The following is a 552,969-nucleotide window of genomic DNA, read 5'->3' on the forward strand; positions in this document are numbered from 1 at the left end:
TGCCCTCTGGGCTCTGTCTAAACTTTCCTTCTTTTTCCTTAACTAGCCCTGCAGGGGCTATTCTCTGAGCAAGTAAAACAAGCAGTTTGGTTTCACAAGACAGTCACTGGAGAGATGCATGGTAAATTTACCACAGTAAAGAAAAGTCCAGTATTTGGCAGTTGTTACTGGCTGTATTCTACCCAGAAGAGGACCCACTTGTCCCAGTGAACCTCCAGGTGAATATCCATATTGTATTTAATTTGTAATCCTTTCAGAACAGGGTCAGTAACCATATTTGTATCCTTGTAGGTTGAAAGGTAAGTTTGTGGATTCTTAATTATAGTTCTTCTGTGATGAAGGGAAGTACAAGAGATTGTTTGAACTGCACTTTCTTCAAGGTTATTGCCTTTAGTTCATTACTGATCTCTTTGTTCTCTCTTCCAGGTTACAACATCACCCTCTACCTGTGGCATATACTGCAGTGCAGCCAGTTCCCCATTGCAGCCTATTGGCCTAATAGCCACATTTAAACTAAACAAAACACAACTAATATTAAAGAAACTTCACGGGGTGTGAGCTGGGGGTATAAGGATAGGGCAGAAAGGAGCAGTTAGTAGGACAGAGTGCCAGCTAGAAAGGACTGGACTTAGAATAGAGGAGTGGGCGAGGCCCTGACTGTAGTAGCAGACCAGCGGAGCCGGACATGGAAACTAGGATAGAAAGATGGTCACAGACTGAGAGCAACGATGTTGACACAACCCAGGGGTGAAGGACCCAGCAACCGAAGCAGGATAGAAAGTGATCACTGACTGAGGGCGACGATGTCGACACAACACAGGAGCAGAGGACCCAGCAACCAAAAACACATACGAGAGTTATGACTCGGGAAGCCGCCCCTCGGGAGGAAGTTGGTCCCGGTAGACTGGGACATGAAAGGAGATAGAGAGAGAGGTACCAAGCATCTAAGACTTTTGTAAAGGGGCGCTCATTAGACCCCCAATTGGTTGAGACTTCATGCTGCCTGGGACCTGAAATAAGGACAAGGCATAGAGGTTAATATGGGACTCGAGCACTGAGTAGCCACGTCCCGAAAGTAAGGCAGAGTATAGAACAGAGTCTCGAGTGAGGTAAGAGCCTCAAGTGAGGTAAGTACAGAGTGTGGCCGGGTGTCCGCTCTGACTTATATGGTGAGAACCTCCCTGAAGGTAAGGGATGCCTAGCCCTGAGGTCAGAATAGACCCCCGGCTCATTGCGAAATCTCCCACACTGCGAGACGAACAAAAGACAGCACATGCCAGCACATAACATAAACAAAAGACCAGGAGGACAAAATGGGACAGAGGGATAGTTAGTAATTTAGTAGGATGTGACTATGTGTATATGCTGCTCAGTGGAGAGGAAAAAACCCCTCGAGGCTGATTAGAGGAAAACCTCTGGTGGAGCTGGCACAGGAAGCCCCCACTCCGGGCATACTAACAATTTTAAAACAAGCAGCAGCTATATCAGAGGAGGATGAATGAATGTAAGAATCCATCACAGAGGAGGACCAGCTCCCCACCTTCGTGATCAGGCTATGATTGATGTTGGCCCTCACGGAGGAGGTGGCTACGCCTACACGGAATGATGGGAGGGGGTGGAGTCGAGAAGGGAGGCCTACTCTGGAGGCGAGAGTGGAGTCGAGGAGGGAGGCCTACTCTGGAGGCGAGGGTGGAGTCGTGGAGGGAGGCCTACTCTGGAGGCGAGGGTGGAGTCGAGGAGGAGGCCTACTCTGGAGGCGAGGGTAGAGTTGAGGAGGGAGGCCTACTCTGGAGGCGAGGGTGGAGTTGAGGAGGGAGGCCTACTCTGGAGGCGAGGGTGGAGAGGTGAGTTGAGAACCATTGATGAGTGATGATAGGAGCGAGAGGAATCAATAGATTGCTAAGGAAGTCAAGTGCCCCGTATTTTTATTGTGGAAATGCTACCATGATCTACGTATTGGAGGAAAGCTGGAGCACTGGAAGCTTTCGAGAAGTCCAGGTGCAGATTTAAACAGTAAACTAAAGCAACTTTTGCATGGTGTAGTAGTGAGCAGATCTGAAGAGGGAGTGGAGATCTGCTGTAGTGAGAAGCAATTAACAGTAGAGGGCGGGATCAGCTGACAATGCAGAGGTCTGAGGAAGTAAACGATGGAGTGCCTGAGAGAGGCCTGCTATAGAGAGCAGACATCTGCGGAAGTGGTGATCTGGAATAGTGAACGGAGGACGGCCATTGGTAGATTGTGGTGATCTGCTGCAGAGAATAGGGATTTGCTGAATACGATGGATGTTGGTCTTTGAGTGTTAAGGCAGATTTAGATGGGGCCAGAGATGGGGATGTTTTGGGGCAGAGATGAAGAATGCAGAGATCTGAGGCCACAGCAGAATCTGAGAGAATGAAGAATGCATTGCTCTGATGCTTCTGCAAAACCTATTGATTTGGTCGGTAGCAGTTGATGAGTGTACTGTCTATTGGGGGTAGGAGGACATTGACTGGAACATTGATAATTGTAGGACATGGCGGCTCATGTTGATGAAATGATGACTTTGAAAGTTGAATAAGGTGCCTTGATGAAGCTGGTCAGATTGGAGGAGAAGAGCCAGATGAGGAAACACGAATCTGGGAACAGGAAAAAGTCGCAAGAATGGATGCCTGATGCAGGGAAGCTGGAAGTTACTGTGATGGTAAATTCTGAGCATCTCAAAAAGCAGCTGAGTGCGTTGCTTCATGACCAGGTCCTCGAAGAGGGGAAGACTTGAAATTGAAGAATGTCAGTGGATATAGGTAGACAAAAGGTTGAGGCAGGAGGGGAACTCCTGAGAATCCCTTAGAGTGACAACGAACTGCAGGAATGGATAGAAAATTTGGAGTGTGCGAGCTTTGCAGCGATAGCAAACTGGTTTAAAGAATGTATATAGAACTTGTGGTGTTATATTGCCATCTAATGGTTATGTTATGATTGGAATTAAACCATGGCTTGACTGAAGCAGGGTAGGGATGGGTCAGTATACTGTTTTTCGTTTTACCTCAGTTTAGGTACATTACGGTATTAATACCGTTTCTTTTCTTAAAAACCGCAATTATCATAATTCCTTTATACACCAGCTAATGCATTTTTTCAACTGCAAACACGCTTCTTCTAAATCAAGTGATGGTGCTTGCAGCCTTACAAAGTGTCTGAGGAAGATCTTTTTGTGAACTGATACTGTATTTTGATAATGGTTTTGAAAGAAACTGCCAACGACACAGAATACTTGTTTCAGTTGCTGCGTTCTGTTACCCAGAGCTTGCTGCGCTGGCTGCTCTTGGCTGCTGTCTTTCTGACCTCACACACAGCTTTTAGAGAAACGCCTTCTTCAAACCTTGCAGCTCAGCACACATTTTTAACAAACTGCATATTTGTCTGGATTATCAACAGTCAGTTTAATGTACTAGATAAGCATTAACTTTATACATCACTGTAACAGGGAGAGATCTGTGCAGACTCTGCTGGCGTGTTCACGGGCTGCAGAAAGAAGGCGGCAGTCGCCCAACAGCCGCCTGTGAGTCATGGCAATGACACGGGGAGGTGGGAAAGGGTGTGTGTGGACTTTCCCCCTCTCTGAATGGCTGGGAGGCGGGTCTTGGGTGATTGTTGGTCCTATAAAATAACGCTCTGTTGTTTCCTCAGGTCTGCCCACTTAGACGCACCAAGAGTGCGGAAGCTTTGATTCAGGACCGGGAATCAGCCGGGAGAAAATAAATTCACAGAGAGAAAGAGAGAGAGCGGGGAACCCTTGGGCAGACCCCGGCGTATTGTAAAAGAGCAGGCTAGATTGCCGATAGAGTAGGACGGTGGTCCGGGTCGTGCGGGTAGCGGCAACCGGGATAACACTGCCGAGTGCAGCACCTTTTATTTGTAGTTTATTACTGTTTTATTTTCCCTTGTTCTTTTCGCCTTCTGTTTTCATTATTATTTCTTTGAGCACCTGCATTTGCTGTTCGTGTACCAGCTGTGGTATTTCCGTGGTGCTGTCTATCATCGTTGATAGGCAGCCCACGGTCAACAGTGCCCTCTGCCGGAGAGAAATAAGAACTGGTCAAAAATAAAACTGGGCACCTGTGTGGTGTTTCCAAATACACCTGTCTGTCTCCTGGTCAGTGAATTACCCACACCCCTTCCACAATCACTTATCACAAATTTAGTATGTTATGTTTTGTTTTTAATAATTGATTTATTTATTTAATATAGCATTGACAAGGCTGTTCATGGCTTCATTGTAGAATGATAAAATGTCATTCACCTCCCCTAACAAGGTGGCAGCAGTAGTTTTAGTGGTTATTTGCATTATGATTAGCAGGTCACTCTTCATCTTTGCATCGTCCCTTTGATTCACAGCCGCAGCCAGCCTCCCGCAGTAACATTTCAAAGCTGCGCAGGGCAATGCAGAATCTGCATAGATTTCTGTGGGTGTTGAGTGACGTCAACAACATATCTCCGTGATTCAGTGCAGCACTGTGCAGAACTGCGGAAATCTGTGCTACAAGAACACGACCAATGTCTCAAACAAAACTAGCACAGACCCGCGACTGCAGCAGAACAGCCTACTTATGATCATGATTGTTGAAACTAATTGTAACGGTATTACAATTTTCTTAGGGAAGTGAAGAAAAAAAAAAATATATATATATATATATATATATATATATATATATATATATATATATATATATATATATATATATATATATATATATGTTTTATTTATTTTTTTTATTTTTTACAAACTCCACATGTGTAATAATTATTGAAAGCTTACTTGTGCATTGTCGTAAATGTAAATCCAAAAACACATTTTGGTATTAAAATACTTTTTTTTTTGCTGTACATATTTTATTTATTTGGTTGAAAAAAATTAGACTCATCTCTGCTCTTAAATAATAACCTGTATGGGTACATGTTTGTGTTTTAAGCAAAAGACCGATTATTTCCCAATTCTATTTGCCATCAGCTAAACAAAGCATTGATTTATTTAATCTTATACATTAAAATGTTTTAACAAACTACAGCACCACATCATTTTGAGCAAATGGATCTTAATACTGTTGCAGTATAACACTGCGAGTGTACAACTAGAGTTTATTTATTTTTTATTCTGATTGTCTTTATAAAAAAGAAACACAACAAGTTATTTGGCATATTAAAATAGTAAATACCAAATGTTTAAGTCATTCCATGAAAGGAAGTGTGATTTGTTGGTTTTATTTACTGTGAATTACAGTAATTGAAGTGGCGTTAGTCTTTCTTCATTTGAGCCTTTGTTTTATAACTTGCATGATGCACTGTAAACCATGATATTAAGGTTACCACTGTATTTTTTTAATGGTTATCATACCAAGTAAATTTCATATCGCCCATCCTTAAAGCAGGGTACAATATATTTGGTTATTGTGATTAAAATATCATGATTCGCAAATTGAACTCGCCCTCAAGGGTTGTGAAAGTGCAGCAACAGGAAGCCAGAAGATTGCAGTACTGAGGCAGGGAGCTCACAGTGCCTGAGGAAGCTGCCTGGTCACCATGGCAACTTACCACTCCCCACAGTCACTCAATGAGGGGGCTGCCATGGAAACCATGGTCTGAGAGGCGCTGTTGGAAAAGTTGCAGTACAGCAGTGTTGTTGGAGCATGTTGTGACCAGTCGAAATCAGGAGCCACCAGAGGCTGAAATGGAGCTTGTAATGGGCTGGATAGGTGTTGAATGTAGCTGATGGAACAGTAAATTGTGCTGGCTCTGGGAGCGGGGGAGGGGTGCTTGATTGCAAGCAAGGAGTAAAGAAAGATTCAGCTGACAAAGAGAGCAATGGCAAGTGTCACAAAGACTGCTGCAGTGGGTGACGTCAGACCAGAAACCAGGAATCAGGAAATCAACAACAGAGAGGTGTGGTTTGATGCAGCTGAGCAATTGTTCTCGCTCAGTATTTATTAACCAAACAGACAGAAAATAGAAGGTTGTAAGACAAACAAAACACAGGACACTCGTACCCAAAACAACAACAAAAAAAAAACGGACTACTCAGACAAAACAAGGTGAGCTTGTATTTGAACTATTATACTAACTGTTACCTCCGTCTCCAATCCCGTTCTCCACTCACCGAACACACAACCACGAGTGAGTGAAAACATGCAGCTGTACCAAGACTCGATTGCTAATCAATCATTCAACTGGAGTCTCAGTACAACTGCACGTGAATTAATAAAGTGCAATTCTCTGTGCTCACATATTATTACATTTTACCTGACCGTGAAGTGCTGTGCAATCCTCGCCTAATACAAATATACATTTTAAACAACTCGTGTTCCACAGACCCATTTATATCCCGTGTACCAATGACTATACAACAACATACAAACACAAAATACACACAGGGGCAGGGCAAACATTGCCACACAAGGCAATCGCTGACGACAGGAATGTCGATGTCTTGTCGAAGGAGCTTTGAAAGTTTTAGTGGAGGGCCAGTCTATCCGATAAGGATGCAGACAAGTTGAGTAACGAAGCTGAGCTTTGGACTGCGCTGTTGCTGGGCTGGAGACTGGATGGAGCAGGAAAGGATTGGAGATCCTGGGGTCGAATAGAGAAGATAAATGATGAGAAGAATCACTGGAGCAGATAGGAAAATATTGATAATATCTTGTGAGTGCTGCGCAGGGAATTGACCTGCAGTGAAAGGCAACAAAGTTTAGATAAGTGGTGAGGCATGAAATGACAGCATCTGAGTGTTTGTTACAAAACTAAACACTAGGCAGTGAAAGTGCAAGTGATCAGAGCTTAAATAGAAAATAGGTACTAACTGACAGGAAATTAGACGCACCCAGCTCCATGCCCCTGAACTACGCTGCTAACATTTAAAACTACCAGTGTTGTTTTCTTCTTTCCTTTTTAAACTAACTCCACTGTCCTTTGGGGGCACTTTTAAAACTGAACTCAGCAGCACCCTATTTTCTATCAGCCTTTATTTTTCTACACGCTTTCTTTTTATATTAAACAGTCTTTGTTTTAGATAAGCACCTGGTTGTATCCCACAGAGGGCTGTCGTCAGGGGAGACAACCCGGGCCCAAACTTTATTTATTGTTTAAAATGTACTGCCAAAACACATTTCCTTATGTACTGGAAATATTTTCTTACTCTACACAAATAATTTTTGCATTCAAATCATACCATAAGCTTTACATGTTGTCAGCCTTGACCTATGTACACCAGAAGCAGTTTTATTAAACAAGTATGTTTCCGCAAATTTAAAGCAAAATTCCCTGTATTAATTATTATATATGATACAAGTGTATTGATTTGGTTATCAAACAAACATAAAAATCAGTGTTTTTCAGCGTTATTACGCAGCAAACGGATTCTCAGTATGGATTATGCTCATGCTCAGCGCATAAAAGTTACGTGTGATTGTAGGCTGATGATTTTTAAAAAAAAGCAAAAGAGAGAAAGGAGAGAGAAAAGCGAATCCGAGCTGAGAAGCAGGAATCCTATCATAAAGTTGACCTATTGAATGCAATCTACAAAATTAAACTGCAAACTTTTTGGGAAAATATATATCGCCATTAGGCTCTTGCACACTGTGACTTGTTAAAGAACTTTCGATCATCAAAAATGTTCTCAAATATAAAGGTAGGAGTATTATTATTATTATTATTATTATTATTATTATTATTATTATTATTATTATTATTATTATTCCAACATTAGATTTTTTTTTTTTGTTAACAAATTCACTAACTATTTTTAATGACATCGAAGTTTGTGTATTCTGTTAGAATAATTAGATATTGGCAGTGTAAAAACAACTAAACACATTTTTATAGCAGTTTGCAATGGCATTTAACGTTTATTATCCAATGCATTGGTGTTCGAGGAAAAAACACTCAATAAGCCTAAGAAAATAATTTAAGAAAGGAAATAATTGAAATATGCATATATTTAACCTTGGATGTTGCATGGTAATGATATTTCTTTCAAAATGTTAAAATTAGTAAATGTTTTATTTTTCAAAGTAAAGCAGCACAACACATTACAATAAACTAGTTGGACATTATGAAAACACATGGTATGTTAAACAGTTGAGCAGCAAGTTGTATTTTTAAACTGTTTTAACTGATAAACATCAAAGAACACTTCAACTGGTCTCGACTTGCTATGAGCAAGCGGCTAAGCAACTGTCTGTAACTCTGCGTGTATCTGCCTAAGAAAAATGTGAGCTGTTTTTGCTTTTTTGACATTGGCTATAATGATTAATGTGTACATCTAAATAGTTTAGAAATTAACTATTCAAATAGTTTGACTGTATTTGAATCAAGATGAGTATGTCTTTGTTAATGGGTGACAAGTGAGGTTTTGTTAAAATACAAAGAAAATACATTATAAAATTCGAAGGTTGTTTACAAGGTAAATTCTGTGAATGTACGCCAGCTGAATTGAGAGGGGGGCCCCTTCTCATAGGACTTTTCCCTGACCCCAAAATTCCTCGCTGAGGCCCTGGGCCCACACAATAACTCTCAGAAACACAACGGTATTTTATAACATTCTGTAACTCTGGGTTACTCTCCAGAGTGGATGCAAATTGCTTTTAAAGCAACGTGTTTTTGTTTCTACTTGCCAGCTTGGTGCATTTTTGTCATTTAAAAACAGTCCATTCACCTATTGAGCTCAGCATACCCCACAGTTAACTGTAAAACAGCGCTTCACTCTATACTTTCATTTACACACTATAAAACACTTTTCTCAGCAGTTTCATTAGAAAAGGTTTTACTCCCAGTTTCATTGCTTGAACCTTAGTATCTTCCTGAGATGGTCTGTAGTGTCTTTTACATACGTTGTCCATTCGTTGTCTGTACCAAGAAAATTCCATGCTGTTCCTTTTGTTTATAGCGTCCCAATTCACGTTGTCCTTTTTTTGTTTGGTCTCTAGACTTTATAGTTGGCAATATTAATCCTTTAGTTTTCTTTTTGAATTTATGCACTAAATGCCTATTTATACACCTTGCACCTATGTTTGCACGCTTTGCCCTTACACCCACACCTGTCCACTGTGAGGATCCTTCTTATACACAGGTTTGCCTGCTCCCAGGTCACGTGACTTCCTACCGCGCTCAGGATTCTGGGAACTAGAGTTTTGTAGTTATACCAGTCTGTCTGTAGAAACAAGGATTTTCTCTTTTGTTTTCCCATAGGAGGGCAAAATACCAGTACCACTTTCTCATCATATTAAAAACTGACCATTCTTTACACATCCTTTCCCTCAGCTCAAACCTATTAGGTCGAGCGACCTTCCTACCCCAACAATGTACCCTTGATTTCCATTTTTTTAACCACTTCTATGTTCTGTTGTGAATTTGTACTGCTGTCGGGCCAAGAACCACCTGGTCACTTTTGTGTTCTTTTCCTTATTCTCCTTCATCCATTTTAATTGAGAATGATCTGTGACCAGTGTGAACTCTTGGCCCAGCAGATAGTATTTTAGTGTTTCTACCACCCACTTCATGGCTAAACACTCTTTTTCTACAACAGCATATCTATATTCTAGGCAATAATGTAAGGATAAGGTACATCACTGGCTGTTCTTTGCAGTTGAATATTTGGGAGACGACTGCCCCCACGCCACTTCTGAGGCATCTGTCTGCACAATAAAATGCTTAGAGAAATCTGGTACTCTCAACAGGATCTACACAGGATCTCTAATGTCTTTAAAAATTGCTTATTAGCCAGCTCTGACCACCTCTCTCTGTTTCCTTGTCAGGCCAGTTAGAGGTGCTGCGATCGCTGAGAATTCGGGCACAAATAGGACATAGTATACTGCTAACTCGAGGATTGTCCTGATCTGTTACTTGTAGAGGGGACTTCAGAGCCTCAATTTTATTTAGTTGGGGTTTTATCATTCCCCCTCCTACTATATAGCCCAGATATTTGGCCTCCGTCAGGCCGATGTAACGCTTCTCTGGGTTCGCTTTGAGTCCCACCTCTCGGAGAGCCAGGTAATACCTGACTGACCATGGGTAAATGCTCCTCCCACCCCTCAGAGAAGATCAGACCGTCATCAATATAAGCCAATGCATACTCACTGTGGGGTCTTAACACTATCCATGAGCCTTTGGAATGATTCAGGAGCTCCGTGCAGTCCAAAGGGCATCACTTTAAATTGGAAGAGAAAAATGTTGTTTTCTCTTTAGAGCTCAGAGGAAGGGGGATTTGCCAATGTTCCTTTGTGAGGTCTAGAGTGGTTAGGAACTTAGCCTTCCCTAGCCGCTTGATCAACTCGTCTACCTGAGGCATTGGGTATGAGACAAATTTGGAGACCAGATTCAGCTGACGAAAATCATTGCAGAACCTCCAGCTCTCATTTAGTTCAGCTCCCGTAATTTTTAACATTGTTTCCAGCTCGTGGATAATGTCTACCTTCTTTGCCTCTAGTAGACGATATGGTCGTACTTTCACTTGGACACCTGGTGGAGTTACAGTGTCATGCTGGATCCTATTAGTGCCACCTGGAAGAGAATACATCCTGATTATTAGCCATTAACTGTTTGACCTCATCTCTTTACCGTTTATCCAATTCTGGGCCTATATATACTGGTTTACCCCCCCTCCCCCTGATTTTTTGTTTCTCCACCTGTGTACAGGCTACATTAGTCTCTGGTGGAGGGTCATGGTCTAACCAAGGTTTCAGTATGTTTATGTGGTCCATTGTGTTTCCTTATGTGTGTACGGTTGGACTCTATAGTTTATTGAGTTGGAACTAAAACCATGACCCGATCACCTAGGTTAAACAAGTGGGTTCTAGCTGTTTTATTATAGTGGAATGTCTGCCGAGCATGCACATTTTCCAGGTGTTCCCTCACTGTGGAGTGACCCTTTCAATCCTGTCCTGTATCTGCATTATTTATTCAATCACATTTCTACCTCGGGAAGGCTGGCTCTCCCAAGTCTCCTTGGCGATATCCAGAATTCCTCACGGCTGGTCCATATAGGAGTTCAAAGGGTGAGAACCCCATGGAAGCCTGTCGGACTTCACACACTGCAAACATTAAATAGGGTACAAGATCCCAATCCTTCCCATCCTTCCCTATTACTTCCTTGAGCATGGCTTTGAGCATCTTATTAAACCATTCCACTAGACCAATGATCTATGGGTGATAAATCGATGTTCTAATGGGTCTAATGTGAAGGGTGATGCACAGGTCAGGCATTAATTTATTAACAAACAGTGTTCCCTTGTCCATAAGTATTTATTTTGGGATCCCTACCCTAGAGAAGACCTGGACTAATTCTTTGACTATCGTTGTTGAGGCTATATTTTGAAGTGGTATCACTTTGGGATAACACATAGCATAATCTAAAATAACCAACATATTCATGTCCACATGCTGATCTGGAAAGGGGTCCTACTGGATCTATGGCAATATGTTCAAAAGGAACATCAATAATGGGCATCGGTTTTAGTGGGACTTGTAAATGGGGCAGAGGGATGTCACTTTGGCAAGTGGGACAGGATCTGCAAAACTGGTCTACTGCTTTTCAAATCCCTATCCAATAGAACCTTTGTAATATGCGGTCCAAGATTATATAGTCAAGAAATAGTTGACTGTGAGCTAATTTTAAAACCTGGTTACTAAATGGAGACGGCACTAGTAACTGTTCTGTGGGGTTTCCATTAATCACAGTTCCTCGATACACAAATAATTTTTTAAAAAAATGTTCCTGGGGGTTAACCACTACACCTTCTATAGGTACACCCTTGATCGACACCACTCTCGATTGCACACGTGTCAATGACATATCCTGCTCTCAGGCAAATTTTCATTCATAGGAAGAAAGCTGTCATGCCACATCTCACCTATACATTCGAAATCTAAGTCAGTAGAACTGCCCCCAGTCTCATTTAATAGCTCTCTTTCAGTACACTGAACATTAACCCCCTTCTGTGCCCATTTCCCTGGATCCCCCACTAAAACTACTTCTAAGGGTGACCCCCTTTCTCTGTCTAGACCTCTATGTCGACACGTTTTCTTTGGCTTCCTGGATTGGTTCGTCAGGTAAATCTTGATTAGCAAAGGGGAGTAACATGACCAAGCTCTCTGGTGGCCTCAATTGGGCTGTTTCTTTGGAAATGGGTTTATCCAATTTCCCTCTAATTTGGACCAAGTCTGAAACCTGGGAAAATCCCCCCACCCTCATCTACCACACAAGTGGTAGGGTAGTATTGTATGTCTCCATTAATGCAGATAATCTATGTCCTTAGACTGTAATCATAAGAACATAAGAAAGTTTACAAATGAGAGGAGGCCATTCGGCCCATCTTGCTCATTTGGTTGTTAGTAGCTTATTGATCCCAGAATCTCATCAACCAGCTTCTTGAAGGATCCCAAGGCGTCAGCTTCAATAACATTACTGGGGAGTTGATTCCAGACCCTCACGATTCTCTGTGCAAAAAAAGTGCCTCCTATTTTCTGTTCTGAATGCCCCTTTGTCTAATCTCCATTTGTGACCCCAGGTTCTTGTTTCTTTTTTCAGGTCGAAAAAGTCCCTTGGGTCGACATTGTCAATACCTTTTAGAATTTTGAATGTTCGAATTAGGTCGCTGCATAGTTTTCTTTGTTGAAGACTGAATAGCTTCAATCCTTTTAGCCTGTCTGCATATGACATGCCTTTTAAACCCGGAATAATTCTGGTCGCTCTTCTTTGCATTCTTTCTAGAGCAGCAATATCCTTTTTGTAGCAAGGTGACCAGAACTGAACACAATATTCAAGATGAGGTCTTACTAGTGCATTGTACAGTTTTAACATTACTTCCCTTGATTTAAATTCAACACTTTTCACAATGTATCCGAGCATCTTGTTGGCCTTTTTTATAGCTTCCCCACATTGTCTAGATGAAGACATTTCTGAGTCAACAAAAACTCCTAGGTCTTTTTCATAGATTCCTTCTCCAATTTCAGTATCTCCCATATGATATTTATAATGCACATTTTTATTTCCTGCGTGCAGTACCTTACACTTTTCTCTATTAAATGTCATTTGTTATGTGTCTGCCCAGTTCTGAATCTTGTCTAGATCATTTTGAATGACCTTTTCTGATGCAACAGTGTTTGCCACTCCTCCTATTTTTGTGTCGTCTGCGAATTTAACAAGTTTGCTTACTATACCAGAATCTAAATCATTAATGTAGATTAGGAATAGCAAAGGACCTAATACTGATCCCTATCGTACTCCACTGGTTACCACACTCCATTCTGAGGTTTCTCCTCTAATCAGTACTTTCTGTTTTCTACATGTTAACCACTCCCTAATCCATGTACATGTGTTTCCTTGAATCCCTACTGCGTTCAGTTAATCTTTTATACGGGACTTTGTCAAATCTTTCTGGAAATCATATGCTTTGCAATTATCCATTACACTATGTAACACAATTTTTGTTCCTGGGTAGTAAGTGTTATTTCCTAATTGCTTATGCCTCAAAAGTATAGAAAATGGCTATTATTCCCCACAGACTTTGCTTTTGTGACCAGGACAGTGATATTTCAAAATATCACTATTTCCAATGGGAAAATGGGCAAATGTGTGTCTTTTCATTCACATAAAGTCAGAAAAACAACATATGAATCCAAATTAACATGTATTTATACTAAAGTAATACAAAGATGACTACAAAAGATTTAGAAGTGAGTAGTTTTTCGAGATTTACAATTATACTGTATTTACCCAGGAACAAAAAAAAAAACTTGTTTTTGTTACACAGTGTTATCGATGTTGCATCCTCAAAAAAATCAAGCAGGTTAGTTAGACATGATCTCCCTTTCCTAAAACCATGTTGGCCATCTCCCAGGATACTGTTACCATATAGGTAATTTTCCATTTTGGATCTTATTATAGTTTCCATAAGTTTGCATATAATAGAAGTCAGGCTTACTGGTCAGTAGTTACCTGGTTCAGTTTTGTTTCCCTTTTTGTGGATCGGTATTACGTTTGCAAATTTCCAGTCTGTCGGTACAACCCCTGTGTCAAGAGACTGTTGCATGATCTTGGTTAGCGGTTTGTAAATAACTTCTTTCATTTTTTTGAGTACTATTGGGATGATCTCATCCGGCCCAGGGGATTTGTTTATTTTAAGAGCTCCTAGTCACTTTAATACTTCTGCCTCGGTTATGCTAAAGTTATTTAAAACTGGATAGGAACAGGTTGGCATGTGGGGCATGTTGTCCGTATCCTCCTTTGTAAAAACTTGTGAAATGTAATCATTTATAATATATTTGCTATTTTTTTTTCTTCATCTATGATTCTGCCATTTGTATCTCTTAGACATTTAACATCCTCTTTGAATGTTCTCTTGCTGTTGTAATATTGGAAAAACATTTTGGAATTGGTTTTAGCCCCCTTAGCAATGTTCATTTCTATTTCTGTCTTGGCCTTTCTAACTTCCTTTTTGACTTGTGTTTGCAGTTCTGTGTACTGTTTCTGTGTAATTTGTGGTCCCTTTTAAACGATCTGTAAAGTGCCTTTTTTCGCTGAATATTTTATTATAAATGATCTATTAAATGATTTTGGCAATTTAGTTTTACATTTAGATTTGTCTACTTTAGGGATGTAATTGTTTTGCACCTCTAGAACTACATTTTTGAAGAACAGCTTTTTCTGTGGATATTTGCTCTATTTTACTCCAATCTACTTCTGTTAGTCTCTGTTTCATACCTTCATAGTTTGCTTTTCTAAAATTGTAAACTTTAGCTTTAGTCATTACTTTTGCAGTTTTAAAAAGCACTTCAAATGAGACCATGTTGTGGTCTGAGTTTGCTAGTGGTTTTCTGACCTCTGTTTTAGTTATTCTGTCTTCGCTATTTGAAAAGACTAAATCAAGATATGCCTCCCCTGTAGTCGGTGCCTTGACAGATTGCGTTAGGAAGCAGTCATTTGTGAGTTCCACCATTTCAATTTCGTCAGTTTGTTGATATTGCTATATTCTGCCGTTATCAAATTTTCAGATAACTGCCCTCCGACACCCCTGCTACCACTATGTTGCCACAATAAAAATCCATCCCCATGTCACACTGAGGTTCAGAGTGATCAGAGCAATTTTTTTCTATATGCCCCAATTTTACACAATAACATTTATACTGGGAGGGGTCTATAGGGTCTCCCCTGTTTCTTGGGCTACCCTGTCCCCTGTCTACTCATTGTCCCTTTACGGGTCCCTCCCACTTTCAAGTATCAGTTTTCTAATTGTTCCTGTTGGGGTCCTAGGTTTCCAGTGGCTGGAGTTGTCCTTATCAGTTCCGCTCTGTGGAGCCCGAGCCAACTCTTTTGCTGTTAGTTGACACTTGACTAATGAAACAACGTCCTCCAACGTGGATGGGTCATTCTGGCCAACCCACTTCCTTAAAGGCCCAGGCGTGGCCCTCATATAGCAATCCATTACTTTGAGTCTATTGTCCATTATTCACTTCTGGTCCTAACCAGCGTTGGGCGAGGTGGATGAGGTCGAACATTTGGGAGCGCGGGGCTAATGACAACTTAAAGGTCGAGGCATGATATTTACAGGCTCGAACAGCCGTAGTCACTCCAGCCCGGGCCAGTATCTCTGTCTTGAACTAGATAAGTTCTCCACGTCCCTTACCGGCAGGTCATGGTAGGACTTCTGTGCATCCCCTATCAGGAAGGAGGCAAGTATCCCTGCCCACCTATCTCTCAAGTCCACTCTTCACAGCTTGCAGTCCTCTCAAAAGTTAGCCTTTTATTCAGGACCTGTGTGGACCGGATAGTGCTTTGGGTAGAGGTTCTCACGTCTCCTGGTTCCAGGCTCCTCATAATGGCCAGTATTTCCTCTCTTGCTTCTAAAAGTAAGGCCTTGTGCTAACAGTTGATCTCTTGTTGCGCCCGTGCGAGCTCCTGCTTTTCTGCAGTAGCTGATACCAGCTCCCAAACCAGAGCATCATTGTCTGCATTATTTACCTGGTTGTGTTAATTCTCTCTCTGTGCTGAAAAAGTTGGGTACTGTAGCTTTAGATTCTTAAGTATAGTTCCTTTGTGTAAAAGAGATTGATTGAACGGCACTTTCTTCAAACTTATTGTCGTTAGTTCATTACTGATCTCTTTGTTCTCTCTTCCAGGTTACAACATCACCCTCTACCTGTGGCATATACTGCAGTGCAGCCAATTCCCCAGTGCAGCCTATTGGCCTAATAGCCATGTTCAAACTAAACAAAACACAACTATTAATAAAGAAAATTAAAACCACCAGCATTGTTTTCTTCTTTCCTTTTTGTTTTTTATTATTTGGCTGAGGTGTCCCCTTTTTAAAAAAAACTCCACAGTCCATTGCAGGTACTTTTAAAACTGAGCTCAGCAGCTGCCAATTTTTCTATTAGTCTTTATTTATCTGCGTACTTTCTTTTATATTAAACAGTCTTTGTTTTAGATAAGCACCTGGTTGTAGGCCCTCACAATAACTCTCAGAAACACAGCAATATTTTATAACATTCTGTAACTCTGGGTTACTCTCCAGAGTGGATGCAAATTGCTTTTAATTAAGTTTTTGTTTCTACTTGCTAGCCTGGTGCGCTTTTGTCATTCAAAAACAGTCCATTCACCTATTGGGCTCTGCATACCCCACAGTTAACTGTAAAACAGCTCTTCACTTTCATTTACACACTATAAAACACTTTTCTCAGCAGTTTTATTAGAAAAGGTTTTACTCCCAGTTTCATTGCTTGAACCTTAGTATCTTCCTGAGATGGTCTGTAGTGTCTTTTACATACGTTGTCCATTTGTTGTCTGTACCAAGAAAATTCCATGCCATTTCTTTTGTTTACAGCGCCCCGTTTCACGTTGTCCTTATTTTGTTTGCTTTGTTGGGTCTCCAGACTTTATAGTTGGTAATATTAATCCTTTATTCTTTTATTTCAATTTATGCACTAAACGCCCATTTATATACACTTTGCAGCCTACGTTTGCACACTTTGCCCTTACACCCACACCTGTACACTTTGAGGATCGTTCTTATCCTCTGGTTCTCCTGCTCCCAGGTCACCTGACTTCCTACTGCGCTCAGGATTCTGGGAACTGGAATTTTGAAATTTTACCAGTCTGTCTCTAGAGACAAGGATTTTCTCTTGTTTTACCATATGAGGGAAAGTACCAGTATCTCCACGTTCCTGTTGCTTTCTCCTCATATTAAAAAACTGACTATCCTTTACAATATATATATATATATATATATATATATATATATATATATATATATATATATAGAGAGAGAGAGAGAGAGAGAGAGAGAGAGAGAGAGAGAGAGAGAGAGAGAGAGATTGGAAATCCTGGCAAGTGCTTGGTTAAAACCTCATCACAGGAGGAAATATAGATTGAACTATTGCCCTAACATCCTTACACCACCGGTACTACAAAAGAAATATTCTCCAAAAACTAAAATGGTAATTAAAATGCCACTGTCACTGTTTTCTGAGTTTCTGAAATTCAAACAAATTCAACTTGACCATGTAGACAAATATGACGGGCAGGCAGTCCATATTTACTATATATATGTATAACCTAGGTGGTGCTGGATCGATGATTTCACAGTCGTCAATTAGCACCTACTCTCAAACAGATGTGCTTATCCTAATTACTGCCCAGGTAAAGAGAAGATTGAAAAAAGAAGTGCCCAGGCACTGTTTCAAGCAAATATGGTATGTAGCAATGCAAGCTTTCGACATTTAGCTACTCCCCCTTGATTGGTGCTGCCAGATTGCCGTTTTTCCAGTAAAATTTGGCTTGTTTTGAAAGCATCTAATGGGTAAATGTTGTCTGGTGGTTTGGTTATTTTTTGGCTATTTTTATCCTATGTGTTCTTTTTTTCTTTGAGGTCATCACCAGTGCATATCTTCAACCACCACGATTCCCTGCTGTATATCAAGTCCTACCCCTGTCTGTTTTTCTGGAGCTCTGCATTCCATAAAATTACCCTCAGTTATTTTGTGTTCGTCACTGTAACAGGGCGAACAGCAATGTACGGTTATGTATTTAGAACGGAGTTTCCCCCTCCGCTCCTGTGCAGTTTATTTTGTGTTTTGTATTATGATTTATTTATTTGTTTATATATATATGATAGCGTAGCTGCGTGTTTTGATTTATTTATGTATTTGTATATATGATGGCGAAGCGCCGTGTGTTTTTGTTATTTTGGAAATTTGTGTATTTTTAAATGATGGCGTAGCCACGTTTGTTTTTATTTAGATGTGTTCTGGCAGAGGCGAGGGAGTAACTCTCTGCCAGGAATGATTAAAAACCTTGTGCAGAAGGTGGCCATCTCCCGAATTAATTAAGTGATTAATTTGTTACTAAATCGGGAGATGGTCATCTGTATATAAACCTGCAGCTCTCTGCACTCGTGGTGGGAGTTCGGAAGTGGAGAACGGGAGAGAGAGAGAGAGAGAGAGAGAGAGAGAGAGAGAGAGAGAGAGAGAGAGAGAGAGAGAGAGAGAGAGAGAGAGATCATAGATAATAGGATCAGTGAAGGCGATTGCCCAGCCTGACCTGGGTTTGGTGTTTATTTTGTGTTTGTGATTTGTTTTGTTCAATTATTTATTTTGTGTTTTCTGTTTGTTTAAATATTTTATTTTTGTTATTTTAAATAAACGACGCCACAAGCATCTTTTGCCTACAGTACTGCCTTTGGTCTTTCTGTTCCTGCATCTGGCCTGACATCATCACTTGTCATATTGTCACACGTGGTGTCATTGCGGGAACAACCACAGTCTCCGACTCTGGCCAGAGAGCAGGTACGGCCGAACGTCCACAGCCCAGGTACCAACCAGCAGAGGGAGAATGCTTGCTGGTTCCGCCTCCAGCGCCGTGGGAGGACTGTTTGCCGCTCCCACCTCCACCAGCAGAGGGTGAATACCTGCTGGGTCCGCCTCCATCGCTGTGGGAGGACTGCATGCTGCTCCCACCTCTACCAGCAGAGGGAGAATACCTGATGGTTCCACCTCCATCGCCGTGGGAGGAATAGTCGCTCCCACCTCCTCCACCAGCAGAGGGCGCATGCCTGCTGTTTCCCCACTGCAGCCAGAAGGGGAGGAGCCCCTGCCACCTTTGCCGCCAGAAGGGGAGGAGCCCCTGCCGCCTTTGCTGCCAGAAGGGGAGGAGCCCCTGCCGCCTTCACCATCCGGAGAAGAGGAGCAGGAGTTACCTCTGACCACCACCACTAGAGGGAGAGAAGTAGGAGCTACCACCCCCTGCAACCATAAAAGGGCCAGGACAGAATGCTGGCAGTCATCAACAGCTCCTCCAGGTTGCTGAGAGGAGCACAGGGGAAAGGGAGAGAAGTAGGAGCTACCACCCCCTGCAACCATAAAAGGGCCAGGACAGAATGCTGGCAGTCATCAACAGCTCCTCCAGGTTGCTGAGAGGAGCACAGGGGAAAACTGTAGTGGCTGCGAAGAGAGCCAACCCCACCACCCCCGCTAATCCTGGCTTCCCCCCTGCAGTTGCCTCCTGAGGGTCCGCTGCCGTTATCGCCTGGGGATGCCAGTTCGCCATCACCCAAAGACGCCTGCCTCGCACTGCCCAAGGATACCTGCCTCGCACCGCCCAAAGACGCCTGCCTCGCACCGCCCAAGGATGCCTGCCTCGCACCGCCCAAGGATGCCTGCCTCGCACCGCCCAAGGATGCCTGCCTCGCACCGCCCAAGGATGCCTGCCTCGCACCGCCCAAGGACGCCTGCCTCGCACCGCCCAAGGACGCCTGCCTCGCACCGCCCAAGGACGCCTGCCTCGCACCGCCCAAGGACGCCTGCCTCGCACGGCCCAAGGATGCCTGCCTCGCACCGCCCAAGGATGCCTGCCTCGCACCGCCCAAGGATGCCTGCCTCGCACCGCCCAAGGATGCCTGCCTCGCACCGCCCAAGGATGCCTGCCTCGCACCGCCCAAGGATGCCTGCCTCGCACCGCCCAAGGACGCCTGCCTCGCACCGCCCAAGGACGCCTGCCTCGCACCGCCCAAGGACGCCTGCCTCGCACCGCCCAAGGACGCCTGCCTCGCACCGCCCAAGGATGCCTGCCTCGCACCGCCCAAGGATGCCTGCCTCGCACCGCCCAAGGATGCCTGCCTCGCACGGCCCAAGGATGCCTGCCTCGCACTGCCCAAGGATGCCTGCCTCGCACTGCCCAAGGATACCCGCCTCGCACTGCCCAAGGATACCCGCCTCGCACTGCCCAAGGATGCCTGCCTCGCATGGTCCAAAGATGCCTGCCTCTCACGGTCCAAAGATGCCTGCCTCGCACCGCCCAAGGATGGCTGCCTCGCACCGCCCAAAGATGCCTGCCTCACACTGCCCAGGGATGCCTGCTTGGCCTGGGGCCGCTGCCTGTCTTGCTACACCAGGGGTTGCTGCCTGGCTTACTTCGCTGGGGTTGCTGCTAGTCCTGCAGGACTGCAGGAAGCACCTGGGCCTGCATCTTAGAAAAGGGGGCTGATGGCTACAAAGAAGGGCCGAGAGTTTATTATGTGTTTGTGATTTGTTTTGTTCAATTATTTATTTTGTGCTCTGTGAGCAAGTGTTTTCTGTTTGTTTAAATATTTTAGTTATTTTTGTTACTTTAAATAAACAATGCCGCAAGCGTCTGTTGCCTGCAGTACTGTCTTTGGTTGGACTTTCTGTTCCTGCATCTGGCCTGACGTCATCACTCGTCATCCTGTCACAGTCACCAATTTAAGAACTGTATCAGTACAATTACGATTGTTTTAAAATGTATTTTTAAAGACTAACAGCCAACAGTTCTAGACAACTTAATTTTACACTACATTCTGAATATCTTTTTTTACGCTGGAAGTACCGAATTTGATCTCATCAGATAAAAACCAAAAAAAAAAACATAAAAAACAAGCAAAGTAGATATATAAATAAATAGTTTATAACATTACTTAATGTTGTTTTTTGGATTTTAAATAAATGTGTAGCACTTATTTATGCTTTTGTAATATATATATATATATATATATATATATATATATATATATATATATATATATATATATATATATATATAATCTTAAAAGCAAGGTCAGTCATTTATTCCAAATCCCAGGTCACTGTACTGACCAATATATAAAGCAGCTTTAAATCCGTGTTTATGGCCACAGTCATGGGATGCACTTTTGCGGTCGTCTTCGTCAGCATTTGTAATAGAAGTCTCTAATATTCTCTTCACAAGGATGACTGACTGAAATCAGACAATTGTGCAGGAGATGTGTGTGACTTGACACGACTCTACAAACATTTAAAATAGAGACTCTGATTCAGAGTGTACCATCAAAACTGCTATGTAGGGAATAGGAAACTGATTATTTTGTTCCTAGTGCCTATTCAATGGAAAGCCTAATTTGTTTTCCCCATATAAAATAGATTGCTTCAGTGGTGCCCAGGCACTGAAATTAGACTGGTCAGGCACCATATAAGCATTTTCATAATAAATCAGTAAAGATTCTTAAATTAATTCTTAAGTCAAGGTTCTGCCTACAGAAAGAAAATACTGGTACAGAGTTCTGGCTAAACCACTACTGGTAGCGTAATTATATAGCAGTATGGGTATCTGATCATCAACTGATGTATCTCTACTATCCATCTGTTTATACAGTATACAGTGGCTTGCGAAAGTATTGACCCCCCTTGGCATTTTTCCTATTTTGTTGCCTTACAACCTGGAATTAAAATGGAATTTTTGGGGGTTTGTATCATTTGATTTACACAAGATGCCTACCACTTTGAAGATGCAAAATATTTTTTATTTTGAAACAAACAAGAAATAAAACAAAAAAACAGAAAACTTGAGCGTGCATAAGTATTCACCCCCACAAATACTTTGTAGAGCCACCTTTTGCAGCAATTACAGCTGCAAGTCTCTTGGGGTATGTATCTATAAGCTTGGCATAAGTATCTATCTAGCCACTGGGATTTTTGCCCATTCTTCAGGGCAAAACTGCTCCAGCTCCTTCAAGTTGGATGGGTTCCGCTGGTGTACAGCAATCTGTAAGTCATACCACAGATTCGCAATTGGATTGAGGTCTGGGCTTTGACTAGGCCATTCCAAGACATTTAAATGTTTCCCCTTAAACCACTCGAGTGTTGCTTTAGCAGTATTCTTAGGGTCATTGTCCTGCTGGAAGGTGAACCTCTGTCCCAGTCACAAATCTCTGGAAGACTGAAACAGGTTTCCCTCAAGAATTTCCCTGTATTCAGCGCCATCCATCATTCATTCAATTCTGACCAGTTTCCCAGTCCCTGCCGATGAAAAACATCCCCACAGCATGATGCTGCCACCACCATGCTGGGGATGGTGTTCTCGGGGTGATGAGAGGTGTTGGGTTTGCGCCAGACATAGCGTTTTCCTTGATGGCCAAAAAGCTCAATTTTAGTCTCATCTGACCAGAGTACCTTCTTCCATATGTTTGGGGAGTCTCCCACATGCCTTTTGGCGAACACCAAACGTGTTTGCTTATTTTTTTCTTTAAGCAATGGCTTTTTTCTGGCCACTCTTCCATAAAGCCCAGCTCTGTGGAGTGTACAGCTTAAAGTGGTCCTATGGACAGATACTCCAGTCTCCGCTATGGAGCTTTGCAGCTCCTTCAGGGTTATCTTTGGTCTCTTTGTTGCCTCTCTGATTAATGTCCTCCTTGCCTGGTCCGTGAGTTTTGGTGGGCGGCCCTCTCTTGCCAGGTTTGTTGTGGTGCCATATTCTTTCTGTTTTTTAATAATGGCTTTAATGGTGCTCCGTGGGATGTTCAAAGTACTGGATATTTTTTTATAACCCAACCCTGATCTGTACTTCTCCACAACTTTGTCCCTGACCTGTTTGGAGAGCTCCTTGGTCTTCATGGTGCCGCTTGCTTGGTGGTGCCCCTTGCTTAGTGGTGTTGCAGACTCTGGGGCCTTTCAGAACAGGTGTATATATACTGAGATCATGTGACAGATCATGTGACACTTAGATTGCATACAGGTGGACTGTATTTAACTAATTATGTGACTTCTGAAGGTAACTGGTTGCACCAGATCTTATTTAGAGGCTTAATAGCAAAGGGGGTGAATACATATGCACGCACCACTTTTCCATTATTTATTTTTTAGAATTTTTTGAAACAAGTTATTTTTTTCATTTCACTTCACCAATTTGGACTATTTTGTGTATGTCCATTACATGAAATCCAAACAAAAATCCATTTTAATGCCAGGTTGTAAGGCAACAAAATAGGAAAAATGCCAAGGGGGGGTCAATACTTTCGCAATCCACTGTATCTACCTATTGATCTATTGAGTTCCTTTGCGCTATGTGATATTATCACACTAATGTGTGAATCCCAGCAGAAAAACTGCATTTTCAGGGTTGAGTCTGACAAATGTATCCTCGTTATTTGATATTGACTTTGCAAGAGATGATAACGCAGTCATTGTCACTGGACTGGAAGTCCCAGCTGGCTTCAACACAGTGAAGCGTAAGGAACAACAATACATTTTTCATTGACTTAATAAATGCAGTAAAGTTTGATTTGCTGAAAAGGCTTTCTGAACTGACAAGTTATCAGCCATGTCGGAAGACCACAGGAGGCTTTGCCAACTACCGTTTCTAATCATTGACTACCATTAGCATTTAGTGAATACAGGTTTGACAAGAAAAACCTTTACTTGCTTTCCATTCCCTGCTGCTCAAACACACACACACACACACACACACACACACACACACACACACACACACACACACACACACACACACACACACACACACCCCCTAGCTGGATTTTCCTTAGGTTTTAACCATTGCTTATCTGTCAAAGGCATTGTCCCAGGCCCACTTTATTGACCAGTATCTCTTTCAAAGCGTTCTCTTTTATTTAGTAACTTAATACTGCATGTGTAGGGTGTCTTTATTATGTGTTATTATTATGAGAAGTAATGCAGTTTGGGTGAAAGGGCCTGTGACAGGGAGCCCTGTCGCTGTTTCATGGAGTGTGTGTGTGTGTGTCTTTGGGAAAGCAGCTGCGATGCGTTGCTAGGTGACCAGTTGAGCAGCGGGCTTGCCCTGCGCTGTGCTGATCTGCTCCTCTGGACTGGCTGGGGATGCATGCCAGTGGATGCTGCACAGAGTTAAAAAAACATCTGCGCCACAGCCTGGGGCTACTGCACGGCCATTGAAACAAAGACTGTTGCTGAGGGAAAGTGCGTTTGTTGACATCAAGGAGGGGAGCGTCCGCTTTGCAAGAACTACCACGGAACCCTTCAACTGCAAAACGGTGCCTGTGAAGGCTCTGCTCATTCAGGACTGGCACAATGACCTGGAGTCGCTGGGAGGCCAGGACTTTGGGAGCGACAGTAATATGTCAGTTTAGGGGACTTAAATCCCAAAACAAGCGTAGAGAGGGTTACCGTAGGGTCCTGGAGCGGGATGTTTCTTTTAGTGAAACTAGCGCTCGCCATTTGTGTGGTAAACTTTTATATTTAGCTTTGTTTTGTTTTGTTTTCTTTATTAAATGTGACTCTGGGTCTACCATTGCTGGTACCCTAGTGTCAGCACTTGTGGTGTTAATTAAATCTGTGTGGCATGTCAACACCCAATGCTCTGTGTCTGCCTCAGTATTATTCAGTGACAACCCACACATGTAAAACATTACCCTGTTACAAGGTCATTAAGCAAAGATGAACGCAAATTGTCCAAAATTATTTGTTATATTAAGAGACTCCCTACACATCACATATTATTTTTTATAAACCACAAAAAGCTAAGATTGTATTCAAAAACTACTGTTAAACACAACAAAATGTTTTTTTTTTTTTTTTTTTTTTTTAACTTAAGAACTTTACTGTACTGTATGTTCTCCTCTCCGGATTACATTTATACACAAGATAAAAAAAAAATCCTTAACAGCGATTGGGGAAATGGGGACTTCTCAATTGTTTATTAAGGGTCACTTTTAACTTGTATGTTTGATGTGTAAAGCAGTTGAGTGTATATGCGTACACTTGTGTATGTTCAAAGGCATTGTGTAGCCCACAGAGAGCAAGTTTCTTTTCTGGGAGAGAGTGTGCAGCAGCGAGGGATACAGTAATCTGTATTAGCTTCTGTTTTGGCAGATTAATATTAAAAGCATTAGTTTTGATGGAAAAACAAACATGTCAGTAACAATCATCCCCAGCGACAGCTGTAAATTCAGCTATATATCTACATATATAAACTCCTTTCAGAAATATGGTTAGATGCCTTCATATATACCTAGATTGTGATATTCTAAATTGTCTGTTGCTAAAGTATATTCAAGTTAATTCAATATGCACTTTTATTTCTAGAAACATATAACATATGGCTGAGAGACAAACTGACAAAAAGGGTGCTTCCATATACCTCCAGATTACACTATGTAACACAATTTTTGTTCCTGGGTAGTAAGTGTTATTTCCTAATTGCTTATGCCTCAAAAGTATAGAAAATGGCTATTATTCCCCACAAACTTTGCTTTTGTGACCAGGACAGTGATATTTCAAAATATCACTATTTCCAATGAGAAAACGGGCAAATGTGTGTCTTTTCGTTCACATAAAGTCAGAAAAAAACAACATATGAATCCAAATTAACATGTATTTATACTAAAGTAATACAAAGATGACTACAAAAGATTTAGAAGTGAGTAGTTTTTCGAGATTCACGATTATACTGTATTTATACTGTATTTAGTATAAATACATGTTAATTTGGATTCATATGTTGTTTTTTCTGACTTTATGTGAATGAAAAGACACACATTTGCCCGTTTTCCCATTCCCAAAAGACATTCTCCATACACCACCCACATCATGATACTTTAGTTTTATAACAATTAGACAAGTGGTTCTATAGTCTAGATGCAGTATAAGTAAAAATGTAAGGGAAACATATAGACCGTCAGACAGACAGTCAGCCTCACCAAGGTTTATGAAAATAGGACAAGTGGTTCTCTAGATATATTCAAAACTGTAACGCGTGATACAAACGTACTTACAGACTTCAGGGTGTGCTCAGATATTATTGGGCCCGATCTTTGAAAGGTCTGCGCACCGCGCAGAGGGCTATACGTGTCTCCAATGGTCATTGTGCCGAAATTGATATTGATATTGATATGATGGACAGCGGTAGTGTGTTTATATAAACAGTTATATGTGTTCTTCACAGCTCCACAGGCATATCGGCATCCAACGTGTATATATATTATATGGGCATCGACAGTATATATATATATATATATATATATATATATATATATATATATATATATATATATATATATAAAGGGACCTATGAACTGGCGTATGAGAGGGAGGCGGTCTGGGCCACAGAGTGGCGGGAACCCGCGGGACAGGGTCCACCACAAGTCCAGACAGCGCAGCTTGAGATCCAGGGATTTTTTTTGCTGATCACGAAATATGCACTCCCGTTAGTCTATGAATGAGCCGCTGTAGTTCCTCCATTTAAATACGTTCGATCAAGCTCTGATCCGAATGTGATTCTGCTCTGAAGCAAGATCGAGTTGGGCTCCGTTTGACTCAAGTGCTAATTGGGACTAAGGGTGATTCCCATAGTGGTCCCTTCGCCTCCAAAGTATAAACTTTCAGCTTCCGTCCAGGAGGTCTCCATCGGGGACGTTATTGGAGAGACCAGTGATACCCACAGGTCGTCAGGGTCGGGGTATCCAGGGGAAGAGGAAGGGGAGTGTCCCTTCGTACGCAGGTCGTCATGGGACGTCACTGTAGGGACTGAAATACCCGACTATAATGTCGTCAGGGGGTACCCCAGGGGGGAGGTAGGCGTCCGGGGCGTACAACCATCTCCTTCAGCCTCACTGCAGGGATTCCAGCAGGCCCCTGCAGTGAAATATGCACTCCCCCATTGGTCTATGAGAGCCGCTGTAGTTCCTCCATTTAAATACGTTCAGATTCAAAACTCTGATCCATTTCCGATTCATGCTCTGAAGCAAGATCGAGTTGGGCTCTATCCAGACCACTGGTGCGAGTTGGTTAATTGTATGCCGATCATTTTAGAATTCTCCGTTAGATTTGGAGGTTCCCATTTCTTTGAATACTACAAAGTCTTTTCTGTCAAAGCCGCTGCCCATCTCCAACAATAGAATGAGGCTTTTAGTATGCTCGGCATGCGGTTCAACTGCTCACCCCACTGACCTCCACCCCATCCCCTCATGTCCCTCCCTCGCAATCCTCCTCATCTTTTCATCCCCTCCAGATCAAAAGACGGTCAGGGCTGCAATAGAGCATACTGTGGAGGATGCCAGATTTGTAATAACTTCAACAAAGGAACCTGTACTATTCTGCCAGTAACTTCTTTGATTTCCACTCACCATAACTCCACCACACCCAGCATCAATAGTTTTAATCCCTCTCGAAGATTTCTCCCTGCTATATGCAAAAATCGACCACACCATATTCTTAATTAAAATTACTGGGAAAGCCAGCCGTGGGTTTAAAGCCAATTATATGAAATACATTTTTTAATCATGCCCATTGAGCCTGCTCTCAGGCACCTCTTTGGAGTACAGTAGCTTTTCAAATTTTATTTTTCTGTTTGCCTGACGTTCGGCTGCAAAAGCAGCCCATAAATATTGAATACCCTGTCAGAAGCTCTGTGCTGGATCCTCTGGATTTTCCCCACATTTCCCCTGCCCAGAACATAATGATCATCAAATCATTATTTTCAAATCTCGACATCCCCCTAGCATCAGAAAAGACCTTGGGTCCTATCACTTGCATCAAGTTTCTAAGCTTCACCCTGGATTCCCAATCTTTTTCAGCCTCGGGGAGCAATCATATTGTTTCTATTTCCACTTTTCTGTCCGGTCGCCTTCTTAGCAAACACAATCTTCTGTCTCTCCTAGGCCATTTAAACTATGCAATGAGGATAATTCCTCAAGAAAGAGCTGTCTCCTCCCTTCTCTTGAACCCGTCTGTTGATTCCCGCAACAATGTTATACTCATGGATTCTTTTGCCGCAAGGAGTTCTGCCTGTGGGAACTCCTACTAAAAGTCTGGAACGGCATTACTTTTATGTCAGGTGTCTCCTGCGGCACGAAGACATTCAACTGTTCACAGCATTCCTATCCCTGATCACTCCTCGTCATTGTATGAAATGTATCCAGTTGCTGTAGTCGCATTCCTTTTGGCGGTCTTCCTGGGCCCAAAAAATCAATTAGCCAACTCAGCTTCCTCCCTTTTCAAACCTGATATTCATGTGAGCCAGCCGCTGCATTCCCTAATTCTGTGGGCTCAAGAAATAACTCTTCTCAGCATCACTCCCTGCTCACTGCAAATATACTAGTCATCTTGGAATTGCATTCTGTTCCCTTCATTTTCAATGACCCTTATCTTTTGTCAGCAAGCAGAACAGCTTTTGCTGTTGTGGCAAAGTGCCCGCCCCTGTGTGTATTTTGTGTTGTGTGTTAATGTTGGTGTATAGTCATTGGCACATGGGATAAAAACTGATCTGTGTAACACAAGTGTTTAAAATGTATATTTGTATTTAGGCACGAGGATTGCTCAGCACTTCACGTGCAAGTAAAATGTAATAATATGTGAGCATGGGGAATTGCACTTTATTAATTCACGTGCAGTTGTATCGCGATTCCAGTTGAATGATTGATTAGCAATCGAGTCTTGGTACAGCCTCGTAAAAGCTACGTGTTTTCACCCACTCTGCGTTGTGTGTTCGGTGAGTGGAGAACGGGTGTGGAGAGGAGAGAATTAAGAATGAGAAAACGAAACAAAGTAATATATATATAACTGTTGTTTTCACTCACCTTATTTGTCTTTTAGTCCACTGTTTGTTTAAGTGTTTTTTTACAACCTTTTTATTTACTGTTCTGTTCACTCACCAAACTCCACCTCTGTCTGTCGTTTATTTCCTGGTTCCTGTTTCTGGTCTGATGTCCCCCACTCCGGCCATCTTTGTGATAACTGTCTATCACTCTTGCTGAGGATACAGGTTCTGTGTGGACTACAGGAAACTGAAAGCCAAGACCATCTTTGACGCATACCCCATGCCCCTCATTCATGACATCCTGGAGTCCCTGAGTGGTGCCGTAGTATTCAGCTCCCTTGATATACGATCAGGTTACTGGCAGGTGGCGATGGACGCAGGAAGTAGAGGGAAGATGGTAGTTTAATGTAATGTCATTTGGGTTAAAAAATGCCACAGTCACTTTTCAAGGGCTGATGGAAGGGGTGTTAGACCTTTGAGGGAAGATCTGTTTCGTCTACATCGTTGTCTATTCGTCAAACCCAGTACAGCGTCTTCAAGATCTTGAAGCTGTCTTCCACAAACTTCATCTGGCCAGTCTGACTCTCAATCTCAAAAAATGCCACTTCTTCAAACACACTCTCCATTTCCTTCGTCATGTGGTTTCAGGTGAGGGTATAGCTGATGATCCCCACAAGCTCCAAGCCATCCAGGAATACCCCATACCTACCAACTTGAAGGAGGTTCAACGGTTTCTAGGTTTGGCTGGGTGGTACCACAAGTACCTCCCCAGGTTTGCGGATATGACTGCACCCCTAAACAACTTGAAAAAGAAGGCTGTCCCCTGGAAATGGACAGGAGAGGGCCAGAAAATTTTCAAACTCCTACAAGAAGCTTTGATCAGTCCTCCTTGCTCATCCAGACATCAACAAGACGTTCCGAGTCTTTCCTGATGCCAGAGATGTAGGACTAGGAGCAGTTCTGACCCAGCGAGAAGGCGAGGATGAGAAAGTAATAGCCTATGCCTGAAAATTACTGAATTCTGCCGAAAAGAACTACTCCACATCCTGTTGTGTGGGCAGTAAAGAAATGGCGGCATTATCTGGAGGGGGTGGAGTTTGAGGTAGTTACAGATCACGTTGCACTCTCCTGGGCATTCAATAACCCCAAAACCTCTTCCAGACTGACCCTCTGGACTCTTCGCCTACAACAATTCACTTTTACCGTTATTTATAGGAAAGGTAGTCTTAACCTGGCACCTGATGCACTCTCCCGAGCTCCTCTTGTGCCTCAACTCCCTCTGCAGCAGTATGTGCCAGGAATGCCTCTGCGAGTAGCTTGGATCTTCCTACCACCATGGACCAGATTGCGGCCGCTCAGTCCAAAGACCCAACTCTCTCTGATATCATCCGTGACATTGGTTCAAAGACCTACAGTAATAATCGCATCACCTTCATCCAACAGCAAGGACTGTTGTATCGCCGGGTGCCCATCCCTAAACAAGGATTCCAATACCAGCTGGTTATTCCAGAACAGCTGACGGATTCCTTCCTCCTAAATGACAACCCTTTAGGAGGTCATCTGGGCAGGATGAAGACCTTGTTGAGCCTATTGGAGGTTGCATGGTGGCCATCCATTCGTAAAGATATATGGCGCCACATAAAGGAGTGTCAAGGGGAACCCCACAACATATTCTTTCAGACCGTGGACCTCAGTTCATGAGCTAGCTACTTGCAGAGGTGTGCAAAACCTGGGGAGTCGTACAAAAACTCACCACCAGCTACCATTCACAGACCAACATGACGGAACGGGTGAACCGCACCTTAAAAACCATGGTGGCATCTTTTGTAGGAAAAAACCATCAGCTGTGGGATCAGTGGCTACCTGAGTTCCGTTTTGCCCTCAACACCGCCACACATGAAACCACTGGCTTCTCTCCTGCAGTATTAGCACTCGGAAGAACCATCAGAGGCCCATTGGATCGATTAATCGCTGTTACTCCTGCTCCATCCACTGATCCCTACCAACTGCTGGGGGGAGGGGGAGGGGGAGGCGAATATGTAGCAATTCACATGTTCCATAAAGTGGGTGTATGTTTCACCTGCCTGTCCCTTTTATTTGGGTCAATAGCCTGGCCAAGTTAAAACTAAATTTTCCATAGTTCCTTGCTATCACCCTCTGTTCATCCTCTCCCCTCATTGACTCATTAATATATTCACTCCTCCTTGGAAAACAGCACCTGTATTAAAGCTGGCTGGCTAGGCCTGGAGAGGACTCCCTTTTCTCTTGAGGAATCCATTATATAAACAGCATATTACTTAACTACAGTGTAACTTTAACTTTATTTAGTCTTTTCAAATAACGAAGACAGAATAACTAAAACAGAGGTCAGAGAACCACTGGCAAACTCAGACCACAACATGGTCTCATTTGAAGTGTTTTTTAAATACCCAAAAGTAATGACTAAAGCTAAGGTTTACAATTTTAGAAAAGCATACTATGAAGGTATGAAACAGAGACTTACAGAAGTAGATTGGAGTAAAATAGAGGAAAACACCCACAGAAGAAGGATGGTTGTTCTTCAAAAATGTAGTACTAGAGGCGCAAAACAATTATATCCCTAAAGTAGACAAATCTAAATGTAAAACTAAATTGCCAAAATGGTTAAATAGATCAATTAAAAAAAATATTCAGCGAAAAAAGGCACTTTACAGAGCATTAAAAAAGGACCAAAAAGAAAGTACGCAGAAAGAGTATACAGAACTGCAAATGCAAGTCAAAAAGGAAGTTAGAAAGGGAAATAGAGAGAAATAGAAATGAACATTGTTAAGGGAGCTAAAACCAATTCCAAAATGTTTTTCCAATATTACAACAGCAAGCGAACATTCAAAGAGGAGATTAAATGTTTAAGAGATACAAATGGCAAAATCGTAGATGAAGAAAAAAAATAGCAAATATATTAAATGATTACTTTTCACAAGTTTTTACAAAGGAAGATACTGACAACATGCCCCACATGTCATCCAGTTCCTATCCAGTTTTAAATAACTTTAGCATAACCGAGGCAGAAGTGTTAAAGGGACTAGGAGCTCTTAAAATAAACAAATCCCCTGGGCCGGATGAGATCCTCCTAGTAGTACTCAAAGAAATGAAAGAAGTAATTTACAAACCGCTAACCAAGATCATGCAGCAGTCTGTTGACACAGGGGTGGTACCGACAGACTGGAAAATTGCAAACGTAATACCGATCCACAAAAAGGGAAACAAAACTGAACCAGGTAACTACAGACCAGTAAGCCTGACTTCTATTATATGCAAACTTATGGAAACTATAATAAGATCCAAAATGGAAAATTACCTATATGGTAACAAGGTCCTGGGAGACAGTCAACATGGTTTTAGGAAAGGGAGATCGTGTCTAACTAACCTGCTTGATTTTTTTGAGAATGCAACATCGATAATGGATAATTGCAAAGCATATGACATGGTTTATTTAGATTTCCAGAAAGCTTTTGACAAAGTCCCGCACAAAAGATTAATTCTCAAACTGAACGCAGTTGGGATTCAAGGAAACACATGTACATGGATTAGGGAGTGGTTAACATGTAGAAAACAGAAAGTACTGATTAGAGGAAAAACCTCAGAATGGAGTGTGGTAACCAGCGGTGTACCACAGGGATCAGTATTAGGTCCTCTGCTATTCCTAATCTACATTAATGATTTAGATTCTGGTATAGTAAGCAAACTTGTTAAATTTGCAGACGACACAAAAGTAGGAGGAGTGGCAAACACTGTTGCAGCAGCAAAGGTCATTCAAAATGATCTAGACAAGATTCAGAACTGGGCAGACACATGGCAAATGACATTTAATAGAGAAAAGTGTAAGATACTGCATGCAGGAAATAAAAATGTGCATTATAAATATCATATGGGAGATACTGAAATTGGAGAAGGAATCTATGAAAAAGACCTAGGAGTTTTTGTTGACTCGGAAATGTCTTCATCTAGACAATGTGGGGAAGCTATAAAAAAGGCTAACAAGATGCTCGGATACATTGTGAAAAGTGTTGAATTTAAATCAAGGGAAGTAATGTTAAAACTGTACAATGCACTAGTAAGACCTCATCTTGAATATTGTGTGCAGTTCTGGTCACCTCGCTATAAAAAAGATATTGCTGCTCTAGAAAGAGTGCAAGGAAGAGCGACCAGAATTATTCCGGGCTTAAAAGGCATGTCATATGCAGACAGGCTAAAAGAATTGAATCTGTTCAATCTTGAACAAAGAAGACTACGTGGCGACCTAATTCAAGCATTCAAAATTCTAAAAGGTATTGACAGTGTCGACCCAAGGGACTTTTTCAGCCTGAAAAAAGAAACAAGGACCAGTGGTCACAAATGGAGTTTAGACAAAGGGGCATTCAGAACAGAAAATAGGAGGCACTTTTTTACACAGAGAATCGTGAGGGTCTGGAATCAACTCCCCAGTAATGTTGTTGAAGCTGACACCCTGGGATCCTTCAGAAGCTGCTTGATGAGATTTTGGGATCAATAAGCTACTAACAACCAAACGAGCAAGATGGGCCGAATGGCCTCCTCTCGTTTGTTAGCTTTCTTATGTTCTTATGTTCTTATGTAATACATGTGCATCCATTTACTCTTTTGTTAAAATCTTGTACTTTGTCTAAACTTTTGTTTTTTATTTACACTGTTGTTTAAGTTTAGTTGCTGTTCAAGGTCTGTTTAGGGTTTGTTTTTTTGTTAGTGTGTTCAGTCTCCATTTTGTTTGTGATCCGCCTGATTTTTTCCAAACGGCTGTTCACCCTTCAACCCGGTACTATTTTGTCTTTTTTGCCTGTCGGTATGTTGTTTTTGCGTTGGTGTGGTGTTTGTGTGTGTGGAGGTTTATTGGAGGCCCACCGGACACTGCATTCATTTCGCTTTTGGTTGAATGTTTGTTTAATTCACTTTACTTTCTTGCTTACCTGTACCTTCCACTTAATTAACTGTTCTCTACAATAAGTTTTTGTCCTTATATTTCATTTATTACATTATAGTTCACAACACAGTACAACTGCTTCTCAGTTGGACAGAGTAATCGTTACAGCGTCACCAAATTGAATCATTCCATTTACACATTAGCTAATTAAGATTATTAGCACTATAAACACCCTCTTCACTTACCTCTCAGTTGCGTTTCAATTCCATTGTGACCCACCACCTCCCCATCTCCACCTTTCTTAAAAACAATTTCTATATTTTATCAATGGGGGTCTCTGCCTTGTCCATTCGGCCAGGCAGCGAGCCCTCAAACCATGTTAGCGTATGAAATGAAAGCGTATACAACATTCTCTGTAAAATTGCATACTCCGCATTCTCCACCATAAATAGTTCTACTAAAAATGTCATGATTGGCGTTTGTCCCGAACTACTGAAAAAAAAAAAATAATAATATATATATATATATATATATATATATATATATATATATATATATATATATATATATATAAATACGAGGGTATATTAAAATAACATTAATGTGTTTGTACAAATTCCATTATTAAAAAATATAGATATGTACAATAGGCTTAAACAATAGAGTAGTATAATTAAATGAATACCTAGTATGCTTTTTTTCTTTTCTATCCTACATGCAATACAATACAAAACAACCCATGCTGATGTGTTGTAGGCTTCACATTGTTGAGGACTCGTAGATAATAAAATATCATTTTAAATTTAAACTAAATTATTTAAGCATATTTTCTTTTTATCTGAGTCTATTTATAATTAGCTCAAAATAAATCTTAGTCACATTAACACATTACGGCTATACAGGACTTTAAATATCTGCAATTTAAAATCTGGATTTTCATGAGATACAGCTTCCGCTGCCTATGTGCTCTGCTTTGCGGTAGCATTCAGCTTGCGGGATTTTGGGGTAATTTTTGGCTGTGCAAAATCCTTGTCACACCTTTGTGAATAGCTCATGAATGTATGCCAGCATTTGTGTTTAACATGCTGCTTTCCATACGTTAACATCATAGTTTAGGAGCCATTGTGAAGACTTTTATCTCGTAAGAATTGTTCTTCATGCATGGACAGGCTCTTCTGTTTATATTAAAAAAAAAAAAATTTGATATAATAAAAGAAAACACTTACATTTTGCACCTGCTAAATCCCTGTTTTCCACACGGAAATGGGACTAGTAAAGAGGACGGGGACAGAACTCCACACGGTAATCATATTTTGCGTACGGTAAATTCTTTGTAAATGAGACCCACTATTTTTGACTAAAGGTTTTCGTTAAATGTCCTGGTGTAGCTTCTAGAAAGTGCATGTGATGTGATACTGTGGCTCATTCCACACCCATCTGATAGCTGTATGCTATGGTTGTGAAGGAGTCGTCAGTAACAAGGTAATTGTGAGAAATCAAAATAATCAAAATAAAAAACACATCAGAATGCATCGAAATGACTGTGTTTGGTAGTCCTATCTGTACTTCTAATTTTGTTACCAGTATAGTGGCTGATCAAGCATGTGATCTAAAGGACACAGTTCGTGTGGGAGAAGTTAGACAACAAAGCAGTGGAAGGGCTGAAGAGCATAGACAGAGGCACTTTACCAGGGAAACTGAAACTCTGGTGCTTTCAGTTTGTTCTACTGCCAAGACTGCTGTGACCACTGACTGTGTATAAGGTTTCCTTGACAACAGTTGAGAAGCTGGAAGCTTTAATCAGTTCGTATGTCAGGAAATGGTTGGGAGTTCCACGCTGCCTCAGCAGTGTGGGACTTTATGGTAAAGGAATACTGCAGCTACCAATCTGTGCTCTAACCGAGGAGTTTAAGTGCGCCAAGGTCCGACTGGAAATGACATTAGTAGATTCACGTGACAAATGCATAAAGGAGGCAGCATCTGTGTTGAAAACTGGAAGAAAATGGACGGCAAATAAAGCTGTAGAAGATGCTAATGCTGCCCTTTGAATCGGAGATAATATGGGGCAAGTTCAGCATGGAAAAGGAGGTTTTGGTCTCAGTTTAGCTCCTCCTACATGGCACAAGGCAACCCCGGCTCAACGGAGGAAGCTGGTAGTCAATGAGGTGCTAAAGCAGGAGGAGAGGATCAGGTGTGTAAATGAATAAATAAACAGAATGGGCTTCATTTATAATCATTTACAAAGTCTAAGTTCTGCACAAATCACACAGATCCTGGGCTTCTCAAAATATGCAGTGCACTTACCACAAACTGCCTTTGCGTATTTGGCAAAATGAAAGCTTCTAATTCCACAAGGGCATTGTCCAGGGATCCTCTTGTAGTTGTTGGTGGGCAGCATAGTATGTGATGAAGCGTATGCATGTCAATCAATAGGCAAAAAGCACTCACGTGCTTTCATCAATGTAGCGTTTTGCATATGCCGTGGGCCCTGGAACTTCCTTCAAAATAATATGTTCACCCCTTCTACCTGCAGCAACACCAGGATTTATAGTGTTCCAAACAGTGGCATCATTACCAGTGTCTTGAGTGCAGGGTGGTCCCGGTGCTACCGATGGAGAAGGCTGATTGATGGAATATTAGGACGTTCATTGAAACAAATGAAATGTCATGTCAGAAGACCTCTCACTTGAGAAATGAGGACTGATATCATCAAACTTCTGATAAATACAAGTAATACCACAACATGTAATTGTTATAATATGTTTTATATGTATCGGTCAATTTGACCGCTCCTGGTCGGAATAGGTAAGACAGTATTTTATCTTGATAATTTTTTTAAGCTACGCAATTCTTTCTTTGTCAGGGTAATTAGTGCATATATTTAGGAAAAGTCAGGAAAACACAGCTCCGTATCTTAACCACACGCACCACAATTTAAATTTCAATTCCAAAATGCCCACCTTGGTCGTTACATACACCTCAGAGAAAAATAATTGCCTGGCCGCTACCCAATTTGGACTACGCTATCCTTACAAAGTGTGAAAACATGTGAACAAACTTTCTTATGAAACATACAACTGGTATTCTGTGTATTAAATATTTACTGAATGATTAATACTGTGATATTGCTGATTCGTTATGAATGAACAACATAGAAAATGTGTATCTGATTTTTGAAATGTTAATTTTTCAGAAATTTATAGTTACAAAATAACTGATGCTGAAAGTTAAATGATTAGAACCGAATTCATGAATATTGAAAATGCTAATATAACAAAAATGAAATCAACCAAAAATTAATATAGTCCTAGAATACAAATGATGCACTCACATTTTTGTTCATTCTTATTATTTGTTCATTTTGAATATTTTTAGAGGGAATAGTAACCCCATCAATGTGCAGTTCAATGAACCTTCAACCTCCACGCACTGCCCCTGGCTTCCTAATATGGAATGAACAGCACCTACTGTATGCAAACTTTCTCACAGAGTGATTTTGACAGGCAAGTAGGGTATGGGGTGTGGGGTGAGTGACTGAGTGAGTGAGTGAGTTGTAATATGTGTATTGTTTTGTAACTTTCTAGGAAAGCTAATGTTTAGCCTGCAAGTGTTTTGTTCTTTTGTTTGAACCTTTTATTTTGGCCCACGTGCTGTGTTTATTTTGTTCCTGTTTTTGTGTTTGTTTTGTTAAATAAACTGCAGCTTTCTGTCTCTGGGTCTCTTTCCTGCCACTAACAGCTTGGGCTGTGGCTTTACCCTGTCACAGGGATCTACAACATTCAACAAGCAGATGGGGTTTTGGTGGTACTGACCACATACACTGAGTCAGTAGCTATGAAGTCTAAACAGGATTGCACTGGAGCCTGTTACTTGTGGACTTGTGGTGTTATTACTGTCTCCCCCACACTTACACAAATATAAATTAAATAAAAAAACTATAAGATTAATTTATTTTTTATTTTTTATAAAAGGCAAACTTTCCCCCCTATTTACAGTATACTTCCACAGCTTCTCAGAGTAGCTCTGACAGGAGGGGTGTCGACAGACAATGCCTGTTAGAAGCCTCACCAATCCCCCTTGTAGCTGATAATTAATAAATGAAATACCCTGGGACTCCACTAGCGCTTCCCTCAGATGACATATCTGTCGTGAGCTCGGCAAAGCATTAAATGGCTATTTTCTGACAGAATGACTTCACTGCCTCCAAGCTTTCTTGACTTTGTATGTGTGTGTGGTAAAGAGAGGGAGAGCGTATGTGTGTGTTCGTTTTTTCCTCAGTTGACAGCTCTAGTTCATTCCTGCCCGTTTTAATTGGGCCCCGGATGAATTTGCTCGACAGGGCCATTTATCATGTGGCAGCAGTAGAGGACAAACCCAGGGGGGAGGGAGATCCAGGGAGGGGGAGGTGGGTTGTTGTCAGCTCTTAGGGTTGCCTTTTTCATGGGCTGGTGGTGGTTACTGTGCCTATTGGGGTGTGTGTGTGTGTGAGGGGGGTCACATATTTGGGCATTAGTGCAGCTATTACTTTAACAAGCTTAGTTTATCCTTGTCACTACCACTTCAGTTTCCGAACGTAATCATTTGAAACGTAGATTACGGCAAGAGACAAATGGGACAGAGCAAGAGCGCACAATCAAGTGACAAGAGATGGCTTGTTAAAGCACTTTTGCTTTCCCTCTACTTCTCTGTCTGCCACTGATTAGCTTACTATACAATTACTTACACAGTAAGCTGTTTGTCACCTGTGTGAAAGACTCCCCCTCCTGCTCCTCTTTTCTAAAAGTGGTTGGCAGAGGTGCGCTGACCCACAGTAGATAATAAAATCATTATTTTAGCACCAGCCAGCATCCACAGTCACACCTGACAACCTTCGCAGCAGGCTGCTGCTGGTGTCCCAAGTGTTTGTGGGTAGGTTGGTGGGTTTCAGCCCTGTCTCCTTTGCTGCAGCATTGCGTAGATTTTTGTAGATATGTAAATGTCTTACTTGGCTATCCTCCTTTAAGCCTTTCTGTTCACATACAACAGACATAATTAACATCATGTAACTTGTAACTTTTTGTTGAACACCACCGACAACAGGCTGATAGCTGAGCTCAACATCTTTTTTGAGAGATCAGTTGGTGGGTAAGTTAATAACATGCAATAATAGAATTGAAATGTTTTCATTTTGCATATACAGTAGGTTACATCATTATAGAGGGAAATAATAGGGAGTAAGAGAGGTTAAGCAGACAGCGACAGAACAAGACTATATCTTTAATAAGAGGGACTTAATAAGAGGGACTGGGGCCGACTGAGGCAAGGTTGGACATTTTGAGGTGCAGCTCCAAGAAAACAACCATAAGTTTAACCAGAAACTACTGAACAAATGACTACATAAACTGGAATAATGTATTACATCTTATAACTTTGTGATAGAATCTACACTGTGCCTTGTAAATCCAACACATTTCTATGAAATATTTTAATATAGCACCTTTCATAGAGGACCACTCTCACAAAACTAGGGTGTGTGAACTATAACAATGTCTCAGCCAAAAGGCTGAGCTTGGATTTGAAACAGGGACTTCCTGGTTAAAAGTTGGTTTCTTTAACCACTGGACCACACAACCTCCTCTGACCCAAGGTCATACCTAAGTTTATCCAAATCAGATCATCGGGTCTACTGCTTTGAGAAAGGTGAACACTACATTGGCTTATTTCTCATGGCTTTCGTGAACCATTTCCATCCCAATAGAACCAAGTTGGCACCAAAACAAACCTTTGGAATTGTGCAACAGTTTTTTTTTTTTATATATTGAATCATCTGTTCTTGATGATTGATTTAGTATTTCATGACTTTGGAGGGCAAAGGTTTACCTGTGACCACCATAACTTTTGTTTGTGACATAGATATTGTGAAGGACAGATGGACAGAAAGCATAATTTCAGGTACTGTGCCTCACTTTGTGTTGCTACTGATCATACAAAATGCTGATATACAGGAACCTACTGCACCGAAGCAAACTGATTTACTAGAAATATGTTGGTGCATAAGATAGGATAATAATCCTGTGATTCCACGTAGTTGATGGTTTGAAATGATCCAGTCTGTGTCCAGGTCTTTAATATGGTTTTCATTCTATAAAACTCAAACACTGTAAGAGTGTTTGGGTTAACCTGTGCTTTTTGCCTGTGTCTCACATTTCAGTCAGGTTTGCAGTGACAGCAGGCTCGCTAGGGAGTAAATATCTCTGACCATGTACACTTTCCCTAATAAATCAAGCAGTGTTGGAAGTGATGCTGATCAACAATAGGCACCAGAGGGACTTCACAGAGGACATCACAATGCCGAGTATAACCCAATAAGGGACGCTGTGATAACACTGATAAAAAATAAAGTAAACTATTACAGATAAAAAGAACTTCCACGCTGTCATTTTTTTTCTTCAGATTTACTAGTTTTACACCAAATATTTACAACAAATGGCTCATGATTTTCTTTTAGTCTGCTTCTCTAGATGTAGACTTATATACCACTGTGACTATGCCGTGATGCACATAGAAGTCGCTAGCGAGCGCAGTGAAATGCCACTTAAGGAACGACTCATAAACTGAAAGTGGCAAAATGGTGTTATCATTCATGCTAGTATATTTTCTATACTGACATTGTCTCTCCTAAAAACCTACTGAACATAAAGACTACAGTGCTCACACTCAAACAAATTGAATGTTGACATTTAGATTTCACAAGTTCAAACCATTTGACAAATTGAATTGGTCCAATCGCTCAGCTTCACCAAACTCCACCTTTATTTCCTGGTTCCTGGTTTCTGGTCTGACGTCACCCACTGCAGCCATCTTTGTGACACGTGGTGTCAGATAGGGATACCAGCGCCTCGCAGACCAGAGCAGGGACTGGAGTTTTTTTTTTGAAAAAAAAAAAAAAAAAAAGGATGGCTGGGTTTTTTTTTTGTGTGTGTGGGGAAAAAAAAAAAATAAAAAATAATAATAAGGAAATGGAGAGAAGAAGCAGAAGAGGAAAGCGGCAGCAACGACTGCAGGAGGAGGACACAGAGGAGTTCTGCCTGAAGGCTGGGAATCCAGGGCGATAAAACCAGCCGTCGCCGGTGTGCCCCTTCTGTGAACAGGGGCATTGCTTTTCAAGCTGCCCCTTCTGAAGCTATGAAGAGGAGGAACTAGAGCCCAGGGGGGAGGAGACAGAGCCTTTCCCGTCCTCTGAGGAGATGCTGGACTGGGTATCGGACCTGGAGTGGAGCGAGGAGGACCACACCACTGGTTGTTGACCTGCTGTGGGCCAGAGATGGGGAACGTTCGGAACTCTGGGAACAACATTTCTACCCAATGCCCTTCGTGAACCCAACAGCCGTGGTGATCAACTACCTGCATCCTCATTGGGCTGAAGGGAGACTACTTGCAGCTCCCATCTCCACCAGCAGAGGAAGAATGCCTGCTGGTTTTGCCTCCAGAGGGAGAGGAGCCATCTCCAGCGCCAGAAGGAGAGGAGCCATTGCTGCCATCTCCAGCACCAGAGGGAGTGATCCCACTGCTGTCTCCAGAGCAGGAGGGCCGCACCAGGCCCCTGCAAGTGAGGGAGAGCTGCACCAGTCCCCTGCAAGCGAGGGAGAGCTGCACCAGTCCCCTGAAACAAGGATCGACTACACACCGCTCCCACCTCCGTCGCCAGGAGACTACACCCCGCTTCCACCTCTGTTGCCAGGAGACAACACCCTACTCCCACCACCTTTGCCAGGAGACCATATGCCTCCACCACCTCCACTGGCAGGAGCAGAGCAGCAGGAGCTGCCTCTGTCTCCGCCACCTCCCCCGCTAGGAGCAGAGCAGCAGGAGCGGAATCTGCCTCCATCACCTCCACCGCCAGGAGCAGAGCAGTGGCTGAGAAGAGGGCCAAAACCCACACCCCAGCTTGTCCTGACTCCCTTCACGTCTTCGACCAAGGATGCCTGCCGCGCTTTGCCTGGGGTTGCCTGCCGCTCCGCATCGCCTGGGGTTGCCTGCCGCTCCGCATCGCCTGGGGTTGCCTGCCGCTCCGCATAGCCTGGGGTTGCCAGCCGCTCCGCATTGCCTGGGGTTACCAGCTGCTCCGCATTGCCAGGGGCTGCCTCTGTCTCCACATTGCCTATGGAGCCACCGGTGGCAGGATACGAAGGAGAAGCAGAGCTCCCGCTGCCGCCTTTATGGCCAGGGGCTCCCCTCCCGAGTTCTTCTTCCGAGGGTCCGCTGCTGGCTTCACCTGGGGCTGCCGGCTTTGCTTCGTCTGGGGTCACCGGAACTGCTTCGCCAGGGGTTGCCGTCAGCTCTGCATGGCCGCAGGGGTCAGTGTGGCTGGAGCCCCACCAAAAGGAGCTGTCGGCTATAAAGAAAGGGGGAGAGGTCAGGAGACCACCTTCCTCAGCAGTTTTTCCGCTGCCTGGGGTGCAATGGGACAGAGCAGCTTTTCTACTGCAGGAGTGGACCACCATGCTGTCAGCCGTGCCAATATTGGCAGAGGAGCTGACAGCATTTTCAGCCTCCCTTCCATACCCAAGACTTAAGGCACTTAGCAGAAATTAATTATTATTACACTTCACGCAGAGTGCCTTTACCAGATGCACCACTCGGGAGCCCCCCACAGGTACGATTTTATCAGAAAGGAAAAACAAACACAATAACGTAACTAACCAGGTAAAGAAAACTTTAATTCTATTTAGTAGCTTGTCAATCAATTAAAATGTTGCAAATTTCCTGCAGTGTTTACAAGAAACACGTTACTTTACCTTTATTGTATTCTCTGTTGTTCATATCGCAGTATTCATGATAGCTTAGATTTTTTTTTTCACACAAAACACTACACTATGGACCACAGGGGACACAGCAAAAGTATTTTAAAGTATAACACTGAAAGTAACTGTTCTTTTAGGGGGAACACGTTATGCATATTTTTTCATCTTAACACACTTAAAAATCCATATTACTGTGATAGAAGTGCTTTTATTAAGAAAGGTCAAGAGTTATGCAATTAATGCCACTCAGAAATGTAGGAATATTATGAGACCAATTTGAATGGGTAACTGATAATAACTACTGTATGCTTTATTAAAGCTGCCTGGAGGAAAGCTGAGCTGTCCATTGCTAAACGATACAAGATGCCATTTTAAAGATGTGTTTTCATTGTTTTGCATATATGTCTATATATAAGTATATATATATATATATATATCCTATTATATATATATTATATATATATATATTGTATAAGAGATTTTCCTTTTAATATGACCTATATAGTAAATACAGGTTAAATACAATACACATTTAAAAATCAGTAAGCTTTAGTTTAAAGATTTGCAGAGGCGTGCGTGATGGATTGGCACCCAGCCTACTGAAATTAATGTAAAGGCATGGGCTGGGCACGAACCACAAACTATATGGTTCAAAGACAACATCCTACCATTCAACTAAGTGCTCTAGTCAATAGGTAAGTTTGTGTTTTATGCTGATGTCAGTATTATTAACTCATCACCTGCTAGGAGGAAATCCATTATACATGTCAGAAGTAAATAAAATCAAGAATAATACATTTATTATTGAGCAACAGAGGCAACATTGTGGATTGTGGAATGTTGTAAAACACAGACCCGAACAGAAATCCTGAATGAGAGTGGCAATCTTTTCCTGCTGCATGTTGTTCCATAATTCAAGGATGGCAGGAAAACTGCTTAGTCTCAATTTCAGAATCCTCGACTCTTTGTGCAGCATCATCCATAAACATGGTGTTCTCCAGTGGCAGGTGTTCTACAAAGTCCTGTACAAACACCTGAACTTATCAGGCTGCATATCACACCCCATCTTTCGGTGTCTATTCACTTTTGATATGTATCTGAATTATAGATAATTATACATGGCAAAACTTTCTTACTCGCCTTGGAAAAAGGCATCTGCCAAATAAATAATAATAATAATAATAATAATAATAATAATAATAATAATACTCTATGGTTTTAATAGCAAAGATCCAGCCTATTGCTGGCTGATATCAGACCATTTTTCCTGTCCTGGGACTGTGTAATTCCTGGTATTTTAATTATTTATTTACATTTTTATAGCGTCTTTAGCCAAGGCGCTTTACAAGTTTAAACAAAACGGTACAATCAAGAAAAATGGTGAAAAAGAAAGTAAGTTTATTGGGCTAGGGTGGGGAGACAGATTAGTTGCTTAAATGAAAGCAGAGGGCCAGAGGTTAGGTCAGGGTCTGGGAAGCAGGGTCATAACAGAAGGTCAGGGGCCAGAAGTAGCAGTAGGATCGGCTCTGGAAAAGAGATGCGTTTTGAGGGAGGAGCGGAAACTACGTAGTGTGGGTGACTGTTTTATGACAAGTGGGAGTCTATTCCAATGAAGGGGAGCAAGAAGGGAAAAAAGAATGGAAACAGGATCGGGCACAGGGCAAGGACGAGACAGAGGGGACAATAGTGATTGGGAGCGTAAGGGACGTGAGGGAACATAGTAGATGATCAGTACAGCTAAATAAGGTGGGGCAAGACCATGGAGAGAGTTGTGCAAAAGGGTAAGGAATTTGAACAGGCAATGGTAATAGACAGGGAGCCAGTGTAGCTGGAGGAGGAGAGGGGAGGTATGGAAGGAGTGGGGGAGGTTGAATATGATACGGGCAGAGGCGTTTTGAATTTGTTGTAATGGTGTAAAAGCATAAGAGGGGAGGACAAGGAGGAGGGAGTTACAGTAGTCGATGTGGGTAGAAATGAGAGAGTGGACCCGGAGTTTAGTAGCAGAAAAGGAAATGTAGGGGAATATTTTGCGGATGTTGAATAGGTGGAAATAGCAGGTGCATATTATAGCCGAGATATGAACAGAAAGGGAGCTGGTGGAGTCGAAGATGACGCTGAGGTTACAAGCAGAGAGGGATGGACTGAGGGACACGGGAGGGAATGAGATGGTAGGGCAGGGTGGGGGTAAAAAGGGTCAGGGGAAGAAAAGGATTTCAGTTTTTGATGGGTTGAGAAGGAGGTATCAGCGCACTATCCAAGATTGGATAGCAACCAAACAATCTGATATACGGGCAGCAAGGTCGGGGGTAAAGGAAGGGAACGGAAAGAAAATCTAAGTTTTGTTAGGAAAGAAATGATGGGGGAAGTTAAATGAAAAAAAATAAGAGCTTCAAGAGGTGAGGTGTACAGCGAGAATAGTAAGGGTCCCAAAATTCTTTGTTTTTGAGAAATTTCCAAAAATTCGAAATTTCCACTGGGGTATTGAAACTTTTGACGACAACTGCATGGACTTTTTCACAGTTTGTTGTGTTATAACCTTAAATCTTGATGCATTTAAATTGGATTTTTTCCCCCTTTAATTTACATGACCTACTCAACACTTTCAATGTGTGAAAAAATAAAGGGGGGGGGGGGGGGGGGGGCAATGATGACAAATCAATTAAAAATAAAAACATGAAAAGTCTTCATTAGATAAGTTTTCACCTCCTTTGCTATGACACTCCTAAATAAGCTCAGGTGCAACCAACTGCCTTCCGAATTCACACAATAAGTTACATGGAATCCATATGTGTGCAATAAAAGTGGTTTACATGATTTCAGATTAAATACGCATTCAAAGCAAAGATGCTACCATGAAGAGCAAGGAGCTTTCAAAACAACTCCAGGATAAAGTTGTGGAAAGGCACAGATCAGGGGAGGGGTATAATAATATTTCAAAGGCATTGAATATCCCCTGGAGCACAGTCAAGTCGATCATTAAGAAGTGGAAGGTATACGGCACCACCCAGAATCTGCTTAGAGCAGGCCGTCCTCCCAAACTGAGCAGCCGGGTAAGAAGGGCATTGGTCAGAAAGAAGCCAATGACAACTCTAAAAGATGTATAGCGTTCCATGGGAGAAACTGTCCATATGTCAACAATAGCTAAGGTACTCCACAAATCTGGCCGGTATGGAAGAGTGGCAAGAAGGAAGCCATTTGTGAAAAAAGCCCATTTAAAATCCCACGGAATTTGCAAAAAGGCAAGTGGGAGACTCTGAAAAGATGTGGCAAAACATTCTGTGAAACAAAAGTTGAACTATTTGGCCTAAATGCAAAGCATTAATGTCTGGCGCAAATCCAACACAAGCACATCACCCAGGTAACACCATCCCTACTGTGAAGCATGGTGGTGGCAGCAGCATGCTATGGGGATGCTTTTCATCGGCAGGGACTGGGAAGCTTGTCAGGGTAGAGGGCAAAATGGATGGTGTTAAATACAGGCAAAAAAACATTCACGTTTAGACTTACCTTCAGAGATGGACAAGAACCAAGCAGGTACTGGGGTCGTTAGTGACCTGGAGTTCGCTTGTGACCTAACAAGATTTTGGAATTTCACTTACAGGATCTTCCCGGGTCAGTTTCAGAGACCACTTGAATCCGATATAATATATATATATATATGCACAGCTCTGGAAAAAATTAAGAGACCACTGCAAAATTATCAGTATCTCTGGTTTTACTATTTATAGGTATGTGTTTGGGTAAAATGAACATTTTTGTTTTATTCTATAAATTACTGACAACATTTCTCCCAAATTCCAAATAAAAATATTGTCATTTAGAGCATTTATTTGCAGAAAATGACAGCTGGTCAAAATAACAAAAAAGATGCAGTGTTGTCAGACCTCGAATAATGCAAAGAAAATAAGTTCATATTCATTTTTAAACAACACAATACTAATGTTTTAACTTAGGAAGAGTTCAGAAATCAATATTTGATGGAATAACCCTGATTTTCAAGCACAGCTTTCATGCGTCTTGGCATGCTCTCCACCAGTCTTTCACATTGATGTTGGGTGACTTTATGCCACTCCTGGCGCATAAATTCAAGCAGCTTCCATCTTCCTCTTGATCACATTCCAGAGGTTTTCAATGGGGTTCAGGTCTGGAGATTGGGCTTGCCATGACAGGGTCTTGATCTGGTGGTCCTCCATCCACACCTTGATTGACCTGGCTGTGTGGCATGGAGCATTGTCCTGCTGGAAAAACCAATCCTCAGAGTTGGGGAACATTGTCAGAGCAGAAGGAAGCAAATTTTCTTCTAGGACAATCTTGTACTTGGCTTGATTCATGCCAAAGCTGCCCGATTCCAGCCTTGCTGAAGCACCCCCAGATCATCACCGATCCTCCACCACATTTCACAATGGGTGCGAGACACTGTGGCTTGTAGGCCTCTCCAGGTCTCCGTCTAACCATTAGACGACCAGGTGTTGGGCAAAGCTGAAAATTTGACTCATCCGGGGGTGCTTCAGCAAGGCTGGAATCGGGCAGATTTGTCTTTGTGAAGGACGCATGAATCAAGCCAAGTACAAGGTTGTCCTGGAAGAAAACTTGCTTCCTTCTGCTCTAACAATGTTCCCCAACTCTGAGGATTGGTTTTTCCAGCAGGACAATGCTCCATGCCACACAGTCAGGTCAATCAAACAAAGCCGAGCTACTTTAATTTTTGTGCCAGGAGTGGCATAAAGTCACCCAGCATCAATGTGAAAGACTGGTGGTGAGTGTGCCAAGACGCATGAAAGCTGTGCTTGAAAATCAGAGTTATTCCATCAAATATTGATTTCTGAACTCTTCCTAAGTTAAAACATTAGTATTGTGTTGTTTAAAAATGAATATGAATTTATTTTCTTTGCATTATTCGAGGTCTGACAACACTGCATCTTTTTTGTTATTTTGACCAGTTGTCATTTTCTGCAAATAAATGCTCTAAATGACAATATTTTTATTTGGAATTTGGGAGAAATGTTGTCAGTAGTTTATAGAATAAAACAAAAATGTTCATTTTACCCAAACACATACCTATAAATAGTTAAACCGGAGAAACTGATAATTTTGCAGTGGTCTCTTAATTTTTTCCAGAGCTGTATATACAGTACCATGAAAAAGTATTTGCCCCCTGTCTGATTTTCTCCATTTTTGCACATTTTTCACATTGAATTTGGTCAGATCTTATTGTGTGTTGTAGTGGTATAGATAGGGAGTCTGAGAGAAAAAAATGACACCAGAGTTTGGTTCTTCTTTCATTTGTTTGGTGTGCAAGGTAATCAAACATGCAATCTTCAGGTGTGAAAAAGTTATTGCCCGCCCTAGTTAACTCAGCCCAATGAAAGGGATAATTAGGGTCAGCTGTTTTTTAACAATCAGACCTGATTTGGTCCAGCCCTGCCCAATATAAATCTGACTAACTTTGGCCCTTACCATCAGAGTGAAGTTGTCAGCACACAGGTTCTAGAGGTACATTATGCCATGATCAAAAGAAATTCCTGAAGACCTCCGGAAAAAAGTTGTTGATGCCTATCAGTCTGGAAAGGGTTACAAAGCCATTTCTAAGGCTCTGGGGCTCCACCAAACCACAATCAGAGCCATATTGTTCAAATGGAGAAAGTTTGGAACAGTATTGAATCTTCCCAGGAGTGTCCGACCTACCAAAATCTCTCCAAGCACAAGGTGTAAAATCATTCAGGAAGTCACAAAGAACCCTAGGACAACATCAAGGGATCTGCAGGCTTCCCTCGCCTTGACTAAGGTCGGTGTTCATGACTTCACCATCTGAAAGACACTGGGCAAAAATGGGATTCATGGCAGAGTAGCAAGACGGAAACCTTTGCTCACTAAGAAGAACATGAGTGCTCGTCTCAAGTTAGCCAAAAAGCATCTGGATGATCCTCAAGAGTTCTGGAACAATGTTCTATGGATAGATGAGTCAAAAGTGGAACTTTTTGGCCAACATGGGCCCTGTTATGTCTGCCGAAAACCAAACACTGCATTCCACAGTAAGAAACTCATACCAATGGTCAAGCATGGTGGTGGTAGTGTCATGATTTGGGGATGTTTTGCTGCATCAGGACCTGGACAACTTGCCATCATTGAAGGAACCATGAATTCTGCTCTGTATCAGAGAATTCTATAGGAGAATGTCAGGCCATCCGTCCGTGAGCTGAAGCTGAAGCACAGCTGGGTCATGCAGCAAGACAATGATCCAAAACACACAAGCAAGTCTACATCAGAATGGTTGAAGAACAAGGAATTTAAAGTTTTGGAATGGCCTTGTCTAAGTCCAGACCAAAACCCCATTGAAATGTTGTGGCAGGACCTAAAATGAGCGGTTTATGCTCGAAAAATTATTTCTGCTAAAGTTGGTGTAACCAGTTATTGAGTTAAGGGGGCGAGTACTTTTTCACATGGGGGCATTGGGTGTTGCATAACTCTTTAATAAATAAATGAAATAAGTATCAAAATTTTGTGTTATTTGTTCACTCAGGTTCCCTTTTATGTAATATTACATTTTGGTTGAAGATCTGATAACATTCAGTGTCAAAAATATGCAAAAAATGCAGAAATTATATATATATTATATATATATTATATATATATATAATTATATAGATATATATATATATTATAAGTTATATATATATATAACTGATGCACAAAAGAACCACAACACTTAGGTCTAATGAATTTACTCAAATAATTTAAACATCGATATCAAACAAAACCACAGAAAATGTGAACAAAAATATACATAAAAGAAACATGATAAGTTTTTAGTATGAAACGTGACACACTGTCAAAATGAAAACATTACTCCCTCCCTAAGCATTAACACAATCCTGACAGCGTTGACTCATAGACCTGATCAGCCTCTGGATAGACTGTCAATCCCATATCTAATTGTAATTGGGCAGTCCTGTTATTTTTACACCAGATTCAGCCTTCGACTCCTTTGATTGGAGATGGTGTTTACACAATACAAAACTGGTGACTCTTAAAAAATGAATGCTTTTAACTGTGCATTTGAAGATATGTATGGAAAGGATGAAATGGTTATTGTAGCCTTTGGAAAAGAAGGTACAACGAAATGAATTTGTTTTAGTCCTGTGTGAATCATGCTTTAACAGCTGTTGTAAACCTGAGACCTGTAAGTATTAGTACTCGACAAGTTTGCAATGAAAAACAAAAGGATGTAAACACCAGGTAAGATACTGTAGGGTATTATTTTTGTTAGTTAACGTGTATGTTTAATAACTGCATAGTAGTGTTTCTAAATATGATTGTGAGGTGAAACATCACAGTTCTTAATAGGGTGATTTTTAGTACATTACATGTTTGGGGTGTTAATTTTTACTTACAGAAAACAGTTTTATAAATTATTACTAGGCTCTTGGTTTTGATTTAATATTTAATTGATACAATTACATCACCCATCTCATTTAAGTTTGTTTTATTACTGATGCTATCGCAATGTTGGAATGTATTTTCTATTGTTTTGGCCAAGTTAAAGTATTTGCACTGATCAGATTGTATTAATGTTATTAGTGTAGAATTAATATAGCAAAAATGATTCGTTGGAACTCTGCCTTGTACTGTGCAGCTAATGCTACTGCAGCTTTAACTATGCACTATGACATGGCTGCTGACTTGTGGGGAGTGTGGTGGTGTCTTGAGGAGGGGGAGAGATTGTTACTGTGGGCTACTTTGAGCAAGTTTCATTGAACTCTGTATGCTGTAATTAAAAGTAACAAAGAAATAAAGAATACTATAAAGCCTTAAATATTTGCAATCTAAATATTTGGTGAATCACACCATAAAACCTATTTTGCTTCCGAAATGTTGCAATATATCAATACACTCACAATACAATATATGTATTGTTAATGGAAATTGATATTTGTGCCAAAAATGTTTGCTTGACTGTACCCTTTGCTATTTATTATCTGTTCAATACACATCGCTGTGTAGAGCCAGGTACTTATTATTTAAGATCTGCGAGCCAGCAACCCAGCCAAACAAAGGAGCTGTTTTATTGAACTTTCACTGTCTTGTGTGTGTTATTCCAGAGCAACTGCACTGTCTACACCTGTGCACTGCAATCTACCTGTTTATAGTGGGGAAAGCATTATTAATATTATTTTCATTCAGCCGTTTGATACCAACTGCAGTGGACTAAAATTTGTAGGCTTGTCGACCATCAAAACAAAAAAGTTCTACCTATTCCATATACTTTCAACTGCTACAAAAAAACTGCATACCTTTTGGGGTTGAGTCTTGATTACGCATTGCATCTTCATCAGTGTCAATGCAACCTGATATGCTGCCAGCGTCAGCTTCACCTTCTTCATTGCATTTGCCAACTGCTCTTCAGTAGATGGTGAAGTAGGACCCAAGAGCTGTTGTGTCTGTTGTGTCTGTTGTTCGTTTTGAGTTTCCTTTGCATTCTCGAGAAATCCCCCGATCACATTAACTTGATTTGCGCAGGGTCTGTGCCCCCATACTGCACAGTTCAAAGTGCCCCATCTGTTTAGCAGCTGACACTCCAGAACTGTGGTCTTTTAGTTTATGATATGTTAATTTTAGGGCCTTCAGTTTCGATATGACCTGTTTTTGGTACGGTTGTATCCATGCTCACGCATCAGAAATTACAGCACTGGCCTTACGAGTAATAGCAAAATGACTTGTTTATTACTTGTACTCGGCCATAATCGCTACAGAAAAGTGTTTCTGCAAGTTTCTTGGCACAGGCCTACTATTTATTATTTGACTGTTATTTGGGTATTTTAGGTATTTATTGTGATAGAAAGGTACTCGTGTACAAAAAAGGAGATATTGTTTTTTTTTTTTAATAATATGCTAATATCTTGTTATTGGATCATCAACCTCAAAAATGCACAAACATACATTTGCCCAAAATTTTATCTCTGATAAAAAAAAAAAAAAAAAAATGCATGGCTGTTTAAACAACACACACAGCTCATTCATTGAGAAAAAAACAATGCATGCAAATCATGGAACATATGTTTGCCATTTTAAATATGTCTTTAAAAGCTAATGCAAAACAGACAATAGTTTGTGTATTCAAACTTGCAAAGTACATTTAAAGCAGAGCTATTAGTTATTTTACAGGCACGTAGCCTTAGTGTTGGCTGCGTGTATACGCCACCAAAGAATGAATGAGATACCCTGGCATAAATATAAATGTTTTGAATCTGCACAGAATAAGGATTTTAGAAATGTGTAATATAACATCTGCCTTCAAAGGTTTGTTACCCATAATCCTTCTGCAATCTGATGTCACTGCATTTATTAATTAATCTATCCCCCCTCCCTGCTATACAATGAGTTTTTAGTGTTTTGTGTTATAGTAAATATTCTTTAACAAAATCACACCCATATTTGTAATCATGTTTACCTGCTTCATATTTTGTAAAAAGGAAATTCTGCCACATTCCTCTCAAACATGGCAAGACATAGTAACATTTAGATTTTTATTAGTCAGGCAAGAGCTAAAGTTATTCTTCACCTATTTCATCAAAGAAAAACCTATTTCACATTCCTGATAGCCAGCACAGGTCTCCCCTATCACAGTTACCCATCATTCTTTTGGAGTCCTGGTACAGCATGTGTCATGGTGGTTTGTTCTGTCGATAATTGAGTCCTTCCAGTATTTACAGTGTGGTAAAACAGAGTTCTGGCAGAAGGGATAGTGTGGACAGTAGGACCATGTGTCCCTCCAAATGCCCTTGCAGGAGCATACAGTACACGGCACCTTTTTTGTGGCTTTGCTTTTCTCCCGGACTGTGGCAATGTTAGGATAAAATGCTAGTCACGCTTGCCACTGTTTCTGATCAGTCTCTGGTATTTCTTGCATTTCACCTAATTCACTGTACCTACAAATTGTATGCAATAAATATGTGTGTGCTGGATATCGTACCAGTCAAATCCTTTTTAATAGTTTGGTATATTGTGGAGGTGGAGCTGGATTTTGTCCATACATTTCGTGTTGGATTTTGCCTGTGTTTTATTTTTGTGTACTAGTTTTATGACGTCAAAAAATGAAAAGAGCACCACATGCTAGTAGTATAAGTTCATTTATCAGCAACCCAAGCAATCTAAAACAATCTGAGACGAAAGATGATTCCAACAGATTGTACAACAGAAAAACATCAGACCTACTAAAAAAAGTCGGCATTAAACCTGAACCAAGTCTATTCAAGGTGTTACATGAGCCCCTCAGTGGGTAGCATGTAGTATAATCCCATTTAGAAGCACCCCAAAACTTCAAAAGCAGTCCCTAGGAAAAAAGCTTTTCAAACATTGAATTGATATAGACCTTTTACGAAGCGTAATCTAAAAGCAGTCAACAGTAAAAAAAAAAATAATAATTATTATAATAACACTAAAACAGTAACTTTAAAAAAGCTAAATAATAATTACATATTGTAGATGGCATTTAAAAACAATACATAATCTGTAGCTCTGTCTGAATGTGGTAATATCATCCAACCCCCCCCCCCACTTTTTCCACACCACTTTAAACACTGTCTATATATATATATGGTAGCCAAGATTTAGGAGGGGAAAAACCAGATCCCACATAATTTTGTCACAGATCTGCAAGCTTGGGGGGCAGCCAGGCATCTCAATCTGAGAGTCCTTCTCTGTGTACACTCTGAAACGAGTGTACCCAGTGGAGCTCTCACATAGTTTGTACATTGAAATCCCATAACAGGCACACTTCATGGGAATGTGTATATATCCCTTCAGTGTATGCTTCAGATGGTCTAGAAATGATCATATTTTGAAGAGCCTGTCAAGCTGAGGATGTTCCCTCAGGCGAGCCACAGCATTGTCATTGTGGTGTAAAAATCATAACAATAACTGGAATCTGTCCCGACTCATCGTGGAGGCAGCATAGCCTGGGTCGGTAAACCAAAATAAATACATTTTTGTTTATCCCCTATAACCCATTAGAAGAGGTGCACCCCAGAACTTCTTCGTTTCAATAACATTTGTGGGGACTCACTTGCGCACCCTAGAATGTGACCCCAGGTTGTTTCCATGCTGTGCCAGATATTGTTGGGCATACAAATTGGTTGGGCAAATTATTGGGAGTTTTTGACTCCCAGTTGGGAGAGTTATCTGGCACAAAATCACTCTCTGAGTCAGACTCCATTAGGTCAGCAATAGCCTCTACCCTGAGCTGCACCCCTGCCATTTTCTCCCCAAAATAACATTATAAATAAAGAAATGCAATAATACAATGTGATTCATTACAATTATAATGCATGTTGTGAGGGGGAGGAGATCATTCAATAAAAAACAAATTAATCAGAAATAAAAGATCAATATATTTTTTATATTTTTTGGGGGAAGAGGAAAGAGAACTTAAATGAGTCAACTTTTTTTCAGATCAGATATATGGGGAGAACTGACAGAAATAAATGTAGATAAGATAGTGTCTCTGTAAGTCGCCTTAATAAAGGTGTCTGCTAAATGAACAAATAATAATAAATTGTAGTATAATATATAACATAAAGTTTTTTTTAATGGATCAGAAGAAAAATCAACAATTGCAATCAAATCAATCTGTTTTTAATTACAGATGTAGGGGGAAAAAGATATCATGAAAGGTTATCAGGGGGATGGGGATAGGAACAAATTAAACCAGTAAGTATTTATCAAAATATTTTTTTTTTCTTTAGATGTATAACAGGAACAATCAGATGAAATATATAATTATGAAGTTTGGCAATTTTACAAAGTAAATAGTTATTTTGTCAATTTTAATTATTTAATTTTTAATTTTTAGAAATTAGGGAAGGTAGACAAACTAAATGAGATCTAATATAAAATTATAAAGTAAAAAAAAAAGATACAGTAGAGGGATTACAAAAATAAGACAATCGAAAACATATATTTCATGGTAGTAAATCCATCTGTGAAGAATGTTCAAACACTAGATAAAACTGTTGTTTCCCTCCTAAAACAACTCAACCAGACACAACAATGTTTCAAGTACAGTAACTGTAATACATACCTAATGTTTATTTTAAGATTTTAACTTCCTCCTCACACACGTGATAAGTTACAATGGTGTTGATATGACAGCCTCAGAAGTAGGAAATATCTTCCTGTACTGTCACATCAACAAAGCAAAATACAGAAAATAATCAGATGTCAGGCTATAAATTAGGCTGAACAACTGCGTCAAATCGAAGGTATTTTATCACTGTAACACAATGAATTTGGACTGCCAACCCCTTATTATCTGTAAGAGCTTCTTGATGAGCGATCCCGAGTGAAATAACGGTAATCCAGCGTTCATTAAAATTTTCCATGGCATTGCACCTCAAATGCTGCTTTACATATGCAGTTTATTTACAACCAAATAAAATTTATTATCCAAAATTATTTTCATGTACCAAAATGTAACTTAGAAATGCTGAAATGCATCTTTACAGCACAGGAGTAAACAGCCAGGCCAGGCCAGTCAGGACACAGCGGACCACTCAGCACAGGCTAGTCATGCCAGGCCACTCAGCACAGACCTATCAGGACACTGCAGGGTACTCAACACAGACCTATCAGGACACTGCAGGCCACTCAGCACAGACCTATCAGGACACTTCAGGCCGCTCGATAGACCTATCAGGACACTGCAGGGCACTCAGCACAGACCTATCAGGACACTGCAGGGCACTCAGCACAGACCTATCAGGACACTGCAGGACGCTCGATAGACCTATCCAGACACTGCAGGTCACTCAGCACAGACCTATCAGGACACTGCGGCCACACGGCGCTTCCGGGACACAAGAGGTTCAGTGGCATGGTACTTGGGACTAAAACTTGCCTATGGGCCTGTGAGAGAGGAGTGTCCTGGACTGGCAGTCAGGTGCATACATGAGCTTATAAGGGGTTTGGATACCTTACCTATTCCCACGCTGTCAGACAACGTCTTATTGATAGAAGTCAACTATGAAGAAATCGGGTGACGCTCTGTCATTTGCCGAGGGGTGGGACTATACGGGGTGAATGGCTAAATAAAAAGGCACTGTTTTGTATCCTCTATGGCTCATATAGGAAGTATAGTAGAGCGTGACTTCATGGTGGAATCCTGACTCTTGGAAGCAAAACTGGAAACTCTGGAGCAGTGAGTCGGGGAGACAGTGTGGCAACTCCAGCGTGAGACAGATCTGGTGGTGCAAGCAAGCCACTCACTGGTTATTTACTTGTCACCACCTTAGATAGTTAGCATAACGGGACTGAGCCGTTCCACAGTGTATAGGAGAGGATATTGAGCAGTGCCTGATTCTGAGGGCTTCCACCACTAGAGGGAGCAACGAGCAGCGGTTAAAAACCAGCACACTTTATTTTGTAGTTTTTCCTTAAAGTGTTTTGTTTTCATTTTTCTTTTCGACCTTTGCTTATTTATTTTTTTTTGGTTTGCACACCTGTTTGTGTGATTTGTGAAGACAGGACACAATACCATTGCTAGTAAAGTGTCCCGAACAATCACAGAAGCACCTGCTAACTGAGTGTGGAATAATAAATGTGGGCCCCTGTGCAGGCTTTTCATATTTGAACTTTCTGTCTGCATTGTGTTTTCCCACACCCTTCCACAGGGCCACATTCACATTCTGACTAGGCATTTATTTACATTCACAAAGCAGGCTACACCAGTTTAAAGACTGTGTTAAAATCTTCCTTGTAATTTTTTCACCCTTGTCAATAGATGAGTGCTTTTTGATTTACAACACACTGAAACCTGATTAAAAGGTATCATTAAACAATTTCAAGTATTAAAGCTTTTTTTTTCTTGTGCAAATGTGTTATCACCCTCTAGTTTGTTGCAATAACGTAACAGAAGAAATCAGTGAGGTAACGCCAACTTGAGACTAGTGACAGTGGTATTAATTACAGTTCTCTTTCAATTCAAAGACAACCACCACTACATTAGGTATGGGATAGTCCTGCCCTTTGGGTAGGTATTGCTGAGCATTTTATACCAGAGCTGTCAAAAAGCCCCCTCCTGGGATGACGCACTCGGTACCCGCCTACCGAGGGAATAAAACCGTCACTCACAGAAAGATCATCCTGTTTTTCCCTCTCAAGATGGTATGGTAAGACCTCTGTGTTGAGCTGAGCGTGTTGATAGAAAAGAGTTTCTCAAGTTGATTCGAGTGGGTTGTATCTCCCTTGCATTCATGCTGAAAGCTGGCTTACCGTTTTCCTGGAATCAGTGACTTAAAAAAAAACAGAGTCCTTTTTTGCTTTTCTGCCTTTCAGCGGCCTCCCCGCTTGCTGTCAAGTGACCCATTCCAGCCGCGCTCTCCTTTCCTTTTCAAGGCCGTGCTAGGCCTTGCCGCATCCCCGCAGTCGAGTAGACCCTTCCGGTCTCGCAGGTTCGACAACCTCGGTGAGTCGGGCCTTGTAAACAAACGATGTACTCTCTCTCCCTTTACTATCTTTCTACCATGTTTTACTGTCTGCTTAAACCCACCGCGGCTTAGGCCCTGCTTCCCCCCCCTGGTACATCCTTCGCGTTGACCAGGTGCGTGTTGATCACGCACTTAAGTTAGGCATATTGCGTAGCGGCCTCCCCAGTGCTGTGGTACCGCACCGCACGCATAGCCCGTGATATATTTATCTCAGTGCACAGGTGCTCAGTGTAAGCAGCACACGGTGTCCAGCACCTCAGCGAAAGTGCCTGTGTCTGTTTTCCAGACACAGGTGCTGGCTCCTCACCCTCAAAGGTTCCCAGCTTTCCCAGACTTCATGGAGGAAGTATGCTCCTCCTGGGATCGCCCAGCTTCAAGTTCTAGCATATTAAAACAGGCCACACCACTCACCTCCTTGGAAGGCATGGATAAGCTCGGCCTGGTGGGGTTCCCCCCAGTATACTGCACCATCACTGGCCCTAATTAAGGTCTTGCCAATGGGTGGTCTTGCTAGAGACACAGTGTGCCTGAACCCTCAATGCAGGGTGACGGAGAAGCATTTAAAGTGAGCTTACGCAGCAGAAGCACAGGCAACTCGCTTAACTAATACAGCGAGTGTGCTGACCGTGTATTTGGATGGTGTACTGTGCAAGGCCCCGCTCCCCGAGCCTGTGGCCACGAAGCTGGGTCTCCTGTCCAGTACACTGCTGCAGATCTACGGTCTCCAAGGGCAAGCCCTTGGCTGGAGCCTAGCTAGCTTAATTTTGGCTCGTAGACAGCTGTGGCTGACACAAGCCAGAGTCCCTGATGCGGTTAAGAAAGCACTGCCCATATCCCCAGGACATACTTTTGGACCTTCCTCGTGCCTCTGCATGGAGTGGGTTGACCTCTGGTGAGCTCCCCAGACTCAAACTGTCACCAGAACAGTGCCAGTCCCCACAGCTCCTCTGGGTGATCTAAGACATTGCCTACAGGGCACATCAGCAGGTAACCAAGCCCAACCGGCAGGCAGAGGGAATGCAGGTCGTGGTCAGCTCACATACCAGCGTCAGAGGAGTTGTTTTCAGGGCCAGCGCCTTAAACACTCAACCCCAAACTGCCCAGCCCCAGCCTCAGCAGCCCGAGCAGGGCCCCTGAAGTCTAGCAGCCTCAGACTCCCTTTTCGGCACAACAGCTGCAGTACTGGCGCGCTTGCACCTCAGACTCCTGGGTGCTCGCCACCGTGCAAAATGGCTCTGCAGTTCAGTTTCACTTGGGACCTCCTCCCTTTCAAGGTGTCACAAGTACTTTTGTGACAGACCCTCAACAAGCCTTGGTACTTCAGAAAGAAATGGCTGCCTTGCTGTGCAAGTGAGCCATTCGTCTAGTAGACCCCATCTCCCACATCCTCCAGTCCGTCCAGCCGGGTGACTGGTTCACCACCGTGGACTTGCGGGACACATATCTTCATGTTCCCATTTGTCCAGAGCACAGAAAGTATCTGCGCTTTTCCTTTCAAGGAAGCGTGTCCAAGTTTGCTGTGCTGTCATTCGGCCTGTCCCTAGCTCCCCGCTATGCTGGCTTCCCTGCTACTGCAGAGGATCAGAGCAATAAAATCGATGACTGGTTGATCTGTTCCCAGTCACGAGAGGGAGCACTAGCTTACATGGCAGTTGTGACAGAGTAATTGATCATGCTGGGCCTCACCGTAAACGATACAAAGAGTCAGCTTACACCAGTGCAGTGCATCACGTACCTGGGGCTCTGGCTGGACTCCACTACGATGCGGGCATACCTGTCCGACGATAGAGATATCCAGGGTTGCCTCTCCCTGTTTCAACAGGGATCACAGGTCATCCTCAGATTGTGCCTGATTGGGTCTGATGGCTGCGGCTGTCTTGGCCATTCAGCTGGGTCTGCTTTGCATTCACCTCAATGCCAAATGCGTCAGACACCGTCGACTGCCGCATGCTCAGCAGCCCTATGCTGGTGGAGGGTTCCCTCTCACCTGCACAAAGGTGTGCAAATGGGAGTAGTACTGAACCACAAAGTAGTGACAATAGATGCTTCCAACCTGGTCAGACCGCTGGACATACTTGCACATAAAAATGCTAGAGTTGCAAGCGGTATTCCTTGCTGCAGTATTCCTGGTCGGACCTGCTGTCCCTACGCACATTACTCCTCCCTACTCTCCAGGTGCGGCCTGCATCCGTCAGAGTGGCGACTCCAGGTTGATCTCTTTGTTTTGGCAGAGATGACACATTGCCCCCTGTGGTACTCCCTCCACCGCTTAGGTGGTCCACTCAGCACAGACCCCCTAGCGCACGAATGCCCCATGTTTTTGTACGATTTCCCGCATATACCGCTGCTCCCGGCTTTTCTTGAAAAAGTCCGGTTAGAGAAAGCGTCAGTTCTCTTAGTGGCTCCCAAGTGGCCCAGGACAATACGGTTTTGGACCCTGTGCCATCTGTTGCTCGGCCAACCTTGGGAGATTCCATTTCGTTTGGCTCTCCTCAGTCAGACGAAAGGCTCTCTTTGGCACCCGGAACTGGGCAGGTTCCAGCTATGGGTTTGGCCCCTGAAAGGGACTGCTGGCTAGCCCTAGGGCTATCGGACATGGTTGTGGCTAGGGCGGACTCACTAGGTCTTTGAATACCTATAAGTGGAAGTATTTTCAAGCTTGGTGTTGGCTGGGAACCATGACCCCATCACTTGCCCTATGAACTGCTTGATGCTGGAAGGTCACCTTCCACCTTGAAGGTGTATTTAGCGGCTATCTCTGCTTGCCATGCCCTTGTAGATTCTATGTCTCCAGGTGCGTATTTTTTTGCTACCCATTTCCTTAACCCTTTGCAGTCCTGTGTCGGACCAGGTTCGACATTTCAACATTCCAACTGTACTAGTGGCTCTCACGAAGGCCCTGTTTGAGCCCTTACTCTCCATAGAGCTGAAGTACCTGTCTATGAAGACAACCTTCCTCGTGGCTAAGCGTATCAGTGAGCTGCAGATGCTGCATGCATATTTGGGAGAATGGCAGCAGGGTGTCGCGGGAGCAGTTTCCTCCCCAAGGTGATTACAGCCTTCCATATTAACCAGTCTGTGGAACTGGAGTCTTTTCATCCACCTCTGTTTGCTTCAACGGAGGATGAGAGATTATATTTCCTTTGCCTAGTGCAAGCATTGAGATGCTACGTGAATAGGACAAGAGCTCTGCGTCAATCTGATCAGCTCTTCGTCTGTCACGGGACACAGACCCTAGGACAGCCCCTCTCTAAGCAGTGTCTGTCACACTGGATTGTGGACACAGTCTCGACTGCATATAATGGTGCTGGCTTGCCCCCACCTAGTAGGGTAGCTGCACACTCCACTAGAGGGTTGTCTACATCTTGGGCCATCTTCAGAGGTGTATCGATGTCTGACATTTGTACTGCGGCTAGCTGGGCTACGCTGCATACTTTCTTCAGGTTCTACCGTATTAATGTGGTAGACCCTGCTTTGCCTTCTATAGGCACAAGGGTCCTTGAGGGTGTAAGTTCACAGCACTAACCTCTGGGTTAGACAGTGCTTGTGCGTCCCTCATATGCTGCCGTTCCTTCTCTCTTACAATGGCTTTGGTATACATTATCCCAGACCTAATGTAGTGATGGTTGTCTTCGAATTGAAAGGGAACGTTAGGTTACCTACCATAACCCTGGTTCACTGAAAGAGAAGATGACCACCACCCGTGAGTTCGCTTCGGTCGCCCTCATAGGTTCGATGGAAAAAGAGGAGGATCTTTCGATGAGTGACAGTTTTATTTCCTCAGTAGGCGGGACCGAGTGCATCATCCCAGGAAGGAGCCTTTCGGCAGCTGTGGTATAGAGAGCTCAGCAATACCTACCCGAAGGGCAGAAATATCCCATACCTAATGTAGTGGTGATCGTCTTCTTTTTCAGGGAACCAGGGTTATGGTAAGTAACCTAACGTTATAATTAATATACATTTCAAGGCAAAACAACACCTTTGAGAATTGCTTGTAAAAATAAAATACACTAAAATGCTTTGGCAAATGTGTCTTCAATTGATTCATCTGCTAACATGAAAGATAAAACCCAACTAGCACTTAAGCAAGAATCATACCCTTGTGGACAAAATGCATCACACAAAAATGGTAACTTCTAACAATAGCAGATTACAGGACTTTGGCCCTTGAATGCATAAATATCCACATGTAATGGCAACTCAGTTATGGTGAGTGTGTTATACCTGAGAATGACTTTTGCTGTCAGTTTACTTGACACCAGCAAAGTTTATCTTTTAAATATGTGAGAGCACTGGTTTATTGTGCTTACAGATTTTCTAAACAAAACAGTCTGTGCAATTCATTTCAAGTTTGTTTACACAAACATTTTACCCCTTGCTGTCATAACCGTTATGGTAATTGAGTGCTTTAAAGATCACACTAAGACACTGTAATTCATTAAAAATAGACATATTTTTGTGAAGAGATTAAGTTCAATTAGCAGACTCTTTTTTGTTAATTTTCCAGACAATCATACGTAAAGGCCACATTCTATCTGAATATGATGATGTCAACAGTGGTGTGGTTCCACATCACTTAACTTGCTGGGTTCCATTAAGAATGACAACACCTCTGTCAAGCTTCACACCCATGCAGTAAATCTAAAAGCCATTTAATAGACTAATGGTCCTTAAATCTGAAACTGTTCCGCATGTCAGGGTTCTTTAAAGTGGTAGAATATTATAACATGCTGAGTATTGCTTGGTGTGGAAGGGTGGTGGGTAATTCACTGACACGGGGGACAGAACAGGTGTCCAGTTTTATTCTGAAGTAGTGATTTCTTTTTACTCGCAGAGGGCACTGACTTGTCAACGATGATAGACAGCACCATGGGAATACCAAGGCTGGTAAACAAATTGAATGCGGGCGCACTCGCAGGTGCTCAAAATAATAATGAAAACAGAAGGCAAAAGGAAAAAGGAAAATTAAACAGTAATAAAACTACAAATAAAAGGTGCTGAACTTCGCAGAAATATCCCATACAGCACCATGGGAATACCAAGGCTGGTAAACAAATTGAATGCGGGCGCACTCTCAGGTGCTCAAAATAATAATGAAAATAGAAGGCAAAAGGAAAAAGGAAAATAAAACAGTAATAAAACTACAAATAAAAGGTGCTGAACTTGGCAGCGTTATCCTGGTCATCGCTACCCGCACGATCCTGATCATCAGCTTACACTAGCGGCTCCCTCAGCCTGCTATAAACAATATTTCAGGGGTCTGCCCAAGGGTTCCCAGCTGTCACTATCTTTCTTTTGTTTTTTCAATTTCTTTCTCTGGTTTCTTTTCTCCCAGCTGGTTCTCAGTCCTGGACCAGCGCTTCTGCACACTCAGCGCGTCTAAAAGGGCAGACCTGAGGAAACAGTAGAGCGTTATCTTATAGGGCTAACAATCTCCCCAAGACCCTCCTCCCAGACATTCAGAGAGAGAGAAAGTCCACACACACCCCCTCTCCTACCTCCCCGTGTTACTGCCATGACTCACAGGCGGTTATTGGACGACTGCTGCCCTCTTCCTGCAGCGCTATGAACACAAAAGCCGAGTCAGCACAGATCTCCCCCTGCCACCACCAGTTCATTTGAAAATCCTACACCCCCATGCCTTCCCGAGAGAAAAAGTCTGCATTTTGATGCCGCTATCCTTCTCAGTGGACTACTCTGAAGGCAGAGGGCTGCAGGGTCAAGTACCACCGTATGATTCTGGTGTTGCTATTTTTCATCCGGTGAAGCCATGATAAGGGGGCATGATCTGTAACCAGGGTGAAGTGTCGTCCCAGGAGGTAGTACCGGAGTGACTCGACTGCCCATTTTACCGTGAGACACTCCTTCTCGATGGTGCTATAATTTTTCTCGCGGGGATGGAGCTTCCTGCTGATGTACAGGACTGGGTGCTCGCTTCACCGAACCTCCTGAGAAAACACTGCCCCGAGACCTGTCTCTGACGCATCCGTCTGCAGGGTGAACCTCTTACCGAGATCGGGACTGCATAGCACTGGCTTGCTACACAGCCTTTGCTTCAGAGCGAGAAAGGCCTTCTGGCACAACTCCGTCCACTGAACCATGTTTGGGGCAGCCTTCAGGGTGAGGTCTGCCAAGGGAGCAGTGAGCGTAGCAAAGCTCAGGATGAACTTCCTATAATAGCCTGCTAGTCCCAAGAAAGAGCGCACCTGGGTTTTAGTTGTAGGAACTGGCCAGTCAGCCAAGGCTTTCACCTTAGCAACCAAAGTTCTGATCTGGCCCCCCCTTACTCGATACCCCAAATACTCCAACTCACTCTTCCCAATGGCACACTTCTTTGGGTTAGTAGTGAGTCCCGCCTCCTGCAAGGACTGCAGCACCGACGCCACCTTACATAGATGACTCGGACAATCCTCACTGTGGATAATCATGTCATCTATGTAAGCAGAGGCGTACTGCTGATGGGTTCGCAAGATATGATCCATCATCCACTGGAAAGTGGCTGGTGCTCCTTGCAACCCAAAGGGCATGGTCCTAAATTGGTATAACCTGAAGGGAGTCGAAAACGCTGTCCTCTCTCTAGATTCTGGGGTCAGGGGTATCTGCCAGTACCCCTTCGTTGAATCCAGTGTCGTCATAAAATGAGCTGTGCCTAGTTGCTCCAGCAACTCATCTACCCGGGGCATCGGATAAGCCCCAAACTTTGATTTCTCATTGATTCGCCAGAAGTCAATGCAAAATCGAGTTGACCCATCTGGCTTATCGACTAAAACCACCGGACTGTTCCAATCACTTTGGGACTCTTCTATTTCCCCCAGTCTAAGCATTTCATGAATTTCTGTTTTTATAACCTGTCTTTTACGTTCAGGTATACGATACGGCCTCTGGTGAATTGGCGACCCGGCTCAATATTACTAATGGGAGAGAACACATCAGGAAATTCCCCCACCAGACCGCAAGCCTGAAATTTCTGCGTTGGTGTTAGATTCTCTGCAATCTGTACGGACCCTTTTCTTGCCAATACAGGAAGATCAGGTCCCAGGTCTGGGACGTCATCTGCGTGCACCACTAGCAACGCCTCTAGTTGAAACCAAGGCTTTAAGAGGTTGATATGGTGGTAAATGTGTTTCTCTCTCCATTGCTCCGGCTAGCAGATCTCATAGTCCGCCTTCCCAACCTGGCCTGTAACCTCAAAGGGTCCTTGTCACTTAGCCAAGAGTTTCGACTCGGAACTGGGTAATAATAGAAGTACCTTATCCCTGGGCTGAAATGTGTGCAACCGGCCTCCTCGGTTGTACTGTGTCTCCTGTCTGTGCTTTGCCTGCTGCAAATTGTCATGCGTCCATTTCCCAACAGACTCAAGACATTTGCACAGATCCAAAACATACCAGACGGTATTGGTCGAATTGTCCTGCTGCTCCTCCCACATCTCTCTGACCAGATCGAGCACGCCCCGGGGTCTCCACCCATACAACAGCTAGAATGGTGAAAACCCCGTGGAAGCCTGGGGTACCTCTCTGATTGCAAAGATTAGGGGAGGAATCAGCTGGTCCCAGTAATGCACATCACTATGAATAAATCTGCGCAACATGCTCTTAAGGGTCTTATTATAGCGTTCCACCAGACCATCGGTCTGAGGATGAAACACTGAGGTCCTAATGGTCTTAATTCCCAAAAGCTTACATGTTCCGTGGATTAGCTGGGACATAAAATTGGTGCCTTGATTGGTGAATATCTCCTTAGGGATCCCCACCTGGGAGAAAACCTTCACAAGCTTGTTGGCAACAGACTTAGCGGACATAGATCAGAGGGGAATAGCCTCTGGATAATGCGTAGCATAATCCAAAATGACCAGTAGGTGGGTGTATCCTGCCGCACTCCTTTCCAGTGGCCCAACTATGTCCATCCCAGTATGCTCAAACTGAGCTTCCATTAGGGGCAAAGGCACCAGTGGGGCCCGTGGGACGGCTCTAGGGCTGGCCTTCTGAAATTCCCCACAACGCTCACAAAACTGCTTGACTTCACCATCCAGCTCCAGCCAGAAGAACCATGACACAAGCCTTGCTTTAGTTTTATCCCTTCCCAAATGACCAGACAGGGGAATAGCATAAGCAAGCTGCAACAAATCCTCCTTAAAGGGCTGAGGAATGAACAACTGATGACGCACTTCCCCTGTCTGTGGTAATTTATCAACACGGTACAGACGGTCTCAATTAATTTCGAAGTGTGGGTATGTGGCGGTGCGTCTGGGTTTGACCACCCGACCATTAAGCACAGCTGCTTGGTCAAAGAGCCTGCCCAGCACGCCGTCACGCCCTTGCGTCACGCCCTTGTTCGAAGTCATGGGAACGAGCTAAGAAATCAGCTCCCATGGCTTCCAGCTCGGGGTCAGGTCGGTCCCGAGCAGAGGCAGCTGACCCAGACCCCTGCGCTGGCTCCACGGCCTCCCCCCCAGACTCTTTACCAACTGCCCACACCTGAAACTTCACAGACCCCTCCATTGCCAGCCATCATTCTTAGCGATCCGACGCTCCCGTTTAGTTTTACTTGGTTTAAATTTATGACAAAACTATTCTGGATCACGAAAGGGGAAAATCTCTTCAATTGCTTCCTCTTTCTTAGCAAATAGGGAGGACAGGGCTTTCAGGGCAGCCAACCAATCTTTAAAATGCACACAGTCCCGTCCCAGAACTACCGGTACTGGCATTTGAGGACATAATCCTACCTGTAATCATACTCACATTGATCTTGGGATAGGAGCGTACATCCCCATGAATACATTTAATATGCACCCGTCCCAATATATGTTTGTGACCCGGTGAGATTAGGCTCTCCTGTACTAGGGACTGACCACACCCTGAATCCAGGAAACCCTGGGTTTTTGTACCATCCACTGTCACAGGAGAACAAAACCTGTGTGCTGAAGTGACTGAGGAAATTGAACGTGCTTATCTGGTCGGCCAAGGTCACACTGCATCACGGCAATCCCGGGTGAGGTGGTCCACCTCCCTGTACGTCCAACACCTTGGTGGACTGGTTTCTCGCCCTGAGGCTTCGGCAAGAGGTGGAAAAACTGGAGCCATAAAAGGGGCTCGCCGATAAGGTGGCCACGCGAGACCCTGGTCCGACACCGCAGCAGCCCGTGGGTAGCCCCACCCTGCCCCGGTTACCGGGCCGGGAGCTCCCGTCAACACCCCTCGACCAAATCTCTGACTACCCCTTCCCCCCCCAGTCCCTTTGCCCTCTCCGGGGCCAGTTGAGGGGACGATCCGGTAGCCACACTCCTTCCAGGCAGTCTCGCGGGCGTTGGCTCCGCTGCCTGGTACTGTTCCGCCAACTCGACCGCCCGGTCCAGAGTATCAGATGCCTGCTACTGGACCCACAGCCGAAGTCCCGGAGTTAGACTCTCCAAGAACCGCTCCACCAAGATCAACTCCACCAACCTGGCTTTGGTGATCGCATCCAGGTTCAGCCAGCCCATTGCATAATCCTGGCTCGGGGGTGCTTCCCCGCTACTCACTGCTCCTCACAGGACAGGACAGTGATATTTTGAAATATCACTATTTCCAATGAGAAAACGGGAGCTTTTTTGTCTTTTCGTTCACAAAGATTTAGAAGTGACTAGTTTTGAGATTTACGATTATACTGTAAATTTACAGTATAATCGTAAATCTTGAAAAACTACTCACTTCTAAATCTTTTGTAGTCATTTTTGTATTACTTTAGTATAAATACATGTTCATTTGGAGTCATATGTTGTTTTTTTCTGACTTTGTGTGAACGAAAAGAAACTAAAGCTCCAATTTTCTCATTGGAAATAGTGATATTTCAAAATATCACTGTCCTGGTCACAAAAACAAAGTTTGTGGGGAATACTAGCCATTTTCTATACTTTTGAGGCATAAGCAATTAGGAAATAACACTTACTACCCAGGAACCAAAAAAAAAAAAAATTGTTACACGGTGTAATGAAAACAGAAGGTGAAAGGAAAAAGGAAAATAAAACAGTAATAAAACTACAAATAAAAGGTGCTGAACTTAGCAGCGTTATCCCGGTCGTCGCTACCCGCATGATCCGGATCACCAACACTAGCGGCTCCCTCAGCCTGCTATAAACAATATTTTGGGGGTCTGCCCAAGGGTTCCAGCTGTCACTATCTTTTGTTTTTTCCATTTCTTTCTTTACTCCCGGCTGTTTCTCGGTCCTGGACCAGCGCTTCTGCACACTCAGCGCATCTAAAAGGGCAGACCTGAGGAAACAGCAGAGCATTATCTTATAGGGCTGACAATCTCCCCAAGACCCTCCTCCCAGCCACACACCCCCTTTCATACCTCCCTGTGTCGCTGCCATGACTCACAGGCAGTTATTGGACAACTGCTGCCCTCTTCCTGCAGCACTGTGAACACGCCAGCAGAGTCAGCACAGATCTTCTCCTGCTACACTTGGCTACAGCTTTTAATCCCCCATTCATTGGTGGTAACCAGCTTTGACTGCTGAAGGTTAAAGCTTGGTGAGGAACCATTTTACATTGACTCTAAGCTTGAATTTTGAATGCAGAGCCATTCCCTTTGAGAACTGGGGGATTGATCTCAATAATTTTAAATAGTGTATTAATAAATTTGAGTCTGCATCTGGCATCGTATCACTGCCTATCTCATAGATACAGGGCTGGTTTAATTCAAGCAGTTGACTGATTAGCATCAAGAAAGAGGGTATTGAAAAGTGAAGATAATTTTACCAACCAACTAGTTTCGCATTTTTTAAAAAGATTTTCTTCCCAATTTAGAATGTGAAATGTCAATTCACCACTGTAATTCCCCGCAATATCTGAGGACAAGGTCAGTGGGCCAATTGCCTCTTTACACTCAATTGTTCGAGGCCGATGTCGGTGAGCTCACACAGTGCCTGTCAAGCAGGGTCCGCTGTAGTGCAATGAAGAGAAACAACCTCTGACAATTTTGTCTCCCTAACCAGAGCCAACGCAATGCTCCATTTGATATCCTCAGAGAAGACCACCAAACCAGGACGAGAACATGCACTCCCCTGCCTGTATGACTCGCCCTGCACATCACACAGTCATGCCTTTACCATGTCAGACACTCAGTCTCCACCATCTGCTATATTTAAGTAAACGTGCACCACCAAACATATTTAACTTGCGTTGTCGATTTGAACCCAAGCATCCAGAGGTGAAAGTTACAAAAAGCTTTTGAAATCATATTTGTTTCTTACATTTGTCTAATTATAAACATTTGTGGTAATATTATGACCTATCGTTCTTATTCCATTCTTGAGGATTGGCCATTCCTCAGTAGTTGAATATACACCTGTCTCTTTTTTTACCTTTACTAATTGCTTCTCAATGCAAGCATATAGTATACATATTGCATACTTATTATATCAGAAACATAGATCATTATAATGGTGAAGAGTATTAAGAGTGAGAGGGCTATTTTTCAACTAACAGTGCCTTGTTTTTCATCATTACAGTTTAATAGATTCATTTCCTATCATTATAGCTTCATAGCCCTATTGGGCACCATTTTCACCAGTGGCTCCCTTCAGTTTAAGTAACGTCTCTAAACAAGTTAATTGATTACACACACACACACACACACACACACACACACACACACACACACACACACACACACATATATATATATATATATATATATATATATATATATATATATATATATATATATATATATACTATTATATATATATATATATGTATTTATATATTCTATAGACCCAGGACACAGCAGTGAGCAGAGAGAGCGTTAATTCCTCACTGCTTATAAAAAAATAAAATAAAACATTTGCAAATGCACATTTGTTAATGGTTTAATTGGTTTATTGCTAATTATCCCCTGCACCTGGCTATCATTGTAAATTAGAGCCAGGCACAGGGTATTTAAAGAAAGCAGCCAGTTCAGGGCTGCTGGTGTGTGCAAGCTTAGAAAAGAAAGTAGTGTAAAAACCTTTGGAAGTGTGAAACTGTGTGTGTGAGTGTGTTTGTTTGTTTGTGTCAGGTAAACGGCTTAGCCATCCTGCGAGATAGTTTAGGTTCCTGTTTATGTTTTTAGTTAGTGCTTGAAAAAAAGCTAGGTGTTTTTATTTCCTTTTTGTGTGTTTATTAAAAATAGCATGTAAGCGATTCAAAACATCAAGTTTCTGTGTCCTGGGTCTATTTGTAAAGGGGCAATGAACCTGTGTGAGTGCAAGCTTGGTCACATACGGGGGCAGCGGTAAACAGCACGACTGACCCGAGTGCTAATCTGGTGTATATGATGAAAGGTAACACTATGTAACACAATTTTTGTTCCTGGGTAGTAAGTGTTATTTCCTAATTGCTTATGCCTCAAAAGAATATAAAATGGCTTTTATTCCCCACAAACTTTGCTTTTGTGACCAGGACAGTGATATTTTGAAATTTACCTATTTCCAATGAGAAAACGGGCGAATTTGTGTCTTTTCGTTCACTAAAGTCAGGAAAAAACGACATATGAATCCACATGAACATGTATTTATACTAAAGTAATACAAAAATGACTACAAAAGATTTAGAAGTGAGTAGTTTTTTGAGATTTACGATTATACTGTGTGACAGGCTGACAAGTGGATTGAGGCTCAGAGACAGATTAAAGGCAAAAATAAAGTTATTTTATTAAATAAAATAATCAAATAAATAGGCACAAGGGCCAACAAAAAGAGGTTCTACCAGAAATAATCAAGATGAACTTACAAAACAGTCAGGTTCCAGGTCTTCCTTTAATTTTAAATAAAAACTCTCCAACATAAGCAAACTCCAAACAAAAGAACACACCCCAAACAGAAAACACACACTCACTATTCACTCACTCTACTCTATTGCCAGCCAGGGCCTCTCCCCTGGCTTTTATCCCCTGTGGCTGGAGCCCAATGAATCAATAATTATTCAATTAGGGCTCCAGCCACATTCTCACATGTTTTTCTGGCAGGGAGAAATTTAACCCCCTCCCTGCCAGTTCCAAGCATGTTCATATAGACGGGGAGTTCCCCATCACATACTGTAAATCACTTTCACGAATCAGCCCCCAAATGTAGTCTCCCATCATGTTCTCGTTATACTGTCCTTGGTAGCGGCGTTCAAAGTCCAGTATATACTGGTGGAAGCGCTCGCCTTGCTCCTCCGAGTACGCTCCCATGTTTTCCTTGAATTTATCAAGATGAGCATCAAGGATATAGACTTTGAGGGACATCCTACAGCCCATTGTGCCGTAGTTCTTCACCAGAGTGTCAACCAGCTCCACATAGTTTTTGGCCTTGTGATTGCCCAGGAAACCCCGAACCACTGCGACAAAGCTGTTCCAAGCCGCTTTCTCCTTACTAGTGAGCTTCTTGGGGAATTCATTGCACTCCAGGATCTTCTTTATCTGTGGTCCGACGAAGAGACCGGCTTTGACCTTTGCCTCAGACAGCTTAGGGAAGAAGTCTTGAATGTACTTGAAGGCTGCCGACTCCTTATCTAGAGCTCTGACAAATTGTTTCATAAGGCCCAATTTGATGTGCAGTGGTGGCATCAGCACCTTCCGGGGGTCCACCAGTGGCTCCCACTTGACGTTGTTCCTCCCCACAGAGAACTCGGTCTGCTGTGGCCAGTCCCGCCTGTGGTAATGCGCCTTGGTGTCCCTGCTGTCCCAAAGGCAAAGATAGCAGGGAAACTTGGTAAAACCGCCTTGGAGACCCATCAGGAATGCCACCATTTTGAAGTCTCCTATGACCTCCCAGCCGTACTCATCATACTTCAAAGCGTCCAGCAAGGTCTTGATGCTGTTGTAATCCTCTTTGAGGTGCACCGAGTGAGCCAGGGGAAGAGACGGGTACTTGATACCATTATGGAGCAGCACGGCTTTGAGGCTCCTGGATGAGCTGTCAATGAAGAGGCACCACTCATTCTGGTTACAGGCGATTCCGATTCCCTCGAACAGACTGGTCACATTGTGGCAGAAGCAGAGCCCATCTTGACGGGTGAAGAAGCTGGAAAAAGGTTGGTGACGCTTCCTCTGATCTGTGACTTGCACACTTTCATCCAACAAGTTCCACTGCTTGAGCCTAGACGTCAAAAGCTCGGCATTGGACTTGGTGAGACCAGGATCTCTAATCAAGTCGTTGAGGTCTTTTTGGTTGGGGTAGTATGGGTTTCTCTCCTCAGCTCCACCTCTGAAATTGTCATCTGGATCTACAACATCTTCCTCGCTCTCTGATTTGCTGCTCTCTTCTAAAGATGGCTGCTCTCTCTCCGGAGGAGTGGGTACGGGGAGCTCATGGCAGTGTGGCACCGGGGCGATGGATGAAGGAAGGTCCAGATACGTGATAGCAGGTGCATTCTTGCCAGTCTGACGTTTGGAAGGGTCCACCATACAGAAGTAGCAGTTGCTTGAGTGGTCAGTGGGTTCCCGCCAAATTCTTGGGATAGCGAACTTCATGGCTCTCTTTTCCCCTCTGTACCATCCTACAAAAATACATTTATTTCACCCATGACTAATGTGTAAGAGGTTCTCGCAACATTTTTCATACATGATATATTTTTTCAATAACATTGAAAATTGTAAAACATTTTAAAATTAAAAACTTTTACAATTTTAAAAATTAACACATTTTATAACATAAAATTCCGAGCAACAATTGTCCATTTTACCTTCCAGAGTTTTTTTGCTGTGCTCACAGGTGAAATGAGGTACCCAGGGTTTGTCTTGATCCACGACAGGCATGCCGAAATATGCCATGTAGGCCTCACACATCTTAGCAGATTCTTCCACAGAGTACTTTTTGGCTCTTGTCTTGATAAATTGGCCGCAGACATAGCAAAATGTGTCTGCCGGATGCTTGCAGCCTCTTGATGCCATCTCAGAAAAATGCAGATATGTAACCACTTAGGCAGCTGGAACTAAACTGAACTGGTGGGCTTAAGGCCCCTGTATTTATACTACTATTTATATTACTGGAAAGTTTTGGAAAGTTCTAGAAAGTTCTAGAAGTTACTCCAAGTTTACTCAGCACTGAATCTATCTGGAATGTTCTGGAAAATAGGTAAATTTCAAAATATCACTGTCCTGGTCACAAAAGCAAAGTTTGTGGGGAATAATAGCCATTTTCTATACTTTTGAGGCATAAGCAATTAGGAAATAACACTTACTACCCAGGAACCAAAAAAAAATTAAAAATTCTTACACGGTGTAATTAGTGCAGGGCCTGGGCAGTTTTACACCCAGACAAAGCAGAACTGGTAACGAGGGTCTAAGTCACCAAAGCAGCTAAACAAAGGTTAGAATGTGGAGAGTGTATTAGCCTGGAGCAACAACCTTTTAATTAATGACAGGAAAGCAACGTTTCACGATCAGAAGCATATAGCTGAAGTAAAGAAGCATTCAGTCATGAAATGTGGCTTATGACAAAATCCCTTCAGTACAAGAGGGCGGGAGACTTAACAGGAAACATGCTGGTAAGCCATGATTGTGAAATCTACCTTGCTATTAACAGAACAGACTCCATATACTGTACATACACAACAATACTGTATGAGTTTGGAGTTTGGGGAGTTGAGGGGTTATGGAAGGGTAGGGGGGATGATCAGCTGTTTCTAAGCAAATATATACTGTATCTGCTTTGTATTTGTTTTGTATCTATCCATGGGACAGGATCAAGGTCTGTGTGAAGGAAGAAACTCTGGAACTGATAATTGGAGAGAAGTGCTTTGTGATTTAGAGATCAATAGGGGGCTTCCCTTGGCTCATGGAGGTGAGACTGAACCAATCGACCTCAGAGGCTGGGAAGCAACCAATACTTCACCCAAGGGAAACTTAGAGGTGAGAAAATGGGTAGAGAGTTAGTTAGAGTTGGCTGGGTGTCCCCCTCGTCTTATGTAGAATCTTCCTGGCAGAGGATGAGGCCAGCTAAGGTTGGTTTTATTACCATTGTATCCATTTTCTGAATAATTCCAAAGCACTACTTGAACACCATGTCCACCTGTATGTCACACTCACATCTTTGCATATATCTAGAGAACCGCTTATGCATTAGTCATGAAGCTTGGTATTATAATTTTTCAGCATACGTTATTGCGATTAGAATTCTGGGGATATAAGGGGGTGTGTGCCTATTCATTCATCCATCCAGCTGTTATCACACTTAATTTTTTGCATTTTTCAGACTTGCTTAACAAATTGTAATTAAACATTTAATTTTTAATTCCTGTTCTTTGTCATCCTGTACATACTGTTGAGATATATATGTTATCATGGTGTGACAGAAAGAGAATGAATTCAAGTCAACAATCTCCCTCCCGACCTGTGAGGGCACTGTATAACAGGAACAGTGTGTCCTGGACTGGATGGTTTGGCAGTTCATTCCAGGGTCAGTCAGAAGCTGGCCATCCAAGAAGGGGGCGGAGTCACAATACCAGATGTCATCATCTTAATGCAGTAAGCGATGTCAATCATTGATTGGAGGAGATGTGATTGCACTCACTACCGAAGGGGGCGGGACTGAAGGTATGTCAGGGGATGTGGCCAAGCAATCTGTTCCTTATGTTATGGTGACGCAAAGACCTACGAGGAAAAACCTTGCGTACTAACTGGGAGTGTTTTGTTTGTTTCGTCCTGTCTAGTAATTGTTGTGTTTGTCATTGCTAGACGACTAAAGTATCCGAGAGTTGGAGTGAGAAGCCGGTTTCAACCCGGACTGCACTTCTTCACTATAATTCACCACCTGCACTTGGCGCACTTGTTCTGCATTTCTGACTGTGCTGTGTATGTATGTGTTTGTATCAAGTCTTATTATTTTGGGACTGAACCCCTGTTTGAATAATGGTGCAATAGCAAAATAAAGAGCTGTTTTCATTGTGAGCTGTTTTGTGTCTATCCTTCCTGAGCACCTCATCACCAGTACACCTGCGCACTTTAAGCCACCTTGCCACACATGGTTATCAGTGGTTTATTCTTCAGCCTGCAGTGGATGTTTGTTACTGACAAACTTGTTATATGGAACATATAACCACTTAACTCTCTAGAACTACCTATAATATTAAATGTCAGTAATTTATATATTGTAATAAATATTTAAGTATTTTGCAGTACTGTTTTATATTTACCCCTATCACCATTTAACTACTGTACAGATTAGTAAACCATGCTTTATGCCTTGCTATGTGAGTGTGTTTAATTAGGGAGGTTAGCTGAACTGGGCACAGTCCCAAACTCTGCTCAGTAGAGCCAAGTCTCAAGCTGAGCCAATCTTGTAAAGCATGTGTACTGTGTGTTATTAGCGTGTATCCAATTATTGGTTTATAAAATTCCTCTGGGCCTGAGCCAACAATTACAGATACTGTAAATGATATTGCATTAATGTGCATTATAGTAAATTCCTTTGAGTAAACCAATACACACATACATACAACGCACAGTATTTATATTCAAAATCACTGTAGGTCAATAATCATTTGTGCTGTGTCACAAGCAGAATGCATGCGATGACACTCTTATAACCATAAGAGGTAATACAACTGCACATATAAACACTATAGAGACACAGTGACAGATGTGTATTTACATAAACAAGCTAATAAAATAAATACGTTATTTATAGTTTTAAGTACATAATATTGAATTGTTAATGTTACACTGATTATATCTAGTGAATGTCTGTGCCAATATGTGTTAAATATTATTAAGCTGCTTTGAATTTTTCATTGTGAAATTATGTTTTTTGGTACAATTTCCCAGGAATATGACTGATTTTCAGTTTACATAGTCTATGTTGAATATACAGTGCCTTGCAAAAGTATTCAGACCCCTGACCAATTGTCTCATATTACTGAATTATAAATGGTAGATTGAAATTTTGTTCTGTTCGATATTTTTTTTAAAAAAAACACTGAAACTCAAAATCAATTATTGTAAGGTGACATTGGTTTTATGTTGGGAAATATTTTTAAGAAAAATAAAAAACTGAAATATCTTGCTTGCATAAATATTTAACCCCCACACATTAATATTTGGTAGAGCCATCTTTCGCTGCAATAACAGCTTTAAGTCTTTTGGAGTAAGTATGTACCAGCTTTGCACACAGTGTTGGAGTGATTTTGGCCCATTCTTCTTGGCAAATTTGTTCCAGGTTTGTTCAGATTGGTTGGACGACACTTGTGGACCGCTGTTTTCAAATCGTGCCACAGATTCTCAATGGGATTGAGATCAGGACTTTGACTGGGCCACTGTAGGACATTCACCTTTTTGTTCTTGAGCCACTCCAATGTTGCTTTGGCCTTGAGCTTGGGATCATCGTCCTGCTGAAAGGTAAATTTCCTCTCAAGCTTCAGTTTTTTAGCGGACTGAAACAGATTCTCTTGTAGTATTTTCCTGTATTTTGCTCCATCCATTCTTCCTTCAATTGTAAAAAGATGCCCAGTCCCTGCTGATGAAAAGCATCCCCACAGCATGGTGCTGCCACCACCATACTTCACTGTAGGGATGGTGTGTCTTGAGGCATGGGCAGTGTTAGGTTTGCGCCACACATAGCGCTTTGAGTTTTGGCCAAAAAGCTCTATCTTGGTCTCATCTGACCACAAAACCTTTTCCCACATCGCATCTGGGTCACTGTCATGCTTTCTGGTAAACTCCAGACATGCTTTCAGATGGTACTTTTTGAGTAACGGCTTCTTTCTTGCCACCCTCCCATACAGGCCAGTGTTATAAAGAGCTCTTGATATGGTTGACTGGTGCACCATTACTCCACTCCCAGCCACTGAACTCTGCAACTCCTTCAAAGTGATTGTTGGCCTCTCTGTGGCTTCTCTCACAAGTCTCCTTGTTTAAGAGCTGAGTTTTGAGGGACGGCCTTTTCTTGGCAGTGCCTGGGTGGTGTGATGCAGCTTCCACTTCCTGATTATTGATCTAACTGTGCTCACTGGGATATCCAAACACTTAGATATTATTTTGTATCCTTTCCCTAATCTATGCATTTGTATTACTTTATCTCTAACTTCTGTAGAATGCTCTTTGGTCTTCATTTTTTTTTTCAGATTCACAGCCTTACCAATGATCCTTCAACAGTGGGGTTTTTATCCAGAAAATGTGACAGCAACTTTAATGGTTCACAGGTAGAGGCCAGTGGTAAGGTAATTGTGTCTTTGTTAGGTCAATTTCTTTCATCGGTGCACACTGGGAGCTTCCACAGCACAGGGGTTGAATACTTGTGCAAGCAAGAGTTCAGTTTTTTCTTTTTCTTAAAAATATTTCCCAACATAAAACCAGTGTCACCTTACAATAATTGATTCTGAGTTTCAGTGTTTTAAAAAAAAATAAATCAAACAGAATGAAATTTCGATGTACTAGTTGTAATTCGGTAATATGAGAGAATTAGTCAGGGTTCTGAATTTCTGCATTAGAACAATGCAGTTTGTATACATTTCAAACTGGATCGAATATGCAATACATGTTATTTTTTGTTGTGATGTATTTGCAAGATGTCATGCAGAACTAAACTAATAAAAATAATAAACTGCAGTAGTCCAGTTTGCTATGTGTGTGTGTGGGGGGGGGGTCTATATTTACGGTATATTTCAAACAACATGTTTTTAGTCAAAAAAACTAAAAAAAACTGTACTTGCAGAATAATAACAAATAAAGGTAAATGTACACACAAGTGAAAACTTGCATTTATCTTAAATAAACTCTTCGAGATGTTTTAGAAAAGATGCATTGCACAAGAAAAAACACCTCACCATTTTGTTTTTTGTTTATTGCAGTTCTCATAACAAAACGTTGATCACTGTGCTTAACATTTACCTTGCAAGTTGGCCCAGTGTTTGAAGTGTGAAGCACACTTGAATCTGTATTCTGATTCTAATGCACTTGCTAAATCTGAAGTGCCACTGTCCCACACGTCACTTGCTATTTTAGAAAATTTTGCACTAATTCTGGCAATGTGGTAAATCGATGTAAGGCAAAACGCGTTATGATTATTATTTCTAATATTTATCGTCTATGTCATTTATGGCAGACACTGACATGGATTTTTGTCTTCAAATTCATGTGCAGCAGTGGTCATTAGAATATTCAGACAGTTTCTCCGCCGCACTAAAGAAAATAATTATTATTTCATAATAATGATAATTACTCCACACTGCTGTTTTCACATCTCACTGCTAAAGTCTTCTCTCGTTGATCAACGAATGAGCACTGACACAAAGCAAAATGGGTGGAGATTTGTGACACATTCCAAAGTGAAATCTGACCATTGTGCAAGTTCTGCCAATCAACATGCAGTGATTATACTAATGTTAATGGCGGCCAATACAGCTAATAGAAACAGAAGCAGTGTGAGAAACCTACTGACTGTGTGAGTGGATGGAATGCATCCACGTTGGATGAAAAGCAGATTTAATAAATCCAACAGAACAGAACTGGTAGAAGGTAAAGGTTTCATTGTTCATCCATCAACAGTCCAAAGTACCTTTGACCTTGTGCATATTTTAGTCTTTCTCCCCTTTCTTAACAGGGGCATTCTTAATGCAACACATCTTTTAAGTCCTGATATTGCGATATTGTTGATTTGATGGACAACAACACCTGTGCCTTCTGCCAGTTCTGTTGTCAATTCAACGCTTGTCTTCTTTCTATTCCTTAAGGATATTATCTTCCAGTATTGCTCATCCTTGTTAGACAGCTTTTTGAGTCTTCCAGTCCTGGGTTTGTCAATTACAGATTAAGTTTCTCTGTATTTTTTTATTATGCTTTGGATACCACACCTTGAAAATCGAGTAATGCAAGCTATTTCACTCAATGTTTTTAATCCTGTATGCAAGTCAAGGTTGTTATAATAGTAGAAAACACTAGTGGAGGCTTTGAGTAAATTGTAGATGCTCATAATGCATCAGAGTAGAAAAATGCAACATGTCTATATATATATATATATATATATATATATATATATATATATATATATATATATATATACACACACACACACACACACACACACACACACACACACACACACACACACACACAATGCCTATAGAAAGACTTCACCCCCTTTCAAAATTTGTACCTTTTGTTGCCTTATAGCCTGGCATTAAAATGCATTAAAACAGTTTCTTTTAATTTATTTACACATCCTGCCCCACAACTTCCAATTGAAAAAAATATTATAGAAATTTGTAGAAAATTAATTAAAAATAAAAACTGAAATAGCTTGGTTGGATAAGTGTCCACCCCATTTGTAATACCAATCCTAAATTAGCACATGTGTAACCAATCTCCTTCAAAATCACACACCAAGATAAGTGGCCTCCAAATGTGTTAAATTGTAGTGATTCACGTGATTTTAGGTTAAATTCAGCAGTTCCTGTAGGTTCCCCCTGCTGGGTAGTGCAGAGCACCAAGATGCTTTCAAAAGAACTCCAGGACAAAGTTGTTGAAAGACACAGATCAGGGGATGGGTATAAAAAAAACATCAAAGGCCTTGAATATCCCTTGGAGCACAGTCAAGTGGAAGATGTATGGCACCACCAAGACCCTGCCTAGATCAGGCCGTCCCTCCAAACTCGATGACTGAGCAAGAAGGAGACTGATCAGAGAGGCCAATAGCAACTTTGCAAGAGCTACAGGCTTTTATGTCCAAGACTGGACAAAGTGTGCATGTGACAACAATATCCCAAGCACTCCACTAATCTGGCCTGTATGGTAGGGTGGCAAGAAGGAAGCCATTACTCGAGAAAGCACACCTTGAATCCTGTTTGAAGTATGTGGCAAAAAGTTTTGTGGTCTGACAACACAGTGCATCAACCAAAGAACACAATCCGTACATGGTGGTAGCAGCATCATGTTATAGGGATGTTTCTCATCGGCAGGGATTGGGGCACTTGTCAGGATAGAAGAGAAAATGAATGGAGCAAAGTACAGAGAAGTCCTTGAGGAAAACTTGCTGCCCTCTGCAAGAAAGCTGAAACTGGGACGGAAGTTCACCTTTCAGCATTACAACGACCCAAAGCACACAGCCAAAGCTACACTGGAGTGACTAAGGAACAAAGAGATAAATGTCCTTGAGTTGTCCCAGACCCCCAACCTAAGTCCAATTGAAAATTTGTGGCATGACTTGAAGAATGGTCAAATTAATTTAGAACAATTTGTAGATTTTATTTTTCACTTTGACATTATGGACTTTTTTGTGTTGATCAGTGGCAGAAACATGGCATTAAATCCATTTTTATTCCATGTTGAAACACAATAAAATGTGGAAAAGTCCAAGGGGGGTGAATACTTTTGAAAGCCACTGTGTGTGTGTGTGTATGTGTGTGTGTATATATATATATATATATATATATATATATATATATATATATATATATATATATATAAACAAATAGCAAAATAACAAAATGTTAGCACAGTACTGTGAATATACATGTTTGCAGATTCAGAACATCAAGATGGGAATGCTTTAAGATCTCTATATCAAGACCCCCTGAATGTAATTAATTACACTTTATAAAATAAAGGTGTTTGTAAAATATCTGACAAGAAGGATTGAAGTGTAGTTAATATAGTATGATTAACCAGTGATTTTCCTGCACAGGCAGGCAAGCAGCGTGCTCCACTTGGTGTTTCCTATACCAGGTGTGATGATGATCTTAGAACACTGCAAGAGCAGCACTCTGCTTCACTCGGAGTCAAGGGAAAACACTGCTTACGTTCCAAAGTGAATTACTTTGGAATGTTTATTATAGACATACAAGACTGAAATTAGAAAAAAAAGATTGAATTGTGGTGTCTATATACATAAATCACTGATTTGAACCCAAAAGGCCTTGTCCAGGTATGTATTTATAATTCTAAACTGGGCATGTTTAAAGATCATAACAGGACTAAAATGTTTTTCCAAGTTTTGAAGGTTTTGTGTCAAATCTGAAAGTATTTTAAAAAGTAATAATAAAATGTATAGGTTAAAAATGGGTAGCAGACTACACAAAGACACAGAATCTGTGAACTTAAAAAAAATGACTTTTATTTTAGGAACCAATAAAATTATGGCAAATATTTACAAATAATTATTTTCACATTAAGGGTACATAAATTGATAGTTCACAAATAAACAGTCACTCAGATGAACAGACACACATATATTGAACATCTATGTTCCATCTTATTGCATATGTCTCCAGCTAACCTAAAGAACGTTGCAATCACCCATTTAAACCCCCCCCACCCACCCCCAAAAAATCACAAATTCCAGTGTTGACAATTAAAAATTGCAAAAATGAGAACATAAAAATAGTTTGACATCTTTGGCAAATCGGCACTGCTGTAAATACATTCAAATATTATGACCACAAAAAAGCAACACACAGCACTAAGAAATACCATCAAGAGTAAAGAGGGTTTTTTTTTTTTTTTTTACTACTAGAAAATTGAATAAAAAACATACACATTTTAAAGAAGCAATTCTTGTGTGGAGACCTATTTTGGTTGACTCCATCCTTCAAAGGCAATTTGTTTTTGAGTTTTTTAGTTTTTTATAATTTTTTTTTTTTTTTTTTTTTACAAGTTCAGCTTTTACACAGGCATCACATACTTTGGTGGATGCTATAGATATGTATTTCTTTGATGTCAACAAGTTCATCACTACAAATCGGCTTGTGTCATCATAGCATATTTACTAAAACCTTGTTGGATAAAAATACACTTTTGATGCCTCTTTTAAGAAAAAGCCATGGAAATAGCAATCCTAGGATGTACAAAGGCCACTAAAGGTGAAAAACCATGATGTAATTTGAAGGCTACCCCAGCAGTCTAAACCCTTTTAAGACAATCCCATTAGTAAGGGGTTCAAATTGTGAAAGCTTAAATTCAACCTAATTTTCTCTCACTGCTCAATTAATTATATTATTAAAGTTAAATGGCACATTTAAAAAAACACAGTATTATTAGTCAAAATACACCTGCCCATCATTAGTCCCATTTCTTAGTTTTCTTTGTGAAAAAAAGAAATACCAGCTCAAATTTGCAGACTATGGTAACCATGGAAACACTGAATAAAATCCCTGGTATTCCTACAGTAGGCGTTACAATGGACAGTCTTATAAGGGTTAGACTATATAAGCCCAATCAGAGCCTATTCCAATTCCTCTTTGACCAGGGGACCACTGCCATTTTTTTCTCCATGATATACAGCCTTTTTTCACAAGCTGTCTCACCAAGTTACACCTAGCACAAAATAGGAATACCTATTTATATACTATAGAACCAGGTCTTGGATGGACACTGAATTTAGTGGCCCTCTTACTCAAGAATGACCCTTATATAAGAAATGGCAAGGCAACCCCCCTAAACTACAGACACATCCTTATTTCAGCAGTTACAGCTCTCGTACTTGTGCTTATGAGAAGGTAAATATGCCTGCTGTGGTTTTCACTGTATTAAATATGTAACACTAACCAACACAAAATATATACGCTTCATTCATTTATTTTTTCCAGTTAGAGTAAAACAAGTTTCTTGAATGACATGAATAAGATAACATCCTTGCAGTAGCAACCAAGTCTAATACAGAGAATGTCACAAGAGTTTGCGCCACATAACGATGTGCTTGAAGTCATCTGCCTAACCTGTATAATGAAACACTATCATAGCACAGCTAATACAAACACTCACATATGCAAACTATGAATGAATGTGCTTTGTAAAATTGGCTGCATGATTGTAATTCCCTGCAGCTCCCACATATGCCAGTGAAGTATTTTCAGACACTTAAGCTGAGTTTTGAAATAAGGAACCGATTTTGGTTCTTGTAATAAATTAATTTTACTCGACAACCTGATGTCTGCATGATTATTTGTAGGTTGCTCATGTAATTGTCTTAACAACCTTTAAAAAAGAACAGAAGCTGGTACAGAAGTTACAACCGGTCTTACAAAGTTATAATATTTCCGGTTGATTTCCAGAATAGGTTTATAAACATTTTTGTCCTGGTTGCAAATACTTCATTTTCTTTTGATGGGATGAATTTAAGTGCTTTAAGTTTTTTTTTTAATCATTATTATTTTACAGATACAGTACATGTTTGACTGTAAAAAGCTGCTTTGTGCCTATAAATGTCCATCAGCCCTCACGGAAATCTTATTTATCTGGCCGTACCTTCATTTTTTATACTGGTGCCCAGGTAAATACACAGGTAAAATCATTCTGAAAAGCAAGGACTAATTTTGATTCAAAATTACATCAAAAACAAGCCAGTCACCAACATTTCTATATATATCTCTTGACAACCATTTTACTATATGCGTAAGTAATTTTGTTCTTGTTTATTTACCTTAATACATATATTCTCAAATAACAATATTTAGCTTTAATAGAAATACAATTTAGGAAACCATAAACGTGTGAATGGCATACAGATATATACGTATGTGCAGTATATCATCTGTATATGTGTGTTTGTATGTAAGTAAATATGAAGGTTAGGATCGTAAAATGATTTGTATTGACATAAGGATTATGAAAGCTAAGGCAGTAGTTTTATTTATTTTGTGCAGTTATTTTGTATGCACATATTTTGTACTTATGTCCATTAAATTATTCCAGCAGGCCTACCAAAAAACACCACCTGTAAAACTAAATACTACAAACTGTTACATTGTAATGTTTGATTTTGAAACTTTCTTGGCTAACCCTAACTCATGTGAAGCAGAACTAGTAACAATGGGGAAACACAAAGTTTCCTTTTATAGATGAAGCTTAAAAATGACAAAGAATTAAATATTACACATATACACCTGTCTGACACATATACACCTGTCTGAATTCTAAGCTTTCAGAATAGAGAGAGGTATAAAGGTTAGATTTCCACATGCTTTTAAAGAGGTTCTAGCTAATGGAGTTATGTCATACATATTCTATTTGCTATGTAGGTCCCATGTGTGCAGTTTTCAAAGAAACCCATAAAAAACATGTATTTTCATATATCTATCAAAACATCTAGTTCTGTATTAGGTTGAAGAAAGCTCTCGTTTACATGCCGAACTTTCAGGTAGTCTGTTAGTGTTTCACACTTCAGCTATTTCTTCAGGGTCAAAGCATGTCAGTCATTAGTGGAAGCAGCTAGTTTGTTAATGACAGGTAAGAAGGCATGAAAGGATGCATATAATTTCACTCTCCAGGTGAAATGATGACGCAGTATGCCATAAAAGTAAGGCAAAGCAAACAGAGATTTCTTCTACCAGATTTCATTTTTAAAAAGAAATACTAAACATCTGTTTCTTTCAAAATGCCACGTGTGTGATCTAATGGAAGAAAAAAATTTGACAAAAAAAACTATAACCCTTTTAAAGAGCCACTTGGTAGGGATGTGAAATATTTGAGTTACTGTCCTTATAGTTTACCAGGGTCATTTTGCATTGGAATTTTGTAGTCCCATGGTTATACCATGCATTTATAGTTTTTTGCTTGCCACGCTTATTACGCCTTACTACCTCTCTGGCTTTTACAATGCTTCTCAGTGCTTTACAGTGGTATCACTGTGCTATATTACACTTTGCTTTGCTTTTACTATGGTAAAATTTTATAAGGGCTATTACATTCTTGTTGTTTAGGTAACAGCCTCACCAGCAAATTATGACAAATGCTTAAATTATGACAAATTGTTGGTTGATTTTTCAAATGTGATTTCTAAAAAACTTAAATACCAAATAATGAAATACCTGAATTTAAGGTCTTCTGTAAGACTTCTTACAGAAGATAAAGCACTCTCTATCCCCCTTAATATATATTTAATAAGAGCCTGTTTTTGGCTGCCCTCAGGTTGAAATGGGAACAGCCTGAGACGTATTACTCAGACATAAACCAGGAATATGCTGGTTAAATAAAGCAACAACAGATCCAGCAAATGTATAGCTGCTACAATTAACTGCCTCCTCAAATATAAAATATGAATACAATTTAATTAATTTCTTAGTCTAATGGATTGAAAATTGTATTTAGTTTTCATCTAATATAAATAATAACATACAGAACTATAAGTGGTTTAAATACAATTGCTGTCTCAGTGTACGCTTTATTGTCATTAACTTCAGAAGCTGTTTGGTCATTAACTCGTTGTTTGCTGTTACTATAAAGCGAAAGCAACAATTCTTATTCTGTAATTAACAGTTTTCATTAGGTTTCAGTTTAATCCCAGTCAACTCAAAATTAATTGTACCTGTAGGGACGGTAACAAATCTGTACCTTTGGGATCTCCAAAATTCTGTGTGCAAAGAATTCTGGCCAAGACGGTTGACAATCACTTTTAACAATCAGATGGCTTGTGTTATTTAGATTTATATATGTACTTCACTTTGTAAAGACCTGTTTTGTATGACTCTTTTCTCTACGAGAACAAATCCATTACAGGTACATACAAATCCTACTATTAAATTATTATATTTTAAATATAAAAATAAGGGATTAGAGGGATTATATAAATTATACAGTCTGGTCCCTATCTCTATCATTCTTGTGTAAATAAAATTTAGAGTGCACAAATTACACAACTAAGGTTACATTACATCAAGAACAATTGAAGGAAATGAGTTAAAATGGCCTACAGCAGTTTGACAAAAAAATAGAAACTCCAGATGTATCATATCAATAGGATGAATCCTGCCAGGATTGCACTGATTTGATGCGACATGTATGCAAGATGGTTAACTTGATCTGATGGGGCATGTGACCATTCCTCAATGATTATTCCCACAAAACTATTTCAGAGAAGTTGGGTGTGAAAATTTGCAGTGCATCTTTTCTACAGTCATCTGATAGCGGGTGCTTCTGTTTTTTTCCCATCCCCAGTAACTTACAGCTACCTCACTTTGAGGACAAGAATGAAGTTATGTCTGGAACATAAAATACAGAAGAAATAAGATTGGACCCACACTCTCCTGTCTGGTGTGCTCCTAAATACACACAGGGATGTTTCATTTTTGTTTTGTTAGACTCTGTTTATACCAGAAGAGTTTCTACTGGGTTCCTCGAATATTCTTAAAACCATGCCTATCCTTTTGTTTGAAGTGTTTAATTGCCCAAAAAGATAAGCTGCAGTATTTTTTTTCTTCGACAGGGACATTAGACATTATTATAGTAAAGTTTGTGTGGCAAGGCCAGGCAGACAATTTAAATATTTATATCCCCATACATGTACTAACCCCCCCCCCCAAAAAAAAAACACCCCACCTCCCTCTGTCTCCCACCCTATCGACTGCAGACAGATATGGGCAGTGCTGGTGTTGTCCTTTGTGCTTCGGGGTTAGTGCCGGTCGTAAGCAGTAGCTGTAGCTGCAGGGCCGGCCCCTCTGGCTGCAGCACTGTAGTAATAGGGGGAACCTGCAAGGAAGCAGAAGCAGAAGATCAAACACCCAATGACAACTATTCAAAATACATACAGGAGACTAAATTACGAGACAAAGGCGGTGGGGGATCCAGAGGTACAGTCCTAAACCTTTTGCAGAATAAAGGTATAATAAAAGTATCAGTAATCTGTCGCGTATCCGACTGTGGTGGGACCAGAGTACGGGTGGACATGTAAAAAGCTGTATAAATGAATCCTGCTTTAAATATTATTATACTCAGCTGAAACAACTACTATATTCACACAATTACTGTTTTGAGATTCAGCTTTTATTAGGGAGCTCCCCTAAATCCCTTGTTTAAAAAGATACAGGGTATTAATGCTTGTGCCCAGGTAGCCATCAGCCACGTCGGTGCGTGCATTCGCTGCTGAGTGACAGGCAGGAGATCGAGACGGAGGTTGCAGTTGATACACCCCACAGACGAAAAGGATTTATTTACATATCCACACACTGAACAGCTCAAGTGACATTACCGGCAATGGCAGTGCACTGAGTACATCCAACTCTGGTGGGATCTACAATCTCTGAACTAATCTTCTCAGTTCAATCATAAACTAAATCCGGTTACTCGTCCAGCTTTCGGAGGTCCTGACTTGCCTACTCATTCTTCAGTTGGTTCTCTCTCAAATTACAACTTCTTTAGCCCAGTTGGCTTTGCAGCAGCCTTGAGGTGAATGAATGGAAGCTTTTTATACCTGACGCCCGCAGAACACACCTATCTGCTGATTAGATTCCACACCTGGTAATCACACACAGCGGGCAGGCTCACCCAGGAGCGTCAGGTACTTCATTAATTAATTACAATTAATATATTTGCATTGTTATATTTACACTATTTATATATATATATATAGATTTACACAAAAACCTCTCCATGCACAGGGCAACAGCCCTGCCAAGGTGCTATATACGCTACATTATTGTCAGGTAATTTACACCGTAGCAAAATGCATTGGTTTATGACAAAAACTAAAACTTTCAATTGTTAGCACAACTCGCTTTTGCATTCCTGTAGCCTATTTTTTCCACAGCAATATGCAACAATCTAAAACATGCTGTTAAAAATCGGAGCAGTACATCAACAGCTGCCATCTTTCAAGATACCAAGATGCCTTGCAGGATATTGTAAACATCTGGTTCACAGACCATATAAATGAACTGTGTGCAACTGCAAACTGCATTGTGAACACAAACAAACTCGGCCCTGAAAAAAAAGGAAAAAGTACAAAAAAAATAACTTTAGCTCACATCAAAATTAACTTTGCTCGCAGATAAGTGTGAACAGCAAGCAAACTGATACACTGTTTAAAACAAAACGAACCAGACTGAGTTATTTTGAAACAGACCCAGCGTGAACACAGCCTTAGCATGGCTATTAATAAAAATGCTATTTTTCATAAGTCAGTGCAACTGAACTGTTAATACTGATGCTAGCATGCCTGTTTTGACATTGACAGTGAGAGTAACTAGCAATGCAGCAACTATCTAGTGGGGGTCAGATTTAGCCAATTTTACTAGTGGGGATCAACAAATATTTATTCATTTAAAAAATTATTAAAAATCAAGTAAAGACAAGAGAGAACAATCAGAAATACATACAGTGTCATAACTCAGACAAAATAAACAAAGTGATTTGCACAATGGTGACATTCACTCAGTCATGCATACTTTGTTTGTTTAAGTAAAACATTATAATGCCGAAAAATAAAAATAAATCATCACACACACATTCTATATTATATGCCTAATATCTGCGCTCAAATTTTAATTCCCAGTTATGAGGTTTTTATCCAAAAAATTAATGTTTAAGCTACATTTCCTCCCCAGGTTTCTAGCATAATGCTAAGGAACAAGCTACAGATAATATCAATTGGATTATAATGCTTTATTTGAATTGATCACATGCAGCAAACATAAAACTGTTTAACTACTGCGCACATACACACTTTGAAACCAGCATAACGTTCTGCAATAAGTATTCATACATAATGTTTTCTAAAAAAGTGTTATGAATGCTATATTGTGTTACTGATAATTACTACAATGGTGTTTTATTTTTGGAATTAGTTCAGTACGGCATAAGACCACCTAATTCATGTCAATATTTAGATTTTACACCAACTATAGGCCAAAATCAGGATATGTACTCCTCCATGCCCAATTCTACTCCAAGCATAAAGCCTTCTCTCCCTGCCAGTTGGGCATTATTCCCTCATGTGCCACAGATCAGGAGCTGGCCTCTGTCATTAACAAGCTTGCTTTCCAATCATTTAATCTTCGAGCTATTTGCTGACATGTTCTTTCCACACTAAATAACAGTAGTAGAGAAACAGAAAGAGGTCCAATAATGACTCAAATTTACTGACCCATAAAGGTCACATGGAGCTCTGTATTGGACTCTAAGCTATCTGTCTATCTATCAACATCTCCTACATGTTTATCCAAACATTTCCAAGTACAGGTGCTGAACCAAACATTAGTAGTACATGTTGCATTGTTATTGCTCTCTAGTCATTTAAAACCTTACTAGAGGTTAATCAGTGGTTTTTACATAATTAACAATTCTATAGTGTATTTATGTTGAAATGCCTATATACCTTAAATAATACATGTATAGAAAACCTAATGTACTGTATATAAATATGCATAAAAAATATAAATATGCAAAAAAGTCAAACTAATATACCAATCTTTATAACCAGTTTGGACATATTCAACAACCTTAAAATTACAATGCCATTGAGAAACAATGTAGGTTCACTGTGACAGAGATTGAATGACTCTTGGTGTTAGATCTCCCACCCGACCTGTGAGGGCACTGTGTAAAGGGAACAGAGTATACCCTGGACTGGATGGCCCGACAGTTCATTCCCAGGGTTAGGCGGAAGTCGGCCATCTAGAAAGACCTGCACACTGTTAACCACTTTGCCACAGTCACATACACTTTTTTTTTTTTTTTTTAATATATATTCTACGTTGATTAGTTGTTAAACATCTGCAACAACTAATAAAAGTTTGGAAACAAACATTTATTTTTTAAATTTTTTAATTTTTGTATGGGGTAAATGTTTCATTGCAGCAATAAATGTAACACATTGGGTAGTATTCCATTTAAGATTTTACCAACGTAATTTTGAAAGGATATCTGGTAAAGTAAAAACAAATCTCAGCCTGTACCGATGCCTGCAACTCTGTTTTGGCCTATGGCCCTGCATGCTACACTTCCTTACGTCTACTGCCACTGATTTTTTTTTTCTCACCAAAAGATAAGTTTGCCCTTAAAAATATTACCAGGAAATTAAAGACAAAAACACACACACACTATTTGTCTCATAAGTGCAGTGATGTAATCACTCGCATAACAAACTCGGGTTCTGTCAGGCCAAATTAAACGATCGCACTGTATAAAAATTAATTCATCTTGATCATTGCCTTAAGTTAAAATGTGATGAGCTGAAATGATGAAAGGCTTATTACAACCTAGCTGCCTACAACTGACTCGTTTTTCTTCATTAGTCGACGTAACCTACAGAGAGGGCTTCTTCTCTTTAATAACTCAAAAACATCTACATTTCAGTCTCTAGTTGCTAACACATGTGCTCTCTGTGGCAGGACTGGGGAATGATGGTTTTACTATTCATGGAAGTGTATAGGATTGCAGCTTCAAGGTTTAATTTTTTCTCAATAGGGCTAGGTGGTGAAGCAGCCGAGTTCACCAGCCTTCATGCCTTTCATCTCTTGAGGTCTTGGTTAAAATTTGGTTCAGGCCACAAGTAAAATTATTTTGGGTGTCCAGGCCTGATTAGCAAGTCATCAAAACGGCTGTATTTTTTTCACAGTAAAACATGGCTTATTTCATAGTATTTCACTGTCTAAAAATAGGTATTTCAAGGTTAAACATAATATTTATCAAAACAGAAAAAACAGAGTTGTCACTTTCAAAACTCATCACAGTTATTATACAACAAATGTTCCTAAATATTTAAATGCTTACCTGAAAAACAGTAAATGATAAATTGTAGAATATTTAGTTTTGTATGCCCACCTTTTAAAGACATTCTATTTTCACCATCAGTGAATTATCAAGACAAAATAAAAACAAAAACAAATGTAAAAAATAAACACAGACGCCTGAAATGTCCCTTTCTTGTACTGGACAGAGCAATCTTTAAGAGAGATATTTCCAATCTTTGATGAGGCTGGTGTCTTTTTCGTTGAAGACATTTTAAAGACATTGTGCAGTGTGTTCAATCATTTACTGGAAGCAAACTAAACCGGCTGCCAGGTTCCTAAATGCAGTGTAACAGGTAGTGCATCAATAAGGCAAACGTTATCAGTATTTATATTTACAAGACAATGGGTACATTTAATGGAAATCATGAACTCTGTAATAACAGAGAAAAAATAAACCCTTAATCATCAGGTCCAAATTGAGGTCAATTCACAGTGCTTAGTGGAATCTTTACTGACAGTAACCTCTGTCACTGTCCTCCCCTTTCATGAGCATTTACATCAAAGTGTATTTAAATGTTTTAGATCCCCAACCTAGCTTAGTGTCTAGCACTATACTGTTTAGCAATGACGCATGCGCTAATCATAGAACTTAAAGGCAAGGTTCTCTGTGTTCATCGAAAATTACAGGACGTCATTTGTATTTTTTTGATAAACAAAAACAAGTTTTGCATTGCAGACAGTAATTTTTGTTTAAATATGTTGTCATCTTATTTATCAAAGTGTATTGCAGACAGTATATTTTTAGAAAATGTATATATAAATAAATTTTATGTTCAGGAAATTGCTCGCTGTATTTTATTTTTTTTAACATAAATACATATTTTAAAAATATTACTTTGTCGGTATAATTTATGTATATGCATAGTTAAAATCACTACTTGCCAAATGTGCATTTCCTTTAAAAAAAAAATCATTCATGGACATGTCATATACAGTGGGGTAAGCAAATAAGTGTTTAATAAGTGTTGATGTAAGCTCACTTTAACAGTTACATTATTTTCACGGTAAATTGCTCAGTGACTGAACCTTTTTAATAAATTGAGTGGGAAAGTGGGTACAAACACTTCTTTATGTAGAGAATAATGTTTCTGATGTTGTAATCAAATCTATGTGGGATATCTAAACCTGTTAATATAGAAAATGTACACGTTTTTAGTGGAAGACTGTGTTTTAAGGTGTATATATAATTTTAAAAAAGAGTAAAACAATTTAATACTAGACATATTGGAAACATCACAATAACAGTCTGTTCTGAATAAAAGTACACAGACAGAAATTCCATGGCTTAACCTTGCCTTTAAGCTCTAAGATTCGTGCATGCGCAGAAAGGCTCAAAAAGGCAAACGCTAACTTATTTCACGGCTAACTTATTTTACGGCTCACTTATTTCCTGTGACACAGTGGCTGTAAACCTGTACTGGGTTTTTATAAATATGGTGGGCCACCAGCAAGAATCCAGTGTGTTCCAATTTCTAATCACTAGCTAAGGAACAACGACATGTTCACCAGCATGTTAAACAGTAAAATGGAATGCTTACCAAATATTTAAATGCAGCATTTGGTTGCCCTGCTTTATTTGAGATCAGGCTATAAATAATGTGGTGCTGAGAGTTTTTTTTCTTGAAGCACTACATGAGTGTCACAATACAATTTAACAATTAACTTGAGAGGCTAGGCATTTTGGCCTTCAATATTCTGGTTTCAGTGGCAAACAAAGAGATGTGTTCTGTATCGTAATCATCCTAATATTGTTTTAATGAAATGCTGGCTAATGTTTAGAATGTCATTTTCTTCACCTTGTTATACCTCCTCTGATCTTTATGGAACTGAAGATTTCATTTCTGAAATCTTTTTTTCACAGTTATATTGAGCTTCCATGAGGTATGTGCTGCAGAAATAATGTTTCCTGTACTACTAAGTGTAAGAACCTCCCTCTGCTGGAACCAAAACTTCAACTCCACAGAACTAATGACTTCTTTTAATGATTTACGAATGGATTGTCATGGATATTCCACTAGCAGGGCCTTTACCTTCATCAAGCTAAGGCAGCACATTTGCACATTACTGTAGATAAGCAACACAGGGGTCAAACATTAGCGACAGACTGAGGCCAGTAATTTTCACAACGGGCTACTTCAACATACCTTGTATCTGGCCCGACTGGCCAGGAAAAAATCGTGATGTGCATCCAATTTCTGTACCAAGTCGCGCACCATAGTCTTGCTGGAACACTGAGGGAGTAAAGAACACTAGTGGATAACCACGTTGTCTCTGAAGATGTTTTTGAGTAAACACAATTGAAGTCAATACCAGTAGGTTACAGCAAATGTGCCATTTATATACTGTGAGACACAGCTTGAAATGTTTGCCAGTGAAATACACTACTGGTTTATGGGCACTGTTTTGGGCTAGAGGAAGAACATATTTATAATAGAGAGAGGCTGGTATGGTTGCTGAACAAGAAACTGTTCAGCACAGAGCAGAGGAGGTTCTTTGGTCGAAAGCATTACCCTGAAAGCACTGTTTTGTGGACATTTAAACTGAAGAGGGTGAAAAACTCTCTCACAACAATCAGTGCCAGTGGATACTAAAAGAAAAAAAATGGGTTTCAAACACTAATCTGTATGCTTCATAAAGTTCCCTACCATATGAAACAAACCAAAAGATCTGATCCACTGGAATTATAATGCACCTGTAAGACTATAGGCTACAACCTACTATTGTTTGTATCAGTAGTTTTTCATAAGAGGGAGAACCATCAATCCTTTGGGACAGTCTATGAGCAAGCCTAGGCAAAGTGGAATTTCTCTTATGAGGCTAGTGTAAACATGTTCATTAGAGGTACGTTGGGGTGTCCACCAATAACAAAGTAAAAATTGAGTTTGTCAGATGTTTTCCATTGCAAATTCACTGTTTCAGTATGGAATAAATTAATGGTGAAACATGCTGGCAGCTATTAAATATGACAAATATCCATGAGTCTCTAACAGTAATATATGATGATTAAGAAGAACCCATACAAATAATACAAAATGTTCATGTTTATTATGCTAATTCAGAGGGTATAAATTATAAAGTGTTACTTGTTATCATATACTTTGGCTAAAACTGCTGGTAATATTTCTCAGAGAAACAAACATGTACCTACACTGTCCAACACCTACAGTAAAAATAAGAATAAACAAATAAATAAACAAACAAACATTGACAGAAAAATATGGCTACAATAGTGGCTACCTGGTAGGTACATTTTTGGTAAATTTTGTCTGGTCAAGTGCCCTGAACAGCTGATTGACCAACAATAGTGTCTTCTGCTGTTTCTGTTTTCATACAGGGAAATCCTGCCAGTAAGATGATAAAACATGGGTAGCCTGATTCTCAACAGGACAAGCTTTCCTATCTTGGTTTTAGTCCAATGGGAAATCCTCTCTCTCTCCCTCACTCACTCACTCACAATCACAGATGATGCACATGAACACACTACAGTGATGCTGCAAGCAAATAGTAAGATTTTACATGAAGACAATCAATCTTAAAGAACAATGAGGTGGGTTACACTTACCCAGCAAGCCTGGATTCGGAAATCTCCAGGATTCATTGTATGCAGAATACTGGGGATGTGAATATGGGCTTCCGGAAAAATCACTCCCTAAAATGAGATTAAAGAGGGGAGAAAAGTTATTTCACCAATCACAGTGGAAATAAACTTAGAAATTAATTTGACAAATCTTACTTTGAATGCAGAACAATTATCTAGGTTTCTCAAACTTGTTAAAAAAACATAATTTGTGAAAGTAATATTTTATAGAAACGGAATTCTTACAAAATGTTCCCCTCATTAGTGGATTCATGGGCAATAAATGTTTGTGATACTGTGATAAAATGACTCTCCAATTAAACCAGCAACCAGGAAACCATTCAAGAAAAGCAGTGGACAACCGGTACAGTTCTCCATATCAAACTGTTGATTTTTAATAATTTCATTTTACTACTGAATTCTATAGTAAAATATATCTTTACATCCTTTTCTTTACAAAAATTGCAGCAGTAAGATGTTATACTGTTAATGGTACCCTAGCTGTGGAATAAATCATTAAGTAAAACAAATTCTTGTTTTTATTTCACAGTTATGATGTTACAGAAAACACCACCTTCAGAACTTCCAGTGTGGGCTAATAAGGTCTTCTTATACACAAAAACTGTCTTAAAATTGTATGGGTCACAACATCAAGCTTTTATGTAAAAAGTCACTATTTTTTTCACCCTGTTCTGGTCTCCGTCCCTCCCTGTCATTCCCTCCCCTCTTTCCTCCCTCTCTCATGGGAATGGTTCAAAGGCTGACAGGCTCAACATTCCAGTTCTTTTTGCTCTGCCTGAGTGCTCTGGGTGTCAGCTTCCTGCAGCACAAACCATTCGGAAGGGCTGAGAGCAAACACTGAGGCTGAATCAGTTGAGTGACAGAACAGTGTAGTGCCCTCCCCGTCCACGGACCCCCGGAAGGTACATCAGCCATAGTGAACACAGGAGAAGAAAACTGTGCCACAAGGCAAAGGGTGGGGGAGCGGCAGCCAGGGGAGCGTGGGGGTGTGTGTGGAAACAAACAAAAGAAAACTACTTTAGAAGATCAATGGGAAGCAATCCTTAAGCTCCTCAAAGATAACTCTACAACCCATGCAGTTTGATGTGAGATAAGTGCTGACCACTGTCACTTGGTGACTGTAGTCTCTTATAATAATGGGTGCCCAATAGAATGGATTATACACCACAAGACTTTAAATTGTCAGTGCTTGTAAATAATAATGTCTTAAAAAAAGTGCTTATCGCTGGTGAAACTGGAATATTTTGGTAACCATATGGAAGTGAAGTTCAAATTCCAAATACTGTAGATAATTTCAAGCTAAGTGAACCAACATTGTGATACAGTATTTGATATTGATATACATTTTTGAACTTGCAGACATTAAAGCCTAATTGAGACACGGTCTTGGCATGGTAAATCATGTGTGTTTTTGGTAGATACAAAGAAGCAGTAGCTAAACACAGATTGCAGCCGATAAGTTACTATTAATTACTATTTTGACTGCAAGCTAGGCGACTACCATTATTCAACTAGATAAATAACCAATGAATGTAATCAAATGTAATTGTGTATTGACTATAATCATCTGTAAGAAAAATCTTTCAATCAATAAACCATGTAATTCGAAGAACTATAAAAGTAGATTTGTCTGATTCATTATAAATTAATAAATAATACAATTACCACAACCCAACACTGACGCTAATACCATATCTTGATGGAATTAATTTAAAAATCCCATTCCAATACAAAGTACAAATACACATAATGCATTCCACTAGTATTTTAGGGTAGGAGTTGAGAAACATTTCTAAACAGAGTACAGTCTAACCTAAAGTATAAAGACCACTCAAGGGACAATCTAAAGGTGGATGTACTGACTTCTGAATTAGTACTTTAAAATCCATTTCATGAACGTGCAGTTAAACTTAATTTCTAATAAATCCCCATCATTTTGAATGTCTCTAATGGTACAACAGCATCAAGCAGCCATCTCCTCCATGTTAGACTCGGTCCTTCTATATAATACCACTCCATGCTAACCCTAACCCTTCTCCATGCTTTATTTTCAGGAAACAGAACATTATTTTCCAGTTAGAATTCAGCTGAAAATATGACATCCTGCTTTAGCGAAACAGATGTACAGGAGAATAAGTTTACTCTGCAAGGGTACTGTGAGTCTTGAATGGGACCAACTCAGACAAGAGGACTGCTCTATAGTTCTATGTCTATTTCAAAGGTATTAGAGTGTGTGAAAAGCGCTAATACAGGGAGGAGAATAATTGTCCACTTTGCTATAATTTGGAGGGGTACAGTTTTTGTTTGTATTATTTGTTCCTATTTTTTTCCTCATGTCATGAAAAATATATATGATCAAACGTGATTGAAACTAGACTTGATTGAGTGTACTGGAAGACAAGCAACATCAAAAATAAAAGTTTGGAGAGAATGAGCTGGTAGAATGAACACATTACATGAAATAAACAACAGCCAAACTTTCCAAAATGATATAAGGAATACAGGATTACAATATATTGTTTATTTTTTTTAATGTGGATAGGATTATGTAGATTGTGTGACAGTGTATCATTCATGGAAAGATAGCACAAACTGAATAGTCTCTATTTTGAACTCACCACCATTACAACACCAGATACACACCCGGCATGTGCAAACCACTCACATTTTTTTGGATCAAATGTTTATTGGGGAAAAAAACAAAAACATATCATTTTAAATACGATACAATAATTCTCCTACAATCAAAGATGTAATGGAGCCGATCTCCAGGCCTGCAGAGTCCTCTCCCCAGCGCCATGGACCCGAGCAGTAGAAAGTTCCATATAAATTATACCAAGAAAGGCGAGGGTCCATTGACGGGAGGGGAGGGAATGTGGAGGCTGTCAACAAAGAGTTATTATTATTTTAGCTGCTGTGAGACCAGCCAACCAGCTCAGTTTCTGCTGCAATGATAGACGAAGGGATGAGTCATCATTCAGTAATAATATCTTAGCAGAGCAAGGGATATTCTTCTCAAGAACAGTGGACAGAGCCAAGCAGACCTGATCCCAAAACACAGCCACAACAGGACACTCCCAGACCATATGCAAAAAGAACCCACAGGTAACTAGTGGACAGTATGCACATGCAGGGGTAGGGACATGTTTCATTTGGTAGCGTCTGCGAGGAGTTAAATAAGTTCTATGAAGATAATTAAAATGAATCAGCTGATGGTTTGGATTTTTGGAAGCAGAGCTTAGATTATCCCAAATAGTTTCCCAGCAGATTCCTTCATTTTCAATAGACAGATCCCTATTCTAGATAGTGTTAACCACCAAAGGTTTATATGATGACTTAAGGAAATGAACATAAAGTGAGGAAACCAGCCCTTTAGTTTCCCCCCCTGTGTCTAACATGTCATGTAGTACAAGTGAAGGCAAATCTGCCCCCCAGAACCCCATAGGCACGCTAAACCACTCACATTGTGATGATTGTAAACACAATAAAAAGGGAAAGGTAAAAAAAAAAAAAAAATCCATTTGAATCTACTTATGATTAAAAAAATTATAGTTGCAAACTAAACAAGATGAAGAGTAGTTATTTATCAGCCAATAAATATGGTTCTTGTAAGTTAAAATCTATTGTCATCAGATAATTTTCTTAAATTATCTAAAAAATATAAGTATGTTGAAATAAAGCATTCTAATTGATTCTGCTGTACATAAAAACACGATTTTGATTTCAACAAACCTTCAGATTTTAACAGAATAATGCTAGCTTCAAGAATATTCCAGCTGTTTGTTCATAAACAAACCCAATACAGCGTTACACAGGTCAGAACTGCAAGAGTTAAGTCCCCAAGCATTGCTCTATTAAAACTGCCACAACAGGGTCACAACTCAGTATGTGTGGCTGACATCATTCCAGCCAGTTAAGATGCAACACCACAGCACAGTGCCAAAAGGAGGCAAGCTCGCAGGTAATTATAACCTTCAACAGTTGGCAGGTATGCAGAAATCCAAAGACGTTTAGTATTCTTTTACTTGTCACCTTGAAAGGAGACATTGCTACAGACTGTTGCACTCCTTCAACAAGGTCACACATAGCAAGGGACTTCCATGCTTTTGCATCATATATAGTATACTATGAGAGTGCAAGAGTCACGCATCAACGTCAAGTATGGTTGGAGAATCTTACAGTTTTACATCAAGGTCAGTTTTAGCATATGTGTGACACAAATCAAACAGAATCATTCAAACTCTTTTAATATCTAAGGTATATATTACTGTGGGTTTCTAAATATTTTTTAAAATAGGAAAAAATATGTTCAAATACGTTTTTCCACTATAAGCTAACTCAGTGTTGTATACTCTGTTATATGCTCTCAGTATATTAACAATACATAATTTATTATTGCATCATACATGCAAAATACCTACATACAGTATTTACACATACATTTAATCTGATTTCAATGTTTTAAAATTAAGTTATTATTTTTTCACATTTACAATAAAAAAAGCATTTAATTACAATAAACTTGATGTTTCATTTCAGCACTGGACTCACCATAAAGCTTTTTACCATTTTATTAGACCCAGAAAATCTGTGCACAATTTATTCTTGAATGAACATATTTGTCCCAATTGTATCCTCTGTTTGAGTTAGCGACAGGAAGCAAACCACAGTTCGCAGGATATCAGCACCCTGTCATAGACGTGAGGAGGACTTGCGTGGATACAACTAGTGATGAACCTAACGATCCTTGCGAACCCAGTCAGATGAACCAGCATAAGAGAGAAAAGAACCTCAACGGCACAAGCCTGGAGTTAAATGGCCAAGAGCTTGTGAGAAAACTGCGTGGGACACAGTAAACACTGATCTCTGTTTTACTTTGGAAAGGTTAAATGGAACAGTTGAAAAGAAGCTGGATAAATTTGGGGACATCATCTACGCATACTGTTTGGAATTGAAAAAGGAAGGAAAAAGTACAGACTATTCCTGGAAAGCCTAGACGGCAACAGGAGATTGAACACTTAGTTAGAGAAAGGAGGCAGTTGAGGAAGAAATGGAAAAAAGCAGAATAAAGTCAGAAGGAGGGACTCGATCTGTTACAAAGGGTCATAAAAGATAAGCTTGCAACATTGCACAGAGCTGAGCGCCTACGGAAACACTACAAAAAGAAAGAGCGTGCAAGAACTAACTTTTATAAAGATCCATTCAAATTTGTAAAGAAGATATTCCCCAGCGAGAAAAATGGCACACTAAAATCATCTAAGTTTGTGCTGGAGAGATATTTGGAGTAAACACATACAGATTCAAAAAGGCAGGAGCCTGTGTCAATTCCTTCAGATATCCCACCTATCAATCCACCCGAATATCAAATGGAGGACTGTGCACCTAAGTGGAAAGAAGTAGAGCAAGCTGTAAAAAAAGCAAGGGCGTCAACATCTCCAGGGCCTAATGGAGTTTCATACAAGAGTACAAGAGTGCTTCTGGAGTTTTACGAATCCTGTGGAAATTGATGAAAGTGGCATGGGAAAAACAGGTTGTACCAACAGCAGGATTCTACAAGCATCGGTCAGTTTCGTCCTATTTTCCTATTAAACGTGGAAGGCAAGATTTTCTTCAGCATTATTGCTCAGAAATTGTCAACATACCTATTAAAGAACTGTTTCATTGACACTTCAGCACAAAAAACAGGCATTCCAGGTTTCCCAGGATGCTTAGAACACATCAGCGTAATCTGGCAACAAATTCAATCAGCAAAAAAGGAGAGCAAATGCATATGGTTCAGTGCCACATGAACTTCTTTGGGCTGCATTTGACTTTTTCAGCGTACCGATGACAATAACAAATTTAGTGAAAGCCTACGTTGGATATTTACAATTTAGTTTTTCAACTTCGGAATTCAGCACTACATGGCAATGTCTAGAAGCTAGAATAATGGTAGGATGTACCATTACTCCACTGGCTTTTACCATGGCAAAGGAAGTAATTATTAGGGCATCAAAATGGGTAGTGGGAGGAGAGCGCTTGGCTTCTGGAATATGACTACCACCAATTCGAGCATACATGGATGACATGACAACAATGACTACAACAGTAGCCTGCACTAATCGGTTATTGGGCAAATTAACCAATAACATTGAATGGACACTAATGCAATTCAAGCCCACTAAACCAAGGAGCATCCCTTTAATTAAAGGTAAAGTAGTAGATAAAAGGTTCTACATTAATGGTGAGGCAATACCAACAGTGTCCGAGAAGCCAGTGAAAAGTCTAGGGAGATGGTGTGACGGGGATCTAAAAGACACTGTTCGTGTGGGAGAAGTTAGACAACAAGCAGTGAAAGGGTGGAAGAGCATAGACAGCAGCGCTTTACCAAGCAAACTGACACTCTGGTGCTTTAAGTTTGGTCTACTGCCAAGACTGCTGTGGCCACTGACTGTGTATGAGGTTTCCTTAACAACAGTTGAGAAGCTGGAAGCTTTCAAAAGTTCATACGTCAGGAAATGGTTGGGAGTTCCACGCTGCCTCAGCAGAGTGGTAAAGGAATACTGCAGCTACCAATCTCTGCTCTCACAGAGGAGTTTAAGTGCGCCAAAGTCCGACTGGAAATAACATTAGTAGATTCACGTGACAAATGTGTAAAGGAGGCAGCACCTGTGTTGAAAACTGGAAGAAAATGGATGGCAAAGAAAGCTGTGGAAGATGCTAAGGCTGCCCTTCGAATCAGAGATATTTTGGTGCAAGTTCAGCATGGAAAATGAGGTTTTGGACTCAGTTCAGCTCCTCCTACATGGCACAAGGCAATCCTGGATCAACAGAGAAAGCTGGTAGTCAATGAGGTGCAAAAGCAGGAGGAGAGGATCAGGTGTGTAAAGGCCATTTCCCAGGCCAAGCAGGTAGAATGGATGAGATGGGAGAGTGTGGAACAATGCAAGATCGGCTTACAAGACCTATGGACAATGGAACACAGCAGGATCAGTTTCCTCATCAGATCAACATATGATGTTCTCCCATCACCACAGAACCTAAACCTCTGGGTGGGTTAGGATCCCTCATGTCCTTTGTGTTCATTAGCTGCAACATTAAGGCACATTTTGACAGGATGTAAGGATGGTGCAAGGATGGTTTATTTGGTGCCATGACCAGGTGCTGAGATGTTTGGCCTTAGCATTGGAAAACAAGCGTAACCTGACCAATAAGTTGCCACCAGTTCCATCAAAGCATTACACACAAAAGACAATACTCCTCCATCGAGGAGAACAACCACCAAGAAAATGTGTTAAAATCCAGCCTCGCTCAGGACATCTGGAAGCTGCTATAGACTGGAAAATGCTGGCAGATGTTGGTCAACGGCTTATTTTTCCACCAGAGATTACCACCACTAACCTTCGACCAGACAATGTCTTGTGGTCTGGATCAGCACGCCTGTTCATCTAGTAGAGTTAACAGTGCCAGTATATTCGGTATGCTCAACTAGCTGCTGAACCAGAATAGCAAGGATGGAGAGTCCGAGTTTACCCAGTGGAGGTGGGTTGTCGAGGATTTGTGGCACACTCTACAACACGGTTTCTCAGAGACGTCGGGTTCAGTGGCCATGAGTTGCGTCGCACAGCGAAGAACTTATCTGAAGCAGCAGGAAGGAGCAGTAACTGACTGTGGTTGAGACGGGAAGATTCTGGATGGGGATCTCAAGCACAATGGAAAGAAAGCAACGCTGATGTACAGGTAAATAAGCTGGGCTGAACTGAGTAAGGAATGGAGGGGGGTGATGCTGGGACGCCAGAATCACTGTTGAGCCCCTTGAGGTGTCGTGGGCTAGTCAAAGAAACACAGAGGATGGAAGGTGCCCACTTGAAGACCTCAGAGATGTATCCTACTTAGCTCAAACCAGACGGTTGTCATGCTGCCAGCATCACAGCCGTTGTGTGTGCTGATGCGCTGGGAAGGCAAAATGAGCTGATCCTTGGAGCCAGCATTACACTTCAGCAATCAACACCAGACAGAAGGATATCTAGATCATCAGATGGAAAACAATGCAAATGGATACAGATGCAGATGGATCACATTAGTTTACTGCAAAGCTACATCTTAGTTGGTGCTTATCTTGGCGAGAGCCGAGTTCAAATCAGCATGAAGTTCAATATCTACTCTCATGTAATGGAAATCGTGGCCTCCATCTGTGTTCAATTGTAGTGATTAACATGATTTCAGGATAAATTCAGCAGTTCCTGTAGGTTCCCAATGCTGGGTAGTGCATTTCAAAGCAAAGACTCAACCATGAGCACCAAGGCGCTTTCAAAAGAACTCCGGGACAAAGTTGTTGAAAGGCACAGATCAGGGGGTGGGTATAAAAAATATCAAAGGCCTTGAATATCCCTTGGAGCACAGTCAAGACGATTATTAAGAAGTGAAAGGTGTATGGCACCACCAAGACCCTGCCTAGATCAGGCTGTCCCTACAAACTGAATGACCGAGCAGGCTACAGAGGCCAATGGCAACTTTGTAAGTGCTACAGGCTTTTATGGCCAAGACTAGTCAAAGTGTGCATGTGACAACAATATCACAAGCACTCCACAAATCTGGTCTGTATGGTAGTGGCAAGAAGGAAGCCATTACTGAAGAAAGCCCACCCTGAATCCCGTTTGAAGTATGCAAAAAGAAAAAAAAAACACTCTGTAGCCATGTGGCAAAATGTTTTGTAGTCTGACGAAACTAAAATTAAACTTTTTGCCCTAAATGCAAAATATTATGTTTGGTGCAAACCCAACACAGCGCATCACCCAAAGAACATCTTCCCTACTGTGAAGCATGGTGGTGGCAGCATCTTCTTATGGGGATGAAACTGAGGCACTGACACAACAAAATGTGAGAAAGTTCAAGGGGGTGTACACTTTCTATAGGCACTAATATATATATATATATATATATATATATATATATATATATATATATATATATATATATATATCAGCTGAAAATCAGAAACCTTAGTTTGTATTAAACAATCATAACCCAGAGTAGATCTCTACTAGTAATTGTGTCCTAAATATTCCATGAATGACTGATGAGTTATAGGTATGGTTGGTGATGTCATCCTGAGAAGTGATTGTACTATACTCGACCTTCATGCCCTGTTATGAAATTTTAATGCCATACTTAACACCATGCAATGTAAATGTTAACAGAAAAAATAACTGTAACCAATGCTTCTATTGTTTATGTGGGATTCTTGTTCATAACCACTTTAAAATTTACAAAGTAATCAGTGTAAGAATGACTTGTCCACGTTTTTCCGTGACTGTCAGTTTTCCCTCCTTTTGTTTATGTTCTGACTTACTTGTGTTTTATAGGTATCTGATCCCCATCCTGACTTCTATCTGGTAACTTTCCCTTGGCAACCAGGTGGAGAAACATACATAGTTGGGACACGTTCACAAAGTGTATAACAGCTTTTTTAAACTGTAGCTTTTTAAACTATTGAAGTTTTAAACATGTATCTAATCCATCAAAACAAAACAAAATTATTCAAATATAAAGATGGGCTTAACATCTTGTTGTCATCTACACATAGAAAATATCTACAGGGGTATGTATTTACATTATTTTTCTATGAGCACACCTGGACTTTTATACATTCCTACAGTGTTTTATCAATTCTTATTTCTGTAAAATATTTATTTTACTGTAAATACACAGGGGGAAGTATTCCTAAAGAATGTTTACCAGACGTTTAACTTTAGACCTGGCTAAGAATTACACACTTGCAAATTGGAGTAAGCACATCTGCCTAAAAGAGCTTTCAACCAAAACCTCAACCAGTATTAATCAACCAACTAAAACACCCTTTTAGTTTAGCGAAATAAATACATTAAGACTTAAACAGCTCTTACCCTTGTTTAACAAATGCTATTGCATTATGGTTAGCCGTATGTAAAATTTAGAACAGTCAAACACGTGTATAGATACACATGCTTTATGAATTGTTATTTTACACACTAATGGATATACTGTCTAGGCAATGCATCCCAGAACCAGATAAAATTTACCTTAACATATACTAGCTCGCCACATTAGAAGCAGGTAAATGATAATGTCAATATCCCAGTTCTTTAAATGTTGAATAAATTAATCATGTGAGAAAATTTGACAGTTCTAATTTCAATTTGGTGGACAAGCTTCTTAATTAGGTCTTTTTTCTTTATCAAACTGCTGGAAACCTTTCAAAAGCCAATTCAAATAATGCCATCAATAATATTATATATATATATATAATTTTTGATGATATATAATACAGTAATAACATTGGTTTAATGCACATTATGCTTTTGAAAAATGCTAAATTAAATCTATATTAACTTAACAACTACTATTTGTTTTTGTTATTTTCATACACATAATTGTATTATACTGCTGTTAAAACTGTATACAATGTAGTGTCAATTTACTAAATACTTGAATATAAAAAAAGTTAAATGAGAAAAGATATTTGCAATACTTCTAATGCAAGGGCATGTTTGGACGACAAAATTGAATAGTGGATTTTTTTTTTTTTTTCAATTACCATGTATCAAATTAAAAGGCACTACTAGTTAAAACATGAATACAGTATATTTAAAGATATTCTGTAAATGTGTTAGCATGCAAGTCAGCATCAAAGACATCAAACAAACTAAAAGCAATCATCAGGGTGTGTATTAACTGAATCATTGCAATTGGATACTTTGGGGGTGATGTACTAAAATGTTGCGCCTGTTGCAATAGTCGCAAACAAGTTGGGCGTTTAGGGTGAAATGTACTAAACATGCCCAATGCTGTTAGCGACATTTTAGGGAATGCTTTGCAGCTGCAGTTTTTCTTTGCGGTTCAACCTTAAATGAATATGCAATTCTAGCCGTTTCTGCATAAATTCGTAAAAACGGGATGGAGATACAAATTAGGATTCTCAAATATTATAACGAGATGTACTGAAGCTGCCGACAATTGCGACACTTACAATGGTATCAATTTGTTACGAACTGTTCGGAAATGTTTCTGGCATTTCCCAGTCTGCTTTTTCTCATGCTTTGCCAGGTGTGCTCAGTACATTTTTGAGGTGAACACCCAAGTACCTAATTTTCACTAAAGTCAGGGTGTACTTATAAGCCTTGAAAACTAATTTCTATGACATTTCTATTTTCCCCAACATGTTGGGAACACATGTGCCACTAACCCCCTCCAGCTCACTCTGTGCATCTACTGTGTGTTAATTATCTATGCTACTAAGTAGGCCAAGTAAAAAATAATAATCCAAAAATAAACAAACAAAAAAAAACTACAATCACTTAGTTTCAATTTCAATTTAATTTCAATTTAATCTTTTATTCACATTGTACACCAATGTGTAAAATCTAGCTGCATGACTTATGTACAATAAGTGTACTATACAAATGTGTATTTTTACATAATGTAATGTGTAGCCTACCAAAAACACATTAGTGTTATTTCAGCGCAATGATTTACTTTTATGCATTATGCACTATAAATGTATATGTGTGAGATTTCATTGTATTATTTTTAAACCTGACACCTCCTTATGTCGGACAATCATGTCTGGTTTAGCGAGGGGCAACTGTATGATTATGAAAAGCTTTCTGGGGGTAAACGTGGGGGCCCCCACTGTAGAATCTGATATATATATATATATATATATATATATATATATATATATATATATATATATATATATATATATATATATATATACACACACACACACACACAGTACTGTGCAAAAGTTTTATGCAGGTGTGAAAAAATGCTGTAAAGTAAGAATGCTTTCAAAAATAGACATGTTAATAGATTATATTTATCAATTAACTAAATGCAAAGTGAGTGAACAGAATAAAAATCTAAATCAAATCCATATTTGGTGTGAGCACCCTTTGCCTTCAAAACAGCATCAATTCTTCTAGGTACACTTGCACAAAGTCAGGGATTTTGTAGGCATATAGTCAGGTGTATGATTAAACAATTATACCAAACAGGTGCTAATGATCATCAATTCAATATGTAGATTGAAACACAATCATTAACTGAAAGAGAAACAGCTGTGTAGGAGGAATAAAACTGGGTGAGAACAGCCAAACTCAGCTAACAAGGTGAGGTTGCTGAAGACAGTTTACTGTCAAAAGCCATACACTATGGCAAGACTGAGCACAGCAACAAGACACAAGGTAGTTCTACTGCATCAGCAAGGTCTCTTCCAGACAGAAATTTCAAGGCAGACAGTGGTTTCCAGATGTGCTGTCCAAGCTCTTTTGAAGAAGCACAAAGAAACGGGCAACGTTGAGGACCGTAGACGCAGTGGTCGGCCAAGGAAACTTACTGCCTAGAAGACTTGATGCTGTTTTGAAGGCAAAGGGTAGTCACACCAAATATTGATTTGATGTAGCTTTTTCTTCTGGTCACTCAGTTTGCATTTTATTAATTGATAAATATAAACTATTAAGGTCTATTTTTGAAAGCATTCTTACTTTACAGCATTTTTTCACACCTACCTAAAACTTTTGCACAGTACTGTGTGTGTGTGTATATATATATATATATATATATATATATATATATATATATATATATATCATATAGGTCAAATGAAGACGGAACAGAATGCATTGTACAGATGACGTTTACATTTAACAATGTTATTTTTATTCTTGCACTCTTGCACGTATAGATGTTAACCACAACTCAACTCCCGCTATTTATTTAAACAATGTCACAGGACTCTCAAAGTGTATAACGCTAGAGATCTCGCTAAGAAGATATTTAAATTAGTATATTACATTAAAATATTTAACATATTTTCTCTTAGTACATAAGACAAAATGTATACTTTGTGAAATGTCCCAACAAAAATGCAAATTGCGGTATGTTTGTGCTGCGACTGGCCCACCTTAGTACATCTACCCCTTTGTGTTTAAACCTCTAATTGGGGGTTTAATGCGGTTGTAGATGCCTTCTTTTGGATGATTTTATATTTTGTAGTGAATGCATTTTGTAGTGAAGTTTGAGATTAAGTGAAAAAATGTTCTTAAAAGTTTTCTTGTTGACAGTGGATTTTGATTCTCATATTTCAGGCTTTTCAGAATGATGATAGTGGTCTTGACACTATAACACACTGGTACTGTAGATAGTGCTGTAATGATATAAATATGAATTGTGGTGCCATTGTACCACTGGCTCATACCACTGTAATTGCTGTTGTTGAAACTGGCCTGAATTTTCCACTTCTCTTATTAAAGGGGAAGTCTCATTTGGGCTTTTTAATATCAATTATAAGTGTACAACATATTCTCCCTTTATCTGAGTTAAACATGCCAAGGGAAATGCAATATGAAAACAAATCAATGGCTTGTTTACAATGACTCCTGCCACCCAGAATTGAATGTTCTTTTTCATCATACAGCAGTTTTCTAGATTTTGGAAATGCACGTTCCAACTGTAGAATGCCTGGAGGGGGTAGGCCACCAGATCGGTGCAATTAACATCGCTGCATGGGTCAAAATACATCACGTTTAAGGGACAAATTGAAGAATCATTATCTTGCTGATACTTCCTTATCTTAATCCCGTTGCAAATATAGCGTTAAAAATGCATATTGCACTACTACATCAAAACTAATAACGCAAGGGCCAAACCAGGGGCAGAGCACAGAGCTTCATCAGTGATTCCCCACGATTGCCAAAAGTACATTTTCAGCATACATCTCTGAATAATGATCAAAGCAAGTTAATCTATTTATACTGTACATTCTTATACCACTACATATAAATAGTAAATTTTTTATGAAGTTCATGTTACAGTGTACGGATTCTGATAATCACAAGGTTGAGTAACAAAAAAGCGCATATTAACTAACGTAGTTTAAAAAAATAAACTTAATTTAATTCGTAGTAGTCGTAGCATGTTGGCACAACTTTAGCACCACACATTAAGGAATCCTTTACATTATAATTAAAATTGGAGCATTTCTGTAATGCCTAAAATCTAAAACACTCATGGTAAACACCCTTTTTAATGCAATGCGTGTTTCATTTTTTTGTGTTCTTATGATCCGTGCAAAATTTAATATTACCATAAAATGACACCCAGTGGTGCTGCACTTAGCTGTCTGTTATAAACCCTGGTCAAAATAGAAAAGGACAGGGTCATTCGATTTTTTTTTCAGGAATAATAGCACGACAATCATAGTGTACTACCTCTATGTTCATTGTAAATGTAACCAATGTAATGATACAGTAAAAAGAAACTTTATTTTTCAAGTTTCATCATACTTGTATAAGTTCTTTAGATATATGTAAAAATGTAGGTGTGACATATAGGTAATTGGTCTTATGTTTTAAACTTTAGATTCTCTTTATTCTTCAAAGTAAGAGGCATTCTTTGACAAGCCTTTTAAGCAGAAACCTCTTATCCTTCTCATTGTTAATGGAAAACAACCCTGTTCAATTCACAACAGACACCACTACGCATGTTCCACCATCTCCAAACTGTGCTGAAGCCAGTTCCCTTACAGGATTGTACTAACAATCATAATAAACTGGTCACAAACACATGTTAGTTGACATTGTCTGGCCTCTCAGAAGTAATGATGCTATGTAATTTGAAAATTTAGTACCTAAATATGAAATCTTGGTAGAAACTACCCAGAATCAACCCCATAACGGACCATGAGCTGTTTGAACTTGTTTGGTGAAATAGTGGGTGAGGGGTGAAAGAAAATACCATTCCCGACAGTTGAGTTAAAGTTGAGTTGAGGTGCACTGAAGGAGAAGCCCCCCTCAGAGGCTGTGTACATGCTGAAACTGCTCATTTATTTGACTGAGACACGACAGACTGTCACTCATGCAGTGGCCCTGTGCTGCCTGTGCTTGCTGGAGCTTCCTGGGGGCGTGTTTGCTGGCTGCCGCTCCTGTCACCCATCTCAAATGAAACAGGCTGCTAGTTGTAGGGCTGACAGCTCCACTGCCGAATTAGGAGCATTTGCATACTAATTTCTTTGCTTGTGCTTAATTCACTAGCAGACTCATCTTGAAGTGGTCTCTGCATGTGGAGATCAATGCTTGACTGCTCTAGCTGCGTTAATGAGCAAATTATGGTAATTTTGTTATTACAAATGCATGGAAATTTCCAAGGAGCACAGTAAACCAATCTGCTAAACATGGAGCTGTTTAATATGGCTGTTTGTATGTGTGTTTCTTGCCTTATTTAGCAATGTATTTTAATGTTTAATTGACTTGTACTGCTTCTAGCCTTATTTACCCACTGCACATTAACTACCAATGCTTTGAACAATCTTTTATTATTTGGTCATTACTTTGCATTGCAGCAATATGCATCAATTTGATGGATTCTTGAAACGCAAGTCTAACCACAGGGTTTCAAATAGAGTTTTTGTGACATTTTCACATTACTAAATATCAGAAAATGGATCTGAGATTTCCTTTAACCAGATTGGTCAATATTAGATCCTTAATCGCTGGTAAAGGACCTTGAATGTTATTGATCAAACTACGTTTAATTACTGTTCAAAATCAGTCCTTTTTTCTGCTTGATGAAATAAAATCTCTGTTCTAATACATTTTTGCAATGAAAGGAAGGGTATATCAGGCATGTAATATTATTTTCATTAATGCATTACAAAAGAAACAACATAGTTAGGCTAAATTGGTTTATTGAAACAAAAAATATAGTGCATACAGACCAGAAGTAGTGGATGAATGTTAATAGATATTAATATAGCAATCTCCCGTGTCGTGAAGCGTGGTTTACGTATTCTCCTGGGCGAGTGACCTACTACTTGTTGTTCTGAGTTGCAGTTTTTTCTTGCTCTGTGCTACTGCCGTGCAACATTACCGCCACTTCTCCATTCTAAATGGAGCCATGTGATGACGCAACGCAGTCTCACCACTAGAACGACCAAGGTGGTCATTTCACCGTTTTTGGAATTTAAATTTAAATTGCGATGCATGTGTTTAAGATACAGAGCTGTGCTTTCCTCACTTTTCCATAATATATGTACTAATTACCCTGACAAATATAAAATTAGTCGGATAAAATACTGTCTTACCTATAAAACATATTATAACAATTACATGTTGCGGTATTATTTGTATTTATCAGGTGGGACTCACAGCCATGTATTGTAGTTTGTTTATATCAGTCTGTATTCCTCAAATGAGCAGTCTGTTGACATTTCTATTGTTTCAGTGAGCCTCTGATAGCCCATCAATCAGCCTGGACAGCTCACAGCGCCAAGCTGTCTGTCTGCACTCTGGTTACTATACAAGTCGCTCGTTTCTCTAAGAAATTAATTGTTACCCCAATACACATTGAAAATGGATCACTGAAGACACAGCACAGCAAAGCAGTGTTTGGAATTACTGCAAATTTTACCAAACAACGATTCTGATGCAGCAGAGGTAGACAATGATGAATCTGTCTCTGAGCAGATAGGGTTTGCTTAGATTAATCTTACAGCAGCAGTGATACCAAGATGCTCCCTGGTCAATGCCCTGGAGGATTTAGCTGCTTTCATTGCACTAGTATATGCCTGTGGAGCATTTGGTGCAAAGCCTGGGTTACTGTTGATAGCTGTGCCAAATATGCAAAGGCAGTCTGTGGTAAGTGCACTGCATATTTTAAAGAGCACAGGTTCTGTGTGATTTGTGCAGCACTTAGACTTTGTAAACGATTGTAAATGAAGCCCATTCTGTTCAAATGTTTATTTATTCATGTCATTTAGATTCTATTATGTCTGTATACAGTGGTGTAGTGGTAAATAAAAAAGTGGGTAAACGCCCATGTTTGGTGGAGTTGAACACACTGTTATTGTCCCTCAGTGAACCAAAGCCCCCCCCCCCCCCCCATACAGTTATTTCCACTCTCAGGTGCTGCTCACATGAAATATTACAGACCCGATGGTGCACTTTACGGGAACAGTTCTGTGAGGATGAAGGTTACTATCACCGCCATGCAGGTCCTGCGTGCCTAACAACGAATATTAAGAACATAAGAACATAAGAAAGTTTACAAACGAGAGGAGGCCATTCGGCCCATCTTGCTCGTTTGGTTGTTAGTAGCTTATTGATCCCAAAATCTCATCAAGCAGCTTCTTGAAGGATCCCAGGGTGTCAGCTTCAACAACATTACTGGGGAGTTGATTCCAGACCCTCACAATTCTCTGTGTAAAAAAGTGACTCCTATTTTCTGTTCTGAATGCCCCTTTTTCTAAACTCCATTTGTGACCCCTGGTCCTTGTTTCTTTTTTCAGGCTGAAAAAGTCCCTTGCGTCGACACTGTCAATACCTTTTAGAATTTTGAATGCTTGAATTAGGTCGCCACGTAGTCTTCTTTGTTCAAGACTGAACAGATTCAATTCTTTTAGCCTGTCTGCATATGACATGCCTTTTAAGCCCGGAATAATTCTGGTCGCTCTTCTTTGCACTCTTTCTAGAGCAGCAATATCTTTTTTATAGCGAGGTGACCAGAACTGCACACAATATTCAAGATGAGGTCTTACAAGTGCATTGTACAGTTTTAACATTACTTCCCTTGATTTAAATTCAACACTTTTCACAATGTATCCGAGTATCTTGTTAGCCTTTTTTATAGCTTCCCCACATTGCCTAGATGAAGACATTTCTGAGTCAACAAAAACTCCTAGGTCTTTAACAGAACATAAACAACCAATCACAGAACACACACACACAGAACATGCTGTCCAGTGGCCTCGCCCCCCTGCTCATGCCACAGTTCTGACTGAGTTCTCAGCTGTCAGTCTCACATGCAGGAACACCCAGAGTCAATTGTATATGGAGCGGGGGAGTGGAGTGGGGTAGTTGCTGGACCTAACATTTCCGCACCGTTCCTTTACAGCACTGAAGAACTGAGTACGGCTTTGTTTTTCTTAAATATATGTTCTGCCATGGAGTTTGCACAAAAGGTGACAAATACAGATGCAGTCACTTTACAATATTTTCCATCATGCCTGTGCATGGTAACCACTCATTTTCCAGTTTTAAACAACAATTAGGCACTTTTATGTTTTGCTGACTTGAGAATTGCATTTTTTTTTAAAAAAAAAAAAGGTTTTATTTTTCTTTTATATTCAATGTGATTGACATGGCATGTTATAATCCATTGTGATATATATTCTCCTTATTGTGGAGTTGCATTTGTGCCATATAAAAATGTGCGAAACGTCATCCGTCTGTGTGTGTGTCCATCTGTCTGCGATTATTGTTCTTTACAGTTCTACGGTTATGCACCATACAGCGCTGTAAACACTGTTTATATTTTCTGCACTCTTACAGATAGATCATACACTAGTACAGGGTGGTCCCTCAGCCCCGTCAACTCACTCATATGTGTTCATGGGTTGCTTTGAGGTCCCTATGAGATATTTGGATACAAACAAGCCCTGTATAAAGCTAATTTGATACAAATAATATGCGGTTTGAAATGTATGCATGTTTTCAGTACCAAACAATAATAGTGACAAAGCATATTCAAATTGAGCACTTCTCTGAGCACTTAATGTCAGCTTTTTTCTTTGCTGGTCATAGCTGTGGATTTTTTAATTTTTTTTTTTTTTTTTTTTTTTTTTAACTTGAGTCAAGGTATGCGATTATAATAAAAGACAATAAAATAATATTCCTTTCTGAATGTACATTATATCTTCTCATCTGCAATCGGCAACACGATAGGGGAACACAGCTAGTCTATTTGCTTATTATTATATATTTTTTAATACCATGCAAGTGGAGCCTGCCTATTTTGTCTTGAGCAGGGGGAGGGAGCAGACTGGGAATCACAAGGAGTGGAGCGGAGCAAAAGAAAGAGTGGAGCAGAACGGAGGATATTATTATGAGCAGTGAGCGGAATTGTCACGCTTCGCTCCGCTCACATTCTCTGAACACAACACAGACGCTCATCATTAAAATACATTGTCTTTAACCCACGATTTACACATCACAGGAGGGTAGAAGTCAGTAAATGCTGTATCCCTTATATGAGAAGTGGGTAATCGATATACAGTGCCTATAGAAAGTCTACACCCCCTTTCAAAAGTTTCACCCTTTGTTGCCTTATAGCCTGGAATTAAAATGCATTAAAATATATCTATATATTTTTTTATTTATCTACACATCATACCCCACAACTTCCAAGTGAAATTTTTTTTAGAAAATTAGTTAAAAATAGAAACTGAAATAGCTTGGTTGGATAAGTGTCCACCCCCCTTGTAATAGCAATCCTAAATTAGCTCAGGTCTAACCAATTGCCTTCAAAATCACACACCAAGTTAAGTGGCCTCCACCTGTGTTAAGCTGTAGTGATTCACATGATTTCAGGATAAATTTAGCAGTTCCTGTAGGTTCCCTCTGCTGGGTAGTACATTTCAAAGAAAAGACTCTTTCAAAAGAACTCCGGGACAAAGTTGTTGAAAGGCACAGATCAGGGGATGGGTATAAAAAAATATCAAAAGCTTTGATTATTCCTTGGAGCATGGTCAAGACGATTATTAAGAAGTGGAAGGTGTATGGCACCACCAAGACACTGCCTAGATCAGGCTGTCCCTCGGAGACCGATCAGAGAGGCTACCAAGAGGCCAATGGCAACTTTGCAAGAGCTGCATTATCAGCAATTACAGTAAAGTTTATTTCAGAGAGAAATACAGCTATGGCCAAAGGTTTTGCATCACTTAGAATCACAGACGCGATTGACTTTAACCACTGCATTTGCGACAGCACTCATTTCATCAGAACAGAGACCTAAGTCTGCTTCCTCGCGGTCCTATAGGTTCAATAAACTTTGAACAAACTTTATGAACACATGTCACAAAGACGGCTGTATGACGGATGACGTCAGACCAGAAACAGGAACCACCACAGAACGTAGGTTTTGCAATGGTGAAGGCGCTGATGCGCAGTTTAATAATCAAACAGACAGAAAAAAAAAGGTTAAACAAAAAAACAGCACACGGCACTTGAGGCCAAAATAAACAGACAGACAAACAAAACGGATTAACACTACACGAAACAGACACTAACAAACAGACGATGAACAGACAAACACTGCGAGTTTAAATCAATTATTTATTTGACTTTTTACTTTCTCCTCACCACACCCATTCTCCACTCACCGAACACACAACCCTGAGTGAGTGAAAACATGCTGCTTTTATGCAGATGTACCGAGACTTGATTGCTAATCAATCATTCAGTTGGAGTCTCTGTACAACTGTACATGAATTAATAAAGTGCAATTCCCCTTGCTCGCATATTATTACATTTTACCTGCACAAGAAGTGCTGTGCAATCCTCGTGCCTAAATACAAATATATATTTTAAACTACTTGTGTTACACAGACCCATTTATATCCTGTATACCAGTGGCTAGACACCAACATTAACACACTACACGTAACATACAACACAAATAAATAGCCCAGGGGCGGGGCACTTTGCCACAACACACTATGAATGTTACTGAACAAACAGCACAATCAGCATTAACACATAGACTACCAGTAATTTTTAATTACTAAAATGTAATTTATTTTGCCAATACATTTTAGGACCTAATGGTAACTTAAATACTGAAACAGATACATGAACCTGCTCTCAAAGTCTAAATAAAAAAATACAAAGTGGAAATCTGCATGATCGATATCACTCATAAGAATTAGTTGAATGATAATTTTGATTTACTGCACTACTTTGAGCTGCTAAACAAAAATGAAATATTTATGCAGTTACTTTATAATACCGTTAAAAAATGAATTCAAGATCATCATATTCTTTTACTTTCATTTTTATTTTATTTTTTTATTTCTGATTTGTCCTGCGTAACCCCCTATGACCCTTAGAAGTACCATATCCATCACTTACACTGTACAGGGTTATTTTGGGCAGTCGTTTATATCGGACAAATACCGTTTGCCATTCCCATTGATTTCTCAGTATATTTTGGGCAAAATCAGCTGTTTGGATCTTGTTATGTGCCTTTCACATAGATTTAAACAAGAAAAGCACTGCTTATACTGTAGTACTAGCTCTTACTAATCCACAGTCAGCTGTTTTCACCTCATTACCTTGACATCCACACAGATTTCACACAAAAGGCAGCATTTTATTGTAGTAAAAGTAACAGATCAATCAATCAGCTGTTTGCACTTTGTTACTGAGTGATTACCCCTGTACTGTAGCTTGGCTATTTAATCCCTGTACGCATGTCGGGTTTACAGTTTGAAAAAACAACACTGACTGCAACAACAAGCATGACTAAAAAGAGAAAAGGACCCCACGTTGTTTTAGAGGAGTTCACCACCTGCCTGTGGTTTACCGTGCAAACAGAACCGCCTGGATGAATGGGGAATGTTTTTCTGAATGGATATGTATGTGCTGCGCTTTTAACTCTGGGCGTGCATTGGAGCAGCACCCGAATATAGAGCCGAATTGTGATTTTTTTGGAAAACATTGACAAAGTTTGCTGTCCATATAAAAAAAGACAGTTCTTCGCTGGAAATAATTTGCAGTATTGTAGCCTGTCTGTTCTGTACGTGTCTGCTCTGGCATTACTTTTTTGCACTTACTTTTAATTACATTCATTTTATTCAGGTTATAATAAAGATTTTTAACCGCATACATGCTGTGGCAGACCTGCCTATGCCTTTAAGCCTAAAGGGTTCATTGCTACGTTGGTCGTCATCTGTTGGAAAACAGAGAAGACCGCTGAATTCAAACCAAAAGGCAAGAACAAACTGAAAAACTTACCTGTCTGGAGACAACCTTTGCAAATAAGTGATGCTGTTAATTGTTTTGTTTCATCAGGTCGATGTTGATATTTTGTTTAGTTAGGAACTCTGGAGCTAGCTTGTTTGCATTTGGTGATTTTAAGAATTATTGGTTTTCATATTATTATTTGAAGTAAATTAAAATGAAAAGAAACAAGGTGCTATGATGACCTGTGTTTAACTAACTATTAACAAAGTGAGTTATCATTTGTGGCTCCGATTACCACCCACTTTTGATAAGCTGTGATATACCTATTTAGTTTTTTTGTTTTTTTCTGTGTATGTGTGGACAGTGCTGGCGTGGCTATTTCCCAGTCTGGGATTAGGATACTGTTCTGTAGGAACCGCCCGACCGTCACAACGCATGTTTGTTTTGATTACTGTACTGCTGATTGGGGGACATTTTGAATGTCAGGTTATTGTGTGGGAGTTTACATCGTCCATCTCTTACTGCGGGTGAATTAGGTCAACACAAACACGCCTGTTCTAAGCAGTGGCGACTGATGACACAGCTTGGTCTAGGATACTGGGATACTGGAGCCTGAAGACCACCGAACCTCAGATGGAATTCTATGCAAACCGCATTACTCATGGAAAGGAAAATGTTTGTATTCATTAGCAACAAAAACTAGTCCTGCACAAAATCATTAAAAAAAAACAAAACTGAAAAATGTTATTTATTTATTTTATGTATCTATTTTCTAATAGCAATAGAACCCTCCAGGGCTTGAAATACATTTTTGTGTGCTGGGAGAATTTACCCCCTATGATGCTGCCAATTGGGGGGATTACAAATTCTGCAGGGGGAATGGCAAAAAGAAAGGCACTTTTGCTAGAAACGTAAAAAACTTGATTTAAAAAAACTATATATATATATATATATATATATATATATATATATATATATATATATATATATATATTCACACTGGTGTTGCTTTAAAATAAGCTGCTTTCAGCAGACCTAACAGCTGTTCATCACTGTGAGACAGAGCACTCTCCATTGCTTTTGCCATTGCCTGACGTGAAATTTTTTTTAACTGTTTACACACAGCCCTATTTCCGCCTGTTTTTCCCTGTTTTCATTTATGTATGTTTAACTACTGGATAGTTTGTACTGCATGCATGTAACACAACATTTCCTTTCATCGATGTAAGCTGCAACAGGTTCATGCATACTATATGTAGTACAAATGAGAATATACATATAAAAAAAAACATGCTTGGTCACTGTATATATATTGTAATCATAGAGGGCTAAAAAATATATAAATAAATAAATACAAAACAATGCACCACTGAACCTCAATCTGAAAAGAACATGGGCGGGGGGTGGGGGGCGCTTCTAAGCTTTCCAACAATACCATCCCTTTCAGTCTTGCTGCTTCAATGATGGAGCGATAGACTCAAAAGCAAACCTAAGCTTTGAACTCTGTCACGAGAGGGTTAACTTAAGGCAGTCGTAGTTCCGGCTACCGCATATACACACTGAATATGTCTTTGGAAAGCCCAGAGTCTGTACTTTTAAACAAGCCATCAGAATCAGGTAAGTGGCTTTTACGGTGCCTGAGTAATATGTGCGTAACTTTCGTGCACTGGCGTCCCAAAATGAATGGGTCTGAGTTTTAAGAGTTAAAGCGAAAGTTACCGCTTACAAAACACCTAGATAGTCTTAATAGCGTGTTTTTTTTTTTTTTTTTTTTTTTTTTAACTGTTTACTTATACTGAAGTGTACTGAGTGTCTATAATGCTTAAAGATAGCCGCCGAGAATTGTTGTAGCGTTCCAGGCATTCTAAATTGGGTGAAAAATACAGTAGCGTGTCTTAAAATCTCTGCGGGATTTTCCCGCACTGAAAGTTGAAGATACTGTATGTGGGAGCAGCTTGGAAAATACGCGTAAATACGCGTGAGATTCCAGTGATGAAGGTAAAGCCCTCTTCTTCAGATTCTATTCCTTGAATATAAGGATTAGTTCATTAATATTGTGTAGTTCTTCAATGTCTGTGGAGTGTATTTTTCAATCATCATTATTAGTAACATTACCAGTGGCTTCTTTTCCAGAAACAAAATGGTGCATAACATGTTTGAAAATCAGACCCCCTTGCTTTTATTCATGTTTTAATCAGCTGACAAAAAATTTGCATTTATCTAGTTTTCTGCAATCTGTCACCCCCTAAATAAACTTCCAATGCTGTCATCATAACACACTTCCTTCTTTTACTGTGTCTTCTTTATAATGTGTTTAAAACAGTAGCAAAACAAATAACACCAATATTAATGATTATGATAAACAAAAAAGTTAAATAGTATCCAATTAGGGGAATCAATTCTTAATGAAAACAACCACTATAAACTTCTTCTTGACTTCTTTCTAAATTGGAATAATAATAATAATAATAATAATAATAATAATAATAATAATAATAATAATAATAATAATATTTACATATTTTATTTACATTGTTAAATTATTTCATTACAGTACATATTTTGGGCAATAATTCTACCTCTGTTCAGCCCAGCTGCTTGATATTAAAATATGATGCTATGTATTATAAATTTCAGCAAGGAAATAATTCAGAATTCACATGATGGGCACTTGACAGCGTCCTGTTGTCTCATGTCTACACTTGACACATCAGTGAATGGGAGGCCTCAGTGTAGCAATGATGTATAATTTAAAAATCAATACATGAATATCAAATGCTTTCAGAAGCTCATCAGCCCCACTGGAGCAAAATCAATATTTAAATTGCCTGTTTGATAACATATAATAAAATAAATGTAATGTCCAGTTATTTATACCTACAACATGTACTGTATGTGAAATAAGCTATTCAAATTAAATCTAAAGTAGCCATGTAAAAACACAGGTAAAGGAGCGACAACCAATGCCTTTAAATCAAATTTCTTATTAGCACCAGCAACATTATCACAGTTTTTTCAGAATATGTAGATTTGCTAATGCAGTGTGATACAATAAAAGCTACTTCTTACTGGTACCAAATAACTGATGTAAGTCTCATGTCCTGTTTGCAGACAGACAACAAACAGGCTTAAGCCTCCAGGAAGCAACAGAAACCTATTTAAGTCCTGTTTTTAAGTAGAAAACATATAGTTTTGTTATTCTTAAAATATATAACCCAACAACTAATATTGCAGAACCTCGTCCTTGCCTTTGACAAGATGTCTCATTTTACAGCCCTCTTAATGTGAAACACTAATATAATGTTAAAAATATAAGATGTATAATTAATAAGTCTGTTCTTTTTTTTTCAAAAGACTTTTTCTGTTCATGTGAGGTGTGGTTTGATCTCGGTTGTAGTCTCTTGTAGTGGTGCAAGAATCTGGCTGTTAAACGAAGGAGCCTTTAAAATATAGAGGAGGAAAAGGTGTCATAAAACATACAGTAAGCATAACTTTTAAAAAATACATTTCAGAAATCATGTTTCTTGCCATTAGTTATACTTGTTATTGTCGGCTTTGTTTCTGAAACTTGTGACAAAGGGTTTTGATTTCTACTATGAAATATGTTTTATCACTGTACCAGAGTCTTTTCTCTTAGACACAAATATATCAATACATTGTTGAAGGATATTATAACATTCACTGTTGAGTAGCTATTATAAAATCAGTGATATTTTCTTAATCAATTACCAAAATACATTTCTTTAAAAAGTGAAAAAAAAATGTAGCAGTGGTACTAGAAAACATTAGTAATGGAACACGTGTAAAATAATATAATACAGGTGGGTTCCAAATATTAAGAAATAACTCAAAGTGATCGCCACCATCTTAGAAAGTAATACTATCTCAATGCATTGGCCATATTAGGCAATTGGTCAATTTCATGGGCACCAACACTATTAGGGTTTGTATAAGGTAGTTTTAGATGGGACAGGACCTTCCTCCCCCTTAAAACCTACTTGCCACTATGTGGGCAAAGACCAAGTTCGAGCTCTTACTCTATATCAGCAGGAAAGCAATAAAATTACATTATATATATATATATATATATATATAGTGCCTTGCAAAAGTATTCAGACCCCTGACCAATTCTCTCGTATTACCGAATTATAAATGGTACATTGAAATTTCATTCTGTTTGATATTTTATTTTTAAACACTGAAACTCAGAATCAATAATTGTAAGGTGACATTCGTTTTATGTTGGGAAATATTTTTATGAAAAATAAACAAATGAAATATCTTGCTTGCATAAGTATTCAACCCCCACACATTAATATTTGGTAGACCCAACTTTCGCTGCTGTAACAGCTTTAAGTCTTTTGGGGTAAGTATGTACCAGCTTTGCACACAGTGTCGGAGTGATTTTGGACCATTCTTCTTGGCAGATTTGTTCCAGGTTGTTCAGGTTGGTTGGACTACGCTTGTGGACTGCAATTTTCAAATAGTGCCACAGATTCTCAATGGGATTGAGATCAGGACTTTGACTGGGCCACTGTAGGACATTCACCTTTTTGTTCTTAAGAATATAAAAACATAAGAACATAAGTTTACAAACAAGAGGAGGCCATTCAGCCCATCTTGCTCGTTTGGTTGTTAGTAGCTTATTGATCCCAGAATCTCATCAAGCAGCTTCTTGAAGGATTCCAGGGCGTCAGCTTCAACAACATTACTGGGAAGTTGATTCCAGACCCTCACAATTCTCTGTGTAAAAAAGTAAAAACTATTTTCTGTTCTGAATGCCCCTTTGTCTAATCTCCATTTGTGACCCCTGGTCCTTGTTTCTTTTTTCAGGCTGAAAAAGTCCCTTGGGTTGACACTGTCAATACCTTTTAGAATTTTGAATGCTTGAATTAGGTCGCCACGTAGTCTTCTTTGTTCAAGACTGAACAGATTCAATTATTTTAGCCTGTCTGCATATGACATGCCTTTTAAGCCCGGAATAATTCTGGTCGCTCTTCTTTAAACTCTTTCTAGAGCAGCAATATCATTTTTATAGCGAGGTGACCAGAACTGCACACAATATTCAAGATGAGGTCTTACTAGTGCATTGTACATTTTTAACATTACTTCCCTTGATTTAAATTCAACACTTTTCACAATGTATCCGAGCATCTTGTTAGTATTTTTTATAGCTTCCCCACATTGTCTAGATGAAGACATTTCTGGGTCAACAAAAACTCCTAGGTCTTTTTCATAGATTCCTTCTCCAATTTCAGTATCTCCCATATATTTATAATGTACATTTTTATTTCTTGCATGCAGTACCTTACACTTTTCTCTATTAAATGTCATTTGCCATGTGTCTGCCCAGTTCTGAATCTTGTCTAAATCATTTTGAATGACCTTTGCTGCTACAACAGTGTTTGCCACTCCTCCTACTTTTGTGTCGTCTGCGGTACCCTGTGGTACACCACTGGTTACCACACTTCATTCTGGGTTTTTCCTCTAATCAGTACTTTCTGTTTTCTACATGTTAACCACTCCCTAATCCATGTACATGTGTTTCCTTGAATCCCTACTGCGTTCAGTTTGAGAATTAATCTTTTGTGCGGGACTTTGTCAAAAGCTTTCTGGAAATCTAAATAAACCATGTCATATGCTTTGCAATTATCCATTATAAATGTTGCATCCTCAAAAAAATCAAGCAAGTTAGTTAGACACGATCTCCCTTTCCTAAAACCATGTTGACTGTCTCCCAGCAACCTGTTACCACATAGGTAATTTTCCATTTTGGATCTTAATATAGTTTCCATAAGTTTGCATATAATAGAAGTCAGGCTTACTAGTCTGTAGTTACCTGGTTCAGTTTTGTTTCCCTTTTTGTGGATCGGTATTACGTTTGCAATTTTCCAGTCTGTCGGTACCACCCCCGTGTCAAGAGACTGCTGCATGATCTTGGTTAGCGGTTTGTAAATTACTTCTTTCATTTCTTTGAGTACTACTGGGAGGATCTCATCAGGCCCAGGGGATTTGTTTAAGAGCTCCTAGTCCCTTTAACACTTCTGCCTCAGTTATGCTGAAGTTATTTAAAACTGGATTGAGCCACTCCAATTTTGTCCAAATGGTACACTGAAATTTCATTCTGTTTGATATTTTATTTTTAAATAAATAATACTTGGGAAATATTTTTAAGAAAAATAAAAAACGGAACTATCTTGCTTGCATAAGTATTCAACTCCTGTGCTGTGGAAGCTCCCAGTTTGCACCGATGAAAGAATGCCCTAATGAGGACACAATTACTTTACCATTGGCCTCCACCTGTGAACCATTAAAGTTGCTGTCACATTTTCTGGATAAAAACCCCACTGTTGAAGGATCATTGGTAAGGCTGTGAATCTGAAGGAAAATGAAGACCAAAGAGCATTCTACAGAAGTTAGAGATAAAGTAATACAAATGCATAGATTAGGGAAAGGGTACAAAATAATATCCAAGTGTTTGGATATCCCAGTGAGCACAGTTGGATCAATAATCAGGAAGTGGAAGCTGCACACCACCCAGGCACTGCCAAGAAAAGGCCGTCCCTCAAAACTCAGCGCTCAAACAAGAATGAGACTTGTGAGAGAAGCCACAGATAGGCCAACAATCACTTTGAAGGAGCTACGGAGTTCTGCATAACACTAGCATGTATGGGAGGGTGGCAAGAAAGAAGCCATTACTCATAAAGTACCATCTGAAAGCACGTCTGGAGTTTGCCAGAAAGCATGAGAGTGACCCAGATGCGATGTGGGAAAAGGTTTTGTGGCCAAAACTCAAAGCGCTATGTGTGGCGCAAACCTAACACTGCCCATGCCTCAAGACACGCCATCCCTACAGTGAAGTATGGTGGTGGCAGCATCATGCTGTGGGGATGCCCAGTCAAAGTCCTGATCTCAATCCCATTGAGAATCTGTGGCACTATCTGAAAAGTCCACAAGCGTCGTCCACCCAACCTGAACAACCTGGAACAAATCTGCCAAGAAGAATGGGCCAAAATCACTCCGACACTGTGTGCAAAGCTGGTACATACTTACCCCAAAAGACTTAAAGCTGTTACAGCAGCGAAAGTTGGGTCTACCAAATATTAATGTGTGGGGGTTGAATACTTATGCAAGCAAGATATTTCATTTGTTTATTTTTCATAAAAATATTTCCCAACATAAAACGAATGTCACCTTACAATTATTGATTCTGAGTTTCAGTGTTTAAAAATAAAATCAAACAGAACAAACCATTTGTAAATTTCAATGTACCATTTAGATAATTCACACATATAATATGAGAGATTATCGATAACAAAAATTATATATATATACTCAGAATATTATATTATATAACGGTTTTAGGAGATCAAAAAAAAAGTATCGATAACAAACACTTTACAAAACAGAGTACAAACAGCTGCTTGCAAGTAGAATATTTTAATTAAATACGTTACATATTAAGTTGCTATTTACACCATGACTGGAAGTAGCCTACAGTGTCCACCACTTGAATTAACCCAAAGAGCCTGAACAGACCACAGATATTTTTCATGAACTGAGCTAAACGCTCAGCTTATATTGACCGTATATTTTCTAATTATATCTAGTAAATCAACTGATATTATAGTTCTACTGAATTAATTGTACTTATTATGACTGTAAACAAAACTCTTGCAAAAGTCTTGCAAAAAAACTGATAGTTTTGTGAAACGACTTGTCCGTATTTCGAAGGTCTTGTTAACATTTGATACTACAAGTCTTTAGTTGACGATCGTATCAGAGTGAAGGGACTGACACATAGTCTCACACCCGTCGACTATCTATTATTATGATAACTTGAGGACAGATAGATAAAGGTTCTTTATAACAAAAATTGATACTAAAATGAAAATAAAATATAAAGACCAGCAATGAGATCGACTTCAAACTTATGAATTATGTTCCGACAAAGCTCTATTTAATATACGTTTGTAACGTTATATTTATGTTTTTTTATCTCATAACATTTATAAATTTATGAACATATGACATATGTGGTGTCCCGCACAGACCAGCACAACGCAATGTTCCCGAACCAAACCCACAATGCGTTTCGACTTACGAAAGTATAACGTTGATCTTTTTGTTTGTGAGAACATCTAAAGCATATAGAGCCTGTTTTTTTGCAAAAAAATTAAAAAAAAACAAAAAAAAAAAAAATTGTATATGCTTTATTGCCTGATTTCAGCCATATGGTGATCTACAACACCTGTTGGTCGGTGGAATTTTATACCTCCAAGATCATTTTTAATTAATGAGTCATAAGAAATTAGTTGAAACAGTATTCACTACTAATGACATTTGAAAAACACTTTGGACAAGAGCAGTAAAACACATTATTAACCAACCAGGCACAAGGTATTAGGAGACTACACCCAGCCAAGAACATGCTAGACCTGAGGGAAGGGCACAATTAAAAGACGGCTAAAAACGTAGCGACTGTAAATTTATATGTAGACACACACACACTGCTTTTAGCTAAAATGATCGAGAAAAACAAGTAATACGGCACAATTGAGTAGTAATAAAAAAAACTACACTCAGGCTCTCCGTTGCGAGTTCACTTTATTGTTTTAGTTTAATTTGTCGCTAATTTTCAGTATGTTCTTTTATTGTCAGCACAAACATGTACCTCAATGCAGCAGTATTTGCAGCACTATGCATCCTCCTACCCACTTCTGCTATTTTTGCTTTTTGTATATATTTTGAAACATTAGTTTTCTTTTGAATATTCATAAACGGATTTATTTTTTCTCCCCAATTCCTTACCCACTAAACATATTATATTTTCGTGTAAGTAGTCCAGTTTAGTTTTTGATCAAGTTAGTAATAAGCCCAACAATCACCACAATAATCAGACTTTGATTGCCAACATAATCACGTGAAGTGAGGGAGAACCAAGTTTGAACGTTATTTGATAGTGTAGGGCTGCTTTCTACAATGTCGGAGTCAAAATAAAACAGTATTTTAATCAAAATATTGTGCATTTCCTAGAAATACTACCTGGAAAATATTGAATAAAAGACAAAAATCGTGTATAAAATCAGTAAAAACAGACGTCAACAAAATCCTGTAATTTTTCAGTAAAATCGCAAGAAACCGGAAGCGTGGCACACTACCCACAAATCGCAACGTTGGGTACAATTTCAAGCTATTAAGTTTATTTTACAGAAACAAAGTAACATTTTTAAATAACTAACAACATTGTATTTTTTTTTAAGATAACAGGCAATGACCTAACAGGATTTTACGTTTTTGTCTATAAAATGCTAATTTAATCTGCCTGGACAGCGTTCCCTCTAATGCTACAACACGCGCATTTTTCAACTGGCAACAACCTTCGCAAATTAGCATAATAAATACCAAACAAAATCGAGACTCTAGCCTCTCGAAGTAAACCTATTATTTTGAGAGCCTTCTTACAAAGCATTAACATGTGCATATTTGTGTCTGTCTTGCAGCTGATCCTCTGATTTCCCTCAGCAAAAATGCACGTCACATTACTGCTGAGCTCGCTCGGGCACCAGCGAATCTAGTGGTACAGGGTGGGTGAAGCAGGCGTCTGGCGATTCTGCCTCTATAGCGGGTGCTGCTCATGAACTCTACAGTTAACTCGTTGTATATTCGAATACTAAAATCAGTGAAGCACAGTCTTCATGCATTATTCAGAAGTATAACTACTCCGGTAAACATAAATAAAAACCATAATACTCACAGTTTAACGGTTTTTGTTTTATTTACCTTTTAAAAACCAACCACTTCAGAAATCACCTCAAGCGTTTTGAAACTGGTAAAAATGTAATCACCACATTAGTCGAAAATACACCTTTAAGTGTATACTAATTGAAGCCATACCATGCCCTTTCTTTGCGAGTTTATTCATCATGCTTATTCACTCCATGTCTCTGATGAAACTAAACATGGCGGCTTCACCAATGAAGAAAAAAGCAACGCTTCAGTAAAACAGCTAAAAGAAATCTGATTGTCTATATGAGGATGGTGCAATAGTATTCTTAAAGTTTTGCTGTAATTCTCGCGATAATGTACGAGTTAATACCATTAAATATCCTAATGCCAGTCGTAAACACGCAGAGGATAAGCAAGCAAATAAGACGGTAATAATGGGAATGCACTGCATTCTATGCTGAAAAACTAAGACATATGGTACTAAAACCTAAGATACTGCACTCAAGGCAGACCTTTCCCCAAGTACAATAAATTAATTGTGTATTTCATTGTTTAGTTTATTTCTTTCCATGCTACCTGCCTTTAATAAAGCTCTAATTAGCCATTTTAAACCCCAACAATACCTGTAATTGAACTGATAATTTGCTTAATTAGACCCCTTTTTACTTGTTTTCAGCTCTTGAACATTTGCAGTTCAAGTTAGCTATAACATTTTATAAGTAACTGAAATATGGAACTGTTCAAAAGCTGAAAACAAGTAACAAGGTCTAATTCATCAGTTCAATTAAGGGTCTAGTTAAGTAAGTGGGAGTCTGTTTGGAATGAAAATCAGCAGACACGGGTTCCCCAGTACAGGGGTCGAGAAGCCCTGGTGCAGAAGATGTAGTCACAACAGGACAAGCTGTTGGTTTCATAAAGACATTCTGTCTGGGGACACGCCTCTTTTTAAAGCTTTCAAATATCACTGCAGAACTAGGAATGAAAAAATTGAGAGGATTAATTATGCGTTTACATTAAAAGGGGAGCTATTTAAATTACAATCGGGTAATGCACAGCAGTCAACCTGTTTTAGAACAAGGAGTCAGTCAACACGCCTTCATCAGTGATTCATATTTTATCCTGGTTATTATTATAATGCCAGTAAAACGCTAAACTTAATTGTGTGACGTACTGTCCATAGGATTACTCTCACATGACATTGCTGGACTGTTACTGAACTGTTTCAGATGTTTTATTGTTATTGTAAACGAGAGCAATAAGCTAAACAGGTCTTTTCAAAACCCCTTTATTTGTAGACTGAACTACTGTGTTAGTGGAAGACTGTAAATATGATTCTCACAACTGTGCTGGACATTTGGTTTTCTGAACTGTTGTAATATAATTATTAGGTTTTCCTGCTTACTTTAATGCCACCAATGAGCCAAGTGATGTCTGTAAACATTATGACAGGTTTGAAGTGTCTTCAGGTGCTTTACTTGCTATTACATCAACAAGAGTCTGATTGAAAAAGAAAAAAAAAGAATTGTGGTAATATTTATTAAATGTACTTATTTTAACTAGCAACATTATGTTTATGTTCAAATGCCATACTTACTAATATGTTGATAAAAATTGGGAACAAATGGAATTGGCCATTTTAAAAAAACAGAATTTGGTATTCCCAAGAATGGAACAATTAGTAGCCCTAAAGATGGTTACAATTGAAGGCAGTGCAGATGCCAGTGTTTTATGCAGTAGTATAACACAATTTTATGCAGGCCACCAGTTAAGCACGCAGTCTATATCTACGATAACAACTGAGAGGGCTGCATAGGATCAGAGGATGGTTCAAAATCAGAGGCAGAGCCACAATAAATGTCTTGTTTAAATTTAAAGTAAATTGTAAAATTGTTGTGATGCTTGTGTTGGAATATTGTTTTAAAATTGTATAATGCAACAAAAATATATTAAAAGGGTTAATGTGTGGTGGAAGGTTTCTCACCGCTAATTTATCCAGTCAGTGAAAACGACAAGTTTCTCAGTATCTAAAAAGCTTAGAGAGAACACTGGTCATGGAGAATGTGGGCTCCGGTTTTGTTATAATGTTAACCCAGGTTTCACCCACGCTAAACATGAATACATAATAGATAATTAGTACTTTCTTAAAATTGTGACTACAGAAAAAAAAAAAACAGGGGCAAATAACATTACCTTGATCAAAGTAACGGCTTCCTTGTTTTATCAGTATGAATAATAGGCAAAATACAATCCTGAGGTGCATTCATGTATCTATCTGTTTTCTTTTTATAATAGATTATCACTATAATTTACACACACACACATATATATATATATATATATATATATATATATATATATATATATATATATATATATATATATATAGTATCATTTTTTTTTTTTTTTTTTTTTAAACTTTGGTTGATATCCCTTATTCTGTTATTACTTCCAAGTTAATTTCTTCAAAATTGTACAGCATTTAAAAATGCAGTGAAAAGTCTGGATGCGAGCTGACACAAAGGCTGCGGAGCGGCACTTGAAGGGGGGGGGGGGGGGGGGGCATATATTTTCTCCATATAGTAGCCTACTATCTCCATGTTTAAGGTAGTATGGCTGGATTACATTATTAGATGGTAAATTCTGGTTTAAGTTTATTTTTACAATTCCTGCTTTGAAATAGTATGTTATGTTGCTTTATGTTGAATTTATTATATTTGTATTTAACCAAAAATATAGTAAATTACACTTTAAATAACTTACCTAGTGAAACGTTAATATAATAGAACGACAAGTATTTTAAATGGGAAATTTAAATAATATTGTATAGAGGTTACTCACTACAATACTTAACATGGTTATTTGGAACACAATAGAATGAAAGTGAAAACACTTTCCAAAGAAACGCTGTCTGTTTGTAATTCTCTGTGCAAATTTCGATGCAGTTGAGGTTGTATCTGTCAGGCGAGGGGTTCCTTATAGCAGTACCCACACATCAAGTCATTAAATCTGTTCTGTGTCATTTCTGATCATAAATATTTTTTTATGTGACAAAGAGATATAAAGCACCTTTCCGCAGTTCTGTGGTCTCCGGCATTGTGCAATACAAGCGGAGCAGTTTGTGAACTTCTTGAAGTAATCTTCTAGCCACTGGCACTACAGTCATTGCATTAGAGATGGATTCGATGCTTGTCACCTTTTTAAATTTGTTTTCCCCTTGCTTCTTTTAAAATGTCAGGCATCATAAGCAGCGGTGTGCACAAGCAGTCAAAATCAAAGTCATTAGAAAAGGTTTCCATAGTTATTGTTGAAAATGTTATGGTTTCTCAATTAATTCAGTTTCCCAGCGTGAGATTTGCTTTAAAATGTATCTTGAGTGGTGTGGTAGGAGGGGGTTTCTGAAGGGGGCTGAACGAAGACGTCCCAGCCAGGGACTGTATATTTTTTTGTGTTTTTTTTTTTTTTCATTTCATTGGCCCGGGTGCCACCCACCCCCAGCTCCACAGTAACTGATTCATATAATAATGAATAAACCAGTTAGTATAACACGCTGCAGGAATCTTTTAAATGTAGCGGTACCATGCTGGAATTAGCTTTCTTTTTCAAAACAGCTCGGTTGTGGTTGTAACCTTCTAATTTATAAGGTCACACAATACAGGATTCAACGATAATGTGGCACATGTTAATTTTTTATTTTTAATCTCTGTCTTTATAGGTCTGTATGATTTATTAGTTAACAAAATCTCTGTCAACAACTGAAGACACAGATAAGAGGATCATTTCGTACCATTTAATTTGCACCGAAGAAACATAACCTGGTTAACTGCACTGATGGCATACCAAATACTTAGATGACAGATATGGTTATTCAGAATTTAAAACTTACATTTTGACAAGGAATTGCAGAACAAAAAAAAGACTTTCTGATTTAAATATAGGTTGACTATGTGGTAGTTTGGAATATTCAGTCTATTTAAAACGAGATGTATTGTTTAAATTATTTTTCAAAAATAAATATAGAGTTAGACAGATATTCATTCAGAACCCGACTAGGAATAAGACATAATCAATTGTGTTCATTGAGATTAAACAACACTCTAGACTCTGTGTCTATTTCTACCACCGTGTAAATCTAACACACAATTAAATTAATTTATTTTATAAAAATAATTACTTACAGTGTAAATTCGAATCAATTTTGAATGACCTACTTTGGAGGCATTCAGTAAAACCTCACTAGGTGCAATTTAGATCATAGTTCCCTATTGATGTAACAGCAGTACAATCCGTGACTCCGTGTTTTTTGCTAAAGTAATATATGACGATATATATATTATTATATATATATAGTGTATATATATATAATTTGAACTATATATTCGAATACTTGATTTTGTTGTTCAACAAGACTCTAGATCAGTAGGCAAACAAACACCCACAGAACTACTATTTTCTCAGAAGACACTTAAATATATGTGAAAAAGTATTTGTAAAGCCTTTCATACTGAAAATAATTTACTTACAGTGTATCTTTAGATCCATTAGTTTTAGAAAAAAATAAACAATGTAAAGGTCATTACAAATAGAATGATCTACCCTTAGAGGTATTCAATTTAAAGGATTTTGAGATGAGATGTGTCTGAATTAATTTAAGTATTAGACTGTCTACTATTAATGCGATTATATCCTCAAGATGTGATTTACGCTTTATGACAAGTGTTTTAACACATAAGGAAAAAAAACATGTTGACTCTAGATTCACGCACGAGTCTTTCTTCCACTATCGTTGAAATATAGGCTACAGAATCCCACAGTCAAAAAACTCGGTTTTGTACTGTGGCTGCTGCAGTTCCCTGAAATTGATGATTTTTTTTGTTTCTCTTAGAAATGTGATAGAAGAAAATGTACAAGACAGCTGCGTTTTCAGCCAGCGCTTACAATTGACAATTTAGATTCTATTGTAGCGCCTTCTAATTGGTTTATAAGGAGGCAATGATAGTTCTGACATGATATCTGTCCAACTATTTTCACTTCAAAAGCTTTCAGGTACAGGTAGTTTGTCAGGCAGTAAACTCAGAATACAGCATCTAATGAAATGTCATGTAGACAATGGAAAACATATATAGCATTGTAAAGCATTGGTAAGGGAAGCTACAGTATGTTTGCTCCTTCATTTATGTAGTAAATTCATTTGAAAAAACTTCAATAACTGTAGTTAAAGTCAGGATTGTAAACTTAACTCGCAATTCTAACAGAAACGTTTTTGTCACTCTCCCTTGGTGATCCCATTTAGAACTGTATGATTATACCGCCAAATGTTTCTAGAAACCGGCAGGAAGATGTACTAGTAATTGAAACATTTTAAATAGATGCAGCCATATTAAAATAAACATCTTCACTTTCATGTTCTCACTGGTTTCTTGCTTGGAGGTGTAAGCCAAGAAAATACAAATCTTTCCTGATGCACTGTCCCCCTTCCATCAGCTTGTACCTTACATTCTGATCATTACAAATAGACAGACTAAGAATTAATTAATTTGTTAAGGGTCACTGCATGTTTTTCATTAAAAACAAATTACCGGTGTTCATAGAGGACAGCTGGGTTTCTGAGTCCTGTTAATGACTATATTTTTCTGCATCTTTATCCTGGACAATCTCCGCTTTCACTGTCCCCCTGTTCCTCTTTCCAAAGCCCCCTGTCCTTGCCCTCTACCCACCCCCCTCTCTCATGGGAGGACAGTCAAACTGACAGACAAGTGGAAGGAGGAAGTGCCAGAGACAAGCTGGCCCACTGGGAGCCCTGAAGAAATGAAAAGCGGGTAAGAGGACTATTGTCAGAGCATTACTAATACAGAAGTGGCAACAGTTATTTTAATGAATGACCAGTGGTTAAACATTACCTTATTTGAATTAAATTACAGCTAAGCCACTAAGCTGTTTGAGCCTGACTCACTGGGTGTTTTTTCTTTCTTACATTAAAGAATCTTGAAACACAACTGTTATGACCTGAAAGGTTTGGTTAAGTTTATTACCACTTTACGGTTTATTGTGTTAGCTGTGTGCTAATTACAGAGAGGAGGTTTTTATTTGAAAGGGATGGGGTTATCGACAACATTCTGAAACTAAGTTTTTCTCTGTTCAGACCACATAAACATGAATAGAATAAATGTGGTGTTACCTATTAAATTCCTTCAATATTTTACTACGGTATATCATGATAACAGCATGTTTCCCATTCATACTTATTACTCTGGACTATGGAGTCTACTCCAGCCCCTTTCTGTGCATTCCCTACAATATGAGCCTTGCCTTCCTTTGCCTTTGCTTGTCTGCAAATGTTATATGTATATATGTATATATATATATATATATATATATATATATATATATATATATATATATATATATATATATATTATTTTGAATGCTTGTTCGAGGTTGATGCCCTCAGCTTTGAGACAAGTGCAGTGTTTTCTACTTTTTTAAATGTAGCGGCAGGGTTTGAAAACTCACCAGACACCATTCCTGTCAGCGCTGGAGTGGAATAGCTTCCCTGTCCAGCAGGGGGGACGTGGGGAGGGTATCCTGGGAGGGTTGTGCTTGCTAAATCACGACCTGAAGAATAAACCGACAAATCACCAATGTGAGCATTCACAAACTGATAGACTTGTTTATACATCTCCCAAACGCCTCTGCAAGCACCAGCCATTTTGTCTAAACTTCTTTCTGAAAAGAAAAAACATTTGTTAGTACTCTCAACACATATTTGCTTTCACAGTGCTTCATAAATAACCAAAGCCCCACTGGCAAAATAACATATTACTGTATAAAAGTTTAAGTAACTGTAGCTGACCTGTTTGGCACTTCCATTAGCTACACTGAGCTCAGTAGTGCAGTTTTAAAAAGTACACATTATAGAACACATGTATTTAATTTTAGAATATGATATCAGATTAAAGGAAGCTTGCACTTTCTATGCCTTCTTCTCGGGTTATCTGTTTGTACTCCCTGAGTCACTTTACCTCAAAAGTGCCTTCTGGGTTAAAGCAAGTCTGTTAATATGGGAAGCAGCTGGTTGGTTAATGGCAGGAACAACAACAAAGAGATGAAAGAAGTCATTTACAAACCACTACCCAAGGTCATGCAACGGTCTCTTGACACAGGGGTTGTACCGACAGATTAGAGAATTGCAAACGTAATACCGATCCACAAAAAGGGAAACAAAACCGAACCAGGTAACTACAGACCAATAAGCTTGACGTCTATTATAGGTGAACTTATGGAAACTACAATAAGATCCAAAATGGAAAATTACCTATATTGTAACAGTATCCTGGGAGACAGTCAGCATGGTTTTAGGAAAGGGAGATCATGTCTGACTAACCTGCTTGATTTTTTTGAGGATGCAACATTCACAAAGGATAATTGCAAAGCATATGACATGGTTTGCTTAGATTTCCAGAAAGCTTTTGACAAAGTCCCACATAAAAGATAAATTCTCAAATTGAACACAGTAGGGATTCAAGGAAATGCATGCACCTGGATTCCAGAACATCTTACTACTAAACAGCATATCAGAGCTCTTCCAATCTGGCTTCAGGCCTAATCACAGCACTGATACGGCTTTAGTTTGTGTCTTAAATGGCCTCTTGTTAAATTGTGACTTATGTGCACCCTCTTTGTGTCTTATCTGGTCGGGACAATCACAGTAAGTTAAATTTGGTCAATTTCCACTAGTTCACTTGGATGCCAATTCTGGTGTCCACCAGGGCTCAGGTTTTGGGCCCACTGCTCTATAACATCTACATGTTGCCCCTGGGTGAGCTCATCCGTAGACACAGTGTTCAGTGTCATTCATATGTAGACACAGTGTTCAGTGTCATTCATATGTAGACTCAGTGTTCAGTGTCATTCATATGTAGACAGTGTTCAGTGTCATTCATATGTAGACACAGTGTTCAGTGTCATTCATATGTAGACACAATATTTTAGTGTTATTCATATGTAGACAGTGTTCAGTGTCATTCATATGCAGATGACATACAGCTAGATCTCAAATGGAATACTAACATTTCTTATGATATATTACTTTACCAATGTGTTGCAGACACTGAATCTTGTATGTCTACTAATTTTTAGAAGCTAAATGCCAGTAAAACTGAACTTCTGCTTACTGACTATAAAACGTAATTGAAATCTCTCACTTTTTTCAGTTTAGTTATGCTAACTATCTAATGCAGCCTTCAGCTTCTATAAAGAGACTTAGGGAATACTTAAATGCCACAGTGTCTTTTGAGGCATATATTTCTTCTGTTGTCAAATCCTCTTTTTTTCCCCCCATTTATGGAAGATTACCAAAGTTCAAAGTTTTCTCTCACTGATGCTGAGATTTTGATCCATGCATTTGTAACCTCTAGGCTTGATTATTGTAACTCCCTATTTGCAGGCCTTCCGTCCAAAGCAAATTGATAGATTATAAATAGTTCAGAATGCAGCTGCCAGAATCTTGACTGGTATGAAAAAGTACCATCAATTACACCAGTTCTGGTTAAACTTCACTGACTTCCCATCAAGTATCGAAGCTCTTTTAAACTACTTCTCTTGACTTAAAGCTCACCCAATGGTACTGGGCCTGCTTACCTCACTGAATTACTTTGTCCTTATCAGCTGGTTCGTATCCTTAAATCCTCCCAGGCAGGCAGGCTGGTTGTTCCTGATGTGAAACGGGTTGGTCTCATGGTCGTTCCTTTAGCCACCTGGCTCCAGTGCTATGAAATGACCTCCCCGCCGACATCAGGAACTGCCAGTCAGTTGATCGGTTTAAAAAAAGGTCTTAAGACTTATTTGTTCAGTCTCGCATTTGGTTAAGGCCCTTGAGAAGAGCGTCTCTAGCTGTCCTGTACTACCTCTTTGCTTTTATAACCAAATTAGTTTTATGTCCTGATTTCATGATTGGTTTGTTTATTTCTCTCTTAGATATTGTATATATATTTTAATAGTGTAAAGCACCTTGATGTGTAGGCACCATAATAAGGCACTATATAAATCAAATTTGTTGTTATATCGGCAGGAGGAGACCCAGAGGCGGAAAGCTGCAGTTTAAATTTCTGTTTGCACTCTTTTTAACAAAAAAACACACACAAAACAGGAACAAAGCACTGTAACAAAATAAAGGTTTAAACAAAACACATGCTTACAGAAAACAGTATGGTTTAGGTTGGGCATTTGCTTTCACTGACTATTCTCCAAAACTCACCCAACAAACCAAGCTTCTGGCTGGGGCTTGATTAACCATCAATCATTCAATCAAGGCCCCAGCCACATTCCCCATGTGGATTCTGGCAGGGGTGAAATTAACCCCATCCCTGCCAAACTTCACAAATCCACCCTATTTACACCTGCAGGGCTTCTGCCCTGCCACAGAAGGTATGGTCCTGGAGGGCTGGTGTCCCTCTCCTGGTTTTTGTTACAACTGTACCCTAAATTACTTAATTGGACCAATTAAGTGCTTATTAGAAGTGTACAGTTAGAACAAAACCCAGGATGGACACTAGCCCTTCAGGACCAGGGTTGGACCCCTGGTCTAGCCAAGTCTTAGTGATCTGTCATGGATTTTATAGGGGTCCACATGGTAGTCAGTTAGTCTAATCTAAAAGTCTAACGGCACTTCCTGCAGCAGGGTTCCTAGCAATTTGCTGGGACACTGGCAGTATTAGGGAGTAAAGCATTACTGGAATCTGACTACATTTTTCATTTGTAACTATAATGGTTCCTATTTCAGACAGGTAACTAAATATGGTAACCTATTACATTTTATGTGAATAATAAGTTACTTTTAGTAACATTTAATTTAAAAAAAAAAGACTGTGGCTAATGCATAACAAGGCATTTCAACAGTGCAACTCAAACCTTTTACATGTCACATAAATGTGCTTGTCATTTATTCTCTGCTAGAAAATGTCAACAGAAGAGGGAACAAGGGGGTTCAATAGCTGGATCTTAAAAGAACATTTCAAACTGCAGCCTATAATAAGTTAATGTAATTAGCTCAAGTAACATCTTACTTTTTTAAAAGTGACTTCCCCAACACTGGACACGGGTTGAGCTGTGGATCACTCTAGAGAAGTGAACACCACTGATAACTTCCAGCAGGCCCTTGTTTTCCTTGAGGTCCCCAATCCATGTTCTAACCAGGTTCAGCCTTTCTTAGCTTCTGAACACTGATGAGATGGTAATTAATCTATTCTAAGCCTTTGCAAAGAGGCTGTTTAAACCTCTGTAAAGTATGTTTCCAAAAATGTTTGAGAGAGCATGCAACTTAGAACCAAGTAGTCATTATTTAAACATCAAAATAACACAAAGAATAATAAGCATTAGCTTATATTTGTATCATTGTGTCATTATAAATAATACATTATCATATGTCTAATAGTGTTGGACTAAGGACTTGTTGGAGAAAAGCACTGTTGTAACAATGGACAAGAGCCCAATTAGTTAGCTTAATCTTCACATTTCACTGCTGGTTGGCTCGTTTACATTCTCTCAGTGTACACATAAAAGCAATTACAAAAAGACTTGGGCAAGGGTTTATTTGATTAAACGCTTTCCGGTAACAATTCATTACTTGTGGCAAATTGCTTCAATGGATGTTTTCATTTTGTTGGTGACCCCACAAACAAATATTACCACTGATTTAGAATAAATAGATTTTCAAAATAGTATTCATTTTAGCCAAACAAAATACTAACTGAAACACTGAGGTGTGGCACTAGAGGTATTTTGCCGCCTGTATCGCTGGCATTGCTCTCATATGGCAGTGGACAGATTAGCACGGGACGGTACCGATCAAATCGAAACCAGAGCGTTTTTTTTCTGACTGCCGCGTGGTACTGTCAGTGTATTAACCAATCACAGCCAAGTGCTGACAACACGTGCTTGCCAGGAAAAATCATGAATTAAAATGTTGTCTACGGAGGTGTCCAAGCACCCTAAAGTGTTTGTTCCCTACTATATTTCATACAAGGCCAGGCAGGTCAGTATTTTATACATCACTCCTGATAAGAATCCTTCTCGTAGCTAATTTGATACTGTCAACACGTTTTTCCTTTTTTATTTCTGTAGTTCACTATTTTTACTAAATAACTGGCTGTAAAAGGACATATTTTCTAACACTAGTAGTAGGCTACTTGCTGCCAGCAGCATATTGTCTTGCTAAGCTGATGGCTCATTTCAGACACCTGCATATAGATGACAGAAAAACTACTTTGAAAAACAAACCAGTGTTTTTATTTAGTAGACTACATGGGGGGCATCACAGCTATGGCCAAAAGTTTTGCATCACACCCTACAGAATTAGTAACGTTGCGTTGACATATTGAAATTACAAATGGCATTGTAGTTTTCCAAAAATTGAAAAATGTGACATTTTGAAATCTAACATGAAATACTGCACTACTATTGTAGACTTCTGAGATACCATTTTGTAGTTTCGTAGACTGCATGATGTTAAATAAAACATCAAAATTATGCTTTTTTGTTTGTTGTTTTAAATTGTCTGCAGACTAATATTCTACTAGGTGATGCAAAACGTGGCCATATATGTAAATTACACTCAAGTACATAGCCTATGGTGTGGTACTGACAACTACTGTACTGCATTGTGCATACCGCTCCTGTGTGTCCTGGTGCAGACTAGCGGTACCACACCGTGAAAATGCCCAGCGGTGCTGTGCCACGCCTGTCTGTCTCGAGCTTAAAGTCTCACATGAGCGGCATGGCACCGCTAGGGGGAGCGGCAAAATGCCGCACATATCGCTCACCTATTATTTCAATTAGAGTAAACACACATTTACAAAAAATTACGTTGCGGAAAAGTGTCGCAGTGGCAGAATTTTAGAATGGCAAAATATCACTCGGCGAGCGATATTTTGCTGCTCAAACATTTTTTATCGCCGCTTCACAACCGTTGATGTATGTCCAACAAGCAAAGTAGTATTGCCCCACGCCACTTGTGTGTCTCCTAGGCTTAAGGCAGCCAAGAAATAGAATTTGTGAACTCAAAATATTTTGAATAAAAGTTTCTTTCTAATGTATATATGGATAATAATATAGTATAGGCTTATGTTAGATACAAGTTGATTTCCACCCAATCCAAGGTCAGAGCTACCAGAGAGGCCACTCGTGGGAAAACCATTCAGCCTGCTCTATACCGATTTTCAAATTAAAAAAGATGGAATGTTCATCTGTACATTGAAGGGAGCTGCTGAGATGCAATTGAAGCTACTAAAGGATATACATTGAACACTAGAACACAAGACCCCAGCAGGTATTATTTACAATTAAAACATGATACCAAGACCAAGGTGTTGTGAACTGAACACATTCAAACGCTAACATTACTGCACGCCTCAGGCACATAGCAGGGGAAGTAGTATAACACCTACCTAGACATATGCTAAAAAATGTTATCCAATTCATTATTTTTTAAAAAGGAGGATAGTGCATTCTTGAGCTGTGACACTGCTTGGCTTATTGCTAACATCAAAGCCCAGTGTATTAACATCAGCTGTCTCTTCCCTACCTAATTAGAGCTGGATAAAACAGTGGTAACACAAGCCTCACTGTAATGATTTAGTTAGTGAGATTACTCTTCTTGACAATGAGGTCCACCAGTAGTGACCTCGCTCGAGTGCCAAAGGCAGCTTCTTGTTGGAGGCATATTTCTTCCAGAAGTGGGTGACGCTACAGGTGTTCATATGAAATCAATAACCAGGAGGGTAGCAGCTGGGGTCAGATGTTACACACCCAGAATTACATGTGGATAAGGAAGCTTGTATAGCTTATACGAAAAGACATAGGACTACTATTATTAATATTAGCATTATTTTTATAAATATAGTTTAATTCATACAAAATGCATAATTCCTTACAAATTAAGTTGCAAGGGAATCCCCCCCAAGCAAACTGGTTTCACTGTGTAAAAGTTATAAAAACAATTCCAACAGGAACTAAAATGTATCTGCTGCTGTAAAGACAATCTCCTCTTATAACCCTCTAAACCTAATCAACATTTGTTACCAAGCTGCTAAAGGCCAATCCAGGGTCTTGTTAATGTATGCATTAAAAATTGCTTCTAAAACCCCCACCATTATTCTACCAACTAATGTAGTGTTAAAGTCACAGAAATGACTCCTGCTTTTTCTCTTCCTCCTCCTCCTTTGCTCTCTCTATCAACTCATCACTATATTCTCACTTAATAGCTCTTCATTAGCTCCCCTTCATCCTATCCTTCCCCTCTCTCTTTCTCTCTCACTGCCCCCCCCCCCCCCCCCCCCCCCCCCCTCCTCCTCCCCCCCCCCCCCTGCCTGCCTGCCTGCCTGCCTGCCTGCCTGCCTATCAGCATTGTCAGGATTTATAACTGTATTAAACTACATGACAATCTGTCATTATAAATCATTTTCTTTTCTTTACATATCACAGACAATAAAAGCTTTGGCAGTGAAAGCCATTCATCATCATAAACACTGAAGACTCCAGCCATCAATTTCACTCACTTTCTTAATTTAGTGGAGAGACAAGCTTTTTAAGCAAAAACAACCAGGGAAAAAGAACAGAGTTGTGAAGAGAGGAATAATTAGATCTGAGGTCACAGAAAGGTTTCCTTGTTGAGGTTGAGTGCTCAATCAAGAGACAGAAAACACCCAACATAACAAAAACATTTTTGGCCTGGTGGTATAGTGGCATGAGTTGAACAGATCATTATGTAGCTAGGGGGTTTATGGGGCCAAAGCTAACTTGCAAAACAACCCATAACCTTGGCTGACCAATGCAATTTCATTTATGAGCAATATGCCCTTTGATTTGACAGCACAGGAATTAAAGTCCAGCAGAGCACAGAGTACTCGGACCACACTCATCCTTCCACAGAGGTATGCTTCCAGTATTCAGTTCTAACCCCACACATATCCTGGCCAGTCCACTAGCCCTTAGTGTACTGCATTTCAAAAAGCACTATTGTACATGTGTACACTGTCCATCCAATGTCCAAATGTTAATCAAATGATGGCCCTATAACACTTTCTGTTTGAACACTCAATGCACCCTCTAGTCATTGTTCAATCAACTCTTTAACAACTTTGACATTTCTACAAATCGGAAGATTTTTTTTTAACTATTTCTTTAAAAAAAAAATGCTAGGTTACAGGCAGCGCAACTAGGCTACTTTTCACAAGTTGCACAATATTATTTTCTTTTTATATATGTTTTTGTTTTACATTTGATGGTACACGAAGGCATTAGCAGTGACTGGTTCATAATCTGAAGTGGGTCATAAAGCAGGTCAAATGAAATGTTATTGCTAAACGATAGATGGGCTGTTCATAGCCAGTCTGGCACAAATCCCAGAAGAAGAAAGGTCTGCCCTCAGTTCCACGGAGGGATTTGAGCAGTTTTTCAGCTTTCTACCATTCTTTACAGTCTGTCATCAAGGTCACGACTCAAACAAACCGAGATTTAAAAAAAAAAAAAAACACGGCTTTAGCCTGAAAACATTATAGCAAGTAAAAAAATAAATCAATAAAGAAGTTATTTTTATTTGTGATATTTTTAAGAACATCTTGTTTTAGTGAATATATCCATTGGCTGATGGTAAACTAGCAAGTTAAAGAAACCTCACTTTTTCTTGTCTCAAGTTAAATTGTTCTCTTAAACTGCTTGTTAATGCAGAAGGTGCATCTCTCCATGGAGACAGATGTCACAAGTGTGTCACACTTTCACATCTTGCATATATCTAGAGTACCCCTTTACCAATTGTGATGAAACTGCTGGATGTCACATTTATATTTTTGCATATATCTTTAGAGAAAATAAAATAAAACATGTTAGTTATCAAACGAGATGCCATACAAAATAATATTTTGAATCTGCCTATTTGCATGAGGGAGTTCCATTATTACTGAAGTGCACACTCAGCAGCATGAGGGAGTTCCATTATTACTGAAGTGCACAATCAGCAGCATGAGGGTTCCATTATTACTGAAGTGCACACCCAGCAGCATCATTATCACTATTATACTTTCCTGATTAGAAAACATTAAATGGAAAAAGGGATTAAGATAACATATGATGATATCATACTTTTTTTATTACACTTCAGAGGAAAGTAGTAAATAGAAATGTTTTGCACAACTTCATTTTTAAAACTCGCTACCAGAACTATTTTGATATGTTATGGATAACAAACAAGTAACAGATGTAAAACTAAATTGTCAAAATGGTTACACAGAGTACACAGAACTGCAAACGCAAGTCAAAAAAGAAGTTAGAAAGGCCAAGAGAGAAATAGAAATGAACATTGCTAAGGAGGCTAAAACCAATTCCAAAATGTGTTTCCAATATTACAACAGCAAGAGAACATTCAAAGAGGAGGTTAAATGTCTAAGAGATACAAATGGCAAAATCGTAGATGAAGAAAAAAAAAATAGCAAATATATTAAATTATTATTTTTCACAAGTTTTTACAAAGGAGGATACGGACAACATGCCCCTCATGTCATCCAGTTCCTATCCAGTTTTAAATAACTTTAGCATAACCGAGGCAGAAGTGTTAAAGGGACTAGGAGTTCTTAAAATAAACAAATCCCCTGGGCCAGATGAGATCCTCCCAATAGTATTCAAAGAAATTAAAGAAGTTATTTACAAACCACTAACCAAGATCATGCAACAGTCTCTTGACACAGGGGTGGTACCGATAGACTGGAAAATTGCAAACGTAATACCGTTCCACAAAAAGGGAAACAAAACTGAACCAAGTAACTACAGACCAGTAAGCCTGACTTCTATTATATGCAAACTTATGGAAACTATAATAAGATCCAAAATGGAAAATTACCTATATGGTAACAGTATCCTGGGAGATGGTCAACATGGTTTTAGGAAAGGGAGATCGTGTCTAATTAACCTGCTTGATTTTTTTGAGGATGCAACATCGATAATGGATAATTGCAAAGCATATGACATGGTTTATTTAGATTTCCAGAAAGCTTTTGACAAAGTCCTGCATAAAAGATTAATCTCAAACTGAACGCAGTAGGGATTCAAGGAAACACATGTACATGGATTAGGGAGTGGTTAACATGTAGAAAACAGAAAGTACTGATTAGAGGAGAAACCTCAGAATGGAGTGTGGTAACCACAGGGATCAGTATTAGGTCCTCTGCTATTCATAATCTACATTAATGATTTAGATTCTGGTATAGTAAGCAAACTTGCTAAATTCACAGACGACACAAAAATAGGAGGAGTGGCAAACACTGTTGTAGCAGCAAAGGTCATTCAAAATAATCTAGACAAGATTCAGAACTGGGCAGACACATGGCAAATGACATTTAATAGAGAAAAGTGTAAGGTACTGCACGCAGGAAATAAAAATATACATTATAAATATCATATGGGAGATACTGAAATTGAAGACGGAATCTATGAAAAAGACCTAGGAGTTTTTGTTGACCCAGAAATCTCTTCATCTAGACAATGTGGGGAAGCTATAAAAAAAGGCTAACAAGATGTTCGGATACATTGTGAAAAGTGTTGAATTTAAATCAAGGGAAGTAATGTTAAAACTGTAAAATGCATTTAGACCTAATCTTGAATATTGTGTGCAGTTCTGGTCACCTCGCTATAAAAAAGATATTGCTGCTCTAGAAAGAGTGCAAAGAAGAGCGGCCAGAATTATTACAGGTTTAAAAGGCATATCATATGCAGACAGGCTAAAAGAACTGAATCTGTTCAGTCTTGAACCAAGAAGACTACGAAGCAACCTAATTCAAACACTCCAAATTCTAAAAGGTATTGACAATGTCGACCCAAGGGACTTTTTTAACCTGAAAATAGAAACAAGGACCAGGGGTCACAAATGGAGATTAGACAAAGGGACATTCAGAACAGAAAATAGGAGGCACTTTTACACAGAGAATCGTGAGGGTCTGGAATCAACTCCCCAGTAATGTTGTTGAAGCCGACACCCTGGGATCCTTCAAGAAGCTGTTGGACGAGATTCTGGGATCAATAAGCTACTAACAACCAAACGAGCAAGATGGGCCGAATGGCCTCCTCTCGTTTGTAAACTTTCTTATGTTCTTATGTTCTTATCAAAATAACTCAGTATTGTGCATGTCACACATCTCCAGATACCACAGTTCTACCACTTTTAATAAGGAGGACTCATTTTTAGGAGCTGGCATAAGACTTGCTGTATCTTACCTTGGTTTGCTATGAATTTGCTATGAAAGTCTTTAATAAGGTTTTCTACCTGCTAGTGAAAGTATTTTCTATGCAGGTAAATGGTTAACTTGAATTATTATTATTATTTTTTTTTTAAACAAAAAAAAAAAAAACCAGGAAAGACCTTTTTGAAATTATTGATTCCAGATTTGTATTTTTTGGAAGCTGAAACTTCTCACAACCACTAGAGTGTGCTATTGAGCTGACATAGTCCCTAGACATCTGCCATTGAAAGATCGAGGCAGGCCCTTTGCACAGAAGTGTCTGCTGTGGGTTTTCTTATTCACAGAATGTTGGTGAGGCTGTCCCTTTACATTATTTGGTGTGAATTTCTCACCAGTACTTAAATCTGAATTTCTTCTGGTCAAATAAGAAAGAATGCGTGTTACACAGTTTATACATTGAAGTGTCAGTATACATTATGTGCTACGTTGTGAGTTTAAATGTGAAAGTCCAAGTATTATTTTGTTGTTGATCCTTTTGTTTCCCAGACATATATTTCACATTCACCAAGTGGGGAAGCACCTGTTTCCTGCCACAACAATCTAGGTTTCCCTTATGTGTAGAGTAATAGGATTCAGGTGGGGTCCCATTACCTTTAAGACTCAGGTGGGATCCCATGAGCTGTAGCACAGGAAGTCAATTTACAGTGTTCTGTATAGAAAAATTTGGCTTTGTAAAACAAGAATGCTATTATGCTAATTAACAGGTAAGAGTCTATCGCTCTTTTAAAATAAAGTCTAACCTGTTCCTCTTGTTTTAGCGCACACAATTCAATGAGAAATACAGCTGCTAAAGCCCCAGTCAGCCAGCACCCCATTGTGAAGGAAGTATTTCACTAACCCCCTTAAATGACAAGCTCAGCTGCTCTCTTGCTTAGCAGCCTTTAACATAACTTGTCAGACGAGGTGTGGATTTGCTCGAATTCCATTGGTCTCGCAATGATTTTCTCATTAGGACAGAATTCATGGATTTGTCAGAGATTTCAAGTGTAGGAGTTAATTAGCTGCTTGTTTTAAACAAGGGTTCTTCTGACAATCGGAACAGAAAATTGCAGGAGAATTTTATTAGCCTTTTTATTATGTACATGAAACTGATATGTTGCCTCATTCATACAGGAGATAAAAATATCTACAAGCAGTGAAATTAAATATCTGGAAATGGTTCAGTAACCTGCCATCTGTTTTAAAAGTGCACGCAAAAGAGTGGAAGCTTTAGTGCTGTTGGTTATTGAGTTAACACTAATTAGCTTTGATGTTTCACAGATCTCACTGCGGGTGTCAAGACTGTATTCTTTTTAAAAGGTATGTACTGTCTTTATAAAACCTGAGTACGGTACACCATGCCAAAAGCAAAGCAGGAGTGGTAAAGCTAACTTAAAGCATGGTAAAGTGCTGTGCAAGTCTGGAGCTTGATACAGCATAGTAAAAACAAATTCAAATCATGCTACAGGACAGTGCATTTATAGTGTAAGTATGGCCAGACATGGTAAATTTCCTATGGTAAATATGGAAAACCAAATGCAATTTTGCTAAAATTGTGCTTTATTTTGACTTCAATTGTTTTACAGATAATATGCCATATAAATTATTCTCTGTTTATCAACTATGCAGGATGCAATGAGATTGTAATTCACACACCTTGCACAACTTTCAGGCAAACCAGTAACAGAAGACATTGATAAAAAGTACAAGAATCAAATTGTGAATCCATGTTGGGTTGTCACACTTAGGAGATATTAAGGTAATGGCACAGGTCCAAATTAGGGCACCTGATATAGCACCAGCACCATTAAATACTGGCGCCAGTAGAAGTTTATATATATATATATATATATATATAATATATATATATATATATATATATATATATATATATATATATATATATATATATATATATATAGATATAGATATAGATATATATATATATAGATATAGATATAGATATAGATATAGATATATATATAGCAACCATAGATGGTGGTAGTTTCTCATTAGGTCTGGACTTCTCACATGACCCACCCACACTCCTCCACTTGCACATTGATTTTCTTGTTGAAAGCTAATGCTTATTTTATAATTCTGAATTATAGTTTATCTGATACAGTGTTTGAAATTGAAATAACCAATTTGTTCAAAAATGTTATAATTTATTAATAAGTCAGATATATGGCTACAACAACTTGGATAAAATGTTTTTTGGGGGATTTGTTTTATCCATCTTTGTTGAATTCAGGAACAGAATAACCGAGCCAATAACAAATCTTGCAGTGATACCCTATGGTGGGCACTACTACTGCGCCCATTGTAACACATGTGCACAGGAAATCAGAAAACATGTTCACAGTGTCACAGGAAGCAGTTGTGGCTTTAATAATTTTACATTCTATTTACAGTCTGCAGTGGGGTGTAATATTTCCTGGCAAGTGGACAGGGCATTTGACAAACGTAACACTACTTAGGTATTCAGGAACATTTCTTTTTTACATTTCCTTTAGCATTTTAATTTATTTTTTAAAATTTCCATTACTAAGCTACATTGTTATAGATAGAGAGAGTAAGTGGGTCTGAAGGAGTTGACAGGTCACATTGTCAAATTATTTGAATAGAATGAAGAAGCTCAAAGTTCAGAGCCAAGCAGATTTAGAGAAAAATGATAGCTCAGCATTGGAGCATCAGATCCACGAACCACTTAGTATGATTGAAGCAAACACCTTCAAATTGGAAGGGGAAGATACAAATATAAATTCAAATGATAAACCTTTCAGTGCCCATGATGACAGCCCTCATCATTTGGTAGTGTCTTGAAGTGTAATGACGAGAGACCTCGGCGTGACTTACTGTATATGGTTGGGTAATTCTAATCTTGTCAGAAGTCATAAGCAGGAGTTTACAGTCACACTGGAATTGAGGATATTGTTTCAGGAGTTTGACGACAGAACAAACCTGTATAACCAACCCTTTAAAATAGGTTTAGAACTAAACTATATTACAATATAAATTGCTATTAATTAATACATCCAGAGTCAAAGTTATGAAGGTTACCACAGATGCTACCATATCTGATATCCTGTCTGATCTTTTTTTCTGCCTCATTAACCTGTTCCACAGTTTCATAAAGCAGGGTGGCACAGCTTGGATAAGTGGAGTATTAACTTGTTTCCTGTTGACATATATGTTTAATTTTAATTATTATTTGTTTATTTAGCAGACACCTTTATCCAAGGTGACTTACAGGGACTAGGGTGTGTGAACTATGCATCAGCTGCAGAGTCACTTACAACAATGTCTCACCCGAAAGATGAAGCACAAGTAGGTTAAGTGACTTGCTCTGTGTCACAGACTGAGTGAGCCAGGATTTGAACTGGGGATCTCCTGGTTACAAGCCCTTTTCTTTACTGGACCACACAGCCTCTTAATAATCCAACTACATGTAACGTCTACAAACAGTTAAAAGTATAGATGTGAAATATCCAGATGTTTATTCACCTTTTCAAACAGCTACTCATTGATAATGACAGATGACCTGTTTTACGTAACAAAATAACCTTCCCTGTCATCCATTCACTGCCTAGGTCTCACATGTGTAGTTTTTAATAAAATACTTGATATAGCCAACATGTATTTTTTTCTTAAAACATATTTGGTACTACAGTATACTAGGTTAAAGAAAGTTCTGTTTGCATGGCTTAGTTTGAGGATCTTTTGCTTGGTATACCTGGGGAGAAATATTGCCACCTTCCATTAATCAACCAGCATCTTCCCCTAACAACAAAAATATTTTGCAGTCAGTAACATTACTGCAGTGAAATGACCAAAGAGAAACAGTAGCAGAACAATTCATTAGCCATAGCCACGCTAAAATGTAGTTTCCATCTTGGAAGAAGACGGTCCACACTACCCTGATTAAATGAGTAGCTCATTTAGTCTAAAATTGTGAACTTGGCTTTGCAACATTCTAATGTATATCACTGGTCTACACCAGAAAGTCACCCAACAATCATATAGTGAAATCAGTCCTGTAAGAGAGAGAAAGACAGTGAGGTACAAACGCCCCTTACCTGTTACAAGGGGGTAGGACGCCGGGCCCGGGACACTGCCTCCAAGGTCTGCTGGGGCTGGGTTACCTAGACTGTTTTTCATCTCATCCAGTCCTCCCGCTAAAGATGCCATGGCTGAGTATTCTGAGCCCTGCAAACAGAACAGGAGAGACCTCGTCAGAAAAGACCTTTCAACGGTCCAGGGCTGGCACTGGTGAATATGGCTAAAATGAAGTGCTGGGAAGCAAACAGAATCTGACAAGGATGGAAAGGTGAGGGGTTACTGGGCTCTATTGTGAGGGGGCACTGCTAGCATAGACTAGAGTTGTATAGGCAAGTAACCACCAGGTGGTTGGCACTATGCACTAGATCATTCATGGGGTATTTCTGCACCGGCTTCCCCTTCTGAGGAGCACGTTTCTGACACTTCTTTAAGACTTTGGTTATTACACATTTAATTGAAACTGCAATGTTTTGTACTAATATATGTTTCTTAGGTGCCTCCTTGCTACATTCCATGTAGTGTAGTCTCCTGTGCACACAACTAATTCAGACAGAAGACTTTGCTGTCTGTCCAGGTATTTATTATAGCTGCAGAGACTGAAAAAGTTAAAAAACGAACAAAAAAAAACAACAACTATGATTTAAAAATATCAAATAATAACAACTATTTATAAAAAATATTTATTTTTGGAGAAACTGCACTTTGAAAATATCATATGTGCTGCAACTCTTGCCTACCAAAAATTAGAAACTGCAAAAAAAAAAATAAAAATAAAATCTAAATATATAAAATTATTAATCCAACTTCAGCACTCAAATAGAAGCCTCTGGAACACAGGAGCAAAAGTAAGCAAAATATGAAGACCACAACCAGCAACAACCAATGCATGTCTTGATTGATGTGTGATGTGTTGGTATTCGCTGCATCTTGGAACTTTCTGCTGTTTTGACAGTAATACAAATAAATACAAAAATCAAATATAACTGCCGCAAATATGGCAGTATAAGCTTTAGTGAGTAATACAATACAGTTTATTCAAGTTTGGAGATGATTTAATCAAAACTGACTTCTCACATTTTTTTGCGTGTGTGCTTTGTGAGTCCTTTGTTTCCTTTGTACCTGTTAGTGTTTTAAGATATTTGAAACTGAAAACTGATTACAGCCTGCATGGAGTTTGTATTTTTGGATAATAAAAAAAATATGGAGATTTAAATGGTGCACAGGTGTTGTGCCTAGCTTTGAGATGAAACACTCTTATTGTCCTAAAGCTAGAGGCAATGCAGTGCTTTCAGTTTTATGATTTGTCTGAAAACCAACCACAACCTCACAGCCACCTGCACCACTGATGTACAGAATACAGAGTTATTCTGTAGTTTTGTATGTGAAAAAAAACACTACATCACAATAACTACAATTTGTCTTTGTGTTTCTCCTTTTTCTGCTGCCCCAATAATGTTTTTAAATGTTGAAAAGTATCTGGGCAACACTCATTCATTCAAGGATGTACAGTATTTCAGAGTGTGCAATGCACACAGCTGGTTTAGAAGACAATTGTAATTACACAAAATAGAGGAAGAGCTCTCACTGTAAGCATAACAGACAGAAAACTGCATGACTTCCTTGAGTGATGTGACCCAAATCAGACAGAAAATATTATAACGGAAAACTTCAACCCGATAATAACTCATTAGAGGTATCCTTACCAAACAGGGTTAAATGTGTATATGCATATACTACTTTATATAGAAAATTAAGCAAGCTATGTTAGATGTGATCCCAAACTGCTGGCCTTTTACTATGAAATAACAAGCAAATCCATGAATAGTTCTGCACAGGTCTGTTTTTTTTTTTCTCTTCCTCACTTTTGTAATATAAATAGCCCTATCTTGTTGTTCCTCATTTTCATTTAGCTATAATGGTGACATGCAAATGTCTGAGAATAGCACCAGTAATTGAAGATTATGAAGTATCGCCAGCCCCTGACAGGCAGCTAAGGAAGATGGATTATCCTCATTTTTCTGTAAATTTTGTCAATTTTGGAATTCATAAGCTATCAACCCTGATCAAAATGTGAATACACAGCTGTGTCAGGGACAAGGAGAGACAGGGGAACAATGATGCAGTGTCACCGTTCCCAAAGGCAATTGCTCTGCTTTCCCAACAGACTGGGGCACACGTTAGGCAAAATAAAAGAAAAACATGTATGCCAATGTTCCAGAGTGTTGATTCCACATTGCGAGGGCACAGAGCATCTCCAACACAATTCCTGCAACCGAGGGTCTCCTGGAACAGTCAAGTCAATCAGAACGCAGTCCAGGCTATTGCTGCTTTTTATTTCCTGTCTCCTCCCTTCAGTTTTCTTATTACGGGGAGTAAGGACTGTTGGGACTCGTTAATAGCCCGCCGCAACTCCATATCAATAACAGATGAGGTTTAATCGTCCAACACAAAAATTATTTAGGCTCAGTGCGGACGTTCAAAGCAATTTGCATAATAGCATTTCCATTCCTCCCCCACCCAACCTCATCTCATGTAAACAAGACCCATAGACCATAAACAGTAATAAACCACAGCTTCTCTGCTACTCTGCTTGTAACAGGGGTTTGCTTTAGGAGAATGTATTTGAGCAGAAAGCAGGAACCATCATTTTAACTGCACTTTATTTGACACAATGCTTTCAGAGAGTCTACAAAATTTACTGCATAGTTATTGTTTGTAAGGGTGTTTACTGCTTGATTTTTTTGAATTCTGTATTTGATAAAAAGCTGACTGTCTAATCAGGGATGCCAAGATATTGAGTGATAAGAAAGAAAGGGTTTGAGTGCGATATATCAGCCAACTAATGCCCCATCCCTAATTGTTCTTTATCTATGTATCTATCCAGATACTGGAGGGGAGTGTAGGAGTTGGGGTTTTAACATAACATTTGGAAGCAACAGGACAAGAAGATACTCTTCTGCACTGCAGCAAAACACAGCCTGTTGTTGTAGAAAGCTAATGCTTATTTTATTATTATGATTTATATCTGATAGTGTTAGGAATTGAAATAACCAATTTGTTCAAAAATGTTATAATGTATTGATAAGTCACATATATAGCTACAACAAATTAGATAAAATGTTTTTGAGGGTTATTTTTTTTTTTTTTTATCCATATCTTTTTTTTTTAAATTCAGGAACAGAATAGCAGGTAACTGAGCCAATAACAAACCTTGCAGTGATACCCTATGGTGGGCAAAAGTGCACAGGAAATCCGAAAACATATTCACATTGGAGTCTATTTCAGTCTCAACTATTTCCCAGCCTGCTGTTGGACCATCCAATTCCCTGTTTATTAATCCACCAAAGCCAGTTATTTACAGAGCTAACCAAATAATTCCACTTAATCTTATTAATATGTATTGTCATCACTTTAACAATCTTACATTTTCAGTAATAAAATCTTACATTTTCAGTTATACATTTTGTATTGGTATTAGCAAATGACCACAATATACTGACCACTCCTGAAGATACCGGCAATGCTGCACTACTGGTGGCTCCCTATTTATCACCTAAACAGGTCACGCGAAGATTGAAAACATGCACTGGAGAAGCAGCTATTGGATACTGAGAAGTTTTTGTTTTAAATGAACTCAAACTCACAGAAACATCACACTTTGGCTCTTCATCTCACCAACTGCTGCTATTTCTACAGCTCATGTGTTTTCAACATTTCAGCATTCCTTCTTATGACCTCTTGAAGTAGAATGCACTAATTGTGAAGCAATGCAATATCTTAAAGGGGTGATTAGTAAAGAGCATATGTTTCACCTTCTGTATTCCATGACACATCACAGAGAAACTCAATTTAGACATCAAACATGCGAGTAAGTTTTTACTGTGATGTATTCTCCATATCAGCATGAGACAAATAACTTTATTAAAAACCAGAAACCTAAAATAAGAAAAGGTCAATGCACTTGTTATATAATAGCTATGGCTAGAGGATACATCAAGTGTACTTTGGTCCTTGGCTTTGTTTTGAATTTAAACCACTCAGAAAACTAACTCATATATTCAATGACTTCTGTGTCACCCCAAATGATTATACACACACACACACACACACACACACACACACACACACACACACACATACATACAGTGCCTTGCAAAATTATTCAGACCCCTGACCAATTCTGTCATATTACTGAATTACAAATGGTACATTGAAATTTCGTTGTGTTCGATATTTTTTTTTTTTAAACGCTTAAACTCAAAATCAATTATTGTAAGGTGACATTGGTTTTATGTTGGGAAATATTTTTAAGAAAAATAAAAAAACTGAAACATGTAAATACAGTATAATCATAAATCTCGAAAAACTACTCACTTCTAAATCTTTTGTAGTCATTTTTGTATTACTTTAGTATAAATACATGTTAATTTGGATTCATATGTTGTTTTTCTCTGACTTTATGTGAACGAAAAGACACACATTTGCCCGTTTTCCCACTGGAAATAGTGATATTTCGAAATATCACTGTCCTGGTCACAAAAGCAAAGTATGTGGAGAATAATAGCCATTTTCTATATTTTTGAGGCATAAGCAATTAGGAAAAAGCACTTACTACCCAGGAACAAAAATTGTGTTACATAGTGATTACACATGTGGAGTTTGTAACAAAAAATGAATAAATAAAGATTTATTCACTTACTTAAGAAAATTGGAACACTGTTACAACTAGTTTAAACAAATCTATGTTGATAATAAGTAGGCTGTCCTGCTGCAGTCGCGGGTCTGTGCTAGTTTTGTTTGAGACATCAGTCGTGTTCTTATAGCGTAGATTTCCGCAGTTCTGCACAGTGCTGCACAGAATTTCGGAGATGCACTGTAGACGTCACACAACACCCACAGAAATCTGTGCGGATTCTGCATAGCCCAGCGCAGCTTAGAAGTGTACTGCGGGAGGCTGGGTTTGGAGAAGACGTTTCTCTAAAAGCTGCGTGTGGGGTCAGAAAAACAGCAGCCAAGAGCAGCCGGCACAGCAAGCTCTGGGTAACAGAACACAGCATTGAAACGTAAGTTCTTGTCGTTGACAGTTTCCTTCAGAACCATTATCAAAATACAGTATCAGTTCACAAAAAGATCTTCGTCAGACACCTTGCTAAGGCTGTAAGTACCATCGCTTTATTTAGAAGAAGTGTGTTTGCAGTTGAAAAAATGTGTTATCCGGTGTAAAACCGAATTACGATAACTGCTGTTTAGAATAAAAGAAACTGCATTAATACTGTAATTTACCTAAACTGCGGTAAACCGAAAAACCGGTATACCGACCCATCCCTAAACAGTCGCTCCAAAAGTCTGCCCCGGTGTAAAAGTGGCATCTAATAATGCCGCCTTTCCGGTCTCCACAACCTTGGCCTGCATTAGCCGTAGGTCTCTGCGAGCGGCTTCCAGCGCCACTAGAGACCTGCCTGATGCCTGACCTAACTCCCCCATTAGGTCAGTCATTGCCTTTGTTACAGCCTGTAGCTCCCCCGCATCCGCTTCAGTTGCCCGTTCCTGCAGCCTCTCAGCCAGCTGCGACTGGTACAGGACCAGTATGGCCATTGCATTGGCCGTCTGGACTGATAATGCCGCTGACGCATATGCCTTCTTAAGCATAGCTTCAGTAGTCCTATAGGGCTTGGATGGGCAAGTGGGGTCTTTGTCCCCTCTGGTAAAGGTGGAGCCTTGCACCAGTACCGTGACCGTGTCCCCAATGGTGGGGAATGTGCCCAGGCCAGCTTTTTGGGCTCAGCAAAAGCAGGGATTCTGCCGTTCTGGAACATATAACTCGGTGAATAATGGTAGTACAGGGTAGCAACAAACAGGTACAGGAATGGTTCTATGCAATTATTCCCCTATAGGTTCCCCTTCCCCTCCTGTTCTGCCAGCCAGGGAATGTCCGTGGCATCAGCTGTGCGCTGCATCAAGGCCAGGAACTCCTCCCTCTGTGACTCATGTGGCAGGGGCAGTATGGAGCTCCTCGCTGTGGCTTGCCTAGTTGAAGTAGGGGGATCAGAAACATCCAACCTAGATGGGATTGGGGGCCTATGTAGGGCCAGGGATGGGGAGTGGGAGTGGGGAAGCTGGGGCTGCCCGGTGGTAGGGGGCAGTCTACCCTGTGATTTTAAGAGGGTCTCCAGCATGTCCTGCTGAGCCCTCACCATCTCTACCAGCTCCTGGAAATGTCACTCAGCAGAGCTATGGCGCTTCTGTAGTGACCCCGACGAAGAGCTCCTGCACATCCATGGGGAAGGGGAGCAGTACCTCCTGGGTGACCGCCTACCTCCGGGGGAGCGTCCCCTTGAGCGGTTTCGTCTGGGCCGTGACCATCTCGCCTCTATGGACGGATGTCTGTGCCTCTGCACCGGAGGCGGAGAGGGTGAAGGTGATCCAGGAGTGTCCCTGATCATCATGACAGGCAGGGTTCTTGGGGACCTTTGGGTGGGGCCTTGAACCACTGATCTAATTGGGAAGAGAGCTGCCCTCCTGCGTATAGTTCTTCTTGAGAAATTGCGGCAGGGGGAGCAGTCCAGCTCGCCCGCTAGCAACCTGACTGTGTGGTCTGGCCCTAGGCGTCTGGTGCAGGTCAAATGCTAGTCCTGCTTGGGGAGCTTTGCCACGCACTGGTCACACCGGTGGAAGCCAGCAGAGGACTCAGTGGAGCGAACTGACATGTCATGGGACGTCAATGCCGAGCGACACGTCGGTGCTGAGTGTGTTAACTGGCACTGATTAATCGGCGTCAGCATCGGCGTCGAGGATACACCGACTGGTATCAGTGCCCAGATGAAGCTTGGCGGATAATAGGAGCTGAGTATATCGCCTTCAGCATCGAGAACATGCGGTCGGTGCCGAGAGCAATCACGGTCAGTGATGGTCTGTCGGTGCCGAGCCTGTCACTGCTGAGGTCGCTGCCGAGTCTATCAGCGTCGACGAGGATAGCGTTGTCAGTGCCGAGCAGTCGGTGCCGAGTCAATCGGCGCCGAGAAGGAGCGCAGTCGGTGCCGAGCTGTAGTCGGCGCAGAAGATGTTCCCACCGGTGCCGAGTTAATCGGTACCAGGGTCGGTGTCGAAGTGTGTTTCAAGCCGGTGCCGAGTAATTGGGGTCACCGATTACTGGAGGGTGGAGCTGGAGGGTGGCTGAGGCAGAGCAAATCGGCGTAGAGGACAGCGCTGCGAGCCTGCGGGGTCACCCTACAGCACCACAACAGCTCACACAATGATAATTAACTGCACAAGGTAGTAGAAAAGAGACTATTGGCTGCTTGCCAATCTCAAAGAGGGGTCGAAACCAGCTCTAATCAGTAAACTGACGCAAGACTAAGGCAAGAGCAATCTCAAAACACACTCGAAAGTGTACCTTACTCTGTATTTCTTAAATTTGTAGGTTCAAGAACCAACAAATCCACAATCGGAACAAAAAAAGCACAAGGCAAGTTGGTGTGTCCACAGCCCAAAAGGGGGAGTCGTGGTCCACAGCCTGAGAAGGGGAATCCCATGGCCCTAGGACCCAAGCCACCAGAATGCCTGCTGTTTCCACCTCCACAAGCAGAGGAAGAATGCCTGCTGTTTCCCCCTCCACCAGCAGAGGAAGAATGCCTGCTGTCTCCACCTCTGCCAGCAGAGGAAGAATGCCTGCTGTCTCCACCTCCACCAGCAGAGGAAGAATGCCTGCTGTCTCCACCTCTGCCAGCAGAGGAAGAATGCCTGCTGTCTCCACCTCTGCCAGCAGATGAAGAATGTTTGCTGTCTCCACCTCCGCCAGCAGAGGAAGAATGCCTGCTGGTTTTGCCCCCTGCAAGTGAGGGTGAGCCACACCAGTCCCCTGCAAGTGAGGGAGAGCCGCACCAGTCCCCTGTAACAAGGGTAGACTACATGTCGCTCCCACCTCCGTTGCCAGGAGATTACAAGCCGCTCCCACCTCCGTCGCCAGGAGGCTACACGCCTCCCCCACCTCCATCAGCAGCAGCAGAGCAGCAGGAGCTGCCTCTGCCACCTCCACCGCCAGGAGCAGAGCAGCAGGAGCTGCCTCTGCCTCCGCCACCTTCACCAGCACTGGGGGTTGTGTGTTCGGTGAGTGGAGAACGGGTGTGAATAGGAGAGAAAAACAAAAGTAAAAGTAAATACGTGATTTCACCCACCGTGTTTGTCTGTTCGTCCGCTGTGTTAATGTCTGTTTCGTTTAGTGTTAATTTGTTTTGTTTGTCTGTTATTTTGGCCTCAAGTGCCATGTCCTGTTTTGGTGTGCTGTTTTTGTTTAAATCTTTTGTTTATTATTATTTAATAAAACACTGAGCGTCCCTGTGCCTCAGTTTCACCCGCTACTTCCTGAGTCTATTTCTGGTCTGACGTCACCACTGCAAGGCAACCTGGTCACACTGCCATAGCCTTATCTTTTCGCCTATTGATTCATCCCTTGCCAATGTACTTTATGCATCCATGCATTCCTCCCTGTGATGTCATCGGCTGTGTGTTCTGGGTTTAAGCTTAGCCAAATTGTTAAACAAGTGAACAAATCTCATTCATAACCACAAATATAGAAAACTCTAAAATATTTTCATAACTACATATTGAATTATCTAGGTAGTCTCTGTATCGTCGGCATCACAGCCACGGTCTGTTAAATTTCTGTTTCAAGGTGAGTTATAGTCTTTCGTTAATTAAAACCCTCCTTTTCCAAGTGCAAATTAACTGTTGATAAATGATAACAATTAACACGGATTTGCTTTTAAATTCCCACGCAGACAAAAGAATTAGTCACAAGAAGCAGTGCTCGTTAAGATATTAACATTATTTCGTAAATCAACATAATTTCGGAAATCACATTAGCATGATTATTTAATAATAAGACAGGCATAACTATCTCTTGAAAATACCAAAATCAATGCTACATAAAGATTTGTTGATTAACACTGGAGTTATCATTTACAAACTTTTCAAAATCCTGCCCATTTGTAGTAGTATGTATTTATCATGATCAGTTTCTAAAATACAGGACCACATAGAATGGAACTTGATTGTGAGAATCATATAATATAGCTGGGCAAGAAATGTGAAAACAAAGCATGTGGTCTGTATCGAGGTGAAACCTAAAAATTCCCAGGTTGAGAGGTCAATGTCAAGGTCACACGTTAAGTGTGCTGTGTTTATAAAAGCCTCCAAATACAAAGCCACTACCTGAAATGGTCATATGAGTTATGAGTTTTTAAATAAAGCTACAGTAGCGACGGTAGCTTTATAAAATTAAAACTACAATTTTTCTTGTACTTAATCACAACTGAATTTGACCTAGAGAATCATAGAATATGTTGTATATGGTCCAGCTTCCCTCACAGAGACGCTTAATGATTATATTAGTGGCCTCTGTATTTAATGTACTTTACAGTGCATTTTACAATGGGTTATTTTACTGGTAATTACCAAAATTAACATATTTTATTGTCCTCGCATTCCATATCAAAATATATCCACTGAAGTTGAGGGTTTTCTTTTTTTTTTTTTAATCCAAGCTTTTGCAACTCCTTTTTGAGTCAAAAATATGAAACTAGAATGATGAACAGTGTAGACAGGATCCTGGCAAGGCTGTCTGCTTAATCGCTTTTACAAAAGAAGACAAGTACCGTCTTCAGCTGACCTCTCCTCAGTTTAACCTTCCAGGACCCTTCAAATCCACGGGTCACCTCTGTGTCACTCCCACCCCAGCTGTGCAGCCCTCCGTCCTCTGCTGCTTTTACATCCAAACCCTATTTTGTTGTGCTATTGATCTGTTGGCAGCAATGGGCTGGATAATTAGCCAGAAATTAGGGTTTCTATTCCAGTTGGGAGACTTCCCCAGCTGATTTATCACCTGAATAATTTACTGTGATTGAAAGGAAATTAAAATGAACTCCAGTTGACAACTGTGCACTTTTTTATGGGCTCAAATAAAGTCAAAAACCAAATGAATAGCCTGGTGGTGCTTAATAGTCTGCTGAGAGTAAATATGTGGCAGGCTGCAGTGGTTGTAAAGAGAAATGATTTTAGGCATTTTCCACTTCTAAATTAGCTGGTGAGAGAATGGAGTTTAAATGTATCAGTTTAATGTGGTAGCTTTTACTAAAAATGCACGTGATTGCTGAGGGTACATCACTCTTCTTTTATCCTTATTTTAGGCATTTAAACAATATTGATGTTTAGCAGCTTTTGCACGCCTAAGACTAAGAAGAGAACACCTTTCAGCATGATATTATGTTTTGATATTACTGTGTTACAGTTAAAAACACATTATTAGTGTCCTGTCCTGGACATGTAACTGCAATTTATTTTTCTAAGTAACCACAGTTGTTCCATTCAAATGTCCTGGATCAAATAAATTGTGCTGGGACAAATATTATTCAAACAAAGACTATTATTCAAACAAATGCTCTTTCAAATGTATTCAATGGCAAAAATGACAATGTTCACATTCTTTCATAAAACAGAATTTATAAATAACAGGTGAAATCTACAACTCATTATATTGTGTCGAACAGTATTTCTCTCCTTTCTTTATGTAATTTACTGGCTTATTTTAACATGAGAGAGGGTTTTTTTTTTTTTTTACTGTAATATGGTCCAAATTATGCTTTTGTTGTCTGGCTAATTCAAAATGAAAAGATTTGTGAATATACATTTAAATTTTGATAGAATATTCCAACATCATTCCAGCACTATAAATCAAGTGGGGAATGAAGGTGAAACACATTCCACAACATGTTTTCTTTTTGTACAGTATCATGCATCTAGTATTTGAATCAGTGGTTGGGGGAATCTTGTGTTTTGCAACTTTATGCCCAGATCTATTCCTCTAACATTGTGGCCCTCCCACTTTTTTTCTTTTTTATCCTTGATAGCACCTCTGGCACGCAATGTTTAGTTGTGGTTATACTCTGCATTTACTTTTAATTTGTGAGATGTTTGTTTGAAATAAAAGTGCCACTCTCAAAATAATATCTTAATTTATTCCTGAAAACCATTGCAACCTCCCCTACACACAGCCTGGTTTGTGTGGATGTCAAGTGATTGAGTATACTCAAGAATGAGCTTTGGGGTGGGATTTCTAATGAACTCTCCAGTAACTGACTGAGTTGAGTAATATGAAGTCACTTCTGTTTGCTCCACAAATGGAGCCCAGTGCTTTTGGCACTGCAGACAGATTGATTGGTCTCTGAACCTGGAGGCTGGGGTTGAATGCTCAGTCACTATACCTATATAATGCTAAGGACTCTGACTGATCATTCTAGTCATTCCTTACAATCAGTTTGACAAACTGTTTTGGTTGATGCCTATATCAATGATGTTCGCCAACTTGCAATGTATTGTGTCATATGTTAATAATGAGTATTATGTATTACTTGTTTTACCAATTAAAGTATTATAGAACTGGCAAACAAATAAAAGAATATGTGGCCAGGTTGTCATCGTAACACCCCACAGTAGATTCAAAGTGGAAGAATCAATCGCAAAAGCAGGCAGCGGCCTGGTACAAAAGGGAACAGGTTGTAAACCAAGAGAGAAAGAGGCCTCAGGTCAAAGAAAGAAGACTGCAGCTGAGTAATCTTTCCCTTACCTGCTCTGGTTTGATGGTCTCAGTGGTTGTAAAGATGTCAGAATAGTGCTGTCTTTCAAACACTCGGTCCAGTACCTCTAACTGCTGCTGTGTGAAGAGGTCTCCTCTCATCTGTTTCCGCAGGAAATCCCTGCCTGGGTGAGGGTGGCCATTGGAAAGTGGGGATTCTTGCATACCTTTACAAAGAAAAGCAAGATGATGTTAGCATGACTTCATGCTTTTTGCACTTCAGGTCAATGAATTTTGTGGATGGGTTGGTCAGCTTTTAAGGCCGCATTATCCTGTATTAAAATCCAGGGAGAACAACCCCCCACTGTGGCATGTTTAGTTTAAGAACATAAGGTTACAAAGGAGAATATGCCATTCAGCTCATCTTGCTCGTTTGGGTGTTAGTAGCTTATTGGTCCCAGAATCTCCTCAAGCAGCTTCTTTACTGTGGAGTTGGTTCCAGACTCCCACAGTTCTCTGTGTAAAAAAGTGCCTCTTATTTTCTCTTTATCTAATCTCCATGTGTGACCCCTGGTCCTTGTTTCTTTTTTCAGGTCGAAAAAGTCCCCTGGGTCGTTATTATCAATACCTTTTAGAATTTTGAATGCTTGAATCAGATCACTGCGTATTCTTCTTTGTTCAAGACTGAAAAGAATCAATTATTTTAGCCTGTCTGCGTGACATGCCTTTTAAACCAGGAATAATTCTGGTCGCTCTTCTTTGCACTCTTTCTAGAGCAGCAATATCCTTTTTGTAGTGAGGTGACCAGAACTGAACACAATATTCTAGATGAAGTCTTACTAATGCATTGTAAAGTTTTCACATTACTTCCCTTGATTTAAATTCAACACATTTTACTATATATATATATATATATATATATATATATATATATATATATATATATATATATATATATAAGCCTTTTTGTTGTCCTTTTTTAAAGCTTCCATTGTCTAGATGAGGATAGTTCTGAGTCAACATAAACTCCTAGATCTTTTAAATATATTCCTTCTTCTTTTGCACTCACAAAAGACTATGCTTGTACATCTAATAATAGCATGTAGTTTTGTCTGTGTTTCTGGGGAACAATATTCAACTGAGCTGGTTTTGTCTCCTATTTGAAAGCTGCATACACATTTCACATCAATCCGATAAAGCTTTTAGAAGTTATTATATGCAAAAGTTCAAACATCCAATCAAGAACACATAAAAAAAAACAGTGAAAAAAACAGATAGTTTAGACTGTAGATAAAATTAACTGACCACTAACTTCAGTTACTGCTGGTCTGAAACGTCTGGGGGTGACATATCCAAAATGTGAACATACATAATGCATAACAAGTGCTGTATTTATTCACAAATCACATAGAGGTCTATAATATTATAAATGTACCAACTTCTACTACCTTCCAACAGGCAGTGTTGCAGAATGGCTGGGGTTGGGGCATGTGTTGCCCATTTTGCATTATTCAGACCCCTTGCTTACTGCTTGTCTGTATTGCTGATGTTCAAATGCATGCAAAATAATTATTAAGAAATACTTCACAAGTTCACTGGTCCCACAAATATTATCCATTTATTACTAATACAGAACTACCAGGACAGCCATGCATTCTTCATTTAACCCCCCAAAATGGATTTGTGCAAGGCTTACTGAAAGACTGGTACACATCAATTATCTTTATCATAGATATTGTTTATTCTGTTATTTAGTACTGCCTTAAAACCTCTATAATGAGAGTGACACCATGACAAAAATGCAATCTCAGCCAGTATTCAATGTGCATATACTCTATAGGAATATGTGCGTTGGTGTAAATGTCTGAGCAGATGGATATCCATCTGTAACTCACTGAACTGGTACAGGCCAAAAGCATTCCAGTTATAACGCACAGCACCATCAAACTGCAAACAAGAGAGAAAAAATCATTTGGTCTTTTTAAGTGTTTTATGTTATATCATAATGGTCTTTTCAATGAAGCCCACGAAAACCAAAACAGAAAAAAAAGCTTTTCAATGCAGCAAAATGGTCACGAAAGATCATTACAGTTCTTCAAGTTACAGTTTCACTGTAAATCAAACCCAAGATGACAGGAGAAAAAAGATAAATCAGAAGAGATCCAAAAATACTTTTCATTTTGAAGAGATATATATCAGGCCATTTCAGGGGCTCTGATAGAGTCTCTGCAGCCTCCATTACCCTGCCAGGGCTGCAGGAGTCAAGGGGGCTGACGGCACTAGATTATATTCCTCTGGAAGATGGTCACCGGTATATATATGATCTCCAACCTCTATTGATTGACCAATTTCACGAGCAAAGACTGGTGAAATGAAGCTGAAATGAACATCATGCTTTAACTCATTGAACCCATCAGGCCCAAGTTAATCTCACTGTCCACTCTCTCTGATAGAATTCAATTGATCAATCATGTAGCAGTGATAGTACCATTTCACTGGCTTATTGCTTCTTCATTTCAAAGCTTGACCTGTTAGATACACTCGGGCCGCTCCTTGGATATACAAAGATCAGCACGCTTCAGATACAGTGCCTGCCTGCCTGCCTGCCTGCCTGCCTGCGTGTGTGTTTGGGTTTTTTTTTTTTTTTTTTTTTTTAAAGAACTACCAAACTACTGTGCGTTTTCTCTTGTGGCAGCAAGTTATCTAACACAGCACTAGATAAAGCTATATCTTACATGTAAGTAAGGGAATCCGACTAATTACCTTTATTTGATTATTATATATAAACGACTTATGGGGCTTAGGCTGCAGAGCCACTGCCATTTATTTAGAATTTCCCTTAATTAATTTAATAAGCTAATTTGTTGGATAATAGTGTATTTAATATTCTTTTAAAATCTATGTAGTACAAACACCAGAGTTACTTTTCATTTTCTTTTTTTCCTACATGGAATTCAATTGTATGATATTAATTTTAAATTGGTACCTGCATGCCAAATCTTCATATAGTACATTACATAACCCCAGATTATGGAAACAATTAACAGAGGAGGCAATGCCCTCCAAGTTCACCACAAGATGGATTGTTCAAATCTTTCTGACAATGTGACCCTTCTTTAATGCTTTAATTTATATAATCCTGCTCTTAACGTAGCTGTTTTGTACATCCCTGTGTTTCTGTATTACTTTCTTTTTAGTAATGTACAAAATGTTTTTATTCTCACTTCTAATAACATTCCAGGAGACAGAACAGCCTAAAAACCCATATGTTGGTGTTGCTACACTGGAGGAACACACACAGAGAATAAATGTTTTTTTTTTTTTTTTCTGCAAGAAAAACCGTACACTTATCCCCATGGTACCTGTGACACTGTTGCTCACTGTAAATGTCAAAACCCAATGTTAGTCACATTTACATGGTCTCACAAGGCTATGTCTGTGATCTGCGTCCTTGGTTCATTTCTGGGTATGACGACTGTAAATTCTACATATAAATCAGGTGAAACATACACATTGAGGCAGGGGGAAGCTTGCTGATGTAAATAGTGTGGGGTTTGTTTTATTTGTCTGTCGAATACACGTGTTGAATGTGGCTGGGTCTTTATTGAATAATTGATCATCATTTAATGATTGATCACCACATGGTGTAAAAGCAGGGAGAAATCCTTTGTTTGGGGAAGGAGTGCAAAGATAATTCAGTGAAGGCCATTGCCCAGCCTAGATAGCTGAGGTGTGTGTATTTGAAAAGGATGAATTGTTTTGTTTGAACCTTTTATGTACTTAATGTACTATTTCATGTATTATGCACTTTCCACTGTATTTAATGTATTATGCAACAACATCTATTCTTTGCTCTCCCACCACAAACCCAGTTTACTACATGACCACCTTGACACTTCTCCAGCTGCCCCTCCTGCCCTCTCCTTCTCTCCCCTCCATTGCTTTTTTTATTGTATATCATGTATTATGCATTTCTTTGTATTTAAAGTATTATGGATTTTTTGTTGTTATTGCATCTTGTAAAACGCTTTGTGATGGTGGTCCATATGAAAGGCGCTATATAAAATAAAGATTGATTGATTGACTCTGACTCTGGGTTTGCTTTCTTGCCGCTGACCAGCCTTGACTGTAACGCTACCCTGCCACACTAATGTTCAAGGTTTTTTTTTTTTTTTTTTTAATCAAAGCAATGTCTGTGCTTGATTACCCCCAAGGGTGAACTTAACTTTGCTTAAGTCATTTGAGTCTCTGCTGACAATGAGAGAGCTCAAATTACTAGTGTGACTTGTAATACATGATAACATAGCAATTGCATTTTAATTCACAGGACTGAGAGATACAACATTCAGGCTGCTGATTAATCAACACACACAAGTCAAACAAGCTTCAGGACTAAACACTAGTGCCCAAATTGTCAACGTTTACATTCCAGGAGAGGAGGAGGATGGCCACTAAAAAGCTGTGAGAGATATTATTGTCATATCTGAGAGATCTCGTGTATGACAATAACAAGATCTCGAAGGTGGTGTCAGATATTGTTTTATGTGCTTTAAAGGTAGAGTTCAAATCAGTTACAAAAATAACGTAACATTTGCAAAACAAAATACATTTCTGTTTTGCTTCTTGAGCTGTAACATGTCATGCATTATCTTCTACTGCAAAGAGAAGCAAGAGCATGTTTCACTGAATCAGTGGCAAACAGGTTTCAAGGGGGAGAAAGCCTGTACCCTAAAGTTAAAACTACCTTTGTGAAATGTAAGCATATCCAATATATACTTTATGATAAAGTTGAGTGCACCAAATGTTAAACCACTGAAGAATTTAATACAAAAGGAATTATACATCATCAAGCAACTGTATGTTGGGCACTGTAGCTTTAAGATGGTTTGGCAAACTGTGTTTACAAAAAGGCATATTAATATTGTAGGCTGTTTTATCAGAATTATTGGATTCACTTTTAAGAATTCAAAATAAACAGGTACAAACAGTGCAATATCAGCATAGCTACAAGTGATTAAACCAAAAAAAAGAGAAAGAAAGTTGTGTTTTAAAAGCCACAGTACTAAAGTCAGTTTATTAATGCTCCCTAGCCACACACACTCACTCATCTACATTAGTTTTGTCAGTCCAGACCCTGAAAAACATAACTTTATTGACACTTAATTTACCAACACACTCATGGGGCATGCAAATCATCTGTTGTGCTGCCTAGCAGAGGCTGCTGGACTGCAGGCTTAAACACCTCTCTTGAGTCATGGGGAAAAGCTGGCATCAGTTGTTACCATAACAAACTCAATTGTTCTCAGCAGTACTCGAGCAAATAGAGTCATTAATTATGTTCCCATGGCCGGTGTTGGCTGGAGCGACAATCAGTGCAAAACTGCTAATTGCTTTCTCTCCGGGAGACGAGACAGACGCCATAAAAAGTCAGCTGCATCTCACGAAGAGAAACCCCCAGCAGCGAGGAGGCTTGCCTTGCTGTACCCAGTAAACAGGCCGAAACACACTGCTTCCCTGAGCCTGGCAATATGTATTCAGCCTGCCATAACAGTGGGGGGAAAGTATCCCATTAAGAGATCATTTTTATCATGGAATGTCAATTTACTTAGACTGATTGGCTTCCTGCCGCCAAATATCAATTAAATTACAAATATTAGTGTCAGTTCATTTTCTCCTCTCCCCTATTTCTGTGCTGTGACATGATTTATTTAGTTTTGTGAACTCTTTTTTTGCCATTCCTCCACCTGGTTAGTCAGAGATACTCTGTGTCCTTGATAGGTCATTCTTATAAACGGAACCACTTTACTTCTACGTATCATAACAATGCCCTTTATAGTTTTCTTGTTAATATTGTGTATTACAGGCAATATTCTCACTTTGACTCAAAGTAAGGCCCATTTCCTCTGCAACTACACTACACATTCACTTTCTGTGCAACAGATACCAGTATCATCTCTCACGTGAGTTTATTAAAGAAATTGAAGCTATCAAAATAATTCCATACATCTGAGCTATTTTGCACTTCCATTCAATATATAGGTCTCAAATGTGCACTTTGTAAAGAAACACAGGTTATAGCAAACATGTATTTTTATTTTAAATATGATATTGTGGTATAGTGAGTTACATTACAAATAGTTACCATAGATGGTGCTGTTTACATACAGTCTAATGTGCTAGAAAAGGAAGGAGAATGAGAACGGAGGGTGGTTTTGTTGTTGCTGGATCGCCTTAAAGGCTATATACAAACTGACTGTGTTGTGTCTTCGATACAAAAGACATCTGTCAATAATTTAGATTAAATGCAGAGACTTCTGGGTCACAGCATGTTACTAAGTCATGACAAGGCGATCTTTAAAACTGAGAAGGTGCAATTCCTCTAGGAGAAAAAAATAACAAGGATTAGAACAGCAGTTTGCTACTCAGATACTGGGGACAAACATTAATCTGCGTGAAGTGAGGTGCCAATCCACTGATGCTGTTGGCTAATCAGTTCTGCAACTATAAATGACTTCTCATTTCAGGTTACTTTTCTTGTCTTGTCTTTGCACAGCCCGGAAGCGAACCGGTGCTGCCCAAACTGTGTGACTCATTCTGCATGATGGCATTGCTGTAGCTTGTACTTGTACTGTAGCTTGTCTCGTCCGCATTTGTTTTGCTCATGTGAATTTGGAAGACGCGTTGTATAACTAGACAATAGACAGACTGATTAGCAAGCAAAAAAAAAAAATTAAAAAAAAAAACTGGCTGTGACGGGGTAATATCTTGTGCGCATGACTTACTCTCTCGTGGCCACGGGGTAATATTTTGTGCGCACATCATATTATCTCATGTCCCCTCCCGGGCTCCATACATTATAAACATGAATGGGATCGATTTGAGAACTCATTGGCTGAACCTGGAGACTTCAATGACACTCTAGAATCTAGGACAGTATGTCATTTGGAGTAGTGTTTAGTACCACTCCTTTAGCTGCAGGAAATGGCAGCTAACTGTTTTGTACCACCATGTGCAGTATGCATCGCCCTGTTACAATAATAAAAACATGATAACATCACACTTTGCCAGGGAATCAATGTTCATCTTGTTAACCTGAACTGTGAGGTTAAATGACTCATAATTAACCAAAAACTGCTCTTGATGTGAACTATATAAGGGCATAAACTGCAGTATTAGTCGGTTATTTCAAACTGACTCTAATGCTAATCTTAATTTATCATTAGCTGGTACAGAGCAGCATCTTGACATCGCCAGCCCCTGCAGCAGTATTCCCATGGCTGAATGGGCAACAAATTATTTTTGAAATATGGGGGGCCGAAGCAGAGCCAAAGAACACTTCCCAAAAAATCATGCCAGGATGGACCATCTCTCAAGCACTCTTTGCATATTACAATGGAAAGAAAAAGAGGGGCTTCTGTTTCAACTTCTGGTGACCTTCATGAGTCTGCATGTGTGTTGTATAGTAATTATTAATTTAGTTGATTTCCCAAAATATAATTGGGATGTAAGACAGTCCTGAGGGAAATCAGGTTTTTCGATTGTAGAACAACTTTCTTTCATTATAAAATAATTTTAAATACAGTAATAAATAGTGCTTATACAATAGAGCATTGAATGCCAGTTTTATGCCATAAATGAGGAATGACTCAAACTTCCTGAGTATCATAGAGAGAACTCAGAACACCATGAAGTAATTTTAATTTATCAGATAATGTAAAATAGCCTGCTCCTGTAAAAACAAAAACACACAAAACCCCTAAATAACAATGAAATGTTTTTCTTTTCCTCTTACTCTCTGACCCATGAAAAAAAGTCTATGACAAAAACAACCAATGCCTTAAAAAAACGCCTGGCGGCCTAAAGGTTAAAGAAAGAGACAACCACCCTGCTTCCTTGCACTTGACATAAATTAGCATAGTAAGTGGGAAAGTTGCTATGAGTCAGATTGCTAATGCCTCCCCTTTACCATGGCCTGGCCCCTGAATAAATCCTGGGTGAAGCCCCAAATCTGAAAAGCTGTGGTTTGTGGCAGATCAAAGCCCAAGCTGAAGTGAAGAACAAAAGACTGAAAAGCAGTTTGCATGCCCCCCTTCCCCAGTCTTCCCTGGGCCCTTCCCCTCCCCGGATGCTCTTTTCAACAGCTTAGTCATTCATTGTGGTGGTTAGGGGTGAGTGGGGGTTGTGGACCCCTTGGCACTGTCTGTGTCATCTCTCCAAACTTCATTATCTATTAATGAGCTCTCTTACAGAGAACCAAGGCTCCCATTAATAAGAAGGCCCCAACAGGCCTGGTTGGTGTGAGGGGGGAGACAAAGCAGCCATTTCACAGCAGCACCACCTCCCCTAACCCCTCACCCTCAACAAGCTTACCACATTCCTCCCACTAGCCCTAATGTTTCGGCCGCAGGTCTTGAAAGACAATAGGGGCTTGCGTTTATACATCCCTCCCTTTACAGCTGTTTCAGGATGCTGACAATAGATACTATGTTCCTGTACCCCGTTTCATGTGCTGTAGGACCCTGCTCTTTAATTTGCAAGTATAAATGTTAAATTGGGACAAATAATTGCATATAATGTATAACCTGCTATTACAGTGCAATGAAACAACATGGTTTTGTCTTTTGCAAAATAAATCACTGACTACAAGGCTTATTTTATCGACAGTAGAGTTTGGGGACAAGAGGAAATTATTATTATTATTATTTTTTTTTTTTTTATAAAAACCCAAACCAGAACTATATCCTATACTAACAATGATGATGGTTGCCTCAGTCTACAATAATGCTAATTTATGTCAAGTGTGCAAAGCTTTTTACAGGGCATTCTTTAGTTGAAAGATGTGCAAGGAAAATGAACAGGACACAAACAATGCCATCAGGGGCTATTTTCCATTCAATTCAAACAAGAAGCTTGACTTTGGAAACTTGCAAACTGCTCCAAGGCAAATAAAGCAATCTTTGCTCAAAGTTGGCAACATAAAACATTGGTTTAGTCATGGGTTACTAATCTGTCATGAAGCCTGAAGACAGGAAGGATTTAATTTCCTTTATATATGTATTTATTTATTAATTTATTTAAAAGAACAAATCAAGCAAACTGGGGAAGGCTGTTTTCCAAAGCTAATTTGAATAGTGGGCCATACTTGAACTAGGTTTATTCACTTGGAACGGCTACAAAACTTAAAAGAAGGTTTGAACCTAAATGTATGATATGTTATGTTAATATATTAGTATTTAGGGGGTTTTCTTGTCGTCCCGGGTGTTGTTATGTTACATACTATATAATATTTGGAGTGGCTATAATAAACAGATTTATGATCACACGAGTGAGTCGTAATAACGATCAGGGAAGTGATCAGGGCAGAAGATTGCCCACAACAAGAACAACATGTTTAACTCAATGATCCCGATAGGATTTGTCTAAAGACTAGGCATTTCAATTGCTAATGTTTTTCAGGTGTACTGAAACGTGGCAGGTAAGAGCTGTTATGTAGTACAACATGATGTTTTTCTCAGAATTATCTTCTGTGGGAAGCACAGTTTTGTTGACTATAATAATGTTTTGAGCATCTACTTTAGATGAGTCACAGCGTTCTATTCTAGTAAAAACTGACAAAAACAAGCTTCAGAATTTGACAAGTTTAATTTTAAAAGTGACAGATTCAGTGCTTGCCTGAAAAAAATGCATTTTACCTTCTGTTTTTAATCCCTTTTAAAAAGAGGTAGGTCTGTGAGAGTACAGTACATCTGTCAATGCATTTATGAACAATATGCAAGGCTTGATACAGTATATAACATATATATATATATATATATATATATATATATATATATATATATATATATAATATATATATATATATATATATATATATGATTATAACTGAAAAAAAATTTTATTGAAAAAGAACGTTGTTGGAAACTTGTTCAACAAAAAACGTGGTTTCAGAATTTAGTTGGTACGGCTCATTTAATGTGGACATTGGCCCCTTTGCTATTAAGCCTCTAAATAAGATCTGGTGCAACCAATTACCTTCAGAAGTTACATAATTAGTTAAATAAAGTCCACCTGTGTGCAATCTAAGTGTCACATGATCTGTCACATGATCTCAGTATATGTACACCTGTACTGAAAGGCCCCAGAGTCTGCAACACCACTAAGCAAGGGGCACCACCAAGCAAGCGGCACCATGAAGAGCTCTCCAAACAGGTCAGGGACAAAGTTGTGGAGAAGTACAGATCAGGGTTGGGTTATAAAAAAATATCAGAAACTTTGAACAGCCCACGGAGAACAATATATCGATAGTGAAAAATGAGGCATCGCCCCAGTCTTAATTAAAAGAGATACTAAGGTTTTAAAAATGTAATCTGCATGTGCAATTTGTCCAAAAAACCCCAAAACCCAACGGACCTTTGTCACTGAACGTTGGTATGCCCATGGCTGTACATTTTACGTAATACAGTATAAGTATGCAATAACCCAAGATGTCGTGTTGTGGGTATTTCCAATAGTCTAAATAATAACTTAATTATACTGTAACAACCCAGGCAATGGCATCTGTGCTGGACTATGTGTTTGTCTTATTCGTTTTTCATGTCTTGTTTAATGTTATATGGATTGTATGGGTATGGGGCACACAGTTAGGGTAGTTAGTGTGTGTGTGGGTGTGCGTATGGTGTGTGCGTATGGTGGGCAAGTACGGGGGTGGGGGTCGAGTCACAAGTGGGACAAGGCGTGCAGACTTAAGTGAGTTGTTGCTGTGTGACTGTGAGGGACAGTGTGAGTGAGAGTCAGAGTGAGTGAGAGGGCGAGTGAGACGACGACAGTGAGAGTGAGTGAGCGACTGAGATGACGACAGTGAGAGTGAATGAGAGGGCGAGTTAGACAACGACAGTGAGAGTGAGTGAGAGGGAGAGTGAGACGACGACAGTGAGAGTGAATGAGAGGGCGAGAGAGAGTGAGTGAGAGGGCAAGTGAGATTACAACAGTGAAAGTGAGTGAGTTAGTGAGAGGGTGAGTGAGATGACGACAGCGAGAGTGAGTGAGAGGGCGAGTGAGACGACGACAGTGAGAGTGAGTGAGAGAGCGAGTGAGTGAGACGACGACAGTGAGAGTGAGAGGGCGAGAGAGAGTGAGTGAGAGGGCGAGTGAGACGACGACAGTGAGAGTGAGTGAGAGGGCGAGTGAGATGACGACAGTGAGAGTGAGTGAGAGGGCGAGTGAGACGACGACAGTGACAGTGAATGAGAGGGCGAGAGAGTGAGTGAGAGGGCGAGTGAGATGACGACAGTGAGAGTGAGTGAGAGTGAGTGAGAGGGCGAGTGAGATGACGACAGTGAGAGTGAGTGCGAGGGTGAGTGAGACGACTTCAGTGAGTGAGAGTGAGAGGGCGAGTGAGACGACGTCAGTGAGTGAGAGTGAGAGGGCGAGTGAGACGACGTCAGTGAGTGAGAGTGAGAGGGCGAGTGAGACGATGTCAGTGAGGAAGAGGGAATTAGGTTAGTTTTACATTTTGGCCTGAACCCCGGCCCAAACATGGCTTTGTTGTGCTTTTATTTAGATCAGTTAATAAAGTTGTAAGTTTGGAATCCCATCTAGTATCCCGAGTCCTGTTTCACTCGCAGACACGAAGAGAGCGTTACAATACAAAATAAATAAATAAATTCAAAGACACACATGTTTTGTGATATTTTTGTTTCTATCTACTTTAAATGTACAACATTCAAAAGAATAAAAAGTACCGGAATGACTATTAACACATGACTGTCAATAGATAAAAATTATATTGACACCCAACTGTCCATAGTAAAATATGCTGTTGACACCCTGGATAGAAAATATGCTATTTGCATCATGTTTGGCATTATTTATATTATTGTTATTACTGTATTATTACTGTATTATTATTATTATTATTATTTATTATTATTATTATTATTTATTATTGGAGAGTTCAAACCAGTTCAGAGTTCAAAGCTATCCTGTAGCTTTGCCCATCAGCTCCCACCGAAATAGAGAGAGTAAAAATTATTTTGGCCCTTTGCAGAGCAGTTTTTCTACTCGGTGTGCTGTTTAAATAAGGCTATTATTATTTTTAATTTCTTGCAGATTACATACTCCCTTTTAATGTGTTGTTAACTTGTTTGTTCAGTTAGGGCACTGCCTTGGACATTTATTTATTTATGTATTTATTTATTAATTTATTTAATTATTTAATTATTAAATCTCTGCAAGACAGAGGTTACGCTATTGGGTTATCCGCACCAGCTGTGTAAAGCTGGTAGTTTTAGTTTGGTCATTGATGGACTTGAGATTAGTCCTATGTCTGGTTAAAAATCTAGGTGTTAAAAATGCTGATATAAAAATATCTGTAGAGTATCTTTTTTTCACCTACGAAATATCGCTCACCTTAGATCATCTTTGTCAATGTTTGATGCAGAGAAACTGATACATGCCTTTCATTTCATCGAGGATTGACTGCTGTAATGCCTTGTTTCCGGCTGTTTCCACTGTTGTTAATAGGTTCCATACATTAAAAATTCTGCTGCTCGAGTTTTAACAAGAAAAAGAAAACATGACCATATAACTCCAGTTTTAGCATCACTTCACTGGTTATAAATATAGAATTGTCTTTAAGATCTTGCTGCTGACCTTCAAGGCCTTGAATAGCCTGGGTCCATCTTACATCAAGGATCTGCTTTGCTGCTACATTCCCCAACGCAGCTTGCAGTCAGCTAAAAATTATCTCCTTTCTGTGCCAAGAACAAAATTACGAACTACGGCAGATTGTGCCTTTTGCTCTTTGGCCCCTCGTCTCTGGAACTCCCTACCAAGGTCTATCAGGCACTCAGAGCCTGTCTATGTTTAAATCACGTCTCAGACTCATTTTTATACATTGGCTTACTGTAATGCATAGTTTTTATTGTATTGTTTTATGTATATTTATATTTATGCCCTGGCTGCAGGAACAAAAGAACACAAGCATGTTTATATAATTTAGCTGAAATCTTGCTTTCATCAAAATAGCCATCTTTTACCTCTGCAATATGTAAGCTTGTAAGGCATTGTAGCAATTCATTTTTAGAAGTAATCTTATGTTACTGAATGTGTTGAGGTATTGCCATAATTGTTGTGTGTTTCATGGCATCGTTTGTCTCACTTTTCATCCCACTGCAGCTCACTTGATAAATCAGGGGACTGCCAACCAGACCATGTTTTGGAGAACACCCTGCTGTTTATTGCTTTCCAGGTTGTTTTCATAATTTATAATTGTTTGGGGTCGTTAGCTTAAGGATGACCCCTTCACCGACACTCGGATGCTAGAAGGTATTGCATGTCTTTGTAAAGTACTGTCATGTCAGTACAGTATGTAGGATACATCCTGGTACTGACAACTGGGTCTGACTACGTTCATACAGACTATATCTGACATTGTTTATACAGACTGTCTGTTAAAAACTTTTTGCTTATTACACAATGCATTGTGTAAAGTAAATAAAAACATTATTTCACTGCTTCACTAATGCTGTGGATGCTTTGTTTTTGTTCATATAAACATTTTTTTAAAGATATTTTCTCCCATACCAATTTGGAAATAACCAATGACTGGACTACCTTCACAAGGGTTCACCTCCGCTGGTTAAGAGGCACCAGGTCCCTCCAGGTCGTATTCAGAGCACTTTGCATGAGAACAGTCTCATGCAAAATGCTCTTCCGAAGGACAGTTGGCATTTGAAGTGACATGGTTGGCTTGCTAATTTGCATTTCTCCTTGCAACTTCCTGGCTAGGTTGGAAAACTAGTAGTGTGAAACTGGGATCTAACATGCATCTTTGCAGACTGTGTGTGTCTATACACATTCAAGAATGAAATCTATTATAAATTAAGTGTCCTGTGTTTCAATGTTTTCCTTCATATTTTCATTATTTCTATTTATTTATTGTGTTTATTTATCAGGGACACATACAATTATAACATAAGTGTCACTTGCATGGCACAAGATGCATTGCATTTTCAATTTAGCCAGTAGGCTAATTTACATTGACAGTCCCTGGGCAGACATTGATGACAACTGTAATAAATTTCCATATTACTTCTGCTCTAAACTATAGCAATACACTCCTATAGAATATTTGATAAAAAATACATACAGCATTTAAATCATAAATTATCTATTAAAACTACATAACAATCAACAGCTTACATAATCAAGTTATAGTACAATTTATATAATATAAATATAGTGCTCCCTCGCTTTCAGGCTCTTGATTATAACACGCCTTGGATATAATTTCCAATTCCCTATACTAGTGATTCATCGACTATTTCTACAGTAAATACAGTACAGGTGTTGTTCAAACTATAAACAACTTCTCAGTCTAAATTGCGTAACTGTCTCTCCTTTTTGATACAGTATCTGAACTGAAGAAAAGCTGCGCTGGCACTTTATATCAGAGACATCTTATTCACCATTCGTTTTATAACTAAATAAATATTAGGCCTATTACGTGCTTATCTTCCTTATGTACTTACTTTTTCTTTGCTTTAGCCCCGCTCTGGCAGCCGAACCTGGGGCAAGCCCATTCCCTCTTCCCTTCTCCTTCTCGCACTTGGTTTGCTTAGCCAGGCTGTTTAAATACTGCTAATTAAAATGATCCACAAGTGGGAATGTTACCATTTTTTTTTTGTAGCCAGGCTGTTTATAGTTTAATACTGCTAATTAAAATGATCCACAAGTGGGAATGTTACCTTTGGTGTGTTTTGTTGGTGTATAGACATTGGTACACGGGATATAAACGGGTCTGTGTAACACGAGTGTTTAAAAATGTATATGTGTATTTAGGCACGAGGATTGCACAGCACTTCACGTGCAAGTAAAATGTAGTAATATGTGAGCACGGGGAATTGCACTTTATTAATTCACGTGCTGGGATTCAAGTGAATAATTAATTGGTAATTGAATCCCAGCACAATAGTATATATAGATGCACGTTGGCACATACTGGTGGTTGGGTGTTCGGTGAGCGGAGAACGGGATTGGAGACGGAGGAAATTAGTAGTAGTAAGTTGTAGTCTGTTTTTGTTTGTCTATTTATTTTGGCGTAGAGTGCCGTGTCCTGTGTTTTTCGTGTTTGTTAAACCTTTTATTTTGTAATAAACCGGCGCCAACAGGCGTCTTCATCATTTCATTTCATCCGTCCTGTGTTTTGTATATTTCATTACCTTTCCTGGTTCTGACGCCGCCCACTTCGGCCGTCTCTGTGACACGTGGTGTCCTGCGTGGGATAACAGCGCCTCCAAGCGTCAGACCAGGAGAGGTGTTTTGTCAAAAAAAAAAAAAAACCACAGCAACAACAAAAAAAAATAAAAAAAACATGGAAGGCTGGGACTGGAGAGATGGCTGCCAGGACCTGGAGGAGTTCCTCGGTGGTCTAGAGGACCAAGGCTGGTGCCTTGCCTGTGGGGAGTTTGGGCACCCGGTGGTGCGCTGCCCCTACCAGGAAGGAGAGGAGGAACTGCCGCAGGAGAGGAAGGTGAGGAGGTGGCAGAGAAGGGGAAAGGGGAAGAGGAAGGCAGAGGTCCCACCACTGTCTCCACAGCCGCACCAGTCTCCTGCAAGGGAGGAAGAGCCGCACCAGTCCCCTGTATCAAGGGGAGACTACACACCGCTCCCACCTCCACCACCAGGAGACTACACGCCGCTCCCACCTCCATCGGCAGGAGCAGAGCAGCAGGAGCTGCCTCTGCCTCTGCCTCCGCCACCTCCACCGGCAGGAGCAGAGCAGCAGGAGCTGCCTCTGCCTCCGCCACCTCCACCGGCAGGAGCAGAGCAGCAGGAGCTGCCTCTGCCTCCGCCACCTCCACCGGCAGGGGCAGAGCAGCAGGAGCTGCCTCTGCCTCCGCCACCTCCACGGGCAGCAGAGCAGGGCCTCTGCCTCAGCCAGGAGCTGCCTCTGCCTCCGCCACCTCCACCGGCAGGAGCAGAGCAGCAGCAAGCTGCCTCTGCCTCCGCCACCTCCACCGGCAGCAGGCCACTGCCTGAGCAGCAGGAGCTGCCTCTGCCTCCGCCACCTCCACCGGCAGGAGCAGAGCAGCAGGAGCTGCCTCTGCCTCCGCCACCTCCACCGGCAGTAGCAGAGCAGCAGGAGCTGCCTCTGCCTCCGCCACCTCCACCGGCAGGAGCTGCCTGCTGGGTCCCTGTCCACCTCCACGGCAGGAGCTGCCTCTGCCCTGCTCCGCCACCTCCACCGGCAGGAGCAGAGCAGCAGGAGCTGCCTCTGCCTCCGCCACCAGCAGAGGGTGAATGCCTGCTGGGTCCTTGTCCACCAGCAGAGGGTGAATGCCTGCTGGTATCACTTCCCCCACCAGCAGAGGGTGAATGCCTGCTGGTATCACTTCCCCCACCAGCAGAGGATGAATGCCTGCTGGGTCCCTGTCCCACCAGCAGAGGGTGAATGCCAGCTGGGTTCCCTGTCCACCAGCAGAGGGTGAATGCCTGCTGGGTCCCTGTCCACCAGCATAGGGTGAATGCCTGCTGGGTCCCTGTCCACCAGCAGAGGGTGAATGCCCTGGTATCACTTCCCCCACCAGCAGAGGATGAATGCCTGCTGGTATCACTTCCCCCACCAGCAGAGGATGAATGCCTGCTGGTATCACTTCCCCCACCAGCAGAGGGTGAATGCCTGCTGGTATCACTTCCCCCACCATCACGAGGAGAGGAGCTGGAGCTGCCTCTGCCTCCATCACCATCAGGGGGAGAGGAGCAGGAGCTGCCTCTCCCTGCACCACAAGGGCCAGGACTAGATGCTGGCGGTCCTCAGCAGCCCTTGCATAGGCTGCTGAGGGAAGCACGGGGAAGAACCTCCCGGCTGCAGTGGCCGAAAAGAGGGCCAACACCCGCACCCCAGCTTGTCCTGACTGCCAGCCTCGCTTCGCCCAAGGATGCCCAGCCTCGCTTCGCCCAAGGATGCCAGCCTCGCTTCGCCCAAGGATGCCAGCCTCGCTTCGCCCAAGGATGCCAGCCTCGCTAAGGATGCCAGCCTCGCTTCGCCCAATAAAGCCTCGCTTCGCCCAAGGATGCCAGCCTCGCTTCGCCCAAGGATGCCAGCCTCGCTTCGCCCAAGGACTCGCTTCGCCCAAGGACGCCTTAACCCTTTGCATCGTCCTATGTCGGACCAGGTCCGACATTATCAGCTCATTTTCCCTTTCCAGTCTCTGCATGTCCCGCCTGCTCCCGCCAACCCTCAGCATCGCCTGTTGCCGACATCATCAAAAAGACGTAAAGCACAGGTCTGCCGGCCAGTCTGGAGACAGCCAACCCCAGCAGCAGTTTCGCTGCCGGAGAAGGGGGAGGAGGTCTTTTCTCCAGAAGAAGCAGAGAAAGCCTTTCAATAGTCGAGAGAGACCAATAGGAGACGAAAAAAAGGCCTATGTGATAGCCCCATGGACCACAGAGATAACACGGATATAAACAAAGGAGATAGCTGCTTCTGCATCCAGAACTCAGAAGTATATGTAATATCACAGATATTTGCAGAGCTTTTTGAGATGTTATAGTAATACAATAATAACTTGGATCAAGGCATTATTGAGGAGTTTAGTGATAAAACGAGTGATCAGGAGAGGATTTATCAGTATGCACGTCTATAAAGAGGTATGTGAAAAATACAGCGAACAAGGGGTGGGGCTTGGCTGGAGATACAGTACTGAGTGTCCTTTTGTGATTCAGTGCCTTTTAAACCTGTTTTATGCTGAAAAAAAATAAATATGTGAAAAAAAAATAAAAACAGCATGTGTAAAATAGGCAGTCTGGTATCCTTCGCTTTTTTTCCGGATACAATATCGGGGTACCTGGTGTTCACTGCGATTGTGCTATATTTGTTCCTCTATCGACGCAGCCGTAGGTCTGAGTCTTTATAGGCTATAAACGTCTCCGAAAAACTCTACAAGATCATTATGTCTATTATTGAACCTAGTGTAATAACTCTAAATAACTATTTTGCTCACTAGTCCTTCTAAATAGTCATTACGTGCAGATATTTCTCCCATACTTTTATGTCCGCTTGTCAGTGTGTGTGAAAATAAATTGGACCTGACGCGCCTGACATGCGATGAATAAATGGACTGCAAAGTGTTAAGTTTATTACAAAATATTTCCAAATCCCTAAAGACCTTCATTTCTGAAGGAAGAGTTCCAGAATAAAGTATCTCTTATAGCGCTGTCTGGGCAAATGCTGTTCTACGCCTTTCTACTCTACATTTCCCACATACAGCTTCCCTTATTATTTATTTTTTTATTTTTACCCTTTGAAGCACTATCTGTAACAGGCCTGTTATGGTCTCACACTGCAGTTTACTAAACCTCATGTCAAGCGTGCTTTCAGATTTAAGATGAGATGATAATATATATATATATATATATATCAATGTATAGACTTGGTAATGTTATGTTTTCTTATTTAAAAAAAAATGTACTATAGTACTATTTTGCCCTGAAAAAAATTATACTGTTCAAATTTTGGGGAACAAGTGTAATATGGTGCTCACTTAAGAATCATGCCTAAAATATTCACAGCCACAACCTCTGTGGGTCTAACAGCGACCAACAGCATAGCCGGGGCTGGGCTGCCCATTGAAGCAGCTGACGGCACTTGTGCATTCCACGACCAACTGCCACAGCCGGGAAGGGTCCAACACAGGTAGCTGACATCAGTCGGTCAAGCCCAGCTGTGATCGTGAGGAGAGAAGGGTGAGAGACTTTTGCTACATCCCAGTCTGCATCGAAGGGGTCCCCTGCACCGTGCTGGTGGACACCAGGTCTAGCATGACACCGGTGTTGCTCGATGTCTACCAGCAGACAGAGACTGTGAGCCATGAAGAATGCGTTGCATGGAAAGGACTCCCAGGCCAGTCAAACAGTCCACTCCAACAGTTCTTAGTCGGGGGCCCATGGAGCGACTGGGGGTTGATATTCTGGGGCCCTTCCCTCACTTGGGGGAACCGCTACATCCTGGTGGCAATGGACTACATCACGAGTTGGCCAGAAGCCTACGCCATCCTAGAGCAAGAGGCGGGGATGGTGGCAGAAGCCCTGCTATAGAGGTTTATTTGTCAGTTTGGGGTGCCACAGAAGCTGCACTCGGATCAGGGGCTCAACTTTGAAACTAGGGTCTTAACTGACATATGTCAACGCCTGGGTATCTATAAGACCAGTACCATGCCACTGCACCCTTAGAGCAACGGGCTGGTGGAGAGGTTCAACCAAAACCTCTCTGCCCAGCTTGCCATTGTCACCGCCACCCACCAGCGGGATTGGGACATCCAACTACTTCTGGTCCACACATGCTGCTTGTTCCCATAACTAAACACAGCAGGCAAGCTGCTACACACACAGTTTCAGGTTCACCATTAAAACCAATCCCACAGTTATTTATTTCTACCATCACAACACTCACATTTACAATAAACAATCACAGAAATCCCCTCCTTATGTACATGGCCCCAGCCCTGCTACAACTCTCTTCAGACACAAGAGACATCCATCATCATGGTTCACTAAGTGTATGAGCTGGGCACCATGGGATGCACTGTGTATCGCACCCCAAAGTGCTCCCTATAGACCTTCTTGGAGCGCATGTGTGTGCTATCTGCCAACATAGTTCCTAAGACACTGGAGAAATGGTGAAGACAGAACATACTAGTATGACAGCACAACATATAGCCTGTGACAGTGAGGCCATCCCTGCCATTAAACATCTGTCTGTATTCTGTTGCTCAGCCACTAATACATTAACAAAGTTTTTTGCAAATAATTTCCTTCCTTTTTGAGAAGAGGAAGAGAGAAATATCCCCAGTATATTGAATCTGGTGTAAAAATTACTGCCCAATCCGAACTAAATATGTGTTTGACCAGCCTACTTCTTGCATCAGGACCACTGGTGGTCGAGCCAGAATGCACCAGAATGCCTTTCCGGTACTCTTTTCTATAGGCAGTACCTTAAGAATTGCCTGACCGCTCGATTTTCGGTGCCTTGGGGAAATCAAATTAGTCTTTTTAAGTCTTGCCACCAGGAACAAAAAAAATCATTGTCCGGTTCCCTACATACGAGTTTTCTGATACCCAGTGCGTATTTTAAATGTCTGCACAGTCAAGAGTTTACACATCCCTTGCACAGGACGTGATATACTATACAGGACACTGTGGTGATTGAAGGCAGGGGGAGGATGTGGGGAGAATGTGATATACAGGAGAGCATCATGGTGATTGAAGACAGGGGGAGGACGTGATATACTATACAGGGCATCGTGGTGATTGAAGACAGGGGGAGAATGTTACATACTATACAGGGCATCGTGGTGATTGAAGACAGGGGAGGATGTTACATACTATACAGGGCATCGTGGTGATTGAAGACGGGAAGAATGTAACATACTATACAGGGCATCGCGGTGATTGAAGACAGGGGAGGATGTGGTGAGAACGTGATATACAGCAGAGCATTGCGGTGACTGAAGAAGGGGAGGATGTGATATACTATACAGGGCATCATGGTGATAGAAGACAGGGGGAGAATGTTACATACTATAAAGGGCATCATGTTGATTGAAGACAGGAGGAGGACGTGATATACTATATAGGACATCGTGGTGACTGAAGACAGGGGGAGAATGTGATATACAGCAGAGCATCGTGAAGATTGAAGACGAGGAGGACATGATATACTATACAGGGCATCATGGTGATTGAAGACAGGGGAAGATGTGATAAACTATACAGGGCATCGTGGTGATTGAAGTTCTGCACTGGTGATGACCTCATAATCAAAACGAATAGAAGAAAACATGCATAATAAAAAAAGTCAAAAAAATAACAGTTTTAAAAAACACAATTTGGCTACTTTTTGTCTGTGATACCAGCTATTAAAATGTAAGGGACATATCTCAAAATTCTGCCCAGCCAAGTGCTCATTTTCTCTGATAAACCTTCGCCAACGACCCGTCAGTGGCCGACGGTTGTTTTTTCACCAAACCATCTAAAGGCACTATTCTGGCCAGTTCCTTTATACCCTGGTATTTTCAGAAAAAAAATTCAAAACTGTATGCTGCTGGATTTTAGAATCTGCACATCTGAACGGAACGAAATTTCAAAATGAATTATAGTTAGGGCTTCTGTTTTTATTAATTTCCTTTTTTTGATGCTTATTTTTTTTTAGTTATTTCCGAGTTTTATGTAAACCGTTTTTTGTTTTTTTTTCTGAGCTTTCGCTTTTTATACACTGTATGAAATTAGTGTTTTCGTTTACCTTCCAAAATGCTTGGGCGATTTTTTTTTCTGTCAAAATATGTTCAGTAGTAACTCAACAGTACTTGCACACTTAAATAGTACCTTCTTTCCTTTACCGTCTTCCACAAGGAAATCCCTGTGGTCACGGGCACATTCTTCTGAGGGTTGTGTGTGTAGATTTTTTTTTACATTTCGGCACAATTTGCCATTCTGTTTTAAATCCTTCGTATTTTAACTGTAATACAGATTTAAATCCCACGAACAAGCCTCCATTCCTGATTGTAATCTTGTTTTAAATCTTGCAAGCGGAGTCTCCAATAGAAGTGCAAGATTGTGCTGCCACTCAGCAGCTGTGATGGGTTTAAAGTATTCAGAACGTTAGGAAGGAGGGACATTGCCCAGCTGCACTGGAAAAGGTTTTTATTTTTTAAAGGGAAAGGGGTGGTCAATGTGAATTGATTGACCATTTCCAGTTTTTCTGGTGTTTATTGGATATACATAATTTTAATTTTTTTTGTATCAGAGGTGTTATATCAGTTTTTATCAGTTAAACCCAAAAGTCAGAAGCCCTAATTATAGTAAGGTGTATCACAGCTGTATCTGAATAAAGAAATAAATTTACTTTGTCAGTGTTTTGCTGCAATGTCTAAGTAGAACAAACTTCAGTTATGACTGCTGTATTGTAAACACAATTAACCCTAATGTCCCTAGTTTTGTGGGTTGGTGTCACAAAATGAATGCAATGAATATTTCAATAACAAGCTACAGTCACTGGTTTTGTACTGGAGGCTTGTACACTGTTCTGAGGATGGGATCATTCATCCGCAAACCTGCTGACCTGACAGTATTGCTCTGTGTCAACTAATCATTAAAAGCTGTTTTGGGCACATTGTTTCGAATGGCAGTTCCGTCAGTGCATGTAGTACTAATTAATATTGTATTAATCAGAGTTAGCAGGCAATTGCTAATTGTCCATCTAATGTGCTCCATTTTGCTGACAGACAGGCAGGCCTAAAAAGAATGGCATTGAACAGAGTTTGTATTGTAGGAGGCTAAAGTAAAATGAGTTCCGTGGTCTCCTACAGTTTGCCCAAGTGGAAACAAAAAGCACCACAAAATATGACAAAATTGCTGTTACTGCTTGAGAGAGGGCTAGGCCTGAATAGCAGGGGGTGTTCATGCCAGGACTGAGGTGTACCTTCCAGTACAGCGCCTGGCTGTAGAAAATCTAATTATCCCTAACATTAATTTACCTCTGAATTCATAAACAATTGTTAAAAAAAAAAAAACAAACAAACAAACAAAGGCAGTGTTGCCCAGGAACTAGGAAAACTGTTTTTCCAACTGTAATCAGCTCCTTTTGTAAATCCTTCACCTTACACTGGTTCACAAAACCGAATTAACAGTGACAGAAGTTTTTTATTTAGCATGTCACTTTCTTTAGTCTTAAAAAGGAAGCACTGCATTATGAGACAAAAATTAAATGTCACATATTTTATATATATATTTATAAAGAAAACAGCAGAAAGAACCCAAAAGTCCCCAGTTAGCAATTAGTGCGTGGGCAAAGGAACATTGTCTGAAAGGAATAAAAACAACTTTAATGTTATAAAACTAGCAAAAAAAACAACAACAACAGATTGGATCAAGTAACAGCTCCTTTTATACATTTAAAATTATTTTCAGAAGATTCATTGTTGTCCGTGCACTGGTTACTAAATCTGACTGAAAGACTAAATATTCATGTTTCAGCAAATTTCTGCTATCAGCTCTTAACTAACAATTTCTGTGTGGGCTGGAAAGTTGTTGAAAGTGTTTTTTGTTAACAACTGTGGCAGGCCACTTGCCTCCAAAAATAGGCACAGGGCACATCACAGAATTAAAATCTCAAGCAATATAGTAAGTACTATTCCAAGTTCACTTGTATAATGTTTTTGTCAAGATTTTTGCTACCACGGCTTAGTAAAAGTTCTTTATTGAGCCCTGAATAAGACCCCTATTACAAGTCTAGTGTGTCTTCAATAGAACCAGCAAGGCTACTTGGTAAATATCCCCCTTTTCTTTGTCAACCCCTGACAGCTGCTCTGTGGCACCAACTAAAGCAACAGATCTCCCACCAAGGCAGAACATCTGCTCCAAGTCCATTTGCCGCAGGCCCCTCTAGGTGGAATGGCTTTTTAATGTGCGTCCCCCAATAAAGATGTTTGTTTTGCATGCGCGTGTGAGTTTGTTTTCTCTTCTCCCTGTTGCTTGCCTGTTGGATAACCTGCTGCGTTAAAGACAAGGTACATCTGTAAGCAATCAGGTCTAGGGAGCCGTGCAAAGCAGATAAATCTTATTGGATGCAGTGCGAGTGGAGCGGCAAGGCAAGCAAATTACATAATTTCTACTGGAGCCTGAGGAGCAACCTGTGTGAAAAGGTCCTGTATTTTGCACACACATGCCAAGGCATTTACAAAAACAGAACTGAAAACTACTTGGAAAGATCATTTATTAAATAGTTTAGATTTTTCCTTCTCAAAGAAGCTTGCTCACTGTTTAAAAAAAAAAAAAACCTCCCTGGAGTTTATTGTTGTTATAGACAGGCATATTATAATATTATTTTAATGACCCAAACAGGCAGTTTTGATTCCCGAAGTTTTAAAATACTGTTAGGGTTATCAATTCTATACAGTAACATAACATCATAGCCAACAAAAACCAATAAATGTTAAAGAAAGGAGAGGAAATGTTTCACATAATTATTTTGTGTAACATTTATGATTTTCACTGTTCTCATATAAATAATCAGGAAAATGGTGGGGCCTTTATAAATGGGGCTTGAAACACGTTGTGGAATTGGTTTTGCTGGGAAGATCTTATATAAAATATTACATGTATTTGTTTTCTGTGCAGATATACAAGTGATTAAAATACCTTGAATCACAAAATTAAATTCCCTGGAAAAAAGGGGCTTTATAAAAATACTAATTTGTGCAATAAACAGATTACATTTGGATACATTAATCCAAGCTACACACATTGGTCATCGTTCACTTTCTTTACAGAATGGATTTATATTTGCCAAAATATTTGTTTCCAAACTAAAGGTAATTGTAATAGGCCTATGGATACTGTTGTAAATTACAGACAGGAATACATTTGTTAAGTTTGTACAATTGTGTTCTTCTTCCCATTAAGGTCTTGCAAAATTGTTCCTATTATTATGCTATTTACTAACAGTGGTATTCTACTGAGGTGATGATATCAGCAGTGAGTAAAGCCTGGGTCTAGAACCTGGGTGTAAATATAGGTTTGCAAATGCTTACTGATTTCCAGGTACCACAGCCCTGTTTCAGTAGGGTGCAAAAAGATGCCACTTGGATGGCAGTTAAAAAAACACATCAAACACATTATAAAGTACTGGTACTGCAATGTAGGGGGCAGCGGAAACTAAAACATCAGAAACAGCTAAAACTGGCACAGAGGTGAAGCTATGTTTGACTGATTTCCCCCATGGAGCATGAAACGTACACTACATCAGAATGCAAGGTTAATTGCACACATCAGCTTTGACTTGTGGACTACAAAAATACTTTCAAAAGTTACAACCCTGCCAGATAATGTATACATTTATATAGGTGTATATATATATATATGTGTTATGGGTATCCATAAATTTCATTATAATAACCTATATTTTGGTAAATCTTGTCAACTGGGCTATAATTGCAAGGAATTACAATTGTTATAATATGCATATTATCAATCTTTGTGGCATTTTGTGGCAAATATATTATAGACATACCAACCACACAGCAATTCTATTTATTATTATTATTATTATTATTATTATTATTATTATTATTATTATTATTATTATTATTATTATTATTATTATTATTATTATTATTATTATTATTATTATTAATAATAATAATAATAATAATAATAATAATAATAATAATAATAATAATAATAAAGCTGTAATTCTATCAGGCGTTTCTGCTGACACATAAATAACTTGAGTGCTAGCTCTCGTGATTTATCATGTCACCAGAATCCTCAGATAGAATTACAGCTTTATATGTACAGTTTTGGTGTGTTTTATTTGTTATCATACATAGTGACATAACATACAGAAATTGTAGAACTAGCCATGTTTATTTTTAATAGAAATGTTGAGAATAACATTGGAAAGCAGAATAAAAAATAAATAAATAAATAAAATTTTGGGTGAGTGGGGAGGTGCAAGGGAAAACTACATGTATTTTGTCAAGAATCAGAGTAGAAAATTTGCTTGGCTTTTTTGGAGGGTGGAGTTGGCTGATGTCCTCGTCACTCAAGAGCCTCTCCTATAGAGGCTATCAGTCGACACTGCCTCACATCCCATGGAGGCCATGCTGCTGAGGTCACTTATGCCACATTATTTTTCTAAGAGTATTTGTGTTACTTTGCTCTTCCACAAATTTCTCCCTGTCTTCTGCGGATATAACTTTAAATCTGTCAGCTTTTGTTGTTTGTTTTGGTATCGATGGTAGATCATTGTTTTAATGCACCGTTGGTAAAGTTTGTTTTTAAAAATTAAGGTTATCTTCAACCTTATTCACAGGCAATTCTATTGTACACAGACCTCATGCCACCAGCATGTATAAGACTGTAAAACATAGAAGTTTATAGGAAAATTAACGTTCACCATGTATGATAATAAAAATAATAATAAACTAATAACAAATCTAACTTTTTTAATTTATTACAGTATTGTAAAATATTTGTTTGTAGAATAACTTCAATTAATGTTATAAATCTTGCCTTGCATGTAGTGGTATTAGCAATGCTTGTCTTAAGTTCTTATAATAGAAACCACAGTTAACAGTCTTTTAAAACTTTTATCGTACACACTTAGCCACTGTAGATGTTTTGGATTGCATTTGGGTAGTGTGATTAAGAAAATATAACTGCAGTAAATTCTTAAAATATGTGACTCAATAGACAGCTGTCTTTATTGATCATAATTCAATATAAAAACTTCTGGACTGGGTCCTTTTCTACAGTTTTTACTATTTCAAATGACCGCCATTGGAAGGAATTTCTCTAATGCATGAATCATACAGCTTGTAAATAGTGAAAGATTTACCTTCATCCCTTTTGCGCTTATTGGCGTCAGCGCTGGAGGTGATTCCCAGAATTCCACTGATGGAGTAGGAGGAGCCGGCAGAGTCACTGGTAAGCGATGACACCTGAGTCACCGACACTGTGGAGGCTGCAGAGAGAACACATTACTGAGCAACACATAGCTAACTTTAAAATCCCAGCATACCATAGAAATGTGCCCTGTATTTAATATATTTTATGTCTGCCGCCAACAAGGATCATTTTGTTGGCCAAGCTCTTAGGAGGTTAAATGTGCTAATATTGTAATTGAAAATAAGTTGACTTGGCCTAAAGTGTCCCTATGGTGCCAGTGGAAACTGCAATGAGGCCAAAAAGAGTCAACCCAAGATGTGGTAATACACCTTCCCATCTATAAGTGCTCTTCAGTAGGTTATAGAACATGTCAATTGAATGAGGAAGGTAAATCCCTATGTATTTTTCTTAGAGTCATTTATTCTCACTTCTGCATTCCCCCTCATGAGTCAGAAGTCCTGCATGTAGGCTGACAGCTGTCTTCTGAGAAATGTATAATTCTTTAAATGAATATGACACAGTGGTACTGATTTTGTAGTCTGGGATGCAACTGCCCCAACCCATTGTTGGGCAACAAACTAACTGGTGCTTCTCTGCATGGTTTTGCTTTATGTGACTCCTTTTTTGTTTTAGTAAAGTGGCCCCACCCTCTATATGTGCTTCAGCAGCCTATTCCTAACTGTGAAATGCATGTGCTGGAAAGGAAAAGTTCTTAGCCTTCACTCATCTCTTCTGATGTAGGCATAATACAATGAATTGGGGGGCAGGGCTGGTTAGTGCAAGAAAAAACACATTCAGACCTACTTACTGACTAATTGAGTGGAAATGTAACAAATAAGTATCATTTTTCTTGATTTATTACTTTAATTATCTGACATACTATAGACTCACCATTAGTAGTCTATTTTTGCCTTTTTAAAATTTTAGATTTCAATTTTGTGTCTTGACATGAAAGTTATTTATCATAATAATCTGTGCTGTGTTCACTACATATACTTTTTTCCTCATTGTTTTAAAGGAATGGTGCAGTTTCACAACAAATATTTTGTTGTAAATTAAAATTGATTTCTAGTTCTGGTTTCAAGTGGCAGGTTTCAGAAAGGAAACCATCTCACGAATTCATGAGTTTGGTTATCTAATCTGAGAGATTATTGCTTGGGTCCTGAAGCCATGAGTGTTGCTCTTTTGGACCTGGTAGAGACCTGGTAGGAAAGTATACATCATTGGAGAACAATAACATTAGAGAAATTTGTTAACACTATTCAGCTTGAGTATCTAACCCTGCTTCTAAACCCTGAATTTTATAGTAGGCACACATTAACAGCTATTTAAAGGTTAAGTAGCTGGTGTTATTTTATCGATTTTTTTGTCTTTCAATTACATTTTTTGTGCTCCAATACTGAATCTGATTTTTTTTTTTTTCTGTATCAGAATCCACCTGGAAATTCTTGTTGCCAATACTTTTTTTCAGAGTACTTCCTGTTATCTAGCCGCACCGTCTTCATACTGTTGGGCCAGCAGAGTTGATAGCCGGCAACTACGATTCAGCAGGCATCAATACATTCCACAGCCATCAACATTTGAGCAACAGGACTCAATGATCACAAATATCATAAAAAATGGATCAGAACAGCGACACATAAACAAAATGAAGCTACTTACCCATTAATAAGATACAGACAAGTATGCCAGACATTGTAACCCCGTGCGCTCACCATTTAACTACTTATGCCTTCCACTGCAATTTAATTTTACATAATATGATGTGACACCAGCACATTTCATGATGCATTACAACAATGTGCTTACCTATATTATGGGTGGAAGCAGAGACTTGCTGGTTTGGGGGCTGCTGTACCTTTGTCCTTATAATCCTGAAAAGGCCATTTGATACCAAGGGAGGAAAGAAAATGTGTATGTTACAGACTGCAACAGCACCAAACATAATATTAAAACAGACATACTGTAGCAGAAAACTGAGACTTTTGTTTAATTTGATTGAACAAGTTTATATGACAATTAATAGAAATGGTCAAGATTTGTATATTTTATTCTACTTAAAAAAATGAATCTAATAATTTCAATGCTCTTCTGTCCCACAGCCATGTTCCAAATAATATTCAGTGGTGTCTTTGTATTGTCATGTTCCAGAATGAAGCCTTCTACGGATAGTACTTCATCAAGTTTTTACAGCTGTTTTACATTCAACAATAGTAATTTTAGCTGTAGGAACACAAGCGCTATACCCTTGCCTCCCAGTATTTCACTGTGTGAGCCAAAAAGGCGTGTTCTTGCTGCTATTGCAGCAGTAATAATATTGCCTGTTATGTTCTAAATAGACAAATTGATGATATGGTTCTGTTTTTCCAAATGGGGTTTAAATATATACCTAATAAGCACCGTGTACCGTATAAAATGGTAGCATACTAACTTATTAAATACATTTACCATAAAAAAGTAATCATAAAATGTTTTGCTGGTGTTATATTTTCATTCAAGTGCAAAGGCACACTTTCTGAGAGGAATGCAATAATTCTAACAATAAAACGTGTAAGAAACCAATCAACATAACAATTTATCAACTTCTCCAGCAACTAATTTGCTTCTTGCAAATTTCATATGATTAATGGGATTGTATTACTCTATGAACATGTATATTTAACTACATTCAAATCAGGGCTGCTTTACAAATGTCCAGACTGATTTTGTTTTTCCCTGTAGGTTTCCTTTGGCACAAACCTATTAATGGAGCTGACGCTGGGCACTGTGTCGTTGTCACATACTCTTTCAGCCAGCAGTCGGTCTCTGATCTCCCAGGCAAACATGGTAGGGTTTTGGCGTTTGTACTCTGCGATTTTGTCAACAACTTTTGGTGTAGCGACCTTTGGTTTGGAGCCTCCAATGACTCCTGGCTTAATGCTGCCTGTCTCATAATACCTGTGTGCAATAAAAACATAATAAAACATTTTTTTTAACAAAATTCCATTAGAGCACCAACAACACAACTAGAAAATGTAGACACCTACTGCAATTTTTGATTTATTTGACTTTACAGGTTACATTTGTGAAATTGAAGAGCCTTTATCAGTGGTGGCATTGTATTAACAGCCATAAAAGTTTATTATTGTTAAGGTGACCATAAGGCTTCGTGTTCAGCGGGGCAGTGACAGCTCAGGCTTTTCAACTCGCAACCCAATGCATTCTGGCAAGTGTAGTTCTGCTTCTCTTAAAGGTAAGAATGGTACCTGAGACAGGTCAAATGTAGCAGAATGCATTGGGTTGCAAGCTGAAAAGCCTAAACTATCCCAACTGTCCGACTGAACACAGAGCCATATGGTCACCTTAATTATTGGGCATGTGCACAGTGTTTTTACCATGCTTTTATACGCATTTGCTGCTTGCCTAGTCTTCACCATGCTTTCACTAATGTTTCACTATACTTTGCAGGGCTTTTACCATTGTAAACTTTTACACATTTGAAATCCATTGCTGTATCACATTAGTAACAGTGTGTTACCATATCAGGACCTCTACACAATGTGTTATATTATCAAAATAATTACAATTCAAAAACTGTTTTGAGTATAAAGTCTGGTTTATACTCCACCGCTCAGAGCAAGGCGATCTGCAATAATCGATGTCTCATCGCCCTGCTCGAAAACGACAGTCGCTGCTGATAGCGTCGCTGAGAGTTAAAATTAACTGAACTTTGACCTTGTCGCTGACATTGTTGCTAGGTGATACAACGTGACAGGCTGTTTGTTGAGAAGTTGCTCAATATCTGTCTATCCCTGTCTGTACGCAGTAGATATAGGGAGAGGGGTATTGCTGCAGAACGCGGGTTCTCACAGCATATCTCACAGAAGGTAGCTCACACAGGTTTCTTTTTTGTTTGTTTTTTATAATGTGCCCACTTACATTATTGGATATAATCGACATGTTTTCATATTGTTATTTTTTATTTGCCATTTCTTCGTAACATTATAGTGATCTTAGGTTGTATATAAATTTGACAGCCGGGGTATTGAAACTTCCCACCAGACAGGCATGTTCGCTTCTCGTTCTCATTTTGGTCAGTTTCACTGTTACGCCGCCTGTGGCTACAGAATACAGAACTGGATCCAATTAAGCGATAGAGCCCGTCGATACGGACTCTACCCTGTGGTAGATGACAGCGACAGGAGTTCTGAGTCCCGAGTCGTAGGCGAGGGCGCTAACGAAAGTCAAGGTCATCTACCACACGGTACAGCCCGCATCGAGAGTGCTATATCGCTATTAGAAAACGATTTATTTCTTTATTTTCTCTTTTAAAAAAAACAAAAAAACTTTAAAACCTATATTTACCTTGAACTTCTGATATTTCGCTGGGTAACCCACTAAGGAAAATAGTCCTTAACATAATTAGAAATTATAAAAACGACATACACGTAGAGAACAACGTTATTATTATTAAAATTATTATTATTTAGCCAACATATTTATTTATTGGGGTCTTGCTCTTTCTTATTATAATTTATCTGGACATTACATATAATTGTTGAATAGTCCGTCTAGTATTGAGCCAGACTCGAAACTTGCTGTTGGAGGCGGGGCGTCATTCAACCAGGCAGGGAGTCGATTGGCTGCTGCAGAAAGAACTGAAACGGGGTTGGGAGCTTGACTGGCTGGTTTTGAGAGAGGGTGTTGTTTGGATCCATCTGATGACATAATTGTGGACCAGTCATGTATTTTCTGGTGATTTGCTGTCCAGTAGCTGGGAATTGAGCCTTCCTTACGGTGTCTTGGCAGAGACATGATTTCTCTTGTCTGTAGACCAACGTCAGAAAGTATGTTTAAGTAGCTTTTTATGTTATCATATTAGAATATTAGGGGAATAAACTGGTGTTCATGGGCGGATTGATTTAAAATCTAATTCACAGTTAAGCACTTCAACAATCCAGCGGACATCTATGCAAAATGTAAGCCCGCTAGATCTGGAAGCTGATTCGTTGTTCGCAATCAATCGTTTTCTAACATCTGTTATAATCCGCCACAAGTGAATTCGGATCCGATCCCATTTTTTGTTCTTGTTAGTGCAACCAGCCCCTGGAGCGGCCGGTTGTTCCATATATTATTTAGTGGACGGTTCTGTACTGTACACGCTCAAAAATGAAACCAATCTGTAACGCATTTCTTTCAGGAGAAGCCAACTCTGGGTACGAATGTTTAGTGATTGTATTTCTTAATATGTTTTTTCTGCTGACAGTCCTGTGTGATTTAGCTGCGATACGTTTTCATTAATCGGTGTTTTTCTTGCACAAAGTGGTAACGCCTTCCCGCTCCCCGATATAACGATTCCTAGATGTGGTACTTTTCGTGTATTGCATTTGATGCCGTCAGCTAGAAGAATTGGAGTTGATTCTAATTATAAATTAACTGTTTGGTGATTTTTTATAATATATTTTTTTTATCGTTTTCGGCATCTTTTGCGGGCCTATTGTCGGACCAGTTCTGACATGACATTTTTTCCTTTCTGGTCCGACTTCAAAAAGACGTCAGACTTCAAGCACAGTTCACTGTGAACGTTCGCCTTGTTGAACGCACCGGTCTCTAATCGTTTTTTTTTTCGAAAAAAAAAGCCGAGAAAACTTTTCAATGGCCGAGTGAGAGAGAAGCCGAAAAAAAGAGGAGTTGAGTGTGAGCAATACATAGTTCCTTCGCCATAGACATAGCATGGACATAAACAAACAATATAGCTGCTTCCGCATCCAACGCTCAAATAATATAACGGATATTTGCAGAGCTTTTTGAGATGTTACAGTAATAAAATAATGACTTGGATCGCATTGTTGAGGAGTTTGGTGATAAAACGAGTGATCAGCAGATGATTGATTAATTAATCAGTATGCACGACTATGAGGGATGTAATAAATATACAGCTAACAAGCGGTGGGGCGGGGCTGGAGATGCAGTACGGAGTGTCTTGTTGATATGCAGTGCATTTTAAACCTGTTTTACTGTGAATAAAAATACTTTTAAACAGCCCGTGTGAAAATAAATTGGACATGACGCGTCTAACAGGCGCTGAAAAAATGGACCGCAAAGGGTTAAACAGCTTGTTCAGTGGTAACAACGCATTGGGTGCTGAAGTAAACTGCAGCTACATGAATGTGACAACGCGCCTCGTTCAACTTTGACCTTTGTACACAAGAAGCAGTTTAAAGTATATTTATGTGAATTTAAAGCAAGATTGCCTGTTTTGATGTTTATATATGATACATGTATTGATTTGGTTACCAACAAACAAACACAAATCCTTTCATGTTTTTGCCCCGCCCCAAGTGTAAAACTATTCTCCGACAGCAGAGAAACAATCATAGAGACAATCCGTGTTTTCCAAAGCAAAGTCCTACCAGTCTCAGAAGTGTCAGCACCAGTCTTACCAGCCTCAGCAGTGTCAGCACCAGTCTTACCAGTCTCAGCAGTGTCAGCACCAGTCTTACCAGTCTCAGCAGTGTCAGCACCAGTCTTACCAGTCTCAGCAGTGTCAGCACCAGTCTTACCAGTCTCAGCAGTGTCAGCACCAGTCTTACCAGTTCTAGCACTGCAACACCAATCTTACCAGTCTCAGCAGTGTCAGCACCGGTCTTACCAGTTCTAGCACTGCAACACCAATCTTACCAGTCTCAGCAGTGGCGGCACCAGTCTTACCAGTCCCAGCAGTAGCAGCACCAGTTTTACCAGTTCCAGCTGTAGCATCAGTGTCACCAGTCTCAGCATTAACTTCAGAAGCAGTGAATCAAATGCATATCTCTTAATGAAGGTATAAACCCATCTACTTATTCATATTTATAAGTTATATTCTTCTTATCTTTTAATATCACCTATTTCTAACAGTGTGAGTAAAGTAATTTTAGGTTAGTGTTTTTGCTGGGAGATTGAAATATGTGTCATCAAATTTCAAACATCATCCAAGGTGGTCACTTGGTAAAAAGAATTAGCAACTTATATTGCTGTGCAGTTTGCATTAATAGTCTCCAGGCTTCATGAACAGGATATGCAGGTGGGGGCTTTTTAGACAAAAATTTGATTTTTGCCTCAGTAAAACTCTGTTCCTATCTATATCCCTGATAAGGGTGATAAATTTAGGTATTAAAACAAAGTTTATTTCATAACAATAACCTAATCCTAAACCTAAGATTAGTGGGGTATTATGGTCACGTGGTAGGGGTGCTGAGCACTAGGTAAATCACGAGTTGCGTGTGCAGCAGTACTCTGTGAGCTACCCTGTGTGAGCTATGCTGTGTGAGCTACGCTGTGTGAGCTATGCTGTGTGAGCTACGCTGTGTGAGCTATGCTGTGTGAGCTACCCTGTGTGAGCTACGCTGTGTGAGCAATGCTGTGTGAGCTGCACTGTGTGAGCTACCCTGTGTGAGCTATGCTGTGTGAGCTATGCTGTGTGAGCTGCACTGTGTGAGCTACCCTGTGTGAGCTATACTGTGTGAACTCCCCTGTGTGAACTATACTGTGTGAGCTACCCTGTGTGAGCTAATCTGTGTGAGCTGCACTGTGTGAGCTATGCTGTGTGAACTCCCCTGTGTGAGCTATGCTGTGTGAGCTATACTGCGTGAGCTATGCTGTGTGAGCTACCCTGTGTGAACTCCCCTGTGTGAGCTATACTGTGTGAACTCCCCTGTGTGAACTATACTGTGTGAGCTATGCTGTGTGAGCTACGCTGTGTGAGCTACGCTGTGTGAGCTATGCTGTGTGAGCTATGCTGTGTGAGCTATGCTGTGTGAGCTATACTGTGTGAGCTATGCTGTGTGAGCTACCCTGTGTGAACTCCCCTGTGTGAACTCCCCTGTGTGAACTATACTGTGTGAGCTATGCTGTGTAAACCCCCCTGTGTGAGCTACTCTGTGTGAGCTATACTGTGTGAGCTATGCTGTGTGAAATCCCCTGTGTGAGCTACGCTGTGTGAGCTATACTGAGTGAGCTATGCTGTGTGAGCTAGACTGTGTGAGCTATGCTGTGTGAGCTATACTGTGTGAGCTATACTGTGTGAGCTATGCTGTGTGAGCTATGCTGTGTGAACTCCCCTGTGTGAGCTATACTGTGTGAACAGAAACGCCGGGTCAAGGGGTGTGCTCGCCCCCCCAATGATAACGTGGGGGGGGGGGGGGGGGGCAATATGTTTTTGCCCCACCCCATACAAGTCTGAGTCTCTTTAAGACATAAAGAAGTATATTTGTATATATTAAAAAAAAACCTTAACCTGAAAAATACGTAAATACAGTATTTACAGAAATATATGAACGTTAACTCCTAATTAAAAAATAAAAAGTTACCAGTACTTTTATTCTTTTACATGTTTTTTTTTTATTATTATTTTTAAGAAGTAGATTGAATCAAACAGTTCCCAAATCGCGTTCGCTTTTATGTAGGCGGTACCTGAAATGAACAACTGTTTTCCAGTAAAGCCTAGGGAATGCGCACATGATCACACCTGTTCCTGTACAGACAGTACAGCATGAATTCAAGCAAAAACAAAGCCTGCACCAGTTCATAAAAAGGTATGTTTGTCAGTGATATAGACCATGCTTGGCAGTATCTGAAAAATTTAGCCAGCACATTTTTCTTTAAAATTGAATGCCTGTAAACTATAAATGTACACAAGTATTTCTGGACTCGCTTTTGTGTTTCAACTTTATTTACTGTTAAATACTGTACATGCAGTCAGTCAGTAAGTCAGTCCACAAAATTTGCTGGACATTTTTGTGAGATTTATTGTAAAACAAAACATTTCTACTTACACATGTAAATAAAATTTATTTCACGTTTCTGCCATTTCAGATCGGTATTTTGGTTAAATAAGAAAATGGAGCGCTGTTCACAGAATTAGGCAAGAATAAACTTGGTACAGCTTATGACAGCACAGTGGGGTTTTTTGTTCATTTTTTTCTAGAATGCGGTCATAAATAACAGAATGAGAGCTATATTGCTGTGCAGTACACTATAGAGTCAACATGCGTTCATAACAAGACGGATCACCAAATGACAGAATAAATCTGCATATATAGCACAGGGCTAGAAATAAGACACCCATTCCATAGCAATTTGAGTCATTTCAGGTTTTACGACCTGCAGGCTCTTATAGATTCTACTGATGAAGTAGAGAATCAATCAGTGTAGTTTGGAAATACAAGGTTAATAGACAAGGGTTTTTTTTGTTTGTTTTTTTTCCCCTTATATAAAATTCATATTTTTTAGACCATAGAATAAATATAGCTATATATTTAAGTTAAAACGTCTATTTAAGTTACAGCAGCACAAATTAAAGATTAAAATGATCGTTTATTCTGTAACATCATGAAGCAAAATAGCTAACAATATGCCTAGAATGTAACAAATATTTTATTTTATATCTAGAGCTAGCCTATCTGATCTGTTAGTGTTAACACTAGCTGAGCTGTTTGTGCTACTGTATGTATCAGCTAGTCAAGCCCAGTTGATTGTTTTTTGACATTATCGTAGCAGCAGTCCTGTTTTCAGCTCCCCTTACCATGGTTTGCCACTTTAACTGAATTAAATAAATGATGTTAAAACAGTTAATGTTTTCTTGGATGAAGAAACCAAACAGTAAGATATGTCGATCAAATGCTGTGCTTGTTTGTGGTTAGGTGTGGTACATGTGTATGGACACGGTATTTAAAAGGTGTCTCTGCCCTCTAAGTGAAATATTCTTTGTCTTTTTCTTAAAAGTAAAGTAGAAGTAAAAACTAACTGAAGCATTTCGTCTACCATTTTTTCTCAAATACTTCTCTGGTGAAGTGGAACTACAGCATCGCTGTGTGTTTATAATGCGCTGACAGATGACGGCAGTGTGTTGTTCGGGCGATAATCGAACAACAGCCTGCTGTCTTGAGGTTTTCAGTCGAGCGATGGATAAACTGGCGTTGTGTTATTTTCAGGTACGTGGTAAAATGTGGTAAGTAGCGCATGCCTAGACAACTTTCGTTAAGAAAGCAGGGAAGCACCCATTCACAGGTTGTTGTTGTTTTGTTTTTTTTAGAGAAACTGATTATTTGTTTCCAGTTTAAGATTGCAAAAAAACTAATGTATAATTAATGGTAAATGCATCTCTGTTTGACAACAGGAAAACACCCATCAAATTGCAATTGATTGCACCTGTACCAAAACCTGACAGCGTACCACATTCAGTGTGACAGCATACCTCTTTCTGACATTACACGGGTCAAGTTTTGGTACCGGTTCAGTATTAATAAAAATGGAGAACTGTACATCATATTAAGCTTTATAAGTATGCAAGCTGGGATAAATCGGTTTTTTGAATGACCCACCGTGCAGCAGAAAGTGAATTTAGCGAAAGACGCAGCATTTAACAATGCTAACAATATATTCGCAGCAGTAATTTAAACAAAATTAAGACAGAGTGGAAAAGACAAAACAACATACTATCCTCCAGTAACACCAGCATAGTTGGTAGAGAAGCTAAACAAACAAAAAAGGTTCCGGCAAGGCACAAAGCGAGCATTCTCACACTGATGCCTCTGCACGCCCCTTCTGGCAGTACAGTAGTCAATACAGTTCATTCAGATCATGTTTCATCTCTCACTCAGGCAACATCCGGTTCTGTCTGTCACTCACTCTCCAACTCTCTTCCTGCGCTCAGGCATGCTGCACTCCTATTTCTCTTTTTTGACTAAACCGTGACCTTCATCCACCTTCACCAATCCTGGGCGTGCCATTCAGACATCAATCTCCCAGCAGCATTCTGGGGGTGCAAATGCATGTCCTGGATTGGTTTGCTGGGACAGACTGGCAACCAACACTCCCTGCCCCCCCACCCCCTCCTTGCTAGCTAGTGGCATGGCACACCAAAACACGAAAACATAAAGGGCCAGTCAACAAGTCCTTTTGTAGCCTAAATGCCTGGGTCGTTGCACAATTCTGCCCTTAGTTCCTCTTCCTCGAGGGACCTAGTCTAGAAAATGATCCGGGAGTTTGCGCTGTAGTCCGGGTCGCTGTCTCCTTGATGGCCTGGGACTCTCAGCTACTGCTTGCAGGGGACTGCTGTCAGGGTCAAGTGGTGGTTGATTACCAGGCAAGGCGGATTCAGGAACAGGGGGTTGAGGAAGGGGGTTGCCGCTGGGGTAGGCTACTCACAGGGTGCAGGAGGTGGATTCCTAGATGGCAGGGCAGTGGGCCAGCAGAACCAGTGGCAGGTGGATGTCCCAGTCCTTTTGGGGACTTGCGGTGGTGATGGCTGGTTGAATGACCTGGGTGCAGTCAAACCGCTTAACCAGCATATCACTTTGTGGCAGAAGGGGGTGGTCCTGATTTTATGGATCCTCAGGTGCCGGCACATCTCCGTGAAGACCCAGGACTCGAAGTTCCGTCCCTGGTCAGAGTGGAGCTCCTGGGGGCCACCGAACTGGCTGAAGAACCCCTCCAACAGTGTATTTGTTACACCAAAGTGGCCGGTGCCTGGAGTGCCATGACCTCAAGGTGTGTTTGACCACCACCTGCCACCTCACTTCCTCCAGTCGCTGGCTCTCCATTGCCTCTGTAGGACCCTGTCCCTCACGCTCAGGCTGGTCTATTGTGTCTACAGCCCTCTTGTGGCGGCTGAGCTCCTGGGCCACCTGTTCTCAAGGGGGCCTGCACTGTTCAATTAGCCACTGCATCACCGGTCCCATTTTTCAGGCCCCCTCGTGGCTCCGCCTCCTGCCAGCCGGATCCACTAGCACCAGCTCCTTGCACTGCGCCTCGTCGGTCTATGTCACCTCCAGATCCTGTTCCTGTGCTTCAGCCACGGCAACTCTGTCTCCTGGGCTTCCCTTTGCACAGTGTGTGTAGCCCTCTCTGGCACATGGTCAGCGGGATTGGGCATCAGTGTTTGCATGGTGGGCTCCAGCCTGATGCTTAAATGAAGGACTGGAGCTGCTTGATCCAGTTAGCGACCTCTCCCTCCAGTTCCCAGAATGACAGGAGCCAGGACTTTTGCTGAGGACCTTCTCCCCCCGGTCGGGGGGACACATTGTTGGGGGACGAATGTCACAGGGACAACATATTGGGGGGACGCATTGTCGGAGGACGAACGTCACAGGGATGACGTGTCGGGGGGATGCATTGTCACCGTACAAACTATCGTAGACCCGACTTCAACAGCTACGTGTCTTAAACCTCCACAAATGCACAGTCTGTTTGGTAACAGGTTTGACTATATATTTTGTGCCACCTTGTGGACTGGCTGCCGGGTCTGCCTAATGTTAAAAATTCCGCCAGCAACCTGGCCGTTTAATTCTTTTTACCCAGACACTGCTGGTACCATTCGAAAGAGGAGAGTCAGAGCTTCAAAATGAGGTCGTATTCATGTATTTATGGCATTGGACCATGTCAGGAGAGAGCCGTGAGAGCCGTGAATGTGTTTTGCAATGTCAGTGTCACATTTGTTTGTTGTGTTTGTGGATCAGATGCACGAGACAAGTCAACTGTTAGGGTTAGGTTGCCATGGTTACCACCTTGCAGGGCTTTTAGCCACAGTAAATAGCTCCATCTTGCACCACATGATCAGAGTTCCTGGAAGAAATAGTTTGAATGTGTTTTTTGTTTTTTCTTTTTGTTTTTCGTTTGCACATTTTTCAATTGTTCAGTTTAAATTTTATAAACAATAAATAATGGGCTTTTCTAAAAAGCATCACTTTTTCTGTGGTTTTTGTTATCTGTATTGAACAGTGTGAGTCTCAGACTTTTAAGCTTGTTTGTTATGAAAGCCTAGTGTGTGCACATTCATTTATAGTTACAGTTATAGGCACAAATCTAACAACAGTAAAGAAAACAGGCGAAACTAGCTTGGACTGTAAAGAGTTAAGAAGGTAGCTTTGTAGGCTGTTGGGGGAGTTGTATTGGTTTAGTTTCACTTTCATGTTCTGTAAAGCAACCTCCTCTGTCCTCGGTTATTTATGGCTTGTATTTGACATGTTTTTTTGTACTGGGACACCCCCTGAAAGGTTTGGGGATGGTGTTCAGGCTGACTTGGCATCAAATTCGGCTGGGCAGAGGGACTCATTCCGGAGTTCATTGTGAACCAGTAAAGTGCCCCTGTAGGGATGGCAGTGTGCTGGCAGCTCGCCTAGGAACATCCCTGCAGGCAGTGAAACAGTAAAACTTAAGTGGTCTGGTAACAGTATGCATGCTGGCTCCCACCCAATTTACTGCCTCACACCAGGGGTCTGATAAATGAGCCGAGCTGCTACTTTAAGAAACCAATTGACTCAAAAACAAACAAACACTTGTTTATGGTTACATACAATGCTGACTTCTGTGTCTTCATTGGGGTCCACATCAGGGAGGTATACTCCCCTCCCACAAACACAATATGTTGTGTTGTATTAAGGAGATACCCACCAAACTCTAGTCTCCATCTTTTGGCCTTGTGAGTCCTCTGAAAAGTCCATTAACTACTAGAAGAAGAATTGGAACACACATTTGCTGGTTTCTTAGTGAATATCCAGCAGCTATATGAACTCTGAATGTACTGTTTTTATTTATTCTTAAATCAGCAAAACCAGATCCTCAGCCAGCATTGCAGTCTCTTACCAGCAGGTTGAGTTGAAAACTAGAACTAGCAGCTCTAAACTAGAGAACCCGTGCTATAGAAATGCTAAAAAGAAACTACAAAAATTTTACACAGACTTCTTGTTGAAATGTTTGTAAGAATTGTTCTGCTCTTTAAAATTTCTGTAACTTTAAGCTTGAGTGTTTTGGTATGTATATATATAAAAAAAACAACTATGTAATATTAAGCACTGTCATATTTGTTTTTAACGTCACTTTTAAAAAAATATATGTCTGGACTCAATATTTTTAAAATACACTGCAAAATCTTTAACCATTTTATATACTGCAGATTTTTTAAATATGAATTTTAATGTTCATGAAAGGTGAGGGATAATGGCTACAGTTTAGCAACTTATCAGTACAGTTTTGTGAGCACACCACCATAGGCCATGGCAAATTAGATGCCAATTGAAAAGTATTTTTGTGGTCTCTTGGGGTGAAATACATATAAAGCTAGTGAATTAATCAGCAGCACTACCAAGGCCCCTAACAAAATAAGTACAGTACTAATACTGTGTGTATCTGTATCTCTCTCTCTCTCTCTCTCTCTCTCTCTCTCTCTCTCTCTCTCTCTCTCTCTCTCTCTCTCTCTCTCTATCTATATATATATATATATATATATATATATATATATATATATATATATATATTTTACACATTTTCACACAATTGATCAAAACGACTGTGGCGCTTAAAAGAAGGCGCCGTTTATACGAGGGGGGCCTTTATTAATAATACTACGATTTTCAAATGCTGCAATATTTTATTACATGATTTATGACATTTTAGAAATATCGCATTGCTTATTTTCTGTAATACGGTAGCCTACTTGTATGTAGCAGTGTGTGTGGCTAACCTACTTTGACTACAGTGCATTTATCGGTGACAGTTACCGAGAACCTATTAGGTGTGAGTTGGAAGGTCAGGGGAGTGCTGTATCATCGAATCAGGAGTGTGTATTGGTTGTTAAAGGGTGGGACAATGCTGATGTGGCAGTTCAATCCAAGAGTGTGACGTATATGTTTTTCTCCACCAAAACCTATATCCTACTTGGTTATTTTTTTCCTCATTGTAACTTGCTTGTTTGTAATTTCTCTGCAAGAAAAACCGAAACTAAACTCTCATACTCGAAAGTAAGAACATTGTTTTTGTTTGTACGGCATTGAGTACGGGAATTACAATTGAACTAAAAACAAAACTACAAAACCACCTATAAGAACTTCAGACGGACTGCTGTTCTGTGCGTTAGCTTGTTTTTTCTTTCAGAACTGTACTACCATAAACTAAAATGTGCTTACAATGCATGTGTACGTTAGTTTGCAATATACGTGCTAGATTGAGACTCCCGTCTTTTTGTGGACGTTACATGTACACGGTCAGTGATTCGCGTTTATTTCGTTATTCTGTGTGTGTGTGTGTTTTTTTAAGTAGAGGGAGAAAAAAATTACCTGCATGTTTGTTTATTGCTAGCGGCGTTTATTCGAGGGCGGCCTCTATTATAAAGCTGATATATGACTGTGGCGTCAATACTGATATATATATATATATATATATATATATATATATATATATATATATATATATATATATATATATATAGACATACACACACACACACACACACACACACACACATAGATTGGTAGTGTATTTAATGTTTTCATACAGCTCCAAAGAGTACGTTGGTTTTCCTAAATAGCATATCATTTTAAACATTAAGTACAATAATTACAGTGCATACGACATACACATTTGCACAGTAATTGTAATAATCTAGACTTTTCATATTAATAATTAACTATTTGAATACTGTGCACTACATTAGTGCATATAATTCAAATAGTTAATTATTGATATAGCCAACAAAATGTGTATTATACCCATGTTTATAAATACCGAGAGAGAGAGAGAGAGAGAGAGAGAGAGAGAGATTTATAACCAACCAACTATAGAATCACAATAAAACTATTTTGCAAAGTACCAGCATTACAGAGTAGCTGGGTGGTCCATAATCCTGCTTCACAATGTATTGCTTGTGTTTTGTTTTGTTTTTAACTCATGAATTTTCAATGTAATAATTGGTAAGCACAGTTATACACATTTTATTGTGACAGCATTCAAGCACCTGGCAGTAGCTTTGAATCAAACACTGTATTCAGCACAGCTGCTTCATCTGTATTAGCTACTATATGCTGAAATAAAACAATTACAGCTTTATTTGGCATAGTCACAAAAAGAATTAAAGTGGAAATGTGATATAAAACATAACTCTTATCTTTTCTGGCTGCAGCAGAACAGTTGGATTAATAATACAAAATGTATAACACCTGCCATAACCCTGTCAATAGGGTGTATGGGCCACAACGGGCTGCCAGGAAACAGTGATTCAGCAGTTACAGATACAGAAGCACCTGCCAACCAAGTGTTTCTGGTTAACTATCTATAAAAGTAAACTCTCCTGTATTGCCCATAGTAACTGACTTGCAAAATGCATATTTCATGTATTACAGAGTTAATACATTATCAAGTATACTATTTGCAAAACAAATGAATGAGTCATACAAGGGACAGGGCATTATGTGTGTTTCCAACCCGTCGATGGAGGTAGCCTGTGTAAAATCTGAGGAATTGCTCATCAAGGTAGCACAGGTAGCTAAAGCCAAGAGACAACACAGCATGCCCGGGAACACCATGCATAGTTAGGAATATAGGAGTACAAACCGAATCATATTAAAAATATCCAAGCAATTCTGATTAAAATATACAAAATAAATATATCAGAAATGTACAGTAACTGTATTTTCTAAAATATATTATTTGCACATGATATATTTAGGTATTTTTATGTATTGAATTTTGTAATGCCCAAAATTAATTTGCGACACACTGTAGTTTAGGTTTGTATAATCTAGCTAGTTTCATTTCACTTATTACACATTACAATCACAAATCCTTATTAATTATCTCATAAAAATGTAATGTCTAAGCATACTAAGATCTGCATATCAGAAATACACACAATTGTCATCCTGGTTAAACTGACTATGTTATTGCTCTTCCAGTCTCTGCACTTGTCAGCAAGGTATGTTATCCTGGGGTAACAGTTTACTTACTACTGTATTATGTGCTATTATTCCCGTTTGTGGAAAAAACATACATACTTATATACATACACACACACACACATACAGTACATAATGTTATATGTTTTCATTGACCGGAGTAACCTGCATCTTGGAAAAAAGCGTGCGTAACATGTGATGTTGATGCTTATGTGATGTCTTTTGGCCACATCTCACTTAAAATAAAATAACATATTAAAAATAATAAGATTCAATTTTTAACTAAACTCTCAAGAACCAGGTAACTTCTTATTACATTATATTTTACCAGCTTTCCTTACTGTGATATTCTGATCATGCTGCATTGTCTCTTGGCTCTCAGTTACTTGTGTAACTTTGATGAGCAATCATCACAGTTGGGTTTTGCACAGATGACCTTTATATACAGCAGGGGTCGCCAGCCTATGGCTCCTGAGTCATACACAAAAAAAGGTTTTATTTTTTTAAGATCATACTAGTAGCATCCACACAAATGTACCGCTGTCCGACTCAGTCATCACAAATACCTCACTGTTCTTTTAGGTCCACCTGCCCTCGGCTCTTATTAGGGTTTCTTTTCCTGGGTTTGATTTGCTGTAACGCCTGGTGTAGCGGGTGTATGATTTCAGCAGATTATCATAGATGCATGTCACAAAGACGGCTGCAGTGAGTGATGTCAGACCAGAACCAGGAACCAACACAAAATAAACAAAGAGGTGGAGTTTTGGTGAAGCTGAGCGCTTGTTTGCGCTCAGCTTTTAATAAATGAACCGACAGAAAATAAAAGGTTGTAAGACAAACAACACAGGACACAGCAGTTTAGTCAAAATAAAGAGACAAACAAAACTGACTACAAAGACAAACACGGTGAGCTGATATTATTATTTACGATCACTATTATTACCTCCGTCTCCAATCCCCTTCTCCACTCACCGAACACACAACCCCGAGTGAGTGAAAACATGCTGGTTTTATGCAGCTGTACCAAGACTCGGTTGCAATCATTCAATTGGAGTCTCGGTACAACTGCACGTGAATTACTAAAGTGCAATTCCCTGTGCTCACATATTATTACATTTTACCTGCACGTGAAGTGCTGTGCAATCCTTGTGCCTAAATACAAATATAAATTTTAAACATGTGTGCGCATAGCCCATATTATATCCTGTGTACCAATGACTATACACCAAACTTAACATGCAACATGCAACATACAACACCGAAATACACACGAGGGCGGGGCAAACTTGCCACAGTGCATCCGACCTATTTTCAGTTAGTTATATAATGTAAAGAGCGGGGAGCCCTCTCATGTTCTTTTTGAGGTACTGAAAAGGAGATTTTCGCAGGGTTTATTAAAACGGCAGACTGAACCATTGTAGTAACATGAAGGGTAAGATAGTGTAAGAATGTATTTATTATTTTTACCTCCTCTGCGGTCTGTATTTGACCCAGCAACCTTTGGCACTAAAGGCAGACACACTACAGTTTCGCTAAAGAGGAATCCACCCCTAGCGGAATTGTAATCATGTCTTTATGCACACATTTAAAATATTGCCGATTTAAAATGGTTTATATTGATAGATGACAAATGATAGTATTGGTTGTGAAATGTTTATTTGAATTCCTCTTAATCTCATTCAATGTATATCATGAGATAACTGAATAGCGATTCTGACAGGAAAATAAATATAACACATATCGTTCAAATATAGGGAAGGGCAATTGGAAACGCAGTTGAGGATTGTGTTGGGAACCTGTGTGAATACCGTGTTTTATTTGTATTTTCTGTTTGGGCCTGTTTGTATGTGTGAGACCAGCTAATGTGATTGTATGAGGGGCTGCGAAGATTCGCTGCGTGGCGGGGTCCATTTATTTTCATCTGTGTATTTTTTTATTTAAACAAAAGGTGACCAGTCTTCTCTCTGCTTTGTATAGGTGGGAGGTGACTGATTATTATATTATATATTATATATTATATAATATTGCAGATTTAAAATGGTTTATATTGATAGATGACAAATGATAGTATTGGTTGTGAAATGTTTATTTGAATTCCTCTTAATCTCATTCAATGTATATCATGAGATAACTGAATAGCGATTCTGACAGGAAAATAAATATAACACATATCGTTCAAATATAGGGAAGGGCAATTGGAAACGCAATTGAGGATTGTGTTGGGAACCTGTGTGAATACCGTGTTTTATTTGTATTTTCTGTTTGGGCCTGTTTGTATGTGTGAGACCAGCTAATGTGATTGTATGAGGGGCTGTGAAGATTCGCTGCATGGCGGGGTCCATTTATTTTCTTTTGTGTATTTTTTTATTTAAACAAAAGGTGACCAGTCTTCTCTCTGCTTTGTATAGGTGGGAGGTGACTGATTATTTTTTTGTATGTGTTATGTTTTTTTTACCACAGGTAAATCTAGTGTTTTTATTTTCCCTTTTTATAAATCTTATTGTCTTATATATTTGTCATAATGTAATTTTTGTACATTATGTCTGTACAGTTAAGATTATTATTAGACTTTGCATAGGTGATCATCCTGGATATGCTGGTTTAATGTAATGTATATTACAAAGCATGCTATAAGTGCTGCCCAGCCTGTGCACCATGTGAAGGAGGTGGATGTACTCTATGTGTTATGTTTTTATCACAGAGGCAAAATTAAAAAGAGGGAATCTGATTCTACAATCATTCCATCAAACACAGTTTTCGCGCCAGGAGTGGCATAAAGTCACCCAACATCAATGTGAAAGACTGGTGGAGAGCATGCCGAGAAGCATGAAAGCTGTGCTTGAAAATCAGGGTTATTCCACCAAATATTGATTTCTGAACTCTTCTTAAGTTAAAACATTAGTATTGTGTTGTTTAAAAATGAATCTGAACTTATTTTCTTTGTATTATTCGAGGTCTGACAACACTGCATCTTTTTTGTTATTTTGACCAGTTGTCATTTTCTGCAAATAAATGCTCTAAATGACAATATTTTTATTTGGAATTTGGGAGAAATGTTGTCAGTAGTTTATAGAATAAAACAAAAATGTTCATTTTACCCAAACACATACCTATAAATAGTAAAAGCGGAGAAACTGATAATTTTGCAGTGGTCTCTTAATTTTTTCCAGAGCTGTATATATATATAATATATATATATATATATATATATATATATATATATATATATATATATATATATATATATATTATATATAATTATATAGACTAGTAATGTATGTTGGGGGTGTATTCTGATATTTTCAACATGGGTTAATAATTGTATCTGTACCTTGTGTGTGTGTTTACAATGCTCCACATTGCCCAGGCAGTGTCTTTCCCACAGACATGTCCTTCCTCTGATATACCAAAATATGAGGAAGTTCAGCTATGCTATTGTTATATGTTTCTTGTGTTTTTTTTTTTTTTTTTTTTATAAAGCCCGATTCACACGGGACCTTGGGAGGTTACTACTTCTGCTTTTGACCAACTCAGAGGATATCTGAGGATATCATAGTCCTGTGCTAATCATACTTTATAATGATATTTAAATAAGAAATATGAACCTTTTTAATATATTGTACACCCTCAGTCTCTGACGAAATTCGGCGCAAATTGTAAGCTTGCAATTTATTGGGCATACGTTGCTCTACATTTTCTAGTTGAAAAGTGGAAAGGTATTATAAAGTTATAAGAGCAGCCTAGATGAACTCAAGCCTGTGTCTTCCAACAAGCATGTATTAAAAGCTTTTTAATACATGCTTTCTTATTAAAAACAATAATAACTAACAAGCTAACAAAGAATAACTAAGGGTTAGTATTGGCAGTTTTTTTTTGGGGGGGGGGGAGACATTATTGTTGATATAATGAAAAAGCTGTGTCTGGCATCTATTTGTTTATTTCAAAATAAAGGGGAAAAAATATTTTAAAAGTTTCAGAATTGCACTTCCATTTTATCTAATTTGTTAAATCAGAGATGTTTTTTTATGAAGACTTTCTGATCTATTAAAATCTCTGAGTATTTATAAAAAGGGTGTTTAAACATTTGATCACCAGAGAAAAATATAACGTCGGTCTCTTTTTTATATGCAAGTATAATATAATGTAAAATATATAATAATATATATATATAGATGAATATTATATATATAATATTATATAAATTTATATATCTATAATAGATATATAATATAAATATACGGGTTTTGTCATATTATTGTATGGTTTGCCTAAAGTATTTTTAAAAACATTGCAGTTTTAATATATGTGTCAAGACAATCCGTAACCTCAAATACAGTTCTTCTACATTGTACCCAGAGTATATAGCCCCTAACGATTAGAATGGCTGTAATCGTATTTTAAGGGGGTTCTCAGATTATCAAGTTGGCATTTTGCATAGAAAAACATACCCCATAAAGTTATCAAGTAGAAAGATAGAAATATAAAGCTTCACTGTTAAACAAGGACTTTTCTGATATTTTCAACATGGGTTAATAATGTATGCATTTCTAAAATGAAAATATATATTGGGGAAGAGAGGGAAAAAATGTTATCCAGGAGTGTGATACACTGGTTCTACCCAAGTGGTCTTGGGGGTGGGGGGGTTTGCAATCAACCAATAAAAGTAAAGTGCTGTGGTTCCTTCCTTCTTGCCCTTCTAGGAGAATACACAGCAGGAGCTTTGATCAGGGACCTGGTGTAACTAAAAGAACAGCAGAGTCAGGAGCGAAAACAAAGACCAAATCAAGGTGGCTGGCTTGCTGAGGCTACAGCGAGACGGCGGAAAGAAAAAGGGGCAAGCACACACAGCGTAGAAAGATGGCCTCATCGAGTATAAATTCCACATACCCATACTGCAGAAGGACAGTCTCTGAGACGTTACCAGTGTAGTACAGGGGAAACATGGGCAACCCTGTTATAGCATAGTGAGGGTAGAGCAGAACGTCAACCATTCTGGTGCCTCGCAGAATAGCGGAGGCTGCGAGACACTGCTGCTAGCAGAACTTTTATTTGTAGTTTTATTTACAGTGTTTGTTTTCTCGTGTTATTTTGTCATTTTGGAATTTGGTTATTATTTCATAAAAGAAACTGACTCCACAACTGTGGGAGGAATAGCATTGCTGTAAACCTCCCAGGTATATTCCTGGTGCCACCCCACTGGGGTAAAGAAACTAATAAATTTTGTGCGCCTGTGCGGCGTATCAAACAACTCACTGTCTCCTGTGTGCTTAGTGAACTCCCCACACTCTCCCACAGCAGGTCACAAGTGTTGGTAGGTTGTATGTGTGAAGGCTAAGGCCTCTGTGTGAAGACTGGGTGCAAACTTTAAAGGTAATCTCTGCTGTGTTCTACTTGTTTTAATAACAAGTGGTTTCTTACCGGTAAATGGCTTAGTCGTCCAGTTTATAGTTTAGAACTGTTAAAAGTTTAGTTAGAGCTCCTTGATAGAGTTAGGCTTTTGTTGATGTGTTTTGTTATGTTCCAGTGTTTATATTTTATCTAGGTGAATAAAAATATGCGGAAAAGTGGTAAAAAGCAGATCCTCTTTAAGACCCAAAACTTGAATAAATATAACAAAGCTGTCGCAGAGCCTGTGAGGCAGACATGTCCCGCCCCTGAGGACATAAATGAACTGCACACACAGATCTCATCGCCATTTATCTTTTCAAGAACTGACCTGACAGGAGGAGCATATTCAGATAAGTACTTCTTACTTTTTCTGTTAAAAATGTTCACATTTATTGTGTTTTACATAAAATACTATGTGATATTACAAATAATCGCTGTATTAGTTTTAATAATTACACGTAACAAGCAATGAACAAGCATGCCTGTTCAGCCAGTGTGTTCGCTGCACAGCTGGCCAACTTTAACAGAATTCTGGTAGCCTACCGGTCACAATTGCTGTGATCTCTCTCTGACAACCATAGGCCATCACCACTACAGCTGGATGAGCTGCGCCTGGTTAATAAAATCCTGCTCCGTCTGTCTAAACCTAACGGGCAGGCTGTAAGTAGAAACCTGGCACTGTTGGTAGCTGCACACAGGCAGCTTTGGCTTTGGCATCCAACAGCTTTTGAGGACAGAGTTTTTGGATGCCCCTATTACACCAGGGCATACCTTTGGTCCTGTGGTGGACGAGATGCTGCAGCATTCTCACCGGGCACAGAAATCCAAAGGAGTTGGTGTAATCGCTTCCAAAAAAGTGACCACCACCAGTGCTCAACCGGCCAGCGGCTGTTTACCACAGAGGCTGTAATAGGCAAAAGCCTCAGGCAAAGCCACAAGGTGAGTAGCTGCCCTAGGGGCTTGGGCCCCTTCTCAGGGAGCCGTCTGGAGTATTGGCATCAGTGCACTATGAACATCTGGGTGGTTACTACCATTCAAACCAGCTACTCTGCAGTTCAAGCATGTTCCTCCTCCATTCGGGGTGTGACTCCAATATCTGTGGTGTCTTAGAAGGTAGCAGCTCTGCTGTAAAAGTACACCCCCTTCAGTTGGAGGAAAGGATCTACTCCAAGTACTTCCTGGTGCCCAAGCGGGATGTTGGCCTCAGACCGATCCTCGACCTCAGGGAGGTCAACCTGTATTTGAGCCGAAGGAGGTTCAAAATGTTGACATTGTAACAGCTGTTCCAGTCAATCAGGCCAGACGACTGGTTCAACGTGGTGGGCTTCAAAAACGCCTATTTCTACATCCCCATAAAACCTGCGCACAGGAGGTACCTGTGGTTTGCCTTTCAGGGAAAAGCGTACGATTTCCAGTTCTTGCCATTTGACCACTCTCTAGCTCCCCATGCCTTTTTTTTTTTTTTTTTTTTTTTAATTTAGTTGTTGCCAATTATTTTTTATTTTCTCCCAATTTAAAATGGCCAATTATTATTTAGGCTCAGCTCACTGCTACCACCCCTGCGCTGACTAAGGAGCAGTGAAGACGAACCCACGCTGTCCTCCGAAACATGTGCCGTCAGCCGACCGCTTCTTCACACACTGGGTGTGGCCCCTGAACAGCTGGACGGGTACAAGTAGAGTGTCATACAGATGTGGTGTCTGCCTCATGTTTGACTCCATGTCTTCTCCCATGGCAGTAATATTGCAATTTTTGTGACCTGTTTGATGAGAAGAAATCTCCCTCTACATTAAAGGTTTGTCAGCTTGTCATGTCAAAATTGATTCGGTCTCCCCAGGAGCTCAGCTTCCTGGCATGGAAATTTTTGAAAGGGGTTCGGCAGCTTTGAAGGACATTGTTCCTCACTGGTGGTTAAATATGGTGCTCAATACACTCTGAAAGCCTCCATTTCAGCCCATGCATTCAGCTGAGCTGAAATATTTATCGCTCAAGCGACTGTTTGCTATCACCTTCGCAAAGCGTATGAGCAAGATTCAGGCTTTCTCTTTAGTGAAAGCCTGCCTAATTTTTACAGAGGCCAGGACAAGGGTAATGCTCTATACCAATCGTGCCTTTTGCCAAACACTATCACGGTATTCCATGTCAACCAGTCTGTGATACTGAAGGCCATGTTTTTTCTGCTCTGGGACAAAGTCCCATGGTCAAGCCCTGTCTAAGCAGAGGCTGACCAAATGAATAGCAGATATAGGCAGGACTGCCTATGAGCTGACCAACTTGCCCCCTCCAGAAAGCTCACTGCCCATTCCTTCAGGGGCATGGCAACTTCGTGGGCTTTATTCCAGGGTGCATCTGTCAAGGACAATCCAGCGGTGTGGGCTGCTCCCCATACCTTTACTAGGTTCTGCAGACAGGTTGTGGATCCTGAAAACCCTGGTTTCAGAACTAATGTTACAACACAGACCCTTACAACACAGACATAGAGGTGTGTTTCTCCCTTAATGTTTTAGCCCTAGCTACTGTTACTGAGGTTCTGTATGGTAACGCACAAGGCAGCCTCGTCATGTGGAACCTAATTCTAGAAAAATCTAGAAAATGCTGGATTGCAGTTGAACATTTGTATGAGTATAAAAGGGTTAGGCATAGAATGATTGCTGTCATTACCAGTAAGTCAATGTGGGAAATAGTAAAGAGCTATCTGAAGACTTTAGGCAGAACATTATTTATTGCCATAAAGCTGCAGAAGGATACCAGAAGATTTCCAAGCATTTGAGTATCCCAATTTCAACTATTGTTTCTATTATCAAGATGTATAAGACACTCCCTCGGTCTGGAAGAAAGAAGGTTCTTTCACCAAGAACAAGTTGCAGAATTGTGAGGAAGGTTAATAACAATCCGAGATTGACTGCCAAATATATTCAAAGTGAATTGGCTGCAGGTGGGACTGGAGTTTCCATTTCAACGCTAGGTTGAGTATTGCATGGTGAAGGTCTCAATGGTAGCAGGCCAAGGAAAAAGCCCCTCTTAGGAAAATGTCACAAGGGCAAATCATTGAAAGTTGTCAAAGCGGAATTTGAATGATGGATATGAGTTCTGGTCAAAGGTTTTGTGGAGTGATGAAACAAAAAGCAAGCTATTTGGTCAGGCTGATAGTTGTTACATCTGGAGAAAGTCTGGTGAGGCATACAAAGGAAAGAACATCATACCTACTGTCAAACATGGAGGTGGTAATGTCCTTCTATGGGGCTGTTTTTCCTCTAATGGCATAGGAAATTTAGTTCCAATGCATGGTAAAATGGATTCCATAGCATAACCAAAAGATATTGGCCAATCAACTGAAACTTGGTTTAAAGCTCAATTGGACGTTCCAACACAACAATCCAAAGAACACACCAAAATCTACTTCAGAATTGTTAAAGAAGAATACAGGATGAGTTGAAGAAGGCTGTGCACAAGAGAAGTCCTCGGAATTTAAATGAACTGGAACAATTTTGCATTGAAGAATGGCCAAAAAACACTAAAGAATCATGTCAAAAGCTCATTGACAAATATCCTAATCGTTTAAAAGAGGCTGTTATTGCTAAAGGTACCTCTGCTAGCTATTAATTTAATTTTCCTTGTCAGGTTATGAATACTTTTGAATTAATATTTTTGAAGTTTTGCAAAAAAAAATGTGCTGAAATAAATAATTGTAGATGTGTATTTTTTGTAATTTTTTTTCTTCATCCACAAAAGCAAAACTTTTGCTACAAAAGATTTTTTTATCATTATTTGTTTTCGAGAAATTTCTAAAAATGATAAATTTCCATTGGGGTATGTAAACTTTTGACTGCAACTGTATATATAGTGTAACAAAGCCCTTGGCTTGGGCTCGTTTGCATTCTTTAAAAACATTGACACAGAACTGTAATTTTAGTGTGGCTGCACACTTTCATTAACCACAAAACAAAATAAACAATAAACAAACAAAAGGCCGAACTCCTTCAAGCTAAACTTTTCTTCAGAATCCTTATCTATAGCCGGATGGCTAAGCCGTTTCCCAGTTACAAAACTCCTTGTTATACGAACAAGTTTACACAGTTCGCTAAGGTTCACACAGTACCTTACCTTTTTTCACGTTACAGCACACACAAAGGTTTACACCGTACCTTGTTCCTTTATCGACAGCATCTTGCCTTCTCACAGACTGCCCTGAACAAACATGTCTGTCCCTTAATATACCTGCCTGCTAATCACAGGTAGGTGTCTCTCATTAAGCTTAGAGCCAGGTGACCCTCCTCCTGGCTCACTCCTGTGGCATCCTGGGGATTGCAGTGGCCCCACTTATTTAATTATGGTGCTACTATCCTTATAGTGGCTTTTAAAATGTGCCAAATACCAAAATCTGTGATAACTGTGCAATCGTTTAATAGATTTTTCTTTAAAAAGAACTTGTTTTCATCACAGTTGTTTTTTGGATTATTATTTTGTAAGGATAGCATCACCACATGTTTTATTTAATCCTAGAAAAGGATATATTTAGGCCACTGAAAAACCAATGCCAAAAATTTTGCAAATAACATTTCATATATACATAAGGGACACAAGGAATCAGAAGCCTGTCCAGTCCACTTACCTGCCGAGGATTTTGCTGACGCAACCGTGGCTGACCCGTAGCTGTCGGGAGATGTCGCACGGCCTCACGCCTTGGTGGGCCAGTTCTACAATCCGCTGGCGCACCACGTCTGGGAGCGGCCGGCCATTCACAAACACGCCTCCCAGCTGGTTCACTCCACCGTGTCCTGCAAGCACAAATTTAGAGCTGTAACTAGGCATGGAGGAGAACCAGGGATGACATCATCACACGCACATGAGCCTTGTTTTTAATTTGCTCTTATTTTATTTTACAAATAAGTACCTGTTATGGATTTGGACCCTCACAAACTGTAGACTTGCAATCACAATCACAACACGTATATGAAACCTTTTCTAGCTAAAAGCACAAATTAAATATTCATTGTAAAGCCTTATCTACTGCTATGATATGTTATGCACGTAAGTGCACCACCTGTCGAGGTTCTGAAAGTTTGTGTGCTTCTCTTTTTTATTATTCTTTACAACACCATCAAAAATATTCAGATAGTTTGATACTGCAAATAATTTGTTATAGTTAAACCACCAGAGATTTCCTTCTATCAAGTTGTTGCCTTTTGCGTTAGCTTTTACTACATCAGTAAATTCCTTTTTCTTCGCCAATGCTAATTCTGAATTATTTGAAACTTGCCTTATAATTAGCCGGACAGATTTTTCGATTGACATTAATTAGTTTAATTAGCACAGTGTGTCCTTTAACGTCAGTTAAGGTATGCCAGCAAAACCATGTGAATAATTTTTGTCTTGAGTAATTGTATTTCATTATTTATTTTATTTATCTTCTTCAATACATGCTCATTGTTTTTTTAAGAATTATGTATTTAGATTAACTGTAAATTTAATGTTTACAGAATTGAACCAAACTATATAAAGCTATGCAGAGTTAAACTGCCTGACAGTAACTGAATAATTATTGGTGCCACTGTAAATATATATATTGTTATGTGTATTAACAATAATACTGCAGAATACTACATCAAACCTACAGACTACATCTTAAATGACAAAACAAGGAAAACAACCAATTGTCAAAACAATATATTTTCTGGAATGTAAACTCCTATAATATTCAAGATTGCATGAGATTGCAGTTTACCACTTGCGTAAATGGTAGAAAATAATAATTTGTCTGGTATTTTCCTTAAAACACTGTAAAGTCAGGATATTTTGCATTGTTAGCTTATTTAAAATGGTTGTTTCATTATTTTAGTTCCTAAGACTTTTAGAGCTCAGATAAACAAAACCACAACCCCAACCCACCCACCCTCCATCTCATTTTGATAAGTAGACAAACAGTTTGTTATTGCAATCAACAAGGTGAAAATTGTATTTTGGTTTCTCAAACGTAACTTAACCAACATCTTTCTGTAACAACATGGAATATTTTCAAACTCTTGCTTTTTGATAGGAGATAATGTCATGTTAATGTTACAAAATGAAAAACATCAGACCTTGAATTATATTACTTAGATTTTTGGTTCTGGTTTTGCTAAATAAACAGGTGTTTTTCAACTTAGGAGTCAATTAAAGACTAAACCCTTTGAACGTATACCCCAATGTCTCTAAAATATTGTATTACCTAGTAAATAAGGCCTCTTTTTTTTGTTTACTAAAAAAATTGCCAAAAAAGTATCTTTAGCATTTTTTCTTGCATAGCCGGAAGGGATCTTAAGTGAAGTAGGGCCTAAATTTCTTAGGCTTCCACATTGTTCCCCATTTGTTAGGACTAGTAAGAAACCATTTAGGTTAAACTTGTCAAATTTACATTTACATTAGCAGTACTGATGAAATATCAGCTTATTTTTCCAAGCAGAGAAACATGTACTTTTTAGTGGATCAAAAGCTTTCTCTTCATATAATGGACACACTGTAAAGCTATATTAAAATAAACCAAATGTTTCATGTTGTCAAAAGAAGAAGGATTCCTCAATCTTGATCTTTTTCTTTTGCGCTGCTAAGGTCTCTCCCTGGCAGACAGGCTGCATAAGACATGCACAACTGCTCTTTTGGCCTTTCTATTTTTGCCATTGATGTCTATCTTATCAATAAGCCTACATGGTAGATTAGTAGCCAAAGGTTTTGAAATCCATCAGGGAAGTATCAAAGTAATCGCACATCCAGATGCACTATTGCCAGCTTCCAACACTTGTAACAATTGCTTTGAAGAATCCGAGGTCATTGTTTTCTGATCTGTGGTTTATTCATTATAGAAATGTGTTCTTCACCCACTCCACTTTTTGGCACTCATATGTTGTCCCCATGTCACAGCCCATAGTGTAGATAGAAATGATTGCTCTCAGGTAAACTCTGCTAAGGCTGAGTCTATTAAAATTATACAATTAACTGCAAGTTAATATGAACATATTTATATGTTTTTTAACTATTAGATCTATGTTTCAAAATCACATTAATGACTACGCATTTCAATGATTTAAACAGTGGCGGATGTTAATACCCTGACTAGTTGTAAACTTGCTCTTTTGAGGACAAATTTTCATTAGATTTGTATTGTATTTAGTGATGACAAAAAAATGACCTTTGAGGGAAAACACCAATGAGGTTTATGTGCCAAATTAAAGGACGGTAGTATTAAGGTCTGCTGTGTCAGTGCATTTTGCAGTCCATTTCCCTAATAATGATTGTTAATGACAGTATGGCAAGTAATCATTTTAAAGAGTTTAGTTCCAAGTCTACTCATTTAAAATGTATTTTCAGCCCCAGACTAACGTTCCACACATAGAGCTCCACATAGAAACATAGCAGTCTGGCACTGGGGATCCCACAAAAATGCATGACTGATTTTGAGGTGCAATATAATGCACTTTATATTTAAAAGAAACTTCATGTCAACGTGCTGAGGTAAAGATTTAAACATCTGAATGGCTGTCCCAACAAAAACACATTCAAATTGCAATACTGGCTTTTATTATGTTGTATACAATACATTATAGAAATCTATACCAGATACAGTTTATTAGGTAATATCTGAATTGTTAGATACTGATAAACCTTTAAAAGATGTTAAAATTACTCCAGTAATTATATGTGTGCATACTGGTATTTTTATTCAAAAACAGCAAACCGCATTATATCCAAGAATATTTTATTTTAAAAAAATATCCAATAGGATTCTCACCTGATGTATTATTTATTATTAAAAGTAACTAATAAACAGATAACTGAGTAGTTATTCTCTTTATGCATATTTTGGTTTATTTTGTAGTTTTACACAAACAACATCAAATAGAAATATAAAATGTATTACACCTTCATACTCCCCTAATAATTTAAACTTTGTTTTTTACGTAAATTATTTTACTTCACTCCAGCAAACTTAATTAAGAGCCTTAATTATGCAGGTTTGTGCTGTCAGTCGCATACTATTAAATTAAACTGAAATTGATTGTAGTAAAGTGAGCCTAATGAATACCACTGGTTATTAAGCTAATTGTATTTCGTAATTGTTGACTCCTCTTAACACTCCTGCCATCAGATTACCAATGATTAAAGTAAATAGTACATACAGCACCAGAAACAGCACGTTTCTAAAGTTAGGATTATTCTGCACGAGTTTCTTTACTGTATGCTACAACTGCAAACCGCAAAAACAGTAAGGCAAAGCCCATACCTAAAGAAAATCACAAAGCAGCATTAGTTTGATCCAACAGTATACTGCCCCTAAGCAGCGAACGCCTGCCAGTCACATATAGACGGATGTTATAAAAAGTTTAAAAAGTTGCAAAAGAGGCATCGTTTTATTTTCTCCCAACTGCATGTATATTTGAAAATACCTCTGTTCACACATTCATAACACATAGTGCTATATCCCATTCTGTATTAATTAGATTCCCTTAGCATCCCGGATAAGACGCTTTAAATAGATGCTTTGGATTACAAGTGTCTGCACTTGCTTGGTTTTAGAAAGTAATAACTGAAAAATATGAATCCTGTAGCGCTTCTTTCTTGTATTTTTTTTCACTGTAATACTGAATCAGTCATTAATATTCTGCAATGGAGAGAATGGAAATGGTGTGCATAGTATATTTTTATAGTATGTAATGCACGTGTTATCACTTTTACATTTGTTGCTACATTCATTAATGGAATGCGCAAGTGAACTGAGAGATTTTAGAAAAGGACTAATGTACGGATAGCCTAGTGCACATTTCGTTAAATAGTTTTAAACAAATTATACAGGTGCGTATGCATAACTAAATCGCAAACCGTACAAGAATGATAGATTTTTAAAAAGTCTGATTTTGCATCAGTGCTAATTAAATGCTGCTGAATTTTATTTAGCCTTGTGACCAAAGTGAACCAATGGAGGATACAGCATAGAAATTTAAAAACATCAAATGACAACTATTTATACTTTTGTCCACTTATTTAAGCTCACGTTACCTTTCCTTATTTACAAGTTTTAAAAGTCTGATTTACTCGAAGTGAGCGTTCTATATGCGTCATTCATGCCAGACAATATAAAATATGCGTGTACCTTTTTCAAAATGAGTGATACTAACACCAACAAACTAATTAAATATGCTTAAACAATGAACATATATACATAATAATAATAATAATAATAATAATAATAATAATAATAATAATAATAATAATATAATAATAATAATAAATCCAGATTTTACAAAACTGAGCCGAGGGTACAGCTTGGATTGCTTTAATAAGGCCACAGATTGAAATGGTGAATCTGTCTCACAGCACTGTATATTTACTGTAATTATTCTTTTTTTTTTTTTTTTTTTTTTTTTTTTTTTTTTTTACTTTTATGAGCTTTAAAAGCAAGACACGGGCCCCGAATAAAATAGAAACGTGTACAAATGCATGTATATGTAAAATACGTATTTGCAGTCAAAACACGAGATCTGCGAGGGATCTGAACTGTCATCTATCCAAAAACAACATGCGGGCTCTGCGCTTTACAACAAGACGGCGCGTGGAGATGTTATTTTCATGTATAAGGAGTTGGGCTACTATCAAATCCACAAATTCGCAAATAGTCCAGCTTCTAGATTATTTTACTCAACGTTTTGGACTGTAAAAACTGTTTGTTTGGTTTTTTTTTTTTTTTTTTGGTTGTTTTTTTTTTTTTTTTTTTAAGCAGATACGGTCAAAAACATACAGAAAAAAAAACAGACTTAAACAAATTAAGAATAACAAGTCAACAATAAAAAAATATGTTTAACGGGTTTTGAGGGATATTATTGAGGTGTAGCACTTAATTCACAAGATATATGTGAAACAAAAAAAAGAAAAGTTTCACGTCATGCTTTCTACAAAGGGGTACACTGATTCTATGTTTCTACAAAGGGGTATCCTGATTCTATGTTTCAGTTTTATGCTTTCCAGATATATAATATAGAATATATATATATATATATATATATATATATATATATATATATATATATATATATATATATATATATATCGGTATAGCTTTTCGATAAACGGTACATGTATGTTTGTTCGTGGTTTGTGTAGATTAAAGTAGCCTAGCTGCGTAAGGGGCAAAGTCATAATATCTATAGTTTATTTTAATAACTATTTGAATAAATAACAACAAGCAAATACACTCACCAGTCGATAGAAATGTAGTCAACCAGATATTAAGACATGAATGTACAATTACTTGTTCATTTTGACCAGGTAAAAAAATATGTTATTTTACAAAAGATATATTTCACATGTATTTTATAATTTTCAAAGAAATTATATAATAAATTATATTATATATATATTATATATAGTATATACATCAATCAGTAATTTGTAGTCAGGATCAGTTATTCCTAACCACCTTGGAGCATAAAGCATAGTCAGATTTTTTACACCCAAAGGTTGTGTTGTCCTTTAATAAATATCGTAATTTTTTTTTTACGCACTCATTTTTAACACATGTTTTTACACTTGTGCTGTGGTGAGCTCATAATGTGAGTCCTCAACGAAAATATCTCCTTCTAATAAGAAATTTTACAGTAATTAAAGTAAACCTATTGGATTACATAATAATAGTATAGGCTATTATTGCATTGCTAATAATAATAATAAAAAAAAAAAAGGTTATCCTGGAAAGTATGAACCACAAGAATGTATATACTTCAACATTTCCTATACTTTGTATTGTTGTTTTGTTTGTTTGTTTGTTTACTTTTCTCATTATATTTTTTCCTGATGTATTATTTTGACTCTTGTTGTGAGCTCCATCTCAGTACTGGAAATGAATCTGCTGAGTTAATATATTGTAATCTGTATGTTATGCCTCTAAATCAGTACTTTGATATTTGTAAGGCTGAAGTTATAGGGGAATGTGATTAGTTCTAGCTTTTTAAAATCTGTATGTCTAATCCAGCGTTTAACTCACCATGAGAGCAAATGTCATTTCACATAACGCCGTGTAAATGGACAAATCTTCCCAAACTCTGTCAAGCACAACAAATCTCGACAAATACATTTTACACAAACCGTGTTACCTTAAAACGCCATCACTGGCCGAACATGTTGTATGCTGCTTAAAAAAACATACAGGACTATTTAAAAATAAATAAATAAATAAATAATACCTTAAACCAAACCTGAAAGTTATTATATACAAATATACGTGACAATAGATTTAATGGAATATGAAGACACAGACACACACATACATACAAACCTCTGTCCAGCACATAACGATGTTTTATATGTGACAGAAATTATACATGAAATGTTCTTTACGTAGGGGTTTTGCCTCTTCGGTTTACGGAGAATGACATAAATGAACTATTGTATATATATATATATATATATATATATATATATATATATATATATATATATATATATATATATATATATAATATACGCACGCACGCGCACACATATTATATATGTGCGCACAATGTACAGTTACGTATGTTGCCTGTATACAACGGACAAAAGTAAATTGATACGTATATCAACGAATTTTTGCTTTTGAACAATTAAGTCAGTAAAAAAAGTAGTTTGTATAACACATGTCCATTATATTATATAGTTCACTTTAAATTATATATATATATATATATATATATATATATATATCATATATATATATAATATATATATATTATATAAAGATATTGTATCAAGTCGTATGATGTAGCACATCATAAAGTATTAAGTCAGTTGTGAAACAGCCGAGATAAATCGTGGAAGTAGTTATTTCGTTACATCTATTTGTACAAACTGCGAAGTATAAAAAGTATTCAGTAATCCCTAGGTGCAATGCAGCACTGCAATAAGTCTAAACAGTTTAGGGTTATTTACCCATGTAATACTGTTCACTGACTATAAGGGCAAGCTCGCTGTGGCTCTTGCTTATTGCGGCTCCGAGTTAGCTCAGAGGCAGAACATGAGCTCCGTTCACCAAAACACTGTACTTTATACACACGATGATCTGCAAATAAGCAAAACGCGGGGTTAGAGCAATCTTAAATTCCAGCTAAATTAAAAAGCAACCTACTTACTATGCATTGCTGCAAACGGGTCGTGTTTACAGTGTATTTCCATCAGAGAAGTCTATAGAAAGCCTTCGGATGGGATAGTAACTCCTTCCCAACCTTTCAAATACAGACAACAGAGAACTCACACCAACTGCCTTAAAAAGTCTTCCTTCCTGTACTGATGGCTAAGATCCAATGTGGTAATAATGTATTGAAATAATCAGGAAGATTGGTGTTTAATGGGAAATAATAATAATAATAATAATAATAATAATAATAATAATAATAATAATAATAATAATAATAATAATAATAAAATAAATAAAAATAAATAAACGATATCACCGTGGAATATAAGACGCAATAATGAATCTGAAATGCTCTGCTTATCTGGCGAATAAGAAGAGGCAAGGTCTCTATAAGAACAATATCGTTCCTCAGTATTCTTTCTTGACGCTGTTGTTACAATCTGAAACAGGCCACCGAAATTGTTGAAATCCCCTCGACTATTGTCTGTTTGGCAATAGAGCGGCAGTTCTTGCTGTGAGTTCACTGGTTTCACTATCTGCGTGTCCACCACTACTCCCCAGTTGTTTCCGTGACGTGGATTCTTTTAAGCACACCTGAAATAAGCATGTGGGGCAGATGAATTAACAAAGTTATCGCGTCGGCTGTTTTTGGATGTTCTATCTGTGGTGCTGAAGTGTGGAGGACCTTAAAACAATTCCCACGTCTATTGCCGGATCGTTGTGAAATTAAAACAGATAGTCAAAGTGTCTCAAAATACCAATACTTCCATTGAAAATAAATAATAAACACTATCTATGACTTAGGTATAATAATCCATGTTTGCACGTAAAAGTTTACAATCAGAATCCGTTGTGTTGTACGGTATATACAACATGCAGTTCACATTCAAGTTTCCTAAATGTGCTAGATCTCCATTGAAATGTCCTTTCCAACACCTGCCTTTTACCGAAGATACATCGAATGTGTTGAATAAATAAACGGGAATCATTCACAACCTGGGGAATCCACGCATTTAGAAGTATTTCAAACCTGTTTCTAGTAAATCAAAAGAATGGGTTAAGTTTCTTCGGCTTTGCAGTGTCTTAAAATGAAAGTAATCCACTGTACAACCTTCAGATGACTCAGTTATTGCGGAATAGTGCCAGCGCCTTTGGTGAAATCGGTGAATTGCAAGATTTATTGTTCTTCATGCAAATATTTCTATGATTCCCGCGGTGCAAACAAGCGTATGGAGTTGGTATCTGGCTGTGCCTTCAGGCTATACCACATTCATAGTGCAAACTGCAGTTTCAGAACCAGCTCTCATGTGGACAGCGCCTGGGGCTCAGCCTCTGGAGCGAGGATGCTGCCTTTGACAAGCCGTCAATTAGGTGAGAGCCACCAATAAAAAAACACGCGCTCTTTCCTCGCCCCCAATCGTCTGTAAAATTGACAATTCTAAGGCGGGATAGATGTTGATTGGTGTATTAAAAGACGACCACTACATTTTTAGTAGGCGGGGTTTTCTTGTAAGAATGCTCCATTGACAAATGAGATGATTCACGGGACCTCAGATAAATGATCACATTTTACATTTTGTCACGAAGAAATCCAACACGGGACTGCTGCCTTCCTTTTTCCAGTTTATGTTTCATTCATTGAGCAAATACGTTATGTTGTTCATTTATAGCATATCATAAAATATTAAAAACAATTCACTAGGTTACAACAACAAGAGGACTTAAAAAGTAATACACATTAAATAAAACAATATATAGTCTATGTATTTTATGTAATAATACTCGTTTTAGAAAATATTTTCTAACCGATGCACATAACTTGAGTTTATTTGGTTTACTTCAGATAAATTGCTTTAAAAAATAATACATTAATTAATCATTTATTTAAGAAAATCTCTGATAATGTTAAGGGATGAAAAAGTTCTTTGATGGTTACAAGGAGCAATGCATGCATAAACTAATGAAATGATTGCAAAAGCCCAGATGATAAAACTGAAAATTAAAACAATTATACATCTGAATAATCTGTTTACAAGAAAAAAATAATATGGATGAAAATATTATTTAGAAAATAAAATCTGAATAGACAGTACTGCTAAACATATGAACTCCAAAACGTGCTTGTATGTTAAATCGTTAATTACTTTTCATTTCATTTTTAATGTTATAATATTATTCAATGTGTATGTTTACAGGTTTTGTCTTAAACATATCAGATCAGTTAGAAATGTAATATGTTTTAATCAGGTCAAGTAAAATCAACACTAATTTGATCACAAACACAAAAAATGTTGGCATGCTATCATGATCCAACACCAGTTTATTCTTTTTTTTTTTTTAATTTTTGCTAACAAAAGGGAAAAGCAAAACCGCATTATTATAATATGTATCTGTATTTGTCACTTCCATCACTGTGTGCTGCTTGATCATTATTAGTATTTGTTTCTTTAGCAGAGGCCTTTATCCAAGGTGACCTACAGAGGCTAGGGTGTGTGAACTATGCATTAGCTGCAGAATCCCTTACAACAACATCTCACCCGAAAGGCAGAGCACAAGGAGGTTAAGTGACTTGCTCAGGGTCACACAATGAGTCAGTGAGAGAGCGAGCCCGGATTTAAACGGGATGACCTCCTGGTTACAAGCCCTTTTCTTTAACCACTGGACCACACAGCCTCCTATAAAACAAATTTGCTTGGTTCAATTGAGTTTAACTTCATACTTTTTTGCTCAAAATGTTTTTATATGAAAACAATACTTTTCTTGGCTGATTGGAACATGGATACAAAAATCCATTTGTAATTAGTTATAGCCTGCTGCATCACGTTGGGTCGGCTGGTTTGCATTTGTAATTAGTTATAGTCTGTTGCGTCATGTTGGGTCGGCTGGTTTGCATTTGTAATTAGTTATAGCCTGCTGCGTCACGGTGGCCCGGCTGGTTTGCATTTGTAATTAGTTATAGCCTGCTGTCTCACGTCGGCTGGTTTGCATTTGTAATTAGTTATAGCGCTGCGTCACGGTGGCCCGGCTGGTTTGCATTTGTAATTAGTTATAGCCTGCTGTCTCACGGTGGCTCGGCTGGTTTGCATTTGTAATTAGTTATAGCCTGCTGCGTCACGGTGGCCCGGCTGGTTTGCATTTGTAATTAGTTATAGCCTGCTGTCTCACGGTGGCTCGGCTGGTTTGCATTTGTAATTAGTTATAGCGCTGCATCACGGGGTCGGCTGGTTTGCATTTGTAATTAGTTATAGCCTGCTGTCTCACGGTGGCATTTGTAATTAGTTATAGCCTGCTGTCTCACGGTGGCCCGGCTGGTTTGCATTTGTAATTAGTTATAGCCTGCTGTCTCACGGTGGCTCGGCTGGTTTGCATTTGTAATTAGTTATAGCCTGCTGTCTCACGGTGGCCCGGCTGGTTTGCATTTGTAATTAGTTATAGCCTGCTGCGTCACGGTGGCTCGGCTGGTTTGCATTTGTTTATTCTTAATTAATATAACGCTTAAGTATTGTCGAAAGCAAAATGGTGAAGGAAATCAATTGTATGTATACTACACTGAACACACACCGCATGAAATACATCATAGTTGAAATTAACGCACAGGCCTATAAAACATTGTTTTAAAAATGTATCATTCGTAAAGGCTACGTTTTTTTCAAAGGTTACAGATATTTTAATATTCATTCATATAATAATCTAGGATATAAAAATCAGAAGACCTATTCCAGACAGTACTTTACTGTATACAAATGCAATTGTCGGTTGAAAGGACCAAGTTCAAATTATGAGCTTCATTAGCTCCACGTGCTTAGTATATATAGACTACTTGAATAAAAATAAAACGTATCGGCCTACTTAAAACAAAGAACATAAACTCACATCTTGTGAGAGATTTCCGCGATTCTGAATACGATAGCGTTCATTTGTAGATTGTTTACATTTAGTTAGAATTGATTTGGAAGACCATACGTTTAGGAATCATCTCATTTTAAAATGAAACCCCTTTTAAATTGAGGGCCTAAAATATGGATTGTCATGTTATAAATATCATGATTGTTACGCTCTCCAAAAAAAAAAAAAAAAAAAAAAAAAAAAAAAAAAAAGAAAAGGAAAAGAAAAAGCCAACCACTAAAACCTATTGGGATAGTACGTGATACAGTTCAAAGTCGAGTGGCACAAGTGAAAATCAAAACTTGTCACGATATTGGTTTTCGCGTTGTAATGCAATGCGGGGCATCATTGTTTTGTTTTGTTTGGAGTTACTTGAAATAAACTTACACCGGAACGAACCACACACGGGGGGGGGAAACTGCATTGTGTTGAGAAACAGTTTTTCATCAGATTTGTACAGTCTATACATATAATTTGTGCAAAGTATGGTTGCCGCAATAAAAAAAAAAGGTAGGCTTCTTAAAATGAGAATCAAGTTAAGCACTTTTTTGGAATCTGTTCCAGACTTACTTCTGAAAAATAATGCCAAAAACACCCTTTTGCTGTTTAGTGCTCTTTTTTTGTTTACCATAGAGCAGTTCTCCCTTCGAACTTCAGTGCTGTAACAAGACTAGCCAGTAGGTGGTGTTGACACCAAACATGTCATTCAAAACATTATTTTTCTTTCTTTCTTTCTTTCTTTCTTTTTTTTCTTTCTTTCTTTCTTTCTTTCTTTCACATCCCTAAGGATTATTTTTTCAGTATTTTGTATTACACGTTAACTAATTGGAAGTAGAAATGCAATGACTCATTTATTTATTTATTTATTTATTTATTTATTTTTTTGTTAAGTATATGGAAAACTACAAAGTGGTATGCAATTGAATATGTTAACTTGTTAACGTTTCACTCGATTACTAATTCACTAATTAGTTAATTCTATAGGGTGATGCAACACTTTTGACCACAGCTGTACATTTATTAAATAAACTATGTATACCAACATTTGTGTTTTATTTGGTTGTCATATATTTAAATTTTTTATAATATAATACCAGCTTATTGCAAGGTATATATATTCACAATTTGTGAAAGGACACGTTTACTACATTGCTCTATTTAGACTACTGACAAAAAAATAAAGGCCTAGGTGTTGTAGAAAATACAATAATCTGGCAGGTCTACAAAGCACACTAAATGTTTGTTTTTTCTCTTGTTTATTAATGTTCTACATAATGGCTTCAATATAAAACAAAAGTGGGAAGCACAAGAATTGTAATATTTACAAAATACCTCATTCAATTTAAAATAAGTTTATACGTTTATAATGAAAATATTGTAAAGTCCCTGTACCACACACATTTCCTTCTATAGGTCTGGTTTAGTTTAATTAAAAATTTCATACACACCATTTCTAAACAAATAAATATTTATAAAATATATTTTGCCCATTTCATATACTGAATAATAATGTAAAATTACAATGCTTGTGTAAGGACCTTGGATTAACAAGAAAACACTTTACAAATCAAATAAATATCCAACGCAAGAGCTCATATCCTCCAGCACATAGCCGTGTGTGTGTGTGTGTGTGTGTCTATATATATATATATATATATATATATATATTATATATATATATATATATATATATGGCAATGTTATTATTAAAATCATTATTTTATTGAGGTATAGAAATCAACTTATTATATATATATATATATATATATATATATATATATATATATATATATATATATATCTATATATATATATATATATATATATATATATATTATATATATATATATATATATATATATATATATATATATATATATATATATATATATATATATATATATATATATATATATATATACATATATTATATATATAAATATATATATATATATATAGGAAAATGACCTCCTCTTAGGCTGCACCCTGAAAACACCCACTCACACAAACACTTCAAATCTTACGAAACTTAAGGGACAAGCAAACCAGAGTGTATAGGCCTACTCCTTGTAGATGTGACAACAGCATTGTTTAGTCCTTTATCAAAAGGAAATAGTCTACTGTTGTATATCATTATTTTAGTTGTTTGTGCCGCATGGAAATTTCTTTTTTAAAATATGATGCCATAAAAAGAATATATGACACATGAAACAAAACCTTTTTTTTCGTGTATTTTTTATTTATTTATTTTAACATATTGTTTTTCTATAGAAGTGCTTGACAACCCGATTTGGTCAATAGCGTACCATTCAAAATGCGAAAACCAAATATGGACGTGGGTGTTTTTATTTTTTTTTAATTTTTTCTGGTGATTGAAAGCAGGCGATGAAAAACATATTAAAACAACATCTGAAACATCTTCAAAGGCAAAGCGACTTTAAAAAATAAAATGACATCTGATCTTTTTTTTCTGACTTCAGCAGTTCCAAGGTGAATTTGTTTATAAAATTTTAGACCAGATTTCAGACCACTTCGAATCGTTCTTTGTTTTGAATGACGTGCTGATCTCAATCGGCTATCAAAATAGCAACTGCAGAAAAAATAGATTCAATACGATGAGTAACCTATAGGCTTGATCCTCCATGTAAAGATTGGCATGTTGCCTATATACTGTATGCGCTTAATTCAACAACGCTTTGTGGGTTGGTTACATGGTGTCTCTGGGCGCAGACAAAATAGATAAAAGCGGTAATACCACTTCTTAAGCAATGTGCCTGCAAATAATTTTTTCTTCTTTGCATTTCTGTGTGTGTGTGTGTGTGTGTGTGTGTGTGTGTGTGTGTGTGTGTGTGTGTGTGTGTGTGTGTGTGTGTGTGTGTGTGGTGTGTGTGTGCGTGTGTGTTTATTTTATTTTTTTAACGTCGATATGTTAAACGGTTATCGATTCTGAGAGCAATATTACAACCAATGTGTTATAATGTATTCCAAAACCGAACGCATACCACAAAAATAAAGCTTTTGATCTTAAAAGTGTGCTTATAAATATATATATTGCATTTTTCTCTGAACTTTGGGTGCAATCTGAATTAACAGGGATATGAATTGATGTTTATTCCTACTCTACTGAACAAATGATTTATCTGATCCAACAAGATAAATTATATATTTTGGATTATCAATATCAAACCAATAGGTAACTAAATCTTATTGTTTTGCTATAAACAACAACATTAGTATAAGCTGCACTTCAGTCACCTGCTTCTCCACTATAAAATAGCATAGCAAATACATCTGCCATGGCCCATATCCCTGCACACCTCCCCGAGAGAACCCAGAACTGTCCATCGATTGAACAATTCTTCACTTGATTTAACTAATAACGACTATTGATTTTTTTTTTTTTTTTTCATGAATTAAGTGGATTAAAACATCCAAGCCAGGGACGTGATGTGAAAATTAACTAAACGTTTTTAAACCGCCATTTAAGCAGATTTTGCTATTGAAGTTGATTAAATATTTAAATAAAAATTGATGCTGACTGGTAGTTGCTGAATCTTAATAATAATAAGCACATGTATATTTTTACCATGCATTATTTTGTTGGTGTTACATAAACCGTGAGGAGGGTCGACTTTATCCTTTAGTAGACGGGTGAAACTATCAACACTGGAATATTGGATGCATATTAAAAATATATAGTTGCAATAAGTATATATAACATATTGTACCAATATGTTAAAAGCAGTCTGTTATTTCATCAAACGCATCAAAAAATACAATGTGATATTAAAGTTAAACCCTGATTTAGCCAGCTCAGTGCACATAATAAAAACCCCATTATTAATCAGCCCAAGACACAAACTAAACCACAAAACAAAACCAAAAAAAAAAAAAAAAAAAAAAAAAGACGTATGGCCATTGTTATCAATACATTGCTGTTAATTAACTGTTTTTACTAAACATGTCGTTTATTAGGGCTAAATGACTGATATGCTTGGGTCGCTGCCACTGTTTTCCAAAATAATAATAATAATAATAATACAATACTTGCGTTAACCAGTTTGGTGCCCTACCTGATCTGCCAGTCCTGTGTGTTGGGTTGTTTTTCTCTAACTCCATTCTGATATTCAGCACTAGCAGTAAAGGATAGAGGGGAAAAAGTTTCCAGGTTTTTTTTTTTTTTTTTTTTTTTTTTTTTTTTTTGGTAAACAGCTTTGTGCTAGTTGCAGGTTGAAATAATTCAACTCTTCCGCTCCCTGTCGAGCTTTTGCGGCTGATCACTGAGCTGAAACTAAACGTTTTAGGTGGAAAAAAGCCTCTGAAAGAACCGTGAAATGATTAAGGAACTAAAGAGCTTCTCGCAATGTGAGATCATGTCCTGTTCTCTAAAACATCACAAGATGTCCCCAGACACAGCCAAACCCCCAAAACTCGGCACCTGTTACCGAATTAGACTTTAGTTTCTTTAACTCTAACTTTTTCTTTCTTTAACTTTCTTTCTTTTTAGTTTTTATTCTTGTTGTTGTTCTTCTTCTTTCAATTCTTGCTATTGTAGTACGGCCTAAGTGAAAATGGCTTACTTTTCTAGAATCTAGTATTTGCAACAAAGACTATTACAAACATGCATTAATCCAGTGTGGTTGTGTTATCACCTTGTATGGCTCAGGTTTGTGTAGGGGCAGATAGGCCTAAGTTCCTTTTTCCAGTCCAAATTATCCAGACAAAATGCAAATATTGAACATGGGAGCTGCAACCCGTGCATATCAAATCATAATGCAATTATATACACAGCCTATCAATATTTTACTGACTGCACACGGTTACCTTCATAAACGTATACGGACACTCTAAAATAGGTCTTTTCGAATGTCTTTTCTTATAGTGCTGTTAAACATCTTATTCTTTAAAATAACATATTGATCGTTATTCGTATTTTGAAAAAAAAAAGTATTAAAAAACCTCAGCTGTACACTGATATGTAACCCTTTGCATATCATCTGTGAATTATTCTCACATTCAGGTTCATCGTGAGTGACTTTGGATTACAATCATCTGCACAATGTCAAACTCTGCCCAACCTCTAATAATTTTTTTTTTTTTTTTTTGAAAATAAAGACAGTTGACTATTTTCTGAGATTTTATTATAAGATTCATCAGGTAAATGTGAAACCAGATAAAGCCGTTTTTTTTTTTTTTTTTTTTTTTTTTTTTTTTTTTACATTCATCTGTACATGAAAATAAAATGCTGTGGCGACACCGCGAACTGAATACAATAATGCAAATGTTATTACGTTTGACGTCCATAAACAAACTATAATCTATATATATTATATATATATATATATATATATATATATATATATATATATATATATATATATATATATATGGTATATATAGATTGCAAGACGTTTTAGCAGGCGTACTGATAAAGTACGAATTTTCAAATAAGCACGGCCTATGCGTTTAAAAAAAAGTATCTTTCCTCATAGATCTAAAGGGACTAAAATCACACAACTGCCAAAATAAACGGAACTTAGACAATTAAAAAAAAACACACACTATGTTAACATTTACAGTTTTTTTTTTTTTTTTTCTTCTTTTGGTAAAAGTTGGGTTCTAAATGATCAATGATTGGGTTTCTTTGGTTTTAATGATGATATATATATATATATATATATATATATATATATATATATATATATATATATATATATATATATATATATATATATATATCCTATGGATATAGATTAATATAGTCCGATACTAAGTTCACAACATTTGATTATTTAGAAAGAGTCCAGAAATTCGCACCGTTAAGTGTGTTATAGACTCCATATTTACAATCCTAATAGAAATTTATTATTGAAGTCACACGTTTACTTAAATGTCGTGTCAACCAACCCGCCTTGTGAACGAATGTTTTTAATTTACACTCGCAACAATGTATTAAATTTGTACAAGACAATTCTTTTGCAAACATGACGGTGAATATGAGGACAAAGTACACCACAATAAATACAACGTGAAATTTAAGACAAAACAAAACATTATTTCTTAGTTATTATATCTGATAAGAACTACATTGAAGTAGTTTGCAAGAGATCTATGGACGATTACACTTAAAAGTATTCGTTTTAATGCTTAGCACAATTATATGTTTTTGAAAAAAAAACAAACAAACATAATATTTCACAAGCAGTTAGGTAGCCCGTGCACGTTATTAGAGTTATAAATATTCACAGTTATTAAAAAATAAATAAATAAAATACAGAATATCAGAATAGACTGCTTATCAGTTTGACGAAGTGCATAACGTTCCCAGCGCCATAGTTCGAGTATATTGTTTTCTGGACAGTATAGAAATAAAGCCATGTAAATGTATTGAATAATGTAAATTTAAAACATCAGTCAAACAGTAAATACGGCGCCCTGTTACACTGACAAGCAATGTGGTCCCCATGGCCCAAGGCAAGATACACTTCCGTTCTGAGAATATGTCATATTAGCCAGTATAGTTCCGTGTTGTGATCTAAAATCAGTGTTATTAATAACAATGAGAACGGCAAAACAATAGCATTTCCAATACATGTATGTGTTTAATTAAGCTCAGTATAAAAATGAATAAACTATTTTGTTTGTTTATCTGTTCATATAGGTACGTCATGATGATTGTCTTAATAATTTGCATTGAATTCTTAAAAGGCCTTTAAGATTTTTAGTAGATTTTGTTAGTTATTTGGCGTATGAATTAATACATTGTAGTAAACATTAAATAAGCAAATAACCTCATTATGAATCCGATTGAAATCCGTAGTAATTACTGTACTGCAAGTGCTGTGCAAAACAAATAAACAATATTATGTAAACAATGTTATATTATGTAAACATATATATATATATATATATATATATATATATATATATATATATATATATATATATATATATATATATATAATTTTAATTCAAGCAAATTGAAGTGTATATACATATATAAATACAGCCTTTATATTTATTCGGGATACATTTACCGTAAAAAGTGTAAATGCATTTTTAATTTGAAAACTCACGCTTATAGAAAAAATAAAACACCAGCGAAGATATAGGTATTCGAATTTATATCCATTACTTTTTTTAGGCCATGCGTTTATTCATATAGAAATTTGTGCTAACCGATGAATATAAGTAGTATTTAACGATTGCTTAGGGATATATAATTATATATTTATATATTCTATATATATATATTATATATATCTATATAATATCTTATATATATATATATATATATATATATGCTATATAGGGATATATATATATATTATATATATTATATATTCCACTATCTTTATATTAATATATATATATATATATATATATCTATATAGATATATATATGTATATATATACAACAATGTGTGTGTGTGTGTGTGTGTGTGTGTGTGTGTGTGTTAAATTTTAAATTATATTTATAAACTTTGTTTTCATATAATTAAAAATTATTTTGAAATAATAAAGAAATAATTGAACGTGTGTGTTAAATGGTTTTCGAAGTGAACGAGTTAACGTAAAAACATTGAATTAAAAAATAGCTTCTTACATATTTTTCGAAGAAATGTGTAAGTGAAGTTTGTGAATTTTGGAATTCACTTGTAAGCAAATTAAACTTCATGGTAACATCGTTTTTCATTTCGAAGGACCAACCTATCTGCCAGTAAAGCTATATATTCTGATAGACGGTAAAAGTATATATAGGTATATATATGAATGTCCCCTATATATATATTCTATATATATATATATATACTTTATTGATTTGGTTGTCAAGTTTGAAATGTATTTTAATTGTATCGTACTTCACTGGGACGGGTACAAATCTTCTCGATGTTAAAAAGCTATTAATGTGTTTTATACAATTAGATAATGTACAAAACAGAAGAATAAAGGAAAATAAATAGATAAACAGACTCAATATCACGATGCCTGAATGTTTAAATAGAAAGAAATACTGGAGCCTTAACTATGTACTAAATTACATCATAACAATTCTATTCGGACGCGCGCGCTCTCTCTCTCTCTCTCTCTCTCTCTCTCTCTCTCTCTCTCTCTCTCTCTCTCTCTCTCTCTCTCTCTCTCTCTCTCCACTAGATAGATAGATAGATAGATAGATAGATAGATAGATAGATAGATAGATAGATAGATACTTTTTGTTATACAAATAAGTCCTGGACAGGAATACGACGAAACCCAAACATCACATGTCATCCACACATCGTCTAGTTAAAAGATTACATTATCCAAACATCAATAGCTTTCTGTTAAACTTAAACTTAAAATCGTACCAGTAAAGCGAGCTTTAGCTCTACTTAAGATGGTTCCTGGACCAGCAGTAAAGTAACAAAAACTTTTTTTTCTTTAACCATTTCAGTGTACCTATTGCAAAGAAAAAAGAAGAAAAAAGACCGATATTATCGTGTAGTATATTCTGGTTCATTAACAGTTGTTACTATATTTTTCAGTTATGCTTCCAGGAGCGAGTTTGTCATCCTTAACCCTTACTAGTTACATTCCACGACTATTGAATTCTTTCTGACTGAATGAATTCTACTTAACTATTTTTTTAAATATATTTTTTTATTAGTATACTTATTTACTAATCTTTCAGAATGTGTTAAGTATATAACATTTATTTTAAATGTTGGAGTAGAATTTCAATTCAAATTTCAAGAGGCCGTTTCGTCAAGGTATCTGTGCCCAAAGTTCAATTTCTTTAATTTTACTGGGAAAATAAACGTGGTGTGCCATCCTTTGTATCAGCCTGACAATAAATATATAAACCAATTAATAATACACCAAATCAGTCATTTATAATGACACCCTTATTTCAAATAAACAGTCAAATACAAATAGTTTCTTTATTTTAACCATCACATTTTACCATAATTAAAAAAAAAAAGCTTTACAATACATAACATAATGATCTTTAATGTAATACAAACTGTGTTGTTATTTTTTTAGTTAGATTTTTCTTATTATTTCCAAAATGTTTTTGTAGTCAACAAGTCAACATTCATAGCCCATAGACTAATGTAATAAGTATGTAGCCTGTATTCAGATTATTCAGATCAGTAACTTGCTATGCCTTCAAGAACATGAAGTACAGCCAGTAGCCACCTCATATCTGGTTTGGCAAATGACACTTTTGGAAAACTAATAATATTTTAATGTAATTTGACAGTTGAAACTATTATAAAAAGATTATAGAAAATAAACATGTGATACTGGTAGCTGGCTTTAACATTGCTTCTATGTGAAAAACACAGTTTAAAATTCCCTTCATGAACAATTCAGGTCTAACAGCCACTTCTACACAAAAATCATGTGTGTTTTTTAATGGCCCACATATTCATATCTCAGTATAAAGCTGTTATTCTGCTTTATCATAGGTTCAAGACCTAGGACTGAATGTCAGGGTGTGCTCAGCTCAGGAATGAGGTGCGTTTGTCAGATCTGTTGAAACTGCAGAGGGCATTTACCCTTTTAGTGCCCCAGACTGCCATGTAACATTACTCCTTTAACCACTGTTGTAACAGGATTACAGTCTGTGGACTACCAAATGGGAAAACCTCCTACATCCATTATCAAATAATCTTCAATGACAAAGCAACCAGCGACATTACAATTGCAACACAATGGTTATGTGCTAAGTGGCAATAGTAGCATATGGGCAGCTACATTGGTTGAATGGTAACATTTTTATATTTTTACACTGGTGTCTCTGGCTACTATTTCTGTAACATTGTTGTATTGTACCAGGACCACAGTGCAATCTTTGCCCACAGTGCAATCTTTGCCCACAGTGCAATCTAATCCAAATCCATTATGCTGTCATTGCTCTGATCTTCTAATTAAGGGATAATGGCATTCCTGTGGTGTGTTACATAGAGAATAATGCATAAGGTATATTGTGTATTATGAGAATTTAATGCCCATCCGAGGGGTGGGATGCTATATAAACCCCGAGGAGCTTATCCAAGCATCCCTAGGTGGAAACATCAGCTGAATGTGCCCATTGAAACAAAGATGAGCCCAATTATTATAAGGTAATAAAGGAACTTCCAAGCCAATAAAGACTGGTGGTAAAACAAAAAATGTGAGTGCTGTTGTATAATATTTAACATAGTGGTATTACAATGAATTCCAGAGCATCTCTTTTGAATATTGCTATAAATTGTAACTTTTTATGGGACTTCATTGCAGCATACAGGACTAATTCTATTAAGTTTGGGATTAGACAAAAAATGAAGCACTTTCCACAACACTGTTAAAAAGCCAATATTGGCAGTAAGAGGGTACTGATTGAACATGAGGTGTTTAAACTGTTCTTCCCCTTATCAATAGTTCTTCAGCTTTTAGCTATTTCAGGAATTAATTTGCATAACAATTTAAGTCATGTTAGAGACTTAAATTGTCTGTTTATTTAAAAAAAAAGTGTGATATTGTGGCAAAGTGCTTTGTAGTGCACAGGTGCAGTGGTGATGCGGTGCTCAGGAATGATAGGCACAAGACAGTTCGCGGTGAAAAAGCAGCTCTTTATTTGCTGATAATAATAATACCTGGCTCTACACAACGATGTGTATCACTCAGGCAAACCACGGGGTTCAGTCTCGAAATAATAATACACAGACAAACACAACAAGGTCACAAGTCCAGAGTGAGCGCTCGTAGTGAAAGTGGTGATTTATAGGTTTATTCGTGTACAATGGTGAAGTGTAGTCCGGGTTTAATTGCTGGTGGTTTTGTTACAGCTCCCGGAGGTTAGCCTTCTATAATGACAAGCACCGACAGTTAGCAACAAACAAAACACTTAACACTCATGATACGCTTATCACAGTCCATTTCCTTTCTCGGTCATTCTGATAATCACATCAAAGGAACAGATTACATCGTCACATCCCCAGTTATACCCTTAGTCACGTCCCCTGCGATAGCTGGTTCAATCACGTCTCCTCCAATCCATGACTGACACATCGTGTATCGCTTTAGTGCAATGACTTCAGCATTGTGACTCCGCCTCCTTCCTGGCTGGCTTGCTTCTGACTGACCCTGGAATGAACTGCCAGACCAACCAGTTCTAGGCACTCTGTTCCTGTTAGACAGAGCCCTCATAGATCGGGAGGGAGATTGCTGATTAGGATTCATTCGCTCTGTCACAGAGATATAAGAAGTGTTGTCCAGCTGTTATGTTCAATAAATTTAAAATATTTTTTCCAAAACATTCCCTCTTGATACTGATACCATATAGCTGAAACATTTAGATTACTGCTGTACAGTTTTTACTGCCTCACTTTTCAGCTGGGGGTTGTGAAAGTGAAAATGGTTTTCTCAGCAGAAGAAAAACAAAGAACCCATATATGCAACAGTTATAGACAGCTATGGTAATATTTGAACTTTCTCAATAACCAATACTTGCATAAATGTTCCAATCTTTCCTTAATTCAGCAATACATACTGAGTGGTTAAAGGGTAAATCCCAGGTTTATTGCAGGAAATATAACCTTCAGATGAATGTAATTCACTTTTTGATAGTATTTCTAACATTACACGCATGGTAAGCTATTCAGAATCAGCTGGCATTTATTGTTGCTTTCCTATCTCTAATAAGAAACAGGGCAGCAGCATGCTGGCTTGTTTACCAGCTGAAGATTGTAACTGGTATAAAATGGTCATGTAGACATACTCCAGTGCTGTGACTGTGTGAAGACCAGGACTGCTAATGGAAAGTGGAAGAGAAAAAAAGTTAAACGACTAAAAAGAGGCACTTCAGGAATCCCCAATTTAGGGATCCATATAGATGAGCTAACCAGGGCTTTAAAATGCATTTTCACGCCTCTCTTTAGCAAAATCAATATACTCTTAAGATTCTAAACACAAGCTTAGTAAATGAAGTTGGTAAATAAATAAATATCTAAAATACCAGTTTCTAATTTAATGAAAGACAAACTAGGGTTACCTTTATGGAAGTTAATCTTTTCAAGGTAGCGTCAAAACAGTGCCAGGGTAACAGTATACATTTACTGTTATATAATACAGTACCAGTATACCCTAATTGATATTTCCCGATAAAACCCTGTGATTAATTCTCTGATTATTGGCTACTACTGACATCGGTACTAGCCTGCAATCATTATTATGAGGACAGATCACGCCTGTTTAAATTCGAAGACGACCACTAATGACATTATGTATGGGATATGCTGCCCATTGGGTAGGTATTGCTGAGGTCTTTATATCAAAGCTGCTGGTAGGCCTTCCTGGGATGATGCACTCGGTCCCGACCACCAAGGGATTAAAACCGTCATCCTGAGGAAGCCATTTCTCTTTTTCCTTTTAAGACAGTACGTAAGACCTCTACGTTTAGCTTTTGTGCTGAAAGCAGGCTTTCCTGGAATCAATGACTTAGAGTTTTTTGTTTTTATATCTTTCAGCAGTCTCCTCGCTTGCGTTGTATGCTGCTTTCTCTTATCTGTCTGTCGTGTGTGAGAGACTGCCTGTGCAGTACCTCTCGTGTGAGTGTGTGTTTATTATTTATTTTATTACTTGAGAGAATACAGTTCCTCTATGGAGCTAGACCTTGCCGCATCCCCGCTGTCGAGTGATTCCACCAGCCGCCGTCTGGCAGCTGGAGTGGGCCTTGTTGTTTGGTTGCTGCTGCACGTCCCCCATCTCCATATTAGGCTGCACAGCCCTGCCTGTCTGGGTCGTGCTGTGGATTAGCTGCAGCGCAGTTGTTTACAACAGCTAACCAGCCACTTGTTCCTCCACCAGGCTCAGTTTACTTCACCCTGAAGTACAGTAGACCTCGTCGGCTGCATAGGCCCGCCCACCTCGGTGAGTTGGGTCTTCAAAACAAACAACAGTGTGTTCTCCCCCAACTGTTTGCTACCGTATTTTTTGTTGGCTGCCTTCCACTCGTCCACCATGCAATTAGTGTAGGCACCATTGCATAGCTGCCCCTTGGTGCTTCGGTACCTCAGTGCATGCATATCCCTCGCTAAACGCTAGTGCACAGACGCATGGTGCCGCACGGTGCACGTAGTGCTCATGGTACGATAAACGGTGCAATCAGTGCTGTATAGTACAGTGCACGTGGTGTAATGCACACGGTGCACCCAGTGCAAACGGTGTTCGTTCAACACTCCGCTATGATGTCGGGCAAGACTGGGTTCCATGCCTGTACGTCCTGCAGGGCCAGGATCCCTCAGGAGGACAGGCATACCCTCTGTGCACGGTGCTTGGGTGTCCAGCATGCCACCTTGACCCTCCAGAGAGAAAGGTGACCTGCAGTATCTGTGCGGCTTTTCAGCCCCTGGTGAAGGAGAACAGGTTGGAGAGGGCCATGAGAGGGAGTTCCACGTCCTTAGTGGCCAAACTGTCGGCGGCTCTTGGAGCTCCAGATCCCCTCCATCATGAACTGTCCTAAGACCCCTTATGGACATCCCCGAAGTACAGGCCCCCTGTAGACGCTCACCATCCCTGCAGACGAGAAGGGTGAAGCGTTCTAAACAGGCCAGGGACATTATGGACCTGAAAGCTCAGATGGCTCAGGATCGGGAGCTCCTGTCTCGACAGGCACCTGCGGGATGAGGCATCCCAGCTGGTACAGGAGGACACACTCTCTATAGTGGTCTCCTGTGATGCAGCCTCCTTCTCCTCTGGCATGGAGGTAGCAGGGGAGCCTGAACCCCCTGCCAAGGTGGAACCTAGCTTCAAGGTGGTCACAGAAGCCAGCACTCCAACGCTGTTGGAATCGATATCGGCACTGATGGGGCGTGCTGGACACCAGTGGCAGAGCCATGTTGGTCCATATTCCAGACGCAGGTGATGGCTCCTCGCCCTCAGAAATTCCTGGCCTTAACTGACTTCATGGAGGAGGTCCACTCCTCCTGTGATCATTTGGTCTCAGCTCCAAGCGTGCTAAAGCAGGCCACACAGTGGAGACACACCTTAAGAGGGTGTATGCAGTGGAGGCACAGGTAACCCGTCTGGCAAACACGGAGGGTATAATGACGCCCTATATGGACGGTGTCCTGCACGTGGACACCGAACTACGTCTCCTGTCTAGCACGCTGCTACAGATCTCTGGTCCCCAAGGGCAAGCTCTTGGTTGGAGATTGGGTAGCTTAGTTGTGGCTCGCAGTCAGCTGTGGCTGTTGCAAGCCAGAATTCACAATGCAGATAAGGCTGTGCTGCTAGATGTATCGATATCCCTGGGACATACTTTTGGGCCAGCCATAGAGGAGATCCCGTGCCGACAGGTGGCCACATTTCTCCCTCCCCGCACTCCTGCATAGCAGAGGTCGAACCGCTAGCGAGCTCCTCCGACGTGGACCGTCACCAGGACAGTTCCGGTTCCTACGGCTCTGCTGGGTGACCTAAGGCATCGTCTACAGGGCACCCAGCAGAGAACAACCAGTCCCTCCTAACAAGCAGAGGAAATGTAGGACGTGGCTATCTCAGTCAACAACGTCCCAGTGACCCCCTTTTCAGCATACCAGCTGCAATACTGGCACGCCTGCACTTCGGACACCTGGGTGCTCGCCACCGTGCACAAAGGTTACACACTCCAGTTCTGCTTGGGACCTCCTCCCTTATGAGGAATCACAAATACTTATGTGACAGACCCTCTCCAGGCCTCGGTACTTCAGAAGAAAGTAGCCGTCTTGCTGTGCAAGCGCCATTCGTCTCGTAGACCCCACCTCCCACGGATAGGGGTACTACTCGAGATATTTTCTGCTGCCCAAAAAAGATGGCGGCCTTCACCCCATCCTAGACCTGAGGCTTCTAAATGTCCCATCCTAGACCTGAGGCTTCTAAACGTGTTCTTAAACAGGTTTTTATACAGGTGACTATCTCCCGCTTAGCAACAATTAATCAATGAATTAACTCAAAGATGGTCATCTTCTGGACAAGTTTTTAAAATAAATAAACAAATCACAAATGCCGAGCTTTTCGCCGTCATTTTAAAAATTAAATAATCATGTCGGACAGCTTTTGTCCATCTGCACATAAACACAACATATTTACATAATATTATTATTATAATTATTATTATTATTATATAATAATAATAATAATAATAATAATAATAATAATAATAATAATAATAATAATAATAATAACTGCCAGGCAGTTATTAGAACTAGAACTACCAGGCAGTTTTACGGTTTCCCAAGCCCCAGTATCAGTACCCGTCTAAGCGTGTTTAGTTCTCAATGTGCCAAGTTTAAAATCAGCAAGTTCAACTGTTCCACAAAACAAGATTTTGAACGTTTTTTTTTTCAAAAATGCGTCAGGCAGCCGTCTTGTTTAACGCGAGTTTCTTAAAAGTCAGTTATATTGCTACAGTGTCAAGGATGATGCTTGTGAAGTTTCAAGTTAGTCAAGTAAACCGTTTGTCAACTGAGGCAGTTTTAAATTTCAGACATAAATGTACATCTGGCAGCCATCTTGTTTTATAAAACATAACCATTTTGACATACTTGTATCCCATTGTTACATGTAGGAGTGGCAGCCATATTGTTTCACTAAACATAACCATTTTGACATATTTGTATTCTGATGTCACTGGAACAGTGCCTACCAAGTTTAGAGTCTGTTGGTCAGGCATTTTTCAAATAAAAGCAGTTTGCTGTTAAGGGCGCGTTTTGGTGAAATTTGTGGCAGCCATTTTACTATTGAATTGTATTAGCAAGTTCTGCTTTGCAAGCAGGTTTGGTGATAATATATGCCAAGTGTCAGATCAATCACTTCAACGGTTCCAAAGAAGAAGATTTTGTGAAGTTTCAAGAAGAAATGTATCACACGACCAATTCGGTTTAAAACCAGTTTCTTAAAAGTCAGTTGTATTGCTACAGTCTCAAGGATGATGCTTGTGAAGTTTGGAATTCTTCAATTAAACCATTTGTCAACTGAGGCAGTTTTAAATTTAAGACGTAAGTGTAGACCTGGTGGTCATCTTGTTTTTTAAAACATCACCATTTTCACATATTTGTATCCCATTGTTACTGGGAGGATAACTTCCAAGTTTGCAGTTTGTTGGTCAAACAGTGTTTGTGGCAGCCATTTCGACATTAAAACTTATCGCAGAAACATCTGCTTTGCAAACGTGAAGTGGGTTTGGATGTTAATGACATATGCCAAGTATGATATCAATCACTTCACTGGTTCCCAAGAAGGAGAACTTAAATGGTTTCTAAGAAAATGTGTCAAATGGCCATTTTCATTTCGGTCAACACCATTTTTTTAAAAAGTCAGTTGTATTGATACAGTGTCATGGATGATGCTTGTGAAGTTTGGAGTTAGTGAAGTAAACAGTTTGTCAACTGAGACAGTTTCAAATTTAAGACGTAAAATTACACCTGGTGGCCATATTGTTTTATAAAACATCACCATTTTGACATATTTGTATCCCATTGTTACTGGGACGATAACTTCCAAGTTTGCAGTTTGTTGGTCAAGCGGTGTTTGTGGCAGCCTGTCACAGAGACGGCCGAAGTGGGCGGCGTCAGAACCAGGAAAGGTAATGCAATACACAAAACACAGGACGGATGAAATGAAATGATGAAGACGCCTGTTGGCGCCGGTTTATTACAAAATAAAAGGTTTAACAAACACGAAAAACACAGGACACGGCACTCTACGCCAAAATAAATAGACAAACAAAAACAGACTAAACTTAACAAAACGGTGCACGGACAGACACTGACAAACACGGTGAGCGGATACTTTCTCCTCTTATCATTACTACTACTGCTTATTTCCTCCGTCTCCAATCCCGTTCTCCGCTCACCGAACACCCAACCGCCAGTATGTGACAACGTGCATCTATATACACTATTGTGCTGGGATTCAATTACCAATTAATTATTCACTTGAATCCCAGCACGTGAATTAATAAAGTGCAGTTCCCCGTGCTCACATATTACTACATTTTACTTGCACGTGAAGTGCTGTGCAATCCTCGTGCCTAAATACACATATACATTTTTAAACACTCGTGTTAGACCCGTTTATATCCCGTGTACCAATGTCTATACACCAACATTTAAACACACCATACGCAACACATAACAGATAATATACACAGGGGCGGGCACTTTGTTACACAGCCGTTTCGACATTAAAACTTATCGCAGAAACGCCTGACAACTACCACTGGATTTTGTTGGTCAAATGGTGTTCAAATAGCAGCATTTTGCTGTTAAGGGCGTGTTTCGCTAAAGTTTGTGGCAGCTGTTTCGACATTAAAATGTATCACAGAAACTTCTGCTTTGCAAACTTGATGCTGGTTTGGATGCTGATGATAAATGCCAAGTGTCAGATCAATCGCTTCACCAGTTCCCAAGAAGAAGATTTTGAACGGTTTCTAAAAAAATGGGTCAAACAGCCATTTTCGTTTCTGGTCAACACCATTTGAACAGGCTTGATTTCAAACCACATGACTTGAAGCTGTTCTCTGATTGCTCAGTTGTATAGTTGTCACGTGACAAATTTGCAAAAATAGGACAAGTTTCTATTTTTGTTTTCATCGCTTGCGTTGGAATTTGTGTCCTGGCGACATCACTTGTCGAGTCACCTTTTGGCGTGAAGGCCGCTACTGAAAAGCATAGGTTTTATTGATTTTCTTGCATTGCTTTGTCGTGTCGCTCTTTGCATCGCATCTGGTGTGTAAGGGCCTTAAGAGTTATGACCCAATCTTTTGCCCCATCTGGGATGGTAGCTGCACACTCCAATACAAAGTTAACTACATTTTGGACCCTCTTCAAGGGGCCTCACTGTCCGATGTTTGTACTGGGGCAAGCTGGGCTACTGCCTTAATGTGGTAGATCCTGCCCTGCCTTCATTAGGCACGAGGGTCATTGATGGCGTAAGCTCACATCGCTAACCCTTGGGTTATGCGGTTCTGACGTGCCCTCATATGCTGCTGTTCCTTCTCCCTCGTGACTGCTCTGGTATACATTATCCCATACACAATGACATTGACATTGGTTGTCTTTGAATTGAAAGAGAACGTTAGGTTACTTACCGTAACCCTGGTTCCCTGAAAGAGAAGCCTCACGGGTTCGATGAATAAAGAGATAATGGCTTCCTCAGGATGAAGGTTTTAATCCCTTGGTGGGCGGGACTGAAAGCGTCACCCAAGAAAGGGGCCTACCAGCAGCTCTGCTATAAAGAGCTCGGCGAGACCTACCCAATGGGCATGCATAGCCAATACATGATGTCACGGTGGTCGTCTTCGAATTGAAAGGGAACCAGGGTTACTTCTAATTACGTTCTAATTACAGACGTGATCTGATATCAGTGGAATGAAAATGTTCAGACTTTTTAAAAAAATTAAAAAAATTCTGCCACTTTCAAAGTGCTTTCACTGTTTCAAGTAGGCAATACAGTGAAATCTGTTAAGAAAAAGCCAAGACGAATTATAGTTGATTCAAACACCAACTAATTATTATAAAAAAGTATTTTTTTTGTTTGATTTGTGATTTTTAGTAAATAAATGTTTACTTTATTTTCATTTGTGTACGTTTCCTTTTTATTGAGGGTATTATACAAATTAAAATGCAAGCTACTGACTACCGTACATAATTGTATTTAGTGTTGATGAATACATATTGACAGTACCCGTATCATCTTTGTTTCTATTCTCATGTTTATCATTTTAAATATCGCCCTCAGGAAGCACTAAAGCGAAACGTACGAAAGCCAGTCAGAGTTTACCTGTTTCAAAATTCCAATCCCAGAACGCTTAACAAAAATCATAATCGTCCATCTGCTCTTGAATTGGAGTTACGAAACATAGGGGTGATGTTGGTCGGCCAGCAGAGTGTGCTTGTGTTTGCTGCTGGTGGAAGCAGCTGTGGCTTGAAAACAAAATACAACCCTGGTAAGTTTAGCACCCGTAATAAATTATCACTTGGATAGTCAGTGGATTATCCGATCTCGCTGTAAATGTAATAATTAAAAACAAAAATAGTTTATTTACTGTTTTAATTGTGTCTTTAGGGCTAGGCTGCATTTCTACTGAGACAAGCACCACACACAACATACACGTGGGTACACGGAATTAATGGGGAACTGACTGAACAAATGTGGTACCGTATCCTGTTGTTTTTGTGATTTGAATACAGACAGTTAACGGCATTTTAAAAGTTCGAATATATCCCCATGACATAACAGGAGGAAGTATCAACATGAATGAACGCGTGTCTTTCTGGCTTGTCATTTCATTAAACTCGCTCAATCTGCATTAATGTTGTTAGATTTCGTCTTTTTGTATTTTTAATATACACGTGGCCCAATGTATTTGCTCAGTACAAAAGCATCAATATCTCATCGATCACGCAAGCTGGAGTTTTAAGTTTCACTCTTAGGGTTTTAATAGTTACGATATGTATTATGTAATTCGTGACACAAAACAAACGCGTGTCACATAGTTTTAGGGCATACATAAAAAAAGTAGTAATCATTCTGTCAAGACGATATAAGCACTCTAAGTACTAAATCTAAAGCTGCAGTGTCTTAGTTATGTTTTTTTCTTTAATAATATGGGGCACTTGTTGAGGCACGTTTTGAATCGTGTAGTATTACATTTGACAACTCGATTTGGGGGGGGGAGGTACATTCATTAATCTTTTAAAGACAATGGGACATATATGCAGGATACAGACATTAAAAAACGAAAACAAGCCATTTATTTGAATTGGCATACAAAATACAAATGTACATAATCATAATTGTACAAGATGGGGTTAGCTGGTAAAGTACAAGCTCGTTCGTTTTCACAACATTCAAGGTAAAAATAAGCGCAGTGCCCAAACTGTTAGCATAAAGTGCCTTGTTTGTTGCCAGCCTAGGTGGTGTTCTGAAAGGTCAGGGGCTGCCTTATCTGTCTGTTGAAGTAAATGGCCATTTGAGGACACAGTCAGATATTTGGTCACTTTGGTTCTTGTATATGTTATTGTTCTGGAGCTTTCTGACTTAAAATTAATTCTGTTTGAACTGTCCTTTATATGTCTTTAAAGGTGCAGCAGCCCTATTAAAAAGGATTTCAAGAGTTTGTGGCGCTACTGGTCTCTAGGAAGATAACTTAACAGGTAACTGATACCCATCTGCTCTAAAGAGTTACGGATCACACCTTAATTCTACATAAGGAATAGTGACCGACTTCTATCCCATTCCATTGCATTCGTTTCAAAGTGTAATTTGCTCGTCATGCACTGGTGAATTGGTTAATCTCGATGGCTCGCTAAAGTCTGCACATATCACTTAAAATCTTCTGCATTACTGCATTGAAATGATCCTTAAAAAACAGAAATTTGTGGGAAAAAATCTATTCCCCCCCCCCTTGCTTTTGGTTTAATTCACTGCTTGCTGGATTGTGACCATCTTTCCATCCCTTTCAGTGAGAATATGCTGTCTTTAATCAACCATTACAGCTTGAGGATATGGGCAGATATTGTGAATTTATCTTGTTTATTTTTTTCCAAGGCTGTCTCTTGTATGTTTGGAGTATTACTGTGCGAAACACACTTCCTGCAAATTGTACAGGCAGATGACAAAAAATTTGAAACGCTGGTCGTAACACTGTCAAAAGTGTAGGACCACCATGAGCTTTCACGACAGCACTTCTTTGACGTATCATAGGGAATAAGACTCCCACTGCATAGCACTTTGATCCATTCCTGGTTTTACTGTAAGTTTAATAATAGTTTAATATTCTCCCCAGGCCTTTTTAGCCAGGTGGGCCGACCGGCTGTTGCCACCCGGCTGAAAAAACCCGATCCGCCCGCCTTGAAGATGCTACAGTGCCTTTAACAAAAAGGACTGATCAGGTTCTGACTTGGCAGATAACTAGCTGGATACATTGGCTGTCAGATGCTGAAAAAATTTTGCTGCTGCGTCCTTGCAATTGGCGTTGTGACGCATTTTTCGATAAAACCTTTTGAAATCTTCTTCTTGGGAACCGGTGAAGTGATTTATCTGACACTTGGCAGATATCATCAGCATCCAAACCTTTTGCGAAGCAGAAGTTTCTGCAATAAATTTTAATGTCAAAATGGTTGCCACAAATTTCACTGAAACGCGCCCTTAACAGCAGACTGCTTTTATTTGAAAACTGTCCGACCAACAGACTCCAAACTTGGTAGGCATCGTTCTGGTGACAGCGGAATACAAATATGTTAAAATGGTTATGTTTCGTGAAACAATATGGCTGCCACTCCTACATTTGCTTCTTATATTAAAAACTGCTTCAGTTTAAATATGATTCACTTGATTAACTCCAAACTTGAAAACCATCGTGCCTGTGTCGGTAAAACTTACATTTGCAAAAATGGCATTTGTGCATTAAACAAGATGGCCACCTGATTTATAAAAAAAAAAAAAAAACACTTGCAAAATCTTCTGTGGAACTGTTGAAGTTACTGGGGCTTGGGAGCAGTAAAACTGCCTGGCAGTTCTAGTTGTTGTTGTTGTTGTTATTATTATTATTATTACACAATGTATTTCAAAGTAATCTTTTGTAATTTGTTTATTTTGCTTAATCTGTATTGGTTGAGGGTGTGTTCGGCGACGTTTTGAAGTAGAAGTTTATTTCTGTGCTGTCTTTTTGTTAAGTAACAAGTTTTACTGAATTTTGTAGCCGGATATTTAATAATCTTTAATTTTTTTGGATTACCTCAGTAATTTAAGATGTGCTGCATGTTTAGGCATTGTATGCGCAAAATAAAAATTGAACAAAAGTTGTAGTAGTTGACATTGCATGAGCTACATTTCTTTTCTACTGTACAGTACAGGTAGAAGTTGTAAACGCAATGTTTGACATCAAGTGGCTACAAAAGTTAATGTCACATTATATATTCAGTGTTTTCTCCAATACTTACAGACTGAGGGTCAATGTGGCCCTGTGACCAGGATGACTGTGGTGTTGGCGTAATGTTGGTGAACCTGAGACGCTACTGCATCCAGAGTTATATTAAATAATAAACAAACAAATGATTTAAACAAAACACACAACACTGAAAATAAAGGCCGCGTTGGCCAAACAAACAGACAAAACGAATGTTGACGAACCCAACAAATAAATACCGTGCTGGCACTTCCAGCACGCTGTAGCAATTATTTTAACTAAACTCTCCTCCCTCTCACCCGTTCTCCACTTCCAAACACACAACCCCGAGTGAGTGAAAACATGCAGCTTTTATGCAGCTGTACCGGGACTCGATTGCTAATCAGTCATTCAGTTGGAGTCTCGGTACAACTGCACGTGAATTAATATAGTGCAATTTCTCGTGCTCACATATTACGTTTTACCTGCACGTGAAGTGCTGTGCAATCCTCGTGCCTAAATACAAATATACATTTAAAAAACTTGTGCTCGTAACCCATATTTATATCACGTGTGTTTTATACATAAACACCAACATTAACACACTACATACAACATAAAACACTAATAAACACAAAGGGGTGCCACACATGCCGCCCCCCCCCACGTTGTGCGCAGCACACATAGCTTTAAAAGGCCACCTCCCCCCTTAGTCCCCAAAGTCCCGGTTTATAGTCCCGGCCCAGGAACAGGGGCAGCAACAGCCCAAAGGTGGCGGCCACGGTGGAAGGTCCTCCTCCCACCCCAACAGCTGTAGTGGCCAAGGCAGTCCTGGCAACTGCATGGCTGTCTGTGGGGGAAGGTCTCCTGACCTCTCCCCCCTTCTTTGTAGCTGGCCACTCCCCCTTGTTGGGCTCCGGCCACCAAACTCCCTGCAGTGAAAGTGCTTCGGGGGAAGGTGGTCTCCTGACCAATCCCCTCTTCATAGCCGGCAGCTCCCCCTTGTTTGGCTCTGGCCACAGTATTTCCTGAGGAAAAGCAGGGCTGACAGCAACCCCAGGGCGAGCAGGTCGTCGTCGCCTGGGAGCCCTCGCTGTCGTCGTCAGTCGCAGCTGGGGAGCCTCCGCTGTCGTCGTCGTCGTCAGCCAGAGGGCCTCCGACTGCCGCCGTCGTCAGCGGACCCTTGGGGGGCCCTCCGCTGTTGCCGTCGTCACCTGGGAACCTCCACTTGAGCCCTCCCCCTAGGGGACCGGTATCTCCGCCACCTCGAGGTCAAGAGGCAACATGGGACATTGGTCATCGAGGGGTCCGCTACGCCGCGTCATCCCGGTTGGGGTCCGCTACGTCTCGTCTTCCGTTTGGGGCCTGCAGGACGCTCCGTCCGGAGGAACCCGCCATCTCTACCTTGGTAGCCATGAGAGCAGGGGTGACCGCCCACTGCTGGTGGAGGACGTGCTCGTTAGGAGGGTGCCACCACGCTTGGGCGGTTGGATTAGCCAGCGGAACCGCCACTGATTCACCTGGCTGGTGGATGGTGGGAGGAATTCCACGCCTCACCGCTGCTCGTAGGCGACTGGCGTGGACGGCGGCCACCGAGGCAGTCTCCGCTGCTGCTTTGCTGCTGAAACGAGACGAGGGACACCACTCCTGGTGGTGGAAGCGGTGGAGGTGAAAATAAATATTTGTAATCCCCCCCCCCCCCCAAAAGGACACTCCACACAAAACTTTTTTTTTGTTTTTTGAAAAACACAAAAAAAACTTTTTCCTTCCATGGTCTGCCTAGGAGGCTGGGTTTATCCCTCTTCAGACGCCATATGTGACCAGGATGACTGTGGTGGTGACGTCAGACCCGGAAGAACCAGAAACCAAAACATGTAATGGCGGTGAACCTGACACACTACGGCGTCCAGCATTTTATTAAATAATAAACAAACAAGTGATTCAAACAAAACACACAACACTGAAAATAAAGGGCGTGTTGGCCAAACAAACATACAGACAAAACGAATGTGGACGAACCCAACAAACAAGTACCTTGCTGGCACTTCCAGCACGCTGTAGCAATTGTTATTATAACTAAGTTCTCCACTTCCGAACACACAACCCTGAGTGAGTGAAAATATGCTGCTTTTATGCAGCTGTACCGAGACTCGATTACTAATCAATCATTCAGTTGGAGTCTCAATACAACTGCATGTAAATTAATTTAGTGCAATTTCCCATGCTCACATATTTTTTAATTTTACCTGCACGTGAAGTGCTGTGCAATCCTCGTGCCTAAATGCAAACACACATTTTAAACACTTGTGCTAGTAACCCATATTTATATCCCCTGTATTTTATACATAAACACCAACGTTACCACACTACAGAAAACACTAATAAACACAAAGGGGCGGGACACTCCGCCACAGGCCCCCTCTCAAATTTTTAGGGGGACATTGTCTTCAGTGAGGGGGTCAATGTTTGATTCAGAACCAGCCACCATTTCTTATTTGTTTTTTTTAAGAATGCCAACAGAGTTTTCTGACCTTTTTTTTTGAAGAACAAAAAATAAAACTGTAAAGCTGTAGATACAACCAAGGTGTCTCTATAATACACACTGTCACTTTTGGGGAAAATGTTGGGAAATGTGTGTGATGCTGGTGTATCACTGAGTAAAGGATGTTCATTGTACCAAATCACATTAGAACTGGGGTTTAATCTTTTTAAGCTGCATACCCCTTTCCAAATATGTAGTCCATTGCATATCCCTATCTGAACAGAAAAAGGTCTGTACAATAACATGATATAACAAAGCATAAGCCTAAATTTACAGTATTATAATGGAAAAAATATGTATTATATGTACTTTTGGATAAAAATAGTCCCTCAAACAGGTTTCAAGTTGTTGGAAAGATCAACATCATTATATAGTACTTATTAATTAATTAAAATCAGTGAAGCCTCCGTGCTAGACTCAATCACTCAGAAGACAGGACTATTCCTTGATAGCAAATGGCAATCATGTATGTTGATTGATAATAGAATTGCATAAAAGCAGGCAAATAAAAGTTCACTGTCCACGCATCTCTACAGCTGACCTTATTACGAAAACATGTTATTGGCATTTTTAAATTCTTGGTAACTAAAACGTATACTACTGATGCAAATTAAATAATAATAATAAAACGCTTACCTAGTATCAGTGTGAAATATGTCCCTGCTTGTTGCCACACAAATCGCTTATGATGACAGGGAAATTTGAGAGCTTCAGTCACAAGACATTTTTGACATTTTTAATCTGACGGTATTTCATCTTGATCGCCTTTGCTAGTAATGTACTAGTATTGAGCCAACAATCCATGTGTTTTCACTGGATTGAAGCTAAAAACTCTTACTGTCACTCCAGACGTAACAGCTTGTAAAATTAGACCGCATGACAATACTTTGGTTTAGGGACGAAACGACAGTAAATTTCCACGATATGAATAGTTGAGAGCCCACTCTTTCATGATAAACCGATTGTCACGATAGTAACGGTTGTTTTTCAATTCTTTAACTGAATAAAAAGAAAAAATAAGAAGTTATGTCTTTTTTTCTCTGTCGGATATGGTCTGCAACACAAGGAAGCTACAGACTTTAAAAAAGAGCAAGATTCACACAGGTGGAAGAAAAATAACCTCAATGAAATTGTCCTATATTTCCATCAATAGTTGCAAAAAATGATCTCTGTTTAATGAATGATCTCTGTGATCTCTGTTTCAGAATGGGACTGCAAGCTTTATTTCTCCTGCTTTATTTACACTATTTAAATGTACTTAGAAACAGTACATAATTACAAAATATGAAGCATCTGTATTTCTTTCTATACATTTAAAGTACTTGCTTTACACACATACTGCTATGGTTATGTTAAAAGAAAAACAAAACACAGCATTCGCAACCAGTCTAGCAAGTTTAACACACTACAGCAGGCGTGTTACTGAAATATATATTTAAAACAGATCACAGTACTGTGGAATGTAAGCGATACAAAGCTGACACAAGTTTACAAATTTTTTTATTTATTTTTAATTTTTTTTAATTCAGCGACAGCTGCAGCATCATGCATTGTACCTTGTTAATACTGTACCCGTCACTATCTGTAAAACACTGAGGAAATCACGGCCTGTAATAATAATAATAATAATAATAATAATAATAATAAATTGATTTACTTACTACAAATTGCATACCCACTAGCTGAACCTTACTCAAATTGCGTTTAACATCATTGATCATTTACTTATTTATTTTTAATGTTATTGAATGTTATTGAATATTGTTAAATATTTATTATATAACAGTTTATTTTGAAACTCCAAAGCAGTGTATTCTTTCCAGTTAAATATTTTGGACAGTTTTCAAAACAATTGATAAATATATATGATAAATGCATACATCTCCTTCAGATACTGTATTTAATTTTTTTCAAGGTTAAACGATGGCCCGTGTTACACAGAACACTAAAAATAAAATGTGAAATGTTTAGTTGGTTTTCTAGATTTGCTATATTTTAACATATTTTAATAAAATTATATAGTTTTGAAAATGCTATTTACCAAAACCGTGACTGCACATGAACTGTATTACATAATAATTCATTTTATTCCGATTCCTTCAGCGGGACATTTTTTTTATTTCAGGGGGTCAATAGCCCGGCCTAGTGTGAAACACTATTGTTTTTCTACAGAAGTGTTTTTACAAGTACAAATGTGACTCTTGTAAAACAAATGTATAAATTGCTGTCAAGCACACAATATAATACTACGCTATTCTTTCTATTCATTTCCTGTAGTAAAGCAACAAGTAAACAATATATTTTAATTTGTTAACATTTAGAATTATAAAACAGTTAAAACATATGCCCTATGTCTTGTTCTAATAGTTTACAATAGCTTACCTGCACTGTCTATTATCATTATCCAATCAGTTTCGTCCGATATGGGTAGATCATCGGGTATCGGCCAAGAAAATCTTTATTGGTGCACCCCTACTAACCACATGCTGTATAACGTGTACTTTTGGCAGATAGTTTATTTTGGCTTTATTGGTGGTTTTGATTGGATCCCCAATAATTCTTCCACCAATCAGAGGGTTGCATACATTACTCGTAGCGATCTCACCCTCTGGCATGCAGCACAGGTCAAAGAAGCGCTGAACAATTTAGGGAAAGAATGTCAGATGTCAAAGTGAACATGAAAGTGGCAGTGATAAAGCCAATTTGCTTGAAAATATTAAAAGCAGACTGACATTCCTATCAATGGATTAAAAAAATCTGGAATTTTACAATGCGATCAGAAACACAGAGGCAGTGTAAACTGCCTGCTACTGTAGCAGGACTCTTCTGTTTTATGTTAAGCATTTCTGTGTTCCTTTTTTTTATTTACAAGGGGTTAATTAAGTAGCAGCCAAAATTGTTTATGCTAGAGTTGTTAGAAAGGCTGTAAGAAAACTGCAAATTTGCTTTGGATTGTTATTGTTGATACTTTGTAGATACAACTATTACTGAAGACTCCCACTGTAAATAAATTTAATAAATATTACCACTATTATTATTTTTTTTTTTTTGTCAATCAGACAAAAGTAAAGTAGTTGAAGAAACTTCAGACCTGTCAATGTTTATAGACATCACTTGGCTCATTGCTGGCATTAAAGTAAGCAGGAAAACCTAATAATTATATTACAACAGTTCAGAAAACCAAATGTCCAGCACAGTTGTGAGAATCATATTTACAGTCTTCCACTAACACAGTAGTTCAGTCTACAAATAAAGGTGTTTTGAAAAGACCTGTTTTGCTTTGCTGGCATTTACAATAACGATAAACTATAAAACAGTTTCAATGTCGTGTGAGAGTAATCCTATGTACAGTATTCCACAAATTAAGTTTAGCATTTTACTGGCATTATAATAATACCCAGGGTGATTTAAAATATGAAACACTGATGAAGGCGTGTTGACTGACTCCTTGTTCTAAAACAGGTTGACTGCTATGTATTACCCAGTTGTAATTTAAATAGCGCCCCTTTTAATGTAAACGCATAGTTAATCTTCTCTTTGTTTCTTTACTAATTCTGCTGTGTTATTTACGAGATTTAAAGAGAGGCGTGTCTCCAGACAGAATGTCTTTATGAAACTAACGGTGTGTAGTTTAGTGACTACATCCTTTACACAGTAAAGTGATCAATTTCCTTTAAGGATTGTATAGCTAGAAAAATAGTTTTGAGCTCATTTCTTCGTCGTCAGAAAATGTAATTCAATTAAACGGCAGTGGTTTGAAATTGCTAATTATAGCTTCATTAAAGGCAGGTAGCGTGGAAAGAAATAAACTAAACAATGAAATACGCAATTAATTTAGCTTATTTACTTCGGGAAAGATCTGCCTTGAGCGGAGTACCTTAGGTTTTGTTTTTTCAGCATTGAAGAATGCAGTGCTTTGCCACTGTTGCCGTCTTATTTGCTTTCTTATTCTCTGCATGTTTTTGTCTGGCATTATGATATTTAATGGTATAGACTCATACCTGATCACACGAATTTCAGCAAAACTAAGAATACTATCGCACCATCCTCATATAGATCAGACTTCTGTCTTACTGAAACATTGCTTTTTTTTTCTTTGTTGTTGCAGCCGCCATGTTGAGTTTCAGCAGAGAGGAGTGAAGTCACAATGAATAAACTTAAAAATAAATAAATAATGGGCATGGTATGTCATATTCAATTACTATACACTTAAATGTGTATTTTCGACTAATGTTCCGATTTTTACATTTTTACCAGTTTCAAAACGCGTGAGATGATTTCTGAAATGGTCGTTTTTTAAAAAGGGAAATAAAACAAAAAACGTCCATGTGAGTATTGTGATTTATATTTATGTTTACCAGAGTATTTGTACTTCTAAACAATTCGGGAAGATTGTGCTTCACTGATTTTAGCATTCAATTATATGACGAGTTAAAAACTGTAAAGTTCATGAGCAGCACCGAACAGCACTCTATAGAGGCAGACTTGCCAGACGCCTGCTTCACCCGCCCTGTACCAGTAGATTCTCTGGTGCCCAAGCGAGCTCAGCACTAATGTGACGTGCATTTTTAGAGGGAAATCAGAGAAACAGCTGCAAGAGAGACACAAATATGCTTTTGTTAATGCTTTGTAAGAATGGTCTCAAAATAATAGGTTTACCCGGAGAGACTTTTTTTTTTTTTACTGCGAAAAATGTGTGCATTTTAGCCTCAGAGGGAAAGCTGACTGATCATTCCACTGTGTTATGTCAGTGAACCATAGCAACGTTTTAAAACTGAAAGTTAGTAAATGTGTATCGTTAAAGTTTACTGTAGTTACAGTTGTATTTTTAAAGTTTACTGTAGTTACAGTGCTTGAAGTAAGCTTTTTATTTTAGGCTCCAGCAGGCTCCTGTTTTTCTTTATGGTCGCCAGAAAAAGAGAATTGTTGCCCATAACTGCATTGTTTATCACATATAAATAAAAACTATTGTTCAAAATAATATAATATTAATGTATACATTTTTAACTTAAACAATAATGCACATATTGTTTTATTTCCATAGCTTATATATGCAATACTTTTGCAAATTTGTTTTTCTGCACAGAAAAAAAAAAAAAACTTCTTAAAAAAAAAAAAAAAAAAAAAAAAAACGCAGTCCATATAGAATATGTAATATTTCATTACTATGCTCGCTTACAGTAACTGCAGTTCATTACTCCAGATTCATTAACTAATCATCTGAACTGCTGGCACCATGGTGGCTGAAATCTCATGTGCACTTTTCATTGAACGCTTTCAGAACACGAAGACTCAAGTCGTGGGTTCAGAATTTTAAATGTGTTATTCTGTAATTTCTGATGACATTTTATTAGTCTTCTAATAGGTTTGCGTGGACCTCTGGGTAAATTGGTGCACACGAACATAGCCTCGGAGCTGCTGAAAACAAACAGCTGTCAGAATGTGTTTCCATTTTAATTGACGTGCTTTTAATTGTAACTACCATACAATGTATAAGTCATTTCCCCAGAATCACAAGGGATGCCAGTACCATGACTATGAAAGACAAGAGGCTGCCATTTTTTGAATTGCCAAAGCGGGATTTAAACTTTAAGCCTAGATAGACGAGAAAAGTGGCTGGCTGCTGTACAGCGGCAGCTGCCAAGTGGATCTCAAGAATCGTCTGCAGCGAACATGTTCTTGGTAAACATAGTTGTACAGTATACGTTACAGTAATATTCACAATAATAATTTATACTCAAATATAAAATATAATAACCAATAATGTAACACTTTAGAAGTGATGTGATGGGTTTTATCAATAAGCAGATGCATGAATTTACTCAATTCTTTATTGTTATCAATAATAATAATAATAATAATAATAATAATAATAATAATAATAATGGGATTTTGTCATGGATACCATTTTTTTTAATGCATGTGACTTATATATGTATATTTTGTTGATGTGTGATTTTTCACTGAAGTGAAAGAACTCAACTTTACCAACGCAACTAGTGTAAAATGTACGATAGCAGATGCTCCATAAAGCCAGGAAACCTCTCACTGTATAACATACTGTATTAGAAATAACAAGTAAAGAAAAAAAAAAACCACTGGGCTTCCACATACAAATGACACCAACACTAATTTCCCATTGTGCAGGGCAATTGCCCTGCCACAGATGCATTTTCCAGTTTTATTTATTTTTTTTGTCTAGAGATTCCGCATACAATAACATAACCATCTGTATGGACATATGCACCTGTGACGTAGGCACTAAAAAGCTGTATTATTTTTAACATGACCAAAGATATATTAATAATAATAAAACAAATACAAATTGTTATTAAATATCGAACTGCATATTTGAACTATATCGAACTGCATATTTAATAATATTTACAGTCACCAAAACAAAAAAATAATTGTAGCTACTTCGAGCAGTTAGTTAGTAATATTTTCCACTTATTGGTACCTTAAAATTTAAGGGCCATATAAGAACAATAAATACGGTGCTACGACGAAGGGTTTGATACTACGAAAAAATGTGTTTTTATATATATATATATATATATATATATATATATATATAAAAACACAGTATATATATATAAAAAAAAAAATTATAACCTATAAATATACATAAAAAATACTGTTTCAACAGGCTACCATGTGTGTGTTTTCCTGTCTATTTATATATGCATATTATTCTTAATATATTTCACTGGCATTTTACTAAAAGCAGTGAGCCAGGTTGCTTAGCAACCGGTGTAGGGGGTCATAGAGAAACTGCCGCACAGTTGCCTTACAATCGTTCAGGTTTCATCACCAGCCAGGTATAAAAAATGTCTTTCTCTCCTCCGTCTGAAAGTTGACTATCCTGCCAGAAATAGACAGGAATACACTACAGAATGGCCTTTTTTAAAAAACAAGTAAAATCTCTGACTCTCATGTCTACTGTGAATATTGCCTGACTGACTTCTTGGTGAAACACAGTGAATGTCACGATTGCATTGTTCACGTAGATACAAAAAAAATCAATAATTTGCAGTCTATTGGAAATCATAAATCTATGCGTGAATTTGTGGTGAAGATAATGCCTTGATAAAGGCAGAGACACTTTTTGCAAACTTTATGTTGAGCACAATCTTCCGATTGCTGTTTCGGATCATATCGGTCCACTTTGCAAAGCAGCAGTTCCGGACTCAGACATCGCCAGCAAGTAATTTGATCCCTGATTGAGTTTGCCTTTTTTTTGTAAATGTTCGGTTATCAATACTTGGAGGTTAAATATTTCGGTACAGATCTGATTCTTCCTTAGGTGATTTCATTTTAATTTGAAGGCGCTAGCAGCACCTGATCCTGAAAATAAGGTAATTCACCAGGTAATTTTTTTTACTGGTCAGGTGCTACTATTTTTAACGGCAAGTGCTACTATTTTCCTCTTTCAGAACTTGGCATCTCTTCAAGTTGCTACAGTGACATTGTAGGCACTATAACAAGATACTGTAAACGAGATACTGTTTTAGCAGACAAGTTCATTAAGTAAACATGTATTTGAATGTTTTTTCTTTGTGAAAGTGAAAAAAAAAAAAGTCAAAATCCCCCAAGGTAGCAAGTCTGCGGAATTTAATACCAGCCAGAATGCCGTGTTGTACGGTATTATCATTCCTCTACCAAACAAAGTCTGTCATATTTGCTGTCTTGCCCATACTTTTCAGAATACACGTTGGGGATTTCAGTTTCATAACAATTTAATCCGAAGTGTGTGTAGCAGAAGGCTAGTGTTTTTAAAAGCTTACTTACACCAGCATATTTCTAATTGTATTCACTTGCTTGTTATTGTACTACTTCTGCAGGTGAGAATGTTTACTGGCTATTAGATTCTGATTGGCGCAGTCTTTCATTCTTGTGTTTCATCTTAATGAATGTATACGAGTTTCATTTGAAAATGTTTCTTTCTCAGACAGAACTCATTCGACTTGGAGTTTTAGAGAATGTTTGCTGGATATGAGGCACTGGAAGAGTATGAAGATGAGCTCTACCGGGAGGCAGAGGACTCCAGTGAGTCGGGGCCAGACAGTGAGATGGAGTTCCAGCTGTACAGCCAAGTACACTATTCCATGAAGCTGGATAAGCCAGGATCAGATGATAGAGAAAAAGAGGTAACTCAGCCCTCTGCTGCAACACTGCTGGAGAAGAGGAATTTCATCACCGATAGTGAACCTGTCCTTATTTCAGATGCTGCGGAGGTCATTATAGTATCGGATGAGACTGATCCAGACAGTGTCTGCATTATCAAAGGAAAGAAAGGGACAATTTGTAAGACTCCAAAGAAGTGTTCTTTGGATGTGCAAACTCAGCTGGAGTCCAACAGTTTCACTGAGAGGACACCCGGCTTCAAGTCCTTCAGGCTGCGAGATGCCCCCACCATGAGCACAGGCCTCGGTAGTTTTCGACAGAGTGTGGTAGTCGAGAAGAGCAGGAAATCCCAAGATGGGGAAACGTCAGACAGCGATGATTCGGACTGCGTGGAGAGCTGGATGATTCTAGGGGGGGCCAGTCAGGATGGTGACAACACCATCCTGCTCAATCTGGACGAGAGCAGCACTTCAGAAAACGAAGCAGGTAATCGCGCCTCCTTTTTGATTTCTTATAAACAGTTGTTCAGCTTTGAAAATGAATAGGCTAATTAGTAGCAGGAAAACAATTATTTTCTTATGAGTAAGGCTGTAAATCTATGTTTTAATATATTGAGGTTTAAACCATTCGTCTTTTAGACTATACACATATACACATTTTCAGTACTATATTGTATTGACTTTATAATAGTATTGATATTTATGTGCACAAGTATTCTTTACGTAGAAAACATAGTAAAAGATTCAAACTACAGCGTCAGTGACCAGGAGTATCTGCAGAAACACCCCACTTCAGTGCTAAAACCCATTCATATCTAGAAGATTTACTGCTAAAATATGAGTTGCATCATGGTATCATTTTTACACTGTGATATCAGCAACTTGATGTTTAAAGTTCTAATATCAGTTCAACTTAGAAAGTGCACATATTCTATATTCATAAAAACGAAAGTTTACTGTTCATTTACATCATTTTTATCAAGAAAGATAATTCTCATGCAACCTTGATTTGTTTCTTTTCCGAAACATAATTAAGCAATACAGTCCAATTGTGAAAGGAAACTATACAGTTGTAGTAAAAGGTTTACACACCCCATGGACATTTATAATTTCTAGAAATTTCTCAAACAAAGAATTGCAGAAAAAATATTTTGTGGATGAGGAAAAAAGTTGTAAGAAATAGATGCTACAATTATTTCAGCAATGTTTTATTTTTTTTGCAAAAATGCTAATTTAAAATTACCCTGACAAGGAGCCACCATTAGCAGTAATAATCTCTTTTTAAACAATTAGGATATTTTTTTGATTCTATAGTGATTTTAGACCATTCTTCAGCGCAAAATTGTTCCATTTCATTCAAATTCTGAGGACTAGTCTTGTTCACAGCCTTCCCAAGATTCCACTATGTAACACAATTTTTGTTCCTGGGTAGTAAGTGTTATTTCCTAATTACTTATGCCTCAAAAGTATAGAAAATGGCTATTATTCCCCACAAACTTTGCTTTTGTGACCAGGACAGTGATATTTTGAAATTTACCTATTTCCAATGAGAAAACGGGCGAATTTGTGTCTTTTCGTTCACATAAAGTCAGAAAAAAACATATGAATCCAAATGAACATGTATTTATACTAAAGTAATACAAAAATGACTACAAAAGATTTAGAAGTGAATAGTTTTTCGAGATTTACGATTATACTGTAAATCACTTTCACGAATCAGCCCTCAAATGTAGTCTCCCATCATGTTCTGGTTATACTGTCCTTGGTAGCGGCGTTCAAAGTCCAGTATATCCTGGTGGAAGCGCTCGCCTTGCTCCTCCGAGTACGCTCCCATGTTCTCCTTGAATTTATCAAGATGAGCATCAAGGATATGGACTTTGAGGGACATCCTACAGCCCATTGTGCCGTAGTTCTTCACCAGAGTCTCAACCAGCTCCACATAGTTTTCAGCCTTGTGATTGCCCAGGAAGCGCCGAACCACTGCGACAAAGCTGTTCCAAGCCGCTTTCTGCTTACTAGTGAGCTTCTTGGGGAAATCACTGCACTCCAGGATCTTCTTTATCTGTGGTCCGACGAAGACACCGGCTTTGACCTTTGCCTCAGACAGCTTAGGGAAGAAGTCTTGAAGGTACTTGAAGGCTGCCGACTCCTTATCTAGAGCTCCGACAAATTGTTTCATAAGGCCCAATTTGATGTGCAGTGGTGGCATCAGCACCTTCCGGGGATCCACCAGTGGCTCCCACTTGACGTTGTTCCTCCCCACAGAGAACTCGGTCCGCTGAGCCAGTCCCACCTGTGGTAGTGCGCCTTGGTGTCTCTGCTGTCCCAAAGGCAAAGACAGCAGGGAAACTTGGTAAAACCACCTTGGAGACCCATCAGGAATGCCACCATTTTGAAGTCTCCTATGACCTCCCAGCCGTACTCATCATACTTCAAGGTGTCCAGCAAGGTCTCTACACCGAGTGAGCCAGGGGAAGAGACGGGTACTTGTTACCATTATGGAGCAGCACGGCTTTGAGGCTCCTGGATGAGCTGTCAATGAAGAGGCGCCACTTATTCTGGTTACAGACGATTCAGATTGCCTCGAACAGACTAGTCACATTGTGGCAGAAGCAGGGCCCATCTTGACGGGTGAAGAAGCTGGAAAAAGGTTGGTGACACTTCCTCTGATCTGCGACTTGCACACTTTCATCCAACAAGTTCCACTGCTTGAGCCTAGATGTCAAAAGCTCGGCATTGGACTTGGTGAGACCAGGATCTCTAATCAAGTCGTCGAGGTCTTTTTGGCTGGGGTAGTATGGGTTTCTCTCCTCAGCTCCACCTCTGAAATTGTCATCTGGATCTACAACGTCTTCCTCGCTCCCTGACTTGCTGCTCTCTCTCCGGAGGAGTGGGTACGGGGAGCTCATTGCAGTGTGGCACCGGGGCGATGGATGAAGGAAGGTCCGGATACGTGATAGCAGGTGCATTCTTGCCAGTCCGATGTTTGGAAGGGTCCACCATGCAGAAGTAGCAGTTGCTTGAGTGGTCAGTGGGTTCCCGCCAAATTCTTGGGATAGCGAACTTCATGGCTCTCTTTTCCCCTCTGTACCATCCTGCAAAAATACATTTATTTCACCCATGACTAATGTGTAAGAGATTCTCGCAACATTTTTCATATATATTTTTTCAATAACATTGACAATTGTAAAACATTTTAAAATTAAAAACTTTCACAATTTTAAAAATTAACAAATTTTATAACATAAAATTCCGAGCAACAATTGTCCATCTTACCTTCCAGAGTTTTTTTGCTGTGCTCACAGGTGAAATGAGGTGCCCAGGGTTTGTCTTGATGCCTGACAGGCATGCCGAAATATGCCTTGTAGGCCTCACACATCTTAGCAGATGCTTCCACTGAGTACTTTTTCGCTCTTGTCTTGATAAATTGACTGCAGACATAGCAAAATGCGTCTGCCGGATGCTTGCAGCCTCTTGATGCCATCTCAGAAAAATGCAGGTATGTATCCACTTAGGCAGCTGGAACTAAACTGAACTGGCGGGCTTAAGACCCCTGTATTTATACTGCTATTTATATTATTGGAAAGTTCTAGAAGTTACTCCAAGTTTACTCAGCACTGAATCTATCTGGAATGTTCTGGAAAATAGGTAAATTTCAAAATATCACTGTCCTGGTCACAAAAGCAAAGTTTGTGGGGAATAATAGCCATTTTCTATACTTTTGAGGCATAAGCAATTGGGAAATAACACTTACTAAAATTTTAGTCTAAATCTAGACCTGAAACTGATCGTAAGATCTCTGGAAACTTAAAAATAAGGAGAAAATAAAGAAGCAGCAAGACTATTTGAAAACTACAATGAAAACCTAACAAAACAAACACTGTTGTGTTGGCAAAAAGTCCCCCGGCGGACGGTTTCAGGTGACTGGCCAATATATTTTGGTATGCTATGGGAGGACCATTTTAACCATGATCGCGAATTTGCCCTGTGCCATTACTAGGGCTCCTGATTTTCCATTCTTGGGAATGGCAAATTCCGTTTTTTCAATATGACCAATTCTGTTTTTTCAGTTTTTACCAGTTTATTAAGAATTAACAATGTAATTTGAACATAAATAATATTTCTACATAAAAAATCTGTTGAATTCATTTTTTTAAGTCCCTGACGTAGTGTAGTTTTCAGGAAAAAATCTTTCTTAAAGCAGTCCACTAGTAACAATGTACTGTAGGTCAGTCAACAAATAAAGGTGTTTTGGAGAAAACAGCTTATTGCTGGCATAACAATTTGTTTGGTTTCAAAGTGCCTTTTCATGCTGTAATCCTTAACTACTGACACACGTTTATTGCACAATAAACACATTGGCTCTGCGTTCGGTACAGTTGGTAAAATAAATAAGTATTTCGTGTCCACTCATTGTTGAATCTACAATTATCACCATTTTCTGTTCTTACTGCAATAGCCAGAGTAGGTTTGGGGAAGGTGACGATATTTTTTTTTTTTCAGGTACTTTTCATTTTTCTGTCTATACAACTCCAAAATGATTCCACAGAATAGAACTCACAAAACAGCTAGTTGCTTTTTTAAACAACTTGAGCACACAGGCAGCGCTGCAGCAGAGACAGAGTCCATCAGCGTAACACCCACAAAACGTCCTGTTTACTCGTTATCCAATGAACCAAATAAACGTACAAAAATGTTTTATAAAAGCGTCATTTATAAAGCTGCAGTTGCAAAGCAGAATTCCATTCTCAAAATGCCAATTCCGTTCCCAATTCCTAATTCCGCGATTCTGTCCATGATTCCGCGATCTACCCTAGCCCTACATTAGAGGAAAAACAGCCCCATAGAAGGATATTACCACTTCTCTACTTGACAGTAGCTAGGGTGTTCTTTGTATGCCTCACAAGACTTTCTCCAAACGTAACGACTATCAGCGTGACCAAATGGCTCTTTTATCTTTTTTTTAGTTTCATCACTCCACAAAAACTTTGACCAGAACTCATATCCATCATTCAAATGCCATTTTGCAAATTGTAGGCGATTGTCCTTGTGACGTTTTCCTAAGAGTGGCTTTTTCCATGGCCTGCGACCATTGAAACCTTCACCATGCAAAACTCAATCTACGGCTGTTCCACTTGCAGTCAATTCACTTTGAATATCTTTGGCAGCCAACCTCAGATTGTTATTAACCTTCCTCACAATTCTTCTACTTGTTCTTGGTGCAAGAACCTTCTTTCTTCCAGACCGAGGGAGTGCTGTGACAGTACCATGAGTCTGATACATCTTCATAATAGAAACAATAGTTGAAATTGGGATACTAAATTGCTTGGAAATCTTCTTGTATACTTTTCCAGTTTTATGACAATAAATATGTTTTTGCCTCAGGTCTTCAGATAGTTCTTTACTTTTTCCCATATTGACTTCTTGGTAATGACATCAATCATCCAATGTCTAACCCTTTTATACTCTCTTTTTATACTCTCTTTTTATACTCACCTACAATTCAGCAGGTTCTAGACTTTTCTAGAATTAGGTTCTGCATTATCATATTGAAATTTCTAGCACCTTGTAGACAATACTATAATAGCAGTAAAAGGGTATGAGTACTTTTGAGTTAGCATTTTTTGAGTTTTGCAACCAAAAAAAATAAATGCTGAAATAAATAATTGTAGCCCTCTACTTGAATATAACTTTTTTTTTCTCATCCATGAAAGCAAAATTATTTGTATTTGAGAAATTTCTAGAAATTATAAGTTTCCATTTTCATGTGTAAACTTTTGACCACAACTGTATACTTTGTTTCCTCCAAAGGTTGAAATTGCACATTTCTTTGGATTTGCTTTGGAAGCCTTGAGTACATTTTCAAGGTAAATTTTGACTTGTGCTTGAAATGTAAAATGGATTTTTAAAAAATGCATTCATGACAGTCAGTGTTCTTCACTTTTTCATTGATACATTTAACTTTTCCTTGTTATGGTTGTGCTGTAGCAGACATTCCTGCTCCCATATGATCTATCAGATGGTTCCAATGATACATGGTATTACTTGGTAATAGGGCTGCAATGAAGGGTATATTTTGACCTTCGAAGGGTCGGAACACATTACCGAAGGAAGGTTCAAACCTTCGATGGTATTAATTAGCATAACTACTGGGGACGTCGCCATATCTACTTGTTATATTTGATTGAAAATTCTGTTTTACAGGTAATCCATGTAAATGGAATAAAACATTCACTTATAGTTTTAAAATATGTTAAATAGAACAGTAATCATGTTTTTATAATTTAAATACAAATCCATGTTGTTTATTTACATGTAATTGATGCTGCTTGCGATATATACAGTAAGCGTGCATTGCAGCAGCACCAACTGCAGCGGACTTAGGAAAACAAAGCTTTATTTAACAGTCATCGTACCAATCAGGTTATCAGTCACATTTTACTACTAAAAATTAATAATAATATGAACTAACGCTTGTCAAGTGACCCCGGAGATTGGTTGTGCCTCCATGATACATCAACAGTCGCTTGCACAGATTGCATTCAGCTTTAATTTGGTCTTCTGGGCATTTAACAAACAAATCCCAAACAGCAGAGGGATTTTGAGACATTTCTTTCAATACAGCTTATGCTATACAACGCTTTGCTTTCAAGATGGCGAATGAAGAAATTAAAGGTTTGCCTCTGGATAACATGACCTGTTATTAGTGTTAGTGAATATTTTGTATGTTTCAAACATATTCTACCATAGCACTTGTCTTACACTGTCTTGTACTCTAGGTATTCAGTTCATATTTTACTGAATATATGTACCCCCCCCCCCCCCCCCCCCCCCCAGTGCTTTGGATACTATACTCTGCTCCACAGACGGCAGTGGCGCCATGTAGAGTTGTTATATGTAATGATTTGGTAGTGGATTTTAATACAACCACTTTTGTTTATGCAGTTTGCATTATACAAATCAAAAGATTTTTGCATGTGAGTTATACTATTCACACATTGTCAAATGGTTTATGTTGAGAGAAAAAAAAAAACTACCTTTGAATTCCTGGCTAGTGAAAGAACACAGCCCAACATGGTAATGATAAGACAGTGAGCAGCAGCTGCAGGAGGATTTTGGAGGACTGTAAATTGCTGAAACTATATGAAGTTTAGGAGGACACCCAGCTCCGAATCCTAAAATAAATGATGACACTTTTGTAGAGATTGAAGTATTCACCTACAGTACGACAGCCACTAGTGATGTCAGTTTTGTCAGAGTTCATGATATTTTACTTTTAACACACGCTTCGTTAACACAGTGCAGGGGAGTAAAGAATTTGAAAGACAATGGAGACTACAAGCTCTGGTTATTTCTCATTGTATACAGTATGTTTTATTTTTTTCCTGGGTCTATCCGTATTTTGTTGTTCTGTATTCGACTGTACGCAAATACATACACAATTAATAAACAGGCATAACAAACTCAAACTTTTTTTTTTACTTAAAAGATCCCAGCTTCAGATTTTCACTTTGTTTTTTTGTTGTTGTTATTTTTAACACTGGTTTAGGATATCAGCATTACCTGCATGCCTATGTGTTTACACGCACTATGGCAGGGGTGTCAAACTTGTTTAGTGAAAATAGCTGTTTCTTCAAAACCATTTTGTGATGGAGAGTTTTTGAAGAAATGCTACTAAAAGCTGCTGAAATAGTGTGCCCTAAGAAGCGGCAAGTTTTCCATTGTGAATATCAACAAATCAAAATGTTATTCTCAACTTAACAATATTCAAGATATTCTCAGCCCAGTCATTTGCTCCAGATGTTGATGTGCTGGTTCAAGCAAAGGTCCCAGCTGTAATTCAAAACAAGGAACATTCCTGGTTGTACTTTTAATGGTCAGTGCAAATGCTGACGTTACTCCATCCATTCACAGAAAGTCAACAGTAGATGTTTTATAATGAGCACTGCAGTCCAGAGTTAAAAAAATTAAAAATAACCAAGTCCCAAGTATATTGCTTTTTCTTATTAGTCACTGTGGTGTTCTGCTTAACATTTAGTATGTCTTTTATAGTCATCATAACGTTAAATGACCTTTTCTAATTTCAATGTTTCCCAAGTCTGACTTCCTTCTTTTAGCTCTTGCTATATGCATTTATTTATTTTAGTTCACAGTTTTTTGTGTGTAGAACATGTACTATGCTATTAGAATATATATAATTTTTTATTTTCGTGTAATCTTGTATTTTACTACACTGACCCATCCCTAATTAGGATTATTATGATTCATATGGTAACAGCTCGATTACGAGTTTGCTTGTGAAAAAATTAGTATCATTTGTACACATACACTTTTAAATCTTAATAGTATTTTCGTTTTCTGATCAGCGCACATGTTAAGTGGCTGAAGTAACGTATATTGAAAGGCTTTGTTTAGCCACTTTCTTTTGAGAAGTGGGCTCTCTTTGGTTATCATACATAGTTATACATTTGAAAATAAAAACAGTCGTAAAAATATATAAATATATTGGGACAGATAAAATTGCAAACCAAAGTGATGTATGTTTTCAATTGCGTCTGTTCAAAATGTTTCTGCTGAAGCGCTGTGGCTAGCTTCAAGATGAAATCTCTCCTACTGATATTTTCCTTGGTGCATTCCTTGTACAAAACGAAGGAATTGATGGCTTCCAAGTCCAGTAGAGATAACAACTGCTATATTAAGGGTGGGCAACGAAATGAAAATTGTATATCAGTCTTCTAAAATACAGAAAACTTTTATAACATAATTGCAATATGAAACATATACATATAGATGTTAACAGATATTAACATAAGAAAAGCAATAACTTACTTTAACTTGGTATCTTAATATCCATGGAGAAACAAGGTCTTGTTATATTGTTTTACTTTTCCACACCATCATCAGATACCTCAAAACCCTAATACTTATGTACTGTACTTCACTGCGCAGACTAGCCAGTCTGGAAGTGATTTCATCTTCTCTAATGCACAGTGCTTCTAAATGTGTTAAGTAGTCTACGGTGTCATGCTGAATGTTGCATTATTTTGTGATGTGTTTTGATGTTTTAAAAGTACATCTTACAATACCTGAAGTTCACATTTTAAAAATACATTACTAGTGTGTAAGTAATCACAAAAACGAGAGAGGGTATACACGTTGTGGATTTGTAGCTATTGAATGTTTTAAATACATTTGTTAATCGGGTTCTTAGAAAAAGAAAAACGCCAATCAATGGAATAAAATGGTTAAATAGTACTTTGTGTGGTGTTAGCCTACAAGACCAATAATGATTGGTATGGATAGGGTTTGTTGTATCTTAATATAAAATAAACTTGATTATACTGTGTTTGTATTTTTGTCAGTGTTAGCAATAAAAAGTATGTCTCTGTGAGCATACGTGATTTATTTATTTTTTAATCCCACAATGTTGCGATATGGAAGTTATTATCAATATATATATATATATATGTATTTTTATATATATATATAATCTATCTATCGATCGATTGATCAATAGAGATACAGTGCCTATAGAAAGTCTACACCCCCTTGAACTGTTTTTCACAATTTGTTGTGTCAGTGCCTCAGAGTTTCATGCATTTAAATGGGATTTTTTTTCCCCACTTATCTAAACACCATACTCCACACTTAAGGGGAAAAAAGTTTTTATTGAGAAAAAAAATGATATAGTAAAAATAGAAAACTGAAGGATCATAATTGGATAAGTCTCCAACCCCCCTGAGTCTTTTGGGATAGATCTCTACCAACTTTGCACACCTAGATTTAGCAATATTTGACCATTCTTCTTTACAAAACTGTTCAAGCTCTGTCAAGTTCTTTGGGGAGCGTTGATGGACAGCAATCTTCAAGTCATGCCACAAATTTGATTGTATTTAGGTCGGGGCTGTGACTGGGCCACTCAAGGACATTTACCTTTTTGTTCCTTAGCCACTCCATTGTAGCTTTGGCTGTGTGCTTTGGGTTGTTGTCTTGCTGAAAGGTGAACTTCCGTCCCAGTTTCAGCTTTCTTGCAGAGGGCAGCAGGTTTTCCTCAAGGACTTCTCTGTACTTTGCTCCATTCATTTTCCCTTCTATCCTGACAAGTGCCCCAGTCCCTGCCAATGAGAAAAATCCCCATAACATGATGCTGCCACCAGCATGCTTCACAGTAGGGATGGTGTTCTTTAGGTGATACGCTGTGTTGGGTTTGCACAAACATAACGCTTTACATTTAGGCCAAAAAGATCCATTTTAGTTTCGTCAAACCACAAAACTTTTTGCCATATGGCTACAGAATCTCCTGTGTTTTTTACATACTTCAAATGGGATTCAAGGTGGGCTTTCTTCAGTAATGGCTTCCCTCTTGCCACCCTACCATACAGGCCAGATTTGTGGAGTCCTTGGGATATTGTTGTCACATGCACTCTTTGACCAGTCTTGTCCATAAAAGCCTGTAGCTCTTGGAAAGTTTCCATTGGCCTCTTGGTAGCCTCTCTGATCGGTCTCCTTCTTGCTCAGTCACCCAGGTTGGAGGGACGGTCTGGTCTAGGCAGGGTCTTGGTGGTGCCATACACCTTCCACTTCTTAATAATCATCCTGGTCTTGCTCCAAGGGATATTCAAGGCATTTGATATTTTTTATGCCCATCCCCTGATCTGTGCCTTTCAGCAGCTTTTTAGGGAGTTCTTTTGAAAGGGCCTTAGTGCTCAAGGTTGAGTTTTTGCTTTGAAATGCACTACTCAGCAGAGGGAACCTAAAGGAACTGCTGAATTTATCCTGAAATCATGTGAATCACTACAATTTAACACAGGTGGAGGCCACTTAACTTGGTGTGTCATTTTGAAAGCGATTGGTTACACCTGAGCTAATTTAGAATTGCTATTACAAAGGGGGTTACACTTATCCAACCAAGCTATTTCATTTTTTTTTTATAAATTATTATTAGTATTATTATTTTTTTTTCTACAAATTTCTAGAATATTTTTTTCACTTGGAAATTGTGGGGTAGGATTTGTAATAAAAAAAACATTAGATTCATTAGATAAATGAAAAAAACAAAACAATTTAATGCATTTTAATTCCAGGCTATAAGGCAACAAAAGGTGAACATTTTGAAAGGGGATGTAGACTTTCTATAGGCACTTTGTGCATATATATATATATATATATATATATATATATATATATATATATATATATATATATATATATATATATATATATATATATACACAGAGTACCACCAGTCAAAAGTTTGAGTACACTTGCTGGAAACTAGGTTTTTTTTTCATAATTGACAATGTTTTACGTTGTATACTTTTCTGTAAATACTTGAAAATGAAAACACATGTTACAATATACAAAACAAAACATAAGGAGTATCAAAGCAATGTTCATGAAAATTGAAAATTGTCTTTAAATCTTGGATTCCTCAAAATAGCCACCCTTTGCCTTAATAACAGCCTCATAAACACGAGGCATTCGGTTAACAAGTTTCAGCCGGAAATCACCCGACATGTCTTCCCAGCTCTTCTGCAGTAATTCCCAGAGATGTAGGGCACTTGTGGGTAGCTTTGCTTTGTCTCTTCTGTCCAGTTTGTCCCAAACAAGTTCTGTGGGATTGAGGTCTGGAGACTGGGTAGGCCAGGTCATTAGATTGAGTTGTCCTTCACTTTCCTTCTTCGCCTGATAGTTCTTGCACAACTTTGAGGTGTGTTTTGGGTCATTATCTTGCTGAAGAATGAAGGAGTGCCCAACTAGCCATAATCCTGATGGAATGGGATGCCTCTGAAGTATGCTTTGATAGCCGTGCTGGTTGAGCTTGCCATGGGCTTGTTAAAGATCACCAAGTCTGTCACCAGCAAAGCAACCCCAGACCATGACACTGCCTCCTCCATGCTTGACAGTGGGAACCACAAATGCAGAACTCATGCACTCACCTTCTCTGCGTCTTACAAATACTTGGCGGTTGGACCCAAATATTTCACATTTTGACTCATCGGTCCATAAGACCGACTTCCACTCCTCAAACGTCCAGTTTCTGTGTTTTTTGGCCCAGGCAAGTCTCTTCCTCTTATTCTGCACTCTTAACAATGGTTTCTTTGCAGCAATTCTTCCAGTTAGGCCAGCTTCACGCAATCTCCTCTGAACAGTTGATATTGAAACATCTGTACTTCTAGTAGCATTTAGCTGAGCTTGTATTTCAGGGGCAGTTAATCGCTGGTTTCGCAGACTTGTGACTCAAATGAACTTGTTCTCTGAGTCTGAGGTTACCCTTGGCCTGCATGACCTTGTTCGGTCCTCATGAGTGCCAGTGCCTTCAAATCGTTTGATGGTCTTGGCCACAGCAGTTGCAGACACTTGCAAAGTTCTTGTGATTTGTCTTAGAGATTGACCTTCATTTCTTAAAGTAATTACAGACTGACTTTCTTTGCTTAACTGAGCGTATTTTGCCATTTTCTGCTCCCTTAAATTCCAGAATAACAAACTTGTGCCTATGCTACCTGTATTTATAGTAATCATGGACTCTCGCCTGTTAACAATAATTGTTGACGAAAGGTTAATTGGGTAACATGCTAGTTAACTCGGAGAACATCTAACAAAGACACTTATACTTGGGCCAGTGTTCTAACACCTATTTCAGACTAAAATCCCCTTCATTGAAATTGACGAGATTTACATTTTCATTTAAAAATTTATATTTAATATAAATTGTATTATAATGTACTCCAAACTTTTGACTGGTACTAATATAGCTATCTGTCTATCTATCTATCTATCTATCTATATATCTATATATATATATTTGACAGTGCATCGAATCGATGAATAAAATAACCATCGATGGTTGAAAAAAAAACACACATCTATCAGTTCATTAATAGGACTGTTTTTTATTAGGACCGACAAAATTTAAATCAACAGTCTTATTCCTTGCCTTTCCTTTGGTTCCTCTAAATAATAATAATAATAATAATAATAATAATAATAATAATAATAAAAAGCTTCCCCGCCCACTACACTCAAGTATGTTTTCAGAGTAAGTGTGACCAAGGAGAAGAGACTAGAGGTAGGCTGCATTTCAGGATCAGATTTTGCTAGTTAAATTGTCAATTTAATTACATTTTAAATAATGCCGTCAGACGTTTGGAAGTTTTTATTGCAAAAGAACAAAATGGAAAGGTAAAATGCGCTGTTTGTTGAGTTTTAATGAGCTTCTGTGGCAATACACCAACCTGAGGGATCATTTAGTAATAGCACCCGACAAAACACAACCGTGGGAACACAAGTAAAAAAACTAAAGGAAACAACACCTTCAGTGATAGCTTATTTTGGAAAGAAAGTTGATCCAAAAAGTGTCAGAGCAAAATAAATAACAGGCCTAATAGTGGATATTGTCACACAAGATATCAGACCTGTTAGCATAGTAGAGGGAGCTGCATTTAAAAGTCTGTTTGCAAATCTTTCTTATGGCTAAGAAATGCCCTGTCAAAAGACAATCTCTAAATTTATTACTCTGGATCATGAACGTGCAAAGTAAAAGCTTTGACAGGATTTAAGTCAGGAGTATAATTCAATGTCCATCACTACCTATGTATGGACAAGCATGGCACAAGAAGCGTTTTTAACAGTCACCTGCCATTACATTAAGCAAAACTGGAAACGAGTCAAAAGTATTAGCGACACGAAAATTACACGAGACACACAGCTGTGAATTTAGCAGAAGCAATCAATCAGATAAACACAGAGTTTGAAGCGGCTACAAAAGTAATAGCTTGTGTTCATGACAATGCGGCCAACGTGTGCAGAGCAATGTCTTTGCTTTCTGCAAGCGAGCATGCTGTGTTACTTTTATGGTAGCGTGGCAAGTGTGAGCTGTGCAGGGCACAATATACATCTCTGCATTCATACAAGAAGTCCATACGTTAGTGGCAGCAGTGTGAGATGGCAACAGGTGTTTTAACTAGGAAACAAACAGAAATGCTGAACACAGAAAAAGCACCACTCAAGTTAATATATGACTTACAAACAAGGTGGAACACGGTTTATTATATGTTTGAACGTCGTATTAAATTAACATAGCCGGTTATTGCTGTATTGTCAAACCCAGATTTGACCAAAAAGTCTGACGCAGCTAGTTTAGATATCACGACTGAAGCTAATGGCTGAGATACTACCTCTACTACAGTCGAACTGGCTGCGGTACTTTTGAGTGCAGAGAAAAACATTACAGCTAGTTCTTTGTACCCACTTGGCAACAGCAATAAAACACAGACTGACTGAAGTTCCTGATGAAGAGGAGACACCGTCTTCTTCAAATTCAACTGATTTGCGAATTCCAGTTAAACAGTTTGAGAGAGAAGTTAATGAGTAATTTGTCTCAGTAATTTTGTTTGCATCAGCTGAATGACCCAAGTAATTAGGTTATGCCACTGCTTTTTGTGTCATTTCTTGAACCCACAATTTCACCATCTGGATTTCCTATCTGACAGGCCAAAGTCTGAGTGACTGAAGGGCTGTCTTCCAAACTAGTGAGGCTGGTGGAGGACAACCTCGAAAATGACGGAAATTGTGCCTGTACAAGTGAGTACAGCACAGAGGACTTACCTGTTTAAAAAGAAAACGAAGAACGAACCAGCAATGGAATTGTTACTCGTGGACGGCAACAAACACACACTACTTCCAAGGAAACCTTAATCCAACAAGAGAACGATTTATGCTTCTGAAACTCCATTAAACATCAGCGAAGATTCCCTGGTTTGGTGGAAAAATAACCAGACATGCTTTCCCAACCTTAGCAGCCTTGGCAAAAAACATGTTAAGTTTCCCTGCAACATCGCTCCCGAGCAAGCGTGTGTTCAGCAAAGTAGTGATGCTTGTGAACAAACTCTATTGTTCTTTGAAACCGGAGAATGTGGATGTCATAATATTTCTGAATAAAAACAGAAAATAAGCTCTGGAGAGCGTACACTTTGTTACGTTGGACTTGTAAATAGTTATTTTGTGTTCCCCGTTGGAGTTTTTTCTTCTCTAATCCGGTTGCTGTCAAGGTAAGACAGTAATATTTCTAATGTTTTATTAAGTTTTTGTGGGGAACTTCATTAACAGTGTGACTAGACATAATTAGAAATGTGTAGTTGTGAGTTCAACTGCAGGAATGTTTACTTTTCATGATTAGATTTGATGAAAATATATGTGCTTATTACTTACAGGTTTCTTATGCGTTATGAAAAAACGATGCATAGGTAGTAAAAAAACAAACAAAAAAAAAAAAACACTGTCGTCCAGCACTAATATTTATCTTTCTGTCTGTCTATCTATAGATATCTATAGATATACAGGTATCATATATATATATATATATATATATATAGATATAATTAATCTATATATACTATCATCTATTACTAAGATAGATAGATAGATAGATAGATAGATAGATTGTAGGTTATGTCAGAATAAAAACGTGTATTGTAAAAGGCAGTCAAAATGACTGCTTTGGCGTTTCTAGGTGGGCGTTATTATAACTTCCTTATTTTTGTGATCCTGCCTTTCAAACGCTGTCAGTGTATTTAATACATGCATTTAGCAAAAGTCATAAACGGACAACTGCATAACTTCCAGAAACGCAGAGTACTTAAAAGATGAAAACCTCAAACTGTCAAAATGACTGCCGTGGCTTTATTAGTTATTTATTGAACATGCATAATCCATGAAACTATTAAAACATGAAGATTGACAAATATGTTTATAATGGTAGAAATTAAATGTTATATATGAGATTATCTGCACAATATTTGTTTATTTTTTAAAAATAAAATACAGACCAACTCTCATGGCAGTGTGTTTGTGTTGTGTATTTTAAAGTAGTGCAGGGAAAGAATGTTGTTCCCCCCCATCAGGGTATGAAACCAGGATCACCCTGCTGCAGCATTGTTCCACTTAGCCATAGGACATGATGTTAGAGAAGGAAAATAGCTGTAAAATTGTGTATACTTTAAAAAAAAAAAAAAAAAAAAAAAAAAAAAAAAATATATAATACAAATAAACATTTTTATTTGGAGAATTTGATGGAGTTGACTGTAAATATTGAGTGCATTTTGGTAGAAAAACAGTATAACTGCAATGAAACTTGACAGGTTATACGCAAGCCTTAAAAATCTGGGGTTCAGCAGTTACAAAACTGAAAGAACGTCAAGAAAAATCAGAATTCCACAAAGCAGCAAGAATAGCAATGATTGATTGTGTTCACCGTTAAATAAAACCATGCTGCAGCTGCCATGCCCAGTGTTAGTGAAGTCTGACAGCACGTAACACAGACAGCTCTTATGATTACATGTTACCGTTTATTTTGTGATGTTAAATGCAACATTTTCACACAGCACTCGCTCACGTTTGGTCACCGTCACAACAGTTGCCTGAAACTGGGGTTATTATTCTGCTGGTGTTAATACAGCACCTATCTGTGGTTACAAGCATTTGTATTTAATGAAATTGTTGTTATGATTAGTGTATTTATTGCCGTCCTCCTTGCGCTTCAGTTTATTAAAACATGTGATGTGCGCTTCTTCCCCTTGCAGGCCGACGTCACAACGCATTCATACATATTGACACTTCTAAAGTGGGCAATATTTATGAGTTACACAGGCTCCAATGCGCCTAGCCACAAAAAAACTGTTTACAATTTTGTTTTGACCGCATTTGCTGTCTGGAATCCTGTAAGTAATAATAAAATAAAAATGTGCACAGTACTTGGAAACCAAAAGTTTTTCAAAAGTTCTAATTCTGGCAAAAATAGTTCTCCCAAGTGCAGATTCTTTTTAAAACAAAGTTTTTTTTTTTTCTTGAGGAGCATTAAGTGGTCTACATTTTGTGGTTCACAAAAATCCATTGGATTTTAAACTGGCCAGAGCTGGTCGAATTTCGGCCTCACCTTGATGAGATTATCAACATTAATAACCTGCCTCCACTCAGCTTCTGTACCGCTCCTCTGCTGACGGACTTCACAAAAACACAGTGATTGGTGAGACTGCTAGAGTACATGCAAATAAATAATATTATCTAATTATCAGTGTAGACACAATTTAATGCATGCTCATGTTTGTTAGCGGATCCAGTTATACTTAACCCCCCCCCCCCCCCAAAAAACAAAAAAATAACACACATTGTATCGATGCAGGGGTCACTGTATCGATAATCGTACTGTCAAGAAAACTAACACGGTTCACTGTGAATCTGCACACCCCTATTATATTGTAGAATTATCTGATGCAGCACTTGAAAAACAGGGAAACCTTAGCTTGAAGAAAAACAAACCAATAACACAGAATATACAGGAGAATGTATTCAAGTTAAAAATTTGAAAATTATTAGAACTACATGCAGCAAAGCACTATAATGACTGAGAACACAATATGCATATGTATATTTGGAGTTAGAAAAAATTATGGTAAGAGATCAGTAATAAAATTAATACAATTCCTTGGGAAATCTCAAAAGATCTAGACCTGCAACCTCAGCAGCCCTCTTTTATCTTTTACAGATTTCTTTTTTTCTTTTGTGAGTCTCTCCTTCCTAATTTAAATTTTCCAGGGCTTTTAGGTTTGCCGGCTGGGTTTTCTGCAAGAGTGACCATGCTTACATGGTCGTATATATGCTGGGTGACTTTTTAGTTTTACTTCTTTTGTTGCTTTGTTGCTCACGGAAGGAAAACTCAGTTTTCTCTCTTGTCTTACCAGTTTGATCTCTCTTGCTTGTCTGCCTCTTTGGGCCGGTTCCAGGGCGGATATGGCGGCTGCTAGAGCTCACTGTCATTGCAAGACCGCAGTTGCTGTAAGCACTACATTGTTAACACCGGATTCCAGCTTTAATTAGGCCGAGGTGTTATGTGAGATATTAGCATTAGCAGAAAGAGTGCATTTTGCCATATGGAATATGTATATTCCTTCCCCATGTATCTTTTTAAATCTATAGATCTATTTATCATTTATTTCTGTGTAACACTGATATTATGCTAGCATTTTTTTCCTTCCTTCCTTACTTGTTCCAGTATATTTAAGAAAAAAGAAACAGCTATCGATTAAAAAATAATCTACACAGCCCATACAAGCAGGAGAAACTGCTTCAATCAAAGTGGTTGCATGACACATTGTGAGCTTCATAAGCTCTTTAACAAGGCCACAAGCATATAGTAAATGATGACCAACGTTACTGCATTACAGTGTTATGTGAGGAGCATTTTCTTTGGTATACTCCATCACTTGATGGATGTCTTCCTTCAGATTGGTTTCCTGAGCATTGCAAAGTGGCCAGCTGACACTATAATTGCCCAGAATAAAGCAAGGTGGAAAGGTGATAACTGGTTGGAAAAACTGAAAGACCAATTGAAATGATGAACAGAAACATTTGGGTCTAAGTTTTGTAAAGACATTGGGGTCTATCTTAATGATCTAAACCATGGCAGATCTTATTACTGCAGACCTTAAATTACTAAACATAATTTCACAGTATTTATTTTGTAATGTTAATGAGTAGGTCAGTAATTCCCCCTGCCTGCAATCCCAGCTACTGCTGCCCATGGCAACAAAACAAGGTATTTCCACAACTCGCCCTAGCGACTGATGGCAGCTATCTGGTCAGGTTTTGTGTGTCACACTTGATGTAGCCAAGCTGCACACAAAGGAAATGCGTCATCATGTAGCCAGGAGATGTTTAAGCTTTTTGTTTATAGCCATAATGAAACATGTGGGACTTGATATATAAAAACAAAGCGACGTTAGCCAAAAAGAAAAAAAAAAAGAAGCCATTTTTTCTCCACATACCAGTAGCTGCATAGGTTAAGGCATTTCTTTACAATGTATTGTTGTTTTACATTTAGCAATGTGAAGCCTTCATTTTTAAAAGAGAACATACCAACTGAAAGGTTTATCTTAAATTATTACTCTATTACATTTCTAATGTTTCTCAAGTAAGTCACACTTGGTTCATTCCTTTATATCAACACATTTTTTTCCCCATAACATCATATAGACCAACACACACAGCACTGTGAAATATCAGAGTCCTAGCACTTACAATTCCAGAGATATCTGGCCCAACCCAGTTTTAATGGCTGTCCATCTGATCTGCAGCTCAAATTACTGTGGAGTGGAGAGTGGAAAAAACTAGTGTGAGTCTAGAGACGGGACCAAACATTTATACCAGTCTTTTAAGTACAGGATTTCTAAGGTCTTAAAACATAGCATAAAGTCACATACACATTAATGGTATCAAATCAGCAAGAAACAACTAAGTTAACTATTTCATTCTTTAAGTTATTTTCCTGAGTACGTCCTTGCTAGTTTTATGCTGTGTATTTGTGTTTGTTTTCCTGTTTACTTAATGTCTGAGGGTGACACATTGAATTAAGTGGTCTCTGTAAATTAATAGAATTATGCTGTATTTTTTTACCTTTTAGTATTTTTTTAATTGACAGGATTTTACCAGCATTTATAGAACTGATTTTTTGGGAGAATGTTAAACCTCAGTTAGAAAAACTGTATTATAATATATTCTTACTGAACTTTGTAGCCCAGTTTCTGTGAAGGTCATCATTTGTGCTGTATTCATATTGCATGTCATCACTCATAACCCTACTGTAGAGTAGTAATAACTAGTGTGTAGCACTCCTACCACACACACACAAGCGCAGCAAGTCTCACTGCTCTCCTTAATAACCTTTGAGATAACAAACCCGCAGCCAAAAACCACTGGTGGAAATAATTATAAAAAATGAATAAAATCTTCCTTACAAATAAATTACCTACAAGAGACTTGCTATTATATAAGAGAACATCCTTCCCGCACCCTGGCTGTGTTTAACTGTAGTAGAAAAATATCCCTTTTTTTTGTTTTTTAATAGCCTTTCTATTGTGGGGGGGGGGGGGGGGGGACTCCTCCCTGCTTTTTAGTCTTAAACAGTTTCCATGAAGCGTAGTTCTTGGTGTCTGTTATGCATTATAAAAATTGAACTAAGAACAAACTAGTTGTGCTTGCTTTAAAACATAGTTTTGTTTTGTTTTACAACTTTGTGATATTTTAGAATGGTACCCTATCTAATCGTGAAAATTATAATATGTGTTTGTAATACTTTTGTTTCGATTGAAATGACATTGCATAATATAAATATAAAAGACTCTGGTCTACCCCTCTTTCCTCAGTTTATGTGACTACCAGTATCAGTTCTTCCCTCTGGTTGAAGTGTTAGAAAAAAAGGGATGGAAAAGATTTAAGATCCATAACCAATTCTGTATTTAAGGAAATGCTACTATATTACATTGTTTTTAATAATACTTTAGAATTAAATGACTTAATAAAAAGCAAGATTCGATACAATTAACACAGACTAGTGTACCTTCAAATGCACATTTTCAATGGTGGTTGAAAATGAGGGAATAAGGATTATTTTTGTATTTTTAATTGGTAGCTTTTCCAAACATTGCAAACCTTGTGTAGTCGCACATTAGGAATCTAGGAGGACCCGCATACAATTCTGCATAAAATTCAAGCTGTCAGTTAATTTTAACAGTGGGAGGCCTTTTATGTTTGCTGAGTTATGTGGCAGAACAGTAAAGCTCCTTTAAATGTCTGTAATGAAACCTCTTCCTTCACTCATGGAGAAAAAAATAAAAAAAAGTAAAATAAATACAGCTCCAGATACACCCTCTCCTAAGCGAGACTGGTTTTGTTAGTGACAGTCTGCATGTCTTCCAAAGTGCCCAGGACAATACATTAAAGGAAGTGCTATAGGGATGAACAGAGGGTGCATTTTGTGGGGTCATTAAATTTCTTTCTTATTTTTATTTATTGTCTGGTCTGGTGGTTTATTTAAATATATATTTTACAAATAAATCCCCCACGAACTAATTTCCTGAAAGTCATATCTTAATCTGTAGGGATTGATGGATCCTAGATTTGTTGAAATTGATATACAGGGCAAGAGTTTAGAACAGCCTAGAAATTCCAGAGTGAAACGTGGAAAGATGTAAGAGTAAACTAGTGCCATTCGATCTTAAAAGTCAAGTCAGGGCCTTGGTTTAACATCTTATCCAACGGCATATTTCAAATGGCTTGGTCCAGAATGAAGAAAGCCTCCAAAGGTCCACCACTCTCTGATATTCTTCTTAACCTTTCCAAGCACAAACCACAGGCCTTGCCTTATTTCCTTTCCAAAAGGAAACTTGTATGGATGCAGAGTGTGGTTAAAGTTAGGGAGCCAGCAAAATGCAAATTATTAGTTTATGTGACACATGCACTATAATAATTCAAATAATAGTAATGAGATTTTGCAGAGCTGCAGTTCAGAATGGGGAATTAAGTTAAGGGCCAAAAACAAGCCACTGGCTGATTACCCTTTTACTTTTTTTTTTTGCTGCCTGACAGGGACCAATCAACTCATGGTATTGCATTTAAAACAGACCAATTGATACAGTACTCATTATTTAATTATTTAACAGATGATTTTATCCAAAGCGACTTACAGAAATTAAGCAAAATTTAGCAATATATAAATTAGTTTCAATTGAAAAATAAAATACAAAAAGGAAAAAAAGTGAGAAATAGTGAGATAGTGAGAAATGTCAGATGGAAAGACATAGCAGTTATATAAAAGCAAATGAAGAATTATAAATATTTAAAATACACAACTAACTAACTAATAAAATAACATAACAAGACCAAAATATCCCAGAATAGCTACCTGTTACCACAGCCCCAAAACAGCCAGTGTCATTTCCCAAGTCCTTACATGATTGACGCACACGCTGAACCTAGAGTATTCCTGGTACATGCAATGATTTTAGATTATTTTTGGCCTATGTGGTCCACAGACCGCCAGGTAAAAATGAATTAATAAAAACAGATATATTCCTCTTTTGAATCTGCCTGTGAGATGGTTAATGTTCAAGAATACCATTGTCACATAGCTCTCTCCATTACCTGCCTCTTCAAAACTTGTTACCAACTTTCTCTTGAATTTAAATGCTGGGATTTAAACAAATTGTTGTGCAAAGGAAAAATGTCGATTTTAAAAATGAAACAATTTAACTGTATCGAACTAACAAGAAACAACATGGTTTCACTAAGAATCGTATTGTTCTATTTGGCAAAATTGGTTATTAAAAAAGAAGACCACTCAAACACATCAATTTTCAGTTTCTATAATAAATTGCATATACGTTTCTCTAACAAATGTTGTAAATATTAATTTACTGTGTTGCAGTGAGGATGTCCCCATTTAGGGTTCAAGCAGTGTAGAACTCTGGATCCATTTTGAATCGGAGAATTGTGAGAAGCAACTGATTTCGTTTTAAGCCCCAATACCGCACGTCTATCTAGCACACAATATTAGGCTTCGTTGGTAGTGCAGAAATAACTCTTAATCAATAATTTATCTGGACGCAGTCAGATTACAATCTTCGTTTTATTACTGCAACTCGCATGTTCTACTCATTTGTTTTCAACTTCTCAACTTGCTTCCTAGTTTTATTAATAAATTATAGTGAGTGTAAGACCCTTGAATAACTTTATACAAACTAGAAGGCAAATACTACTGCAAAGCAAGCCTAATGCTGATAGGGGGTTTAACCAATCGACCTATTAGCCTTTCAACCAGAAGTATTTTTTATTTATTATAATTATATTGTAACACTGATGATGTTTTACATTCATTATTATTTTGTAAATCTAAATGTTAAACTAACTTTTTAAAATAATGACTTGTCCTGAATATATTGATCCTAAACAAACAAACAAAAAATTAAAAACTAAAAATCTTACACTAGAATTTTTTTTTTTTTTTTTTTTTTTGTTTGAGTGTGTTTTTTGAGCCCATTGCCGGTCATGTATTCTATTACATAGGTCCACAAAGATTTGGTTAGTAGCAATGCCTTAGCTGTTTTAGAAAGAGAGATGTAGAAAGAGAATAGTGAATGATTAACATTTGTTTAAAATATATATTCCCCAAACCTAGATTTATAGATTTAAAAAAAAAAAAGAATGATACAAGCTACCAGTAGGTAGCAGGTAGCTTGTATCATTCATTAAGAAAATAATTAAAAATAGTAAGGTTTTACATAATTTTAAACCAAACATCTCCTATGCACCAGCTTGACTCATGCTTTTGTATTTTTCTTATGTATCATCTTATTTATGTGATTTACCCAACAGAACACCTCAGCTCCACTTGTTTTTCCTTCTGCCTGCACAACAGTGTGTTTGTTTATTAAAACAGTACCCAGTAGAATGAAGCTGTTCTCTTGGGTTGTTCATTTCCAAGCCAACTTCTTTTTTCTACACATCTATAATAGCTGATTCATCTTTGCACTGAAACCGTGTTTTTACTGGAGCTGTACTGCAATATGGGCAATTTATCAATGTATTGAATAAGTCATAATGTATTATTGGACCATAGTACATTATTAATAGGGTTAATACATAACAATAATAACATCAATAATATTTGCTGGTTATTAAAAAAAAAAAAAAAAAAAAAAAAAACCTGTACTGGCCAAGATATGTACTGTATATATTTATGCATTTTTATTTTTTATTTTATTATCCAGATAAATCATTGGAGGGTTAAACTTGGACCCCCCACAAGGCACAAAGTTGTTAATTTAGTTCTTGGTGGCAGGTGATGGTTGGGGGCTCAAGCCTTTTTCACTTGTTTGCAGGCACATCTTCAGTCAAGTGTAAAAAAGTGAGTCAGTATAGCCAGATGAGTTTTTTGGTCCTTACTTAAGACCCTGCCTCAACTTGAATCACAATTACCTAACTCAGGCCAGTCACACACACACACACACACACTGCCAAAAAATAAGTTGCTTTTTCTTAAGTTCTTTCATCCCATTCGCTAAGAGTAGGATGTCGGAGAAGGTAAACCCTGAAAGATAAGACTGTAAAGATGAAAAAGAATCGCAAAAAAAACAACTCGAGTTCTTTCAGCGGCAGACAGTACTGTGACTGGGCTGGGTATCTGAAAACGGCAGTGCTTGCTTGATGTCATGCTGCTTCTCTCCAGGATCAGTCCTGTTATTAGCACCTGTGTCTTTTATGGCTTTTGATGATTGAAGAAGCACATACCTAAATTCAAATAGTAAGGCATCTGTGTTTTTAGGTCATTTTAGGTTATGTATCGGATCTTGTAGTTTTAACAGTTTTCTCTGATACTTTACCTTTTTTTTTTTTAAATGGAATAGTATTTGGGTGATGAAAATGTCATTTGTTTAAGATTTGTATAAAGTGTCTTCCACAAGATGATTAATTGATTCATTTGAATTCTTTCAAATTACTTTATTTATTTTATCAACCAATGACTTGGCAAAAGTAAAGACTTTGTTTTGACAGTGTCCATTCACAGAGTTAGGGGAGAAGACAGCTTTCCTCTTACAGTAGATTTGACTGGTTAGCCTGAAGCATGGGAGAGGGGTGCTTTCCTTTTGGATTTGCTTTTGTACACGCCCTAAGGGTCAGCCCTTGTTATTTTTTGAAGTGTCAGATTTGAACAGTAATGCACCCTTTCAATAGATGTGGTTGGGATTGTTATAAAAAAGTGATCATTTAAATTGTTGAAGCATCTGCTAAGGTTTGCAGTTTGATGTGTATTGATTTGCATACATGTATGAGTGAATGCATATATGTATGTATGTTTGTATGCATGCACTTGTTCATATGCAGATAGTAGCACGATTACAATGGAATTGGTTCAAGTTGATGTCTCTCAAAAAAACATTAATGTTAAAAATATTGTACACAAGAAAAAAGAAGAAAGAAGTGTGTACCAGTTTCCATGGAAAAAAAAAATAAGTCTCACCGTTTTCTCACGCCATGTAGTTTTCTTTTAGGCAGAGCAATTCTCCTTTCAAATGCAAATAACGTAATTAATATTAAAATACAAGAGGGTATATTTACATGTCTCTGTCTGACTTCCAATTTGGTCTTGCGTGACCTGCTAACACCGTTTAGCTTTCTTAGACCTTTTAAGTTGTGTTGAAGCACCGTAACTGCAGCCTGCCTCATTCAACACCAAAAACATTTAATAAAAAAGCACGGGCAGGTGCGGGGGCAGTCATAGCGTTACACAAATAAAAAAATAAAAACACACAATCCCATAACAACTGCTGTTGCAGAGTTACTTACAATAGGTAACAGAGCTAAAATACCAGTACTTTAGGGTAAAGATATAAAAATGATCCAGTCAAAATGTTTAGTACAGTATATTTTTTTAAAATATTGGTAGTAAATTATGCAACCCTACTCGCCCTAAGTCAGGCTACCCTACTCACCAACGTTTCCAACTACATATTCTTCTTATAATAATAATAAGAAGAAGAAGAAGAAGAAGAAGAAGAAGAAGAAAAAAATACCTGAATCCGAATTCTGCAGTGACAGAGCAAGGCTCTCATCAGTAAAATGTGGTTTTATATCTATTTTTTGTTCTTCTTGTTATTGATGAACCAGTATATCAGTAGTCTATACAAGTTCAACAAACTTCTCTGTGCTGTCCACCAGGACTTTCTAGAAATTCGGTATGTAAATCTTTCAGCAAGCCGATGTTAGTACCGTGGATCGTGTACGATGAATTGCATCTTATTGCTTAAAGCAGTCAGCTATCTGATGACCAATCAGAAACATATAAAGGATCAATAAATATCTTTCTGCCCTTTGCAGAGGGCTTTATTTATTTATTTATTTATGTATGTATGTATGTATGTATGTATTGCAAATGGCTGCATTTTTGTATTTGTAGCAGCTTCAGTATTTTTGTTATAATCTGTCTTATAAAATGATGATGCTTTAATGGTTATTTTATAAGTCAAATGACAATAATTTGAAATGTTCAATAAATGGTGTCACAAAAAACAAAAACAAAAAAAAAACACCTGAATGAAGAGTTCTCTAAACCCCTCGTATTGTATGCTTATTTTTTCCCATTTGGTCAAAGAACGTTGCCATGGTTACTTCTAGCAGTTCTCAGATAATATCGTAGAAAGCTGCACAAGATTATGTCACACAAACGAGATATTCACTGCTGAAGTCTCATAAGAAGGTACGGCTGCTGGACATGTTTCCATGCAAAAGAGTTTTTGGTTAATTATATGGCTTTTTAGAGCGAGTAGACGATTTACTCACCCTTTAAAGTCGTACCTTGCGTTAGATGCGCACTTCCTGTGACGTGGAATGTGCTGCAACATCACATAAATAATAACTGTGGAGAGATAGTGACGACTTTCTAAGCTGCGTGTAAACCCAGCCAGTATGTCACTAAATGGAGGTGGGGTTTAGCTCTGGTTGAATGAACCTAGTCTGGAGCAGTATTTAGTTGTGGTAATTGAACCTAGTGAATCAATTTCAGTTTAATATATGAATAAAAAATAAATAAAAATAAAATGCAATTCCATATCTGACCCTGTATGGTAGTCACTAGTTGGGGTACAACAAGCTTTTCAAGTTTAGCAGTATGTGATTGTCACATTGAAAAATCTTTTTTTCAGTTGGTGTAAATATGTTTGTGGAACGTGCAGTATTTTCAGTTTCTGGTCTACCTTTTTTTTTTGTGAAGGGGATAGGGATTGGCATTTCTGTTTATTTTAATAATCATATACACATAATTACTAAATGATTACAATATTATACTTTTACATCAACGTGCCGCTGGTTAAAATTAATGCTTACATAACACCAAAATTGAAATATGTAAACAAAATGTACAATCATGGTACTATTTGACAGTGCTTTATATAATTAGATTTTTTAAATAGAAATTGTAATGCAAGTACAGTATGCATAAAGCCCAACTTGTGCATCATTTCCAAATAGCAATTAAAGGCAACACAATAAGGTACAGATTATAATTAAGGGTTAGGTGTATTTTTTATGGTAAAAAATTGCTTCACAGCATTTCACGGTTCTAAAAGTAGGTATTTCAAGATATTTCACAATTTTAAATATACGATTTATTTAAAAAAATGTGTTGTCACATTCAAAATTGATCATTTAAGTTATTATACAACAAATGTTCCCAAATATTTAGAGGCTTACCTGAAACACAGTAAATGCAAAATTGTAGAATATTCTGTTTTTTATGTCAACCTTTTAAATACATTCTATTTTCACCATCAGTGAATTATTATTAAAAAAAAAAAAAAAAAAAACACATGTAGAAATATCAACAGACACATGAAATGTCCCCTTGTAATGGACAGCAGACATATTTCTGACATTTGCCTGGTTTCTAAAGTGTGTGTGTGTGCGTCTGTTTACACTTCTTTCAGAAATGGCAATTTTCACAGGGAAATACATACCACACAGCAATGGGTAACTTTCATGGAAAGCCATGAAAAGAAATACAGCCTTAATTATAATGAATCAACAAATGATGTCTTTATCGGATAACTATAAAACAGAAATGGATGTTGTTTATGTTAAGTAACATATCCTATTGAATAGGGTGCACCCCTCCTGGTCCTGTATATGTTCTGCTACATGAAGCCTTTTAAAAAAATGAGGTATTTATTTGTTTAACCTTGTCCTTCAACAGTGCCGATAGTCATTATATCTTTAGCAGTCATTTCAGACATTAGGTTTGTTATTCGTTCCTTTGTGGAGTGCATTTGGTGGAGTGAGCAGTAATGGTTCGTTGTGATTTACCGGTACTTCTCCTGCTTGTGCCAGGCATCGTCTCAGTCTTCCAGTCAACCGAGCCCTAAACTGTTCATGTAGGATAGTCTTTGATTGCAAACCGTATGTTTTACTGTTTTAGTGTCTTTGGTAAAATATCTCCAAATTAAACTTTTTAAAAACATTTTTTTGTACATTTATTTTTCCACTGTTGTAAAATATTTACTTACCTCTTTTGTGTTTCTTTGGTGCAGTTTCATTTGATATTTCTTGTTCTGCTTTGTTTAAATCGACACTTTCCAATCCTGAATTAATTGTTGTAGACTTCCATGATCTTTTAGAGATGGGCTTGTCTATTGATCACTGGTTTCACATTTGATAAACGTCTTTTTAATATTAAGCACAGTGTTAAGTATAAGTATTTATACCGTGACCGCTGACACTACCACATTGTATGACATCTCTTTTTTTTGTAAAATACCTTTATTTTGTAGTCTGTTGTGTTAACTGAATAATTTAATACAGTTTTACTCTTAGCTACAGTCATGGTATCAGACCATTTTATATTTGTTGCAAAACAAGGTAATTATATGATTTAGTAATTTTCTAAACGATTAACAATTTTCTAATAGATTACTCGAATATACGTTTACATGTCCCATACCTAGAAGGCTTGTATAGAGTAATCTGATTATGTTGTGTGTGTTGCATGTGTTTGTATTCGGGCTGTGACTTGATTTGTACATTTTGATTGGTTAATTTATGGACATTAGTTGATTTAACTCGTGCACATTTTTAATACAGGTAACGATCGGAGTGGCTATCCTGCATAGTAATTCTTAAATCAATAGAATCGAAAAATATATATATATATATATATATATATATATATATATATATATATATATATATATATATATATATATATATATATATATATGCCCCATGGGATTGTGGTCTTTTTTTAAAATCATGTATTATTTTTATTTTAGTTAATGTAACAAATGCTACCTTTCCATCCTGTTAACCTAATAAAATTGATTTAGGGACCTGATAATTCAGTCTCACAATCCCCAAGGGCCAGAGCAGCACAGTTTCACGTAATGTTTAACCACTCTGGGGTAATCCCTAAACAGTTAAATTATTAGCAGTGCACAAACATGGAAACAAAAAATACTCAGGATTCTAACTAAATCAACAGTTTGTTATGCCATTCAGGATAGATGCACCATGCTGGATTTTACCACAGCGCTCAGCAGCTCTGGTTACAATGCACACACAAGTGACTTTGCAAATACACGTCTGGCAATCATTTAAATGAACGTAGATAAACATTCCCGTTCCAAATACATATATATATCCGTAGCACACGGTCACAATCCTTGTACAAAACAAGACAACAATTCCTGAAGGGGTATAGGGAATCCTTATGCATGGCAATGCACTGGATCTGCTTTTAACTCCAGAGCAACTGTGTTACTAGGGAATTAAAAGGTATTAAAACATAAAATACCAAAATACAAAAAAATTGTATTGACGCCAGTGTTCCATGTCTTTGTCTCAAATAAATAAAAAAAAAAAAATATTAATAATGCTTGAGCTGACTAGTGACCCGATGTAAGATACAGATCTTTCAATATCAACATAAAACAGTTGTTTAGTAGTGCACAAATTAAAATCTTATCATAACAAAACTGATCTTAAAGGAGTTTCTTCAGTACAGAAATAACCTTTTTCAGTTTTGAGTCACATTTTTACAAGTTACACAGCAAGTGTGATGATTGTTAACTTCCTACTCTTTGTTACTTACATGAAAAATAAGTACGTTCATTTTTGTTTATTTGTATTTCTATCAGCAATGTACATCAGGGTGGAGTGTGCTTGAGTCTGTGTATATAGAGATAGGCATGCTGGAAGTCTGTGTGTAGTAGAGATATGCAAATCTCTGTTTCATTCGCGATCTGTAAATCCATATGTATTCAAGAGTCCTGCACTTAATGAAAACAACATCAATTGCTAATATTATTTGTAATATTTTGGTGCTCCTTCTACTGCTTGATTGGTTAAAGATGAAGTATTGCTATTACAACAACACCTATACAGTAACATAAGTATATGTCCTTAATTAGGCTATGCATTTACTAATTGCAACACATAGTATTTGTACTACACAAAAACAAACAAACAAACTGTAAAGCATTATAAATAGTAATATTGTGAAAAATAATGTTCTACTTAGGTTTCAGGTAATAGAGTGTAGAATACACAGAAAGCAAACTTGAAAAATGTGTTTTAAGGAGTTTCTTAATTTGTAGTGTAGAACCTAAACTATTCTCTCGCTCACTCGAGAGATACTTTATTGGCATGACAAGTTGAACAAGTATTGCCAAGATACAATGCATTAAGCTAAAAGAACAGACTTGCAGTAATAAACGATATGTGTGTCAAGTGCATCTACTATGTGTCTCTGGCCCTGTGGCAGAATGCTACAAACTACAAAATTGTACTGCTCCCTCGCTCAACTCCCTCAGAAAGACCTGCAGTTTCTCCTGTTGGCTCTGGAAAGTCCTCTGTTCTGTGCCAGCCTGAGGGAGTATCGCTTTCAGCTCTCTGTAGCTCTCACAGTGGAGGATAAAGTGGGTCTCGGTCGCAATCCCTCCACAGCGGCACTGTCGCTCCTGTCTGGGTCTCCACTGTGCTCTGTGCCTGCCCGTTTCAATAGCCAATTTGTGGTCACTGACTGTATTTAGTTAGGTAGCGCATGATGTTAAGGTCATGAAGGGCAAGACAATGTTGCCTCAGTTGGGCACCAAGCCAAAGGCACCAATGCGATTTCATACTCATTCATAAAACGACAAAAAAAAAAAAAAAATCATTGTTTGAGTGATTCACACACTAATTGTTTCAAAAAAAAAATATAAGTCATTTTTCCATTGTAAAAAATTGCACTGGTTATAATTCATGGAAATCGCCAGTACAGCCTTAGTGATACAACAGCACAAGCAAGTCAGTGAAGGAAAAAAAAAGAAAGAGATGGCTGAAGATTTACACATGGCTTGGTAACGATAGTGGCCAAATAAGTTGTTTGATCAGAGTGCTCTGCATCACAATGATGAGCAGCTGGATGTCCATAATGTTAGATGTTTACATTTGAGACACTTTAGTATAGTTTCACAGTTCTTGAAATTTACAGTTGCAAAGTATTTACAGTTTTGTTATGGTGCTTTGCTGGACACTTGATTCAGGGAAAAAAGGCTGTTTTTAACCATACACATTCTATCCTGCACATGTTTTACTAGTTAGAAAGCAGAACTACGTAAGGTAGTGAGAATGTATTAAAGAAAAGTAAATAAACAAAAATCGATGAACTTCTCAAGATTGTGTTTCGTTCACTGTTATGTTATCTCTCCTACTCATTTCATAACGCAGGGAGCTGCTACGTGAACCATGTCATAGCTACTTGCTCAGTTTTTTTTTTTGGGTGTACAAATTTGAGAAACTAATAATTACTTATTTTTAGAATTGGTGTTTTGGGGATAACACTGAATTACAAAACAGCAACAGTCATTGAAATGTCTATATAAATTAGCAATTTATATACCAGTTCAAGTGCGTCTCCCGGTGAAATGCTGGTGACTCACACTTTTCGGCTTGAATGATCTGAAGAAAGAATAATAAACAAGTGAAACGAGAGAAAGTACTAATTATTTTGTTCTCTGAACCGTTCATGTTTCTATTCATCTGTCCTTCTCTCTCTTTCTTTTGAACCTGCATGCTCACTGCAAGGACATTTCGTCACTGAAAGCCAGTGCTCTGAAAATCTGCGCTTCCCCATGAAAATGGGCTTCCCAACATCATATATTGGACTAATCAGAAAAATATTATAAGATGGAGAAAACCAAGTGTACATAAAGTATAATTTAATTAATTTATGCAAAATGATGCTTACGCTGACATTTTTTGTAGGCGTGTCACAAAAACAAAACCAAACAAAAAAAAGGAAATATGCATGCGAAGTTTGTGCAAGTAGCTCACATTTCCTAGGGTCAGGAAGTTTGGCTACCCTGTTGTATACACTGAAGACATAAAAGGAGTTAGAATGTGTATTGCACCGTTGCATTTAAAAGTATTGCAATTTTAAGCATAAATCAGATCTCTTTATACCATATGTGATCATAGAGTATGTGATTATGTGTAAGAGCCCTGTGAAAATCGCAGAATATAATTTTTTTAATTCACGGCAGAGTCAGGTAGAGTAGGTGCTCACGGATTTCTGAGCAAGTAATGATGTCATCGTTTTATCGGACATTTCCGTGCGATAAGCAAAGTTGATTTTGTAATATTTATAAATAGTAAATTCATAAAAATAATAAATAGTGCATACAAATTAACTTTTTTTTTTTATTTAATCAAAGTACATTTGTATAATATTCTGTTTTAAGAAAAAAAAAAAACCCCGCAAAAAACATATTTTTGGTTTTGCTGCTTAAATAAAACAATATGGGACATTTCGTGTCCCCAAGCACCACAGTGCTTGGGGAAATGACAAAGGTGCATATACTACTCATTTAGACATGTGTATGTTCCAGTCATTTGGAGACCACTCCAGTTGTTCCCACCACCTGGTCAGAAGATTGTCCAAATGTTTCGATCTACCATCATGGTATGCAGATTGTCACCACTGTATTTACCAGTGCATAAAAAGCAAAACGGCATCTCTGCTGGTTTTGCAATAAAAAGCATAGCTGCACTTGACAAGCTGTCGATCGACATACAGTACTTTCTTCCAAAAGCATAAATAAAAACACAGCCTCCTTGCTGCCATCACACAAACCTAAAGAATGTCGTGTAATGGTGGTCTGAGTTCCGTTGTTAGTTTAAATAGGGAATGAAAGGCGTGTGTGTACAACAAACAACCTCAGTGAGTGCAGTTTGTTAATACGGTTGTGCTAACGGCAGTGTGTGTGCTCGAGGCCTGCAGCCCTAAGTTTCATCTTAAAGCATGTATGGAGTTTGCGAAAAGGCATGTAGATGATACTGCAGACATGTGGAAAATGGTTATGTGGTCAGACAAGCCAAAAATTGAACTTTTCTGTCTAAATTCCAAGCATTACGTCTGGCGCAAGCCTAACACTGCATATCACCCAGTCAACACCATTCCTACTGTCAAGCATGGCGGTGGCAGCATCATGTTATGGGGATGCTTCTCTTAGGCAGGGACTGGGTAGTTTGTCAGGATAGAGGGGAGAATGGATGGTGCAAAGTACAGGCGAGTCCTTGAGGAAAACCTATTTGAGTCAGCCAAGACTCTGAAACTTGGGAGCAAATTCACATTTCAGCAGGACAATGACCCGAAGCACAAAGTCAAAGCCACACTGGAGTGGTTGAACAAGAAGAGAATTCATGTTCTTGAGTGGCCCAAAGTCCTGATTTGAATCCAATCGAAAATTTATGGCAATCCTCAACAAAACTGGAGTAATTTTGCCGTGAAGAATGGGCAACAATTTCTCCATCCTACTGTGCAAAGCTAATAGAGACCTATCCAAAAAGACTGACATTGAACATCCTCCTCCTTATTTAAGTGTTCAGTTTAACCACTACAGTTTTGAATAAAGAAAGTTAATTTTAAAAACTGTACATATGTTATTTGTAATTGAGCAAAATGTGACATTATTGGTATGGGTGTGAATACTTCTGCAAACCACTGTGCGTGCTGGTGTGTATGTGTGTGTATGTATGATTATATATATATATATATATATATATTATATATATATATATATATATATATATATATATATATATATTGTGAGGTACCAGGGAGGGGGTTAAAATCCTTCCCTGCTAAAAACCTTGTGAGAATGCACATTTGGGTGTTATGGGGTTTAATTGTAATTGTTTTAATGATTTAGTTAATCCTCGGCACCTGATCGTAATTATAAATTAGAGACAGGTGCAGGGTATTTGTGAGGCAGCCAGACTGATCGGGAGTGCTGAGTGAAGAGCCCGACTGCGTGTGTGTCCAGTCGTATTGAAGGTGAAGTGCTGAGTGAAGAGCCCGACTGCGTGTGTGTCCAGTCGTATTGAAGGTGAAGTGCTGAGTGAAGAGCCCGACTGCGTGTGTGTCCAGTTGTATTGAAGACAGTGTTGAGAGAAGCCCGTTTGTGTTTTGGTGTTTGTCAGGTAAACGGCTTAGCCGTCCTGTGTGTGAGTCAGGGATCGGCTGGTGTATAGTGAGAGCTCCAAAACGGAGTTAGGTGTTTATTTCTGTTTTGTTTTATGTTTATTAAAAGTGCGCGTCAGCGCTAAAGCAATTCCGTTTCTGTGTCCTGGGTCTGCTTTAAAAGGGGCAACGAACTCCGTGAGTGCGAGGATCGTTTTACATATGGTACCAGAAGTGTGTGTGGGCGGCCCTATGACCCAGTAAAAATGGAAAGCTTAAAGGAATTGATCGCTATGATCAAAAGAAACACGGCTGCTCAGATTGAGCAGAATAAGAGATGGAGATTGGAACTTGGATTGCCAGAGCCAGAGCCGACGGAGCTGAATCTGCTGCTCCAAAAATGGGAGCAGGCAAGACAAGCCCAGCCGCCGCTCCCAGAGCCCAGAGAAGGGGAGCCGCCGCTCCCAGAGCCCAGAGAAGAGGAGCCGCCGCTCCCAGAGCCCAGAGAAGGGGAGCCGCCGCTCCCAGAGCCCAGAGAAGGGGAGCCGCCGCTCCCAGAGCCCAGAGAAGGGGAGCCGCCGCTCCCAGAGCCCAGAGAAGGGGAGCCGCCGCTCCCAGAGCCCAGAGAAGGGGAGAAGCGATGAACAAAGAGGAGGAGGTGAGGTGCCCACCTCCATCACCCCAGCGGACCAGTCCGGCACTGCCAGTTGCGGTCCCTTGCCCCTTGCTCCTGGACACCCTGCCGGTCTTCCTAGACCTTCCTGCGTTGGACCTGGAGCCCAGGAGTCTGCAACATTGGCCACAGCTTTTCCCCTGGTTCCCTGCTCCGCTCTTCCCGAGCACCCAGACGTCGCTGGGCTGCTGCCAGACGTCGCTGTTGCTCCCCCTGTTCGCTGCTTCGCTCCCCCTGGGTGATCGGACATCGCTGCGCCGGTCCCCAGTGGAAGATCTCTGTCCACTGCTGCATCCTCCTGTTCCCCGGTCGTCACTTTGGTCGGCCCTGTCATCCCGGTGGGGTCCCTTGTCGCCGGTTGAGGTTCCCTTCCCGGAAGTGCCGGAAGGTTCGACCCACCCTCAAGTCCGCCCGTGGAAGAGGGCGGAAATGGACATTTCGGGACTTGAGTGTGGGTGGTTGTGTTTTAGGGGAGGGGGTGGCCTTGGTATGGCCGATCAGTGTTTCACACTTGAGGGGGAGGATGTGTAAGGTACCAGGGAGGGGGTTAAAATCCTTCCCTGCTAAAAACCTTGTGAGAATGCACATTTGGGTGTTATGGGGTTTAATTGTAATTGTTTTAATGATTTAGTTAATCCTCGGCACCTGATCGTAATTATAAATTAGAGACAGGTGCAGGGTATTTGGGAGGCAGCCAGACTGATCGGGAGTGCTGAGTGAAGAGCCCGACTGCGTGTGTGTCCAGTCGTATTGAAGGTGAAGTGCTGAGTGAAGAGCCCGACTGCGTGTGTGTCCAGTCGTATTGAAGGTGAAGTGCTGAGTGAAGAGCCCGACTGCGTGTGTCGTTTTTAATGTGTGCCATCTTTGTAAACTTAGAAGGTTATCTTTTTTAAAAGGTAGAAAAAAAAAAAACCTTCAAATGAGCATAGTTGTACAATATTTGATATGTACAGTGTTGCATATCCAACTCACTCGACTGGGGTATAGACGGATATGTGTGTCAGATTTGCGAACATCTATAGAAAATGTAGACATGCACAGATAGGTTACTGGACAAAAATAATGCACAAATTGATTTACTTTTTTTTAGTAAGCAAAGATAAATTAGATTAATATTGTTTACAATTAAAACAAGAAGCTTTTTAAAGAAATACAAAACAAGGTCTACTACATGTACAGCAACTTATGAATGGCTTCTTAATGCTTAAATAAGTCCTTAATGGTTTTCTTGTTTTAAATAAGCTCTTGTTTGCAGCCATGTTAACCAATAATCGGACAAGCATTAGTCACGCTGGGTCTGCTTCCGACGCTTCTGCTGCTGCAGAGTGTTTCTTGCCTTGGATACACAGCTTCTGCGATGCTGCTGAAAGCGTTTCACCCAGTTAAAAAGCCTTGAACTGAGGATCGCCATCCAGCATAGTTTTTAACTGTTTGGCTTTATCTCTCAGAATTTGAGCAGATATTGGCATCCCTTCATTTCTCCTTTGTTCAAACCAGTTTTCAACTGCTTTGTCCAATGATCGTCTTGAGCACATTGCAGTATTTTTCTTTGTTTGCAATCACTGAATGATTCTGTTGATCTCACAAACGATTTTAGATTTGGTTCTGCCTTTTTAATATCTGTCACGGTACTTTTGCCTGTCCCAAAGTCTGCTGCTGTCTTTTCACTAGTTCTCCTTTTTCAAGTCTTGCGAGGATTTCCAATTTTTGTTGGATTGTTAAAAGAAGACGCTTTCTTTTTGTTGCAATCGCGGACGCTGCGCTTGCTGCAGATACCATTACCCCTGTACTGAGCGTGGGCGGTTAACTGGTCAGGGAGGGTATGTGACAGTCTGATGTGAGACATTCCACTATACTTGGAAATAGTAATGTTGTGGTAATATAGTTTATATCTGCTGATATACCTTATGGATATTTATTTAATAAATATTTCATATGTGACAAGTGCTTCCAACATACTCACTGCTTAATACATATACTTTAACGTCTTCCAAGATGAAATTCATAAATATTCTGTAAGAAAGCAGACACTTCTTGTAGCGTGTGCCGCCATCCATGCATTGGTACAGTAGCTAAATATCATAGAGAAGCTGGGATCCAGCTAATGCCACTTGTGTCTTACCAGTGAAATTGTAGTTTGTCAGCCGAGCGCAGTACTATTATTGGATGTAAATGTTTCCTGCAGTTTACTGTATAAAACTTAGTGATACAATATGAATAATACAGTACAATTTGTAAACACTTCCAGCTTGAAAACCCAGATGTCTAAAATGCCGGTTTTAGTGTTATGTGACTTCTAAATACGACCATTTAGTAAATCCACACGTCCGTCAATGTATAGCCTGTAAATTTTTAAGTTCAGTAAACATGCCACATGCCATTGATTTACCAGTGTTTTGCTAAATTCACTTCTTGCAGAATGTATAATCTATCAGAATACATTCAATAAGTGGAATATGTGATGTGTTCAGTTTAAAGAATACAGATTTGTATCAGTATCTGGCATTTGTTGATATGAAATATGGGTAATGTGAACTGGCCCCCAAAACCGGTTTATCCTTAGTTAAAGGTTATTTTCTGTTGTGGACAGTCCAGTTTTGTTTGCGGACAACCAGTAATCTGCCTTGCACTTGTCCATGGGACAATCTGGGGTGGGAAAAATCCCTTAAAATCTAACACCTGTGTTTTATGAATTTAGTGCTTAAAAATGGTACTGGCTACAGTATGGAGCTGCCCGTCATGGCTCTTAGAGTGCCTGCACACTACAGGGTTGCAGTCCTGGTAATGTTTATAAAACTCAGCTAGAGAACCACCAAACTCATTTAACTTGTGACCTAACTGCAATTGCTGTGAATGGCATGAAGAGGTTAGTGAATTACTTACTGTGATACATAGCCACTAATTCTATTTATTTATTTTTTGTGTGTGACACTTACATATATATAGTGTAACCTCTTGTGTGTGTGTGTGTGTGTGTGTGTGTCAGTGTATATTCAAGAGATTATCTGTTGTTTTGTGTACTTCCAGACCCTTGTATGTTTTTAAAAGCAGTGTGGATACAATTTAGTACCTTTTATTTTACTGTTTATATTTGAAACAGTAATTGTCACTACTTATAACAGTACATTTTTGAATAGTTCAACTGCAGTCACACAAGGTTTTTTGCACCAAAGTTCTGTTGACGTAAATAACAGTACATTTATTTAACAGAGCCCTAGATGCTGTCTCATAATCTAAACCAGGTGTCTCAACCTTTTTTGAACACAACCCTCCACCATCCCCACCACAATAAAAATAATTGTAATTAATTTTCCAGTTGAAGGAAACACTGGAAATTATTTAAAAATGCTTTTTCTGAAAATGTGCCTTTTGACAAAGAATTGTCTTCAAAGTTTGGTATGCAGCTGTATTGTATGATTATTTTGGTCCATTATGGATGTTGTCCAGTAAAACCCAGTTTCTTCTGACCACATTGATGGTAAAACCATTCTATAAAGGTACATTTCAATTAAATTGTGCCACAGGGGATGGGTGGTGTTTGTGCTGTATGCTTTCATGGTACTGTGTCATAGTTGTGTCCTTGGCAGGGGACAAATACATGTTTAGTTCTTATTTATTTATAATTAAAGACCCTTATTACAGAAAGTGAAGCCGGGTGTGGGGGCTTACAGTATGAATAGATAAGCCTTTGGCCACACCTGCCTCCTTTGGGGCCTTGTCAGGAAGTAAGAGTAACCCTATAAATAGTACCTCCTTTGCATACTGGAAAACTATAATGTACTGTTGGTATTAATTTAGTTACTGTTATCCGAATTCTTAATTTCAAAACAACTTTTACTATTTTTTTTTTTTATTCAAAGTGATTCAAGTGGAACAAATAAGGCACATTACACTTTGCTTGCAGAAAAAGGGCACAGGTGTGCCTTCATGTTGTGGAGAATGCAATGGTCATTGTTGAACCCTGAATGACCCTGGGTCTTTGGTTTTAATCCTAAACTCAATTGCTTAGTGCATTGAAGCTTAGTTTCCAGTTAAACATGAACAAAAAGCAGTTTAGGTTTGGTGGGTATTGGCTAACTTTCTGCGAACCTGACCGAAGTATGTGCAGTACTTCTGATATCATTCTGTAAATACCCAGTCTTGAAACTGCTATTTCCTACCTCTCTTCCAATCTAACTGCTATCTTTGCTTGTTGATTTGTAACTTTTGCAAGTCAGTGTGTATATTTGACCTGTGTTTTTGCTGTAATTGTATTCTTGTGAGCACTTTAGGTTGGCAAGAGGTCCACCAATTGTCAGCAGAGCGATTCTGTCACCCTTATACTTGAAGAAACGTTTTATATCCCCTGAACTGGAAGTAACCAAATCTCAACAAAGCAAGCACAGCTTTGAATCAATGCAAATTTTAAGATTTTAAATGGGCATGGTAAATTAACCTGTATTGGTATTTCCAGTATCACATGCACTATTTTTTTAAATCAGTTATAATCAACTTATGATTAACTCTGATATTCTCCCTCAGTCAAGAATGGGCCAAGCAGTGTGTATTTGTTGATGGTATTGATGCGATGTAGAAAGTCTCAGCTGTGACTGAGTGAAGATGAATCCTGGAGAAAGGAAACAAGAAGAGGGGAGGGGGAGGGGGAGGGGTGGGGCTATATGGCTGAAATATCTGATAAAATATAATACCCCAACTTCATTAACTTGTAATATTGTCATTTTGTTGCATAAACTAAAAATAACAAAAACATCTGCATTTTAAATGAGTTGTAACCAGTGCTTTAAAATCAATTTTGTAACCTGTTTGATAATCACCATTATCAAATAAATAAATAAATAAATAGATTCTGGTCTCCCTTCTATAGTTCTGAAAATCTTTTGGTTCTTCACTTTTTTTTAAATTCATTTCATTATTTTAATACAAATATTTCCTGCATCTGGTCCTTTTGCTGTAGTTGATATCGGCTGATTGCAGGAAGACCATTGTAGTGTGTTTGAACTACAGTACGACACATTAAAAATTAGGTATGATGAAGCAGCAACTTTTCATCTCTAGATTTGAAGAAATATCTGCAGATTTCAAATACCAGTAATGTTTGTAAATACCAGACTGTCCAAAGAATGAGTGAAATCAACTACATATATTAATATGTGATAGTGCTACTGGCATTTAATAATAATTGTGTTGATATGATTTGTGCACCTACAGTGGATATTGGTAGATTGCCCTGTTTACACAATGTGTATGGATTTATGTCTGTTTGAGCTGCAGATGGGTGTTTACGTGGTTTACACTTTCAGCACTGTTTTATAATACTTTTTCTGTGTTTGCTAATTAGAAGATAACATATTAAGTACCATTTTGTTTTCCAGTAAGCAAATATGAATTTATTTATTGTAAATCTTTATCCAGGATTAAAGTAATTGAAATGCAAAGGTCTTGTTCCAGATTCCTGGGGTGGCTGTATTTGACTGTCAAGTTGCCTTGGAAGGCTACAGTAGTGAATTAATCCTTAACTAAGATCCACTGAATAGTTTTGTTAACCTGAGAAAACCCCCAAAAACCTTGCTTAAAACAACAGCCATCTCTAAACACACTCTGAAATTTGAACTTAAAGTTGATGGATGGAATTTGAAATATACGATTGTGACATTATGTACACTAGGAAATAAAGGCTCTTTTCCACTCTTCATGGTTACATTTCAGTTGGCAGAACGTGTTTAGATTACAAGTACCCAAGATCATTGTCTGGCTGCTTTTTCAATTCGACAAAAAAAATCAGTTTAGCACCAGAGGTCAGATCACCTTTTTAAGTACTTATGTCACAAGCTATCTAGTTTTCTAAGAGTTGAATGTTCCTTGAAATTCCGTGATTTCATGCTCACTTCACATGCTAAATAAAGTCAATAGCCTCTTAAAGGAACCATAAAACAACAAGAGTTGCCTTTTCATCCTCTTCCAATTTAAGGTCAAGGGCTAAACAGACTGATGGCTTCAGAATCTCTGTGTGCATCCTTAACATTTTCTCTTATTATACCTTTATCTGATCACTTAATCTGGATCAAATTATAGTGGGAAGCGATATAAAAAAATCATTTGGCATTAGATCTGGGTCTTCTAGCTGTATGTGTATGTACATACTAGGGCTGCTACGATGAAATCAGTAATCTCTTTTTCAATCAATTCCATTACTCATCGTTTATATCAAGAAATACTGGATAGTCGATTTTAAATAATTACATTTTTGTAATGCGCATATTAACATTATTTAAGTTTATCAACGAAACTGCCTTGCTATTTACAGTATTTCTGTCAGACAAGCAGTGGGTGTGCTCTTTTTTTCCTGCTCAAGTGTTAACCAGCATCTGACTTGCTGGTCCCATCCTGACTACCAGCGAATCAGTTTTGAAGATGTGCTATTGCCCTGCGTGGAAATGGGTTTGTTGTGTGTCTTTTTGGAGTTGTTTTGATTTGGTTGAGAGGAAGGGCAGCAAGTGATTGGCTGTGCCGGTCCTCAATCAGCAGGTGGGCATGTCTCAACCGGAGTCTCCATCAGTTTAAAAACGTCCAGTTGAGATCGGTCAGGGCAACTGCAACGCCTTGCCCCAGAGGGAGGCATTGCACACACATGAGGAGAGAGCGTCGCTCTGCTGGAATGACAGCCACGCAATCCTGAAACTGCAAGCGGTGCTTGTGAAGGCAATGCCCAGCCAAGGCAGTATGAAGCAGCAGGAGTCGTCGTATGGATACCGGCTCATCAGTAGGTTAGTTTAGGGGATAGTGATCCCATGTAATGTATAGCGAGGGTTACGTAGTGTAGCCGGGTCCTGGAGCGGGACTCCTTGTTTATAAGGCTAGCGCTCACCTTGTGGGGCACCTTTTATTTGTAGTTTTTGTACTGTGTTTTATTTTGCCTTTTGTCCTCTGTCTGTTACCATTGCTGGTAGCATCATGTGACCAGTTTATTTACTTTCTTTTGTATAAGTAAATCCTGAGCGCCATTTCAACTTTACTCCCCATGTCTGTCTGTATTGCCTAGCAGCAGTTAGCAATACATGTGACACAAGCACCCTGCCACATGCTGTGAAAATGGCAGCTCTACTCCTAATAAGTGGAATCCCCTATATACACCTCGCTCACTATACTTTGGTGGGATCTACAGTCCTTGACCTAATCCTTGATTAGTAAATAAACCCACACCCTGGTTCGCATACAGCTGATGGTGGTTTCGACTTGCTTACTTTTTGGTATCCAACCCTGGTTCACACACACAACCATCGACTAATTTCAGCTTCTTTACATTCTGATCTAGGTTCACTCTCACAGCGATCAGAGGATTACAGCAAGGTTTTTAGGTCTCTTTGTCCGGGTAGCATGGAAGATCTTTAGCCCCTTGGCTTATGGCATTGCAGTTGCCCTGAGGTGAATAAACGTGACTTTTTTTATACCTGATGCCCTGCTGGAACACCGACCTGCCGATTAGGACTCCACAGCTGCTAATCACACCCATCAGGCAGGCTCTCCAGGAGCGTCGGGTACTTCATTCATTAATTAGAATAAGCACATATTTACATCATACTATTTACAATATATACACACACACGACCAATATTTTACTCCTTCCTACATCATTACCTTCTTCAGTGTGCAGTGACTGCCACTTAATCTCAACAGCTGTCACTTTTATCACGAATTACGACAAGCACTGTAAAGCAGACAGTAATAGTCAGATATGGACAATTAGAAAAAAAAACTAGGTGTACACCAATAACAGAAGAAGAGCATTAAAATACAAGAAGAAAAACACTTACTCACATAAACCTCAGTCATATTTGTATTCAGTAGGAGAAACAAGTGACAATGTAAGTAGGCAATGTAGTGAAAGATCTGATGAGAGCCATCAATTTCAGACAGCACTTTGGAGAAAAGAGCCCTTGTCAGGGCAAGTGAAAACATTGATTGTAGAAATAATAACATGTATGTGTTAAGGAGGGGTGTCTCTAAACAAATCCAGGTGAGTCTTGCTAAAAAATGCAATTGTTTTCAAGAGAGAAAGCTTTGAATAGGAAATAAAGCAGACTTTACATTATAGAGATCGGAGAAAAGTCACCAACGAAACTCTTTGGATTCCCATGATGCACCGCATCGGCAGGGATGGAAAAAAGGGGGAGTTGACTGTCTTGTGTATATATAGAAATTATTTGTTGAGACTGAGACTGTCCATCTGTTGGACGACTTTGTGCCATATTTCCGCTTTGAAAATTCCACCTATACCAAGGGTGTCAAACTCAATTTTACCAAGGGCCATATCTTAATTTGACATTTTTACATAAAGACATGGATTTTAATAGGTGATATAGAAAACTCATGTTTATATTCACAGTTTTTAATACATAAACATGTATTTTATTTATGACGTGTTAATTTAAAAACATGTTACCTATCTTACCTAGTTGCTGACCTATGCGTCCTCATTTACTGAAGAAATCGGGCACCCTTTTTCGTGAGACAAGCTTGTCAGTATCGCGATTCATGTTTTGTGCTGAAACGATCTTTAGCACGGAATGTAGGTGCTTGTCATTCAGGCAAGGTCTTTGAGCAGATTTATTAATCTTCATCTGTGAAAATAGCTGTTCACAGAAGTACGTACTGCCAAACACTGACATGACACGTGCAGCCTGGGAGGCGCTCCGTCTGTTATTGTCAATCCAACTAATTTCTCCCATTGTAATTACATGTTGCACCCACACTTCTCAAGCTATTGAAATTGTTTGTTGTGGTAGTGAGGTGCATAGCTGCAATGTCTAAAAGCTCTTGGGTAATAGTGAAGTCTTCATCAACACCCTGGATAAAAATAGATAATGCAGCAGTATCAGTAATAATTTTGTGCTCTCGCCAACAAGAGTAAAGGCTACGAAATCGCTTGCTTTTTCCGTGAGCTGTCTTAAAGATCAGTAGCCAGGTCATCCACTCTTTTAGCCATGGTATTTCTTGAAAGACTGACATTGGAAAACACGCTTTTTCTGTGACTTTAAGCATGCAGTCTTTTACAAAAGCACCCTCAGAAAAGTGATCTGACAACTTTGCGATTAGCTCTGACACAAGGTAACTTGCCTTTACTGCTGCATCACTTTCACTTTTTTTGCCCTTTTAAACAAGTTCTGTTGTAAATCAAGGGTTCTTTTTAATTCGGCCAGCTTTTCTTGCCTTTGCTTTCCTTCAAGCTCGCCATATTTTTTGTTTCGTTTCATAGTGGCGCCGTAAATTGAATAATTTCATCACCGCAGTACTTCCCTTACATAGCAAGCAAATGGGGTTTTCTTGCTGCTCTACAAATAAATATTCAAACTCCCACCTTTCCTGAAACAACCTGCCTTCCTTATCGATCTTTCTTTTCTTGGATTTTTTGAGAGTTGTATTATCGTTTTTGACGGCCAGTAGGCTACAGTATCAAACGGAAAACACGCCTTAAGCACCAAGCACGAGATATGATTGGCTGTCTCTTGCTGTCTTCTGTTTCTTTAGCTCTCAGCTTCCTGCTACTTTTCTGATGGCTGATGGGATTTGGAGTTCTTATGTGTAACAACCTAATATACTCAAACTGGGCGGGCCAAATTACACTGTAATGAATGAACTTTGCTGGGGGCCGGATAAAGTACCTCCAAACCGTATTCGGCCCGCAGGCCTTGAGTTTTGCCACTCCTTCCCTTCTATCAGCAATGCAAGGTGCTGGACGCACGCGCTGTTAAATACTCGTCGATTGTTCCCCCAGTCAGCAGTCCTGTGATCTCATATGAAGTATTTTTGACAGTGATTTCACGCGCAACTCGTAATTTTCTGATTTGTACTCGGAATTTTTGAGTTGTACCTGTAATTACAAGTTATTTCTATGAATACATATATTTTTGACAGTGATCTTCCTCCATACATCTATAATTTGTCTTGGTTTTTTCTTTTGGCTCACATCAGAGCATTCATAAAATTTCACGCTGACTTTAGTGTTCGTAATATGTTATGCCCATATATGCTCTGGAGACACTACCAGTGTTTCTTGTGAATGGCTTTTAGGTGGTGTTGCAGCACAGACTGTCATGGTCGTTTTCTTTATCGCTTGTGTAGCATTGTTTGTTTTTCAGTTAGTGCCTCATGAATTTGGGGGAGTTTAAATTAGAATACAAATACCTGTCTTTTCAGGTGATGATCAGTGCTGCGTATTGGGGTTCATACTCATCCCCAATTTCTCATCTAGCTGCACATGTAGGATTCAACTCGTCGTGAGGGATCATTTCCACTGGTCGTGGTTCATTGATCTCTGCCAAGTATGAGCTGAGGATAGCAAGATCTGAGATGGTTTTCCTCATAGTGTTGGCATTTAGCTGCATGAAGTGTTATGAAGTTCTGCCTTTCGACCTTTGACAGAGCGGTAAATCAAGAGGACATTTTTTAACAAATAAGCTTTCACTGCACTGCCTACTGAAACCGTCAAAGCACTTTGAAACCGGCAGATAATTTTTTTTAAAAGGCTGAAAATTCTCATTCCACTGACGTCAAATCGTATCTATAATCAGAAATATCATGTGCAATCTGTCGTCATAATAGTGATTGCAGGCTAATACTGATGTCGGTAGTAGCCTGTAATCGGAGAATTAAGCACAGGATTTTATAGGGAAATATCAGTTACACTGGTGTTATTTTTTATTATGTTATATATATATATATATATATATATATATATATATATATATATACACACACACACACACACACACACACACACAGAATTATTGTGGACAGCATTGAACCAGATAAATGTATTAAATGCATGCATGCATTTATTAACTCTGTAAAAAAAAAAAATAATACAAAAAAAAATCTGATCTAAGTGGCAAGACTCAGACATAAGTTAACATAACATAGCTGAACTCAAAAGTAATATTTATTAGTAAAAAAAAAAACCTTTTAATATTCTCATTCTGCAAGCACTGTTTTAGTTTTAATCGGTATACAAACATCATTCAGGTTACATCATTCAGGTTTTCATAGTCACTTTCATCTCTAGTTGAGTCAGGTCTACTGCCAAGTTCAAGTATTCATTCTAGTCTCCTCTGTGTGCTGCTTTTGTGCGTGTGCATTTACTGCCGATTTGTACTTTCAAGCCATCGAGCGATTACACTATGTAACGCAGTTTTTGTTCCTGGGTAGTAAGTTTAATTTCCTAATTGCTTATGCCTCAAAAGTATAGAAAATGGCTATCATTCCCCACAAACTTTGCTTTTGTGACCAGGACAGTGTATATTTCAAAATACAAATACAGTATAATTGTAAATGTCGAAAAACTACTCACTTCTAAATCTTTTGTAGTCATTTTTGTATTACTTTAGTATAAATACATGTTAATTTGGATTCATATGTTGTTTTTTTCTGACTTTATGTGAACGAAAAGACACACATTTGCCCGTTTTCCCATTGGAAATAGTGATATTTTGAAATATCACTGTCCTGGTCACAAAAGCAAAGTTTGTGGGGAGTAATAGCCATTTTCTATACTTTTGAGGCGTAAGCAATTAGGAAATAACACTTATTACCCAGGAACAAAAAAAAAAAAAAAAAATTGTTACACGGTGTTACAGGAGTGGGGTCAAACTTTGCACCAGTCTCTCCTGAAAAGTATATCCTCAGAAGGACAGAAAGGTGCTGTCATAAATGGCAGAGTTAGGTGGAGAAAACAAACGCCAACTGAAAGGTTGAGAGTTCAAATAAAGAACAAAGTAACATTATCCAGGCTCTGGCTCTGGCTGTTCTCGTCTGTCTGGCCGGTCTGGTGTCCGGTCTCCTGGTTAGTTGTCTCCCTTCTACAGCAATTTGTTCAAGTCTACCGAAAAATCACAGTTAGCATTTGTTTTACAAAAATCCACTGGCACCTCTCCTGTACTTCTGTGTAGTTTCAAGGCCCAGCCTTGACTGATACAGCATGGCCCCCTTTATGTGCCACGGAATGCCCCCTAATCAGCGGAACACCAGTCGTCGATCAGAGTTTTCATTGCCTCCCAATTCTGGGACTTTTCAGCACATTCTGTGTTGTTTCCCTAAACAAAGGTGGCGACCGTCTTTTCGGGACTATCCCAAAGGCGGAACTGCCGGAAAATGGCAGTTGCTTTCAAATTAATAAAATGCTGCCACAGGTACACTGGTGTCTTAATTTACTATTTATTTATTTATTTATTTATTTATTTAATTTTTACAAACAAATTGAGGTCCGCAAAAGCGCTTTCATGTGAAAGTATATATATATATATATATATACACACACACACACACACACACACACACACAGACAGACATTATGTGTGTGTATACATACATTGCCTATAGTAAGTATTCACCCCCCCTTGGATGTTTTCACAGTTTGTTGTGTTACATCTTGATGCATTTAAATGGATTTTTTTTTACTTTGATTTACACAACCTACTCATCAATTTGGAGAGGCAAGAGAATTTTTATTGTGAAACAAGAGTTAATGGAAAATAAAAAAATCTGAAATGTTTTGGTTAGATAAGTATTCACCCTCTGAGTCAATTCTTGGTAGTACCACCGTTGGCAGCAGTTACAGCTGAGTCTCTTGGGTTAAGTCTCTACCAGGTTTGCACATCTGGATTGTGCAATAGTCACCCATTCTTCTTGGCAAAATTGTTCAAGCTCCTTTCATCGCTGGTGGAAAGCAATCTTCAAGTCTTCCCACAGATTCTCAATTGGATTCAAGTCCGGGCTTTGACTTGGCCACTCTAGGACATTCACTTTCTTGTTTTTAAGCGTCGCTTTGGCTGTGTGCTTGGGGTCATTGTCAAGCTGAAAGGTGAATCTCTATCCCAGTATTAGTTGTTTTGCAGACTGAAGCAGGTTTTCCTCAAGGATATGCCTGTATTTAGCTCCATCCATTTTGCCCTCTACCCTATCAAGCTTCCCAGTCCCTGCTGAAGAAAAGCATCCCCATAGCATGCTGCTGCCACCACCATGCTTCACAGTAGGGATGGTGTTACCTGGGTGATGTGCTTGTGTTGGGTTTGCGCCAGTCATAACGCTTTGTATTTAGGCCAAATAGTTAATTTTTTGTTTCATCAGACCACAGAATCTTTTGCCACATCTTTTCAGTCTCCCACATGCCTTTTTGCAAATTCCAAGCAGGATTTTACATGGGCTTTTTTCAGAAATGGCTTCCTTCTTGCCACTCTTCCATACAAGCCAGATGTGTGGAGTATCTGAGCTATTGTTGACACATGGACAGTTTCTCCCATCTCAGCCATGGAACGCTGTAGGTCTTTCAGAGTTGTCATTGGCCTCTTGGTGGCTTCTCTGACCAATGCCCTTCTTACCTGCTGCTCAATTTGGAAGGACAGCCTACTCTGCATACGATTCTGGGTGGTGCCGTATACCTTCCACTTCTTAATGATTGACTTGACGGTGCTCCAAGGGATATTCAATGCCTTTGAAATATTTTTATACCCCTCCCCTGATCTGTGCCTTTCCACAACTTTATCCCAGAGTTGTTTTGAAAGCTCCTTGGTCTTCATGGTAGTATCTTTGCTTTAAATGCACTACCCAACTGGGACCTTACAGAGACAGGTGTATTTTATCTGAAATCATGTGATCCACTCTTTTATAAGGTGGTGAATACTTATCTATTATAGACTTCAGGTTTTTATTTTTAATTGATTTGTTTGTTCACCCCCCCCCCCCCCCCCCCCCCCCCCCCCCCCCCCCCATTTTTCACTAAACTTTCAAAGTGTTGAGTAGGTTCTGTAAATAAAAGGAAAAGAAATCCCAATTTAAATGCATCAAGATTTCAGGTTGTAATACAACAAACTGAAAAAGTCCAAGGGGGGTGAATACTTCCTATAGGCACTATAAGATCAAAAGGAACGTATATAGAAAGCTTTAGCTTCTAGTCCTGTGAAAGTATTCAGTTGCCTTTTTAATCATGCAGAACTAATAATTACTTGATACCGATTAATTGGTGTGTCTGTGTATGACACTGCCTTAGCAGCTAATGAGAAAGTCAAACTTGTTTATGAGGCATTCATCATGACAGAATCTTTTTTTCAAAATATATCTATATTTTTTTAACATTTAGTTCTTATCAGAAATCTTTTTTTTTTTTCCACTCACAAGGGAAGGGATGTGGCATGAATTAATCTTTTTAGGTGAAAAAAAAATGTAATCCACACGTGAGAATAAACAGTTGGTATTGATACTTCTTGATGTGATTAATGGATTTTCATAAACCTTCACCTAAAGTAACTACATTCTAATAAGCTGCATTACGGTATTAAGGAAACCCAAAACTATATTAACATGTTTTATATGATTCCTTGAATTCAGTTTGCAGATTATGTTCTGTAATAGGATTTTCAGAATTATGTATAGACAAGGGACGTACGGTACCTGAAAAAATGTACTAGAAGTAAAACAGCAACAGATATTCTGCAACTAAAGGCAGACATTTCATTACTATGTAGAAATACAGCTATACAACAGTAGTTGAAAGCACATTTTGTTCTTGTGACAACCCTATATCAGACCTGCTGACAGTGAGCAAAAAATGATCACGATAATCATCATTATCGGCATAATAAATAAAATATAGCATTTCTTGTGATGTCTTGTTATTGCTACCTTGTTTACAAAATAAAAAATAAGTATTTCAAGAAATGCTATAAACTATTAACAATTAATTAATACTTACACTTTATTACTTGCAAGTTTTTTGCACAGTGCAGGATACCCCGATGTATCTGTACAGTATGTATTCCCCTGGTCCCCTAATCCGTTGAAAATAAATGCAGATTTTCTCCGAAACAAAACTTAGGGCCTCATGCACTAAACAGTGGTAAATTACCTGAAATGCTGCGTGTTGAGAAACCTATACTGTGCGCAAAAAGGAAGGCGTGACCGCTCTATTCACTAATATAATAATATGCACAAATAGGGCGAGGTAAATGATTAATTTGCCAATCATCATAGCACACGAAATGCTGCATGCATTACACACCCTTTATTTTAGTATATGGGCACTCCAAAAAGACAGGTAGTCCGCCTCTAACTTTGTCAGAATGACAGTGACCAAGGAGGTAGCAGCCGGCACCAGCTACTTCTTCAGTGGGTCTCCGTAGGATGAGGGGAGGTGGGTCAGTGTTATGCAGATTTCTGTATCCCCATAAAATTCTGTATTCCCTTCGATTTGACGCCTGCATAGATCAAGCTCTCTATACATGAATGCTTGATGTTTCTGAACAGTATTTACATGTAATAAAATTTAAATGTGTTTTAAAAGAAAAATACAGTTTTATAAGGTTACTTTTAATCCAGGGTTTCGTGTATTTAGCAACGCAGGAGGCTGAGCGTACTGTAGAAAATCAGTGGTGTTAAATGTGCTGTTTTATTTTGCTACAGAATTAGTTTGGTCTTGTTTTCAATATTTGTTGCAAACTGCAGCAGAAGTCAATGGCAGTGCTTGAGAACACAGCTCCGGCACTGGAATATTCCAGTTTTGAGAAACTGCATCTGCACAGACATGGAATCATGCAGGGATACAGAATTCTGTATAAAACCGGGAATGTCTTGCTTTGAGGCGGTCAAAGCGGAGAAACAGAAAATAATTAACTGAAAATAAATGTTTGTTTGTTCACCCTTATCCCCCTCTGGTTTATTTTTAAGGTACTCCGGTACCGAGACGTTGGCTAAATATAAAGGCACCTCCAAAATTGTTGGTACCCTTGATAAAGATGAGCAAAAAAGGCTGTACAAAATAAACAACAAAGGTAATAAACAACAAAGAGCTATATTGTAATTTTATAACATATGGAATATATTGTACTTTATTAATGATTCAAGGGAATCAAATTATAAATGTATTTCCAAAAAATTGAAGTGTCACAATTATTGGCACCCTTGTTTTCAGTACTTTGTGCACCCTCCCCTTGCAAGCATAACAAAATTGAGCCTTTTTCTCTATTTTTTATGAGACTGGAAAGCACATTGGAAGGGATCTTTGACCATTCTTCCATACAGAGTCTTTCCAGATCCTTGATATCCTTTGGTCTGTGCTTATGGACTGCCCTCTTCAATTCAAACCACAGGTTTTCAATGGGATTCAAGTCCGGAGACTGAGATGGCCATTGCAAAATGTTGATTTTGTGGTCAGTTAACCATTTCTTTGTGGATTTTGATTCATGATACCGTTGACCTTAACAAGGGCCCCAGGACCAGTGGAAGCAAAACAGCCCCATAACATCAAAGATCCACCACCACATTTTACAGTAGGTATGAGATTATTTTCTGCATACGCATCCTTCTTTCGACACCCAACCCACCACTGGTGTGCGTGGCCAGAGAGCTCTATTTTCGTCTCATCTGATCATAGCACCCGGTTCCAATGCAAGTGCCAGTGCCGTTTAACAAACTCCCTGCGCTCACATTTGTTGGTTGCTCTCAGTAAAGGCTTTTTTCTGGCAGCCCTTCCAAATAGGCTATTGGGATGGAGGTGGCGTCTAGTTGTAGATTTGGAGACTTGTTGACCCCAGGATGCAACCAAGTTCTGTAATTCTCCAACTGTGACCCTTGGATTCTTCTTTGTCTCCTGAACCGTCTCCTCACTGTGCGTGGTGTGCGTCCTCAACCAGGCAGATTTACCACTGCTCTGTTCTACTGGTTTTGAACTTCGTAATTATTGCCCTAATAGTGGTAAGTGGTATATTTAGGTTTTTAGCTATGTTTTTATACCCATTGCCTGATTTATGAAGGTCAACAACCATTTGCCTCGTTTCATTTGTGAGTTCTTTGCGGTGATTTTGATGTGCTGCACAGGCTAGTCACAATTTGTGCAGTACTCACTATTGTCTTTTCCATGACAAAAATGCTAATGTTTTCAGGGCCGAAATAATTTAGTGTAATTCATATGCTAAAAAAGCACAACTGTCTCTTGGCCGTTTTGGCAATATAACGTCATAATGGAAAAAATACAGTACATCATGGGATTTTATACAGCACTGTCTATTCCTACAAGGCATCTTTCATTGAGAAAGCAACACGTTTGGAATCGGAATAAAGGAAATGATTATGTACTACAGTTCACATGCAGTCATCTTTTGGTAAGTTGCATTTTCAGAATCATATCATAACGTACAGTATTACAACACTGTATGTTAAAATATTGCTCTTAATCCACAAAACCGTCGAAATACATCTTATATAGCCTATATTTGCCATTTTATTTGTAGTGTTCTGTGGAACACAGGTGATCGTTTATACTGGAAAAAAATTAAGTACAATACCTGAAAGCAGATATACACGTTTATCATGTTTCCCACACAGTACTGCTTGTGGTCTGCTCTATTTATACTGTGAATTAGACATTGCCTGGTTTCAGTAAGTGGTAAACTTAACACGTGCTGAGACACTTAGGAAAGTTAGCATCTTTTGAATAAATATGGTTTTTATATCAAGTCCCTCCCTCGCGGTTTTAGGGGAGAAAATTTGAATACATTTCCATGGATTACCATTATTAACCATTTGCAATCCTAAGTTGGACCAGGTCCGACATTACAGTTTTCCCTTTCCAGTCCAATGTCGGACCCTGTCCAACATCATCAAAAACACGTAAAGCACAGGTTTCTAAAAAAACCTGAGAAAACCTTTCAATGGCCGAATGAGACCGATAGGAGCCAAATGAAACCAAAAAAAAAAAAAAAAAAAAAAAAAAAAAGGGTGTTTCTCATAGCCCCATGCATTACAGAGATAACACGGACATAACAAAGGAGGTAGCTGCTTCTGCATCCAGAGCTTAAAGAATATCACGGACATTTGCAGAGCTTTTTGGGAGATGTTACAGTAATAAAATAATTATTTGGATCACATTATTGAGAAGATTGGTGATAAAACGAGTGATCAAGAGAGGACGTCTACAAAGAGATGTGTGAAAAATACAGCGAACAAGGGGTGGGGCTTGGCTGGAGATACAGTACTCGGTGTCCTGTTGCGATTCAATGCCTTTTAAACCTGTTTTTCTCTGGGGAAAAAAAAAACATTTTAATGAGCGCGTGTAAAATAAACAGCGAGTGTGAAAATAATTTGGACCTGACGCGCCTGACAAGCGCTGAATAAATGGACTGCAAAGGGTTAATTGTATGTAAATGACTCACAAGCTGCATCTTTTTCCACACAATTCATTTCGCTCGCATGCAAAGTCATTTGCAGCTGGTTAGCGAATATAGCAGGTGTACAAAGCATGCAGTAATGGGGCTTACTGTGTGGTAAACTGGTTACTGCTGTTTAGTGCATGAGGCCCTTAGTTTAACAAAGTACTTCAGACTGGGTGAACATAACCCATTTTGCAAACTGTAGATAGTTGAGAGGTTTCTCAATTTTCTGTCTTCTATCTTTCTGAAACCGGTTTCTTGGACACTAGAGGTGCATGTCTCTGTTGTGACCTTTCAACTCAGGTTTGTTTACTTATTATTAAGGGGCCATGCTCAGTTTTCAAAATAAAAATGATTAGTGTTTGTGTATATTTTTTGTTTCATACTAATTCTACCATAACACTTTTCTTGCAACGTGTTGTATTTTATTGAAGCAATACAGCTGCTATAGGTACCCCCAGCGTGCTTTGGTAGTTGATTTCAATACAACTTTTGTTTAAGTAACAGGCATTATACAAATTAATTTTGCATGTCTGGCATTTAGTGTGCGATTTTGTAGTATTCACACATTGTCAAATGGTTTATGTTAACAGAGAAAAAACAAGAAATAACACCTGACAGTGCGTGAATGTTGCCTGATGAATCTTCGGAGGTTTAGAACTACCTTATAATTTCCTTGCATGTGAACAAATCTTTAAACACAGTCCTATTCCTAATCAGAATGCAACGTCCACTTTCTGCAAAAGACCGGCTGTAATGCACCGTAGCCATTATGTGTAATCCAGCGTTTCCACTGGAAAAACTGCTGCCACTCACAGTGACTGGTCACTAAATATTTTAGAAGTGATAACACAAAATGTCATCCGCAATTGCTTGTGCCTTTAAAGGGTGTAGTCTAGAGCTGCACTCATTCGCTGTTGTTAGTGACAGTCAGTGTTTCTAGCTGCCTATCACAGACCTTTTTGCTGCCAGTCAAATTGACGGATGGCTTCAGTCTGTGCCGATCAATTAGCTCTTGATACCGTCTCTGGCGGGTAGTTACTAGTTAACGGAAACACTGGTAGTACAGCAGGTCTGCTTGTTAGGTTGTCATCCATCCCACTTTTCTTACGAGATTGCAAAATGAAGATACAGTAATTAAGATGTAGTTACATCAGTAGCTTTCCAGTGAACTTTGTGTCAACTGTCTGTGCAGTATTTGCAGAGCACTTTTGATTTTCATTTGCAGGTTGTCCCAATTTTACAAGGTCGTATCTCAGGACCTACTGTAGTTGACTGCCAACAATGGCATAATCCTGGGTGCCAGCAGTGATGTGGTCATTGTAGCTCATGTCCATGAGAGTACCTTTGGGTGACTGCTCTTTTAGCAGGTTTGCTCTTAATGAGAAGACGTTAGGGATTCATAGACGCTTGTTCATGTTTAACTATGCTTTTCAGTGGCATGCTCAGTCTAATTTATCTTACTGTACTTGGGTAGGGAGGAAGCGAAAAAAGTAGCTCTTAGGACCACATTATAACTTCCAAACCGCCAACATTTATGTGTGTGTGTGAAGGGAAATTTACAGATTGCAGGTGTCTGTAACGGAGAGAGTAATGGAATGATCAATTATTAGGCAGCCAATAAATTAGTTATCAGGTAAAGCTTTGTTGGCACTTTCCTGTCCTCTACAGGCGCTCTCGACTGGTGCAGTTCAGCAAACCAGGGTTGTCATGGGTGGTGTCTGGGTCACATTAAATGTAAGGCTGCAGATGGCGGTTGTTCTGGTCCCTGGGGTCTTGAAATCCGGGAAGCAGATGCCACGATCTCTGCAGGGGATTCACATACAGTGCTGTGGGTGTGGGACCAGACACAGGGTGGGATTACAGTTTCACTTCCTCCACAGAGAAAGCAAAAAGTTACTCAAAAAACAATATCATTTTACATTATTTTTTCTTCCTTTTTAAAAATAAGATATTGATATGTTTTACAAAAGGACAGGGTTTGATTTGATCTTATGGTTAGAAGTCCAGGAAACAAACTAATTCTCATAATTCTAATTCTGGCTTCTCACAATAAAGCAACAAAACATCCTGTTTTGGCCAGGAAAGTCTGAGTTTTAGAAAGGCTGTCCCGTTCTCCTGAAGTATTTGTGAAAATTGTGATTTTTGTCTCAGTGTAAATTTGCGTTGGCTGGACTGATGGAACTATTTTCCCGGCAGAGGAATCTTGTTTTCACTGCTCTGGACTGCCTTGGGCGTACCACGTACTTCTACCAGCACAAGTATATTTCAGTGGTTTAACCAGCTGACTGGTACAGGAGCAGACATGCAGGCTACTTGGAAATTGCAATGTGAATGCAAGTCATGAAACTAACAAAGTATGATGTAAAATATAAACAATGTGGGTGAACTTTTTCGGTGGTTCACGGCAGTCAATCGGAAATTGGCGACCACTTGAAGTGCACCAAGCATAAAAAGGCATGACTGCAATCACTGGCTTCTTCAAGAAGGAAGAAGCTTCAGAAGCCATATTACTTGTGGCCTGCCAAGAGGGTACGTGGGCCTACAGTACCATGAATCATGGATACAGCTTCAAGTGTACGGACTGCACGTCCAAGTTAATCAAGAAAATTTATGAACTGAAGTTCTCTTCAGCTTGAACAAATACCCAAGCAATCGTAACTAGCCTTTTGGCACCCATGGTCGAAGAAAAACTCAAGTCAGACCTGAGCAAGGCAAGTTACATATCTGTCGAAATTTGACTCCTCTAACTACAGCACACAAAATTTGTGCCAGACGTCATCTGTTATTCAAACTTGTACAAAGAGGTTCAAACAAAGTTACTGGAAATTAATGAGCTTCCCAGAGAACCGCTGATACACACTGATCCATACCCCAAAGAAACACAAGATTAACAGTGTGTAGCACTGTGTGTGGACGACACAAACACCAGTTTTGGAAGTGTGTCAAGGGCCGGGAATTGTATTGTCCTCAAAAAACAGAAAGCAGCCACTGGTTGAAATGTTGCTGGAATTGTATGTATGTATGTATGTATGTATATACACCATGCACAACCTGATTCAAACAGCAGCAGACATCCTTCATGCGAACATGGAATGCATCACTGTCTACAAGTACTTTTACATCTGCACAGTGAGTGTACAGTAGCTGAAGGAGTTCTGTGTCTTCGTGGAAGTCCCCTACAAGGACTTGCTTGGTCACTGTGGCTCTCCATTCTGTCAGCGGTGGAATGAATTCTGCAGCTTCCCTTGCCGAAGAAATTGACGTGAAATAAATACATGAAGTATGTGGAGACTTTCTACTAGACTTGCTCTCAGTACCTGAAAAAGTGGAATTCTCTGCAGGCTACTCAAGGAGCCATCGACGTGGACAGCAGTAGAAGAAATGCTGTCTGACATAACCAAGCAAATTAACGTAGCAGTTGATGAAGAGTAGTTCTTTGATGAGACTACCTACGCCAAGTCTTTTGCCACCACTGAATAGACTGGTGACTGGATGGATATTGAATAGATTGGTGAGTGGATCAATGGATGGACATCTTAAGATTTTCTCCTCGAAGAAAATGCCACTCAAGAATTCTGGTGGAGTACGCTCTTTTGCTCCCTAGCACAAACGCACCAGTGGAGAGGGTCCCCTTTCAAGTACAAAATGTAACCATTACCGTATGGGTATTTACCTGCCTAAAGACCTAAATCCTGAAAATTGTATACCAAAGCTGCTCAGCGAGCCTGTGATGTAGTAATGGCCTGCCCCCAAGGGCACAAAAGAACTGCATTCACAGATCTCGAAGCGACAGTTTTCCTTTCAAGACTGACCTGATTGGAGAGCCTTGTTCAGATAAGTACATTGTTGCTTCTATATGTGTATATTTCACATTTATTGTGTTTTTACACATATATGTGATATTTAAACTAATCTATGTGATAGTGTTTACTGATTGTGCACATTGTGTGCACTACAAGCCTGTTGCTTGTTATGTACTGCTGCGGCCTTGTGCCCCACGTGAAGCCAGCAGCTGGAGTCGCTACTTCCCAGTACCAAACCAGTCCTGCTCGGATCTTGACCCACCCGGTCGGTATCTATAAGCAGTTTGAGGCAGTAACTGTACAACTGTATACTGTACACTGCATTGCTTGCTCCTTGCATCATGCCTAGGTTCTATCCCTGTGAGACATGCAAGGCCAGTCTGCCTATTGAAGCAATTTGTGCACCTTTTCCCAAGTGCACGCTTCAGAAATGGCTGTCCTGCAGCTCTAAGGAACACTCTGCATCCCTTATTTCTGCTCAGCACTCTTCCCCATCACCATCTCTTAGAAAGGTGGTTGCATCCTCACCCCATGGCTTTTTACCAAGGGAGAGCAGATGATGCACCCAGGAAAGCAGCCCAGGCAGGAGAAAACCATCCTGACGGTCTTCCTCATCCTCATCGAGCTCTGTCTTTTCTTCCCCTCCGCCGTAGAAGAGGAAGAGTCGCCGTTCCAGGCGATTGGCAGACCCGGAGCAGATGGAAAAGCTTTCGGCAGCACTTTTCCTCCAAGGAAATTGGCCACAGGAGGACATACTGTCCATCGCCGCCTCTGAGGAGATGGGCGAACAGGAGATGGCATTCCTGTCTGAGGATGTGGAGTCCGACAGCACGTCCCCTGCGGTTAAGCTGTCACTGTCAGCTGAGCTCATACCGGAAATCAAGAAGGCCACTGCAATCTTACCAGTGACAAGGCAGTTGATTTTTAACACAAGCCTACTCCCATATCCCCCCCACCCCCCCAGTTCATCCGGCATTTCCTTTTTCCTGCTGTTTCCTAGTTGATGGACACCCTATATAGGGTGCATGATGCAGAGAAGCTGGTCCTGGCCTAGTTTCCGCTAGTTGAGGTTTCCATTGTTGCCTTGGTTCAAGCACCTAATTTTGTGCTCCTATCTAAGGACGTTGCCTGCCCAAACAAGCAATGTCAGGTCTCTGCGGTGATTCTCAAGAGAACCTATTCAGCCAGTGCATTCGCCACATGCCTTGGGGATTATAATAGAAACCTGGTAGCCTACCAGTCATATTTGCTGCTGTCTCTTTCTGTGGACCACAGTGGATAAGCTGTGTCTGGTTAACAAGAACCTGCTCCGTCTGTCCAAGCTCAGTGTACAGGCTTCAGGTAGAAATCTGGCTGTGCTAGTAGCTGCATGTAGGCGGCTTTGGCTTTCCCAGGCACGTGTGCCTGAGAGGGACAAAGCACCATTGTTGGGCGCTCTGATCGTTCCAGAGCTTGCGTTTGGTCCCGCTGCCAGAGGAGATGTTCAGAACCAGCCAGCGGCGGCTCGTTGCAGATGCTTTAATAGGTTCCGCTGCCTTGTGCGGATACAGAAGCAGCAGGCTAACCAGCAGCTCTAGGAATTTGCTGTCACAGGCCCAGGGCCCCTTAACAGGGAGCCATCTGAAATATTGGTGTCAGTGCACCACAGGCATCCAGGGCTCGCAAAATCGCTAGAACGAAGTTCCGAGACAACCAAAAAATTCTGTTGTGTCGGACAACGTGTTTTTTTTGGCTGCTTGCCCGATGGGCAATCCGATTTTTTTCTGTATCGCCCCTCTATAACAAGTTAAGATTCTGTGCTTTAATTAGACAGCGTTTCTGAATTGAGATTCCACTCACAGATCATACTGGTAAAACACGTTTAGAGGGATCAATGTTTTTCATTGGTAATGCTTCAGTGATTTCTGGGGTGACATACACATTGCTTGTGACCAAATCCCGCGAGGATTGCCCCGTGTAACACCCCTGAAAAGTCAAGCAATCCTATCTAGTCAGCACACTGGTATATGTCACATGACTCTGCTTTTTTTTGTTGAGGGGGGGGCGGGGGTTGAATAGGATATAGCCAGAATACTGGATGGAGCATGCCATAAATTGGGTACTGTACTTGTAATTTTACTTTTATTCACATTCTCGTTGGTATTATTGTCATTAGTGCTAGTAGTTACAAATAAAGAAAATCAAAGAATAAAACAGTACTAATTATTAATAATTTATCTAATGTCTTTATCCAAGTTGACTTCCTTAACTTACTGCAGCAGCTTATATTGTTTGTTTTGGATTGTCCTTTTCCTATAGCGAACAAAATGCTTTGGACCCAAACAGGGTTGTTGTAGTGAGGGGGTACTGTATTTAGTATTTGACATATATGCTTAAGACACGACATTTGCACATTTTAATATACAAGTATACTTGCAGTATACAACTTTGTATATTCATTTTGTAAATAATGCAACTTAGTTCTCAAATACTGGACATTTCTTAGATTGTATCTTACTTCTCTTTTGCATACCTGCATTATCTCTTCCTAGATATGAACCTCCAGATTCTGACAAATACTTTTAGAAAACCAGCAGCAACTTCTGCTCTGGATCAAAAAGCTATAATGCTCTGTGGCTGCCTGCCTATGTGGATAACCAATAAAAAACTAGTAGAAGGAAAAACAAATCCTCAACCTCAGAAGGTAAACTTGTATCTGAGCCGAAAGAGGTTCAAAATTTTGACAATGCAATGGCTGTTGCAGTCAATCAGACAGGTCACTGTTTCACCATGACGGACCTCAGACGCCTATTTCTACATCCCCATAACACCAGCGCACAGGAGACATACCTGTGGTTCACCTTTCAGGGAACAGTGTACGAATTCTGGGTCTTGCTGTTTGTCCTCTCTCTAGTTCCCCATGCCTTTTCGAAGTGAATGGAAGCTATCCTGGCCCCATTGAGACTCAAAGGCATCAGAGTGCTCAATTATTTGGACAACTGGCTCATTTGTGAGCAAGGTCCACTCCTCACTCACTCACATACTCAGCATACATCTCTTAACTCTCTCAATACTCCTGCCACCAGATCCTGCTTCTCTCCTTCAAACTCCACACACACACACACACACACACACACACACACACACACACACACACACACCCAAGTCCCTCCCCCTTCTTCACTCATTGGTACAACACTCCCTATCTCTGATTGGTCAGACCTGCTCCCACCCCCCCTCAGTGATGCACTCACACACAGGCAGTCTTTCAGCTCTAAGTCACATAAGCACCAAAACGCACAGAGAACGCTAACAGAGAGCACTCTTCGTTAGCACTATCCTCAACTACAGAAACCCCAGCTTTTTTAAGCAACTTTGCATTGTTTGCTGACTGACAGAGTTCCAAGCAAGCTTTAGCAAGCGCACAGCATTAACAGAGACATTTTATTTACAGTGAATTTTCATGCTGATGCTCATTGCTTTTTTCTTTCCAGCCACGCTTGCTTGCTGTTGCAGTCTGCTGTTTTTTCAAACTGTAAATAAACCTGACACTGCATACAGGGATTAAATAGCCATGGTACAGTACAGGGGCAATCACTCAGTAACGAGGTGCAAACAGCTGATTGATCGATCTGTCAAGATTTTTTACTACAGTAGTATGCTGCTTTTTTTTAATTGAAATATATGTGAACGTCAAGGTAACGAAGTGAAAACAGCTGATTGGTGGATTAGTAAGAGTGATTACTACAGTATAAGCAGTGCGTTTTGTTGTTTAAATCTGTGTGATCCAAACAGCTGAGTTTGCCTGAAATATACGCATGCTTAACACAGTATAAACAATGCCTTTGTTATTGAAATGGGTGGGAATGGCAAATGCTATTTGTCCGATATAAACGGCTGCCCAAAATAAACCTGTATGGTGTAAGTGGTGGTGACTTCATTCTGCACTATGCATTAGTTTTAGAAGGAGGCTGTGCCTGATAAGACTATATGGCAGGGCAAATGTACCTCTTAATTCTTAATTGTAACAGATTCTCCCACCTGCTTTATTATAATAAAAAATGAAGAAAAGTATATTACAATCAGTTATAATACTAACATTGATGAATACACTAGGACATCTAAATTTAAACTTTAAATATAATTATTTAATTACTACAATGACTGTGGATTTGGTGAAGAATAGTTGGGATTATTCTGTTTTTTTTTATTTGTTAATGCCGCCACAGTTAAAAGCCCACAGATTCCCAGGCCTATTGCTGTCACTGATGAACTATATAAAGATAAATGACATTATGGTAAGTTCTACTTAATGACACATTTTTAATTTCTCAAACACAGCCTCCACTCTGGCTAACTGAATGAAGACTAATTACAGGGAGATCCACACCAAAAGAATCTTTTCCACAAAAGATAAAGGTGTAGAAATGTTGCAGATTAGTGATACTGTTTGTCTTGTTTTATATTATAATAATGATGATTAATAAATAATAATAAATTATTATTATTATTATTATTATTATTATTATTATTATTATTATTATTATTATTATTAACCACAACAGTGATACAAGTTATATCTTCCTCCTTGGCTGGTGGCAAAGGAAAATATTCTTAAAATGTAATTTGAAGTCGCAACTCAATGTGTATTAAAATTGTTTTCTGTAGTCTTTTTCAGCTGCAGTTACTGTTATGTCTGTCTTTTTGGGAAGGCAGCTGTGAGTTGCATATCTTTTAATTTACCAAATGTATTTGCATATACCTTATGTACATTTAAAGATTGGTTTCTGTTTGTCATTATTGTTTTGAGTTATGCAGTGTATATGTTACGGTAACAGCCTGAATCTGGCCAGTCTTAAATTTTACAGGTAAATGTCAACATTTACCAAATAAGGTGGAAAATGACTGAAATTATGAAGAAATAGTTTGCTTTTTGGATTTTTATCGGTTAATCTTATGATTTACTGAAGCATATTGGTAAAAGTCCAAGATTATGAAGAAATAGATTGCATTTCAGACATTTACCTGTTAGTCTTATAATTTACCGAAGTTTATTGGTAAATGAAGGTATATCATGAAATAATTAATATATTCCTGGATATACATTTTCAATTAACAAAGTAAACATTAATGTCGGACAGTATATGTATTTCTGTATACAAATGTTCCATTAACAAAAAAGATTGTCGAACAATATATTTATTTCTGCATACACATTTTCCATTAACAAAATAATCATTAATGAGCTTACAGTAGTGCAGAATCTAGCAGGTGAAACTAGTTCAACATGGTACTGAACAATATTGTGTTCCACTTATATAGAACAACCAACATTCTGGTACATTTGCTTATGAAACAATTTGCAATGATGTTTGAGGATTTTATACTCCAACTACGTAGTAGTTTGATGAAAAATATCATTGTTAAATGCAAATGAAGTCATTTAGGACCTTTGTTTTTTCAACAGAAAATCGCACTTTGGTTATGACACAAAATGCCACGAAGACAGGTAGCGAATAGATATATTTACTTATTGCAGCATGGTAGACTCTTGTGGCAGTTGGCGTTACACAGGACTCGTGAAGCCTTACGATAGCACTTTTTGTTGGAACACTTTGTTATTGCACATGCATTGTTTGAATCCTTGCCCACCAGAAAGAGACTGCTTATTAACAATTTACCAATTGGTTTCCAAAGGCACTTGGTTATTCTTAAGATTTTATTAGTTTTTTAGTTATCATGTTTATTTCAGACATTTACCAGTTTACTTAGATTTGCCAATATTCTGACTGTTACTGTAACATTTGAAATCTCCTATGGTTGATGTAATTTAGTTTTTACTGACCCAATTTATATTATTTAAGGCTGTCCTCTCCTGAGGACTTTGACTGTGTGAAGTCCCCTTTAATTAATGGATCATTTTCATACAAAAGGAAACACTTACAGTATGGCAAAATAGGATGTCCTGGAATCTTTGCGAATCACTTGTTTTAATTGGCTTACAATTGCTGTTTGTGAGTTGGTGCCTTTGCTGAAATGACCAGCGATCACTTAATTTGTTATGCATAAGATTTTAAATATTTACCCTATATTTTATTTATTTTCTATGTCTATTTAAGCATCCCTTTGAGCTTATATGAATCCAGGTTTCTGTGACTGCTGCTGAAAAATGTATTGCTTATATCTCTATTTTTTTCGCAAACTTTAAACAGCTATCTAAGGATGTTATACAGCCTTGTCTTTGCCCGTGACTTCCTATTGAAAATAGCTGCCAAAAAAGGTAGCCATCTTGTCGGTCTTGCTCATGGTATTAATATCTTCAAAACAGCGGAATGGACAAGTGTGCTGTTGCCCTCACTTATATAAATGTTACTGATGTAGATTTGAGGGTCGGTCTGATCACAAATTGCCATTACCTTTTATATAACATCCTAAACATGTAATAGCTACAAAAACAGGAATTGATATCCTTCAGATTTTAGTGAATATTTCAAAATTGATACCGAAATAATGTTCAGTTTCCCACACAGACTGCTTAAAAAGTGAAACCTTATTAAAATATGTGCATTTGAAGTTGTCTTTTAGTGCCTTTCAATGTACCAAAATGGCCTTTACATTGAGATGTTGAGAAGCACAGTTCCAGTTTTATTCATTGTGTCCCTGATTGCTGGTGGGCTATCCACACAGTATCTGAGAGAGGGGAGCCAGGATTAGCTGTGAGTTGGCTGTGTGCGAGTGGGCTGGCGCACACACTAACCAGCACTTGGCTTCACGCCTGTCGGTAAAATAAGTTTTGAAGAAGCCTTCCTCTCAATAAACTGCTACTTCTGCTCTGACCGTCCTGGTTTCACATATCCTCATCCATGATTAGTGATAATTAAGGTCACTTAAGATTTGATAAACAGCTGCATTTAATTGTGAAGTTCCATGACCTGAATTGTCCATTTAAAATGAACTGTTTCCCTGACATGTTTTAGCTGCTGTCCATATCAGAAATGCAGACCACACACTGAGACCGTCTTTTATAGGTGTTATACAGAACTAGGATTATTTTAATCAATTTATAACAGGTGTTGACCAAAACAAATGAACTTTCACTGACCCTATGTTATCACTTAAAACCTTGATACAGATCTAATTCAAAAATCAATTTTAGATCATGTTTACAAACTACATCCCTTGCATTTTAATTCAGTGTTAGTCATGTTTTCCCATTATGTTATAGTACTTTGTATATGTGCTTTTATACAAGTGTTGAAAGTTCTACATGAAAACCTTTTTCTTATTAAACACTACAGAGAATATATATTTTTTGCTCATTTTGGAATGTACTGTATATTGAATGTATTCAGATCAAAGGAAGATTGATTGCACAAATCACACTTTACCAAATTATGCCACAGTGCAGACCACTTCCTTGTATATAAACAGAGTACTCCAAAAAGTGTGCAGAGTACTGTGTTTATTTCACTCATGAGTATCGACATACAGTACACCAAAAAAAGTGTTTTAAAAAGATTCCCACCATTAGACAGCCGAGGACAGGAGAAGGAAAATTGTTTTTGTTAGTTTTAAGGATTATTTTTAGGCAAGAGTTTGTTTTTTTGAATTAAATCAATGGGACAGTCTCTTACATAAGGAGTATGTGACATGGGCATGACCAAGGTCACTCCGCTTGTCAGTTTGGCTAAACTGGGACTCAAGTGATATGCTCGAAGCGATGGACCATGCTGCCTCCTGAGGTAATTGAATGTGATTTGGATAAGTTCGATGCTCCCACTTTGTTTATTTTGTTTGTTTTGTTTCTTGATTTATTTTTTTAACTTCCCACTGACCCCTACCTAGACATGGTGGAGGCATCCCGTATGTTTGTCACACTTCGATTTTATCTATAGAATGAAATTGTGATAAAAATTGCTGAGGACAAAAGTTAGTAACAGAATCAACAATAAGACTGATAGAGAACACACAGTGTGATACTGAATAGGCAAGAAATTAAACATTCTAAATATGTAGATGATGTAGCTGAAATAAATGTATGCAATTTACAAAATAACCAGTAATTGTGTTAATTTTACATTGTAAAAAGTGGATTAAAATTTAAACCGTGACTACAAATACAATGTGTGTGGATAGTAAAATCCGAAGCAATAGTTCTCAAATCTGGAAATGGAAAATGTGCGGGCTAACTGTGTACAATAGACAAAATGATTAAGCTCTGCTTGGCTGCTCATTTTACAATTACAATAACTGTACTAAATAGTTTTGTAAATAGGCAGATATTTTTAACTCAATGACTCCTGCTATGTTTTGAATCTGCCCTACGATAATATTAAATCTTGCTGTTTCAAGAGAAATTCTAATTAAAATAAAATAAAACTTTTAAATCTTCTTGAGTAAACCAATAATTAGTAATGCATCACTCATGATTCCAGCAGAAACTTCACTCACAGCATTGAATTAGAAAAGAGAAATTAGGTAGACATGAGGCATCCAGCACCATATTTTATTTTAGAACACATTTTTAAATATGTTTGTTTTTAAAAGCTGACATTTCAGTAGAAATAAAAAGCTTTATTAGTTAAATAAATGATTAAATTAGGAGGATTATTTGCATATTTAGACATTATTAATAAATTAATTACATTAATTGGTGAATTAATTGGTGTAGGCCCCTACCTGTTTTATCCTAGCAGGAGTTTCTTTTTAAAACCCACACATAGTTGGTTCTTTGTTTGTTATCTGTAGCTTGTTGCTGAGGTCTGACCCTGCTGTGCTTTTCTTTAACTTTATTATGTTTGGTACGTGGGTGTTCAAGCTGAACAGCGTCCTGGCTACACGCTCCAAACAAATGCTTCCAGTGAAATGCTATAGGGCTTTCATTCCAAACGAGGAACACCTTCCAACAAAGGGGGCCTGCCACAGTTTCTGGACATCCTTTAAAAACAGCTGAAAATGTGTCAGACCAGTTATATATGTAACTCAGAAATAGTAGCACCGCCGTTTCAATTAGAATTTTTGATAATTTAAAATTAAAAGGGTGACGAAACTACTGTAATTCAGGTGTGTGTGTGTGTGTGTATATATATATATATATATATATATATATATATATATATATATATATATATATATATATATATATATATATATATATATAAAGTTTACATACCCCAATGGAAATTTATAATTTCTAGAAATTTCTCAAAAACAAATAATTATAGGAAAAATCTTTTGTAGGAAAAGTTTTGCTTTTGTGGATGAGGAAACAACGTTACAAGTCTACAATTTTTTATTTCAGCAATTTTATTTGCAAAACTCCAAAAATGCTAATTCATACACTTTGATGCTGTTATAGCATTGTCTACAAGGTGCTAGAAATACGGGGAGAAGTAAAGAGCTATCTGAAGACCTTAGGAAGAAAATGATTTATTGTCATAATACTGGAGAAGGATACAAAAAGATTTCCAAGTATCTCAATTTCAACTATTGTTTCTATTATCAAGAAGTACAAGACTCATGGTACTGTCACAGCACTCCCTCGGTCTGGAAGAAAGAAGGTTCTTTCACCAAGAACAAGAAGAAGAATTGTGAGGAAGGTTAATAACAATCCGAGATTGACTGTCAAAGATACTCAAAGTGAATTGGCTGCAGGTGGGACTGGGGTTTCCATTTCAACCACAGGTCGAGTATTACATGGTGAAGGTCTCAATGGTCGCAGGCTAAGGAAAAAGCCAATCTAAGGAAAATGTCACAAGGACTATCGCTTAAAGTTTGCAAAATGGTATTTGAATGATGGATATGAGTTCTGGTCAAAGGTTTTGTGGAGTGATGAAACAAAAATCGGTTTGGTCACACTGATAGTCGTTACGTTTGAATAAAGTCTGGTGAGGCGTACAAAGAAAGAGCACTGCACCCACTGTCACGCGTGGAGGCGGTAAGATCCTTCTATGGCGCAGTTTTTCCTCTAATGACACAGGAAATAAAGTTCCAGTACATTATAAAATGGATTCCATAGCATACCAAAAGATATTGGCCAATCATCTGAAACCCTCTGCTACAAAACTTAGTTTAATGCACAACTGGACGTTCCAACACGACAACAATCCGCATCCCACATCAAAATCTACTTCAAAATGGTTTAAAGAAGAATAAAATTAAGGTTCTGGAACGGCCTAGTCAAAGTCCCGATCAAAATCTGATTGAGAATCTTTGGTATGAGTTGAAGAAGGCTGTGCACAAGATAATTCCTTGGAATTTTAATGAACTGGAACAATTTTACATTGAAGAATGGTTAAAAATCACTAAAGAATCACGCCAAAAGCACATTGACAAATACCCTAATCATTTAGAAGTGGTTATTATTGCCATGGAGCCTCAAGTAGCTGTTAAGTTTATTTTCCTTGTTGGGATAGGAATACTTTTGAATTAGCATTTTTGGAGTTTTGCAAAAAAATTGCTTAAATAAATAATTGTAGACCTCTTCTCTTCTTGGAACTTTTTTACCTCCATCCACAAAAGCAAAATTTTGCTACAAAAGATTTTTCCTATAATTGTTTGAGAAATGTATAGAAATTACACATTTCCACTGGCGTATGTAAACTTTTGACTACAACTGTATGTTAAAGCCAGATTAAATATTTTGTTTGAATTTGTGGTAATTACATTTTCTAATATGCTGATGTTGTGTTTATTTATATTTAGTTATTTATTTAAACTCATACATTTGTGATGTTACCACTCTCTGTCCCTTCTATATTTTGTCAGAATCATTTCCAACCTCTCAGAATTAGTGAAGAGGCTGAAAATATTTGTTTTTGTTTTAGTCTTTAACCATGAGCCAGACTCGTCACCTCATTTAGAAGCACAATGCTGCTTACTAAAAACCCTGTAATAGTGACAGAGGCTGCCAAGTGCCTGTACGTTGTGTTTACTAGACTTTAATTAGATTGAAGACTCTTCACTGAGCCTTGCTTTCTTCTCAGAAGCCTTGCTAATGCGTTTGTTCTCTGGCCCATGATGTTCCTTTGTTGGTCTGTACATCAACCCCGCTGCCCCCCCCCCCCCTTCATATTCCAATCGTTTTAGTTTTTTCTTTCGTCTTTTATTGTGGCTTAACAGAACGCGTCACATCGAAGGGGCACTGATTGGGTTTGGGTTGGGGGGTAGGAAAACAGTAGCACTTAATTTGAAGTAAAATAGAATAGGATGTATCTGCTATGTGGAATATCAGAAATCCTGAGCAAAAAACTATTTATTTGACTTTTGAAATGGATGAGATGAATTGTGTTCAGTAAATGCTAGTGCTGTTGTAGACGTCCACTTGTGAATCATGACTGTATCTTTTAAGTATGGGTTCAAATGCTACAACATTTCCTTTAGCCTTTAACTGCGAAGTATATATGTGGTGGAAGGTGGGTGTGTGCCCTTCAAAAAATACTGACATGTCAGAAGCACCTTGTTGGCTAGTACCAAAAATGTTTTGCCCATGCAATTAAAAGTTGCAGTCCTGAAAGTAGAATCCAGTGAAATAGGAGCTGTACCATTAATAAGAACCTGGCAAAAAAATCAGTTTTCATTGAATTGAACAGGGAGTTGCTGATTTTGAAGCATGAGAACATATGGGTTGCTGTGGCCTGACGACCCATTGAAAAGGTTGCTTTATTTTATGGTCTTATGCTTCCTGTGCCTAATATTTCTTATATTTTCAGTGTGAGTGATCCACAAATACATTTTAAAAGTGTTTCAGGAGGAGTTTTATATTGTAAGACTTTTCCTTGTGTGAACTGTAGCTGCATGTAACGCAGTGTACACACAAAAAAGTACATAACATATTAGGGCTGTCAAGCGATTAAAAAAAAAAAAAAAAAAAAAAGTCACGATTTGATCTTGGTTTTAATTGCATATTTAGTTGGTACAATTACTACATCTGTCTCATTTAAGTTTGTTTATTCCTGATGCTGCTATTATTATTATTGTTGTTGTTGTTATCCAAAAAACAAACCAGCATAAAAACCCTGTTTTACTATTTGTGGATTGTCTTAAGTTTTATATTTATTTATAATCCAGCATTATTGTTAAAATTGTTTGAACCAACTGCTAAATCACAATGGAGTCAGTTTATTACTCACCTTACTGCATTTACAATGATCAGTTTCCTTTACTCAAACTGATTTTTTTATTTCTCGGTTTAAATAATAATACTTTTAAATTCTTTCTTAATCAGTTGACATTGCCTAAATAAAATAAAACAGTCACTGAGTAATGGTTATATCCTCTAATTGTAAATAATATCTTTTCAAAATAAAATGTGGTTATTGAAATAAAACAAAGCATCAATGTTAATGGGCTTAAGGCGGTAGCTGTCCAGCAGCACTGGTTATAGTATCAGACTGAGGTTGATTCATGGGTTTGCAGCGATCCTGAATTTCTAAAAGTGTACTCTGTCGAAACTGACGGGTTTCATTTGTTGTTGTATTGTGTCTGTAGCAGAAAAACTACTAGAGTGTATTTTGAGAAGTGAAAGCATGTTTAGCACTCAGGTGGTACAGTAGACTAGATGCACTTCTGTGATACTGGAACTCACTTTGACAGTAGATACAAGTAACCCTCTTTTTATCCAATGAACTGTCAAAGTTTAAAAAAAAAAACGTCCTATTCACATGTCCTTCAGTTTGAGTGCTTTGCTACATAATGTGGTTCTGTGACTTACATCCTGGCACTAACATTATGCTGCAGGAAATTAATTATGATATGCTAAGAGGGACAAGACAGGAGTGTGATTACCGTGTGTTAAAAAAATTAATCTCCCAAAAAATGTACGCGTTAACGCAGACGTTAACTGTGAGTAATTGACAGCCCTATAAAATGTTATTTTCAGTTATGGCACTTTTCATTATATTTGAAATTCAAAACTAATGAATACTGTTGAATGTGGATCTTTTTCAAAAAAATGGCCATACAGGTAACACTACCATAAAGTCACACCATGCTTGTGATTATCACATCAGCATTTAGTCACCAACCCCATGGATAATCCTCCAGTGCTTCAAAGCTTGGATTTTATTAATAATTTAAATCTCTAAGAATGGATGAGGTCCCATAGAATCACAGTGGCCAAGTAGGTCTCCAGGTTGCTTATACCGAGTATTTTTAAAACAACACTCTCCTTACCGCCTTTTTATTTTTTATCCAACACCCGCCACATACAAACACCTCCCCAGAACTCCCCCATTGTTATGTATTGGTTTCCTAATCCTTGTGTGTTTGAGCTGTATCAGACATCACCTTTCTTGGGAGCAGTTAGTCCACTCTTCCGCTTTCTTTGTCAAAAGAGCTGCCTTAATAGGAGAAGTCAACAGGGAGGACAAAAAGGGATTGAAAGTTTTATTTAATCAGGGTCAGAGGGGTGGTGTTCAGAGTGACGGGCCCACAGGCAGCCTGGCCTTTGATGCGTGCCGACGCAGATGGTCCCAGAGCGCCAAGCGAACTGAAGAGAAAGCTTGCCCCCGGTGAAAGCTATTGTACTACAGCATCGTTACACTTGAAGAGGGTTGCCAGGGGTAACTGCCAAGTATCACCAGCATTGTGTGATCGCTAGGCTGTGCGCATTTTTTGAAAGGGAACGAGTCTAGCTCAGGGTTTTTTTTATGTTTTTCTTTCTATTAACAACATTTTCTTCTGAAATATTCAGCTTTTGTTTCATAGACTAATTGATGATTTACTTTTGATTCACATTTATTTTTTGGTGAGGGGGTGCAAAATCTGTGATTTATAAAGAATATACCTGTGATTGCAATATACCTCACTGGTCATATCAAGAATAATCATTTAATGTATAATATGTATATCTATTCATAAACTATGGTGTCAGTATGATGGGCATAGCCATCATAATAGCATTTTAAACTAATGTAAAGTCATAGAGTCAGCACATTTGGAGGGATTTTTTTTTTTTTAAATGTCTGCACTTTTTTGTCTTAATAAAATTAACATCAGCAAATAATAAACAAACATGAGTATTTTTTCAGTAACGTAACAAAATTAATAAGTCAATATGTTTTATTGCTTGGTTGTGTTTTTGTGCTAAAAAAAATGGTTGTTTTGATAGATGCCATTTTTGATCTTGGAGAAATGGATACGTGCCAAGATGGTTCATCTGTAAGGACCTGGCCTTTAATTGGGCTATTCAGAATGTGATGCTGCTTACAGGATTCCACAACAAAAATTGTATTGGAAGGTCTTCTTACATTTCATTATTATTAGGCACCCAAGCCAGTGGATTTTGCATGTACAGTACTTGTCATCCCACTACTTTGACTGCTTTTGTTTCATGAACCATTTGCAAAACTGTACCTGCACTGTGGCCTAAGATGCAATTTTATGGTCATGTCATTTTCTTTTAAAGTAGTTTTAAAGGCTGTTTTTCGCATATCTTGCTTTGTGTTTACAAATTATTTCATGAGAGATGTTGTTCATTCCATTTACAATTAATTCCCTTAGTCAGCAATATTGCTTAATTTCTGTCTAGGAAGGTTACTGAAAAGGTGATTTTGTGTCATCAGATCCATTAGGCTAATCCTTTTTTTTTTTTTTTACTAAACAGTAACTCCTGCTTTATAACATTGAGTTTATAACATTGAGTTGCCTGCCTGCAACTGCCTGCCTGCCTGCCTGCCTGCCTTGCTTGCTTGCTTGCCTGCTTGCCTGCTTGCCTGCCTGCCTGCCTGCCTTTGGGATGTGTGTCAGTTGAACCCTTTTGGAATCATGGTCGACCCCAGCGCGTGGCTCTGGAGACCACAGTCAGGGAGAGAAGAAGACATTCCTGGCACTCCGAGCTCTCTCTGTCTCTCTTTTCTCTCGCTCCCTGGCTTCCCCTGAGAGTTGCAGTTCATGGTTAATTAGCCGCATATACATAAGCATTCTGTTTCTTTTGGTACCGGGGACACCAGCCTTTCCGAAACCATGTTTTTTTAAGCTCCAGCTATTAGTCAGTTGGAATTCATTAGCCGATCCCTTCTTGCGATTGACAAATTGGCATCAGAGAGTTTTACAGCTCTCTCGTTCGTTAGTTAGCGTACCTATGAGATGTGCAGGTAACATCTGTCGTTGACTCAGTCACAGAATTCATGCACCAGGCTGTGTTGTGCAAGTTGTTCCCTGGCATTCTGAAAATGACTGTAAAAAATTAATGAGTAGAAATGGAATTGGTTGCTTAGTGGTTCGGGACAGCTCTGCAAGTTCCCTTTTAACTTCCAAGTTACACAAAAAAAATTAAAAAATCTATATATAAAAAAAAAACATCCCTTTTGCCATTATTTTGTAATGTCCACATACAGAATTGTTAACAGCTGAAATTTTAATCATCTATTTTGGGATTAATTTAGCCCAGTGGTTGTCAGACTGGGTTCTGGGGTTTAAGAGACATTTGTTACATGAATAAGATGCGTCTGTTTGTGTACCAAGGATACAGTACAAATAAAAAAATTAACAGTGCATTTGAGTTTCTCTTAGTGCCTTAGTTTAAAAAGGACGGCGCTATTAAGAACCGGCATCATTTATTTAATTTAGTAGAGTGGAGAAATAAAATACTTGATCACGTAAGTGGTCTGTGTATGACTAGCCCACTGTTGACCAGTGCAAAACAAGTGAAGCAAATCATACAAACATATTAGCATTGGAACAGTTTATTTAGAATATGGTACTCTTTAAATAATAGAGTTTTTACTTGTTGTTTGTTCTACTTTTTGTCACAGACTTTAATGGGTTTGATTTATGTACAGCATAGCAAACCCGTATTTTAAAAATCAATTTTTCTGAGTAACTTAAAACAAATTGGTAAAAGCTTTCAGGGTTGATGCATGAGCAAGTTTATTGTTACTCAATTATTTTTATTTTTATTTGTGCCCATGTTAGTGTTTGCAGATTTGAAAGGGTTCATATGAATTTAATCTTCTGTATGAACAGTGATCTTTCACTTTTTAATTTGCATTCAGTACAATCATTCTTTGGTTTCTTTGTAGTGACAGCCAGGCTCCCCACCTGTACTAACCTTGAGGCTTGTTGTTTAATTTCACTCTACAGTCTTTGTTTTGCTTTTGAAAGGGGTCTGTATTGATTTTAGAACTGCAGTTGATCAAGTGCCATTTGTATTTTTAATGCCAGCAAAGTAGCATCTCAGTTAAAAATGTCACCGAAAATACAGCAGGACATACTAGGTTGCAAAGTGTCACCAATTAATCCACCAGTACCATAACTCGCAATATCTGGTCTTCCTTGGAGGAATCCTCTGTAAGTATTGAGCATAATATGGCAACATTATTCTTAGAACAGCCAAATGTCTTCCTTAGAAGACTTCAACAAGCTTTTCTTTAAATGTATTCGGGTCCAAAAATGACCATGTTCCTGTTTAACAGAAGTGTCATCAAACTTTAATTCAGAAGGTGAATTTAAATACATGATTATTATTATTTTTTTTTTACTAAGAGTTGTGTTTTTCTCATACAAAATGGTGCAAATTGTACTTTGGCACAAGACCTTGGTAAATCTGGCTTAGGTTATTTTGTTCTTCAGTTAAATAAACAAGCAACTTTTTAGTACAAAAACAGGTCAAAAGAAAAATGGCATGGAATGGAGTTCGTTTACATGGACACAATCAAATTGATAATTAAAATTTCTGTTGTTTATAGACAGTGGAATCCTGTTGCGTTTGTCTTCTCCCTTGACATGTTAATTAAGTCTTAGCCACTGTAAGGCATTTGTACTAGTTTAATTGTGAGTTAGTTGTATTCCCAGGGTACCTAAACTTTGTGAGGCATCATTTTTAAGATTGCCTTTGACTTATCGATTCAGTGTTCTTGGGCAGCATTTCTTGTGTCTAGCTGTCAAGGCTGCCGAACTTTAACAAACAGTAACTTGCTGCTGGTCTCGGTGACCTGATGAGAGGTCAGAACATCTGGGCCCCTATTTTGAAGCAAGTTAAACATTTCCAGGAGAAGAAAAAAATTAACTGAATAAAGTTACCAGGAAATAGTTTTCCTGCTAGTTACAATTGGTGATGTTTTAAATGTATTTATATTAGGACAGACCCATTTACTAGAAAGTCTTCAGCTGGAATTGTTTATTTCCTCGCTGAAAAATTGTTCATTCAATTTGGCAGACAGTGTTTAAATAACATTGAATGCTAACATGCTGTTTAGCATTGCCAGAATAAGAGGGCTGTCCCTCACATGGCTGATTTACTTTTGAGATGCAATTGTAACAACTTGCCTGTATTCTGTAATATATAAAATAGGCAACACCTTATTCTGTATGTTCAGTTGGCAGTGGCTTCCATACACAAGACTGAAAAATTTCAAAATCTGTGACTTTGTGCCGTTCAAGTTTTGCTGCAGATTGCCACCCTTCATTTTTCTGACAGAACTAGAGTGCGGTAACAGGTACTGAATTTGTAACCTTCGAGAAGACTTTTGAATACTTTGCTGATCCATTCCTGCTGAGCAAGTGCTATCCTGGTTACCCATGGTGGTATTAAAAAATGCCATCCAATTATGAACATTTTGAGAACAAAATGTTTCTTTGATTCGCTGTTATATGGTCTAGTTACCACCCCAATACTAGGATAATATCCATCCCCTGTGGGTGTGGGGCAGATTAAGTGAAAGTTTCCTCTACTTTCTGGTCCCCCTGGTGATTTGAAAGTGTGAAGGAAATTGAGGAAATCCCTTTTCTAAAACTGGGAGTAACATAACCCTTTTTTAACCCCTCACACCCTTGTGGCAGACCAACTTCACTGTGAATTCAACTGTTGTTGCTGTGGCAGAGCTGGCAAAAAAAACAACAAAAAAAACCAAAAAACACTTTGTTCTTCCATGTGTTCTTGTGAGCTTTGAGATTTTGCTGTTGGCTCCAGCTTAACAATCTTTGGGGTTGTTTAATGCTGGCCTGGCCTCTTGATGTTCTGTAGCTCCTTGTGTAGCACATCTAATTGGGAAACAATGACACAACCACAAAGAAAACGAATAGGACCCTGACATAGCCTATCTTAAATATCTTTCTTTCTGCATCTAGCCTGCACCGTTTGTTTTGTGTCATGTGTCTTTCTGATCTATAAGTACTTGTGCATAACTTTCTATCTCCTCTTAGATTTCTCCATCTATTTTTTGTGGTACCCTTTTCTTTCACTAAATCTAACTGACTATGTATCAGGTTGTCAGTCTGTCATCTCCTCTGCCTTTTTGTCTAATCTAATCTAATCTGTTCTCTTCCAAAGCAATTTTGTCTCTGACCAGACTATCCTCTTTCTCTTGGCACTGTATGCCCATGGGGACACTTTGTTTTGTTTTGTTTTCACATGTCACAGTCCAGGAAAAACCTGCTTTTTTAAGTTTAACCCTACAAGTCTATGGTTTACACAGCTATATTTGATGTTGACTTTGTGGTAGACTACTACAGTACATGGATTTTAACATAGGATGTACATTTGGACAATATAAGCTATGAACAGTCTCACTCTTGGCTGAGATGTTACGATAGTGGTGGTTGATTACTGTTTTGGTGATGGGCTGGGGAGTAGCTTTGAGATAATGGTCTTGGTTGCTGTTTGTAGTCTTCCACATTGTTATTTCCATGGACTTTTACCAAATGTATGTTTATAAGAAGTTTTATTATGAAAATAGTTTATTCATCCTAATTGAATTCCTTTCTAAAATGTGTTCATTTGCACTATTTCTTCTCAAATCAACAAATAAAAAAAAAAAAAAAAAAAAAAAAAACCCCGGCTAATTTCTTATCTTTGTTCATGACAAGTATTGGCACCTTTACAGTAAAAGTAAAAAAATATTGTAGAACAAATTTTATATATGGTGGCGTCTATTAAAAAGCTAATATCTGAGTGAGGCGTTAATTCGAGGGCGCTGTTAATTTGAAGTAATACGGTGTGAAAATTATATATATATATAATGAAGTCAATAGAAAGAAAAGTGGTTATTATTTCCAACAATATTGAAGAAAATGTTTTGGCAACTAAGCAGATGATAGTCAAGACAAAGGAGTTGGATTCATGTTTGAGAAAAGCACTCGTAGCAAACTACAAAACAGAACAGTAGAAAACAATATGGAATACCAAAATTCACAATCGGAGAAATAATCAGGCACCCTAGAACAAATTCAACTGAAACGCTTCAAAGATGTGGAAAATGACAAGTACAGCAGTTAGGAGAATTATGTGAACAGCTAAAAAAAAAACCAAGATTAACAGCCAAGGGCTGAAGGATTTAAAACATCTGGCATAGTAGTCCACGAAAGAGCTGTATAAAAGCACCTGAACACAGAAGAGTTGTATACACACAGACCTCTCTGCAAACCACTTTTAAAGAATATTCATAAAACAAACTGTCTTAAATATGCCAAGGAATGTGAAGCATTCTTTAACAAAATGTGTGGCTCCAATGAGACTAAAATAACAAAGTGACAAAATGGGAAAGCCTGCAATGAAAAAAAAATCTTAATACAACCAGTCAAACTCTTAATATGTAATTTTTTTTGTATTATACAATTTTAAAACAATATTCCAACAAGTATCTCAACAATTTTATCATCTGCTTTAAATTTAAATAAGACATTAACTGTGGCTATAGATACAGTGGCTCTCAAAAGTATTCACCCCCTTGGACTTTTCCACATTTTATTGTGTTACAACATGGAATCAAAATGGATTTAATTAGGAGTTTTTGCCACTGATCAACACAAAAAAAGTCCATAATGTCAAAGTGAAAAATTAAATCTATAAATTGTTCTAAATTAATTACAAATACAAAACAGAAAATAATTGATTGCATAAGTATTCACCAGCTTGAGTCAATATTTGGTAGAGGCACCTTTGGCAGCAATTACAGCCATGAGTCTATTTGGATAAGTCTCTACCAGCTTTGCACATCTGGACACTACAATTTTTGCCCATTATTCTTTGCAAAATTACTCAAGCTCCGTCAAGTTGGATGGGGACTTTTAGTAAACAGCAATTTTCAACTCTTTCCACATATTCTGAATTGGATTGAGGTCTGGGCTTTGACTGGACCACTCCAGGACATTGACCTTTTTGTTTTTAAGCCACTCCAGTGTGGCTTTGGCTGTATGTTTGGGGGGTCATTGTCCTGCTGGAAGATGAATCTTCTCCAAGTCCCAGGTCTGTTGCTGACTTCAGCAGGTTTCCCTCCATGATTTCTCTGTACTACTGCTGCATCCATTTTGCCCTCTATCTTCACAAGCTTTCCAGGCCCTGACACAGAGAAGCATCCCCATAGCATGATCCTGCCACCACCATGCTTCACGGTAGGGATGTTGTTCTCAGGATGAAGTGTGGTGTTAGGCTTGCGCCAAACATAGCGCTTAGTGTTGAGGCCAAAAAGCTCTATTTTGGTCCTTTAGAGTTGCCATAGGTCTCTTGGTGGCCTTCCTGACTAGTGCCCTTATCGTCTGGATACTCAGTTTTTGAGGACGGCCTGTTCTAGACAGATTCACATTTGTGCCATATTCTCTCCATTTCTTAATAATGGACTTTACTGTGCTCCGGGGGATATTCAGTGCCTTGGAACTGTTTTTATATGCTATCCCTGACTGGTGCTTTTGAAGAACCTTATTCCGGATTTACTTTGAATGTTTCTTCGTCTTCGTGATGTAGTTTTTGTTAGGAAATGTACTAACCAACTGTGGGACCTCCCAGAGACAGGTGTGTTTAACCTGAAATCATGTGAAACACCTTAACTGCAGACAGGTGGACTTCATTCAACTAATTATGTGACTTATAAAGACAATTGATTGCACCAGAGCTTATTTAGTTGTGTCATAGCCAAGGGGGTGAATACTTACGCAATCAATTATTTTCTGTTTTATATTTGTAATTAATTTAGAACAATTTGTAGATTTTATTTTTCACTTTGACATTATGGACTTTTTTGTGTTGATTAGTGGCAAAAAGTCATAATTAAATCCATTTTGATTCCATGTTGTAACACATTAAAATGTGGAAAAGTCCAAGGGGGGTGAATACTTTTGAGAGCCACTGTGTGTGCGTGTGCATGTGTTATAGTACTTATGTTATAGTAGTTAAAGAAACGGGCTTGTAACCAGGAGGTCCCCGGTTCAAATCCCAGCACAGCCACGGACTCATTGTGTGACCCTGAGTAAGTCACTTAACTTCTTTGTGCTTCGTCTTTCGGGTGAGAATTTTGTTGTAATTTCTTCTTCTGCAGCCATTCTTTTGTAGATCTGCTTGTGTGTTTAGGATCATTGTCTTGCTGCATGACCCACTTTCCGTTCAGCTTTAGCTCACGGACGGATGGTCTGACATTCTCCTCTAGAATCTTCTGATACAATGCAGAATTCATGGTTGTGTCAATGATGACAAAAGCTGTCCAGGTCCTGAGGCAGCAAAACAGCCCCAAACCATCACACTCCCACCACCATGCTTGACGGATGGGAGGAGGTTCTTCTGTTCAAACACAGTATTTGGTTTTCGACAAATATATAACGTTTCTCATTGAGGCCAAAAAGTTCTACCTTTGACTCGATAGTCCAGAGAACATTATTCCAGAAGTCTTGTGGCTCATCTATGTGCTCTTTGGTGAACTTAAGACGGGCAAGAATGTTCTTTTGGCTGTCCTTTGGTTCTTCTGGCTATCCTTCCATGAACACCATTCTTGTTCAATCTATTTCTGATAGTTGAGTCATGAACACTCGTATTTGCCAAGGTGAGAGTGGCCTGCAGATCCTTGGATGTTACTCTGGGGTTCTTTGTGACTTCCTTGATGATTTTCCGGTTTGTTTTTGGAGAGATTTTGGTAGGACGACCACTCCTGGGTAGAGTGACTGTGGTCTTGAACTTTCTCCATTTGTATCTGTCTGTCTGACAGTGGATTGGTGGAGCCCCAAATCCTTATAAATGGTTTTGTAACCCTTTCTAGAGCATCAATAACTGTTTTTCTGAGGTCCTCAGAGATTTCTTTTGATCGTGGCATGATGTGTTTCCACACACCTGTATGGTGAAGACCAAACTCACAAAGTTTCTGTTCTTTATATAGGGTGGGGCCTCCCAAACTCACCCCTGGAGATCTACCTAATTATTTAGACACCTGATTCTAATTATCCCCTTAATTGAGCTGATAAAACCAGGGGTTCACTTTTTCACATACCCTGAATCTTAATTACTCATTGTTTGTCTAATTCATGCATCATTTTGTTTCAAAAGGAATGGAATTGGTTAATAGAAACCCTATTAGATATTTAAGAAAATACTTTTTTTGATTCAAGAATGCTGTCATGGTAAAACTATGGAATTTCCATAATTATTGGTATTCACAAACTTTTTTCGGCACTATAGTTCACACACCCTAGTCTTGTACCTTGTAAAGCGCCTTGTGGTGTTTGTCCTCTATGAAAGGCGCTATATAAAATTAAAGATTATATTATATATGTCATATTCAGTGAGTTACAGGAAAATAAATCCATCTAGAGTTTCTGTGACGTCGTAAATTACGAGACCGAAGGTCACAGAAACCTGTAACTTATGGAAGAGGCCCATCTATTGTTTTTCATAATACATGGATACCCTTGTGATGCTAATATTAACCCTTTGCGGTCCATTTATTCAGCGTTTGTCAGACGCGTCGGGTACAATTTATTTTCACACACGCTGTTGATTCCCCCCCCCCCCCCCCCCCCCCCCCCCCCCCCAGAGTAAAACAGGTTTAAAAGGTATTGAATTGCAAAAGGACACTCAGTACTGCATCTCCAGCCAAGCCCCACCCTTTGTTTGCTGTATTTCTCACATACCTCTTTGTAGACATGCATACTGATAAATCCTCTCCTGATCACTCGTTTTATCACCAAACTCCTCAATAATGCGATGGAGCTATCAGATACGCCCTTTTTTTTCCGGCTTCATTCGGCTCCTATTGGTCTCACTCAGCCATAGAAAGGCTTTCTCAGCTTTTTTCTGGAGATAAAACTACTGGAGACCTATGCTTTACATCTTTTTGATGATGTCGGACAGGATCCGACATCAGACTGGAAAGTGAAAATTGATTAGTATTCATCACTGATTAGTGTTCAATTATACCACCAGTTCAAAACTGCAAAGTTCTTGAGCAGCACTCTCCATAGAGGCAGAATCTCCAGATGCCTGCTTCACCCGCCCTGTTAGATTTGCTGGCGCTTGAGCAAGCTCTGTACGAATGTTGTACAGATGGAAATCAGAGGATCGGCTGCAAGACAGACGCAGATATGCTTGTTAATACTTTGCAAGGATGCTCTCAAAGTGATAGGTTGGTATTTATAATAATAACTTGCGAAAGTTAGTAAACGGAGTATGAAGATTGTTGCCAGTGCTCATTTTAGCCTTAGAGGGAGCACTGATCAAAACATTCTATAAAGTACAATGATGCCATCTCCTAGTAGGCTAATTGGCAACTTCTAATGTGACAACTCAAACCATTGGCTAAGTCAACTCTGTAATTTGTGAAGTAAATGATAAAAGTTCTGGAACTCGATTTCAATGCTTTGTGTATCCAATCTGCCTGAGTTGAAGGAAATATGCAAGACAGAATGGGCCCAGATTTCACCAACAAGATGTAAAATACTGCTTAAGAATTATCAGAACCATCAGAAGGCCGTAATGACAGCAAAAGGACACAACATACTAAGCAGAGGTGCCAATACATTTGTCAAGAATGAATACTTAATGAAATAGGTTTGTTTTTGATAAAGATTATTTGTTAAATTACTAGAAATTGTGTAATGTGCTTATTTTTATATTAAGTACGGGATAAACAATGATGGCGTTTACATGCACAAGTCATGACAGTTTTCCTCACAATGTTTTTGCCGTACTTTTCAGGAAATAACGTTGCTATGCTGTTCTGATTTAGGAAAAAAAGGAGGTCATACCAATGCAGATTACTCAATTCATGGTCATTTAGGGGAGGGAATATTTAAATGTCTGTGTCTGCCTAGTAATTAGGAAAAGAATGACTGAAAGGAGAGCTTCATGCGTTACCATGTTAATTTTTTTAAATCTTCAAGAGGAAAGAATTAACTTGTTGTTGTGCACATTCAAAATTATCACGCATTACTTTCCAACACACGCACCCACATACAAGGATATAAAATAAAACTTCTATTAAGTACAAGTTTTACTACTTAAAAAATAGATAGCTTAACATCTAAACATTTTATTTAATTAAAGCAGTCTATAAATGTATGTGTAAAATGTGGGAACACGGAGGGTTACAATACAATAAAAGACGGTATGATCCTTAGGCTTATATGAATATAAGATTGAGAACATGGGGATGTGTTAAAATACATACTAGGTTCCTGAGCAGCTTCATGCACTGGCAGTTCTATAGGCGGAGTACCAGGCTGAGCATCCTAATGTTCCTGCACACATCCGCCAGTCCCTATACCCTGCCTCTGCTCCGAGAAGCCAGTGACTGCTGGTCTGCAGCTGCGGTAGAAGTGCCAGGCGCAGAATCCGCTTAACACACACACACACACACACACACACACACACACATTATAATGACATATGGATAAACATTCAAACAAAAGTCTTTATTTAAAGCAATACGGTACATTTATGTTGTTTGTTAACTATATCCAATACTTATTGCACAATGTGCCAGTTGATGCTAACAATTCATTCCAGTTTGTGCGGTGGAAGAAGAGGTGGATCTCTGTTATTCCTGGCTGGGACATCTTAAAAGAATTATAGAAAGAAAATACAACAACAACTACTACGACTACTACTACTACTATGAGGCTAAAAGTTTGATTTAGTTGTGCTTAACAACATGCATTTATACAAACATTAATAGGCTGTACGAGAGGTTTGCATTTGCAACATATTTTGCATTTTTTCTTGTGCGTGAGTGTGTGTGTGGGGGTGGTTTGATACGGCTGAGGAAAAACATGAGATTCCACCAGTTAAACGGGATCTTGACTGCAGAAACCTGGTGAGCCACAGGCACGATTCCTGCTCCGATTTACGTGGGGTTTACAGCTGTATTTATTGTGAGAAAACAATTGACCCTGCCCTTAAAATCACGCTGACCAAAGGACGTTCTTTTGCTGTTTCACGATGTATTCGCTTGACAATGTCACACAGTCATGACTGTAGTTGATTTTCACATGCATGTAACCCCAGCCAATGTTAGGTAGAGAAACTCATTTCTTAAGTTTTTTCATACTGATTCAACACATTGTTTATGCCAATTAAAACATTTCTTCTTAATTGATACTTGTTCAATAACCAGATTCATGTTCATTTGGTAATTGGATTTAGTTTCCTCACCTTTGTTATGGTTAGTTTAAACAGTTAAAATGTTCGTCTGTCACATTGCAGTAAGTGCTTTAGAGGTAGAACATGAAAGTGGCATTGGAAAAATAAAAATGCAAAAAGCAAAGGCATGTGAAGTTATTGATAGTTTTGCCAAACCTAAAACAGGTGCAGACCTAAATATCATTGCAAAAAATCGTCTTTTTCGAGAAGTGCTTAAGTGGGTTATAAACTTGTTTGCACAGTGGTTAAAGCCATGAAACAAATGCAAAAGCTGAGTTTAAATATTAGATATTATGTAATTGGTAGTTCTTGCTGTTCAAATGCAGAATGAAAAACTACATCTCCCAGAATGCCATAGCTATCCAAGAATATTGATTGACTGGCAATCAGTTAAACTAATGTACCTGCTTGTAATTTAACACGCCAGGCAGGTATAAAAGGACTAGTTTCAAAGACTATAGCTGTCTGTGGGAAGGTAAGGAACTGTGTATGGACCTGAACACAGTGTAAATTAAAAAAAAAAAGTATATTAAATCTGTGATTTTGTGAAGTAATATGTTTAAAGTCAGTAAACCGGATTAACATCTGACTAAATTTAGGGATCCTATTAAACAGCGCTTCAAAACATGATCTAGGATTACTTATTTATTTGTATTGTTTGTTAAAAGAAGCCGCCTTGTTTAAACGGCGGTCGAGTGTGCTTTATTAACCAAAGAAGGAACCCATTACTGTGTTCAAATCTGTAAATAAAAGAGTTTTGTCTCAATTTTTTAATTATGAAAACTTCTTTTTATGTTAATGTATAATTGTGTTACCCTACTTTTAGCAATCAATATGAAATGCTAAACTGAAATTGCAAGCCCTTTAATATATGTTACATTTGAAATGTGTAATACTAATTAACAAAAATTTTGAAATGATTGTTGCATAATAAAATGGTATTTGATTTTCTCTTGAATTGGTCTGACTCACTGTGGTTTCGTTAACTGTGGATTCATTAATCAACAGAATATCTGCCCCTTCTCTTCAAAGCCACTTTTAGTTAGAAGATTTGCAGAATTAATCAATCAAAACATCCAAGGGTGACATCATAGAAATGTTTTAAAAAGTGGTTAAAGCTTAAAATGCTTGTCCTTTAAATTTGGTATAATAATAAGAGGGTGCCAATACTTTTGTCTGCAACTGTTGTAATAATAATAATACTTTAACACAAACATTAGGGTCTTCCTTTGTGAACCCTAATGGAAGTGAAAGAACTGCACTGTATAATTCTGGAGGGAAAGACAGTTTGAGTGAGTTTGTGTAGAGAAGGAAGGATGCAGCTGTACAGCACCAGAGTACAGCTTTGCAAGTAGCTGCAAGCTGGTTACAAGTTACAAAAAATAGAAACTTCTACAAGCACAAAAGGGTTTTTATGTAGTGTCTTAATAGTAAAATGATTTTGCTCAAACTCAGTAGTTCTCCGGTATAAGATATGTAAGGAGTTAACAATATGCAACCTGCATAATATTTAAGCCTCACCAATGGAGACTGTAACCCCAAGAAAAGAGCCAATATGATAATTTGTACTAGTTTACAGGTAAACTTAAATGATGATGATGATGATGATGATGGTGTTGCACTGGTGATGGGTCAGAAGAGTTTGCAGCCCATGGTAGGAGGAGGTTTTGCTGCTGTTGGTACTGATGTACAGTGATGGCGAGGCTGGGTCTATGTATCTGGAGAAAGGGGTTGAGAAGTGGAATCAGGATGTTGTCTCTGTACCTAGCAGCTAACAGATTCTTGTTGACAACAACCAGTGCCATCCTCTGTGTTAAAAGAATTGGGGGTCTTTAACAGTTTGCAGTTTATTGTCTGTGCTTAGAATATTACATCTTTGCTGAAAAGATACTGAGCAATGTATTAACCAGAAATGCATAGAGATATTGCCTGAGGTACTACAAAGCACTTGGACCTTATTCTCATGGTTTATGATTTCATTCAAGCTCTATATAGTTAAATGAATACTTTTTATATTTGATGCCCAGTCATTCATTTTATGCAACATGTTGTGTGACATTATGCAGACTAATTTGCATATGTTACACTATTAGTATTATTATATTGTTTTACGTTAAAGGGTTGAGCTTATGAATCCACTTTGTAAAAACAATTTCTGACTTCCTGCATGAGGTAACTGCAGAATTGTAGCAAAGGTCAGATACCTGTACCTGTTACATTTACAAAAAAACTAAACATTTTCAATGTCTTTTTAGTCGATTACTGCTGCATACAGTATTCAACCTTTGGGTCATAACATAGAAATAGAAAGTTTCAAAAGTCTGTGGCTAAGCTCCCAGAGGGATAACTTGCAGCTGCAAGCCCCGGTGTTATTTCCCCAGAGCCCAACATGTAAAAATAAGCAGTTTGTTTCATTTAAATTTTTTTTCTAAGTTCAGAGGCCCAAGTTTCTGTTTTTTAAACAGATGGAGCCCTAACAAGCCCCCTCTCATAGAATCACATTTCACAGCTATAAACAATCCCAACAAGAAATAAGCCTCTCAGTAAAGTGAGGTGAAAATTATTAACAACACTCTGAAGCACAACATAGTACAATTTACATGGAAGTGTTCTTATTGGATTTCCTACAGTATCTGATTTGTGTAGTTAACATTTTAACCCCAACTAAGTTTGTATGGTTAATCACTCCCAAGGGGTTTCATTGATGCAACTCCCATCAACACAATCTCAATAGTACAGTATGGTACACAAGTTGTTTTGAAGCAGCTTTTTGAGACCTGTAGTGAAAAATGTGTTAGCTATTTGATAAAGTATGGGGTGACGTTTAATCCTGGTGTTTAGCAACATTTTCTCATCCCTTGTAGAACAAATATGTTCTTGTCACTGTGTATAAAACGGGCATTTTGGTTTCATGTTTCATCATTTAGATTCAGATTTCATCATCAATCCAAATCTTCCATAGTACAGTTTTTATTTTTTGACATGTGAACATTATGATTATGGTTTAGTATTTAGTCTACTTACTATGTTAACACTGTCACTTACTATGTTGCAGGGGCAGCTGATAACAAATGGACCATCTCAGAGCAGGATATTGAGGTATTTCTTGGATCTTTTAATAGATGTATATTACAGATTTGTTAGGAAAGATTTGTTTAAGACACTTTTTAAAACCTGGTTATGAGCTGATTTATTTGGCCTAACATGATTTTTTTTTTTTCCTCAAATAAATAAACACCCAGTAAATGGACATTAACTGTGCATCATAAAAAATAAAATTGTAAAATTGCTGTGTCGTTTTGAAGTTGTTTTGTTCTTTTGTTGTTTAGGCCCAGATTTCAAATCAGGCGCACAGAATCAGACGTCATAGCCGCTATTACACACCTGAGAAGAATGTAACCTGTAGAAATTGTGACAAACATGGCCATCTATCCAAAAACTGTCCTACCCCCAAGGTAAGCGCTTGTTTTAAATAGTGAACAATGATCTGTACATATTGTCATAAAAATCATTGTATAGATCACACTAGCATAAAAGTCACTTTTTGAGACTTTAATTTTAGGAAAACTTTTTTTTTGTGTTTTTACAATAGATTTTTTCCCCTACATGCTCAACACCAATAAACAAAGAAAAATACACAGGTTCAGTTTCGAAATAACCCTTGTTTTCAACATTGTATTGCATTAATAATTTTCTAAACAACTGGTTCAAGTAAATTTAAGTGCAATGTAAACCACTGACAAATGGTAGAAATAATAATGAACAGTGCACCAGCAAGTAAAATCAAGTTATTCATCCTACATCACATCTACAGCAATGGAAACAATTAAGAGACCACTGCAAAATTATCAGTTTCTGTGGTTTTACTATTTATAGGTACGTGTTTGGGTAAAATGAACATTTTTGTTTTATTCTATAAACTACTGACAACATTTCTCCCAAATTCCAAATAAAAATATTGTCATTTAGAGCATTTATTTGCAGAAAGTGACAACTGGTCAAAATAAGAAAAAGATGCAGTGTTGTCAGACCTCGAATAATGCAAAGAAAATAAGTTCAGATTCATCTTTCCATAACCACTTAAACAATATAGTTCCAGCTGCATTGGCTTTTACAAATTCTTTGTATTAATTAACACTCAGAGGGTGTGTACAAGAACAGATTTGCTTTCAACAAGCAGAAAAAAGTAAAATACACACATACTGGGCCTTGTTCACTAAACAGCGGTAATTGACCAGAATTACTGTGTGGCAGGGCGCAAATAACTTCTGCATGAAACATCTCCTTTTCATAGTTCTGAATACCATCTTCTGTTGAAATGAATTTAACTTTTTTTTGATTAGTCAGCTGTCTACATTTTTTATATTAATCATACACTGCAAGCTAATAAATCAACAATATCTAAACAACCATTTTAAACTTCCTGCCTGTGACTCGCATGTTGCGTCATTGTACAGTATGAGGAATTCATCAATCATGAAGCAGGCATTTGTTTGACCCAGTTGCTGAAGTAACCAAATGCATGGCATTGACACCTGACCGTGTACAGCTACTGTAGCGCTGCTTCTACTTGATAAAAGTATGACATGAAGAGGGGAGGTGAAGGGTAATGTAAAATACTATAAGGAAAAGAAAATGCATATTTATCGCAGTGGGTAGTCAAATACAGGATTTCTGTGAAATTCGTGATATCGTGAATTTTCCAGGGCTCTAAATATAAGGCTAGTATGATCTGTGCTTAATCAGTATTTAGTTGTTACCTCCTCCTCACACAGCCCTAGTAATGTCTTCCTTGACTCTTCTTCCTGCTCTCCTGCGCTGCTTCTGTAACATTGACTGGTTTCAATAAGCGATACTCTTAACACACGCTGAGGCACCTAGTAAAGTTAGCGACCTTAAGTGAATATGGTTTACTTTACACCTTTCCCAGTGAAAAATAAGCAATACAGAAACCAAACTTGTTTCTGACTTGTATCTATCATTGATTTGTTCTGCATAATTTAAACCCACCCCAACTACAGAATGGCAGCACATTCATACAGTTCTGTTGGAGGATTGCAACACGTGTGCAAGATTTATAACAATACTACAATTACTAGAAGCAGAGAATTGTTTGAAGGATTGTTTACTCCATCAAAGGAGTATTTATACACTTGTGGAATTTAAAACTAAACACAAAATTGTGTTGAAATGTAAACAAATGCCTAGTACACAGAAAGCCCAGAAGAACATGGCTGTGACCTTAATGATTTCATTTTGGGAGACAGCAAAGGAAAGATGGTACAATTGAAGTGTGCAAGGACTGTCAAGTTCATACGTATTGTGACTAGTGTTGTAAATCGAACTCTTGACATCGATTATTGTGCAAGTTCTAACAACGATTATCAATCATTGTTGAGTTAAAATGCTTAAAAAAAAAAAAAAAAAAAAAACCTCCCCACACAGTAACAGTTTAAAGGAACAATAAGTCATCTTTATATAGAGCATGGTATAAAAAAAACATTCAAACAAATCCTGATGTTTTAAGACACATTTGATAAATACATTAGCATTTAAATACAGCACTCTCCAATTTTCATATTCCAGTCGTCACTAGCCTTTGCCTTGTTTTGTGTAAAATATGACAATTTTTCAGTGTAAACACAATGGTAAATTTAAGAAAAAATAAATACCATAAAAAAATCAAGTTACATCAAGTTACAATCCAGCAGCATTCAGACAGCAATCCAAAACAAAAAAGGTTGCAGATAGTGCGTTGCTTCAAAACGAAAAGGTTAAAAAAAAAAAAAATCTGAAACAGCGGCACGTAACATCGTAGTAATGTTAATATTATTAGTTTCGCTCAAGACAAACGGCTACAGTTGGGACTAATTTAAAACAAACTAATATGTATAAAATACAGGCTACTCTTGATCTCTGTGTCATAATCCTGTATTTGTTGACAGACGCATATTCTCAGTAATTGTTAGAAGAAACAACACAGATTACATTCTTGACAATAAATTAATATATACAAGACCCGTTTTTATTTTATTTGGTTTATTTAGATTTCCAGAAAGCTTTTGACATAGTCCCGCACAAAAGATTAATTCTCAAACTGAACGCAGTAGGGATTCAAGGAAACACATGTACATGGATTAGGGAGTGGTTAACATGTAGAAAACAGAAAGTACTGATTAGAGGAAAAACCTCAGAATGGAGTGTGGTAACCAGTGGTGTACCACAGGGATCAGTATTAGGTCCTCTGCTATTCCTAATCTACATTAATGATTTAGATTCTGGTATAGTAAGCAAACTTGTTAAATTTGCAGACGACACAAAAATAGGAGGAGTGGCAAACACTGTTGCAGCAGCAAAGGTCATTCAAAATGATCTAGACAAGATTCAGAACTGGGCAGACACATGGCAAATGACATTTAATAGAGAAAAGTGTAAGGTACTGCACGCAGGAAATAAAAATGTGCATTATAAATATCATATGGGAGATACTGAAATTGGGGAAGGAATCTATGACTCAGAAATGTCTTCATCTAGACAGTGTGGGGAAGCTATAAAAAAGGCTAACAAGATGCTCGGATACATTGTGAAAAGTGTTGAATTTAAATCAAGGGAAGTAATGTTAAAACTGTACAATGCACTAGTAAGACCTCATCTTGAATATTGTGTTCAGTTCTGGTCACCTCGCTATAAAAAAGATATTGCTGCTCTAGAAAGAGTGTAAAGAAGAGCTTTACAAAAGAAGCTAAGTAAAGAACATGTATTAATCCAGTTTAAAAAATACATTCACACGCATGCTTATGAATATAATTCAAGTATATTACAGTAGATGCTTTGCAGAAACTTGCTAATGTTAATGTTTTCTTTCAAATTCATGTAATGAAAGGTATTGCAGAAATGTAAATGGTTTATTTTTAAAGATTATCTTTTTTCGGAAATAAAAACAGCCTTAAACCTGATTAGATTTGTTTTAAAATGTTGTCGTAAAATTATGGATTTGTTTTCATAATCTAGATAATCTAACACAGTTTCACCATTTAATTTTGACCCAGAAATGTCTTTATCTAGATAATGTGGGGATCTATAAAAAAGGCCAACAAGATGCTCGGATATATTGTGAAAAGTGTTGAATTTAAATCAAAGGAAGTAATGTTAAAACTGTACAATTCATTAGTAAGACCTCATCTTGAATATTGCGTTCAGTTCTGGTCACCTCGCTACAAAAAGGATATTGCTGCTCTAGAAAGAGTGTAAAGAAGAGCGACCAGCATTGTTCCGGGCTTAAAAGGCATGTCATATGCAGACAGGCTAAAAGAACTGAATCTGTTCAGTCTTGAACAAAGAAGACTACGCAGCGACCTAATTCAAGCATTCAAAATTCTAAAAGGTATTGACAGTGTCGACCCAAGGGACTTTTTCGACCTGAAAAAAGAAACAAGGACCAGGGGTCACAAATGGAGATTAGATAAAGGGGCATTCAGAACAGAAAATAGGAGGCACTTTTTTACACAGAGAATCGTGAGGGTCTGGAATCAACTCCCCAGTAATGTTGTTGAAGCTGACACCCTGGAATCCTTCAAGAAGCTGCTTGATGAGATTCTGGGATCAATAAGCTACTAACAACCAAACAAGCAAGATGGGCCGAATGGCCTCCTCTTGTCTGTAAACTTTTTTATGTTCTTAATTTCATAGAATATTCGATTTCATAAAATTATTATCAATTTGTTATCGTGGGGTCGCAATCGATAAATAATTTCATTATTTTCGTTATTGTACAAGCCTGATTGTGAGAAAAAAATTTGGAAAGTTATCAAAAACAATCTTCTCAGTACAGTATATAAAAAGCAAAAGCCCGGGAAAAAAAAACGATTTACATTAAACTTGAAAATGGCTAAAAAATAAGCACCGAAAAATTAAATTAATAAAAACCGAAAAACATAAGTCCTCATTATAATTTTGCATTGCAGTGACCGTGAACACTTTCTAACCAATAACTGTTTGTTACGGATCCCAGGTGCAGTTTCAGTCTGAATGTTGACAAATCAAAATTCATAGAGATGGACAGCTGTCAGCTAACAGTGAAGCACTATTGCTGTGATGTTTTCATATTTCGAAGATCGTTAACTTTAACCACTATCTCCAAACTTTAGTCTGAAAGCTAGCGTTTTAACATTCAAAATAACACTGGGTATTAAGATAACTAATTAATCTCAGTTAAGTTTGTGTGAGCCATAACCATGGCTGTAGTAATCCAATTGTGGCACTGGTACAGTAGTTTAATATTAGACACAGTAGTGTATTAGTCCCTCACCCCTTTTTGGGGCCTCCCAAAAATGCCTAGAAAATATTACGTTTTTTACTGGAAGTCATTTTCTAGGGGCTGTAGTGATGGGATTACATTTCATACAAATTTTGGTAATGTTTTATATTGTGTGGCATAAATTTATATTAAATAGATATGCAATTGCATATTAAATTCATGTTAAATTAATATTTAATAGATATGCAGTTGATATTATATTTACATTCAATTATTCCTTATTACTTTCCATTAACATTTAAGTCAGATTAACTGTATTTTCAATTAAAAACAATGGGAAATTATTCCATATTTTGAACGGTAACAAAACGTAATATAAATGGGTGTGATGTGCAATTACATTTTCAGTCAACATTTGGTTAATATTTAGCAAGAAACCAGCTACTGCATATTTATGAAATGTTAATTTAACATTCATTTAATATGCAATTGCATATCTATTTAATATTAATTTATGTCACGCAATATAAAGTGTTACCCAAATTTCTTACATGAAACTACTTGTTTTGAAAATCAGATAAGAATTGCTGTATTCTTACCAGCAAGTTGTGATTTAGCTACATAACAATTGAAACCTGATATTTCATGATAGTAATTAAAAGTAAAGTCCAATTCAAGTACACTTATTATTATTATTATTATTATTATTATTATTATTATTATTGTTGTTGTTGTTGTTGTTGTTGTTATTAGTAGTAGTAGTAGTATTGTTATTATATACACATTGATGCAAAAAGCTATTTTCATATATCATTTTAAAAACCTTACGTATTGAAAAAAAAGAAATAAATAGCTCATCTACTTTTACGAAAGTGATAATATAATCTCTGAACCCATTTGCTAATGTGTTACTTACTCGTTATGGACTATTGAGTAACAAAAAAACTCAAACCAGCTAGAAAGTTGGCTCTGTAAAGACCTCATTCCTTACAGCAGCAACAACATTTAGAGAGCTATTGCAGCCAGCTATAGAGGTGTGTTAGTTAAGAGACTAGGGATGTGTTGGTAATGTTGCATTATCATTTGCTGAGAACATTCACAAAATGTGCTGGCAGTAAATCGCTGTATATTTTATTATGTTCTGCAGTAGGGCTGATAAGGTAAATAAGTATAAGTCAAATATGTAATATCCACATTCATGACACATAGTGTTAGTACTTAAGCAAAGTAGATCGGATTATAGGCTTCGAATAAATACAGCAACTGCACAACTTCATATTGAATGAGTCCTGCCAGTCCTGCCAGGCTACATTATTTTGATAGGTGTATTAGTATATGGGGAATCCTGTTTCCAACAGGTCTGCTGTCATAGCGTGTGACAGGTTGCATTTTTCATAGCTTTTTATTGAATTCAATACTTGACCTGGAGTGGATCATTTGAGGTTTCTGCCTTATGAGATGGCACACCTCAAGATTTTGTATTTGTTTTAGAGAATACGGCTGTTTTTCAAAGATGAAGTCAGTATCTGTGTGCTCTGTCCATCATGCAGAATCCAATAAGTCACTATGTTGAGTCAGAGGTCACTGTCATATTCGCTGACCCAGTTAAATGCAGTGTTTTATGTAATCCTGCAGATGCAAAGTCAGTAATTCAAATAGCAGTTCATTCACTACCACATGTTAAGCCTTTCTGCACTGAGGTTGTATTTTAATTACAGCACAGCTATACTTATAGGCGGTTTTCAGAAGTACCACATAGCAAAGCAAACAGTCTCTGGCATTTTATGCAGTGTTAACATTAAATAATTGCAGTTATCAGAGATTTTGTTATTTGATGCTTTTTAAAGCTGTTATAATGCCATGAATAAAATTAAATATAATATTTATAGTTTCAGGGTGCTTTACAGAAAAAGTATTACAAATGATATAAGTTATCTGAGAATTCCAGTCTTCTGTATTGAGTGGATTTCCATTTTTAGGCTGCAGCAGTGGTCTGTTTGCTGACTTCTCTTTCCTTGATGTGTGCGCTGGGCTTGAGTGTAGAGTTAGATACTGTAAATAAAAAGTAAAACAAAAATAAACATCTAGAGTATGCTGCTGAAAACAACTGAAGTTTCTAAACATTTGTTCTTTTTACAGAAGGCTCCTGTGTGTAGTATGTGTGCGGTCAGTGGACACGTGCAGCGCTTCTGTCCGGACCGATACTGTACAAACTGTAACATGCCTGGACATTGCTACAACAAGTGCATTGAGAGGGCCTATTGGCACAAACAGTGTCACCGCTGCAGGATGACTGGCCACTATGCAGATGTGAGTATTGTTAAATTTTAACTGATTTTAAATGTACACTCTCATGAAAATAGCATGCAGCTCTAGGTAAATAAAATGGAAGTTGTTTTCATTAAGGCGTGTATTAGTAATAAAGTGATGAACGAAAAGGGCAAAAGAGAACTGCCACCACAGAAATATTGTATTTATGTATTTATTTATTTAAATGTCGTTATTGTAATTTCAAGCTTTCTGGCAAGCCTGCCAATCAATGAGTGCTTGCACTTCGAAGACCTCTTCAGGCATGCACCTTCTGTGTGCTGGTTTCAGGATTCATTTAAATAGCCCAATAAACATGAATGGCATGACGGCTTCTTGCAGAGCAGTTTTTTTTTTTTTTTTTGCTGCTTCTGCTGCTGAAGGAACACTGCAGTTATGGAAGTCTTGGGTGGTTGGGTTGGAGATTAGGAGAAGGCTACACTGGTGGCAGATGCTTGCTTATAATTATTCAGTAGGGCATTCTCCACATTGCCTTGAATTATTACATCATAGAGCCATGACATTCGTAATTAAAATTATTTTCATTTTACACATTCCTACACAAAAAAGTCGGTTACCCCCAACTACGATATACTCTAATGTTCAACAAAACAGGGACTTTATAGAATAAAATATTTAAAAAGTCTAAAAAAAAACCTCAAACATTTATATTTTCTCAATTTTTTTCTACCGTGTTGATTTAAAATGTGGATAGTACAAATACATTTTTTAAAACATATACTAACCAATAAAGTGACAGCATGAACTTATTCACCGACTTAAATTGACACAGAAAACTCTTTCCGTCCTGCTAGAGTTTGTTCTTTGTGATTTTTAAAATATGAACCTCTTCAGCTAGGCTAAGGCTGCTCAAACTCGGTTCAAATTTGGAGCACCACAAAGTAAGTAAGTGTGTTTGTATGTATGTATGTAATAATTTTTTTTTTTAATAAAGCATTGTCTGCCAGTTTACACTTTGCAAACAGACTGTCTCTTTAACGGAAGAGAAAGCTGACAAAACACCAGAGAATTTAATTTAAAAAAATAAATAAATAAAAACTGTTTACTAATTGTAGTCCTGGTGCTAAGCCGTGTCTGAGTAGCGCTGAAGGATTTTATTTTATTTTTCTTCATGATCAGTAGCTGTACCAGCAGGGTCCCAAGTCTCCTGGGCTGGCATCTCTTTCTCATTAAGATTTGCCGCTAGCAGTGGCACCGTTCAGCAAGTATGTGACGTGCATTCTGTTATTGTACGCTCGGCTTGTCAGCCCACAGCTTCCTGACACTCACTTATGTCACTCTTTATTCAGAGGAGGAAGAAGCTTTTGATAATTTGACAAGACAAGCTCTTAAACGATCTAGGTCATGGCCTCCACTGTCTGTGATTGTGAACATATTTCCTGAAAGCGCTGTCACTCATCACAGCTACATTTTCTCCCAGGGAGCTTTCCCAACCCCATCCTTCAATGTGGCCCTGTTTTCTTCTAGTTATTCAACAAACAATTGTATTTATTAATTTAGTTTGTTTATTTTGAACTCTCCTCCCCTTCTGCCTTTTTTTCTAAATTCTAACATGTTAGTGAAGCTAATCCTTTTCCAGCATTGTGTTCACAGCGGGGTCTTCTAAAAGGGGCTCTAGTACAAGCCAACTGGCCAAGGAGAGCTAAGAGGGTGGAAAGGGTGCTTAGTGCTGTTTTTTTGTGTTTGCTCATTGTTGTGGAAATATGAGATCTGGTGGCAATAGTATCCCTTGTGTTTTTTTTTGGGGGGGGGGGGGGGGGGGGGGGGGGTTTGGCGAGCAGTCAAGTCCAGTCTTCTGTCAAGGGGGGGTTCCTACCTCCCCTCGATTTTTATATTTATTAAAACAACCAAGTGGTTCCCCTAGTGACTTAAATGTATGCATAAGTCTATCCTTGTTTAGTTCATGCTGAAAATTCAGCAGCTTGTTGGTAAAAATGTCTTTGTAGTCCAGTGGGCAAGTACTTAAAAAAAAAAAAAAAAAAAAAAAAAAAAATGTAAAAAGGTAGGAGAAGCTAGTTAAGCACCATTTGATTCTCGTTTTTAACATATATAACCGAAGCAACATGTATTCGTTTCAAATATTTTTACTCTTCATGGTAGGTGGTATATTACCTTTTTGTTGGATTAACCCGTCGTGATTTAATAGATTGTATTCTATCTTTATGTATTCAAGAATAGTCATATTGTTATTATTATTATTGCAAACACTGTGTGGTATTCGATGGCCAAAGTACTGTTAAATGTCCAAGTACCCAGGTTTATGCAATGCTTTTTGTATGGTGCATTTTCTCAGTCTTTGTGGAATAATAATAATAATGTTTTCGTATAGTTTTTGTTTTCCACCCAATATCTTTGTCAGATTGATGTGCAACACTGGCAAGAGACAATACAGAGGGATATTTATTTATTTGTTTTGCTTACTGTTGGTGAGCACAGATATTTAAACAGCACATCTAGCCAACATTTTTAGCCAAAAGCATCGTTGCTATGAATATTTAGGATGTACATGCACTCATTCACTTTCTTCTCCTAAGCAGTCTAAAACCGTAACATCACTATGTATCTGCCTAATGTGCACAAAACATACTGTAGAGACTAGAGAGTCAGAAGTCATCCAATTTCATTGGTCTACAAGTGAAAACCTTAAGTTGATGCAGTTCTTGCAAACATTTGTTTTTCTATGTTATTGGTTGTTCAAAATTATTTTATTTTATAGATGTATATTATAATTTTATGTTTATGTTGAATTACATTTGTTTCCCAAATGTTTCTTACATTGATAGTAAACAGTATTTACTTCCATTTTCACTTTTTATAAACCAGATAATCCACCATAGGGAATATTTATTGATGCATTTTATTTGTTCTGTGTTCTGTTGGTGTGCATATATATTTAAACAACACATTAGACACTTAATTTATATGAAAATACCCACATAGTCCTCTCCTAGCAATATAATACTGTTACATTATTCTAAGCAGTGTTCTAGAAAGTACAGTATCTAGTATGTTAAATTTAAATTACACATTTCATTTCACTGACCCATATGTCTGTCTCACTTTTCATTGTGAACAAGATAACTATTCATTTTGCACCAATCTACAACAAACTTATTTTACACTCCTAATCTCCTATAGAAGCTTCATTATAACCTTAAGCTTATTATGATGACCCTTGTAGGTGCCGGCACTGGTTTAGTAAGTATAGGCTAATTTTTAATTATTATTATTATTATTATTTTTTTATTATTATTATTATTATTATTATTATTATTATTATTATTATTATTAATAGGGGAGATTGATAGACACTTATTGTTGGCATAATGGCAATCTCCTAGTCTTTTCATCTTATGTCCAGGGGCGCGGGGGGTGGGGGGGCATTCCCCCTCACTTTTTGACCACTATCAAAGTTTTGTATGTACGTTAGGCTACTGTCACTTTAAGGAATTATCCCTCTGGGCCCCGCCCTACACAAACATAAAATAATTTCTTATTCAATGTTGTTGTCTTAGCAAATTCACTGTGGTTCAGTAGCAGAGCAGAGAGCCTGTTAACAAACAACCCATTCATTACGTTTTGGGAGACTGCACATCTGTACCCATTGCTTGTATTTCTGAAATGTGTGTGTGTGTGTGTGTGTGTATTACAGTAAGTAGTGCTGTATTTGTTTTCTGTGAAAAATTGCTTATTTCACAGCATTTGACAGTTTAGAAATAGGTATTTCAATATATTTTATGATTAAACATAATGTTTACTAAAGCAGAACAAAATAGCATTGTCCATTTCAAAATGTGCCTAAATATTTAAATGCTTATTAAGTTTTGTTGTCGTTGTTGTTGTTGTTATTATTATTATTATTATTATTATTATTATTATTATTATTAGTAGTAGTAGTAGTAGACATAACCGTAGTAGTAGTAGTGGTCCTATTTAATAGCCAGTAGGTGGACATTACCAGCTACTCAGTAGCAGCTGGTGCACCAGTGAAAACATTCAGGTTTAGCATCCCCTAAACAAAAAGGGGTGCTAACAAAGATTGGCCATTAACTAATTAAAAGAAAAACCTGTCAAAAAGATTAAATTAAATAGTCAGAGTAAAGAGAGGGGGTGATATAGAGCATGCCACCTTGATGCAACTGGCACAGCTGGACTGGGTCTGCGTACATGTATCTATGCATGGTCTGTAGGTGAAAGGTGTTGCTGTTAGTGTCATGTGTCCTTTGCACGGGGGGGAGGGGGGGGGTATGGGGAGTTATGTAACAGGATGAGGAGCCCTGTACATACAAATATGTTTATGCATAATAAATTTTGAACATAATTATGAAATATTAACATAAATAATAGTGCCTATAGAAAGTCTACACCCCCTTTTGCTCGTTCATTGTTGCCTTATAGCCTGGAATTAAAGTGCATTAAAATAGTTTTTTTTTTTTGTTTTTCATTTATCTTCACATCCTAACCCGCAACTTCTAAGTGAAAAAATATTCTAGACACAAAATTAATTAAAAATAAAAACTGAAATAGCTTGGTTGGATAAGTGTCCAACCCCATGTAATAGCAATCCTAAATTAACTCAGGTGTAACCAGTCGCCTTAAAAATCACTAAAGTCGCCTTAAGTGGTCTACACCTATGTTAATTTGTAGTGACTCACATGATTTCAGGATAAATTCAGGAAAAACGGCTGCAGCCTGGCGCACAGAAAAAAATACATGCCACTCTCCTGACGCGAGCGCTCCGTGCAACACCCTCTGGACCCTCTCGACATACCTGACAGAGTCTGGGTGCAATGCTGCTTTGCACTCCCGGATGGCTTGGTGGGCAGTTCTGACCGCTCAGCGACTTGGGAGTCATCCACCTCGAGCGATCACGATCCAGGAAATTCCAGACTTTGGTCACCTTGGCCAAGATCAGCAGTTTCTGCAGCGCAGGGGATTCCAACGCCTGCACACCTAGATGGGGGTTGTGCAGCAGGGGCTCCAGAAGGAATTCCTCCCCCACGGTCGGAACAGCGTCTCGGCCAATGTTGAACATGCTTTAGGTCTTGAGCAGGTCCTGGTGAAAGACCAGCAGCTCGAGGAGATGGATTCCCCGGAGATCTGTCCAGAACAGCTGCTGGTCGTAGCCCAGGTCGTGCAGCTGGCGCAGGAGGAGGGAGGCCAGCCAGCACGTACCACTGCGGGGCTGGGTCTGCGTACAGGTATCTCTGCAGGATCTGTAGGCAGAAGGTGTGCACCTGGCTCTTAGTGCACACCAACCGTTGCCCTTCCAAGTCCAGAGGGAGACACAGAACCCCGACAGAGACCCAGTGCTTTCCGGCCCAGAAGAAGTCCGTCAGCTTCCGCTGGATCCTGGCCACAAACTCAGGGGGCGGGCTCAGGGCGGTGAGCTGATGGCACAGCAACGACACCACCAGCTGGTTGAGCACTAGAGCCCTGCCACCTGAAGGAAAGCAATTTTAACAGACCCGATCACAACCTCAGTCTCGCAGCAACTTTGTCCTCAAACTCCACCCAGTTGGCTATGACTAAGGTCTCCGCGGGGCTCAGGTGGACTCCCAAGTACTTGAAGCTGTCTGCGTTCCACTGGAAGTGCTGGAGTGTGACAGGAAGGAAGTCTACCTGCCTGGGACCTACTAATAGCCCGAAGCATTTATTCCAGTTGATCCTGGCAGAGGACACGTAAGAGTAAACGCTCTTGCAGCTCCGCATCCTCTCCAGATCAACCAGTTTTATAGTCTGTGCATAACAGCAAGACCGGGTGCCATGTAGGCCAGCACCCGGCAATAAAACTGGACTTCCTCCAGACCCGTAGATGGAGCGTACAACAGGTGAACGATAGCGTCCCTGTCCCGGATCTGGTGGTGCAACAGACAGCCCGGCATGACGTCCTGCACATTGGTCACTCCCCCCCCCCCCCCCCCCCCCAACTCTAGTAGCCAGTTGGCTTCAGCCTCCGGAGTGATGTGCAGTTCCTGTAGGAAGCACACAGGGTAACCTCCCTTTTAGGAGGCCCTGCAGAAAGTCCTCTTTTTTTTGGTGCCCCAGCTCCCTCCAGTGGTAGCACCACGCCTCCTTCGAGGGGGACCATGAAACTCCTGTCAACCTTGTACTGCCCTGCCAGGTGGATGGTAACCTGGCGGCAGAGGGGCTGGTCTTTGCAGCTCAGGGGGATGGGGTGGATTGCTGTTTTAATCTCCCCCAGGGCCTGCAAGTGGGGCCTGAGCAGGTCGTCCATCAGAAAAGGTGGGACTTTCAATAGGAAGACCCTTGTGCCCAGACCTGCGAGCGGTTGGACAGGGATAAATATCCCTGCCCCCACGAGACCCCTCTCGATTTCTGTGTTGGCCATGGCCTTAACAAATCCCTCAATCGAGAGGGTGTGTATGAGGAGGCCTCCTCATAATGTTCTTGAAGGTGTCCGCAACCACCTGCACCCATTTTCTCTGGGCTTGTTGAGCTTGCACACTCATTTTATTTATTTATTTCATTTTTTGACAGAAAAGACCCTGCACTGCAATAATCAAGACATAAAACAAAAACAGATTTTTTCCTTTTGTTTAAAAAGGAAAAAAAAACAATGAAAAACAAACAGTTAAAGGTAATTTAAAATGAATAAAAAACCGTCAACTAAAAAGAAAAAACAGGGCAGAGCAATATGCCCACCCTTCATCCATTCTGCACAAGGCAGAAGCAGTGGATTAAAACTAAAATATTTTTAAAACAGTTTTGTGATTAAAAATAAATTAAAAAACTACAGAACATGCTTTTTAATAAAAAATTAAAAAGCAAGCAAAGAAATTAAAGTTTAAATGAAGAAAAAAAAAATTAAACAAACACCGGAAAACAACGGCAAAATGGCTGCCCTCCTGCACTTGCAATTGTTTGAACAAAAGAAAAAAGAATAAACAGTAAAATCAAATAATTAACAAAAAAGGTCCACCAGTACTTCACAAAAATAAATATGTGAAAAGTTTAGATAGTTTTTATTGGACTAATGAGGAGCACCAGAAAAGTGTGACCTGCCAGTAGCTGTAGTAGTAGTCCTATTTTATGACCCATTAGGGGACTACTCCAGCTGTCGAGTGAGGCAGCTGGTGAAATAATTCAGGTATAGCACCCCCTAAGCAAATGGGGGTGCTAACAAAGACTAAACTAATTTAAAAGAAAAACTGGTCAGAAAGACTGTATATTAAAGTGACAGAGAAAAGTGGGGTGGGGGTGGCACATGTCGCCAGTAGACTCTGTGTTGGCACACTCTAAAGAAACTGGGACTGGCCCTAAACATGGCTCCACAATTTAAATTAAACTTTAAATAACCAGTAGACTATAAATACATAACCTGCTTCAGTATTTGATGTTGTTGTTAAATTGTTTTCATTTATACATAGAAATACTGCTTTAAAATTACTTTTTGTTTTGTAAACTAAATTGGTAGTTTTTACATGATAGTAATGTTATTTATAGGAGAAAAAGGTTTGGCACCGAGAAAGGTGTGGCTATTTTTTCAGTTGTAAAAGCAGCCATTAACTGAACTTCATAGAACTTCATACACACCCCCCCCCCCCCCCCCCACACACACACACACACACACACATATTTTTCAATTAAAAAAAAGAAAAAAGATTATTTTTATTTTTGGGTAGAAGGCTGTTAACATGTGCCATATAAGTCATTAATAAATAAATAAATTTAACACTTCTTCAGTTTCTGAAATAATTCAGGTTTATCTGCTTTAAGGTATGTATTAATTCTTTTGTTTGGTCAGCAGGGTTAACAAATCCCTAATCCTCTTGTAGCAACCCACATTGTTGTTCAAAACGAACAGTTTCTAAAAGCCAGTTCTGCTGCCTTATTTGCAAGGCTTAAATGTATTCATTCTAAAAATTTTGTAAGAGCGTTTTCTTGTTTGGTTTTCCATCGTCAGTTCTTGCAGGCTAGTGTTGTGCGCCATGGGTATTGAGTTAAAATAATAGGGAACTATTGCTGCAGTTACAGAGGAAATGATATGCAGTGCTCCAGAAGTATTAGATTAGAACAAAACTACATGCAGTCTCCTTTTGAGAAATGTAAAATTTGTTTGGATTCATGAATCTACAAAAATACAAAAAAGTAGGGTCACCTATTTTCTCATCTTTCTCTCTCTTGTCCTTTCACATTTTTCCTCCTGATGTCATCCAAATGAGGTAATTTTGGTGTAGTGTCCCGGGCAAGGGTTTCAATTGTGAAATAATTTTGCTTTAGTATTTAAGAGTATAATTCTTCCCAGGGATTCAGTTCCTTTCTCCGGCTAAAACGCTCTTTCTCTCTTGCTGCTCTGCTCTTTGGGAGTCGATATTAATTCTTGCTAGGGCCTTTTCATATTCTCTCTCTCTATGTAAATTTATTTATTTATTTACTTATTTTTAATATCTAATTTTAGTGTTTTAATTAATATTTTTCTTTGTCTGTCAGTGTTTAGAGCTTTTAGCTGCTGTTGATTTGGCAGGACCCTTTTCGACGGGAGTTATTTCTAATGTCCCTTTGCCATTGCTGTGTCTCCTTTAGCGTCACTGCTAACGGAGGAGATTATTCTAGTTATCAGGCGAGCCACAGCCCCTGCCTGTTTAACAGTGCATGCTTGCAGTTGCCAGTTTCTCTGTGTTAGAAATACAATGATTCTTGGTTGTAAATCTCCCTCCTGACCTGTGATGGCGCTAAGCAGCGCGAACAGAGTTCCCTCGACAGGCTGGCCTGACGGTTCTTTCCCAGGGTTCAAGGTAAGTCGGCCAGCTAGAAAGGGGCCGGGACTGTTGCATTAACGCATTGACCCGGAAGGGAAATGACGTGGCAGCTGCAGATTGGAGAGGTGGTTACACTCGTTTACCAAGGGGTCATGTGTGACGGCATAAAAGGGGACGGAGAACCGCAATCTGTTCCAAACTGTGCCACATTCACTCCCCTGCAAAGCGTCATTCGTCCCCTCCCTGTTATACCGGGAGGTAAGAAACGACCCCCTAGGGCTAGGAACAGGACTAAGAGCCTGCATTCCTCTCAGTGGTTCCCAAACTTTGTAGGTGTGTGGACCCATTCTGAAACTCCAAAAATTTCACGGACCATCATATACTACTATCATAATGACAAACACCGCTATACAAGGAAAGTCTGTTCATTTTGCTTTACTCTATAGTGTGACAATTGATAACAATGGTTGGTGCTGTTTCAGTGATGTTACAGCCTGAATCTCCAGTTGGAGTGATGACAATTTTAGCCTTAAATCTGGTTCCAGATCCAGCCTACTCCGGTACTTTGATTTCAACCCAACGAGTGCAGAAAATCCACTTTCACAAGAGTATGTTGTGGCAAATGGCATCAGGTACTTCACTGCCTTGTGGGACCATTCCGGGTACTCAGATTGAACGTGTAACCAGATGTCAGTCAGATTTAGTTGCGTGAAGACTAACTTTAAAGAGCTGTCACATGAAAGCTCTGCTAGACTGTCTTCCTCCTTTGATGTCAAGTTTGTGTGAATTTTACTGTCAACATTCACAAATGGGTTTCTAATCCACTCGTTTTTGGAGTCGGGGTCACTGTGTTTTCTTTCTTAGTGACGCCGAAGATTAGCTGGCTTAAAACTTGTCGTTCCGCAACATCTTGTAACACATAGTGGTCACGGCTCCTCTTCACTACCAGTCCAAGTAAATCCCATTTCCAGGTATGTATCGCTGTACATCTGCATTTTGTGTTTAGCCTGTCTCTGGTGCAAGGTTTCACTTGATAACACCAGTGGCGGCTCGTAACTTTTTTTTTTGACAAGTGAGGCACAAATCACAAAATAGGTATTACCACCACCCCCACCCAAAGGCTAATGTAGTAAAAGTTCAATTACCTTCTTAAGCTGATTTCATATATGCCTTCGCTGACAGCATTTTAATGCATTCAAATAATAGACTGGAGTTGCTATGTAAAATATGATTACGTGACATAACAGTGAGTCCAAAACAGCGCTACGACATCACCGTGAAGAACATTACAGCACAGACCATTACAGCGACTGCCCATAACAGCACTACGACATCACCATGACAGACATTACAGTGACTGCCCATACCAGCGCTACGACATCACCACGACAGACATTACAGCGACTGCCCATAACAGCGCTACGACATCACCACGACAGACATTACAGCGACTGCCCATAACAGCGCTACGACATCACCACGACAGACATTACAGCGACTGCCCATAACAGCGCTACAACATCACCGCGACAGACATTACAGCGACTGCCCATAACAGCGCTACGACATCACCACGACAGACATTACAGCGACTGCCCATAACAGCACACGCTAAGACACACAAGTGCGGATGCACGTAGTGTGACTGTATTGTATGTGCAGCGCTACGACATTCACCACGGTCTGTAACATTTGACGAGGTATTGTCAGCGATGCTAAAGTGCGACTACCTGACATCACGCTGACGGGGGAATTACAGCGAGGCCTGCCCATAACAGCGCTACAACTGTCACCCGCCGACAGGTACATTACAGCGACGCCTGCCATAATAACAGCGCTACGACATCACCGCGACAGACATTACAGCGACTTGCTGTATAACAGCAGCTACGAACATGCGACCAGACATTGTAACAGCGTACCTGCCATCACCGCGCTACAGTCGCTGTACGGACTTTGTCCGCGACAGCTGTAGTAACAGAGGCGCTGCCTGTAACAGTTCGCTGACGGGTATTGTCAAAGACAGCTGTACGACATCACCACGACAGACATTACAGCGACTGCCCATAACAGCGGTACGACATCACCACGACGGACATTACAGCGACATGTGTGGCATGGAGCATTGTCCTGCTGGAAAAACCAATCCTCAGAGTTGGGGAACATTGTCAGAGCAGAAGGAAACAAGTTTTCTTCCAGGACAACCTTGTACTTGGCTTGATTCATAGATATAGCCAAAAATAGAGAAAACATCCACAGGAAAAGGATGGTTGTTCTTCAAAAATGTAGTACTAGAGGTGCAAAACAATTACATCCCTAAATCAAATCTAAATGTAAAACTAAATGGCCAAAATGGTTTAATAGATCAATTAAAAAAAATATTCAGCGAAAAAAGGCACTTTACAGAGCATTAAAAAGGAACCAAAAAGAAAGTACACCGAAAGAGTACAGGGAACTGCAAACGCAAGTCAAAAAGGAAGTTAGAAAGGCCAAGAGAGAAATAGAAATGAATATTGCTAAGGGGGCTAAAACCAATTCCAAAATGTTTTTCCAATATTACAACAGCAAGAGAACATTCAAAGAGGAGGTTAAATGTCTAAGAGATACAAATGGCAAAATCGTAGATGAAGAAAAAAAAATAGCAAATATATTAAATGATTACTTTTCACAAGTTTTTACAAAGGAGGATACGGACAACATGCCCCACATGTCATCCAGTTCCTATCCAGTTTTAAATAACTTTAGCATAACTGAGGCAGAAGTGTTAAAGGGACTAGGAGCTCTTAAACAAATCCCCTGGGCCGGATGAGATCCTCCCAATAGTACTCAAAGAAATGAAAGAAGAAATTTACAAACCGCTAACCAAGATCATGCAGGAGTCTCTTGACACAGGGGTGGTACCAACAGACTGGAAAATTGCAAATGTAATACCGATCCACAAAAAGGGAAACAAAACTGAACCAGGTAACTACAGACCAGTAAGCCTGACTTCTATTATATGCAAACTTATGGAAACTATAATAAGATCCAAAATGGAAAATTACCTATATGGTAACAGGGTCCTGGGAGACAGTCAACATGGTTTTAGGAAAGGGAGATCGTGTCTAACTAACTTGCTTGATTTTTTTGAGGATGCAACATCGATAATGGATAATTGCAAAGCATATGACATGGTTTATTTAGATTTCCAGAAAGCTTTTGACAAAGTCCTGCACAAAAGATTAATTCTCAAACTGAACGCAGTAGGGATTCAAGGAAACACATGTACATGGATTAGGGAGTGGTTAACATGTAGAAAACAGAAAGTACTGATTAGAGGAGAAACCTCAGAATGGAGTGTGGTAACCAGTGGTGTACCACAGGGATCAGTATTAGGTCCTCTGCTATTCCTAATCTACATTAATGATTTAGATTCTGGTATAGTAAGCAAACTTGTTAAATTTGCAGACGACACAAAAATAGGAGGAGTGGCAAACACTGTTGCAGCAGCAAAGGTCATTCAAAATGATCTAGACAAGATTCAGAACTGGGCAGACACATGGCAAATGACATTTAATAGAGAAAAGTGTAAGGTACTGCACGCAGGAAATAAAAATGTACATTATAAATATCATATGGGAGATACTGAAATTGGAGAAGGAATCTATGAAAAAGACCTAGGAGTTTTTGTTGACTCAGAAATGTCTTCATCTAGACAATGTGGGGAAGCTATAAAAAAGGCTAACAAGATGCTTGGATTCATTGTGAAAAGTGTTGAATTTAAATCAAGGGAAGTAATGTTAAAACTGTACCATGCATTAGTAAGACCTCACCTTGAATATTGTTTTCCGTTCTGGTCACCTCGCTATAAAAAAGATATTGCTGCATTAGAAAGAGTGCAAAGAAGAGTGATCAGAATTATTCCGGGTTTAAAAGGCATGTCACATGCAGACAGGCTAAAAGAATTTAATCAGTCTTGAACAAAGAAGACTACGCGGCGTCCTAATTCAAGCATTCAGAATTCTAAAAGGTATTGACAATGTAGACCCAAGGGACTTTTTCGACCTGAAAAAAGAAACTAGGACCAGGGGTCACAAATGGAGATTAGACAAAGGGGCATTCAGAACAGAAAATAGGAGGCACTTTTTTACACAGAGAATCGTGAGGGTCTGGAATCAACTCCCCAGTAATGTTGTTGAAGCTGACACCCTGGGATCCTTCAAGAAGCTGCTTGATGAGATTCTGGGATCAATAAGCTACTAACAACCAAACGAGCAATATGGGCCGAATGGCCTCCTCTCATTTGTAAACTTTCTTATTTTCTTATGTTCTTATGTTCTTGGAAACCCCCGTGGTTGGCAAAACCGCGGTTGGTAAATACTAGAGCTTATGGGAAATACAGGGTTAGGTTCTCCTTGGCCACGGTTACACTCATCAAAACCAGAGTTAAAAATCTAAGTTGCATTTTCCTTCATTAAACACAAATAAAAAACACAGTAACATAAAAACATTGGAAACACTATAACATACTGGGTAGTGTAACATGTAAAAAGTAATAAAATTATATAATAATAGAAAGTAATGTTTTATTTACCTTGAATCCTTAGAGTTGAAGGCCAGGGTGTTGTTGACTGGTGACAGTTATGCTAAGTTAACACGGAGCAATGACACCGTGTTACATGAGACAAAGCGAGAGATGATGCTGGTACTGGTAGGGGGAGATGCTGGCGAGATGGGAGCGTGGAAGAATACACCAGATGGTGCGGATGCATCATATGTTTCCATGCAAAACCGCTTATACACAAATCTATATGCCACGGTTGGCAAATTGGTATACAAAAGGAAAATCATGTATACATGAATTCCGCAGTTGGCAAATACACGGTTGTCAAGGGATTACTGTATACACACACACACACTAGTAGCTTACAGGATTACATTTTTAGGTGCCCTGCCAAATGGACAAACGAACGTTTCTACATATTGTGGCAGCGGCAGACAAAAGAAACACACCAAAGACAGTTTTGCAGCCAAAATAGCGGAAACAACAACCACTGTTTATTTCTTCCTTGAGAATCGAACGCTCTGAGAAATGGGATGGGGGGCTGCTAGTAAACAAAGAGAAAACATACACCCATCCAAAGTCTTTCAAGGTGCAGAGTAGAAAGATTTCATCAAATCTGGTATGCAACGGCTTTACAATTATGCAATATGTGTCTCACTGACACTACTAAGTCATATTAAACCTGCATACTGAGGGGGGCAGGGGGAGTTCGTGGTAAGTGACGCTTTTGTGAACTTCGCAGTCTCTTCTGGGAATTGAATTGTAGTCGAGGTGATGCCTTAGCGCTGTCATGTCCGTCGCGGTATTACCGTAGTGCTGTCATGTCCGTCGCGGTATTGCCGTAGTGCTGTCATGTCCGTCGTGGTATTGCCGTAGTGCTGTCATGTCCGTCGCGTTATTGCCGTAGCGCTGTCATGGGCAGTTGCTGTAATGGCCAGCGCGGTGATGTCTGCACAGTCTTGCACTCGCGATGATGTCATAATACACTTCAGGACTTGCATGCTAGTTAGTTAATTGCAAACCTGAGATATTCTGTCTTAGGCTTGTCATCAGTTTTGTTTATTATTATTATCATTATTAGGGGTCCAAGCAACAAAATTCCTGTGGAACCCTATTGTTGTTGCTAAGATTTTTACAATACCAATAGCTCTATCCAAAAATGCCCTTGCCAGTGACCTTTAACTTCTCCTAAAGGTCAAATGCAAAACTGGCTTATAACTGCTTACAAAGTGCAGATAGGGCCATGGTGATTTAAGGGACACATATAGGAAACCATGTGGACTCTATCCAACTACTTTGGTGAACATATTGGATTTTTCAAAAATATTGAAACATCTAACTCTAAAACCGTTTTGCTAATTGAAGTTTAACTTCAATTTCAGCATATATTGTACTATTAATCTATGGTAGAATATAGTACAAGAGTAGTGGAGGCCAATGGGATACTATGCCAGATGTGAAATACTGTCATCTGGTGTTTGGACCCCGGTCATTGCTGCTTGCAGCTATATTATTATTATTTTATTATTATTATTATTATTATTGTGACACTAGTCCAGAGGTGTAAATAAAGGTTTTACTGTTACTGATACAGGTACGAATCTTAATTGAAGCAGCATTTATGTTTTTGTTACGATTAGGATTAGATTGTATAATCCACATAATTCCTTATTAGACATAGATGGTGTATTTAGTCCGTATTATAGTCTACGAGGTTCACAATGTGATGGGTTTATTGCAAGGCTCTGAACTGAAACAAGCTTCAGCTCCGGTTCCCGAAAGTTCCGAACAGCCGATTTCTTTCCATTCCGGTTCGAACAAAATGAAATACTGGTTCAGTTTTCTTTTAACCAAGTAGGCTATTGTATTGGTGTTCCTAGGTGTTTATTTTCTTGAATTAAAGAAAAAAGCATGAACACAGTAAACTCAAAGAGAAAACGGTGTGACAAGTTATCCATCTGTATCGATAAATACACTTTCTTCCTGTCTATAGAAACAACAATGCAGAAGTTGCAGCCTTTAAAAGAAAAAGACAGCAGTTTTTTTTCTCTGTTGCAGCTTGTATGCCAAGTATGCCACTTGCTTTTTTTCTGTTTTGTTCTGCCTTTCAACTTTGTGGTGTTTTTAACTTACTAAAAAAAAATAATAATTATTGACAGGGCTGTACACATCTGCTGTATATTGTACCAAAAACATTTTTAAAATCTCTTCAACGCATTAGCCTATATATTTACCATAACCTACATATTTTGTATATAGCTACTCTGTTATAAACAGAAGATATGCAGAAAAAAAAAAATCCTCTCCAAGTAATCAAGTACAGGGTTCTACCTTTATATTTTGAACTACTGGCCCCTAAGGCCACTGAGCTAGTGTTTTTCAGGCCTGGATGCAATTTTATCTGGCCCAATATATTTATATATTTTTTCATGATGGTTTTTATTTTCAGTATGTTTCTAACTGTGTATGGAACCAAAGAGAGCCCACGTCTTAAAAGAAAGTGGCTAAACAATGCCTTTCAATATGTTACTTCAACCACTTAACACGTATATAGCAAGTGTTCCTTGTTTTGAATTATTTACAGGTTATTGAATAAACAAGGTAACTTGACTTTGATTCATCTGATGTCAGTCCTTGTTGGCTAGTTGTAATTAGTAATGTTAAACTATTGCAATGTTGGAATGTGTTTTCTATTATGGCCAGGTTACAATATTTACACTGAGATTATGTTATAAATATTATTTGTTATAATTAAACATATGTAGAATATTTCGGTTGCTATATGATGGGTGTTATTTTATTCTGATTACACTACAGCAAAAATTATTATTTGGTTGTTTGTGCAATATTCTGCAACTGTTGCTTTAATTGGAGGAGATAGCGCTGTGATGTTGCTGCTGCTCATTGAGTTCTGTGTATTTTAATTCAGTAAACAAAAGAAAATAACTTGTGCCTAAGGAAATAGGGTACAGAGGGAAGAAATCTCGTCTTGGACATTGTTTGAACACTTTGTGAACCCGGCTAAACTTTACCAGCTTACACTGTTATGCTGTCTGCTTAGTGCACACGTATTTGCCTTTTACTCTTTGTAGCGTAAGGGACCAGAGCTTGGGTACTCGAACACACAAAAAGGTTGCACCCTGTGTATTAAAAAAGGAAACTATTCAAAATTCCCATCCCTATAAAAATAAACACTATTTAAACAGTATTCATAGCACAAAATAATAACAGTCCTTCTCAGAGCGCTGTCGCTTGTGTCGCCTCTCCCAAGTCAGCGCAATCTTGCTGAGTGATGCCAGCGAGTCCTTGAAAGATTGTGAACGGCATTTTTGACCTGAACACATCGGATCCCAAATCAAAAAGTTAGACAATTTGATCGCGTATCTGGGTATCCATCGGGACATCTTACTGTGAGACTGGATATGATGTAAACGAAATGTTGAATTCACAACAAATAAAGCTGCTGTTATATGCAAGTCTGGTAAACTAACGCCAAACAAGTCAAAACGTAAGGTTGCGGATGCAACCCCGGTATACAGGTAATAACAATAAGCTCTCAAAGTAATAAATAATAATAGTAAGCGAGACAGACTCAGAGTCAGCAAGCTGAAAAGAGCGAGAACACTCGAAAAAGCGACTCAGCCAAGTACTTAAGGGGCAGTGCCTTATGGCACGCCGAATATGAGAGCTAAAGGCAGGCATAAAATTCAACCGAGCCCAGTGAATTGCGGTCCGCGGTCAGCAAACGTAACTAGCTTTTCAGTGAGAGAAACCCGGGGAAGGGGCAGCCGCCAGCTTCCCGTGCACAGTTAAGGCAACGGTGGGTACAAACACTGTATTTTATTTTTTATTTTTTAATATTCTATTTGTAGAACAACAAATAGATTACTCTCAATCCTGATCAGCAGCTGAAAGCAAAAGAGGCTGGGCTTCCTGCGCTCTGCATAGTCATTCAGCACCCGAGGGGCAGGGCGCTGACATCAGAGATACGGAGGCCTAAAGGCAGCTTTTATATTAAGCTCACCATAATCCTATCACCTGACGGCAATACCCGTTAGTTGATGGCCATTTTCGAATTGAAAGAGAATGTTACTTTTTTCTGTCATAATGAAGCCTTCACGCTAAATGTTCGTCTTCATTTTTTTTCATAATTACAGTATTTATGATTTATTGATTTTATGATTTATTGATTTCAGCGCTTTCCTTTTGGCTTATTGGTTGCTTAGTTGTAGAAAACCTGATTTGTAACACAGCACTTCGGTACGCAGTCTCAGATTGTGACTGTACAACAAATATGATGCGCGACAGGAAAGTTAGGATTAGTTCGTAGTTATGTTTTTAAAAAAAGGTTTGTAAATTAATTTTCAGCTTTTTGACACACAGGCCCGTTTTCCTGGATTCATGAAACAGAAGCCGTATGCACCACGGGCCTGTGGTGATTCATAACTACCGGCCAAACTGCGCTCTCTACCTGCCACCTGGCCGTGGTTAATGTCGAACCCTGAATTATGTATGACTAAGGCTATGAATTTGGCACGGCCATTTTCAGTACATTTCATGGACGAGGTTAGGAAAAAAAGAAGAATTCACAGAAAGTTCACCAAATTAATGTAGTTTTAGCTACATCGACATGCACAAGAGCTTTTAAATAGTACACCAAAACCAGTAATATAAATACCTAAAATATCTCTCACTGTCACTGTGGCAGTGCGATTGCCCTGCACAGTGGTAAATTAGTGTTGGTGTGGTTTTATATATGGGAATGGGTTTATTTTGTGTTGTTTTGGGACTTGATTTGTTTGATTTAATTATTGTTTACAGACGGGCGCTCGATTGAGACTTGCTGTCTGCTATGCTTGGTTGAGGGAAGGGCAGCAAGTGATTGGCTGTGCTGGTCCTCAATCAGCAGGTGGGCGGGTCTCGACCGAGTGTCCATCAGTTTAAAAACATCCGCGGGAGATTGCTCGGGGCTGCTGCAAGGCCTGCCGTTTTCACGGCACCTTTTTGATTTATAGTTTGTTGTATTGTGTTTTATTTTGCACTTTTTGTACAGTTTGCTGTATTTGTCCTCTGTGCGTTACCATCTCTGGTAACGTCACATGACTGCCTTTATTTTACTTTCGTTTTCTGTTTTTGTTAATAAATCCTGCGCGCCTGTGCCGGCGTTTTCAACAACAACACGTCTATCTCTCTGTATGCTTGAACAGCGGCTACCCACACGCGTGACTCGACGAAGACCCTGTCACAGTCACATACCTGCATCTCTAAATAATGTTTGAAATTAACCCTTTCGGGTTCTCTGTTGGTTGAGAGGACGGAGCAACGACGTTACTTTTGATTTTTTTTAATCCTCTTGTATAAAGGTTCAAACTCAGCACATCTACTTAAAAGTACATTTATACAATTACGCGAATGTAGTTTGTATTTAAAGTATTGTATTTATGTGAACAACAGCAGCACCCCATACAGTGTGAAGCTGCATGAACCAGGCTTAAAGTTTGTCACGATTCTGACAAAAAAAACCTGCATGGTCTAGAAAGCCTCTGTAAGTTGGTAAACTTCTATTGTCTGATGCATTTGTTGTTCTCTTTACAGAAAACAGGTCACTCTTTTTTTTTTTTTTTTTTTTTTTTTGCATTTTAGCTGTCATCGATTTACAGGCTTGCTCGCTCAGCTATCTCATTTGCTGACCTATATAGCTACACATAAATGCTGCCAAAAACAACCAAAAAATTTGCAGATTTATATTTTCAGTGCACGATATGCAGATGCATGTTTTAAAGAATATAAAGGAACCACCTAATCAAAACTGCTTTTATATCCATTTTCAAGATTTTACTGACTTTTTTCAAATTCATGATTTTCACGATTTCCTTGACCTCACTGATAAAACCGTAACCTTACCTATGAACACTTTATTTTTAAGCACTAAGGGGGACGTTGTTATCATCGGTATGCAGATTTTACAGTAAGACATACACAAATTCAACATGTGCAACTTCTACATACTACTTTTGGATATAATAATGAAAATGAAATACAGAACAATTAAATCATGAATCATTAAATGATTGAGAATACAACAAAAGAAATTCATTATACAGTAAACGTTACTGTTTTCCCAAGTCGACGGTAAAATGTCTTACTTAATACCCAGGACTATAACTAGCAAACCTCCATTTAGTAACAAGGTACTTCACTTGCCATATTTTTACAGCTTGTTTTTGCTTATGTACATAAATTAATAATAAGTTAAACAGTACCTGTTTTTTTTTTTTTGAGTGAATACAAGACAGATCACATAACATGGATCCAGAAGGTGGAAGCTTGAACTGAAGGCAAATTAAATATAGTGCTATTTGATTCAATACTGGCTGCTTTAAAAAATCAAGTTAAGTGTAATGTTGAATTTCATCAGCTGGCTGTAATGTAATGCTTTGTCGTTGACCACTGAGGTTTAAGACCATGGGAAGAGCACTTTTTTTCAAATGATTTTATATTTGAAAACAATGGAAAGATATACAAAGAACAGGCTGAAAAGGAACGAAGAAAAAGTTATTAACCAATAAACGAAATGTTTAATATAATTTTCGTTCTAGAACATAATAAATAATTTTGTTTCAGGTTTTTTTTTTTTTTCTTTTTTAATTTAGTCATTGCCAATTTATTATTATTTTTTATTTTCTCCCAGTTTGAAATGGCCAATTATTATTTATTTATGCTTGGCTCACCGCTACCACCCCTGTGCTGACTCGGGAGCGGCGAAGACGAACACACGCTGTTTTCCGAAGCATGTGCCGTCACCCGACCGCTTCTTTACACACTGTGGATTCACCATGCAGCAGCCAAGGAGCTACAGCGTAGGAGGACAACGCAGCTCCCGGGCAGCTAACAGGCAAGCCCAGCCAGACTACAGGGGTCGCTGGTGCGCGGTGAGCTGAGGACACCCTTGTGTCCAGTCTCCAGCACAGACAGAGGCCCACACAGAACTTGTCACCAGTCACCTTCATCGGTTGGTCCGGTTGGTGAATCGTGCAGAGCCAGCTCACACCTTCGCAGACAGCGTCCTACCTAGGAGTGTGCTTGGACTCCAGGTTCATGGTGTCTACTCTGTCGGACGACAGAGTGCAGAGAATAGCTGCATGTCCGAAGCTTTTTCAGCACAACAGAGCGGTTACAGTAGTGACATTCCAGAGACTTCAGGGCTTGATGTCAGCAGCTTCCCAGACCCTTCCTTTGGGTCTTCTGCGCATGCACCCTCTCCAAGCCTGGTTCAACAACAGGGTTTTTCAGTCCATGTTAAACCAAGGCTGCCGAGTGACAGTGTCTCGCCACTGGCTAAAGCTGATTAGTCGACACAACCTGCCCGTCTATGTCTAGATGTAGTGCTGGGCAGCCTCGCTAAAATGGGGGTCATCATAACCATGGACCTGTCCAGCCTCGGCTGGTGCGCTGTGTGGAATAGCAGGGGGGTAAGGGGGTATGGAACCACCCTTGGTTGGGTCTTTACATAAATATTTTGGAGATGCAGGCAGTTTATCTGGCCTTGCAGAATTTTTTGCAGGAGGTTCAAGGGAGACACTTGCTAGTCAGGACGGAGAACGCTACCGTGATGGCTTATATAAACCACCAGGGCGACCTCAGGTCTCCTAGTCTCCATCACGTAGCCTGCAAGCTTTTTCTCTGGGCAGCAGACCTCCTCACAAGGGGAGTTTGCAGCGCCTCAGAATGGGGGCTTCAACCCGAGGTGGTGAGCCTCATTTGTAGAGGTTAGGGAGAACAGAGAGAGATCTCTGCTCTCTTTGGTTCTCCATAACAGGAGCCAGGGACCCGCTGGTGAAAGATGCCTTGGCAACACCGGTGGCCATGGCAACTGTTATATGCCTTTCTTGCTCCCACTGTGTCTGGAGAAAATCAGGCTGAACCAGGCCAGGGTGCTATTAGTAGCCCATTACTGGCCCAGGAGACTCGTTTTTAGCTCTGATTCAGCTCCTTAGCCACCAGCCGTGGAGCATGCCCAAATTCAGCAACCTCCTCAGTCAGGCGCGGGGGACATTATGGCATCCCGATCCATCGAGCCTGTGGCTGTGGGTCTGTCCCCTGAATGTCTGCATTTGAGCTGTCTGGGGCTTTCTAATAGGGTCATTGACACCTTGCAAGATGCCAGAGCAGCATCCACGCTTTCCCAGTACAAGTTCAAGTGGGCCGTCTTTCAGGTGTGGTGCTTGCCTCTGCCTCTTCGGCAACCTATGAAGATGTTGTTCCTCGTTGGAAGCTTAAAGTGGTCCTTGAAGAACTCACTAAGCCTCTATTTGAGCCCTTGCATTTAGCTGGAATTTTTATCACTAAATCACATCTGCTAAGCGGATGAGTGAGATGCAATCATTTTCGATTGCTAGCGCCTGCTTAATTTTTGCAGAAGCCAGGACAAAGGTTACGCTTCGTACACCTTCTGCTTTTTTGCCTGCATTCCACATCAACCAGACTCTAGAATTGGACACTTTCCATCCACCTTCTTTCAAGTCTGACAGGAGAGACAGCTCCATACACGCTGCTCTGTGCGGGCAGTAGCATATTATTTGGACAGAACGCTGAGATGGAGGCAGTCTGAACAATTTTTTGTCTTTTATGGGGTTAAGTCCCATGGTAAAGCCCTGTCTAAGAAGAGGCTATCTAAATGAATTACAGGTACAGTCAAGACTGCCCATGAGGAATCCAACTTGCTCCCTCCAGAAAAGGGGAATGACAACTTTGAGGGCTTTGTTCCAGGGTGCATCTGTCAGACATTTGCAATGTGTCACTGTGGGTTACTCCCCATACCTTTACAAGGTTCTGTAGATTAAATGTCATGGATCCACAAAACCCTGGCTTTGGAACTAGAGAGTTAAGGGCAGCTTCAGGGTCGACCCTTATAACATAAACATTGAGGTCAGTTCTCCCTCAATTTTTTTTTAGCCTTACCTACTTGTTACTGGGGTTCCTCGTGGTAACGCGCAAGATAGCCTTTGGCTTAGCCTTGTAGCATTCCAGTTGTTCTGCGATATTGTCTTGCGGCGGCTTTGGTATTCATACCTATTAGGTAATAGTTCAATTTCGTACTTGATAGGGAATGTAGGTTATTATCATAACCCTGATTCTGTGAAATAGAAATGTATCCATCAACCTTAGCTCAGTCCTTGATTGCAGCAGACTTGAAGAAAAAATTATGATGAGATCTGTGTGTGTGTGTGTGTGTGTGTGTGTGTGTGTGTGTGTAGCCCATATATGCCCTCGGGTGGGCATGACTGTGTCACAGGTTCTGATGAGCAGCTTTGATATAGTGTTCCGGTTCTGAGTCTTTAGGAGATAAATACCCATTTGGTAACATTTCTATTTTGAGAACCAGGGTTAACTTCATTTTTTATTTTTTTTATTTTATTTAGTAGGTTATCTTAAGTGTTTACCAAACTTTTTTTTTTTTGAAGCAGTAATGCAGCAGGGCTACATCCCTAGGCATCTTATTTTGCTGTGAACAGCATAAGTGGATGTTTTGTCATACCAAAACCAACAGTTTGTAAGGCATCTTGTTTCACCCTGATTTTGTATATATACATATAAATACTTTTTTTTTTCTTTATATCCAGGCTTGCCCAGAGATCTGGAGGCAGTATCACCTAACAGTAAGTATTTTTGAATATATAATGTATAAGTGTACATTTACAGTATAAACTTATTCCAGACTACTATTTGTTATTATTATTTGGAAGGCTGTGTGTCTATGCTACAGGTTTTAAAACAACAATATTTATGTTTAAAGTTGTATTAAGATGTCAAATGTATTGTAATGCTCAGCTGTGGGTCTGAGTGTGTGTGTGTGTGTGTGTGTGTGTGTGTGTGTGTGTGTGTGTATATATATATATATATAATATGAGACACACACTCACAGTTACAGGACTAAATTGGCAAAAGAAAGTGCAAGGCCAAAATGGCCTTAAGTTCAATAAATTTGTAGATGGCATGAAGGCCACTAAATTTATGCTTTCCTTGTAGAGTGCTAGCTTTGTCTGAAGTTTAGTTTAGTTTTTCTAAACGTTTTATGATTATTTGAACTGTAATATTGTTTTTACTGTTTTCTGTGAGAATTTTTTTTTTTTTCTGGGCCCAGCAGCTGTGTGTTGATCGAGATACGCATTTCTGCTGATTGCTTGCATCTCTGCCACAGTATCTTGACTTGGTACAGACCAGTATTTACATCCCCAGTCTGGTACCAAGCAGGCTTTGTTGACAGTCCAGTTTCTGTCTTTAGCAAGCTGAGGCAGCAGCTGTACATTCTTACTCTACATTGGTTGCTATTTTCATAATGCCTGGGTTTTATCCCTGTTACACATGGAAAGCCATCCTGCTTGTTTGGTACCAAGCAGGCCTTGTTGACAGCCCAGTTGCTGTCTTTAGCAAACCACAGTTTCTACAAGTTTTGTGTGCATTTCTCCAAGTGTGTGCTAGAGAAACATCTCTCCTGCAGCTTTACAGAGGCAGTGTCCTTGCAGAGTTGCTACGTGAACGTTCGGCACCACCTGCCCCGCCTGTCCTCTTGGCGTTCCAGGTGGCTACGAATGCGGATTGGCAGCAGGATGCCATTGTCACCTCCTGAGGAGGTGGGCGAATAGGAGCTGGTGTTGCTGTCCTGAGGACGTGGAGTCAGAAAGCGCATCCCCTGCGGTTAAGCTCTCCCTGTCCGCAGAGCTTCTACCATTGATCAAGAGGGCCTTGCAAGAGCCCTGGCCTACAGAAGGTGAGACAAGGCAGTCCATCTTTAATGATGAGCCTACCACCTCTCCCATGCCCCCCAGTGCACCTAGATTTTCTTTTTAAGATCCAGTCGTCCTGGGATCATCCAGCTACAGCTCCTGCTGTTACCCGGACGATGGACATCCTATGTAGCTACTTGTTAGCTACGTGCTGCAGTATTGTCCTAGCGATGGCTTTGGTATAGTTACCCATGCAGTAATGGTTACATTTCATGCTTGAAAGGGAATGTTAGGTTGTTACCATAGTCCTGGTTTCCTGAAATAGAAATATAACCATTAACCTTCAAGGTCACTGCTCCCATAATTGCAACAGGCTTGAAAAAAAAATGACTCTGAGATCTGTGTGGGAAGTCCTTAACACAACAGTACACAACAGTTTTCAGCACCAGTCAGCTTACTGTCTGTTCTTGTGCGCATACATTGTATGGCTGAACTGTTTTTTCAACCTTGCACCATGCCTGGGTTTCACCTCTGCGCTGGTTGCAGAGGACAAGCATGACAGATGCATCCACTGCCTGGGAAGGAAGCATGCAGATGGAGCAGTTAAAGAATGCAGCTCTTGCATGTCTTTTGCTTTTTTTTTGCTATGAGGACACTGGAAAGCATGCTGGTCCGCGTTTCCAGGGACAGCTCTGTATCTGTGACACCGCCACAGCATGACTCTCCCCATTCGTCCCCTGCAGTGCTGTCAAGAGTCCCTACTCCCTATTACACCAGGAGCTAGGAAGCGATCCTCTAGGGGTGGGACCAGGACGAACAGTCTGTGATCCTCTAAATCCAAGGAAGAGGAACAAAAATCACCATAGCAGGCCTTTTGGCAATACTCACCAGGCTGCGGGCAAATGGACAAGCTTTTTGAAGCTGTGAACCAGCAGCAGTCACTTTTGATGGAGCTGCTGCGAGCCCTGGGCCATGGAAGATGAGCCTGAATGATCTATATTTGATAGGGTGTCTGCAGCTATAGACCAGCTTCGAAGGAGAAGGGTTTACTCCAGGTATTCCTGTTGTCAAAACGGGATGGTGTTTTCAGACCAATCCTTGACCAATCCTTTACATGGACGCTATACTAGCTCCTCTGAGACTCAGAAGCATCAGAGTGCTCTATTATGTGTGTATATGTGACAAGTTACCAGCAAAGGCAGTGTTGCATACAGGACTGGTCACCAGCCACCTCCAATGGCAAGGCTTCACAGGGAACCATTCTGAAAGCCCGCTTACGTCCTATCAGAGGGTCGTCTATCTTGACGTAAGCCTCGATTCCATAAACACGATCTTAACTCTGTTGAACGACAGGATCTTGAGGCTAACTGCTTGGAGCTTTTCAGCCCAATGCAGCGGTGGTGGTAATGACCTTCCAGAGATTCTGGGCCTGATGGCAGCAGCATCTCTGGTTCTCCCTTTAGGGCAGGGTTCCCAAAGTGCGGCCCGCAAGGAATTTGGTATGTCCCCCCAAAACCCACCCTCAACTCCCCTCCCCAACCAACCATTTACTTTATTTTTACATTTTCTGAAAATTTTTGTAAAAAATGGTGCTTGTAATTTGGACGAAATTAATAATATACAACAATCAAAGTTAAGAAAAATTGCCTAACATCCATTTTTTACATGTTTTGGATCAAATCTGGACCCTCGCAAGCCAATTTTATTAATTGTTACGGTCATTATAGTGCACTGTCCCTTTAAAAAAAAAAATGGCGCCTATAGTGCACAGTAGATTTGCCGTGCTGAAGGAAAATAACATGGAACCTCCTAAGAAAAGGCGTTTCTACTTTTCTTAAATTATTATTTTGTCGTCTCCTATCGCTTTCCATGGGGGAAGATGCTCAAAGACTGATATCAACATGTGAAGGTACCATCCAGATAACATTAGATTACTTTATGCAGCTGAAGTAGCTCGCTAGCATCTATAATGTTAACAGAGCGACTGCAAGAAACGTTACGGTTCAGGATACAGGCACGTTTTCTGTTGTAGATTTTATTTTATTATTTTAAGAACAAAACTATTCAGCTTCAACTACATTGGGAAAATGCTCTTTGTACAATATTGTAGTTTTGGTGTTCAACTTAGGGAAAGTACTACTGTAGTAACAGTGGGCTACAGTTTAAAATTGTTACTGGTACATTTCTTTTTGCACAGTAACGTCTGTGTTTTATTTCTGCCCATTTACTATGGAAATAGCTCTAAATGTCCACACCATGGGGCAATTTACATAATTTGTTTAATTTGAATTTTTATTTGTATGGTCTCTAGAGATTTGATTTAAGCGTAGTTCACTGTACATACATTCAGCTCTTAGTTAAGTGGTTAGTTGTACAAGTCAAGATGCATTCTGACTCACTACTGAAGTAAAACCCACAAAAAAGTTTAATTGGTATAGTTTGAAGAGTACCTATTTTGGTATTATCATCTTTAATTGTTGTGACCAGGACAATGTAAGATGTGATAGCATGATATTGGTGCTCAAACCTAGGCCTGTTGTGACACAGGATAAAATACAAATACATTTCAAAGCTGCTAGTGTTGCTGTGGTAGTAATATACATTCCTAATTTAAATGCAAATGTATAGGAAATAAAAAAAGGTATAATTTGGCACATATTTCGGTTTCTTGAGTGGTACATTTTCTTGTGCGCCCCCCCCCCCATCCCATGCAAACTCTGGAGATTGGTCCTCGATCACCAAAACTTTGGGAACCCCTGCTTTAGGGCTTCTACACATGCGCTCTCTCCAAGCTTGGTTCAACCTTAGGGTCAATCACCCTGTGATTGACCCTAAGGCACCGCCTACTCAGTGTGCTATGTCAATGTTTGAAAGCTCTGTCCTCATTCTCAGCACTGGCACAGCTCCTGTACAGCCGTGGGAGTTGCTGGCCCATCGCGACCTGCTGAGTCAGGCATGGGACATTCTGTCGCATCCAGGCATTTGAGTCACCTCAGGCTATCTGACAGGGTTATTGTCACCCTTAAGAATGCCAGGACAGCGCCTACCAGCTCCAAGTATGGCTACAAATGTGGTGTCTTCCAGACGTGGTGTCAGTCGAGTGCACTTTGGTGTTAAGTGCTGAGGTAACACAGTGTAACCTTGCAGCAAGTACACTGCCTCACTGTACCCTTATCGGTCTGGTCAGACTGCTAAAGGCCATTTGTCTTCCTTTATAGCACGTGTCGGTGCTGCAAGCACTTCACTTGCAATGGCTTGGGTATTGTATTCCATTCGGTAATGGTTACGTTTTGTACTTGAAAGTGAACGTTAGGTTATGTTCACTCCAATGGAGTAGGCCTGAAGAGAAAATGACGCTGAGCCTTATTCAGCACTTGCGTTTGTCTTTTATGGGCGGAGACGACATCTGATGCATACGGGACTTTTTTTTTATTTTTATTTAGTTGTCGGCAATTTTTTACCCCTGTTTTTCTCCCCAATTTTGGTTTGCCCAATTATTATCTATTTCCTCGGCTCACCGCTCGCAACCTCCCCGCCGACTCGGGGAACGGAGGTGGGAGCACATGTTCTCCGAAACGTGCTCCTGCCAATCCGTCATTTTACGCACTGCGGATCCACAGCGAGGCCACCAGACCTATAGCGCCGGAGGACAACACAGATCTGGAGGCTCCACTGCAGAACCACAGGCGCCCTATCGGCCACAGGGGTCGCTGCTGCGCAGTGGGCCATGGATTCCCCTGCCGACCTAAGTCCTCCCTACCTGGGCAGCGCTCAGCCAATTGTGCGCCGCCCCCTAGGAACTCTCGGTCATGGTCGGCTGTGACATAGCCTGGACTCGAACCTGCGATCTGCGATGTTTGAAGCTGTTTGTGGAAAATACTTTCCGAATCAGGAAGCTTCTGCAGGGTAGTAAAAATGGACGTTGAAGATAACGCTGGTTTGCAGTTTTAAGTGGAGTCATGAAAATGATAAGTGTAACAAGGACTGTTGAATTTATTTATATACCGTCAGTTTGTATAGGTGTATTGTTTCAAGTTCTTGCCTCTTTGTGCATTATGTCCCTGCGTGATATTTAATTAGCAATATTAGTTGAGATTTCCAAGAGAATTGGGTACCAGCCTCCCTGTGGTTTTGCTTTTATATCCCTGTTAATAAATGGTCTGGTCTGACGCCACAAAAGTAGCCGCAACAGTGTTAGATGGAGGTTATTTATGTATCCTTTGCTGGGAGATTAGACCCAAGGATCTTGCCCTCCTGGTTGTACAAAACATATTTTAATAAATAGGGAATCCAATACTCTAATATCAGAGCCTGCAGTTGTTTTTTTGTGGGTTTTGTTTTTGTTTTGTTTTTTTTTTGCTGTGTTAAATTTGATCAGCCAACCAGAAAAATAGTGAAATACATCTACTGAATGAAAGCCCTGTCTGCAGTATTTTATTCAGTGATAACTGGGAGAGACTTACTGTGGATGTTTGTGTTTGCTGTTGTGTTTAAATCTGTACCATATATGTATGTACATAGATTTTGAATACCTTAGAGACATTCCAAGAGCATCATTGAAAAATGTTTTGAAATCTATACAGGAATTTTTGCTTACCCTATTTTAAATTGTGAACTGTGTGTGTCGTCCCCCCGCTCCCAACGGGTTGTTGTCATCTTTCCCAAAGCAAGCCAGATACAGTACTTTCAATATACTTACATTAATTTACAAAAATCAAACACACTGGCTAAGCCCTCTTTACATTTTATTCACTAGGCTTTGCTGTGAAGCTTGAAGGTAAACAAATTAATCTGCACAGATACCGTTGTATTAACTCAACTGTTCAGCCTGTGTTAAAAACAAAAAACACACATAAATGTACACAATATTCGAATCTGGTTGTAAAAAGTCCACAATGTCTGGATTTAATGAAAGCACTGTAAAAAAAAAAAAAAAAAAAAAAGAAGGGGCTCCACTTTGGTCCATTTGGAATGTGATGTCCATTGTTTCCTACTGATTTCCAGTGAAAAGGAAGATTTATTAAGCAAGTCAGTCATCACTGTTTTGTTTAGATGTCATTAGCAACAGATTTATCTGAAAGGGCCTTAATTAATGATACTAACTTATTTTAACACCAGTTTGTGAAGCATTATATATTTTCCTTTTTTCTTTGTTGTTGACTGTAAAGAAATTGAATTGTGTGCTTCGTAAATTATATATAACATGTACAGTACCTCTCTATTCCAGAAAGCAAACTCATTAAGGGATGCCTTTGTAGTGATTGCACGCACACACGCATACACACAGACACACGAAATAATAACATGTTGGTTCATTAACGCTTTGCGGTCCATTTAATCAGCGCCTGTCAGCCATGTCAGGTCCAATTTATTTTCACACGCGGAGTTTATTTTACAGACGCTGTTTAAAAATATTTTTTTCACAGTAAAAGAGGTTTAAAAGGCACTGCATATCAACAGGGCACTCCGTAACTACATCTCCAGCCCTGCCCCATCCCTTGTTCGCTGTATTTATCACATACCTCTTCATAGTCGTGCATATTGATAAATCATATTCTGATCACTTGTTTTATCACCAAACCCCTCAATAATGCGATCCAAGTCATTACTTTATTCCCATAACATCTCAAAAAGCTCTGCAAATGTCTGTGATATTCTTTGAGCGCTCCTATTGGTCTCACTCGGCCATTGAAAGGTTTTCTGTGCTTTTTCTGGAGAAAAAAAGTCTAGAGACCTGTGCTTGATGTCTTTTTGATGATGTTGGACAGGGTCAGACATCAGACTGCAAAGGGTCATTAATACCAGTTTAATATTGATTTCAGGAAAACTCTAAAACAGCAGCGCTCTCAAAATCAGCAAGCCAAACCATACTTTTACAGTCTAGCGGGAATTTTTCAAGACTTGACATTACTTTAAACAGTTAGGGCCCTGTTTAAAATCAAAGGCAAATGCACATGTTCAGAACGATAAATAAAATAATATACTGTGTGTGTGTGTGTGTGTGTATATATATATATATATATATATATATATATATATATATATATATATATATATATATATATACACACACACAACACACACACACACATATACAGTGGCTCTCAAAAGTATTCACCCCCCTTTGGACTTTTCCACATTTTATTGTGTTACAACATGGAATCAAAATGGATTTAAGTTTTAGCCAGTGATCAACACAAGAAAAGTCCATAATGTTAAAGTGAAAAATAAAATCTACAAATTGTTCTAAATTAATTACAAATACAAAACAGAAAATAATTGATTGCATAAGTATTCACCCCCTTGAGTCAATATTTGGTAGAGGCACCTTTGGCAGCAATTACAGCCGTGACTCTATTTGGATAAGTCACTGGACACTGCAATTTTTGCCCATTCTTCTTTGCAAAATTGCTTAAGCTCCATCAAGTTGGATGGGGACCTTTGGTGAACAGCAATTTGACTGGGCCGCTCCAGGACATTGACCTTTTTGTTTTTAAGCCACTCCAGTGTGGCTTTGGCTGTATGTTTGGGGTAATTGTCCTGCTGGAAGATGAATCTTCTTCTAAGTCCCAGGTCTCTTGCAGACTTCAACAGGTTTTCCTCCAGGATTTCTCTGTACTTTGTTGCATCCATTTTGCCTTCTATCTTCACGAGCTTTCCAGGCCCTGACGCAGCATAATGCTGCCACCACCATGCTTCACGGTAGGGATGGTGTTCTCAGGATGATGTGCGGTGTTAGGCATGCGCCAAACATAGCGCTTAGCGTTGAGGCCAAAAAGCTCTATTTTGGTCTCATCAGACCATAGAATCTTCATCCACTTGGTCTCAGAGTCTTCCACATGCCTTCTGGCAAACTGTAGCCAAGATTAGATGTGACTTTTTTTCAACAATGGCTTTCTTTTTGCCGCTACTCATAAAGACCAGTTTTGTGAAGCACCCAGGCTATTGTTGCCATATGCACAGTGTCTCCCAGCTCAGCCTTGGAAGACTGTAACTCCTTTAGAGTTGCCATAGGCCTCTTGGTGGCCTCCCCAACTAGTGCACTTCTTGCCCGGATACTGAGTTCATAGGATACGGTTTTTGAGGACGGCCTATTCTAGACAGATTCACAGTTGTGTGATGTTCTCTGCATTTCTGAATAATGGACTTTACTGTGCTCCGGGGGATATTCAGTGCCTTGGAAATGTTCTTAAATCCTACCCCTGATTGGTGCTTTTGAAGAACCTTATTCTGGATTTGCTTTGAATGTTCCTTCGTCTTCATGATGTAGTTTTTGTTAGGAAATGTACTAACCAACTGTGGGACCTCCCAGAGACAGGTATACTTAACCTGAAATCATGTGAAACACCTTAATTGCACACAGGTGGACCCCATTCAACTAATTATGTGACTACTAAAGACAATTGGTTGCTCCAGAGAAATTTAGGTGTGTCGTAGCAAAGGGGGTGAATACTTGTATTTGTAATTAATGTAAAACAATTTGTAGATTTTATTTTTCACTCTGACATTGGACTTTTTTTGTGTTGATCAGTGGCAAAAACTCCTCATTAAATCCATTTTGATTCCATGTTGTAACACAATAAAATGTGAAAAAGTCCAAGGGTTGAGAATTCTTTTGAGAGCCACTGTGTGTGTATGACAATAAGTATAAAAAGTAAAGTAACTATAGATGATTTCTAAATTGTTATTTTTGCTACAACGTTTATCCTATATCATTTTTTTTCAGTCAAACATTTAACAACTTTTAACAAGCTTTACCGATTTCATATCGAAAAGTCTAGTCATAACATTAGGAGCTTGCTGGTTTCAAATCCTGGTCAAGCTGGGGTTGGTTGAGTTGAGTTGGCCAGGTATGAAAATGATTTGAGGATAGTTCCCCTCATCATGCCAAGGTTGCACCATTGATATTTAGTATGCTGAAGTAGGAATTAATCTATGCATGTTTTACATTTTTCTGTAATGTAAATGTACACACATAAAGCTGAGATCCTACAAATATCAAGCATCGAGTCAGATCTAAATTAAGAAAAGGAAGTGGCAAATGACCTTGTACATTGATTATCTCCAGAGTTGATTCTGGGGAGGAATGGGTCCAAGTTTTTTTTAAAATTAAAAATAAATAAATAAATAAAATCAATCTTCTTTTTTAACTGTTTCATGTAGCACTGTGTGTATATGGGTGTGACAAAGTGGCTGAGTGGATGCAGGTGCAGGGGTGTAGTGTGGTAGTGAAACAGACAGAAGATTTATAATCCTGTTTGGAAAGGTTTTGTCCTTTTATTCCAGGTCTGGCGACCAAACAACAATCCTCCAGCAATACACACCAATGGGTACTGCACGGGGTAAATAAAAAGGGAAATAAGGTCCCAAATAATAAACAATGTCCGCCCCACAATAATACAGACACGGTCACCAGTCCTGGGTGTGTGCACTAGTGCTCGTGGTGGGTAATGCAAGTTTATATTTGTGACAGTGGTGAAGTGCTGTTCCGGCTTCGTGCTGGTCCTTGGCGACAGCTCCGGAACTGTGTTAGCTGTCTAGGAACACACAAGACTAGACAAGACAATTCCAAACAAAACACAACTCGCAATACAGTTTCTTTTTACGTTCTCACAGTCCTTCTCGGTTCTCTCCAAAACAAACCAATGCAAAGGAACAGATTACGATTCTCTGTCCCCTTTTATGCTATCACACATGACTCCTTGGTAAACGAGTGCAACCACCTCTTGCGGCTGCTGCATCTTTTCCCTTCTGAGTCAATGCGTTATTGCAACAGAGTCTCGCCCCCTTCCAGGTTGGCCAACTTCCCTTGAACTCTGGGAAAGAATTGTCAGACCAGCCTGTCCAAGGAACTCTGTTCTTACTGTTATCGCCCTCACAGGTCAGCAGGGTGATTTACAACCAATAATCTGTCACAATGGGATATTGGGTGTCATTTGCATGCATTAATTGGGGCAGGCATCATTAGCGGGAACATTACATTTATATATCAACCATGGGTGGTTTCATTCTAAGGAGATTGATTGGGTGCCTAACAAGACTAACTTTGCACATCTGTCTGGTATTATGGTGGATGCAATTTGTATCTAACAGTCTTACCATTGCTTCATAGTAATGTTCAGTGCTGCAAAGGAGTAGATATTAAATGATACAATGCCATGATACTGTTGTCCAAGTGTGTGTTGTGTGTCCCTGTAGAATACTGTACTTTAAAAGAGTGCTTTGTACAAATGACCACTGGAGGGTTGGTTTTGTGTCTGGCTTGGGTCACACATTGAATGAAAGTACATATCAAGGAAAATATAATAAAGGATATAAGCAAAATTCTATATACAGATGCTATACAATATATATATATATATAATATATATATATATATATATATAATATATCTATATATATTTATATATAATTATATATATATATAGATATATATATATATTATAACTAAGGTACCAGGGAGGGGGTTAAATCCTTGCTAAAAACTTATGTGAGTAATGCACATTTGGGGGTTATGGGGTTTTAATTGGTAATTGTTTTAAATTTAGTAGAATCCCGGCACCTGGTGTCGAATTATAAATTAGATTAACAGTGTGCAGGGTATTTGTGAGGCAGCCAGACTGATCGGGGCGGCTGAGTGAGTTGAAGAGCCCGACTGCGTGTGTGTCCAGTCGTATTGAAGGTGAAGTGCTGAGTGAAGAGCCCGACTGCGTGTGTGTCCAGTCGTATTGAAGGTGAAGTGCTGAGTGAAGAGCCCGACTGCGTGTGTGTCCAGTCGTATTGAAGAGAGTGTTGAGAGAAGCCCGTTTGTGTTTTGGTGTTTGTCAGGTAAACGGCTTAGCCGTCCTGTGTGTGAGTCAGGGATCGGCTGGTGTATAGTGAGAGCTCCAAAACGGAGTTAGGTGTTTATTTCTGTTTTGTTTTATGTTTATTAAAAGTGCGCGTCAGCGCTAAAGCAATTCCGTTTCTGTGTCCTGGGTCTACTTTAAAAGGGGCAACGAACTCCGTGAGTGCGAGGATCGTTTACTATATATATATATATATATATATATATATATATATATATATATATATATATATATATATATATATATATATGGTTATGTGTGAAATATTTATTGGAAAGTTGGAAATGGGGAGCATTGACATCTGCAGATAGCTTTCATCAGATTTAGTTTTTTTGTGCAAAATATAGATCTCAATAAAAGAGCAGGTTGTTTGTCAATTTAAAAGATCTGATAAAGCATGAAATGGACTGGCAAGTGTGACTGCCATCTGTCTGTCACTTAAGTCTTTTGAGATTAATTACCAAAGCTGTCTAATGAAAAAGCAAAATGTTAGGGTAGGGGCAGGGAAAGTGCATGAATGGTGCTATTTTGAAATGTTTGTGGTCATGGATGTAGAGAATGGTTTGTATTAATTAATGTCATGTGGGGTGTACTGTGAATGCATATTATTCCCTTACATTATTCACCATCCTCTTAGTCATTTTGTTCCAACATATTTGTGTGTAACCATAATATTCACCTAGAAGAGGATTCAGGATAGAATCATCAGTGGTAGTTCTGACATCAAAAGGTACAAAAATAGACTGTGGCAGGCTGGCTTGAGCAGTGACGTCAGAACACCCAGTACTGAGGGTAAAAGGAATGGAAATCCACCGCAGATTGGGTAATGAATGCGCTGCGGCACTTTAATTAAATAAACAAAATAAAAAGGATGAACAAAGGAAAAACACTCTGACAAAAATAAATAGCATGTTGGCCAGACGAACAAACGGGACGATCAGTAAACAAACAAGTATCGTGCTGGTGTTTCCAGCACAAATAGCAATTGTTTTCTTAGTTTTAATTTCTTACTCTCCTATCTCTCTCTCCTATTCCTTCGCCCTTGAACACACCAACCCCGTCAGTGATCGTGTCTCTATATATACAGTTGTGCCGGGATTCAGTTACTAATCATTCACTTGAATCCCAGCACGTGAACTAATTTGTGCAATCCCCGCGTTCACATCCTAATACACATTTTATCTGAATGCAAAGTGATTGTGCAATCCCCTTGACTAAATACATATTACATGACTTGTGCTACACAGCCCAATTTATATCCCGTGCACTAAATATGTACCCCAACAATAACATACTACATGCAACATAAAACTACATACAAACTACACACAGGGCCAGGGCACCCCTCCAAATGGATCAAATTATTATTTTCTTTTAATAATGTGCCCACTTTAATTTTTGAAAGTGGCTTAATCTACATATTTTTATATTATAATTTTTTTATTTTTTTTTGCTATTTCTTTGTAATGTTACTGTAATATGTTTATTTCTCATTGGTCAGTTTCCCTAGTTATCATAATTTGGTTATACAACGGTTTGCTGCGCTGGCTGAGCTGGCTGCTCATGGCTGCTGTCTTTCTGACATCACACACAGCTTTTAGAGAAACACCTTCTCCAAACCTTGCAGCGCAGAACACATTTTCAACATGCTATATTTACATTTGTCTAGATTATAAACAGTCAGTTTAATGTAGTTGATTAACATTAACTTTATTGTAAAATTATACATCGCTTACACCGTGTAACAAATTTTTTATTTATTTTTTGGTTCCTGGGTAGTAAGTGTTATTTCCTAATTGCTTATGCGTCAAAAGTATAGAAAATGGCTATTATTCCCCACAAACTTTGCTTTTGTGACCAGGACAGTGATATTTTGAAATTTACCTATTTTCCATAACATTCCAGTTAGATTCAGTGCTGAGTAAACTTGGAGTAACTTCTAGAACTTTCCAGTAATATAAATAGTAGTATAAATACAGGGGCCTTAAGCCCACCAGTTCAGTTTAGTTCCAGCTGCCTAAGTGGATACATATCTGCATTTTTCTGAGATGGCATCAAGAGGCTGCAATGGTGGCATTCCTGATGGGTCTCCAAGGCGGTTTTACCAAGTTTCCCTATTATCTTTGCCTTTGGGACAGCAGGGACACCAAGGCGCTCTTCCACAGGCGGGACTGGCCACAGCGGACCGAGTTATCTGTGGGGAGGAACAACGTCAAGTGGGAGCCACTGGTGGACCCCCGGAAGGTGCTGATGCCACCACTGCACATCAAATTGGGCCTTATGAAACAATTTGTCAGAGCTCTAGATAAGGAGTCGGCAGCCTTCAAGTACCTTCAAGACTTCTTCCCTAAGCTGTCTGAGGCAAAGGTCAAAGCCGGTGTCTTCGTCAGACCACAGATAAAGAAGATCCTGGAGTGCAATGAATTCCCCAAGAAGCTCACTAATAAGGAGAAAGCTGCTTGGAACAGCTTTGTCACAGTGGTTCGGAGCTTCCTGGGCAATCACAAGGCCTAAAACTGTGTGGAGCTGGTTGACACTCTGGTGAAGAACTACGGCACAATGGGCTGTAGGATGTCCCTCAAAGTCCATATCCTTGATGCTCATCTTGATAAATTCAAGGAAAACATGGGAGCGTACTCGGAGGAGCAAGGCGAGCGCTTCCACTAGGATATACTGGACTTTGAACGCCGCTACCAAGGACAATATAACGAGAACAAGATGGGAGACTACATTTGGGGGCTGATTCATGAAAGTGATTTACAGTATAATCGTAAATCCCGAAAAACTACTCACTTCTAAATCTTTTGTAGTCATTTTTGTATTACTTTGGTATAAATACATGTTAATTTGGATTCATATGTTGTTTTTTTCTGACTTTATGTGAATGAAAAGACACAAATTCGCCCGTTTTCTCATTGGAAATAGGTATATTTCAAAATATCACTGTCCTGGTCACAAAAGCAAAGTTTGTGGGGAATAATAGCCTTTTTAAATTGGCAGGGATGGGGTTAATTTCCCCTACCTGCCTGGGTTTATTACGTTCAGGTGGCTGGGGTTGATTAGGTTAATTAACGATCAATCAGTGCCCAGCCACCTGACATAAAAGGAGGCCTTTGGTTCTCATTTGAGAGGAGGGAGCTGAGGAAGCAGGTTGGTGTTTGTGGTTGTTTTGTGATTTTTGAATTTTGACAAATCCAGTGAAGGCATTGCCCAGCCTGGAAACTTTATTTTTGTGAGTTTTGTTTTTGCTTTATTTGTGTTTGAGTATCTGTTATTTTGCCCTTGTGCACTTTATTTTTGTGTTTATTTATAATAAAATTGTTACTTTTTTGAACTGCAGACTGTCTCTGGGCCTCTATCCACTCACCAGCCTGCCACATAGCCATTTTCTATACTTTTGAGGCATAAGCAATTAGGAAATAACACTTACTACCCAGGAACAAAAATTGTGTTACATAGTGTTATCACAGATTTAGTACATTATGTTTGTTTATTTATTTATGTAATATAACGTTCACAGCCATTATAACAGTATTCCAATTTTCTTAGGTAAATGAAGACATTTTTTTTTTTTTTTTACAAACTCCACATGTGTAATCATTGGAAGCTTACTTGTGCATTGTTGTGACGTGTAGCTATAAATCCAATAACACGTTCTAGTATTAAAAATGCTATACGTATTTTATTTATCTGGTTGAAAAAATAAACAACTCATCTCTGCTCTAGAATAACCTGTGGTACATGTTTTGCAGTAAGACCAGTCATTTCCCAATTCTGTTTACCATCAGCTAAACATATGTATGTGTGTATGTATTTATTTATTTAATTGTATACGTTAAAATGTTTTAACTAACTACAGCACCACGTCATTTTGAGCAAATAATAGATCTTAATACTGTTGTAGTATAACAATGAGAGTGTACAACTTTAGTTTATTTATTTTTAATTCTGGTTGTCTTCATAAAAAAGAAACATACCAAGTTATATGGCATAGTAAAATACTAAATACCAAATGTTTAAATCATTCCATGAAAGGAAGTGTGATTTGTTTGTTTTATTTTTGTGAATTACAGAAATTTGAGTGATTTACATTTGTCTTTCTTCATTTAAGCCTTTATTTTATAACTTATGTGATGTACTTTATATCGTGATATTAAGGTTACAACGGTATTTTTTTTAGTGGTTATTGTACCGTGCAAATTTTATACCGTCCCATCCCTAACCCCAGTCACAGAGCTGTCAGTTAAGCCCTTGTTATTGAGGTGCCATTAACTTTAACAAGCAGACAGTTAACCAGTTGACCATTATCCTTAATTCTTTAAGGAAAAACAGCTGTGGATTTTTCATGGGCGAGAACACGTGACATCTAGTGGTCAACCTATTACACTGCAGGGAAGAAACTGTTATAATTCTCATACTAACATACTGATTCTGCACCACAGTAATCATATCGGTCCACTTTTAACATTTTGCGGTCCATTTATTCATATAAATAAGAAGTGCGTATATTTTCATCAGATCTAATCAGGAAAAGTAAACGTCATTTTCCAGGTTGTCCTCCACCAGCCTCGCTAGTTTGGAAGACAGTGTTTTTTCAGACACGTCGGAGATGGCGAAATCATGGGTTTAAGAAATGACACAAAAAGCAGTGGCATAACCTCATTACTTGGGTTGTTCAGCAGATGCAAACAAAATTGCTGAGACAAATTACTCACTAGCTTATCTCTCAAACTCTGTTTAACTGGAATTAGCAAATTAGTTGAGACGGTGTCTCTTCTTCATCAGGAACTTCAGTCAGTCTATGTTTTATCCCTGTTGCAAGTGAGTACAAAGAACTAGCCGTAATGGTTTTTCTGCCCTCAAAAGTACTGTAGCCAGTTCGGCTGTAGTAGAGGTCGTATCTCAGCCATTAGCTTTCACTGCTCATTCGTGAGATTTAAAGTAGCTGTATCAGACTTTTTTGGTGAAATCTGGGCTTGACAAAACAGCAATAACTGACCATTTTAATTCAAGAAGGCATTCAAACATATAATAAACTGTGCACTTTAATTGTACGTCCAGTATTAACTTGACTGGTGCTTTTTTTTGTTCAGCATTTCTGTTTGTTTCCTATTTAAAGTGCTTGTTGCCATCTCATTCTTTTTAAAATGTGCAACCACTAACACATGGACTTGTCATACATCCTCCAATAATTTCTGAATGCAGAGATTTATATTGTGTCCTGCACAGCTCACACTTGCCACGCTACCCAAAACACACCACGCTTGCTTGCAGAAAGCAAAGACACTGCTCTGCGTATACTGGCCGCATTGTCATGAACACAAGCTATTACTTTTGTAGCCACTTCAAACTCTGTGTTTATCTGATTGATTGCTTCTGCTAAATTCAGAGCTGCGTGTCTTCTGTTGATTTCACACATTTGGTTCTCCGTTGCTGAAACTAACTGCTCTAAGTATATGTAGATCTAAGTATATGTATTTTCGTGACAAACTCCTTTTTCGATCTTGATTTTGTCGCTGTTTTTATGGAGTCTTACCGTGGATGTTGCATTCTTGTATGTGGCGCTGATCAAATACGTTTTCTCAATTCCTTTTGTTTTCATAGAGCTTAATACAGATCTTGTGTAAACAGAGTCAAAGGCTTTTTCATAGTCGATGAATCCCAAGCAAAGTGGTAGTTCGTACTCATTGCTGGTTTGAATCACTTACCGTACAACTTGAAGATGATGCTCATTTGATTGTGCATAGTCAAATTGATCGTGAAGTCTGTTGGTGAGCATCTTGGTAAAAATGTTGTAGATTATTGGAAGTAAGCTAATAGGTCTGTAGTTCTTGAGGTCTTCTTTACATTTTCCTTATGTAAAAGTATCACTGATGTGTGTTCCAGTTGTTCCGCACTTCCTTTTGCTTAATATATTCTGTAAAAATATGCAACAGTGTAGTTCTTCATCTCCTTCTTTGACAATGTCAATCGTTATGCTGTATTCTCCAGGTGCCTTTCCTGTCTTCATATGTTTGATAGCATGTTTCACCACTTCCTACCGGAACATCTGGAACTTTTTCCTCGGGTTGCGTTTTTTTCCGTCTCGTCTTCGTCATCTGCTACGTTGCTCTCTTAATGTTGATATCATTTTGTGTTCTCTTCAAAATCAATTTACGGTTCTTGATGAGAGTCCCGTCCTTGTTTGATAGCTAAAATCTGTTTTTGTTTTGCTTTCTTCATGCTTCGGTTGTTTTCAATAGTTTTGTCTACCAACCTACAGTTGAATGATCATGTATCCTCAGCAATGCACTTTCTTACTGTCTTGCAGAGCTCAATGTATTCAATCTTTAACTTCAGAGCTGCCGTTTGTTTAATTTCCATTCTTTTCTTCATGAGGTCTTTTGTCTTGCATGCTCTTCTGGTTGCATTTTGTACTCTGTGATCCAGCTTTGTTTTTTGCTGTTTCTGCAATTACTTGGTTCACTTCCTCATAGATTTTGTTTACGTCGATTACTTCATCTTTTTTTAGATCTTGAAGATCTCTCAATCTATTCTTCAGTTCCAGTTGAAACACCAGGCTTTGCTTCTGGAGCATTTCTACGTTGATTGTGTTGGATTTCGTCATCACGAGTTTCGTGCCCTCCAGTGCTGTGTTAAGGTGTATTTTGCATCATACAAGTCTGTGGTCACTTCCTGTGTTAAAATTGTTTAGTACTGAGACATCTGGTACGTTGCACTTCTTGTTGGTGAATAAGTAGTCAATTTCATTCTTCACTCTGCTTGGTCCTCTCCATGTCCATTTACTGATGGGTTTCTTCTAGAAGAAGGTGTTCATGATGAATAACTTACTGTTCTCTGCAAATTAGACTAGACTGTTGCCCCTCTTGTTCCTGTCCAAAATTGCCTACTGGATACTAGTCTTCTTGCTGGGCTGTTATTTTGGTGCTGGTCACCGATGATGAACTTGTAGTGGCTCTTCCCATTTTTGTGTAGTTCTTGTACTTCATAAAAATACTTTATGTACTTCCATGAAACTTTCACTGTCAGTCTTGCTGACCTCTCATGTGCTCTCAATCTCTACCAAGTTATTCTTGATTCTCTTGTGGACAGTGAATCCAACGCCTCCTGTTCGTCCATTTGTAGTGCTTCGGTAGAAGAAAAGATGTCCACTCTTGAGTTCTAGTAGCCCTTCATCTTTTTGCCGTACTTCGTTTAGTCGTACGATGTCCCACTTGATTCTTCTAAATTCTTCTTCCAACTCTTGAAGTCTTATTTCACCTGAAAGAGATTGGCAGTTATACGTGGCCAGTGCCTAACCGGACGCTGCCTTGGTTGGCGGCAGTCCAGCCTCCAGGAAATGAGGGCCAAGTTTCTGTCTGCTTTCATCATGGGGGGTTGGGGGGGGGTTGGTCATAACTCATCATGCTGGCCAGGCGGGTTGGTGATGTGCCCCTTCCAGTGTCACAAAAGGATCAAAGTGAAGACACTCAATAAAGAATACAGATCTATATGACTAAAAGAAAATATATATATATATATATATATATATATATATATATATATATATATATATATATATATATAAAATATATTCATTCAGTGGCTCTAAAAGTATTCACCCCCTTGGACTTTTCTACATTTTATTGTGTTACAACATGGAATAAAAATAGATTTAATTATGAGTTTTTACCACTGATCAACACAAAACAAGTCCGTAATGTCAAAGTTAAAAATAAAAAATACAAATTGTTTTAAATTAATTACAAATATAAAACAGAAGATAATTGACTGTGTAAGTATTCACCCCCTTTGCTATGACACACCAAAATAATTCTGGTGCAACCAATTAAGAACATAAGAACATAAGAAAGTTTACAAACGAGAGGAGGCCATTCGGCCCATCTTGCTCGTTTGGTTGTTAGTAGCTTATTGATCCCAAAATCTCATCAAGCAGCTTCTTGAAGGATCCCAGGGTGTCAGCTTCAACAACATTACTGGGGAGTTGATTCCAGACCCTCACAATTCTCTGTGTAAAAAAGTGTCTCCTATTTTCTGTTCTGAATGCCCCTTTTTCTAAACTTCATTTGTGACCCCTGGTCCTTGTTTCTTTTTTCAGGCTGAAAAAGTCCCTTGGGTCGACACTGTCAACACCTTTTAGAATTTTGAATGCTTGAATTAGGTCGCCACGTAGTCTTCTTTGTTCAAGACTGAACAGATTCAATTCTTTTAGCCTGTCTGCATATGACATGCCTTTTAAGCCCGGAATAATTCTGGTCGCTCTTCTTTGCACTCTTTCTAGAGCAGCAATATCTTTTTTATAGCGAGGTGACCAGAACTGCACACAATATTCAAGATGAGGTCTTACTAGTGCATTGTACAGTTTTAACATTACTTCCCTTGATTTAAATTCAACACTTTTCACAATGTATCCGAGCATCTTGTTAGCCTTTTTTATAGCTTCCCCACATTGCCTAGATGAAGACATTTCTGAGTCAACAAAAACTCCTAGGTCTTTTTCATAGATTCCTTCTCCAATTTCAATATCTCCCATATGATATTTATAATGTACATTTTTATTTCCTGCGTGCAGTACCTTACACTTTTCTCTATTAAATGTCATTTGCCATGTGTCTGCCCAGTTCTGAATCTTGTCTAGATCATTTTGAATGACCTTTGCTGCTGCAACAGTGTTTGCCACTCCTCCTACTTTTGTGTCGTCTGCAAATTTAACAAGTTTGCTTACTATACCAGAATCTAAATCATACTTTAGCAGTCATATAATTAGTTAGTATATTAAGTCATATAATAGTTATATGGAGTAATATATATATAATATATATATTATATATATCTATATTATATATATATATATATAGAAATCTTTAGTATTTGGTAGGTTTTTAATTGACGTTAATATTATAATGGGAATTAATACTGGAGGTTGGTTGCTGTTCTTTATTCTGTGTAAGTTTCTTTTCATGTTACATGATGATGTTGTTGTTTTTATTGTTGTTCTTAACAACTGTCAACAGGTCGCCCCAGTAAAGAAGATTATTAATTTCAACTGTCCTCAAATTGATTGAATATTATTATGCAGAAAAAAATTAATGAATTGGATTTGAGATGTGTGCTCTGTTACTTTTAATCTAGTTAACCACATGTATGGTGCTTCTTGAGAAAAAAGCAGTCTTACTGTATAGGAATGTAGTAGTAGAATGTTGCACCTTGTAACTGCCTTTGCAAAACAATGCTTCAATGTGTTTTTTCAGAATATTATGTGGTCATGCTGACATCAAAGTTTACTAACTTGAATCTGTCTTGCTTGAAAACATTGAAGAGTTGCAGTATACGCAGCAGTACAGTGATTTGTGTTCTTAAACAGCACATTACAAATAAATATCTACAGTACTTTTGCTTGAAGCTGATTTTTTTCTTTTTCCTGAACAAAAAAAGTATTTAGTCTTACTGTTTGTATTCTAGTAGCCAAATTAGTATTCCACGTTCCTAAATGTATTCCAGATTGTTAAAATAAAACTAAAAAACAATAGATACAGTAGATGCATTAAGACTTTCTTGTTTGTTTTGAAAGGGTTAACTTTTTTGTAGTCAAGGCAATTTGAAGTGATCCTTGGTATATTATCATGAAGGGTTAAAAAAAATCCCTTCACAATACCAATGTGTATGTATGCTGTGGATTAATAAAACAGCCCCTGGACATAGCTAAGGGGAACAGTGGGTTAATTCACTCTCATGTATAACTTCTGGTAGCCTTAATTCTAATCAGGCTTAGGTCCCTACTGAAGGGAGTTTGGTCTCCCCCAGATCACCACATCACCAAAACTGCCTCACAGAATTGTCAGTCTCGCTTGAGAAAGCCATATAAAATTATAGAGCGGATATTTTACCTTATTTGAACATCCTAGAGCATGTTGTTGTGCTTGTAAAATGGCAGCCTATCGCCTCTGGCACCCCCAAGTGAATTGGTTGTTAAGTGAATCAGACAAGGTGTTATTCTTGAAGTTCCATGCATTGCTGGTAAGGTCACTGATTTGCACAGGTTGGAACACTGGTTAACCAATTAGATTGATCCCTCTGTCCGTGTGTATATGTCCGTGTGTGTGTGTGTGTGTGTGTGTGTGTGTGTATATATATATCTCATTGGTGTGACTTTTTTCTTTGTCATGTAGATCTGTGTTCTTTATTGAGTGTCTTCACATTGATCCTTTTGTGACACTTCGCTAATCCCTTTTTTTTGTTTTGCCCAATCCTTGCCTGGTGAAAGAAATCTCCCTTGTTCATTTTGAAATAAATGAATAGTTTTTCATATTGTACTTGTTTACTGCACACACAGTATGTTATTGTACATCTTGGTTCAATCCTCTATATGTACTTGTATGTACTGTGTGTAAAACACACTGGCATGTGAGACTACAACTCTTTTTATTTTTTTTCTTCCAGTTACAAATGTAAATTGTATGTAAAGAGTTCCTCTTACAGGTGACAGATATATTTTGATAATAGTGTGTTCCCCCCATCAATCTTTAGTCACAATATAAAAATTGCAATTTTTTAAATTTTATTAGATTTTTGATTTTTTTTGTTTTGTTTGCTTTAACAAAAGCTTTGAAAAAAAAAAAAAATTCTGAAATGCCTTTCATTGTGTATTTTATATGATAGGTATGTTGCACTGGGTACTCAATCCAGCTCTGTGTTCCGACAATAAACCTTAGTCACCAGAACACAGGGTATGATGGGGAATGTACAGTTAAAGATTAAGCAACAATATTTAAAACCTTACAGGACAAAAGCAAACATTTAAAATCAGCCTTACAACAGACTTGGAAGTCAGAGAGGTGCATACAAAATGGGGGAGATATGCCGATTAGCTTTAGTTTTTGTCAGTATATGTGCAGTCTGTGGTTTGCATGGCTTGTAGTTAAGAGGGCAGGCCAGCACACAAAACATACAACAGTCAATCCTTCATAGTCAGGCAGTTGTTCCCTGATAACATGGCAGGCTCAGTTCTGCTGGTAAAACCTTGCTTCTTCACTGAACAGGGTAGGTACAACAGAGATGATAATGCTCTTATCCAATAATTTAGAGCAGAGGTTCCCAAACTGTGATGCGTGTCCAGGGGGTACACGGGACAAATTGTGTAATGGCGAACATTTTTAGGTTTTATTTTTTGTTGCATTCTCATAAGACTTGTCAGACTCAAAGCTTTAAACCGCATTGGGAATTCCTTTCAATTTCTAGCGTGAAATGGTGTGTGACGCTAGTTAGTTTCAGAAACAAAAAGAGCCGTGCAAGACAATCACGCAGCTGCGGGACACTTGGGTTCACAGCCCTGGCACGCACGTTTATTGCAAACCTCCAAGAGGTACCAATAAGAACAAAGATACACAAAAACTCTGTTTTTTTTTTGTTGGTTTTTTTTTTGTTTTTTTTTTATAAATTGGACATTTTGGTGCTTATTTTTAGCTATTTTCAAGTTTTATATAAATCGTTTTTTCAGTGGCTTTCGATTTTTATATACTGTATCAATTTATTGTTTTCGGTTACTTTTCAAAATGCTTGGCTGTTTTTTTCTATCACAACATTAGTAACTCTACAGTACTTGCTGCTGTCTTCCACAACTAAATCCTTATGGTCACAGGCACATTCTCCTGCGGTTTTTGTGTGCAGGCATTTTTTTTCACATTTCGTCACAATTTGCAATTCTGTTTTAAATCCTCTGTATCTTAACTCTAATACAGCTTAAAATTCTGCAAACAAGCCTCCATTCGGGTTTAAAGTATTCCGAACGAATCAGCGATAGATGTGTAAGTCAGGAAGGATTGAGGGACATGGCCCAGCTACACTGGGAAAGGTAGTTTGTTAGGTTTTAGTTTTTTAAGTGGGAAAGTGGTGATGAAAACAGCGTGAATTGAGGAACCATTTTCAGTGTTTATTATACACCCATTTCTTTATTTTATTTGTATTGGTATGTTTTATCAGATTTTATTTGTTAAAACCTAAAATCAGAAGTGCTAACTATATTATTGTAGTCATTTATATTGTATGTATTATTGTATATGTATATAAATACGTCTATTATGAAAGCAAATATTAAAAATAACATAACAAATATAAGCCTGTATGCTAGGGGTCTGCAGACAGGTCTGGAAGGGGGTACACGACGACTAAAGGTTTGGGAACCGCTGATTGAAAGGGTTCAGTTGACTAGTTTTAAAAAGTACGTTAGTGATCTCTAGGATGCTATGATTGAGACATAATAAAAAGAAAATACAAAATTATATCAAGTCTTTCATGTTAGATTTCAAAATGTCAGTTTTTTTAAATTTTTGGCAGTTTTTTGTTAAATATGTGGAAAACCACTAGGGATGGGAATTTTAAACATTTAAATATATAAACTCTAAAGAAGTGGTTAAATGTTTAATAATATGCTAGACATATAACCAGTCACATGACACGTCACCATATGCATATTTTTTATGCATTCATTTTAGTCATTTATCCTCATTAGTCCTCGCGTATCAGACTGCTCTAGTGCCACAGTATGGGTGGATATTATAAAAAGGAAGGGGTTTGGCAATTGCATCCAAGTAGCTTTTCTAATTGGTGCAACAGAAAGATTGACACTGGGGCGGGTTTTATTCTTGGTCGATCTGGCGCTTCATTGGTGCACTGTGTGTGTTCATGCCTGTAGTAGGCGTGGTATGGTATCAATTCCATGCCAGGGTAATAATGTTAATGACAAGTGTTTTTTTTTTTTTTTTTTTATTTGTTCTATATTTAAAATGGCTTATCTAAACAATGTAAGCCACGTTTTTGAAGAAACGGACGAGAGAATCGTATGTAAATAATTATGCCAAACAAAATTGCCGTACCACTAAAATATTCAGTTATTGTGGATAGAGCTACTGAGGGCAGTAAAAAACAAACATCCATAACAACATTTGCTATAGATTTGGCTGAACAGGGCGTGATCACTTTATCCCCCATGAGGACAGTGCATGCTGTAGTTTTGAAATCGATGTAAGATTATCCCAGTACTGTGCCAACCCTAAAACAGTAACAGCGAGGCTGGAAAAACTTAAAGAAAATCGTGCTGCAGCTGTTCATACAAAACTTTCAAAGAGAAAAAAAGTTGCAATTACCACAGATTCATGAACCCCATTCCCCAATCTTCCCATAGGTGGAAGGCTTTTTTCACTTGAAATTATTCTTTAACCCTTAGCGGTTCATTTATTCAGCATTTGTCAGGCGCGTCAGGTCCAATTTATTTTCACACGCTGTTTAAAATGTATTTATTTTCAGAGAAAAACAGGTTTAAAGGCACTGCATGGCAAAAGGACATCAGTATTGTATCTACAGCCAAGCCCCACCCCTTGTTCGCTGTATTTTTGACATACCTCAATAATGCGATCCAAGTCATTATTTTATTACTATAACATCTCAAAAAGCTCTGCAGATGTCTGTGATATTCTTTGAGTGCTGGATGCAGAAGCAGCTACCTCCTTTGTTTTATCCCTGGTAATTACCTTTTCCAGAAGTGAAAGTATTTCCAACTTTTTTTCAATTGTAAGCACAACTCGCTTTTGCTTTCCTCTAGCCATTTTGCATTAGCGCTGTACAGCGGTTGATGTTTGTCTCCTTTATAATTTTTTTTTTTTTTTTTTTTACATTAATTTTAGGCAAAAAAAAACTACAGCAAAAAAACCCAGAATAGATTCCTTTAAGAAATACACTATTCTAAAAACATTACACTATCTGAAAATGTGTTTAATATGTATATGTTATATGTAGCATCTTTAATTACAGCCATAAACATTTCAATATATACTTTGATGGTTTTATTTATTTTTTTTTCTCCTACTTAGTAGTTAAGTCTTTGCAATGTTAAAACATTGTTTGCTTATTTAGGGTTTATTTGCTTAAATACTAACCAGGGCTGTCAGTATCAGAATGTAATATAAAGAGTGTGTGTGTGTGTGTGTATTTAGATATGGTTTAAAAGCTGACATTGCAAAGCATTTAAACATTCATAAAAATTTACCAAAAACACATCCCTAAAAACTACAAAGCGGTGTGTAATGTAATATGTTAACGTAAAAATTATTCAGCAGGTTTCATTCTACCTTATGAAGCAAAATTTGTTAATTGTACAGGGTGATGTAAAACTGTTGGCCATAGCTGTGTGTGTCATATATATATATATATATATATATATATATATATATATATATATATATATATATATATAAATTCTGTAAGTGAGATGCAGAAGCCATGGCTACTATAAGTTTCATTCAAGCTCTGCTACTTTAGGAAGGCAGAAACAAAAATGTAGCTAATTATTAAAATAGTGAGTTGTCAATAACTGTTCGTCTTGATTACTTCTAGTGAATGATGTGTATCCTGGATCCTGATTCTCCTTGGATATAGTGCTCTTTGCTGTTTTTGAATTCTCTCTCTATCTCAGTCTCGCTATAAAAAATAAATCAAATTGAACATTGTTTTGCTCCCTGAAGTGTAGGTGTATTTTTTAAAGATCTTTCTGGTTTGTATTATTATGTTACTGTACTGGAAGTTAATCGCTTTGGCCCAGGCTTCAGTTGCAATTCAGTAGTCATGCTTCAGAGTAGTAAAACTAAAACTGAAAAAGTGGCTGACGTGTTTAATGTAAAAGAGCAACTGCTTCTAATGCAAAACTGCTGTCTTTAATTAGGGAAAACAGAAATGCCATACAAAGTAAGAACTTAGCATGTGCACTTTTCTGAGAATTGTAAAGTTGACTTTTTTTTTTTTAAATTTCCAGTCAACTAAATCAGCATTGACAACTGTTCTAATGGGGGGAAAAAATAATTTCCCTGTGGTGTAATTGTTTTTGTTTGTTCATATTTCTACTAGTTAAGTGCATTGACCAAGAAGTTATAGACTTTGTAGTGTTTGACAAAAAAAAAAATTCTTAAATATTTGTAATCATGTATGTAAATTATATTTTAATCAGTATCATGAGACTAAAATTAGAAGCAAATAAAGGAAACTATCGTTGCTTAAGTTAAACATGTTGTATTTAAATTCAGACCAATTGGTACAGAGATGCAGGGTAGCAAAATATTCGGGACACAGACAACAATCCTAAAAAATGTAAATTAAATAGTGCTGGGACAAATATCCTAATATTCAAAGTAATATTTTTTTACCAGAATTTGCGTCAAAGTTTTAAAAAATGGCAAATGAAAGAACTCTGTGTGATATGTGAGATTAATATAAAACACAGAATCAGCACAGCAGCTCTTGACCTTAGACAGCAAAAAATAAAAAACCAGATTATGCGCACGCAAGCTAGTGATCTCTATGGAAAGCCATTTGGGACAAAAATACATTGTGCTGCTTTAGCGAGAGCCAGAATCTCATGGGACAGAAAAAAGTCAAGCATGTCATTCTGAAATGCCTCACTTAAATAGTACACAACATCCTGGAGATGTTATATAGTGATTTTTATATAGACTGTCTATTTTTTATATATATATATATATATATTATTTATATATATATATATATATATATATATATATATATATATATATATATATATATATTATTTATTATTGTTTGTGTGTGTGTGTGTGTATATATATATATATATATATATATATATATATATATATATATATATATATATACATATATATATACACAGCTCTGGAAAAAATTAAGAGACCACTGCAAATTTTTCTTAAATCAGCATCTCTACATGTATGGCAGCCATTCCATTCCAGTGTCTGTTGAATTCCAACACAGGCACACCTCATTCTACTGAATGAGGTACTGATTAGGGGATCACCTGAATCAAATCTTATTTAACGAGGAAAAGTATAAAAACCACTCCTGTGGTCATCATTGCCCTCTTCCAATAGGACCAGCTGGATGGAAAAACAGTGCTAGTAGTACCTCAAAAGTAATTTGAATCGAAAAATAACTATTGACCATGCCCAAAGAGTTGAAAAGGAAAGTTTTGAGTGAGGAAAAGAAGGGTTCAATTCTGGCTTTACTGGCAGAGGGATACAGTGAGCCCTTAAAATTTCAAAGACGGCGGTTCATAAAACAAGGTCAAGCAGCACACATTGGGGACAACAAAGCTACAGACTGGCAGAGGGCGAAAACGACTCTCCACTGACCGGGATGACCGCCAACTCATTAGAATGTCACTCAGCAACCGTAGGATGACATCAAGTGACCCACAAAAAGAATGGCAAACGGCAGCTGGGGTGAAGTGCACGGCAAGGACGGTTCGAAACAGGCTCCTAGGGGCAGGGCTGAAGTCCTGCAAAGCTAGAAAAAAGCCCTTCATCAATGAGAAGCAAAGAAGAGCCAGGCTGAGGTTTGCAAAAGACCATAAGGATTGTACCGTAGAGGACTGGAGTAAGGTCATCTTCTCTGATGAGTCCAATTTTCAGCTTTGCCCAACACCTGGTCATCTAATGGTTAGACGGAGACCTGGAGAGGCCTACAGGCCACAGTGTCTCGCACCCACTGTGAAATGTGGTGGAGGATCGGTGATGATCTGGGGGTGCTTCAGTAAGGCTGGAATCGGGCAGATTTGTCTTTGAGAAGGACACATGAATCAAGCCAAGTACAAGGTTGTCCTGGAAGAAAACTTGCTTCCTTCTGCTCTGACAATGTTCCCCAACTCTGAGGATTGGTTTTTCCAGCAGGACAGTGCTCCATGCCACACAGCCAGGTCAATCAAGGTGTGGATGGAGGACCACCAGATCAAGACCCTGTCATGGCCAGCCCAATCTCCAGACCTGAACCCCATTGAAAACCTCTGGAATGTGATCAAGAGGAAGATGGATGGTAACAAGCCATCAAACAAAGCAGAGCTAAAGCTTGAATTTTTGCGCCAGGAGTGGCATAAAGTCACCCAACATCAATGTGAAAGACTGGTGGAGAGCATGCCAAGACGCATGAAAGCTGTGCTTGAAAATCAGGGTTATTCCACCAAATATTGATTTCTGAACTCTTCCTAAGTTAAAACATTAGTATTGTGTTGTTTAAAAATGAATATGAACTTATTTTCTTTGCATTATTCGAGGTCTGACAACACTGCATCTTTTTTGTTATTTTGACCAGTTGTCATTTTCTGCAAATAAATGCTCTAAATGACAATATTTTTATTTGGAATTTGGGAGAAATGTTGTCAGTAGTTTATAGAATAAAACAAAAATGTTCATTTTACCCAAACACATACCTATAAATAGTAAAACCAGAGAAACTGATAATTTTGCAGTGGTCTCTTAATTTTTTCCAGAGCTATATATATATATATATATATATATATATATATATATATATATATATATATATATATATATATATATATAATATAGGGTGAGTCACGACTTATGTAACGTTGTGCGACACAAACATTTTGTAGTCCTACTAGGAGGCCATATGTATTTTTTAAAAAACAATACAAAATGTCGTTAATATAAAGTGACTGACTGTATTTATGCAAATTAATGCTTGATTATGCCTTTCATCCTCAAGGGCTCATCGTATATTGCAGTTAGCCGATATCCAGAGTTGTTTGTCAGAGGTATCCCAATGTATGCTTCTGTTACACACATTAAATGGTGATACAATATTCCAATATTTTTATTTGGAATTTGGGAGAAATGTTGTCAGTAGTTTATAGAATAAAACTAAAATGTTCATTTTACCCAAACACATACCTATAAATAGTAAAACCAGAGAAACTGATAATTTTGCAGTGGTCTCTTAATTTTTTCCAGAGCTGTATGTTGTTGCAACTTTGTTATGTGGGATGTGATAAAGAAGAATCAAAATGGGGATTTTTTTTTCCCCTTCACGTTACAATGCCATTTCCATGTTTTGATTTTATGTGAAGAGTTTAAAGTTCAATTTCAGTTTTTCTTTGCTTGTTGAGCTACAAAAAGGCACAAGTAAACCTCATGTTATTACGTTATGAAAACGTGTCAATGGCCACTGTTTACTGTAAAGAAACGACAATGGCAAGGAATGAAAAAATAATAAAATGCATTGTCAACTTTATGTACTGTTTATTTCAGGAATAAACAAAACAATGTTTAACTTGAACTGCTATTTAACATCCTTTGTTTTGTAAAATCCCTGTAATTGTAAGGTCTTGCTGTAAAATACACACACACACAGCGGCACACGGACACACCCCTGCCTCTGCTGCTATGCTGTCTCTGCCTGTGTTCAGAGCAATATAATGTCTTTTGTTACTTTTTGAAAAACAAATATTTAAATTGAAACGAATATCAGAACATGAAAATCCTATGTTCATCCCAGCATTAAAACTAAATAATGTTACTGTTAACACATTTCTCAGATGTGATTGAGATACACAAATGGTATCAATTTAATTCTTAAAGGACAGTATAAAATTTGGATAAAAACACAGACAATCATAAGCCCTATATAGATTTCAGACATATTTAGGATTATACAACAGACAATACTTTTCAAACAGCATATCCTATTTTGTCATTTTCAATCAAGTAATGTAATCCTGCTGAACTGTTCTTGCTGTTCCAGTACTGCTACTAGACTGGTCATTTCTACGTACTGATATGTTGTTTTGAATTGAAATGTAGTTTGTTGTCTTGTATACTGTACAAGATGATGGCAACCTTTATCTTATTAACAGTGTCGGGGAGATTATGACATTTGAATAACATTGTTTATTTATAAGTTTAAAATGGAGGGGAGAAGTACAAATGGTAATGTAGCAAATAAACAAACTAGCTGATTGTGGGAATTATACATTTAAAATACTGTATTTATATGATTGAGAAGTTTTGATGGAATCAATGTGTAGAAAGGTAGAACACATTTAACCAAACAGTAGTACCCTCCCGATAATAGTAAATATGTCCCTAAGTCTCTTAATGCAGTGTTTTGTAAAGCAAAAAGTTGGGAGCTCACCTTTGTTTAACATTTGTGTGATGCACAAGCTGCGCTCATGTCATTCAAATACACATTTCACCCTCTGATGACTTGGAGGTGCCATTTTAATAATACAGTGGAAATGTTACCAAAATCTAAATTTAAAAAATGTATCAAAATGGGGGGGGGGGGGGGGGGGCGAATTGGAGTGTCTTTCAGGTTCCTATTGGGTACCGGCAAAAGTCCAAAACTTCATACCTGGGGGAGGCGGGGATAATCTTCGGCATGGGAGCAAACATGCCAAACATTATTCTGCAGCCCTGCTTCCTTATGTGTACTATAAAACAAATAAATACAATATTTCTAATGTTATGAATTTTCCATTGGTAATGCTCATAGACTATCAGAAACTTTCCACTAACTGAACAAGTAGTTTTTCTTATGTTTTTAGTGGATTTAGGCCACTAAGACTGTAGTACCTCGTTTTGTATTTTGCTCCTTTGGAAAACAGTTTGGTTTTTTAACTTGTGTACTTAGTTTTATTAAAACAAAATTGTGTGCCTGTTTCTTGACAAAAAAAACAAAACAAAAAAACACATGGAGCTTAACAAGTGTAATGACCTGTGATGTATACAGTAAGAATAAATTTGTTTGAAGATCATGTTTGAACACAGACTACCCAATGTTACTGCTGTCGTTTAACTCAAGACTTCTACTGCCATCTGCTGGAGATCAGGGGTTTCATGTTACTGCCAATATACTGTACTGTATACTTTAAGCAAACTTCAGAAATCACTGGGGGTGGGGATACTTGATAATTTAGGTACTGCGATCTACACAGATCTAAACATTTTGGGAACAAAGTTGTTTTTATATTTTGTGGGCTTCATACAAAATTAATTTTATGTATGCATAATGTTTGTGATAAAACTAATTTCTTTCCCTGTTCGAAGTCATGTATTGTTTTTATCCTGCTGGATCATAGAACATGCACAAATCAATGAGAATACAATGTTTTTGGTTTTGTCATTCATAAAAACACTAACACGCACACACTATAACAAATGCCATGTGTTAGTATTTGTTTATTTAGCAGGCGCCTTTATACAAGGTGACTTACAGAGACTAGTGTGTGTGTGAACAATGCATCAGCTGCAGAGTCACTTACAACATCATCTCATCCGAAAGACGGTGTGCAGGGAGGTTAAGTGACTTGCTCAATATCACAGTGAGTCAGTGGCTGAGCCGGGATTTCCTGGTTACAAACCCTTTTCTTTAACCACTGGACAACAGATTTCCAGCAATTTCCATTAAGAGGTATTAATTATAGAACAATTACTGTAAATTTGGTATATACTGTATGGAACACATGTACTGTACTTTGTGTTTTTTTATTTATTTTTGTATCCGTTATCATCTCCCACAGAAGTTGACATTGCTATTAACTATTAGTGTTTTGTTTTCATCTGTGCTTGTTTTGAGAATATGAAGCTGACCCTTTTACTAATTGAGAGTTAAGTGGAAATTATATATATATATATATATATATATATATATATATATATATATATATATATATATATATATATCTATATATCTAGCGTAGTATACTTGAGTTGTGCAGTATACTCAGGTTATAGTATTCAGCATACTAGGACTACATACCAACTCCACGTAAACCTTTTTTTTAATTTCTTTTTTTAATATTCTGTGATGTGTAGGCTATTAAAAAAAAAAAAACAGCATTTCCTGTTTTGTTATTTTCAATCAAGTAATGTAATCCTGCTGAACTGTTCCTGCTGTTCCAGTGCTGCTACTAGACCGGTCATTTCTACGTACTGATACGTTGTTTTGAACGGAAATGTAGTTTGTTATCTTGTATACTGTACAACAGTACTGTAAAAAAGAAGCTTTGTAGATAATACTGTACTGTAGCCTTTTTGAACATCGTTTTCCACATAGTAAACATCTTTTAATTTGACACTACCTAAACAGTGCATGAAAGGTGTGATCCTACTGTATTATGTTGACTTTTGCAAAGTACGCAGTTTTATCCTGTTAGTTACTTGCTTAATATACAGTAAAAGCTCTATTTGATTAATGAACAGTAAAATCAGTATTTTTAGTATTGTGTCATAATGTGCAAAACTAATCCTGTGATGATGTTTTGGAACCTTGAAATCTTTAAGTCGTCAGTCACAATCTTTGTCACATGAACTATAAATATCTGAAACTGCACCATAATTGCCGTATCACATTTACAGTACAAATACATATTTGGATGATTGTAAAACACCAAATATCTATCTATCTATCTATCTATCTATAATATCTCAATAGTTCTAGTTTGTGACTTTAATATGACCCTGGTATGCAGATCTGAGAGTTGCCATGTATGTCTGATGGAGAGTAGTATACAAGAGATGTGCATTTTACTAAGGGATGTAACCCAGACATGCACGTTAGTCACAGGTCAATATGTTCAGAAAACGACGGGCACTTTTGGAAATTTGCTCAAGATTTTATCCTAGCAAGCTGTAAATTGAAATACTTTTATTAAAAATAAGGAAAAGTCTGTGCTTTTCAGGTAATCGTATCGGCATTTTGATTTCATGTAATGCAACTGAAAACCAAACTGTACCTTAGCACTCTGATAAGTGCACTGAATCAGGTTGCATTTGTACCCATAGTAGAGGAATGTTTATTAATATATTATCAAACATGAGTCCTAGAAAACACATTATTTTTTGGTGACAATGTGTAGACATCATTTGGTGATGGTGAATTTTGCTGATTGCCGATGGTTGAATTATTGAATGGTTTTGTTTCAATGGAATGTATTGTTTGTTTTTTAATTATGTAACTAATTTAAAATATCAGAAACCCCTATTCTTGAAAGCCGCTGCATTCAATCTGCTTATTTCTTCTTTTTATTAACAGTTATGTCTTCTGTCAGCTACTGTATCACACACTCGTGACAATTTAAAGATTATTCTTGGGTTCTGTAGTAATCTGTACGCTCAAAGAAATTAAAATTAATTCAAAAATTAAATGACAGGTTGGGTCTTCATCATCTGTGTACTATTGTACAAATGCTCGTCTAATTTTGTAAAGTTTATTTTTAGTATATTAGTAGATGTCAAGTATATGTAACAAACAATCAATCATTGATATTTTTATTTTTTTTAATTTGTTATTGTTTAATAAAAATTTAATAAAATTGTTATATTTTCTGAAATACAGTACATGCTCCTTGTAATCTATTGCACATTAATAAGTGTTTCAGAAAATGTATTTCAATATTACCGATGAGCATATTCCTTCATTTATAACACACATTTCTAAGATCCCCTTTTTTAGCTATATGAGTGCAAGATGAGTATTGGGTTTTTCATGTTTCGTTTTTCAGTAATTAACAAGAAACAAATATGTAGATGTTGTATTTATTTATTTAAAATAAACCATTGAAAGTGGGGGGGGGGGGATCTTACACCTTCAATGCAGCTAAGTTACCTCACCAAAGACAGAAACCATGAAACCATTAATGGTTTGATGATTATTATTATTATTATTATTATTATTATTATTATTATTATTATTATTATTATGGTAAATGCATCCATGTGTTATCTTTGACCTAAAAGCCACAAAGTACAGTGTTTGGAAATCCAACTAGCTTAAACATGTATTGATTTTGATATGTAGTTTACCTGCCTACTGCACATGCACAGCCAACTCCAATATACAGTGTATTCTGTGCATAAATATATTTCTGTCCTTGCGTTAAAGCGAAATCTCATACAGTCAATTTATGAATTAAGTAAACAACAAAACACAATAACAGCAATACTAGATACCAATGTACATTGATTTATACATTATTAAAATGTGATCAATTACAATTTGAATGCAAGTACAAATTCTTTTGATAGCTTAAGATTTCACAAGTTAGATTTTTGCTGTTGCCTTTAAGCATATTCTTTTTGAAGTCCTAAAATAGTGATATGCCAAATTAGGTATGCATTTCATTAAGAAAACAGTGTTTCCCTACTTTCAATACATTTAAATGTTAAAATGAAGTAACATTTTATGCTGGTACAGAACACTTTTTAAATAACAAATACTGTTGCTGTTACAGACCTAAGACAATGGAGTAGGGTCAATCTGGGTGATTTGGACAAGTACTCAAATTATACTTTTTACTCTGGTTGACAAAAATAAATGTGTTTTAAGAAAATAAATATGCATTTTTCAGTTCAAATAGGGAATTCATCCATAACTTCAAAACAGTAAATCAAAAAATACTGTAAGCAATAGGCGACAGATGAATAGGCACTGATAGCTCTGCATTTTATTCCTTTTTAGTAGAATTGTCAATGTTTTTTTTCACTAGAACCTGCTGTAAAATAAACTAATTGCCAATTGGAGTTGTTTTTTTTTTTTAAAACTGAACCCATATGTATTACATCCACATACTGAGAAAGAGAACATTTTGGTGCAGTGTATTGCTGTGGTCCAAATAACAGTCATCTTAAAGAAGCGCTTTTTCCTGTTTCTGAATTTGCTAGGTCAGTTTCAGCCACTGTTTTCACCATCTTGCTTCATATTCTATGTGACTTAGAAAGCGCCTGACGGATTGTATTCACAGCCTCATGAAACTGATCTAAGAGCACACTACAGAATCCTGTTTACCAAAAAGCAAACAACAAAAGATACAGTTCAATGTGCTGCATAGCTTCCTGAATTTCAGTTATGATTAGATTGGTGTTAAATATGTCTTCTCTCTTAATTTGGTTTAAAAAATAAATCAATAGCATGACTAATAGATATAAAAAATGTGTATTGCTAATTTCTTTTTGCACAATAAGAGCACCCTTTCCAAGGTTGATTCAATAAAGTGAGTTATAGAAAATATTATACCAAGGTAAATAATTGAGTTAGTATACTGCTCTAGGTCTTCTGTGTTTTAAAGAGGCAGTGGAAGTGAATATAGTCAGCACTCATATCTGATCCTATAAAATTTTGACTTCAGTGACGTTTAAATGCGTGTGACGCATATCAGATCATTTCATTTTGGCCCATTCCAAACCTTGCATCTTTTTTGTGTTCCCTGAAAAACGGACAATATCAAAAATGCATATCTGAAAGGACTGTTTTAAAATAAGTAGGCTTCAATTTACTATATTGGTTTTGTTGTTACAATACTATATTTTTAATAGAAGTGTTTTAATTCAGAACAATATGCTTCTTAAAATATCACTTGCCAAAAGAGACGACTGTGGACACATGGACTGTAATACAGTACATACTTTTAAATCCAGTGTCACAGGAAATAAGTTAGTGTTTGCCTTTTTGAGCCTTTCTATGCATGCGCAAATCTTAGAACTTAAAGGCAAGGTTATCTGTGTTCATCAAAAATTACAGGACACCATTTGTATTTTTTTTTTTGAGAAACGAAAACAAGTTTTGCATTGCAGACAGTAATTTTTGTTTAAATATGTTGTCATGTTATTTATTGAAGTGTATTGCAGACAGTTTTTTTTTTGTAAATGTTACATTTATCGTAATGTACATTTACTTTTCATTTGTATTATAAATACATTTTATCTTCAGGAAATTGCTCGCTGTATTTTAGTTTTTTTTTTTTTTAAACAAAAATCAATAAATTGAGTGGGAAAGTGGGTACAAACACTTCTTCATTTAGAGAATAATGTTTTTGATGTTGTAATCAAGTCTATGTGGGATATGTAAACCTGTTAATATAGAAAATGAACAGGTTTTTAGTGGAAGGTGGTGTTTTAAGGTGTATATATAATTTGAGAAATGCACAGAACGATTGTCGTCCTATACATACTTCCTAAAGTGCAGTTATATTATTTATATGAACATCTGTAATCTGAGTTGACATGGTAGATGTACTTGCACAGCACCAAATACTGTTATAATTCAGATAGCTCTCCAATTGAATGTAGTACCGTGTGCAAATCTCTGATCCTCACTTCTACAATAAAGTCCCCACTCATTAGACGTTGGATTTCAGGAATGATAAAACGTCATGTCACACAGGTTATTCTTTTTACTTGTAGATTATTATGTGAAACTCTGTGTGAGAACTTGCTCTTAAGGTTATCTAATTTGTTTTAATTATTATGTTTTACACCAGATCTCATTATATCAAATATAAAGACATTATGAATATAATGTAGGTATCATACAGCATTCATTGCATACCATATAGTAATACTTATGTTTATATCCATTACTCACTAACAAAGATATTTAAAAAATGCACTTTTATTAAAACAAAACAATACACACAATACATGTACACAACACAAAACAATATATACAATAAAAACAAAGGTGTAAGGGTGGATATGGGAAGGGAATGATATATTTACGGAAGGTGTGGTTTAATTCTATGCTGGAGGTTTTTTAGGAATATATCATTACCAGTGTCATTCATATGTACAGCAAATCTCTCCCCACCCCCCCACCCCCTAAAAAGCCCAACCTGATTTAATTTCAGGACACCGAATTGAATTGTTCACCCAGTTACGTGTTTTTATTTTTTTTTTTGGGGGGGGGGGGGGGGGGGGGGGGGGTTGTTTTGTTTTAGGCTATGCTTTTACACCTTTCCAAAGACGTGGCTGTGTGATACAGGAGGAAACTATCTATACAAATTAAGCATCTGATTGCGAGATAAATGTCTGATACTTAACTGGCATTTCAAAACTGTCTGATAGCTTTCAACACTGTCTTATGATCACAGTATATAATTGCACATCGAAATAAATCGCAAGACAAATGCATAATGGTTTCTGATACAATATTTCAACACATACAAATTATACATGTATTTATTTCTGTTCCGCTGTATTGTTTGTACGAAGAAAACCTGATATAAATATCCGCGGCGATTACAAATGTAAAGTGAAGTTTGCCACGTCTTGTAAACTTGGAATTAAACTTAACACTTATTATTAAATAATAGATATGTCGTATTAGAAACTGTTATTGTTACATTTTAAACCCAGATATAATTGCAGATAAAAAATAAATCGCATGACAAATGATAAATTATCTGTTTACGTCATAACCCATATAAAAAATAATGCATGTATTGTATTTATTTCTTTCGCTTATACTTGCAAATGTATTGCAAGTACATGAACGAAGAGAACCTATAGTATAATTAAAGTAGCCAGCGATTAAATGTAAACTTTGTAAACTACGTAGCCTAAAGTTAACCTATTATTGAAAAACGTGTTATTAATATTACAAATACGTGTTTCCGATGTTTACCACATATACTGTAGCTTTTAATAAAGACCCTGACAACATTAAGAGTAAAACAATTTACTAGGCACATTGGAAACGTGGCAGTAACAGTGTTCTGAATAAAAGTACAGACAGAAAGTCGACGGCTTAACCTTGCCTTTAAGCTGTAAGATTCGCGCAGGTGTAGAAAGGCTCAAAAAGGCAAACGCTAACTTATTTCACGGCTAACTTATTTCCCGTGACACCGGTATGTATTGTAGCAGTATGTAAAATTCCCCATTATCGACCCAACAGCAAAATTAAATAAAAATGTTACCCATGCACTGAAATGCGTGAAATGTAGAAGGCAATGCAATTTAGCAAAAAAAAAAATTAAAAACTGTTTCCAGAATTAATACAGTATCCAAAGTCAGTATTCAAAATTGCAGAATATAGTGCTCGATAAGGCCCTAATGTCACAGTTCACTTGCAAATGAAAATGCACAAAAAAACTAAATATCACAGATTTAAAAAAATAAAAAAAAATCACAGTATATAAAACTTTTTAATGATTCTAATAATATTAAGAATCATTATTTTCATGTAGCACCTTTCATAGTGGACCACCATCACAAAGCGCTTTACAAGATATGAGACTAGGGTGTGTGAACTATGCATCAGCTGCAGAGTCACTTACAACTTCTCACCTAAAAGACGGAGCACAAGGAGGTTAAGTGACTTGCTCAGGGTCACACAATGAGTCAGTGAGAGAGCGAGCCGCCGGGATTTAAACGGGATGACCTCCTGGTTACAAGCCCTTTTCTTTAACCACTGGACCACACAGCCCCGAAGCGCTTTGTAACTAAACAATATAACACAGACTGATTTGGAATATAACACAGATAATGCAAACATTGCAATTAACATTACAGCTGTAATTGCATTTATAGTTACCATGACAAATACTAACATTCCAGTCAATAACCTCACCATGCACCTTTACACTTTGATCAATTTCAGTATAAAACTGCATTGTATTTGTATTTCAAATGTAGTTTGCTGAATAAAGTACATTAAAGCCTGTTTTATCCAGCCCCTCTACATACTGGTATTCTCTATAATTTGGCATGATGTTGGGGTCCCGACCAAACCCCTATTGAATTGAATGGTGTGATACCCTCTACAATCCGGAATGTGTCTATACTGTAATCCGGCATGATTTTGAAGTCTCTTCAACCTAAAATCAATGCAAATCTGACTGCAGTCGAGCACCAGTTCATGTGATTTTTATTTTCCAAGTGTAAAAAAAGAGCCGTTTCAGATATACAAAACCAGAATGCCCTCAGAAAGCACCCAGATCCCGCACACAAATACAGTATAAGCAAGTGAATATGTCTCTCTGGGAATTATTTAAAAGTAAGGATTGTGTTGATGCATTATTCTGTTTATTGTATTGTCTAGGGACAGGAATACTGTTTTATAGCTATATAGTGAATTAAATCACAAAGACATTAGAAAAAAGAAATACATGTGTGGTTACCATGACATCAAAAGCCTATAAATACCTGCAATTGTTTTCAAATACACTTTCCCTTGTTAAACATACCGAAATGTTGAGAAGTTGGCTCACTGAGAAAAAAAATTATATATTACTGCTGGGACAAATATCTGAATTTTTGAACAAATATTTTTTGACATATATACAGACACAAAAATCAGATGTTCGTATTCACTAGAAATGATTATATACACACTCACACACACAGGATCACCACAGCAGCTGTTGAGCCTATATTTATAAGTTTTAGACAGCAAAAGGTTAGTTAACAAACCAGATTATGTGCGTGCAAGCATAGTGCTCTCCTTGGAAGGCCAACTAGGTCAAAAATGCGCTGTGCTGCTTTAGAGCGAGTCAGAATCCTACAGAAAAAAGGCAAGCGCGTCACTCTGAAATGCCTCGCTTAAACAGTACCCAACTTCCTGAAAATGTTGTGTAGTGAGTTTTATATAGATTGTATATGTTATATTTTTTGTTGCGATATGTGGAATGTAATAAACTAGAACCAAAATGGTGAGTTTTTCCCCCTTCACTTTACAATGCCATTTCCATGTTTGTTTTATTTGAAGTGTTTAAAGTAAAATTTCAATTTTTATTTGCTTGTTCAGCTACAAAAAGGCATCATGTTATTACTTTACTAAAATATGTCAATGACCACTGTTTACTGTGAAATGCTGTGTCAAGTTTATGTACAATTTTATTTCAGGAATAAACAAAACAACATTTAACCTAAAATGTTATTTGGCATCCTTTTGTAGCTAATTCGCTGGGGTAAAGCAAGGCCTACTCAACATATTCTTTACTCCTGGGATATTTTTCTACTTTGACATGTTACATATTGTAAGGTCTTGCTGTAAAATAAAGGCACATACACTATATTGTCCTAACACTATATATTAGTGCTGGGACAATGGTGACATGTATTCAGATACAAAAATCAGATGTTCGTATTTGCTACAAATGACCAAGAATTTGCACGACAGTTTTAAATAAATGGCAAATGAAAAATCGCTCAGTATGGTATGTGAAATTAATATAGTGCGTGTCTAAGTACTGGTATGTTGCCACAGGGCTCCCCTGGGTCTTAAACCCAGCCAAGTACAAACGGGGATTGTAGTAACCACACACCTTCCATGAAGTTTGTGGACATTAAAGGTTTGCTGACACAAGGGGGTTTAACAGTAGAGTTTTGATCAAAATACGGGAGATGTCTGGGAGATGGTCCAAAATACAGAAGAGTTGACAGGTCTGCAATACTCATCTTCCTGAAAATGTTGTGTAGTGATTTTTATATAGACTGTATATCCAGGCTCGAAGTTAACATATTTGGTAGCATTTTGCTACCCAAAAACTCTTAATTTGCTACTGTAGTAGGGGGAGATCTATCCTGTTGTATGAAATGACTGATGACTCCGATCGGTAGCAGTTCAAGAAGTTTATTACAATGCGCGCAAGGGAAGAGAAGAAGTTACATGAACACACCGCAGCAGTACACGAACACAGTCTCTCAGTTTTAAGATTAGGTATTAGTTTTTTTTTTTAACATGTTCATTATTAGTATATTTCGTGAAGCTGGAAACCATTGTTAATAGTTTCCTGATAGATTACTAAGGTTTGCACTGCCCCATGTCGATATGTGTGAGGCCCACAGTACAAATCTTATTGGACAGTGGAGTACACATAGCTACAGTGCTAACAGAGCAACATAGATACAATATAAAGGTATGAAGTTTATTTTATAGACCAAAAGTAAAATTAAATAACTGTCAAAAACATTACGATATGTAAGCAGTAAGGCACTACAGGGTGTGGGATAATATCCACACGCCCTGGGTGTGTTACAAGTCACGAGGTGAAGCCGAGTTGCTTTATCTAGAGTTTGGTTTCCCAAAAGATCAAAGTTGATATACCTCGCCAGTCGTCTTTATTGCGAATTTAAATATGGCTACCATTTTTTATTTTATTTTTTTCTAAATTCTATGGTTTATGGATATCTACAAGTGATTCGCCTTTTTGAAAAAAGTTTCAAACTGGGAATATGCTGTAATATTCACACCCCCATGTGACCCATTTTGACCAATAAAGATAGAATATTTAAAATACCTATTTTATAATATAAGTCATTGTCTGTTATCATAACAGGATATTAAGTTCATTCAGTGTCTATAAAATGCAAATTTAATCTGTCATGGAGATTTTTTTGTTATAATGTTAACCCTGGTTTCACCCATGCTAAAAATGAACACATAATACAGTAGGTAGATAATGTATTACTTTATCAATTCGGACTACAAGAAAACCAGGAGCAAATGGCTAGCTATAACATTACCATACTGCAAGTAACGAATAATGAAATACAATCTTGAGGTGCATTCATTTGTCTATATGTTTTCTTTTTATAATAGATTATCACTATCTTGTAAACACACACATGGCTAACTGAGCCACTGTTTAATAAAACAAACCTAGCATATTATTTTTCTTAAAACCTTGGTTGATATCCCTTATTCTATTATTATTTCATGGTTAATTTTTCAAAAAAGGCAAGGTGCAAACATACATATTTATGAACAAAACAGTTAGTATAACACATTGAATTAATCTTTTAAATGTAGCGGTACCATCCTGGAATTAGTTTTAATTTTCAAAACAGCTTGGTTGTAGTTGTAACCTTATCATTTATAAGGCCTACTATGTGATAATTTGGGTTATTCAGTGTATTTAAAACAGTAGGTATGTGTTTGTTTATTTATTTATATTATTGTATTTATATAGCAACTTGCTGTTACGTGGAATGTAATAAGAACCAAAACGGTAAGTTTTTTTTCCCTTTCACTTTACAACTCCATTTCCACATTTATTTATTTATTTATTTATTTTTTTAAACTATTATTTTTTCTTTGCTTGTTCAGCTACAAAAAGGCACAAGTAAACCTCATGTTATTACTTAATGAAAACATGTCGATGGTCACTGTTTACTGTGAAGAAACGGCAATGGCAAGGAATGAAAAAAAATGAAAAAATGTGTTGTCAACTTTATGTACTATTTATTTGGGGAATAAACAAAACAACGTTTAACCTGAACTTCTATTTGGCATCTTTTGTTTTGTACTTAATTCACTGGGGTAAAGTAAGTCCTTAACAAATTATTCTTTACTCCTGGGACATTTTTCTATTTTAACGTGTTACATATTTTAAGGTCTTGCTGTAAAATAAAGGCACACACACAGGGCCACAGCCACACCCGGTGCACCTGTTGCTTGTATTATCTTTCTTTCTCTATTTCTTTTTAGCCTTGCTTTAAAGTACAGAATTTTATTACTGAGTCGCTGAAGCAAAAATTGTTTATTTCAAGCTTTTCTTGTATTAGTCTCTGCTGATTAAGTCCCACCGCATCCTTGTGCGCCGTGAGAAGCCTGCGGCTCGACTAGCTGTTCCTTCACGGGATCTTAGCACCTATCAACTGACTTGCTCCAATTGGAGTTTAAAATAAATAATTATATTGTTTATTATTAATATAATTTTATTGTGAACCGTGTGGTTTTCATTTTGCATTTCTACCGGTTGTCTATATATATTTTTGTGTTTCATTTTCTTACAGATAGGTGAGTGTTGAAACTATCCGAGCAGCTACAGCTTGTTACTGTTCTAGTGCAGCTGTACAGCATAGGCTTGATTCAAGCAGGCTTATTACAAAGATTTGACTCAAGCAGGCTACTTCTAATTACGTGTTCAGAATAGAGGTTAGCCAGTTGCTGTTTTGCAGGTGGGTATCCCTGCTCACTTGCCCCTCACAGTAACTGCGACCTGTCGCCCCCGATCCTAATTGACCGAGATTACTGTTTCGGTGCAGGTTACTGTTAGTCTCGTGTTTGTACAGACTAAAAGTTTAGCCAGTGGCTGACTTGCAGGTGGGCATCCCTGCTAACATGCCACTAGTAGTAACTGCGATGTATCATCCCTGATCTCGCAAGCAGGATTGAGGTTACTGTGCACAGCGTCGGTACCGAGTGCAAACGCGTCGGCACTGAGCGTCGGTACCGAGTGCAAACGCGTCGGCACTGAGCGTCGGTACCGAGTGCAAACGCGTCGGCACTGAGCGTCGGTACCGAGTGCAAATGCGTCGGCACTGAGCGTCGGCACTGAGCGTCGGTACCGAGTGCAAACGCGTCGGCACTGAGCGTCGGTACCGAGTGCAAACGCGTCGGCACTGAGCGTCGGTACCGAGTGCAAACGCGTCGGCACTGAGCGTCGGTACCAAGTGCAAACGCATCGGTACAGAGTGCAAACGCGTCGGCACTGAGCGTCGGTACAGAGTGCAAACGCGTCGGCACTGAGCGTCGGTACCGAGTGCAAACGCGTCGGCACTGAGCGTCGGTACAGAGTGCAAACGCGTCGGCACTGAGCGTCGGTACAGAGTGCAAACGCGTCAGCACTGAGCGTCGGTACTGAGTACATTGTGTACTCCTGCTCCTACAAAAGACGAGCATGACAAGTGCATTATTTGCCTGGGTCCTGAGCATGCGCAGAGAGCTTTAGCAGATCCCATTTCATGGGATATTTTTGTGCCTCTTTCACTAAGCATACACTTAAATAGAGTGGCACGTCATTCTAGGGACCATTCCCTCACACCTGCAGAGCGTTCGGCATCGCCGCACTCTGTCAATGAGGCTGGTCCCTCCTCCCATGGTTCTCTACCAAGGGGAGGGTAGGCGCAGAGGGAGACCAGTCGAAGAACCATGCTCCTCCGCTTCTTACTGATCATCTTACTCCAGTTCACCTTCAACAGATGGCTTCCACATCAGGTGGACCCGTCCGGAGACAACCCACTTTTCACAGGTGCAAGCATGGACTGCTGGAACCAGTGTACCACAGACTCATGGTACCCAGTACTGTGCAACTGGTTACTGACTTCATTTCGAATATGGCCCAATCCATTTTGGTGAGTGACAATAACAACTGACACAGGCCCACAAGCCATCACTTAGGTGGCACAGGAAGTAGCAGTCATGCTGCAAAAGTGGGCCATTTGTATAGCAGACCCACCAAACAAGAACAGAGGGTTCTATTCCTGGTGTTTTCTACTGCCAAAATGGGATGGCGGCCTCACACCAATCCTCAATCTCAGACGGGTAAAATTCTGTCAGACCAGGTGATTGGTTCACCACGGTGGGCCTAAAGGATGCCTATTTCCACATCCCCATAAAACCAGTGCACAGGAAATACCCGAGGTTCGCTTTTCAGGGAACAGTGTACCTGGTCTGCGTTCTGCTGTTCGACCTCTCTCTGGCTCCACGCATGGTAGCTACATATTGGCCCTGTTGAGACTCGGAGGCATCAGAGTCCTCAACTATCTGGACGACTGACTCATTTGCGGCGGGTCTCCAGTACAATCGCACGAACACACAGAGCTCATCACCAACCATCTACATCGGTTAGGCCTGAAAGTGAACTATGCAAAGAGCCAGCTAGCACCCACCCGTCTTTCAAGGAAGCTTTCTTGCTTGCTATCACCTCCGCTATGCGGGTGAATGAAATGCAGGCACTCAGTGTTTTTTTTGTTTTGTTTTTTTTTATATAAATTTAGTCATTGCCAATGGTTTGTTACACTGGTTTTCTCCCCATTTTGGAATGCCCAATTATTATTTGTATCTCGGTTCACTGCTGCAACCCCCGGACAACTTGGGAAACGGAGGCTGGAACACATGTCCTATAAGATCCTAAAAATAGTGGTTCTCACCAGGAATTTTTCACAGCGTGGTGGTGGTAAGACCAGGGGGCGAGGCTGGGGCTGCGAAAGAAACGGAGATCCTCTCAACCCCCTGCAGGCGAGGCAGGACAAGTCATGCACATGCTTACGCTTTGTGGAAGTAGTTGCCAGGATAATATTCTAGATCTATGGTACACCATAGGATGACGTAGGCCTACTCCCTAGCAATGCATGGTCACCATTTCACAGAGTGGAAACTAGGTTTTTTCCATAATGTTATCATAAGAACATAAGAAAGTTTACAAACGAGAGGAAACCATTCTGCCCATCTTGCTCGTTTGGTTGTTAGTAGCTTATTGATCCCAGAATCTCATCAAGCAGCTTCTTGAAGGATCCCAGGGTGTCGGCTTCAACAACATTACTGGGGAGTTGATTCCAGACCCTCACGATTCTCTGTGTGAAAAAGTGCCTCCTATTTTCTGTTCTGAATGCCCCTTTGTCTAATCTCCATTTGTGACCTCTGGTCCTTGTTTCTTTTTTCAGGCTGAAAAAGTCCCTTGGGTCAACATTGTCAATACCTTTTAGAATTTTGAATGCTTGAATTATGTCCCACAGAAGAAGGATGGTTGTTCTTCAAAAATGTAGTACTGGAGGCGCAGAACAATTGCATCCCTAAAGTAGACAAATCTAAGTGTAAAACTAAATTGCCAAAATGGTTTAATAGATCAATTAAAAAAAATATTCAGCGAAAAAAGGCACTTTACAGAGCATTAAAAAAGGACCAAAAAGAAAGTATGCAAAAAGAGTACACAAAACTGCAAACACAAGTCAAAAAGGAAGTTAGAAAGGCCAAGAGAGAAATAGAAATGAACATTGCTAAGGGATCTAAAACCAATTCCAAAATGTTTTTCCAATATTACAACAGCAAGCGAACATTCAAAGAGGACATTAAATGTTTAAGAGATACAAATGGCAAAATCGTAGATGAAGAAAAAAAAATAGCAAATATATTAAATGATTACTTTTCACAAGTTTTTACAAAGGAAGATACTGACAACATGCCCCACATGTCATCCAGTTCATATCCAATTTTAAATAACTTTAGCATAACTGAGGCAGAAGTGTTAAAGGGACTAGGAGCTCTTAAAATAAACAAATCCCCTGGGCCGGATGAGATCCTCCCAGTAGTACTCAAAGAAATGAAAGAAGTTATTTACAAACTGCTAACCAAGATCATGCAGCAGTCTGTTGACACAGGGGTGGTACCGACAGACTGGAAAATTGCAAACGTAATACCGATCCACAAAAAGGGAAACAAAACTGAACCAGGTAACTACAGACCAGTAAGCCTGACTTCTATTATATGCAAACTTATGGAAACTATACTAAGATCCAAAATGGAAAATTACCTATATGGTAACAAGGTCCTGGGAGACAGTCAACATGGTTTTAGGAAAGGGAGATCGTGTCTAACTAACTTGCTTGATTTTTTTGAGGATGCAACATCGATAATGGATAATTGCAAAGCATATGACATGGTTTATTTAGATTTCCAGAAAGCTTTTGACAAAGTCCCGCACAAAAGATTAATTCTCAAACTGAACGCAGTTGGGATTCAAGGAAACACATGTACATGGATTAGGGAGTGGTTAACATGTAGAAAACAGAAAGTACTGATTAGAGGAAAAACCTCAGAATGGAGTGTGGTAACCAGCGGTGTACCACAGGGATCAGTATTAGGTCCTCTGCTATTCCTAATCTACATTAATGATTTAGATTCTGGTATAGTAAGCAAACTTGTTAAATTTGCAGACGACACAAAAGTAGGAGGAGTGGCAAACACTGTTGCAGCAGCAAAGGTCATTCAAAATGATCTAGACAAGATTCAGAACTGGGCAGATACATGGCAAATGACATTTAATAGAGAAAAGTGTAAGGTACTGCACGCAGGAAATAAAAATGTACATTATAAATATCATATGGGAGATACTGAAATTGGAGAAGGAATCTATGAAAAAGACCTAGGAGTTTTTGTTGACTCAGAAATGTCTTCATCTAGACAATGTGGGGAAGCTATAAAAAAGGCTAACAAGATGCTCGGATACATTGTGAAAAGTGTTGAATTTAAATCAAGGGAAGTAATGTTAAAACTGTACAATGCACTAGTAAGACCTCATCTTGAATATTGTGTGCAGTTCTGTCACCTCGCTATAAAAAAGATATTGCTGCTCTAGAAAAAGTGCAAAGAAGAGCGACCAGAATTATTCCGGGCTTAAAAGGCATGTTATATGCAGACAGGCTAAAAGAATTGAATCTGTTCAGTCTTGAACAAAGAACACTACGTGGCGACCTTACTCAAGCATTCAGAATTCTAAAAGGTATTGACAGTGTCGACCCAAGGGACTTTTTCAGCCTGAAAAAAGAAACAAGGACCAGGGGTCGCAAATGGAGATTAGACAAAGGGGCATTCAGAACAGAAAATAGGAGACACTTTTTTACACAGAGAATCGTGAGGGTCTGGAATCAACTCCCCAGTAATGTTGTTGAAGCTGACACCCTAGGATCCTTCAAGAAGCTGCTCGATGAGATTTTGGGATCAATAAGCTACTAACAACCAAACGAGCAAGATGGGCCGCATGGCCTCCTCTCGTTTGTAAACTTTCTTATGTTCTTATGTCGCCGCGTAGTCTTCTTTGTTCAAGACAGAACAGATTCAATTCTTTTAGCCTGTCTGCATATGACATGCCTTTTAAACCCGGAATAACTCTGGTCGCTCTTCTTTGCACTCTTTCTAGAGCAGCAATATCCTTTTTGTAGCGAGGTGACCAGAACTGAATACAATATTCAAGATATTCAAGGAGGTCTTACTAATGAATTGTACAGTTTTAACATTACTTCCTTTGATTTAAATTCAACACTTTTCACAATATATCCGAGCATCTTGTTGGCCATTTTTTTATAGATCCCCACATTATCTAGTTAAAGACATTTCTGGGTCAAAATTAAATGGTGAAACTGTGTTAGATTATCTAGATTATGAAAACAAATCCATAATTTTTCGATTTAAAAAAAATCTAATCAGGTTTAAGGCTGTTTTTATTTCTGAAAAAAGATAATCTTTAAAAATAAACCATTTACATTTCTGCAATACCTTTCATTACACGAATTTGAAAGAAAACATTAACATTAGCAAGTTTCTGCAAAGCATCTACTGTAATATACTTGAATTATATTCATAAGCATGCGTGTGAATGTATTTACTGTTTTTAAACTGGATTAATACATGTTCTTTACTTAGCTTCATCGCATATAAAATTAAAAAAATTATTTATCAATTTTTTCAATTATTTTAGAAATATGTACACTGTATGCATGTGTTCTGATCCGTATTTTCTTATATATCATAACTAATTAAATAAATGACTTCCTCTTTTTCAAAAGTTTGTCTTCGTTGTTTAATTTAGTTCTTATCACAGCTTTAATTGCGCTGTTCTCTACATTAAATTTCTGTCTGATGTGCTTGATAGGAATAATAAAAAATATTACTATATTTAAAGCCATAGAATGATAATGGTTAATAAACAGGGTATTTTAACGATATACCAACACACACACACACACACACACACATACATATACACATACAGCTCTGGAAAGAATTGAGACCACTGCAAAATTATCAGTTTCTCTGGTTTTACTATGTATAGGTATGAGTTTGGGTAAAATGAACATTTTTGTTTTATTCTATAAACTATTGACAACATTTCTCCCAAATTCCAAATAAAAATATTGTCATTTAGAGCATTTATTTGCAGAAAATGACAACTAGTCAAAATAACAAAAAAGATGCAGTGTTGTCAGACCTCGAATAATGCAAAGAAAATAAGTTCATATTCATTTTTAAACAACTCAGTACCTATGTTTTAACTTAGGAAGAGTTCAGAAATCAATATTTGGTGGAATAACCCTGATTTTCAAGCACAGCTTTCATGTGTCTTGGCATGCTCTCCACCAGTCTCTCACATTGATGTTGGGTGACTTTATGCCACTCCTGGCGCAAAAATTCAAGCAGCTTGGCTTTGTTTGATGGCTAATGACCATCCATCTTCCTCTTGATCACATTCCAGAGGTTTTCTATGGGGTTCAGGTCTGGAGATTGGGCTGGCCATGACAGGGTCTTGATCTGGTGGTCCTCCATCCACACCTTGATTGACCTGGCTGTGTGGCATGGAGCATTGTCCTGCTGGAAAAACCAATCCTCAGAGTTGGGGAACATTGTCAGAGCAGAAGGAAGCAAGTTTTCTTCCAGGACAACCTTGTACTTGGCTTGATTCATGCGTCCTTCACGTTCTGCCCGATTCCAGCCTTGCTGAAGCACCCCCAGATCATCACCGATCCTCCGTCACATTTCACAGTGGGTGCGAGACACTGTGGCTTGTAGGCCTCTCCAGGTCTCAGTCTAACCATTAGACGACCAGGTGTTGGGCAAAGCTGAAAATTGGACTCATCAGAGAAGATGACCTTACTCCAGTCCTCTACGGTACAATCCTTATGGTCTTTTGCAAACCTCAGCCTGGCTCTTCTTTGCTTCTCATTGATGAAGGGCCTTTTTCCAGCTTTGCACGACTTCAGCCCTGCCCCTAGGAGCTTGTTTCGAACCATCCTCGCCGTGCACTTCACCCCAGCTGTGAAAAATAAAATCTACAGATTGTTTTAAATTAGTTACAAATACAAAACAGAAAATAATTGATTGCATAAGTATTCAGCACCCTTGAGTCAGTATTTGGTAGAGGCACCTTTGGCAGCAATTACAGCCATGAGTCTATCTGGATAAGTCTCTACCACCTTTGCACATCTAGACATTGCAATTTTTAATAACACAATTTTTTTTTATACTTTTCATGTATTTATTAAAGTTATGCAACACCCAATGCCCCCGTGTAAAAAAATAATCTCCCCCTTAGAGTCAATAACTGGTTACGCCACCTTTTAGCAGCAATAACTGCAACCAAACGCTTCTTGTAGTTATTGATCAGTCTCTCACAGACTGTGGAGGAATTTTGGCCCACTACTTCATGCAGAACTGCTTCAACTCAGTGACATTTGTGGGTTTTCCAGCATAAACTGCTTGTTTCAGTTCCTGCCACAACCTCTCAATGCGGTTTAGGTCTGGACTTTGACTAGGCCATTCCAAAACTTTAAATTTCTTGTTCTTGAACCATTCTGATGTAGACTTGCTTGTGTGTTTCGGATCATTGTCTTGCTGCATGACCCAGCTGCGCTTCAGCTTCAGCTCACGGACGGGTGGCCTGACATTCTCCTGTAGAATTCTCTGATACAGAGCAGAATTCATGGTTCCTTCAATGATGGCAAGTCGTCCAGGTTCTGATGAAGCAAAGCATCCCCAAATCATTACACTACCACCTCCATGCTTGACTGTTGGTGTGAGGTTCTTGCTACGGAATGCAGTGTTTGGTTTCGCCAGACATAACGGGGCCCATGTTGGCCATAAAGTTCAAATATTCCACAACTCTTGAAGATCATCCAGACGCTTTTTGGAAAACTTGAGATGAGCATTCATGATTTTCTTAGTGAGCACTGGTTTCCGCCTTGCTACACTGCTATGAATGCCGTTTTTGCCCAGTGTCTTTCTGATGGTGGAGTCATGAACACTGACCTTAGCTGAGGCGAAAGAGGCCTGCAGATCCCTGAATGTTGTTCTAGAGTTCTTTGTGAGTTCCTGGACGATTTTACACCATGTTCTTTTGGCAGGACGGTCAATCCTGGGAAGATTCACTACTGTTCCATACTTTCTCCATTTGGACAACATGACTCAGACTGTGGTTTGGTGGAGCCCAGAGCCTTAGCCTTTCCAGACTGATGGACATAAATAACTTTTTTCCCCCAAAGGTCTTCAGGAATTTCTTTTGATAGTGGCATGATTTGCTTCTAGAACCTGTGGCCTGACAACTTCACTCTGATAGTAAGGGCCAAAGTTAGTCAGATTTATATTGGGCAGGGCTGGCCCAAATCAGGCCTGATTTTGTTAACCAAAGTATTCAAACAGCTGACACTAATTATTCCTTTAAATTGGGTTGAGTTAACTAGGGCGGCAATAACTTTTTCACATCGTGTTTGATTACCTTGCACACCAAACAAATGAAACATTTTCTCTCTCAGACTCCCTCTATATACTAGTGCAGCCCTCAAAAAGATCTGACAAAATTCTATACGAAAAATGTGCAAACATGGAGAAAATCAGACAGGGGGCAAATAGTTTTTCATGGCATTGTACTTTTTAAAATTTCCCATTGAACATTGTCGTTATAGTAAATGTTTCACTAAGTTATGCATTGCTGCCCTCACATTAAGTGGCACTCCACAGCCTGTGTGTACAGTATATGTTTAAATATTCATTCACCTTACTGACTGCCACGTTATTTATTTATTTTTTTGTTTACTGACCAGTAAAATTGTACGCTCTGGTCCGTTTGGTATACGTTCTGGGAGCTGTAGTTCACACTGGACAGTGTTTATGTGATTGCATTGTTACAGGCACCCCAGAACTACATATGCCAGAGTGGCCTGATGTGCAGGGTTGGGATTCCTTGCTAAGAGGATTTAACAAAGTCCCGGATGCTATGTGGTTGTCTTTTTATTATTAACTCAGATTTCATATTTTTTCACCAAACCTTCGAAAGGCCCTACCTCAGCACAGACATGTACCTTACACGGTGCAGAAATTCAGTACTGTGTAACCTGTACATGAGAACAAAAAAAAACATGTTAAGCAGAGGGGGGAAAAAGGGAACTTTTACTAAAAAAAAAAGGGTATCCAGATCTCTTTAACCGCGCAAGGTGGTATAAACTCCCCACACTTTCACAACATTGCAAGTCAATGAAACATGCAAATCTGTGGTCAATTCTGACAACCCACGCCAAAGTTATTAAAACCACGCCACTTAATTTAGCCTCCCCACTTAACGTCAGTAGCCACTACTGATGTGTACTGTATAGTATTTACATATGAATCATACACGTAAAACATTAATATGTGATTTATGTAGACTTTTTTAATCATTACCAGAGAAAGATCCGGATACCCAGGTATTTTTCATAGAGGGTACCTGGTTCGGGATTTTCTACCTCTAGTGTGTGTGATGTGTGTGTCATATACAGTGGTTTGCAGAAGTATTCAATCCCTACCAATAATGTCACATTTTGTTGAATTACAAATAATGTATGCATTTTTTCAAACAAACTTTTTTATTATTCAAAGCTGTAGTGGTTAAACTGAACACTGTTATATGAGGAGGAGGTTAAATGTCAGTGAAACTTGCAAAGAAAATATACACAATGAAATTTACAGGCTGCATAAGTATTCAGCCCCTTAAGTCAGTACTTTAGAAGCACCTTTTGCAGCAATTACTGCTATGAGTCTTTTTGGATAGGTCTTTACTAGCTTTGCACAGCAGGATAGTGACATTTTTGCCCATTCTTAACAGGAAAATTGCTCCGGTTGTGGTAAGTTTGTTGGGGATTGTCGATGGACTGCAATCTTCAGGTCTTGCCATAAATTTTCGATTGAATTCAAGTCAGGACTTTGACTGGGCCACTCATGAACATTAATTCTCTTCTTGTTCAACCACTCCAGTGTGGCTTTGGCTTTGTTCTTCCAATCACTGTCCTGCTGAAATGTGAATTTGCTCCCCAGCGTCAGTCTTGGCTGATTCAAACAGGTTTTCCTCAAGGACTCGTCTGTACTTTGCACCGTCCATTCTCCTCTTTATCCTGTCGAGCTTCCCTGTCCCTGCTGAAGAGAAGCATCCCCATAACATGATGCTTCCATCACCATTCTTGACAGGGATGGTGTTGAATTGGTGATGTGCAATGTTAGGCTTGTTCCAGACGTAAAAAGTTAAATATTAAATATGTTAATGTATGGGTTACAATTACTACATACCAAATTTATGCAACTGAGATTAATCTGTTTTTCTCTGTAAATCTTACTTATTTATATTCTATATGCATTACTTTATCAATGTGGAGTAGTTTGTGTAGATTCTACATGTAAAGTTTAATTTGAAAGCATCATGGAGTGTGCTCAGGTGCCAACAAAATGTGAAAACTTTGCAGGGGGGTGGATACTTCTGCAAACCACTGTATATGTATGCATACATATATATATATATATATATATATATATATATATATATATATATATATATATATATATATATATATATATATATATGTGTGTGTGTGTGTATATATATAGAGTCACACACACAAGGGCGGATTAACGCATGGGCATGCGGGGCCCGTACCCAGGGGCCCCCAGTAAAACTCACTGTAATCGGTGGATCAAAATATAGCACAAATTTAGCAGTAAATAAATGTTCTTTAATATAATAATGGATGAATACAATGTCCAGGTGTGTAAGTACATCAGAAATTTGTCGTTGAACGATCTCTCCACTGTCAAATCAAATACAGCACTATGTCTGTTTTCCACAAACTCCACACACGCGTGCATCAGGCCTCTGATATGCAAATAAGTGATGTGTGATTGGTCAGATGTTAAGTGTGTACATATTGTTGTGAACGGCTACCTGTCTGAACTCGCTAAACAATAGTTACTAAGTTTCTTTAGTTTTGAAAAAATATTTGGCTTGAGTGCATGGAGTCATGGATGTAACTATTTAGTGTGAATATAAACTGTTGGGATTTATTAAATATCTGAAGCAGTAGCTCTGCTAATCCAGTATTTAAAGAACATTGTATTATTCACTAGTTTACACACGAAACACATCCGTGAAACATAGGTAACTATAGTTAATTTTTCAACTAACTACACGTTTTGTTTAGTTTTTTTATTCGTTTCACAGGTCCTGTATTATATTGTGCTATGTACATGCATCTTATTTTATCACTTTTTTTTCCTTTTGAACAACTTTATGCTGCAGCAGGTCGAGTGTTTTCTGGTAAAGAGGTGTCCCAGTGTTCTTTGTGCCCCATGGCCCCAACAAGTCTACACATATATATACACACAAACACACACAGTAGATGCCGCTTATTAACAACCTCTCGGTTCCCAGCAAAAAGTTGCCAATAAGCAAAAAACTGTGTGTTTATATGGAACAATATATACTGTTGTTGTACAAATGTGGCACTGAAATGCATATGTTTTAAATGTTAGTGTTAAAAATTAACATGAGAAACACCAAATACCCAAACATAGAACTTTTTACTTCACACGTGTGTAAAACAAAAAAAGGTGTAGGCTATACAAATGGTACTACAATTGTCCTTGCAATGAGTAAAGCAAACATAAAAATGTGTGTCGTACTTACAATCAATTCTAAAAGAACACAATTTTCAAATAAGAAATTGTACAACGTTGTCTGCTTTTTACAATGTACCACCTCCCGCTGTAAATCCATCTCAATTTTGCATGCAGCTTCATGGCCAGTTTCAAAGCCACGATTCTGCCTCAGTCTGCCAGAAATGCAGAAATATAGAAGTACTTAAGTCAGTGTGTTATAAAAGCTGCATGACGTATGAGCATTAATCATGCAAGTGCGCTCTCTAGCAACTAGTAATAAAGTAATATCAGAAGAATTCCATTAACATTAAAGTCCATGAGATGGGATTGGTTCCTGGAAAATGTTGTTAATAACTGAAAATTCACGGGGCGGAGCTGTGGCCCCTGATAGTGTTTATTGACAGAGTTAGTAAACATATACACATGGAGAGAGGGGCTCCGCCTCTTCAAGGCCCATCATTTCGATCGATAAACAGGAGGGGGGCCACCGTCTTTGAGGTGACACGACATACGAGAGGGACGCCGTCTCTGAGGTTACCCGACATACGAAGAGGCTCGCGAACCGGAAAGAAAAACATGAATTTAGTATTGGTAACACAAAAGAGGTTCCGGCTCTTCCTGACCCAACATATACAGTAGGGGGGTTCCGTCGCTGAGGAGACCCGACAAACAGGAGGGGGGCCACCGTCTTTGAGGTGACACGACATACGAGAGGGACGCCGTCTCTGAGGTTACCCGACATACGAAGAGGCTCGCGAACCGGAAAGAAAAACATGAATTTAGTATTGGTAACACAAAAGAGGTTCCGGCTCTTCCTGACCCAGCATATACAGTAAGGGGGTTCCGTCGCTGAGGAGACCTGACAAACAGGAGGGGTGCCACTGTCTTTGAGGTGACCCGACATACCAAGAGGGGCACCGTCTCTGAGGTTACCCGACATACGAAGAGGCTCGCGAACCGGAAAGAAAAACATGAATTTAGTATTGGTAACACAAAAGAGGTTCCGGCTCTTCCTGACCCAGCATATACAGTAGGGGGGTTCCGTCGCTGAGGAGACCCGACAAACAGGAGGGGCACCGTCTCTGAGGTTACCCGACATACGAAGAGGCTCTCGAACTGGAAAGAAAACATAAAGTTAGTATTTGTTAAAACATATAATGCGTGGTGTTCCGCCTCTTCAAAGCCCAACATAATAGAAGGGGGGTTCCGTCGCTGAGGAGACCCGACAAACACGAGGGATGCCACCGCTTGGGGACCCTCACATAGAGGCATCAGACCTGAAAGAAGAATCCCAAAAGAAACATACATGCAGATGGAAGGGATGGGCCGGGGGTCCCCTCTGACTCATGGAGAACCCTCCTCTATGAGGTAAATGAAGCGGAGCTTAACAAAGGGTTGGAGAAAGTGGAATCACTAACCCCCCAAAAGATGGACCCCCAGCTCCCCGCTGACGCAACGTGAAGAAAAAAGAGAGAACCGCCAATGCATAAGAAAGAAGAAAAGAGAAAACATTTAGACGAAAGAAAACAAACACTTAACGTGACAAAGGGGTTAGTAGACTGTACCCTAATGACTATGTGAAGACCCTCTGCACAGTGGAAAGAAAAAAACCCTTTTAATTTTATTTCTTAGGGGGAAATCTTTGGTGGCTCAGGCAGAAAGGTCTTCCCCACTCCGGACATACTAGCAATGGACTGATGTGCGGAAAATATTTCAGATGATGAAGAACGAATATAAATTTCAGCTGCTGATGAAGTCCAGCGCCCCATATTTTTAATTAAATGCTGGTTAATGTTGGCTTTTGCAGCTGAAGTAGCTGCCCCTATTCTAAATGAATGAGGAGTGTAGAATTGCGAAGGAAGACCTGCTCTGGACACCACAGTGGAAAGGTGTGATGAAAACCAATGCCTTGATACAATGGACCGGCTTGAATTGATAAACAAAGGGTCGGAGGATGAAATGGCCTTGCGTTCTGCAATGTACTTCAACATGGAAGTGAAGGGACACAGAGGAGAGTTGATCTTAGAGAGCTGAATACATTGACCTTGCCGCAGTTGACCTGTTTTTGAAATGCGGAGAAATAAGATGAAATGAGAATCTGGAACGAGCTTGAGGTCACTGCAGCAGATACCGAGGGTAGGAAAGCTGGCAATGGAAGGAACTGTATATTCAGAACATCTCAAAAACCCCAAAAATGCAGATAGACTTATGACTTCCATAGTTAAATCATCAAATGGAGAAAAACAGCCATGGCGCAAAATTGAAATCAAGTTACTGAGAATGTCTATAGAAATAGGCAGGCGAGCAGAAGAAGGAGCCGGAGAGCACTTAGAAATTCCTCGTAAAAGGAGACGAACCACTGGAATTGATAATAGAGTTGGGGAATTGATGGACATCAAGCGAAATTGATGCTAAATTCCTGACACACATAGTCTGATTGTAGCTGGTGCCAGATGTAGAGAGTCCTTTGCATGCACTATGAACGCAATGATCCAGTCCTGGTTGAATGGAGTAGGATTAATCCTGCTTTGTAAACAAAAAGTTACATAACATGCCCAACCTGTAGAGTACGAGGATCTGGTAGATGGGGCAAGTGCTGATGCCATGTAATCTTGAGCTGAATTAAGAAGTTTATTAATAGTTGGATTTAGTTGAAAATCAGCTGATTGAACTGTGGCGTTGCTGCTGGATATTGCAGAGCTGTGGGCAGCAAACTGTGGAATTTGGAAATTAGCCGTCGCAGCAATTGCATGATAAGAGGGGAAGAGGAATGTCGTTTATTTATAATATGCACTGTAGTTGAATTATCACAGTAAAATAGTATTGATTTCTTAGACCACAGATGACCCCATTGCTGGGCAGCTGCTACTATTGGGTATATCTCTAGCAGAGCTGTGGATTTTAGATGAGGAGATATGTTTTCGATTTCCTCAGGCCATGTACTGCAAAACCATTGATTGTTAAATAGACCTCCGAATCCCAGAGATGAGGCATCAGTAAATAAAGCCATATCATGTGGAGCTGAAATGAAATCATCATAAAACAGAGAGACTGTTCCAGTGCTGAATAAGCGCAGACCACATTTTAATGTCTTTCCTAGCTTCTGAGGAGATATTTATATAGGAGTCCAGACTTTTTGCTGTTGATGCCAGCGCTAGCAGTCGAGATATAAACGTCCTCCCCTGTGGAGTGATACGTATTGCAAAGTTAAAGTAACCCAGCAATGAAAGCAGTGCCCGTTTTTTAATTGTTTTACTGATCTGAAAATCCTCAATGAGCAAACGAATATGGTTAAGTTTAGACTCATGCAGGCTGGCTTCAAACTTTTCTGTATCTAGAATGATTCCAAGGAATTCCAAAGAATGAAGGGGACTGATTGATTTCTCTTCTGAAAGCGGAACGCCAACTTCAGAAAATAAGCTTTTAAGATTGGAAATCACTTCTGCTGGTGCATTTGAAGGAGGAGAAATTACTAAAAAATCGTCCAGCAAGTGGAGCAAGAATAGGACATGATAGACATTAAGAAGAATCCAGCATAGTGCTTCCGACAGGGTATCAAATATCTTCGGGCTGCTGCGGCAGCTGAAAGTCAATTGGGTGGCAAAATAAAACTTCCCATCCCAGCATATACCAAACAGGTGACGGAGAGACGGTTGGATTGGCATTACTTTAAATGCGTCTGATATATCTGCTTTTGCTAACCAGGAACCATGACCTGCTAATTTAATTGAATGTATGGCGTCTGCAATAGTGATGGAATGCAGGGAAAATTGATCTTGGGGAATTAGTGAGTTAATGCTGCTGGTGCTTGACCCCCGTGGTGCTGATAAATCAATAATGAGACGCTTTTTTCCTGACATTTTCCCCGTGGCAATGCCGATAGGATTAATTCTATTTACTGGAAAAGGAAGAGCAAAATGGACCGACTATAAATACTATTATAATTTCTTTTTCGATGAGAGATTGCACTAATTGTGGTTCTTGAGTCGGTTTTAATCAGTCGATCAGGTAATTAATTAAATTACTGTCTTGATGATTCTGTAATTTACTTGATAATCCTATCCTATTGATAAATAGGAGTAAAGACTGTCAGCATCGGGAAAAGTCACTTGCGTTTTAAAGGGGAGATTGTATTAGCGTGAGCGTCTCCGCAATTGCTGCACATGTGGATAAGATTGCATTGCCTATTCGAACAAAATCTAATACTGCTCCCGTATTTGTCTTTCCTTGTGGATTGATCGAGGGGAGCTGAAGAATGTATAGGATTAGGTACTGAAGATCTGTATGAATTAGCGGTGAAACCAGGTGCTTTAGAAGTTGATGCAATTGCAGCTTTAGGGCAGAGGGATGTTGAAGTGCAGACCCCACATGCGTTAGCTCTTAGACCACCAAAAATTCTGTTAAATAGATCTGGGTCAGGTTGTGCCCAATTGATGATGTGATTATCTGCTGCCAATATCGCTGCTGTTTTTGCAGAGAATGCTTTATGATACTGAAAAAACATAGTCCCTCCGTATCTGTCAGATAGCTCCACGATGTTGTATTCGTAGGAGTCCAATTCAGCTCTGCGGTTAGGATATACCGAGCATAACAAATCTCTGAATATGGAGAAAACAAGGACAAAATCCCCTAATATAAGATTTTTAAGCAGTCTGGGATCTCTGGATTTTAGACTTACTGCCAAATCTCCGCAATCCACTACTCTATGGTCCAAGAATTCCGAAGTCGTCATTAATAGTGAAACAAGAATAATGTCCTTACCTTCGAGAATGTTACGTCTGATTTGTGGAGATATAGTGTGACGTCTAGCTGCAGTTGGAGAGGAGGATCCGTATGTAGATGCAGTAGCGAGGTTGTATATTGGAGGATCTGCTTCACTGGCTGAAATTAGGGCTGGAGTTGTAGGTGGCGCTGCAGTATTTGATGCTGGAATTAATGACAGCGCTGTAGATTGTTTTCCCTGTTCCATATTAGACACCCTTTTATCTAGATCCAGGACAGCTAGGTAGAGGTGACTAATGTTTAAATATGGTAGATTTAATTGATGACAGAAGATGATAGGTTGTTGGTGCCTAGCTCCGCCCCCTGAACCCCACTTATAGGTTAACATTTGTCTTTATCAGGGTTGCTAATTTTTATAAAATATTAATTATCCAAACTTACTGGGACTGATACTAGTTTGCGTAATTGATTTTTATGGATAATCAAACAGGTATTCAAACAATTACTGTACCTTTAATAAAGTATGGAATAAAGTTAACATACACAAGTACCTACTGATGATATATAGCTAGTAACCTATTCTATCACATTACAGACAAAATTACAAAGCTTTACAAATCATTAAATTAAAGCAATTCAGTAAAACTTTATCACCTACAGTTAAGGAAATTAAATACTGTAATTAAAAACGTACCATATACCAAACTCTGAAAATCAAAGAATACAATACAGTACAACTTTGACACAGTACAAAACGTTAGGAATCAATAAACTTCATAATTCAGTAAAATATTTCTGTACTTTGATAGTTGACTCTGCTGTGTGTGTGTGTAGTAAACGATCCTCACACTCTCACAGTTCGTTGCCCCTTTCAGACAGACCCAGGACACAGAAATGGATTTTTACGGCGCTCGCGCGCACTTTTAATAAACACCAATCAAATAAACAAAAACACAAACAAAACCTAACTCCGTTTTGGAGCTCTGACTATACACCACCAGGTGCCTGACTAACACGCAGGACGGCTAAGCCGTTTACCTGCTACACAAACAAAACACACAACAAAAGGTTTTCCCACAATACCTTTTTTCTTTGAAACGACTAATCACACACACAGTCGGGCTCTTCACTCAGCAGCCCTGAACAGTCTGGCTGTATCCTTTAAATACCCTGCACCTGGCTCCAATTTACAATTGGCACCAGGGGCAGGGGATTACTAAACAATAAAACAATTAAGACACATTGCATTCTCACATGTTTTAGCAGGGAAGGATTTTTAACCCCCTCCCTGCTATCTTACTATATATATATATATATATATATATATATATATATATATATATATATATATATATATATATATATACAGTACTGTGCAAAAGTTTTAGGCAGGTGTGAAAAAATGCTGTAAAGGAAGAATGCTTTCAAAAATAGACATGTTATATTTATCAGTTAACTAAATGCAAAGTGAGTGCACAGAATTAAAATCTAAATCAAATCCATATTTGGTGTGACCACCCTTTGCCTTCAAAACAGCATCAATTCTTCTAGGTACACTTACACAAAGCCAGGGATTTTGTAGGCATATAGTCAGGTGTATGATTAAACAATTATATCAAACAGGTGCTAATGATGATCAATTCAATATGTAGGTTGAAACATGATCATTAACTGAAACAGAAACAGCTGTGTAAGAGGAATAAAACTGGGTAAGGAACAGCCAAACTCAGCTAACAAGGTGAGGTTGCTGAAGACAGTTTACTGTCAAAAGTCATACACCATGCCAAGACTGAGCACAGCAACAAGACACAAGGTAGTTATGCTGCATCAGTAAGGTCTCTCCCAGACAGAAATATCAAGGCAGACAGGGTTTTCCAGATGTGCTGCCCAAGCTCTTTTGAAGAAGCACAAAGAAACAGGCAACGTTGAGGACCGTAGACGCAGTGGTCGGCCAAGGAAACTTACTGCAGCAGATGAAAGACACTTCATGCTTACTTCCCTTCGCAATCGGAAGATGTCCAGCAATGCCATCAGCTTAGAATTGGCAGAAAACAGTGGGACCCTGGTACACCCATCTACTGTCCGGAGAAGTCTGGTCAGAAGTGGCCTTCATGGAAGACTTGTGGCCAAAAACCCATACCTCCGACGTGGAAACAAGGCCAAGTGGCACAAAAACACAGGAACTGGGTTGCAGAAAAATGGCAGCAGGTGCTCTGGACTGATGAGTCAAAATTTGAAATATTTGGCTGTAGCAGAAGGCAGTTTGTTCGCCGAAGGGCTGGAGAGCAGTACATGAATGAGTGTCTGCAGGCAACAGTGAAGCGTGGTGGAGGTTCCTTGCAAGTTTGGGGCTGCATTTCTGCAAATCAAGTTGGTGATTTGGTCAGAATTAATGGTCTCCTCAATGCTGAGAAGTACAGGCAGATACTTATCCATCATGCAATACCATCAGGGAGGCATCTGATTGGCCCCAAATTTATTCTGCAGCATGACAACGACCTCAAACATACAGCGAAAGTCACTAAGAACTATCTTCAGCGTAAAGAAGAACACAGAGTCCTGGAAGTGATGGTATGGCCCCCACAGAGCCCTGATCTCAACATCATCGAGTCTGTCTGGGATTACATGAAGAGAGAGAAGCAGCTGAGGCTGCCTAAATCCACAGAACAACTGTGGTTAGTTCTCCAAGATGTTTGGGCCAACCTACCTGCCGAGTTCCTTCAAAAATTGTGTGCAAGTGTACCTAGAAGAATTGAAGCTGTTTTGAAGGGTGGTCACACCAAATATTGATTTGATGTAGATTTTGCTTCTGTTCACTCACTTTGCATTTTGTTAATTGATAAATATAATCTATTAACATGTTTATTTTTGAAAGCATTCTTTACAGCATTTTTTCACACCTGCCTAAAACTTTTGCACAGTACTCTGTGTGTGTGTGTGTGTGTGTGTATATATATATATATAATAATAATCAGGATTCTGTCAGTTACTGACAAAAATAATATTTTTGCGATTTGAGATTTACAAATTATCAAAGAACAAAATAAAAGGTTATTTCAGTCTTTGAGCAAATTATTTTGATCAAATTGCAAAATGGAAAATTTTGAACAAATGTTCAGTTCCCAAACAGATTTTAAAGATGCTGCTTTATCTGCGAATAGCAATTAATTGCAGGGTGTTAGAAATGGGCATCAAGTGAAATACAAACTTTAATACAATTATTTTTTTTTTTAATTGAATGAAAAGAAAATCAGTAAATCATTTTTCTGAGATACACATCATTGTATGTATTATGTGTGCAGGAAGTTAACCCATTGAGACCGTGGCCTCATTTGCAAGGGGGTCGTGGTAAACAATTTAGGAGAAGTGACCTCAAACATTAAACTTCAAGTGAGTTTGAAATTATGTTTGTAATGTTCTAGTCTTGTTATTTAGAAAATACAGTTTTAGAGGAAAAAATTAACAATTAAAAACCTATTGCTTTATTCATATTATAAGACAACTTTATGGACCAGTGGTCTTCAAAGTGGTGCCCGCGGGCAAATTCGTGCCCGCAAAGCCAGACCATCGTGCCTGCGGCAGCTGTTTTTAAATTATGGGTCGTGAACACATTTCTGGCGGGTCATAGCGTGGGAAAATAAAGAAAGTTTTAAACACATTTTCCAACAAAAGCGCCACAGCAGTCTGTTGACAGCGCTGATCGCTTATACTGTGCTTGTATGTACTCTGCAATACGATCAACCAATTGAATATCTGCATTGACTCTGGATGGGTTATAAACTTTGTCTGATTCAGGTGCAGGTACCGAATGTAAATTTAAACAATAGGAGAGTCAAATGTCTGACTAGTTTTACACAGCTGTCCAATCATAAGCAAGCAGAGGTCGTTCACGGTATTCTGCATGAAAATTGAAGGCGAGTGAGTAGCCAATGGGAAAGTGAAAGATCTGTCAGCTGTCCAATCATTCGTGAGCAGAGGCGGGGTGTTAATATGTCGGGTAAGCACTGAATTTCGCTGACTGTTATTGAGAAAAATAATACATTTCAGTATTTAGAATTTAATTTTCTATCTCTGTATAATTTTTTTATTTCACCAGACAAGTGAAACACCGTGGTACATTTAGTTACAAATACACGTTCTCTGAATAATTGTACTGACAAATTATTGTTGACAAATTTGTCAAATTGAAACAAACCGAAACGTTATCTATACTCTTATTTTAGTTTATTTATGGTTATCTATGTAAACATGCTATTCAAAAATATTTGCATTGCATATTTTATGTAAATTATTTAGAGTAAGCACAGCACTCACAATTATTACCTGAGACTTGGCCTTAACAGAGTGAGCCAAGTATAACTCCCCTAAAACTTGTGAAGAAATTATATGTGAGTGTGTGTGTGTGTATGTATGTATAGTGCCTTGCAAAAGTATTCAGACCCCTGACCAATGCTCTCATATTACTGAATTACAAATGGTACATTGAAATTTCGTTCTGTTCGATATTTTTTTTTAAAACACTGAAACTCAAAATCAATTATGTAAGGTGACATTGGTTTTATGTTGGGAAATATTGTTAAGAAAAATAAACTGGAATATCTTGCTTAAGTATTCAACCCCCACACATTAATATTTGGTAGAGCCACCTTTCTCTGCAAATACAGCTTTCAGTCTTTTCGGGTAATTATGTACAAGCTTTGCATACAGTGTCGGAGTGATTTTGGCACACTCTTCTTGACAAATTTGCTCTAGGTTGTTCAGGTTGGTTGGACGACGCTTGTGGACCGCAATTTTCAAATAGTACCACAGAGTCTCAATGGGATTGAGATCAGGACTTTGACTGGGCCACTGTAGGACATTCACCTTTTTGTTCTTGAGCCACTCCAATGTTGCTTTGGCCTTGTGCTTGGGATCATTGTCCTGCTGAAAGGTAAATTTCCTCCCAAGCTTCAGTTTTTTTAGCAGACTGAAGCAGATTCTCTTGCAGTATTTTCCTGTATTTTGCTCCATCCATTCTTCATTTGTAACAAGATGCCCAGTCCCTGCTGATGAGAAGCATCCCTACAGCATGATGCTGCCACCACCATACTTCACTGTAGAGATGGTGTGTCTTGAGGCATAGGTAGTGTTAGGTTTGCACCACACATAGCGCTTTGAGTTTTGGCCAAAAAGCTCTATCTTGGTCTCATCTGACCACAAAACCTTTTCCCACATCGCAACTGGTTCACTCTCATGCTTTCTGGCAAACTCCAGACGTGCTTTCAGATGGTACTTTTAGAGTAACGGCTTCTTTCTTGCCACCCTCCCATACAGGCCAGTGTTATGCAGAGCTCTTGATATGGTTGACTGGTGCACCATTACTCCACTCCCAGCCACTGAACTCTGTAGCTCCTTCAAAGTGATTGTTGGCCTCTCTGTGGCTTCTCTCACAGGTCTCCTTCTTGTTTGAGCGCTGAGTTTTGAGGGACAGCCTTTTCTTGGCAGTGCCTGGGTGGTGTGATGCAGCTTCCACTTCCTGATTATTGATCCAACTGTGCTCACTGGGATATCTAAACACTTGGATATTATTTTGTACCCTTACCCTAATCTATGGATTTGTATTACTTTATCTCTAACTTCTGTAGAATGCTCTTTGGTCTTCATTTTCCTTCAGATTCACAGCCTTACCAATGATCCTTCAACAGTGGGGTTTTTATATATATATATATATATATATATATATATATATATATATATAAACATCATGAAAACAAAATGATACTGCAAAAAAGTATCGGAAGCCATAATATTGGTAGTACAATATTTTTTGTTTTTTGTCAGTTTTTTGTTAAGAATATGGGAAAACTAGAAAGCAGTATATAATGTTAACTTCACATACTCTGTAAAGAAAAATTAGTACATTCTGTAGGGTGATCTTGGAATAATGTATGTGGTTGTGGCAGATTTCTGTCCATGGAGGGCAATTTAACTGTAAATAACACACTAGACACTCAAACTTGTCATTGCAAATAGCTCAGAAACATGCAAGTCTACTCTAATTCAGACTTGCTTGTCTCCATGGTGACATACATTAGAGTGCTTTCTCAGTTTAAGTAAGTTTTTATGGACACTGATGCATTATCTACTTACCAGTGCACTGACTCTCTACCTAATGCTGCAGCGCCCCCAAGTGCTTATTAACACAATTGCTGGCTTATCCGAAACAATTTAACAAGCTGCTACAATTTGTCTGAGTTTAAAAGATTTTTTGAACAAAGCCGTTGGTACTAGGCAACTCATTTTTCTTTTCAAATTTGCAAGGAGATCTGTTTTTTAGTCCAGAATTCAAAGGTATCCTAACTTTGCGACTCGTAGTATTATTGTGTTTTGGCCTACTTGTTAAAATTACTGAATACATTTTAATAAACAAGCATTTGTGACATTTGAAAGCAACAGCCGATTGACATCAATGCAACACCAGTAGACTATTCCGTAGATCTAAACAGTGGTAGCTCTAAATACGGACAGTTCAGATCATTAAAATAGGACTCGTAGTGTACTGTGCAGTAATGTAGCATTGGGGATGGTCCTCTCAATAATTATAGCATGTAAACCATGGCAGTGTCTACGTTCAATCAATTGAATTACACAGGCAATCTACAATACACCCTTTTAATCAAAGGACTTATAAAAGAGGGGGTGAAAGTTTGAATGGAAACAGTTGATTACACACAGACTGTGACAGAAAAGAGCAGTCCTGGCATGGTTCATTGCATGTGGAAACGTAGCGTGTTGGCTTACTCTTTCAGATGTTCCTGCGGTTGCCTTGTATAGGTTAATACAGAATATTATCAAAATGTATCAGTGCAGAAATCATCTGATCTATGCGGAGGCTGGTATTCACATACTGTATTAGTGCGGAAATCAGTGTATCTGTGCAGAAGCAGAGGGTCATCATTTAATTTAATTCAATTCAGTTGAGCACAGTGTAGTGCAAGTCAGTGGACAGTACTGTATTATAGGTAACAGTGACAAGAAAGCAGATTTAAGACTAACTGTAGTTACTAGAATTCAGCTCTCTCTGCCTCTGAAAAGCGCTAATTAGGTACAGTATATATTTTGACCATTGTTGGGACATTATATTTTATTTGTATTATTGAATTTTTCGAGTTTACAATTAATAGCGCTGGGAATTCACAAACCAGAAACTCAATTTTGGCGACGTCCAGGCTACAGGGCACATCCTGCACTCACACAGAGCACCTTTAGTGGATGCGCCACTTGGGAGCCCATAACGACAATCAGCAGACTTATGGGACATATCTATGAAAATGTCCAGTGTGATATTTGACACGTCTCCAAATGCCAGTTCTGTCAGTTCTTTTTCTGATTTCGTGGTGAATAAACCGGGCTTGTTTTGTGTTGATGTCATGTTCATACCTTCTGCAGATACACGCTTTGTCAGCACAGCGATAAAAACTGAAAATGCGGAACACCAGTATTTGTAGCTGTGATGCAAAAATCAAAATCAAACATTTATAATTGCGCAGCTGAACAATGAAGCATCTTTTTTTTTGTATAAACTAGCAGTAGAATCCAAACACAGGATGAGATGTGTGCGAATTGTTGTATTTGCTGTGGCACAAACAATATTCTAGAGAGCCAGTAGCAGTATTCAGTTTTACATAAGATATTAAGTTTAAAAATTCTGATTTAAAAGCTGTTTTTTATTAGTCATTGCTAATACTGAAACAACTGAAATAGTAGTTATAAATAGCTAGACAGATTTGTCAATTTACATAATTTTTTTATATTGTGTTTGGTGGACCACATTTACCCCAATGCTTTAAGTTTCTACATGCCTCTTAACTGTCGCCTGCTAGTTCTGTAATATTAGGAGTTTTTGTTTTTTTTTCTCCCTTAAAAAAAATAAAAAAATAAATTCAAATAATTCAGACTTTGCACTGGTATTATGCATTGTAATGGTCTGGTGTCGTTTAATTAAGCAATATAGAACACGAAGCAGAGGGCTTTATCATCTGGTAAAGCCCCCTTCATGCCGTTAAATGACCTGAGCCGAAGGCATCAAACTTTCAGAATAATTGTTTGTTTCTCCATGGCGTCTAAAACGCTATACTTTTTATTACATGGGGGGGGGGGCGTATGTTACACTTCACACATATCTGGAGAACTGCTTGTCTGATTGTCATGAAACTTACAATCATATTAACAATATTGTTAGCTAAATTAGGTATCTTATTAGAAATTCTAATATAATATTTGGATGTTAAAGCTTAGGGTTTATGTCTTTCTTACCTTTTTTTTGGGTGCCACAGTATTTCTGTTCATGGGACTAACAGCAGTGAAGTTACATTTTTTAATATTGATTTTACCCCTAACAAATATTGTACTTGTTTAAATTTTTTGGGTGCAAGCCTGTGTACTGTGGACTGACCCATATGTGTGTAAAAGCTGGAGCTTTATTTGCATGCAAAATGTATTTTGTGTCCCTAATACTTGTTAAGGCCACCAATTATTAACATGCTTACATATCTCAACGTCCCTGCATGGTAGACAGAGTTTGTATTGCCCGTTTTTAGCTGTGGTTTGTATCTAATCCAAACCATTTGCAGGGTTAGAGTAAGCGTTGATTAAAAATAAAATGGCACCTCCCATCTACCACCACCCACCCCCCTTCCCTGCTGATCCTGGGCGCTGTGACTAGCGCCCCCCCTCTGGACAAGCATCGGCGGTGGTGAGCAATATCCCAGGGAGGATTATTTAACCTTTCATTTTAGAGGGCACAAAGCCAGACTGATTAATGAACTTTCTGATGGCCACTGATAAGCGGATCTGTTTCTTTATTCCTTGCACAAAGAAACATTCCTCCAACTCCCCCCCCCCCCTCCCTTCTCTTTCCCCCATATATTACTAGAATCTTAAACAGAAAATGTGGCAAACAGATTAAATAGAAAGAAAAGAAAAAGTGTGATTGTAAAGAGTTCATCTCATCGACAAACTGAAGGAGGATGAATTAAAATTGGTAATGAAAGTGGGACCATGTATTTGTGGAGGGGGGTCACAGTTTTGACTAGTATTACATAAAAAAACACACTGTATTAGGGTGAAGTATTTGATGTGAAGTAAAGGCAGTATATATTTCTGTTTTGGAGGGGTGTGATGCTGTTTCTTTAATGCTTTCATTTACACCCTCCACACCCCCCTCGTAATAAAAAAAAAATGAATTGTGTTATCAGGATGAATGCAGACACATATGCATTCCCCTTTTCTTCCTGCCTGGGCAGACAAGGTCGATAGCATTACAAGGTATTTGTGGCAGTGCTTGTTTCAGTCTTCAGAGCTGCCAGTTTTCCAGCTAGATTTGAATTACAAAAGAAGAAGAAGCTGGCATGAAAATTGAAAGGGTTTATCGGCTAGTCTGAAGTCTCATAGCACTTTGCTTATTTATGCAGTCCATCTGCCACCGGTAAATGTGAAAGGAAAATACAGTTTCAGAAAAGGTCATAAAGACCAAGATAGGTATAAAGATGGTAAATAAAATGTGGATACTTGTAATGTCTTTTTCCGGGGCAACTTACTGTCGCACATTAATTCTCTATGTATTTTCTTTTCTTCTATTTAAACTTGTCTTGTAAACCTGGTTTGTATGCCTCTTGTGATTTGATGCTGCCTGCAAGGAATAGCAGGATGATGTTACAGCTTTAGTTAATTTACTTACAATTAGGGCATGAAGTTTTGGGGTTTTATTTTTGATGACATGATATCCTTTAAAATGATTTTGAGACAATTCTGTTTCCTATTTAAATGCAGGAAAAGCTGTACAGTCAGCACTCACATATCCAACTTTTTAATGGGTTATTTTGCACCCATTAAAGGTAGACCCAGACCCAGAACAGTGCTTTAAGCACTTATGTGCAATTGTATTATGTAACAGAATTTTTATTAAAAAAAAAAAATTCAAAAGTCAAAACAAAACTCCCAAATGGAGTACTAAACTATCACTTTTTCACTTCAAGTTCTAACTATATTGGACGGCTGAGCCTTTTACTGATTGCAAAACAGTATTACACAGAGGTTTGCATTCCTATATTTGTGGGGTCTTCTCATTGACTGTCACTATTTTTATTTACTATTTCTAAATCCAGTCAGACAAAACTCCACACAGGGTGCAAGTCGACAAACGAAATATTTTAGCACTTGATACTGTGATACAGTGCGTACTTTTAAAGCTGGTGCGTATTGTAGCAGTATGTAAAATTCCCTATTAACGACCAGCAGCAAAATGATATCAAAATGTTACACATGCACAGAACTGTATAAAACGTAAAAGGCAATGCAATTTAGCAAAAGTTAAAAAAAAAAAAAAAAAAAAAAAAAAAAAGTGTTTCCAGAATTAAAACCACTATCCAAAGTCAGTATTCAGAATTGCAGAATATAGGTCTCATTTACTAAAGGGCACTAAATTTAGAGTTAGCATGCACATACAGTAGAGAGCCTAAGTCTAAATCTACGTTTATTACCCCATTTACTAACAGAACGCATTAATTCATGTGTACACTTTTTGGCTCATCTGTATGCCATAGTGCGCGCACTAAATTCACTGAGAGCAATAATTTAATGTGCACGATAATGTCAGACACTACTCATGACCACCTTCATATAGAAGGCCCCAGCAATCTTTTTCCTTTCTCCTTTAATGCATATACAATAAAAGTCATGTTGCACAATGGCATATTTTTCTTTTTATTCTGCTTACTCGAAATGTTGATTGATGAGACGTAGCCTCAATTCTCTTCCTTGTTGGCATTGTCACCCTGCAGAGCAGACTCCTTGGATCGGTTTGACAGTGCTATGTGAGTACAATCAATAGCACTCATCACATTGGGGAAGCCAGCAACCTGGTAGAAGCCCACTTTCACGTCCTGTAAATCTGTCCTCTGTGTGGGAAATGTAATATAATTCCCTGTGAGCTGTTGTTGTTGTTGTCATTGTTGTAAATTGCAGGTTATTAAACAGGTTGCAGTTGAAGCTGAATGACATAGTTTACAATAAATAGTTAATGCTCTTAAGCAGGGGTGTCTGTTAGTTTATAAAATTGCACTGATGTATTGTATAGTTTTGGAATTTTTCTTTAAAACAACCCGCCTCTTTAATATAACACATGTATTCAACATGTGCAGCATTCATTGTACGAGTGACATTCCCATTAAGCCAATCACTGCTCACAGATGTAGTAAAATAGCCAATCAAATGGCACATAGGATCTGTTTTCTAACACATCTGTGACAGCACAACGCACATAATTTTGATTAGACTAGGGTAGTAAAGGCTTGTTTAAACTATGTGTACTTTGTGTAAAATTTTAAATCAGTAGCCAAAAAGTAGTTGGAGCTGTCACGGAGGCAGAACACAGAAGATTCCAAAATCGTTAGGCAGATTATTTTAATTATAACATACACCGTCACTATGACATGCTGCACAAAGCAACTTGTTTTGAGTTTACTGGAAATGAAAGAAGTCTCAATGAAAGGTTTTTCTGAAAATTAGAATAAAAAAAATAAAAGTGCCGTAGATGCCATTTGTATTGTTAGCAAAGAGACTGCATGAGACTGCCAAACCTTTTTAAGATGGTGAATTTGTTAAAAAGTGCATGGTTAAAATAGCTGATGTAGCATGCACTGAAAAAATAGAAAATGTGCGTATTACTGAAATGACAGGTAATATTAACTTTAATAATAATAATACATTTATTTTGAATAGCTCCTTTCATTACAGTTATCTCAAACTTCTTTACAGGTAAAATAGAAACAGTTAACACTTACTAAAACAACAGACTACAAAAAAACTAAATCAATAAAAAATAAGTCTTTAGACCACATTTAAAAACCTCCAGCCTCACAGTCCTTCAAATGTCTTGGCAAATCATTTCAGAGGTAAGGGGCCACAGAACAAAAGGCCCGATCGGCCATCGTGCGCATCTTTGTCCTAATCACAATTAGTTTGGCACTACTGGCAGATCTCAAATTGAGCTGGGACACATAGTGACAAAGCATATCCTTCAAGTAAGCTGGACCCAAGCCATGTAAAGACTGGAAAGTAAGCAGCAAAATCAATTCTGTATTTACCCAGTAACCAGTGAAGAGATGGTGATATATAGTTGGGCTTTCTTGTTTTTGTTAGCACCATGCAGCACTAATTTGTATATATTGCAGCCTTTAAATTGATTTTTTAGAAACTCCAGCAGGAAAAGAATTACAATAGTCCAATCTAGATGAGATGAAGGCATGTATTAGTGTCTCTGCATCAGGCGATGGTAAGGATGATCTCAGGCGAGCAATGTTTTGCAGATGTAAAAAGGACACTTTGCAAGTATTCTTGATGTGCGCTCAAAAGACAGTGTTGAGTCAAATCTGACACCTAAGTTTGTCACTTCAGGGGTTGAACTGATCACACATCCATCAATTAATCAACCTGAAATTATCAAATGTACTAACCTCGTGAGGAGTACCCACTAACATGACCTCTGTCTTGCTACAGTTTAATTGCAAGAAATTTTTCTGCATCCAAATTTTTATATCGGTCAAGCGGTTAAGCACAGAAACAGCCAATGAAACATCAGGTTGATTCTGGAGATAGATTTGGGTATCATCAGCATAGCAGTGATATTGAATTCCATAACGACTGATTATTTGACCTTATTGTTATTGAAGGGATTTTAAGCTTAAGCATGAACAACACAACCACAGAAAAAAGCTTTTTTTTTTTTTTTTTTTTTTTTAACTCCAAGAAGCCACGGAAAGTGCAGAATTACCTTGGAAGAAACTAACTGGGATTACAACAGATGGTGCACCATATATAAGAACATAAGAACATAAGAAAGTTTACAAACGAGAGGAGGCCATTCGGCCCATCTTGCTCGTTTGGTTGTTAGTAGCTTATTGATCCCAAAATCTCATCAAGCAGCTTCTTGAAGGATCCCAGGGTGTCAGCTTCAACAACATTAAAGCATGAGGGGGCACCCGGATTGAGCAAAAATTGAGCAAAAGAGTGGACTGGCTAACAGAGTGCTGGAAAAATTTAAGAAAGAAATGCAGAAGTGCCAATTTTCTTACACTGGATTCTGCATCAGTAGACATTATGTGGAAAGGTTGCAGAATTAGAACACGTAATGAGCATTGTTGTGCCAGAAAAGAAGTGCCAAGTGTCCGGAGAGAAGCCATTAAAAAGGTACATTCCATAGTGGTACTGTTTATTATTTCATATTTTCATAGCATGTCGTAGCTTTTTTTTTTTCAGCGCTGTTAAAAACTTTATATTTTGGAATATGTTAAATATTGAGACTTAGCAATATATAGATTTCCATTGAAAGTAAAATCATCATCATCTTCTTCTTATATTTTGTGATATTGAGTTGTAGTGTTCTAGGAAAGCTGCTTCTAGTTATGTCTGCCTATTTCTTTACTATAAAATGCATTGTAATATGTTGATTTATTGATTGAAACCATGGCTGCATACTTATTTATAACTAGAAATTGTGCAGTGGGGGTAATGTGTTTTGTGTAAAGTAGTATATTTGATTGTTTGGGCCTATGTACAGTTTCAATAGACATTTTCAGGTACATTATGATGTATAACAAGTGAACAATCTTAACTTAAATGGCCCTTGCTGCCAGATGATATTTTGACACCCATGGACAATCAATTATCATTTCTGGACTGGTTCTGTTCAAACAAATTTTCATAACCAAGTAGTTCAGAAAGTATTTGTTTCGTGTTAGTGAATCAAACGAATAAATCTGTTGAATTGATTCGCTAAATGGAACGAGTCAAACGAATCGAGTCAGTAAAAAGAATCAAACTGCACATCATTAATTTTCAGGACAGAAAAAGAGGTTTAAATTGCGTGCCTGTCAGTAGTTAAAGCCTGGTTTCCATACGCAGTAATAAATGATCACTATAATGCGCACACAAAAATTAGTGCCCTTTAGTAAATACCATGTGAATGCAGCTCATATCATTATTCCGAGCTGGAAGCTGATTTAAATACATTAGCATGCATTACCATGAAAAGCACATATTCAGCATTGAATTTAGTGTGCACCATAATATGCCAAGTATCTCATGCAATAGTGAGTAAAATTGCAGTAATAAATGCGAAAATCATTAACACGCTGCATACTCATTTCAGTTATTGCGCACCACAATGTGTAGCACTCTTTCGTAAATGAGGCTTTGTAGTGCACGATAAGGCCCTAATGTCACAGTTCTCTTGCAAGTGAAAATGCACTAAAATATATATATATATATATATATATATATATATATATATATATATATATATATATACACAGTATCTAAAACTGTTTAATGATTAGCTGTTTTACATTACAGTAGCTGGTCTTCGCTTTGTTTTTGCCGCATCGTCATGTGAAACTGGAGGAGGCTCTAACTACACAATAAAGGCATTTATTTATTTATTTTTTTAAACGTGGGTTAGGGTGGATAAATCAAATAAACTGTAACATTGAAGAGATGGGCTTTGTATCAGAAAACTGGTGATGGAGTCGGAAATCGCGTGTGAGGGGTAAGTGCCTCAATTTGTTACAAATATATAATGGGGGTTGATTTTAGTCTTAATACAAGGACAGTAAAATGAGACTGACGTGTATCTGGGTGTCGTATATCTGAGTGCCGACTGTAATTTCAAAACAGTGTCACATGTTTTTACCTTGATTTATTCACTGAGCCTGATTCTGTTTCTTGTTATTTTTATTTCAAACAGAGCTGACAAATTACGTAAATTGCTCTTCGCTGTAGGGATGGGTCGGTATACAGTTTTTTTGGTTTACCGCGGTTTAGGTACATTACGGTGTTAATACCGTTCCTTTTATTCTACACCGCAATTATCGTAATTCCTTTATACACCAGTTAACACATTTTTCAACTGCAAACACACTTCTTCTGAATCAAGCGTTGGTACTTGCAGCCTTAGCAAAGTGTCTGAGGAAGATCTTTTTGTGAACTGATACTGTATTTTGATAATGGTTTTGAAGGAAACTGCCAACAACACAGAATACACGTTTCAATTGCTGTATTCTGTTACCCAGAGCTTGCTGCACCAGCTGCTCATGGCTGCTGTCTTTCTGATGTATCACACAGCTTTTAGAGAAACGCCTTCTCCAAACCTTGCAGCGTAGCACACATTTTAAATGTGATATGTTTACATTTGTCTGGATTATCAATCGTACCTTTGGTTCACAGCCGCAGCCAGCCTCCCTCTGTAACATTTTCAATTCAGATTTCTGTGGGTGTTGAGTGACATCTACAGCGCATCGGCATGATTCTGTGCAGCACTGTGCAGAACTACAGAAATCTGCGCTATAAGAACATGACCACTGTCTCAATTAAAATGAGCACAGACCCGTGACTGCAGCAAGATTTGTTGGTTTTATTTTTATGAATTACATTAATTTAAGTGATTTACATTAACCTTTCTTCATTTAAGCCTTTATTTTATTTTATCACTCTATACGGTGATATTAAGGTTACCACGGTATTTACTTAATGGTTATCATACAGTGCAAATTTCCCTGCTTCGCTGGTTGCATTTCATTCTTGCAGCTGCCTAGTTTATCGCTGTAGTTTTGTTACTTTCATTTGTTTAATAGCGTTGTCTTGACATGTTCTTTTCAGCATAAAATACCCAGTAACGAAATATACACTGCTAGCAAGTCCATCATTTAAATCTCCTTGATTTGTAGAAAACAAAAAATTCTTAAACCCAGTTAGAAATTCATAGTTTTCTGGGGTTTTTTTAGGATGCAAACAGCTTAACTATTAATTAACATTTAAAGGGAGGTAGAGATTTGGAAAACAAAAACTGAAAAGTTCATGCCTTAGTTATAATAAAATCAGTAAATGTACTAGATAAAATTGACCACGATGTTTTAAAGATATTTATTTAAGTCCCTGTCACCAGCCAGTGTTTGTTTGGTATAAATTTATTATATTGAATTTAGAAAATGGATAGGTTGTTGTTTTGAAATCATATCTACTATACGAACTCTGAGAAATGGCTTGCAAGAGTGAATTTCCTAAAGCCATTACACTGTAAAGCATTGCATATCGGAATCAATATTGGCCCCATTTTGAGAAATAAGAGAGGATTATTTTGAATTATGAATACAGAAATTAAATGTCCCATTGTGTGCCATTCATGCTAACTTCAAAGAGGGGAAATTCAAAGCTGTTTCAATGTAAAGCTCTGGGTTTTGGCTCGGTGCTGGTCACATAATCGCAGCATTTTGAAAGCTTACACATTCTTACTGCACTGAATTTTTAATGTGGATATGGCAGTGTTTTAAACTGCTCCTACTGACTGATTGACGTAGTGGCTGGAAGAAGGAAATGACATGTGGGGGGTTTATTTGCAGGCCTGTAGCTTTGTTAACTGGATAATGTAAAGAAATGGGCTTACCATTTACACCTGGTTCATGGAAATGGCAAATTGCACCAGTACTAACATTTTCTCTCTCTGCATAGCTATACATGCTGTTCCCTTTCAAATACGAAATGTGTCCATTATCACATGGGTATTTAACTGCTAAAGACCAGAATCCAGGTAGCACTGGTAGCCACTAACCAGACTGTGGTTTTTAGCTCTGATACAGCTCCTGAGCGGCCAACTGTGGAACTTTCCAAAACGCTGCAACCTGCTCAGCCAGGCTCGGGGCACATTGTGGTATCTCGACCCGTTGAGCCTGCAGCTCTGTCTGGTCCCTGAACAGCAAAATTTGAGCCATCTGGGGTTATCTAATAGGGTCATTGACACATTGCAGAATGCCAGAGCAGCGTCCACGTGTTCCCAATATGGGTACAAATGGGGCGTCTTTTAGACGTGGTGCCTTCCTAAGGGTTTTGATCCAATGACCTGTGCCAATTTTTACAGGACCTGTTTGATGAGGGGAAATCCCCTTCCACATTAAAGCTCTGTGTGGCAGCTAATTCAGCTTGCCATGCTAAGAGTCACTCGGTCTCTCCAGGAGAACACTTCCTAGCAGAGCAATGTTTGAAAGGGGCTCGGTGGTTTTGAAGGACATTGTACGTGCTGCTAAATGAACTCATGAAGCCTCTGTTTGAGCCCCTGTGTTCAGCTGAGCTGAAATTTGTATAATTTAAAGCAGCTTTCTTGCTTGCTATCACTTTAAATAATATAGAAATCTGGTCCAATTCAGACTAAGATAGCATTTCCAGATACATTTTCAGTCTAAATGTTTATATAGAAGAGCACTTTTTACTCTACTGTGCATTCTGGTATTTTGTCCACAGTAGCTACACAGTATGGAGCATCTGGGGAAAAATGCTTACTGTACATCTAATTATAAATGCAAATACTGCCTAGGGCTTTAAAGTGTTTGTAAATCTCACATTTAAACAGGCCTTGTTTGCACACAGAGATTGCCATTTGTAACAGTTTTAACTAATGTGGGTTTAAAGATTATCCCTGCAACTCTCCATAATAGAAAAAATAATACAATTCTCTCTGGTGAGTTTTTCTTAGTGTACAATAGGCCTCTTTGAAATCTGATGAGGCGCTGACTTTCTGTGAGCCTCTGTGAAAATATAGCAGAAGATCTCAATCAGTAGTAATTCTGTCAAATTAGCTTTTTGTGTGTATGTGTGTGGCATAGTTAATTAGCATTGTGTGTGTGGGGGGAGGTTTCTACGGGGTGAAATGTGTTCTATTGCTTACCCTACTTCCCAGTGGACACTTCATGTGCATTGTGCTGTAATGGTGTGATTTTATTCAGGTTTGATTTTATTTAGTAATGTCATAAAATGATATTATAATTACTCTTTTTTTTTTGTCATTGTCCATAGTTATTATACTGAACTTTCTTGGTTAACCCATCCCCAGGTAAAGGTGTGGTTGCACGATACGCAAGTATCATATTCCTCACTTGCTCTTGAGTAAAGTTCTACTATATACAGTAGTAGCACCAAAATACATTCTTATTAGCCCCATCGTCCATGAACGTATAACCTACTGCAACACAGACCTCATTTTTATAGGAATAAAGTGTTATTTGGAGGATTTTGCTTTGGATTGCGATTTGCTTCAATCTTTTGACTTGCATGTGTTTGATAATAGCAGTTTGGTTACTGTAAGATGTATTGTAGCAATGAGATCCTTCCATCCCATTGAGATACCTTTTTGCTGGTGCTACTGGACTTTAACCAGCAGGATGAGGGGGCTGAATGTGTGGACTTGCCATCACACTCACCTGACCAAATGTTGAATATGCATCGAGCATTGTGAAGTGACACGGTCCATAATTTTACAATGTTTAATAGTTAATACAAAATGTAAAAAAAAATAATAATAATAATTACCCAGCATATTAAACTATCCGTTCTACTGCATGTGTGAGTTGACTGGTAGGACTAAGTGAGTTTGTGAGGTGGAGAGTTTCTCCCCAGGGGAATTTGAAAATCCAACAATAAAAAATAAAAACCCTGTGGGACTTCAGAATTAATTTTGTCTCATAGAACCATTCATATAGAAGAGATACTGTCTTTGATGGTACCCTCTGCAGCACTTCTGGAGAGGAAGTTTTACAGAAACACATCAAGAACATTATGGAATAAAATATGGCCACATTTGAACCAAGAACGAACTGTTTGATGGCTATTTGAAAGACTTGCTTTATGCTTTCCAAGGTTCTGAGCAGGATTTCAATAAGAACATAAGAACATAAGAAAGTTTACAAACGAGAGGAGGCCATTCGGCCCATCTTGCTCGTTTGGTTGTTAGTAGCTTATTGATCCCAAAATCTCATCAAGCAGCTTCTTGAAGGATCCCAGGGTGTCAGCTTCAACAACATTACTGGGGAGTTGATTCCAGACCCTCACAATTCTCTGTGTAAAAAAGTGTCTCCTATTTTCTGTTCTGAATGCCCCTTTTTCTAAACTCCATTTGTGACCCCTGGTCCTTGTTTCTTTTTTCAGGCTGAAAAAGTCCCTTGGGTCGACACTGTCAATACCTTTTAGAATTTTGAATGCTTGAATTAGGTCGCCACGTAGTCTTCTTTGTTCAAGACTGAACAGATTCAATTCTTTTAGCCTGTCTGCATATGACATGCCTTTTAAGCCCGGAATAATTCTGGTCGCTCTTCTTTGCACTCTTTCTAGAGCAGCAAGAATGTTTTATAGCAGGTGACCAGAACTGCACACAATATTCAAGGAGGTCTTACAGTGAATTGTACATTTTAACATTGGAAAGGTGATTTAAATTCAACACTTTTCACAGTCAGCATTATGTTAGCCTTTTTATAAATGCCCCAACTAGATGTTTTCAAGCAACAAAACTCCTAGGTTTTTCATAGATTCCTTCTCCAATTTCAGTATCTCCCATATGATATTTATAATGACATTTTTATTTCCTGTTGCCCTTACATTGGTTGCCATTCACTGTCAGTTGTAGCCCAGTTCTGAATCTTTCTAGATCATTTTGAATGACCTTTTGCTGCAACAGTGTTTTCCTCCTACTTTTGTGTCTCTGCAAATTTAACAAGTTTGCTTACTATACCAGAAATAAATCATTAATGTAGATTAGGAACCTTGAGGACCTAATACTGATCCCTTGGTACACCGCTGGTTACCACACTCCATTCTGAGGTTTTTCCTCTAATCATACTTTCTGTTTTCTACATGTTAACCACTCCCTAACCATGTCCTGAAGTTTCCTATGAATCCCAACTGCTTCAGTTGAGAATTAACTTTTTGCGAGAAGATGAAAAGTTTCTGGAAATTCTAACAAAACCAATATGGCCACCAATTATCCATTTCGATAGCATCCTCAAAAAAATTCAATATAAGTTAGTTAGTCACCATCTCCCTTTCCTAAACCATGTTGACTGTAAGGAGTTACCATATAGGTAATTTTCCATTTTTGATCTTATTATAGACCTTAAGTTTGAGGTCAAAGGTCAGTTTTGTTTCCCTTTTTGTGGATCGGTATTACGGCAATTTTTTACCACCCCTAGAGCATGTTAGCGTTTTGTAAATTACATTCATGTGGAGGATCTGTAGTAACTGTGACACTGTCTGAACTCAAAGGAGTTTCAAACATGTTTTGCATTTGAGCTTTACCAAGGTAATAACTTGTGAAAAGTTCATTTACCATAGCTGCTATTTTTTTTTCTTCTCTACGATTTTGCCATTTGTATCTCTTAAACAGCGAAAAAATAAATAAATAAATAATAATAATAATTGATTGACAACCTTGCTTACAAGTATAGATTTCTTTTTACATAATTTTATCCAACTGTAATCAGCATAACGGTTAATTATAATTACAACTACGGCATAATTGTTTGCTATAATTTTACTGTTAAAAATAACAAATAGGCTACCAAAACATGTTTCCCAAGCAGTAACCGCGGGTACAATATAGAAACATACTATGCAATGTTTTTTCAAACAAATGGGGTCACTCAACGTGATTGAAAATACAAAAAGAATGTTCACTCAATGTAAAACACAACACGGAACAGTGAATGATTAAGATTGGAAAGGTGTGTAATTGACTGTAATCAGTCAATTATGTGCTAATTACAAATGCAACTAGAAGTTGCAAGCAACTTTACGGCTTCCAAGGAGTGCGAAATGTAAGTGTGTTGATTAGTTGCCATACATTGGTTGCCATTGCACTCAGTTGTAGACATCACTTTCCATTGGCCTTTTTTTTTTTTTTTTAAGCTTGACATTAATAGCAACAACAGTAATAGATATATATGCAAGCAGCAGACCTTGTGACCTATGACCGTATTTCACATCTGGCATAGTACCCCATTGGCCTCTACTCATCTTTGTACTATATTGTACCACAGACCTTCCTGAAGTTAAGTATGCAAAGTTCTCTTCAGCTGACAAAACGGTTTCAGAGAAGATGATGTTTCAATATTTCTGACAAATCCAATATGGCCACCAATGCAGTTGGATAGAGCCCATATGGTTTCCTATATAAGTTCCTTAGTCACCATTACCCTATCTGCACTCTGTAAGGAGTTTTACTTTTGCATTTGACCTTAAGGAGAGGTCAAAGGTCATGGTCATGGCAATTTTTTAATAGAGCATGGGTTCATTCATGTGTTCTGTAGTAACTGTGACACTGTCTGAACTCAAAGGAGTTTCAAACATGTTTTGCATTTGAGCTTTACCAAGGTAATACGTGCAATTTGACCATAGCTGAAATTGGATTGGCTCACGGCAGCCATGTTTTTTTATGTAGCGACTTGCTTTGCACAAACTTGATTGACAACCTTGCCAAGGCTATGTTTGCAGAGTTTCGCTTCAATCGGCATAACGGTTTCACAGAAGAAGACGTTAGAATATTTTTGACAAATCCAATAAGGCTGCCAAACCATGTGACCTATGATCTTTGTTTTCGCTCTGACACAAATTCCCAAAGGCCTCTACCAACACTATGAAGATTCACGAGTCTACAGCATTGTATCTTAAATGAATACAGCAATATGTGCAAATATTTGCAAATTGACCATAGCTGAAATTTGATTGGCTCATGGCGGTCATTTTTTTTTTTTTTATGTAGCGACTTGCTTTGCACAAACTTGATTGACAACCTTGCCAAAGCTATGTTTGCAGCGTTTCGCTTCAATCGACATAACTGTTTCAGAGAAGAAGACACTTGAATATTTCTGACAAATCCAATATGGCTGCCAGATCATGCTGTAACAATCAGCCTTTGACCACAAAGCCAAACCGGTATTTTCAGAATAAGAATGGGTTACTACCAAAGACCCTTTAAACAATGTTGCAAAAAGTAGATGGCAGAAAGGCAGTTTGACAGCAATAATAGGATTGCTAGGTTCGTTGGTTGCAAACAGTTTAATTTCTGTACCACACACAGGCATACACACAAATATAATATTTCAGGAGTGTACTTAAGAAGCCCCAGCAAAACAGGAAGCTATCAGACCAGTGCATAATACGAGAGGATAGGAAAATAACCACTTCAGTTGTGGCCAAAGCAAAAGAAAGAAGAACATAAAATATAATCACTTTAGCCACCCTACATATAGTACTGCAATCAATATCATAATAACATTCCAAAAGAAATCCAAACAGTGTCCCGAATATAACAGTCTGGTACACTGCTCAGCAAAAATAGCCTGTAGCAAGGGCTGTAGGAAAGCCCTGCTTAAATGTTCAGGTTTATTTTTAGAATGGGGTCTCCCTCTCCGCCCCTGTGTTATTTTGTGTTTGTATTATGATTTATTTATTTGTTTCTACAAATAAATAAATTATAATACAAACACAAAATAACACAGGGGCAGAGGGGGAGACCCAGTTCTAAAAATAAACCTGAACATTTTAGCAGGGCTTTCCTACCGCCCTGCTACATAGCCCAACAGCAAAAAAACAAACGCAATGTACAAATATCCCGCGGCGAACTTTCAGCAACAACGCAAACAGGAAAATGTGCAGCCCATAGGGTTTATAAGGTCATTGTCCTACAACAAATTTAAAGGGGCAACATTTCCTAAAATTCACTCTTAAAAGGGTAACGGTAAACATACATTTAAGTATCACTTTAACTAACAGATTTTGAATGCCTAGCCAGGCTAAAAGTGGTGCGCTTAAATGGACCACTTAAATAAGAATCATCTGTGTGTGACGGGCGTCACAATGTGACCAATCAACTTCTGTTGAACAACTGTATCGCTAGGCCATGAGGGTAGTCTATTGCACCGAGTTTCACATCACTGCGATAAGCGATTTCCGAGATGATTTTTTTAAATTATCCAAAATTCTTGAGAAACCAAATATGGCTGCCACATCATGTGACCTATGATCTTCATTTTTGCTCTGAAATAACTAGCCTTAGGTGTCTACCATCCTACCAAGTTTCGCGAGTTTTTGTGCAACGGTGTTGATTTTACGGACATATGAAAATTTGGCTTGGAATGTCCAATATGGCTGCCAAATCATGTGACCAGTCATCTTTATATTGTTTGCATCCAAGTAACATTTTAATTTGCGGCTAACCAATGCTTTCAGTATTTTTGCCAAAATTGACAGTCAGCTGTGTCCAAAATTATTTGTGTTGATAACATAAGAAAATAAGAAAGTTTACAAACGAGAGGAGGCCATTCAGCCCATCTTGCTCATTTGGTTGTTAGTAGCTTATTGATCCCAGAATCTCATCAAGCAGCTTCTTGAAGGATCCCAGGGTGTCAGCTTCAACAGCATTACTGGGGAGTTGATTCCAGACCCTCACGATTCTCTGTGTAAAAAAGTGCCTCTTATTTTCTGTTCTGAATGCCCCTTTGTCTAATTTCCATTTGTGACCCCTGGTTCTTGTTTCTTTTTTCAGGTCGAAAAAGTCCCTTGGGTCGACATTGTCAGTACCTTTTAGAATTTTGAATGCTTGAATTAGGTCGTCGCGTAGTCTTCTTTGTTCAAGACTGAACAGATTCAATTCTTTTAGCCTGTCTGCATATGACATGCCTTTTCAGCCCGGAATAATTCTGGTCGCTCTTCTTTGCACTCTTTCTAGAGCAGCAATATCTTTTTTATAGCGAGGTGACCAGAACTGCACACAATATTCAAGATGAGGTCTTACTAGTGCATTGTACAGTTTTACATTACTTCCCTTGATTTAAACTCAACACTTTTCACAATGTATCCGAGCATCTTGTTAGCCTTTTTTATAGCTTCCCCACATTGTCTAGATGAAGACATTTCTGAGTCAACAAAAACCCCTAGGTCTTTTTCATAGATTCCTTCTCCAGTTTCAGTATCTCCCATATGATATTTATATCGCATTGATATACATGATAACGTTTGATCTATAAGAACCAATGTGCTTATGTTTCACAATAACTGCTTGGAAGCCGTAAAGTTGCTTGCAACTCTAGTCTAACTAGCTTTTATAGTACCCATGTTTTTTTACTGTAGCAACTTGCCTTGAACAAGAGTAAAAGATAATAATAATTAGATCATGAATGCTCATTTTTGCTTCAAACAGATAAGCGGTTTCTGAGAAGATGTTTGTTTATTATTGATGTTACACAACTTGCCTGCCATACCACGCAACCAATCAGCTTCTGATGCACGTGCCCCAATCTTGGACTATTCCTTAACATGTAAAGCGAGTTTCAGAACTCTGCATGTTATATAACAACCACCTGCAAGTCAGTAGGAAGTTATAGGCAGTTTTACAGGCAGTTTTAAATTTGACCTTTAGCAGAGGTCAGAGGTCATGGGCAATGACATTTTTTTATAGGGCATATATGGGTTACTATACAAGTTACAAACCAAGCCCCTATCTGCAGTCAATAAGAAGTTATAGACAGTTTTATAGCCAGTTGCATATGCAGATGATGTCATCCAGCATGGCCACCATGATTTTCACAGTAGCAACTTCCCTTGCACAAGCATAACAGATGACCATAACTGTACTGTTACTGTTTTACTCTAATTTTTGTTTCAACTGATAAGTGGTTGAAGAAAATTGTGTTTGAATTTTGATTTTATATTTTTATGGTAATTTTGTGACATTAATCAGTGTGCTTGCCAAACTACGGTACCAGTTAGCTTCTCAACATGTATAGCAATTTTCAGAACTCTGCAGTAAGTAGTTTTCAATGCATAGGCGCTTTAACAAATTCCACAAAATCCAACTATCACCAGCTATTGCACATAGGCATATACAAGCATTTTTGAGCAACTTTTGGAAGAAAAAAAATAGATAGGAACTCCAGCTGCTAGCACCTGTAAAGGCTTCCAAAGAAAACATGGTTCAATCATCATAAATAATCGCTGATACAACTCCTTTTCCTATAATTAGTTAATGGGCTACTTAAGTTGCATCGTGTGTTGCCATTGCATAGTTTCTATAGGGATGCATCATAGTAAACATTTGAAAGTAATAGGGCTATCTATGCATAACAAATACATACTGTATTTATATTTGCAAAATTGATAGGAGTTGCTTTAAACTTGATAATCCTAACAAAAACAACAGGCTTCCCCAGCCTTTGGTTTGGAAGCCTAAATAATAATAATAATCCCAGCAATAACAATAGCCTTCCCAGCCATTCTGGCTGGGAAGCCTAATTACACAGGTGAGCCAAGGTTCAACTGCAGTTACAGCTGCATTGTAAATGCAATTCATTACAAAGTATACCATTACAAAAGGAGGCTGTGTGGTCCAGTGGATAAAGAAATGGGCTTATAACCAGGAGGTCCCCAGTTCAAATCCTTGCTCAGCCACTGACTCACTGTGTGACCCTGAACAAGTCACTTAACCTCCTTGTGCTCCATCTTTTGGGTGAGATGTTGTTGTGACTCTGCAGCTGATGCATAGTTCACACACCCTAGTCTCGTATCTTGTAAAGCATTTTGTGATGGTGATCCACTATGAAGGGCTCTATATAAAAATAAAGATTATTATTATTATTTATTAATTGTAATTTATCCCAGGTTTGACTGTAATTAACATAGTTTATAATATGTCAGAATGTTCACCTATTTTGAACCACACAAATATCTGATTAACTAGGTGTGCTTTTTTTTCTTGTATTTTATAACAAATACATGGGGTAACTTTAAAATTTAAAAACTATTTTTTTTTTGCCTAATTGTAACTTGTTGATGTAAGTAATGTGAATATTTGTTTATTACCCTTTGACTGTTACCAGGTATTTTGCCAGGTATTTTACAGTGTCTGGGGGCTGTTGGCACTTTCTGTAGAAAAGCAGCTCTGTATAATTACCATTTAAAAAAAAAAAATTATGGGTCACTTCTGTTCTGGACATCTTTCTTGAGTGGATAGAGCCCTTAATTTCAATAAATAATATAAATATTTTTAATTTAAATTATAGGGGGAGTGGGGAGAGAGAAATCAATTGAAATTATTTTTTTTAACCATATAGCAGAGCAAAATGATATCCAGGTCCTTGCATAACATTCTTTAGTGTTTTATAAGATGTAGGTATTTCTTTTCTACAGGAATACAGATATTCTCATGTATAATACATCAGTCTTCTCTTATGCATGAAATTGACTGCTTGCACTAGTGAGGGTTAATTCATAATGAAGTTGTTGCCACAGCTGACTGAACCTTGAGGTGTACCATACATTATTACCAAAAACACAGGGGCCCAGAGCTCAAGAAGCAGACCCCCCACCCCGACTTGTAGTCATTCTTTTAACCTCAAACCAGGTCCTAAAACAATAACAGAGATATACCTATTTAAGCTAGTTTTGGAGGACTGAGTTTGTGAACTAGAGGCCATGGACTTCATGAATTGGGGCGCTCAGGTTTGCCGATGTAAATATCTGAATTTTGTCAGCAGTGTGACTAACTGAATGACTGTCCTTATCAGTAACTTGCTTATATTCAAAAAGGTTAGCATCTTTAATCTTTAGAGAAGCTATTGCATGAAATGATTGCTGGAGATTTTGGAAAGCTTTTTATTATTTTTAAGGCAGAGCTAACTTTGGAATAACATCATTTTTATATGGTATATAAATAGATATTTTACATAGTCTCTTTTACAATCTAATGACAGCTTAGACTCTGTATATTTTGATCTTTTCAGCTTGCATTCACAACCAAAGAACTTCCTGAGATTGCATCAAAGTCACAGTTGTCATTGGAATGCATGTTAAGACTGCTCGTGTAGTGCACGAAGATGCTTTAGAGCATTTTTATCTAACTAAATAGAACAAAGTCATTTTAACTATGAAACTAAAACCCAAATAATATTTCCATGGCATATAATACATAATCTAGAAAAGTAAATAAAAGCCCACTGGTATATTTTGATTGAGAGAGATGCTGTGTAATGTATGTGATCTGTTTCTGGTGTGCGTTAGCCTAGGTGCCAAAACTAATTTTCCCATGCTAAGGATGTAATGGATGTGTCCATAGTATACAGTATCTAAAGCAATATCACAGTTTTACATATATTTAGCTGAATGTGTATAATGTTAATAATACCCACTGTGGATTCATAACCTCCGCCACTGGATCCCGTCATTATAGACTTTAAAATATATCAGTTTACCTATCCCATGTTACACAGTGCATGACTGTGATTCAAACCCAGAATCTCCTAACACAGTCCTTTTATTTATCTATTTATTTATTTTAAATTTTTAGTAGTTGCCAATTAATTTTACCCTGCTTTTCTCCCAATTTGACATATGAAATTGTATTTTTAAGCTCAGCACACCACTACCACCCCTGTGCTGGCTCAACAGCGGCAAAGACAAACATGCGCTTTTTCACTCTGAAGGCCCGCCATGCAGCCAACCCAGAGTTACAGCGTCGGAGGACAACGCAGTTATGGGCAGCTTACAGGCAAGCCCACAGGCGCCCGGCCAGTCTACAGGGGTTGCTGGTGCGCAGCGAGCTGCGATCAGCTGACTTTAGTGTACACTGCTCTACACTGATATTCTGATTTTTTATTTTTTTCATTTTAATTTATTTAAATTTAGAGTGACCAATTATTATTTATTTATTTATTTCCCCCAATTTGGAATATCCAGTTATGTTTTTTCTCCTCACCACAGCAAGTCCCCACACAGCACAGATATTCTGAGGGCGTGTGAGCGTCCTCCGATCTCACCAGCCTAAAGCCAGAATCACTTTTACGCCAAGCAATCCAGAGCAGAGCTGAGCTGGCTACCGATCCCAGGAGACAGAGATCAGCCCTGCTTTTTATCCAATCAGTGTGCTCGGTGTCAGTCCAGTAGGGTTTGCTGTTGCTCAGTGAGGAGAAGCATTCCCAGCCGGTTTCCCATCCCCCACCCTGAGAGCCAATGTAACATCCCCCTTGGGGGGGTCCCTAGCAAAGTTCGGCCTCTGCACAGACCGAACGTGAACTGGCACTGTCCAAGCTGTGTGACTCATCCTACGCTCCCCGCGCAAGCACTTTAACTGGATGAGCCACTCGGGGACCCCCAACAATTCTGTTTTAAGCTATTTATTGAAAATGTGTTAAAATATGTAATAAATATTACCAAATGTACTAATGTAGCAAGATGAAGGTTAGCAGATAATAATTCGATTTTTTGTTGATCTGTTTCAAATTATGAATTCAGTTGACAGATATTTATGTTTGTAGAAAATGATCATTAAATCTACTCTCTTATGTTATAAAAGACTTATTGTATTTGAATGTTAGTTAAGTGGCCTTTATTTGCTGGAATGACAGCAGGAATATCTACTGGTTCCCAACTGGCTAGTCAGCAGCAGTCACCCCTAATTTTAAGCAAAAAAATAATAATGTTCTGTGGGTGCAACTTGAACTACAAAGGATAATTCATGGATGGGTAATCACAAGCCACCAGCTCGCTGTGCAGGTTCTTACATTCCTGGTCATGCATCCAGGAGTCCTCAGTTCAAATCCCGAGAGCAGGCAGCTTTGCATACAGGGCCCCTTAAAACAGGGTTCAGAATAGCCGTGCCACTGTGTAAGCCATGCAGCAACACTATCAGATTTTACCAGCTGGGAAGGCTGCATGACACTCACAGCAGCTTTCTTATCCAAACACTGAACTTGAGTATAGCAGCCAATTGCATAAAAAGATTGTTTTTAAATAAAATAAATAACATTTGAAGCCAAAAAGTATCAGCTTTGCATCCCTTTGCAGTCAATGACCTATCTTAGAAGTCCCTTGTGCCAACCTACAAATCCAGGTCTAAGCAAGGTGTGTTGGGATGTGAGTAAATGAAGCTTGTCAAGATCTGAGAATGTGACTTTATTGACCTCAGGTGATTGTGCACAACCAACCATTTTGTCAGTTCCTGTATATCCTCCCTGTGCCACTTAATGAGTTAAAATAACCCCCCAATCTATTTTTTTTTTTACTAACTTTTTACTAACTTATCAAAATAACAACTAGGTATTTATACGCTGATTCAACTCTTGACTAGATGCAAACATCAACAGTGGTGTTAAGTCTTGGCTGTTTCTATGTATTAAGGGGGATGGGTGAAAACTGACTTTTAAAACCAGTACAGTATAGTAGAAACTCATTTCTCTGGATATGCATATGTACTGAGGCATATGAGAATATGAATAGATGTTTAAGGTGGTCTTTCATGCATACAAATATGGTGGGGAGGGTATGGGTTAATATAGCTGTTGTTAGCTGTTTTATTTGCATGTTCGTTTGTACCTACGTGTGTCTCTGTGCTAGAGCTCTGTGACCCATTAAAAAACAACGAAACAATAAAAGTAAGCCCAAATCGTAAGGCACAATCCCATTAATGAATAGAGTTGATTGCATACACATGTAATAATGAGTTTGGATTTGAAGAAAGCCCTTATTGGATCAAAGTCGGTTTAGATAAGGGAAGCTCAAGGTCACAGGGGGAGCTGCCCGACAGGCCAATTTACATAAAAAACGAGTGACTCGAAGATAGGTCGGCCCAGCAGCCATGGGTGTGCTGATCTCTTGGCCTTTGTCATGGAGATTCCTGCCGGAGAGGGAGGGAGGCCAGTGTCGCCCAGATAATGATTAACTGTTTTAATGACATTCTGCAGCTAACTACTCATGCAGAAAAAGGGGTTATGTAAAATGACATTAGAAGAAAATCATTTGTAATCGTTGCATCGGGCTGCACTTTGAGGAGACATTAGGAGTAAATCCGTAGCGTGGTAGGCTTACGCTTTATCGGCTGATATTTACTGAGTTTACTGGTGCATGAAAAGCTTTCAGCTAAGAGCAGATGGGGACGGACTTTAGGTAATGCTATCTACCAGGATATTACTTATATATATTGATAGCCTGAGTAATCTCTAGCAGATATCGTCACTACAAAATATAGATTATTTAAATGTTTGTAACAAAAAAAGACCAAAACATAAAGGACCTTTCATGAAGAGTTTATTATATTCAGTGCTTGTGTCCTGAGCTTCTGAGAAACATAAGGACTTTAAGGGCCTTTTAAACATGGAATGAGAGGCCTTTTATATTTATAGTAATTCAACATTTTTATATCTTGAAGCTTCAATCAAATACATAAGTAGTAAACATGTGTTAGTTGCATACCGTCATGTAATTCTCAGTTAGGCTACAGGATTAGGTTCTGTAAGATTTGTTTCAAAGCAACTGCTGTGCAATGGTAATAAAGTTTTTACAGTATGAGAAATGGAATGCTTATGTCGTCTGGCCACTGTCAGCCTCTATATAAAAGATCTGCATTAAAGGTAGTGTTTGGGTGAACATTGTTTTGTTTTTTGTTTTTTTAAGAACAATTTGATTATTTTGAGTATTTTGTTTTTAATTGGCTAACAAATTCGTGGAGTAAAAGTAAATCATGAACAGCAAAACATGACCTTACAATAGATTTTTTAACAGTTAATGTTATATAAAACATGTTGCTCGGTTTCTAGTTTAACGTAGTCTTTCATGCTATGTGCTAGATGTGGACCCATTTAAAGCCACTGTTTTACAACAACTTTTTTTTTTTTACCTACTACAGTTACGCCCCCTAATCTGATACTGATAATCGAGATTTCTGCTTAAATGGGATATAACTCTGGGAGGTTCTTTACAATGCTATTTATGTAGTTTAATGGGTATGTCACTTCGTTTAATTGGGATACTGTATTTTCAAATGATGTACAGAGAACGGTTTTGAGAACAAGACAGGTTCGCGTAGCACAGTGCAGTGAATACGGGATTGCACTGTGACTTGCGTAAACCACGTTGAACTCTTGAAGGAGCTGGAGTCTCCTGTGGATTCTCAGGCCGCTGTTGCAAAGAAAGTTGGCGTGTCAACATTGCAGGTGTCATGCCTTGTGATAAGATGTCATTTCATTCTTTGTCATTTCATGTAAAAATAAAAAACATACATTTTGTTTAGGAATAAAAAAAACAAACAATTGAATAATTTTTTAAAATTATGTATTTAACATTTAATCATAGAGTGATGTGATTTGATTCTTTTTCTGTTCTAAAGTCATCTCAAATGCCTCTTGTTTAATTGGGACATTCGCTTATTCTGGATATTTTTACTTCTCCCGAAGCTTCCCGATAAAGCAGCGCTGACTGTATCTATAGCCATCAGAGTGACCAAGTACAAGCGATGAGGCTAAACAAATAAACAGAACATTCTTCCTATTTGTTTGGCTTTCTTGTAGCAAGAGGACTCCCATTGACTAGTATAACTAGTGTTTACCTTTCAAGTAGGGAATATTAACCATTACAAAATGGGTGTTGAGCAACCGTAAACTGCAGCGAGCCCTACAATCATCGCCATTTTCTTTTTGGTTACTGATTATTCCTGAGACAGATAAGTGTCTCTCTCTCTCTCTCTCTCTCTCTCTCTCTCTCTCTCTCTCTCTCTCTCTCTTTCGTTTCCAGCAGTGTGTATATATGTTTTTCTGTTTTTCATTCTTAGAGAGGTAAGTATTGAAAATTTCCGAGCAGCTACTTGCAACTTGATGATCTTTTATTTAGTACTGTTTCTGCAGTACTATTACAAAAGCTTTTTGAAGCAGGCTGTTTCTCTTTTTGTGCGTGAATTTAGAATTAGCCAGTGGCTGACTCGCAGGTGGGCATCCCTGCTAACTTGCCACTTGCAGTAACTGCGATGCCACTTGCGGCCCCGCTCCCGCTAGTGAGTTTGAGGTTGCTGCTTTGGTACCGAGCATCTGTACCGAGTGCTTTTAGTCGGTGTGTCAATGCCGAGAGAGTACTGTGTCGGTGGCACCAAGTACACATGTAGGTACCGAGCATTTGTACTGAGTGAGTGCCAAGTGCAGTGTGCAGGTACTACTATACACAAAAAAAAAAAAATCCACTTTTTAGTGTATTTCACACTGTTGCACAGCACTGTTAACATGTTTTGGTTCCATGCATGTACCACTTGCAAGGCCAGGCTGCCTTAACAGAACAGTCATATGGACTGCATTGTGTGCCTCATCACTTCGACGATCTGGGAAGCAGTTTCGAGCCAGCAAGCAATCCTTGCGGAACTGCTGGGAGTGCGCTCAGCTCCACTGTCACTGCCAGTAGTGTCACTGACTACTGAGTCTGCACCCATGCAGACAGCGACTGATGAGATAGATGACATGCTCTCTGTTGCTGCCTCAGAGGTGGATGATCAGCTGGTCCTCCCATCAGATGATGCAGAGTCTGACATGCTGGTGGCACAGCTCTCGCTTTCGGCCAAGATTATGCCTTTATGCAGTGTGCTGGCCTGCAGCACAGACTGAAAGACAACAAACACAGTCTGCGCCACAGGGAAAGCAACAGCAACAGGACATTGCTGCCTCAAATCCAGAGCTCTTTCTCCAAGAGCCACCTGGACTACTGGAACCAGTGCACCACAGACCCCTGGGTTCTCAACATGGTGCAAATTGGTTATTCTCTCCAATTCCAACGCGGCCCCCTCCTTTCTGGTGGTGGCAATAACAACTGTCACGGACCCGCAAGCTGCCGTCCAAGTGTCTCAGGAGGTAGTAATTTTGCATCAAAAGCGCCATTTGCATAGTAGCTCCCCGCCCCCCCCAACAAGATCGGGGGGGTTTTACTCCAGGTATTTTCTAGTGCCAAAACAGGGTGGCGGCCTCAGACTGATCCTCTATCTCAGGCAGGTGAACCTGTACCGGAGATGTCGGAGATGGTTCAAGATGCAAGGTGATTGGTTCACCTTGGTGGACCTAAAGGATGCCTATTTTCACATTGCCATAATGTACCAGTTCTGTGTTCTCCCTTTCGGCCTTTCTCTAGCTCCACACATGTTTACAAAGTGCACGGAAGGTATTCTAGCCCCGTTGAGACTTAAAGGCATCGGACTCCTCAACAACTGGACGATTGGCTCATCTGCGCAGGGTCTCCAGTACAAGCACAGGAGCACACAGAACTAGCCACCAGCCACCAGCCACCTGCCACCTACATCAGTTATGCCTGAAAGTGAACGAAGCAAAGAGTCAGCTATGCCTGCCCAGATAGTCACCTATCTAGGGGTGTGCTTGGACTCAGTGCTCATGTTGGCCACCCTGTCAGAGGACAGAGTTGAGAGAGTAACCGCCTGCCTAGAGTTGTTTCATCTCGGCAGAGCACTTCCAGTAGTGGTTTTCCAGAGGCTTCTGGGTTTGATGGCAGCAGCATCGAATATCCTCCCACAGGGTCTTTTATATATGCGTCCTCTGCAGCTTTGGTTCAACCGCACGGTTCGCCCAACCGATGTTGAACTGCAAAAAGCTTGTGACAGTGTCAAATCACTGTCTACAGGTGCTTTCTTGGTGGAAACAACTGGTTCATCTATGGGTTGCCACATCAATATTTTAGAACTGCAGGCAGTGCACCTGTCCTTGCAGGAATTTTTGGAGCAGGTTCGGGGGAGGTACGTGCTTGTCTGTATGGACAGCACGTCTGTGATATCTTACATAAACTACCAGGGTGGTTTACAGTCACCCAGTCTCCACCGTGTGGCCCACAAGCTTCTGCAAGTGAGCCTCCTCTCACTCCGGGCAGTCCACCTGCCGGGGGTGATCAATTGGGCTGGGCTTTGGGAGAGGTTCGAGAGGGCAGAGGTGGATCTCTTTGCCTCTCAGGAGTCGACACACTGTCCCCTATGGTTCTCCATAAAGGGAGATGGGGGACCTCTGGGAGCAGATGCACTGGAACACCTGTTGCCAGCACGTCTACTCTATGCTTTTCCACCACTTGCCCTGATCCCTCTGTGTCTGGAGAAGATCAGACAGGATAGGGCCAGGGTGCTCCTAATAGCCCCTTACTGGCCCAGGAGAGTCTGATTCTCCTCCCTGATTCTGTGGGAACTGCCTATGCGTTGCGATTTGCTCAGTCAGGCGCAGGGCACTTTGTGTCACCCCAACCCATCGAGTCTTCAATTTTTTAAGGCACCTGGCGGCTTAGGCCATTGGTGAAGGAAATCGCTCCTCGCTGGAGGTTAAATGTGGTGCTTAATGCACTGATAAAACCTCCATTTGAGCCTATGCATTCTGCTGAGCAACAATATTTGTCCTTCAAGACAGCTTTATTGCTTGCCAAGCAGGTGAGTGAAATGCAAGCATTTTCAATTTCAAAAGCTTGTCACCCTTCGTACTAACCCAGCTTTTCTGCCGAAGACTATCTGCTTTTCACATGAATAAGTCGATGTAATTGGAGGCTTTCCACCCCCCTCCGTTACAATCTGACAAGGAGTGCCAACTCCATATGCTTTCCCCAGTTTAGGGGGATAATTAGAGTGAGGTGTTTAAATAATTAGATAGCTCTTCAGGGGTGAGTTTGGGAGGCCCCACCCTATACATAGACCAGAAACTTTGTGAGTTTGGTCTTCACTATACAGGTGTGTGGAAACATGTCATGCCACGATCAAAAGAAATCTGTGAGGACCTCAGAAAAACAGTTATTGAAGCTCATCAGTCTAGAAAAGGTTACAAAACCATTTATAAGGATTTGGGGCTCCACCAATCCACTGACAGACAAATGGAGAAAGTTCAAGACCACAGTCACTCTACCCAGGAGCGGTCGTCCTACCAAAATCTCTCCAAGAACGAACCGGAAAATCATCAAGGGTGTCACAAAGAACCCCAGAGTAACATCCAAGGATCTGCAGGTCACTCTCGCCTTGGCTAATGTGAGTGTTCATGACTCAACTATCAGAAAAAGACTGAACAAGAATGATGTTCATGGAAGGATAGCCAGGAGGAAACCACTGCTTTCTAAAAAGAATATAGCTGCCCATCTGAAGTTCGCCAAGAGCACATAAATGATCCACAAGACTTCTGGAACAGTGTTCTTTGGACAGACTGGTCAAAGGTAGAACTTTTTGGCCTGAATGAGAAATGTTATGTTTGGCGAAAACCAAACACTGCGTTCGAATAGAAGAACCTCATCCCAACCGTCAAGCATGGCGGTGGGAGTGTGATGGTTTGGGTCTGCTTTTCTGCCTCAGGACCTCAACGGCTTGCCATCATTGACACAACCATGAATTCTGCATTGTATCAGAAGATTCTAAAGGAGAATGTCAGGCCATCCGTCCGTGAGCTGAAGTTGAACGGAAAGTGGGTCATGCAGCAAGACAATGATACTTAACATACAAGCAGATCTACAAAAGAATGGCTGCAGAAGAAGGAATTCCGCATTTTAGAATGGCCTAGTCAAAGCCCTGACCTAAAACCCATCGAAATGTTGTGGCAGGACCTGAATCGAGCTGTCCATGCAAGGAAGCCCTCAAATTTAACCAAGATTAAGCAGTTCTGTAAGGAGGAATGAGCCAAAATTCCTCAAAATGAGAGACTGACCAACAGTTACAGGAAACGCTTAGTTGAAGTCATTGCTGCTCAAGGGGGTGCCACCAGTTACTGAATCTAAAGGTTCACATACTTTTTCACACATGGGTATTGAATGTTGAATCATTTGTGGATAAATAAATTTTGAAAAAGTTCATGTTTTTGTGTCATTTATTTAATCATGTTATCTTTATTATTAGGACTAGATTAAGATCTAATAATATTTTTATAATAATATATATATAAAGCTCAAATAGCCAGCTGCCCAACATTTCGATGTAATGCACATAACTTTCTCAAGAGAGCATGTGTTTGAATCAAAACATTGGAGGTATTTATAGGTTTTTGACAGCATGACAACTAGTTATTGTTTATATTCAAATTAATGATTTATTCTTACATGATGTAGTGGTGTTCTATATATTTATATTTATAAAACTTTTATATGAAATGTACTGTATTAGCACCACACTTGTAAATGCATAGAGCTAAGCCTTACTGTAGTGTTTTTCCTATACATCTCAGATTAATAGGGAGTCTGATATCTAAAACCATTGTGATTTGGGCTGTTTGATATTTACCTGTTTTAACCAAACTTCTGTCAACCCTCTTGTGGCAGAGTGTCCCGCCCCTTTATGTTTATTGGTGTTTTATGTTGTATGTAGTGTGTTAATGTTGGTGTTTATGTATAAAATACACAGGATATAAATATATGTTACGAGCACAAGTGTTTAAAATGTATATTTGTATTTAGGCACAAGGATTGGACAGCACTTCACGTGCAGGTAAAATAATATGTTAGAACAGGGAATTGCACTTTTATTAATTCACGTGCAGTTGTACCGAGACTCCAACTGAATGATTGATTAGCAATCGAGTCTCGGTACAGCTGCATAAAAGCTGCATGTTTTCACTCACTCGGGGTTGTGTGTTCGTGAGTGGAGAACGGGAGAGAGAAGGAGAGATTCAATTCTATTAACAATTGTTATTTCGTGCTACAAGCTCCAGCACAGTACTTGTTTTCTCTCCGTCCACTTTGTCTGTGTATTTACTTTGGCCAACACGCCCTTTATTTTCAGTCGTGTGTTTTGTTTAAATCTTTTGTTTGTTATTATTATTTAATAAAACACCGGACACCGTAGCGCCTCAGGTTCACTGCCATTTCTCACTGTTTGGAGTCTGTGTTTCTGGTCTGACGTCTCTTTATACTGCCAGGTACAGGCCATGGGCAAAAACGGGCAGTAACCGAGAGTTGCATTATAGTTAGGGTCAACAAAAAAAAAGTCACACATACACACAACCTTCTATGTTTGCAATATATTCAAACGTTTTATTTTTTTAGCTGTACAATTACAGTATCTCCAGACCATTTTAATAAAACATTAATCTTTTTTAAACTACAGTACTAGTTCTTAACACAACAGTAGGTCTACTACTGAGATTTTATCATCTTTTACCATGTGTATGACGCATTTATAGTTAGTTTTGAGGAACAGTTTATAAGTAAATAAATAAATAAATAAAAAATAAACACTGGTTTTGTGTCATCACCCAACAACAATTCCATAAAAACAAAAAAGTGTACTTAGATTTGTTTCTTTTGCTCTGGTGTTATGTAGGGTCAACTCGCCATTTTGTTTTGCTTTGGCAGTTGGAGTGTAAATGACTTTGATATGAACAACAAATTAGGAACGCGAGTTAAAGGTTAACTGCATAACTTTGTTGTTTTAATTGGTCATGATTAGTTCTCTGGCGCTACAATGAGGAAAGCTACAGTGCTGATATTTACATTTGCTTGGCTTGGGAAGTTGGCGGGTAGCGATATAATGGGTAAACTTTGCATTGTTTTTATATTGGTTACTTTTTTTCAGAGAGAATAGTTGGCGGTATACGAGGGGGTCGGTATAACATGGGGCAACTGCATTACAGGGAATGGACAAAAAGAAACAACTGTAAGGCCACTTTGGGCAGACAGGAAAGCACTAATACAGTGTATCTGCAAGGTGGTATGGAGGGATAAATTATTACTGGTTTAGCAGACGCCTTCATCCAAGGCGACTTACAGCGACTAGGGTGTGTGAACTATGCATCACCTGCAGAGTCACGTACAGCAACGTCTCACCCGAAAGATAGAGCACAAGGAGGTTAAGTAAGCACAAGTAATAATCCGAAGCAGTGGTATTTTAAAATAACAAAAGCCCGTTTTTACTTTAGTGAAGTAGGCTAGAATTTTTTTTTTTTTTTTTTTTTTTTAAATGTGGTGATGTTTATCAAAATTCATTTTCAGATTTCATATTAAGGTTTTTGTGCTTATTCAGTCAAACCAAGTAGGAATTTGCTTGCACGTTTAAGACATTTTTCAAGTCAAGTAAGCTAATTTGTGTATAAAAAAACGACAAGTGTCTCAGTCCTTTTTTTGCAGCCTTACTTTAAAGGCACCTGAAATTGTAAGGGATATTTTTGCTTATATTACTTTCTATGTTGTTCTGCGCACTGTCAGCCCTTTTAAATATATAAAATAATGTACCCGATCCGAAGCAAATGCAAAACTTGCCACAAAATTAAGTAAAAAAACATAAATGTCTAAAACTAGCAAGAGATGACTAGCAGCAGTTACATTATTGTTTTTAGTTATTTATTGCCCTCTAACTCAATAGACCATATTTAGAAGCAACAAAAAGGCAAAGACAATTTCTTAGAGGAGTAAGACAATTTTAATGGTATAACACAGGAAACAACTGTTGACTGGTCCTTCCTGCAACCAAGTTTATACTGTTAAATGTACAGTATAATGTGAAGTTTTTGTTTTTTTTTATTCAGCAAAAAAAAAAAATTAAATAAAAAAAGTCTTTGCATTTGCTTCAGAATTGTCTTTTTTTTTAAATATAGTAAACCAGTGCTTCTGACCTGGCAAGTATTTTTAACTGCCTTGGGAATACTTACTTTCAAAAGAACAGTACTTTTCTTTGTTTGTTTAACACTTTTCTTTAGTAAACTACATGTGGGAATTCTAGGTGTAGCACTGTGCAGCGACGCCTTTGGTACTGGTTCTGTCATTTGGTGTTACTTGCTTGTATTTTTAATTCATACATGCTCAGTAAGTGCACAATGAACATTTTATGCTGAAATACCTGCCCAATTTTGTAGGTTTGCAATTACTAAAACTGTTTGCTTACCAGGAACTCCCCCCGCCCCCCTCAGTAAGCAGGATTTAGTATGACTTGGCAGTGTCAGTAAGACTCGTATTGCACAATTGTAAAGCAGTTGCACACCAGGTTTGATGAAGATCCCTTGCAGATCGAAACGTTGATCTTGGTATAATAAAAAATATAAACACTTTGGAGCATAATATATAAGTGTGTGGATACTATGTTTGTTTAACTTTAAAATCTTTCTACCCTGCACCTTGAAAGACTTTGGATGTGTGTGTGTTTTGGACGTGTGTGTGTGTTTTGGATGTGTGTGTGTTTTGGGCGTGTGTGTTTTCTCTTTGTTTACTAGCAGCCCCCCCATCCCATTTCTCAGAGTAGATAATAAATAAACAGTGGTTGTTGTTTCCGCTATTTTGGCACCAAAACTACCTTTGCTGTGTTTTGGTTTTTTTTGTCCGCCGCCACAGTACGTAGAAACGTTTGTTTGCCCGTTTGGCAGAGCACCTAAAAATGTAATCCTGTCATCTTGTAGAGAATAGATTTATACAGTGTGTGTGTGTGTGTGTGTGTATATACAGGGTCATCCAAAGTTTACAAACCCTAATTTATGGAAGTGTAACACCCTAAAATTAATGTTGAATACATGTATATAGTACATTCCTATAAACACCCCTTTTTTATGGTAAATACATGTAGATGGTACATTCCTAAAATCCCCCTATTCTTCTGTTTTCTAATATGCTGTCAGTTCAGCTTGTTACAGTTATACTGCTTTGTTTGTGTTGTGCTCCTGTAGCCCTAAATAAATATATTTTCAAACAACTGTGGATATCGGTCAATTGCAATATACGCTGAGACCTTGAGGGTGGAAGACTCACTCAAATAAAGATATGAATGCACAATTAAATATTATTATTATTATTATTATTATTATTATTATTATTATTATTATTATTATTATTATTATTATTATTAATAAAAGCTTATATATATATATATATATATATATATATATATATATATATATATATATATATATATATATATGAGGCCAATGGCAACTTTGCAAGAGCTACAGGCTTTTATGGCCAAGAGCCTGGTCAAAGTGTGCATTTTTTTTTTTCATTTATCTACACATCCTACTCCACAAATTCCAAGTGAAAAAAATATTCTAGAAATTTGTAGAAAATTAATTAAAAATAAAAACTGAAATAGCTTGGTTGGATAAGTGTCCACCCCCCTTGTAATAGCAATCCTAAATTAGCTCAGGTGTAACCAATCGCCTTCAAAATCACACACCAAGTTAAGTGGCCTCCACCTGTGTTAAATTGTAGTGATGATTTCAGGATAAATTCAGCAGTTCCTGTAGGTTCCATTTGCTGGGTAGTGCATTTCAAAGCCAAGACTCAACCATGAGCACCAAGGCGCTTTCAAAAGAACTCTGGGACAAAGTTGTTGAAAGGCACAGATCAGGGGATGGGTATAAAAAAATATCAAAGTCCTTGAATATCCCTTGGAGCACAGTCAAGATGATTATTAAGAAGTGGAAGTGTATGGCACCACCAAGACCCTGCCTAGATCAGGCCGTCCCTCCAAACTGGATGACCGAGCAAGAAGGAGACTGATCAGAGAGGCTACCAAGAGGCCAATGGCAACTTTGCAAGAGCTACAGGCTTTTATGGCCAAGACTGGTCAAAGTGTGCATGTGACAACAATATCCCAAGCACTCCACAAATCTGGCCTGTATGGTAGGATGGCAAGAAGGAAGCCATTACTGAAGAAATCCCACCTTGTATCCCGTTTTGAAGTATGCATAAAAAACACTCAGGAGAATCTGTAGCCATGTGGCAAAAGGTTTTGTGGTCTGACAAAACTAAAATGGAACTTTTTGTCCTAAATGCAAAGCATTATGTTTGGCGCAAACCCAACACAGCATCATCACCAAAAGAAAACCATCCCTACTTTGAAGCATGATGGTGGCAGCATCATGTTATGGGGATGTTTCTTATCGGCAGGGGCTGGGACACTTGTCAGGATAGAAGGGAAAATGAATGGCGCAAAGTACAGAGAAGTCCTTGAGGAAAACCTGCTGCCCTCTGCAAGAAAGCTGAAACTGGGATGGAAGTTCACCTTTCAGCATGACAACAGTTGGCTATTAGTTATCAACATTGAAAATTATGTCAATTCCTTAAATTAGGTCTTTTGAAATTTGTCAAAATGGCTCTTGAAATTTCATATCAGAAAAACTGTATGAACCCTTTTTTTATGAAAAACTCGATGAATAACTGTCTTGTTAAACAGTATTACTTGCACTACACATATGTGTGTCTGTCTTGCAGCTGATTTTCTGATTTCCCTATGTAAAAATGTACGTCACATTCAGGGTGGGTGAAGCAGGCGTGTGGCGATTCTACCTCTATGGAGAGTGCTGCTCATGAACTTTGTAGATTTTAACTTGTCGTATAATTGAATACTAATCAGTGAAGCACAATCTTTTTGAATTATTTAAAAGTATAAGTACACCGGTAAACATAAATAAAAATCACAATACTCATACTGTGATGGTTTTTGTTTTATTTCCTTTTTAAAAAAACAACCATTTCATAAATATCATTATCTCAGGTAAAAAATAGAACACATTTCTATTGCTGTGGAGTCACTCGTTTCACCCAGACTGGCTGTTGTAATATAATTCTATAATTATAATTTTCCAGATTTATTTTAATGCTAGCAATGAGCCAAGTGATGTGTATAAACATGACAGGTTTGAGGTGTCTCTTCAGGTGCTTTATTTAATATTGCAGCAACAAGTCTTATTAAAAAAAACTCTAGGCTTTAATACAAATAAAGAATTGTGGTAATATGTATTAATTTACTTATTTTAACTGTCAACATTTTACGTATGTTCATATATGTATGTAATGCACGGATAAAAAGGAGGAAGAAATTGGAATTGGTCGTTTTTGAAAAAACTGAATTTGCTATTCCCAGAAGTGGAAAATTTGTAGCCCTAAAGATGGTTACAATTGGAGGCAGTGCAGATGCCAGTGTTCTGTACAGTTGTATATAGCAATTATACGCAGGCCAGCAGCTAAGCATGCAGTCTGTATTTATGATAACAACTGACAGGGCTGCATTTATGATAGGATCTCGATAGGCTTCATAAGGGCAAATATACGCTTCATAAAAATTATATAGCCACAATAAATGTCTTGTTTAAATTTAAAGCAAATTGTATAATTGTTGAGATACTTGTGTTGGAATATTGTTTCAAAATTGTATAATGCAAGAAAAACAATATTAGAAGGGTTAATGCATGACTGAAGGTTTCTCACTGATAATTTACCCTTTCTCAGTCAAAACGGCAAGTTTCTTGGTATCTAAAAAGCTTAGAGGGAACGCTGTTCATAATACAGTTGTATAATTTAGTCTTTAACAAACAAGATTCTGAAAGTTTGATATATTGCCTTTGACACCAATAAATGTTAATAGCTATGTTTTTAAATGTATGTTTCTTGTGGGTTAGCAGCTCCAGTCACTTACTACTGCATTTTTTAACTGAAGGTTTCAGTTATGCAGACTACATACCAATACCAGAAGAGTTTCCATTAATCTATCCAGTTAACCTTTGTTTAATGCTCAGCTCTAACATTATTAACAAGGTATTCCTTTAAGCCTCTTGGTTTCCAGTTGGTTAATATGTAAAGCAGCACACCTCTTAAGTGCCTACTTTATGGAAACTAAATATTTTATAATGCTAGTGATTTTTAAATGAAATTGTAGTGTATACTATATTGATAACCTTGGAGTGTTTTCAAATTTTACTTTTATTATAGTAGTATTCTTTCCGTCATTCATCTAATCAAACTTGGCCCAGTTTAACTAGGTATCCCCTGCTGGAAATATATGCCAGTGACCAGACATACTGTATGTAAATCAGGAGAACCACTCATCCAGTTGTAAAGAAACACAGTGGAAGTGTTTTTGTACAAGCTGTGAGTGTATCAGAATCTGGGGTATCTCACAGTTTAAATTATGGGAATAATACGAAATCAATCCAGTTCAGTGTTTTTTAACCACAGTGTATTTACTCAACTCAGATTATGCATCAAATCCCTGTGAAAACAATTTGAATTATTGGTCAATCCTTATTTGTTTTGTTTTTATAGACCCGATCAGGACCTCTCATCATGCCAGATGCCAAGAATGAGAAGAAAACCCCAGTTTACTGCCACAACTGCTCTCGAAAAGGACATCACGGATATGTAAGTTCAGTTCATCCAAATTCAAAATGCCTTTCTGCAATCTTTCAAAAATCTTAGATCTGGGTCAGTCTCCAATACTTGGTACCAAAAATGGGAACAAAATTTTAAAAATTATTCATTGCATTTATTTATTTAGTTATCAACTGTGATGAATTTATTTAGTTATGAATTTATGTAACAAGTAAGTCTTTTAAAAAATGCCATTTTCAATTGACCACCCTACTCTTCACCATCTTTATTTTTATGAACCCAACGTTTCAAATCTACCGATATAACAATGTTGGAAACCAATGTGAAAAATGCTTAGGTAAAACAGATTCCTGCTTTGAGAAAAGACTGATGATGCAATTAAACAAAACACCAAAAAAACACTGGATTACGGTAATTGAGTATAATTATAAAGTATGTGCATTTTCAACACATATTGCAGTTCGTATGTGAGATATGCTGATATTTTCTGCAAGGTGGAGTAGGTAGTTAAAGGGTTCTTATTTTGTATTTGAATATCTTATATTTCATTAGAACTGAAACATGCACATTTTATAACAGAATTTAAAGAAGTAATGGATTCTGAATATACAGATATTTACATTTAGCAAATGAAAGGCGTATAAAAGGAAGAAACTTCTTCGGTCATCTCAACTAGTTGCTGAAGTGGAACAGCGAGGATGGAGAATCCAGGTTTACCCAGTGGAGGTGGGTTTTTGAGGATTTGTGGCACACTCCACAACCCGATTTCTCAGAGACATTGGATTAAGTGGCCAAGAGTTGCGACGCATAGTGAAGAACTTATCTGAAGCAGCAGAGAGGAGCAGCAACTGGCTCTGGTTAGCTGGGCTTAACTGAGTGGGGGACGGAGGGGGGTGATGTTGGGGCGGCAGAATCATTGCCGCACCCTCTTAAGGTGTCGTGGGCTAGTCAACGAAACACCAAAGGTGCCCCAGTGAAGTACCCTAGTCACCTTAGTCCAGAGAGTTGTCATGCTGATGTGCTAGGGAGGCCGCACTGTGGTTGATCCCTGGTGCCAGCATTGTAGCCGTTGTGTCTGCTAATGTGCTAGGGAGGCAAAATAGGCTGATCCCTGGAGCCAGCATTTAACTTCAGCCATCAACACTAGGGAGAAGGACATCTACATCATCAGATGGGAGGAAATGCAGATGGATCACATTAGTTTACAGTAAAAGAAGCTATGTCTTAGTTGGTGCTTATCTTGATGAGAGTTGAGTCCAATGTAAGCATGAAGTTTTAACACCTATTCTCATGTAATGGAAATCATGAAGATCTGGGTACGTCTAGTGACTAATTGGAATGGTGCAGCTGGTGACGAGGGAAAGACCTTGTGACAGCCTGGAGAGACAGCTGACAGGAGGAACGAGACCCCATTGGGGCTGGCAGGGATTAGCCCCTCTAGCTGGCAGTATCCAGCTCTTTGTTTTCAAAGGTAAACAGGATGCTGAAGACACCTGCCCAAGGCTTCTAAGAAATTAATGAGAAAAATACACCTAGATTCTGAAAGAGCGGGGGCGGAAGATAACTCAAGGTTTGACAACACAGTTAACGACTTAGGAAAGGAAACAAATATGAGAACGGAGAGTACTTCACAAAAGACTAGTTCAAGATCTGCAGTTGGCAAAGACATGTAACTCCAGGTTTGTGTCTGTGGCTGGAGCAAAGTGATAACGGTTAGGAGTTTGAAGATTCATCAAGGGAGAATTAAATGCTTAAGGGAGAAGGGACAAGGGCCTTGCATTGATCAGTACTTTTTACGAAGTCAGTCAAGTCAGTTGAATGAATTCCAGCGACAAAGCAAACCACAGTTCGCAGGATATCAGCACCCCTGTCATAGATGAGAGGAAGACTTGCATAAACACAACTAGTGATGAACCTAATGATCCTTGTGAATCCGGTCAAATGAACAGTGTAAGAGAGAAAAGAACCTCAACGGGCACAAGCCTGGAGTTAAATGGCCAAAAGCTTCTAAGAAAACAGTGTGGGACATAGTAAACAAGGATCTCAGTTTTGCGTTGGAAAGGTTAGGTGGAACAGTCAAAAAGAAGCTGGATACATTTGGGGACATCATCGTACGAATATGGAAGCCTGAGGTTTGGAGTTCAGTAAAGAAAGGAGAAAGTACAAACTATTCCTTTAAAGTCTAGATGGCAGCAGGAGATTAAGTGCTTAGTTAGAGAAAGGAAGCTGCTGAGGATGCAATGGCGGAGAGCAGAACAAAGTCAGAAGGCGGCACTCAATCTATTACAAAGGGTCATAAAAGATAAGCTTGCAACATTAAGCAGAGCTGAGCGCCTACAGAAACACTGCAAAAAGAAGGAGCATGCGAGTTTATAAAGACCCATTCAAATTTGCGAAGAAGTTCACCAGGAAGAAAAATGGCACACTAAAAGTCTGAGTTGTAGAGATATCTAGAGGAAACACACACAGATTAAAAAAGGCAGAAGCCTATGTCGATTCCATCAGACATCCCACCTATCAATCCACCAGAATACCAAATGGAGGTGTGTGCACCTTAGTGGAAAGAAGTAGAGCAAGCTGTGAAAAAGGCAAGGGCATCATCATCTCCTCGGCCTAATGGAGATCCGTACAGAGTATACAAGAGTGACCCTGATGTTCTACAAATCCTATGGAAATTGATGAAAGTAGCATGGGAAAAACAGGTTGTACCGAGAGCATGGCGCCGAGCAAATGGGGTCTTTATACACAAAGAAAAAGATTCTACGAGTGTCGATCAGTTTCACCCTATTTCTCTGTTAAACGTGGAAGGCAAGATTGTCTTCAGTGACACTACAGTACAGAAAGCTGGTATTCCAGGTTTACCAAGATGCTTAGAGCACATTATTGTGATCTGGCAGCAAATTCAAACAGCTAAAGGAGAGGAAGGCGCTCCATGTGACATTCCTGGATTTAGCTAATGCGTACGGTTTAATACCACAAGAGCTTCTTTGGGCATTATTTGATTTTTTCACTGTACCAAGGACAACAACAAACTTAGTGAAAGCCTACTTTGGAAATTTGCAATTTTGTTTTTCGACTTCAGGATTCACCACTACATGCAATGTCTAGAAGTTGGAATAACGGCAGGGTGCACCATTTCTCCACTTGCTTTTACCATGGCAATGGAAATAATTATTAGGGCGTCAAAATGGGTAGTGGGAGAAGAGCGTTTGGCTTCTGAAATGTGACTTCCACCAATTAGAGCATACATGGATGACATGACAATCATGGCTACAACAGTAACTTGCACTAATCGGTTATTGAGCAAACTAATCAATAACATTGAATGGACACAAATGCAATTCAAGCCCATTAAGTCAAGGACTATCTCTATAATTAAAGGTAAAGTAGTGGATAAGAGGTTCTACATTAACTGTGAGGCAATGCCAACAGTGTCTGAGAAACCTGTGAAAAGTTGGGAGATGTTATGATGGGGACCAGAAGGACACAGTTTGTTTGAGAGAAGTGAGACAACAAGCGGTACAAGGGTTGAAGAGCATAAACAGCAGCACTTTACCGGTCAAACTTAAACACTAGGGCTTTGTTTGGTCTACTGCCAAGACTTCTGTGGCCACTCACTGTCTATAAGGTTTCCTTGACAACAGTAGAGAAGCTGGAAGCGTTAATCAGTTCATACATCGGGAAATGGTTAGGCGTTCCATGCTGCCTCAGCAGAGTGGGACTGTGTGGTAAAGGGATACTGCAGCTGCCACTCGCTTCTAACCAAGGAGTTTAAGTGGATACATTGAAAAGCTATATAGCAAAGGAGTTTCTTAATTCAAGGTTCATGATGACTCCAACAATCATGTCACAGATACAATGCCGTGAAAAAGGATTTGCCCCCTGTCTGATTTTCTGCATTTTTGCACATTTTTCACATTGACTTTGGTCAGATCTTTTTGTGGGTTGTAGTAGTATATAGAGGGAGTCAAAGAAAAAATGAAACCAAAGTTTGGTGCTTCTTTAATTTGTTTGGTGTGCAAGGTAATCAAACTTGCAATCTTCAGGTGTGAAAAAGTAATTGCCCCAATTAAAGGGTTAGTTAAGGTCAGCTGTTTGAATACTTCGGTTAACTATCAGGCCTGATTGCGGCCAGCCCTGCCCAATATAAATCTGACTAACTTTGGCCCTTACCATCAGAGTGAAGTTGTCAGCACACAGGTTCTAGAGACACATCATGCCATGATCAAAAGAAGTTCCTGAAGACCTCCGGAAAAAAGTTATTGATGCCTACCAGTCTGGAAAGGGTTACCAAGCCATTTGTAAGGCTCTGGGTCTCCACCAAACCACAGTCAGAGCCATGTTGTCCAAATGGAGAAAGTTTGGGACAGTAATGAATCTTCCCAGGAGTGGCCGTCCTGCCAAAATCTCTCACGAGCAAGGCGTAAAATCTTCCAGGAAGTCACAAAGAACCCCAGAACAACATCCAGGGATCTACAGGCCTCTCTCACCTCGGCTAAGGTCGGTGTTCATGACTCCACTATCAGAAAGACACTGGGGAAAAAATGGGACTCATGGCAGAGTAGCAAGGCGGAAACCACTGCTCTAAGAACATGAATGCTCATCTCAAGTTTGCGAAAGCACCTGGATGATCCTCAAGAGTTCTGGAACAATGTTGTTTGGACAGATGAGCCAAAAGTGGAACTTTTTGGCCAACATGGGCCCCGTTATGTCTGGCGAAAACCAAACACTACATTCCACAGTAAGATCCTCATACCAACAGTCAAGCATGGTGGTGGTAGTGTCATGATTTTGGGATGCTTGGCTGCATCAGGACCTGGACGACTTGAAAGAACTATGAATTCTGCTCTGTATTAGAGAATTCTATAGGAGAATCAGTCCGTGAGCTGAAGCTGAAGCGCATCTGGGTCATGCAGCAAGAAAATTATCCGAAACACACAAGCAAGTCATCATCAGAATGGTTGAAGAACAAGAAATTTAAAGTTTTGGAATGGCCTAGTCAAAGTTCACACCTAAACCCCATTGAGATGTTGTGGCAGGGCCTGAAACAAGCAGTTTATGCTCAAAAACCCACAAATGTCACTGAGTTGAAGCAGTTCTACATGAAAGATTGGGCCAAAATTCCTCCGCGGCACTGTGAGAGACTGTTAATAACTACAGGAAGTGTTTGGTTGCAGTTATTCCTGCTAAAGGTGGCGTAACCAGTTATTGAGTCTAAGGGGGTGATTGCTTTTTCACACGGGGGCATTTGGTGTTGCATAACTTTCTTTAATAAATACATGGAATAAGTATCAAAAGTTGGTGTTATTTGTTCACTCAGGGTCCCTTTTATCTAATATTAGATTTTGGTTGAAGGTCTGATAACATTCTGTGTCAAAAATATGCAAAAATGCATATTTTAGACAGGGAGCAAATACTTTTTCACGGCACTGTATTATCATATTCAGGGAATATGTCCTACAGGATAGTGTGGGCACCTCCTGGTCAACTGCCCCAGGAGGACGGGGATGAGGAACAGCAGCCGGAGTGCCCTGCATAGAGGTCAGTATTGGCGCTGCCTCCACCACCAGGAAGAGACTACCCATTGTTCCCACCTCCACTGCCAATGGGAGAAGAGCTGCTCCCACCTCCACAGGGAGTAGGCACGTCCACGCCAGAGCCCAAAGGAGAGCTGCACCAGTCTCCAGCGACCGAAGGAGAGCAGCACCAGTCTCCAGCGACCGAAGGAGAGCCGTACCAGTCTCCAGCGACCGAGGGAGCCGCCAGGGGGAGACCACCCACTGCTCTCACCTTCGCTCCCATGGGGAGACTACCCACTGCTCTCACCTTCACTCCCATGGGGAGACTACCCACTGCTCCCACCTTCACTCCCATGGGGAGACTACCCACTGCTCCCACCTTCGCTCCCAAGGGGAGACTACCCACTGCTCCCACCTTCGCTCCCAAGGGGAGACTACCCACTGCTCCCACCACCTCCAGAGGGAGACTACCTGCTGCTCCCACCTCCTTTGTAAGAGGGAGACCACTGTTGCTCCCACCACCACCACCAGAGGAACGAGCTACCTCCACCACCAGATGGAGAGGAGCTGCAGCTGCTTAATCACTCCAGCTGCACTTGCAGTACCATGCTGTACTTGCGTACTGTTCTATGTTTTTTTTTTTTTTTCAATCTGATCTCTTTGTATACATGCATGTCAGGAGATGTGTGCTGTGGGTGACAAAGTGAATGTCCAAACAGTCTTATAATTACGAAAATAGTCAGTTTTTAATTAATAATACTTAAAAATTAAATCACTGTACTGTGTTATTATTTTGTGAAATCTTTTTGTTTGGGGCTGAAAACTCACCATTTTAAACCCATAGCATTGCTGGTATAGGGGTAAAATTGTGGGTTTTGAGTCCCAAACTAAAAGGATTCACAAAATAATAACACACTCCAGTAATTCATAAGTGCGCAGGAAAGTGCTCTGGTTGTAGTACAGTGGTGCTCTGCAGTGCTAGTCGTGCTGTGGGGTCTGTACTGGCTCAGTGGCTGCAGCTCTTGACTCCCTAGTCCTCTGCTACACAAATAAATGAAAACACAGCGCTCTGGCTGCGTCATCTTCGTACTGAGATTTGCAGCTGAGATTCCTTCTCTCTCTGTCATAATGCCCTAAGGCAGTGTTAGTAATGTAATATGTGTTTTGAAGACGGGGAGGAGAGATCAAAATCATCAAGTGACTTTATTATCCAATTGTGTTCCGAGCAAAAATACCTAGCTATCTGTAAGGACATTGAGAAGAGTTGGAGATACGGCGGCGATCTGCAATCTAAAGTACAGTATATGCATAGCATTTTATTTTACAAAAAAGTTTTTATATATTATGTGCGTAAATTTTTACATACTTTGTATTAAAAAAACATGAATTTATCCTGCATCGCATAGGGTTGCCTGTACCGCACTGCCTAGGATTGCCTAGCCTGCATTGCCTAGGGCTGGGAAGGCTAGTTTGCCATCGCCCAGGGAGGCCAGTTCACCACCACCTGGGAAGGCTAGTTCGCCATTGTCCATGGAGGCCAGTTTGCCACCACCTGTGGATGCCTGCATAACACCACCCAGGGATGCCTGCTTGTCATCACCCAGGGCTTTGCTGTATCCAGCAGCAGCATTCACCGAGGAGAGGTGAGGAGAACACCTCCACCCGCAATAGTTGCACTTCCGCAGTGCACAGCAACAGCGCCACACCCAGAGTGTCCTGCGCTGAGGGCTGCATTACCGATACTAGCGCCACAGCCACTCCTGGAGTGTGCCTCACCACTGTCCGCCCTTCTGTCACCTCTTTATAGACGTGAATACTGATAAATCCTCTCCTGAACACTTGTTTTATCACCAAAATCCTAAGTAATGCGATCCAAGTCATTTATTTTATTACTATAACATCTCAAAAAGCTCTGCAAATGTCTGTGATATTCTTTGAGCGCTGGATGAGAAGCACCTATCTCCTTTGTTTTGTCCGTGTTATCTCTGTGCTGCATGAGGCTACTGTATTGCTCAGATACGCCCTTTTTTTTTTTGGCTTCATTCGGCTCCTGTTGGTTTCACTCAGCCATTGAAAGGTTTTCTCAGCTTTTTCCGGAGAAAAAACGACTTGAGATCTGTGCTTTACGTCTTTTTGATGATGTTTGACAGGGTCCGACATCGGTCTGGAAAGGGAAAATTGTAATGTCAGACTGGTCCAAAATAGGACTGCAAGGGTTAAGGTCGGATTATTCTTGAGTTCATAAGAAGATAAAAACACAATGTGTTGAATACTTAACAGACTTTCGCTGCCTCTTTCAGCTGGTCCATATGTCATCCAAAACTCACTCAAAGGCAATTCCAGGTTCCAGGGACTTACTTGCATTGTGTCCACACACCTGGGGGCGAAAGAAATGTTTTTGCAAAAACATCATTAACTATTTAGGTATTTCACTGAAACAGCAAATCCTCCACTAATATGTGCACTCTTCGTCCGGTTATGTCTAGGATATTCCACGGCAAACTCTGGCACTGCTAGCTTAATAAAATACTGATATTATTTCAATCTGTCGACTTCAAATGATATGTTCAAGTATGTCTCCGGTGATCAATCAGGGCTAAGTTAGAGATTTGATTCTAAGTACTTTTAGGATTCTAGACATCTTCCACTGCGGACTTCCATACCAAGGGAAACACTGGGGTTGTTTCTGAAAATGGCATCTCTGTTCAAGCCGATTGCAGGCTGCGGGTCTTCAGATCAGATCAGAATGTTTTACCTGAGGAATCCATTCAATAAAGCATACAATTCTACAACGAGCTAGTAGTATGAGCGCCATGGCATGTCCTCAAACAGCATCTGCGATGAAAATTGCTACTTGCAGCTGCTGTCTGGCAAGTCACAGGTTTCTGGTGAAAATCGGCGATTGCAAAATGCTTTTATTAAACAGGCCCCTGGATAACAAATGAAATACATGTAATTAAATGTCTGATTCTTTCCTGTGATCCTGCAAATGCCACAAATTGTCCTTTTTGTATAGATTAAGAGCATTTACATAGACAAATATGTATTTCAACTTGTTCTGGAATTGACTTCAGTTCTGTAATATGTCAACTAATATCCTCTTTTATGTTTGCTTTTCACAGGAGTGCTCCCAGAGGCGGATGTTTAATGAGACTTTTCCAACTGTCCCATATATATGCTACTACGATAAAGAAAAGGACATCAGAAGACGAAATCTCAGAATGCAACGAAAAGTAGAAGGTCTGTGTATTTTTTTCGTTTAATGCTATTAGGAAGTCTGGGATGCGTATTTTAGTAATCATTATTCATGGGCTGCTTAAATCTGATGGTTCCCTTTCAAATACAGAATGTTACCATTAACGTATGGGTACTTACCTTGTAGAGACCTGAATAAGATATACCAAAGATGCTCAGCGAGCCTGTGGCACAGTCATTCCGTTGCCCCCAAGGGTACAAAAGGACTGCACTTGCAGATCTCTGCGCCATTTTTCCTTTCAAGATTGACCTGGCCTGAGAGCCTTGTTCAGATAAGTACTTGTTACTCTATCTGCTGTATATTTTGCATGTATTGTGTTTTTACACAAACTATATGTGATATTAATATAATTGCTGTAATAGTTTTTACTAATTGCGCATATTTTGTGCACTACAGCCTGTTGATTGTTACGGCCCACTGTGGCCTTGTGCCCCATGTGCAGCCAGTGGCTAAGAGTCACTCTTTCCCAGGGATCCAGCAACATAAGTCGACTGACTTCGTGCTCTCCTCCCTGGCTGCAATATCTCCAGCTGGAGTTATTTATTTCTCGTTTTGGCTTTGGCTAAAAATATGAGACATTTTATATTATTTATGAAATTGTTTAAATTACTGTATTAGTAAGGCGTTTTTTCTTGTGTGCTTTCTGTTTTTTTTTTTTTTTTTTTACAGAGACTATGCGTAGGCCTGTCTGCAACGCGGTGCTACAGCACACGTGCAGCAAGAGCAGCTGCTGGGCTCAGCAGCACTGCACCGGACCAAGACACATGCTTTGGTTGTGATTGTTTGCAATCTGTTCCACAGTGTCTTGCTGCTATTTTGGTGGCAGCTTTAGCATCACCATTGCGAAGGCTGTTACTACCATTCTAAAAAGCAGGCTTCCCTCAGGCGCGTGTTAGTACTGACTGAGTGATTTTGCCAGTGGCTTTTACAGGTGGGAATTCCTGTACATTGCTACTCATGGTGGCTACGAACCACTGGACCCATACAGACCCGGTGCTAAAGTGACTGAACCGCCCCGGTTCCGACACTGTACTGACCCGGTACTACAATCACCTAACCAATACTGGCACGGTCCTACACGGTGGTCTGCTACCAGCTGGTGCTGAAGTCACTGGTCCGGTACCAAATCGGTCCCATTCGGGTCTTGACCTGCCTGGTCGTGGTGGGTATTGTGGGCAGTGGTGGGCAATACGTGGATCGCAGTCCAGTCGTTGATCTTGAGAGATTTTTGGTGGATCTTGGGGCAGCAACACAAGCATAGAATAATTTCAACAGGGTTGATTGTGTACTTAAAAATCTAATTCCTGACAGTGAATACATACAATGAAAAATTATATTCATTCCAAACAGTAGATGGCTTCTATACCTGAGCAACAAGCTTCCTCAGCGCTGGTTTGTAGTGTACAGTTTGTGTTTGGTGGTTTCAATGGATCCCTTTGTGGTGAGTTACAAAAGACAGAAGGAAGCCATTTGTGCCTTCAAGTTGTATAGATTTGGATGAAAATATCTCAGCTGTTTCAAAGAAGGCAAAGCTGGCGCTAAAGCACGACATTAGTGAAAGGCGGGAGCTGGAAGTTTCTGTTATAGAACTAAACGCCAAACCGTTTTTGACATATCTGAATTTTGTTCATCGTGGGTTTTTTTTAAACCTCTCCAATCTCATGAAAATAATTTGTTATTTTCCTCATCTTGGTTTGACAAGTTTTCAAACTGTCTGGAAATGAGTAGCCATAGCACTGAGAAAGCAGTGAAATTGACGGGGTATGGGATTTGTAGTTTTTAATGTGTGATTAACTGTGGGCAGTGGACACCAACTACATTCCCAGAGTACATTACGATTGAGCTGTGAGAGTTTAGATCCGACTTTAGGGTTTTTTTGTATTTGTTTTTTATACTTTCAGCTGAAAAAAAAATCACTTATTTTTTATAGTCAACCTTTAGGAATTTCTAGTTGCACATGTGCACCTAAATTAAAACGTACGTTTCCATAACCATTTTTTTAGTCTCATATGCAGAAACTGTCAGGATGCTTATATGTTAGTGCTTGTTCAGATTTATTCCGAGAGCCACCAAAAATCTTTTGCTATCCAAAAGACGTCCTATAAAGGGTACGTGATACAGAGAAGCTGGGCCTGGACCAATTTCCCGCTGGTGGAGGCTTCTATTGCCGCTTTGGTCCAGGTGCCTAATTAAGCGGCCTGTCTAAGGATGCTACCTTCCCCAACAAGCAGTGTCGGGACTCCTCAAGCACGCCAATTCAGCCAGTGTGTTTGCTGCAAGGCTGGTCAATTATAATAGCATCCTGGTAGCCTACTCATGTCCACTTGCAGGTAACTTTCTGATAAACACAGCCCCGCACCACACAGTTGGGTGAGCTGCCGACGGTGGACGAGATGTAATGCACAAAGGAGCTGGTTCGCCTGCTTCCCAAGTGCATAAAAGGCCCCAGCAGCCTCAATAATTGGCACAGCTGGCTTCGGTAGCTGCCGGAGATGATGTTCAGCACCGGCCCACGACTGCTGTTCGCAGAGGATGTAATAGACAAAAGCCGCAGGCCAAGTCACAAGCCAAACAGCAGCCCGAGGAGTTTGTTGCCACAAATCCAGGGCCTCTTTTCAGGGAGTCATCTGATGTGTTAGGGTCAATGCATCTTGGTGCTTACCTATCGTTTAGAGTTCTGTGTCTTGCCATTTGGCCTCACCCCAACTCCCCGTGCCTTTGCATGGAATCTATCCTGGCCCCATTGAGACTCAAAGGCATCAGAGTGTTCAATTATCTGGATGACTGCACAGGTAGAGGTCCATACGGTCACCGGTCACCTTCAGTGATTGGGCCCTACAGTAAATCGTGTGAAGAGCTAGCTCATGCCTTCTTAGACAGCCTCCTGTCTAGGAGTGTGCTTGGACTCCAGGGCCATGCTGTCCACTGTGTCAGATGGAAGAGTGCAAAGAATAGCTTCACGGTAGTGACGTTCCAGAAACTTCTGGCCTTGATAGCAGTAACTTCTGGCCTTGATAGCAGTAACTTCTCAGACATAAGAGCATACGAACATAAGAAAGTTTACAAACGAGAGGAGGCCATTTGGCCCATCTTACTTGTTTGGTTGTTATAGCTTATTGATCCCAGAATCTCATCAGGCAGCTTCTTGAAGGATCCCAGGGTGTCAGCTTCAACAACATTACTGGAGTTGATTCCAGACCCTCACGATTCTCTGTGTAAAAAAGTGCCTCCTATTTTCTGTTCTGAATGCCCCTTTGTCTAATCTCCATTTGTGACCTCTGGTCCTAGTTTCTTTTTAAAGGTCGAAAAAGTCCCTTTGGTCGACATTGTTAATACCTTTTAGAATTTTGAATGCTTGAAATAGGTCACCACGTAGTCTTCTTTGTTCAAGACTGAATAGATTCAATTCTTTTAGCCTGTCTGCATATGACATGCCTTTTAAACCCGGAATAATTCTGGTCACTCTTCTTTGCACTCTTTCTAGAGCAGCAATATCTTTTTTATAGCGAGGTGACCAGAACTGAACACACTATTCAAGAAGAGGTCTTCCTAATGCACTGTACAGTTTTAACATTACTTCCCTTGATTTAAATTCAGCACTTTTCACAATGTATCCGAGCATCTTGTTAGCCTTTTTTATAGCTTCCCCACATTGTCTAGATGAAGACATTTCTGAGTCAACAAAAACTCCTAGGTCTTTATAAATCATATTTATAATGCACATTTTTATTTCCTGCATGCAGTACCTTACACGTTTCTCTATTAAATGTCATTTGCCATGTGTCTGTCCAGTTCTGAATCTTGTCTAGATCATTTTGAGTGACCTTTGCTGCTGCAACAGTGTTTGCCACTCCTCCTATTTTTGTGTCGTCTGTGAATTTAACAAGTTTGCGTACTATACCAGAATCTAAATCATTAATGTAGATTAGGAATAGCAGAGGACCTAATACTGATCACTTTGGTACTCCACTGGTTACCTCACTCCATTCTGAGGTTTCTCCTCTAATCAGCACTTTCTGTTTTCTACATGTTAACCACTCCCTAATCCATGTACATGTGTTTCCTTGAATCTCTACTGCGTTCAGTTTGAGAATGAATCATTTATGTGGGACTTTGTCAAGCTTTCTGGAAATCTAAATAAACCATGTCATATGCTTTGCAATTTTCCATTATCGATGTTGCATCCTCAAAAAAATCAAGCAGGTTAGTTAGACACGATCTCCCTTTCCTAAAACCATGTTGACTTTCTCCCAGTACCCTGTTACCATATAGGTAATTTTCCATTTTGAATCTTATTATAGTTTCCATAAGTTTGCATATAATAGAAGTCAGGCTTACTGGTCTCTAGTTACCCTTCCATTGGGTCTCCTGCGTATGCACCCTCTGCAGGCCTGGTTCAACGCAGGGTTTTTCAGCCCACGCTGAACTGTGACCGCCTATTGACAGTGTCCAGTCACTGTCTAAAGATACTCTCTTGGTGGACACAGTCTACCCATCTACACCTAGACGTAGTGCTGGACAGTGTCAGAATTGAGGTTGTCACCACAGATGCATCCAGCTTGATCTGGGGTGCCGTGTGGAATGGCAGGGATGTGCAAGATGTGTGGAACTCCCCTTGTCACGGTCTCCACGACAATGTTTTAGAGTTGCATGCAGTTTATCTGACCTTGCAGAATTTTTTGCAAGAGGTTCAAGGGAGACATGTGTTTGTTCGTACAGACAACATAACAGTGATGACTTACATCAACCACCAGGGTGGCCTCAGGTCGCCCATTCCTCATCGTGTGGCCCGCATGCTTTTGCTCTGGGCATACAAAAACCTCCTCTCGTTACGGGCAGTACATCTGCCCAGGGTGACAAACTAGGGAGAGGTTTGGGAGAGCATAGATAGATATCCTTGCCTCCCCAGAAATCAACCCACTGTTCTCTCTGGTTTTCCATAATAAGAGGCAGGGACCTGCTGGCAGTAGATGCCTTGGCACACCAGTGGCCGAGGCACCTGTTATATGTCTTCCCACCACTAGCACTGCTCCCACTGTGTCTGGCGAAAATCAGGAAGGACCGGGCCAAGGTGCTTCTAGTAGCCCCTCATTGGCCTAGGAGACTCGTTTTCTAACCGTGGAGACTGCCCAAGTGCAGAGACCTGCTCAGTCAGGCACTGGAGAGTTTATGGCATCCCGTCCCATCAAGCCTGCAGCTCTGGGTCTGACTCCTGAAAGGCTGCATTTGAGCCATCTGGGTCTGTCAAATAGGGTTATTGACACCCTACAAATGGCAGAGCAGCGTCCACGTGTTCCCAGCACTGGTACAAGTGGGGACGTCTTTCAGACGTGGTTTCTGCCTTATGGGTTTGACCCCACTGCCTGTCCCATGGCAGTTATACTGCAGGTTTTGCAGGACCTTTTTGACAAGGAGAAATGCCCCTCCACATTAACGGTCTTTCTTGCAGCCATTTCGGCTTGCAAAGTCAAATTTACTCAATCTCCCCAGGAGCTCACTTCCTGGCGGGGCAATTTTTGAAAGGGTCTTGGCAACTTCGGCCACCTATGAAGGACATTGTTCCTCACTGGAGGTTAAACGTGGTGCTTAATGCACTCATGAGGCCTTCATTTGAGCCCATGCATTCAGCTAAGCTGAAATATGCTTGCTTCCTATCACCTCCGCAAAGTGGGTGAGTGAGATGCAGGCATTTCCATTGCAAAAGCCTGCTTAATTTTTTTACTGAGGCCAGAACAAAGGTTACACTCCGTACCAATCCTGCTTTTGCTGAGCACTATCGGTATTCCATGCCATCCAGTCTGTGGATTTGGAGGTTCTTTCCACCTCCTTCCAGTCTGGCAGGGAGTAACAGCTCCATTCACTCTGCCCATTGCGGGCCCTGACATACTACATTGACAGGATGAAAAGTTGAATGCAGTCTGAACAATTTTTTTTGCCTACTATGGAGCTAAGTTCCCTGGCCAAGCCCTGCCTAAGCAGTGGCTGTCCAAATGGATAGCAGACACAGCCAGGACTGCCTATGAGCTGGCCAACTTGCTCCCTCCAGAAAAGCTCACTGCCCGTTCCACCAGAGGCATGGCAACTCTGTCTTTATTCCAGGGTGCATCTGTCAAAGACATTTGCAATGCAGCAGTGTGGGCTACTCCCCATACCTTTACTAGGTTATACAGACTTGATGTCGTGGATCCTCAAAACCCTGGTTTTGGAACTAGACTTTTAAGGGCTGCTTCCCTCTCTGCTTAGCCTTGTAGCATTCAAGTCATTCTGCAATCTTGCCGTTATTACGGCTTTGGTACACTCACCCATACGGTAATGGATACATTTCATATTTGAAAAGGAATGTTAGGGTAATCAGAAAATGTTCACCAAAGAAGACAGAGTCATCCTCATAACCCTGGTTCCCTGAAATAGAAGTGTAATCATTAACCTTCAAGGTTGCTGTGTCCATGATTGCAGCAGGCTTGAAGGCAAAATGACACGAAAGTCTGTGAGTGCACTACTTTTATGACCTTTGGGGCGGGCCATGACTGCGTCACAGGCTCTACAAGCAGCTTTGATATGTCTTATTCAATTTTTTGGGTGTTAGAAGGTAAATAAAAAAATAAAAGGTAATGGTTATATTTCTGTTTCATGGAAGCAGGGTTATGATAATAACCTATTTTTTATTTATTTATTTATTTTGGGTTTTTTTTTTACATTTTTTTCCAGAGCTGAACGAGTCTGGCCTTTTAGATCACATTAACTTGACCAACCATGTGAGAATAGAGACACAACTGCCAAAGAAGAAAAGAAAAATTAATGAAAAAAGAAAGGAGAAGCTAGGGGGGTCTAGACCTCAGAAAGAAAAGAAGAATCTGCCCATAATGAACACCTGGCCTGAGAAGCGCAAAGAACGGAGACTGAAGAACAAAAAGAAGAAGAGCGTCCAGGTGATAGAGGACTTCCTGACACACCCTAAAATGCCCTCTCCAAGGCCACACAGCCACTCAAAGAAAAAGATTGAAAGAGCAGTCTTGTTCAGCCACATGAAGAACTGTGGCGATGAGTTTAATGAAAAACTCAAGAAGCCCAAAATAAAAGGAAAGAAGAAGAAGAAAGGGAACAGCTCCCGGGACAATAGCTTTGCTGTAGACGACAGCCTGTTCCTGATAAAACAGAGAAACAAGAAACAGAAAAGATAAACTGAAAGACCGTCCTGCGACTGTAATCCACCGAGGGCACAAAAGGAATAGAATCTTCAACACACTGTTAGAGATTATTAAAGGATAGCAAAATGAAAATGGCAATTTGATCACATTCAGTCTTGTTTTTTAAGCATGTTGTATTTTTGTGCACACATTCTGAAAAAAAAAACAAACCTCCCATTTAAAAATCAATTTTTTTTGGTAGTAGGAAACAAAAAAAAATTGAGATACAGGAAGTGCAATCTTCTTAACCTTTGATTTTTGCTGTTACATTTACATTTTCATCTTAGACTTGTTTGAATCATTCTTACTGCATTTTAAAGCCATAATAAATGTGTACTTTTATCTTTTGACCCTTTGCTTCCGATGTGCTCTAATTTCAGTACTATGATGTTGATTACAAAACGCATCACATATCAGCCGTCCAGCCAGCAAACTTGTTTTTTAAATTTTTTTATTGAGCCATAGCCATGACTACATTGAATGCATCCATGTAATTGGTTAGGGCTGTAGAAATTTGTAGAAAATAAATTAAAAGAAAAAACTGAAATAGCTTGGTTGGATAAGTATCCAACCCCTTGTAATAGCAATCCTAAATTAGCTCAGGTGTAACCAATCGCCTTCAAAATCACACACCAAGTTAAGTGGCCTCCACCTGTGTTAAATTGTAGTTATTCACGTGATTTCAGGATAAATTCAGCAGTTCCTGTAGGTTCCCTTTACTAGGTAGTACATTTCAAAGCAAAGACTCAACCATGAACACCAAGGCGCTTTCAAAAGATCTCCGGGACAAAGTTGTTGAAAGGCACAGATCAGGGGACGGGTATAAAAAAAATATTAAAGGCCTTGAATATCCCTTGGAGCACGGTTAAAATGATTATTAAGAAGTGGAAGGTGTATGGCACCACCAAGACTCTGCCTAGATCAGGCCGTCCCTCCAAACTGGATGACCGAGCAAGAAGGAGACCGATCAGAGAGGCCACCAAGAGGCCAATGGCAACTTTGCAAGAGCTGCAGACTTTTATGGCCAAGACCCTGGTCAAAGTGTGCATGTGACAACAATATCCCAAGCAATCCACAAGTCTGGCCTGTATTTAACTCAAGAAGTCCCACCAACACTTAGGAGATTCTGTAACCATGTGGCAAAAAATGTTGTGGTCTGACGAAACTAAAATGCAACTTTTTGGCCTAAATGCAAAGCGTTATGTTTGGCATAAACCCAACACAGCGCATCTCCCAAAGAACACCATCCCTACGGTGAAGCATGGTGGTGGCAGCATCATGTTATAGGGATGTTTCTCATCGGCAGGGACTGGGGCACTTGTCAGGATAGAAGGGAAAATGAATGGAGCGAAGTACAGAAAAGTCCTTGAGGAAAACCTGCTGCCCTCTGCAAGAAAGCTGAAACTGGGACAGAAGTTCACCTTTCAGCATGACCATGACCCAAAGCACACAACCAAAACTACACTGGAGTGGCTAAGGAAAAAGGTAAATGTCCTTGAGTGGCTCAGTCAGAGCCCCGACTTAAATACAATCGAACATTTGTGGCGTGACTTGAAGATTGCTGTCCATCAAAGAACTTGACAGAGCTTTTGTAAAGAAGAATGGCCAAATATTGCCAAATCTAGGTGTGCAAAGTTGGTAAAGACCTATCCCAACAGACTGCCAAAGGTGCTTCCACCAAGTACTAACTCGGGGGTGGAGACTTATCCAATTATGATCTTTCAGTTTTGTATTTTTAATATATAATCTATTTCTCTATAAAAACAGTGTGGAGTATGCTGTGTAGATAAGTGGAAAAAATTCTCATTTAGGCACTGACACAAAAAAAAAAAAAAAAAAAAAAACAGTTCAAGGGGGTGTAGATTTTCTTTAGACACTGTGTGTGTGTGTGTGTGTCTATATATGTATATATATGATTTGAATCCAGGTGAAAGCTATGAAACTTTATTGCCGTAACCTGTTAAATCCACTTCGATCAGTGTAGATGAAGGGGAGATGGGTTAAAGAAGGATTTTTAAGTCTTGACACAGTTGAGATATGGATTGTGTATATGTGCCATTCAGAGGGTAAATGGGCAATACAAAAGATTTAAGTGCCTTTGAACGGGGAATGGTAGTTGGTGCCAGGCGTGCTGTTTTGAGTGTGTCAAGAACTGCATCGCTGCTGGGTTTTTCACGCTCTGCAGTTTCCTGTGTGTTTCAAGGATGGTCCACCACCCAAAGGACATAAGAACATAAGAACATAAGAACATAAGAAAGTTTACAAACTAGAGGAGGCCATTCGGCCCATCTTGCTCGTTTGGTTGTTAGTAGCTTATTGATCCCAAAATCTCATCAAGCAGCTTCTTGAAGGATCCCAGGGTGTCAGCTTCAACAACATTACTGGGGAGTTGATTCCAGACCCTCACAATTCTCTGTGTAAAAAAGTGTCTCCTATTTTCTGTTCTGAATGCCCCTTTTTCTAAACTCCATTTGTGACCCCTGGTCCTTGTTTCTTTTTTCAGGCTGAAAAAGTCGCTTGGGTCGACACTGTCAATACCTTTTAGAATTTTGAATGCTTGAATTAGGTCGCCACGTAGTCTTCTTTGTTCAAGACTGAACAGATTCAATTCTTTTAGCCTGTCTGCATATGACATGCCTTTTAAGCCCGGAATAATTCTGGTCGCTCTTCTTTGCACTCTTTCTAGAGCAGCAATATCTTTTTTATAGCGAGGTGACCAGAACTGCACACAATATTCAAGATGAGGTCTTACTAGTGCATTGTACAGTTTTAACATTACTTCCCTTGATTTAAATTCAACACTTTTCACAATGTATCCGAGCATCTTGTTAGCCTTTTTTATAGCTTCCCCACATTGTCTAGATGAAGACATTTCTGAGTCAACAAAAACTCCTAGGTCTTTTTCATAGATTTCTTCTCCAATTTCAATATCTCCCATATGATATTTATAATGTACATTTTTATTTCCTGCGTGCAGTACCTTACACTTTTCTCTATTAAATGTCATTTGCCATGTGTCTGCCCAGTTCTGAATCTTGTCTAGATCATTTTGAATGACCTTTGCTGCTGCAACAGTGTTTGCCACTCCTCCTACTTTTGTGTCGTCTGCAAATTTAACAAGTTTGCTTACTATACCAGAATCTAAATCATTAATGTAGATTAGGAATAGCAGAGGACCTAATACTGATCCCTGTGGTACACCACTGGTTACCACACTCCATTCTGAGGTTTTTCCTCTAATCAGTACTTTCTGTTTTCTACATGTTAACCACTCCCTAATCCATGTACATGTGTTTCCTTGAATCCCAACTGCGTTCAGTTTGAGAATTAATCTTTTGTGCGGGACTTTGTCAAAAGCTTTCTGGAAATCTAAATAAACCATGTCATATGCTTTGCAATTATCCATTATCGATGTTGCATCCTCAAAAAAATCAAGCAAGTTAGTTAGGCACGATCTCCCTTTCCTAAAACCATGTTGACTGTCTCCCAGTACCCTGTTACCATATAGGTAATTTTCCATTTTGGATCTTATTATAGTTTCCATAAGTTTGCATATAATAGAAGTCAGGCTTACTGGTCTGTAGTTACCTGGTTCAGTTTTGTTTCCCTTTTTGTGGATCGGTATTACGTTTGCAATTTTCCAGTCTGTCGGTACCACCCCTGTGTCAAGAGACTGCTGCATGATCTTGGTTAGCGGTTTGTAAATTACTTCTTTCATTTCTTTGAGTACTACTGGGAGGATCTCATCCGGCCCAGGGGATTTGTTTATTTTAAGAGCTCCTAGTCCCTTTAACACTTCTGCCTCAGTTATGCTAAAGTTATTTAAAACTGGATAGGAACTGGATGACATGTGGGGCATGTTGTCAGTATCTTCCTTTGTAAAAACTTGTGAAAAGTAATCATTTAACATATTTGCTATTTTTTTTCTTCCTCTACGATTTTGCCATTTGTATCTCTTAAACATTTAATCTCCTCTTTGAATGTTCTCTTGCTGTTGTAATATTGGAAAAACATTTTGGAATTGGTTTTAGCTCCCTTAGCAATGTTCATTTCTATTTCTCTCTTGGCCTTTCTAACTTCCTTTTTGACTTGCGTTTGCAGTTCTGTGTACTCTTTCTGCGTACTTTCTTTTTGGTCCTTTTTTAATGCTCTGTAAAGTGCCTTTTTTCGCTGAATATTTTTTTTAATTGATCTATTAAACCATTTTGGCAATTTAGTTTTACATTTAGATTTGTCTACTTTAGGGATATAATTGTTTTGCGCCTCTAGTACTACATTTTTGAAGAACAACCATCCTTCTTCTGTGGGTGTTTTCTCTATTTTACTCCAATCTACTTCTGTTAGTCTCTGTTTCATACCTTCATAGTTTGCTTTTCTAAAATTGTAAACCTTAGCTTTAGTCTTTACTTTTGGGGATTTAAAAAACACTTCAAATGAGACCATGTTGTGGTCTGAGTTTGCCAGTGGTTCTCTGACCTCTGTTTTAGTTATTCTATCTTCGTTATTTGAAAAGACTAAATCAAGGCATGCCTCCCCTCTAGTGGGTGCCTTCACAAATTGTGTTAGGAAGCAGTCATTTGTCATTTCCACCATTTCTATTTCATCCTTTGCGCTACCCACTGGGTTTTCCCATTTTATTTGGGGGAAGTTGAAATCCCCCATTAGTATGGCTTCTCCTTTGCTACACGCATTTCTAATGTCATTGTATAACAGATTATTGTGCTCACCGTCTGAATCTGGCGGTCTATAGCATGCTCCTATTATTATGCCTTTTGAATTTTTGTCTGTTATTCTGACCCATATTGATTCGGTTTTATTTTCTTTGTCCAGGTTTAACACCTGGGCTTCAAGACTGTTTCTTATGTATAGCGCTACCCCTCCTCCTCTTCTGTCCTGCCTGTCTTTCCTATACAGTGTATACCCACAAATATTATATTCGTCCCCATCACTCTCAGATAACCACGTTTCTGTAACACCTATCACATCATAGTTACCTGTTAGTGCAGTAGCTTCAAGTTCTAGAATTTTGTTTCTGATACTTCTAGCATTTAGATAAATACATTTAATGGTTGTCTTACCTGAGTTGTTGTTCTTGTTTTGATGCGGTCTCCCTTCTGTTTTTTTGTTGATTTCTCCCCCCTTCCTTTCTAGTTTAAATGCTTCCGAACCTGCTCGAGGATCTTTTCTCCGAGTAGACTAGTTCCCTTGTTATTTAAATGCAGTCCATCCCGTCTATACAAATAGTCCTCGTTGTAGAATGTGGTCCAATGATCAAGATAGGTGAAGCCTTCCCGTGTGCACCACGTCTTCAGCCATTCGTTTTGATTAATTATTTCCAGCTGTCCATATGGTCCTTTGCAAGGTGCGGGTAGTATACCAGAAAATACCACAGTTTTGGTTTTCTCTTTTAATTTCCTTCCTAGCTTTCTGAATTTGTTTTGCAGGGATTTTGGTCTGTCTCTTCCAATGTTGTTTGTACCGATGTGGACGACTACTACCGGGTCGTCTCCTGTTCGTTCTAGGAGCCTGTCCATGTTTTCAGTGATGTGCTTGACCGAGGCTCCCGGAAGGCAGCACACTGTTGTAGTAAGGGGGTCCAAACTGCGAATTGAACTTGCTGTGTTTCTCAATATGGAGTCCCCAACAATCATGACCTCCCTTCTTTTTGCTGTCTGGTCACCACTGTCAATAGGGTCCTGGATGTTGTTCCTTTCATTCTCTTGTTGTTGGTTCTGCTCATCAAAATTCTTCCAGCCAACGGCAGGCCAGTGGTTGAAAACGGCTAATTGATGAAAGAGGCCAAAGGAGGCTGACACGAATTGTGCAGAGCAACAGACGGGCTAGTTAGTCAACTGACAGTCCAGTATAACATTGGTGCCGAAAGACCCATAAAAGAATGCACAGCTCGTCATACCTTGACACGAATGGGGTACGGCAGCCGACGACCTAATAGAGTTCCACCTTTTTCAGCAAAACACAAGACACATGACTTATGTGAAAAAATATAACACATCCCACAACCTAACGTATTATATCATTGAAAAGGTCTACTTAATGCCTTTCTGTTGATATATCAGATTTTAACACAAAGTTGTCATATATTCACGCCCAAATATGGTCATTCCCCGTAGGCGACACAGAGTTCATTTTTTTCCAATTCTGCTGCACCTTCTCTTCAAGAACATTGCCTGCCTGCTGGGAATAATAAAACACTACGAGCCTTTTGGTAACTGCCTTGTGTTGCATTTAGGTGAAATTGAGGACCCGAATTCTGTATAAATTAGCATGATACTACTTATTTCTGTAAAGAGAGCACAGATCTTGTTTAACTTTTTGCAGTCCAGTTATCCAGCGTTTGTCAGGCATGTAAGGTCCATTTTATTTTCACACACGCTGTTTAATTTTTTTTTTTTTCAGAGTAAAACACGTTTAAAAGGCACTGAATTGCCAAAGGACACTCAGTACTGTATCTACAGCCAAACCCAACCCCTTGTTCGCTGTATTTGTTAAATACCTCTTTATAGACCTAAATAATGCGATCCCAATCATTATTTTATTACTATAACATCTCAAAAAGCTCTGCAAATGTCCTTGATATTCTTTGAGCACTGGATGCAGAAGCAGCTACCTCCATTGTTATGTTCATGTTATCTGTAATGCATGGGGCTATGAGATGCACACCTTTTTTTTTCCAGTTTCATTCTGCTGCTATCGGTCTCCATTGAAAGGTTTTCTCGGCTTTTTCTGGAGAAAAAATGACGAGACCTGTGCTTTACGTCTTTTTGATGATGTCTGACAGGGTCCAACATCGGACTGGAAAGGAAAAATTGTAATGTCAGACCTGTCGGGCCGCAAAGGGTTAAGGAAACAGTAAAATTTGGATCACATTAAAAAAAAATTGTTAACACAGAAAACTAACAAGAATGACACAAAGCAACCCCACACCTAAATGATAACATACGCTTTGGTCAGATTGCTACGGTAGCTCTTTAAAGTATTATTGCTCAGTTTACTTTCCTTTTTAAATGAAGGAGTTGCCCTACATCACTGCTTAGAGGTATAGTTTAATTACCAGTTCTACTCTCAGTGGCAACTACGTGTTCACCAATGTGCCCTGATGTTAGCATTACAGGATATATTGCTGTCCATTTCTATGTGTCTCCCTCAGCAGGAGACTTCCCCAATACTGAAGAGGACAACCATAACCCCTCCTGTATGCCTGAAAATCCAGATTGTCCATATTGTCTTATTATTTGAAGGAAATAAATCTGTGTCCTGAAAATAACTATAACCATAACTGAGACCACTGGACTGGATTGTTCAAAGAAAAAAACGTTTACCTCTGTCTGATTATTCAGAGAGTAATGATCTCTATGTTTGTGGTAATTTAAGAAGTTTCTATTTTGTTTACAGCTACCGTCACAGCCAATATTAAACTTTTTTAGGTTCAGTTACATCTTGTAAGCTTTTTATTGTATAATTATTTTAAAAGCAAACTATTAAAGAGGAAATCCCTTTTGTGGCCTTACAGCCAATAGATGTTTGTTAATCATTGTACGAGAGGCTTCAATGCTCAATTTCCTTTTCTTGCCAAGGTGAATTGGTATTTGAGGCTCAGTTCTAAGAGCTGGTCGCAGCTCTTTTTTCTTTAAAATTATTCTGAAATGCATTGCAGACTATTAATACTGAATCCTGTATCTGACATTGCAGACACTTTAGTTCAACTTCATGTTGACTGGGAATTTTAACTCATTGACAGTTCATACAGGGTCTCTAGATCTTACAACTAGGAGAAATTAGTATCATCACAACATAACAAACATCAATTTTTTTGCACACTGCCACCACTTGTGGATTATCTGCCACATTAATGAAGAGGATTTATTTAGATGCAAGTTATCAGAAATGTGGTGTTTTAGATTGAAACTGGTTCCAGCGTTATACAAACTACTATGGGATTAAAGCAGTGCTTTCAGTTCAGTTGATCAATGAACACAATGCACAGGAACACTAAGTAGAGATACTATTGTAAAACTATTTGTGCAAGTTATACAATACTGATAACAGCTGTTTTAATAATTTGTCAGCACTCGTCCTGCTTTTGGCAACAGTAGACTTCAGACCGAATCACAATGTCTGTTGCATCATTTTAAAACTGCTATTTTGCCACAAACAGAAATAACCATAAGTGGTTTGAGGATTTGTTTAGTGGTTAGTAAAGTTATTGACAGCAGCTCAAGTTCTCTTGTCAGCTGCAGTCAATATCTTTCTCCAACAGATACATTTTAATATAATCTTTGAAATATACAATTTAAATTCCTGTTTTATAGGGACCTAAATTTAACCCTTTGCAGTCCATTTATTCTGCGCCTGTCAGACGCGTCAGGTCCAATTTATTTTCATACACTCTGTTTAAAAGTAATTTTATTCATAGTTAAACATGTTTAAAACACACTGCATATCAACAGGACACTCAGTACTGAATCTCCAGCCCTGCCCCACTCAAGTAATGCTACCCAAGTCACTATTTTATTATAATAACATCTCAAAAAGCTTGGCAAATGTCTGTGATATTCTGTGAGCGCTGGATGCGGATGCAGCTATCTTGTTTGTTTATGTCCTTGTTATGTCTGTGTTGCAGGGACTATGTATTTTTTTTTTCAGTCTCACTCAACCATTGAAAGGTTTTCTTGGCTTTTTCCAGAGAAAAAAAAAACACTAGAGACCTGTGCTTAACGTCTTTTTGATGACATCGGACCAGAAAGGGAAAATTGTAATGTCTGACCTGGTCCGACATAGGACCGCAAAGGCTTAAAATGAGTTTCTTGAAGAAACATAACATCAGCTGACAAAACGTTAAGATGGGCAAACACTTGACCACACTAAACAGGATGGTTCATCCTTTCACTTTCCAAGAAGCTAAGGTCACCTTGTCTCTGTTTGAATAATTTGGTTTATGTAACATTGCAGCTTTTCCTTGGGAAAATTTCATCTGCTGCAAATATGGTTGCAGAGTCACAGTTTTTCAGGCAATGACTCCCTATGGAGTTAAACGATTCTAAGACCTAAGCAATAACAATACTAACAAACCCCCTTCTTTCCCCCGCTCTCCTGTTTCACTTCCCCAAATGAAGTGAAGCCCTAATCTGATACTCATGTCAGGGCTTGGGAACTTGTTCCACCCTATTATTAATTCCGCTTCAGCAAGCCATCTTGTCCTCACTGACTACAATATATTTCGGTAATAACAGAAATACCCTAGAAATAAGTCCATCAGATGAAAGTCCCAAAAGGCTGTACTAATGCAGTCTAGAACCTATAGCAGATAGCTTCTCATCTGACAGTTATTTTTAGCCATGCGAGGAAGAGAAGACCGCACTTCACTCCTGCCTCCTTGTATTTTCTGTGAATGGTGTCAGAAGTGCATGGAAGCTATCTTGGCCTATTGAGACTCAAAGGCATCAGAGTACTATCTGGATGACTGGCTAATTTGTGCCCAGTTTGTACTCCAGCACAGGTGACTGTGCACAGAATAGCTGCCTGTTTGGTACTTTTTTAGCTCAACAGAGCACTCCCAGTAATAAAGTTCCATAAACTGGGCCTGATGACAGCAGCTTCCCAGACCCTTCCACTCTCCTGTTCATGCGCCCTCTGCAGGCCTGGTTCAACAGCAGGGTTTTTTTAGCCCATGTTGAGCCACGAAAGCTTATTGACATTGTCAGCCTAAAGCACCCTCTTAGTGGAAACAGACGGCCCATCTACACCTAGGCGTAGCGCTCGTCAGTATCACCAGAAAGGAGGTAATCACCACGGACGTGCCCAGCCTGGGCTGGGGTGTGCAAGGTGTGTGGAACCCCAATGGCAGGGTCTCCTCATCAACTTTTAGAACTACCGGTGGATTAACTGGCCTTGCAGAAAATTTTCTAGGTCGTTTGATGGAAACATGTGCTTGTCCATACAGACAACATAACAGTGGTGGCTTACATCAACCACCAGGATGGGCTGAGGTTGCCCAGGCTTTATCATGTGACCCGCAAGCTTTTGCTGAGGGCGCATGAGAATCTCCTCTCACTGCAGGCAGTGCACCTGCCTGGGGTGATAAAGTGAGTGGTGGACCTCCTCTCAAGGGGAGTCACCAGCTTCGCCCCGAGGTGGTGAGCCTCATTTGGGAGAGGTTCAGAAGAGCAGAGACAGATCTTTGCCTCCAAGGAATCAACCCTCTGTCCCCTTTGGTTCGCCATAATACGAGGCATGAACCACTGGCAATAGATGCCTTGGCACAAATAGAAGTGTAACCATTAACCTTCAAGGTGCTACATTCATGATTGAAGCAGGCTTGAAGGAGAAATGACGGTGGGATCTGTCAGCATAGTCCTTTTGATACGTTGGGGGCAGAGTTCATGACTGCATCACAGGCTCCCTGAGCAGCTTTAGTATACAATTTTCAAGATTCAGGTCTTTAGGAGGTAAATTCCAATTTGTAATAGTTACATTTCTATTTCAGGGAATTAGGGTTATGATAATAACCTAATGTTCCCTATCAAGTACGAAATACGAAACCATTACATAATGGGTGAGTGTACCACAGCTGTTGTAAGGGCAAGATTGGGCAACGACTGGAATGCTACATGGCTAAGCCAAGAGGCTGTCCCTTGTGTTATCATTCGGAACACCAGTAAAAACATTGAGGGTGAAACTCAGCTCTTACTCTCTGGAAAAAGCAGAGAAAACCTTTTAATGGCCAAATGAAGCAGAACAAATTAAAAAAAGGTATCTGAGAGACCCATGCACCACAAAAATAACACGGACATAAACAAAGGAGATAGCTGCGCTCTGAATATCCAGACATATAGGCTGCCTTGTTTGTTCTATCCAGCGGTCGCGAGTTCATAGAATTCTGTTCCCTATCGACGAAGACAAGGTAGTTCTTATGTTGGACAAAGGAGATAGCTGCTTCTGTATCCAGCGCTCAGAGAATATCACGGACATAAACAAAGGAGATAGCTGCTTCTGTATCCAGCGCGCAGAGAATATCACTGACATAAACAAAGGAGATAGCTGCTTCTGTATCCAGCGCTCAGAGAATATCACGGACATAAACAAAGGAGATAGCTGCTTCTGTATCCAGCGCTCAGAGAATATCACGGACATAAACAAAGGAGATAGCTGCTTCTGTATCCAGCGCTCAGAGAATATCACAGACATTTGCAGAGCTTTTTGAAATATTATAGTAATAAAATAATGACTTGGGTCGCATTATTGAAGTGCATGTAAAATAAACAGCGCTTGTGAAAATAAATTGGACCTGACACGCCTGACAAGCACTGAATAAATGGACCGCTATGGGCTGCCTGTATTGTAAGGGTCAAATGTGAAACCGCCCTTAGCACTAGTTCCAAAACCAGTTTTGAGGATCCACATTATTTTTTTACTGGCAAAATGCCCTTTAAGTCAATTGACCATATCTAGAAGCAACACAAAGGCAAAGACAATTTCTTAGAGGAATAATGCCATTTTAATGGTATAAAACAAGAAAAACAGCTCTTGACTGGCACTTCCTGCAACTGTTCATACTGTTAAATATATACTGTTGAAATTGTTTAATTCAGCAAAAAAAAAAAATTGCATTTGCCTCAGGATTAAGTTTTTTTATATATAGTAAATCAATGCTTCTGACATGGCAAATATTTTAAATTGCCTTAGGGAATATTTACCTTCAAAAGAATAGTACTTGCTTTTATTTATTTAACACTTTCCTTTAATAAAGGGAATTCTAGGTGTTGCACTGTGCAGAGATGTCATTGGTACTGGCTGTGCCATTTGGTGTTACTTGCATGTACATTCGCCACCGCTTAGAACGGGCAAGTTTGTGTTAACGTGATTCACCCACAGTAAGCGATGGACGGTGTAAACACCCACACAATAACCTGATATTCAAAATGTCCCCCAATCACCAGTACAGTAATAAAAATTTTTTTTAGCTCTGTATCTGGATGCTGCTCCAGATTAGCAGTGTTACAAGCGCAACACGTATGCTTACGTCATCTGTGTCTGTTTCAGGAAGAATGTCCTGGTCACAAGGGTGACACAGCTGAAATTTCTTCCTCTGACATCCCCTCTGGTGTTGTCAGAGTTTTAATTTCTGTTGTATTTTTGTCAGCACTCTCCTCAACTATAGAAAACACAATTCCAGCGAGGCCAGAGGAGAACTATGTCTCAATTGCGCCGTCACTGTAGCAGGGTGGTCGAAGTGGAACGCACCTCCTCCATAGGGGGGGGGGGGGGGGGGGGCGTGCCTCTCCAAAAGCGCCTTGATGCGACCGATCTGAGCTTTCTTGTCCATAATATCCCGCGCCTGGAGGGACTTCTTGACCCGTCTAGCCGGAGGCAAGGGGGAGCGGCTGCGGGTTAAAACGAATGCCTGAGCACAGGGTATCTCCTCAGAGGGGGCTCTATGATGTCGTTAGGAGGCGCGAGTGCGAGGGGTCCCACTGCAGGGGGGACGACGAACGAAGAACGCCCCCCGCGCGGCTCTTTCCAGACGGCTCACGAGCATGCGGGGCTGAAAAGCCGTGCAGATGTTGCAGGCGCCATTTGGGGCTGAAGCGGCATGATCGGGGCCTAGGCACCGCGCACACATGCTGTGCTGTCCTCCTGTGGGATATTGGTCCCACAGGCCATGCAGGCATGGAAGCCAGCCCTACCAGTCATAGCGCCTGGTTAGAAACCACTGCACTGTAAACACTGTGTGCGCCGCGTGCACCAAGCACTGTGGGTACCGGGAGTAGTGTGGCCCTGGATTAAGAGCATTGAGTACGACGTGCACTGACTATCATGCAATAATAACACCGTGGGTTAGAAACCTCTGCGCTGTAAACACTGTGCTTCGCATGCACCGAGCAGTGTGGCACCGGGATAAGAGAACTGAGTATGACCTGCACCAAGTACCGTGCAATAATAACACCGCGTGACCGAGCATTGGGCACCGCGTTTACCGTGCAGCACCGGTCTAATATGCACTGCATGCACCAAGCACCGCGGGTTACCCCTTGCACCGCGTACTGTGTACACAGATGCACGCTAGCCTGTTTGTCGGTACAGCAACCACCATGGTACCGAAGTAGCACGGACAGAGTCTTACGCACTGCGGTATTAAAAAACACCAACGGAAGCTGTGCATGGTGCCTACCCTGACCGCGTGGTCACATGCCTGAGAAACCCGTAGCATACAACAGGGGGACAGGCCCAAAGCCACAGCGGGTGATTGACTTACACACAGTTAATAAAAACAGTTTTTAAAATACAAAAAGCAGTTCAATATTACAGGAAAGATGGGGGAGAGCACTCTGTCTATTGATTTGAGCGACCTACACCAAGGTGAAGGCCCGTGCAGCCCGTTTACGTCTCAACCCAACAACGAGGGAAGCCTCGGTGAGGAGTATATGGCAGACCCGGCGAAAGCAACCGCAGAGCGGCTAGCGCAGGGGAACTAGCAGTAGCTTACGTGGCACTTTTTATAAGAAGACAGGGCTCAGTGCAACACAGAGGTCTTACCAGTGTGAGAACTGAAAGAGGGTGTTTCTTCCCCTGCGTGACAGTTAAGTACCCTCGGGAGGCGGGACCGAGGATGTCACCGGGGGAAGGGGGCCTATCGGCAGCTTTGATATAGGATCTCAGTGACACCTACCAATAGGCAGGAGTGTATCCCATAGCAATGTTTGCTGGTCATCTTCGAATTGAAAGGGAACCGTGTACAGTGTAAGTGGTGGATACTGTATTTGTAATTAATGCATTCTCAGTAAGTACATATTGAACATTTTATCCCTAAACACCTGCCCAATTTTGTCGATTTGCAATTACTAAAACCATAACTTCACAAGAGCAAGGTTTGCTTGGTTTCTTAGAGCTTCTTAAATGTAAAAAAAAAAAAAAAATATAAATACATACTTTTGCCCCTACGCTTGGCAGTTAGTCTTTCAGTTTGCCCCCCACTTTTTAACAAAGTTCGGCTTCTGTGATTAAGACACAAAATTATTTGACCATTGCTTCTGACATTGATTATAGCACTGAATTGCTGTACTGCTTTTAGAATGAAACACTCACCTATAGGTATGAAAACTGATTGTGCATTACTAAGAAAGTTTACTGGTCCAGAGCTTATCTGTACTCCAGATATAATTGAGATTATTGTTATTATACAGTTAAATAAACTGTTAATGCAAAAGCTTTATTTTTACAGTTGGTTATTAGTTATCAACATTGAAAATGGTCAAACTCCTTAAATTAGGTCTTTGAAAATTGTCAGAATGGTCCTTGAAAAGACCTTTAAATCTGAACCAGAAAATCTGTATGAACCCTGTATTTACAACATCTGATTGAGTTAAGCAGAGATTGTAATTTTTTTTTTTTGCAGCTGAGGTTTTATAAAATTAATATCGTATGAAATAGGCACACATGCAAAAGGTAGGATAAGTACAATTTTTAAAACTGTGCTTGTTAACTAGCCTTGTGTGGTTTATCAGGTTGATCCATCTGTTAAAATGACAAGTTGTAAGTGAAGTAATTTCTGAATTTGTTTTTCTACAAAGTCAAGTTCAAATGTGCTTCTAAAAGTGGTCTTCAATGGTTCAGAATGGATCTGAGAGCATGTACAACCCCAGCGCTTTGGGGGCACTAGGCAGACCCCAGACAAAAGATTGCTTTTGCCCAAGCCAGGCATTACTACTTGTTTATTTCTGTTGCCCAGCTGATGGCGCCAAATACCTTTTAGTACAAATGTTTTCTTCTGCATTTTCCACACTGCATACCTTTCCGGCCTGAAATTTGAGCTCTTCTTGACTACCAAGAGGTCTGTTTTGTCTTATATTTCTACTAGGGAGTGTGTTGTGACAGTACTGCTGTTGCTGACTGAGACTTTTTTTTTCTGCTAGGGTTTTATTTTGTGTTACTTGTTCTAGGTTTGTTTTCTGCGGTTTATAATGACAGCTAGGTGTCATACCACAAAAACAATCGATGTATGATTTCTGGCTGATTATGAAAACTAAGGTTGTATCTTGGGAACTGTTTACCCCAAATTTATCAAACTTTGCATGGACATGTATTATAAAATGTATTTAACATACTATCTGTGTAAATCACACCCGTGGAGAAAAGCATTTTTATTTTGGTATTTTTTATTTAATTATGTCTACTATTGAACTCTGGCTTGATTTCTTATTTAAATTTATTTAGACACACTTCAGATTATGAACCTGAACTCAAAACTATGACTTGTATGTGACTTTTAAAGTATGTAGCGGACAGTACAGTATACACTGTTTAAACTTGTTTAAGAGTTTCAAATTCCTTTGCATTATCACAAACTGAAATCTCTGCACAGGCCATTCTAACAGACTTTGACAGACACAACGGCGAGTTTCTCAACCCCCTGCGTGACGTTAAACACGACCCATGCATTCAACGATCCAATCACGATGAGTCGGTGCTTAATTCAAAAAGACTGGAGCAGGCAAAGAAAGTGGTGCTAGGAAAGTAGTTGGAAGGAATTAAATGTAATGGAAGCTGAACTCATCTGAAGAAAGTTTTTGAAGCTTGGATAAACCAATGGAAAAGTGTGCTAGAATCATGAGAGAATCAATGGTCTGAAGACTGGCTAAAATCATTTTCTGAGAAGGCTGAAATCAGCTTTGAAGAGAGCCCTAGCTCTTTGCTCTGCAAGAGACTGAAACAGTAAACTGGACACTGCATTGATCTGATAGTGAGTCGTGGTTTCCATGTCGCTGCACAAAACAAACTGAAGCATAGCCAGCAGTTGGGCCTAAGGTCATGTAATAGCCATACAGAAAAATTGCAACGAGAACATTTCTATGAATTATATAACTCTTCAATTACAACGCATTCTCTGAACTGAATTACGTCTGATCAACTGAACTATTTCCAGTTGGAAAACTGCCAACAATACTTATAATGCTGCAAGACTGGAAATCAACAAGCTGATCTTCATTTGAAAATAACTATTTGTTTATTGAGAGCTGACACAATACAATGCTACAGTACTTCAAGCAAAGTACAGTCTTCTTTCATTGGAACTTTAGATCCAGAGAGGGAAGCTGCAGTGCTCATCACCAAAGAAGATTGACTTCTTTGTTAAAAATAGGTAAGTGTTCAACATATCAAATATTAAATATTAACTGTAGCTAATGCTTTTAAGTGGATAAATTGTTGAAAGAATATAATATAACTTGTTTTAGAGTATGAAAGAAATGTATTTTTGTTTGTTGAAAATGTGTAACTCAAAGGAGTTGCCTCATAAATGAAGAGAATTTGATCATTGCACCATTTCTGAGTTAATTTGAACATATAATCAATTGAGATTGATAACATATTATTAGTTTGGTAGATCACATCTAAACTAAATTAACACTGTAAAACTAATTTGCTAAATTAGGTACTGGAATGTTGATATTCCGTTCTGAATGGGAAGTTGAATTAATTCTCATGCATTTTGATATGAAACATGATTGATTACAATGAGAAATGGGTATTGAAAATACTATGCAAAGTAGACCGTGTGATCAGCCATAATTAATATTAGTATATTAACCATGTATGCTAATAATGTTATTGTTGTAATCGTTTGACGATGAAATCAATTAATTATTCACTAATATCTCTAACCAATTGCCTTTGTTTACTGTAATATTAGATTAGTTGTACATCCTTTTTATTCTTAAATAAAATCTTGTTTTATATTTCTGACATGTTGTGTGAATGTCAATTATTGTCAAGGCAATCCAAGTTCTACATGATCCTGAACTTAAATATGGTATATCTAATTTCTTACATTTTGACATCCCTGAGTGGGCGACTAGAGACTAATTTGTATTTAAGTAAAGTGTATACCTAATTCACTACAAGTACATACCCTAAAAGTGTAAGTATAGTAATGCAGTTATACCTATGGCCCAGAATGAAGCTTGCATCACAGTTAAATTACTAAAATTAGTTAGTCTTAATATACACTGAAAAAAATATAAACGCAACATGTAAAGTGTTGGTCCCATGTTTCATGAGCTGAAATAAAAGATCCTAGAAATTTTCCATATGCACAAAAAGCTTATTTCTCTCAAATTTTGTGCATAAATTTGTTTACATCCCTGTTACTAGTATTTCTCCTTTGCCAAGATGATCCATCCACCTGGCAGGTGTGGCATATCAAGATGCTGATTAAACAGCATGATCATTACACAGGTGCACCTTGTGCTGGGGGCAATAAAAGGCCACTCTTAAATGTGCAGTTTTGTCACACAACACAATGCCACAGATGTCTCAAGTTTTGAGGGAGTGTGCAATTGGCATGCTGACCGCAGGAATGTCCACCAGAGCTGTTGCCAGAGAATTGAATGTTCATTTCTCTCCCATAAGCCGCCTCCAACGTCATTTTAGAGAATTTGGCAGTACGTCCAACCATCCTCACAACCGCAGACCACATATAACCACGCCAGTCCAGGACCTCCACAACTGGCTTCACCTGCGGGATCGTCTGAGACCAGCCACTGGGACAGCTGATGAAACTGTGGGTTTACACAACCAAAGAATTTCTGCACAAACTTTCAGAAACCGTCTCAGGGAAGCTCATCTGCGTGCTCGTCGTCCTCACAAGAGTCTTGACCTGACTTCAGTGGGCAAATGCTCACCTTCGATGGCCACTGACACACTGGAGAAGTCTGCTCTTCACAGATGAATCCTGGTTTCAACTGTACCATGCAGTGTGGGCAAGCGGTTTGCTGATGCCAATGTTGTGAACAGAGCACCATGGTGGCGGTGGGGTTATGTTATAGACAGGCATACGCTACGGACAACAAACACAATTGCATTTTATCGATGGAAATTTGAATGCACAGAGATACCGTGACGAGATCCTGAGGCCCATTGTCGTGCCATTCATCCGCCGCCATCACCTCATGTTTCAGCATGATAATACACGGCCCCATGTCAAAAGGATCTGTACATAATTCCTGGAAGCTGAAAATGTCCCAGTTCTTCCAAGGCCTGCATACTCACTAGACATGTCATCCATTGAGCATGTTTGGAATGCTCTGGATCGACGTGTTCCAGTTCCCGCCAATATCCAGCAACTTCGCACAGCCATTGAAGAGGAGTGGGACAACATTCCACAGGCCACAATCAACAGCTGATCAACTCTATCCAAAGGAGATGTGTCGTGCTGCATGAGGCAAATGGTGGTCACATCAAATACTGACTGGTTTTCTGATCCACGTCCTCTACCTTTTTTTCTAAGGTATCTGTGACCAACAGATGCATTTCTGTATTCCCAGTCATGTGAAATCCATAGATTAGATAATGAATTTATTGCAATTGACTGATTTCCTTATATGAACTGTAACTCAGTAAAATATTTGAAATTGTTGCATGTTGCGTTTATATTTTTGTTCAGCTGCACATTAAATCTTGTTCTGTATTATTATTATTATTATTATTATTATTATTATTATTATTATTATTATTATTATTATTATTATTTATTTATTTATATATTTGTTTTTTAATAAAAGTTTAACACACGTTGACTCCTTCCTCTCAGGTAGGCTACAGTTCCTGAGGGAACCAGGCATTGCTACTTGTTTATTTCATTTATAATTCTTAATGTAAAGAAAACGGGTCCCTTTTTACATTCCTTGAATGTATCCTTTTTGCTCAAAAATTCCATTCCTTGCTAGAAGATATTTGTTTGCCTGATCTATCTAGAAGCGCTCCCTAACTATAATATCACATATTGAGTTACACATGGATGAACTGGGTAACTCAACTATGTCTCTCAAATAATAGTTTGTATTCTGAGTTTGTAGCACAGACTGAACTTTCTGCCTATTTCCACCAGTCCTTCCACTCAGCCTAAGCTTAACCTAAATTAATGTGTCTGTTTACTCCATAAAAATGGTTTGAGAGAGTGTTCTGTAGTGTAAGTCTTGGTAATGGGTTTGAACTGAGACTGGAAAGTCTATACGGGAACTGGCTTGGATTCAGTTATCCTCTCCAGGGCTAAGAGTATTCCAATCCCCTCTTCCCCTTTGAGCAGTAGTTGTCAACAGAGCCCCGAACCATGGAATTGAAGGAAGACTGGACAGCAGAAGAACAATGGCAGGCAAGAGGGGGTGTCGCATGGAGGGGGAGTAGCCTTGAGGGCTGCAATCCACATTAGGCTCTGGGATCCACATTAGGAAGAGGAGGGTTTATGCGCTTCTCTGATAAGTGGCTGAGGCCAAGGTCTTGAGTCTGAAAGTCCTTTACGAGTTTGGGTGAGGAGTGTTATCTGTCGATGTGCACTCGGTTGTCCTCTTTGTGGACCATTCTGATATGCTTTTCCAGGTTACTACGGTGACTATGTAATAACATTGCAAAGTCTTTTGATAGCTGTTTGAGACCAGGTGTTATTAAAGGATTTTCTTGTTACAGCACTGAACATCATTTTACTGGATTTTCTTACCGCTTTAAGCTTATAAGCTTATTATGTTTTTTCCCACCTTGCTCACAGAGTAAGGCCAATTAATGTTCAGTTTGTATGAACTATCATATTTATGTAAGAGTCATTCCATGATAAATTACCCAGTGCCTTTATATTGGAAATTACATGAGCAATCCAAAGGTGACATTAAAAACATATTTAAAAATGAACAGTAAAATTACCACTAAAAGTTTTTCACCCCAAAAATTACAATTTGAAATCCACAGAATGGTCAGAGTCTCTATTTCACATATACAAAGTTATAGGAAGGTAATAAATAGTTGGCTGTGAAAAAAATCAAACTCAAATAGTATTTGAGTAAAATACCGAATAAGGTTGACCACATTGTTAAACCCTTTATAACTTTTGAACCCTTGACCCTATCAGGCTGAAAACATACATTTTGAGTTTTGCCTTGATCAACCCTGAGCACCGGGTTTGGTGTAAATTGGAGATGGTTGGGTGTTACCTGTTGGGTGATTTGTCACAGAATGACCCATAACAGACAAGTTAGAGCCTGAAGCTGAAACATGGGGTCAAGTTGATCAAACTAACTTCCCAGCAGCATAATACTGAAACTTTTTGATCTTGACTTCCCTCAAACTTCCCAGTACTAACTTCCCCAAAGTTGAAACTTTAAGAACAGCAGGGAGCTGCAGAAGTAAAAAATATGCAGATTGAGAGAATAGTAGTGCATTGTTGTGAATTTACTGTGGACCTTCTTCACAAAATAAGAACATAAGAACATAAGAAAGTTTACAAACGAGAGGAGGCCATGCGGCCCATCTTGCTCGTTTGGTTGTTAGTAGCTTATTGATCCCAAAATCTCATCAAGCAGCTTCTTGAAGGATCCTAGGGTGTCAGCTTCAACAACATTACTGGGGAGTTGATTCCAGACCCTCACAATTCTCTGTGTAAAAAAGTGCCTCCTATTTTCTGTTCTGAATGCCCCTTTGTCTAAACTCCATTTGTGACCCCTGGTCCTTGTTTCTTTTTTCAGGCTGAAAAAGTCCCTTGGGTCGACACTGTCAATACCTTTTAGAATTTTGAATACTTGAATTAGGTCGCCACGTAGTCTTCTTTGTTCAAGACTGAACAGATTCAATTCTTTTAGCCTGTCTGCATATGACATGCCTTTTAAGCCCGAAATAATTCTGGTCGCTCTTCTTTGCACTCTTTCTAGAGCAGCAATATCTTTTTTATAGCGAGGTGACCAGAACTGCACACAATATTCAAGATGAGGTCTTACTAGTGCATTGTACAATTTTAACATTACTTCCTTTGATTTAAATTCAACACTTTTCACAATGTATCCGAGCATCTTGTTAGCCTTTTTTATAGCTTCCCCACATTGTCTAGATGAAGACATTTCTGAGTCAACAAAAACCCCTAGGTCTTTTTTATAGATTCCTTCTCCAATTTCAGTATCTCCCATATGATATTTATAATGTACATTTTAATTTCCTGCGTGCAGTATCTTACACTTTTCTCTATTAAATGTCATTTGCCATGTGTCTGCCCAGTTCTGAATCTTGTCTAGATCATTTTGAATGACCTTTGCTGCTGCAACAGTGTTTGCCACTCCTCCTACTTTTGTGTCGTCTGCAAATTTAACAAGTTTGCTTACTATACCAGAATCTAAATCATTAATGTAGATTAGGAATAGCAGAGGACCTAATATTGATCCCTGTGGTACACCGCTGGTTACCACACTCCATTCTGAGGTTTTTCCTCTAATCAGTACTTTCTGTTTTCTACATGTTAACCACTCCCTAATCCATGTACATGCGTTTCCTTGAATCCCAACTGCGTTCAGTTTGAGAATTAATCTTTTGTGCGGGACTTTGTCAAAAGCTTTCTGGAAATCTAAATAAACCATGTCATATGCTTTGCAACGCTGGAAGGGGGGCTGGAATTGTTTTTGCATTACAGGCACTCTTACAGTAGTCCCTTGCATGAATACATTTACCATATCTCAAATGGATAAGCAGTTCCATTGACATAGTATGACATACATACATATGTTTGAATAGACAGATGTCTCTGTATATTCCCAAATTTGGATACTCTTAATACCTTGAGTTAGCTAGAGTTATGTAATGGATAGAGAAACGACTGTGACATTTTATACTTGACCATACTATAATAAATCTAGGGTAATGCCACATCTACTCCAAATGCCTGACTACATTTTCAATATGCAATATGGGGCTGGACACGGAATATACTATAATTCATTTTGACAGTTCCACTTCCCCTGTGCTTTTCACATTACTTGGTCTATTAACTGTCAATTAATGGTGACTAAATGCCATCTGGCGCTGGCAAGAGCACTGTGGCATGTGCATTTTAATTAACACCAATAGAAATGTACTGGTATTTGGTCAAGAACTACAACTTTCTTATGCTTGATGTTTCATTTCATGATCTTTAGACATTTAACTCCTCTGCTGTACACTCTGGTGTTCTGTGATATCTGTAGTTTTATCACTGAGTTATAATGAGTTACCTGCACAAGATGTTGTCTCTTGTAATGTTTCCCAGCCTGGCCACAGAAATTGCACTGTTGACTGGACTAGGGGTTGGTATCATACAGAGCATCTCTTTATCTGCTATGGGTCTGTTCAGTCTGACAGTGACTGTCAAAGTGGAAAGCGGACACTGCCCCCAGCACAAAGGTCACAGGCCATTCCACAAGAGGCCTTGCAACCTCTTGGGCTTTATTCCAGGGTGTATCTCTCTCTGACATATGCAATGCTGCGGTATAGGCGACCTTTCCCCTACCCCCCCACCCCCAATTTTCTTTCACTAGGTGCTATAGACTGAATGTCTTTAGATCCCCAAAACCCTTTTAGCTTGGGTGTACTATCCCGAACAGAAATAGAATTACATTTTGCACTTGAAAGGGAACTGTGGCAAAGTGGTTTGCAGTGAGCAGGTGTGGCAGTTCTTCAGTGCTCAGGAATGATTTGAAACAACACAGTACACAGTTCACAGTTCACAGTTAAACAGCTCTTTATTTGGCTGGGTTGCTTATTTTGTTTAGCTAGAGCTCCCAGATATTAGCCTTCTATAAATGACAAATGTAACAGTTTAATAGAGAAACAAACCAACACACAAAACTCATGTTCTTCATAACACAGTACTCCTTCACTGGTCCTTTCGGAACCGTAACAAAGGAACAGATTGCTTCACCACACCCCTATATATCCACAGTCATGCCCCCTTCAGTAGTGAGTGCAACGTTAGGTTATTACCATAACCCTGGTTCCCCGAAAGAGAATGACAACCATTACCGAATGGGAAGAGCCTCTCTGACTGTCAATCACTGAGCATATATAAAAAAACTACCCTATCAGGGCCCTGCTGTGAGGGGCAGTCCCTCCCACCTCCTGTTGAAGAGGGACATCCTCACAGTAGCACATCGCCATTTTCTTTCGAAAACAGAGGTCAGCTGGGGACACGACTTCAAAGGGTAATGATTGTCATTCTCTTTCAGGGAACCAGGGTTATGGTAATAACCTAAGGTTCCCTTTCAATTCGAATGACAACCATTACCGAAGGGGAAAGCTGTACCAAAGCTGTCGTACCGAAAGTAGAGCCTCACGGTGATAGCATCAGAGCTTGTATGACGCCTAAGGGCATGCCGCCTGCAAATCTCTAGAGCCCAGAGAGGGTCTCGTTCGGTATGTAACATCATAGGCAGGAAAAACGCACAAATGTCTGACTACCTGTCCATGTAGCAGCATTGCATAACTCATCTAAGGAGGCGCCATGAAGGAAAGCCCACGAAGTTGCCTTAATGTCCCCCGGTAACAGGGAGTCCATCTGTTCATACGTCAAGTGTACTGCATCTGTCACCCAGTGCGCTAGACGTTGCTTCGATAGGGCCTGACCTCTAGAGCGGGACCCATAGCAGACAAACAGCTGGTTGGACTCGTGTGGGGGAGGTCTGAAAGTTTCCGAAAGCACTGATGGTTAATATGGAATGAGGATACCACCTTTGGCAAAAAGGATGGATTTGTTCTTAATGTTATCCGCCAGTTATTCCCAGTGAAAGCCATACATGTTCACGATGGACAGCACATGAAGCTCACTTACTCATCTGGCAGACGTAATGACTATTAAAAATGCCACTTTCAATGAAACAGGGCACAGTTCTACTGACGCCATGGGCTCAAATTGGGGACCAGTAAGGGCCATCAGTACCAGTTCTAGATCCCACTTGGGGACCAAACTTTTCATTGGAGGACAAAGCCTCCGAGCCCTTTTAAGAAACTGCACTAACAGGAAATGTGCCCCAGGGGACACTGAGTCAATTTTGTCATGGCACACTGATGTTGCTGCCAGGCATACTTTCAAAGTGGAAGCTGATTTTCCTGCGTCCAACAAGTGGTTCATATCGTTAATATCATCTCAATAGGGCAAGTCACAGGATCGTGACCTTCGGCAAGGCACCAGTCTTGGAAAACTTTCTAGTTATATGAATACTGGGCTCTAGTGCTCGGCGCCCTAGCAGACTGTAGTGTTTCTACCACTGCATCTGGCAAACCACGTCTAAATAGATGGCTCCATTCAACGGCCTGACCCAGAGTTGGAGCTGGGCTGGGTTTGGGTGCCATAATAGCCCCTCAGCTTGGCTCAGGAGGTCCTTGCACAGCGGGAGCTGCCACGGCTGATCTGACAACATGTCGAAGAGGAGACCAAACCAGGGGCATCTCGGCCATCTGGGTGCAACCAGAAAAACCTGTGCTCTCTCCACCCTGATCCTCTCTAGAGTCAGTGGTAATAATGGTAGAGGAGAGAATGCATACAATAGCCCCTGTGGCCAGGGGTGAGCTAGCACGTCTGCTCCCATGGGGTCCCCGTCTCTCTCCATGAAGAACCATAGGGGGCAATGAGTGGACTCGACTGTGGCAAAGAGGTCGACTCGTGCCAGTCGAAACCTCTCCCAAATCTGTTTCACCACTTGAGGATGAGGCCTCCACTCGAGCTGTCTGGAGCTCTGGAGGTCTGCTGCCTTCTGTCCACACTTGGGAGGTAAACTGCCCTGATGGAATGCAAGTTTCTGTGCGTCCAGGACAGGAGTCTGTGCACTGCGTGGTGAAGGCCTGGCGAGCGCAGACCGCCTTGATGGTTTATGTAGGCTACTACTGTGGTATTTTCCGTCCGGACCAGCACATGTTTGTGCACTAACTGCTGGCGAAAATGAGATAACGCCAGGTTCACTGCTTGCAGCTCTTGGGCATTTATGTGCGCTTGCTGCCAATGTCCGTTCCACTGACCTCTTATTCCTCTCCCATTCCAGACTGCTCCCCAGCCCAGGCTTGAGATGTCTGTAGTGATCACTTCCCTTCTGTGAGGGGATCCAAGGGGAGACCTGAGGCATAAATTGCCAGGACGGAGTCACCACTCCAGTATCTTCCGGCATTGTCTGGACACTGCACCAGGCAGTACCGATCTCGGACCAGGTGCACCTTGAGCGTAGTTACCCAGGTTTGAAGCGGGCGCATTTTCAGCAGCCCTAGTGGTAGGATTCTCAAGGCTGCTGCCATCAGCCCCAACAACCTTTGATATATTCTGACCTGTAGGAGAGCGTCCTTTCTGAATAGGAAGAGTGTGGCCTCCAACGACCAAATCCTGTCTTCCGACAGTGAGGCAAGCATGCTCACAGAGTTCAGTTTGATCCCCAGGAACACTGTGGACTGAGACAGTACAAAGTTGCTCTTCTGATGATGTATCGACAGCCTTAACTTCGTCACATGATCTATAACCTGTTTTGTGTGCGTCTCTGTGCGTGCTATTGAATGCGCACAAACGAAGCAATCGTCCAGATAGTTCAGGATCCGAATACCCCGCAGCCTGAGTGGAGCCGTGCTGCATCCATGCACTTTGAAAAAGTGCGGGGCACCAGCTAAAAGGCTGCACGCAGAATTCATATGCATTACCTTGAAAGGCCAAGCACTGATATTTTCTGTGTGCGGGACGGATCGGGGCATGAAAGTAGGCGTCTTGCAGGTCGATCGATGTGAACAAGTCGCCTGGTTGGATGGACTGGAGGATACGCTGTGCTGTCAACAGGTTGAACTTCCTCTGTTTGAGGAACAAGTTGAGGACCCTGAGGTCCATAATTGGTCTGAAACCGCCGTCCTTTTGGGCACCAGGAAGTACCTGGAGTAAAAGCCGCTGAGGGCATTGCTCTGTGGCCTTGTGGGAACTCTCAAGGCTCACATCGATGGTCGCCCCAAAAGTCTGCCCCGTTGTAATGGGGGCGTCCAGTAGCACCACCTTCTCGGTCTCCACGACCTTGGCTTGTGTCAGCCACAAATGCCAATGAGCGGCCATCAGTGCCGCCAGAGACCTCCCTGATGCATGACCTAACTCCCCTATTAGGTCGGTCATCGCCTTAGCTACTGCCTGGAGCTCCCCTGTGTCCGCTTGTGTAGCTCTCTCCTGCAGCCTCTCTGCCAACTGGTTCTGGTAGAGCACCAGTATGGCCATGGCATTTGCTGCTCGGGCCGACAGCGCTGCTGATGCGTAAGCTTTTTTAAGCATCGCATCTCTCGTGCTGCAAGGCTTGGACTGAGAAGCTGGGTTCTTATGCCTCTTGGTGAAGGTGGAATCTTGAACCAAAACCATGACTGCGTCCCTGATAGTAGGGAACGTGCCTAGGCCCACTTCTTGGGCTCCTGCAGTAAGAAGCAGAGACTCTGTTGTTCTGGAGGCTGAGGGTGCAGATGCTGGGTTGCTTCAGGAGGAGTGCACCAATTCCAGGAAGTCCTGGCATAGGGGGGGGCATGTTGCGGGTGCCCTTTTTGTTGGCAGAAGTGGTGAACTGCTGCGCTCGATGCCAATAGTAGCGCAGTCGGTGCCGGGCCACTTTTGAGCAATTCACTGGTGCCGAATTAATTGGTGCCGGGATCAGAATCGAGGCAAGCGCTGTCGGTGCTGAATCAATCGGCGCCGAGGTCGGTGCCGATGTATATGTACGTTTGGTGCCGGGTGTAGACGGCCCCGAAGCTATTCACTGGTGCCAAATCAGTTGGTACCGGGATCGGCAACGAAAATAGCATGGTCAATCGACGCCGAGGTCGGTGCCTACGTGTAGCGCGGTCGGTGCTGGGCTGTAGGTGGCCTCGAAGAGGTTTGCCAGTGCCAAATCAATCGGTGCCGAAAACGTTGCCGAGAAGCGCTGTCGATGCTGAGTGGACCTGTGACAAGGTCGGTGCCGAGAGGTAGGTGGCACCGAAGATGTTTACATCGGTGCCGAGTCAATCAGGACCGGATAGGCGCTGTTTTCTCAACCTCGCGATTGGCGGGAAAAACCGCAGTTGATGTCGGGCTATGCAGCCAATTCAGTCGACGTGGTTGAAGTGCAGCCAAGCTACGAAAGCTCGAGGATTGAGAGGGGATCTAGGCCTGAGCTGTTTTTTTTTTAATTGGTCAATGTGACCAATTAAATCGGCATAGAGGACGATGCTGCAAGCCCGCGGGGTCTCCTTGCAGCACCACAACAGCTCTCCACACCGTGTATCAACTACACGAGGCCTCGTAGTGAAAGAGCAATGGCCGCTCGCTAATCCCTTAAGAGGGGTCAAAACCAGCTCTAGTCAAAAAACTGACGCGAGAATAAAGTGAGAGCACTCTTAGAAACGCTCAAAGTGCAATTTTACAGTGGAAATTTATTTTTAATTTGCGGATAAAACCAACAAATCAGCCAATTTCGGTTCAAGAAAGCAAAAGGCAATCTGACCTGTCTCAGTGAGATGAGAGAGAAAATGGCGATGTGCTACTGTGAGGATGTCTCTCTTCAACAGGAGGTGGGAGGGACTTTCCCCTCACAATAGGGCCCTGATAGGGCAGCTTTTTTATAGATGCTCAGTCATTGACAGTCAGAGAGACTCTTCCCATTCGGTAATGGTTGTCATTCGAATTGAAAGGGAATCACTTTGATCTATGATTGACACATCGCCTACCGCATTAAGGCGATGATGTCTGGTATTGTCACTCCACCCCTTTTTTGGGTGGTCGACTTCCTGCCCCACCCCTGTGTGTATTTTACGTTTATCTGTTGTATGTAGTGTATTATTGTTGGTGTATGTATAAGTGCACAGGACATAATGTGGGGTTATGTAGCACAAGAGTTTTAAAATGTATATTTGTAGTTAGACACGAGGGTGGCACAATCACTTCATGTGCAGATTAAAAGGGTATTTGTATGCAAGCACAGGAAGGGCACAAAGTAGTTCACATGAAGATGTATCGAGATTCTAGTTGAATGATTGATTAGCAATCGAGTTTCAGTATAGGTGCAGTGTTTCAATCACTCTGGGTTGTGTGTTCAGTAAGTGGAGAATGGGTGGGGAGAAGAGAATGAATTAAAATAAGAAAATAACAATTGCTAACATGCTGGAGGGCTGCACGATACTTGTTTCTTCATCCACTGTCCAAACCGTCCAATTTGTTTTGGCCACTGCATTGTTTTGTTTGTTCTGTGTTTCTCGTTTGTTCAAACCTTTTATTATAATTTATTAAAAGCTGAGCGCCCTAGTGTCTGTTTCAACTCCAGCACTGCCTGTTTGTATTCTTTCCAGGTCGGATGTCACCACTGCAGCCTTCCAGTTCACACCAGGGCACAATGTTCCTGTTATACAGTGCCCTCACAGATCGGGAGGCAGATTGTAGATTTGGCTTCATTCGCTCTCTGTCACAGGAATGTTAAGTTATATATCATAAATACCTGAAATAGAAATGTTCTCCATTACCTATCAAAGTTGCTGCTGTGACCAGTTCAACTTTGCCCTGGCTTAATGTCTCTGCATTGTGTTGTGTTTTATTTCTAGTTGGCCCTCTGCTACCCTGTCCTCCTTTCCTTATCTCACACACTGACGACAGCAATGCTTGGGTACAGCAGGCAATTTATTCAACAGCACAATATCACAGCAACTGTTAAAAATAAAAATGCATTTCAGTTTCAGGCAGCTTCATCTGTTTCCTCAATTCCCTCTTTCCATTTGAAATATATGTATTTGCATAAAATAAAATCATACATATTATTGCTGTACCATCGTTGTAATAAATCCTGCCGTTAAGCCTTTATATGTAAACAGCTTCATAAAAAAACATTCAACACTATTATAAAGAACAGATAAAAGGGAGGACAACATACCTGTTAAAAAAATAAAAACACATTTCAGTTTCAGGCAGCTTCATTTGTTTCCTCAATTCCTATAACAAAATAAAATAATAAATATACTCGAAGAGCAATTTTGATTCAGCCAAAGCCCAGCGGGACACATCGTGGTACTGTATCCATGGCAACCATGTATAAATGCAATAATAATAAATGCACATAAAAACTATACAGTGCCGTGAAAAAAGTATTTGCCCCCTGTCTGATTTTCTGCATTTTTGCATATTTTTGACACTGAATGTTATCAGATCTTCAACCAAAATCTAATATTAGATAAAAGGGAACCTGAGTGAAACAATAACACAACATTTTGATACTTATTTCATTTATTTATTTAAGAAAGTTATGCAACACCCAATGCCCCGTGTGAAAAAGTAATCACCCCTTAGACTCAATAACTGGTTGCGCCACCTTTAGCAGCAATAATTGCAACCAAACGCTTCCTGTAGTTATTGATCTCTCACAGCGCCGTGGAGGAATTTTGGCCCACTCCTTCATGCAGAACTGATTCAACTCAATGACATTTGTGGGTTTTGAGCATAAACTGCTTGTTTCGGGTCCTGCCACAACATCTCAATGGGGTTTAGGTCTGGACTTTGACTAGACCATTCCAAAACTTTAAATTTCTTGTTCTTGAACCATTCTGATGTAGACTTGCTTGTCTGTTTTGGATCATTGTTTTGCTGCAAGACCCAGCTGCAATTCAGCTCATGGACGAGTGGCCTGACATTCTCCTGTAGAATTCTCCGATACAGAGCAGAATTCATGGTTCCTTCAATGATGGCTTTGTAACCCTTTCCAGACTGATAGGCATCAACAACTTTTTTTCCGGAGGTCTTCAGGAATTTCTTTTGCTCGTGGCATGATATGCCTCTAGAACCTGTGTGCTGACAACTTCACTCTGATGGTAAGGGCCAAAGTCAGATTTATATTGGGCAGGGCTGGCCCAAATCAGGCCTGATTGTTAACTAAAGTATTCAAACAGCTGACCCTAATTATCCCTTTAATTGGGTTGCATTAACTAGGGGGGCAATAACTTTTTTACACATGAAGATTGCATATTTGATTACCTTGCACACCAAACAAATGAAAGAAGCAACAACCTTTGTTGTCATTTTTTTTTCTCAGACTCCCTCTATATACTACTACAACCCACAAAAAAGATCTGACCAAATTCAATGTGAAAAATGTGCAAAAATGCAGAAAATCAGACAGGTGGCAAATACTTTTTCACGGCACTGTATATATTAAAAATATAGCGCAATTATATGAGAATAATGCATTACAGGGGGAAAGGTTATTTATCACTATTGAGCACTTTCATGTTAATAAAATTGAAGTATAAAAGAGAAACAGAGAAACAGAGAACAGAGAAAACGCCATGAAGCGACTGGGAAGAGATAACCTGGAACCGGAACTATTCAAGAGGCCTAGCTGACCATAACACAGTAATTGACTTTTGGGGGAATTATATTAAAGTCTATATTAGTTCTGTTACACTGCGCTCACTCCAACACAGCAGGCCTGAATAGAAATTGGCAGCACTTTATCCCCTGGGACTCATGCCTGACGCAGAGGGGCTCTCTTAGCAGCTTTGACACGTGCTCAGGTAAATCAGGCTACACAGAGGTATAGCCCAATCGTAATGGATAGCAGTTCTCTTTCAGGAAAATAGAGAATTGATATATAGCCAAATGTTTTTAATTTTCTCCAGCATGCATATCCATTCATTAAAAAGTTATCAAATGTGCAGTATTGAAAAAAAATAAAAATGTTGCAGCAAACCTGCTTTTTCATTTTACCACATGATATCTGTCACTACACTAGGTTAAAAACATTTATGTTAACAAGCCATGCTGTTAGACTGTCTTGAACTTCCTGGGTCATTTCAGCTGGAGAGTGAAACTGTCCCATCCCTTCACTGGTTTCTTTCCTGTTGATAAGCAATCAGCTGCTATTGACTGACATGCTTTCAGCCAGAAGACACTTCTAGGATGAAATGATCAAGGAAGTAAAGCAGTAACAGACTTTTTGAAAGGCAAAGCAAATAAAAAAAAAAAAACTTTTAAAATTGTGTGTGTATATATATATATATATATATATATATATATATATATATATATATATATATATATATATATATATATATATATATATATATAAATATAGCATTGCGAACGACCTGATTAAGCTAATGGAGTGTTAAATGTGTAAGATTTGGGGAATTGTTTATCTCAGAAAAGGGTTCTGTCCTTAACAACCACACAATGCAGCATGTTCTTTTGACAAACTGACAAATCCTTGACTTTTATTCCCCTCTTATCTACACAACATATGCCACACTATTAAGGGGGAAAAAATTATATATTAAAAATACAAACCTGAAAGATCATAAATGGACAAGTCTCCACCCCCTTGAATTAATACTTGATGGAAGCACCTTTGGCAGCAATTACAGCTATGAGTCTCTACCAGCTTTGCACACCTAGATTTGACAATATGTGACCATTCTTCTTTACAGAACTGTTCAAACTCTGTCAGGTTCCTTGGGGAGCGTTGATGGACAGCAATCTTCAAGTCATGCCCCAAATTTTCGATTGGGTTTAGGTCGGGGCTCTGACTGAACCACTCAAGGACATTTACCTTTTTGCTCTTTAGCCACTCCAGTGTAGCTTTGGCTGTGTGCTTTGGGTCGTTGTCATGCTGAAAGGTGAACTTCCGTCCCAGTTTCAACTTTCTTGCAAAGGGCAGCAGGTTTACCTGAAAAACTTCTCTGTGCTTTGCTCTATTCATTTTCCCTTCTATCCTGACAAATGACCCAGTCCCTGTCATTGTGAAACATCCTCATAACATGATGCTGCCACCACCATGCTTCACAGTAGGGATGGTGTTCTTTGGGTGATGTGATATGCTGGGTTTGCGCCAAACATAACGCTTTGCATTTAGGCAAAAAAGTTTCATTTTTGTTTCGTCAGACCACAAAAGCTTTTGCCACATGGCTACAGATTCTCCTGAGTGTTTTTTATGCATACTTCAAAACGGGATTCAAGGTGGGCTTTCTTGAGTAATGGCTTCCTTCTTGCCAACCTACCATACAGGCCAGATTTGTGGAGTGCTTGGAATATTGTTGTCACATGCACATTTTGACCAGTCTTGGCCATAAAAGCCTGTAGCTCTTGCAAAGTTGCCATTGGCCTCTTGGTAGCCTCTCTGATCAGTCTCCTTCTTGCTCAGGCATCCAGTTTGGAGGGACGGCCTGATCTAGGCAGAGTCTTGGTGGTGCCATACACCTTCCATTTCTTAATAATCGTCTTGACTGTGCTCCAAGGGATATTCAAAACCTTTGATATTTTTTTATACCCACCTCGTCATCTGTGCCTTTCAACAACTTTGTCCCGGAGTTCTTTTGAAAGGGCCTTGGTGCTCATGGTTGAGTCTCTGCTTTGAAATGCACTACCCAGCAAAGGGAACCTACAGGAACTGCAAAATTTATCCTGAAATCATGTGAGTCACTACAATTTAACCCAGGTGGAAGCCACTTCACTTGGTGTGTGATTTTGAAGGTGATTGGTTACACCGGAGCTAATTTAGGATTGCTATCACAAGGGGGATGGACACTAATCAAATCAAGCTATTTCAATTTTTATTTTTAATTAATTTTCTACAAATTTCTAGAATATTTTTTTCACTTGGAAGTTGTGGGGTAGGATGTGTAGATAAATGAAAAAAAAAAACTATTTTAATGCATTTTAATTCCAGGCTATAAGACAACAAAAACATTTTGAAAGGGGGTGTAAACTTTCTGTAGGCACTGTGTGTATATATATATATATATATATATATATATATATATATATATATATATATATATATATATATATATATATATACAGTGCCGTGAAAAAGTATTTGCCCCCTGTCTGATTTTCTGCATTTTTGCACATTTTTCACGTTGAATGTGGTCAGATCTTTTTGTGGGATGTAGTAGTGTATAGATGGAGTCTGAGAGAAAAAATGACACCAAAGTTTGGTGCTTCTTTCACAAAGTCACAGAGAACCCTAGAACAACATCCAGGGATCTGCAGGCCTCTCTCGCCTCGGCTAAGGTCAATGTTCATGACTCCACCATCAGAAACACACTGGGCAAAAATGGGATTCATGGCAGAGTAGCAAGGCGGAAACCACTGCTCACTAAGAACATGAATGCTCGTCTCAAGTTTGCCAAAAAGCACCTGGATGATCCTCAAGAGTTCTGGAACAATGTTCTATGGACAGATAAGTCAAATGTGGAACTTTTTGGCCAACATGGGCCCCATTATGTCTGGCGAAAACCAAACACTGCATTCCACAGTAAGAACCTTATACCAACAGTCAAGCATGGTGGTGGTAGTGTCATGATTTGGGAATGCTTTGCTGCATCAGGACCTGGACAACTTGCCATAATTTAAGGAACCATGAATTCTGCTCTGTATCAGAGAATTCTACAGGAGAATGTCAGGCCATCCATCCGTGAGCTGAAGCTGAAGCGCAGCTGGGTCATGCAGCAAGACAATGATCCGAAACACACAAGCAAGTCTACATCAGAATGGTTGAAGAACAAGAAATTTAAAGTTTTGGAATGGCCTAGTCAAAGTCCAGACCTAAACCGCATTGAGATGTTGTGGCAGGAACTGAAACAAGCAGTTTATGCTTGAAACACACAAATATCATTGAGTTGAAGCAGGTCTGCATGAAGGAGTGGTTCAAAATTCTTCCACTGTGCTGTGAGAGACTGATCAATAACTACAGGAAGTGTTTGTTTGCAGTTATTGCAAAATGTTGTGTTATTTATTCACTCGGGGTCCCTTTTATCTAATGTTAGATTTTGGTTGAAGATCTGATAACATTCAGTGTCAAAAACATGCAGAAAATCAGATAGGGGGCAAATACTTTTTCACGGTACTGTGTGTGTGTGTGTGTGTGTGTGTGTGTGTGTATATATATATATATATATATATATATATATATATATATATATATATATATATATATATATATATATATATATATATATATATATAAACGTACTGTGATGAGTCAAAGGGATTTCGGTCTGTGATTCAGCCTCCCGACAGTAGATGGCATCAAACCAACTCGGGACTTCCCTTACCAAGATCTCGTGACCATGGCAAAAGTCATCTTTTGAGGGGCGGCACCTTGGTGAGGGGCGGAAGTACGAGTATGTAAATTCCAGCCACTGGAGTCAAGTGAAGGATAAGGACACTTGTCAGTTGGGGATTGGTGTTCCACTGACTACAGAGGCGGGACATTACATACTAAAGGGAACGTACTACTGTGTTCGGGGTTGGTCCGAAAGTAAAATAGGAGGAGTAACGGGTGGAGGGAGAGACTAGTTTGGTGCAGCGGGATTTTTAAAAAAAAAACACTAACATTTCTTTTGTCTTTTTTTGTTTATGTATGGTTTACCACAAAGACTATTAAAGACGAGTTATCACAATCGGTTTTGGATTTCACCCCTGCACTCCTTCCCTCACACCATTTTGTTTTCTTTTGTTATTTAATTATTTTGTTGTGAATAGATAATAAAAATAAATTATTTTATTTCTGTATACATAAATTACTGTCTGGACATTCCATTTAATACACTCTCGCCTTACACGTACATATATATGTAAGTTTTCCCACAGAACCGCAGCTTCAGAAAATCTGATCCTTATAGTCTATCATTTCCATTACATGAGAGTAGATGGTGATTTGAACTTGGCTGTCGCCAAGATAAGCACCAACTAAGATGTAGCTTTACCGTAAACCAATGTGATCCATCTACATCTCCATCTATTTGTTTCCTTCCATCTGATGATGTAGATATTCTTCTGCCTAGTGTTGATGGCTGAAGTATAAAGCTCTCTCCAGGGATCAGCTCATTTTGCCTCCCCACCACATCAGCACACACAACAGCTGCGATGGTGGCTCTGCGGATCAATAGCAGTGCGGTTTCCCAGCGCATCAGCATGACAACCATCTGGATTGAGCTAGGGTTAGGGTACCAGTGGGAGGTCTGCCCAAGGACCCTATGTGTCCGAACCCACAGTACAGGATAATGGAGACACATGGACAGCATTCTACGTGACACCCCGCCCCCAGAGCCAGTGGTCACTGAGTTGCGTCTGCTGTCTAGAATGTTGCTCTAGATCTTCGGCCCCTGGGCCGGAACGTGGCTAGTCTTGTGGTCGCACACAGACAGTTGTGGCTGTTGCAGGCATGGGTGTCTGATGCTGATAAGGCTGCGCTTTTGGACGCGCCTATATTACCAGGCCATGCCTTTAGTCCAGCAGTGGAGGAGATCCTGCAGCAGTCTCACCGCGAATGTGAGGCATCTCTGCAGGTGGCCGCATTGCTCCCTCCCCTCGCTCCAATGGGATGCACCTCCGGCACGGACAGTAACCAGAAAGGTGCCTGTCCCCACAGCCCACCTGGGTTACCTTTGGCGCTGCCTACAGGTCTCTCCCGCAACGTGGAGGGCGCAGACCATGGCCAGTCCATGCAGCAACGGCCTAGAAGGCGGTTCCAGGGCAATCGCTCTAGGCAGCCACCTCAGTCAGCCCTGCCTCAGCCTCAGCCGCTCCAGCAGGGCCCCTGAAGGCTTGCGGCTTGGGACACATTTCACAGCACAACAGCTGCACTACTGGCGAGATTGCATCTCAGACACTTGGATGCTCACGACCATACATGACGGTTACAAGCTTCAGTTTTGCTTGGGACCTCCTCCTTTTCGCATCATTTGTCTCATAGACCCCACCTCTCATGAGGAGGGGTTCTACTCGAGATACTTTCTGTTGCCGAAGATGGACGTCGGCTTTCGCCCCATCCTGGACCTTCGGTTCCTCAACCAGTTTTTGAAACAGAGGAAGTTCCAAATGCGGTCAAATGCTCATCATCACACATTCCAGTCTGTCCGGCCGGACAACTGATTTACCACGGTGGACTTTTTCAAGGATTTACAAGTCCCCATTCGTCCAGAGCACAGGAAATACCTCTGCTTCACCTTTCAAGGCAGCATTTTCAAGGCACAGTTTTCCGTGATGCCATTTCGCCTCTCCCTGGCTCCCCGTATGTTCTCAAAGTGCATAGATGCTATCCTGGCCCCCTTATGGCTGCAAGGGGTCAGAGTAATGAACTACTTCGATGGCTGTTTGATCTGTTCCCAGTCGCGAGTAGTAGCTCTCCAGAACCAACTCTCCCTGTTTCGACATGGATCGAGGGTGCCCCTTGTCTTGTGCCAGAAACTACTGGGTCTGATGGCTGCAGCAATATCTGCCATTGAGCTGGGCTTATTCCACATATGCCCGCTGCAAGCGCGGCTCAATGTGTTCCATCTGCATCCCAAGTGCGACAGACACCGTCAGCTGACAGTGTGTCTTGAGTGCTCGACTGCCCTGCACTGGTGGAGGACGACCTCTCACCTGCGCCAGGGGGTCAGAATGGGAGTTGTTTCCAACCACTGGGTAGTGACGACGGACACCTCCACCTGAGGCTGGGGTGTGGTCTGCGAAGGCAGAGGAGTTAGTGGGTCCTGGTCGGGCCGCTGCACATCCCTGCATATCAATATGCTGGAGCTGCAGGCAGTTCTCCTTGCTCTCCAGCGCCTCAGTGGAGACAACACATTGCCCCCTGTGGTACTCCCTCCACCACTTAGGCGGTCCACTCGGCGTCAGTGCCAAAGTGTGCCTCTCGCCTGGCAGACGCAGGCCACATTTGAGCCTATATACTCCATTGAGTTGAAGTGTATGTCTATGAAGTCAGCCTTCCTCTTGGCTGTCACCTCCGCAAAGCGGGTTAGTGAGCTGCAGGCGCTATCTGTGCATAGCTCCTGCATGCGTATTTGGGATGATGGTAGCAGAGTGTCACTGCGTGCAAACCCTGCTTTCCTCCCCAAGATGGTCACAGCCTTCCACATTAATCCGTCTGTGGAGTCTGTGGATCTGGAGTCCTTTCATCCACCACCGTGTACTTCGGAGGAGGATAGGAAGTTGAATTTCCTCTGCCCGGTTCAGACATTGAGATGTTATGTGGACAGGACGAGAGCGCTGCGTCATTCTGACCAGCTCTTTGTCTGCCACGGGACACGGACCCTGGGACAGCCCCTCTTGAAGCAATGACTGTCGTATTGGCTTGTGTACCCAGTCTCGACTGCGTATGACGGTGGTGGCTTACCCCTGCTTGGGCGGATAGCCGCACATTCCACTAGAGGAGTGGCTACGTCATGGGCCCTCTTTAGAGGTGCCTCCATAGCTGAGATTTGTGATGCGGCTAGCTGGGCTACGCTGCATACTTTTTCCAGGTTCTATCGCCTTAATGTGATAGATCCCTCATTGCCTTCAGTGGAAACAAGGGTCCTTGAAGTTGCACGCCCGCACTGCTGATCTTTGGTCAGGCAGGGCTGAGGCGTTCCTCGTGTACTGCCGTTCTTCCCTCCCTCGCGACGGCTTTGGTATTCATTTTCAATGTTTTGGTGGCCATCTTCGAATTGAAAGGGAACGTTAGGTTACTTACCATAACCCTGGTTCCCTGAAAGAGAAGAAGGCCACCATCCGCAAGGTCGCGTCAGTCGTCATCATGGTTTCGACACAAAAAGAGGTCAGAGCCTTCCCTGCATGACGGTTTTATCCCCTCGGTAGGCAGGAACGAAGAGGTCACCGAGGGAAGGAGGCCTATCGGCAGCTTTGATACAGTACGATAGAACTTCAGATATAGTACAACAGCTGTGCCAAGTTTCGAGTTGATTGGTTAAACTGTAGGAGGCGATACATTTTTAAAAAATAAGGCGGAATAATAATAATAATAATAATAATAATAATAATAATAATAATAATATAATAATAATAATAATATTCATAATAATAATAACTAGAATGGAAGTTTCTGAAGAAACCTGGTCTGCGTTGTAAAATGCCAATGTAGATGCTGTTCATATATACAACTGATCCATGTAAACAGTGTGGTAGAAGTGGCTTTAAACAGCTTTATAGTTTTAGAACTGAATTTAAACACCTTTAAACAAAAACAAACAAACAAAAACATAGTTATAAGCCAGTTTTAAATGATATTATTATTATTATTATTATTATTATTATTATTATTATTATTATTATTATTATTATTATTTTAGTTTATTTTGTGTAAGGAGTTATAACACAATTTTATACCAGTATTTACATTTAATGATTTGTGCCTGAACAGTTGTCATCAAAAGTTTATATAACCCAGTGTATGAAACGGGTTTAAAAGGCATGTCATATGCAGACAGGCTAAAAGAATTGAATCTATTCAGTCTTGAACAAAGAAGACTACGCGGCGACCTAATTCAAGCATTCAAAATTCTAAAAGGTATTGACAAAGTCGACCCAAGGGACTTTTTCGACCTGAAAAAAGAAACAAGGACCAGGGGTCACAAATGGAGATTAGACAAAGGGGCATTCAGAACAGAAAATAGGAGGCACTTTTTTACACAGAGAATCGTGAGGGTCAATTCCCAAGTAATGTTGTCGAAGCTGACACCCTGGGATCCTTCAAGAAGCTGCTGATGAGATTCTGGGATCAACAAGCTACTAACAACCAAACAAGCAAGATGGGCCGAATGGCCTCCTCTCGTTTGTAAACTTTCTTATGTTCTTATGTTCTTTCTTATGTTCTTATGAAATTGACATACTCTGGGACAAGTAAACTTTTGACCACAGCTGTATTCTAAAGTTATTGGCAGGAATGGCGAGTTTACATGGCCATAAGTGCCCTCTTGTGGTATATATGGTATATTTGAATGCAGTCTTTGTTCAACAAAGCTTGAAATAAAAATCTATGTAATAAGCTTAACTATATTAACTGTGTATACAAGCTTTGTAGGTCCTTTATACTTTAAGTTTCATTTGTGTCCTGGTTTAAAACAATCTGAAGCAGTTTTTTTTTCCTCGAGTAACTACAGCTGCAGCAGCTGTCCACTGTGCAAAAATACAATTCCCTTTGTAACATTTTTTTGTTGGTGACCCGAGGTTTAACTTGCATGTCACCTTGATCCCCGGATATGTACCTTAAATATCATTATAGCTTGTAAAAGCAAAGTATAACATTACTGCGCAAATAGCTCCAGTTATTATTAATGCGCCTGGTAGAAAATGTCCGCTTTTCGGGGTGGTTCTCCTGAATAATTGTGCAATCATCACCATTTCAAATGTATTTTATAGAGTAAGCGAGGCTATACTTTTCATTACCTAAAATAGTTTGTTCCATAAAAAATAAGCTGGTAAATTTGCACCACCCTCTAGTTAAAGCCCAAACAGATTTATTTTTTTTCCCTTTCACTTTGTTTTTATTCAAAGTACAGATATTTCATTTGTTTTTTTTGTGGTTTTTTTCGAATGCAAGACTTATAGTGCGTGTCAGTAGTATACAGTACCTGTATGCCTGCATTTTAACTTGGTTATTTTAAGTCGACAGACAGCAGGACAGCATACTCAAATCAATATTATTATTAGAGTGCCCTGGTCTAAAATGTTGGCTTTTCGGGGGTATGCTCCATGAATAACCATGCCTCTAACCCCCAAATCCATATTTCACGTATTCATTTTATAGAGTCAGTTGACAGCTACCAGCATGCACAAACAGCACATAATAATAATAATAATAATAATAATAATAATAATAATAATAATAATAATAATAATAATGAAACCAAGAGAAAACAATATATGTGTTTTACAACGTAGACAATAACTAGAAGTTGCAACCATGACCATATTTGCACTCTGTAAGGAATTGTAAACTACTTTTGCATTTTACCTTAAGAAGAGGTCAAAGGTCACAGCCAAAGCAAATTTTGAATAGATCACATGTGGGTTCCTGTGTTCCATAGTAACCATTACCCTATATGCACTCTGTAAGGAGATATAAGCTAGTTTTGCATTTGACCTTAAAGATAGGTCAAAGGTCACAGTCAAGGCATTTTTTAATAGAGCATACATGGGTTACTATATGTGTTCCATAGTAACCATGGCCCAATCTGCACTCTGCATGGAGTTATTAGCCAGTTTTGTAAATTGATGATGTCATCCAATGTAGGCCACCATATTTTTTTTATTGTAGCAACTTCCCTTCCCAATTTTGGGTTTAAACGGCTTGGGAGAAGAAGATATTTGTAGTTTATGATTATGACATCTGTACCATGTGATTATGACATCATGCAGCATGGCCGCCATACCACACTACCTATCAGCTTCTTATGAACACCAGTTAATCTTGGACTATCCCACAACAGGTATTATACCAACTTTCAGAACTCTGCAATAAGTGGTTTTCAAAAGACAAATTTTTACATTTAGGCAAAATGTTGTTTTTTTTAATCCAATATGGTGGCCAAACCATGTGACCTACGACATACGTTCAATTAACATCTACCAATTTCCCATAAGCATTTACTGTCCTACCAAATTTCGTCAATTTTCAAGCAACTTTTGAGAAGAAGAAGAAGAAGAAGAAGAAGAAGAAGAAGAAGAAGAAGAAGAAGAAGAAGAAGAAGAAGAAGAAGAAGAAGAAAAAGAAACTTCCCAGCCCTATGGCCTGGAAGCCTAAAAATCCTTACAATAAGCTTCCCTAGCCATTCTGGCTAGACTAACTAGAGTTCAAATCAAATTTTAACTTTTAACAAGAAAAAGTACATATGGAAGTATATTCAGTACAATAAAAACAATAAAAACAGCAAGAGAAAACAACATTTTAAAATTAAAGCAACTAAAAACAACAGATGAGGAACTGAATTTACTGAATAAATAGTAATAAAACTATATAAAAAGGAAATATTATAAAGATATAAAAGCATGTATTATAAAAGTATGTTCTTAATTTATTTTTAAAAATTGCCAATGTATGTGCATCTCTTAATGTGCATGGTAGAGCATTCCAGAGTTCAGGTGCCCTGCAACTGAAATGCTCTACCACCTGTCCTTTGCTTTAAAATCCTTGGGACAGATAGCATCCCTGCATCTTGGGATCAGACTGGCCGGCCAAGGGCATACAGTACTAAAAGATCCAGAATCGTCTTCGGGTTTATTCAAGCAGATAGGTATTTATTAAGCACACACTGCAGTATGGAGTCTACGTCTGCTTGCTAGGCTCGATAGACTGAAGCAAAAGTGGAAGACATAAGCATTTATATTAGGCCCCATGGGAGGAGTGAAAATACGGGGTGGGAGTTCTCGAACCCTTGGATAGGTTCTAGTAGCAAGACAACATGCGCACACAAGCCATTAAACTACAAGTTACAATGCTGCTTGTCCCAGGGGCAAAACAGTAAAACAGTAACAGGTGATAGACAAAGGTCAGAGTTGTTCAGGTCTGGAATTCTTCCATCTACTAAGGAGCCAGCCTTAGATCATCCTCCCATTCTCATTATGCTATCTGTGTCCTTATACCTTGGAAAACAAGAGTATATGTAACTGTAGAAGGGCGGTGGGTAATTCATTGACACACTGGAGACAGAAAGGTGTACTTGCAACACCACACAAGTGCCCAGTTTCATTATTTCAGACTCTTTTTGGTCGCTGATTTATTTTAGCCTGCAGAGGGCGCTGTTGTCCGTGGCCTGCTTACCAACTATGGTAAACAGGACCACAGGAATACCACAAGCAGTAAACAATACAAGTCCAGGTGCACTCGCAGGTGCTCAAAAGAATAGTCAAAACCAAAGGCGACAGAAAAAATTAAAATATAACACAATAACCAAACTACAAATAAAAGGTACTGCACTCGGCAGCGTCACCCCAGCCGTCGCTGCCCGCACAGCTTGGGTCTCCATCCTACTCTGCTGCTTCCTCAGCTACACAGCATAATATCGGGTGTGACCAAGGATTCCCCGTTCTCTCTCTATCTTTTCTGCGTCTTCTCACAGTAGTCCCGTTCTTTTCGCTCCGTGTCTGTTCCGACCACAGTCAGTACTAGCCGCGCTTCCGCAGGCTCGATCTGGTTTAAAGGGGCGGACCTGAGGGAACAGCAGAATTTAATTTGTAGGGCTGACAATTCCCCCAAGACCCGCCTCTCAGCCACTCAGAGAGAGGGAAAGCCACATACCCTCTCTCCCACCTCACCGTGTCACTGCCATGACCATCATGCCAGCAGAGTCAGTACAGATCTCCCCCCTGCTACAGTAACATATTTATGTTATAAGTTTCATTGCACTGGGAAAGGAAGAACACCTTATCTTTCCTGGTACCAGTGGGAGACACCACCTGCAAGAGACCCAGACATGCCAGACTCTTCATTTCAGTTTTCTGAGAGTATGGGAAACTGTTGTCTGTGACTTTGATCCCAAAATCATTATCTCTGTTGTATCTGAATTTATCATAAGGAAATTATTAGACATCCATACCTTGATGTCAGCAAGACAGCTTATCACATTTTCTATAGAAGAGACACCACCTGGTTTTAGAGACAGATATAGCTGGGTGTCATCAGCATAGCAGTGAAAGTTGACCCCATGTCTATGGACAATGTCCCCCTAGGGCAGCATATATAATTAAAATAAAATTAGCCCAAGAACAGAACCCTGAGGAATGCTACAAGTAACCTCAGGTAGCAAGGACATGTTGTCCCCAATTTTAGCATATGGTTGCCTATTTGAGAGAAATGATTTAAACCAGGATAATACAGTGCTTGACAATCTCACAAGATGCTGGAGGCAGTCAATCAGGATGGCATGGTCAATGCTGTCAAAAGCTGCGCTTAGATCTAAGAGAACAAGAACTGTAGGTGAACCCATGTCCGTGGACATAAGGACATCTTTCACCACTCTTACTCGAGCAGTATGTCCCGGGTGGAAACCCGACTGGAATTTCTCACATATGTCATTGGCTGCTAAAAGGAATTTGGTTACTTATCACTTTTTCTAAGACTTTAGATAGGAAGGGGAGATTTGAAATAGGCCTAAAATTGTTCAGTGTTTGTGGATCAAGGGTAACTTTGAAAGTTAATTACATTTAAGATGGTGTTATTTATTTTAGAAAAAAATACCTTTGAGCAATTTAGTAGGAATGGGGTCCAAATCACATGTGGTGGTTTTAGTCTTACCAATTAAGTCTATAAGATCTGGTTGATTAAAACGAGAGAGTCAAAGGTGTGAGCTGATAAAGCAGGACCCAGGCAAATCACTGTGTCTTTACTGCTGAGTGGTTAAGTTGTCAGTAGTATTAGAAACCTGATTTCTTATATCATTATTTATTTTATTTTTTTTTTGAAATGGTTAATCAAATCACTGCTGCTAGCTGAAGGTAGCGCACCCAGAGAGAGTTCTTTCTGTTGATTAGTTAGTTTGGCTATTGTTTTGAATAGAAAGCAGGGATTTTCTTTGTTTATTTCTATTAGGTTTAAGTAATAAGCTGATCTTGACAAAGACAAGGCTGCCTTGTATTTCAGAATATTATCTTTCCAAGCGAGAAGAAAGACTTGTAATTTGGTATCTTTCCATTTGCGTTCTAGTTTGCATGTACGTTTACGTGCACGTGTAATTCATTGAACCATAGAAGAAATCTTGTAACAGTAATTATGTTGGTTTTTAATAGGGGCTATAGTATCAAAGTGGTATTATAGTAGTCCACCAGGATATCCACTGATTCTGCAAGCAACTTTATGGCTTCCTAGTTTTTATCTTGAAATTCATGTGACCAATCAGCTTCATTCAACTGTGGGCATTATTGTCCATAGTAGAATTGTAGAACTCTGTGGAGTTTGAAGAGTTTACATGCAGCGGTGTTCCTGTTGCTTTACAGGTCATGTAAAGATTTATGAAAAATGTCACTATTGCCCATATCTGAGCAATGAGCTCCTGTCACAGAGACGGCCGAAGTGGGCGGTGTCAGAACCAGGAAAAGGAATGAACACAAAGACAGATGATGTGAAATGATGATGGCGCTTGCTTGCGCCGGTTTATTGTAAATAAAAGGTTTTAAACAAACAGAAAATAACAGGACACGGGACTCTATGCCAAAATAAAAAGACAAACAAAAACAGACTAGTACTAAACAAAAATACAGTGAACAGATACTTTATGTTGTTATTATTATTATTATTATTATTATTATTATTATTATTATTATTATTATTATTATTATTATTTCCTCCGTCTCCAATCCCGTTCTCCACTCACCGAACACCCAACCGCGAGTATGTGAAAACGTGCATCTATATATACTGTTGTGCTGGGATTCAATTACTAATTAATTATTCACTTGAATCCCAGCACATGAATTAATAAAGTGCAATTCCCCGTGCTCACATATTATTACCTTTTACTTACACATGAAGTGCTGTGCAACCCTCGTGCCTAAATACACATATACATTTTAAACACTCGTGTTACACAGACCCGTTTATATCCTGTGTACCAATGACTATACACCAACATTTAAACACACCACACGCAACACATAACAGATAATATACACAGGGGCGGGTACTTTGTCACAGCTCCATCTAGTGGTGAGCAACATTTTTTGATAGAGCATATATGTGTTCCTATATGTGTTCCATAGCAACCATGATGCTATCTGCTCTCTCTTTAGAGTAATGAGCCAGTTTTACATTTGACCTTTAGAAGAGGTCTCTAAGGAGTTATATGCAATTTTATAGCCAGCTTTGTATGTTGATGATATCATCCAGCGTGGCCGCCATGTTTTTTACTGTAGCAACTTCCCTTTAACAAGTATAAAAGGCAACCATACTGATCATTAATTCCAATTTTTACTTCAATCGGATAAGCTGTTTCTAAGAAGATGCTTGTTTGTTAATCATATTACGGTTTGTACAGTATTTTTATGACGTTATCCAACGTGGCCGCCAAACCACAGAACAAATCAGCTGCTTATGAATAACAATTAATCTTGGACTATCCCTCAAAATATTTAGCAAGTTTCAGAACTCTGCAATAAGTTTTTTTTTATACGTAGACATTTTAACAATCCAATATGGTTGCAGAACCATGTGACCAATGACAAATGTTTTTTCTTCTGCCAAACTTTCCATAGGCATCTACCAACCTACCAAATTTTGTGAGTTTTTGAGCAACTTTTGGCAGAAGAGAAACAAAAAAACCCTTACAAGAACAATACGCTTCTCCAGCCATTCTAGCTTGGAAGCCTAGTAAATAATAATAATAATAATAATAATAATAATAATAATAATAATTATTATTATAATAATAATAATAATACCTCAGGTGTCCCTGGCAAGGCTTCCCACCATCTAGAAATATATATATATATATATATATATATATATATATATATATATATATATATATATATATATATATATATATATAATAATAAACACAGTATTAAACACACAAGATCACAAGTCCAGAGTGAGTGCTAATGTGCAAGTGGTGAAATACAATTTATTCATGCACACTGGTGAATTGTTGTCCTGGTTTGGTGCTGGTCTTAAATGACAGCTTCGGATTGTGTTAGCTGTCTAACAAGAACAAGCAAGTACAATTAGAATAAACAAAACAAACAAACACTGAACACTCATGTTATTTTTTATTCTCCTTCAGCAGTTCTCTCACAACCATAACCATAATAAACACATAGCTTGGCCACGTCCTCTTTCGGTGGCACGGCCAATCACATATCCTCCCATCCGTGACTGACACATCACCTACGGCATTAAGGCAATGACTTCTGGTATAGTGGCTCCGCCCCCTTCTTGGACGACCGGCTTCCTACTGACCCTGGAATGAACTGCCACACCATCCAGTATGGGCACACTGTTCCTGTTACACAGCGCCCTCACAGGTCAGGAGAGAGATTGTTGACTTAGATTCATTCGCTCTCGGTCACATATCCACATGTTTCCATTACACCCCCTCCCGTGAAAAGTAATCTACAGCTGCTGGGACAAGACCGCCCCCAGACCAACATCTGAAGCATCAATGTGCATGATGAATTCCTTATCATGATAAGGGTGGGGGCTTGGAGTCTTTGCTTAATGGCATCAAATGCCCCCTGACATTACATTTAATTGAATTTAGTGCACTTTACTACTTGGCATACTCAAGGATGAAGGAGAGACCTCAACTGGGACTTGATTTTTGGGATTGCCGCATCCATCAAAGCCTGGACTTTGACGGTGATGGGTTTCACCTGCCCATGTCCCATAATAAATCCCAATTATTGTGTTTCTAATTTGGCAAATGCACATTTACCGAAGTTGACTGTTAGCTGGGCTACCCTCAGAGATTGCAGGATGGCCGTGAGCCTAGCCAGATGCTCTCGCCAGGTGGAGCTGTAAATAACCATATCATCAATATACGTTGCTGCATATTCACAATGTGGGCATAAGACCTAGTCCATTAGTCTCTAAAAGGCAGAGGGCGGACCATGTAGTCCAAATAGCATGGTAATGAAATGAAACAGACCATCAGGGATAGAAAATGTAGTTTTCTCTCGTGATCTGCAGGTTAAGGGGATCTGCCAGTATCCCTTCGTCAAGTCCAAAGTTGAGATGAACTTTGTCATTCCCAGTCTGCAGAGCATCGAACTTGGCAATAGCATTTATCTTACTGAAATCAATGCAGAAGCAGTTGGTGCCATCCTTTTTAGTGACTATCATAATCTGACTGCACCACTCGTTCGTGGAAAGCTCAATCACCCCAAGTTTGAGCAACGTCCGCACCTCTTTGCTAATGCCACTTTGTCGACTTTACGGGATCTGGTAAGGTCTCTCTCACACTGTGACACCTGGGGTGATAATGTCATATTCAACAAGATTAGTTCTGCTGGCATGTCAGAAAAAAACATCATTGAACTCAATTAACTTACACAGATTTCTCTGCTGATCTGGAAGTAACTGTTCCCCCATCAGAATTCTCTTTATGCTAGAGGCCTTCATTCCGGGTCCAAAATCATCCTCTACCTTGCCTTAGGCCAGTGGTTCCCAAGCTTTTTTTGCCTCACCCCCCCTTCAGATATATTATTTTTTGCCGCTCCCCCCTTCCCCCCTAGTAAACAGTACAATATAAAAATAAATATGATTTTTCTAAAATAAGATATTGTGACGTCGCGTGTGAAATGAAAGCAGGCACCACCCAGGCAGTGGCTTGGTGCTTGAGTTCAGCATTTATTAGCAGAGGAAAAATAAACAATTAAGGACCACACCAAAGCAAAACAAAATAACAAAATTCCAGTCTACCTCTCGCTCTCACTGAGACAGCCTCTCTGTCACTCACTCGCTCGCTCTCCCACTGCGCTCATGCATGCACTCCTATTGATCTCGTCACATTAAACCATTCCCTCCATCCACCTTCACCTATCCTGGGCATGGCTTTCGGACAATGTTATAATCAATATTTTGAAGATGGATACACTTTATTACAATCACTATTCGTAATTGTATTAACAGCAATACATAGTCACTTATTCACGTTCTTCATTCCACATTTAAATGAGAAAAGACTCAGAGGATTTAAAAGCCTATTTAATTGTTTCACAGCCAAACCCTGTAAATTAAACTGATTGTACTATTGTTATTAGTAATATTGTTATTACAGTATACCTTTTATTTATATCACAGTCTGGTTTTACTAGTAGTAACGCCCTTGGTGCTTAATCTATAACTTTTGAAACACTTTTAAATCATCCAAGTCCTTAAATTGCATTTGATAAAAGCAGAATAAAGAATGAGAAAATGAGGGTGCAACATTTTAATAAGTGACTAGTCTATTAATGATATTGCAATTCCGAACAGTAATTGTAATATTTGTCCAGCGTATTTTTTTATTATTTTTTTATAATGTTATAAAATATTCCATAAAATGTTGCACCCTCGTTGTCATTTTTCTGCCAAGACCCCACCCACCCTATCTATAAACTGAAAGGTCTATCTAATTTTTTTTTTGTGAACAAAACGTAAAACGCGCCGCTGCACTTTGTAGGAACGATTGCCATGATTCGCACCACAACTTTCAGATCAAGGAGAGCTGGGCTGGACCATAGAATCACTGAGCTACGATAGGTCTGAAAACAACACAAACTATGTGGACAGGGATTGGTCAGATTTCACAGGGGGTCGGTCAGATTAAATATGATCCCTGCCTGGGTAGCTGATCAGTCAATCATTCTGGAGGCGGGCCCACCAAGTCTGCCACTTACCGCGGAGCTTTTACAATCGTCAGGAAGTCAGAAAAAAGTATTTTACAGTCAAGTATTAGCGACCCCTTAATAGCCACTTTCTTAGACTATAAATAAGGCCTCCCTTGCCTACCAGGGATTCATTAAATTGACATGGTAAATTTCCTGCTCATTGCAGTGATCGGGCTGCCGAATTTCATAATTCACTTTCCCTATAGCCCGAATCACCTCATATGGCCCCTGCCATTTAGCATACAGTTTGGATTCTGATGTGGGAAGAAGCATTACCTTGTCTCCTGGTCAAAAGGTCAGACTCCATGCATTTTGATTGTAATGCTGCTGCTGCCGGTGCTGAGCTGATTTTAGATTGTCCTGGGCCAAACAAGACCAAATGCAGGTGATCACGGAGTAGGAGCACATGCTGCACTACATTTTTGGAAGAGCCTTTGTGCTCTTCCCACCCCTCTCTCAACAGATTGAGGATGCCGTGAGGCTGTCGGCTATATATGAGCTTGAAGGGGGAGAACACAGTTGATCTCTACAACATCTCTCACTGCAAAAAGGAGGTAGGGAACAAGCGTTGCCCAATGTTTCTGCTCTTGGTTTACAAACTGTCTCAGCATCTGCTTTAATGTTTGATTAAAATGTTCCACCAAACCATCTGTCTGTGGATGATAAACAGATGTCCAGATGGGATGTATTTTTTATATTTTATATACCTTCCCTAACATTTGAGACAAGAAGTTAGTTCCATGACCAGTCAGTATCTCTTTGGGGATCCCTACTCTCTGCATAATCTGCACTAGTTCCTTGGCTATTGCAGCTGCACTAGTGGACCTCAATGGAACGGCCTCCAGGTATCGCGTTGCACAATCTACCACTATTAATATATGAGCATACCCGGAATCAGCAGGTAGCAAAGGGTCCACTATGTCTATTGCAATGCACCCGGCGCTACTCGCTGGCAGTCTGGGAATCTGGCTACATATTTTGACACTTTACCAATAAAATTGAGCCTATATGCATTCCCTTGTTTTATCAGCCTGAGGTGCCCCGCTGTGGCAGAGATGGTTACATCAGACCAGGAAAATGAAACCAAAAACACAAAACGTACAGGGCAAAACTGATATTACATTACAATCAAATATACTGTAAACAAAACACAAAAGAAAAGGGCACATTGGCCAAAACAAAATAAACAATAAATGATATTTTGCAAAACAAGTACCTTTTGGATCTCTCAGTGGTGCGTTTGCTCTTGCTCTCAACTCCTCTTAACTCTCTCCTCCCTCAATGAGTCCAGGGTAGGTTTTTTATATTCTGTGGCTGGAGTCTTAATTACCCATTAAACAATGGCCTTATTACCCTTTGTGGTCCTATGTCGGACCAGGTCCAACATTAAAATTTTCCCTTTCCAATCCGATATCGGATTTTTCGCCGGAAAAAGCTGAGAAACCCTTTCAATGGCCGAGTGAGACCGATAAGAGCCAAATTAAGCTGAAAAAAGGGCGTATCTCATAGCCCCATGCACTACAGAGATAACACTGACATATACAAAGGAGATAGCTGCGGCATCCAGCACTCAAAGAATATCACAGACATTTGCAGAGCTTTTTGAGATGTTATAGTAATAAAATAATGACATGGATAGCATTATTGAGGAGTTTTGTGATAAAAGAAATCAGGAGAGTATTTATCAGTATGCACGTCTATAAAGAGGTATGTGAAAAATACAGCGAACAAGGGGTGGGGCTTGGCTGGAGATACAGAGTGTCCTTTTGTGATTTCAGTGCCTTTTAAACTTGTTTTACGCTGAAATAAAAAATTTTAAACAGTGTGTGTAAAATAAAAAGCACCTGTGAAAATAAATTGGACGTGACACTCCTGACAAGCACTGAATAAATGGACTGCAAAGGGTTAAGGCTCCAGCCGCATTCCCACAAACTTTATATAGGGATGGGGAATTAACCCCATCCAGCCAGCTATACATTATACAGCCGGCTTTTTGCTGGTCTCGAATAATATATATAATAATAATGGACGGCTTTGGTCCTCCAGCACATAAACACAATGTACAATAATAATAATAATAATGTTAATACAATACAATATATAGATAAATAAATAAATATGCACAAGGGGTGGGCACCCCGTCACACCCGCAAAAGGGATATCTTGCGCCAGCCTTATGACCTCAGGCCGACAAGAAAGGGGAACCATCAATTGTGTTACAAGCTGTCCTGTGCCCAGGGCAGGATTTACCCTATACAGTAATTGCCTCTTGATAATGAAGTGCAGATATACTAGTGCCCCAGCGCCTTCAACATCCTTACCTAGACCGGACCTGTCCCCAAGCGTGCACTAGTGTGGGGTCGTTGTGTTGGTCCCACACTAGGTACGCACTTCAGTCCCACATGACTGGTATATTGAGAACAGCGGGAGTAACATCTGCCCTAGATGGCACAGTGACCTCGCCCTCTCGGTCACACTGTATACCCAGTCCCTTTGTGTGCCGTTTTATACCATCTGAGCTCCCTCCCACCAGGCCCCAACCTCGTCTCATTGATGCACCTTCCCATTTTTCGATCCGCCTCTCTTTCTTTGTTTTTCTAGGATGAAAAAGTGAAGAAAACAAGTCAGCTTGTAAGGAGAAAATCTCACCAATCGTTTCCTCTCGTTTGTCTGACACGTTTACGTGTGCGATTGGGAATGTATTCTTAATTAATTGTTTAGAATTACTGGATATGGTAGCCTGTCCATCACCCCTACTACAAGGTGATGCTGCATCGGTCCTGCATGCTTTTGCCACTGTGTCTCCATGGATACAAGAGATCATCACTTGACCTTGTAGCTGCCACAATACACCGCCAAATATTTTATTTTGATTCTGATGCCAAATAAAATGCCGCTACATTACACTTTATGGCTGGGGAGCACAGTCAGCCGTTCAAAGGAAAGCAGGGGCGCCCACGCTTTAGGGGGCGTGTGAGGAGGAAAATTGTAGTGGTGATGTCAGCCCCGGAAGAACACAGACTCCAAAACAAGATCTGGCAGGTGAAAACTAAGCCGTCGCGCACAGTATATTTATTAAATGATAAACAGAAAATAAAAGATTTAAACAAAATCAACACAAACAAAATGGCACGTTGGCCAAACAAATAAACAGCACCAAAACCTTAACGTAAAATTAACCTTAAAGTAACCTTAAAGTAAAATTAACAATTTATTTGAGGTAGAATGTAAGAAAAGTATTATTGCTTTTGATTCATGTTTTGAGTTAATGAACACTATAGTAACTGTTTTATTGTATGTGATTCATACAAATTGATGTGGGTTTTACAAGGCAATTATCATTCTTCGTTTAAAGCTAGAATTAGATTATTAGATAATTCTCGTAAGGTTGTCTGGATGCAAAGAGTGTTTTTATCTCGCAAGAGTGAGAATTGCCTTCTGAACAAAAACATCTATAAGAGACTGATTTAACGATGCATTGATGACCAAATATTAATTAATGTAAATATTTGTGTTACTAACGATACCCCTGTTAAGACTACCCTTCGTCTTAAGTAACTGTTAGGAGTGTGGTTGTAACCTTTAAAGGAATCTGACAAAGATTGCTTTGGATCGTTAATCAGCTATCAGGAGTGGGGTGTCGTTTAAATTTTCTTTTCTGTGCTGTTTAGTTTAGTTCATTCTTCCTTTCTCTATTACTTTAGTTGTTGCACCTTTAATTTTCCTTTAATTAGTTTTATTTCTAATAAAACTGTTCCTTTGTATTCACTAGAAACATTGTCCAGTCTGATTATTTCAAGAGGTGGGTCCTACATGATTTTGAATTCAAATAAGGTATTATAGGATTATAACTTCAACTAGTCCAAATGCAAATATATCTTGTGTGAGGAATTCATAGACTGAAATTAACTGCCTTTGTTGAAATAAAATACATTTCCATTGAATAAAAAGATTATTTAAAGAACTGTAGCATCATTAGTTGTATGCGCTAGAGGGAGCTCATGTGCCACGTTTGAGGTATGCTTGTGTTGTTTCTGAAGTAGGTTCTCCCAAAAATAGATAAATCTAAATCTAAAACAAAATTGCCAAAATGGTTTAATAGATCAATAAAAAAAATTCAATAATAAAAATATTCATAGAAAAAGGCACTTTACAGAGCATTTAAAAGGGACCTAGAACATAGTACACAGAAAGAGAACTTTGAACTGCAAACACAAGTCAAAAAGGAAGTTAGAAAGACCAAGGGGAGATACAAATAAACATTGCTCAAATGGCTAAAACTAAATCCAAAAATTTTTCCAATATTATAACAGCAAGAGAACATTCAAAAGAGGAGGTAAATGTCTAAGTGATACAAATGGCAAAATCATAGATGAAGAGAAAAAATAACAAATATATTAAATGATTACTTGTCACAAGTTTTTACAAAGGAGGATACAGGCAACATGCCCCACATGCCAACCTGTTCCTATCCAGTTTTAAATAACTTTAGCATAACTGAGGCAGAAGTGTTAAAGGGACTAGGAGCTCTTACAATTAACAAATCCCCTGGACCGGATGTGATCATCCCAATAATACTCAAAGAAATGAAAGAAGTTATTTACAAACCACTTAACTAGATCATGCAACAGTCTCTTAACACAGCGACTGTACCGAGAGACTGGAGAATTGCAAATGTAATACTGATCCACAGAAAGGGAAACAAAACCGAACCAGGTAACTACAGACCAATAAGCTTGACGTCTATTATATGTAAACTTATGGAAACTATAATAAGAACCAAAATGGAAAATTACCTATATGGTAACAGTATCCTGGAAGACAGTCAGCATGGCTTTAGGAAAGGGAGATCTTGTCTTAACTAACCTGCTTGACTTTTTTGAGGATGCAACATGACAATGGATAACTGCAAAGCATATGACATGGTTTATTTAGATTTCCAGAAAGCCTTTGACGAAGTCCCTCATAAAAGATTAATTCTCAAACTGAACACAGCTGAAATGCATGCACATGGATTAGGGGGTGGTTAACATGTAGGAAGCAGTAAGAACTGAACTGAGGAAAAAAAAAGAGATAACTAATGGAGTATCACAGGGATCAGTATTAGGTCCTCAGCTATTCCTAATCTATATTAATGACTTAGATTCTGGTATAGTAAACAAACTTGTTAAATTTGCAGAAGACACAAAAATAAGAGGAACGGCAAACTCTGTTGCAGCAGGAAAGGTCATTCAAAATAATGGGCAGACACATGGCAAATGACATTTAATAGAAAAAAGTGTAAGGTATTGCACCTAGGAGTTTTTGTTGACTCAGAAATGTCTTCATCTAGACAATGTGGGGAAGCTATAATAAAGGCTAACAAGATGCTCGGATACATTGTGAAAAGTGTTGAATTTTAATCAAGGGAAGTAATGTTAAAACTGTACAATGCATTAGTAAGACCTCATCTTGAATATTGTGTGCAGTTCTGGTCACCTCGCTATAAAAAAGATATTGCTGCTCTAGAAAGAGTGCAAAGAAGACCAGAATTATTCCGGGCTTAAAAGGCATGCCATATGCAGACAGGCTAAAATAATTGAATCTGTTCAGTCTTGAACAAAGAAGACTACGTGGCGACCTAATTCAAGCATTCAAAATTCTAAAAGGTATTGACAGTGTCAACCCAAGGGACTTTTTCAGCCTGAAAAAAGAAACAAGGACCAGGGGTCACAAATGGAGATTAGACAAAGGGGCATTCAGAACGGAAAATAGGAGACACTTTTTTACACAGAGAATCGTGAGGGTCTGGAACCAACTCCTCAGTAATGTTGTTGAAGCAGACACCCTGGGATCCTTCAATAAGCTGCTTGATGAGATTCTGGGATCAATAAGCTACTAACAACCAAATGAGCAAGATGGGCCAAAAGGCCTTCTCTCGTTTGTAAACTTTCTTATGTTCAGAAGCGCATTGTTTTTCTGAAATTTACAAAGGGATTTGCTGTACTTGGCAGTGTTATATTTGTTTGGCTATGTGACAGGACCGTCGAGTGGTGACGTCAGGCCGGAATGCAGAAAGAACAACACAACAAAGTAACTGTTGCAAAAGACTCGTGTGGAGTCATTTATTTAAATACAAAAATAAATAAAATATTTAAACAAAAAGACAACACTTGCTCACAGAGCCAAAAGAAAAGGTTTGAAATAAAAATAAATCACAAACACAATAATAAGTAAACCCAGGTCAAGCTGGGCAATCACCTTCATTGATCCTTTGGGTCCTTTTTCGATTCTTTTAGTTTTGTTTTTCAATCACCTCGCACGCTCTTGTTCCTCCTCTGAACACCCACCGGGAGTGCAGAGAGCTGTGGATTTATATACAGGTGGCCATCTCCAGATTAACAACAATTACACAATTAATTCGGGAGATGGCCACCTTCTGCACAAGGTTTTTAATCACTCCTGGCAGAGGACAAGTTTACTAACTTCGCCTCTGCCAGAACACGTTTCAAAATAAAACAACAAAAAAACACGCAGTGCTTCGCCGTCATATCTAAATACAATAAATAAATCATAATAAACAAATACAAAATAACACAGGGGCAGAGGGGGAGACCCCGTTCTAAAAACAAATATGTGCAACATTTACAGGACTCCTTGCCCTGTCAAAGGCTAAGAAATAATTGGTGATAACTTTTGGTCGTTAGTGAGTAAACCATAGCAACCAGTAGATCTGCAGTGAAACTGTAGTGGTCCGAATATCGAGCTGGGACAACCTGGGAGACATTGAGCAAGTAGAGGGTCTGAGTTTTAATGAGTTGGAACTTTTGACATCTCAGGTACAGTGGGTTGCGAAAGTATTGACCCCCCTTGGAATTTTTCCTATTTTGTTGCCTTACAACCTGGAATTAAAATGGATTTTTATTTGGATTTCATGTAATGGACAAACACAAAATAGTCCAAATTGGTGAAGTGAAATGAAAAAAATAACTTGTTTCAAAAAATTCTAAAAAATAAATAACGGAAAAGTGGTGCGTGCATATGTATTCACCTCCTTTGCTATTAAGCCTCTAAATAAGATCTGGTGCAACCAATTACCTTCAGAAGTCACATAATTAGTTAAATACAGTCCACCTGTATACAATCTAAGTGTCACATGATCTGTCACATGATCTCAGTATATATACACCTGTTCTGAAAGGCCCCAGAGTCTGCAACACCACTAAGCAAGGGGCACCACCAAGCAAGCGGCACCATGAAGACCAAGGAGCTCTCCAAACAGGTCAGGGACAAAGTTGTGGAGAAGTACAGATCAGGGTTGGGTTATAAAAAAATATCCAATACTTTGAACATCCCACGGAGCACCCTTAAAGCCATTATTAAAAAATAGAAAGAATATGGCACCACAACAAACCTGGCAAGAGAGGGCCGCCCACCAAAACTTACGGACCAGGCAAGGAGGGCATTAATCAGAGAGGCAACAAAGAGACCAAAGATAACCCTGAAGGAGCTGCAAAGCTCCATAGCGGAGACTGGAGTATCTGTCCATAGGACCACTTTAAGCTGTACACTCCACAGAGCTGGGCTTTACGGAAGAGTGGCCAGAAAAAAGCAATTGCAAAAGAAAAAAATAAGCAAACACGTTTGGTGTTCGCCAAAAGGCATGTGGGAGACTCCCCAAACATATGGAAGAAGGTACTCTGGTCAGATGAGACTAAAATTGAGCTTTTTGGCCATCAAGGAAAACGCTATATCTGGCGCAAACCCAACACCTCTCATCACCCCGAGAACACCATCCCCACAGTGAAGCATGGTGGTGGCAGCATCATGCTGTGGGGATGTTTTTCATCGGCAGGGACTGGGAAACTGGTCAGAATTGAATGAATGATGGATGGCGCTGAATACAGGGAAATTCTTGAGGGAAACCTGTTTCAGTCTTCCAGAGATTTGTGACTGGGACGGAGGTTCACCTTCCAGCAGGACAATGACCCTAAGAATACTGCTAAAGCAACACTCGAGTGGTTTAAGGGGAAACATTTAAATGTCTTGGAATGGCCTAGTCAAAGCCCAGACCTCAATCCAATTGCGAATCTGTGGTATGACTTACAGATTGCTGTACACCAGCGGAACCCATCCAACTTGAAGGAGCTGGAGCAGTTTTGCCCTGAAGAATGGGCAAAAATCCCAGTGGCTAGATGTGCCAAGCTTATAGATACATACCCCAAGAGACTTGCAGCTGTAATTGCTGCAAAAGGTGGCTCTACAAAGTATTGACTTTGGGGGGGTGAATACTTATGCACGCTCAAGTTTTCTGTTTTTTTGTCTTATTTCTTGTTTGTTTCAAAATAAAATATTTTGCATCTTCAAAGTGGTAGGCATGTTGTGTAAATCAGATGATACAAACCCCCAAAAAATCAATTTTAATTCCAGGTTGTAAGGCAACAAAATAGGAAAAATGCCAAGGGGGGTCAATACTTTCGCAAGCCACTGTAGTTAGTCAGACTCTTGCCCAACTCAATAAGGCTGAGAAGGTTGAGGCAAGTAAGGTGCTTTGAGCTTAGTGTTAAACTGGTCGAGATAATTGAAATTTATGCTGGAAGAGTTAGATAAGGGCCAGCAGAAAAAAGTTGAGAGATACAAGGTAGAAAGAATGGAGTTGAAGGAGATTGTTGATGCTCAGAAGTCGAAGAGAGACACAGTGAGAGCGGAGTTAATGTCACGCAAACAGAAGCTTGCAGACAGTGAAAAAGAGCTGGCAGACAGAGAGAAAGACAGTGAGGATGAGATATAGTAGCAGTTTGCAAGGAACAGTTAGCAGATTGCGAACAGGAAATAAAGGAGGTAAAGAAAGAGAAAGGTAAGTTGTCTGATGCGCTGAAAAGGAACCAAGGTCAATTAGATTCTAACGTGAGTGGACGAGTTGGATAGACAGAAACGTAAAGCAGAGGAGAATGAGCTGGCATCGCAGAAAGCAGGCGATGATCTAGAAGGGAATCTTAGAAAGATGGCCAGAGACAGGGAGGCATAGGAGCAAAGAAACTGACATATAGAGAGTGAGTTGAGACATGTGAGCAGGGAGAAAAATCAGTGTTAAATAGAGAAATTTGAGCTGGTAGATGAAAATAGAAGAACATGTGAATTCTAAATTTGTTCCCCTCTTCCAGAGAAATTATCATTTTTCTTGTGGATGTAAACACCAGGCCTATGTCTCATATTAGCAAGAAATTACAGGAAGCTTGGGAAATCAAATATGCTGGGGCCTCTGACCAAAAGGCATGAGGGCACCATGTATTGGCTACGCAAGCCGACTCCCAGTTCAGTCTGGAAGTGACAGAGATCCCTGCAGTAAAAGAGTCCCACAGCTCATATAACCAAGCACCCTTGGGTAAATACACAGGGCAGGATGGAAGTTTTAGGTATCCAAAGAAAGGGAATAGGTACAAAAATAAGCATTGACAAAATAAGCAGAACAAGAAAAGTAACTGGGATAAACAGGAGTACAACGAGAACTGAGTTTGAGGCCAAAATAGTGGAGCAGATTACCCTCTCTCACTGCAGCCGAGAACATAACTGAGAAGAAAAAAAATCAGAGGGCTGTGAGACCCCCCCCCCCCCCCCCCCCCCCCCCCCCCCCCCCCCCCCCCCATGACTAAACCAGCACACTCCCCCTCCCGCATCTTCGGTCTGTCTGATTGGGTGGGGGAAGCCTGATAGGGAGAACCTGCTGGCATCATACCAATGGGATCCTCTTTCAAATCCAACACCCTCTGTTGGCAATTAGGGGCTGCATTGGAAACAGTTCATAGGACAGCTTGTTCAGAAAGGTAATGCAAAACGCATTTACATTAATGTGGCTGTGGAGAGAATGCTGGAATATGGGGCGCTGTTAGACACTGGATCGGACATTTATTGATGTCTTTCACCACGTTTGAAAAACTTAAGCAAATGATGAAACGTCATGTCAAGGTGTAAGTTTGTAGTTTGAATATCACCAGTTATACACAGGATCAGGCACAAATCACTCTCAAAGCATGGTTGGAGTTCACGTATGGAACAATGGAAGTAGTGCATTGTGACGGGGTGCCCACCCCTTGCTTATATTTATTTATTTATGTATGATTGTTATTTTCATTTCTATTATCATTGTTATATTGTGTTTATGTATCAGCGGCCGGTCTTATAATGTGTAGTTGGCGTGGATTGGGTTAAATCCCCATTCTTATAAATCTCGTGGGAACACCACCCAGCATCCTTCTCAGACATGGCAGTCAAGATGGGACTGCCCCAACAGGTCTGCTTCTGGGTGGGAAGAGCCACGCCCTCCTGCACCTTCCTATGGCTAGAGGGAGACTGCCTGCTGATCCCACCTTCACCACCAGAGGGAGACGGACTACCTGCAGCTCCCACCTTCACCACTAGAACGAGACTGCATGCAGGTCCTGCCTCTGCCACCGAGGGGAGACTACTTGCAGCTCCCACCTCCATCACCAGGGGGAGAAGTGGAGCTCCCGCTGCTGCCTGCTTGGCCCGGGGCTCCCCTCCTGCTGTCACCTCCCGAGGGTCTGCCCCTGTCTTCACCTTATGAGGGCCTGCTGCTGCCGTTGCCTATGGAGGGGCCTCTCCTGCCCTGTCCTGCACTGCCTGGGGCTGCCTGTTCAGAACCATCTGGGGAGGCCAGTTCTCCATCACCTGGGGATGCATGATCCCCATCGCCCGGAGGTGCCCGCCTATCCACCTGGGATGGTGCTAAATCCAGCAGCGCTGCTGGAAAGTCTGGGGCCGGAGCCACAGAAAAGGGAGCCGCCTCTTGGGCAGGGGCTCCCCTCCCGAGTTCATCACCCGAGGGTCCAGAGCTGCCTTAGTTGGCGGTTGCCAGCTCTGCTTCACCTGGGGTCACCAGCTTTAACTCACCTGGGGTCGCCAGCTCTACTTCGCCTGGGGTGGTTGGCTCTGCTTCACCTGGGGTCACCAGCTCTGCTTAGCCTGGGGTAGCCAGCATTGGGGTCACCAGCTCTGCCTCACCTGGGGTCACTAGCTCACCGTCACCTGGGGTCGCCTGCTCTGCTTCGCCGTTCATCAGCGTTGCTTTCTTCCTATTGAGTTTGAGATCCCCAGCCAGAATTTTTCTGTCTCAACCACAGCCAGTTGCTGCTCCTTTCTGCTGCTTCAGATAAGTTCTTCACTGTGCGATGCAACTCTTGGCCACTGAACCCGACATCTCTGAGAAACCGAGTTGTAGAGTGTGCCACAAATCCTCGACAACCCACCTCCACTGGGTAAACCCAGACACATAATCCTCTATGTTCCGCTTCAGCAGCTAGAGCATACCGAAGTTTCTTTCTCTCATATGCCTCATCCACAGCATCCTCCCATGGCACTGTTAACTCTACCATATGAACAAGGCTTGCTGATCCAGACCACAAGACAATGTCTGGTCAAAGGTTAGTGGTGGCAATCTCAGGTGGAAAAATAAGCTGTTGACCAACATCTGCCAGCATTTTCCAGTCTCTAGCAGCTTCTAGTTGTCCTGGGCGAGGCTTGGTTTTAACACTTTTTCTTGGTGGTTGCTCTCTTGGATGGCGGAATATTGTCTTTTGTGTGTAATGCTTTGATGGAACTGGTGGCAACTTATTGGTCAGGTTACGCTTGTCTTCCATTGCTAAGACCAAACATCGCAGGACCTGGTCATGGCACCAAGTAAACCGTCCTTGGCTAAGACCCACCTCACATCCTGTCAAAATGTGCCATAATGTTGTAGGTGATAAACACAAAGAACACGGGGGATCCTCACCCACACAAAGGTTTAGGTTCTCTGGTGATGGGAGAACATCATATGTTGATCTGATAAGGAAACTGATCCTGCTCTGTTCCATTGTCCATAGGTCTTGCCAGCCGATCTTGCATTGTTCCACACTCTCCCATCTCATCCATTCTCCCTGCTTGGCCTAGGACATGGCCTTTGCACACCTCATCTTCTCCTCCTGCTTTTGCACCTTGTTGACTACCAGCTTCCTCCGTAGAGCTGGGGTTGCCTTGTGCCATGTAAGAGGAGCTGAACTGAGACCAAGACCCCCTCTTCCATGCTGAACTTGCCCCATAATATCACAGATTCTAGGGCAGCCTTCCACAGCTTTCCTTGATGCCCACTTTCTTCCAGTTTTCAAAACAGGTGCTGTCTCTGTCGCGTGAGTCTACTAATGTCATTTCCAGTCGGACCTTGGCACACTTAAACTCCTCGTTTTTAGAGCACAGACTGGTAGCTGCAGTTTTCCTTTACCATAAAGTCCCACTCTGCTGAGGCAGCGTGGAACTACCAACCATTTCCTGACGAATGAACTAATTAAAGCTTCCAGATTCTCAATGGTTGTAAAGGAAACCTCGTACACAGTCAGTGGCAACAACAGTCTTGGCAGTAGACCAAACTCAAAGCACCAGAGATTCAGTTTGCCTAGTAAAGCACTGATGTCAATGCTCTTCAACCCTTCCACTGCTTGTTGTCTCACTTCTCCCACACGAACTGTGTCCTTTAGATCCCCGTCGTACCATCTCCCAATACTTTTCACTGGCTTCTCGGACACTGTTGATATTGCCTCACCATTACTGTAGAACCTTTTATCTACTACTTTACCTTTAATTATAGAGATGCTCCTTGATTTCTTGAGCTTGAATTGCACTCGTGCCCATACTATGTTATTGGTTAATTTGCCCAATAACCGATTAGTGCAGGCTACTGTTGTAGTCATGGTTGTCATGTCATCCATGTATGCTCAGATTGGTGAAAGTAGCATTCCAGAAGCCAAGTGCGCTCCTCCCACTACTCATTTTGATGCTCTGATAATTATTTCCATTGCCATGGTAAAAGTCAGTGGAGAAATAGTACATCCTGCCATTATTCCAACTTTTAGGCTTGCCATGTAATGCTGAATTATGAAGTTGAAACACTAAATTGCAAATTTCCAAAAGCAGGCTTTCACTAAATTTGTTATTGTCATCGGTACACTGAAAAAATCAAATTATGCCTGTGGTGGAGTGTCCCTCCCCTTTGTTTATTATTGTTTTGATTTATATATTAATGCGACGGCGAAAGCCGTCCAATATATATTATTATTATTATTATTATTATTATTATTATTATTATTATTATGTATTGTTTGGCCGGACGAGCGAGACACCGTCCGCCAGGTTATTGTTTTTATTTTTGAAAACCTCTTGAGGATGCGTGACTGATCAGTTACTTATTATTTAACTAGCTGACAGTCACGTATCCTTATTTAATCTCATGCAGACTGGTCGAGGGGTTGTAAGGTAATTTAATTAATAGCTAGTTAACCCTTCAGCCAGAATATAAAAGCCAGTTGTCTGCACTTGGAGTGGAGTGTAAGAGTGAGGAGAGATGTAAGTCTGTGTGAGGGTATGTAAAACTAAACTAAAAACAATTGCTATATGTGCTGGCTAAAACTCAGCACAATACTTGTTTGCTCCATTCACTAGGGTTTTGTTTATTATTTGTTTATTTGTTAGACCAACGCGCCCTTTGTTTTGTGTATGTTTTATTTGTTTAAATCTTTAGTTTTCTATTATTATTATTTAATAAAACACTGAGCGCCATGTGCCTCAGTTTCACCCGTTACTTCCTGAGTCTGTTTCTGGTCTGACGTCATCACTGCAAGCCATCCTGGTCACACTGCCCAAAGAAGTTCATGTGGCACTGAACCATATGCATTAGCCAAATCCAGGAATGTCACATGAAGCTCCTTCCTCTCCTTTTTTACTGATTGAATTTGTTGCCAGATGTCGCTGATGTGTTCTAAGCATCCTGGGAAACCTGGAAGGCCTGTTTTTTGTACTGAAGTGTCAATGAAGCAGTTCTTTAATAGGTAGGTTGACAATATCTGAGCAATAATGCTGAAGAAAATCTTGCCTTCTACGTTTAACAGGGAAGAAGGATGAAACTGATAGATGTTTGTAGAATCTTTTTGGTATAAAAACACTCCACCGGCTCAGCGCCATGCTCTTGGTACAACCTGTTTTTCTCAAGCCACTTTCATCAATTTCCACAGGATTCGTAGAACTCCAGAAGCACTCTTGTACACTCTGTATGGAACTCCATTAGGCCCTGGAGATGATGACGCCCTTGCTTTTTTCACAGCTTGCTCTACTTCTTTCCACTTAGGTGCACAGTCTTCCATTTGGTATTCTGGTGGATTAATAGGTGGGATGTCTGAAGGAATTGACATAGGCGCCTGTCTTTTTGAATCTGTATGTATTTCCTCCAAATATCTCTCCAGCTCAATATCTTCTTTACAAATTTGAACGGATCTTTATAAAAGTTAGTTCTCGAACGCTCTTTGTGTTTTCGTAGGTGCTCAGCTCTGCGCAGTGTTGCAAGCTTATCTTTTATGACCCTTTGTAACAGACTGAGTCCCTGCTTCTGACTTTGTTCTGCTCTTCTCCATTGCTTCAACTGCCTCCTTTCTCTAACTAAGTGTTCAATTTCCTGCTGCCATCTAGACTTTCCAGGAATAGTTTGACTTTTTCCTTCCTTTTTTCAACTCCAAAAAAAAAAAAACTTGTACCTTGTACTTTTTCCTTCCTTTTTTCAACTCCAAACCTCTAGCGTAGATGATGCCCCAAAATTTATCCAGCTTCTTTTCAACTGTTCCACTTAACCTTCCCAAAGTAAAACAGAGATCTGTATTTTACTGTGTCCCACGCAGTTTTCTCACAAGCTCTTGGCCATTTAACTCCAGGCTTGTGCCCATTGAGGTTCTAGTCTGACCAGGTTCGCAAGGATCATTAGGTTCATCACTAGTTGTAGCCACGCAAGTCCTCCTCACATCTATGAGAGGGGTGCTGACTGCAAACTTTGGTTTGCTTCCTGTTGCTGGATTTCATTCGACCGACTTGACTGACTTCGTAAGGAGTACTGATCAATGCAAGGCCCTTGTCCCTTCTCCCTCAAGCATTTCATTCTCCCTTGATGAATCTTCAAACCCCTGACCATTGTTGCCTTGCTCCAGCCACAGACACAAACCTGGAGTTCCATGTCTTTGCTAACTGCAGATCATGAACTAATCTTTTGTGAAGTACTCTCCATTCTCATATCCGTTTCCGTTCCTAAATCGTTAACCGTGTTATCCAATGTTGAGTTATCTTCTGCCCTCACTCTAGCAGACTCTAGGGCTATTTTTCTCTTTAATTTCTTAGAAGTCTTGGCCAGGTGTCTCCAGCATCCTGTTCACCTTTGAAAACATAGAACTGGATACTGCCGACGAGGGTAGCTAAACCTTACCAGCCCCAATGGGGTCTCTTTCCTCCTGTCAGCTGTCTCTCCATGCAATAATGAGGTATTTCTCTTGTTGCCAGACGCACTATTCACAGCAGTCATTGGACGTATCCAGATCTTCATGACTTCCATTACATGAGAGTAGATGTTAAAACTTCATGCCGATTTGAACTTGGCTCTCGCCAAGATAAGCACCAACTAAGAAGTATCTTTACAGTAAACTAATGTGATCCATCTGCATCTCCATCCATTTGTGTTGATTTCTATCTGATGATGTAGATATCCTTCTGTCTGGTGTTGATGGCTGAAGTGTAATGCTGGCTCCAGGGATCAGCTTATTTTGCCTCCCCAGTGCATCAGCACACACAACGGCTGCGATGCTGGCTCCAGGGATGAACCACAGTGCGGTCTCCCCAGCGCATCAGCATGACAACCACCTGGGTTGAGCTAAGTAGAGTACATCTCTAGGGTCTTCAAGTGGGCACCTTCCATCCTCGGTTTTTGTCGACTAGCCCATGACACCTCAAGAGGGCTTGACAGAAATGGTTTTGTAACCCTTTCTAGACTGATGAGCATCAATAACTGTTTTTCTGAGGTCCTCAGAGATTTCTTTTGATCGTGGCATGACATGTTTCCACACACCTGTATGGTTTAGACCAAACTCACAAAGTGTCTTATTATCCCTTTAATTGAGCTGATAAAACCAGGTGTTCACTTACTTTTTCACATACCCTGAATCTTAATTACTCATTGTTTGTCTAATTCATAAATCATTTTGTTTCAAAAGACATGGAATTTGTTAATATAAACCCTATTGGATATTTAAGAAAAGCCTGGTTTTGATTGAAGGCGGCTATCATGGTAAAACTATAGAATTTCCATAACTATCATTGGGGTTCACAAACTTTTTCCGGCACTGTAGTATAATTCTAATTTAGTTAAAATCTATCTCTATAAAATAGGAGGCAGGTCTATTCCATATTTCAGTGAATTCTGAATCCTTCTCTAAAATAGCATAGGTTATTCTTTCCAAGTTAATAACATCTAGTACTGAATTCCTCCAAAGTGCCACAATGGGGGGTTCACTATCCTTCCAAGAAGTTAGTATATTTTTTTTTAGCTATGAGGAGTAGAGTAAGTAATAAAGGTTTGTTGACTTGAAGAGTTGATATTTCTCCTAAGATTGACAACAGAAGGGTTGTAGGGGATATGAAATTATAAACTGTCAGCAATATGTCTAAAAATTGCAGTCCAATAATCATTAAGCTTGCTGCAACTCCACACCATAATAAAAGTTCATTTTCCAGAGTCTCATCTCCAGCACTTGTCATCCTGTTTCAAACCACACGTTAATAATCTGACAGGAGTATAATGAATTGACATTAAACTTCGACGTGTATAAAAAGCCTTTTCTGATTGATTGTCATTAAAAATATTTTTAACTTTTGTAGATTTTCTAGTGTTGTGGAATTATATTCTGGTGTCAAACTGTTGATTAATTGGCACATAAATGTATTTTACTAATCTGCAATTATATTCACCTGTTCTTTATAACCTCAGTTGTATTTAACTCTGTAGTCCAACACTTGTATTTTGCACCCTGACGAAGACACTTCTGTGTTGAAACGTTGGTGACAAGTTTTTATGAATTAAAAATATTCTGGAGTGCTATTGAGTGTGTGGGTCGCTCTTTCTCTATATTAACACAAATTCCAAACCACATAATAGGAAAAGATATGTCTGCTGGAATGATTAACAAGTTAACTAATGATACCCTTGTGACTGGCCCTAGACACTGTTTAAAAATCTAAAGGTTATCTTCTGACCATCAAACATTTACAGAATCTGATTACAGAAGTTGGAGAAATTAAGACTGCTGTTCTGAAATGTTATTTTCATTAACAAATGAAGGCTAAACTCAGATGTTTATTATGAGTGTAGCATTGGCAGTTTCATTTATAGTAAGTAAAGAAGATACAAATTAACATACTAAAAGTAAAAAAAAATGTTCCACAGAATGTAAAAAGGTTTCTTGTCAGGTTATCTGAAAATTACTTTCAATATAGATTAGAGGAAGGCGGTATGGAATACACGACACTTATTACTCCAGCTCAAATACCAACAAATTAGACATTTATGTAATTTGTTTTAATTTTAGAAATAAATGTGTACTTGATCTCTTGCTTAAGTTTTCCAAGAGATCAAGTTAAATTATGTGAGACCTCTACACGAAGCTCAACCTTGGTACCAGGTCCCAAATATCTCAGATTACCTTCCCTGAGAAGATTTGAAGAAAGCTACAGCAAAAAACACAATTCAGATTGCATCCCTCACAATCATAAAACTATCACTTGCTTAGCATTTTGTTGCCCTGTGACCCTGTTGACATGTTTGTGCCGCAGTGGTCTACCAGTGTGGGAACAAACCTGACTGCAAGTTATTGGTCAGATTCTGTCCTTACCACGGAGCCTCCCACTGTTTTGTACAAAAGCTATAATGAACTGACAGATGAAAAACAGTTCCAAAGTCCCTGTTTAAAGTGACTGAGTCTGCTTTGTTGCCATGTGGAGCAGGTTTCAAGTCAAGGCAGCAAGGCAGTGCTCCCGCAGCTGGCCCTGCTGTTACCACCACTATGGAAGACAGCAGGCCGCACCAGTGTTACACTGGATTCAGTGTTATGCTGAACCCAGTTTTAGGCTGAACCTGGTGTTGTGCTGGACCCTGTGTCCACCAGCATGGTGCAGAGGACCCCTCAAAGCAACAGGGATGTGATAGAAGTCCCCTGGCTGTGCTGTTGAACCCTTCTCGGCTGTGGCAGCTGGGCGTGGCATGCAGACATGCTGTCAGCTGTTTATAGGGGGAGACGAGCTGTGCTGTTGGATGATGTTAGACCCGCAGG

At 39.1% G+C, this 552,969-nt stretch overlaps 2 protein-coding genes across 6 annotated transcripts; one reads left to right on the forward strand and one right to left on the reverse strand.

The window, feature by feature from the left end:
* Window positions 1-81,486: 81,486 nt before the first annotated feature.
* On the reverse strand, window positions 81,487-226,294 carry pax5 (paired box 5). Of its 3 annotated transcripts, none has more exons than XM_041256778.1 (11): window positions 226,026-226,294; window positions 210,541-210,706; window positions 186,595-186,792; window positions 185,665-185,729; window positions 183,806-183,931; window positions 157,534-157,634; window positions 145,856-145,985; window positions 131,026-131,127; window positions 92,993-93,079; window positions 91,575-91,661; window positions 81,487-85,390 (listed from the first exon to the last, which is right to left on the reverse strand). In XM_041256778.1, the coding sequence occupies exons 1-11, from the start codon at window positions 226,069-226,071 to the stop codon at window positions 85,314-85,316; spliced, it is 1,185 nt and encodes a 394-aa protein (XP_041112712.1). In that variant the 5' UTR covers window positions 226,072-226,294; the 3' UTR covers window positions 81,487-85,313. The 3 variants fall into 3 exon arrangements, with proteins under 3 accessions (XP_041112712.1, XP_041112704.1, XP_041112721.1); XM_041256770.1 differs by having other exon boundaries at window positions 157,459-157,634; XM_041256787.1 differs by lacking the exon at window positions 91,575-91,661 and having other exon boundaries at window positions 157,459-157,634.
* A 14,535-nt stretch (window positions 226,295-240,829) lies between these two features.
* On the forward strand, window positions 240,830-487,256 carry zcchc7 (zinc finger, CCHC domain containing 7). Of its 3 annotated transcripts, XM_041256817.1 has the most exons (11): window positions 240,872-240,904; window positions 241,024-241,070; window positions 242,043-242,114; window positions 254,341-255,002; window positions 339,376-339,419; window positions 339,650-339,775; window positions 346,717-346,887; window positions 369,795-369,830; window positions 470,879-470,974; window positions 479,586-479,703; window positions 486,428-487,256. In XM_041256817.1, the coding sequence occupies exons 4-11, from the start codon at window positions 254,372-254,374 to the stop codon at window positions 486,898-486,900; spliced, it is 1,695 nt and encodes a 564-aa protein (XP_041112751.1). In that variant the 5' UTR covers window positions 240,872-240,904; window positions 241,024-241,070; window positions 242,043-242,114; window positions 254,341-254,371; the 3' UTR covers window positions 486,901-487,256. The 3 variants fall into 3 exon arrangements, with proteins under 3 accessions (XP_041112734.1, XP_041112751.1, XP_041112742.1); XM_041256800.1 differs by lacking the exon at window positions 241,024-241,070 and having other exon boundaries at window positions 240,830-240,904; XM_041256808.1 differs by lacking the exon at window positions 240,872-240,904 and having other exon boundaries at window positions 241,024-241,112.
* The last annotated feature ends 65,713 nt before the right edge of the window (window positions 487,257-552,969 follow it).

Source organism: Polyodon spathula, chromosome 1, assembly GCF_017654505.1.
Source record: "Polyodon spathula isolate WHYD16114869_AA chromosome 1, ASM1765450v1, whole genome shotgun sequence".
Taxonomy (NCBI): domain Eukaryota; kingdom Metazoa; phylum Chordata; class Actinopteri; order Acipenseriformes; family Polyodontidae; genus Polyodon; species Polyodon spathula.

Bases quoted from the DNA above. Each gene is read 5' to 3' on its own strand.
- pax5 (XM_041256770.1), bottom strand. From the start codon at position 226,071: ATGGAGTTAGAGAAAAACAACCCAACACACAGGACTGGCAGATCAG. The intron at 210,707-226,025 runs GTAGGGCACCAA...TTGTGCTTGCAG, and splicing joins ACACAGGACTGGCAGATCAG to GACACGGTGGAGTGAACCAG. The intron at 131,128-145,855 runs GTAAGGGGCGTT...TTTATTCTTCAG, and splicing joins GTCCTACCCCCTTGTAACAG to GTCGTGATTTAGCAAGCACA.
- zcchc7 (XM_041256800.1), top strand. From the start codon at position 254,372: ATGTTTGCTGGATATGAGGCACTGGAAGAGTATGAAGATGAGCTCTAC. The intron at 339,420-339,649 runs GTATTTCTTGGA...TTTGTTGTTTAG, and splicing joins TCTCAGAGCAGGATATTGAG to GCCCAGATTTCAAATCAGGC. The intron at 470,975-479,585 runs GTAAGTTCAGTT...TGCTTTTCACAG, and splicing joins GAAAAGGACATCACGGATAT to GAGTGCTCCCAGAGGCGGAT.